This window comes from Delphinapterus leucas, chromosome 13 (assembly GCF_059928025.1).
Source record: "Delphinapterus leucas isolate spDelLeu-1000000601 "Yukka" chromosome 13, BTC_Dleu_Yukka2, whole genome shotgun sequence".
NCBI lineage: Eukaryota > Metazoa > Chordata > Mammalia > Artiodactyla > Monodontidae > Delphinapterus > Delphinapterus leucas.
This window is the reverse complement of record NC_143141.1, coordinates 60,719,706-61,296,421: the sequence shown is the minus strand read 5'-3', so window position 1 is coordinate 61,296,421 and position 576,716 is coordinate 60,719,706. Positions and strand designations below refer to the sequence as shown.

Sequence of the window (576,716 nt, the reverse complement as noted above, 5' to 3'; positions counted from 1 at the left end):
AAGACAAATACCGTATGCTAACACATATATATGGAATCTAAAAAATAAATAAATAAAATGGTACTGATGAACCTAGTTGCAGGGCAGGAATAAGGAGGTAGACATAGAAAATGGACTTGAGGACACGGGGTAGGAGCAGGAAGCTGGGGCGAAGTGAGAGTAGCATCAACATATGTTCACTACCGAATGTAAAATAGTTGGCTGGTGGGAAGCAGCCGCACAGCACAGGGAGATCAGCTCAGTGCTTTGCGATGACCTAGAGGGGTGGGATAGGGAGGATGGCAGGGAGGCTCAAGAGAGAGGGGGTATGGGGACATGTGTATGCATATGGCTGAATCGCTTTGTTGTGCAACAGAAACTAACACAGTATTGTGAAGCAATTATACTCCAATAAAGATGTATTTAAAAAAAAAATGAAATAACATGCGAGAGAAAAAATGTTCATCTTTTATTTTATGTTCATAAATTTTTAGATGCACATTGGTTTCGTTGGAAATTCTTATAAATAGCAGCAGCAGAGATCGTTACTAAAGGTCAGTTATTCCAAACACTAGAAGCTTCTCAGGTTTCTATAATATCTAATTATCTCCAGTTGGGAAAGTAATTGGGAAAAGTATCAACAGCAACAATAGTAAGTTTCTTTATAAATTCAGTTACAACTGAAGTGATTAACAATATCTCATCTATGGGTGACAGGCAAAATAATTATGCCCCTGCCGAAGAGGTTCATGTCAGAAACACCAGGACCTGTGAACATGGCAAGAGGGAATTAAATATAAAGATGAAATGAAGGTTGCTAATCTGATGACCTTCAGATGGGGAAATTATCCTGGATAATCCAGATGGAACCAATGTAATCACATGAGTCCTTAAAATGGAGAACCTTTTGCAGCTGTGGTGAGGGAAGGCGTCTCACAATGGAGGAAAGGTCAGAAAGACGCGATGTTGCTAGCTCGTGGACGAAAGGGGCCAGCACGGAAGAAATGCATGTGGCTTCTAAAAGCTAGAAAAAAGTAAGGAATGGATTTTCCCATGGAGCCTCCAGAGGACCTGTGTCAGACTCTCACCTACAGAACAGTAAGAAAACGAATCTTTGTGTTTTTTTTTAATCCACAAGTTACCACAAAGTTCATGGTAGTGTTTGTTACATCAGCAATATAGAAAACAAATATACCTATGACTCATGACTTTCCATAGTTACCTGCACCAGGTCTCCTGAACATTGGTGTCTGTGCTGTTACAATGTTTACATCTCTAGCTAGGTAGAGGTAAGCTCAGTAGTAAAAGAATGTGGCAGCAAAAACTCCTAATCACTTTATAGGAAAAATTAAAAACATATGAGAAGAAACCTATTAATTTTGAAAGAGGTGAGAACATGGACAAAATTATTCTTGAGACCAAAAAAGAAATGGTAATTATGTGACTTGATAGAGGTGTTAGCTAAGGTATGTTGGTAATTATTTTGCAATGTGTAAGTGTATCAAATCAACATGTTTTACACCTTAAATTTACACAATGTTATTATGTCAGTTTAAATAAACCTGGAAAAAAGGGGACCCTTTTTGGTTTCTATGGTTTGTAGTATTTTGTATCATTTAATTTTTCTTATCAGTCAGGTAAAGGTAAAGAGATTTACAGCGTAGTGCCTGAACATTTAAAAAAAGCATTTTTAGGTCCAAATGATTTGCCTCAGTGTCCCTTTAACTAAATGTGATTTCTTTTTAAAGACTCATAATTCTGATTCTGTGTTTTTCTCAGGAGGCTTTTGTTAATTACTGTTTCCACATTTCATAAAGCATCTCATATTGAATGTAGTTCATCAGAGATGCGCAATATATATTATTTGTCTCTTCTAATTTTTCTTTCTTCCTTTTTTTTTTTTTTAACTCTAGTATTTGGGTATTCCTTAAGTCTGGTCCTTGGCTTTTTATCTGTCATCTGCATATACTGTTTGTGATTTTATCCACTATTGATAAATATTAAATTTATACAGGTAATTTAACCATTATCTTAATATAATACTTCTTACATAATTTTTTAAAAAATCAAAGCAAAACACACGTTTACTCAGTATTTACTATGTGCCAAATACTGATAATAATACTTAAAATGTCTGCTTGTATTTTCCATAATCACCTCAAATCATTATCTTTCCTTCTAAACCAGGTTTTCCTCTTGGTTTCTAATTTCTCTTAAAAACAGACATTTTCCCAAAAATATCTCAGAAGAAATATGGTATAATCTTGAAATCATCTTTTACAGACTTGACTTTAAATCAGTCACTATGTTTTCTTAACTGTTACTTAATAATGACTTATTAATTGCCATGTTGTCTCCTGAGCCCATATTTAGCTTCTTAGCTCTTCCATCACACGTGTACCCTATCCCCAGTATTAAATTCCCTCCATTAGAAATATCTGAAGTGTTTTGTCACTCTCAGGATACAAATGGGTTGTGTTGGAACAGAAAAAGTGAGGCAGCATCTTCCTCATTAATTTTCCCATTGGTTTTTTTCTATAATTCAGTCTTTAAAAAATATTTATCCACAAACACCTTATTTTGACAAAATAGGAATACGTTTTCATTTTCTCATTATAAAACTAACGTGAGTGCAAAATTTCCAAACAATACATAAAGTAGAAAGTGAAAATAACAATAATTCAGCAAAGGGTAACGAGATATCTAAGGCTAAGTCTGACAGAGACAAACACAGGACTAATGATTGGAGAGCTTCAGTAAAGGATCGCATAAAAGTGGGCGTCTCAATGGATGAGGGAGGACCTCAAAGGAAGCTTTCTTATCTCACAATTGTCTTCAGAGTATGTGTCCTCTTTGGGCTGCTGAAAAGAATGTCCCCTGATTATATGCTGTGTCCTCTCTGCTCTTTTTCCTTTACTCAGAAAAAAAACTGCCGTCACAGGACATACATGAAAGTTCTGCGATAGACTTGCACTATGTGACTGAGCCTTTGTGATTACCACAAAGGAAGCAGATTTAAAACATCAGTATCAGGGCTTCCCTGGTGGCGCAGTGGTTGAGAGTCCGCCTGCCGATGCAGGAGACGCGGGTTTGTGCCCCGGTACGGGAGGATCCTGCATGCCGCGGAGCGGCTGGGCCCGTGAGCCATGGCCGCTGAGCCTGCGCGTCCGGAGCCTGTGCTCTGCAACGGGAGAGGCCACAACAGTGAGAGGCCTGCGTACGGCAAAAAAAAAAAAATCAGTATCTCTTACTGTGAAAAAACTTCTTCTATGCAACATGTGAATAATTATATGTTTTCTCAAATAATGTCCTTAATTTCCTACAGAGAATGAACATCAGCAAAGAGGTTTTATCACTCTCAGGAAAGATAAAACAAAAACTTTCATCTGCTAGAAAATTGGATGTTTGCCAGGCACTCTAACATGCAGAATGTAATTGATTTGTAATCCCCCCACCTGCCATTTTAATGCATTGCTTGATAATTCAGTTGTGCTCAACAGTTGGACCCCATTTCTATCGAACACATGACAGATGAACATCATTAGTGTCCTGTTTGAAGTAATCCTTATATGTTTAAAATTATTCTACTCACTGATGTTTATTTCTTAGTGCAACTTGTATACTGTAATGACTAAAAACTTGAAAATTTAAAAACTAAGCTGTCAAAAATCATGATACTCTCCCTCCTCCCCTCTTTTTCTTTGACAAGAAAGAACCTTGTTTCCATTAGGCTTTCTTCTCTAACAGGACATCGGCATAGATATGATACCTCAGATTGTAAAAGCTAATGATTTTAAACAACGTTTTAAGTCTTTAATCCATCCCTCTGCTTTGTGGAGACCAGAGGCCATGGGAGGGACTGAGATGGGCATGTGATGGATGCAGTGCTTTGCGGCTGAGCTCTGGACATAGAATCTAGAGACCTGGATGGTGTCCAAAATTCAATAGTTCTTCTTCTCTTAATTTATAAAAGTCATTTAAAAGTGTTTGGTCTCACTTCCTCCTCTTAAATGACTGATAAAATATCCTATCTGACCCACCTAATAGGAAGTATCACTTGAACCAAAAACACTAGTAGCTAGTAGCTAAGAACAAAAGTGTAGGCTAAGTCCAAGAAAAAGAAGAAAAATCTTTGTAAGTGTCAAAGAACCATACCAATGTAAACAATATTGTGAGGATGCTACAGTACTATTACAGTACATTGGCCAAAGATGATTGAGTTGAGATACCACAGGGAGAGGATATAGCTGCTCAGACCTTCAAAATTGCTACTGTTTTCAAGTCCCCTGCTTTGTCACTGACCGGAATATGAATATATACCTTCTAGTAAAGTGTAATGTTACTTGTTTTCTGAAAGTTATGTAACTATGAAAAGAGAAGTTTATTGTTAGCCTGACTCAGAGACGGGTGAGACAGAAGGATCTTATTCTCTCAGTTATAAATAACACAAAGCCCTTTGTGATCTGTCCCCTTTTCCCTTTCTAGTCACCATCTAATTTCTCATTCCCTTTCCCCTAGTCCAGACATACTGCACTTCACCTTCCTCAAATATTCCAGACATCTTTTGCTTCTGGGTCTCTTATATGGTCTTTTTTTCTGCCTGGAGCGTGCTTTCCACTTTCCCATTTTGCCTGCTAATGGTGACTCAAACTTCACATCCCAGTTTGGTCATTGCTTCCCCTAGGAAGCCATGTACTGGATGCTGAGTTAGACGATGAGTCTGCTATGTGCAACTGAGCACCTTCTGCTTTTACCATCACAGAACATATAACATTTATTATAATTACTGGATTAAAGTTCTCTTACCTCCTTCAATAGAATTTAAGTTCCTTGAAGGCGAGGTTCATGTCTAGGTTAGCACAGGGTTGCCATTGTGTTTCCAGCCAGAGCATAGTTCTTGGCACATGGAAGATATTTGACAAACACTTGTTGAATGCATGATTGAAGGGAGAAGTGAATGACTGACTGCCTCTACATTCTGTTTGTGTGGTCTTCATAGTTCAGTTCTATGTTCCAAGAGACTGCAGAGACCCACTCCTTTGTTAACAAGGCCACCTGCTGCCTATAATTGCCTCTACTTACTGCCATGTGAAGTGGGTCCTAAAGTCATGCTTCAGCTATAACTCAGTTCTGTATGAGAAACTGCGAAAAAAGTAGCTGTAGCTAAACCAATAGACAGTGTCATAAGCTAAGTAGGGTGAAGAAATAGATGGATATGAGGAATAAGTGTATATTTACATATGTCATAAGATAGGAGAAACAGAACGAATTCAGTAGGCTGTTTAGGGGCGAGTAGACTCAACAGATTATCACTCAGTATAAACAGAGGAATATCGTATCTTCAAGTAAGAGGGTTCTTTCTGTTTATCTTTGTTTGTGGTTCAAAGCAAAACAATTTTTCTGTGGGGACCAGAGAAATTACTTGTCCATTCCTTGTGCTAAGTTGTGTCCTCTAGAATCAGAGCCTGATGTGAGAATTCTTATGCAAGTGATTTAGTGAAGGAGTGCACTCAGGTGAAACCTGCAAGGGAGTAAGATAAACAAGATACAAGGAATCTGGGCAAACATGAGGGCTCAGCTGAAGCCTAGAGTCATTCTGACCCCAGGTGAGCTCTGGAGCATAAATAGTAATGCAAAGCCCCATGTGGATAAGGAGCTGACCTTTTGTACTCCAGTATCAGTCAGTCATGAGCTGTAGACTGCACTTTGTGGAGACAGTGTCATTTTCCAGGTGTATCAGGCCAGGTGGCAATTCTTAGGAGACAGGTAAATCTGAGTTGTTGCAGTCAGTACTCAACTGCAGCTGGGACATAAGTGAACCAGCCAGGGAAGGGGAACTGGGCAGGGCACCAAGCATGTGTACACTTTACAACCCCAGAAACAGAAGTGTTTCTGGGTTATGGCAACTAATCCAGAAAATGATCTAAACCTTCTTATATCAATATTATACCTGAATGGGGTCTATTCTTTTGACAATGCCGTTTCTTATGTTTGAAACTAAAATGGAGTCAAACTAATATAATGTTACTTGAAGAAAAAGTGTACTTTTTGCCATCTCTAGATTCCCACTAAAATTGAGTTCTATGAAAGTGACCTCTATAGAATTTGTCTTGAACTCCTCCAAGAAGAGTATGAGGAAGAAAGTTCAATCTATAGCAAGTGAGATTAAGTCTAGACATTTGAAGTGTTTTTATTAAACTCAAGGGCTTTCTCACTCTGATAAGAATTGTTGTGGGGTTACTTTTATTGGAGATTTTCGAAAATAGGAAATATCAACACTTTTAAGATTTCTAGCTTAATTACCTTTTAATTCCATTTTCTATTTATGTCTCTGTGGATGAGAATGTAAAGTAATTAAATCTGAGCCTCCCATCAGGCCTATGTGTATTTAACTGTCTCCTAAAGAAAGCATAATGTAGTAGAATAAGCACTGAATCAGAGACCCAGATTATGGCTCTCTACTAAATTAATTGGCCTTTTAACAGAAACTGAACCTCTCTAAAATCAGGTTTTTTCCAATGTAAGGTGATGGAGATGAACAATACAATCTCTCTGGTTCTTTCAATAGCCTCTGCTTTTATTTATTTGGTAAAAATGAAATATTTATGCGTGCACTGGGGTTGGTTGCTTCTAATATAACACAGACAATTTTTTCAGGTAATGAATGTATTATCAATAATTAATGAATAACTCATCCTTTTCTCACTCATTTGAAATGCCATAATAATTATAAGATGAATATTTATAATTTTTTCAGTTTCTGGTTCTTTTTTTTTTTTAACATCTGTATTGGGGTATAATTGCTTTACAATGGTGTGTTAGTTTCTGCTTTATAACAAAGTGAATCAGTTATACATATACATATGTTCCCATATCTCTTCCCTCTTGCGTGTCCCTCCCTATCCCACCCCTCCAGGTGGTCACAAAGCACTGAGCCGATATCCCTGTGCCATGCGGCTGCTTCCCACTAGCTATCTACCTTACGTTTGTTAGTGTGTATATGTCCATGACTCTCTCTCGCCCTGTCACAGCTCCCCCTTCCCCCTCCCTGTATCCTCAAGTCCGTTCTCCAGTAGGTCTGTGTCTTTATTTCTGTCTTACCCCTAGGTTCTTCATGACATTTTTTTTTCTCTTAAATTCCATATATATGTGTTAGCGTACGGTATTTGTTTTTTTCTTTCTGACTTACTTCACTCTGTGTGACAGACTCTAGGTCTATCCACCTCATTACAAATAGCTCAATTTCGTTTCTTTTTATGGCTGAGTAATATTCCATAGTATATATGTGCCACATCTTCTTTATCCATTCATCTGTAGATGGACACTTAGGTTGCTTCCATGTCCTGGCTATTGTAAATAGAGCTGCAATGAACATTTTGGTACATGACTCTTTTTGAATTTTGGTTTTCTCAGGGTATATGCCCAGTAGTGGGATTGCTGGGTCGTATGGTAGTTCTATTTGTAGTTTTTTAAGGAACCTCCATACTGTTCTCCATAGTGGCTGGACCAATTCACATTCCCACCAGCAGTGCAAGAGGGTTCCCTTTTCTCCACACCCTCGCCAGCATTTATTGTTTCTAGATTTTTTGATGATGGCCATTCTGACTGGTATGAGATGATATCTCATTGTAGTTTTGATTTGCATTTCTCTAATGCTTAATGATGTTGAGCATTCTTTCATGTGTTTGTTGGCAGTCTGTATATCTTCTTTGGAGAAATGTCTGTTTAGGTCTTCTGCCCATTTTTGGATTGGGTTGTTTGTTTTTTTGTTATTGAGCTGCATGAGCTGCTTGTAAATTTTGGAAATTAATCCTTTGTCAGTTGCTTCGTTTGCAAATATTTTCTCCCATTCTGAGGGTTGTCTTTTGGTCTTCTTTATGGTTTCCTTTGCTGTGCAAAAGCTTTGAAGTTTCAGTAGGTCCCATTTGTTTATTTTTGTTTTTATTTCCATTTCTCTAGGAGATGGGTCAAAAAGGATCTTGCTGTGATTTATGTCATAGAGTGCTCTGCCTATGTTTTCCTCTAAGAGTTTGATAGTATCTGGCCTTACATTTAGGTCTTTAATCCATTTTGAGCTTATTTTTGTGTATGGTGTTAGGCAGTGATCTAATCTCATAGATCTATGCTTTTTAAAATGAGTCCAGAATGACACATAAATTGATCACAATAGATGTTTGTTGCTTTGGAATTTCTTTAACCTAATCTAAGGTATTCATATATTTTTTTGGCTGTCATTAGTTTCATTCCTTGGTGTTTGATGCATTAAAAAAATCATAACAGTTTTATTTACTTGGGAACATGTTTCTTCCTTAGGATATGTAATATATTTTGTTGCTTTGCAACAAATATGGAATTGAAGTCATATTCCTAAACACAAATGTTTGCTTCACTTATATTGAATTTGTGCTCTGCCACCCTGCTTTTGTGCCTTGATGATTACATAATGTCTTTTTCTTTCAATATCCAATCACAGGATAATCATTTTGAAGACTTCTAAGTGACAATTAAATTCAATATGCACAGAACCATCAAGGCACAAAACTTGAAATCATTAAACTATGAGTAGGTGTCTGACTGTAAATGTGAAATGCATCATGATTTGGGAAATATTAAAAATTTTTAAAAGGGCACTTTAGAATTGATGAAATATAGTATATTACTGTTGTATGTTAGCGTTTTATCAACTACGTATATGTTCATAATGGATACACACATTAAAAGAGTTTTGAAGAACTCTGGCTTGTATTGCCAGGGGATTATTTTACGAGAAGGTTTAATAAATGGTTTTGTTAAATGGCATATTTCTCTAGTTCATTTAAAGTCTTTTAAAAATAAGAACCCAAATATGGTATAAAATAATGCAGAACTAACAAAGGTCCCAGAATTTATTAAATGCCATTTCTCCAGAGAATTCTGTAGATCTTCTTGAGTTGGAATCACTCTGACACACCATCTCATTATCGCTAGCATCCATCAGCTTCTCTACCCAATGTCTAACAAAATTTTCAGTTCAAAACCTATCCATTGCCTACTCTCCTACTTGTTGTGTTTTTTGTTTCTTCTGTCCCTCATAGATTCTTGAAATCAAATTACAGATAAATATCAAACTACATTGCCAGTCTTAAAATATCACAGTTATATAAGACTTAGAAACTAATGGCCAAACTTCATTTGTGTTAATTGATTGACATATATTTCATTTTACTTGAATGATTTTTTTCATTTTTCACTGGCTTAACTTTTTTAAAATACAAAAATTAAAAGAAAAATTTAAAGAAATATGTATAAATAAGAGGAAATTATTACTTTTCAATATTTGTAAACTGATGAAACAAAAAAATAACTTTTGATTAAAAAAGTGTCCTGCAAAACAACTTTCCTAGTTTGCTTATTGTTAAATATGTTAAATAAAGGTACAAACTGTCAGTAACAGAAATTAGAGAAGATCTAAGTTATTCTCTAACTCAAAATTCACTCAAAATATTTTACATAACAATTAAGCAGGGAAGTTTTTTCCTCAGAATATTTAAATTGGTTCCAAAGGATGTTAGAAACTCTCTTCCATCATATTCTCACCCTGACAATGAAATAAACAACACTGCTTTTCAGCCTGACTGACACCTTCAAGCACTGGGCTCAGAAATTGTAATCAGAAACTATTTAAAAGACTCATTTCACAGCTTACTCTTGGGAAGAAGCACATCTTGTTCCAATACCATTCCTAAAAATGCCTCTGCACTATCACTGAAAACTGTTCAAAGGTCATGGTTGAAGTAAGTACTTACCTTGTTTGGTATGTGGCTCACGCTACCAAGTCATCACCATATTCCTAAATTGTTTCACCAACCTCATTTCCCAGAGACAAGCTCTTGTCTGTACTCCAGAGCAGAGTTTAAACTATCTCTTTGAAAAGTTCTCCCAATATTAAAACAGTAATAAATATAGACTCTCAACTTGAGTTCATGGCTTGACAATCTAATCTTCCAGCTGCACGGTTATTAATCTCATCCCACACATGCCACCAGCTGTTTTGATGCTGTCAATAATAATATGATGATTTTAAACATGGTGTGAAGTAAAAGCATACCCAGAGATAGACAGAAACCTCCAAAGAAGTAAAGTGGAGCTAGATTGATTTTTTTTAAGAAGAAAATCATAACAAACAGAAAAGGCAAAAGCAGAAGCATTAAAAAATGTTTTACTACAATTCTAAGAATCTGTAAACAGAGGCAAATATCACACATATAAAAGTGCATAGACTTGATTGCACAAAATGTTCATGTCTTAAGCTTTTCCCTTTTTTTCAGTTTTATTGAGGTATAACTGACAAATGAAATTGTAGTGAAATGTACACCATGATATGATACACATATACATTGTGAAAAGATTCCAGCCATTGAGTTAACACAACCATCACCTCACGTATTTACTTTTTTTTTTTCTTTTTTGGTGAGAACACTTAAGTTCTTCTCTCTTAGCAAATTTCAATTACACGATATAGTATTATTAACTATAGTCACTATGCTATACATTAGATCCTCAGACCTTATTCATCTTACAACAGAAAGCATCCTATTGCCAGCCTCACCCTATTTCTCCTCTCCCCCCCTCCCCAGTCCCTGGCAACCACCATCCAACTCTCTGTTTCTAAGAATTTGACTATCCTTCCCCACCTATAAGTGATACCAGGCAGTATTTGTCTTTCTCTGCCTGGCTTATTTCACTTAGCATGATACCCTCCAGGCTCATTCATGTTGTCACAAATGGCAGGATTTCCTTTTTTTTTAAGGCCAAATAATATTCAATTAACATTACATCTATCCTTTCATCTACAGCAATATTTAGGTTGGTTCCAGGCCTTGGCTATTGTGAATAATGCAGCTATGAATGTGGGAGTACCAATTTCTCTTTGAGATAGTGATTTCTTTTCCTTTGAGTATATACTCAGAAGTGAGATTGCTGGATCATATGGTAGTTCTATTTTAATTTCTTGTGGAATCTCTATATTATTTTCAATAATGGCTCTACCAGTTTACATTCCTGCCAGCAGTATACAAGGGCTCCCTTTTCTTATATCCTCACCAGCATTAATCTCTCGTCTTTTTTGATAATAGACATCCTAAAGGCATGAGGTAATAACATATTGTGGTTTTCATTTGTATTTCCCTGATAATTAGTGATGTTGAGTACCTTCTATTTTTAAACTTATTAAGATATAATTGACACATAACATTGTGTAAGTTTAAGTTGTACAGTGTATTGATTTGATATGTTTATATTTTGCAGTATGATTATTACTGTAGTGTTAGCTAACACCTCTATTATGTCACATAATTATCATTTCTTTTTTATGGTGGGAACAATTAATATTCTCTTAGCAACTGTACCCTCAAACAACATCTTCCCCATTCCCCCCAACCCCCAGCCCCTGGTAACCATCATTCTACTCTCTGATTTTATGGGTTTGGCTTTTTAGATTACACATATAAGTGGTATCATACACTATTTGTCCTTCTCTGTCTGACTTATCTCACTTAACATAATGCCCTCAGGTTCCATCCATGTTGTCACCAGTGGCAGAATTTCCTTCTTTCTCATGGCTGAGTAATATTCCAGTGTGTGTGTGTGTGTGTGTGTGTGTGTGTGTGTGAGATATGACATCTTTATTCATCTGTTGATGAACATTTAGGTTGTTTCCATATCTTGGCTACTGTGAATAATAATACTGCAATGCAGTAAACATGGGAGTACATATATCTCTTTGATATCCTGTTTACATTTCCTTTGGATAAATGTCCAGGAGAAGAATTTCTAGATCAAATGGTAGTTCTATTTTTAATGTTTTGAGAAACCTCCATACTGTTTTCCATAATGGCTGAACTAATTTGCAATCGCAACAGTGTAAAAATGTTCCCTTTTCTCCACATCCATGCTAACACTTGCTATCTCTTGCCTTCTTGATAATAGCCATTCTAATGAGTGTGAGGTGACACCTCGTTGTGGTTTTGATTTTCATTTCCCTGATGATTAGTGGTGGTGATCACCTTTTCATGTACCTGTTGGTCACTTGTATGTCTTTTTTGGAAAAATGTTTATTTAGGTACTTCACCCACTTTTTAATTGGGCTATTGCTTTTTGCTATTGAGTTGTGAGTTTCCTGTATATTTTGGATACTAGCCCCTTATGACATAAATATTTTGCAGATATTTTCTCCCATTCCATAAGATGCCTGTTCGTTTTATTGATGGTTCCTTTTGCTGTGCAGACGCTTTTTAGTTTGATGTAGTCCCATTTGTTGAGTTTTGGTTTTGTTGCCCTTGCTTTCAGTGTCAAATCCAAATAATCACTGCCAAGACCAATGTCAAGGAGCTTACAGCCTATGTTTTCTTATACAGGTTTATGGTTTTAGGCCTTATGTTCAAGTCTTTAATCCATATTTGTTGAAATTTGTATACAGAGTAAAATAGGGGCCCAGTTTCATTTCTTGCCTGTGGATATCCAGTTTCCAAACAACATTTATTGAAGAGACTATCCTTTTCCCGTTGTATATGCTTGGCTCCTTTGTCAAAAATCAATTGACATATATGTTTTTGTTACTATAACTTTGTAACATATTTTGAAATCATGAAGTATGATGTCTCCAGCTTTGTTCTTCTTTCTCAATATCATTTTGTCTCTTCGGAGTCTTCTGTGATTCCATACAAATTTTAGGATTGATTTTTCTGTGAAAAATGCCATTGGAACTTTCGATATGGATTATGTTAAATCTGTAGACAGCTTTGGGTAGTATGGACTTTTTTTTTTTTTTTTTGCGGTACACGGGCCTCTCACTGTTGTGGCCTCTCCCATTGCGGCGGAACACAGGCTCCGGACGCGCAGGCCCAGCGGCCATGGCTCACGGGCCTAGCCGCTCCACAGCATGTGGGATCTTCCCAGACCGGGCCACAAACCCATGTCCTCTGCATCGGCAGGCGGACTCTCAACCACTGCGCCATCAGGGAAGCCCTAGGACACTTTAATAATAGTTCTTCCAGTTCATGGACACAGAATATTTTCCTATTTATTTGTGTGTTCTTTAATTTCTTTTATCAAAGACATATATTTTATTGTACAGATCTTTCATCTCTGTGGTTAAATTTATTCCTAAGTAGTTTCTTCTTTTTTGATGAAATTATAAATGAGATTTTTTTCTTAATTTCTCTTTCAGATAGTTTATTGTTGTATAGAAACACAGATTTGTATATTAATTTTGTATTCTGCACTTTACTGAATTCATTTATTAGTTCTAACAGGATTTTGGTGGGACCTTTAGGTTTTTTAATATATGATATCATGTCATCTGCAAACAGATAAAAGCTAACTTCTTTTTTTCCAACATGGACACCTTTTATTTCTTTTTCTTGCCTAATTTCTTCCAGTACCGTGTTGAATAAATGAGGTGAGAGCCTGGGCATCTGCATGTTTTTCCTGAACTTGGAGGAAAACTTTCAGCTTTTCATCATTGAGCATGGTGTTAGCTATAGCTTGTCATATACAGCCTTAATTATGTTGATGGAAATTCCTTTTATACCCAATTTGTTGAGAGGTTTCCTTTTAATGAAAAAAAATGTTGACTTTTCTCAAAAGCTTTTTCTGCACCTATTGAAATAATCATATAATTTTTATGTTTCATCTTGTTAATGTGGTGTACTACATTTATTAATTTATGTGTGTTGAACCATCCTTGCATCCCAGAAATAAATCCCACTTGGTCATGGCATATGATCCTTTTAATTTACTGAATATGGTTTGCTAGTATTTTGCTGAGAACTTTTGTATCTATATTCATTATGGATATTGGCCTGTATTTTTTCTTTTCTCGTAGTGTCCTTGTCTGGCTTTAGTATCAGGGTAATCTTGGCTATGTAAAATGAGTTTGCAAGTATTTCCTCATCTTTTATTTTTGGGTATAGTTTAAGAAGGATTTGTATTAATTCTTCTTTAAATCTTTGGTTAATTAATCAGTAAAGCCATCAGATCCTGGACTTTTATTTGTTAGGAGGTTTTTGATCACTGATTCAATCCCCTTACTCAATATTGATATATTCAAATGATCTATTTCTTCATAACTCAGTCTTAGTAGCTAGTATGTTTCTAGAGACATCTATTTCCTCTATGTTTCCAATTTGTTAGCATATAATTGTTCCTTGTAGTCTCTTATAATCTTTCTAATTCTGTGTTATCAGTTGTAATGTATCCTTTTTAATTTCTGATTTTTTTGAGTCTTCTCTTTTTTTCTTAGGCTAATTAAAGAATTTTCAATTTTGTTTATCTTTTTTAAAAACCAGCTCTTTGTTTCATTGTTCTTTTCAATTGTCTTTGTAGTCTCTTTCATTTATTTCCATTCTGATCTATGGTATTTTCTTTCTTCTACTACCTTTGGGCTTAGTTTGCTCTTTTTTTTCAGTTTCTTGAGATGTAAAGTTAGGTTGTTTATTTAAGTTATTTCTTTTTTCCTCACATATGCATTTGTCACTATAAACTTCCCTCTTAGAACTGGTTTTGCTGCATCCCATAAGTTTTGGTATGTTGTGTTTCCATTTTCATTTGTCTCAAGATTTTTTAAATTCCCTTTTTATTTCTTCTTCGACCCACTGGTTATTTAGAAGCATGTCGATTAATCTCCACGTTTGTAATATTTTTTGAGTTCTTTTAATAATTGATATTTGTTTCATACTGTGTGGTTGGAAAAAGATGCTTGATCTGATTTTAATAATCTTAACTTTACTAAGACTTTTGTGTGGCCTAACATATGGTCTATCCTGTAGAGTGTTTCATGTGTGCTTTAGAAGAATGTGTATTCTAATGCTGTTGAATGGATTGTTCTGTGTATGTCTGTTAGGTTCATCTGGTCTAACATGCGGTTTAAGTCCAATGTTTCCTGATTCATTTTCTGTCTGATTAATCTATCCATTGTTGAAAGTGGGTCATTGAATTAGTCTGCTATTATTGTACTATTTTCAATTTCTTCCTTCTGAACTCTTAACATTTGCTTTATATTGTTGAGTGTGTAAATACTTACATGTTACATCCCTTTGATGAACTGACCTTTTTATTATTATATCATGACCTTCTTTGTCTCGTTATTTTTTTAATTTAAATCCTATTTTTTCTGATGTAAATATTATTAACCTTGATTTCTTTTGGTTTCAGTTTGCATGGAATATCTTTTTTCCAGCGTTCACTTTCAGTCTATGTGTATTCTTAAAGCTGAAGTGAGTCTCTTGTAGGCAGCACATAGTTGGATCTGTTTTTTTTTTTAATCCATTCAGCCATGCTATGTTTTTGTTTATTTTATATATAGAATTTAGTCAATTTACACTTAAAGGAATAATTGATAGGTATGAATTTACTCTTGCCATCTTGTTAATTGTATTCTGGATGTTTTGTAATTTCTTTGTTACTTTCTTCCTCTCTTCCTTTCTTACTTTGTGATTTGATGATATTCTGTAGTGGCATGCTTTGATTCTTTTCTCTTTATCTTTTGTGAATCTATGATAGGTTTTTTGCTTTGTGGTTATCATGATGTTTAGATAAAACTTCTTAATTATAATAGTCTATTTTTAGGACATAAATGTGGGTCTTTTTAGATTCATTGACTTCGGTGCTCTTTGAGCTTCCTGGATCTGGATGTCTGTTTCTTCATGCAGTTTAAAGAACTTGTCAGCCATTATTTCTTTTTTTAGGCTCCCTGATCCTTTCTCTCTCTTCTCCTTCTAGGACCTCATTTAGGGTCTGCTGATGGTGTCCCCAAATCCCTCCTGCTCTTTTCACTCTTTTACCTTCTTTTTCCTTTTTGCTCCTCTGATTGGATGAATTCCACTGCCTTATCTTTGAATTTGCCAATCTTTTCCTTTTCTTGATCTAGTCTGCTGTTGACCCATATTGTAGTCTTCAGCTCTATAGATTCCTTTTTGGTGTTTTTTAAAAAATATTTTCTATCTCTTTGTTGAAATTCTCACTTTGTTTATGCATTGCTCTCCTGACATTGGTGAGCCTCTTTATGACTATTATTTTGAACTCTCTATCAGGTAAGTCACTTATTTGTGTTTCATTAAGGTCGGTTGCAATAGATTTATCTTTTTCTTTTCTTTGGAACATATTGAACATATTTATTTATTTTTTTAATTCTATCTAAAAAAAGGGGCAGCTGGTGCATGGCCCTAATAAAGGATTAGCTGTATCAGTACTGTAGTCACCTTCTTTACTGCGGGCCAATGACTCCTGTGACTATCAGCCAACAAAACTCAGTAGATTGATCGGAACTGAAATTTTCTTATTATCATTTCTTAAGAATTTAACAATTAAAATTTTACAAATGGGTAGGATTACAGGAGGCTCTCTATGGGTTTATTGTGGGTAAATATAACAACTGAAAAAGGTGTTAATAGATTCATCCTATATAATTACCCTAACTGACCTAAAAGATATATTAAAATAACCATTTCTTCTTTGGGCCCATTATGTCATTTATAGTATCAAAGCATATAATGATATACATATCAGTACATATATATTCATATAAGTATATATTTTGCTGTTTCTCATTCATGTTTGATGATTTGTAGGGTTTTTCCTTATATTCTCGAACATTGTAAAGTCTGGCTTCCAGTAGTGTATGTAGTATCATAAAAAGAATTTCTCATAAATGTTTAAGCTATTACTTTGCAGATGCGGAAGCATTGTGTGTCAATGAATTTGAATTAAGCTAGTCTAAGACATAGTAAAGTAACACTGTTATTTTCTGATGGTAACCTACCTAGAGGTTTCTATATTCTTCTAGTCTTATTATTCCCTAGGTGTTAGCAATTTGAGTAATTTCAAAATCCACTAGGAAATGTCATAGTCATTTTCCTATTAACAGGATGATTTTTTTTTGTTTATCTTTTCATGTCACACTTGGCATCCAGCTGTTTGGTTGTTCAAAATAGAGTTTAGTTCAAAAATAGTCTGTACTTACAAATAAGAAACACTCTTTTGGTGATTAATGTGCCCATATATTTATATAGTTATTAAAATAGTTTATACTGGGTGTAACCAAACTGATGGTAGGGAGATGTAAACATGACAATTGTATTCCCTATGTTCTCTATTAAAAACTGATTTTAGGCCAAAAGACCCTAATTGTTTTGATAGGGATGGCTTCGCTTCCTTTCATTTTTGACTTGAGAACATTCAGAGTGGAAGAGATTGGCAGGGAAATAAACTGAAGTTCAAGGCTCTGACTGATGTGGGGAAAGAGTGCTTTTCATTTTCTATTGGTATATTGAGGTCAACTGGTTAGGGAATAAATTATATCATCAGGATACAAGAGTACTTCATGGAATCCAAGGAAAGAAAGAACAGTTGAGTTCATGAGGAACCAAAATCAGGATCTAGAAATATGTCAGGAAATAAGAGTGTTCTCTATTTCTAGAGTTCATGGTTTGTTAGCCATGTTCCTTTTTGTACATGTTCCTTTTCTCATTTAGTAATTCTATGTAAGAACTGGTCTCCAGTTCAAATAATCAGCAAAACCTAATTAACATCTCTGAATGCCAATTCAGATTTAATAGAAGGATGATCTGGTAGGGTTGGGTTGGGTTACACTGGCCATTTTGTCAGATCAATTAGGACTGAGAGGAAATGTTCATGTAATACACGTCCAAGGGCTGAGGTGGAGTGTAGTTTTCAGAGAAGTGCCTGTTGGGTATGAATCCAACCAAATAGTGTAAAAATATAAAATATCAATAATAATGTAAATAATTATAAAAAGGAATGTAATATTATTTGTGCATCATTATTATGTTCTAGTTAAAATGTTTAGCTATTCACACTTCTCATGATAAAAAATTTACTGCCCATTTCAGTTGGGCTTTTAATTCCGCCACTTCACCAAAACTTCAAGGTGCCAATGTCCTACCTTCTGTTACATCTGATGGTCAGTTTTCTGTCATCATGTTATCTATCCATAGTGCTTAACACAGTTGATTATTCTATCTTCCTTAATTCTCTTTCTTTATGTGGCTTGCAGAATATCACAAAACTACTGATTTTCCTCCTAACTTGTGGATTGCTGTTTTCTCGCTTTCTATTGCTACTTTTTCTTCTTTCTAACATCTTAATGTTGGAGTGCCCTAAGACACAGTTCATAGTTCACTTTTTCATCTACCCTCACTCCCTTGTTGATTTTTTTCTAGTCTCACAGCTCTACAATATTATATGCTATATATACTGATAACTCCAATTTTTTATGACTAGTTCTGACTGTTATCTCAACCAACAGGCTTATATACCTACTTGGAGTTTTAATGATCTCAAAATCAATAAACCTGACACCAATCTACTGATCTATTCCTTTAAAACTCTTCTGCCTGAAGCCTTCTCCACCTCTAGTTATTCAGGCAAAAGAAAACAAGCCAAACAAATAAACAGAAAAAAATGTGTAATTCTTGAAATTCAGAAAAATATTGTTCAATAATATAGGCTAAATAAAAACCTTTTCAGATCAATAAAAAATAATGAAGTGTTGCAGATTGAAGGGAAATTATACCAGGTGGAAAATGGGAATTTCAGGAAGAAATATGAAGCATTGGGGGTGAAAGTGTATCAGTGAATGTAAAAGACAATTTTTATATTATTTTTAAAATACACATTATTGCTTAACGCAAAAATTCATAATATTGTATTATAAGCTTTCAGGGTACGTAGATGTAACACATAACAACTATTGCACAAAGGACTAGGTGGATAAGTAGGCATATATGGTTGCAAGCTTTCTATATTTTATGTGAAGTGATAAACCATTAATACTGAGTAGACTGAAAAGTTAATGATTGTATTCTGATTTGTTAAGGATGTATGTTCTAATCTCTAGAGTAACCAGTAAAAATAATGCAATCAGATATAGCTAAAAAGTCAATATATAATTAAAATTGAATTATAAAAAATATTCAGTTAATTTATAAAAGGAAAGAAAGAACAGCAGAAGAAAGAAACAGAGAGGATGAACAATGTTAAATCCAACTGAATTAATTTAATGGAAACACTCCAAGTAAAAGGCAGAGATTTCAGATTGAATTAAAAAACAAAATCCAATTATATACTGCCTCAAGAGAATACATATGTATATATACATATATATATATATTCATATATACAGCAAGGAGGTTCAAAGTATGGAAAGAGAAAAAATTACCATGCAAACTCTAAGCATAAAAGGCTACAATGGAAATTTTCATATCATATACAGAGGAACAAAATATAAAAGCAGGCAAAGAAAAAAAGTCATGTTATGTACAGAGTAATAACATTAAAAATGTCTGCAACCTTCTCATCAGAACCTATGCGAGATTAAAAGTAAAAGGATAGGAAAAGATATATAATGAAAACACTAAGCCTAAAAGGTTGAGGTGGCTATATTCAGGTGTTGAAGGAAGAAACAAGACAGTCAATCTAGAATTCTATATCCAGCAACAATGTGAAAAAAAAAAACTATTAGATAAACAGAAGCTGAAATAATTTGTGACCAGCAGACCTACACTCCAAGGAATGTAAAAAGAAGTTTATCAGGAGGAAGAAAAATAATATGATAAAGAAACTTGGATCTATACAATGGAATGAAGAACTCTAGAAATGGTTAATATACATGTGAATACAAAGGACTTATTTTCTCATTCTTTAATGTCATTAATTTCTTTAAAAGACAATCTACTCTTTAAGTGAAAACAGTAACAATCTATTGAAGCATTTATAGCATATATCAAGGAAAATGAATGAAAAAATAGTGCAGAGAACAGGAAGGGCATATTAAAGTATGTTGTCAGTTATTACATTGTATATAAAATAAAATAATAGCATTTGAAATAAGTCTTTTATGAATTAAAGTTACATATTGTAAACCATAAAGTGACCACAAAAAAATAAAACAAAGTATAAGTAAGTAGTCAAGAGTGTGGATAAAATAGACTACTAAAAATACTTGATTTAGGCACTGCTCCTCTGCTCCAGCAATAAAGGATTAATTGCCTTTGCCCATAACCAAGTAGAAGGACAGTCAAAAACTATGAAACACCTGTTTTCACACATTGGTCAATAGGCAGGACTTTTATCACTGAGAGAAGGAAACCAACAGAGAGAATCCTACAATTCCCCTAGCTGGCATCCAAAGAAGCACTTTCTAGGCTGGAGTGCAGCAAGTGGGTAAACAAATAGAACACAGTTGTTATGGTGAACTTCCAGAAATGGATGTTCAGGGAATCTGAGGTGATTCCAGACTAGACTTTTCAGGGCAAAATATGGGGAAGGAGAGAGCTACACAGAGAGAGCTTCAAAGATATGTAAAGTAGGGAAGAGCTCTCGTATTTTGACTGAGTTCTGATCTTCACCAAAGGCTATGAAGTTGGGGAAAGAATGATAAGAAAGAGCTGTCATTAATGATTCCAAGAGCTCATGATGTTTGGGGAATATTTGCATTCCCACCAGCAAGAACAGAGAGAACTTGTAACACATGAGCAATCAGTAAAGTAAGGTATTACCTCACTAGTGGAATTAATGGAAGCTTAGGCTAAAGACTACTCTGGCTCTGAGCTAAGAAGTCTCAAAAGAAAGATTTAAAAGATTCAAACTGATTCTAAATAACTTGACGCCATGTCATAACAAAGTCCTACTGAAAAATGACAGCCTCATAAACAGATCAGATAGAGGAGAATCTAGTTACTGGAACCACCAGTCAGCACTGAATGCCAGACTTGTGAGTGAGGACAAGTTGGACTTTCCAGCCCCAGCCACGTTCCCAAATGAATGCAGCCACATGAGTGACCCTAGAAATCACCACATGGAGTAGAAGAGCCATCAGTTACATTCTGGCAGCCCATAGAATCATGAGAACTAGTCGCTGTTCTTCTAAACCACTGGATTTTGGGGTAGTTTGTTATGCAGAAATAGATAACTGAAATAGAGGGTATGTGCTCTTTTTTGTCGTGGCCAAGGAGGAGGATGAAACATAAAGAGTCTTCCAGAAGATGAAAATGAGGACCATAGAAAACAATGTACTAAGGAGCTATTCCCAGGGAGTAGAACTAGGGCTTATTCAAGGAACAGTCTGTATTTACAGAATAAGTGTCCCAGTAACATTTTCCCACTAGGACTCCCCCTTTTCTATGGAAGTATTTACTGGATTTATCCTGTCCCTTTGGCACAGTTTAGTGTTGCATGTGTAGGGAGCAGATAATTTTTCTTTTTAGTAGATAGGTCTCTGGGTCATGAGGAACTACATCTGACCTTCAAGCCTGATGCTTTGTTTGGATAAGACTTTGGGGAAGGGACTGGGGATTCTTGGAATGATAGTGAGCTTTCTTTCTGCAAATGAGAGAGAGATGAAATATTTGAATAAGGGAGGAGATTAGGGTAGATGTGGAATATCTCTCAGTATATATTCAACTCTTATGCACCCCCCCACGTTTCATGGCAAGAGTATATTACCCTAACCTATTGATATTACCCTAGACCAAAGGACATGATTTATCCAGAGGACCAAATTCAGCAGGGACACTGGTTAAGTACCGAGTCCAGGCCTTAAGAGACATCACATAGTTTGGCTTGCCCCTCTAGGGGCTGCAGATCTCTGCCATGAACAAAGTGTGGCTCAGGTACCTATTGCCACTTCACCCTTGGCTCCAGCATGAACCAAGAGAAAGTCCCCAAATCTGTAGATACAGAGGCTGAGGTAGTGCCATGCTGACACGCCGACAGTGAAAAATAGTTGCTTTTGATTGAGTGTCACTGAGATTTTGTGGTTCTTTGTCATGCAGCATTATTGCAGCAGTATTTGACTAATACAGTCTATTTCTTTGTGCCTCCTCCCTCAGATAGATACAGGAATGCAGCTAAGATTTTTTTCCTATAGAAGCTCATGTAAATTGTATATGGTGAGAATAACAAGAGAAAAAATAGACAAAGACTCAACCTGTATGTGGAACAAACTTAGAAACTAAATTTATACATGGTCCCTGGCCCTTTGCATTCATGATCAAATGTATTACTATATGAAGTGTAGATGTGTCTGTTCTATAATAATCACTTTTGTTTGCAATGAGTTTGGAAAACTTCATGGTAGGAGTGAGTTTAAGAAAGGCCTTGAAGGATAGGAGAGTTCTGAGCAGATTATGGGAAATGCGATGTGCTAGAATAAATTACACATTCTCTGTTAGTATTCTAACACACTGCAATTTGCTGTTATTTCAATGCTTTTTGAGGTTAATCAGGAGCTTCTTGCAAGGTGAGTTTTGTAAACTGATGCAGTGATTCCAGGAATGTAGCTGCTGTGATAATGTCTGATATGTATTTAGGCACTAACTTCACTTTACAGTAATGCTGCCCTATATTAGTTTGATTGCTGTTTGTGAATTTTGAAACCTCTCCTGAGACTTATCATTAGAAAGGAGGAATATATAGAATATAGACACAGTCTAAGAAGATGGCAGAACGATGAAGCTTAAGTCTGAGAGAGTTATTAATTTGAACTCCATGGGCTGACAGCAAACCTCGAAGATAGCAGAAAAAAATATTTGCTGGTATAAATCTTATTAAATTTAGTGGTTTATGATCTTTTACTTTCTAATTCTGTACTTTAGTGCTTTATCTCCAGTGATGGTTTTTTTTTCAACATTTGTTCAGTAAACATTGTATGCCCAGACTTTGAGGAGGCATAATAAATAGGGGAAAGAGAAGAAGTAAGGTCATAGAGTTTCCCCGCACCAGTGTCTGTCCTTAAAAACTGTACAGTCTAGTTTATGAGATCACTCAGGATAAGAAGTATTATTTTCCTCCTTTACAAGCTCTCTGATAGCTCATCTGAGCTTGAATGCAAATAGTTTTGTTTGTTTATTTGTTCTTTTAAAAGAAGGCTTCATTAAGCCCAAGGGACTATTACTTTGTACATGGTTATGTCCCTAGACTGGATGGACCATGATTGATGCCCTCTATTTCATTTCATTATTATTCACTGTGGTACTGGTGTAGCTGTTAAGAGTGAAAGTCTGGAAAAAAAGATCCAAGAATCTTATGCACTCGAATGCATTAGAAATAGTTAATACCCTTTTCCCTTTCCTCTTGTTCAGAGTTGGCACAAGATTTTAATTTTGAAGCTATTTCGAGAGGGGTTTAAAAAAAAGCATAGGACATACACACAAAAGCAGTAAAACTCAAATAAAAAAATAGACTCGACACCAATAATGTATATTCAGTAATAGTTTTGCAGACAGTTTGTAACTAGAAGTGATGTAAATTGGGCTCAGCCCATTTCTTCATTTCTGCAGCCCAGATCTTTCTCCTGACTAATGGGATACGTAGTTATGGTACTCAACACACCTTCATTTCAAGATGGAAATAAAAGAGTTGCAGATTTCTCCCATCCACCATGAAGAACAGAAGAAACACTTATTGTTTGAATTTCCTTGATTTCTTTTTTGCATGTCACACACTGCTTAATTATGTATTGCTTCTGTCTCATAAGTAATCATTTCAAATGACACAGTGGCCCATGTTAAGGAAATGATTCATCTTCCTTATGTATTTGAAACTATGGTTTGCAGTGCTATTTTAGACACTACATTATAATTCTGTTATGCAAAACATCTTTGGAGGCTAAAATTAATGTCAATAAGAAGCTTATGCAACAGGAAAAATGAACACAGGCAAAGAAAAGCAAAAATAACTCCCTCCTTCCTGACTCTTCTGCAGTCAATGAGACTGCACATTTAACATCGTTATATACTCCCAGACACATCAAGGCCTTTTGTGCATCAAAGAAAAGAGAGGGGGTAAAAAAAAACCCTCAAGATGCCAGAGAAATCTCTTGCATCCTGTTTTTCCTTCCCTGCCTCCTTCTACAAATTCTCTTTGTGTAACGTAGGGATTGTATATCTTTAGCAAGATAAAAAAAGAAAATTTTCATGCCAATTTAAAAAATATTAATTTTGACATAGTCTCTGGGTCAGCAAGAAGAAAATGTGAAAGTTTAATCTCAGAAAATTTTAGACCATTGAATAAAGAGTGATGACACATATTTAATGAGTTCATGAGTTAATTATCTTCACAGAGCCCAAGAGAGATAGAAAGTTGATGGAGGTCCAGAAACTGAAAAGGAAGCTGTGCTAATTAGCATAATAATTTATATTTCTTATACAAATAAACTATTTTTCCAAGTAGTAATCTCATATCTAAGTAACAGCTATACATGCAAAGATGATTTCTACCCCGCAGCATACATAAAAAATTGAGTTTCTCTAATTCTGTTATCTTACGCTGTATTTAATAAAGATGACAACAGCACTTAGAGCATAGCTGAACAATATTTTTAGTCCTATGATTTTTAGGTACCAGTTGGGACTTGGGAGATACTGGCAAAGGTTAAGATGAAATATCCTGTAGGAACAGCAGGGAAGAAAATCATACATATTGTATAAATTCTAGGCGTAAAGAAAGAAAGAAAAAACATGGTATGGCCTCAAATACTTTTCTGAACAAGAGGAATCACAATATAATTCTTCACTTTTTTTTTTTTTAAAGAAGATGTTGGGGGTAGGAGTTTATTAATTTATTTTATTTATTTTTGCTGTGTTGGGTCTTCGTTTCTGTGTGAGGGCTTTCTCTAGTTGTGGCCAGCGGGGGCCACTCTTCATCGTGGTGCGTGGGCCTCTCACCATCACGGTCTCTCTTGTTGCGGAGCACAGGCTCCAGACGCGCAGGCTCAGTAGTTGTGGCTCACAGGCCTAGATGCTCTGCGGCATGTGGGATCCTCCCAGACCAGGGCTCGAACCCGTGTCCCCTGCAATAGCAGGCAGATTCTCAACCACTGCGCCACCAGAGAAGCCCTAATTCTTCACTTTTTAAAAACAAAACTCACAGTTTTATAGGTGAGATCATTATAAGGTTTTATATCAAGATGATAAATGCAAAAATATTTAACTATTAAGGAACCCCTATGAAAAAGGAGATTTAGGCAGAAGAAGAAAGAATAAGTAGTAGAAAAGAGGAAGTAAGAAGCTGGATAAATGGAAAAGTGGTAACAGAACCAATAGGAAGCCAATTTTACAGCCCCTAGAATTTTCAAAGTATTGGAGGAGGATATATCCTCTCCTCATGTTTATTCTCTCACAATTTTTCAAACTCAGTCTCTGATAGTAACAGGGTTTTTTTGTTTGTTTGTTATTTGGTCCCCATCAGTGCCTTAACATTATACCTGACACATTTGCATGAGGTTGCCCTACTAACAAGATTTGCTCTGCTAACCACTTTTCCTCTGTGCAGTTCAAAGCACATTACAGACAATGTTTTCCTAATAAAATCAAAATATAAAGGGTTAACAGAAAATACTGAACCCCTATATGAAAAAGAAAATAATGATATCCTAAGAATTATAAAATTCTTGTTTTCAAAAAAAACTTTCATCTTTATTTATCACAAAGACATAATAAAGTATCCAAAGTTGGATAACACTACTATTTCACAGTTGAGTAAAATAAGGCTTAGACAGGTTAATGACTTGACCACTTAAACAGATAATAAAGCCAATTCTGATTCCAAGCTTTGTCTAATTCCATTAAGCATCAATTGCTTTGTAACTAATTATCCCCAGGTGGCTTAAAGCAGCACCAAACGTTTATTATCTCAAACAGTTTCTGGGGGTTTCTAAATTTCCAATTTGTGTGGTCCTGCTTCAGGGTCTCCCAGGAGTTTCCAACCTTGACGTTGGCAGTAACTGCAGTTGTCTGAAAGCTTAACTAGTGCTGCAGAATCTACTTTCTAGACGTCTCACTCACGTGGCTGTCAAGTTGGTGCTGGCTCTTGGCTGGAGGCCTCAGTCACTTGCCATGTGAACCACTACATAGGGCTATGTAATTGTCTTCACAACGTGGCAGTTGGCTGGCTTCCTTCAGAGGAGTGCTCCGAGGACAAAAGCCACATGCTTTTTCTGGCCTAGTCTCAGTCATTTTTGCAAAATCCTATTCATCACATAGATCAGTCCTATGTAATGTAGTGGGGGGAGGGTGGTAAAAAGAGTATAAATAATAGGAGGATGTGATCATTGGCAGCCATCTTGAAGACTGGCTACTGCCCTAGCTATACCAGAAAGCTTACTTTATGAATCTGTTCCATCCTTTTTTACTTCCATTTCTTGGTTTTTTTTAATTATTATTAAACTATATAACTTTGGGTGGTAAGTTAACATACTTGTTTTGCTTCTTTACCATTTGTCTTATATAGACAAACCAGATCATAAGCTCCCTGAAGACAAGAACTGGAACTTCCACCTTTTAACTGTTTATGATTCCTGTTATAATGTTTTGGGTATAATGGGTTCTCCATTGATCCTGAGTAAATGAATAACTAAATGAGTGAGTAAATGGTAAAATGAAGATACCTAAGTCATCAGATGTGTTTGAATCGGGTTTAAAATTATAGAGTTTTAGAAATTTAAGTCAAGAGTGCCAGAATTTATTGCCAGGAGGAAGGTCCCAGAGCAGATCTGAGTTGCCTACCCCAATACAAGCAGTTGCTTTACACTTTCTTTTATATTCACTAGTCTTCCTATTTCAGATAATTTTAGTACTTTCTACATGAAAATCATACTAAAAAAGTGATGACACAATAACATAGTAGAGCTAAAATATCCTAGGAAAAAATAAGCAGAAAATGTTCATTGTCTATGGATTAGAAACTTCTTGAAACAATAAGGGAAACATAATGGCTTAAATAATTCATCCTCATAGAAAAATTAAACTGAATTCAGGTAGTTTAAAATGCTTTAGAAGATTGTACATTATAGTGAGAATTAACTGCTAGAAGGAAGTTGAGACATTTTTTTCCTTCCTTAGAAATAAAATGACCCTTTCCACTACTTCCATATGTTCATGTTTCAAAACAGGGAAACATTTTCTGCAAAGTAGACTCTTCTTACTCCCTAAGAAACCAAGGTTAGTTTTGATGAAGAAAAGGCAAATAGAAGTGCAGAGAAACAGAAAAATAGAAATTTTTAAAATTAAGTAAACCAAAAAATTTTTAAATGATCAGTAATGCCTTTAAGTAGACTATCCACAAAAGTCTTCTTTGTCCCTCTACAAGTGGCACTCTTGCTGTCACTGCTCTAAGCACAAGCTTAAAATTTGGAGATCACCACAACCATCACATACCAATTCTACTTATCACCTACCCAGCTCCATATATCATATTTATTTTGTTTTAAGGTAGCTTTATTGAAATATAACTGACTTATAGTAAATGCACATGTTTAAAGTGTACTTTGATATATGGATATACCTATGAAACTATCACAGGAAAGAAAACATAATGAACATATCCAAACTCCCCAAAATGCCTCTGTGCCACTTGTTAATCTCACCTTCATGTCCCTTCCACCCTTCTCACTGCCTGAACCTCAGACAACCACTGTTTTGCTTTCTGTTACTATAAATTAGTTTTCACTCTTTAGAATTTTACATAGGTGGAAGGAATCATACAGTATATACTATTTGGGGGTGTCTGGTTTCATAATGTAATATGATTGATATAATAGCTATTATATATTGCTAGTATATATTATAATTTGAGATTCACTCATGTTACACGTTTCAAAAATGTATTCACTTTTTTTGCAAAGGAGTACTTCGTTGTATCGATATACCATAATTCGATTATCATTCACCTGTTGCTATTTGGGTTGTTTCCAGTTGCTGGTTATTACAAATCTGCTATGAACATTGAACATATGCTTCCACTTATCTTGGGTAAATACCTAGGAGTGGAATGGCTGAGTCTATTGGCAAGTAGATGTTTAATATTTTAAGAGCTGCTACATTGTTTTTCAAAGCGATTTTGCCATGTTACACTCCCACTAATAGTGTTTCAGAGTTCCATTTCCTCCAAATCCTCACCAACACTTACTAAGGTCAGTCTTTATAAAATTTTGGCCATTCTATTAGGTGAGTAGCAGTGTGTCATTATACTTTTAATTTGCATTTCCCTAGTGATAATGATATTGAACATCTTTCCATGTGCTTATTTGCTTTCCAAATATGTTCCCGAAGAAGTATCACTTCAGATCTTTTGGCCCAATTTTATTTATTTTTATTATTGAATTTTAAGTGTTTTCTTAATTAGAACAAGTTATTTTCAGATACATGATTTGCTAGTATTTTCCCCCAGTATGTGGCTTGTCTTTTCATTCTCTTACTTGTGTCTTGCAAAGAGCAGGAACGTTAAATTTTGATGTCCAATCTATAATTTTGTTCCTTTATGTATCATGCTTTTAAAATTATCCCTAATACAATCTTTCCCTAATACAAGGTCACAAAGAAAGATACTTTTGCTGATTATAGAACTCCAGGTGGACAAGTTTTTTGTACTGTTAGCACTTTAAAGCATGACTTTCACCTTTCACTTCTCTGGATGATTTTAAGATGTGCTCTTTACTCTTGATTTTAGACAATTTGATTATGATGTGTCTTAGTGTAGTTTTCCTCATATTTCTAGGTCTTGAGCTTTTTAGATCTATGGGTTTATAGTTTTTATTATATTCGGAAAGATGGTGGGTATTAAATCTTTAAACTTTTTGCTGTCTCTACTTCATCTATTCCTCTCCTTCAGGGCCTCCAAATATATCTTCATTAGCCTGCTTCAGTTTTAACATTTTAATAATTCTTATCTATATATAACTTTTCTGTGTGGAATGAGAAAAACACTACTTCTATTACATGCATGTGTAGCTGCTTGAAATTTTTCACAGCTCACTGGTGATATGTTCCTTTGCTTCTTTTTAAAATCTTTTTTCTTTCTTTCATTTGGTTTATTTCTATTGCTATGCATTCAAATTCACTAATTTTCTACTGCAATATCTAATTTTCCATTTATCCCATCAAGTATTCTTTAATCTCGCCTATTATAGTTCTCACCTCTAGAAATTTGATTTATGTTTTAAAATATTCCACTTTTCTACTTAACTCTTGAACAAATAGAAGAGTTATAATAACTATTCTAAAGCATTTGTTTGTTAATTCTACCATCTTTTATAGATCTGAGTTGATTGTGTTTTTTCTTTGCATTGTCAGTCATCATTTCCTCCTTCTTTGCATATCTGGCAATTTTTATTTGATGCCAGAGACAGTACATATTACCTTGTGAATGCTGGAAAGTTTTGTATTCATGTAAATATTTTGAACTTTGTTTTGGGACTCAGTTAAGTTGCTTGGAAAGAGTATGATCCATTTGAATCTTGTTTTTTTTTTTTTTTTTTTTTTGTGGTACGCGGGCCTCTCCCGTTGCGGGACGCGCAGGCTCAGCGGCCATGGCTCACGGGCCTAGTCGCTCTGCGGCATGTGGGATCTTCCCGGACTGGGGCACGAACCCGTGTCCCCTGCATCGGCAGGCGGACTCTCAACCACTGCGCCACCAGGGAAGCCCTTGAATCTTGTTTTTAAGTTTTTTAGGTGAGACCAGAGCTGTCTTATTCTAGTTGTGCAACTTTGACATCATTGATATTTTGGGCTAGGTAATTCCTTGTTGTGGGATGCTGTCCTGTGCTTATAAGATATTTAACGGCATCCCTGGACTTTACCTATCTAATGCCAGAGTGCCACCTCTACCTTGACAACTGAAAATTTCTCTGGACATTTCCAAATGTCCCCTGGGGATGAAAATCATCTCTGTTTGAGAAACACTGGTCTAGAGCTAAATACTACCCATTCCTGAAGCAAGACCTTTTGAGGACTCTGCATGAGCTCCATGAGTTATAAGGTTCTCTCTTCTGGTTGATGGGAGCAGGCATTGTTCTCAGCTTTATGGAGTATCAGACACTCGTCTCCCTAATCTTTTCTATGTTCTTTCCTTGACTTGGGAAGTTTCTTCATTTTCATGTGCAGATCAGCCCTCTGCTAAATACTTGAGGGGGGCCTCCAGAGATCTCTAGTGTTCTTTCTTTGTGTAGCTCTCTCTTCTCTGATTTTCTGTCCTGCAAATTCTAGCTACATTTGTCTCCTTTTATTCTCAGTTCTCTTTTCAACTCATAGTGTCTGATGCCTACCTTTTCCTTGTACTTTAACTCACAACCTCTCTCAAAGCAGAAAGCTCATGTCTTTGTCTCACCTTATTTGTTTTCCACCTTCTATCTGGAATCACTGTTCTTAATTATCTAATGTCCAGTGTCTCATTTTATATATTTTGTCATGATTTTTGGTTATTTCAGGCAAGAAAATTAATATGATCCCTATTACTCCATCTTGCCTTGAAATGGTTGTCTCTCATGCATATTCTTTAGCCATGTCTATTTTATCTATTTTTTTCCCATTTCTTCCTCTTGATTCATTCATCTTTTTTACCCTCTGTTCTTCATTATCAACTGGTGTTTACATGACAAACCACTAGATAATATCTGGAGTTTCAGAAATATTTATTTGATAGTTATTATTTTATAGCTTTTGTTAAAGTCATGAGACTGGATAAGATTGCCTACTTAAAAATGAAAGATAGAGAAGATGATATAGAATTTATTCCTGACTGTGTGATGTTTGAATGAATATGTTTTATATAAATTATTTCACATACATTTGCATTCGAGATGACTGGAGTTGTATATGTTTATCTCCTTTTTAAGCCTGAATAAGCTTCGAGTACTGGGATTATGGCTTCTTCCCCATCTGTCCTCCCAGTATAAAGTATGTAGTTAGTGAGGACATTGATGAGGAGTGGTGAATGTAGCATAAAAAATAGAGGGTGGGGGTGGAAAGTTGAAAGATACTGCCCCACCTTGTCCTTATTATTTTATTCTGCATTCAATTTGAATGACTGCAATCCTAGTCAACCAGAATAAATAGATAATTATTTGCTTTATCTTTACCAAAAAGCAAAGTTTAATTCCCAATTAACAAAATAAAGATCTAGATGGACTTTTTAGTTGGTTATATATCTTCAAAACATTAAGGCTTCCACGTGTATTAGTTTACTATATGCAGGACACATGCTTATTTGTATACAGTGCCATGAAACAATTCACTTGAACTTTATGGAATGCGGTCATCTGAATGGTTTATGGTTATTAGAATTATATAGTAAGCTGAAAAGAAATCTACTTGATCTTCTAATGGATCCTTTGTAGTGGCAAAACGAAAGGTGCACATTAACATAGGAAGTCATTTTTACATTTAATTGTTTTTAAAATTCCAGTCTTGCCTAGATAGAGGTTCTAATTTGTTTGGTGAATGCTTTGATAATTCTATGAAGAGACTAAGAAGCATAGAGTCTGCTGGAACCTTGGATTATGAGAACCTGGTGGAGCTCCTCTGCATTAAAATGAGAAGAGATGCCTTTCTGTCAGAAAAGAAAAGGGAGAGGCTAGCAGACAGGAACAGGTGGGACTGGGGTTAAGGAGTTGAGAAATACAAAGAAGGAGTTTTGAGAAGAAGAATATTCAATGAGTGTCTATTAAATCACTTTCTGTTTAGTGTACGATATAACCACCCCTTTTTGTTCTGTGAAACACTTAGTAAAGTCAACATTGCTCCCTAGAGATTTGGGGAAAAAATTTTCTTTCCTTAGAATATGATGAAGTTTAGCGTCTAGGTTAAGGGTTGGGATGAGACAAACCCAAAAGTTCGCCAAAGGGACACAGCTTTTACAGGGCAAGTATAGTTTTACAGAAACACAGAAGACTTAGGTACTCTATATACCACTAGGAATTTGGGGGTAAGTTACTAATTAACCAAAATTTTGTTTGGCTTTTTCATATGGGTACAGAACGTCTCCAATGCTATGTTCTACAGAGCATTACAAATTAACACAGATCACTTTGCTAAGTCTACATTATTATTTCAGCCAGCAAAGTCGATTTAGGCAAAAATTTTTTCATTACTTTATCTCCTAGGACTGTTTTGAAGATTGTATTTGTAAAGTCATTTAAAAATGTTTCTAGAAACAAATTCTTGGGAGATTTATCTGACAATTTCACTTAGGTTTTTTAGATTGTTCTAATTTTTAGTGAAGCTGATGAAACCTAATGTTTCTATAAGTTGACAGAGTTCAAAAAGATAGAGGTTGTTCTCCAAAGAACAGAGAAAAAGTGATAGAAAAGCTAATAGAAAAGTGAGATTGTTTCTTAGAGGTGGACTCCCAGTTGATAAAACTGTAATGGACTGTGAAGTTGTCATAGGCTTTTCAGATGAATGGCAAACATTTCAATGCTTTCAAATAAAGGGGGATGAAAGGCAACTTCCTATAAGAATTTTTAAACAAAAGTAAAATGGCATAATGCATTTAATTCCTCATTGTTGCTGCATTTGGTTTAGGCTTAAGAAATACATGATAATTATCTATGCTGTTTGATGACTCACTGATAAATATGACACTTATAAACAAAGTGGAAAATTATCTCTAGAGTAAAGAATGGCTTAGAGAAACTCTTTCAACATTTGTATTTGTATTATAATCAACACAACAGTGCTATTATGTCAAAAATAGAAATTGTTTTAATTGGATTTCAATTTTATTTTATTTTAAAAACTATTAATAACTAAATAGCATGTGCTCTATCCCAAGTCATTTTATCTGAAAATGTTAGCATTTTTTTCTTTCAACTATATTTGATGGACTCAGATTTTATTTTAGGCCAAAGAATGGACAGGCTAGCTAATGTCTTGATGACCGGGATGTAAATTTTTCAGTAGCAAATATTTTGAGTGTAGAGTGAAATTGACAATAGTCAACTGACAATAGTGGGAGATGGAAGCATCACCTAATTTTGAGTTAAACATGACTCTTAAAATTGAGATATCAACAGGTAGCACTGCATCTAGCTCTTGGAATTATTTCTACTGTATAGTTGCTAATCTCCGTCAGTTGCACCTTACCCCAACTCTGCTGATGAGGCCCAGCAACTTTTATCAGTCCTCTTGAAAAACCAAACCTATTGGCTTAAAGTGACAAAAGACTATTTTTATTGTAAGTAATATCTAATCTGATTAGTTCATCTTTGCAAAGGTATTTGCTATAAGTTATCTCATATTTATTTATTTTTCCTAACTAGAGATGAGGAAGGTAAAGATCATGAAGGCCAAGTGGCTTGCCCTAGATCACAAAACTACTAAGTAGGTAGCCATTTAAGTCAGCCATTTAAGAAGGCACAACTCCAAGTTCTGTGTTCATTTCATCATGTGGAACTGGACATACTGAACAAGACAATGGTGTGGAATATGAGGCACTGGGAAGCCCATAGTTAAAACATTTATGCATTATTTGGGGCCACCTCCAAGTACACATCTCTAACCTCAAGGTGTTGAGAGATGAGTGTAGGAATGGGTGCATACAACATCTGTGCTACAAGATCATTGGAATAAGTGCCGTATCTTATCATAAAATGATATAACAATGATTTAACAGTTCTGAGACAAAAGGAGGGGGGAACGAAACTTCCTACGATTATCTGGGACCATTGTAAGGTGAGCAGATATTTTAATAGGATAGAATGTATGGAAAGGCCATTCTTGGCTTCCAGTCATCACATGAGAGATGATAAGTTCTTGAATGATAATCTGTGGCGATGGTAATGAAAAGAGGGGACGTACCATGTGGAGACACATTGTGGAGCCAGTAGTGACAGAAATAATGCCCCTCTCAGAAATCGTCTTTATTAGTTTTCTATTGCTGTGTGACAAATTACCACAAATTTCACAACTTAAGACAATACCCATTTATTAGTTCACAGTTCTGCAGGTGAGAAGTACAGGTATGGCTTATCTGGGTCCTCTGCTCAGAATCTACAAGGCTAATATCAAGATCGTGGCTAGGGTGTCTTCCCATCTGACTCTTAGAGTGCTTGTGGGAGAATTTCGTTTCTTGAGGTTTCTATTTCCTTGCTCCAGTCAGCCAAAGGCTGCTCTCAGCTCCTAGAGGTTGCCAATATTCCTTGTTGCATGGCCCCAACCATCTCCAAACCCAGCAGTGAAGAACACACAGCTCACTCATATTAAACCTCTCTCATTTTGAATCTTTATTTCAAGAACTGGTCATTCCTTTTATGGACACACCTGGTTAGGATAATCTCCCTATTTTAAGGTCAGGTGATTTGCTACTTTATTACAACCATAAAATCCCTCATGCCGGCACTTAGATTTGTGTTTGATTGATTAACTGAGAGAATGTGTGTATATACCAGGGGCAGCAATCTTGGGTCCATCTTAGAATTCAATCTACCACTAGCCTGCTGAAGAAGGGAGAAGAAAAAATTTAAAATAACTTCAAAGTTTTTAGAAGCTTTACCTTCCAGAGAAGGTAATGGTCCCTTTAATTAAGTTAGCAAGTACAGAACTTGGAGCTGATTGAGATCAAGGTACTGAGCTTAATTTAGGTCACTTTGAATTTGAGGTCCCGGTAAGATAGGCTATTTAGTGGCCAGTTGTAAGGTTCAGTCTGGAATCTAGGAGGTAGGTGATGGATATTTGTGAACCATTAGAATTTTAAGATTTTAACTTTTTTGTGAATGAGTTTACCTAAAGAGAGAAGATTTAATAAGAAGAATTACAAATTGTTTAGAATTTAGAAGAATTGTTTCATTACTAGTTTAAATATATAGAGAAAAGAAGGAAAAAGAAACAGAGAAGATGGTAACATTGAGTTATATGAAGAATATTAGTTTATTCATAGTGTATAAGCTGCCTGAGAGCAAGAAGAACATCTTGAGTTTGTAAAGTGGACAAAATATGAAATTCAGAGATGTTTAGGGGATCAATGGTCCCGTTAAGACTGAAGATCTAGTGACTCATCAATAAGTTCTTAATGCAGTGGTTCATCCACCCAGGTAGGGTTGCCAAATAAAATACAGAACATCTAGTTAAATTTGAGTATCAGATAAGCAATAAATAACTGTTAAAGCATAAATATGTCCCATGAAATACGTGACATATTTATGCTAAAAAATATTTGTTTTTTATCTGAAATTCAAACGTAACTGGGTTTCCCATGTGTTTATTTGCTAAACCTGACAGCCCTACATGAGGGTGCGTTTGGCAATTTTGGTCACTGCAAGAAGGGATGCTATTGGCATCTAGTGGGTAGTGGTCAGGGATGCTGCTAAACAGTGCACAAGACAGCTCCCCCCACCACAGAAGAAAGACAGCCTCAAAATATAAATAGTGATGAGCTTGAGGAATCTGCGTTTAAGGTAACTTTTGCAGAAATGCTCTCCCTGAAGAAAGCTTTCCTCTTCATGCATATCTTCATTATATCCATTTTTACATTTTACCCTAACCAGCGTTCTAGGATGGGTTCCCCTATATATACCCTACAAAATCGTGTTCTCCTTGACAGTGTGCACTTATCAGAGTTGCAATAAAATACTTGTTCAAGGACAGCTTCTCCCATGAGATTAGAAGCCCCATCAATGATGTAATCCTAGTTCTGAATCCAGTGCTATGGCACAAAATAGAAGTGCAATAAATATTTAGTGAATGAGTGAATGAGTAGAGTGGCTTTAAACTTACCTCGGATGATAAGAGTGAGAGAAATACAATGAACCAGGTGCCAAAGTTCCTATGAGATATAGAGCAATGGTTTGAAAGAGGTCAAGCAATGATGATATCGGCGAGGAAGAAGTACAGTAACTAGATTTAATGTTTCAGTGAAGGGGCTCCAACATCCTGGAAGGAAACTTAGTATTAGAAAGTTTATAAAAACAGTCACGAATGTAATTCTAAAAATTTAGTGAGATCTTGTTAGTTAGCTCAAGTTAATGGAAAAGAGTTGTAATGCTTCAGACTAATTATCCATCTTCATAGTACATTACAGAATTTTCAAATGTAATAGAACACAATACCTAGGGACTGTTGTAAAAAAAAAACGATTTTGTTGGGTCAACGGCTGAAGGACCAAGCTCCCTGAAATGTTGCTTCAAATAGCACCTTTCACACTGCAGTTCATCATAACAACTATTTATTCCTTTAATGCTTTTCTTACTCTAAATATAATTTTTTTCCAAAACTCTGAGTTGGTTTTGATGCTTCTATCTGTTGCTGAAAGGATCATTTCTCAGATAGTCATAGGGATGTATTGGCTTTTCTCATTATCAGAAGGCACCGTTAAAAGAGAATTTTTAATCTCTCTGCCCTAAGTATATCTATTTTTCTACTTTTGCATAATGAATAAATCAATCACTTAAATAGCACTCATTAAATAACCAGATGTTTCTGCCTCTCTCTGTAGCATTAGCATGGTATATATATTAATTCAGATAGAGTAATACAGTTAAGAAATATTTATTGAGTACCATAGGCTCTGTCTTGCCAAGGAGCGAAGAGGGATAAAATGAAAAGCAAAAATGTATATAGTCCCTAACTTTATGAAGTTTGCTATCAAGCAGGGGTGCCATTTATTAAACAAATTATTAATAAAGTAGTTATCGTAAAATGTACATATTATGAACACATTTTGAATATGCCTAATAACACGTATGCTAGGAACACCATGATAGTTATCTATGCAGCATAATAAATTACTCCAAAATTTATCAGCTTAAAACACAAGTATTTATTATTTTATAGCAAAATTTGAGAATCGCCCAGCTGGTTGGTACTGGATCAGGTTGTCTCATGAGACTGCAGACAATATGTTGACTAGGGATGTTGTCATGGGTGGTTCTGGGACTGAAGGATCCACTTTAAAGATGGATTACTCACACAGCTGCCGGTAAGAGGCCTCAGTTCCTTACCACACTGGCTTCTCCATAGGGCTGCTTGAATAGTCTCATGATATGGCAGCTGGCTTCCCTTAGAATGAATGATCCAAGAGAGAGAGCAGTAAGGGAAGCCACAATACCTTTTTATGATCTAGTCTCATAAGTTACTCATCGCTCATAATGTCACTTCCACCACATTCTATTTGTGAGAAATGAGTCACTAAGTATAGCCCACATTCAAGAGGGAAGGAGTATAATTAGGCTCCGCCTTTTGAAAAGAGTATTGCATAATTTGTGGATATAGTTTAATATCACTATATTTATCTTTTCTAATCTGGGGCATTAAAAAACCCTTTCCTGATAACATGACATTATGCCAAGAATCGAAGGATGAACAGATTTATGCCATAATAAGTAAAGAGTGAAAGATCAGAACAGCTCCAGACACAGGGAACATACACAAATGTCCTAAAGCAGGAGAGCTCACATAAAAGAAAATAAAAGAAGGCTGGTGTGGCTATGGAGACAATAATGGAAAGGGAGTTATGAATTGACACTGGGAGGGGTAGAAGGAAAAACTAGGCTATACAGAGCCTGTAGCACAGGTTACAAAATTTATACTTCATCCTAAGGCAATGGGAAGCCTTTGAAGGGTTTCAAGAAGAAGAGGGACATCCTAAGGCAACGTTTTACAAACAAAATGCAGTATACTCTGTTCTGTGGAGAGTGGACTAAAGGGGAACGAGAACAGATGTAGGGAAAGAAGTTAAAAGGTTGTTGCTGATGCATTGTGACTTGAACCAGGTGATGACAGTTGTAGAAAGAGGAGAACTTATTTTAAATATATTTGGAAGGTAGGCTAGGTAGGGCTTAGTATCTAATTGGGTGTGGTAGGAAAGCAAGAGGACGTGGCTGAGAAGATTCCTAAGTTTCTGGCTTAGGCAATGGGTGAGTGGTGATCAAACCATTTATTGGGTTGACCAAAAAGTTCGTTTGGGTTTTTCCATAAGATTTATTGGGGAGAGTGTTCAAGGGGCTTCCCTGTAAGGAGAAGACGGACTTGGGGAATTTCTCTGTGACTCTAATCTAGAGTGTAGGAGCTTTGTTAGATGTGAGTCTTGTTAGACTCAGGTTAGATTCTGCCTAGTTATGGAAGGCAGTCCATGGTAGTAGGTGAGATCATTTTAGGAATCACCTAAACCCTGGTCTGAGACTTGATTGTGCAACTTGTCATTTGAGCGACCTTGGATGAACTTCCCAATTTCTCTGAATCTCACTTCCTTTCCTAATGTAGGAAAAATTACCTCATTGGGTCTCTGGTATTCTGTGGTCTGCACTTTCTGCCTTATTCAGGATCTTTTTCTTCTCTTTCTCCACTATTCTGTTACTGTGGATATGTTGATACTCTTAGGAAGGCTGAGAAATGTTTGATTGAACTGCATATGCTAACTCATGTAGGTGATCCATATGGGACATCATCACTGACTAGGAGACCAAGAAGATTATAAACTGACACATGAATATTTAGGGGTCAGCCAGTTGGCAAACAGCCTGAACAAAGGCTGGAGGACAAAAGCCCAATATAAGTGGACAGGAAGCCCAAAAGTCCAATTAAAGGGAGTGCAGGGGTTTCGCTGAAGACTCAAAGGAACTGTGAATCCATGTGTTGGAAATGTGTCTATAACCCAGAAGATATATCAGGTAATAAAGATTAAAAATGTTATCCAGTCGGAAAGTATGATTGTTCACTCTGATTGCGGGGTGACTAAATGAACGCAATGTCATTATCACAGTGGTTTGTGAGCCATGTTCTAGAGGGAGGCCACCGGGTGCAGATACCATCGTGGACACTTAGAACCTGCATGTAATTGGGAAATGACTTCCACCGCCTGTCTCAGTTTTCTTATCTGTAAAATGTGGATAATTATAATACTTTCCCAAAGGGGTCTTCTGAGGATAAAATTAAATGACACATGTCTTAGCCTAGTGCTTGGTTTAGCAAATGATCAATGGGTGCTTTTGTTATCTATTGAGATTATTATTTTCAACAACAACACGCAAATGCCTACACTAATACACTGGCATGTTGTACAGCAAATATTCTCTCACTTTAGCCTCATCTTTGGAACAGAGCACACTTCCTTATTCCATTGACTTTGGCTTGACTGTGTTGTTTGCTTTGATTATAGTCATCCGAATGGCTTGATGTGAACAGAGTTTCAATCAGGGTGGCTCTTTTTCTAGATTTGCCTTGAGAAGAACGTGCCCTAGGTAGTGCTGGTTCGAGGAGCCTATGGAGGCGTGTAAAATGGATTTGAACCCAACCCAAAAACCTAAGCTAAGTCCAGCCAGTTCATAGCCTAGATCATAGCTGCCCAAGCTGTTCCCCACACACTAGTTGAGGGGAAGAATGCTTATATTTTAAGCCACTGAGTTTTTAGTAGTTTCATTATTATAACAATACCTGACTTGCCTTTTGCACAACAGTGATACATCATTAGAAAAGCAAGCATCAGGTATGCACTGCCCATTTACCTGAACAGCCTGAATCAGAGCCACAAGCCAAGGCCAGACCAGATGAGCCAAATTAATTGTTATGTGAGTTTGGGAGTATTTCTTTATTGTTACAATAGACAACTGATACACCTACTCTATGCGAGGCATAGGAAAGAAAACAAGTCAGTTTTGCTGTGGTGTTTGCATGCTAGTGAATATTTATAAATAGTCCTAAATGCAGGCCAAATGCCCTTACTCCTGACCGTAATGTTTTACACAAAACGATACAGTTAACTTTTCCTTATCTTCCACCAAATTGTGAAGCGAAATTGTAACCTCCTAACTCTGAGAAAAATTCAACCCTGAACATTACAAGGGGAAGCTATAGAATCTCTCCCTTGAAAAACCTGAAACATAGCATAGCCAGATCTTTGGTTAGAATATGTGGATATCTGCCTGCCTGAGGGCAGGGGCATGGACCAGAAAACTGAGATGGCTCTGCTTCTATAGTTTTATCATTTTAATGATCTTACGTAGCCAATTTGAATTTCAAGGTAGCTAGGCACTTTCTAAATATTTTATGAAGGTAAAAGCTTTATTCTCCTTTTCATCCTGGTCTGAGTAAATGAGATCAGATCGGTAGCTTAGAAGACTTTGTTCTTAAGAGTTTGAAAATGTAGTGAAAAGCTCGATGAAACAGCTAGTGCTGTGTACACAGTTCTATAGTAACTGTGCACTTTCAGGTTCTAATCAGTTATACCTGAATGATAATTTGGTACACAGACACATTTGTCCTTATTTGGTTCTTTAGTTCCACTTTATTACAACTCTTAAAGAACTTTGAAATATGAAAGCTCAAGCTGGAGATCAGAGTCATGATTTTTATTTTTGCACTGGTAGTTTACAACCTAGGACCTCTTTTCCTAAGGACTATTTTTGGAAGTACTAACGTTTCCCCCACTATCGAGTCTATGCAGCATAGTTTACATATAGAGACAATTTTAATATAGAAGATCGCTTTAGAAATTTTAAAGATGAATTTTAATAGTTAAAGATTGTATAGTCATCATTTCAAGTGAATTGAATGATCGTCTTTAAATTCTCTAAGGTTTTAGGTATTTCGAGGCTATGAAAAACTTAGGTTTCCTACAATACTGGATTAGAAAAGGTTTTGCAACTTAAAGTGTCTCTAATTACCATGAACCAAATGACAAATCCTAAGGTTAATTCATAAATCTAAGTAAAAATAAGTGAGAATGGGAGAAGAATTACAGTGTGTCTCAACTAAAGGAATTCACATTCAAAAATTTTAAAACTGGTGTGCAAGGAATTTCTGTTCCCTAAGCTATAAGAAGCCACAAAGGGTGTTGCTCCTACCTCAACAATGAGAAAAAGCCTAGTAAACTTTTTTCCAAGTCATCACTTGGAAACCTTCATCAGACAACTGAAGCTGCAAAGCAACCTCAAAGTAAATTCTAAAGTGGGCAAGCCCCTGTAAAGAGACATGGACGCTGTAGCACAGACCTGCGGTAGAACACAGGAAAAAGAGGCTCTGTCCCTAATCAGTTAAATTTTAACAAAGCCCCAAAGGCCAATCATGGACTAGATGTCAGTCAAAACTAGCTGGAGACCACAGATACAAGGGGAGCTCACACTCGCTTGTGACCATAAGCCTTTGTCAGGAGCTGAAGGGAAAGACGGAGGAGAGGGCAGGAAGTGAGTGAGAGCCTCTTTCAGTGGTGCAGCTTGTGGCTGCTGGAGGTTGACAGCAAGACATGCCTGCTTTTTCAAATTCTTTTCTCCTAAGGAGCAAAAGCTGCTATGATAGTAGGAATGCATCCTCTTTCCCATGGGCACAAAGCATCCCAGAGACGTTTTCTCCTACTAAAGTTTGGGAGAGGTGAGAAGAAAATGTTTGTACCACCGGAGGGAGGGGCAAGAAACTGCCTTGGGCCTAAGATCCTATAATGACACAATGGAAAGTTCAGATACTACTTGGGGTGGGCTAGAAACTCCCACCCAAGGCCAATCACAGACAAGGCAGCATTTGTCTGCCAAGGGTAAGAGGGGCAGGAAGATGGAGAAAGACTCCCCACTAAGACTTAGGCATATAGGCAACCCTTAGACTTAGGTGGGACTAGAACAACGAAAAACCCACACTCACAACATGAGCCTAGGACAAGGTACAAGCAACAGCAGACTACCTCTGGGGAAAGAAAAAGGGCATGGAGAGGGGTTCTCCTGGGGTGCAGGAATGAAGGGACAGCTGAAAAAGGAGAAAACCCTCCAACAACTGAGTCTCAGCTCTAACCACAGGGCAATGGCAGTCAACTGCTAGAGGAGTTTGAGGTCTGTGGTGCGCTGCTGGTAGCCATAGCAACAACAAAACCAAATGTCCTTCTTGACTAGATTGTCTCAATCCCAGACACTGATGGCCTGACAAAGGAAGACACATGCCCATTTCCAGGTAAAAATACAATTTACCTGAGTCCCTCCTGTTTTACACAAGACATCTGACATTCCAGAAATTACAGGGCACATAAAAAAGGAAGGAAAAAGCAACCCCCTGTCAAGTGAAAAGCAGTCAACAGAACCAGACTCAGAGATGACCCAGGTGTTGGAATTATAAACAGGAACTTTGCAATAATTGTGATTACTTTGCTAAAGTATCTAGTTGTAAAGTACACTAGTAAGTGGAAGATTTAAGCAGAGGGATGGAAACTCTGACAGATAAAAGGAAATGCTAGCCTATCAGACATAAAAATCACAATTTTAGACACAAAAGATTCCTCTGATAGGCTCGTTAGTAGACTTGACACAGCCAAGCAAAGAAGCAGTGGACTTGAAGAAAAGTAAATAGAAACTGAAGCAGAAAGAAGAAAATAATAATAATTTTAACAAGAATGAGCTTGGAGGTAAAATTTTCCCAAGATCCTCCAGACCAGGACTCATCCTGACCACCATCTTGACTTCATTCTTGTAATAACCTGAGCAGAAAACCCCATTCATCTTCCCTTTTCATAGCCCTCTTTACCAAGACGTTTATTATCTTCCTCTCAACCAGGATCTCCCAGTTAATACTCTAGTCAGACCAGTATCCCTCAATGTATAATATCTATTTTACAGCTCTCCCTTCTTTTATCTGGACCTTCAGATATGGCATGAAAACAATACGTAATAAAAAAATAATGTACAGGGGCTTCCCTGGTGGTGCAGTGGTTAAGAATCTGCCTGCCAATGCAGGGTTCGAGCCCTGGTCTGGGAAGATCCCACATGCTGCGGAGCAGCTAAGCCCGTGAGCCACAACTACTGAGCCTGCGCTTTACAGCCCGCAAGCCACAACTACTTAGCCCATGCACCACAACTACTGAAGCCCGTGCGCCTAGAGCCTGTGCTTGGCAACAAGAGAAGCCACCGCAATGAGAAGCCCGCGCACTGCAACGAAGGGTAGCCCCCGCTCGCCGCAACTAGAGAAAGCCCACGCACAGCAACGAAGACCCAATGCAGCCAAAAATAAATAGATAAAAATTTAAAAATAAATTAAAAAATAATAATGTACACTATTAAGAAATATTTTAAAAATAATCTTAATTTTGTTAGGTCTGTTAAATTTTTAAATGACAGGGATCATAGGGTAAAGACCCTTTTTTGGGAAGGGTGTTCAGAGGGGCTTCCTTCTTAAGATCTTGATAACATATCATATAAGAAGAAACCTAAGTATGTCAAATGCTGTGACTTCTTCTAATAGGCATGTGAGTACACACTTACACACCTCTCAGCCTTGTCGTCCCTGGTTGAATGCAGTTAGGCAAGATACCACGTTGCACAGAAGCCTTCATGGCTTTCCAATCTAAATTATACATTTTCTTCAAAGGATACAATTAGTCTTATTGAGGCCACATTCTTTATTTGGGGTGAAAATATTTTTTGCAATCACTTGAGGTTTAAATAAGTATGCTTTTATATATTAACTCAGTCAAAACTAGCATCTTTAAGCAGGCCTCCTCTTTAGCTGACACAAAATCTGACTGGTAAACACAGAAAATGATCATATCAGCAGGAAGCCTTTGAACTATTTAATGAAAATCACAGGTTGGTGTTTTCGGAAGACTGGAAGGAATCTATTCAGTTTTCTCTCTACTTACGCTCTTGTTACTGCTGTTAGCATTGTCATAGAGAGCAATCCTCAATGATTATTTATCACATTTCTGAGCAGTCAGAAGACAAGTAGAAACCTTTAAATATTTTGAAAATGGGTTAAAGCATTAGTGATAGAACCTGAAAGGAATCCCGTGTCTTTTTATGATCTTTGAAAAAGTATCACTTAGCAATAATTTAAGACCAGTTTCTGTTCTTAAAACATGTAAAGGATATATATTTTTTTGTCTCAGATATTGTGTCCATGTTAAATGTCTTGCTTTCACCCCTTTAGCTGTGATGATAATTTAACCAAAATAGTAATTTTCAAAAAGAAACATAAATGGTCTAACTTGATGAGATAAACATTTTAATTTGCACATATTCCTTTCTAGTTATTTTCCCAAGGCTTATATATAAACTTAGTTTTAATTATAGTAAGTGTATGATTTTGCTGTTTTTTATTACTTAATCCATTTTTCATACCTCCATGGCCATTATAATATTCACTCTAGTGACTTCTTTTTTTACTTTTTTTCACCACTATAGATAACCGTAAACATTTTGGAATTTTCACATCTATTGAGTTATTATATGAGAAGATGGTCGGGGGAAAGGAGTTAGCTTGGGGAGAGGGATAAGTAGGTGCTTGGGTCATGTTGATTTTGAATTAGACATCCAGTGGGAAGTCCCAAGTGGGATATTAAATATTTAGGTCTGAAACTCAAGGGAGAAATTTGGGCGGGGGCATGAGAAAGAATGGGATTATTTACTAACCAGACTTAGGAAAGGTAGTGAGGTTGCTGTTCACAGGATGAAGTAGAGTGCCTGAGGCACTGTGGAGTAGTGAGTGGTTAAGAACCCAGACTCTTAACTACCGTCTCCATTCAAAGTCTGGCTTTGCCACTTACTCATCGTGAGCTATTTCCTAATCTATAAAGTTGTGGAAGTTGTAAAGTGAAAGTAGTAACTATTCAATACCTTGTAGGATTGTTGTAAAAATTAACGGAAATAATCCTCTAAAGCCTATATTGTGAAGTCTGACTCATTATAACCCTTTAATATATTTCTCTCATTACTACTCTTGCTACTCCATGTACATGGACAGCTTAACATGGCTGAAGAATAAAACCCAAGTGTGCTGACTCACCTGAACTTTAATTTCATGATCCCTAGCCTTAAATGAGCCCTTGGTGCCCATTATATTTAGCTAGTTCATTCACTGTGTCACTCTCTTAGATCACTATTTTATAAGTTAGAAAATGCATTTCATTTGCTTTTTGCACTGTGAGATAATGGGCCCGGGTGATGGACTCCCTTGGTTATTTGTGGTTCCCTCCCCACCTCTCTAGATGACTGTTTCCCAACAATTGTCTCAAAATCTAAAATCTCCACTCTTCCTGCCCCTTCTTTGCTTCTAGATGCCTGTACCTTGCTATCTCCAAATTCTCTCCTCTTGAACCCGTTTCAATCTGGATTTTGCCTTCCCCACTCCGTTAAAATTGCTCTTGTAGAGCTCACCAATGATTTCCACTTTGTTCAACTCAGTGAGCAACTATTAGACCTTGTTTTACTTTAACCTTCAGCATGGTTTGACATAGTTGTTGATATCTTGATTTCTAGACACAGTCTCTTTCAGTTCTTCCTTGCTTAACTGATATTTCCTTTCCAGTCTCTTTCCATATCTTTTCCTTCATCATCTTGCTGAGTTTTAAATATTGATATGCCCTTGGCTTAGCCCTCACACTTTTTATATTCTCTAGATATACTTGTTACCTTGGTAATTTTATAACGTTCCATGATGTTAATACTATATATACTCTGAAGACTCCCAAATTTATATCTCTATTTACAGCTCTATTATGCATTTGTAATATAAATTCATCAAATCACCATATACAGAATTTTACGTAATAGCTAACTTTTGGCCAGGTTTGCAGAGTGAACCCATTCTCTGATGACATAAGCACTTTTGTTCATGATCAATCATGAAGGTTAATTCTCTACTGCAAAGAAGGTTGGTTTATAATGGCTGAAAAGTTATCACTAAAACATTCATTTCTCCAAACAAGATTCCCAATACATAATTAGAAATATTTATGCCTGGGAATAAAACTGGCAAAAATGGCTATGAATTCCATTCATTTAAAGGTATAGTGCTGTTACTTACGCACTTCCTTCTCCACCACAATAATATTGTGCACCCCCAACACACACACACACACACACACACACACACACACACACACACATACACACATAAGTGCCTGCTGGGTCTATGAAACTGTGGGGAATAGGCAGACTAACAGAACACGTTTGTTTGTTTGCACTAATCCCAATTATGGTGGATGGTGGAGCTGGGATTCTCTTCTGGTTGTGACATAGTTCGGGACGGTAGTGGGGGTCATGATTCAGTCTTCAGGAATCCAACGTAGACTTATATGATCAGCTTATCCTGCGCCATCTCTGTCAGGCATACTATTTCCTCCTGCATCTCACGGTGCCAAAACCATCCCTGTCTACTTCTGTGTTTTTGCCATTTGACTAATTTTCACACTCCTGCCATCCCTTCCCTAGGACATCCTTCTCTTGTCTTTTCATTTTCTTTAAGGTGTGGATTGTGATCAATCTGACCTGTGAAGATTTCCTAGCCTTGGACAGTCAAAGAATTTCTCTCTTTTCTCAGAAAAGTGTTGCACTAAGGTGCCCATAGCTCAGAATGTATTTCAAGTGAACTGAAAAACTTCCCTATATGATAGCGACTAAGACCACATTTTGTCTTGTGAATTCTTCACAGTAAATTTTTGACTAAATGATTGATTTACTAACTGAAGATGGAATGTAATATTTACAAGTTTATCCTGTTTTAGTGTTCTGAAACTACTGATTTTACTGGAAGTTTTGTAACTAGCTTTTCAAAAAGGTATTTCCCTATCTTATTTTGAGTCTGCCGATTTCTTTTTATAACTCATTACTTATTTTCACACTTGGCATTACAACTCTAGATTTAGCAGAGGAAGATTTGATTCTTAAAGTATGTCTATAGTCATCATTTAGTCTAATAATTTATACATATAACTGATATTATTTAAGTGGGCTGATTAACATAAAGCTAATTCAATATTCGCATAGACTATTATGCTATGGCAGAAAACTACTTGGACAGATTGTAATATACTGAAGTCCTAAAAGTGTCATCTCTGCCTAAAGTCAGCATTTTGAAATGACCTACAATTGTGGCTTATGCAAGGATTTTCCAGAGGCATACTCTCAGATTTGCATATAATTTGTGTGTTTTCAGTGACATTGAAATCCAGCCTTAGGCACTATCCTCGTTAAAGTTTTATCACTGCTCTTCCCAAAGTTACTTTTTTATTTCTTTTCTTTTTCAAATCTATTCAAAATAAATGGTCTAAATACACTAAGCAGTGATTCTCAAGGTTACTAGATTACTATCTACACCAGTTGAGACACCATCAATAGCAGTGATTACTATCACATTGATTGAGAAGAGAGCGAGAGGGAGCAGAAGAGAGATTCTGAGACTCTTAAAAGCACGTAAAGTTAGAGTTAACTCTGGTCAGAGCATTCGGGGTCTATAATATCTAATTGCTTCTTCAGTTTCTCTGGTTCAATCTGTGAATATCTGGTAGTTTGACCTAATTAATGGAATATCAGTATGGATAGTTGGATATCAATTATAATCTTCCTATGGTTATATTACGAGTTTTACTGAAGTATAAAATCGTGGGCTCTGGTCCTTGGTTTTATCATTTGTACTCCCCTACACTCTTAATGTAGTGCCTGGATTGCACTTGATCACCATTGCTGAGTGTATGAATGAATAAGAGTCTCATTTGGAGGATGACTGATTTTGTGAATGAAGCAATATGGCATCCCAGAAGAAGTCTGGATTTTGGACTCAGATATCCTAGGTTCAGATACCAACCCTACCACTTAATAGCTATTGCATTAAGCAAATTATTTTGGTTTGAGGTTCATTGCATGTCTCACGCAAACTTTCCTGAGGGAGGAAAAAGTAGTTATATATTGCCATCCATTTCTTCTTTCTTTGCATTCACTTGTCTGCTAACTTCTGTTCTTCTGCAGGATAATGTAATATCTTCTGTAAGATGGGTCTGCTGTTTTCTCATGCCCCTAGGGAAAGATGAAGCTTCCATTGCACACTTATTAAACACTTTCGCCTTGGAAAGGCGTCATTATTCCTACTGCATCCCCATCACTAGATAGCTCAGTGAAAAGAAAAGCAATTGAAGTAAAAAATTTCAAAAAGAGTCTTGCAATGTGATTCAAACAATATTGGTTCTAGGAAGGGGAACAGGAAAACTGTGCCTGGTAAATGATGCCCACCTAATCCTTTTCTGGCTAAAACGAATGGCTTTCAGAACCAAAGTCTATGCTTATTGGAGGAGGAGAAGAAGGAGGAGGAGGAGGAGGAGAAGCAGGTGAAGAAGAAGAAAAAGAGGAAGTTTATTCTAGTGATACTCTTTTTAAATAATTAGTTTGCTAAGCTGTAAAATTTGGAGTCCATTTTTTTTTTTTTAATAATGGTCCAAAGTGTTTGAGGCAATGATTAAAACCGTGGCTGCACTAATGAAAGCAGGGCTGGAGGATTGGAGTGCTGAGAGACCTGTGAAGAGAGGAGAGAAGAGAAAGCCAAAATTGCTATTCTCCTCCTACGTGAGATTTTTTTCTCTTTTTTACTGGTCTTCTTTGCTTATATATGACATTTATTTTACATGACTCTGTTTATCTCAAAGATGGAAACTTTGAGGGTATTTGAGGCCCTAAGACTCCTATTCCCCAGGTGGCCCAAACTCAGGGACTGAACTGAAAAACAACCTGACCTCTTCCTCAAGTCAGTTAACCCCTCTGGACTGTAGATGAAAAATCCAGCTCCGTCAACCGTCCAACTGTAGGGATTAGTGACATGGAGCTGGCAAAGCTTCCTTTTGAACTCTTTGAAATTAACATGTAGTTATAAGGTATTTGAAACTGACAGAAGTGCTATATTTTGCTCTGAGAATTTGAAGTTCTTCCTGAAGCCAGTGATGGGACACATTTCTTACAGCAATCTGTTTGTGATTCAAATTCAGAGGCATGAATTTCTTTCTGATCCCTAATACATCATGTGCAGATGGGGGGGTATAAACAGTATGTGCAGAGGCTCAAGGTGTTTTTTCTTCCCTCCATAAAGTTATATTTGTTTACTATCGATGCTTCGATCATATATTAATATTTAGTAAGATACCATTTCCCTGGAGGAGGGTAAAACATCCTTGTATGATATTTAACTTGGTAATTTCAAATGAAATGTAACTGAGCACACTGATCTAAAACTGTAATTCAAGTCAAAATAAAAATGCTGGCCCCAGGCATTTATCCTTAGGCCTATGTTTTGGAAGAGAGAATGCTTCCAAGGTTTCACGTGCTTCTCTTTCTTCTTAAAGTATTAAACGGGTTAGGCTTCAAAACTCATTTTATTTCCTTTCCTCCTCCCTTCCCTCTGACCCTTACTCATCTTTTACATTTTGTCTCAGCTCACTAACTTCTAGACCAGGCATGAACCAGGGCTGGCAAATCCTAACTTGGTGCAAAGCTCCAAGGGTTGTCAACATGATTGAGACCAGTGACTATTGCAGACATATCTTAAAAATCTATCATATATGTTGTGTAAATGGTGTCTGATGACCTTCACTGAATTTGAGTAACAATAGCATTTGGCTTAGTGAAGAAAATGGTAAATCTCCCCAGGACTGTGACATTTTCGTGAAGCAGCCTGGAAACAGCTACACGTTCATCATGTCAAACTAGTCACCATTTGCCTTCTATCTTCTTTACATTGCTCTTTTTAATTTAAAGCTGATTCCTTTAAGCAGCCTTGTAAAAAGGGAAAAAAGCGTTACCTCATTTAATTCAGTGTTTTATCTGACATTTTCCAGTAGACAGAAATCCTAACATATTTGAGACTTAGGAGATAAGCAGTGAAATTCCTCATGGCTAAGAACAGAAAGTTGTGCCGTATAAATCTCATTTTCAATAAGTAAAAGATTTTATACCAAATGTAACCTCAATATTAAAAATATAAAAGAACATCCATAGTTTTCATCTTTCTGGAAGGTTAATTTTCATTGCTAAATGAAATGGAAATTTCTGGCATCACAGAAATGAATGAGAATAATGAACATCACCCCATATGTTGTTGGATGCCATAAAATAAAGAAGGCATTGTAGGGAAATTTCTACTCCTATTGATTTTAATGATGGTTCTGTTGGTAGCGGTTAAGGAGGTAGCATCCATTGCCATTCATGGTTGCATTTCAGCACCAGATAAAAGGCTTTTGAAATTCTTTGTAGCTCAACGGAAGATAGGTTTTTGAAACGCCATAGATTTTAATGAATATCATCATACAAAATTCAAGCTTTTGTCTCTACATTAAAACTACATATAAGGAATAAAAGCAGTTGTTGCAATAATTTTTTCATGAAACAGTATAGAAAACATGAGTAGATGGTGATAGGCATTGCTTTAGTCTGAGACTGCAGATTTCACATTAATGGAAACTATGCCCAGTGTGGCAACAGTGGGAGCAGTGTAAGTCCAGTACAAGAGAATGGATATGCTTGTCCAGGAAAAATGGAGAAAAACATAGATTGTACTTACAAATATTTTAAGATAACTCTAAACCACTTAAAATGCAGGGGTTTCTTTGAAAACAAATAGTCATCCTATTTGTTAGTGGAGTTCTGGAATCTACCAGAGTCAATGAGGGGGAAAAAAAGCACTAGGATAGCAGCCTTCGTGATTTAGCGAAGAAGGTTACTGATGTTAGAGAAGTTGTGTATTTGAAGGCCCTAGGCAAGTGTCGATACCACTTAATTGTTAAAATTTCGACAAAAGATTGATTTCTATGGTAATTTAAAAATTCATAACTTGTTCTTATTGTCGGCAATTTGAATATGATAAAAAATTTTTCCTTTTATTTGCCCTAAGAATTCCCATAAACTAATTAAAATGTCAAGAATAGTTACTCAAGAATATAACCCCTTATATAAGGCTTTATTTTCCTTAAGATCTTCAGAAATTTGAATTCTTAGTCCTAAATGCTATAAGATAAGCCTCAAACTGACACATTCTATGATCCTGTTAGTGGTACATAATGTAAGAGAAAAAGAAAAACAAAAAACAGGGACATCTTTCTACTTGGTATAGAAACATATTTGTTGCCATCCCATCAAATAGTTGTGGTACGTGCTGGTATGACACCTAGGGAGGCTCCCATTTTAGATGTTTGTTTAAGCTCTTGACATTTTCTGCCAAGGAATTGATATCACCAATTATATTTTGGGGGCAGGCATGTAGAGATATAATTGTTTCTTCCACTTAAATATAAAACATATGCATATTAGAAAATGCACTCCTTTTAAAGCTGTTGTTTACAGAAGGTAACTTTGAAATCTAAGTGTATTAGCTGTAAAGAGTTGGGCTTCTTTACACATCTCTATTGACTTTTACTTGACACCGGAAATGGTGGGTAGTCTTTTGGTGCTTCTCTGTACAGTTTTCCTGCACATAAAATGAAGAGAACAGCTGCCACCCACTCATTCCAAATTGGAATGATTCATAAGAATCACACATGTAAAGATCTTGCACAATGCAGGAAGTGCTAGCTCAGCTGAAGCTATTATGGGAATGAAGGTTAATGCTCATGTGTATCTCCATAATAGCCACCTGCCCTGTTTGCATATGTATTAATTTCTCTGTCACTTGATATCACTTCCTACTCTTGCAAGAAAAACCACACGTTTCCTGAAACATCTTAAGGTAAAGATATTTTGTGAGTAGACTGTTTTATAATAAGAACTAGATACGTATATAAATATTAATCCAGATCTTTAAAAGAAAGACTGCTCAAAGAAAATATTAATGACAGTTTTCCTTACTAAGAATTATGATATCATTGAAGAGTGAGACTTCTACATTTTCTAAGTACATGTTTCTGGGCATTTTGGTTTGTTTGTTTGTTTTATCAGGAGACACTATTGGATGTCCCTTTTTGTAGCACAAAATTTGATTTTATTTTCAATGGTAGCGATTTTGAGGCAGAAGGAAATCACTATATCCTGGGGAATGGTTTGCAAATCCATTATCTCTATTGGTCTTCCTTTGTATAAAAACACATGGAATTGCCTTGGATCAATGGACATTTTTTTCCTATTGGCTTAAAAATCCTTGGCCAATTCTAATGAAGCCTGAGGGGATAGAGACCCAAGGAGAAGCCTGTACTTAATTAAAATATACCCAAAGGAAAGGCATACTTTCCTTGTTCCAGGAGTTTTCTGAAGGATGAGGATCCAACTTTAAAGAAACAGCAAAAAAAATGACATGAAGCAAGACAATGAATTGGCAACTATGACAATCAAAGGGATTGGATTTCTTTTTTGTCCCACGGCACCGCCCATTTTTATTTTTAAAAAGCCATTTATATAAACTGATATATTTTCAGTATAGAAAAATTGGAAAAAACACATTAAAAAGGAAAGATAAAAATTAAGATTCCTCATAATTCCGCTTAAGGATAATCGCTCTTAATATTTTGGTGGTTATATTTCTAGTCTTTGATATTTGTGTCTATATTATGCGCACTCACAGAACTAATACAGTACATGGCTATAGTTTCAATTTTTTATAATTGCTTTTTTATGACTTTACCTCTTGCTAGTTTTGTATTTTAGTATCTTGATAAACATCGTTTTTAATGGATGTATTTTTCTATATCATATGGATGAGATGGCTCCTCAACTTTGAAGAATCCTTATTATCTCAAATCCTTGAGCGCCAGCTTCCGGGCTGAACAAATACGGTTGTGAGCTTGGAGTGCTACCAAATTCTTTCAGCCTGAACCATAATGAATATAGTCTTCTGTTGACATTGATATATTGTGTATTTTTGGAAAAATCACTCAGAGGCCTCTGTTTCAGTTATCTCACCCATAAAACAAGGAATATGTTTCCCATTTGACATCATAGACATATTTTGTGAGTAAAATGAGATGTAAGACATTCTGTAAAAAATGATAAAGGACCAGAAAAATGCAAAATAATTTTGTTTTTGATGCTGAGTTGTGATGAATTTAAATTGATGTGTGTCTCTTTCCCTGAGATATATCTAAGGTTTACTGTATAAACTGAGTATATGGATTATTTTGTTGTAACTGCTTGATCTAGCCAGCACCATGGATAGGTCCATCAGGAGTCTGTAGTATTAAATTCAAACGTAAATAGGAATTAAATCCAAAGGGATTATACATTCAGATTTCTTTTCAACTTTAGGTTAAGCCCATTTAGGGAAAATACCCAAACATATAGACATGAAAATCACAAATTTATAAACATGCAACTTACAGACTAGCAACTGCATGATATAAGGATGATTCTCCCCAGTACAAAATTAATACCTTGCATAAATTAAGATGTTACATCATTACTTTTAAATAATATATAATAGACACAGATATTGTGACAGATATTTTAATTGCCTGCCCATGAGCCATTTATCCTTTTACTTGTCAATTCTGTTTGTAGCAACAAGGTTTTCAGTCCCAAATGATGAATCATGATTTGCCTAAGTCAATAATGTTATTCTGTTCCGCTGTGCTAGATATATACTTTTCTAGCTTCCCTTAGAGGTGAAGTTTGGAAAGAAGAGCTACACCTTTGTTGACATTTTTAAGCCTATATCCAGGCATTTTGTTGTTTTAAAATTTTAATGTTTTCTTTGTTTAATGCTTTGTTCATCTGGTATTTTGCTTTTTATTGTTGAAGAGATTCTTAAGTTATAAGCAATATATATGCCATGGACTACATCTCAAAAGGAATTGTATCTTCTTTATTTTTAAATTCTCAGCACCTAAAATAATGTTTGCCACATGGTAGATACTAATAAATGTATGGTGAATAAAATCATGCAAAATACATTCAGAGACACATAGTTATGTGTATTTGAGGCCTAACAACATGTGGAGAAATTTACTTAAAGTATATTATGAACACTGTGAAGGTAGGGACTTTATTTTATTCACCAGTCTTTTCTGAGCTCTGGGCATAGTATTTGGCTATAGTAGGTCCTCATTAAATATATTTTAATTAATGAATTAAGTAATGAATAAAACATTATATAATTACCACAATAACCCTACAAAGCATATCTGGTGAGTATTAATACATAAATACATACTCACTATTTACAACTGAAGAAACTGATGCTCAAAATGACTAAATTATTCACTCAAGTTCACATTGCTGGTAAATGTTAGAACAGGAGCTGAAAATCCAGATCTTCCCATACTGTTGCTAATACCCTTTGCCCATTGCCATGGTACCATCTTGTTCATTTAAAAGTATGATTGAATACATAAAAATTTGTTTCTTGACCAAAGTGTTTCTATAAAACTAGGTATAGAAATTAAAATATTTTAACTTTAGGACTTTCAGGTACCACTTTCAGGCTTGGCAACTACCAAAACCCATAAAAATCTCTTCTCTTTGTTTTCTCTTTTGGAGTGATGAAATCCCACCCAGAATTCCCCAGTAAGCTTCCCCTCAAGTCTCATTGGCCAGGTTACTATCACATGCCTGTTTCTAAACTAATCTCTGACCATGGGAATGAGATTATTGTTTAGAGTGAAATGATGTTGGAGAATTGATCATAGTGACTAGTATTTAGGGGCAATGCATTATTATAACACCATGAGCTAATATCATATTATATAAGGTTACTTGGGGAAAGGCAAATATGTATGTCTTTCTCTTAAAAAAAAAAAAACCTATTGTGATTTTGGATACGGAGGCAAATTAAACAAACCTAACTATGAAAGTAAAATAAAGAGTCTAACTTCATTTTTTTAATGTTTAACTTCTCATAGCTTTTAGCATTACCTCTCCCTTTTCTGCCTCTGCCCTGTGCCCTGAATCTGGGCAAGCTGTTAAGAAAGCTTGGGTGCTTTTCTCCTTCGGTGCCAGTGGGAAGTTCAAACCATGCACACCCCTGCCCACCAGCAGAAACCCTCATCTCGACCCTACCCCGTTACCGTAATAAAAACCTCCAGCCAGAAACCATTCCTGGCTATCTTAAGCCACTTTTGGACCATCTAGGGAGATATGCCCTTGTCTCCCTAGAAAGTCTTATTATGTAAATAATGTTTTCATATCATATTGGTGTGTGTGGTATCAGTGAAAACACCCAATCTAAAAATTGGATGGGGATCTATCCTGTGTTTACAGGGTGATCACAATAGGAAGAATGATAGCTATCAGAGATTTATGTAATGTAAACACTTAAGGCTTAATTTTTCCTTTGCTGGCAAATAGATCAACCTTATTAATAAACTATTAACCTATTATTTATTCTGTGTGGTTTGAGTTGTACTCTGAAGTCCAAATTACCTGCTTCTCCACCCTACAGCATTCTAAACCTGCTGTGGTGATTAAAACTGCTCCTATAGTAACTTCTGAGTGTTAAGTTTTGGTCTCCGCTTTCAATGCTTTGGCAGATCCCTCCAGGACAGCCTATATTTTAAGACCCTACTGCCTCTTTCTTAGTGAGTTTTTCAAATATTTTTCACTTGATAGAATAGGCCTAAGGTATGTATAGTTTCCTGTTTGATAGACTGGAAATGGTGTGAAAGACACATAAAGAGAAAGAAATGGAGGAGAAAAAGAGAGCAACTCTGCCTTAAAATGAGAAACCCAAATACTTTAGACACTCTGAAAAAGCAAGGGTCATAAGTGATGCTCAAACTAGGTGTACTGTTTAAGCTTCTTGGATACTAATCTTCTAAAGTATCCTTTTAATTATTTTGTTGCTACGTTCAAAAAACTCTGATCGTTTTATTTTCTGCAGCAATGAATCTAACCTCCTCCAACAGGCATTCAAGTTTCCCTTTTTCTGACCACCTTCTAAATTAAACACACTCACTTCTCAATATTTGTCAACTCCTTTACTCTACTGTAATTCTGTTTCTTTAGTCTTTAAATTCTCCAGCAGTTGACTCATTTTATTCTTTCTGCTGGGAAAGCTTCCTCTTTTTACTTCAAACCACCTTAATCTTACGCATTTTTCAAGACGCAGTCAAACCATCCCTTCATTTAAAATTGATTGACTCCCTGTTTTCCTAAAACCTTGTTCTCAGTGTTGGCAGTATAAAATAGTGGTACAGGCATAATGTCTGTCCTCAATAAGCTTAGTGTTTAATGAAAACAGAACCAAATTAACCAGCAAATATATGAGCATTGATTCCTTGCATGATAAATTGCTCTGGAAACATGTCGGAAGGGCACATCAGCGAGTCCTTAAATACCCCAGCCATCACGATCCTTTCAGTCTTCTCACGCCTCCATAACCCTTTCCTTGCACCACACAATTTAGCACTTTAATGAACATTCTTTTGTGTTTTTCAATGTTGTTTCAGAAATTGAAGGTGAAGAAACTTTTATTCCTTAGACTTCTCCTGGGGAAGAAAGCTACATTTCTTTCATGGAACTATTTTGATAAGGAACTTGGGGTAGAGGTTGAAATTTGATGACACACATGTCTGGCTGAATTGCTCTAAATGAGAAAATAAGAATTCATATTGTTCCTGAAAAAATCAGGAGCTGGGGGAGGGGGAGAAAAGAAGAGACAGAGACAAGCGAGGAATCAATTAGAGACAGTGGGAATTCGTACAAGGTGTGTTGTGAACCCTCACTCTCACCCTTGAATCTTCAGCAATGTAGCTAGACTGCCAAACTCTGTGATGAATACAAGTGCTGTGTGTGTATGTGTGTGAGTTAAAGAGAGAGAGGAGATTTGCTTTTTTTCTGACATAGGTCAAAATAGAGCTAACATTTGGTAAATGAAGGAGTCTGATAGGAAATGTATTAATGTTAGTACCCTAACTAGGTTAGAAGCTGTCTTAAGCCGGGGGCTGTGATTCATTTTTCTGTACATCATGTGAAGCAAAGAAGGCATCTAATGTTTTATTTTCATTTTTAACAAGTTCTATAATTTCTGACAAATCAAAATTCATGTTTGGAGCTGCAGCTGGATGTGCGGCAGGTAACAGAGACAGAAGGGGACGACATTTTTGGAAGTGAACGCATATCCATTAAATAAACAGCCAGCTATGAACGTTGCTTCTCACTGAGGGTTTCTAATGAATCAGTAACACAGTTTTTCTGCCTTTCTGATATTCTGAGTGACGTTCAGCTCCAGACGTGCCCAGTGTGATTAAACAACATGAGTAACAGCATGCCTCGGGAGAACAGTGCGCGGTGGTCTGTACCGCGTGGTTGGAGGGATTGGCTCAGTGCCGCCTGTCAAAATGCATAACCTTTCGGACTGGAAAGGTCACAGCCGTTTCCTGTGTGGGTACAGCAGAGCTTCTAAATGAATTCTTGACCAGAATATGTCCTTGGTCAATATACACCAGGGGGAAAAAGAACCCTGTGCTATAATGGGATTTACTTCCAAAGGCTTGGAGGGGAAATGGTTGATCAACTCTGACAAAATTGTAATTCAAAAGAGTAGCTGTTGTGCTACTCCTCATATTAATAATCACTGCTGATAGCTTTGTAATTGTATTCCAAAAGACCTCCAAATCACAATTTTTTTTTTTTTTTTGGCACAGGGTCTTTCCGTGACATTTCTCATTGAAACCTCATGGGTTTCAGCCCCCGCAGGTTGTCCAATTTCTATGATAACAAACATAATTCAAGCTTCAACTATGGTGGAATTATACCAGTCTGATTTCAGACTCTCTCTGAACTGGAGATTCCATGGTTGTCTACAAACTTTGGAATTAGTGTCTCTGGAGACTCCAGCCTGGTATCTGCATTTATAAATACACCAGAGGTGATTTTAATGAGGGTTAGTCTCGGATCCTTGTTCAAAGCAGGTAGCATGGTCCCTACCACCCCAAATTGTTGAATTTCAGAATCTTGAGCAGGACCCTAAAATCTCCATTTTTAACAGGGATTCCTGGAGATTCTATAAACGATCCTTGAAATTAACCAAGTGAAATATGTAAAACATACCAAATTATTCCTATCTGTTTTACATAATAATGATCAAATAGCTTAATATTTTCATTGATGGTACTAGCTTTTTGACACTAGTTGGACAGAACCTCTGAGTCTCACTTTCACACATTTAGACACAGTGAAAACGAAACAGAAAATGACAGAAATTAAACTAACTGTAAAACTTCCTGTTTTACAAGCTCATCAGGGGAATTAGTAGAATATTTGCAAACAATGAGAAGCATAGATTGAGACAAATTAAGAAATTAACTAAGATACTATTTGCTATACTTTAATAAGAAAAAATGAATAAACTATATCACTCTAAATAAAATGGTCATTAAGACCCTTTTTATTCCAGGAAATAACACACCTTTCTCAGGTGACAGATCATTCTAGCTCCACCTCAGTGAGGATTTGGGGAATAGCTGAGAAAACATCTCTGAACCTGTGAAATGTTACACAACACCCTCCAGAGGATCTCATGTTTTAGGGCTCTGATTCTAAAGAAGGTTTAGGAATGCTGCTGACATAGTAGAAAATTCCATCAAATAACATTAGAAAACATGAGGAATATTAATTAGTCATTTAAGAGAAAGAGATACAAATTTTAAGAAATTCTTTATAGAGTCTGGAATTCTATAATTGAAAAAGATTCAATAGTTCCTATGGGAGAAAGATGTCTATTGAGAGGAAGTAGAAATAGACAGTCATTTATTCAAATCTACTTCCTGGTAGCAGCACTTGAGCACATGGGTTTTTTGGGACAGCTGATGTTTATGTCTATCCTATTAGTTGTATGGTGACCGGTCATCTCAGTTCGCCTGGTATTAAGGGGTTTTGTGGGACAGAACTATCAACTAAAACATGTCAAGTCTCAGGCAAACTGTGCAGAGTTGTTCACACACCCAGAGTTGGTTGCCTCCACACCCTCCACCCCACATCCTGGGTGGAGAGCGACTGGCCTCGTCCCAATTTCCTCATCACAGGGATTGGTTCTGGCAGGGACGTAGTCTTCATAGGTTTAATGTGCGAAGTCAAGGACTTTTGCCTGACAGTTTGAATAAGAGAAGCTCTCCTTTTCAGGATGGTCTTGTGTTCATATAAAAATATAAACCAGAACTGCAACAAACACCTTTACAAGGAGGATAGGATTCAACTGAGACATGGAGGAGTGTAGACCTAAACACAGAGGAACCAGAATCTTGGTGATAATGGAGCCCTCTGTGGCCAACATTGTCTAAAACCTCCCCCACCCCAGGACTATTTTATATAGTCCAGTAAATTCTACCACCTTTTCCCCTTATAATTTCATAATGCACATACAAAGTTTAAAGAGTATGGAATAAATTAACACCCAAGTTCTCTCCATGCAGCTTAAGAAATGGAGTATTATTTATGCCTCATTAATTACTGTGTTCTCCTCCCAATTACTTTGCTATCCCACTCTCCAGGAGTGACTACACTCCTGATTATTGTGTTATCATTCCCATGCCTTTCTTTATGGTTATATCACATGTGTATTCATTCATAAGCCATTAATATTTTAGTTTTACCTATTTTGCCCTTAATAAAATAGAATCGTGTGGCGGTATTCTTATGTAACCTGCTTTGGGAGATTCATTTACATTACAGCATGCAGTTGTAGTTTATTTGCCTATTAAATGCCTTTTTTCTTTTATCTTTTTCTTTTAGCTCCTACTTTTCTGTGTACTTATGCTTTAAACGTATCTGAGGTAAACAGCAGTGTCTGGATTTTTGTTTCTTATTTTTAATAGACTTTGTTTTCAAAGCATTTTTGGTTTACAGCATAATTGGGTAAAAAGTACAGAAGGTTTCCAAATACCCCTTGCCCCCATACACATAACTCATTTCCTCACTATTGACATTACACCACAGTGGTACTTTGGTGTTGTATAGTCTATGAGTTTTGAAAAATGTATAATGCCATATATCCACCATTGTAGTATGATACAGAATAGTTTCACTGTCCTAAAAATCCTCTGTGCTTTGCCAATTCATCCCTTCCTCCCCTTGCCCTCAGCCCCTGGTAACCAATAATCTTGTCTCCATGGTTTTGCCTTTTCCAGAATGTCATATAACTGGAATCATACAGAGTTTTCAGATTGGCTTCCTTTCACTTAGTGATATGCATTTAAGTTTCCTACATGTCTTTTCATGGCTTGATAGCTCATTTCGTTGTAGCATTGAATAATATTCCATTGCCTAGATATACCACAGTTTATCCACTGAAGGACATTCATCTACTAAAGGACATCTTAATTGCTTCTGAGTTATGACAGTTATGAGTAAAGCTGCTACAAACATCTGTGTGCAGGTATTTTTGTGGTCATAAGTTTTTAACTCCTGTGGGTAAATACCAAGGAGTACATTTGCTGGGTTGTATGGTAATAGTATGTTCAGTTTTTCAGGAAACCGCCAAAGTATCTTCCAGCATGGCTGTACCATTTTGCATTTCCACCAGAAATGAATGGGAGTTCTTGTTGCTCTGTGTCCTCAGGAGCATTTGGTATTGCCAGTGTTCCAGATTTTGGTCATTCTAATAGGTGTGTGGTAGTATCTCCTTGTTGTTTTAATTTGCATTTCCCTGGTGACATATGATGTGAAATATCTTTACATATGCCTATTTTTCACCTGCTTATCTTCTTTGGTGAGGTGTCCAGGTCTTTTGCCAATTTATTTCTTCCAGTTTTATTGTGATATAATTGACATACAGCACCGTATAAGTTTAAGGTGTACATCATAATAATTTGACTTACATACATCAGTAAATGATTATTATAGTAAGTTTAGTGAACATCCATCATCTCATGTGAATACAAATTAAAGAAATAGAAAAAAAGTTTTTTCCTTGTATGATAACTCTTAGGAATTATTCTCTTAACATAAACTTTCATATATAATATACATCAGTGTTAACTGTATTTACTATGTTCTACTTTATATTCCTAGTACTTACTTACCTTATAAATGGAAGTTTGTACCTTTTGACTGCCTTATCCCAATTCCCCCTCCCACCCCCACCTCTGATAACCACAAATTTGATCTCTTTTTCTATAAGTCTGTTAGTTTGTTTTTGAAGTACAATTAACCTACCACACTATGCTAATTCCTGATACACAACCCAGGGATTCTGTATTTCTATACATTTCAAAATGATCACCACAATAACCTCTTTTTTAATTGCATTGTTCATTTTCTTATTACTGAGTTTTAAGAGTTCTTTGTATATGTTGAATAGCAGTCCTTTATCAGCTGTTCCTTTTGCAAATATTTTCTCCCAGGCTGTGGCTTGTCTTCTCACTCTCTTGACATTGTCTTTCACAGAGCAGAGGTTTTAATTTTAATAAAGTCCAGTTTAGCAATTATTTCCTTCATGGATCATGCCTTTGGTGTTATATCTAAAAACTCATTGCCATATCTAAGGTCATCTAGATTTTCTCCTATTATATTTTCTAGGAGTTTTATAGTTTTACATTTTACATTTAGTCAGTGATCATTTTGAATTATTTTTTGTGAAGGGCGTAAGGTCTGTGTCCTGATTTTTTTTTTTTTGTATGTAGATGTCCATTTGTCCCAGTATAATTTGTTGAAAAGCTATCTATTTTTCAGGGCAATGCCCTTGATCCTTTGTCAAAAAAACAGTTGAGTATATTTATAGGGGTCTCTTTCTGGGCTCTCTATTCTTCCATTGATTTATTTGTCTATTCTTTCTCCAGTATCACACTGTCTTGATTACTATAGCTTTAAACTAAGTGTTGAAGTCAAGTAATGTGAGTTCACCAACTTTGTTCTTCTCCATCAATATTGAATTGCTTATTCTGAGTCTTTATACATCCACATAAACATCAATCAGTTTATAAACATCCAGTATTTCTTTTTACTATTGTAATAGTCCTTGTCGTTTATCTGGAAATTTTAGTCTGTTTATTGCACTTTGATTAATAATATGTTTGTATTTGACTACTATAATATTTTGTAGACACTTTAGTTTACATTTAGTGTTTTAAAAATCCATCTAGGTCCTAAACTTAAGCAATTGGAAAGGATGTGATTTATGGCATATTGTAAAATTTGATATTTAAAATGAAACCAATTAGCACATATCATTCCTTTATATATTTGCAATGGTGTATTACTACCATAGCAATTTGCTACTCACTATAAATGACTTAAAAAGAACAAATTATCTTCTTTGCTATAATAAATTTTACATTGCTCCCTTTAATCATAAGTTTGTATTTTCACTATACTTCAATAGAATTTTATAGTAAAGTAATATAATTTTATGCTTGAAAGTATTTTAGTAATCATCCTATCATTCTTCTCTACAAATAAAACTGTGTATATAATTTAAATTTTTAATTCTTTCCTATGACCACATAGATTTATGTGATAATTATTCTTCTTAATTGAATTCCCATTCCAAATATAATTAACATAAAACATCAAGGCAGAGGGCAGACAGCAGAAACAAGAAAAACTATAATCCTGCAGCCTGTGGAGAGAAAACCACATTCACAGAAAGATAGATAAGATGAAAATGCAGAGGGCTATGTACCAGATGAAGGAACAAGATAAAACCCCAGACAAACAGCTAAATGAAGTGGAGATAGGCAACCTTCCAGAAAAAGAATGTAAAATAATGATAGTGAAGATGATCCAGGACCTTGGCAAAAGATGGAGGCAAAGTTCAAGTAGATGCAAGAAATGTTTAACAAAGACCTAGGAGATTTAAAGAACAAACACCTAGAAGAATTAAAGAACAAACAGAGATGAACAATACAATAATTGAAATGAAAAATACACTAGAAGGAATTGATAGCAGAATAACTGAGGCAGAAGAACACATAAGTGACCTGGAAGACAGAATGGTGGAATTCACTGCCATGGAACAGAATAAAGAAAAAAGAATGAAAAGAAATGAAGACAGCCTAAGAGACCTCTGGGACAACATTAAATGCACCAATATTCACATTATAGGGGTCCCAGAAGTAGAAGAGAAAGGACGTGAGAAAATATTTGAAGTGATTATAGTTGAAAACTTCTCTAACATGGGAATGGAAATAGCCACCCAAGTCCAGGAAGTGCAGAGACTCCCAGGCAGGATAAACCCAAGGAGAAACACGCCAAGACACATAGTGATCAAATTGACAAAAACTAAAGACAAATTATTAAAAGCAACAAGGGAAAAACAGCAAATAACATACAAGGGAACTCCCATAAGGTTAACAGCTGATTTCTCAGCAGAAATTCTACAAGCCAGAAGGGAGTAGCATGATATATTTAAAGTGATGAAAGGGAAGAAACTACAGCCAAAATTATTCTACCCACCAAGGATCTCATTCAGATTCAGCAGAGAAATAAAAAGCTTAAAAGAAAAGCAAAAGCTAAGAGAATTCAGCACCACCAAACCATCTCTACAACAAATGCTAACAGAACTTCTCTAAGTGGGAAACACAAGAGAAGAAAAGGACCTACAAAAACAAACCCAAAACAATTAAGAAAATGGTAATAGGAACAGGCATATTGATAATTACCTTAAACGTGAATGGATTAAATGCTCCAAACAAGAGACACAGGCTCACTGAATGGATACAAAAACAAGACCCATGTATATGCTGTCTACAAGAGACCCACTTCAGACCTAGGGACACATACAGACTGAAAGTGAAGGGATGGAAAAAGATATTCCATGCATATGGAAATCAAAACAAAGCTGTAGTACCAATACTCAAATCGGATAAAATAGACTTTAAAATAAAGACTGTTACAAGAGACAAGGAAGGACACTACATAATGATCAAGGGCTCAATCCAAGAAGAAGATATAACAATTATATATGCACGCAACATAGGAGCACCTCAATACATAAAGCAAATGCTAACAGCTATAAAGGAGGAAATTGACAGTAACACAATAATAATGGCGGACTTTAACACCTCACTTACACCAATGGACAGATCATCCAGACAGAAAATTAGTAAGGAAGGAGAAGCTTTAAATGACAAAATAGACCAGATAGATTTCATTGATATTTATAGGACATTTCATCCGAAAGCAGAAGAATACACTTTCTTCTCAAGTGCACATGGAACATTCTCCAGGATAGATCACATCTTGGGTCACAAATCAAGCCTCGGTGAATTTAAGAAAATGGAAATCGTATCAAGTATCTTTTAAAACCACAAATCTATGAGATTAGAAATCAATTACAGGGGGCAAAAGCGTAAAAACACAAACACATGGAGGTTAAACAATACGTTACTAAGGAAGAGAGATCACTGAAGAAATCAAAGAGGAAATCAAAAAATACCTAGCATAAATGACAGTGAAAACATGACAATCCAAAACTTATGGGATGCAACAAAAGCAGTTCTAAGAGGGAAGTTTATAGCAATACAAGCCTATCTCAAGAAACAAGAAAAATGTCAAATAAACAATCTAACCTTACACCTAAAGGAGCTAGAGAAAGAAGAACAAACAAAACCCAAAGTTAGTGTTAGGAAAGAAATCATAAAGATCAGAGCAGAAATAAATGATATAGAAACAAAGAAAAAAATTGCAAAGATCAATAAAACTAAAAGCTGGTTCTGTGAGAAGATAAACAAAATTGATAAACCATTAGCCAGACTCATCAAGAAAAAGAGGGAGAGGACTCAAATCATAAAATTAGAAATGAAAAAAGGAGAAGCTACAACATACACTGCAGAAATACAAAACATCCTAAGAGACTACTACAAGCAACCCTATGCCATTAAAATGGACACTGGAAGAAATGGACAAATTCTTAGAAGGTATAACCTTCCAAGACTGAACCAGGAAGAAATAGAAAATATGAACAGACCAATCACAAGTAATGAAATTGAAACTGTGATTAGAAATCTTCTAGCAAACAGAAGTCCAGGACCAGATGGCTTCACAGGTGAATTCTATCAAACATTTAGAGAAGAGCTAACACCCATCCTTCTCAAACTCCTCCAAAAAAACTGCAGAGAAAGGAACACTGCCAAACTCATGCTACAAGGCCACCATCACCCTGATACCAAAACCACACAAAGATACTACAAAAAAAGAATATTACAGACCAATATCACTGATGAATATAGATGCAAAAATCCTCAACAAAATACTAGCAAGCAAAATCCAACAACACATTAAGAGGAACATACACCATAATCAAGTGGGATTTATCCCAGGGATGCAGGGATTCTTCAATATACGCAAATCAATCAGCGTGGTACACCATACTAACAAATTGAAGAATAAAAACCATATGATCATCTCAGGTGCAGAAAAAGATTTTGACAAAATTCAACACCGATTTATGATAAAAACTCTCCAGAAAGTAGGCATAGAGGGAACCTACCTCAACATAATAAGGGTCATATATGACAAACCCACAGCAAACATCATTCTCAATTGTGAAATACTGAAAGCATTTCCTCTAAGATCAGGAACAAGACAAGGATGTCCACTCTCGCCACTCTTATTCAACATAGTTTTGGAAGTCCTAGCCATGGCAATCAGAGAAGAAAAAGAAATAAAAGGAATATAAATTGGAAAAGAACAAGTAAAAGTGTCACTGTTTGCAGATGACATGATACTATACATAGAGAATCCTAAAGATGCCACCAGAAAACTACTAGAGCTAATCAATGAATTTGGTAAAGTTGCAGGATACAAAATTAATGCACAGAAATCTCTTGCATTCCTATACACTAACAATGAGAGATCAGAAAGAGAAATTAAGGAAACAATCCTATTCACCATTGAAACAAATAGAATAAAATGCCTAGGAATAAACCTACCTAAGGAGGTAAAATACCTGTACTCAGAAAACTGTAAGACACTGATGAAAGAAATCAAAGATGACACAAACAGATGGAGAGATACACCATGTTCTTGGATTGGAAGAATCAATATTGTGAAAATGACTATACTACCCAAAGCAATCTACAGATTCATGCAATCCCTATCAAACTACCAATGGCATTTTTTTCAGAACTAGAACAAAATATATTAAAATTTGTGTGTAGACACAAAAGACCCCGAAGAGCCCAAGCAATCTTGAGGGAAAAAAAATCGGAGCTGGAGGAATCAGACTCCCTGACTTCAGACTATACTACAAAGCTACAGTAATCCAGACAATATGGTACTGGCACAAAAACAGAAACATAGATCAATGGAACAAGATAGAAAGCCCAGAGATATAACCAAGCACCTATGGTCAACTAATCTATGACAAAGGAGACAAGGATATACAATGGAGAAAAGACAGTCTCTTCAAAAATTGAACAGCTACATGTAAAAGAATGAGATTAGAACACTTCCTCACACCATACACAAAAATAAACTCAAAATGGGTTAAAGACCTAAATGTAAGACTGGACACTATAAAACTCAGAGGAAAACATAGGAAGAACACTCTTTCACATAAATCACAGCAAGATCTTTTCTGACCCACCTCCCAGAGTAATGGAAATAAAAACAAAAATAAACAAATGGGGCCTAGTGAAACTTAAAAGATTTTGCACAGCAAAGGAAACTATAAACAAGATGAAAAGACAACCCTAGAGTGGGAGGAAATATTTGCAAACAAACCAATGGACAAAGGATTAATCTCCAAAATATATAAACAGCTCATGCAGCTCAATATTAAAAAAAAAAAAAAACAACCCAGTCAAAAAATGGTCAGAAGACCTAAATAGACATTTCTCCAAAGAACATATACAGATGGACAAGAAGCACATGAAAAGCTACTCAACATCACTAATCGTTAGAGAAATGCAAATCAAACTGCAATCAGGAATCACCTCAAACTGGTTAGAATGGGCACCATCAGAAAATCCACAAATAACAAATGCTGGAGAGGGTGTGGAGAAAAGGGAACCCTCTTGCACTTTTGGTGGGAATGTAACTTGATACAGCCACTATGGAGAACTGTATGGAGCTTCCTTAAAAAACTAAAAATAGAATTACCATATGACCCAGCAATCCCACTACTGGGCATATACCCAGAGAAAACCATAATTCAAAAAGATGCATGCAGGCTTCCCTGGTGGTGCGGTGGTTGGGGGTCCACCCGCCGATGCAGGGGAAATGGGTTTGTGCTCCGGTCAGGGAGGATCCCACATGCCGCAGGGAGGCTGGGCCCATGAGCCGTGGACGCTGAGCTTGTGCGTCCGGAGCCTGTGCTCCGCCACGGGAGAGGCCACAACCGTGAGAGGCCTGGGTACTCCTTAAAAAAAAAAAAAAGACGCATGCACCCCAATGTTCATTGCAGCACTATTTACAATAGCCAGGTCATGGAAGCAACCTAAATGCCCATCGACAGATGAATGGATAAAGAAGATGTGGTACATATATACAATGGAATATTACTCAACCATAAAAAGGGCCGAAATTGGGTCATTTGTAGAGATGTGGATGGACCTAGAGACTGTCATACAGAGTGAAATATGTCAGAAAGAGAAAAACAAATATCGTATATTAATGCATATATGTGGAATCTAGAAAAATGGTAGACATTAACTGGTTTGCAAGGCAGAAATTGAGACACATGTAGAGAACAAACATATGGACACCAAGGGGGGAAAATGGAGGTGTGGGGGTGGTGGTGGTGAGATGAATTGAGAGTCTGGGGCTTGACATATTTACACTAATATGTATAAAATAGGTAACTAATAAGAACCTGCTGTATAAAAAAATAAAATAAAATAAACACACATAAAAGTAAGTCCTGGGGAAAGAAATGGAGTTTTTCTTGCCCCTGACATTTTATCCACAGCCTGTACAATAGAAACACAGTATAATACCTACACACACAAAAAAAGATTAATGAGCTGGAAAGTACATTTATGGTGGAACAGCCTGTGATGAATAGTGAGAGGTTGAAGGAAAACCTATGTAAGTGTTGCGCGTAAAAAAAAAAAAAAGAAACGTAAATGTTCCTCCCATTCTACTCTCCCTCCCATCTGCCAACAGCAAAACTGGCCAAGCATGAGTTTTTATCTTTCCAGACCTTTGTACTTACAAGACATGCACACAGATTCTTACAAAAGTGGGTTAATATCCTATCTGTAAATATCTTTGTAATGTTACATGAATCCATTCGTGTTGCATAGTAGCTTTGCAATAAAAATTTGATGAATGAATAAAAAATATCAAGTTGAATATATTAACCATTTGATGAACAAATAAATATAAAAAGAAACTTTATGTTGGAATATATTTCTTCTTGAGATGAATATGTAAATGATTTGTGGTACACTTGTAGGTTGCCTTTATGACTGTGCACCTGAGGTAAGGTACCATAGTAAGGGTCAAATTGAGTGAGAGGTAATCATAGAACTTTTACAACATAGGAGAAAAAGAGCAATTGTAAAAGGAGAGGTGAAGAAGAACCAGCATGATTCAACCAAGAGCACACACATGCTTAGACATATAAGTTTATAATAGAGAATGTAATGACATTGAGGCTCTGATTATTCAGCTAGAAAAGGCAATGGAGTACCGATACATGCTACGACATGGATGGACTTTGAAAACATTATCTGAAGTGAAATAAGCCAGTCACTAAATGTATATGAAGTGTACAGGAGAGGCAAATCCAGAGAGAAAGGAAGATTCGTGATTGCCAGGGGCTGGATGAAGAGGTTATGAACAGTGACTGATAATGGGTACAGGTTTTTGGTTTGCTTTTTTGAAGTGATAAAAATGTTCTGAAATTGGATAGTGGTGATGGTTGTACAGCCTTGTGCATACACTAAAAATTCATTTAAAAGGGTGACTCTTACGGTATTTGAACTGTATCTCAATTTTTAAAAAATCTGTGGATAGATAGCATGTTTTTGCATTCCGTTAGGTATGTGCATCACCCACTTTGAACACTACTGTCCTATGAAACCCCATGAATCAAAGGATGGGCACCAGTTTCTTTTATGAAATATCTAGGTATACAAAATTTGATGATAAAATAATGGATATCTGGGTACCACCTACCACCAAGTTTCAGAAATAAAACTTATAGTTAAAATTTTACTTCTGTGTAGCTCTATCTTCTTACCTTCCTATCTCCCTGCATAGAAATAACCATTACCCTATATTTGGTATTGATTAAACATATTTGTCCAAAAATAACAAAATATTGTTTGTTTCCAGTCTTTAGTTTTGGTAGATTCTACATCAACTTAAACCCTTCCCATCCCTTTGTCTTTCTCCTTGATCCAATCCCCCTTGCATTCCTCCTTGCCTTCACCTTACTATATTAAGCTTAGATGGGTTTTTGAAGCTAGAGTAAAATCTAGGATCTGTATGACCAGTACAATTTCTGAGAGACAAAGAGAGCTTATTTTCTTGCCTCCGCCAAGGATCTACACTGTGCAGGGAGATCTCTGCTGCAGGCACTCTGCCACTCTGCTGGGAAGTCAACTCTGAGTTATGTATGCATGAAAACTTTCATTTGCATATCAAGGGGAAAATATCTATAGGAGACAAACACAGGTCTCCACGTTCAATAGCTCCTTTAGATATTTTCATTAAGTGCAAAGGAAGTTGGTTTGTTTGAAAACCAGTGGTTTTCTGGAGTAAATATTTATATACTATGACTATTAACTATTACTGTTAATAAATATTAATATATTACATATAATCTATGCATATATACAATATTATATACTATAATTAATATATATGACTGACAATTAGCAATGACATTGGTAATAAATAATATATACAATTAATATATAACATATATGCATATTTTATGTATAATATTAACAACTATCAATATTAATGACAAGGTAAGGAAATATCCTTAAAAAAAAATACAAGAAATATGGATTCTACATTGTGCAGTGTTTGTATATCCTCTCTCTCTACCACACCAGCCTCTTCTGTTAATCATATGGTTCTGAAGACCAGAGTTGAAGATAAACAAGGAGGTTCAGTAGATGGAAGGTACTTTGAGCCTAAAGACACCTGCTCTATTAGAGAGAGTCAGGGGCAAGTATTCATGGTTGAAACTTGCTGATATCCTTCTGGGAATCTGTGGTTTTTATCTGTGGTTTGCGAGAGGACACGTAAGACCAGAGCAGGTGTCACCTATGGATACCTGCTTACACAGGTACCAACTGGAGATGACATGATATATTCCTTATGGATAGGTAAGGTTTACTTGCTCCTTCCATCTTTTTTTCTACAATCAGCACATCTCTATTTGTGCTGTGCTAACTTTATGTCTAATACATCTCAGCAGTTACTTGATTCTGTGCTTAATTTTGTCTATTATTTTTATTTGTTACGGTTTTTACAACAGAAATGAATATTTTTAAATAATTCAGCAAACAGAAATTTCATACTTCTCTGCTTCTTTGCCTCTTTCTTCCTTCCTCTGAACTATCCTTGACTTCCATCACAATAGTGAAGTACACTAAATATCTCATGCACCACCCTTCTGCATATTGAGACTTGTACAGTGGTATGAAATTCTCTGTATTCATTTGGACACAAACATTTTTTCCACATCCTTCTCTGAAGGAAGAAAGCGGTGGACAAAAGTACTTCCAGACTTCTTGTTACCCAAGAAGAAATTAGCCTCTGTATGTGCGGGGCCCTATACGTCACTTTTTCTGTTACACATAGCTGAAATTTTCCTAACAAAATCAGGAGGTCACAGGGAAATCATATTAACCGCGTTGCCTTATGTCCATTTGTGAGTGAACCTGCATTCAGTAAGCAGCATGTCTGGCAACTAAAAGATGATGAGGAGCAACTGCAATCTTCATTACAGTCTTTCTAGAAACTTCCATGTAGCATAGAGCAAAACTTCTCAACGCCTTTTTTCCTACCCAGCTTCTCAGTCTCACACATAATGTGAAAATGTTTCTAAGGATCTCACCATTTTATCACAGAATTTCCCAATGATTACTCTCTCATAACTCTCATGGACTCTCAGTTTCTCCCTGTATGACTCTATTTCATTCCTTTTACTCTACCTCAGCACTAAATATGAGCTTCTACTAATGAAAATGTCTCACTGCTCCAGTGCTGTTCCTACCATTGCCCCAGTTCTCCTTGCAAGAAAATAATTGGGAACCAGTGGCTAAAAGTATGATTCTTAATACTCCAGGTTATAGGAAGGGGAAAAGTTGAGCAGGCAAAAATGGAGTTAAGAGGGCAGGACATTTAGGGAAATTGTGACAACACACACATGACTAATTTTTATCTCTTCCCAATTGTATTATCTCTCATTAGATACTACTATCACCTCCTTGGATGACTGTGTGATGTTTATATAGCATGATTTGAGGGACTATTGTAGGTTCTATGTGCCCAAATCATCATTATTTTACTCCTCCATCCAACCTGTAATTGCCACTATTAATCATTATTTGCGTAAAAGCAATGTCTCATGATAAAATGAGCACAAGTTAGAGACTTAGAACCTCTCTTTGTCTCTGCAAACTCATCTACAAAATGGACGTGATAATTCATTTTCTGCTTGTCAAATGGGCTGCCCTATGACAGTCTATTAATCTTCTATTCATTTGACAGCTATTTATTGAGTATTCACTGTGTTACAGGCCCTAGGACTATAGCAAAAATGGAGTCACATGGAGCTTAAAAACTAGCTTTGGGAACATAATGAAATTATAGAGGGATACCTCTTGAAGAGTGTCATGGTATTTGCAGAAATGAGAGGGAGGTGGGATCGCAGAAGACATGTAAAATTAATGGAAGATAAGCTGAAGGTTTAGGATGGTTGGGCAAGTGTGTGTGTGTTTGTGTGTGTGTGCGCGCGTGCATGCAGGGGTGGTCATAAAAGATGAGTGTCTGGAGGAACTCTTAACATAAGCTTCACCTGGTCTACTATTCAGTCCATGGCTACTCTTGACCTTCTGTAAATCAATGACCTGGTACAAAATATAGTATCAACTACAATTCCATTTCATATTACTTGTTATCAGAAAGACTTGTAAAACTACTGATGTGTGTGCAATTCCTGTACAACTTTTAACCTTTAAGGGTCACAGCTATCATTAGATAGGACATTTCCTGGGGGAGGAAGAACTTTTGCGTCATAATAGCCTGCCTCCATGCCTTTGCTTCTGCTAGTCTCTGATTCTGTCTCCCTCTCTCCATCTGTCAAGTCTTTGATAAAACCTTTCTTGATTCCTTCAAGAAAAAGCGGGCTCATCCTCTTGAAGCTTCTATAGAATTGTCTGTGCTTCTCTCAGACCCTTACCACAGACACTCGTGTATTATTATTATTATCTGTGTCACCCTAAGGTCCTTGATGAGGACTGCTCTATGTGTAACCTACCATAAACATTTAGCAATCCATAAAATATATACTGCATAGGAATTAGATTTTTCATAATGGTCCCATAATGTGTTGCTTGCCTATTTTGTAAACAGAGCCTTTACATTTGACTCTAAATTTGCTTTAAAAATGCTTTTACTTTAAAACAAAGCTGTTTTTGTCTGAGAATAGGAAAGACAATAGTAGATAAATATAAAGAAGATAGATTGTTTTTTCTCTAAGAAAACTTTCATTTTATATGTTACCTCTGGAAGTTCAAATGCCTCTACTCTTGACTGTTCTATTTGGTCTGTTGCTGAGACACCAAATTATAGATGCCCTGAACTATCATCTCCTCTATGAAAAGGAAGCTAATTCTCTCTAAAGACCTGGGAGGCTAAAATCCTGAGTTTGGTGAATGACAGTAAAAGGCCAGTTTGCCCTTTGCGGCAAGTTGGCAAAGAGACCTAAGAGATAACCACAGAGAAATTTTTGAAATCATCAGAAATTATAATGGCAGGGAGGGTTTCAGGAGGAGAGATGTTCTCAGTGAGTTTATGTTGGACAAATGATGCTGTTCGGCCTAAGCCTATTTTATATAGCATGCGTTTCTGACAGTTATTGCAGGGATACTATTTTGATTTAACTAATACATGGCTTCTAATGTTTTTGCATTTATCACTTGCCTCTCTTAACACTTTTTTTTACTTAGAAGTACCACATTCTGGTAAGTAGACAGAAAATACATGATTACATCCAGAAACACAAAATACGGTCCAGTGAATTACTGCTTATCACACAGATGTTCAGAGCACATGATTTGGGCACATTAAGTCTCAAACAGGAGCAAAAACAACAGGCTGAAGGGGAGTGGAAGATTTGGGGGGAAAAAAAGAAACATTACAAAAATAAAATTACAAAAACAAAGGAGAACTAAGGGTGAAACAGAGCTACGAAGCTAACAGTGGTGCTGGAGGGTTTTTGGTAAAGGTCATTGCAAAGGTCCTTTGTCCCTGAATCTCAAGGATGAAATAAAGCATGTGTACTCAAGTAGCAGAGAAAGTCACATAGAAGGAGAAATCAAGGTGGTCTCAGACTTCTTCCCAATAATCCACAATTCCAGAAGTACAGGGTGGCCCAAGAAGGTCATATTTTCTCAGCTGTCCTTTATCTCTAAAGGAAACAGAAAGACATTAAGTAAAGCAGAACTGTGAGAAGACAATATAAGCTATTCTTAAAGCCAATAAAACTATTACATAACAAAATGGAACATAAAAAAAAACCTGAATCTATATAAAATGCTCAGGAATAGAGAAATTCTGTAGGAAAGGGTAGGGCTGAGTGTTTAATCCATCTAAATGTAGAACCAATTTTTAAGGACTCCAGTATTTTCATGTTAATTTCATATGACTCTAGATTGATATTTAGAAAATAATATGTCTATGGTAAAGAAGCTATCTGAAATTCACCCAAAATTTTAGTTTCATTTCAGTTTTCTTCTTCACCTAAATAAATAGGAACAATCAAATATCTCTTTTAAAAATAACGTTATCATATGAATCTGCTTTCCTGCTTTTTTTCCCCTTGTTTCTCTTATTTTCATCTTTGTCCTTGGCATCTCAGCATGTCTGGGACCATCTACAGCAAATGTGAACAGCACTTCCTTCAGGGCGGTATGGTAATGGTTCATTTTTCTGTTGACTTGGCCTGTGTGATTGATTTTTTAATATTAAGCACATACCAATTTTTTTTACAAGTTTTTTTAAAGGAGAAATTATTCATATGCTATTTTCATGTGGAAAGTATATGAGTAAAATCTAAGGAAAGGATTTTTTACAAAAGCTATTCAGTACAGGTTATGACTGAAGCTTATACTTTTCTTGAGTTTTTAAAACAGATCTTTTGGTAAATCCTCCACCTTGTTGACATCACATGTCTACGCAGTAAATGGTTGTTCTGCAAAAATCCTGTAGGCATCATGGACTCCATCTTGCTTTGTGACAGCCTAAATGCAAAGGAGTATTGAATCACAAATGGAGCCAGAGAGGAGTTCTCCACCTGCCACATTACTGATTTTTAAAATATCAACTTGACTTTCATATGTAAAATAATAGATAAGTGATACATTTCTATTTTCTTCAGTACAGAAAAATGTTTACTGTCTTAGAAATTGGTTTTTTAAAAACTTTTGTGATATTTCAAACTTTTAAGTTTTAATTTCTATAAGGAAACACTACAAGTAAAAACCTAGCCCTTTCCTGGTGTTTGTTGATTTATTTAGCATTTTTAGTTCCCTAGGGGCAGGGCCAGGGGCAGTTTCCTAAAGTGTAGGGAGAGTAAAAACTGGAGGGACACTGTATGACACCATCACCGTATTCCTAAAACACCTGATCACTCGAGGCCCTATATTGATAGCAGTATCTTACACTTATATGATGCCAGACACTGGTAAGATCTTTACAGATAATAACATACCTAATCATTACAGCCATCCCTATAGGTTGATTTACACAGATGAACAAACCCTGAGGCTTAAGTAACCTGCCTAATGTCACGAAGCTAGTAAATGTCAGAGCTGTGACATGAACCCAGGAAATTTGTCTGTAGAATTTGCTCATACCGCTCACCTGATACCCCAAAAGATAATTTACGTAGGTAACTAATAGCCATATCCCTGGTTTCAAAATGGGTGGAATGGCCCTTTGAGTAGCATTTCCGTGAAGAATATTAGGATATTCTCCCTAAGGCTAATATTAGGAACATCCTTTAAAACTGAGATTGTTTCAAAAAGAGAAAGTACTCACTGACTGGTGGCATATACCATCATACTTAGTGTGTTTATTCTTTAAGGAGTATATTTTTGGGAGTACACTTGTGTGTGTGGTGGGAGGATGACTTGCAATTAAATAAGTATGAGGAGAGAGAGAGGCAGATGCTCCTGCTGGCTGCTCCTCTGGGCCATATTGACAGTGTCATTAATACCCTCACGGTCATGAGGATAGATATTCTTATGTCTTTCATAGGAGGCAAGGAGGTGAGCAGATAAGGGGAAGAACATAAATCTAATGTATAAAAATATTAGCAACTAGCGCTATGTCAGTGTGAATCAAGAAATAATAGTCTCTGTAAAGAACAGGCCATGGATATTTGTTTTTATTGCATAGCACTTAGGATTATTATGAGGCATTGCAACGTATGCTTCTATTGCCAACAGCATATGTAAAATCGACAGTTTTACAGCGAGGATTGTGAGAAGCTTTAAAAATATTATTTTCCTTTAGGTAGAAGTTAATTCTGACTTCCATCAACCCGTGAAACAGGGTTTAGGGTTCAATCAAAAGAGTCAGAAGCAATAGTCTGGAATCCCACCTTGGTTGCTGAATCTTTAAGGACATGCAAGTATCAGACTATGTTTTCTTTTAGCCCAAGTCCCTGTCTGACAGTGAGATAAGAACCTAGAGAGAAATTACTCTTTCAGTCTTTTAGGGGACCATTTCTTTCATTACTAAAGCCATGAAGGTTTAACTATAACAATCCTACTGGCTCCCATTGAACAGCACACACACCAAAAGCATTTTACAGCGGGCACTCTGGAGGCAGGAGGAAATGCAAAGTGATACAGTTCAGTTTCTGGCAAAAAAAATAAAACTGTTCTTGAGGCCAACAGAATATGTATGTTATGTGTCTCCTTCGATACGGTCATCAATAATATGTTTCATATATGCGACACCTTCTCAGATAGAAAAGCTTTTTGAAAAAGTTTGAGTTATACGTCTATGTGTGTACTCTAGCTTATTTGAGATAATACAAGAAAATAATCTGTAAGACATCTATGAAAAATTGAAGGATATGGAGAGTAATAAGATATGTTTGTTTGTATGTTAGATAAGGGTTACTTTTGTCATCTAAAAAAATGGAGTCAGATGAAAATTGCAAAAAATATCAGCACTAGACTTTATCAAAGAGGTAATGGAATACAGAGGAAAAAGAGGAAACTATACAGCATTACATTAAATAAGAGTTTATTTGTATTCATTTGAAAAATGGATATTGAGCTCCTACCATTTACTAGGTGTATTTTAGATGCTTGAAATATAGTGGGTTAAAACAGATAAAAGGGCTTGCCTGGTGCCGCAGTGGTTGAGAGTCCGCCTGCCGATGCAGGGGACACGGGTTCGTGCCCCGGTCCGGGAAGATCCCACATGCCGCAGAGCGGCTGGGCCCGTGAGCCATGGCCACTGAGCCTGCGCATCTGGAGCCTGTGCTCTGCAACGGGAGAGGCCACAACAGTGAGAGGCCCGCGTACCGCAAAAAAAAAAAAAAAAAAAAAAAATTAAAAGCAGATAAAAATTAGTCTTTGTGGAGTTTCAATTTTAGCAAGAGGAGACAGTAAATAATAATAACAATAATAAAATAATATAGAACATTAGGAGGTGACAAGTCATATGGCAAAAATAGAGCAAGGCAAGTGCATATGGAAAAATTATGAAATTATGGTCCTAGATGCTGAATCTGGATTATATGAAGCAGTAGAATTTAATATTTTTAACAGAATGATGAGGAGGTTAGCCAGGCAATAATAGTTCAAGGAAAATTATTGATACCTGTAATGGTAAGTTTTATGTATCAACTTGACTGGGCTAAGGGATGCCCAGACAGCTCGTTGAACATTATTTTGGGGTTTGCCTGTGAGGGTGTCTCTGATTGGCATTTGAATCAGCAGACTGAGTAAAGAGGGTCATCTCCACCAATGTGCATGGGTATTATCCAACCCACTGAGGGCTCAAATAGAACAAAAATGGTGAAGAAAGGGCGAATTCACTCTCACCACTTAGCTGAGACATCTATCTTCTCCCGCCCACAGGAACGGGTGCTTCTGGTTCTCAGCTCTTCACACTCGGACTGAATTACATCACTGGCTTTCCTAGTTCTCAGGCTTGAAGACAGTAGATCATGGGACTTCTTGACCTGCATAATTGTGAGTCAATTCTTATAATGAATCTCTTCTTTTATAGCTACAGCTATATCTATCTATGTGTCGATCTATGAAGGAGGAGGCATACAATAATAGAGACGTTTGGTTAGGTACAAGGTATTGACTTCCTAGACACTATTATGTCTAATAGAAGGTATGCCGTTTTCCTGGGTAGGGATGTAATATACAGTCTGTTACAATTCACCATCTCTCTATATATAGTACCTACTTTTGCTCATTTTCATGGTAATAAATCATAATATTAAGAAATATCTCATTTGTGGCTATGAAGTCCAGGGAAAAATACTGGATCAAGGAGCAGAAGTGGTTCCTCTAATCCTTTTTCCAATAAAGATTGTGCTTTCAGAAGAGAAAGTTCTGTGGAAAGGCAATAACTGAATATCAGCATTTCATAATTTGCATTCATGGTTTATGGTATGACTCATGTGGTTTTGATTTGCATTTCCCTGGTGATGGGTGAGGTTGAGTACCTTTTCATGCTCCTGTTAGCCATTTGAATATCTTCTTTGAAAAATGTCTGTTTTCTCATTTTACAATTTGGATTATTTGTCGGGTTTTTTTTTCCTGTTGAATTATATGCATTTCTTATATATTTTGGATTTAATACATTATCAGATATGTGGTTTGCAAATATTTTCTCCTATTCAGTAAGTTTTCATTTTGTTGATGGTTCCCTTTGCTTTGCAGAAGCTTTTTAGTTTGATGTAGTCCTACTTGTTTATTTTTACTTTTGTTGCTTGTGCTTTTGGAGACATATCCATAAAATCGTTACCAAAACAAATGGAAAAAAATTTCCCTATGTTTTATTCTAGGACTTTTACGGTTTCAGGTTTTGCATAAGTATTTAATCCATTTCAAGTTAATTTTTGTGAGTGGGGTAAGACTGGGGTCCAGTTTCATTCTTTTGCATGTGAATATCCAGTTTTCCAAGCACCATTTATTGAAGAAACTAACTTTTCTTGGCTCCCTTTTCAAGTATTAGTTGGTTTATTAGGGTTTATTTTGGAGCTCCTTATTCTGTTCCACTGGTCTATGTGTCTATTTTTATGCCACTACCATACTGTTGTATTTTTTTTTATTGAAGTATGGTTGATTTACGATATTGTGTTAGTTTACAGTGTACAGCAAAGTGATTCAATTATATATTTTTTCAGATTATATTCCATTATAGGTTATTACAAGATATTGAATATAACTCCCTGTGCTATATGGTAAATCCTTATTGCTTACCTATTTTATGTATAAGTATTTTAAATCTGTTATTCCATATACCTAATTTGTCTCTCCTTACCTCCCTCTTCACTTTGGTAACCATAAGTTTGTTTTCTATATCTGTGAGTCTGTTTAGGTTTTGTATATACACTCGTTGTAATATTACTTAGATTCTACATGTAAGTGATATCGTGTTTGTCTTTCTCTGTCTGACTTCACTGAATATAGTATTCTCTAGATCCATCCGTGTTGCTGAAAATAGCAGTATTTCATTCTTTTTTATTTCTAAATAATGTTCCTTTGTGTGTGTGTATGTGTGTGTGTATATATATACACACACACACACCAGATCTTCTTAAGCCAATTATCTGTTAATGAGCACTTGGTTGTTTCCATCTCTGGGCTATTGTAAATAGTGCTGCTATGAACATTGGGGTGCATGTATCTTTTCAAATTAGAGTTTTCATTTTTTCCCAGTTATATATCCAGGAATGGGATTGGAGGATCATATAGTGGCTCTAGTTTTAGTCTTTTAAGGAATCTCCATACTGCTCTCCACAGTGGCTGCACCAATTTACCTTCCCACCAACAGTGTACAGTGTTCCCTTTTCCCACACCCTCTCCAGCATTTAATATTGAAGACTTTTTGATGATGGCCATTCTGACTGGTTTGAAGTGATACCTCATTGTAGTTTTGAGTTGCATTTCTCTAATTAGCAATGTTGAGTATCTTTTCATGTGCCTGTTGGCCATCAGTATGTCTTCTTTGGAAAAATGTCTATTTAGGTCTTCTGCCCATTTTTTGATTGGGTTGTTTGTTTCTTCAATATTGCATTGTATGAGCTATTGGTATATTTTGGATATTATCCACTTGTTGGTCACAACATTTGCAAATATTTTCTCCCATTTTGTAGGTCATCTTTTTGATTTGTTGATGGTTTCCTTTGCTGTACAAAAGCTTTTAAGTTTGATTAGGTCCCATTTTTAAATTTTTGCTCTATTTCTATTGTCTTGGGAGACTGATCTAAGAAAATGTTGTAACAATTTATGTTTTGCTGAGAATGTTTTGCCTGTGTTCTTCTCTAGGAGTTTTATGGTGTCGTATTTAGGCCTTTAAACTATTTTGAGTTAATTTCTGTATATGGTTTGAGGGAATGTTCTAACTTCATTGATTTAAATGTAGCTGTCCAGCTTTTACCAGCACCACTTGTTGGAGAGACTGTCTTTTCTCCATTGTATATTCTTGCTTCCTTTGTTGAAGATTAATTGACTGTACATATGTGGGTTTATTTCTGGGCTCTCTATTCTGTTCCATGTATCCATATATCTGTTTTTTGAGCCAATACCATGCTTTTCTTATTAGCTTTGTTGTATTGTCTGAAATTTATAAGGGTTATGCTTCCGGCTTCGTTCTTTTTCCTCAGGATTGCTTTGGCAATTCTGGGTCTTTTGTGGTTCCATAGAAATTTTAAGATTATTTGATCTAGCTCTGTAAAAAATGTCATGGATATTTTGATAGGGATTGCACTACATCTGTAGATTGCCTCAGATAGTATGGAAATTTTAACAATATTAATTCTTCCAATTCAAGAGCATGAGATATCTTTCCATTTCTTTGAAAAATCTTCAATTTCCTTTATCAATGTTTTATAGTTTTCAGCATACACGTTTTTTACCTCCTTGGTTATGTTTATTCCTAGGTATTTTATTTTTCTGATGTGATTTTTAAAGAGGATTTTTTTTACTTTCTCTTTCTGATATTTCATTATTAGTATAAAGAATTGCAAAAGATTTCTGTATATTAATCTTGTACCCTGCTACCTTGTGAATTAATTTATTAGTTCTAATAGTTTTTGTGTGAAGACTTTGGAGTACTCTATATAGAGTATCATGTCATCTGAAAATAGTGAGTTTTACCTCTTTCCTCCCAATTTGAATACACTTTATTTCTTTTCTTGTCTGATCCCGTGGCTAGTACTTTCAATACTATGTCAGATAGAAGTGGTGAGAGTGTGCATCCTTGTCTTATTCCTGAATTTAGCAGGAAAACATTCAGCTTTTCACCATTGAGTATTAAGTTGGCTGTGGATTTGTCATAAATGGCTCTTATTATGTTGAGATATGTTCCTTCTATACCCCTTTGGTGAGAGTTTTTATCAAGAATTGATGTTGAATTTTGTCAAATTCTTTTTCTGCATCTAGTGAGATGATCATTTGGTTTCTGTCTTTCCTTTTGTTAGTGTGGTGTATCACATTGATTGATTTGCATATGTTGAACCATCCTTGCAACCCTAGATAAGTCCAGCTTGATCATGTTGTATGATCCTTTTTTATGTATTGTTGGATTTGGTTTGCTAATGTTTTGTTGAGGATTTTTACATCTATATTCACCAAATATATTAGCCTATAATTTTCTTTTTTTGTAATTTCTGTCTGGTTTTGGTATAAGGGTGATGGTGTCCTAACAGAATGAATTTGGGAGTGTTCCCTGCTCTTAATTTTTTGAAATAGTTTGGGAATAATAGGTATAAGTTCTTCTTTGTATAGTTGGTAGACTTCCACAAGGAAGCCATCTGGTCTTGGACTTTTTTTTTTTTTTTTTTTTTGCGGTACGCGGGCCTCTCACTGCTGTGGCCTCTCCCGTTGCGGAGCACAGGCTCCGGACGCACAGGCTCAGCAGCCATGGCTCACGGGCCCAGCTGCTCCGCGGCATATGGGATCTTCCCAGACCGGGGCACGAACCCGTGTCCACTGCATCGGCAGGCGGACTCTCAACCACTGCGCCACCAGGGAAGCCCTGGTCTTGGACTTTTGTTTGCAGGGAGTTTTTTAAATTACAGATTCTATTTCACTTCTAGTAACCAGTCTGTTCAAATTATCTGTTCCTTCTTTTTTAAAATTTTTTAAATTGAAGTATAGTGGACTTACAATCTTGTATTAGCTTCAGGTGTACAGCAAAGTGATTCAGATGCACACACATGCGCGTGCGCGCACACACACACAGATTCAGATTCTTTTCCATTATAGGCTATTACAAAATATTAAATATACTTCCCTGTGCTATACAGTAGGTCCTTGTTGTTTATCTATTATATATAAATAGTAATGTGTATATGTTACTCCCAAATGCCTAATTTATATCCCCCCCACCTTTCCCCTTTGGTAACCCTAAATTTGTTTTCTGTGAGTCTGTTTTGTAAATAAGTTCTTCTGTATCATTTTTTTTCATTCCACATATAAGTGATGTCATATGACATTTGTCTTTCTCTGTCTGACTTGTTTAACTTAGTATGATAATCTCTAAGTCCATCCATGTCACTGCAAATGGCATCTTGTTCTTTTTTAGGGCCGAGTAATATTCCATTGTATATAGGTACCACATCTTTATCCATTCATCCATTGGTGGACATTTAGGTTGCTTCCATGTCTTGGATATTGCAAATAGTGCTGCAGTGAAAATTGGGGTGCATGTATCTTCTCAAATTATGGTTTTCTCTGGATATATGCCCAGGAGTGGGACTGCAGGATCATATGGTCACTCTATTTTTAGTTTTTTAAGGAACCTCCATACTGTTCTCCATAGTAGCTGTACCTATTTACATTCCCACCAACAGTGTAGGAGGGTTCCCTTTTCTTCTAGAGAAATGTAAATCAAAACTACGATGAGGTATCTGTTTCTTCTTGACTCAATTTTGGCAGGCCATATGTTTCTAGAAACTTGTCCATTTCTTTTATGTTGTCCAATTTGTTGGCATATAACTGCTCATAGTATTCTTTTATTTTTTAAATATATTTCTGTGGTGTCAATTGTTATTTTTCCTCTTTCATGTCTTGTTTTGTTTATTTGGGTCCTCTCTCTTTTGTTGGTGAGCCTGGCTAGAGGTTTGTCAATTTTATTTATCTTTCATAAAAAAGCTCTTGGTTTTAGAGATAGTTTCTATTTTTGACCTTTGTTTTATATATTTCCTCTGTGATCTTTATTATTTCCTTCCTACTGCTGACTTTGGGTTTGTTCTTCTTTTTCTGATTCTTTTAGGTGCTGGGTTAGGTGGCTTATTTGAGATTTTTCTTCTTTGCTTGAGGAAGGTCTGTATCACTGTGAACTTCACTGTTAGAACTATTGTTGCTGCATCCCATAGATTTTGTAAGGTTGTGTTTTCATTTTTGTTTTTCTCAAGGTATTTTCTGATTTATTTTTTGATTTCATTGTTGACCCATTGTTTTTTAGTAGCATGTTGTTTAGTCTTCATGTAATCATTTTTTCCCCATTTTTCTTTCTGTGGCTGATTTCTAGTTTCATACTGTTGTGGTCAGAAAAGATGCTAGACATCATTTTTATTCTCTTAAATTTGTTGACACTTGTTTTGTGATCTAGTGTGTGGTCTATCCTAGAGAATGTTCCATGCATGCTTGAAAATAATGTGTATGCTATTTTTTTTCCCCATGTAGTATCCTATAGATATCAAGTCCAACTGGTCCATTGTGTCATTTAGGACCTCTGTTGCCTTATTGATTTTCTGTGTGGATGACCTGGCCATCAATGTCAGTGGGGTGCTAAAGTCTCCTAGTATTACCATATTACTGTCAATGTCTCCCTTTATGTCTGTTAGTATTATTTTTATATATTTAGATGCTTCTGTTTTGGGTGTGTATATGTTCATGAGTATAATATTGTCATCTTGTATTGATCCCTTTATCATTATATAGTGCCCTTTTTTGCCTTTCTTTATGGACTTTGTTTTAAAGTCTATTTCATCTGATGTGAGCATTGTTATCCCTGCTTTCTTTTTCATTTCCATTTGAATGAAATATCTTTTTCCATCCCCTAACTTTCAGTCTGTGTGTGTCCTTACCCCTGAAGTGAGTCTTTTGTAGGCAGCATGTTGTAGGTTCTTGTTTTTTAATGCAATCTCCCACTCTATATCTTTTGATTGGAGCATTTTACCAACTGACATTTTAAATAATTATTGATAAGTATGTACTTATTGCCATTTTAATTCTTGTTTTCCAGTTGTTTTTGTAGTTTTCTTTAGTCATTTCTTCTTTTTATTTGTGTGTGTGTGGTTTGATGATTGTCTTTTGTAGTATGCTTGAATTCCTTTCTTTTTGTTTTTTGTGAAACTGTTGTATGTTTTTGATTTGTGGTTACCATGGAGTTCAAGAGTGTTGACCCATAACTGTTTCTACTTGCCTTAAACTGATAGTCATTCAAGTTCAAACACATTCTAAAAGATCTACATTTTTATACCCTTCTCCCCTACATTTTGTGACTTTGATGTCCTATTCTACATCTTCATGTTTATCCTTTTACTGTTAATTGTGGTTATAATTACTTTTACAATTTTTTATTGTTTTTTAATCTATATACTGGCTAATTTAGGTGATATTCAGTCCTTTTATATATTTGTTTTTCCTATTGTGATTTTCCCTTTCCTATAGATTGTTGCTTATTTTCTATTTAGAGAAGACCCTTTAATGTTTCCTTTAAGGTAGGTTTAGTATTGCTGAATTCTATTAGTTTTTGCTTATCTGAGAAATTCTTTCTCTCTCCTTTTATTCTAAGTGATAATCTTGCTGGGTAGAGTATCCTAGATTTTAGGTTTTTCCTTTTCCAGACTTGAATATATCATGCTACTCCCTTCTGGCCTGCAAAGTTTCTGCAGAGGAATCATCTGTTAGCCTTATGTGAGTTCCTTTGTAACTGTTCTTTGTTTTTCTCTTGCTGTCTTCAGGATTCTCTCTTAGAGCTGAGCTTGCTGTGCTGCCAATGGAGATCTGGGCTGCCTCTGTGCCAGTCTTCTCCCAGGAACTATCTGGCCCACATCTCTCACTATGCTACAGTGTGAAGTGGGTGTAGCTGGGGCAGTGTAGCTGGGGGACAAGCCACTGCGTACTTCTGAGCACTCTGACAATGGCTGCTGCCACTCCTCTCAGACCACACCCTAGGTCATTCAAGTTGTTTCTGCATAGCTAGATGAGTCCTCTCCCAGGGCCTGTCTGCCTGAGATTCAGTGCTTAGCTGCTGTGCAGTTTTGTGGTACCTCCCAATGCATGCACTGACAATGGCTGCTGCAGCTCCACCTGCCACCTCATGTGTGCACTGACAATGGCTTCTTCAGCTCCGTTTGGATCGTACCCCAGGCATCCCAGTCTGTTTCTGCATAGCTAAACTGAGTCTTTGCTCAGATCTTGTGCCAGGATGTGGTGTGGGGAGAGCGGGGCGAGAGGGGCTGTGGTGTTTACCCCTTTGGATTGGGAAGTGTGGCAGTGTGGCAGCCACCAGTGCAAGGCTCCCTCCACCGGATTTTTGGCAAGCTAGCACACACACACTCTTTGCAAGTAGAGTTTAGGCTTCTCTAACCCTTCTGTCTCAGTAGACTTCCCAGCAGGCAAGGGGGATTGTCTCCTCTGCACAGGATCCCAGGGCTGGGATCCCAGGCTGTGGTTCAGCCTCCTTGCTCCCCAGGGCAAATATCCACCCATTAAGACGTTCCCTTCATTACAGATCCCTCCCAGTGGTGGAGGTCCTGACCCAATGTCTTTTTCTTTCCATCCTACCTGGTTATGTGGAGAACATTCTTGCAGCTTTGGTTGTATAGGAGTTCTGCCAGTTTCCAATTAGTTTTCTGTGTGAATTATTCTACATGAAGATGTATTTTTGATGTTTTGGGGGAGGTGAGCTCCACATCCTCCTACTCTACCATCTTCATCCTCCTCTAGTACCATACTGTTTTGATTACTATATCTTTGTAATATAGTTTGAAATTAGGAAATGTGACCCTCTTGCTTTGTTTTTCATTCTTGGGATTGCCTCAGCTATTTAGAGTCTTTGTAATTCCACACATACTTTATGATTATTTGTTCTATTTCTGTAAAAATTGTCATAGGACTCTTGATAGTGATTGCAATGAATCTAAAGATGGCTTTGAGTAGTACACACATTTTAACAATAGTTTTCGAAATCATGAACATGGAATATCTGTCCATTTCTTTTTGTCTCCTTCAATGCCTTTTGTCACTGTTTTATAGTTTTCAGTGTAAAGATACTTTATCTTCTTGGTTAAATTCATTCCGAAGTATTTTATTATTTTTAAATTTATTTTATTTATTTATTTTTGGCTGCCTTGGGACTTCATTGCTGCGCGTGGGCTTTCTCTAGTTGTGGCGAGTGGGGCTCTTCACTGCAGTGCGCAGGCTTCTCACTGAGGTGCTTCTATTGTTGTGGACCACAGGCTCTAGGTGCACGGGCTTCAGTAGTTGTGGCACACAGACTCAGTAGTTGTGGCTCACAGGCTCTAGGGCACAGGCTCAGTAGTTGAGGCACACAGGTGCAGTTGCTCCGCAGTATGTGGGATCCTCCTGGACCAGGGTTCAAACCTGTGTCCCCTGCATTGGCAGGTGGATTCTTAACCACTGTACCACCAGGGAAGCCCATTATTTTTTATTCTATTGTGAATGGGATAGTTTTATTGCTTTTTTTAAATTTTAATTTATTTTTTTTATACAGCAGGTTATTATTAGTTATCCATTTTATACATATTAGTGTATATATGTCAATCCCAATCTACCAATTCATCACAGCACAACCCCCTCTGCTGCTTTCGCCTCTTGGTGTCCATACGTTTGTTCTCTACATCTGTGTCTCAATTTCTGCCCTGCAAACCAGTTCATCTGTACCATTTTTCTAGGTTCCATATATATGCGTTAATATACGGTATTTATTTTTCTCTCTCTCTGACATACTTGACTCTGTATGACAGACTCTAGATTCATCCCTGTCTCTACAAATCACCCAATTTCATTCCTTTTTATGGTTGAGTAATATTCCATTGTATATATGTACCACATCTTCTTTATCCATTCTTCTGTCGATGGGCATTTAGGTTGCCTCCATGACCTGGCTATTGTAAATACTGCTGCAATGAACATCCGGGTGCATGTGTCTTTTTGAATTATGGTTTTCTCTGGGTATATGCACAGTAGTGGGATTCCTGGGTCATATGGTAATTCTACTTTTAGTTTTGTAAGGAACCTACATACTGTTCTCCATAGTGGCTGTATCAACTTACATTCCCACCAACAGTGCAAAAGGGTTCCCTTTTCTCCACACTCTGTCCAACACTTGTTGTTTGTAGATTTTCTGATGATGCCCATTCTAACTGGTGTGAAGTGATACCTCAATGTAGTTTTGATTTGCATTTCTCTAATAATTAGTGATGTTGAGCAGCTTTTCATGTGCTTCTTGGCCATCTGTATGTCTTCTTAGGAGAAATGTCTGTTTAAGTCTTCTGCCCATATTTGGATTGGGTTGTCTGTTTATTTAATATTGAGCTGCATGAGCTGTTTATATATTTTGGAGATTAATCCTTTGTCCGTTGAATCATTTGCAAATACGTTCTCCCATTCTGAGGGTTGTCTTTTCGTCATGTTGGTAGTTTCCTTTGCTTTGCAAAAGCTTTTAAGTTTCAGTAGGTCCCATTTGTTTATTTTTGCTTTTATATCCATTACTCTAGGAGGAGTATCAAAAAAGATCTTGCTGTGATTTATGTCAAAGAGTGTTCTTCCTATGTTTTCCTCTAAGAGTTTTATAATGTCTGGTCTTATATTTAGGTCTCTAATCCATTTTGAGTTTATTTTTGTGTATGGTGTTAGGGAGTGTTCTAATTTCATTCTTTTACAATTAGCTGTCCAGTTCTTGAAGAGACTGTCTTTTCTCCATTGTATGTCCTTGCCTCCTTTGTCATAGATTAGTTGACCATAGGTGCATGGGTTTATCTCCGGGCTCTCTATCCTGTTCCATTGATCTATATCTTGGTTTTTGTATCCGTACTATATTGTCTTCATTACTGTAGCTTTGTGGTATAGTCTGAGGTAAGGGAGTCTGATTCCTCCAGCTCCGTTTTTTTCCCTGAAGACTGCTTTCACTATTTGGGGTCTCTTGTGTCTCCATACAAATTTTAAGATTTTTTGTTCTACTTCTGTAAAAAATGCCATTAGTAATTTGATAGGGATTGCACTGAATCTCTTGATTGCTTTGGGTAGGATAGTCATTTTCACAATGTTGATTCTTCCAATCCAAGAACATGGTATATCTCTCCATCTGTTTATATCATCTTTACTTTCTTTCATCAGTGTCTTATAGTTTTTATCTCCCTAGGTAGGTTTATTCCTAGGTATTTTATTCTTTTTGTTGCAGTGGTAAATGGGAGTGTATTCTTAATTTTTCTTTCAGATCTTTCACCGTTAGTGTATAGGAATGCCAGAGATTTCTGTGCACTAATTTTGTATCCTGCAACTTTACCAAATTCATTGATTAGCTCTAGTAGTTTTCTGGTGGCATATGTAGGATTCTCTATGTATAGTATCACATCATCTGCAAACAGTGACAGTTTTACTTCTTCTTTTCCAATTTGTATTCCTTTTATTTCTTTTTCTTCTCTGATTGCCGTGGCTAGGACTTCCAAAACTTTGTTGAATAATAGTGGTGAGAGTGGACATCCTTGTCTTGTTCCTGATCTTAGAGGAAATGCTTTCAGTTTTTCACCATTGAGAATGAGGTTTGCTGTGGGTCTGTCATATATGGCCTTTATTATGTTGAGGTAGGTTCCCTCTATGCCCACTTTCTGGAGACTTTTTATCATAAATGGGTGTTGAATTTTGTCAAAAGCTTTTTCTGCATCTATTGAGATGATCATATGGTTTTTATTCTTCAACTTGTTAATATGTTGTATCACATTGATTAATTTGCATATATTGAAAAATCCTTACCTCCCTGGGATAAATCCCACTTGATCATGGTGTATGATCCTTTTAATGTGTTGTTGGATTGTGTCTGCTAGTATTTTTTTGAGGATGTTTGCATTTATATTCATCAGTGATATTGGTCTGTAATTTTCTTTTTTTGTAGTATCTTTGTCTGGTTTTGGTATCAGGGTGATGGGGACCTCATAGAATGAGTTTAGGAGTGTTCCTTCCTATGCAATTGTTTGGAGGAGTCTGAGAAGGATGGGTGTTAGCTCTTCTCTAAATGTTTGATAGAATACACCTGTGAAGCCAACTGGTCCTGGACTTTTGTTTGTTGGAAGATTTTTAATCACAGTTTCAATTTCACTACTTGTGATTTGTCTGTTCATATTTTCTATTTCTTCCTGGTTGAGTCTTGGAAGGTTATACCTTGCTAAGAATTTGTCCATTTCTTCCAGGTTGCTTGTAGTTGTCTCTTAGGATGCTTTGTATTTCTGCAGTGTCTGTTGTAACTTCTCCTCTTTCATTTCTAATTTTACTGATTTGAGTCCTCTCCCTTTTTTTCTTGATGAGTCTGGCTAATGGTTTATTAATTTTGTTTATCTTCTCAAAGAACCAGCTTTTAGTTTTATTGATCTTTGCTATTGTTTTCTTTGTTTCTATTTCATTTATTTCTGCTCTGATCTTTATGATTTCTTTCCTTCTACTAACTTTGGGTTCTGTTTGTTCTTCTTTCTCTAGCTCCTTTAGGTGTAAGGTTAGATTGTTTATTTGAATTTTTCCTCGTTTCTTGAGGTAGGCTTGTATTGCTATAAACTTCCCTCCTAGAACTGCTTTTGCGGCATCCCATAAGTTTTGGATCATTGTGTTTTCATTGTCATTTGTCTCTAGGTATCTTTTGATTTCTTCTTTGATTTCTTCAGTGATCTCTTGGTTATTTAGTAATGTATAGTTTAGCCTCCATGTGTTTGTGCTTTTTACGTTTTTTCCCAGTAATTGATTTCTAGTCTCATAGCATTGTGGTCAGAAAAGATGCTTGATATGATTTCACTTTTCTTAAACTTACTGAGTCTTGATTTGCGACCCAGGATGTGATCTAACCTGGAGAATGTTCTGTGCGCACTTGAGAAGAAAGTGTAATCTGCTGTTTTTGGATGGAATTTCCTTAAATAACAATGAAATCTATCTGGTCAATTGTGTCATTTAAAGCTTGTGTTTCCTTAGTAATTTTCTGTTTGGATGATCTGTCCATTGGTGTAAGTGAGGTGTTAAAGTCCCCCACTATTATAGTATTACTGCTAATTTCCTCTTTTATAGCTGTTAGCAGTTGCCTTATGTATTGAGGTGCTCCTATGTTGGGAGCATATATGTTTATAATTGTTATATCTTCTTCTTGGATTGAGCCCTTGATCATTAATGTAATGTCCTTCCTTGTCTCTTCTACCGTTCTTTATTTTGAAGTCTATTTTATCTGAAATGAGAATTGCTACTCCAGCTTTCTTTTGATTTCCATTTGCATGGAATATCTTTTACCATCGCCTCACTTTTAGTCTGTATTTGTCCCTAGGTCTGAAGTGGGTCTCTTGTAGACAACATATATATAGGTCTTGTTTTTGTATCCATTCAGTGAGCCTGTGTATTTTTGTTGGAGTATTTAATCCATTCATATTTAAGGTAATTATCGATATGTATGTTCCTGTTACCATGTTCTTAATTGTTTGGGTTTTTTTTTTTTTTTTTTTTGCGGTACACAGGCCTCTCACTGTTGTGGCCTCTCCCATTGTGGAGCACAGGCTCCAGACGTGCAGGCCCAGCGGCAATGGCTCATGGGTCCAGCCACTCCGTGTTATGTGGGATCTTCCCGGACCGGGGCACAAACCTGTGTCCCCTGTATTGGCAGGCGGACTCAACCACTGCGCCACCAGGGAAGCCCTTGGGTTTGTTTTTGTAGGTCCTTTTCTTCTCTTGTGTTTCCCGTTTAGAGAAGTTCCTTTTGCATTTGTTGTAGAGCTGGTTTGGTGGTGCTGAATTCTCTTAGCTCTTGCTTGTCTGTAAAGCCTTTGATTTCTCCATCTAATCTGAATGAGATCCTTGCCAGGTAGAGTAATCTTGGTTGTAGGTTCTTCCCTTTCATCACTTTAAGTATATCATGCCACTCCCTTCTGGCTTGTAGAGTTTCTGCTGAGAAATCAGCTGTTAACCTTATGGGAGTTCCCTTGTATGTTATTTGTCATTTTTCCCTTGCTGCTTTCAATAATTTTTTTGGTCTTTAATTTTTGCCAATTTGATTACCATGTGTCTTGGCATGTTTCTCCTCGGGTTTGTCCTGTATGGGACTCTCTGTGCTTCCTGGACTTGGGTGGGTATTTCCTTTCCCATGTTAGGGAAGTTTTTGACTATAATCTCTTTAAATATTTTCTCAGGTCCTGTCTCTTGTCCTTCTGGGACCACTATAATGTGAATGTTGTTGCGTTTAATGTTTTCCCAGAGGTCTCTTAGGCTGTCTTCATTGCTTTTCATTCTTTTTTCTTTATTCTGTTCCACAGCAGTGAATCCCACCATTCTGTCTTCCAGGTCACTTATCCATTCTTCTGCCTCAGTTTTTCTGCTATTGATTCCTTCTAGTGTAGTTTTCATTTCAGTTATTGTATTGCTTATCTCTGTTTGTTTGTTCTTTAATTCTTCTAGGTCTTTGTTAAACATTTCTTGCATCTTCTCGATCTTTACCTCCATTCTTTTTCCAAGTTTCTGGATCATCTTCACTGTCATTATTCTGAATTCTTTTTCTGGAAGGTCGCCTGTCTCCATTTCATTTAGTTGTTTTTCTGGGGTTTTACCTTGTTCCTTCATGTGGTATATAGCCCTCTGCTTTTTCATCTTGTCTGTCTTTCTGTGAATGTGGGTTTTGTTCCACAGGCTGCAGGATTGTAGTTCTTCTTGCTTCTGCTATGTGCCCTCTGGTGGATGAGGGTATCTAAGAGGCTTGAGCAAATTTACTGATGGGAGGGACTGATGGTGGATAGAGCTGGCTGTTGCTCTGCTGGGCAGAGCTCAGTTGATAGTTTTATTTCTTTTTCAGATATGCTACTGTTAGTGTATAGAAATGCAACTGGTTTCTGTTTTTTATATCCTGCAACTTTACTGAACTCATTAAATCCATTTGCTTTTTGGTGTAGTCTTTAGGACTTTCTGCATGTAAGATTATATATCTTATATGAAAACAGAATTTTATTTTTTTCTTTCCAGTTTAGATGATTTTTATGTTTTTTTTACTAGCCTTATTGCTCTGTCTAGGACTTCCAGTAATATACTGAATAGGAATGGTAAGAGTGGATACCCTTGTCTTGTTGCTGATCTTAGAGTAAAAGCTTTCAAACTTTTACCATTAAGATGCTATCTGGGGGCTTGTCGTATATGGCCTTTATTTTTTAAATTATTTCATTGAGGTACATTATTTTCATACACAGTTTTTGAAAGTTTTATCATGAATGACTGTTGAATGTTGTTAAATTCTTTTTCTTCCCCTATTGAGATGATTATATAACTTATCTTTCATTCTATTGATCTAGTGTATCACATTTATTAATTTGTATATGTTGAACCATTCTTGCATCCCAGAGTTGAATTCCACATGATCATAATGTATGATCCTTAAAAAATGCTGTTGAATTCAATTTGCTAATATTTTATTGAGAATTTTCTCATCTGTATTTATCAGCAATATTGACCTGTAGTTTTCTATTCTTATAGTATCCTTATTTGGCTTTGGTATCAAGATAATACTGGCCTCATAAAATGAGTTTGGGAGTGTTTCCTCCTTTTTCATTGTTTTATTTTTGTCAGACTATGTGTTTTATTTCAACAGACATCCCTGATTTAAAAAAATAAGGTGGAGGGGAGGGGGTTCAACATTTCATCACACCCAACAGTAAGCAAAACTTCCATCCAAGAACTCAGAGCCCCTTTGAGGCCTCACTTGTGTCTTTATTAGCTCCAAGACAGAAAGGAGCTGAATCTTCTAATTTTTGTTAAGAAAAATCTATCAAACATATTCATTCTTTTAGAGGTGAGAGCAAGATCTTTAGGGAAAGATATCCTGGGCTTAGAGCAGCTGGGGTACCAGAGGTGAAGCTGAGGACTGGGCCAGCTGGGCTGCAGGAGATCCTAAAAGCAATATTTGAATCCACATTTGGCTTGAGTCACTAGTGGCTGAGCTTATTCTTGGACCAGGTGCTCTCCAGTTACAGTTCCCAGCTCTTTAGCCTGATGAATCAGATGTGTGACCAGGTGTTTCTACTGCTGCTGGCCTATTGGCTGTTTACCTTTCTTTCTGAAATACTTCATGGTTTGGGGTTTTTTTTGTGGTACTTGTGTTTTTACTTCAGTATGTTTGAAATTTTCTGAAATAATGTTTTTCTTTTTAAAGCTTCCTCCTCCCTACCCTACCCCTGATTGCTGGACATACACTGAGCCTGGGGCAGGAGCAGAAATGGGAGGTGTTGGACATCATCTGGGAGTGAGGGCACAGTGAGGTGGTGTGGAAGGACCATCTCCCTCTGTAGGCTTCCAGCTGATCAGGCTGGAAGGACTGGGCTGTCCTTCCTGGTTTTCAAAGATGGGAGGGACTGTCTACTGCATCCCATCAGGTACCCAACAACCAGGAAGCAGCATCAGGACAAATGAAGGTCAGTTTAGTGTTCAAATCCTGGGTGAGGTGATCAGAGTGTAGCCACTCCTCTTACCCTTCTAATGTAGCCTCTTCATCTCTGTAGTCTGGGGTGGGGTGTTTTAGCCTCACCCCATGGATTCTGGTAATTTCACAATGGTGTCTTGCCTATGGATGTTTGCTAGTTGGCTTCTTGTAAGAGGGAATGAAGTTCAGGAACTACCTTGTCACTATCATGATGACTCCAGTATTAGTACTGTTATTCAGAGACCATAGTTTCTATTTTGTGGTATGAGTAGATATGTTGATATCTTTGAAACTAAAATTTACATCATGAGATAAATTAGATTCAATTGTCAGATTAATGAGGCTCAGTAAAATCTGTAATAATGAATTCAGAATAAATTAATCAGTAAGAACTCTTGATGTATTTTATCTTTAAAATTACAGATGTTTTATTTTGACCACTAAAAAGGCATGGAAATAATATTAAATCCAGTAGTAAATGAGCACAGGCACTGTCCAGTGTGAGGGGAATAACACTGGATGGAGATCAAATGTGATAAATATATGTTGAGGCATCTTGCATTGATCATTGATGACAATATAGCTCGAGCTGAGGATTATGATGAACTGAAGCCTTTGTAATTGAGGTTCCATAAACAAAAAAGATGAGGTTCAATAAACAAACAAAATGAAATAAAGCAAAAATAAAAACACTGACTGCTTACTCCAGGGCTAGTACTACCACTTCATCTGTGCTAGCAACTCTTCTTTATGTATTAGGTGGTGACCTCTTGACATCAGCAAATGTGGTCCTAGGTAGCACTTTATCTAGAGTTGGTCAAGTCCCTCAATTCTGGGAATACGTCCTTTGAGGGAGGAGCTGGTTCAGACAAAGTTATACTTATTTGGTATAAAGCTACAGTAGTTACAGGAAGAAGCACTTGTTCTGGGTTACACCTTGCTTGCTTCATTATTTTGAATGAAATTGTGTGGGGATGTGATGATAGGAGTGGCTTCCATCATTTTGGAACATTGAAAAGAAGACCTGGGAAACTGTAGTGATGCCATACATTTTTTATTTTTTACATCTTTATTGGAGTATAATTGCTTTACAATGGTGTGTTAGTTTCTGCTTTATAACAAAGTGAATCAGTTACACATATACATATGTTCCCATATCTCCTCCCTCTTGCATCTCCCTCCCTCCCACCCTCCCTATCCCACCCATCCAGGTGGTCACAAGCACCGAGCTGACCTCCCTGTGCTATGCTGCTGCTTCCCACTAGCTATCTACCTTACGTTTGGTAGTGTATATATGTCCATGCCACTCTCTCACTTTGTCACAGCTTACCCTTCCCCCTCCCCATATCTTCAAGTCCATTCTGTAGTAGGTCTCTGTCTTTATTCCCGTCTTACACCTAGGTTCTTCATGACATTTTTCCCCTTATATTCCATCTATATGTGTTAGCATACGGTATTTGTCTTTCTCTTTCTGACTTACTTCACTCTGTATGACAGACTCTAGGTCCATCCACCTCACTACAAGTAACTCAATTTCATTTCTTTTTATGGCTGAGTAATACTCCATTGTATATATGTGCCACATCTTCTTTATCCATTCATCTGTCGATGGACACTTAGGTTGGTTCCATGTCCTGGCTATTGTAAATAGAGCTGCAATGAACACTGTGGTACATGTCTCTTTTTGAATTATGGTTTTCTCAGGGTATATGCGCAGTAGTGGGATTGCTGGGTCATATGGTAGTTCTATTTGTAGTTTTTTAAGGAACCTCCATACTGTTCTCCATAGTGGCTGTGCCAATTCACATTCCCACCAGCAGTGCAAGAGTGTTCCCTTTTCTCCACACCCTATCCAGCATTTATTGTTTCTAGATATTTTGATGATGGCCATTCTGACTGGTGTGAGATGATGTATCATTGTAGTTTTGATTTGCATTTCTCTAATGATTAATGATGTTGAGCATTCTTTCATGTGTTTGTTGGCAATCTGTATATCTTCTTTGGAGAAATGTCTGTTTAGGTCTTCTGCCCATTTTTGGATTGGGTTGTTTGTTTTTCTCCTGGGTTGTTTGTTTTTCTCCTATTCAGCTGCATGACCTCCTTATAAATTTTGGAGATTAATCCTTTGTCAGTTGCTTCATTTGCAAATATTTTCTCCCATTCTGAGGGTTGTCTTTTGGTCTTGTTTATGGTTTCCTTTGCTGTGCAAAAGATTTTAAGTTTTATTAGGTCCCATTTGTGTATTTTTGTTTCCATTTCTCTAGGAGGTGGGTCAAAAAGGATACTGCTGTGATTTATGTCATAGAGTGTTCTGCCTATGTTTTCCTCTAAGAGTTTGATAGTTTCTGGCCTTACATTTAGGTCTTTAATCCATTTTGAGCTTATTTTTGTGTATGGTGTTAGGGAGTTTTCTATCCTCATAGTTTTACATGTACCTGTCCAGTTTTCCCAGCACCAATTGCTGAAGAGGCTGTCCTTTCTCCACTGTACATTCCTGCCTCCTTTATGAAAGAAAATGTGACCATATGTGCGTGGGTTGATCTCTGGGCTTTCTATCCTGTTCCATTGATCTTTCTGTTTTTGTGCCAGTACCATACTGTCTTGATTACTGGAGCTTTGTAGTATAGTCTGAAGTCAGGGAGCCTGATTCCTCCAGCTCCATTTTTCATTCTCAAGATTTCGTTGGTTATTCAGGGTCTTTCGTGTTTCCATACAAATTGTGAAATTTTTTGTTCTAGTTCTGTGCAAAATGCCAGTGGTAGTTTGATAGGGATTGCACTGAATCTGTAGATTGCTTTGGGTAGTAGAGTCATTTTCACAATGTTGATTCTTCCAATCCAAGAACATGATATATCTCTCCATCTATTTGTATCATCTTTAATTTCTTTCATCAGTGTCTTATAGTTTTCTGCATACACGTCTTTTGTCTCCTTAGGTAGGTTTATTCCTAGATATTTTATTCTTTTTGTTGCAATGGTAAATGGGAGTGTTTTCTTGATTTCAGTTTCAGATTTTCATCATTAGTGTAGGGGAATGCCAGAGATTTCTGTGCATTAATTTTGTATCCTGCTACTTTACCAAATTCATTGATTAGCTCTAGTAGTTTTCTCGTGGCATCTTTAGGATTCTCTATGTATAGTATCATGTCATCTGCAAACAGTGACAGCTTTACTTCTTTTCCGGTTTGGATTCCTTTTATTTCCTTTTCTTCTCTGTTGCTGTGGTGAAAACTTCCCAAACTGTGTTGAATAAGTGTGCTGAGCGTGGGCGACCTTGTCTTGTTCCTGATCTTAGTGGAAATGCTTTCAGTTTTTCACCATTAAGGACGATGTTGGCTGTGGGTTTGTCATATATGGCCTTTATTATCTTGAGGAAAGTTCCCTCTATGCCTACGTTCTGCAGGGTTTTAATCATAAATAGGTGTTGAATTTTGTCGAAAGCTTTCTCTGCATCTATTGAGATGATCATGTGGTTTTTCTCCTAAAATTTGTTAATAAGGTATATCACGTTGATTGATTTGCATATATTGAAGAATCCTTGCATTCCTGGAATAAACCCTTCTTGATCATGGGGTATGATCCTTTTAATGTGCTGTTGGATTCTGTTTGCTAGTATTTTGTTGAGGACTTTTGCATCTATGTTCATCAGTGATATTGGCCTGTAGTTTTCTTTCTTTGTGACATCCTTGTCTGGTTTTGGTATCAGTGTAATGGTGGCCTCGTAGAATGAGTTGGGAGTGATCCTCCCTCTCCTATATTTTGGAAGAGTTTGAGAAGGATAGGTGTTAGCTCTTCTCTAAATGTTTGATAGAATTTGCCTGTGAAGCCATCTGGTCCTGGGATTTTGTTTTTTGGAAGATTTTTAATCACAGTTTCAGTTTCAGTGCTTGTGATTGGTCTGTTCATATTTTCTATTTCTTCCTGATTCAGTCTTGGCAGGTTGTGCATTTCTAAGAATTTGTCCATTTCTTCCAGGTTGTCCATTTTATTGGCATAGAGTTGCCTGTAGTAATCTCTCATCATCTTTTGTATTTCTGCAGTGTCAGTTGTTACTTCTCCATTTTCATTTCCAATTCTATTCATTTGAGTCTTCTCCCTTTTTTCCTTGATGAGTCTGGCTAATGGTTTATCAATTTTGTTTATCTTCTCAAAGAACCAGCTTTTAGTTTAATTGATCTTTACTATCATTTCCTTCATTTCTTTTTCATTTATTTCTGATCTGATCTTTAGGATTTCTTTCCATCTGCTAACTTTGGGGTTTTTTTGTTCTTCTTTCTCTAATTGCTTTAGGTGCAAGGTTAGGTTGTTTATTCAAGATGTTTTCTGTTTCTTAAGGTAGGATTGTATTGCTATAAACTTCCCTCTTAGAACTGCTTTTGCTGCATCCCATAGGTTTTGGGTCATCGTGTCTCCACTGTCATTTGTTTCTAGGTATGTTTTTATTTCCTCTTTGATTTCTTCAGTGATCACTTCGTTATTAAGTAGTTTATTGTTTAGCCTCCATGTGTTTGTATTTTTAACAGATCTTTTCCTGTAATTGATATGTAGTTTCATAGCGTTGTGGTTGGAAAAGATATTTGATACAATTTCAATTTTCTTAAATTTACCAGGGCTTGATTTGTGACCCAAGATATGATCTATCCTGGAGAATGTTCCATGAGCACTTGAGAAAAATGTGTATTCTGTTGTTTTTGGATGGAATGTCCTATAAATATCATTTAAGTCCATCTTGTTTAATGTATCATTTAAAGCTTGTGTGTGCTTATTTTTTTTCATTTTGGATGATCTGTCCATTGGTGGAAGTGGGGTGTTAATGTCCCCTACTATGAGTGTGTTACTGTCGATTTCCCCTTTTATGGCTGTTAGCATTTGTCTGAAGTATTGAGGTGCTACTATGTTGGGTGCATAAATATTTACAATTTTAATATCTCCTTCTTGGATCGATCCCTTGATCATTATGTAGTGTCCTTCTTTGTCTCTTCTTATAGTCTTTATTTTAAAGTCTATTTTGTCTGTTATGAGAACTGCTACTCCAGCTTTCTTTTGGTTTCCATTTGCGTGGAATATCTTTTTCCATCCCCTTACTTTCAGTCTGTATGTGTCTCTAGGTCTGAAGTGGGTCTCTTGTAGACAGCATATATATGGGTCTTGTTTTTGTATCCATTCGGCCAGTCTGTGTCTTTTTGTGGGAGCATTTAATGCATTTTAAGGTAATTATCAATATGTATGTTCCTATTCCCATTTTTTAAATTGTTTTGGGTTTGTTATTGTAGGTCTTTTCCTTTTCTTGTGTTTCTTACCTAGAGAAGGTCCTTTAGCATTTTTTGTATTGCTGGTTTGGTAGTGCTGAACTCTCTCAGCTTTTGCTTGTCTGTAAAGGTTTTAATTTCTCCTTGAAATCTGAATGAGATCCTTGCTTGGTAGAGTAATCTTGGTTGTAGGTTTCTCTCTTTCATCACTTTACATATATCCTGCCAGTCCCTCTGGCTTGCAGAGTTTCTGCTGAAAGATCAGCTGTTAACCTTATGGGGATTCCCTTGTGTGTTATTTTTCCCTTGCTGCTTCTAATATGTTTTCTTTGTATTTAATATTTGACAGTCTTATTAATATGTGTCTTTGAGTGTTTCTCCTTGGATTTATCCTGTATGGGACTCTCTGTGCTTCCTGCACTTGATTAACTATTTCCTTTCCCATATTAGGGAAAATTTCAACTATAATCTCTTCAAATAATTTCTCAGTCCCTTTCTTTTTCTCTTCTTCTTCTGGAACCCCTATAATTTGAATGTTGGTGCATTTAATGTTGTCCCAGAGGTCTCTGAGACTGTCCTCAGTTCTTTTCATTCTTTTTTATTTATTCTGTTCTGAAGTAGTTATTTCCACTATTTTATCCTCCAGGTCACATCCATTCTTCTGCCTCAGTTATTCTGCTATTGATCCCATCTACAGTATTTTTAATTTCATTTATTGTGTTGTTCATCGTTGCTTGTTCCGTCTTTAGTTCTTCTAGGTCCTCGTTAAATGTTTCTTGCATTTTGTCTATTCTATTTCCAAGATTTTGGAATTCTTTTTCAGGTAGACTGCCTATTTCCTCTTCATTTGTTAGGTCTGGTGGGTTTTTATCTTCCTCCTTCATCTGCTGTGTGTTTTTCTGTCTTCTCATTTTGCTTATCTTACTGTGTTTGGGGTCTCCTTTTTGCAGGCTGCAGGTTCATAGTTCCCATTGTTTTTGGTGTCTGTCCCCCATGGCTAAAGTTGGTTCACTAGGTTGTGTAGGCTTCCTGGTGGAGGGGACTAGTGCCTGTGTTCTGGTGGATGAGTCTGGATCTTGTCTTTCTGGTGGGCAGGTCCACATCTGGTGGTGTGTTTTGGGATGTCTGTGGACTTATAATTTTAGGCCACCTCTCTGCTAATGGTTGGGGTTGTGTTCCTGTCTTGCTAGTTGTTTGGCATAGGGTGTCCAGCACTGTAGCTTGCTGGTCGTTGAGTGAAGCTGGGTGCTGGTGTTGAGATGGAGATCTCTGGGAGATTTTCACCATTTGATATTATGTGGAGGTGGGAGGTCTCTTGTTGACCAGTGTCCCGAAGTTGGCTCTCCCACCTCAGAGGCACAGCACTGACTCCTGGCTGCAGCACCAAGAGCCTTTCATCCACATGGCTTAGAATAAAAGGGAGAAAAGGTAGAAAGAAAGAAAAATAAATAAAGAAAGAAAGGAAGAAAGGAAAGCAAGATAATATAAAATAAAGTTATTAAAATAAAATATAATTATTAAGAAAAAAAATTTTTTAAAGAAAAAAAATGGACGGATAGAACCCTAGGACAAATGGTGAAAGCAAAGCTATATAGACAAAATCTCACACAGAAGCATACACATATACACTCACAAAAAGAGGAAAAGTGGAAAAAATCCTAAATCTTGCTCTCAAAGTCCACCTCCTCAATTTGGGATGATTCGTTGTCTATTCATGTATTCCACAGATGCAGGGTACATCAAGTTGATTGTGGAGCTTTAATCCGCTGCTTCTGGGGCTGCTGGGAGAGATTTCCCTTTCTCTTCTTTGTTCGCACAGCTACCGAGTCTCAGCTTTGGATTTGGCCCTTCCTCTGCGTGTAGGTCACCTGAGGGCGTCTGTTCTTCGCTCAGACAGGATGGGGTTAAAGGAGCAGCTGTTTCGGTGGCTCTGGCTCACTCAGGCCGGGGGGAGGGAGGGGTACGGAGTGCGGTGCGTGCCTGCTGCGTCAGAGGCCAGAGTGACGTTGCAAGAGCCTGAGGTGCGCCGTGCGTTCTCCTGGGGAAGTTGTCCCTGGATCCCGGGACCCTGGCAGTGGCGGGCTGCACAGGCTCCCCACAAGGGGGCTGTGGATAGTGACCTGTGCTTGCACACAGGCTTCTTGGTGCCCGCAGCAGCAGCCTTAGCATCTCATGCCCGTCTCTGGGGTCCGCGCTTTTAGCCGCGGCTCATGCCTGTCTCTGGAGCTCCTTTAAGCAGCACTCTTAATCCCCTCTCCTTGCACACCAGGAAACAAAGAGGGAAGAAAAAGTCTGTTGCCTCTTCAGCAGGTCCAGACTTTTTCCCAGACTCCCTCCCGGCTAGCCGTGGTGCACTAACCCCCTGCAGGCTGTGTTCACGCCGCCAACCCCAGTCCTCTTCCTGTGATCCGAAGGAAGCCAGAGCCTCCGCTCCCAGCCCCGCCCGCCCTGGCGTGTGAGCCGACAAGCCTCTCGGGCTGGTGAGTGCTGGTCGGCACCGATTCTCTGTGCGGGAATCTCCCTGCTTTGCCCTCTGCACCCCTGTTGCTGTGCTCTCCTTCGTGGCTCCGAAGCTTTCCCCCTCCTCCACCCGCAGTCTCCGCCCGTGAAGGGGCTTCCTAGTGTGTGGAAACCTTTCCTCCTTCTCGGCTCCCTCCCACTGGTGCAGGTCCCGTCCCTATCCTTTTGTCTCTGTTTATTCTTTTTTCTTTTGCCCTACCGAGCGAGGTACATGGGGACTTTCTTGCCTTTTGGGGGGTCTGAGGACTTCTGCCAGCGTTTAGTGGGTGTTCTGTAGGAGTTGTTCCACGTGTAGCTGTATTTCTGGTGTATCTGTGGGGAGGAAGGTGCTCTCTGCGTCTTACTCTTCCGCATCTTCCCCCTACAGCCGATGCCAGTGTTAAATCCTTGCTGCTGGCTTAACAACTGACTACAAGAAGTAACCTCTCCTATACCTGTTAAGTAAGAAAAAGAAAAAATGAAGTCTGTAGTCCAGGCTGCTATTGCTTGATTATTGTCTCACTTGAAGACAAAGCCTTTCCTAACTGACACATTAGAAACTGTATAAAATCTCTATGTTAAAAAGAAACACTGCCTATTGGTTATCAATGCTACCATAATCACCAGCACTAGGAGTGAGTATTTAATTCTTTCCATTTGTTTATTTTTTATTATTATTGCTGTGGTGTTGGTCTTTCCTGAATGCTTAACTCTGTTGCTCTGTTGTAGGAACTGGAAGGTCATTAGGTGAGGATGGGGGTGGGAGGATGCTTTGTCTCAATCAACTATTTTGTCCCCAACACCAACCAAGTTAACACTTTGTTTTTACATTAACCTTGTTACTGTTTGATCGTTTTTTCCTCCAACCCAATAAGTGCTATGCTTGCATTAGGGAAAGAAGAACAGAAGCTCTGATAACCTTCGTTAAAAATAATATAATATATTGACTATTGTACTGGACTTTTGGAAACATTTGTCTTTAAACAGTGTTTGAGTAAGTTCCTCAGAAATGAGCAAAACATTTCAGGGAAAAAAAGTTAACTTTAATTTTGGCTAATTAAGGCCACTTGGTAGAATCTAGGAATAATTTGCTAAGTGGTAACTTGGAGGCATCAAAGAAGTAATTTTCCTCATAAATTGCCTGAATTCCTCTTTAAAGAGTATTCAGCCTCTCTAAAGTAAAAGTAATAGCTCTTAATCTTTTACGGGGTCATCTTTCAGATCTCTTTAAAATGTGAGCATCTTCTCAGAAATAATCATATGCATATTTATAAAAATATTGTGTAAAATTTCAGGGAGGTACACAAGTTCACTGCAGTGTTTCACAGACTCTGTATCTTCCCATTTTTCTGGCCTCTATCTTACATAGTAGTCCGAGTGACTACTCAATGATTGTAATACAACCTGAACTTTTGTGACCCCCCTACTTTTGCCATGATCTTTCAGTAATTACAAATGCTGGGGTTATTATTCTTATGAAACAAGAGCACTTGGTAAATGCTCTGTTGGTTGTGCATGATTCAGATAAGCTGCAATAGACTCCCAAAGGCAATACTATCTAATAATACAGTAATCTAATACTCTAGTTAATTAGCTTTTTAGAAGGATACAAAGCAGGAAATATAGGAAGTACAATATCTTCAACTCATTAGGAAGCCTGAGTGGTACCCAAAAATGCAGCAACTTTTGTCTCCTTACCTGTATGGGGCATGTACGGTTGCCACAGTTGAGGAACAAAGAATGTGAGGGTCACTTTGACCTATGGGAGGGCATACCCCTCTACCCACCAATTTTATATACCACTATTGTCGAAGCCTTGCATCCCAACTCACATCTCTCCCAACCCAGTGCAGTACCACATCACAAAGGAGGCATAAACAACATTCTTCATTTGTCTTCACTACTATTTCCAAGGAAAACTTTTCAAGCAGCACTGCATCAGCCTAGCCCCAATGTTAACCTTTTATTTACACTGCTCTTTGTCTTCTAAGAAACTCTAATGTTAGATTGGAACGCGGGTATGAATTAGTACCACAGTGCCAGGCCTAATTTCACAGGAGTTTACAATGTAATGTGGATTATGAGATAACAGTAAATTATAATAAAATATAGAATGCAATCAGTAATAGATGCGTAAATCAAATGCATCAATTTGATTCTGTTAAGGTTGAAGAGACATCATGAAACCTTCACAGAGAAGACAGCATTTAAATGAGGCTCAGAAAAGAGGTTAAGTTTGTCTGATTTTTATACAATGAACACATGTTTTGAGGAGGTATAACTTCCTTTAAAAAAGATGGTCTTTCATTTATTAATATAGAAATAAATCAGTCCCACAAAATCCTCTCAAAATATGTCTAATCTCTGGAGTAAGTATTAAATTTTAAAGTGTCTTCAGTATGTCCCAGGTATGACATTGAAGTAGGTTCAGTTTTGCATGAGAACACGAAAAGGAAAACTACATTCCTCACGGACTTAATGTATATCAGGCACTGTGCTAAATGATTTATAAATGCTATCTTAATTAGCTCCAGCTTCATAACAACCCTGTGAGGTTGATATTCTGCCCATTCAAGATGGAGAACCTAAGACTCAGGGCCATTAGATAATCTGCCCAAGTGCTCACATCTGGTAACCAGTGGATCCAGGGTGTTAACCAAGGTCTAACTGAATTCAATTCAAAGGACTTTTTCTCAAGTATATTATGATGCTCTGACGCCACACCATTAAAGTTGCCTACACAAGTTGCCTACACAAATTAGAGACTGTTCAGAACAGGATAAGCATATGTTGGAGAATAAGGGCAACATGTAAGAAAGAATATTGAAAGAACTAGGGATTATTAGGGGAGAGTTGCCAGATATGAATAATACTCAGACTCGCTCTAGGTTCTGAGCCAACTGAGATGAAACTCAAGGATTTGGATGAAGGATGGAATACATCCAATACCAGCTTTGTCATCCAAAGCACACAGCTTACTGTTCACACCGAATGTGAAAATCTGTCTTGGACCTAATGGTGAAGAGAGGCTTTCCACACTCTTATTTATGAGTTGAACTCCCTTGACCATCCAGTTTCAGGCCAAGCAGTTGAATAACCATTATTTCCTATAGTTAGGAGGACTGGGGAGGTCTTTAGTGGTGAGCTTACCACGTAGACAGAATTGAGAATATCTGCCATTTATAGGCATTCTTGTCATCTGAGAGAGAAACTGCTGAGAGGCCAAGACAGACATGGAATATTAACTCTGACCATTAGAGAGGGATGCATATTAGGCCTTTGCCTGTATTAATCACTTTCTCCAGGTGGAAGAGAGAAAAGGGTGTGGGTGGATGGAGTGAATAGAGAGAGAACCTGACATCGTGTTTCTCATACTCATCACTGCTGAAAAAAGAAATAAAATTACTCTTATGTAACCTCATGGGTGAAGAAATGTTCCTCTTTCTCCATCCCTGCAACACACAGACCCTAGAAAGAAAAGACAGAAATGGGGGCGGAGGCGGGTAAATGGCAGCTGCTTTCAATTATTTAAAAGGTCCTAATATGGTAAAAGAAAAGGCCTCATTCAGAAGACAAATGTTGATCAGTTGGCAAGCCACAGTTCTGCTTATTATAAGAAAGAACCTTGTCATGAATTAGAGCTAGCCATTAGTAGATGAGCTGCTTCAGTGTTGCATTAGCAAAGACTTATGCCAAAATTGCTCATAATTAATGTTCCAGTGACCAGCAAACTCAGGAAAAATTCTTCTAATGAAAACCTTGCATCCTTACTTACTTTTAATTCTTGAGGGTCTTGACTCTTCCTACTTCTTAAATACTTGGATAGCTTTTCATCTTTTTAAAAGTCAGCAGAGCCATTTATCAGAAGCATTAAAGTAGACCCTGGATGACCATTTTTTCTCTCTCAGTTAAGAAAACAGAGCACACAGTTTTCCAACATTGCAACAGGGAGACTAAGCTATTTATTGAGGAAGTTTAGTTGGGGAACAGGGCTGCAAGTGAAGAAGAGTCATGTTACTCTAGGGATTATATAAAATCAGTTGTAATTTATTAAAAAAAGCTCAATTTTTAGTATTAAAACTTTAAATATCAGCAAAGTATTACTTGCAAAATACTTTATCATTTCTATTGTGAATTAAGAAGATATTGTAGCATGATGATTTCCAATTCTTTTTTTTTTTTTTTGGCGGTACGCGGGCCTCTCATTGTTGTGGCCTCTCCCGTTGCGGAGCACAGGCTCCGGACGCGCAGGCTCAGCGGCCATGGCTCACGGGCCCAGCCCTTCCGCGGCATGTGGGATCCTCCTGGACCGGGGCACGAACCCGTGTCCCCTGCATCGGCAGGCGTACTCTCAACCACTGCGCCACCAGGGAAGACCCCCCAATCCTTTTTTTCTTTTGGAGCATTTTCATTTATTTATTTAACAAATAGATATTTTTATTCACTGAGGTAGAATTTACATACAGTAAAATTCACCATTCTTATGTGACGTGTGTAATCATCACTACAACCAAGATATAGAACATTTCTCTCAACCCCCAAAAGTCCCTTTCTGCTTCTTTGTGGTCAAACTTCTCTCCCCACCCCCTCCTCTTGTAATCACTGATCTGATTTTGACTTTTCAAGAATGTTACATAAGTGGGGTTGTACAGTCAGTGACTTTTCTAGTCTCGCTTCTTTCATTTAGCATGATGCTTTTGAGATTCAGCCGTGTTGTTGCATGTACCTGCTCATTCCTTTTTATTGCTGAGTAGTATTCTATTATATGGATATGCCACAATCTGTTCATTCTACAGCTGGTATACATGTAATGGTTTTCCAGTTGAGCAGAAAGAGACTATATTAATCAGGAGACTTTTGGCTTAGAGTAACAGGACGTTCAAATTGACTTAAACAATAGAAAATATATTTTATCATGAAACAGCAAGTCCAGACATAGGGTGGTTCCAGATTTTGATTCAGTGAATCAACAATGTCATAACAGTCTCAGGTTCTTTTTTCTTCTCTGGTTTTTCCATCTTGTGTTCAACTCTATCACTGGGTTGGTTCTTCCCCTGGCTTCCAGATGACTGAAGCAGGTCCACATGACTTATGCATTTGTAACATGCAGGAGAAGAGACCACTTCTTTGCAATAGCACCTCATTCCCCAGAACACACATACAGATTTCTCTTCATGTTTTATTGGCCAATAGGAATCCTGTCAGGGGCCACTTCAGGAAGAAGGAAATCTGAGTGAATAAAGATCCAGACCTTTTTCTGTTTTGTATATTATTTTATCCAGATTAAGTATCTGTTCTCCATATTCTATATATCCTGATTGAAAAAATATTCATGAAGCTTATTGATTAAAAGAAAAATTTGAGGGCCATTTATACATAGTACATGTGAGGAAATAGCTTGTGCTTTTATGAGCTAATCTGATTCCATTACTAAAACTAATTTTCTTTCAAAAATGTTAATTATCTGGTATCATTATCTGAAGCATATGCATCACTGAAAATAAAATCCAAGAGAAAAACCTGAATTGTCAATTTCTCTTTTTATTTCATTTAATCCAGAGTTGTTTATACTTCTTTGAAAAATGTCACATTGGTAAAAAAAATATATATTCAAGATATCGATGACTGAGTTAAATTCTCACTATGAAATAAAATTGTGAATAGTGCTATTAGAATTTTAGTTTATAAATATAATTATTTGCATTTTTTTCCTGAGTAGTTGTATTTTTTATTTCTCAATTTCCTTTAAATCTACTTAAATATATTAAATTGGTATATATTATAATCAGGCTTCATATTTACCAACAATTTTTATCTAAGCAAATAACAACACACACACACATATACCATGCATTACAGGTACATATCACAATTGAAATTCTATTCCCTCAAGTAAAAAGGCTGTACTTTTAAAGATGATATATGTCGAAATGGTATAATAGGGTTTTATTTCTTCAAATCTTTGGTTCCAGTATATGATAAAATATTTTGGGATTATTTTTGTTCTCCTGGGGAAAAGTACGCTGGATTAACTGCACACAGATGGTTTGTGGATGTTTTGTAGTTTTACTTCTATTACCCATTTTTATTATTGGAGCTACATCTAAAAGGTGAAAGTTCAATGGATTTTTACAGTAACTTTAAGAAACCCAGGAAAAATATATAGTACAATTTAAAATTAAAAGTTATTAATATCTGCCTATGTTTCACAGTTCTATGCCTTTTAATATGTTGTTTTCATCTATCTTTCCCTCTACTGTAAGCTCACTGCGGGTAGGGGCTGCCTTGCTGTACACATACTGCCTAGCACAATGCCTTACTGATAGTATCAGCATCACCATAATAGCTACAATTTATGAAACACATTTTTTTTAAAGGAATGATGTGATCCACTGTTGGTTTTCGTTTTTTAATATTTATTTATTTATTTACTTATGGCTGTGTTGGGTCTTCGTTTCTGTGCGAGGGCTTTCTCTAGTTGTGGCAAGCAGGGGCCACTCTTCATCGTGGTGCGCGGGCCTATCACTATCGCGGCCTCTCTTGTTGCGGAGCACAGGCCTCAGATGCGCAGGCTCAGTAATTGTGGCTCACAGGCCCAGTTGATCCGCGGCATGTGGGATCTTCTCAGACCAGGGCTCGAACCCGTGTCCCCTGCATTGGCAGGCAGACTCTCAACCACTGTACCACCAGGGAAGCCCGAAACACATTTTTAATAGCAAGCATTTGTAAAATAAAACCAGGCTTTTTGTGCCAGGGCTTTTCAAAATTGTCACATCCTTACAGTACCATCACTATTATTTTTTTTCAATTTTATTGAGCTATAATTGACATATAACTTTGTGTAAGTTTAAGGTGGCTTCATGACAATCAGGACGCAAGCTGTCAGTCTTATTGCTTCTCCATCCTCAACTTCCATTACATAAGCTAAGAAGTCTGTTGAGTCTCAGGCCATAATGACTGCAGTCCAGCCATCAGGGAGGAGAAAGGATGACAAGGATGACAGAGGCTTGTCTCCTCCTACAGTGGTGATTTCTGGACACTTTCAGATACATCTGTTTGCATTCTATTGATCAGTGCTTTGACACATAGCCAAGCCTAGTGTCAAAAGAGTCTGGAAAATGTATTCTTCATTCCAGGTAGGCCATGTGCCCAGCTAAAAATTAGGTGTTGTATTAGTAAGGAAATCAGGGAACCCAGATAATAGTGAACAAATGAAAGTTTATACCACAGACAGAGGGGAAAGGTACTAAATGCTATCTCCATAGAGGTGTGTAGCCTTTGTTTTGTTGATGTTTCTTTTCTTTGCTATTTTCCTTTTCTTGTTCTTCCTCTTTTCCTTCCCCTCCTCCTCTTCCATGCTCTTCTTGCTTTTCTTTTTTTTTTTTTTTTTTTTTTTTGCGGTACGCGAGCCTCTCACTGTTGTGGCCTCTCCCGTTGCGGAGCACAGGCTCCGGACACGCAGGCTCAGCAGCCATGGCTCACAGGCCCAGTGCTCCGTGGCATGTGGGATCTTCCCGGACCGGGGCACGAACCCGTGTTCCCTGCATCGGCAGGCAGACTCTCAACCACTGCGCCACCAGGGAAGCCCTTGCTTTTCTTTTTAATGGGAACAACAAGGACATATTTAAGGGCTCGTGAGAAGCATCTAGCAAGTAGACAGACATCTAAAACTCTACAGGAGGTTGAGCCCCTGTACTTGATGTAGACTGGCATCACCTTGTGTCCTTAAATTCTAGTTTATATTTGAAATGAATCCTGCGTATGAAGTCTGTTCTTGTGCTACTTCACTGGCAGGTACTCTCTCCCAAGGTGCTCATAGATGAGAACTTTATTTTGCTTATTGTTCCACGCCCAGTTTGATTTGCCCCAATTTTAATAAAGAGAAAACTCTTAAAATTTTATTGCTAGTCTTAAGGTGCTTCACCAGTGTACAATGTTTTCTTCTAATCACTAGGAAAGATACCTGTCAAGCCAGTCAGACTACTACTGAGTGCTATCCTGTTCTGGCTCTGAAAATATGTCTCAGAAAGTATTATGTGATATTATAAATAATAATTGCTATAGGAGGGAAGATCCCTCGCCATTTCCATTTTCATAAAATGATGCCAAAGTTTGGGTCTTTGACTTAAGCATGGAAACTCTACACATAAACTGAAAGTACTGCATGCCTAGGTTGGCACCTAATAGCTGATTTACAGCTGGTATAAACTAGCAGAATATGTTTCACTAATGTCATAATCCAGAATTTCTGCACCAAGCCTAGAGGTTCAGATGTGGAACCCAGAAACCCAAACAGCCTAAAGTACCACCCTCTGGAGGCCAAGGATGCTACTGGCTAATTTGCAAAGAAGTTGAAGGTTCACCTTCATAGCCTCTCCACCTAAAATACTGTAGGGATAGTGATGACATCTCCATTCAGGTAGGGAGAACATTTGCCAAAATGTTAGAAAAGTGGGCTAAGTTTGGGAACAGATGCTCTGGTGCTTTGGGGACTTGAGAAGTTAGGCACTAATAGTTGCATGCCAGGCAAAAATGCTTTGCTTGGTATAAAATAACAGAAAGTTAGGAGTGGGTTGTGCTGGGTCACTTACTCAGCATGAAGAAATGTGCCAGGTTAGTGGAACAGACTCATTAGATGCCCCTGGATTCCTCTTATCATTCAAGCTGTTTAAGACATGCCAATATTACATCCTGGGGAGGGGCATGGGTTTTTTGAAATACAACTCCCAATTTAATAGCTAAATAAGGAAGGTGAGTAATATGTAAAGATTACTGTTAATAAAACAAAGATGTAGCACTTACAGTGGCAATGAAACTGGATAGAAGCGCAATAGAGGACAGAGTCACTCAGCCTTCAATAACTCTCTAGTCTTAGAATTTGGGAGAATTGCTATTATTGCTTCATATCCACAAAAATCAAGTCAGAGTATGTTGAAGTGAGGAAGAAGCGGTTCCTGGACCTCCTAACCCTGAGTCTGTTCCTCCTGGTGATAGGCTTTTTAATTGCATAACCTCATAATCCTAAACCTTGGCTAATGACCTGGGAAACCATAAGTATGCCTTCTTGAAAGTCATTGCCATTGGGTGAAAGCTGACCACTAAAACTTGAAGAGACCTTCACCAGTGTCAGAATGAACATCTGCAACTTTAAGTCCTGGGCAACACAAGATAAAACATATACACTGACTCCTACAAACTCAAGGGTCACATTGGAATTTTATTATTTGGTGACTCTACAGTGGCTAGGAGAGTGGAGAGGGTTAGAACAGATGGAGCTGTAATTAATATCGCCTGTTCATATGTGCTTTTTTGGAAAATTTACTGTCACAAGCGTAAAGGAGTAACAATTATTGAGATGAGATTAGTGAGAAGTTGTTTGGAAATTGGGGATTGTCACCATGTCACTGACCAGAAGTGGATTCTGATAGACTACTGTCTGGCTTAATACACTAAAACTCAGGTTGGCTTGATGATGCATTAAGAAAAATTGATGCAATATATGTTCATGATGCCACAATTTACATATATGGCAATGGAGGGGACTTTTGAGTATTGATGGGTTTTGCTGTAAGGAAACTTATAAAAAGCAGAAGCCACAAGTACTCACTTACCTAATCACATGGCTTCCTTACTCTGTTCAGGCTGCCTTGATCATCAACCTGCAGGCACATCTCCAAGAACAAATGAAGTCACATGATCACCCTCACAGTACAGCAACTCCTCAGTTTTTATTCTTAAACTCCAGTATAACCCTTACCCTGCTGCTTTGCGTGTTTGACAGTAAAACCTAAGAAACAGTAACACTAGCTGAATTTCAGCCTGATAGTATTTGAGGATAACACAGGCCAATGTAGAAGCAATGACTTATGGATGTTCTTCATGACCAAATCAGGAAAATAACATATATTATCAAAAATTATAGATGCTCCACAGAGCAAGAGTAACACGATTTTTTTATTTTTTTTTATTTTTTTGCAATACGCGGGCCTCTCACTGCTGTGGCTTCTCCCGTTGCGGAGCACAGGCTCCGGATGCGCAGGCTCAGCGGCCATGGCTCACGGGCCCAGCCGCTCCGCGGCATGTGGGATCTTCCCGGACCGGGACACGAACCCACATCCCCTGCATCGGCAGGCGGACTCTCAACCACTGCGCCACCAGGGAAGCCCAAGATTTTTATTTCTTGACATTTTTGTATGATAATATTCTTTGTAATATACGAAGGGGTCTAACAAAATTGGATGACTTCTTCAATGGTGTCAGTTTGCCTGGAGTAGATGAAAATCAAAAAGTGGTTGTCCTAAAATAAATTGCACCCCATTTCATGCTGCGGATAAATGTCATAAAAGAAACCTCAGTGATCAGTGATTCCAGAGCAGATGATATCTGAGATGCTGCTGCTTGAGTTTGAGCTTTCTTCTACTCCAAGCCGGGTTCTACTCCAAGCTTAACAATTTTAATGATACCTGGCCTCACCAGTGTTGCATGATAATGATCTTCTTAGTTTTCTTCACCAGGTGATAAGCAAATCTGCAGGACTTTTTATGACAAGTCTTTGATGGGAAATCCAAATTTTCAAGTCAAAACTTTTTCTTAAGTAAAATCTCCACACTTATTTTGGAAATGGGCAAAGGTGCCTTTTAGCTTTGATAGCTTCTAGTTTAAATTGGCAAGACTTTGCCACAGGAAAAAAATCCTGGAGTCTTTATATCCTAGCACATTTAGTAGTGAATGGAAAACCAGCTGGCATAAAAATGTTATCATATTTTCCTGCACATTTTCATTGTATGCTAAATTCAATGTAAAAAGAGGATATACAAAATCAGGATGGCAGGACTTAGCATTTTTTACTGCTTCATAGGCTTTTTATTTTATTTAAAAAAATATTTTGTGGAGGTATAGTTGACATACACACTGAACATATATAAAGTGTAAAATTTGATACAATTCATACATACATGAAACCATCACCAAAATTAAGAAAATGACTTTGCTGTACCATGTATTGTTGTTATTGTAGTCTCAACTTGCATCTTTTCCCATGAGAAATCTACAGTCATGCTTACATCTGTTCTTTTTACATTACATAGCAAGTCCTTTTGTTTTTTAGGGTTTTCTGGGTTGGCTTTAAGGTTTTCTCTTTCTCCACAGGTTTTAAGCAACTTGTGATGTGCCTTGGAATAGTTCTTTTCATATTTCTTATCTTGGAGCTTGTTAAGTTTCCTGGATCTACGGGTTTCCATTTTTTCAACAAATTGAAAAATTGTGACCATTGTTTCCTCAAATATTTGTCTACTGCCCCCTCCCCTTCTCTTCTTCAGGGACTCCATTACATGTATATTAACAACTTAAGCTTTAACATTTTAATGTATACCTTTCTATAGTACATTATTCTGTGAGAAGTCATATGAATACTACCTGTCTGTTCAATTAGCCTTATGCCATCCTACATGCATTCAAAGTAAATTTTGATTTAATATGTTTGCAAAATCAATATCCAAAAGTACAGGCTAAAAACAAAATAAAACAAATATTTTATTTTTCATTAAATCCAATACATTATTCTTACAAAATTATTTTAAACATGTGATTGAAAATCCATCAAATTATAGCATTGGAATATTACACCCTAAATGTGAACCCTGGGATTATAGCCATTTTTGTGCTTTTCCATGCTGTTCAAAAATACTAAACTATTTTTGTGTTCATAAAATGTTATTTAAAAAGTGGTGTTTTGGGGCTTCCCTGGTGGTGCAGTGGTTGAGAGTCCGCCTGCCGATGCAGGGGATGCGGGTTCGTGCCCCGGTCCGGGAAGATCCCACATGCCGCGGAGCGGCTGGGCCCGTGAGCCATGGCCGCTGAGCCTGCGCATCTGGAGCCTGTGCTCCGCAACAGGAGAGGCCACAGCAGTGAGAGGCCCGCGTACCGCAAAAAAAAGTGGTGTTTTTATACTTGAAAATATTACCAACTAATGATATAGAAGTGGACAATATTAGAAGATATAAAAATGTGCATCATTTTGACCTTTTAACCTCTGAAACTGGGGGAGGTATGTGAACATTGTGACATAGTCATGTGAAAATATTTGACATCTTTTGGCAAGATAAAAAAAGTAAGAGCATCAAAACATTTTAGATATGTCGATCATATAGGGATACATTAGGATATAAGAGGTTTTAAATTATGTATTGTTTCCATTGGACCCCTATAACCTGAATATTTAGTACTTTATATTAGAATAAGTAGTAAGCTAAACTGGATGACCTAAGCTCCATTTCCAACCCCCTTCTAACTATTTCAGTCACTCTGAAGCTAAAGTACCAATTTTCCATCCTTCCTTGGCACAATGAAACTTCAAGGCTGGTCAGCCAGTGCCACCTCTTCTCCTCATTCCTTCTTTCTGTCTGAAAGAGGCTCTCAATTCATGATAGTGAAGTGGCTATTAGTAAGCATTGTGAAAAAGAAAGATAGAAGGAGCTTCTTTCTGCAGGTGTTGTTCAGCTGCTATAGGAGCTTAACATTCCTGGTACTTCTTGGTACATCAGTTAAATAGACTCTTGTGAAACTTAGTACAGGTTTTCTTTTACTTGAGGCCAAGTACATTCCTAGCTGATAGAAGTAGTATTGATAATACCTGCTTTTGCATTAGCTTTTAGTATGGGTTGGATTTCATAAAAGCCTTTACATCTGCTTGAGAATAACAGCATGTGCTTGGTGACTTAACTTTGGTTTGGCCTATTGTATGTGGCCACGCATGCACCCTTTATTTTCTCTCTCTTCAGTAGCACACAGAGAAAGCTTATAATGAAGCAGGCATATGCTACACAAAAGTCACTTTTGTCTTCACTCTACACTAAAAAAGCTTTACTAGACACTAGGGAGAATTACTGCTTGTTGAAATAAGCTTCAGTTTTTCATATGCACTATGCGTCCTGTACATGTGATAACTGATAGATGTGACTATTAAGTGATGAAACTGGAGATGATTTCCAGCTCTGGAGAGTCAGTGTCCCCAGATTCCTACGATCTAAGTTCTTAGGTGGCAAGACTTAAGCCTCTCTCACGTTCACAGTCCCAGCTGCTTCTGGCTTTGTGATGGATAACCAAGTAGTTGATAAGCAGTCTGTGCCATCAGTGTGCCTTGTCCCCTAAATCTGATTGTTTCAGCTGCATTTTGTAGAGCCCTGTGTTTATTTCCTGAAAATGTCTTGGGGGCTGGGCTGCCTCCTCAGACCTGTAGAGCTAAGGAGACCTAAGACTTTCTTCAGCGTTGCTACTCTTTTAAAAATCTAATTCGTGTGCTAAATTTCTTGGTTAATATTTTACAGAAAAAAAAGTATTTCATAATCCAAATTTTTTTTTAAAAATTGAAAACATTAAGCACATAGGATAATGTGCCTAGAAAGACACATTAACTTAACTTGCTTTCCTTTCTAGCATCAACTCATCATGCTATTTGCATTGTACTTGCATGCTTTAACATCAAACTTGTCATTTTCTGAATTTCATGGCTTAGGGACCTAAATCCTTCCAATTTTATGTTAAGGCAATAGTCTATACCCTGTCTCTCCCTTAGTCCATTCTCTGTAACGCTTGTAGTCAATGCATGTTAAAGATTCATTTTATTCACCATATATATATATATATATATATATATATATATATATTTCTCCCCTCATATTTTGCATGGTGTCTCCCCACAAAACTTAGAATTCATTATTTACTTATTCTGCTTATTCTTATACCTTTGCTGAGCCTAAATTAGTCTAAGTACTGGGGATACGAGTGGATGTTTTTAGTGAGTTCACCATCCAATGAAGAAAAAAGACAGAAAATCTATTAGATCAGAAATTCTGAGTGGTAGGATCCAGCAATTTACATACATATTTTAAAAGCTTTCCAAGTGATGCTGATACACACAAGGTTTAAAAATCATAGGTAGCCTACATTTACAGCCAGTCAAAATCTGCAAGTAATTTTACAGGGTGCTTCTTATAGACAGGTAGAATTCCTGCCATATTTTATTGCTTTGTTTTTCACTCCATCCTTACCACCATCTTTTAGAATGTGAAAGTCTTAGATAGCCTTTCTACTCAGAGTTCACATTTTAAGATGGGAAAGTTGATGAACAGAGAGCTATAGTGGTATGACCAAGATGGTCACTCCGGTATTATTACACAGTTCCTCTAACTCCAAAGGTAATCCTCTTCTCTCTCCATGCTGGACAAACTATTATTACTACCTTGTATGAAAGAAAAAGAATCTCCTTTGGTAAAACGGTTTCCATTACACACATACACCTTAATAGAAATCATAAATGCTTTCAATCCTAGTAATTTTCTTTCACACTTAGCCCCTTATTTCCCATTTCCTTTCATGGGCAGTGTCTGAAGATGCAGTTATCATACTGTCATAATATTTTCAGTATCACATCCTGGCATCATTAATTTTCCCTATCATACCAGCTACTCAAGGTTATATTTCAAAATACTATTTTCAGTTGGGACTGTCCTCTAGGACAGCTGTCAGAATACTTTTCTGGGTTAGGGGTCAAGAGCAAACTAATAAGGTGCCATTAAGAACAGTCTAGTGATGGATATGTTTATGGCATTGATTGTGGTGATGGTTTCACGGTTGTATACTTATCCCCAAGCTCGTCACGTTGTATACAATAATATATACAGACTTTTGTATGTCAATCATATCTCAATAATACTTTGGTTTCTCTTCAGATCAAGTAGATCTTTCACCTTTTACTGAAAAAATAAAATCATACCTCAATAGAGTGTTCTTTATTTAAAAAGGAATAAAGTACATGACAAGCTCATAGAAGTTATGCCTTATGAGCTAGTGACTTTTAACTTTTGTGCCAAGGCATAAATATCATACAGTATAATTAATAATCACACTATTAGGGCTTCCCTGGTGGCGCAGTGGTTGAGAGTCTGCCTGCCGATGCAGGAGACACGGGTTCGTGCCCCGGTCCGGGAAGATCCCACATGCCGTGGGGCGGCTGGGCCCGTGAGCCATGGCCGCTGAGCCTGCGCGTCCGGAGCCTGTGCTCTGCAACGGGAGAGGCCACAACAGTGAGAGGCCCGCGTACCGCAAAAAAATAAAAAAATAAAAAAAATAAAAAATCACACTATTAAATATAAAACTTGTGAGAAAATATAAAAATTAAAGCTTTAAAAAATTATTCCTATAAATCTTCTAATTGTCCCAGTTGTTGTAACAATACCAACAATCGCAATCTGTGGAGTACTTTTTGATTTACATAGTACATTTATTTAGTCCCTCATTTGATTGTCACAATACCTTTACAAGGGAGCAAATATGTTCAGAGGAAAAAGTGACTCGTGCAAAGGCACATTGCTAATAAATTCTCAAGCAGCGATTCAATTCCAGATTTTTGGTTGGCACACTTAAGGATCTCAGGTACATTATAGGACTCCTGAGGCAATTAGAGTGCATTTTCATAGTGAATGTAATAGTGGTGAGTGTTCTTTAGAGACAAATGCATGACAATGCAAGTGGGTAAAACTTTGTTTCATAAAATATGAAATTCATTTTAAACTACTAAAGTTACATAAAACTACTAAATGATCACGCAGACTAATCACTGTGTGTTGACAGATCTGTTGTTATTACCACAGGAGCGGTGCTGGCATCATATTTGTAATAAGTTCAAATGCATTAATTTTGTGTTCATGTTAATTACTAAAGATATATGGATATTGAATCATATTTCATTGATTCCCACATTTCCCTGCAGATAAGGGTATAATGGCATTAATTCTTTATGGTTTTCTTTTGCCGATGATACACCAATTCACTTAGAAACATCCATGCATTTCTAATATCTAGGCAAACCATAACAACACCATTTTATAGCAGCTACAGTTCCACTTAAATCCAGGATAGCATTCCCAATCTAAAATAGCACAGGAAAACGTAAAATGAGATGGACCTAGCTTGGAGGAAATCTGTCTGCCTATCTATCTATCTATCTGTCATAAAGCACCTGCATACCTAGCTACCTACCTGTTTTTGATATGGAACCTTTTCAAAATGAAATCTTACATGCAACCCAAAATTGTCTCACTGACTCAGTTTCCCTTTCTCTTTCCCAAGATTCATTAGTATCCCTTATCCTTCTCCAGGCTATCTATTCTTCCCAATCCAACACTTCAGGGTAATATTATTTTACAAAATATAATTTGAAAAAAAAAAAGCTGGACCAGATGATCTCTGTTTTCCTTATACTCTAATGATCCATTATTGAATAAAATGAGGGGACCCTCAAATGACTAAATTTAAGATCTTTCTCTCTCTCCATCCCTCCCTCTGAAATCACTCTGGAGGTTTTCCTAGTAGATGCTTTAAGGTAAATTCTAACTGTATTTGTTTATAAATGGGTAACCAATGTAATTCTTTTAATAATTTTATTTATAAATTTGTGGGTTCTTGCATCAATGCCATCCTGTTAAATACATTCAAATATCTGAGTAAATTATACATTGATTTCTACTTTTCTTTCTAAAATATCTTCACTGTTCTTTCACATACACACATCACATAAAATTCAACACAATTTACAATCTTCCATATAAATTTTAACATGAGTTTGTAATTTTCTATTGCACTTTTGATTGTGATTTCATTATGTTTATAAATTTAATGGAGGAAAACTGATATTTTCACTAAATAGGATTATAGCATATTTTAGCATTAATTGTATCTTCTTTTATGTTCTTCACTAATGTTTCATGATTTCATTTATATGGTAGTGTATATTTCTTGTTTAATGTTTTCTTAGTTATATTTTAATATAAGGTTTTCCTTTTTTTTGTAATGGGATGCATTCTTTCATTATTATTTTATTATTATTTTTTATTTTTTTAATTTAGTTATTTATTTTTTACATCTTTATTGGAGTATAATTGCTTTACAATGGCGTTAGTTTCTGCTTTATAACAAAGTGAATCAGTTATACATATACATATGTTTCCATATCTCTTCCCTCTTGCGTGTCCCTCCCTCCCACCCTCCCTATCCCAACCCTCCAGGCGGTCACAAAGCACGGAGCTGATCTCCCTGTGCTATGTGGCTGCTCCCCACTAGCTATCTACCTTATGTTTGGTAGTGTATATATGTCCATGCCTCTCTCTCGCTTTGTCACAGCTTACCCTTCCCCCTCCCCATATCCTCAAGTCCATTCTCTAGTAGGTCTGTGTCTTTATTCCTGTCTTACCCCTAGGTTCTTCATGACATTTTTTTTTCTTAAATTCCATATATATGTGTTAGGATACAGTATTTGTCTTTCTCTTTCTGACTTACTTCACTCTGTATGACAGACTCTAGGTCTATCCACCTCATTACAAATAGATCAATTTCGTTTCTTTTTATGGCTGAGTAATATTCCATTGTATATATGTGACACATCTTCTTTATCCATTCATCCAATGATGGACACTTAGGTTGTTTCCATCTCCGGGCTATTGTAAATAGAGCTGCAATGAACATTTTATTTTTTAATAATTGATAAATGCTGGTATACAGACAAGCTGCTTTTTAAGATGTTAAACTTAAAACTGTAAACTATTACTGGTTTTAAATACACTTCTGATTACTTTCTTGGTAAGCAAACAAGAAGGTGATGGGCTTATCTTTCCTTTCAAATACTTATACCTGCTGGAATATAAAATGGTACTTTGGGCAAAAGAGTTCACAGATTCTCATTAAAGTTAAAACTACACCTAACATTTGACCTAGTAATGTCATTTCTAAGTATGAATATGTGAGAAATAAAAACATATATCCACAAAAAGAATTGTACCTGAATTTTCATAGCAGCTTTATTCACAATAGCTAAAGATTAGAATCAACACAAGTTTTCATCAAGAGGAAAACTGATCAATGAATGTGGTTAATTCTACAATGGAATTTAGCACAAGAATACAAAGGAAGGAAATACAACATTAATTGATTTCACAGAGAAGTCAAGTTAAAAGAAGCCTTTTGTTCTAAGGCTAGCTCTGTATGATGAATATTTAGATTATTTTCATTCTTATCTGATTTTATTAAATGTATTTAAGGGTATGATTTCACCACTAACTTCTGTAGCTGCATCTGCATCCCAGAGATTTTGACATGTACTTTTGTTTATATTCAGGTCTACATATTATGTTAATTCCAGTTATTTCTTCTTTAACCCTTCATTTTAAAACAGAAGGGGAAAAGTGGAAGGCATGTAGCAGTCAGAGGACCATATGAGTTCTGAGACTCTCCTGGGTAGATGTTGTCAGGTTGTCCTACTCCAGGATAGGTCTTGACTAGGCCCAGCTTTGTTCCTGCAGAGTCGTACCCAAGTCCATCACCCTTGCCAGCTCTTGACTCCACCTTAGGGATGTACTTCCTTTTCAGTTACCCTCCTTGGCCATATCTGCAGAGTTAGAATTTGAGAGTGTGCCCTTCTTGGTAGCCAAGGAGATTTTCCAACTTGGTCCTTTCCTTTACATAGGTGGAGACCAGATATATTTTTGCATCTCAAATATTTTAATATTTTAGACCTAGTTGGCATTGTTTTTGCTAGTACACATCTTTTTTCAAAGACGGATCAATTCCTTTGGCAAAAGCCACGGTCACGATCCTTTCTGAGATAGAACTCTCTCTCTATCTAATTTCAGGTAATTTGGATGCAAGTGTCATTTTAACAAGGCATTTAATCTTTTTAGAGCCATTTAGGTCCAGAAGAAAGGTCTACTAGATACCATCTAAATATTTTCAAGTGTTAACAAATGACAAAATGGGATTGAAGCCTCACTCTTTGGTCTTTACCTGGAGCTCATTTCTTATTGGTTGCATGCTGTGTTTGAACTTTTCCCTGCAGCTGCATTTAAATGGCTCACCTTTGATTTGGAGAAAAACTCCAACTATGAAATTTATCTTTAATTTCCTTTTAAATTATTCTTGTAAACCAGCCAGTCTTGTTCTAAGCTCATCATCGTCTTGCATCCCTGTATCAACTGCAACAGCAGGAGCCAGCTCATACTTCACACTCAGCATTCTCTTTCAAAATCTGATCATCCAGTTTCACCAATTTATTAGGTAAATTTCCTGTTCTCAGGATATTTTAGGCAACACTTTTACCGAGTGTTTCACCACTATACGAGTCAATGTTTTCCAGCCTTCTGTGTTTCCTCACATGTGGCTCAACTGTGCAAACGTTTCAAGCCTCTATTCACATCCTGTGTGCTAACACCCTGCTAGCCAAAGTAAGTCACGTGGCCAAGCCCTGAGTCAATATGATGGGAAGTATAGTCTTCCCATGTAGAGGGTGGTCATGGACCAGGAATGTCTTCTGAACTACAATCTTTATCTACCATACTACTACTCAACTAGTATCATAACACATTTTCAAAGTAGCCTCTCTTCAGAAAAGGGAAGTAGAGAGAATGTTTGAAACTCATCCTTTGGATTTTCAAATAGGCATTTATAAATATTGGCAGGGATTTTGCCATTTTATTTGTGCCACATAAATATTTTAAATTATACTGTGATCATGCACTCTTCTTTGAAAGGATATTCACATACATAGGGAGTGGCTGAAGTCTCTTACTGTACCCTATCACAGAAAATATGTAACCACTTCCCACTATGCATAGTGAACACAGACTATAAAGAAAAAGTTTCTGTCTGCAAGAGTTTATTACTTCTCAACCCCCTTGATATTTTCTAGCATCTTCCACAGAAAAAGAAGAAGTACATTCTGTTAACAGAGGGATTGCACATATGAACATAATCCTAATGGTTTAACCATTTTATAGCAAAGGAAATTCTGAGAAACATACTTTACAGAAATACTTTTCCCTTCATAAAGCAGTTAGTTTGGTAATGAAAAGAACTGTCTAAAGATGACTTAAATATTTTTATTTTCTGTTTTGTTTGCTTTTCATGAATCACAATTGTAGGGAGTCAGGTGATTTATGGGCTGGTCCAGAAAAAAGATATGACCATGATAGGCAGTAGCACACCCAGCTTTGTCTGGTAATGCCATGACAGGTTTGCATGTGGGAGAAGTCCCTCACAGAGTAAGTCTGTCCAGAGGCTATGGCTCAGGGGTCTCCTACTCAGAAGGGGAGGGAAATAAGACAACTCCAAGGGGAGAAGGGAAACTGAGACGGGGCTTAGACCTGTAGGTAAAGTTGCTTAGTCTCCTAAGGGGAGTCTTTGGTCAGAGAACTGAAAAGCAGGGACCTTATAACTTCAAGGCCCCATTTTATCAATAGATAACAGCTGTTGGGTGAGGTTTCACAGGGTATTCAAAGCAGGAAGGCTAGACATGGCCAAACATTTGCTTGTTTGGTCTATTTTAAAAATAATTACATGTGCAAAACTTTGAGTCTAGCGCTGGCAGGCTTTTGAGCTGGAAGGTCTCAGTCTGCAGGGAAGAAATAATGTAGGGGCCAATACACAGAGGCCATTTTTGGCTCATTTATGTAACAATGATGCAATAGAAAAAAGAGCAGGTTAGGGTACATGGAAACTTGGCGGCAACTTGAGTTCCGATACAAAGTTTTAATGGACTGTGGTTAAGTATATCATTTAATATCTCTGAACCTGATTTTCCTCTTCTCTAAAACAAAGAGATTAGATTAGATGAGGGGTCCACAAATAACTTGCAGGCCAAATCTGGCCCACCACCTGGTTTTGTAAATATGTTACTGAGACACAGCCGCATTTGTGTGTTCATGTATTACCCATGGCTGCTTTCCTCCTGCAAGGGCATAACTGAGTAGTTGTGAAAGTGACCACATGGCCCACGAGCCTAAAGTATTTACTACTTGGCCTTTTACAGAAAGGTTTGCTGACCCCTGGACTAGCCTATAACATGGGATTCCTTCAGCTTAAACATTTTTTGACTTAAAAAATATTAGAAGTCCAGCTCTTATCATCTTAGAGTTCCTGCTTCTTATTTTTACTTACCTTTTGCACCATCACTCACTACTTCAACTGAAGAGACTATTTGTAAGTTTCATACCAAATGTCACAAACATCATCTCTCCTACAGCTAAAATGATGTTTCCAGTCTCCCTGACTAAATCAGTAGCTATTTCATTTTCATGTCTAACCTGAAATGAAAATGGAAAGAGAAGGCAAAAAGAGTGGTGGGAAATGAAAAATGTAATATCTAATTGAAATAATATGAGTATTTTATGTTAAAAGAAATGTAATTACCTAATTGGATTTCAGCCAGTGGCATGCCTTCCCTCTGTCTCGGTTGAATGACCCAGGTCATTCCATCTCATCAGGGGTTCAAGTCTACATTTTCACATCTCATCTGGCAAAGGCCAAAAATTAGAAGCAACCCATCCATTTTAGGCACTTACATTTTTATTTGACAAATACTGCTATTAATTATTAAGTCAGTATTTCACCCAGCCATCACTCATTATTACTAGAAGCTCAAATTGTCAGAAGTCAAACTGAAACCTCTCAGAAATCATTTTGTCCTCTTCCCTAATAGAAGTCAAGATTATTTTGCTATACGATGAATAAAATTTTATACAGATCTTCATTATATTGCCAACTCAAGAATAGCAAAACACATTATATAACTGTACATCCTATATATTTTAAAAATAATTTAAAGCATAATGAGAATGGTCACCTAAAAAGGATATGTGTTCTTCTCAGAATGTTTTTGTCATGTATATTTAAAATAATTCCTTCATCAAGACTCTTGAGTGTGACTGAAGTCACAATTTATTTAAATTTATTTCTACTATGCATACTATGGTGAAGGACCAGTGGATGTAGTAAAAAGATAACGACCATGGAGTTTCATTGATTTTTAAATAGAAATGGAAAGATGGAAATTGAAATATTTTAAATGTACTTTCTCTTTACATGAAAAATGCAGTATGTCATCTGACCAGGTTTTCTAATTTTAATACGTATTCTGTTTGCTGTCTAAGCAAATTCATAATGAACCACATCTAGATCTAACTAATATATGCTGAATCATTACCATCTTTCAAGCACTGCTACTGGTACTTTTACAATTATTTTCTTATTTAATATGGACTATAGCCCTGTGAACGAGGTTCTTTTTGTTGTGGTTTGACTTTGTCTTGTTTGTTTCCATTATATAGTTGAGGATAATGAAGCTCAGAAAGGGAAAGTGTATGCTAAAAACAGAACAAAAAAATCAGAGCCAGGTTTCAAACCCAACGCTTTGGATGTCTAAATGGAATAAGGACAAAAATATTTTCTCTCCCACCAACCTAAGCTCATGCTGATTCTGCCCTGGTTTGCTGACAACTACATTCATAAGATGGATGAAATCCTGTTTAAAAATGACAATTAAAACAAAATCCTTTATAGTGCTTTTTGAGAACTTTTTTATGACAAATATCAAGCATCAACAAAAAGCAACAATTCTAGAATGGGGGCAGAGAAAGAAAAGATAAAAGCTTATAAGTAGGGCTTCCCTGGTGGTGCAGTGGCTGAGAGTCCGCCTGCCGATGCAGGGGACACGGGTTCATGCCCCGGTCCTGGAGGATTCCACATGCCGCGGAGTGGCTGGGCCCGTGAGCCATGGCCGCTGAGCCTGCGCGTCTGGAGCCTGTGCTCCGCAACGGGAGAGGCCACGGCAGTGAGAGGCCCACGTACCGAAAAAAAAAAAAAAAAAAAAAAAAATAGTGAAGTCAAATTGTTGTGGTGGTGATGTTTAAATCAGACATTTTTCAAATGTGCATTTCCTTTGTTCCTTCGCTGCTGCCAGAGCTATAGCACCGTATTTTTTTCTCAGTCTAATTCCTACTGTATATAGGAACAACCCCAGCATGGTGTCTACTTGGACCCCATTGGATGCATGGCCATGCTGCGTAAGTGACAGAGAGGGAGCAGCATGCGGTACAGATACACCCAGGGATTAGGAGGAGATGATGGGCCTTGTGGCAGCCACCAGGTCAGGTGGTCATGCTTCCGGCACAGCAGATCAGCTGCCCTCACGCTGCAGGTTTGTTGATGCTGTGGAAGTCATCCCGGCCTGTCTCCAAAACAGCATGATTTTTTTTTTTTTTTTTTGCGGTACGCGGGCCTCTCACTGTTGTGGCCTCTCCCGTTGCGGAGCACAGGCTCCGGACGCGCAGGCTCAGCGGCCATGGCTCACGGGCCCAGCCGCTCCGCGGCATGTGGGATCTTCCCAGACCGGGGCACGAACCCGTGTCTTCTGCATCGGCAGCCGGACTCTCAACCACTGCGCCACCAGGGAAGCCCCAAGACAGCATGATTTTGACAAGGTTTTTAGTTCTCGCTGCTGAATAGAGCACATTCAACAACACCTCGTCAGCTTGCAGCAGCGGTTAAAAGAACACTTAGCCCAGCTTCCTTTATGTAAAGCTGTTGGCAGGTAGTAAACAGCTATGTGGCACACCTGTATACGTGCTGAAAATGGCTCGTGTTTTCAGGCACACCTCAAATTCCAGAAATTATAAATTCCATGCACTATAAAGCAAATGCCTGTCAGGTATAGAATGTCTTCGCACAGAATTCCATTAGAGAAGGGGAGTCAGGTTTTCTAATATCTAACTTAGTGTCTGCTGAGTACATGTTACTAAGAAGGGGCTGAAAAGTTTTAACAAGTTAAATAGTATGCTCAATATTTCTGTGGCCAAAAAAATTGTTTTGAAAAAAGGTACCTATATCCTGCTGACACCCACTCCCTTTCCTAAAGAATTATTCTTTCTAAGATGGCATTATTTTCTTCTTTGATTAGAAATCCTCTCTCAACCATTAACTGCTTACTATGTGATTGCTAGGTAACAAGTTTGTGATAAGTGCTCTAAAAGCATTATACCTAAGTCTGTTTTGATACCCCAGCAATTATTTATACACTTGTTACTACTGAGCATCTTCTGAACATTTTCTGTATTAGGGGAATTTAGTACATTAGGGGTCCAGTCTGCTCAAGCTAGAAGACCGAGTTTCTTTTCCTAACTTCCTTCAGTTTATATATGTATTTTATTTATTTATTTATTTATTTATTTATTTATTATAAACAAATTATGTTTTAACCATGCTATGAAATACCAGTCAGCAATGAAAAGAACAACACCATGGATGTAACTAAAAAAATTTTTTGCTAAGTGAAAGAATTCAAAAACCAAAGACAGCTACCATATGATTCTCTTTATATGAACTTCTATAAAAGGCAAATAATGACAGAAAACAGATCAGTGGCTGCCTGGAGACAAGGATAAGGGTTCACTTCAAATGGTCATAAGGGAGCCTTTAAGGGTGGTGGAACAGTTCTGTATTTTTATTGTAATGGAAGATATACAACCTTATACAATTAGAAAATTTATCAAACTGTACTCCTAAAAGAGTGAATTTTGTTGTGTATAAATTATAGCCATTAACTATTAAAAAATAAGTCATAGAATTAGGCATTCTCATATGATATAGATGGAACGGTAAATTGGTACAACATTTTTTGGGGGCAACTATGACAATTAAAGTAAACATTTTCTTTGATATGCAGTTCCACACATATATTTATTCTATAGAAATCTTCACTTGTCCATAAAGATATAAATGGAAGATTGTTCACTGAAACATTGTTTTTAGCATCAAATAATACTCAACAGGGGCTTGTTTAAATCAATTATAGTATATCCATACAATGGAAAATCATGCAGCTCTTATAAAATGTAACATATCTGCATGGAAATTTTCTAACATTTTAAAAATCAGAAGTATTAAGGCACAGAAAAATGTGGATAGCATACTAATGTGTATATAAAAACCCTTACCTTTTATATGCATAAAATGTCTCAAAGGATACTAGGTCAAAGGGAAAATGACACCAAATTATACATAAACACACATGCATATTTACATATGATGAAACTCTAAAATATACCTTTAAATTTTTCTAATAGAAGGTAATTGTTTAAGGCAAAAAAGTATTATATGTGGCAGCATTTGTAGAATACTCAGAAGATATGTAATGAGAGCACATAGGGCAGGAGAGTGTTAAATAGAATTACACTCTTGTAAGTTTCATGTATTGTTTGAATGTAGTTGTTAACGTTAAGTTAAAGATACATATTGTAATCAAATAAAATACAAAGAGGTATATCTCAAAACTCAACAGAGGAAATAAAAACAAATACTAGAAAAAATATTATTTATCAAAAAAAAAGACAGAAAACTGAGGAATAAAGAATATATCAATTTTGGAACAAATATCAAACTTACAATAAATGGAAAAGGAATAAACACTTCAATTAAAAGGTCTTGATTATAAGAGTAAATAAAAAAAGCAAGACCTGTCTATATGATGTCTCAAAGGAATATGATATAAAACAGACTTTGAAATAAAATGATGGGGAAATGTATACCCTGAGGACACTAAGCATAATAAAGAAGAGGTGGGTATATTAACATCAGACAAACTGTGCTGTACTTTATCACCAAAATTATTTCCAAAGATATATCTGTATGCACATAATAACAGAATTTCAAAATATAAAAACAAAACTGACAAATTTAAAGAAAACATAGACAAATCTACAAGGCACTTTAGAAATTTTAATACTACCCTATTGATAACTGATAGGAATCATAAAAGTCAGTAAAGATATAGAATGCTTGATAACACTATTAAGAAATTGGCTTATTTGACTTTGATGGACTACTACACCTAACGATTATAGAATATACATTATTTTCAAGTGCATATGAAACATTCACCAAGGTGGACAAAATTCTGGGTCATAAAAACTCAATAAACATCAAAGTATCAAAATAATACAAAGTATATTATCTGATCAGAGCAATATTAATTTAGAAGTCTGTAGAACAAAGAAATAATTAGCAAGAAAACAAATTGCCAATATCTAGAATTTTAAAAATTGCACATCATTACAGAGCCTTCATATATTAAAGCCTTCATATATTACTTTTTATATAAAAAGTAAACAATTTAATGCCAAAAATTAGAAAAGGTAGATAAAATATTTGAAAGTACAATTTCAGGACTAAGGGTTTCTCTCTAAAGTAATACTTGTGAAAGTTTAATGTGTTCAGAAATCACTAGGGGGCGATCATTATAAAATGCAGATTCTGATTCAAAGTTCTGGGGTAAAAACTGAGGTTGTGCATTTCTAACAGACTCCCAAGTGATGCTGCTGCTAAGAAAAAATATGTGTTGCTTAAGGAATACTCACTATGCTATTAAAATGCTTCAGTATACTGAATGGATTTACAATGATAGAGGACAGGTGTATTTTGATCTGGAATCCAGGGAAGGAGAGCCGAATAAACGAGATGTTGACTTACGTGAGATATTTCATAGGGATTTGTGAATGGCTGCCAGGTTGGAGTGGACACCATGGTGCAGGGAGAATCTACACATACCTGGAGCGGTGCAAAAAAACACCTTTACTTCACAAACATCAGGGCCTATGCCTCTTTTTATTTGTACCTTTTATTTATTGTGCCTATTATTTATTTGTGCCTTTTATAATGGACAGAAATTTTCATATTAAAACGATCAAAAATTGTTAAGTTAATTAAATATCACAGTAAAAAGGGCCCTTGATTTTCAGATAAAAACAAGTTTAAATATTTTTCTTGATATAATGATCTTTCTAGCCTAGATGGCTTAAACAAAGAATTTAATTAGACTGCTTTAAAAGGAAGATCACTAGTGTTCAAAAATAGTTAATCTTCAAAATTAAAAATAAGACACTTTTCTCATTTAACAGTTGGCTGCACAGTCAATACAAGGGTATTTTGCCTCCTATTAACACTGTATGTCTTCAAAGCTCAGCAAAACATTTTAAAGTGTACATGCTAAATTATTTTCTCGTTGATTTATATTTTAATTTCAGTAATACTTTCCATTCTGATTGATCTTAAATAAGCACTGACTTCTAATTTACGATTATATTGCTGAAAACAGATGTTTAGAAAGAAGAAAATAGCAGAAAAACACCAGCAAATTATGTCATAGAAAAAAATAAGCTAGCTACTTGACTTTTGAACTATGCTAATTTCTCGGATAGTAGCTTTGGTTCAGAGCCTGGTCCCAGGTCTGCAGTTGCAGAAAATTACCTTTGTGAAGCAGACCCCAAATTGATCAGGCTCTCATTTTTAAAGGAGATGGGTGTACAAGGCGGTACGTAAATACACAATGATGGCAGATGTTCATTCTACCTGACATATTTCACTCTTTTTATAATTTATAAATTTTTATTAAAAATAGTACATATTCAAGGCATACAATATGATAATCTGATATACATGTAAATACTGAAATGATTACTACAGTCACACTGATTAACATGTCATCTTACCTAGTTACCATTTTTTCCATAATGAGTACATCATCTCTTAGCATACTTACAGTATTCAATATAGTACTATTAACTATAGTCATCAGGCCTATACATTAGAACACTAGACTTATTTATCGTAAGTAACTATAACTTTGTACCCTTTGACCAGCATTTCCCCCATCCTACCAGCTCTTTCTCTCTGCTTCTAAAAGTTCTATTTTTTTTTTTTTAGATTCCACATATCAGTGAAATCATACAATGTCTGTCTTTTCCTGTCTGGCTTATTTCATTAACATAATGTCCTCCAGATTCATTCACTGTTTCAAATGACAGGATTTTCTTCTTTCTCATGGCAGAAACATATTCCATTCTCTCTATATATACAGAATAGAATTTTATATGTATAATATATATTCTATTATATTTTTAAATATTCTGATATATATTAGAATATATATATAACACACACACATATACATAATGTCTTCTCATCTTCTTTATCTGTTCATCCATTGACAGACACTTGGGTTGGTTCTAGACCTTGGCATTGTGAATAACACTGAGTGCAGATATCTCTTTGAGATCCTGATCTCATTTGCTTTGGGGATACACCCAGAAGTGGGATTGCTGGATCATGTGGCAGTTCTATTTTTAATTTTTTTTGTGTGGAACCTCCATACTTTTTTCCATAGTGACTACACCAGTTTACATTCCCACCAACAGTGAACAAGCATTCCCTTTTCCCTACATCCTTGCCAACAATTGTTACTGCTTCTCTTTTGATAATAGTCATCCTAACAGGTGTGATGTAATAGTTCATTGTGGTTTTCATTTGCTTCTCCCTGTGATTAGTGATGTTGAGCATCTTTTCATATATCTTATGGTCATTTGTATGTCTTCTTTTAAGAGATGTCTTCTTTTAAGAGATGTCTATGCAGGTCCTTTGCCCATTTCTTAAATCAGGCTATTTGTTTTCTTGCTATTGAGTTGTTTTGAGTTCCTTTTATGTTTTGGATATTAAAGCCTTATCAGATATACGGTTGGCAAATATTTTCTCTCATTTTGTAGGTTGTCTCTTCACTCTGTTCACTGGTTTCTTTGCTATGCAGAATTTTTTTTAGTTTGATACAATCCCATTTGTCTGTTTTTGCTTTTTTTGCCTATGCTTTGGAGGGTCATATCCAAAAAACTAATTGCCAAGACCAATGTCATGAAGCTTTCCCTCTGTTTTCTTCTAATAGTTTTATGGTTTCAGGTCTTACATTTAAATCTTTAATCCATTTTGAGTTGATTTTTGCATATGTGGTGAGATAAGGGTCCAATTTCATTATTCTGCATGAGGAAAACTAATTCTCTCAACACCATTTATTAAAGAGACTGGCCTTTCCCATTGTGTCTTCTTGACAATTTTGTTAAAAATATATTGACCATAAATGTGTGTATTTACTTCTGGGCTCTCTATTCTTTTCTATTGGTCTATATATCTGTTTGTATGCTGGTATCATGATGTTTTGATTACTACAATTTTGTAGCATATTTAAAATCAGATAGTATGATGCCTCCAACCGTGTTCTTTTTGCTCAAGATTATTTTGGCTATTCAAATCTTTTCTATTCCATGTGAATTTTAGGATTTTTTTTTCTATTTCTGTGAAGTAGCTATTGGGAGTTTGATATGGATTGCGCAGAATCTGTAGATTGCTTTGGGCAGTATGGACATTTTAACAATATTAATTCTTCCAATCCATGAACAAGTGGTATAATTCTACTTATTTCAGTTTCTCACGTTAATGTTTTATGGTTTTCAGTGTATAGATCTTTCACTGATAAGAGTAAGCATTCTTGTCCTGTTCCTGAAATTAGAGAAAAAGCTTTTAGCTTTTCACCATTGAGTATGATGTTAGCTGTGGGCTTGTCATATATGGCCTTTGTTATATGTTGAGGTACATCCCTTCTAAACCCAATTTGTTGAGAATTTTTATCATGATGTTGAATTTGCCAAATGCTTTTTCCGTATCTATTGAGACGACAGATGATCATGATTTTTATCTTTAACTCTTAATCTGGTATACCAGATATACTGATTTGTGTGTGTTGAATCTTCCTTGTATCACAGGGATATTACCCTTTTAATGTGCTGTTGAATTCAGTTTGCTAGTATTTTGTTGTACATTTTTTACATCTATGTTCACCAGGGATATTGCCCTGTAGTTTTCTTTTTTGTAATGTCCTTGTCTGGCTTTGGTATCAGGATAATGCTACCCTCATTAAAATGTATTTGGAAGTGTTTCCTCCTCTTCTCTTTTTTGGAAGAGTTTGAGAAGGACTGATATTAATTCTTCTTTCAATGTTTGGTAGAATTCACCAGTGAAGCCGTCTGGTCTTAGGCTTTTATTTGTTGGGAGTTTTTAAAAATTGTTATATTTTTATTATTTATTTTTTCAAGTTTTATTGAGATATAATTGACATAAAGTACTGTATGAGTTTCACGTGCACCGCATAAAGGTTTGACTTACATATATTGTGAAATGATTGCCACAATAGTTTAGTTAACATCCATCTTACCATACAGTATAATAAAAATAAACAGAAAAAAAAGAAAAACAACTTCTCTACTTGTGATGACAACTCTTAGGATTTACTCTCTGAACAGCTTTCCTATATATCATACAGCAGTGGTACCTATAGCCATCATGTTGTACATCACATCCCTAGGACATATGTATCTTATAACTGGAAGTTTGTACCTCTTGACTACCTTCATCAAATTCTCCCTCTCCCTAACTCTTGCCGCTAGTAACCACAAATCTAATCTCTTTTTCTATGAGTTTGGGGTGTTTTTGGGTTTTTTTGTTTTTTTAGATTCCACATATAAATGAGATCATATGGTATTTGTCTTTCTTTGTATGATTTATTTCACTTAGCATAATGCCTAAAGGCCCATCCATTTTGTCACAAATGGCAAGATTTCCTCATTTTTTATGGCTGAATAATATTCCATTGTGTGTGTTTTTGTGTGTGTGTGTATATGTATATATGGCACAACTTCTTTATCTGTTAATCTATCAATGGACACTCAGGTTGTTACTATATCTTGGCTATTGTAAATAATGGTGCTATGAACATGGGGGTGTAGATAGCTTATTGAGTTAGTGTTTTTATTTTATTTGGATATATTCCCAGAAGTGAAATTGCTTGATCATATGGTAGTTCTATGTTTAACTTTTTGAGGGTCCTCCATTCTGTTTTCCATGGTGGCTGCACCAATTTACAGTCCCACCAACAGTGCCCAAGGGTTCTCTTACATCCACACTAGCATATGTTATCTCTTTTTGATGATGGCCATTCTAACAGACATGAAGTGATATCTCATTGTGGTTTTGATATGCATTTTTCTAATGCTCAAGTAGATGTTGAGCATCTATTTATGTACCTGTTGACTACTGTTGAGGTTTTTGGTTACTGATTCAATCTCTTTACTTGATATTGGTCTGTTGAGATTTTCTAATTCTTCATAATTAAATCTTGGTAGCTTGTGTGGTTCTAGAAACTTACCCATTTCTTCCTGATTATTCAATTTGTTGGCATATAAATGTGCATATTAGTCTCTTATGATCCTTTGTATTTCTGTGGCATCAATTGTGATATCTCCTTCTCATTTCTGATTTCATTTATTTTGAGTCTTCTCTCTTTTTTCTTAGTCAAGCTAAAGGTTTGTCAACTTGATCTTTTCAAAAAGCCAATTCTTAGTTTTAATGATCTTTTCTATTGTTTTTCTAGTCTCTATTTTATTTGTTTCTGCTCTAATATTTATTATTTACTTCCTTCTGCTGACCTTAGGTTTACTGGGACAGGCTGGACCTTGGGTCTACTGAAGCCTGGTGCTACAGGGACTGGTATGGCACGGGCGTGGGCCTGAAGCCTAGAGCCATGAGCCAGTCTGGCAACTGGTGTGGGCTTGGAGCCTGGGACCGAGGCTGCTGGCCTGGAGTCTGAGTCTGTGAGTGCTGGCCTGGTGCCACAGGTTTGGGTCTGGAGCCCGGGTTCATGGGTACCAGTGTGGTACCTGGATTCACAGGTGCCAGCTTGGATCCTGGGGAAAAGAGGACCAGTTTTGTGCTGGGGTGTACCCAGAGCCTGCGTTTGCAGGTGCTGGCCTGTAGGCTGGGGTCACAACTGCCAGTTTGGAGTGTGGGGTCAGTCAGGAGCCTGAGTTCATAGGTGCCTGAGGCCACAGCGGCTGGCCTGGTACTGAGGTTCATAGTGAGGTCAGGTGCTCAGTTCACTCTCCTTCCCCCACTGGGAAGTGTCTCTCTCTGAGGAGCTGGGCTGCCTAGGCTTGGGGGAGGGATGAGGTGGGTAATATAAAACTTCCTGTCTATAGTCATCAATGCATTGTTCTTATTTCTGTGCTCCACCCAGATGTATCATCTTTCACCTGGAAATCTTTACCTCTTGTGAAGGTATTCTCATGTGTGGATGGTCATTCAAATTGATGTTTCTGTGAGGGCACAGGCACTAGAAACTTCTATCTCACTATCTTGCTGATGTCACTCCATTTCTTCCTTCTCATATTTCACTCTCTTATGCAACGCATGACTTTCCTGCAATCATGATTTCTAAGAAGGTGAATTCAAAGCTTGAAGATTGTTTACTGGTTCAAATTAGGGCAGAGAGCACTGGGCTGAGGGTATGTTATTTAGGCCTTGGAAATGGGGATGTCCCTGTGTAGTAGTTAGAGAGCTTGCTTTGTCCTGATCCAGTATCTCTACCTATATATAGACTCTGCTAGATAAATGCTCAGAATACCCTAAGAAAACCTTGCAAAAACAAAATCATACACAAAAATGTTGACTTTCAAAACGTACTAAGTAATAAAACTGGTAAACTTTTTTCCTTATAATTTTGGAATAATTAAATTTGGGGTAATTTCCACTGAACTATACTATGAAAGTATCCTTTAGTTTATGGTTCTTATTTTCCCTCTACTTTCTGGAAGGTAATTGCTGAACTTCCCCTGTCGTGTTTTTTTATGTTTCATTGCAAGGATATTTTGGCACACATGCAAAAATGAATAAAGCATAAAGCCTAAATGTTAAAAAAATAAGCTTTTGTAATGCATTAAGCACACACACACATATAAATATACATTGTGTATATATATGTATATATATATATATATATATGTATATATTTGTGCTACTCACACAAACATGTAAGCTGCCATTACCAATACTGAGACAATTTAAGCGATGAAGACAGGGTGTGATCCTAATCATCCAATGATTGAAGATTTAGGTCTAGGGAAACATCTGTTTACTGGAACTTGTTTAATCAATTAAAATAATGAAAAATATCATGTTTTTTACTAACAGCTTTTGCACTTTTTGCAGTTATGTGAATTAAAATGTTTTCAAATATGTGCAGAAGTTCTCACAATTTTTCACTAAGAGCACCTTTTTTACCCACTGCAATTCTAAACAAAAAAATACACGCAGACTGTGCATTCTAATGGAGATTTTTCTCAAATGGACGTTGATCTATACTATTTAAAAATATAATGGAAATTTGCCCTACTTTTGCATATTATGGCAATTGCATGTTTCATCAATCACCGCATACCAAATTATCTACTCCTCTAAATCCTGAGAATTTCTTTTTTCCCCTCCATTGCGCTAAGATAGGCAATATTAATACAGTGGGGAAAAAATTTTTATAATGAAGAAAGGTTTTGAAAGCCAGCTCTTACAATTTTAATTTTTCTGATTACATGTGACATACACAAAGGAAAATATGTTACACATGTTAAATATAACCAGTCAACACACATTTCTGAGCAATTATTGATGCCAAATAGACATCTCAAACCAAATATATCCAACTAAATTCCTGGTCCTCCCGCACAAACTTGCTCCACTATAGCTCAGTTACTGGTAGCTCCATCCTTCCCACTGGACAGGCCCCAAACTTTGGAGTTATTCTTGATTTTTGTTTCTTTCAAAAACTCCTGTTGTCTCTACTTTCAAAATATGCTCAAAACCCTATCACTTCCCACCACCTCCACTGCTTGTCAAAACCATCATCATTTCTAGATTGTATTCCTGCTCCTATTCCTTGTTCCTTCTACAGTCTAATCTCAACCTAGCAGCCAGCGTTACCTTTTAAATATAAATCAGATCATGCCACCTCTGGGTTCAGAACTGTCCAAGGGCTCCCCATCTTATGAAAGTCAGGTCACCGTCTTCACAATGAAGTACAAGGCCCATCACTGGCTCCCTGCTGCTTCTCTGACCTCTTCAGTTCTAGTCTCTCTGGTTCCTTCCTGGTCAATTGGACAGTCACGACATTGGAAGTATCACTGGTTCTTCCTGCTTCCAGGAAAACCCGTTCTCCATATCTCTGTATGGCTCACCCCCACATCCTTCTAATCTTTGCTCAAATGTAACCTTCACAGAGAAGCCTACACTGACCACTCTATTGAAAAATGCAAACCCAACCCTGGCACTTCTGACCACTATTACTGTTGTATTCATCACTAATAAACTTCTAAAACACTGGTCATTATTTCTCCTCTTACTAGAAAATCCATCAGGGTAGGGATTTGTTTATTTCTTTAGGCCAAGTACCTTGAAGAGTAGCTTATATGCAATGAAATTTTGTTGAATGAATGAATGAATATATGCTATTTACTATATTAAGTGCCCAGGGAGCTAAGAATGAACAGGACACATATGCCTCCTGCTTTGGGGAGCTTCTAGGCTATTACACTAGTAGAAGCATTTTGAGTTTGAAGGGATATTTAAAGTGCGTGTAGTCCAACTTCAACTTTTTATAGATAAAGAAGCAGAGGTTTGGTGATGCACTTCAATGATCATTGAAGGACCAGAGTTCAATTATCTGACTCAGGAAGTCTTATCACTACACACTGTGCTTAAAAATTTTTACTTCTCACAGTTTGTGCTCCAGGTACAATAGGGTCTACAAAAAGTAAATATAAGATGAGAAAAGTTAATGCACAACATTATTAATTGTATTATTAATGCTGTAGGAGTGGTATGAACAAACAATCCTCAAGTAGTACAGAATTGTAAGAAAGCTCTGTCATAAAATTGTTAAGACAAACTTCAAGTTGAATAAAATAATAGTAATAATGAAAGTAGATATAATGTAAGTGATGGTGTGCAGGCAGCATAAGTATAGCTTGGGGAGAGAATGAGAGAGAGTGATAAACTCCCTTGAGTTAACTTAAATCTTTAGGCCTTAGTGAATTGAAATCCTGCTAGAGGGTAGACATAGAAGATGTGATCACAAATGAACTCAAGGCCTCCTAACAGAAATCAGATGAGAAAAGGTTCTTTTAATTTTCAAGAAGATAAAAATAGCAGATGACAGAAATGAAGAAATACACTAAAGAACTAGCTAAACAAATTTTATGAGTAAGGAGTGGCAGAATTGGCAATTACCAAGAGTTAGCATAGGCTCACCTAACAACAAGACTTGCTAGAACGGCTTGATATTTTATCTTAACATTGGTATGGGTGTGCCATGTTTGTTGCGTGTGCATGTTTGTGTGCATTTAAGCAGGGTGTACAAGAAAATGCCTCTTGATACCCTGCGATTATCTATGGGGTTAAATAATTACCACATTTTACTGCTCTGTAGCTGGTTGAATATTTATGTGCCAATTATTCATTAATGAATAGATTTCAACCTAGAATGAAGTCTTTGTTGCATCATGTCCTCGACCTTGTCTTTGTTTTCCCCTAACATTTGTATCAATGATTGAATATAGATAAAAGTAAAGCACAGTTATGACTTTTTTGGGCTATCTAATATACAAGATGACAGAATCAAGTTTCTAAAAATATTGAGCAGAAATAGTAATCATAATTCTAATTACTACATTTTGGAGTAACTACTTTGTGCTGACTGGGCCGCTTTATACACTGCATCTCATTTGGTAATAACTACCTAAAATAGACATTATTATTCTTGATTTTTTAAAAGGCATATAAAAATTAAATGGCATAACCAGTGGCAGAAGAAAAATTTTATCCCAGCTCTGTCTTACTCAACAGCTCATGTTACACCTATGCCACGCTAATGTTTATAAAATTTATGAATAGGAAATTAAGTAGAGACAAATGCAAATTCATACATTTAGATACAAAGAGCCATTTTTCTACACATGGAAAGGGATAACTTGAAGTTTTCTATTCAGCTGCTAATAAAGATAATACAATCATAAATCTTAGACTTCATTGCAAGTATTAGACCAAAGAGATAATAATTTCATTTATTCCTCTCTGGTCAGATTACATCAGGACTACTGTACCTAGTTTGTTATGTGGCCCCAAAGACTTACATTGACAAACTCGGGAGACTCTGGTGGACCCTGAGTAATTAAGACAATAAGACCTTGAGCGCTCTCCTTACTCATCTACATACTGTTCTTCCTAAAATGAGTTGTTATAGGATATGTCCCAAATTTCTGTTTGGAAAATACGTATAACAATACCCTACTTAGTCCTACACATTAATACCTCCAAATCGAGATAGTTAGGGAAATATATAAGATTTGAACTCATGCAAGATTACTGGACGGTTAGGAGCACTGAGTGACTCTTAAGAGCCACGTGAAGTACTTTGGGATAAAGCAAAATAACAATACAAACCAAACATCACAGGACTATCACACAAAGAACATTTAATTCCTCAAAATTTTTAATAGAAAGAAGCATAATTAGGGTTTTCTAACTATATGAAAATATTATGATATATTTATAAGCATATATATTTATGCACACTAGAGATTTGCTTTTTTGCTAAGTTCTACTACGGCTAAGTGTTCCATGAAACATTTTGCGGTCATCAAGCAAGAGTGGGATGATAATATAAAGCACTATAGCAGTTGCAGCATATCATGCAGAGGTAACTTGACCAACTTACATGAAAAATTCCACGGCTCTTCATCACACTGTTAGACTTTCAGGCAGTTCATTTAGCCTTTGATTTGTCGAGTATATGAACTTCAATTTGAGCTTTCAAACCAGTTCCAACTGATTTGACAGAAGCACAGGCGACTTCTGGTTTCAATTTAAAGACTATGATCAAAGAAATGGTGAATAAGATTTTTCAATTTTTCTATTTGTAGCACTGGTTTTCTTGAGTGACTTTAGCTATGATCTAATGCATTAATTGTTCTTTGAGGGAGCATAGGTAAGACTAATTTAATAGAAACACCTATGGCTGGAATACAAAGAAGGTTCTCTGTGTAGTCTCAGGAATTTTCATCAATTAAGAGGGAATGAAGCACTGAAAATTGATGTCCCATGAATGTGCTGATTTTGCTTCCACTGAGTGAATTTAGAAACTCTACCAATTGGAAAAATTATTATTTTTAATCTGTTTCAATTTTGTTACTCAAATATGCTAGCAAAGGTCATAAAGGGGAAAGTTTTCACAAATAAATACTGCAAGGACTATCCAGATTACTTTACTTGAATCACGTTAATGCTTTGTGGTAAGGACCATAAAGTATTTTTCATTTAGTTGCTAATGGACATCTCTCAGATCTACATCAGGTAAAATTGCATCAGGTGATACTTTAGAAGCTACAAGTTAGAAATGTGTTCACTGAAGAGAAACACTTCATTAAAAAAAAAATCATCTTCTCAATATCCCTTCTCCATATACATAACAAAGAAATTAATAATACTATTGTTAATAGAAGGAACAAACTGAGCTATATTCATTAGCTTATCATTCTAAGGTCATTTAGACTTTTGGAATTAGAATATCAAGCCTTTGCACTCTGGGATAAGCAAAAGTTTAGTGTGAGGCTTTCTAGCAGTTTGACTGATGTGCTTATTAAAATCTTTATATTATTCAGTTGACTGGCGGAGGAATTTATTGCTAACTAAAAATATATTAAAGTTTTATCATTGAAGACTTTATGCATCTTCTATCTAGGTACCGTAGAGGTCGTGAAGAACAATTATATTATAAGAAAAAAGAAAACAAAAATAATAAAAATTTCCATAATTTTAAAAGGAAATCTAGCCTGAACCGATCGAGATTTTTCAAACTTATTTATGAACAAAAGTCCAAATTAATCGAAAGCATTGGATCTTTAGCTTAAGTCTCTGCTTAAATTATAGACTTTGCTATATAAGGCCGAGAAAAGTAATATAAATGTGGATGTGGGAATGGGTCAATAGCCCCTGAACACAGTCTTATGGGAAATGGTATTCTAAGTCAGAAAACAAGTTATCATCTAGGAATGTACATTCAGATTCATGCAAAAAGTCAAATTTTAATTTACCTTCTACAAACAGGAGAGTGTCATGACAAGATTTTTCATGGCCAAGGATGCAGTGGAAGGGCAGGAAATCATTTGATGCCTCTTTTTAGTGTCCTGGCAGGACATGATGAGGATCTAAACTAAATAAAGCAAGAGTGTGGGGAAGAGGTGGAAAGGATAATTGGGGTCATGTGAAGAAAAGAGGACCTACAGGTTTTGGTGGTTGAATATAGAAAAAAAGAGTGAAAAAAGTGTCACACTAGAATTCTGGACTGGAGGTAGTGACTTTAATGTAGAGTTTAATGATAAAATGTATGGACAGAAAGTAAGGGCAACTTTGTTCTGACTCTGGTTTATAATCAATTTTGTGTTTTCTTAGAGAGTTATTTAACTTCTCTTATTTTTTTAATTTGTAGGATGGGTTATACAAAACGTATTCTATCAACTCAGATTGATAACAAAAATAAATGAAATATTAGGTGTAAAAATTGGCATAAGAAGATAATTGCCCAATGCTGCATGTTTTACTTTTATTCCTTCTTACTCTCACTACTAATACTTCCAAATAAAACACTCATTGCTTTTTGCATGGACGATTTCAGTAGTTTTCTAGCTTGTCTACTACCCTTCATTTTAACTTCTCAATTCACAATACATCACACTGAGAGATACTCTTCCAAAAGAACAGTTCTGAGTATATCACTTCTATTGGTTGCAAATGATTTACAGAAGTTTAAACATGATAGAGACTGTCACTTTATTATACTTCTACAGACCTCTTTCTTCCTTTAAATACCTTATTCTTAAAAAAAAAGGGTGGGGGGAGGCTTGTCTTTTACTTCCCAGACAAAATGGATGTAATCTGCATGAGATCCTGTAACTTGCTTGCCCCATCTCTCCCCTAAAAGTACATGAATTGCACTCTTATTTCAGAGTCAGTCATGTGTCTTTTTCTCTTCAAAGTGCTAACTCCACGTATGTACTCAATCATCCCTCTCAATTTCCCCAGGTCCTTGATTCAAAAGTTACCTTTAATCTTGCGTCTTCATTCTTTCCTTTTCTAATATGATTCCATCCTGTCTGGATGTTGTTCAAACTGCCTTCATCCTTAAAAACCTTACTGCAGCCTTACCTTGCACTCAAAACATCACCATCTGTTATTCTTTTCCTTCACTGATACATTATTTAAGCTAAGCCTCTAATTATTTTCCACTTCTTTAGCTCCTTCTATTCTTTAACTCATTTCAGTTTAGATTTTTTATTCATTTTGAAATCGACCTCGATAAGATCACCAGTGAACTAAAAATCATTAACCCAATGGCTCATTTCACCGCTCACTAAATAGACCCTCTTGAGCATCTAACACTGCTGATCTCATTCTTTAGACTCTTTACTCCTTTGATTTGCAGGAAACTAATATTTTCTTGTTTTTCTTCTATTTTGGCTTAATTACAGGTGTCAATTTCTTCATCATTCCCTTAAGGGTTGTTATTGTTCATGGAGCGCTCAATTACCGATTCTTCTCTTCTTCTACATATGTTTCCTTACTTTAAATGTATACTCTTCATTTTCACCCAAGTATTCATGTCTAACAAGTATCTTTTTCATGAAAATGCATCTCCACTGACTTTTCATACCACAATCTGCCTGATTCCATGCTATCTATCTCAGGGTCTTACTATAACTCCTCCAGTAGGGGTCCCTTCCTTCTTCGTCTCCCTGCTGAGATATCCTGATACTATACTTTTTTACGTTCTTTTTGTAGTATATTGCTTTCTATTTTGCTTTATCTGTTAGGATCTGGCGTGTATGCTAGCTGACGGCAATGTTCTTCTTGTTTTATCCACATGGCTCCCTCAGTGCTTTTAATAATCTTTTGTATAGTAATTTCTCAATAACCACTTGTTGAATGCATGGAAAATGAATATTATAATTGAAAAAGATCTTATAGATCATTAGGTTCCATTTTTAGTATCGATGACAAATGGTCAGTCTGGGGGGTTTATAACTTTAGCCTTGTCCTGTACTCAGAAGAGCCTCATTTTAGATTCTAAACAGTTAATGGAGTGGCTTTGATAATATACTGAGCTTTTACTACACTAGAGGGGAGGTACAGGAGACAAACCTCACATGCACATTTAGTTTCTGAAATATTTTATTGTTGCACGTAAATGCAACAGCTCCCATAAAAGTTCTCTGATCAGGTGAAGCGAGGTGCCACCAAACCCAAACTGCTCCTTTTCAACTGCAGAAATAATGAACACAGTAGATAATGCATGGCATAAGTCTGGTTAATCCCTTTAGACACAGAGTTTTTACAACACATTTGATCACGCTCATTTATGGTTTTCTGATATATATGTATCAGGGGAAAGTGGACATAACAGTGGCTGACATGTTGCTGGGAAATGCTCTTTAATTTCAACAGCAGGAGAAAGGCAACGCAATATGAATGAAAGAAAAGAAACAGGAGACCCTTTCAGGCTTCCTCAGTAATCCTGTGATAATATCGGTTCCTACAGACAAATATTTAGGAAATACATAGAAAAAAAATGAGATCTGCTTTCCTAATTTACAGGCTATATGAAAAAATAAGAATCATATTATAGAAATTTATTTCAGAATAACAAGGAATAAATGGATATAACTGCATATCAATGACTACTGACACTATAGTTAGTTTTACTTTATTTTTATTTTCCAGCTTTATTTAGGTATAATTGACCAATAAAAAATTGTATATATAATTGTATATATTTAAGATCTACCATTGATAATTTGATATATGTATACACTGTGGAATGATTACCACAATCAAGCAAATTAATATATCCATCACCTCGCATAGTTACCTGTGTGTGTGTGTGTGTGGTGGTAACACTTAAGATCTACTCTCTTAGCAAATTTCAAGTATTTGGTACAGTAGTAGATCACCAGAATTATTAATCTTATAACTGTAAGTTTGTCGCCTTTGACCAATATCTCCCTGTTTCCCCCATTCCCCAGGCCTTGACAACCACTATTCTACTCTCTGCTTTAGTGAGTTCTACTTTTTTAGATTTCACATACAAGTGAGAAGATACGGCATTTGTCTTCCTCTGGGTTATTTCCCTTAGAATAATGCACTCCAAATTCATTCGTGTTGTTGCAAATGGCAGGCTTTCCTTCTTTTTTAAGGCTGAATAATATTCCACTATATATACATACAACATTTTCTTCATCCATTAATCCACTGACAGACACTTAAGTTGTTTCTACATCATGACTATGAATAATGCTGCAATGAACGTGATACGGCATATATTTCTTCAAGATAGTGATTTCATTTCCTTTGGAGATATGCCCAGAAGTGGAAATACTGGTAGTTCCATTTTTAAGTTTTTGAGGAACTTACATACTGTTTTTCATAATAACTATGTCAATTAACATTCCCACTAACAGTGTACAAGGGTTCTCTTTTCTCCACCCACTCACCTACACTTGTTATCTTTTTTGTGTATGTCTCTAATGTTTTTGCATGTCTCTAATGATTAATGATGTTGAGCATTCATTCATGTGTTTGTTGGCAATCTGTATCTCTTCTTTGGAGAAATGTCTATTTAGGTCTTCTGCCCATTTTTGGATTGGGTTATTTGTTTTTTAATATTGTGCTGCATGAGCTGTTTATATACTTTGGCATGAGCTGTTTATATACTTTGGAGATTAATCCTTTGTCCATTGATTCGTTTGCAAATATTTTTTCCCATTCTGAGGGTTGTCTTTTCGTCTTGTTTATGGTTTCCTTTGCTGTGCAAAAGCTTTCAAGTTTCATTAGGTCCCATTTGTTTATTTTTGTTTTTATTTCCATTACTCTAGGAGGTGTATCAAAAAAGATTTTGCTGTGATTTATGTCAAAGAGTGTTCTTCCTATGTTTTCCTCTAAGAGTTTTATAGTGTCCGGTCTTACATTTAGGTCTCTAATCCACTTTGAGTTTATTTTTGTGTAAGGTGTTAGGGAGTGTTCTCATTTCATTCTTTTACATGTAGCTGTCCAGTTGTCCCAGCACCACTTATTGAAGAGACTGTCTTTTCTCCATTGTATATCTTTGCCTCCTTTGTCATAGATTAGTTGACCTAGGCATGGCGGGTATTTGGTTCATGATTTTGATCTGTAAAAGTGCAGCAAGCAGCTGAAGTAGCCATTGCTCTACTGTGGGAGGTCAGCTCTCCCTCCAGGGAGAAGTCTGATCCTTGTCCGGAAAAGCTCATTCGTCTTTGGATTGTCCTACACTCTCCCCGTTACTCCAGAACTTTGATTCATGATATGTAAGCCCCAAAGGGTTATGTAATTTGACATAACTTTGAAAAGTAAAATGTATTCTCTATCCAAAGAGATACATTTCTCGTCAAAGCAATTCTGATGTTGAGCTGCATCTCTTAAGTCTGTTTTAATATTTTAGTTTTATATTTAACCACCCTTTTCCTTTTCATAGCTCAGAGTCAACATCATTATAAGCTCTGATTATAACATATTGGCTAGAAAGAAGGAAAAAGGAGTAATTAATGATTGATTGGAGGAAAATATTTTCCTTTTTAAAATAGTGCAAGGGGTGCCTTTAAATACAATGGAAGTTTATGTATACTTTTATTCTATTTTATATTCTATTTTTATATTGGAGTGTAGTTGATTAGCAATGTTGTGTTAGTTTCCGGTATACAGCAAAGTGATTCAGTTAGTTATACATGTATCTATTCTTTTGCAAATTCTTTTCCCACTTAGGTTATTACAGAATATTGAGCAGAGTTCCCTGTGTTACACAGTAGGTCCTTGTTGGTCATCTGTTTTAAATACAGCAGTGTGGGACTGACATGTACATATCCATTTATGTATAACTCCTGCTATCCATTCCCAATCTTCCCAAACCCATGTTCTTTATGCCCACATTATTTAATTTCATCAACTCCTATATGTCTCTCCCCGTGATACTTCATTTAATCTTCCTTATTTAACCTCTCTGAAATATCCTTTTTTTAATATATAAATTTATTTTTGGCTGCACTGGGTCTTTGTTGCTATGCACGGGCTTTCTCTCGTTGCGGCGCGCAGGCTTCTCATTGCAGTGGCTTCTCTTGTTGTGGAGCACAGGCTCTAGGCACGCAAGCTTCAGTAGTTGTGGCGCATGGGCTTAGTTGCTCCACGGCGTGTGGGATCTTCCCAGACTGGCGCTTGAACTCTCGTCCCCTGCACTGGCAGGAGGATTCTTAACCATTGCGCCACCAGGGAAGCCCTGAAATATCCTTTCTTAAATAAGGGATAAATTGTATAAATTATGGAAGATTCCCCAGGAACAAGTCGTTGAATCAGTTTGTTGGCAAACAGCCATATTATTGATATACTGGGAGTAGAATACTAAAAATATGTTAGCAGAGGTGTGTGTTGTACCTACATATGACTTACAACACAGTCAATCATGTTTAACAATATTTTTATTATTGTATTGCATGACAATCTAATGTCTATATTTATCATGCTGAACCAAAGCATGTTTTTCTCACCTCTTTGTATGCTTTTCAGTGTTTATAAATGACATGCACTAAAATGTGAGTTCCCCAAAGGCAGCTCACATCCACTTCACAGTGTGTCCTTAGGTCTCAGCACAATGTCCACTTTATGATAATTTCACAATAAATGTTGAATGAGTAAAGCTATCCATACATTGAAGTTGACAGTTGTCCATGAAAACATATATTATATAAGCCTCATTTCAGATTGACTTATGTCCAACCGAGATGATCACACAAATCCACATGATTCTGGACTTATTTTTGTGTCCCTTATTTGTGTCTGGCATTGGGTTATACTCAGGTCTACAGAGATGAGACGCCACAGTCCATGCTCTCCAGGAGCTAACAGTCAAGTCAGAGAGGCGGACAAGGCAAGAAACAATGTGAAATGGCTGGACAATAAATTGCCTATGGGAGAATGAAGAAGCTGGAAAATCGGGCTTAGAAATTTGATTTAGAAGCAAAGGGTGTGTCTCACATGATTTTTAAGTAGCAAGTGACACTCATTAAAAACTAAGTGGTCTAGGGCTTCCCTGGTGGCGCAGTGGTTGAGGGTCCGCCTGCCGATGCAGGGGACGCGGGTTCGTGCCCCGGTCCGGGAAGATCCCACGTGCCGCGGAGCGGCTGGGCCCGTGAGCCATGGCCGCTGAGCCTGCGCTCCGCAACGGGAGAGGCCCCAACAGTGAGAGGCCCGCGTACCGCAAAACAAACAAAAAAACTAAGTGGTCTAACATTCCAAAAGCTGTGATTATTTGTACCTGTAACTCTAGCCCAGGGCCAAGAATTCCTGTAGCTGCCTTTCTAGCTTCTAGATTTAGTGGTTCTCAACCTCATCTGCTTATTATGAAAACCACCTGAAAAGCATATAAAGCATTAAAGTGTGGGCTTCAGTATTTATTCTGATTTATTGGTAAAACTGGGGGCTCAAGCATCATTTTTTAAAAAGAAGCACCCCCAGGCAATTCTAATGTTCAATCATGGTTGAAAATCATGATTCTATTTGTCTTCTTCCTCTTCCTTCTACTACTTGGATGAACTAGGCATCAGAAATTCAGACAGGAGGCTATAAATGGATGACTAATACTGGGAGCTATGGTATTACTGTGATGCTGCAAGAAATCATGTGAGCTTGTAGCTCACCCTGTGTACTGACTTGAGAGAAGTTCGTGATGTTCTAGTCCCCTCACCAACTTAGAATCTCTGGGTAAAGACCCTCTAGCAGTGCCAGGTGAGCCAGGTCTACATTGATCTCTGATCTGATTTTGGAGATGGGGGAGGAAGGGAAAAGAGGAGAGAGAAAACATTAAGGCCCCTAGGGATAGGGGAAGTGAAAGTAAAGGTGGGGAATGGGATGGAGAGACACAGAAGTAAAAATAACTTGAAATTACAAATCCTTTCTCATCCTCATTTTGCCATCATACTTACATGGATCCCAGAGGAGTGGAGTGGAACAAAAATGCCTTCTCCCCAAATCTGGAAAAAATGATCTAATGTGCAAAGGATAGGTCTTTCCATGAAAAAGAGATATGCATAGATTATATTATTTACCTTGATTAAAGATTTATGTTGTTCATAAAAGATTTATGTTGTTCATAAAGTCTCAAGAAAACAAGTTACTCAATGTCTGTGATCCTGCAGGCATTATGTCTACTTCCCTGGAACCAGTAGGTAAAGTTAAAGGAGAAAGAAAATTCCATGCCAGCTGAATTCAGTCCTTTTATAAAGGTTTTTCAGAAAGCCCACCAGAAATTTTCTTTTAACATTTCATTGTCCATATCTTGATCATCTGGTCACCACTCTACCTGCAAGGAAGACCAATATGGACTAAGCTGGCCAGCCTAATCTATCACCCAGTTTCTCTCTTCCATTCAACCTCACCCCAACTTTCTTTGTTCCTAAAGTGAAATGAATAAGACCAGTTAAGAGTGTTGGCATTCACATCAGATACGAAAGGCTTTATGGCAGAGCTGGGTAAGCGTGAAGGATCACCTTAGACACAGAACAGAAGAAATAACGTTTTCCTGAAAAAAGTGCTGAAAGAATACTTCAGGCTTACTAGGCACTCTTTCAGAAAAAACCCCAAATACCTGTGATTTTTCTCTTCAAACTATTTTAGGAGCTAGGCAGCAACTATGTAGTGTTGCTATATTAATATGGAAAGACATTTCTGTGGCAGCACTGCTTTTCTTGTTATTAACTACCAGTACTACAGACTAACGGGAGAACACTGATATTAAGATTAATGAAGTGTTACTTCATCCAAGAAGAGCAGGCAGGGGTATTATTTCTGGATGTTCAGTGAATACATTTATTAATGCTAATTAGAAGTATTTAGGCTAATAAGTGTGTCCATGTTGTGTCTAAATAATATATACTCGTCTTAAAACTCATTAAGTTTTCTTAATAGATGTTGGAATCTCCATTAGGAGTAGCAGTTTCCAACCTAATTACTTGAGTTTTTCTTGGCACACAACCACATCCATATAAACACACACACAAAGGCTCATAATTATTCCAGAGAGTAGCTAAGTTTACTTTCCTGGTTCTCTGATTGATTAAGAAGAATAGAATTTTTATTTCACCTTGGTGTTAACTACAGATAAAGGATTTGAAATACTTAAAAACATAATTACTGTACTATGTAATTCATGCAAATTAAATTGTATTAATTCATAATGAATGGTTCTAGGAATTCTTAGGAAACATATTTAAACTTTGCTTATTGGTTCTAATTTGAATATAGCAACATTTTGATGAGTATTCAGATCTTGGTAAAGTACTGTGGAATATCTTTATCGAAAGAGTTTCAGTAATTTTTGTAATATGACCTTCACATTTAAAGCAGTCATGATTTAAAGCAGTCATGATATTGCTGACAAAGATCTGTGCTGTGTTGTAATTTTACTGTCAGTAGAAATTACACATGAGTTGCTTGTACACTCTGGGGCAAGATATTCCCTGCTTGAGGGTCAAAGCTTTGATTATGATCACATTACTGTTAGTTTGCAGACAGATACATTCACTTTTTGGTTTTGAAAAAAAATAGTATTTTGTCACGAGTACAAATCTGCATTCTGTCCATACCTAATTGTCTACTGCTCTTATAGAATTAACTTCTGCAATGAGTCACCAAACAAATGATTAGAACTGTTTTTCTGAAAATGGTTTTGCCACTGATTTTGCTATTGGTAATAGTCCATCACTAATCAACACTTAGAATGTCCATGAAGATTTAGTTATCAATATATGATCTGACTTAGACAAAAAGAAGATCCCCTCTTCTAAGATAAATTGATCTTCAACAACAAGGGTGCCAAGACCATTCACTGGAGGAATAGTCTTTTCAACAAATGGGGCTAGAACAAATGGATATCTAGATGCAAAAGAATGAAGTTCACACCATATATAAATATTAACTTAAAATGGATCAAAGACCTAAATTTAAGAGCTAAAACTATAAACGTGATTTTTTGCAAATCATATACATGGTAATGGATTAATACCCAGAATATATTATAAAGAACTCCTGTAACTCCACAACAACAAAAAAACACAAACCCAATTAAATGATAGGCTAAGGACTTGAAGATTAATAAGGACATGAAAAGATGCTCAATATCACTAGGTAAATGCAAATTTAAACTATAATGAGATACCACTTCACATCTATTAGGATGGCTATTATAAAAAATAGAAAATAACAAATGTTGGTGAGGATATGGGGAAACTGGAACCCTTGTGCACTTCTGGCAGGAATGTAACATATAATAGACACTGTGGAAAAGTTTGGTGATTCCTCAAAAAGTTTAGCAGAGTTATCATATCCACCAATAAATATATCCAGAACAGCTGTTTGTGTCCCTGTTTTCAGTAACAGGTAAGCCAGTGTTTACTGCTGGATCCTTCACAATAGCCAAAAGGTAATGTCTATCAACAGACAAATGGATAAACAAAATATGACGTAGCCACACAATGGAATAATATTTGGCCATAAAAAGGAACGAAGTACTGCTAAATGTTTGTTACAGCTTGCTGAACCTTGACAACATTGTGACAAATGAAAGAAACTAGTCATACGAGTCCACATACTATATGATCCCATTCGTATGAAAGTTCAGAATAGGGAAATCTATAGAGACAGAAAGTGGGTTGTTGATTAAGCCTGGGGGAGGGGGAGGAGAGGTGATGAGAAGCGACAGCTAAAGGGCATGAGCTTTCTTTTTCAGGTGACGAAATGTTCTAAAATTGACAGTGATGATAATTGCACATCTCTGTCAATATGCAAGGAAAAAACATTGAAAAATTGTACACTTTGAATGGGTGAATTGTATGGTATGTGAAATCTATCTCAATAAATCTGACTTTAAAAAAATGAAGCTTGAATAGAACAGGTATGCCACCCCTTATCTCCCGTTTAGATCTCTCTCAGACATCATTTGTGGTTGTGACTTTGGCTATCCAAATGGTGATGTGAAAGCCTTCTTGTATAGATCCAGCTCCTCCAGGTACTTGATATTGGAAGAACCAAAAGTGAAACAATAGAGGGATAAGCTCTCAGTTAAGTATTTAGCCAAAGATAACCTTATTGATTTAGAACTAGAAGTTAAAGATGTGATTTTTTTCTAAAATATAAGTGGCAAGGCAAATTTCTTTTAACCCTTCACGTTAAAAAAAAAAATTTTGCCTTGCCATTTACATTTTAGATAACAACTCTGCAATTGACACAATGGTCTTGAGAGGAGTTTCTAAATACTTTTATCCATCCCATGCCTTATCCATGTAGTTGAAAAGATATTCCTACTCAGCAAGAAGTCTTGGCGCTTACTGGTAGAAGGATGTGATTGAGAGAAATGAAAATTTTACACATTTTCTGACTCTGGGACTGATGGGAAGGAGAATAAACAGGTCAAACATTCATGCTTTGATTTTCCTCTCTCTGGGCCAAATCTGGAAAGGGGAAGGTGAGCCTTAGGTAAATACTGATGATGGGGAGAGTAGAGCATACAACTTACTTCCCGTCTTGAGCCTCAGAAAAAGCTCCCGAACCTGGGGCACAAATTAACATGGCAGTGCAGCATGGTCAGGTGAAGAAAGGTCCTGGTTTAGAGCCGTCCCGACTTCCCTTGTAGTATGGATGCTCTGTGACAAACCTCAGGCCTGGATGGGACTCTATGGCGAAGTGTAGCAAATCCGTAAGAAAGGTTAAGGGCAGAACCACTTGTCGCAGGCCAGTGGAAAGTAAAGAAGGCAGGAGACGAGCCTGCAAGTTATAATAGTCACAAACAAGCTGCAAATGACAGCAGGACAAGGCATGTCACCCGCGCAAGATGGAGGGATACTGACTCTGATTTTTCCTACCCTTACACCTTGGTGTCCCCTAAGTTTCTTCCTTCCCCCATGCCATACCCAGATACCATTCTGGGGAGAGAAGCAGGGGGAAGGAGAGGGCATCTGAAAGAGAGACTGGATGTTTTTTCCAAGAAAAAACACTCAACATTAGATGTAAACACACCGACCAAGTGAATGGAGAAGAGCTGATGTAAACCCACCGACCAAGTGAATGGAGAAGAGCTGGAGCTACGTGGAAACCAGGAAAATAAAGAGAGCAGGTGGCAGAGTACAAGGTACAGGAACCAAAGAATAAATTTTTGAGAGTTTACATGTTGTAGATTTCTCCTTAAGGTGAGCAGTGTTGCTTTGCTATAATAAGTTTAAGAACTTCTTGGCTGAGACTGTAGATGGGCCTATCTGCTCCAAGGTTTCAGAGTACTTCCCTGGTATGCTGGTAGAATCCCCAGGGATAAGTGTTCAAATCTTGGTATGTGGATGTAACGTAGTATTTAGAGGAAGGCCCCTATTTAGAACCTGAGTTCACACTCAAGAATGATTAAGTCCATTTGCTATCTAAGTAAAAATTAGAGCCTGATAAATATCTCCAAAGAGAGTAGTCTGTGATTAGTCAATATATCATACACATGCAAAGATGAAATGGAAAAATTTCAGGAAGACATTAAGATGATGCAAGTTACTATATCCTAGAAAGAAATTGATATCTTGATGTGGACCTGGATCCATCATAGGAAGGAGACATACAGCACTTTCTATAGGTACATATCTATTTTTCAGAATTTTCTACTCTATGGTACAATGGAAAGGTAACGGAGCTCTTCTGGAGAACAATTTTCAATTATAAAAAAATAATCTAGCTGACCATTTTGACCCATCAAAAGGGAGCATAAAATTTTGGGCACAACTATCCCCAGAAAACTGAAAGATCACCTGAAAAGTGTCAACATGTAATTAAGCAGGACATTTACAACTTACTTTCTTCTTCCCAACAGTAAGCTTGGAATGGGTTTTACTTCCTGTTAAATAATAACTGATTCTAATTATTTTCTCTGTTTTATAAAAGAGAAAAGTTATTTGGGTGTGGTACTATCTCTGTGACGGTACAGAAATAACTATTGTCTTAAGTTCTCCAAATGTAAAACTAGGATTATAGTATAGTGCTAACTGTTTTACAATTTCTACTTCAACAAAATACAGTCATTCCCCCAATATAATCTACTATCATATTCATTATACATAGGAATAAATATATACATCTATTCACACACAGATTAAAACCTCATTCTTAATAAGTTATCTTGACTTATACTAATACCAAAGCCTGTCATTCAAATATATACTATACTAATCCATATATATATACCCACATGGATAAATACACACATGGATATATACACATGTGTATATACATATTTTTCAATCATATTGTCATTTCCCATTCTTTAACCTAGATGCTTTAAATGAAAAGTACTACAAAAATTATTACATAGTCTATCAGTATGTCTTCAGTATGGTACTTAAGGGATAAATTGGTCTACTGCATGCCTGCTAGAAGACTAGGCATTTTTACATATAGGGCTACATAATTTTACAACAAAAACACTATATTCATTTTGTGTATGCTTTGCACCTTCTGCCTCAGGCAAAGCCTAAAGCCCATTGGACAATTCTCTCCTTTTAGTTCAGGAGAAAAGCTGTAGCTGTTTAAAAAAAAAGTGAAATTGGGCATAATATTTCTCTCTTAAGATGTTTTTTCTTCCATTTCATTTCCTGCTTTTCCCTTCTCTTTGCCTTCCCTCCATCTCTTTTTGAAACACTACCTACATAATTGGCATATAGTTTCTTGTAGTAATCTCTTATGATCCTTTGTATTTCTGCAGTGTCAGTTGTTACTTTCCTTTTTCATTTCTAATTCTGTTGATTTGAGTCTTCTCCCTTTTTTTCTTGCTGAGTCTGCCTAGTGGTTTATCAATTTTGTTTATCTTCTCAAAGAGCCAGCTTTCAGTTTTATTGATCCTTGCTATTGTTTCCTTCATTTCTTTTTCATTTATTTCTGATTTGATCTTTATGATTTCTTTCCTTCTGCCAAATTTGGGGGTTTTTTTGTTCTTCTTTCTCTAATTGCTTTAGGTGTAAGGGTAGGTTGTTTGAGGTTTTTCTTGTTTCTTGAGGTAGCATTGTATTACTAAACTTGGATGAAATGGACAAATTCTTAGACAAGAACAACCTTCCACAACTGAACCAGGAAGAAATAGAAAATATGAACAGACCAATCACAAGCACTGAAATTGAAACTGTGATTAACAATCTTCCAACAAACAAAATCCCAGGGCCAAATGCCTTCACAGGCAAATTCTATCAAACATTTAGAGAAGAGCTAACACCTATCCTCCTCAAACTCTTCCAAAACATAGCAGAGGGAGGAACACTCCCAAACTCATTCTATGAGGGCACCGTCACCCTGATACCAAAACCAGACAAAGATGTCACAAAAAAAGAAAACTACAGGCCAATATCATTGATGAACATAGATGCAAAAATCCTCAGCAAAATACTAGCAAACAGCATCCAACACCACATTAAAAGGATCATACACCATGATCAAGTGGGGTTTATTCCAGGAATGCAAGGATTCTTCAATATATGCAAATCAATCAATGTGATACACCATATTAACAAACTGAAGGATAAAAACCATATGATCATCTCAATAGATGCAGAAAAAGCTTTTGACAAAATTCAACAACCATTTATGATAAAAACTCTCCAGGAAGTAGGCAAAGAGGGGACTTATCTCAACATAATAAAGGCAATATATACAAACCCACAGCCAACATCATTCTCAATGGTGAAAAACTGAAACTATTTCCTCTAAGGTCAGGAACAAGACAAGGTTGCCCACTCTCACCACTATTATTCAAAATAATTTTGGAAGTTTTAGCCACAGCAATCAGAGAAGAAAAAGAAATAAAAGGAATCCAAATCAGAAAAGGAGAAGCAAAACTGTCACTCTGCAGAGGACATGATAGTATACATAGAGAATCCTAAAGACGCTACCAGAAAACTACTAGAGCTAATTAATGAATTTGGTAAAGCTGCAGGATACAAAATTAATGCACAGAAATCTCTGGCATTCCTACACAATAATGATGAAAAATCTGAAAGAGAAATTAAGGAAACACTCCCATTTACCATTGCAAAAGGAATAAAATACCTAGGAATAAATCTACCTAAGGAGACAAAAGACCTGTATGCAGAAAATTATGACACTGACGAAAGAAATTAAAGATGATACAAACAGATGGAGAGACATACCATGTTCTTGGATTGGAAGAATCAACATTGTGAAAATGAGTCTACTACCCAAAGCAATCTACAGATTCAGTGCAATCCCTATCAAACTACCACTGGCATTTTTCACAGAACTAGAACAAAAAATTTCACAATTTGTATGGAAACACAAAAGACCCCGAATAACCAAAGCAATATTGAGAAAGAAAAATGGAGCTGGAGGAATCAGGTGCCCAGATTTCAGACTATACTACAAAGCTACAGTAATCAAGACAGTATGGTACTGGCACAAAAACAGAAATATAGATCAGTGGAACAGGATAGAAAGCCCAGAGATAAATCCACATACATATGGGCAACTAATCTACAACAAAGGAGCCTAGAATATACAACAGAGAAAACAAAGTCTCTTCAATAAGTGGTGCTGTGAAAACTGTAAGCTTACATGTAAAAGAATGAAGCTAGAACACCACACACAGAAATAAACTCAGAATGGATTAAAGACCTAAATTTAAGACCAGATACTATAAAACTCTTAGAGGAAAACATAGGCAGAACACTCTTTGACATACATTGCAGCAATTTCTTTTGGATCCATCTCCTAGAGAAAGGGAAATTAAAACAAAAATAAACAAATGGGACCTAATGAAACTTCAAAGCTTTTGCACAGCAAAGGACACCATAAACGGAACAAAAAGACAACCCACAGAATGGGAGAAAATATTTGTGAACAAAGTGACTGAAAAGGGGTTAATCTCCAAAATATAAAAACAGCTCATGTAACTCAATATCAAAAAAAAAAAAAGCCCAGTCAAAAAATGGGCAGATCTAAGACATTTCTCCAAAGAAGACATACAGATGGCCAAGAAGCACATGAAAAGATGCTCAACACCACTAATTATTAGAGAAATACAAATCAAATGTACAATTAGGTATCACCTCACATCACTCAGAATGGTCATTGTCAAAAAGTCTACAAACAATAAATGCTGCAGAGGGTATAGAGAAAAGGGAATCCTCCTACACTGTTAGCAGGGATGTAAATTGGTACAACCATTATCGAGAACAGTATTGAAGTTCCTTAAAAAACTAAAAACAGAGCTACCATATGATCCAGCAATCTCACTCCTGGGCATGTATATGGAGAAAACCGTAATTTGAAAAGATACATGCACCCCAATGTTTATTGCAGTACTATTTACAATAGCCAAAACATGGAAGCAACCTAAATGTCCATCAACAGAGGAATGGATAAGAAGATGTGGTACATATATACAATGGAATATTACTCAGCCATTAAACAGAATGAAATAATGCCATTTGCAGCAACATGGATGGACCTAGAGATTATCATACTAAGTGAAGTAAGTCAGTCAGAGAAAGCCAATTATCATATGATACCACTCATGTGTGGAATCTAAAAAAAAAGATACAAATTAAATTATTTACAAAACAGAAACAGACTCACAAACTTTGGAAACAAACTCATGGTTACCAAAGGGGAAGGGTCGAGAGAAGGGATAAATTTGGGATTAACATATTCACACTAGTATATATAATATAGTTAATCAACAAGGACCTACTGTATAGCACAGGGAACTCTACTCAATACTCTGTATCTGAAAAGAATCTGAAAAAGAACGGATATATGTATATGTATAACTAACTGAATCACTTTGCTGTTCACCTGAAACTAACACAGCATTGTAAATCAACTATAATATAAAATTAAATTTTAAAAAACAAAAAAAAATTTTTTTGTAACATAAAGTAAGCACTTTCAAAATGAGTGAAGCGCCCCAGTAATGAGCATCCTTTCTACTCTGCCAAACAGAGCATGTGGTTTTCTTCCTCATGATCTAAGACAGCAAGTCCACTTCCAGGTGTCTTACCTACATTCCATGAAAGTAGAAGGAAATGATCGAGAACAAAGGCATATCTCCTACAGTTAGTTAAGAAATAAAAATTTTCTTCCAGAAAACCCCAGCAATCTCTATTTCCTTTGGCTACAATTATAAGGAATCCTGAGAAATGGCATTTTTTTGGGGCGGGGGGGAGATGGCATGGAAAAGGGGTCACAGTGCCACCCTGAACAAAATCAAGATGGTTAGTAAGGAAGGAGTGAGAGTAAGACATTTGACATAAAATTGGAAATACCTTCTTCAGGCTATCTTTTACTAGCCAACAATCATACTTCCTCTCACCTCCCATGAACATGCTCACCTCTCCCCAAGGTACTCTCATCCAGTTACACCCATTTGCCAAAAGTCCAGGATTTCTGAAGTTCTTTCCATCAGGTTTGGGAGTAGCTCCTATGTGAAGGTCTGGGAGCAAAGAAGTTCCTTGGGAACCAATCTGAGAGTCCTGGATCTGCTGTAGGGAAAAAATATATCTTGTTATCTTCAATGTATCTATGGATACAGTGGCATCATAGAACATATCTACTTTCACAGCTCACTTCCCCCTCGTGTTGGTTTGGGTGTTTCAGAAATATTTCAAAAATTGAGAAGTCACAGCTTTTGCAGGCCAAGTTAGGAGTTTCTTTGGGAAAACAGTAGGGTTCCCATCATACAGTGGTTAGGAAAACAGACTCTTAGACTCTTGAAACCAGAACTTCCATATATCAAATCATGGCTCTGCCTCTTACTAGCTCTGTGATCTCAGTTTACTTCTCTGTAAAATGAGTAACAATCACAACCATCACAAGGGGTTACAGATAATGTATGATAAGCAATCAGAACAATCCGTGAATTATGAGTGCTACATGAACTTTGTTATGATTCTTATTCTAGTTACTTTATAACTACCATCATCATTATTAATAACATGGGTAAATGACCACAAACAATAATTATTTAGACGTGTTCTTTGACATATTTGCCTTTTCACACGTTGGCTTTTTTTTCTGTTCATTCCTTTATCCTTTCACACAATAGTCATGGCCTTACATAACTTTGAAATAGGCTTAGCTGAGTAAGAAACATCTGATGGTGGGTTCACCGCAACTGACTGACCCAGAATGCTTAGAGATGTGTGCTTAAGAAAAACTTGGTACCACAATCTGACCTCCTACTCAGACCTCCATTCACAAATGCTGATCACAGAGTTAAAGAAGCAGTTGTTCTCTTTAACCTTGCAATGATCCAAATTATGAAACTTTCAGTCAATTTAAACAGCAGGCATAAGAGCATCTCCTTTAACAAAGCCGCGTTTCCTCCTGTCTCTGCTTTGAAAATTGAACAGTTCTATTCTTTTTCATCTTTCTCTTCCAGAACTTGGCTCAATATACCCATAAATAAATAGGATTTTACCATGTTTTTTTTTCCCACCATTTGCCCCAACACTACATATAACACACGATGTATGCCACACAACAAAACCTGGTGATCATGTGATTTACTGTTTTAGCACCACATAATAAGGGTTATTAGCTTTCCATCCCACAAATTCAGATATAGCAATTCAGGAGAATAACCTCATCTAGGACTCAAAAATAGATAGTGGAAACAAAGCAAAGGACAAAATCATTTGAAAAGACAGGATAATAAATGGATCATTTACGTATATGTTGATATAACCCAGAACTATAGATTCCTAGAAAATTACTGGACCCCAAGTACAAAAAGAGAGTGCTGGAGGCTATAACCTTACATAGTATCACATGGCAGCATAAATGACCCATCCAGCCATCAAACCAAATTTGTACCTCTATGATTCTTTTTCACACAATCTTAGGATCAAATACTTCCCAAGATCTAGGTTCATCTGGCCTTTATTACTGACCACAATTTTCTTCCCTCCCCCCTTTGTTTACTTCCTTTCCTCCTTCCTTTTTTTCCTTCCTTACCTCTCACCATCCCTCCCTCTCCTTCCTCCCATTTTTTATTTTTATTTCTTTTTCTCTACATTTTGAGGGGGCTCCAAGTATAAGGACTTAAACTAAATTAATTCCTATGAGCTTTTTCTGAATGAGTTTTAAGTTGCCATCTTAGTTATTTTCCTTAGTTTTCTCAATTTCCCTTAGTACCTTAGTCAAACCAGAGTTTATATTAAAAAATTCCCCAGAGTTTATAATACCCAGGTCCAACATATGTTTAAATTTGACTGTGTTCTACTTATTTTTATATTTGTTAGTTTCTTTTATATATTTATTAGGTTATTTTACAAATCCTTCCTGAAAGAATTTAAAAGGAAATCTAAAACTCAGCAAAGAAAACATTGAACAAATATAGGAAAGGGTGGAGGAAGTAAAACAATAAAAGAATGTGTTATAGATCTGGAAAGAAGGATACATTTGTTGCATTAATTTAGACAACAAATTTTTATAGACTATCTACACTGGAGATACAGCAGGAACAAACCAAAATAAATACTTCTTTCATGGAATTTACGTTATGGGAGGGGGAGACCTGATAATATAAGGCAGTGGTAAGTGCAATGAATAAAGCAGGATAATGTAAAAATTGACAAAGGGAGGCACTATTTTAGATAAGAGTACTCAGAGAAGACCCTTCTATTGGAAAGACATTTGAGAAGAGATTTGAATGAAATGAGAGAAGAGCCCATCTTCTGAGGAAACAGCATTCCAAGCAGAAGGAGCAGCATGTGTAAAGGGCCTGAGATGGGACCACATTTCAGTGTTTCCCTGAACAGCCAGTGTGATTGGATTTTAAAATAAAATTAGAGAAATAGGTAAGGTCTAATTCACCTTGTGAAGATGTTCAATTTCATTGAAAGAGCAATGGGAAGCCAAAAAGTTTTAAACTATGGAGAGACAGGATGTTATTTGGGTTTTTCAGAGTTCATTCTGGATTCTGTGTGAATATGAACAGTATTAGATGAGACATAGAGAACGAACGTATGGAAACCAAGAGGGAAAAGGGGGGAATGAACTGGGAGATTGGGATTGACATACATATACTACTATGTATAAAACAGATAACTAATGAGAACCTACTGTATAGCACAGGGAACTCTACTCAATGCTCTGTGGTGACCCTAAATGGGAAGGAAATCCAAAAAAGAGGGGATATATGTATAAGTAAAGCTGATTCACTTTGCTGTACAGTAGAAACTAACACAATATTGTAAAGCAACTATACTCCAATGAAGAAAAGAAATTATAGTTATTGGGTTCTTACAATGTACAGGGAAGTTTTAGCCTCCATTACAGTTATGTAAGTTTCCCCTTTTACAGATATAAAATAGAGACTAATAATAATTTAAATACATAAATAAAGGTCTACAACTGGTAAAAAAAAAAAGGCAGTATTAGACGGATGAATTTGAAATGCATAGCAGTCAACATTAAAAAGGGAAGTCAGACCCAATTTTGCATTTAATATTGACCAAAAGATAAAATAGACCAAAAGCTCAAGAGAAAAATAATGTTTCCTGAGGCTGCCAAAGGACAGGCATATTCCAAGGGTCTATATTACATAAGGAACCACCTCTTTAAACCACAGCCATACCATTACTATCTAAATATCACTGTGAGCCCATTTTATCTAGGCCTTAAGCTGTTAGAAGACACAATATTAAAACACATTTTTATCCCTGCCCGCAAGTTTTTTCACTTTACCAAAGAATTAGAGAGAGATGTGATTTTTTAAGTGAATATTTTGTAGGACAAACAGAAGATTTTAGATCACACACAACATGCACTAAATATGATCAATACACATTGACTAGTCCCTTTCCAAATCTTCCCTAATATACCACCACGGAGAGCTCTCCTTGTATATACTGTTCTCTAAAAAAACTAACATCATTGTCTCCTGTTGCCCCAGCTCCCATATCAGTTACCTGACACTTTACGTTTGTAACAGATTTTATTATGCAGAACAATTGAACTTGTTCTGGTGTCTTCAAATTGAACAGCCACTCATGGGAACATTGTCAACAAAAGACCTTTCAGATATTGAGATGCACTCTTTAGAAGGCAGTCTGGTGATTTAAAGCATGTATTCTTGATTCAGATTTCATGGGTTCAAATGAAAGGTTTACTACTTTTGTGCTTTGTGTATGTAGGCAAGTTACTTTCCCTCTCTCTATCTGAATTTCTTTACCTTTAAAATGAGTATCACAATAGACATAATCTTAGAAGTGTTACAAGATATAATTATAACAATACTTATAAAATACTTGGCACAGTACCTGACATATAATAATGTGATGAATAAATATTAGCTATATTCATTACTATTTTAAAAAATAATTTAGTTTTTTAAAATAACTTATTTGTTTACATGCATAAAATTGAGAAGTTTCCCTTGAAGGGATGTCAGAACGAAAACTCTTCGTATCATAAAAGATTTTATTTTTGATACTTTGTCAAGATTCGGTTGCATATTTACCATAAGGACCAATAGAAGACCCAAAGCTATTCTGATAAGTTGATTTGCTCTTAGGCCTCTCTTCTGCATAAGAAGGCTATTTGAAATAAAGATATGCTACAGAATGCAGGGCTAAAGGTAGTAAGCCGTTCCATTCCATAAACTTTCTTTGGCAAAGGATTCCTAAGAAGTAGACTTGGAGTCATAAAATTAAATTCAAATCCCAGCTCTGTCATCTACTATGCAACCTTAGTCATGTCACTTAATCTTTAAGGGCCCTCAGTTTCATCATTTCTAAGACATGGTTACCAAGAATAAATATCTTCCCAAAAATAGGGGTTCAATAAATATTTTCTAAATTAAATTGAATGTCAGCTTTTAACTAATTTTTACCCATGCAGAGTTTTCCAGAGTCTTGAAAAGCAATATAAGTTTCCTCTTAAAATGATTTTCCCTTACAAGTTGAAAACAGTTTCTAAAATAAGGGCTTTAATCAATTTGATTTAAAAATCCTTGATGGCAAGAAGGTGTCCTAAACCGAAATACTGTAGGTTGGATTCACCTTTAGAAGGAAAAACTTCCAAAGAGCAACAGTTACCCGGAGAGTTTTTGGAATCTCTTTCCTGAGAGGTGTTTTAACCTTGAGATGACTTTGGCATTATCATCTTTGAAGTAGAATTCTTTTTCAAGATAGCTTTCTTATTTTCTGTTCTCTCACACTATATCCCAGTGGAATTACTTCAAACATAAGGCCATCATTAAATGTGTGTGTTAGCTATTGCCACAAAAACATAGCATGACAAACACACAATGCTCAATAAGCATCTATTTCGCTTGTTCATCTGCAGGTAAGCTGACCTAGACTCAGGTGTACTGGAAAGGCTCTGCTCCAAGAGTCCCTCATCCTCCATGAACCAACAGAGAAATCTGTTCTCCTGGTCATGGCAGAAGTACAAGAAAGTGAGCGCAAACCAGCAAGCTCTATTAAAGCCTGGGCTAGAAACTGGAACATTATCATTATCATTTCCACTTTATCCTATTGTTCAGAGTGAGTCACTTGGCCCAACCCAAAAGTCAGGGGTCATGAAAATATGCTCTGCATATTTTAGTAGGAGAAATTACAAAGCCACATAGCCAAGAGAGTACATAAGGGAAGGGTGAAGAATTGCAAAAGTGCAATCATTCTTTCAAAGTATTCAAATAGGTTTCTTAGTATATGAGAAAATTTCTCTACCTTCCACTCAGCATTTTCACCTTCCTCCCCAGGACTTTTCTCTCGGGTGGTGTGGAGTGGAGAGGGCTATTTGGTGAAAAGGTATAACTCTAAAGAAAGCATAACTTTCACTATTACAATTTAACTATTTAATGAAATTTTTGCCCATCTGTCACTATAAAATTTTTCAATATAAAAGTAACAGTAGTTCCACGTGGAAAAACAGGAAGTAAAAAATATATAAGGACACAGAGAAGATTTTGAGCCTCTTCCATTCTTCATTTCTTCCTCTAGACCCAAGTAGGCTATTTCCAGATTTTGCAAACAGACCATATGTTCCCAATTCCTTAATATTAAAAGCTGTCTCATCTTGCTTTATTTAAGATGATATTTATAGTTCCCTCTGTTCTATATGTGAGTAGTTAAGCATTTATCCATGATCATTAGCATTTGTTAAAATATTTCTACTAGATTTCATATAGCAAATTCTATTCGTGAGTTATTGCTCCAAGCTGCCATGTGTCAAAGCTGGGAATTTGCATGGAGGGTGGGGAGGGCAGGAGGGGGGATTCTTCAGTAATACTGTCTCCTATTTAATGTGGCTCTTCATTAAATAATAGTAACATTACTTAGATTTTTCAGAATGTGACCATGAGCATGAGAGGAAGAGAGGATAATTATTTTATACACAAGTAGCACAGAAAGGCTCAGTAGCTAACAGGCGGAATGTTAAGCTAGATTCTTGAACTCAAAGCAACTCTTCTGTAGTCAGCATTGTGTAGCTACTGGGATTAGACTCAGCAAACTATAGTGTTCCTTTGTAAACTGGTTTCCTGACAATAGCAAAAACTAGAAGAAAATAGGAAGCCAGGAGGAAGGAAGAAGGAACTTTCCCCTTCTTGGCAGCTTTATGTTCACTGGGCCAATAGAACAGCCATGCATTTTGGATATGAATTTGCTTTCCCTGCCAATGTTACCATCTGTGAACTTATGGAATGCCTTATTCTATGCATATTCCACAAAATGTTTCTCATTACTGAGAACTTGATTTTACTGCAAAAGAGGTTTCAGCAGTGGTCATGCCCATAGAATCATTGGTCTTATCATATAACCCATCATCCTGAAGGAGCTGGCCTGACAGAAGAGTTAAAAAAAAAAAAATAGCCTAATAGAGACTCAGTTATGGTGCTAGTTGTGAAATAAATGCCATGAAATACTGGAGTACTAGCTTACATGATACAGATTCTAATTAGATCAGCAACCTATACATAGTGTTGTTTCTTCCATTCTATAGTACATAGGTATAGGAATCAAGAAAAAGTGAGAGTGATTCTCATTGCTACTACACCTAATAATCCATTCCGATAATTTTCTTCTGGACTGTTTGGGGTCTTAAATATCAGGAGAGAAAGGGTTTTATCAGGAGACATAATAATACCTCTATTGATTTCAGAGTTGAGACTGTCACCTGGACACTTTGGGCTCTGTATCACTGGACCAATAGGTGAAGAATGAGATACTGGGGATAACTGTTCCTGATTATTGAGGGTAAAAATGGATTTTTGCTATACAATGACTTTGTCTGAAATACTAGGGATTCTTTCAGATGCTTATTATTTCCATATCAAATGGTAAAAGTTAATGGAAAATCGAAGGGAAAAAAGGCCACTGACGATTCCAAATCTTCAGTTAATCACCAGGCAAAGAATTACAACAATGTATGGTGCTGCCTTGACAGAAAATGGAATGTCCAGTGAAATTAGGTATAAGTATCAACTATAACTCCATGGCCATTTACAGTAAAAAGGATTGTAGCAGCTGCACATACCATCTTCTTTGCTTGTTACATACATAGCTAATTTATATACAGTAGCTAACTTATATCTGTATATATTAACTAATTCCCTTTTTACTCCCTCTTTTCTCTTATTATTGTGTATAAGGATTGTTGGGAGTTAATACTTATTAACTTTATTCTTAAAGTTAAATTTTTTCTTTAAAATTTATTCTTTAGCTTCTTATATATCCAAGTAGAACTCTGACGGAATAAGAGGAGTACTATCATTGCCCAGAGAGAGAGACAGAGACGGTTGGAATTTTGTGTCTAACCTTTTTGGGGATGAGGGTGAGTGCATCTTTGTACAAAGGATAGTCGATTCTTGTTAGAGCGTAAAGTTGTTCAAATGAGTAAATGAACTGAATAAGTAAACGGGTGAGCTGTATCTGTATCTAATCTTCTATCCTGTACTTTGTGATGTTGGGCTGGGACCCTGTGATGTACTAGAGCTAATACATACCAGAACACAAGAGCCAATTGTTAAATTTTCAGGAATTTTGACAGCTGGTTGTTAAATAGGTTAAATAGTCATTATTTTAAAATTAAATTACATAAACAAAATTAAATTATACTAAATAAAAGAAAATGAGGGACTTCCCTGGCAGTCCAGTGGTTAAGACATTGCGCTTCCACTGAAGAGGGTATGGGTTTGACCCTGGTCACGAACTAAGATCCCACATGCCACATGGTGTGGACAAAAAAAAAGAAAAAGAAAATGAATACTCCAAACATCTCACTTCATAATTACTTTACTACATTTTACTATTATCTACTTTGAGATTATTTTGATCAATCGTATCAGTATTATATCTGAATAGTATCTTCATACTGTCGCATCATGTTTAATATTTTGCAATCAAATATGGTGGAAGAATTTTTACCATAAATATAGACAAGCTCTACAAATTTGGGCTTTCTCTTTTCTCCCAGAATCTAGTTGTTAATCTAGTTGTTAAACATCTATCAAGATGTCACTGGTTAGGACTTTGTAAATTACATTTTTCATTTGTCAATTAACCATCTTAATAGGCTCTACCAACAGATGGCACCAGCAGGGGGAGATTAAAAGTCAGGAGGAGGAAAGAAGGAATTCCTTCCTGTTTGGTCAATATTTTGTTATCAGCACAGTGCCAATAAAAGCACTTCACCCTGGTTGCAGCAGTTGGCTCTAATCTTCAGCTTCTTTCAACACCCCCAGTACCACACAGGACTCCAAAGAGTGTAGTTTGAACTCTTAGAGGTGGGATGAGAAAATATGCCCAATTCTCATTCAACATTGCACCTTTGATCCAGTCATTCAAGAAGAGACCCAGCTTACTTTTGACAGCTCTTACCTTAACTGAATTCTATTCAACCATAAATTATATATTCATTATTCATTATAATATGATATTTGATATACGATATTAATAGAAGTTACATGCTAAACACACTCAGCCATGAATTTCCCAACTGTTGGTCCTCTCTTTCCCCTTCCTTCTGTTCCTGAGACTACGTCTCAAAACACATAGAATTATCCTATCTGGAGGTAATCACAAACAGTGTTATCTCTTCACCTGTTTATTGCTGTCCTCATATTTCAAATAGAGCTTATGGATACCTCTCCTTCATTTACTTGAAACAATATTTGAAAAAGTAATTATAGAAGTTTATCAACATCAAGGGATTTATGTAAATATTTATAACCATTTTTCCATAAGTGAATATTTTAAATTACTGATAACTGGATCACACACACACACAGTGACATAATCACATCATTTTTATTGTGAGGTACAATACTGAAAGTTGGGCCAGATGGTTTTGTTTTCTTTTTCACTAAAATTTATACCTAGTTAGGAAAGACTTTTATGAGTTCCTACACTATGACCTCATTTATTTGTTGAACAACAATACAAAGGTAACAAAGAACAATCATTTTTTGGTCACGTGAAATGCCACGGTCATGTAACACTGATTTAGAATTTTTCCTACTATAATGTCATTCAGTAACAGCGTGTTTGTGTACACACAGCCAGTAAGTGTAAGTCGATTTTTCTCTTTTTTCATATTGCTAACATTTATTACATTTATTGATTAGCTATTCAGTCAGAAGCACGAACTGAAGTTGCTAAACTTCCATATTTTAAAAATGACTAATGTTAAATGTAATATAAATGAATTTCATGTTTTTAAAAGGACTACTCTTAAATATGATATAAACATATTCTTTACAGATGTAAAGAAATGCCAGCTTTCAGCAATACCCTGGACTTGTAAACACACGATGTAATTCACTCTTGTTTTCCTCATACCCCACTTTGAAATACTTTTTTTCATGTTCTCAAATATTATTAATATAATGGAAGACTCGTTAATATTAGGATAATTAGCATCCGTTCCTCTACCTTCAAAAGGATCTGAAACAAAATCACTCCGTATACACAACACTAATATAACAAGGCACTGAGATTCTAACTCCCAAAGAAAAGAATGGCTTGTTACATGTGGTTCATGTAGATCAGGACAGAGCTGGTTAAACGCCTATCACTGATTTAAGAGGAGACTATAAAATTAAGAAGTTTTAATAATGCCTTCTTAAGTATTATGTTAAGACTCATAAGGAGTGTCTGGGAAATAGAATAAAACTGAGCTAATTAAATAATCTTATGACCTGTTCTATTTGTAGTTAGTCAAGATATCCAGAAATACCCCATGCATATCAAGTTAACTTGGTCATACTTAATGTCCATCAGTAAAATTATTTATTCCTAGGAGGTATTTTTTTCTTAAAGATATAAGGAAAAACGAGTATATTGTGAAGTTATAGGTCTGTGTTTTTTCCTTGATGTTTTTAATATGAAAAACTATCCTAGAATTCAGAAAATAGCTTGATTTACTATTACTGGTATTTTAATCATGGACACTCTTTGCTTATTACATGAATCTTTAAAGGGAAATTATATTTTAAGGTAAATTATATCTTTTAAGGTAAATTATATATTCTATACTATGCAAATTACCATTTGGCAAAATTCACCTCTTTTTTGTTCTGCAAATTTCAACAAACATTTGTGGCTGGATAACACTACATTCAAGATCTTATGCTTCATCAAGCCCCCCAAATTCCCTCATGTCTCTATAAAGACAATCTCTGCACACATCCACAATCCCTCCTTGCCACCCAGCTTCAGTCAATGTTTAATCATCCATCTGTCCCCATAGTTTTTATTATTTCAGAATGTCACGTAAATGGGACAATATATTCTGCAAACATTTGAGTCTGGCTTCTTTAACTTAATGTATTTAAGATTGATTCATACTGTTGCGCGTATCAGTAGTTCATTTCCTTAAACTGATGAACAGTAAATAGTTGACCACGTGGATACACCATAGTTTACTCATTCACCAGTTGAAGGACATTTGGATTCTTCCCAGTTTTTGGTGAGGATGCATCAAGCATCTCTAAATGTCTGTGTATAGAATGTTTTGTGTGAACTTAAGTGTTCATTTCAGTTGGGACAGTACTTCAAAGCAGAACTGCTGGTTGTATGGTGATCGTCATTTGAACTTCGTAAGAAATGATAAAGTAGCTGTGGAATATTATGCAGCCACTGAAATACTGACATATAACTATTGACATGAAGAGATGATCACAGAATGTTTTTAATGGAACATTTTTTGACATACTTGTAGATCTGTATGCAGTTGTAATAGCTATTATAGAGAGGGCCCATGTACCCTTTACCTAATTTTTACCAATGGTAACATCCTACAAAACTGTAATCCTATGTATTATCCAGAATATTGACATTGACATAGTCAAGATGCAGAACAGTTCCATCACCACAAGAATCCCTGCTGTTGCCCTTTTATAGCCACACCCCACTCCTCCTCCCACTCCGAATCCCTGGCAACTACTAATCCATACTTTATCTATATAATTTTGTCATTTCAAGATTACTATATAAATGGAATCACATAGTATGTAATATTTGGGATTCTATTTTTTTTACTCAGCATAATTCTTTTGGATTCATCCAAGATGGTATGCATATTAATAGTAAATTTTTTAGTAAAATATCAAGTTATAAAATGCTATGCATAAATTACTCCCATTTTCTATAAACTATAGATTTCTCTACCCAAAAATATGTGTTATAGAGCAAAATGATAATAGTACATAGGAGTAATGACAGCAAATAGGAATGTCTGTATTCTTTTCATTGTACTTCTCATATTTATGACTATGTGCAAGACTCAGTGAGAAAATATATAACTATAAAAAGGCAGACAAGGGGAGTTTCAAGGGAGATGTTTAGCTCCATGTGGTTACTGGATGTTTAACACAGTGGGTTTCATTTTCAGATAAAAAGAAAATACATTAGTTCTTTTGAAGTAGAAGACATCTCTATGTCATCAAATTCTGAAACGAATATGTCATGTGAATTCTTATATAGGGGAAACTAAGCTATCAATGTACAATGTGTTTAGCAGAGATTTAGCAAAGGATGCAAAATGTTCCTGACATGTTCTTTTTTCAACCCTCTATGAGATCCAAGGAACTAACATTAAACTATAAACTAGTGCTGTCTTAGCTAGATTCTTATATCTATCTTCTCCCAACTATTACTTGTCTTTTGGACATTTTCCTACTCTGACCCTTTATTAATAGGAAAGGACAAAAGAAAGTGAGGTAGTCTAGTCCAAATTTGAAAAACAGGCCAACAGATCTGATCAAAGGGTTTCTATAAAGCAGGCTGCCTGACAGTATCAAACTTTAATGAAACTTATGACTTGTCCTTCTCCTAATTTGACCTGATAATTGAAATGAATTACTTAAAATCTGTTTACCACTATGTTTCTATTTCTTAAATACAATATTAGAAAATACTATTGTGATATCCTATTCTGCTTAGAAATGTTTTTAAGAAAAACAAGAATCCTGGAATTTCTTGCTGGTAGTGATAACATTTTTCTGGGAAATTATAAAAATAATTTTAAGACCGCATATTCTTTTTTAGTAATAATTCGCTACTATCACAATAGTAGACGACATGACTGTGCCAGCTGCATTGTCAACAAGCAAGAAAGCTACCAGATGCCCCTCATGGCATCTGAGTGTTGAGGTCTCAGCTCTTAGTAATTGTCTAAGGAATGAAGCAATGCTAGGGCTGGATTTATAAAGACTAAATATGTAAAGTAGCTGCCATTATAACAGAGAGCTGTCTAGTTATTAAGTTTTCAGATTAGCATTCCTAATAAGGGGTTATAGGGCAATGTTAAGGAAAAAATAAGTTATATTTGAAAATGTCATCAAAGAGAATTAAAAACATTTTCAGTGAATAATTGCTAAGAAGACTGTGAGCTATGCAGGCTCTGTAGCACTGTATAATTAGCTAACTCTATTAGCCACCGAACATCTAAATGCAAAAGAATACATTAGCTACCAAAACAAGAGGGTGGAAAGTTGGTGAATGCCTCACATGCCCAATTATAAAATTGGTTTTTACAAATGCCACACATAGATGTAAAGGTATTGTTCCCCGATATGTGCTTACACTAGGTTATATGTTCTGTTCATTCCTAAACTTTGTGTTTAAGACAGCGTTGCTTAGGTAGAAATCAAGAACTAGGAACTATGCCCAATAGCGAAGAATACTTTCTCAGATTTAAACCATGTCTCTCCCAGCTACAACATAAACCACTACTAACCAAAAATTATAAGGCAAATCTTGTGTTCTAAAAGAAAAATTTTAGTCACATTAGTCACAATAACTTTCATGCACAATATAAACAGATAGTTCAAGCACAACTCTTACTGAGCTGAGTTTGTACCCAACCCACTATAGCATGACGTTTCCACATACCTCCTCCCTTCATTTGCTGAGGAAGCTGTACCTGTCTCATTCCAGTTCTAAGGTTTATTCACAGAGCACCTTTGACTTGCTCATGGTAGATGGTTCAACCTTCATCTTGACTTCCTCTCCCCATTCCAAGATGAGCAAAATAAAATGGAAAAGTTGAACAGTGTCCCCCCTAAAATTCATGTCCATCGGTGCTTTGGAATGTGATTTTATTTGGAAATAGGATTTTTCCAGATGTAGTTAGTTAAATTAAGATGAGGTCATGGTGGATTAGGGTGAGTCCTAAACCTAATGACTGATGTCCTTAAAAGAAGAGGAGAGGACACACAGAAAGACACAAAGGGAAGAAGGCCAGGTGACTATGGAGGCAGAGATTAGAGGGGTGCAGCTACAAGCTACAGAACACCAAAAATTGCTGGCAGTCACAAAAAGCTAGGAGAAGAGTATGGAACAGATTCTCCTTCAGTGCCTCTAGAAGGAACCAACCTTACCCACACCTTCATTTTGGACTTTGGGCCTTCTGAACTGTGAGAGACTAAATGTCGGTTGTTTTCAGCTACCAGTTTATGATAATTTGTCATGCCAGCCCTAGGAAATAATACGGAAGGTGAAAGAATTGATTTGAGAATAAAATTGAGTGGGTCAAATAGTCACAGCTTTCTTTGCTCACTTAATTTCCATATTGTGACACCACCTAGCTTCTACTTCATAAGGCCCTTCTACTGTCATTCCATCTTTTAATTATCCAAAGTCTGTACCTTAGCAGTGGTATGTATAGCTCCTACATTCACACTTTCTCTTTCCCTCACTGTATGAGAACTTCTATTCCTTCAGTGCAGAACATGCATACCCTCTCTAAATTATATTTATATTTTACCTATGACAAAAGAAAAAATAGTATGACTTCTAGGGGATACACATACCACTTTTCTCTATAAAAAAGCTGAATAATACTACAAACGTAGTTTTAAAATCAAGGTTTAAATTAAACCATATAAAGTGAACATTCTGTCATTTGATAAATACTGAAAATATGGTTTGTAATGGCCGCATGATATTTCATCCCGTAGATGCACCACAGTTTAACTATTCAGTTATCATGGTAATATTAGGAAGGTATCGTTTTGCCCAATGTAAATGATGAAGTAATGACCAACTTCACACATTAATCTTCGACCCCATATCTCATGTTTTCCGTAGTATACAATCCTAAAAGTTGCATTTCTGATTCAAAGGGTATGAACAATTTTAACGCACTTGATCTGTGCTGCCAAATTTTATTTGAGAAATGTTGCACCAAGTAGACTCCCCACTGACAGTTATCTATGCCTCCTTATCAGTGAATGCAATTTAATGATATACATTAATATACAAATGATATTTTACTGGTGTTGACAATTCAGTTTTTTCTCTTTTCTTGATCAATATGGCTAGAAGTTTGTCAGTTTTAATAATCTTTAAAAAATTTTTTTTGACTTTGTTGACTTTCTTTTCCATTTTCTCCATCATTGACTTCTACTCTAATTTGTGTTATTTCTTTTATCTACTTACTTGGCTTTACTTACTTGGCTTTAATATGCTCTTCTTTTTTATTTCTTAAGGCAGAAACTTATGTCACATATGCATTTAAACGTATGTATTTTCCTCTAAGCACCGTTTTAACTGCATCCACAAAGTTTGGTATGTCTTACTTTGATTATAGTTCAGATTAAAATATTTTCTAAATCCCCTTGTAATTTATTTTTGACCCAGGGATTATTTAGAAGTATGTTGTCTAATTTCCAGATATTTGAGGATTTTCTAGGCATCTCATTTTTATTTAGTCTAACTTAATTCTGCTAATGGTTGGAGAATATAATCTTCATGATTCTGACCCTTTGAAGTTTCTTGAGGCTTATTTTGTTGTCCAGCATATACTCTATCTTGATAAATGTTTTATGTGCAATGATCTCTATTTGTCACGGTTATGGTAAGAGGGAAACCATTTACCTGTTGTAACTAGCATAGAAACTTCTAGTTCCCATCCTTAGTTTTGTTTAATTAACAATTTACAATGAAACTCAGAAAATCTATGCAGTGATTCTGCTATAAAGTCTTAACAGATTCAGAATATTTTCTGTATCCTAAGTGAACATTTTACATAGTATAAGAAGACTGAACAAAATATGATAGATATTTAAGTTTTTGTTTTTCAAAAAAAATTGTAGTTTGGCTAATACACCTCATAGTAAGACCCTGTATCTTGGAGTCTTTTTCAAGATGCATCTGAATCTTTCTTATGACTGAATAGTATTCCATGCTATTTGCGACTACATGGATGGATCTTGAGGGTATTATTCTAAGTAAAATAAGACCAACAAAGAAAGACAAATACCATCTGATTTCACTCATTTGTGAAATATAAAAACAAACAAACAAAATAAATACACAACCAAACCAAACAAACACTAGATACTGAGAATAGAGTAAGGCTTGCAAGAGGGGAATGGGCAGAGGGGAGGGGGGAAGGGCAAAATGGGTAAAGGGCACATGGTGTCAGATGGAAACTAAATTTTTGGTACTAAGCACGCTGTAGTGCGTACAGAAGTAGAAATATAATGTTGTACACATGAAGCATAATGTTATATAAGCCAATGTTACCTCAATAAAAAGAAATTTTAAAAAATATATACATATGAATTTTTTATTGCAAGTTTCTAATTGGCTTAGTTGCCCAAAATAAAGTAGCTCAGAGTAATTTGGGATTATAAGTATGAGCTAGTTCTTTGAAATCATGTTTGTATCAGGAAAAATTACTTCCACACTAGCTCAATTTTTATTACTGTTACTATTTAGTATTTGGACCTGATAGATTTTTACTGAAATTGATGGATATCAAATTGGCCTTTTTTTCCTTTCACACACTCTGCCAGTATGTAAAATACTTCTGTAGTAGGCTGAGTTTTTTCATAGTCAGTATTTTATTTTATAAGAAGTAATACATATATATTCTATATATTCTCTATCTATATCTTCTATATATTCTGATATATATTGAATATATATATTTGAGAGAGAAAACTAGTTAATGACAATAACGTAAACATAGTGACAATAAATATAAACTGTTCTTAGACTATCAAATTATATAGATGTGGTTGGTGTATAAGGCAACTAATTGCATACTGAATGGCAGACAGACTGGATAGAAGTCTTTACAGCATATTTACCAAATGATGACATACCTGAACAGAAAAAGATTACCTGTATCAATTTTACAGGCTCCATCCTGTCTGATAAAAAGGATTAAGAAATATAGTTCTACCTGGGGATTCCGGTTATGTGAATACTATGTCTATAAGCCACCGAACAAAACTCCGAGGCAGAACAAGTGTTAATTATTCACAGCATATAGATGTTCTTCCTTCATAAAATTTAAGGAAATTGCTCTATTCTATTTTTGCTCAGAAGTTCTTGTAGGGAATACAATTTGTTCTTAATTTCAAATTCATTTCTCCTAATTACCCTCAAAGGAAATCGATGTCACTATTTTATTTTTATAGTTGGTGGGAAAAGAATCGACCAGATTAACTGACTTGAGAGTCCAACAATAGTTCCAGTGAGAACGCTGAATGGGAGAAAAAGGAGCAGTCATCCAGGGTGCCAGCCTTTGAAAAGTGCTAAACGGGAAGCTCAGGGGGGAGCTGAGCAAGAACCATGCAAAGGTTTTCAGTTCAGTCCCTGCATGAGTTCATTTACTTTGCTCCCTTCTATGTCTACAATCTGTACCTTAACTTTGGCTAGTGAGTCCCAAATCCACGTGGGAAAGTCAAAGACGACTGAACAAAGAAATCTAGAAAAGTGACTCAATACATGTTCATTACTTTGCCAGGAGCATGTCTTCATGTAGAAGAGAGGGAAATACAAAGTAATTAAGAAGTTACCTGGACCTTGAGATCAACTACTCTCCCAGCAGCTCAAATCTTAGTTCTTCTATTTATAGGTAGATACTACAAACAGTATTTCATCCTTCTCTCTAAAATAATACCTACTTTAAAGGCTTTGTATGTGACATTAATAATAATTTAAGTAAATCTTCTTACACATTTCATGGAACAAAATAAATATCAATAGTATTTTCTATTATTTTGGCTATTAGGGCTGCCTATCATCGCCACATACATATAAGATGCCTCTCATCTGAAACACTTACTTCCTGCCGTCATTAGCAGTATACCAAACAAGGAAGATGCAAGCGTTTGCATACCACTCTATTTTTCAACACTGCAGCTTCTCCCAGGACTTCAGTGACAACAGGAGTAATACTCAGGGAATGCAATCTAACCCACCCAACACTGCCACCAACCACACAAAAACCTATCTGAGCCTGGCTTTATGCTTTGGATCACCTGGGACGAAGAGTAACCACAATGTATGACTATCAGTTTGCATAGAGTAATTCTGATAATTCATTCACTGGGTGATGTCACCGGTGTTCACCGCATTTCTGTGGCTGTTGTGTCCTAATTCCACAGTGTTTCTAGGTAGTGGGGAATGGCAGCTCTAGCTCAGGCAAATGTGTACTCAGATGCACCTGTAAGATTCAGTCTGTCAATGGTGCTCTCAAAAATATGTATAATTGCCACAGCATAATGTTGGGATTTTCTTATTTGGGGAACATCTATGACAGTTTGGGCTTTTTATTCTTTCCCACATGCTCTCTGATTTCACTGTGAACATTTGTGATGAATGACAAGAATGAGAAAGTGCCCATTTAATGTCCTCCCAACTGCCTTTCATATGCAGAACTGCATTACTAGATAATAAGTGACATCCTTTGACATACTGGTGTTTGTTTTCATTCCATACACAGAATGAGAAACAGATGACATAAAATATTTTTAAAAAACTGAGACATGGGAACAGATGTCAGCAAATAGCCTTCAGTAATGTGAATCCTAAACCAATTTCTCATTCAAATTTTACCTTCTTTATAGACTTCACCATCCAGGAAAATGACCTGCAAATGCCCAAGTCAGCATATTTCTCTCAGGGGCATCTCATTTACATCCTTTTAATTGGCTCTTGGGTACATTTTGGTACTTGTGACAGTTTATTCCTTGTTTTAATTATTTTCTATTAGAGCATTCTGATGTAATGTGCTTTGGGCTGTTTATATGTTGCAAGATGTTCATTTGCAACATAATTGAGCTCATAGTTTTTTATGTCCCCTGAGTGAAGGTTAGACTTTGAAGTTTGGAGAATTATAGCACTTCTACTGATTGCCTCACAAATTGAATATATATACAACAATTGTGTATAATTCAAAGTATGGCAATAAAAAATTGTATAAATATTTCACAGGACATGTGAAGTGAAATCTATTATTTCCTCCTAAACATACTCATACTGGATGTCTACTGTGGTGAATCTCTCTCATTCATAACAGAAGAGAAGACAAGAAAATCACAAAGGAATTAATTGGAAAGATGGGCCCTGGAAAGCTGAGAATAAGTTCTGACTGCACAGTTTCTAGCTTATGGTTCAGGGCAAGTTCTTAATCTCCTAAGCCTAAATTACCTCATATGTATGACAGACATGATAACACAGGATCACTTTGAGAAGCAAAAGAATTTGTGTATACGAAATTCTTTTTAAAAATTTTTTTTATATTTTAAAACATCATTCATGTGTAATCATTTATTGGACATCTTCAAAGATTGTATCCAAATGTGGGATGTCAAAAAGGATCCAAAAATCTTCTGGTAGCCTTTGCCTGATGTTTATGTAAAAGTGCATTTGAAAATGTCCTCTGTAGAAGTACCTTTCAAAACTTTATGCACATGCAGATTACCTCCAGATTCTGGTTCAGCGGGTCGACGATGGGTCCTATGATTCAACACAGTTCAAAATATGAGCCAGGATCTGTGACTGCCTTTGAACCCTTGTCCCTGGTCCATAGCAATGAGATAAGGAGCTTGTACCAGAAGATGAATCAACACGATGATTCCTTAATAAAGAAAGTCTAGTTATGGAAAAATGTCAGCTGTACAAAACAGAGTACTTGGTGATGCAGATAATTTCCATCTGGCCAAAACTCCTTATCTCAGTGAGAACTGGGAAACAATCAGTTCCGTCAGGCACTTTGAGTAGCACTGCTTAGACTGATACTGGGGAAAGCATTTAAAATGTCACTTCATTTTTCGTTTGTTGTAAAATCAATGTCAATCTGAAGGCTCTAAAGCAATGGTGCTTTGGGAAAAAGCGCTATTATATAATGATTAATCAGCAAAATGTTGGCCTCTAAGAGCTCTGAGTCAAAATTCCTGTTCTGCCACTTATTAGCAGTACGATTAGGCAAATTTTTAACTTCTCTAAACCTCATTTTTCTCAGCTGCAAAATGAAAATAATGATACTTATCTTCCTAGATAACTTTCTCATTAATTTACCCTTTCAACAAATATGCATTGCATTCTAAATAATGGGGTTAGTAGAAGTGAATAAGACAAAGTTCCTAGTAGAAGCAGGACTGTGGTCATGATCAAATGAGAAAATAAATATGAAAGAACTTGGCAGTAACCATTCCTTTCCCATCTCCATTTTTCTCTCTCTCTAAACATACACCCAACCTCCCAATTATGGACAAGGTGAATTATGCTTGATCTTTAATACAAATGAAAACAAAATCTGAGATAATGAAACAACATCTAATAGGCAGTATTATATTAAAGGCATATTCTTTGAGGGCAAGCTGAGCAGTCTAAAGTCTAGGTTTAACAGACTTTAAACTATGAAATATTGGGTATGTTACTTAACCCCCCTAATTTAAATTTCCTCCTCTCAACACAAGGATGATAAGTTATATTTCATAGTACTGTTCAGAAATAACTGATATGTAAAGACCTTGGTGCACAGAAAGCACTCAAAAACTTGTAGCTCTTTAATTACTAAGGGCCCAATTCTGTATTAGACTACTTAGAGAAAGTTGGCATGGATTGTTGTAACCTTGATAGTTTGCTCCCCAAAGAAAAGGACTGTACATGATTTCCAATATATTTCTAATGCACATGTTAGATCATGACACTAATATTTATTCAACATTTGTTTAAAGAAAAGGAGAGGATGAGGGGAAGATGGCGGAAGAGTAAGACGTGGAGATCACCTTCCTCCCCACAGATACACCAGAAATACATCTACACGTGGAACAACTCCTACATAACACCTACTGAATGCTGGCAGAAGACCTCAGACCTCCCAAAAGACAAGAAACTCCCCACATACCTGGGTAGGGCAAAAGAAAAAAGAATAAACAGAGACAAAAGGATAGGGACAGGACCTGCTCCAGTGGGAAGGAGCCGTGAAGGAGGAAAGGTTTCCACACACTAGGAAGTCCCTTCGCGGGCGGAGACTGCGGGTGGCGGAGGGGGGAAAGCTTCGGAGCCCAGGAGGAGAGCACCGCAACAGGGGTGCGGAGGGCAAAGCGGAGAGATTCCCGCACAGAGGATCGGTGCCGACCAGCACTCACCAGCCCGAGAGGCTTGCCTGCTCACCCGCCGGGGCGGGCAGGGCTGGGAGCTGAGGCTCAGGCTTCGGTCGGAGCGCAGGGAGAGGACTGGGGTTGGTGGCGTGAACACAGCCTGCAGGGGGTTAGTGCACCACGGCTAGCTGGGAGGGAGTCCGGGGAAAAGTCTGGACCTGCCGAAGAGGCAAGAGACTTTTTCTTCCCTCTTTGTTTCCTGGTGCTCGAGGAGAGGGGATTAAGATCGCTGCTTAAAGGAGCTCCAGAGACGGGCGCGAGCTGCAGCTAAAAGCGCGGACCCCAGAGACGGGCATTAGACGCTAAGACTGCTGCTGCCGCCAACAAGAAGCCTGTGTGCGAGCACAGGTCACTATCCACAGCCCCCTTCCAGGGAGCCTGTGCAGCCCGCCACTGCCAGGGTCCCGGGATCCAGGGACAACTTCCCCGGGAGAACGCACGGCGCGCCTCAGGCTGGTGTAATGTCATGCCGGCCTCTGCCGCCGCAGGCCCGCCCCGCACTCCATGCCCCTCCCTCCCCCCCGGCCTGAGTGAGCCAGAGCCCCCGAGTCAGCTGCTCCTTTAACCCCATCCTGTCTGAGCGAAGACGACCTACACACAGAGGCGGGGCCAAATCCAAAGCTGAGCCCCAGGAGCTGTGAGAACAAAGAGAAAGGGAAATCCCTCCCAGCAGCCTCAGGAGCAGCGGATTAAAGCTCCACAATCAACTTGATGTACCCTGCATCTGTGGAATACATGAAGAGACAACGAATCATCCCAAATTGAGGAGGCGGACTTTGGGAGCAAGATATATTATTTTTGCCCCTTTTCCTCTTTTTGTGACTGTGTATGTGTATGCTTCTGTGTGAGATTTTGTCTGTATAGCTTTGCTTCCACCATTTGTCCTAGGGTTCTATCCGTCTTTTTTTTTTTTCTTTAAAAAAATTTTTTTTCTTAATAATTATTTTTTATTTTAATAACTATTTTATCTTACTTTATTTTATCTTCTTTCTTTCTTCTTTCTTTCCTTCATTCCTCCCTCCCTCCCTCCATCCCTCCCTGCCTTTATTCTTCCTTCCTTCCTTCCGTCCTTCCTTCCTTCCGTCCTTCCTTTCTTCCTTTCTTTCTTCATTTTCTCCCTTTTATTCTGAGCCGTGTGGATGAAAGGCTCTTGGTGCTGCAGCCAGGAGTCAGTGCTGTGCCTCTGAGGTGGGAGAGCCAACTTCAGGACACTGGTCAACAAGAGACCTCCCACCTCCACATAATAACAAATGGCGAAAATCTCCCAGAGATCTCCATCTCAACACCAGCACCCAGCTTCACTCAACAACGAGCAAGCTACAGTGCTGGACACCCTATGCCAAACAACTAGCAAGAAACGAACACAACCCCACCCATTAGCAGAGAGGCGGCCTAAAATCATAATAAGCCCACAGACACCCCAAAACACACCACCAGACGTAGACCTGCCCACCAGAGAGACAAGATACAGCCTTATGCACCAGAACACAGGCAGTAGTCCCCTCCACCAGGAAGCCGATACAACCTACGGAACCAACTTTAGCCACTGAGGACAGACACCAAAAACAATGGGAACTACGAACCTGCAGCCTGCAAAAAGGAGACCCCAAACACAGGGAGATAAGAAAAATGAGAAGACAGAAAAACACACAGCAGATGAAGGAGCAAGATAAAAACCCACCAGACCTAACAAATGCAGAGGAAATAGGCAGTCTACCTGAAAAAGAATTCCAAAATCTTGGAAATAGAATAGACAAAATGCAAGAAACATTTAACAAGGACCTAGAAAAACTAAAGAGGAAACAAGCAATGATGAACAACACAATAAATGAAATTAAAAATACTCTAGATGGGATAAATAGCAACATAATGGAGGCAGAAGAACGGATAAGTGACCTGGACGATAAAATAGTGGAAATAACTACTGCACAGCAGAAAAAAGAAAAAAGAATGAAAAGAACTGAGGACAGTCTCAGAGACCTCCGAGACAACATTAAATGCACCAACATTCGAATTATAGGGGTTCCAGAAGAAGAAGAGTAAAAGAAAGGGACTGAGAAAATATTTGAAGAGATTATAGTTGAAAAACTCCCTAATATGGGAGATGAAATAGTTAATCAAGTCCAGGAAGCACAGAGAGTCCCATACAGGATAAATCCAACGAGAAACACGCCAAGACACATATTAATCAAACTGTCAAAAATTAAATACAAAGAAAACATATTAAAAGCAGCAAGGGAAAAACAACAAATAACACACAATGAAATCCCCATAAGGTTAACAGCTGATCTTTCAGCAGAAACTCTGCAAGCCAGAAGGGACTGGCAGGACATATTTAAAGTGATGAAGGGAAAAAACCTGCAGCCAAGATTACTCTACTCAGCAAGGATCTCATTCAGATTTGGAAAAATTAAAACCTTTACAGACAAGCAAAAGCTGAGAGAGTTTAGCACCACCAAATCAGCTTTACAACAAATGCTAAAGCAACTTCTCTAGGTAGGAAACACAAGAGAAGGAAAAGACCTACAATAACAAACCCAAAACAATAAAAAAAAATGGTAATAGGAACATACATATCGATAATTACCTTAAATGTAAATGGATTAAGTGCTCCCACCAAAATACACAGATTGGCTGAATGGATAAAAAAACAAGACCCATATATATACTGTCTACAAAAGACCCACTTCAGACCTACAGACACATACAGCCTGAAAGTAAGGGGATGGAAAAAGATATTCCATGCAAATGGAAACCAAAAGAAAGCTGGAGTAGCAATTCTCATATCAAACAAAATAGACTTTAAAATAAAGACTATTAGAAGAGACAAAGAAGGACACTACATAATATCAAGGGATTGATCCAAGAAGAAGATATAAAAATTGTAAATATTTATGCACCCAACATAGGAGCATCTCAGTACATAAGGCAAATGCTAACAGCCATAGAAGGGGAAATCGACAGTAACACATTCATAGTAGGGGACTTTAACACCCCGCTTTCACCAATGGACAGATCATCCAAAATGAAAATAAATAAGGAAACACAAACTTTAAATGACACATTAAACAAGATGGACTTAATTGATATTTATAGGACATTCCATCCACAAACAACAGAATACACATTTTTCTCAAGTGCTCATGGAACATTCTCCAGGATAGATCATATCTTGGGTCACAAATCAAGCCTTGGTAAATTTAAGAAAATTGAAATTGTATCAAGTATCTTTACCGACCACAACACTATGAGACTAGGTATCAATTATAGGAAAAGATCTGTAAAAAATGCGAACACATGGAGGCTAAACAATCTACTATTTAATAACGAAGTGATCACTGAAGAAATAAAAGAGGAAATAAAAAAATACCTAGAAACAAATGACAATGGAGACACGATGATCCAAAAACTATGGGATGCAGCGTAACCAGTTCTAAGAGGGAAGTTTATAGCAATACAATGCTACCTTAAGAAACAGGAAACATCTCAAATAAACAACCTAACCTTGCACCTAAAGCAATTAGAGAAAGAAGAACAAAAAAACCCTGAAGTTAGCAGAAGGAAAGAAATCATAAAAATCAGATCAGAAATAAACGAAAAAGAAATGAAGGAAACGATAGCAAAGATCAATAAAACTAAAAGCTGGTTCTGTGAGGAGATAAACAAAATTGATAAACCATTAGCCAGACTCATCAAGAAAAAAAGGGAGAAGACTCAAATCAATAGAATTAGAAATGTAAAAGGAGAAGTAACAACTGACACTGCAGAAATACAAAGGATCGTGAGAGATTACTACAAGCAACTCTATGCCAGTAAAAGGCACAACCTGGAAGAAATGGACAAGTTCTTAGAAATGCACAACCTGCCAAGACTGAATCAGGAAGAAATAGAAAATATGAACAGACCAATCACAAGCACTGAAATTGAAACTGGGATTAAAAATCTTCCAACAAACAAAATCCCAGGACCAGATGGCTTCACAGGCGAATTGTATCAAACATTTAGAGAAGAGCTAACACCTATCCTCCTCAAACTCTTCCAAAATATAGCAGAGGGAGGAACACTCCCAAACTCATTCTACGAGGCCACCATCACCTTGATACCAAAACCAGACACGGATGTCAGAAAGAAAGAAAACTACAGGCCAATATCACTGATGAACATAGATGCAAAAATCCCAACAAAATACTAGCAAACAGAGTCCAACAGCACATTAAAAGGATCATACACCATGATCAAGTGGGGTTTATTCCAGGAATGCAAGGATTCTTCGATATACGCAAATCAAACAACGTGATACACCATATTAACAAATTGAAGGAGAAAAACCATATGATTATCTCAATAGATGCAGAGAAAGCTTTCAACAAAATTCAACACCCATTTATGATAAAAACCCTGCAGAAAGTAGGCATAGAGGGAACTTTCCTCAACATAATAAAGGCCATATATGAGAAACCCACAACCAACATCGTCCTCAATGGTGAAAAACTGAAAGCATTTCCACAAAGATGAGGAACAAGACAAGGTTGCCCAGTCTCACCACTCTTATTCAACATAGCTTTGGAAGTTTTTGCCACAGCAATCAGAGAAGAAAAGGAAATAAAAGGAATCCAAATTGGAAAAGAAGTAAAGCCATCACTGTTTGCAGATGACATGATACTATACAGAAAGAATCCTAAAGATGCTACCAGAAAACTACTAGAGCTAATCAATAAATTTGGTAAAGTAGCAGGATACAAAATTAATGCACAGAAATCTGTGGCATTCCTATACACTAATGATGAAAAATCTGAAAGTGAAATCAAGTAAACACTCACATTTACCATTGCAACAAAAAGAATAAAATATCTAGGAATAAACCTACCTAAGGAGACAAGAGACCTGTATGCAGAAAATTATAAGACACTGATGAAAGAAATTAAAGATGATACAAATAGATGGAGAGATATACCATGTTCTTGGATTGGAAGAATCAACATTGTGAAAATGACTCTACTACCCAAAGCAATCTACAGATTCAATGCAATCCCTATCAAACTACCACTGGCATTTTTCAGAGAACTAGAACAAAAAATTTCACAATTTGTATGGAAACACAAAAGACGCCAAATAACCAAAGCAATCTTGAGAACGAAAAACGAAGCTGGAGGAATCAGGCTCCCTGACTTCAGACTATACTACAAAGCTACAGTAATCAAGATAGTATGGTACTGGCACAAAGACAGAAAGTTAGATCAATGAAACAGGATAGAAAGCCCAGAGATAAACCCACGCACTTATAGTCACCTTATCTTTGATAAAGGAGGCAGGAATGTACAGTGGAGAAAGGACAGCCTCTTCAATAAATGGTGCTGGAAAACTGGACAGGTACATGTAAAAGAATAAAATTAGAACACTCCCTAACACCGTACACAAAAATAAACTCAAAATGGATTAAAGACCTAAATGTAAGGGTAGACACGATCAAATTCTTAGAGGAAAACATAGGCAGAACACTCTATGACATAAATCACAGCAAGATCCTTTTTGACCCACCTCCCAGAGAAATGGAAATAAAAACAAAAATAAACAAATGGGACCTAATGAAACTTCAAAGCTTTTGCACAGCAAAGGAAACCATAAACAAGACCAAAAGACGACCCTCAGAATCGGAGAAAATATTTGCAAATGAAGCAACTAACAAGGATTAATCTCCAAAATTTATAAGCAGTTCATGCAGCTCAATAACAAAAAAACAAACAACCCAATCCAAAAATGGGCAGAAGACCTAAATAGACATTTCTCCAAAGAATATATACAGACTGCCAACAAACACATGAAAGAATGCTCAACATCATTAATCATTAGAGAAATGCAAATCAAAACTACAATGAGATATCATCTCACACCAGTCAGAATGACGATCATCAAAAAATCTAGAAACAATAAATGCTGGAGAGGGTGTGGAGAAAAGGGAACCCTCTTGCACTGCTGGTGGGAATGTGAATTGGTACAGCCACTATGGAGAACAGTATGGAGATTCCTTAAAAAACTACAAATAGAACTACCATATGACCCAGCAATCCCACTACTGGGCATATACCCTGAGAAAACCATAATTCAAAAAGAGTCATGTACCAAAATGTTCATTGCAGCTCTATTTACAATAGCCCGGAGATGGAAACAACCTAAGTGCCCATCATCGGATGAATGGATAAAGAAGATGTGGCACATATATACAATGGAATATTACTCAGCCATAAAAAAGAAACGAAATTGAGTTATTTGTAGTGCGATGGATGGACACAGATTCTGTCATACAGAGTGAAGTAAGTCAGAAAGAAAAAGACAAATACCGTGTGCTAACACATATATGTGGAATTTAAGAAAAAAATGTCATGAAGAAACTAGGGGTAAGACAGGAATAAGGCACAAACCTACTAGAGAATGGACTTGAGGATATGGGGAGGGGGAAGGGTAAGCTGTGACAAAGTGAGAGAGTGGCATGGACATATATACTCTACCATACGTAAAATAGATAGCTAGTGGGAAGCAGCCGCGTAGCACAGGAAGATCAGCTCGGTGCTTTGTGACCACCTAGAGGGGTGGGATAGGGAGGGTGGGAGGGAGGGAGATGCAAGAGGGAAGAGATATGGCAACATATGTATATGTATAACTGATTCACTTTGTTATAAAGCAGAAACTAACACACCATTGTAAAGCAATTATACTCCAATAAAGATGTAAAAAAAAAAAAAGACATGACTCCTACATGTGTACACACCTAATAATGGAGCTTCAAATACCTGAGGCAAAATATGACAGAACTGAAATGAGAAACAGAGAAATCCACAATTACAGTTATAAACAAGACGCCTCTCCCAGTAATTATTACAAGTAGACAGAAAATAAATAAGAACACAGAAGATGCATGGGATGAAGGGACAAGCTGGTGTAGTAAAAAGACCCTGAGCTCCCCTCCTATCACCAACACACCAAAATCACAACTATTTGCAGAACAACCATCAATGGAAAAAGACCAGAATCTACCTGTAGATTCTGTAGTATCTACAGATCTGTAGAAAGATCTTCTGCAATTAAATGCTTAAGGAAGGAACCACAATAAGATGGGCAGGAAGGACAGATTCACAATAGAGTCAAATCCCATACTTCCAGGTGGGTGACTCACAAACTGGAGAATAATTACATTGCAGAGGTTCTCCCAAAGGAGTGAGAGGTATAAGCCGTATGTCAGGCTCCCCAGTCAAGGGGTCCTGCACCAAGAACATGAGCCCCCTAGAGCATATGACTTTGAAGGTCACTGAGGCTTAATTTTGGGAGTCTCAGAGGGCTGGGGGAAATCGAAACTTCACTCTTAAAGGGTGCACGCAAAGCCTCACATGCTCTGGGACCCAGGTCAAAGGCAATAATTTGATAGACGCTTGTGTCAGACCTACCAGCTTGATCTTGGAGAGTCTCCAAGAGAGGAAGAAGGTAACTACAGCTCACCTCAAGGACATAGAGACTGGCAGCAGTTGTTCTGGGGCACTCCTTCTACCATATGGACACTGGTGCTAGCATGCACCACTGTAGAATCCTTCCTCTAGCTCTTTAGCCCCAGGACCCAGCCCTCCTCTAGTCCAACAGACTGTAGGTGCCAGTACCGGGATGCCTCAGGCCAAAGAACTAAATGGGCTGGGACACAGCCCCACCAATCAGCAGACAGGCTGACTTAAGATCCCACATTTAGACACAGCCCTGCCCACAAGAAAGCCCAGGACCCATCTCTAACAACTGGTGGGCAGGTACCAGCCCCAGAATCCCCTGGGCTCTGACCCTGCCCTACAGGGAGCCTGCTGTAGACTCTGGTCCAGCCTCACCCACCAGGGGACAGACAACAAATGCAAGAAAACCACAATCCTACAGCCAGTGGACCTGGCCTGCCCACCAGCAGACCAGGCCCTGCCCTGAGACCAGCTGGACCCTGGCTCTGCCCACTAGGAGGCCAACACAAGAACTGGGACACCCTTTACCCCGTAACCAAGGGTGTCAGGAACTGGCCTCCTCCACCAGCAATTCAACACCAGCTTTAGTACCCCTGAGTCCTGCAACCAGACTCCAGGACCCAGCTCTGCCTGCCAGTAGGCTGGCACTAACCCCAGGACCTAGATTCACCCAGCAGTAGGTGAGCAACAGCTCCAGAGTCTTTGGGTCCCTGACTCTGCTGACCAGTGAGCCAGCTCTAGCCCTGGGGTCCCCTGGCGTTCCACAGTCAGCTGACTAATGATCCAGTCCCACCAACCAGCAGCTGGTAGCCACTGCACAAGGCAGGTTCTGGCAATTAACCAGACTGGGGACCAACCAAGCCTACAAGGCTGCCCACATAGTTACCCTGCCACAACAGAAGGACTCACAAAGCCCTCACAGCAGGGACGACTAGAGCATATAGCATGAATGACAAGAGGGGAGTGCACTGCTGGGATGCACAGCATGTCTACTACAAAAGGCCACTTCTCCTAGGTCAGGAAATGTAACCAACCTCCCAGATACATAAAAATAAAAACAGCATCTTAGGCAAAGTGAGGTGACAGAGAAACATGTTCCAGATGAAGGAACAAGATAAAACCTCAGAAAAAGAACTAAGTGAAGTAGAGATAGGTAATCTACCCAAGAAAGAGTTCAGGGTAGTGATCATAAAGATGATCAAAGAACTCAGGAGAATAATTGATGCACAGAGTGAGAAATCAGAATTTTTTAACAAAGAGTTAGAAAATATAAAAAACAACGAAACAGATGAATAGTACAAAAACTGAAATGAAAAATTCTCTAGGAAGAACCAACTGTAGACTAAAAATGCAAAGGAATGAATCAGCAAGCTGGAAGACAAAGTAGCAGAAATCACTGAATCTGAACAGAAAAAGTAATGAAAAGAAATGAGGACAGTTTAAGAAACCCCTGGGACAACATGAAATGCACTAATATTCGCATTATAGGGGTCCCAGGAGGAGAAAAGAGAGAGAGAGAGGGCCTAAGAACATATGTGAAGATATAAAAGCTGAAAACTTCCCTAACCTGGCAAAGGAAACAGACATCCGAGGCCAGTAAGTGCAGAGAGTCCCATACAGGATTAACCCAAGGAGGAACACACCAAGACATATTGTAACTAAAGTGACAAAAATTAAAGATAAAGAGAGAATAATAAAAGAAGCAAGGGAAAAGGAACAAATAACATACAGTTTACAGTGATACAAGCTTACCTCGGGAAATAAGAAAAATCTCAAATAAACAACCTAACCTTATGCCTAAAGCAACTGGAGAAAGAAGAACAAACAGAACACAAAATTAGTAGAGGGAAAGAAATCAAAAAGATTAAAGCAGAAATAAATAAAAGAGATTAAAAAAAACAATAGAAAAGATCAATGAAACTACAAGCTGGTTCCTTGAAAAGATAAACAAAATTGATAAACCTTTAGCCAGACTCATCAAGAAAAAAAGGGAGAGAGCTCAAATCAATAACATTAGAAATGAAAAAGGAGAAGTTACAACCAACACCACAGAAATACAAAAGAGACTACTGCAAGTAACAATACACCAATAAAATGGACAACCTAGAAGAAATGGACAAATTCTTAGAAAGGTACAATCTCCCAAGACAGAACCAGGAAGAAACAGAAAATATGAACAGACTAATTAACAGTACTGAAATTGAACCAGTAATTTTAAAACTCCCAACAAACAAAAGTCCAGAACCAGATGGCTTCACAGGTGAATTCTACCAAATATTTAGAAGACTTAACACCTATACTTCTGAAACTATTCCAAAAAATTGCAAAGGAAGGAACACTTCCAAACTCATTTTATGAGGTCAGCATCACCCTGGTACCAAAACCAGACAAAGATATCACATAAAAAGAAAATTATAGGCCAATATCACTGATGAACATAGATGCAAAAATCCTCAACAAAATATTAGCAAACTGAATCCAGCTATACATGTAAAGGATCATACACTATAATCAAGTGAGATATATTCCAGGGATACAAGGACCGTTCAATATCCTCAAATCAATCAATATGATACATCACATTAACAAACTGAAGAAAAAACCCATTTGATCATCTCACAGATACAGGAAAATCTTTATTTTACAAACTTCAACATCCATTTACGGCAAAAACTCTTCAGAAAGTGTGCATACTTCAGCATAATAAAGGCCATATATGACAAAACCACAGATAACATTATCATACTCAATGATGAAAATCTGAAAGCATTTCTTGTAAGATCAGGAACAAGACAAGGATACCCATTCTTGCCACTTTTATTCAACATAGTAATGGAAGTCCTAGCCACAGTAATCAGACAAGAAAAAGAAATAAAAGGAATCCAAATTGGAAAGGAAGAAGTAAAACTGTCACTGTTTGCAGATGACATGATACTATACATAGAAAATCTGATAAAACTCTTAGAGGAAAACATAGGCAGGACACTCTTTGACATAAATCACATGAATATCTTTTTGGATCCAACTCCTAGAGTAATGGAAGTAAAAATATAATAAACAAATGGGACCTAATTAAACTTAAAAGCTTTTGCACAGCAAAGGAAAGCATAAACAAAAAGACAACCTACAGAATGGGAGAAAATACTTGCAAACAATGCAACTGACAAGGGATTAATCTCCAAAATATACAAACAGCCCAGACAGCTCAATATCAAAAAAACAAACAACCCAATCCAAAAATGGGCAGAAGATCTAAATAGATATTTCTCTAGAGAAGACATACAGATGGCCAAAAGGCACATGAAAAGATGCTCAATGTCACTAATTATTAGAGAAATGCAAATCAAAACTACAAGGAGGTATCACCTCACACCAGTCAGAATGGCCATCATCAAAATGTTGGTGAGGATGTGGAGAAAAGGCAACCCTTGTATACTGCTGGTGGGAATGTAATTTGGTGCAGTCACTATGGAAAACAGTATGCGGATTGCTCAAAAAACTAAAAATAGAACTACTATATGACCCAGTGATTCTACTCCTGGAAATATATCAGAAGAAAATGAAAACACTAATTAGAAAAGATACAAATACCCCAATATTCATAGCACCATTATCTTCAATTGCCAAGATATTAAAGCAACCTAAGTGTCCATCAACAGATGGACGGATAAAGAAAATGTGGTATATACATACAATGGAATATTACTCAGCCATAAACAATAATGTCATTTTGCAAATTGGGCCAATATGTATGGACTGGGAGGGTATTATGCTAAGTGAAATAAGTCAGAGAAAAGCAAATATTGTACAATATCACAAACATATGGAATCTAAAAAATAAACTAGTGAATATAACAAAAAAGAAACAGATTCATAGATATAGAGAACAAATTAGTAGTTACCAGTAGGGAGAGAGATGGGGGGAGGTGCAAAATAGGGGGAAGGAATTAAGAAGTACAAACTACTATGTATAAAATATATAAACTACAAGGATATATTGTACAGCACAGGAAATATAGCCTATATTTTATAATAACTATAAATGGAATATAACCTTTAATCATTGTGAAACACTATGTTGTACATCAACTATACCTCAATTTTTAAAAAAATTTAAAAAGAATACAGAAGACCTGAACATTATCAATCAATTGGACCTAACTGCTATTTACAGAGCATTTTACCCAACAGCAATAGAATGTCTCTACAGACCCCTTAGCCATTAAAGAAATAATAAGACAACAGTACAAACAATACAGTGCCCAAATATTCCACAACTTAGAACAAATGGAACAATTCCTTGACAGATACAAACTACCCAATGTCTATCATTGACTTAGAAATAGATAACTTGAATAGTCCTATATCTATTAGAGAAATTAAATTCAAAGTTAAAAACTTTCCAAATAAAACACACACACACACACAGAACTCCAGGTCAACATGGTTTTACTGATGAATTCTGTCAAACATTTAATTAAGAATTATTATTTCTATACAACTTATTGCATAAAATACAAAGGTAGAGAATACTGTCTAATTCAATTTATGAAGATGCTAACACATATATATGGAATTTAAGAAAAAAATGTCATGAAGAACCTAGGGGTAAGACAGAAATAAAGACACAGACCTACTGGAGAACGGACTTGAGGATATGGGGAGGGGGAAGGGTGAGCTGTGACAAAGCGAGAGAGAGCGTGGACATATATACACTACCAAACGTAAGGTAGATAGCTAGCGGGAAGCAGCCGCACAGCACAGGGAGATCAGCTCAGTGCTTTGTGACCGCCTGGAGGGGTGGGATAGGGAGGGTGGGAGGGAGGGAGATGCAAGAGGGAAGAGATATGGGAACATATGTATATGTTTAACTGATTCACTTTGTTATAAAGCAGAAACTAACACACCATTGTAAAGCAATTATACCCCAATAAAGATGTTAAAAAAATTATCATTTCTATACAACTTATTGCATAAAATACAAAGGTAGAGAATACTGTCTAATTCAATTTATGAAGATGCATTTACCCTAAAATTAAAACTCAGAAAAATATAAGAAAATTACAAACCAATGTATTTCATGAATATAGACTCAAAAAATCCTCAACAATATATTGGATCCAGCAATATATACAAAGGTAATGCATCGCTATCAAGTGGGATTTATTCCAGGAATGCAAGGGTGGAGTAACATTTAAAATCAATTGATACAATTTATTATACTGAAAGAGTAAAGGAGAAAATACACATGACCATCTCAAAAGAAAAACCAAAACAAAATTTTTTGATGAAATTTAACATCCATTCATGATAAAAGCTCTTTTAAAACTAAAATCAGAAAGGAATTTTTAAAAATCTTTAATGGGTATCTACAAAAATCCCACAGCCAGAACCATATGTAATGGTGAAAGACTACTTTCCTATCAATTTTAGAAATAAGGCAAAGATGCCTCTGTCATGATTTCTAATCAACGTTATACTATTACAACTTCACAGCTAGTACAACAAAGCAAGAAAAGGTAATAGGAGGCATATAGATCAAAATGAAGATATAAAACTGTCTCTGTTTGCAGACAACATGGTTGTCTATATAAATAATCCCAAACAATTTACAATATAACTCCTAGAACTGAAAACTGAGTTTATTAATGAGCACAACTTACATGCTGATCTTGTATTGTAAGTATTATGAGAGAGAGAAAGAGAGAGAAATAGAGAAAGAGGAAGAGAAAAAGAAGGGAGGAGACACGGTCATGCACAGTGCTAGCATGAAGTAAATCCTAATGGCCAAAGAATAAGGTCAACTATATAAACAAATAACTGAATGAGTAAATTAACATGGGAGAAGGGATCATCCTTTCTTACAGAAAAAAGTCTAAATAAATAAATATTGCCCTGAAGTCTTTCTTCCTCCCTAGTAGAAAGTAGCTAAACTCTCCTCTTCAGTTCCTATGCTTAAAGATTCTGTTGGTTGTTGATGACACAATTATATTTGCATAATCTTATAAATTGAAGCTTGACAATGCATTGTAAATATTTTCAGAAGGAAAGTTAAAACTGCCTCCCTTACTTATAAAAATTTTTATTTCTAATATTGTTCACACACCTGCTACTGCAAAATCCCTTGAGAGAAAAAAAAAAAAGTATTCCACATTTTGGATCTAGAAATGTGACAGTGGAGCAAAGCAACTGGCCTTCAAGATAATGTAATCATCTCTCAATTTCTATTTGCTTTTCTGCTCTCATTACTCTCTCTACAATTTCAGCGTCTATCCTAGAGCAGAATGATGGGAGGATCTTTCAACAGATAGCATCCAAGTGTATATGTCCTCTCAAAGCACTTGAATCTGGTCACTTCAACTGGTTTCTGGAAACACAAAATTTTCTCTGTAAGGAACTATTTCTTGTAAGTCCTGCTATGTCAGTATTGCTGTCTGCAAAGTACATTATTAAGGCTTGCTTTGATTCAAGCGGACTTTTAACTTGTAGTAGTAGCAGTACATAAACATCATATATAAACACACAACAAACTGGTCCCCCAATTTTTTTATGTCATATAGTCTGTTCCTGGCTGAAGAATAATGATAAAAAGGGACCCACGATCTTTCTGCTTGTGGTTTGTAATTCCATTCCATTGCATGGTGCTATCATTACTTTCTGAACATACAACTTTAGGATGGGAACAAAACATCATATGCTGGTAATCATTCACAATCTTCACCATTTTTGTTCAATTGTCAATGAAATTGCCTAACACTTTTAAAATTTTCCCTTCTATAAATATTTCTTCAGGCAAATTCACTATGTTGCTAGTCGTTTGAGACCAAGAACTCTCTCAGCAAACCAGTCAAGCAGAAGCAAGATTTAATTCATCATTACCCACAGAGCTGTCAGATTTAAAGATGATTTCTTATTACTTTAATATGCTGAACTGTGCAATGTACACAAAACAAACAGCTAAATTACTAATATCACCAATCTTCAGGTGTACAGCACAATATAATTCAGGAAGAAGTTTTTCAGTAGATTCTAGATGGAACATTGTACCTAGAATTTATACCGTAAGCAGGTCTCAAAAATCCTTCATGTTTATTAAAAGTGGTTGTTGGCTATAGAAATTATTTCAACATGTTTTATTTGAAGTTTAGTCACTGTACATGTAAAACTATAAGGAATTATCTTCTGAAAACATCTTGTAAAGTCTATTGTCTTGAAGTTTGATTGATGAGAACAAAATTGTTTTGAATACCTCATTTTCCTGCAACTATTTTTCTTCACTCTTTAAATGCCTTATCATTCTTGGATCAAAGATAACTAAACATGAACATTTTCACTAAATGTTATTTTGGAGGGCTTTTTTTCACCTTATGAAATTTTGAGCTAGATTATACTGCTTTCATTTATTTTTAAATGATAGGAAAATTCCAAATGAATATTTTCCTGCTGGAAACACTCATGGTATAACTGGAAAAGAAAAATACAAATTAAGTACAGTATATACAGATTATTTTTAATTTTATTAGTTATAAAACTGAAACCAAGTCTCCTAAAACTGAGTTCTCTGCCAAGTTTACGATTAACCTCTCTATCCAAAACTTGACTCCCTTTCATGTTCCATACCTGTCCCTCCTCAAGATAGAGAAGTATCAAAGAAAAAGGGGTATTATAACCAAGCAGGGCCCTATGGGGTCTTCCAGGGACAGACCCCCTCTGCCATGTCTTCCACTTGCCTCTTGTTCGTAGAAAAGCTTTAGTTTCCCAGGCCTTCTGAGTCTCAAATTATTGGCTGAAGAGTTAATGATTAGGAAATATGAAATAGCTGTTGGGCCTGAAAACTGGTAATAATTTAGACTATAAACCAGCCACATAGCAGTCATCAAACTCCCAGCTCCCTGAAAGATAAAGGCCTGACACACATTCCTAAGTTGCTTTTATAGGAAGCACACCCCCACCAGATGAAAACTGCTGACTGCCAGCAAATAGACCCCAGACCAGTTGAAACCAGAAGGTTGATGAGGCTCAAAATTTCACCTTGATGCCAACCAATCCGAGAATTCTACACAAGCTGATCACGCACGCTGCAGGCCCCTCCCTCACACTGCCTTTAAAACCTCTGTCTCCTAACTGGCAACTTGGAGATGGTCTTAGGACATTTGTCCACCATCATCCCAGGTTCCTAGACTCCTGAGCAAAGCAACTTTTCCTTTTCCACCAACACTTGTTTCTTGAGTATTGGCTATCAAGCAGCTGAACTTGGGTTTGGTACCAGCCTTGTACAGTTACAAAACACAATTCTGTAAGATCAGAAATAGGATATAATATAAACTCTAGCATTCTGCTTTGAATTTTATAATATTATCAACGTTTTTGGTTTGAAAGCTATGTATGCTTTGAGATGTTACCTAGCTAGCAATCTTTTACTGATTGATTGTGCAAAACCCCTAGTAATTGTTTTTGTGCACAAAATTAATCACTTTCATTGTTAAACATTTTATTATTGCAATAATAAACATACTCTTACACTTCAACTGACATTAAATTTCAGCATAAAGAGCATATGAGGAAATTTTCAGCTTAAGTTACTTATACTTGAAAGTAGGTGTTCAGATATAAAACGTATCTTAATTTCTTTCAGTTGCTCATTTTACTAATATATAATAATTAAATAATCCAGTAGCACTGTATTATTATTCATATGCTGATTGTAATATGTACAACAGGGGTAAGCAAACAATGGCTCATGGGCCAAATCTGACCCATCTTTGGTTCTGGATTTCCCATCAGCTAAGAATTGCTTTTAAAGTTTTAATTATTTACATTTCAAATGGTTATATAAGCATAACCATAATGCATGAACACAGTATATATGAATATTTCATAAATTTTAGTGTGTGTATATATATATATATATACACACACATATATATTACATTTTCCAAAAAGCTTATCTCTAAGTATTATTGTTGATGCTTTTAAAAATATTCAAAAATATTAATCGCCAATTGTTGGATGCAAATATATAGAAATACAGTTGATTTTTTGTGTATTGAACTAGTATTGTAATACATTGAAAAACTCAATTATTGGTTCTACTAGCTTTTTTGTATATAAGATAGAATTGTCTACACACAATCATTTTGTCCTTGAATAATAACAATTTCCCTTTGTCCCCAGACATGAAACTCTGGAAATTATATCAAGAAAGAAGAAAAGAAAATCTCCCCAATGACTCAGGAATAGGGAACAATATCTTACTTCTCCAATTTTCCTTTATTTCAACTGGCTAGCCCCATTCCTCCAAGAATCAGACCTCATTTAGCTCAATGGTATATCATAAATTAAATTTTGTTGAAAGGGTTAGCAGAGATCAATTGATATAACCCAGGTGAAAGCATTTTTAATGCATAATACAAGTTACCTATTAATATTACGTAGGATTGAGATTTCCCGTGATTATTCTGTTTAGTCAGTGTTTTATTATTTTCACATTTTTCTTAACTTGCAAATTTAGTGTATTTTCTTTATCTAGAAGCTTTATGAATGTCTCCATGACCTTTGAAAGCTTACTTATAAAAATGTACCATGCCATTTCATGATTTTTATTTCGAGAGAGAGAAAAAGAGAAAAATTTTAAATGAGTTAAAAGTTTAAAATCATGTTCCACTTTCATGTGAAGTATGTATTTTCAACAAGAAAAATGGAGCTGTTGAATTGAAAGAGCAAATCTTCAAAAGTTTTAGTTCTTAAAATTGTCTAACCTGGCCTCTTGATCACTAAATGCTAACAACCTAAGGAAACTCCCAAGAGATAGTAAATCACATGGATCTCTTCCCTTGCTCAGACAAGTTTCATACACCTCATGACAGGCTTCAGGTAAGCAATGCACAAGGTCTCTCACCAACCAAGGCTGCCTCTTTAGTTTAATTTCCAGCTCCCAAACAGAAAGGCAAAAAGTCTTTAAAGAAATAAAGATAATGGATGGAAGGAGAAAAAGAATAGGGAGAGAGTAAGGCCAGAGAAATTGAGTTTTATAGTTAATTTGCATGTGGTTGCATCTATACATTTACTAGTTTCTTTTAGAGCTTCATTTTCATAAAGGCGGGCAGCACATCTGCCTATAATGAGCATGGCTTTTTTGGTTTTTGCAAAATAATAATTGGTGTGAGAGAGAGAGGTTTATCACAACTTTTCAGCAAAATACATTCCTTCCGTAAACAACACTGATTTCAGTGTGATAGTACAATATGTGGTGCCTTCAAGGAAACTCAGTTGATATAGTCATTCATTAAAAGATATACAAAGCCCCCTCTTCACATGGCTTTAATAATTTATACCCGTCTTTGGTAACTTAAGTGGATGTTTTTGTTTTCAGCTGTGATGAAGCAGTTATAGTCATAGTTAATGAATGAATGAACAATCCCTATGGAGTTGATGGGCTGGATGCCTTTCCCTTTGCTGATTGAATTAATTTATGGTTCCAGGCCTCCTGTGCCCACTCACCATGACCCCACAAGCACTTTTTAAAGCAATTATGCTTCCATGCAAAGCCACTACTGAAACAAACTTTGATGATAAAAATAATAATTTCCTTCAGTTCAGTATCCTGAGTTGTTTCAATGTTTAGCAAACAACTCTCCAGAGCCACTTTCACTCCCTAATTTGTTTTGTTTCATTCGTATTGGAAAGCACAGGACAGAAGTATTTTGAGAGTTTGTTCTGAAGCTTCTAAGTAAGATCTCCTTTTGATGGGATTGATTTGGAAACCCTTCCATGTCACTAGGGAGGCCTTTACTGCATTCACTTGGAACTGTTTCTAATATGACCTTAAAAATAATTCTCTAAATTTTCCACAGGAGGCAAACAAATATAAATTCTCCAAATATTATTTTTTCCATTTTTGGTAGAGAAAAACTGGCTCTCTATTCAACTCCTCGTTCTTGTTAGTTTTTTTTATATTGTCAACAAAACCATAATTGCTATACAAGTCTATAATTTTAAAAGAAAATTTACAAATCCACTTTGTATAGAAAGCTTCCAAAGTGGGAAAAAAATGTCTCAACTTTGTTAAATAGCCAACAGAATGTATTTAAAATTTGAGAAAACACTTTAGGAAGATTTATTTTTTTCAGAAACTGTTTTATTTGAAAAACTGGAATACATAGCCTTATTAATGTTTAATGCTGGCAGACAAATGCAAAGGGGAAAGCAGCCAAGTTTCAATGTCTACTCCCTTAAAAAGAAATAGAAACTTTATAATCAATCAACAGGAAGCATTTATTGTACAATCTCTTACATGTCCATCGTTAGTCTATGTGTTGTGGGGAATACAATAGAATGAGAAAACAGAAGCTTCGCCTCATGATAAGACAACATCAAATGATTCACAGAGCTAGCTCATTTTTACTCCAGTGTCTATCAACCTCGACTTACTCTGAACCTAAGATTTTATTAAGAGGTACTTCAATGAAACATAGAATTTAAACTGACCCTTGAAGAATGACTAGGGTCTGAATAAATGAGTGGGGACATTAGAAGAGCATTCAAGGAGGGGAGAACAATAGGTTTACTTTTAGGGCCGTTATTTCAGTCTGATTAGAGTTCTGCAAGCTTATCATACAGTAATGGGAAGTTAGGTTGTGTCTGCTATGTTGAACCCAGAAGACATGTAGAAATGCTGTGCTAAGATTCAGAGAGTTACTAAATTTTTTGAACAGGGAAGTGGGGCAATAAAATTGGTATTTACGACTACTGCAAGAAAGAATTATTGTAAACAGAGAACAAATGAAAAAACTGTGTAGCAGTCCAGGCATGAGGGGATATAAGCATAACTAGGGCTTAGGCTTCAAGAACAAAGAAAAAGGGATAGAAATGGATGACATTTTGAAGAAGATCATTGATGACCCACTGGATATGGGAAATTAAATAAAAGAATTACTTCAAAGTGATTTCAAAGAATCCAGCCTAGATAGGAGGAAAGTGTAGTTTTTTTTGGCAGAATCAGGAAAATTTGGATGAAAAGTTCTTTTAACAAAGGTATGTGTACGAGAGAGAAAAGTAGCTGAGGTGGTAGAGGGAGAGGATGGACAATATGATGGGTTTTCATTTGTAACATTGATTTAGGGGTGATGGGAAGACATTCAAAGGACGACTTCTAAGTGACAGTTGGAAAAGATACAAGAGCGAAAAACAATGAAATATTCTAGGAAGTCTGAAGCCAACCAGCTGCCATTCAGTGGGTTTTCCTAAAAGGAACAATATCCTTTTTCTTCACCTACTTGTTGCTTTATCAATTATTCTCACCTCTATGATTTCTTCCATGCCTACAGCAAGGGGTTGGTGACTAGATCATAGATAAGTAAATTCACTTCATAAATTGTAAAGTGCTATATAAATCTATGTGTCACCATTACATCCTATGTTATCTTTATATTATTATTTTTTAAAGCCATTATATCCATGCTTCTTAAGTGTGAGCTACACAAAAGTGACCTTCTTACAAAGAGTACAGTTTTGAAAAGGAGAAGAGAGGTGTAACTCTTTAGTGGAAAGTTGACTAAAACTACCTCTGCCAGGTTATCAAGGTTAACATCAATAGTGATGTCATGGGCTTCCCTGGTGGCACAGTGGTTGAGAGTCCGCCTGCCGATGCAGGGAACACGGGTTCGTGCCCCGGTCCGGGAAGATCCCACATGCTGTGGAGCGGCTAGGCCCGTGAGCCATGGCCGCTGAGCCTGCGCGTCCGGAGCCTGTGCTCCGCAACGGGAGAGGCCGCAACAGTGAGAGGCCCGCGTACCGAAAAAAAAAAAAAAAAAAGAAAAGAAAAAATAGTGATGTCATGTTGACATTATGTAATCTTGATATGATGAAATGAAAACGGCACTTTACCTCTGTTGTCTTCCTCCAAAAAATTCATAACCTCAGTCTAATAAAAAAAAATCAGACAATTTCTAATTGAGGGACATTCTACAAAATACTTGAGCAGTACTCTTCAACAGTGGCAAGGTCATCAAAAATGAGGAAATGAGACATTTTCACAGTAAAAAAAAGAGCCTAAGGGGTCTTGAATGCTGAATGCACTGTGGTATCTTAGGATCTAGGAGCAGAAAAAAAGGCAGGGAGCACGAAGTTGCCAAAAAAAAAAAAAAAAAGGAAATCTGACTCCTGAAGTATGAAGTTTAGTTAAAAACAATGTTTCAACATCAATTCATTAATTGTGACAAACATGGGGTACCAATGTAAGACGTTAATAATAGGGGAAACTGGGAGTGGGGTACATGTGAGTTCTCTATACTATTTTTGTAAGTTTTCTGAAATCTAGAAGTATTCTAAACTAAAAAGTTTAGCTAAAATTTTTTTTTAAAAATAAGGAAACAGCATAAGGCAGCCCAAAGCAGGAGTAGAAGGAAAGAGGGCATTCACTAAGTCATGAAATTTAACACTTTCTTAAAACTTCAGTATAAATTTCCTAACTCAAAAAATCTGTTCAAAGGTAAACTTCTTGAGCAGAACATAAATGCTGGGGATTTAAAGCCAAACAAATTAAATATTTTGGAAATATACTTTGGAAAAATGAAACATAGTTTCTTAAATATTATAAAGTAGTTGTTCTAATATGACATCTGTTCTAGAATTTGGTTGTCTGACTTTCTAGATCTTTATTAAAATAATATTTGAAATGCCATTATGAAATTATTCTCCTACAGTGTTTTTGAAATGGGATAGAAAATACATTTTTCAAACCTAATACTTAAATCCATAATTAAAGTTTTGCTATTTTATACCTTCCTGTTAGATTCAAGTCAATCTACTTTGCTTATTTATTACTCAGAATCATTTTGATTTTTAGTTAACAAAAATGATCTATCGAAGAATAATCTCTAGGAATTTCTCTCAAATAGTTAAATAGTCCCTCTAGAAATTACTCTTTGTCCTCCAATTACTATTTCATTCTTTTATTTTCAACTTAGAATATATAAGACTCATTAATGATAACTAATTTTTGTCTTGAAATTTCCAGTTTGAATTTTAGATACTGAAGTCTCAAGGTCTGGCTAAGAAAATGGAAATAACTGCACAACTTGGATGGGTATATTTTTAGCCTGTTGAAGTCTACAACTAGGGCTGGGTGCCTGCAAATTAGGTGTCTGTGGCTCCAACCCCAAACCACTATAAGTAGGAGGTTTCATGAAGTTTGAAATGAAAATTAAGCCATATGCAAAGTTTTCCTAACAAACAGAACAGAGCTATGACTGTTTGTTGAGTAAGAAGGTTAAGGGTGAGGAGCCATGGCAAATGAGATGTTACTAAGAGTAAAGCCCGCTACCGCAGCTCATCAGCAACACTCTGTTTCCAAAGCCCCAACCCCTAGCTCAGTGTATTCTCTTTCAATAGTGTCTACAAATGTACTGGAAGATGGTATGCCATGACAGACTGAACCAGAGATTTAGCATGCGTGTTGCAAATGAAGCAACTGACAAAGGATTAATCTCCAAAATTTACAAGCAGCTCATGCAGCTCAATAACAGAAAAACAAACAACCCAATCCAAAAATGGGCAGAAGACCTAAACAGAAATTTCTCCAAAGAAGATATACAGACTGCCAACAAACACATGAAAGAATGCTCAACATCATTAATCATTAGAGAATTGCAAATCAAAACTACAATGAGATATCACCTCACACCAGTCAGAATGGCCATCATCAAAAAATCTAGAAACAATAAATGCTGGAGAGGGTGTGGAGAAAAGGGAACACTCCTGCACTGCTGGTGGGAATGTGCATTGGTACAGCCGCTATGGAGAACAGTATGGAGGTTCCTTAAAAAACTACAAATAGAACTACCATATGACCCAGCAATCCCACTACTGGGCATATACCCTGAGAAAACCATAATTTGAAAAGAATCATGTACCAAAATGTTCATTGCAGCTCTATTTACAATAGCCAGGAGATGGAAACAACCTAAGTGCCCATCATCGGATGAATGGATAAAGAAGATGTGGCACATATATACAATGGAATATTACTCAGCCATAAAAAGAAATGAAATTGAGCTATTTGTAATGAGGTGGATGGACCTAGAGTCTGTCATACAGAGTGAAGTAAGTCAGAAAGAGAAAGACAAATACCATATGTTAACACATATATATGGAATTTAAGAAAAAACAAATGTCATGAAGAACCTAGGGGTAAGACAGGAATAAAGACACAGACCTACTAGAGAATGGACTTGAGGATATGGGGAGGGGGAAGGGTAAGGTGTAACAAAGTGAGAGAGTGGCATGGACATATATACACTACCAAACGTAAGGTAGATAGCTAGTGGGAAGCAGCCGCATAGCACAGGGAGATCAGCTCGGTGCTTTGTGATGGTCTGGAGGGGTGAGATAGGGAAGGTGGGAGGGAGGGAGATGCAAGAGGGAAGAGATATGGGAACATATGTATATGTATAACTGATTCACTTTGTTATAAAGCAGAAACTACCACACCATTGTAAAGCAATTATACTCCAATAAAGATGTAAAAAAAAAGATTTGGAGAAGTCTTTTAGTTAGAAAAGTAACTTTGTTTAAAATTGAATTTTCCAAGATTATTGATATCGTGCAACATCTTTTCTGGAGTGCTACCTTTTTCCACTTTGAAGAACACCACTGGAGAAAAATCTGTCCTCCATTGTTAAAATCATGGAAAGGATCCAGCTAATGAAAATTGTTGCCATGATGACAGAATAATCCAATCTTGCCCTCTTTCAAAACATCTCCCATACCTCTGACTTCCAATGGCTACAACATTTCAAATTGGCTAAATGCGAGTTTTAATTTTTAAGCATGAATGGATACCTGAAAAGGATTGGGTATTATGCTCCATGAGAGGGGAAGGGTGTCAAGCACTAAGTCAGTGGGAAAATAATAAATTAAAAAAATCTATGGCATACCAAATAGCTTGAGGTTGAGGTATAAAACAAAAGATGTAAGGAACAGATAAGTAACTAAAGTAAGGATAACACTTGGAGCTCATTTACAGTAGAACCAAATAGTTCTGTACACCTTAGCATGGCTAAGTTCAAACAATGATATTCATAAAGATAACTCTGACTCATTAAATAAATGTATTATAAGAATAACTGGTATTTCTTAACCATGCATAATGCATATTATATCCATTATCTTATTTAGTCCTTATTGTCAACTTACTATTCCCAATTTATAACTTGGATCATCTCGCTTACAAAAAACAAAGAAACTGATGTTTGGAGATGTTAAGTAACTTACCCATGACTACCTTACTGAATAGGGGGAGTTGGTATTTGAACCTAAGTTTGTGTGACCAAAATTTGGTTGCTTAACTGCCTCTCTTATTTTAACATGATCAATATTTAAGGCAGAAAAGTTATATACTTTAGAAATATTACACATGGTGCTTACCCTCAAGGGGCTTATAGTCCATAAAGAGGTTTGAATATATAAAACAGAAAGTAATTTTAGAGAGTAATTAAAATTCAAAGTTAGTGGTGCCACAGGAACTGAAAGAGAGCAATCACTGTATGTTGCAAAAATTGGAAGAAAAATATGGAAAATTTTGGACTTGACCCAGATTTTTTTTTTGCGGTACGCGGGCCTCTCACTGTTGTGGCCTCTCCCATTGCGGAGCACAGGCTCCGGACGCGCAGGCTCAGCGGCCATGGCTCACGGGCCTAGCCGCTCCTCAGCATGTGGGATCTTCCCGGACCGGGGCACGAACCCATGTCCCCTGCAGTGGCAGGCGGATTCTCAACCACTGCGCCACCAGGAAAGCCCTTGACCCAGGTTTTGAGGACATGTATGTATGTATGAATGGAGAGGAAGGAGAGCATATTCATACTGAGGCAAATGTGGAGGTGATGTGGAAGTCAAGAAGCAAGAGCAAAGACTCACAGGTGATGATAAGCATCGTTGGAGGGAAGACCAGGAAGAAGCAGCCCATCTAGTGTGAATAGATGCTACCAGGGAAAAGTGAACCAGGAATTGGAAGAAGTAAAGAGGGCCATATCACAGACCCCATGAAACTAGACCAAGAAGCTTAGCTATCAGTTTATAGATAATGGAAGACGAATGAAATCTTACAGAGAATGTTTTCATGCTCAACTATTTCTGGCCTTCACAAGTCTCTCCAAACTCAAACAGATGTATTATTATTTTTCCTTGTTGTTATTAAGGGGTACTAAATTTCACTTCTCAATGGTTAAAAAATAATCCCTTGTATATAATGACAGAGATACAAATAAAATATACTTTCAGTTGTTCATAGAATCTGTTGACAAGAGGTCTGATGAGCAAAATAGAAATCATCCAGATCCAATGTCTTACTCCCTTTTCTAATGCAATTTTCCAGAAAAGTGGATTTTGGAATCCCATGAAAATTTTAGACCCGCTGATCTCAATTCATAACAGCTGCTCAGTTTCCATGTGTTTCCTTAAATCCAGATCCTGCATTCTGATACAATTCATATGTTCTACTTTAATAGATATATGTTTTATGTAAATGTTGATACCTCTGTTTTATGTAAATGTTGATACCTCAGATATCTGAAGTAATCTGTCAGCCTCTGAGGTCAATAATTATTAGCTAAACTACTCAAAGATAATTTTAAGGGACTTTAATATCAGGTTACCATAATTCTGTTATGGTTTTGTTAAAACAAAATTCAGACTAGGAATATTCCCTCTCTGAGGACCATTTACTCAGGGACAGTTGCCTGAATTAAAAGAAGAATAAAACCTAGTAACATTTACTTTGTATTTTTACAATACAATAATATTTTGTAGCAAACATTGATATAAGTGTAGGGGAAATTTCATTTATATCTCTGACCAAAGAAACAGCATTATACATCTCTTAATCAAGAGCTCTGTATTGTTATCACTATTCTTAAGTCGAAAACTAGTTAAAAGCAAACATTTTATTTAATATTATTATTCCAAAATTTCATAAGATTTATAACTACATAGAGGGATCATTCATTCATTCATTCACTTCATAAAAAAATATTTAGAAGGCACCTATTGTAAGCCTGACACTGTGCTAGACCCTTGGGATACAATTATGAACCAAAAAAAGAAAGACGTTTATCAAACAATCTAACAAATATATGTCACTTCAAAATTGTGCCAATTTAAATTTGACTTTTTTGAAAACAGTAGAAATTTGATAAATTCCTGGCTGGATACTAAAGAAGAAAAATCAAGAAAAAAGATAAAACATAAATTAGCACTAACAAGAATGAAAGACATTAAAAATGTAACATAAAATATAATGAACAACTTGATGCCAATATGTTCAACAATTTAGATGAAATGGAAAAATTCTTGAAAAATAACTAACCAAGCTACCACACAATGAAATACAAGATATGACTAACCTTATATCAATTAAAGGAATTTTATTTGCGGAGGAATTGTCCCACAAACGACATTCTAGTCCCATATGATTTTGCTGGCAAATTCCATCACATCTTAAGAAAGAAATAACATTAAACTTACTCAAAGTCTTTCAGAAAACAGAGGAAAAGGAACACTTTGTAACTTGTTTTATTGAGGTCAGAGCTAACAAAATTAAGATTATAAACCAATATATTTTATGAACATAGACACAAAAATTATTTTAAAACTATTATAAACTTGACTGCAGAAACTTATAAAAAGGGTCATACATCATAAACCAGTGGTGTTTTTTTCCCCAGATATTCAAGGTTTAACAATCAGAAAACACTGTACTTCACCATATTAGCAGATTAAAGGAGAAAACCATGTAATCATCTCAATAGATTCAGAAAAAGCAGCTGACAAAATTTAACACCTATTCATAAGTAATATTCTGTGTAAACTGGTAAATTCAATTTGATAAAGGGCATCTATGAAAAACTATAGCTAATACCACATTTAATGTGAAAAATTAAAACACCCTCCCATAGGGAACAAGGAAAAGATGTTTACTCTTACTCTATTCATAATTGTGCTGGAGGTCCTAGTCACTTAAATAAGATAATAAAAAGAAATTAAAAACAGATTTTTTTAATGAAAAAAAATCTCTACTTGCAGATAACATGAATGTTTATCTAGACAATACTAAGGAATCTACCAAAGTACTGCTAGAATTGTGGCAAAGTGTGTTTACAAAAATAGTCACTGCAAAAGTTCTGGTACCATATCCTCTTACAGAATCTTGTTACCCCCCCCTCAGAGTCTTTGCCCCTTTCCTCGAAATTGGACAATTTGGTGACTGACTTGAAAAATAAAATGCAGAGGAAGTGATGTGTGACTACTGTGTGACTACCAAAATTGAGTCATAGTAAGTAGTGCATCTTCCACCTGGTGCATACTCTCTCTCTCCCTCCCATTCTTCTCCCCTCCCCCTTTCCTCCCTTCTTCTCTTCAGAGTTTTGCCCTTAGGACCTCACCATGATGTGAAGAAGTCAGGCAGCAATATGAATGAAAAGGTCATGTCTAAATCAAAATACTATCAGGCATTTCTACAATACGATATCACCTCATACCAGTCAGAATGGCCATCATCAAAAAATCTACAAACAATAAATGCTAGAGAGGGTATGGAGAAAAGAGAACCCTCGTGTCCATCAACAGAGGAATGGATAAAGCAGATGTGGTACATATATACAATGGAATATTACTCAGTCATAAAAAGAACAAAATAATGCCATTTGCAGCAACATGGATGGACCTAGAGATTGTCATGCTGAGTGAAGTAAGTTAGACACAGAAAGACAAACCTATGACATGGCTTAGAGTCACAGATGTAGAAAACAAACTTATGGTTACCAGGGGATGGGGGGGAGGGATAAACTGGGAGATTGGGATTGACATATACACACTACTATATATAAAATACGTAACTAATATGAACCTGCTGTATAGCACAGGGAACTCTTCTCAATATGCTATAATGGCCTGTATGGGAAAAGAATCCAAAAAAAAAAAAAAAGAGTGGGTGTATGTATAACTGATTCACTTTGCTGTACACCTGAAACTAACACAACTTTGTAAATCAACTATACTCCAATAAAAATTTAAAAAAATACTATCAGGCATTTTTGTAGGAATTGATAGGCGGATTCTAGAATTTATATGGCAATACAAATGACATAGAATAACAAAATCTATCTTGGGAAAAAAAAAGAACCAAGTTGGAGGACTTACAATAAACAGTAACAAGACTTACTATAAAACTATAGAGATCAAGACCAAAAATAGATCCATGTGGTCACTTAATGTCTGACACAAGTGCCAAAGCAATCCAATGGGGGAGGAGAAAGACTTTTCAACAAGTGGTGTTGAACGACTGAAAATCCATATGGAAAAAAGAGGAGCCTCAACCCCTGCCTCACAACATATAAAATATTAATTTGAAGTGGTACAGAGACCTAAACATAAAAGCTAAAACTCAACAGCTTTTAGAAGAATACTTATAAAAGAATATATTCACTACTTAGAGGTAGGTGAATGTTTTTTAGGCATATCACAGAAAACAATAACCAAAAAAGAAAAAAAAATGTGAGTAATTAGACTTCATCAAAATTAAAACTTCTCCTCAAAAGCCAGAAATGAAAGCATATGTCCACAAGAAAGCACTGTATAAGAATGTTCAGAGCTGTTTTATTCATAATATTCCCAAATTGGAAACAGCCCAAAAGTCTTTCATCAGAAAATGGCTAAAGAGACTGCTATATATTCATACAATGATCATTAGTTGGCAATTAAAAGGAACAAACTATTAATACATATAACATGAATAAATCTCAAAATCAATTTGCTAAAGGAAAAAAAGGCTTCTACAAAAGAGTTTATACTATATGAGTCAATTTATATAAAAGTTCTAAAATAGGTAAATTATACCAGAAAGAAATGAGAGCAGTGTTTGCCTTGGGAGTGGTGGGGACAGAGATAGCCTAGGAAAAGGCATGGGGTGGGTACTGTTTGGGGTGATGATAATATATATCATGATAAGAGTTTGAGTTTCATAAATGAATACACTTTTTAAGACTTACTGAATAGTATAACTGTTTTTTATGTTTCATCTTGTGTATTACACTTAAAATATACAAATACATATTTGTTTTAATACACATACACACTCAGACACATGCAAACATCAAACTCTAGTTAATGATGTACATGCTGAAATTATTTAGGGATTGAGTGTCCTGACGTCTGCAACTAATTTCGAATTGCTTTAAAAAAAAACATGGATTGATGAATAAATAGAGGAATGGACAGATATGTGAAAAAGCTACTAGAGCAAAATATTAATTGTAGAATCTTGGTTTTGAGCATGTGTGTTCACTGTATAATTCTTTCCACTTTTATGTAGGTTTAAAATTTTTCATAATAAAATTTGGGGAGAGATTACAATTGTAGAAGGAAAGATATAATGAGGTATGAAGACTTTTATAATGAGACTTGACAGAGTCAGGTAGTGAAGTTTTCCTTCCTTTTTTTTTTTTGAGTAGTCTGCTGAGGGCTATATAGAGAATAGTTTCTAGAAGTGGTTCTGCTTTAACAACATTCAAATATGCTTACATCCTAGGGCCTTTCTACTACTTGTGAAGCATTATCTCTATGAACTTCCAGTCAGTTCTACTCACTTCCCAGGTATCAGTTTAGATACTGTGCTCTTGGAGCAGCCCTCTACACCAGGTTAGGAATCCTGGAGTCCTGTTCGTCTCTCAGCATTCACCATCATTTGCTTTGTGTCCTTGTTCAGTCCCTTCCTTCCTCAATAGCTATTAAGAGGTATAAGAGCCATGAGTATCTATGTCTTGTTCATCACTGTATTCCCAGTTCATACAGCAGGGCTTGGTACATAGCAGGCATTAAACAAATATATATTAAATGGATGAACTGTGTTGTGTTAAATATTAAAATCAAATACTGGAGCAAACAGAAAAGTGGACACTATTTACACCAAAGTTTTCATCTCAGGAAATTCCTGAGCTGCTTAGGATAAGATCATCCAACCTAATTGGTATCCTGGTTCTATAAAATTATCAAAAGACTTTTATGAGAGATTTTTTCCCAACAAAGAAAATTTAGATGCTCAAATGGGTAATATCCAACTTAAAAAAAAAATCCAGGACTGGTCATTGTTCTCAACTCACTTCTTATTCTTTTACTCTTTTCCCAGTTTCTTTTTTTGGCTTCTCTACATTATATCGAGGCACGATCACTTTTGGACACAAAGTTCAACATGATGTTAATATAATTCTTTCTGGGGAAAGAAAAATGGCCCAAAGGGAATAAACAAGTAAATAACAATCACAATGTAGTAGCTTTTAATCTTTTACTATCAGTGAAGAAAAGAAAACAAGCAAAACCAAAAAACCAACAACTCAGCACATAGGCACAGCACATAGGATAGAAAAAGAAACTGTTATTACTTTGCACCCTTTGTACCATAGTCACAGCACGGGATTGAGAAAGACAACTGCAGGATGTCTACCTTGGGAAACTCAAGAAAAGAAATGACTTGCGAAGAGGTGAGACAGTTGTTGCAAAACCAAATAAATTCTTTGCTGCAGTAATCACATAGAAAGATTGATGTTGGAAGCAGCCATATGGCTCACAGGGGAGGAGTAATGAGATCAAGGCACACGCTGCTGAAGCAGGTGATTTACTAATTAGATTTCAGTGATGTGGTTCATACAATGTTTAGATGGAAATTATCTTAAAATATACAAAAGAAACAAAACAGAGAGGCAGGGGAAATAATTTAGAGCCATGGTCATAATGAAATCAGAATGATGGGGCTGAAGTAAGGTTTTTTATAAGACTTTTGTTGGCAAATAAAAGCAATCTGTCATGTGCTATCAAAATCTCAATAGGATTGAGTAGAGCAATCCAAGAGCCAGAAATACAGATGATATGATTATCACTTCATCATATGTTGTTTTCATATATTGATACTTTCATAAAGGTGGATATAATTATTCATATATAATCTCTTTTATTCTCTATCACAATTATAACTGGATCCTAGAAAATAGGGTTGAGACAGTCTAAGTGACTTGCTCAAGGATACAAACCTGCAACCAAGAGAACTGGGGTTCAAAGTTATGGTGTCCACTTACAAAGAAATGTCCTAATCCCCTGCACTGCACTTCATCTAGTTCCATAGCACTGAAAAGTCATATGCAACTTAGAACATGCTTTATAAGGAAATGAAATCAGTGCATTTAAATGTTTTGTAACATATGCTTACTTCTCCACATTACACGGAGCTTTGGGTGATGGTCTTGACCATCAAAAAAGCACTTGTTCTGGGCTAGTTACTTGGGATGAGACCTCGTACTGCACTTTGAACTTAAAAAATATTACACTTAAGGAGTCTCGCCTCCTCTTACCCATTTTTTTGATGTTCCCATGATGAAATGCTATATAACCACTATCGTTATTATCATTTTAAACTGGACCATTGACACTGGCTCTTACGACATTGAGATACAATGGGAATGTTCGAGGTTTGAAGAAGGAAGTGGTAACACTGTCAAATTATTCCTGGATAACCCTTCAAATTTTTAAACGTCAAGGCATTTAGAAAGCATATGGACAAACATTATTTCTAGGGAATTGCTTTAGGATAACGTGGGTGGCTGAAATACATTTATAGCTGATTGAAATAATTCAATCAGTTTCTGTCTCGTGATATAAATAAAACACTACAATCAAGTGTTCTGAATTACACTGATTATTCCATGTGTTATGGTTTGTCAATGGATTGGAAATTTTACTTCTACCAAAGAGTAAACATTTATTATGCAAAGTAAAATTAATAAATATTTTAGCAATAAAATTTTTAAAAGTACTTCCTTGGCTGAAGAATTAATTCATACAACATCAAGGATTAGTGAAAGAAAATCATTCCATTGGCAGTTTGCCTACATGTGTACTTTGATCAAAGGTTTTTGCTGGAAATCATTAATTTTAAGTGAGGTAGCAGCATGCCTAACTTAAAAACAATGGCAAAGTAAAGACTAGCTTTACCTGCTGGCCTGCTAGCTCCTAACAGGGACAAACACTTGTAATAATAATAGTTTATTACTACTAGCTAATAATAGTGCCAACTATGTACTGTGAGCTATCTCACTTTTCATGTGTTATTTCATTTGAAAAATAAAAGAGACATTATAGTGGCATCCAGCATGAGTTCAACGGGAAAAGGTCTCTGAAGGCAGAAAGCTGCATAACAGAGTTCAGTCTTTAAGCCATCTGTCTGAGCAGCTAGGGGTGGAGAAAATGGAGAAAGGACTCCTTGAGAGTGGTCTCAAGTACAGCTGAGGGAAAGATCTCTGGCCCCTGTTGCGTAGGGCAATCATGAAGTTAAGTACTTCTCGTTACAAGGTGAACTTGAGACCCAGAAAATAAGGAACACACTAAAAATCAGGTTGTTTAGAAATAAGTTCTCTACTCAGATCAATATTGAGAAAAAGTTGTTGGTTGATTTGAAAGAAGCTTTGTAAACAAATTTGAATTTTACAAGAACTAATGAACTGATACTACATCAAGGTGGAACAATAGTTAATGAATGAAAGCAACCCAGAAAAAGTTACTTGGGCTTTAAATGTGTGATTGGGTTGATCTTTCTTCTCCTAGGGATAAGGAAAGTTATTTGTACTCTTATTCTAATTTCAAAAGGAATTTACCTTCTCCACAAATCCTATGATCCCAACACTTCAAAAATCACTATCCCTTTTGATTGATTTAAAATAAACACCTCTAGCCTCTGAGCTGCTGAAAAGGTCTTCCTTCTTGTTTGGATCCCATATATGAGTGATATTTACCTAAGTTACCGTATTCATCTAATTTCTTAAAGACTTATAGGCACTGTACTAGATGCTAGGAAAACAAGTTTACTTGTTAAATCAGCTTCTAAATAAGGTTCTTCCAGCTCTTTTCCTATTTTCTGTGATATTAGTTATTGCCCCACATCAGTAAGAGCTATCCTAAATGGAAAAGATAAATAGAACAGACCCTGTGGCAGTAAATCCTTTCACAAAGCTCCAAACATGCAGACATTTAGTAAGCTAGATGCCTTTTTTATGAGACTGCTTCAAATCAAGGTCAAACCAGTTGTCCTTGAGCTAAGGAAAGCAGTTGCCCAAACTGACTGACTCTGAGAAAATATGTTTCCATTAGTGTGTGTATTTCTTGGCAACCATTTATAGAGAAGATACTACGTTCAAGGCATCAGGAAACTGCTGAGATTAGGGGTGAAAACATAGATAGGATATGGACCCCTCTCTCAAGAGGACACAGCCTATGCTTCTAAATGATTGTGATACAAAGTAGAAAGTGGCGAGTGTTTTGAGAGATGAAAATATGCAGGATTAACCTGAGTGTATACACACAAAATTTCAATGTATGTATTTCTATTCGAGTATTCTTCCTCTTTCGTTTGTAACTATGTGAAGTCAGCATTCCTCTGTAAATTACTCTTCTCATTTCAGTAATGGGTTGTAATTCCATCTGACACCTCAAAGGTGATGTAGAGACAGTAGAATATCAATGTATATGCTGAGTAGGCACAGATGGAATATGAAGAGGGGATTTGGCAGGGTCTGAAATGCAAGGAGCTGCTGACGGGAGACAGGGAAAGAGACAGTTTGGTTCAGCAAACTGAGCAGCTCTTAGAGCTGAGGTCTGACTGAGTGGTCTTACACACTATAGTAGCACCGGCCATTCAAAACCTCCAAGTTTTAGAGTTCTCATTAAATCAGGGCAGGATGGTTTTGACTATAAGATATTCAGGTTCCTACTCAGTTCTAGGCTCTCAAATTCCACTAGACAAGTGGACTCCATGCACCATGAGGCTGAGTCACCACTGTGCACCACTGGCACAGGGCTTGGGCTCAGCAGATGCTCAGAAAACATTGATTCAGTGCATGAATAAGTAATTACTTGGGGGTGGAATTCTAATAATGTCCACCACCTTCTCTCCTTTCTTCTCACCTCCTCCTCTAGGGTGTCCTACCATCCTGATTTGCCCACGACTTTCCCAGTTTTAGCCTTCAAGCCCCAATTCCTGTGAAACCTTCAGTCTTAGGCAAACCAGGATGGTTGGTCAAACTTCCTTCTGCCCACTTTACCTATTTATGCTTCAGATATGTCCATGGCATCTGTGGACCTTACTTAAATCCACTGGAGATATTTAGGACTAAAGACAGTTGTTTTAAAGGGTACCTAAAAGTTTGTGAATTTGTTCCTTTTGGCTTGTTTATTTCTCCCTGGAATAAGTGAGACAATGTTAAGACAGACATAGATTTTTAACGTCTTTCTCTATTCATACGTGAGTGGACGATCTGCAAATAAAAAAGCTCTTCTATTTGCCAATAGCCATCAACCGCCTGAGTACATTATTATGTGATAAAAACACAGAACATAAGGCTTCAAGTAATTCTTGGAATATCTCGCTTGGATTCTAAGCCAAACAGGTGTAATACAGAAAGTCCAAATTGACAGTGAACTGAGACAATCTGGTCACTGCCAGACCAAAGATACTAGGACAGCAGAGAAAACCAAGCTGGCAATGGAAGACCAAAGACACAAGAGAAATCCAAATATGCACAGAAATCCAAGGAACCATTCTTTAAAAAAAAAAAAAAAAATTCCCACATGTATCCTGACCTTTAGCTGAACCAGGAATGATTAGAGCAGTGCCATTCCCCAGTGACCACAAAAGAAATGTCATGCCAGTGCCACCCTCCCAGCTCTGAAAGATGCAAGATGGCATTGCCATCAACTCCCAGACTTTACTCAGAGCTACACGCATTCCAGTGGAACATGAAGTGGTACTTTAGATGGAAGACTAGATTTTAAATAAATCCAGATTTCATGCCTTCCTATAGTATCAAGAATGCCCAGTTATTTACTTGAACATGGAATGTGTGGACAGGGAAAGGAAATAACATTGCACTTTTAAGTATGTATTATAAGTGAAAAATGAATGTCAAATAAAACTAGTTAAAATTAAAAAAAAAAAAAATCAGGGATCTTCACTCTATTTCACTCTGCTACAGGCAGAGGAATTTTACCACTTGGTATTGATGTCTACCTGAATTAGAAAGAAGCGTTTCTCCTTATAGCACTAGTGGGATATTTCATTTATCTGTGTTCAACTAGAGAAATTCTGTGATTATTGTAATCCCAGTTTTAAAAGATAAGCATTTTCAGTATAATGTGGTAACTATACATTTAGCAAAGCAAGTCCAATGAAAGAAATATACAACTACAGTATTTTAGTGCTGGTGGGAAAACTACTTGTTGGATTTAATAAGAGACAGGATGTCTCTCTGCATATGTATGTATTTTAAAGGATCTTCTACCCTAATTTTTCACGAGATGCATAACCACCATAATTTGCTTTCCTGTCTTATTGAGGGATTTACTCACTTATTCATTCAAATATATACGTTGGGTGCCAGGCACTTAGACACTGGGGATAGAGCAAGAAACCAAACAGACAAAGTTCCTATTACCATGGAATTTGCATACTGGAGTCAGGAGAAAGACAATAAGCAAATAAGTAAAATAAGTGGCCAGTCAGAAAGTTATAAATACCTTGGAAAAAAATAAAACAGGTGAGTATGGATAGGAAAGCAAATGTGAGTTCTCTAGGGCTGGTTGTGAGCCACACTTGAGAAGAGGTCTTTCATCTTTCAGAAGCTCCCATACTTCTTCTACTCCTTTATGTGTTACATGAGAGTTTAAGTGACTAGGTTTTGTTTTTTACTTAGATATTGAACAAAGCAAGAGATACTACTGGAATGATTTTAATCAAAGAGAAGCAAGGTTAATTATCAAAGTAGTAGATATTATTTCAAAATCCCAGCCAGGTAGTTCCTTATCCAGCCACAGTGTAGCAGAAAAGGCATGGAATTTGGGATCAAGCTAAACTGGTCTTGAATTTTGATTCGGTCACATCAGCTCTATGTGACCTTAGGAGCATTATTTTAATCACCCTGAGCGTTACTTTCTTTTTTTGTGCTATGGATATAATAGTTGATTCCATGTTTAAAGGGGCTATTATTGTGAATATTAAACATGATAATTAATGACAAGCATCTGGCACTCAGTGGATGCTCTTCATGCTACAGTCGTGATACATCGATCTCCCCTTCCATCTTCTGAAATGGACTAACCAAGACTGAGATATGAAAAGGAATCATTATCAAGGTTAATAACTAGCTCAATTAACTGCAACAGAACTGAAGGTCTCAGAAAAATGGGGTGCCTCCACATACTTCTGGATATAGGACAAAATCAGAGGTGACTGTCTAAAACTATGTCTTTGGAGGAGCTTCAAGATGGCGGAAGAGTAAGACGCGGAGATCACCTTCCTCCCCACAAATACATCAAAAATACATCTACACGTGGAACAACTCATACAGAACACCTACTGAACACTGGCAGAAGACCTCGGACATCCCAAAGGCAAGAAACTCCCCATGTACCTGGGTAGCACAAAAGAAAAAAGAAAAAACAGAGACAAAAGAATAGGGATGGGACCCACACCAGTGGGAGGGAGCTGTGAAGGAGGAAAGGTTTCCACACACTAGGAAGCCCCTTCGCGGGCGGAGACTGCGGGTGTCGAAGGAGGGGAAGCTTCGGAGCCGCGGAGGAGAGCGCAGCAACAGGGGTGCGGAGGGCAAAGCGGAGAGATTCTCGCACAGAGGTTCAGTGCCGACCGGCACTCACCAGCCCGAGAGGCTTGTCTGCTCACCCGCCGGGGCAGGAGGGCCTGGGAGCTGAGGCTTGGGCTTTGGTCGGATCGCAGGGAGAGGACTGGGGTTGGCGGCATGAACACAGCCTGTAGGGTCTAGTGCGCCACGGCTAGCCGGGAGGGAGCCCGGGAAAAAGTCTGGACCTGCCGAAGAGGCAAGAGACTTTTTCTTCCCTCTTTGCTTCCTGATGCATGAAGAGAGGGGATTAAGAGCGCTGCTTAAAGGAGCTCCAGAGACAGGCGCGAGCCATGGCTAAAAGCGCGGACCTCAGAGACGGGCATGAGACGCTAAGGCTGCTGCTGCCGCCACCAAGGAGCCTGTGTGCAAGCACTGGTCACTATCCACACCTCCCCTCCCGGGGGCCTGTGCAGCCCGCCACTGCCAGCGTCCCGTGTCCAGGGACAACTTCCCCGGGAGAACACACGGCGTGCTGTGAAACGTCATGCCGGCCTCTGCCACTGCAGGCTCGCCCCACACTCCATACCCCTCCCTCCCCCCGGCCTGAGTGAGCCAGAGCCCCCGAATCAGCGGCTCCTTTAACCAGGTCCTGTCTGAGCAAAGAAGAGACGCCCTCAGGAGACCAACCTGCAGAGGCAGGGCCAAATCCAAAGCTGAACCCCAGGAGCTGTGCAAACAAAGAAGAGAAAGGGAAATTTCTCCATGCAGCCTCCGGAGCACCAGATTAAATCTCCACGGTCAACGTGATGTAACCTGCATCTGTGGAATACCTGAACAGACAACGAATCATCCCAAATTGAGGAAGTGGACTTTGGGAGCAACGATATATTTTTTTTTCCCCTTTTTGTCTTTTTGTGAGTGTGTATGCGTATGCTTCTGTGTGTGATTTTGTCTGTATAACTTTCCTTTTACCATTTGTCCTAGGGTTCTGCTTTTTTTTTTTTTTTAGTATAGTTTTCAGCACTTGTTATCACTGCTGGATTTGTTTTTTGGTTTGGTTGTTTTCTTCTTCTCTTTATAATTACTTAAAAAGCTTTTTTTAATAATTATTTCTTGTTTTAAGAACTTTAAAATTTTAACTTATTTTATTTCATCTTTTTCTTTCTTTCTATCTCTTTTTCTCCCTTTTATTCTGAGCCGTGTGGATGAAAGGCTCTTTGTGCTCCAGCCAGGCGCCAGGGCTGTGGCTCTGAGGTGGGAGAGCCAAGTTCATGACATTGGTCCACCAGAGACCTCCCAGCACCACGTAATATCAAATGGTGAAAATCTCCCAAGATCTCCATCTCAACACCAAGAACCAGCTCCACTCAATGACCAGCAAGCTACAGTGCTGGACACCTTATGCCAAAAAACGAGCAAGTCAGGAACACAACCCCACCCATTAGCAGAGAGGCTGCCTAAAATCATAATAAGGTCACAGACACCCCAAAACACACCACCAGACATGGACCTGCCCACCAGAAAGACAAGATCCAGCCTCATCCACCAGAACACAGGCACTAGTCCCCTCCATCAAGAAGCCATAACAACACACTGAACCAACCTTAGCCACTGGGGGCAGATACCAAAAACAGCGGGAACTACCAACCTGCAACCTCTTGAAAGGAGACCGCAAACACAGTAAGTTAAGCAAAATGAGAAGACAAAGAAACACACAGCAGATGAAGGAACAAGGTAAAAATCCACCAGACCTAACAAATGAAGAGGAAATAGGTAGTCTACCTGAAAAAGAATTCAGAATAATGATAGTAAAGATGATACAAAATCTTGAAAATAGAACGGAGAAAATGCAAGAAACGTTTAACAAGGACCCAGAAGAACAAAAGAGCAAACAAACAAGGATGAACAACACAATAAATGAAATTAAAAATTCTCTAGAAGGAATCAATAGCAGAATAACTGAGGCAGAAGAACAGATAACTGACCTGGAAGATAAAACAGTGGAAATAACTACGGCAGAGCAGAAAAAAGGATGAAAAACTTGAGGACAGTCTCAGAGACCTCTGGGACAACATTAAAGGCACCAACATTCGAATTATAGGGGTCCCAGAAGAAGGGAAAAAGAAAGGGACTGAGAAAATATTTGAAGAGATTATAGTTGAAAACTTCCCTAATACGGGTAATGAAATAGTTAATCAAGTCCAGGAAGCACAGAGAGTCCCATACAGGATAAATCCAAGGAGAAACACGCCAACACACATATTAATCAAAGTATCAAAAATTAAATATAAAGAAAAAATATTAAAAGCAGCAAGGGAAAAACAATAAATAACATACAAGGGAATCCCAATAAGGTTAACAGCTGATCTTTCAGCAGAAACTCTGCATGCCAGAAGGGACTGCCAGGACAAATTTAAAGTGATGAAAGGGAAAAACCTACACCCAAGATGACTCTACCCAGCAAGGATCTCATTCAGATTTGACGGACAAATTAAAATCTTTACAGACAAGCAAAAGCTAAGAGAATTCAGCACAACCAAAACAGCTTTACAACAAATGCTAAAGGAACTTATCTAGGCAGGAAACACAAGAGAAGGAAAAGACCTACAATAACAAACCCAAAACAATAAAGAAAATGGTAATAGGAACATACATATCAATAATTACCTTAAATGTAAATGGACTAAATGCTCCAACCAAAAGACATACACTGGCTGAATAGATCCAAAAACAAGACGTGTATATATGCTGTCTACAAGAGACCCACTTCAGATCTCTGGACACATACAGACTGAAAGTAAGGGGATGGAAAAAGATATTCCATGCAAATGGAAATCAAAAGAAAGATGGAGTAGCAATTCTCATATCAGAGAAAATAGACTTTAAAACAAAGACTATTACAAGAGACAAAGAAGGACACTACGTAATGATCAAGGGATCAATTTAAGAAGAAGATATAACAATTGTAAATATTTATGCACCCAACATAGGAGCATCTCAATACATAAGGCAACTACTAACAGCCATACAAGGGGAAATCAACAGTAACACAATCATAGTAGGGGACTTTAACACCCCACTTTCACCCATGGACAGATCATCCAAAATGAAAATAAATAAGGAAACACAAGCTTTAAATGATACATTAAACAAGATGGACTTAATTGACATTTAAAGGAAATTCCAACCAAAAACAAGAGAATACACTTTCTTCACAAGTGCGCATGGAACATTCTCCACGATAGATCATATCTTGGGTCACAAGTCAAGCCTTGGTAAATTAAAGAAAATTGAAATCGTATCAAGTATGTTTTCTGACCAAAACACTATGAGACTACATATCAATTACAGGAAAAATATTTGTAAAAAATATAAACACATGGAGGCTAAACAATACACTACTTAATAACCAAGAGATCACTGAAGAAATCAAAGAGGAATTAAAAAACTACCTAGAAACCACTGACAATGAAAACACTACGACCCAAAACCTAGGGGATGCAGCAAAAGCAGTTCTAAGAGGAAAGTTTATAGGAATAAAATCCTACCTTAAGAAACAAGACACATCTCAAATAAACAACCTAACCTTACACCTAAAGCAATTAGAGAAAGAAGAACAAAAAAAAACCAAAGTTAGGAGAAGGAAAGAAATCATAAAGAACAAATCAGAAATAAATGAAAAAGAAATGAAGGAAACAATAGCAAAGATCAATAAAACTGAAAGCTGGTTCTTTGAGAAGATAAACAAAATTAATAAACCATTAGCCAGACTCATCAAGAAAAAAAGGGAGAAGACTCAAATCAATAGAATTAGAAATGAAAAAGGGGAAGTAAAAACTGACACTGCAGATATACAAAGGATCATGAGAGATTACTACAAGCAACTCTATGCCAATAAAATGGACAACCTGGAAGAAATGGACAAATTCTTAGAAATGCACAACCTTCCGAGACTGAACCAGGAAGAAACAGAAAATATGAACAGACCAATCACAAGCACTGAAACTGAAACTGTGATTAAAACTCTTCCAACAAACAAAAGCCCAGGACCAGATGGCTTCACAGGCGAATTCTATCAAACATTTAGAGAAGAGCTAACACCTATCCTTCTCAAACTCTTCCAAAATATAGCAGAGGGAGGAACACTCCCAAACTCATTCTACGAGGCCACCATCACCCTGATACCAAAACCAGACAAAGATGTCACAGAGAAAGAAAACTACAGGCCAATATCACTGATGAACATAGATGCAAAAATCCTCAAAAAATACTAGCAAACAGAATCCAACAACACATTAAAAGGATCATACACCATGATCAAGTAGGGTTTACCCCAGGAATGCAAGGATTCTTCAATATATGCAAATCAGTCAATGTGATACACCATTTTAACAAATTGAAGGAGAAAAACCATACGATCATCTCAATAGATTCAGAGAAAGCTTTTGACAAAATTCAACACACATTCATGATAAAAACCCTCCAGAAAGTAGGCATGGAGGGAACTTACCTCAACATAATAAAGGCCATATATGACAACCCCACAGCCAACATCGTCCTCAATGGTGAAAATCTGAAACCATTTCCACTAAGATCAGGAACAAGACAAGGCTTCCCATTCTCACCACTATTATTCAACATAGTTTTGGAAGATTTAACCACAGCAATCAGAGAAGAAAAAGAAATAAAAGGAATCCAAATCAGAGAGAAGTAAAGCTGTCACTGTTTGCAGACGACATGACAGTAAACATAGAGAATCCTAAAGATGGTACCAGAAATCTACTAGAGCTAATCAATGAATCTGGTAATGTTGCAGGATACAAAATTATTGCACAGAAATCTCTTGCATTCCTATATGCTAATAATGAAAAATCTGAAAGTGAAATTAAGAAAACAGTCGCATTTAGCATTACAACAGAAAGAATAAAATACCTAGGAATAAACCTACCTAAAGAGACAAAAGACCTGTGTTCAGAAAATTATAAGATACTGATGAAAGAATTAAAGATGATACAAATACATGGAGAGATATACCATGTTCTTGGATTAGAAGAATCAACATTGTGAAAATGACTCTACTACCCAAAGCAATCTACAGATTCAATGCAATCCCTATCAAACTACCACCGGCATTTTTCACAGAACTAGAACAAAAAATTGCACAACTTGTATGGAAACACAAGAGACCCTGAAAAGCTAAAGCAATCTTGAGAAAGACAAATGGAGCTGGAGGAATCAGGCTCCCAGACTTCAGCCTATACTACAAAGCTACAGTAATCAAGACAGTATGGTACTGGCACAGAAACAGAAATATAGATCAGTGGAACAGGATAGAAAGCCCAGAGATAAACCCATGCACATATGGTCACCTTATCTTTGATAAAGGAGGCAAGAATATACAATGTAGAAAAGACAGCTTCTTCAAAAAGTGGTGCTGGGAAAACGGGACAGCTACATGTAAAACACTGAAATTAGAACACTCCCTAACACCAAACACAAAAATAAACTCAAAATGGATTAAAGACCTAAATGTAAGGCCAGACACTATCAAACTTTTAGAGGAAAACATAGGCAGAACACTCTATGACATAAATCACAGCAGGATCCTTTTTGACCCACCTCCCAGAGAAATGGAAATAAAAACAAAAATAAACAAATGGGACCTAATGAAACTTCAAAGCTTTTGCACAGCAAAGGAAAGCATAAACAAGAAGAAAAGACAACCCTCAGAATGGGAGAAAATTTTTGCAAATGAAGCAACTGACAAAGTATTAATCCCCCAAATTTACAAGCAGCTCATGCAGCTCAATATCAAAAAAACAAACAACCCAATCCAAAAATGGGCAGAAGACCTAAATAGACATTTCTTCAAAGAAGATATACAGATTGCGAACAAACACATGAATGAATGCTCAACATCATTAATCATTAGGGACATGCAAATCAAAACTACAATGAGGTATCATCTCACACTGGTCAGAATGGCCATCATCAAAACATCTACAAACAATAAATGCTGGAGAGGGTGTGGAGAAAAGGGAACCCTCTTGCACTGTTGGTGTGAATGTAAATTGATACAGCCACTATGCAGAACAGTATGGAGGTTCCTTAAAAAACTCAAAATAGAACTAAACTACCATACGACCCAGCAATCCCACTACTGGGCATATACCCTGAGAAAACCATAATTCAAAAAGAGTCATGTACCAAAATGTTCATTGCAGCTCTATTTACAATAGCCAGGACATGGAAGCAACCTAAGTGTCCATCAACAGATGAATGGATAAAGAAGATATGGCACATATATACAATGGAATATTACTCAGCCATAAAAAGATACGAAATTGCGTTATTTGTAGTGATGTGGATGGCTCTAGAGTCTGTCATACAGAGTGAAGTAAGTCAGAAAGAGAAAAACAAATACCACATGCTAACACATATATATGGAATCTGAAAAACAAAAAAGGTCAGGAAGATTCTAAGGGCAAGACGGGAATAAAGATGCAGACCTACTAGCGAATGGACTTGAGGACACGGGGAGGGGGAAGGGTAAGCTGGGGCAAAGTGAGAGCATGGTAATGTATATATGTCCATATATACTACCAAATGTAAAATAGATAGCTAGTGGGAAGCAGTCGCATAGCACAGGGAGATCAGCTCGGTGCTTTGTGACCACGTAGAGGGGTGGGATAGGGAGGGTGGGAGGGAGACGCAAGAGGGAAGAGATATGGGGATATATGTATATGTATAACTGATTCACTTTGTTATAAAGCAGAAACTAACACACCATTGTAAAGCAATTTTACTCCAATAAAAACGTTAAAAATAAATAAATAAATAAATAAAACTATGTCTTCTATGCATACTTGAAGAGCAAACACAAGTAAGTTTTGGTACTATTGGGGCTAATTCCTCCATAACTTACCTCATACTTTGTAGTCTGTGCAGTGCTGAGAAACTCCAAACTGAGAAGTACATGGGTATTCATAACCCAGATCTGCTGTGGGCTCTAAGAGGATGTCTTCCAACCTGAAAGATGTAAAGAAATATTTCCATTAAGTCTTTTTTTGTTTTTCTGGCCACGCTATGTGGCATGCAGGATCTTAGTTCCCCAACCAAGGATTGAACCCGTGCCCCCTGCAGTGGAAGCTAGGAGTCTTAACCACTGGATCGACAGGAAAGTTTCTCCATTAAGTCTTTATTTCTAAAGTAGAAACATGCCAGAAACAGGAAAATTGAGTTTCAGTGACTATAAAAAGGAGAAGTTTGATTATTTTCTTTTAATGAAAAACTAATATGTTTCTCATTTCTTATCTTTTTAGGAAACTTTTAAAATTAGTTAGTTAAACGCACTCAAGTATTCAAACATTGTAGTGACTCCAGGCCAAAGCTGTGATGAAGAGAATCATGGCTTCAGTTAAATTACTGAACTAAGGAGCATGAAGCCAAGTGCTCACAAGGGTCCTGCCTGCCTTCTCCTTGCATGGGGGAAGGGCAGGAAGTGGTAGTGTATTTGCAAAAGAGAAAATGAAAACGCTTTTGGAAATGCAGAAAACATGCAAGCCCTAATTAGAAAAGGACTGCATGTTGACAGGTAGGATGACTGACGCTCCAGGTTTGCCCAGGACTGAAAGATTTCCTGAGATGTAGGACGTTCCGTGCTAAAATCAGATAGTCTCAGGCAAACTGAGGTGACTGGTCACACTATGATGGATTTCAGTGATCATGTTTGGAGGGTGGGGATGTGACAGTGTGGGAGCAGCAGGGCTGGTAGATACTCAAAAAAATACAGGCCTTGGTTTGAGTATCATTGGGTGGGAATTTATTTTTTCATGGTTTTCTTGAGTATAGCGTTTTGGGTTTTTTATTGAGGTATAATTAACATACCATAAAACTCACTATTTAAAGCACACGACTGAGTGGGTTTTAGTAACTCACAGATTATGCAACCATCACCATTAATTCTGGAACTTTTTCATCACCCCCCCAAATAAACTCTGTGCCCATTATCAGTCACCTCCCATTCCCCACTCCCCTCATCCCCTAGCATTTTAAAAGAAGGTGATTAGAATTTTCTCGTTTAGGAGGAAAGGGTGAGTAATAAGACATATACAGAACCCAGAATATATTGGGGCTTAAGTTACCTTTTAGTGTATCTGATACAGCCACAGAGTGAAAAGGGAAAAATCAACCCAAATCCTTTAAGGAGCAATTTCTTTACCCTCAGATTCCCAAAACCTAACTGCTGGTCAGGAAGTAACCTGATGGGAACACTGATGTTATGTAAAGCTTGAGAAAAGTAAACTTGTGGTTATGTAATCAATTTTATTAGCGCTCCTTCAGAAGATCTCAATATTTTCCAAGCAGATGACTAGGTTAGGCACAGCCTGATTTTATGTGGCCTCTTTTATAATTAATTAATTAAGGAGTATACATTTTATTCACCTTTTTCATCAGAAGTGATTGCTCATCATTTAAAAATAATAAATGGGAATATTTTACTCTAAAGAAAAGTTATCAGGAAATTTTTTAATTAGTTGTCTTTTCCCCCACATCAATGTCTGCTATCTATTTATTCATGGCTTGGAGAAGCAGAAGTTTAAATTTGAATCTGCCTTAACCAAATTTTGCTAAATATTACCAAACCCTTGCCACTGGCCATATTTGCTTGCTGTTCCACAGTGATAGATGGAAAGTTCCTAACCATCTGGACTCTGGTAGTCATACAGAAACATAAACAGTAGAAATGTATCAAGGAACATATTGGACAGTTTAACTGCTTATCATCAACTGTTGGCTTAAAATAAAAGACGCTATGGTCCAGACCTTAACTTGGGAGTTTGTTACCTTGATCACAAGATGGTACTGTCAACCACCACTGGCAGAAACTTCAGTTGTTAATTACAGTCAGTAGGAATAAATTTTCACTGAGCCATTCTTGTGCTAGATCCGGCTTGTGACTCATAACACATATGTGAAAGATATCTGACCCGTGTTGGTTGGAAGAGCTAAGGCATTTAGACTATACATGTGTCGAATATGTGATCTCATCCACATTAGAACCAGGTTCTAAAGAAATGCGCTAACTAGGTACAGGCTAAACTGGCAAGAAACAAAAGATGTGCCTTGGTTTGGGAGAGTTTTCACCCAGGGATTCACAAACCTCTCAATGATTTTGGTCTACTGACAGGCTTTAGAAGATCTGTGAACATCCTAAAGTAGTATATAAAACATTGTACTTTTTTTAAAGAAAGGAGCCATAGACTCTCAAAATGGTCCACTACCCAAAACAGATTAAAAAGTGATTACTCTTGAAGAGTATAATTAACATAGTTGATTCTTTTTTCTACTATATGATCTGACTCCATAAATAAGGCTTTATATTTTGCCTGCTCAGAATTATGTCCCAAGTCTGATTCAGTGACAAGTAAATTTCTGTGTTTATATATTTATATATGAGTGTATACTTCCCTCTTATTGTACACACACTGTATCAGCCAGAATTTGGTCAGAGAAGCAGACAACCTGTGAGTGATCTGGAATAAGGGATTTATTATGGGGATTAGATTTTTATGCAATTGTGGAAACAGGGGGAGAAGTCTAAGTAAAGCTATTGCTTTTGTGTCTGGTTCTGAGCCTGAAGTTGCCAAGCTGGCAGATGTGAAGAAAAGCATAACAGAGCTATAATCAACTAGAATCCACATCTCTCTCAAGTTGCCTTCACCCTTGACAATGCAGGTTACTTGCAGGTGAAGCTGGGATCCCTCACCACATAACTGTTCAAAAATTACATAGAAGTTGAAGAAGGAAATTAATCAGGAGATCCGGCACTTTGGACGACATGCAGAAGATGTTGTGGGAGCTGGAGGACCTGGAAGCACCGATGTGGCTCCAAACCAAAGAAGTGAGCCAATGGATCAGCAACAAACATACAACCTATGGCAGCTCCTGGCACCCTACACTGATGTTTAGAATGTAGGACTAACTGCTGTTTCACGTCTACCCTCCAAACACATGAATTTTGTGTGTGTGTGGACAATCCTAATCCAATGAGAATGAAAGTCTAGAAAAGTTCATTCCAACTTGGTTTTGTTGACCCAACCCAACACCAACAGATACACAGTACTTGACTGAATACAAACATGAGGAAAAATGCTTTTACTTGTCAATGCCATAAAATGAAGGTGATAGTCTATTCCTAATCTATTCTGTTCAGTTATTGTAACCCATGAGTTGCTCACATTGGTGGATGTATTTATTTGAACTTTTAAAAACTGTAACCAATGTTCCATGAAGCAAAGACCACTGTGGAACCCTCCAATCACAGCATACAAATATGGAAGAATGAGACAGAAGTAGTATCTAAGATTAATAAGTGATTAATATCTATGATAAACAAAGCTATCCAGGATATCAACAAAGGAGAATATTAAACATACTAGAAAAATGGATAGAGAATGTTACATGGCAATCCACAGAAAGAAAAAGCATAATGGTTAATATCTGAGTTTGAAGGAATACTCAAATACATTGATAATCAGGGAAATGTAAATTTGAACAGTAAGATACAGGACTTCCCTGGTGGCACAGTGCAGGGGACACAGGTTCAAGCCCTGTTCTGGGAAGATCCCACATGACACGGAGCAACTAAGCCCGTGCGCCGCAGCTACTGAGCCTGCGCTCTAGAGCCCGCGAGCCACAACTACTGAGCCCGTGTGCCACAACTACTGAGCCCGCGTGTCTAGAGCCTGTGCTCCGCAACAAGAGAAGCCACTGCAATGAGAAGCACACGCACTGCAACAAAGAGTAGTCCCCACTCGCTGCAACTAGAGAAAGCCCGCAGGCAGCAACAAAGACCCAACACAGCCAAAAATAAAATAAATTAATTAATTATTTTAAAAAAGTAAGATACTACCTTTACCTCAGGGATTAGTGAATACTGGGATGCCATATGTTGGTGAGGACATCAAGCAGGAGCACTCATGCACTACTGGTAGGGGGTAGACAGGGACAGACATACTGCAAAGCTCCCTAGTGCTTACCTGAGTCAAGATGGATGACCCAGCAATGTTATTCCAGGGTTTAATGTCAAAAAAGAAATGCTCAGAAAAATCCATGATCACTAGATTATCAAGGGTATTCACTGTTGTGTTTACTCAGATAGATAGTTGAAGGCAATATATGAGCCCATATCTAGGTAAATAAATAAGAAAAATATAGTGGACATATACTGTAGGATGCTATCCAGCAGTTAGAAGCAAACAAGTAAATGTATTCTCTGTAACATGGATAGGTATTAAAAAGCCAGTGTTAAATGAAAAAAAAAGTAAAAATATAATATTTACACATAAATTATAATCTTATAGGTAAAAACACAGTAAAATGTAATGATAATTTTAAAAAGGACCATAAAAGTCAAAAGTGCAAATCAAACACATCAGAGTCACAGGTTGTAGGGGGAGGAAAATGGGAGTGAGGAATGAAAATAACGGTGAATCAACCAATAAATAAGGGATGGGCTTTGCACAGAAAGGTAATAACAGTGTGCTGTGAAATAACTTAACTCTCTGTCCTTATAGATTGGAAATAAACATACATTCATAGCAAACAAAATTTGGCATAAATGTTTTTTAGAGTATCTAGGCATATAGAGAACTTTATCTGCTACAACTATTTCTCCAAGCTCCGGTAAGTCTTTTACCACACCACACAACTCATGAAATTTTCTGGTTTCATGGTTACTCAGCCTCAAAGACAAACTGAATTTTCAGATAACAGGGAGATTCTGGTTAGATTCCAAAACAGGCATGTTGGAAAATAAAGTGTATATTTTCAATTTTAAAAAGAAAAGAAAAAAAAAAAAGAAAAGACAAGTTAGTTAAATTAGAATTGGTGTAGAAAAATACTAATGGTTTATAATTTTAATTTTAACATCTTGTGGTATGTAATTTTAAAATCATGGCATAAAACTTTAGGTAAGAAACCCCTAGCAAAGAGAAAATAGGGTAGACAGCAAAGGTGAGAAGAATGGGAACACCCTTGACATCATTCCTTGGAAAACTGATAGAGTTCTTCTGTTGAGTAGACCGAATACAATGACATTTTTCATTTCCTACAGGACAACCCCATTCTGAGGTATCTGAGCTCCTTCACAGGGTAGAGTTACCACAGGATCTTGTACCTTATGACACAGCTGGCCCTCTATAGCTCTTTATTGCACTGAAAATATTTTAATGGGAAAGGGGGATAATTGGGTACAATTTTAGATGATACATTTATGACATTTATTGTTTGAATGACATTGTGTTAAGACAGACCTTATTCATATACTAACTTATCAAATGTTAAATGAACATTTACAAAATGTCACATATCCAACTAGACCCCAGATTTTATTAAAAAATTGACATGGTGCCTGTGGTCACTAGAACAATGGCCTCCTCTCCCCACCCCCTCACCCCCACCTCCCATTCCCCTGCCAAAGATGTCCACATCCTACAACATGAACTCTATAAATGTTACCTTACCTGGCAAAGGGACTTTGTGCATGTGATTAAATTAAGGATTTTTAAAGTGGGAGACAGTCCTGGGTTATCCTGGTGGTTCCAATGTAATTGCAGGAACTTACAAAGGGAGAGGGAGGCAGGATATTCGGGGTAAGAGAAAGAGATGTGACAACAAAAGCAGGGTCAGGGTGAGAGAGATTTGAAGATGCTACTGACTGTGAAGATTGAGGAAGAGACCATGAGAAAGGGCTTTAGGCAGCCTATAATAGAACTTGGAAAATGCAAGGTCTCTGAAAGGAATGCCACAGAGCCAGTACCTTGATTTTTAGCCCAGTGGGACCCATTTCTGAATTCTCACCTCCACATCTCTAAGATAGTAAATGTCTTTTTGTTTTAAGCTACTAAATCTGTGGTAATTTGTTAGAGCAGCAACAGGAAATTAATACAGTTCCTCATTTGAGAAATTCTGATGTATTGAGAGATTAGCAAGTAAACATTCAGAATACCCAGTATTAAATCAATTGATAGTCATGCACCAGATACTATAAAACTATTTAAACCTTAGGGGACATTTTTAGAAAGCTCCTCTAAGAAGACACATAGGCTGAAATCTGAAGGAGAGTTAGAATTGGCTGGTTAGAAAAAAAAGCAGGGAAGGAGGGAGGGAAGGGATCAGGAGTAGAGCATTTAAGTCAGCAGCCCAACCGAAATATGACACTTCCACGACAGCAAAAATCTCAGGAAATTTGGGCCCTGAACAATTCTATCTTCCATCATAACTCTTCCTCCACTCTTTGAGGAATGGAGTATTTTTTTTCCCCTGGATGTTAGCAGTGCTCATAAATCTGCCCATTCTGGAAAAGGAACAGTGACAAATAGACAAGCACAATCAAATTATTAAGGAAGAGGCATTCCTTCACTGAAGCTGACAAAGTATCATATATGTTATTATAAAGTCTCAAATAATGGATACCATAAATATGTAAAAGATTTTGCTGAACTGCAATTTTAAATATATTTTTGAAATACATTGTTAATTTTTAGTATGGTTAATCTAAAAACCATGTAATCCACCTTCTGTCATAACACCATCACTTTTGAGTGAATCTATGCAGAGATATGAGTGAACAATTCCCTGCTGCCCTCATGCCATATTGGGAACCAAGGCAGCCCCATCGTGTAGATTCCCAAAGGGAAAAGCTCTGTAAATTAAAACTATATTGTATGGGCTTTCTTCCAAAACAATGGTGAAATTAAGTTAAAGAGCCTATTTTGATAGGATTTAAAAGTAAAATCACATTGTATTTTGTAGCAGTCAAATACATAATTTAAAAAGCTCATTTAAAGGGCTTCTTACTATTCAACACAGTACAGATAGTGTCTTGAGGACGATTAAGGAGCTTTACCACTACATCTCTGGAACTATCACAACATTTCCCACTACTTCAGAATTCAGTGGAGAATTTTTCTCTGGTGACATCCTAATATAGCTTATGTATTTCTTCAGGGTTTAAAGCCCCCCACTACCCCACCAGGGTAATTGGAATCACAGGTAATTGTACCATATGTTAAGTGAATATATTATTCGAAGATCAATGACAAGTGTTATTGAAATCAAAATATCCTGTTTCTAGCATATTCTATAATATACTAAGTGGTACCAGACTATAGTGATCCATAATGATCAAGAGATTTGTAATTATCTTAGTTATCTCAAACATAGGTTTGAAAGTATTAAAATAATATACTGAATAATATCTTTGCATGGTAACATAAGCTCACCCAACAATAAGCTTAATCAGGAAAACTTCACTTCTTTATATTATTTGTGTATTTATTCTACTCTTCCAGCCTAAATAAACATTATTTTCTTTTTAAGAATTCCAGCACTCCCAGCATCATTCTACGAGGCCACCATCACCCGGATACCAAAACCAGACAAAGATATCACAAAAAGAGAAAATTACAGGCCAATAACACAGATGAATATAAACACAAAAATCCACAAAAAAATATTAGCAAACAGAATCCAATAACACATTAAAAGGATCATACACCATGATCCAGTGGGATTTATCCCAGGGATGCAAGGATTCTTCAATATATGCAAATCAATCAATGTGATACACCACGTCAACAAACTGAACGATAAAAACCATATGATCATCTCAATACATGCAGAAAAAGCTTCTGACAAAATTCAACACCCATTTATGATAAAAACTCTCCAGAAAGTAGGCATAGACGGAATCTACCTCAACACAATAAAGGCCATATATGACAAACCCACAGCAAACATTCTCAACAGCAAAAAACTGAAAGCATTTCCTCTAAGGTCAGGAACAAGACAAGGATGTCCTCTCTTACCACTTTTATTCACATAGTTTTGGAAGTTCTAGCCATGGCAATCAGAGAAGAAAAAGAAATAAAAGGAGTCCAAATTGGAAAGGAAGAAAGTAAAACTGTCACTGTTTGCAGATGAGATGATACTATACATAGAAAATCCTAAAGATGCCACCAGAAAACTACTAGAGCTAATCAATGAATTTGATAAAGTTGCAGGATACAAAATTAATACAAAGAACTATCTTTCATTCCTATACACTAACAGCAAAAGATCAGAAAGAGATATTAAAGAAACTATCCCATTTACCATTGCACCAAAAGAATAAAATACCTAGGAATAAACCTACCTCAGGAGACAAAAGACCTTTACTCAGAAAACTATAAGATACTGATGAAAGAAATTAAAGATGACACAAACAGATGGAGAGATATACCATGCTCTTGGATTAGAAGAATCAACATTGTGAAAATGACAATAATACCCAAAGCAATCTACAGATTCAATGCAATCCCTATCACATAACCAAAGGCACTTTTCACAGAATTAGAACAAAAAATTCTACAATCTGTATGGAAACTCAAAAGACTCTGAATAGCCAAAGCAATCTTGAGAAAGAAAAATGGAGCTGGAGGAATCAGGCTCCCAGATTTCAGACTATACTACAAAGCTACAGTAGTCAAGGCAGTATGGTACTGGCACAAAAACAGAACTACAGATCAATGGAACAGGACAGAAAGCCCACAGATAAACCCACGCACAAATGGTCACCTTATCTTTGATAAAGGAGGCAAGAGTATAAAATGGAGAAAAGACAGTCTCTTCAATAAGTGGTGCTGGGCAAACTGGACAGCTACATGTAAAACACTGAAATTAGAACACTCCCTAACACCATACACAAAAATAAACTCAAAATGGATTAAAGACCTAAATGTAAGGCCAGACACTATCAAACTCTTAGAGGAAAACATAGGCAGAACACTCTATGACATAAATCACAGCAAGATCCTTTTTGACCCACCTCCTAGAGAAATGGAAATAAAAATAAATAAACAAATGGGACCTAATGAAACTTAAAAGCTTTTGCACAGCAAAGGAAAACATAAACAAGATGAAAAGACAACCCTCAGAATGGGAGAAAATATTTGCAAATGAAGCAACTGACAAAGGATTAATCTCCAAAATTTGCAAGTAGCTCAATATCAAAAAAACAAACAACCCAATCCAAAAATGGGCAGAAGACCTAAATAGACATTTCTCCAAAGAAGATACAGACTGCCAACAAACACATGAAAGAATGCTCAACATCGCTAATCATTAGAGAAATGCAAATCAAAACTACAATGAGGTATCACCCCACGCAGTCAGAATGGCCATCATCAAAAAATCTACAAACAATAAATGCTGGGGAGGGTGTGGAGAAAAAGGAACCCTCTTACACTGTTGGTGGGAATGTGAATTGGTACAGCCACTATGGATAACAGTATGGAGGTCGCTTAAAAAACTAAAAATAGAACTACCATACAACCCAGCAATCCCACTACTGGGCATATACTCTGAGAAAACCATAATTCAAAAAGAGTCATGTACCAAAATGTTCATTGCAGCTCTATTTACAATAGCCAGGACATGGAAGCAACCTAAGTGCCCATCAACAGAAGAATGGATAAAGAAGATGTGATACCTATATACAATAGAATATTACTCAGCCATAAAAAAAAAAAGAAATTGAGTTATTTGTAGTGAGGTGGATGGACCTACAGTCTGTCATACAGAGTGAAGTAAATCAGAAAGAGAAAAACAAATATCATATAATATCACTTATATGTGGAATCTAGAAAAACGATACAGATGAATTTATTTGCAAAGCAGAAACAGACACACAGACATAGAGAATGGAGATATGGATACTGGGGGAGGATGGAAGAGGGGTGGGATGAATTGGGAGAATGGGATTGACATATATCCACTACTATATTTAGAATAGATAACTAATGAGAATCCACTGTGTAGCACAGGGATCTCTACTCAATGCTCTGTGGTGAACTAAATGGGAAGGAAATCCAAAAAGAGGGGATATACATAGTTGTATAGTTGATTCACTTTGCTGTACAGCAGAAAGTAACAACACTGTAAAACAACTATACTCCAATAAAAATTAATTAAAAAAAAATCCAGTACTTCTGGTATATTTCCCAACTATTTATAAAAGGCACAACCACAATCAGCTTGTAAGAATATCACTTAGTTGTATTACATAGACGGTTTGGTAATTAATCATTCATTAAATAAAATATGGTCTTTTAAAGATTCCCAAAGGCCTAATATGAAGCAAACTTTTTTTAAGTTGAAAAAAAGTAATTTTCCCTTTATTTTAGAGTGTTCCAGGAAAGCTTTTTCAGTTGAAAACTGAACTGTGTAATAACACAATATCAAAAAGAACATTGCCACAGTGGGCTATTGATTTCTATTAAAAGACTTCTTAAGATGTCTTCTCAGAGGACCTTGTCTTCTACAACTGTATAATTTCAGCCCCCAATATGTCCTTTCAGTAGGGACAATAATGACCATTGTGGTTTTATTGATACTCTGGTAATTATTCTTCCCTTGAAGATTTTTTATTCACCTGAGTCTTAAGAGACCTAATGGTTTGGACAGCAGTTTGGAGGACCAGGAGTTCTGTTGCTGTTGCTACCATTTTGGGTTTTTTAAAAAGAGTTTTGCATTGATTAGAATTAGTTGCATTAGTTAGAATTTCCAATCTTTATGTAGAGGAATATCTTTATGATGCTGTACTTGGATTTGTCTTTAATTTTCAAAGTCAACAGATAAAGTCTCTCTCTGCTGGCCTGAAAATTGAGTACCATATATAACATCAGACATAGGGATATCTTTTTTTTTTTGCGGTACGCGGGCCTCTCACTGCTGTGGCCTCTCCCATTGCGGAGCACAGCCTCCGGACACGCAGGCTCAGCAGCCATGGCTCACGGGCCCAGCCGCTCCGCGGCATGCGGGATCTTCCCAGACCGGGGCACGAACCCGCGTCCCCTGCATCGGCAGGCGGACTCTCAACCACTGCGCCATCAGGGAAGCCCTAGAGATATCCTTTGTGTGTGGCTAGCTGGCATCACTTACTAACAATAAAGAGTATAATATTACATTACAGATGAATCTAGTAAAGTCATTTTACTTTACAGGTTAACATATTCATATAAATGAGAAAAATATAAGGAGAAATATTTTATGTAAATCTTGAAAGTAAACTTTTTCAGAACAACTAAACCATTTGGTCGTACCCTCTGCTCCACAATGATGACTCTCGAAGACATCTGATGCTTTATAAATAATAAATATTAAAGTTATCAAATAACATCCAGGACTTTCTGAAACTGAATAAATTTCCTACTGTCACACGCAATCAAAGTTCCTTGAACTCTCATGTTTTCGTGCATTCATTGCATTCCACTGTGTTAATAATTATTTTTATAGCAATTTTATAGCTATGTTGTATTTGGCTTAGAAGTGTCCAGAATTTTACAGGAATAAGAAATATTTCAAAATTAAAAGGTCAGCTTCTATAACTCTAAAAGGTTTTAAATCTTAACATATAGGATCTCTTCTAATGTCAAAATGTTACTTACAACATTCCACATTGACACAGGATATTCCTTCATAGATTCCCTTCATGAATTGACTAACGTAATTGTCACTTAAATGACCACCATTCTTCAGGTAGTTTTCTCATAATTGATTTTCCCTCAATATCAATGTTAACATTAATGTCTTCCTTTTAGAATTTCCCAGTTTGACGCTTAAAAAGTAGGCATGAATTCAATGGAGAGAAAGAAGTGGCAGCATATCTCTACCATGACACTAGTTCTCAAATGCAGTGTTGCAGCATCATGGTTTTGGCATAAACTGTAAGGAATTTTATTAGCAATAACGTACTGAAAAGATGTCGGTCCTTCTGGTTGACACAGTTTCTTCATTTACAGCGGCTTTCTACCCTGTGACTTTTAAAGAAATCTTGAGAATTGCTCAGGACCTCTACCATCATGTGGAATATCAGTATACAGAGTCACCTAGGAATAGGTTTTGGAATCAGCTCAAAAGGTGAAAATCATGGTCAGAATGAGTCTTCACAATCATTTAAGCAAGCATCTTGTGGGAGATACATATTTCTAATTAACTCTGACAAGCCTTGTTTTCTCCTGCACTGGATCACAGAGGTTTTTTCTTCAAATGAACGGTAGATGAGGTGGTTGGCTTGCATTTAGAATCTGTCTGATATTTAAAAAATCTATGTATTTTGAAGAACTAGAGCCACTCTTCAGCCTGACAAGATGTTGATACTTCCAGAGGCAAGACTGAGACTAACAGGAGGAAAGCTAGATTTCCCACCCCACAGTCACCCCCAGGGCACACTCTGTTTAAGCATAACTGCTGGCTGAATCTACTAGGGTATTTAACTTATTACTCTTCCCTTTGTGTTTCTGTCCCTTGAGTTAATTCCACTTAAGTAAATGCCTTGTGATGCAACTGCATTTCTGATTGTCAATATATATCATTTTATGCCCCATATTCAAGACACAAGAGGCAACTCCTCCTTTGCTTTTACCAAGATCTCCTTTGAAAACAACATGTATAAGGCATTTGCCTGAGGACTGAGTGTACCCTTCAGAGATCCTCAGAAGGTGAACACTGTCAAGGCAGATCACTGTATACACCTTGAACTATGGTGGCACCAGGTATTTTAAGTCAGTGAGGATAAGTTCAATTTGCATTTACAAGTAACACATTTCACTTTTCATGGCACAGAGTAAAGCTTTTTGTGAAAATTATGTCTTTTCTCTCTCTATCTCTAATCATCTCTTCAGTTAGAAGAGAAAGGAAAAGTATATAATTAGGTTTAGGAAGCATTCCCCAGATACAGCTGTCACAGAAATGTTACAGCTACTTTGCAATATTTGTAATACTCATTGCTCAAAATTGCAACAAACTTCTTTTTCCTACTTTATTTTTTTTAACATTTTCACTTTCCAAAGTTCTCAAGACCAAGGCCATTGGCCCTGCCTCTACATTATAATGTGAATGCACTATCCATTGCCTTTGCCAGTCAAGGGGTACCTTTCTTTCCAAACAACATCCTGCACTTGATTGTCTGTATTTACTTCCAGAGATAAAGAATATTGTCTAAATTGATGTCCATAATGACTAAAAAGTTAAATGAAGTAAAAACTCTACAAATAACAAATGCTGGAGAGGATGTGGAAAAAGGGAATCCTCCTACACTGTTGGTGGGAACGTAAGCTGACACAGCCACTATGGAAAACAATATGGAGGTTCCTCAGAAATCTAAAAATAGAATTACCATATAATCCAGCAATCCCACTCCTGGGCATATATCTGGACAAAATTCTAATTAAAAAAGATACATGCACCCCTATGTTCATAGCAGCACTATTCACAATAGCCAAGACATGGAAACAACCTAAATGTCCATTAACAGATGAATGGATAAAGAAGATGTGGTACGTATATACAATGGAATACTACTCAGCCAAAAAAAGAACGAAATAATGCCATTTGCAGAGACGTGAATGCAACTAGAGATTATTATACTAAGTGAAGTAAGTCAGAAAGAGAAAGACAAATACCATATGATATTACTTATATGTGGAATCTAAAATACGGCACAAATGAACCTATTGACGAAACAGACTCAAGGACATAGAGAACAGACTTGTGGTTGCCAAGGGGAGAGGGTTGGGGAAGGGATGGAGTGGGAAGTTGGGGTTAGCAGATGTAAGCTATTATATATAGAATGGATAAACAACAAGGTCCTACTGTATAGCACAGAGAAATATATTCAATATCCTATGATAAACCATAAAAAAAGAATGTATATATAATGTATAACTGAATCACTTTGCTGTACAGCAGAAATTAACACAACATTGTAAATCAACTATACTTCAATTAAAAAAAAAGTGAAGTTAAGAATGAATGTCTTTCTTTCTTTATGAGACATAGTAAGAGTATCAGCAAGAATGAAGAACTTAGGTGCCCAGCAGCCCAAAAGGGACTGTGGAAGATGGAATAGATATTAAGAGAATAAGACACAAAGTAAGGTAGAGATAATATAGCCAAGTACTTCTTTCATAAAGTGAAATGATAACTTCTACACAGAAATCCTTTGTCTTCCCTGAACATTGCATTTCAGGAATGCTTCATTAAAAAGTTGTTTTTACCAGAAATTGGCACACTGGGAACTGATTATTATAGTGGAACATATTTGTCTTTGGTAAAAGTAATGCCCTTACAAAAGTAATGGGGTAATTTGAATTGATAGGGAAGTATTTTTCTTTTCAATCAAAATTAACTTTTTTTTAATACAGAGGTTAAAGTCTGTAATTTCCTTATAGACTTCCTGTATTTTGAAACATATGAGCTGAAAATGTAAAGCTGTTGGTAACTAAGGGTAAAGAACAAGTAAATGTAATCAAAGGCTATCTAGGACTGTTTTAATAAATTAGAACTAATATTTTTTACAGAAAATATTGTGCCTTCTGAAAGTGCACACATCATACCTCATATCATGTTGAAAGATCATCGACTCTGTGAGAACAGTACATTTACAGCCACAAAGATTAAATTCTGTCCTTTACAAACTTTAGTTCTGATTTCAATGTTCTCTATACTTATTTCCATATATAACAAAGATGATTACATGTCAGTGATAACTAAGAAAGACAAAAGCTGAGTTTAAGTTTCAGAAATAAGAGCTGTACTTGCTACTGCTTGGAAATATTAAAACGTAAACCTCTATTCTTAGTGTTGTGAAAACCACAATTCATATTACTGCAGATTAACATCTCAAATCTATTTCTGTTTCAGATATATATATATATATATATATATATATATACACATATATGCACACACACACACACACACACACACATATATATATATATATATCAAAAGACTACCGTGGAGCTTAAACTTTTGTCCCTCTACAGTCTTCAGAATTGAAATCATATAGGAGTTAGTGAAAGCATATTTCTGAATCAATTCACCAGCACCATTTCTTTATAGCAGTAATGCTATAAGCATTTACAATGCTGACCGAATTCTCAGAAAATCTCCAAATCAGATTAAGTTGGGACATGCTATCACTGAAGAGTAAACAAAATTCTTAAGCCCTAAAGTTAGAGAATCTTTTCTTTGGAGATCTAATAATTTAGAAACCTTTCAACCTAGAGTTTTGCAGACTGTGGACTTGTTTCCTGCCTGTTTAAAAAAAAGTTTTTGTTCAAAAACATTTGACTTTTCAGTGTCATTTCTGACAACCCATATTTTGTTTTTGTTTCGGGTTTCGGGTCTGTTTTTGTTTCTCCTGTGACTGGTTTCCATATCCCTATACTCTTGACTATTGTCACATATTTCTTTACAACAGAAGAGGTAAAAACACCCAACATCACAGTTACTGGAACCTTTGCTTTATTTCTGAAGTCAGCTAATACATCCTTTATCTCAACTGTGTCAATCTGTCAGCTGGTGCTGACTCCCTCAGGTACATGGATTCCTGAGTAAGCTTGACAATTTCAAGACTCTTAAAAGCAATTATTCTAATGCATTCTATGAAGATCACAGACACTGACAAGGTTGAGTAATGTACAATAACTATGTTACATTTGTTAGTATTGTAAAAAATTCACATCAGTCACGCATATTTCTTTGAGTTATTTCATATAAAACTTTTGACTTTATAGGTCAACTACTGTTTCCCTTTTCAGGAAATTTGCTGTTTGAATTGTCCCATCTATGGTCAAAGGGTTTTGAGCAACATTAAGTTTAATGTAGTCATGTCTCAAACCTCATCATATTGACAATTCTAGGCAAAGTTTTACTACCTTTCTTTGTGCCTCTTCCTCTGAATAAAAATTAGAATATTATTTGGTTGTAAAAATCCCTTTAAAGTTTGGTAATTCATACCACAAGGACATTGACACTAAATATAATAAACAGAACTGCATGTGCTTTTAAGAATTACTCATAATTAATTTTGTTCTTTTCTGTTCAATGTTTCTCATCTTATTCCGCAATTACAAAAACAATATTCTGGATGGGTTTGCTTTTGTTTGTAATAATTTTAAAATAATTTATTAGTATTTGGTGAAAAGAGCAGTTTCTGGTATATTATAAAAAAAAAGGAATCCTCAAGATGGGCTTTAGTAGTATTATTGCAATATTTCAGGAGGAAAAGAAAACCTTATGACCTAAATGCCTGAAATGTGCTTTTAATGTGAAATAAGGTGGATAATTAGTGCAAATAAGGCACACCACTTCTCTTAGGAAAAAGACACCTTCCTTTCAGAGGGTGAGGTATTTTTTTTACACTGTTTATATTCATATACTAGATAAGGACAACATTTTTTATCACAGGTGTGTGTGAATTTGCATAAATTGTGGGATGAAATACCAAAATCATTTTTTGATTAAGCGAAAAGCAGAACATACTGGAATTGATGTTGAGTATATAATTATCATGTTTACCATATTTTTGGTGACATGAAGCAAACAGCTATGTTTAGACCTACATCTGTTTCAAATAACACAAAACAGTGTTGTTGCTCAAAATATTTTTTAGGAGCACACCAAATTCTGAAGAATGTAACTGTTTCTTAGATTTCTCAATGCAGCCATCTATCTCAGGTAGGGTCTGCCATTCTGACTTAAAACAAACAAAAAACTTTAAAATCTAACATATCTTTGTATTTCTCAGGACTGACCTACTTCCACTAGGAAAAAACTCTTTTGTCTTCATGCTTTCCCAAGCATGATAACTAATGACATGAGTAGTTATTGTTATTTTTGTTACTATTATTACTTCATCTTCTAGGAAAAGAAAAATTCATTACACTTCCAATTGCTTTATTTTCATCATTAGGATAATTCCAAACCTCATTGTATGATTCTCTGCTTTAAATGTCAATTAGAAACTTGACTATGGTTGCTACATGAATAAGATTATTGTGAATTCTAATTCTAATCACATTCATGACCAACGTCATTTTAGGGTTAGTTGCCATCTCCATTGTCCTAGGAAAGGTTTTACTAATTAACCATAGATAGACTTGGCATCCTTTTCATTCTCAAGAGGCTTCTTGGAGGCATGCACCTTTGCAATTTTCTTTATCTTTCAAAGTAACTGGAGATTGCGTCAACTTCATTCAAGAAAATACACAAAAGTTAATGGAATTGTAAACTCAGTTTACAAATGAAATGTAACCCATCACTGTAACAAGAAACTTATTTTGAACCTCGTTTTTTTTTTTAAGTTTTCCAAAATTCTTTACAAGATATCAAGCTTTCCTAATTTGTATACTTTTAAGAACCAGAGAAGCCATAAGCCAGCCCTTGGACAAAAAGTTCACCTTTATATAAAAGTAAAAATAATCAGACATACTTCTCTATTCATTGGATAATTTTTTCATATTTGTATATTCTCTTTTCAAATCACATTCCTCCTAATTTCCCAAATATTTTGATGAATTGCAACTCTTCGAATTAATAAAAGCATCTATATGTATCTGTTAGGTCACACCATCTACTCTATCTGTAGTTTAGGGGTTAGGGGTATGGAACAAGATCCCTCCCTTACATTCCCTTTTGAAAAATATTAATTTAATGTTTATAAATTTGATATAACTGTATAAAGAGCTTACAAAATGAGAACCATATCATTATTGCTAAATGTTGGTTAAATTCAAATTAATAGTTATAAAACAGGTGGAAGGGAAAAAGGTTATTAACACTACAATGGACAGCTCTGTACCCACAACACTGCTTTAAATAGAGGGTATTGCCTTCACCTATGAAAAATTCTAAATGTGGTTGGATTCAATTTGCCAATATTTTATTTAGAATTTTTCTCATCTATATTCAGTGTGTTTGATCAGTAATTTTCATTCTTCTTCTGTCTTTGATAGATTTTTGTGCCTAAGTTTTGCTAGCATTATAAAATGTGTTGAGTAGTATTTTTTGCTATTCTTTGGAATATTTTGTGAATGACTGAAGTTGTTTGTTCCTTGAATGATTGGAGAACTTGCATATAAAGCTATCTGTATGCAAAGTTATCTTTGTAGGGTGGTATTGAACTACTGATACAATTCTATCTTTGATTTGGGAATTATTTGGATTTTCTTTTATCTTTTGATGAACTATATTTTTCTAGGGATTTGCCATTTCATCTAAAGCTTTCAAATATGTTGGCATGAAGTCCTTAATACTATGCTTATTATCCTTTTTCTAATTTTTACATCACCTCTAGTTATGTCTACTTTCTTACTTCTAACATTTTATTGACCTCTTTTTTGTAATCAATGTTGCTAAGATAGATAGATAGATAGATGGATAGATAGATGATTGATGACATAGATCTAAATATATATCTATCCTAGATTATCCAGCAAGGTCTCGGGTCTAATCACATGAGCTCTTAAAAGTGAAAGAGAGAGGCAGAAGAGGTGGCAGAGTGATGCAACTTGAGAAGACTCACTGATACCCTAACTGTAGCTCAGTGAGACCATACCACACTTCTGACTTACACAACTGTAAAATAATAAATTTGTGTTGTTCTAAACTAAGTTTGGGCAATTCATAATGGCAGCAATACAAAACCAATATAGCCTATAAATTCCTTTCTAAGTATCACACATTTTTTTAAACATTTTGTCTTTTGCTGCTGTTTACAGAATTTAAAACTTTTATTTCTGATTTCTTGTTTATGTGTACATTACTTAGAAGTTTTTCTAATTCCCAAACACATCAGTTTTACTCTAGTCATCGTTTTGATTGAATTCTTACATTGTGGTCAGAGATTTTTAGTGTGAATGATATAATTTTTCATGTGCATATACGATCATTGAAAAAATATCCTCTCTGTGTTTCAAAATAATATATAATCTTGACTTGTTGAGTACAGTATTCTATAGCCCCTATTAGGTGAAGTTAATTAACCAGGCTGTTTTCTCCATCCTAATTATTTTTGGCAGTTTGATCTATAAATAAAAGGTTTATTAAAGTTTATAATAAAAGGTTTCTTAAAATCCCACTGTATGGTAGATATGTTTATTTCTCTCTGTAGTTGTACCATCATTTTTTAAATTTATATATTTTTAAGTTATTATACTTCTTGGATTCAAATTTAAGGTATTATACTTTCTTGGTAAATTGAAATTAAGTAGCAACACTTTATCTCTAGAATGGTTTTTCACTTACAGTCCACCTTGTTTAAGATTAAACTTCTATGAAACTTTCTCGTGTATATGTTTCATCTGATACAAACTTTCTATTCTTTTTCACTCAATCTCTTTATCCTAATGTTTTAGGTATGCTACTTATGAATACTGATTGTGTGGTATCTGTATTTCTACCAAATTTGACATTTTTGTCTTTACTACATTTAGTCCATTTACATTTAATTTCTGATATGTTTTCACTTTTCTTCGATATTATTTTGTTTTCTCAAGTTTCCCTCTAGCTTCATGAAGTAAGATTTCCCACTAGACACCCCACTCCTAGCTCCACATCCCTTAATTCACACAAATTGAATCTCAAGCGTTTCACAAATGCTCTTCAAATGAAAGCAGGTTATAGCACTGAGATCATCTCTCTGTTCCCTTCTTCATTCAGTTATTTAGCCTCTGATTGTGTGTACACACTTGCCTGCTCTTGATTCATTTAAAAATGTGTTAACCCAACATTTTGTTGTTTTCATTGGGAGAATCAGTCTGGGGTATATATCTTGCCTTACTGCTAAGCAAGAGACATCACTATGAATTTTTTAGCTATGTAAACTTAGAGATTGTCAATGTGGGAAATAAAATACTATCATCATTATAGCCAAGTAACCTTTATACCTGCTCCTTAAAAAATTGGATGACTTTGTCAACCAGTCCACCGTTGTAAATATTACTAGTCTGGTGCAAATGAGGCTGTCTTTGTCTCTGGGAGAATTTCTTCCAACAACCACAGAAGGTCAAAATCTGTAACTTCTCAAAATTGCAAACTTTCTCACTTAACACAGAAAAAATTTCCTGTAATAATGCATGGCATGTTGTAGGAGATCAACAAATGTTTATTAAATAAATTAATGAATGAAAAATTACATTATGCCCTTACTGACATAATAAGATGACTGCTTTCCGTTAAGCCATTTCCCCACATACTTTTCTAATTTCTTTTTAAATCTAGCCTTAGTCTTTGTGTTCTTAATAATACTCAATAAGAAATTGTTTTCCTCCCTAAAAGGTTACTTTGGCCTAAAAATTTAATGTAGTCATATATGTGAGATTTCATTGAATAGAAAAATAAAGAATGAGTTTCAGGTCAGTGGACTAAGACTGTGGTATTTCAAAACTGATAAACAGGGCTTCCCTGGTGGCGCAGTGGTTGAGAGTCCGTCTGCCGATGCAGGGGACACGGGTTCGTGCCCCGGTCCGGGAGGATCCCACATGCCGCGGAGCGGCTGGGCCCGTGAGCCATGGCCGCTGAGCCTGTGCATCCGGAGCCTGTGCTACGCAATGGGAGAGGCCACAACAGTGAGAGGCCCGCGTACCGCAAAATAAAAAACAAAAAAAACTGATAAACACCCTAATTGGTGCAGGATATTTGTTTGCAGTGTCTTAGAACAGAGTAAAAAATTTCACTGATCAACAGCCTACTTCTCAAATGCCAACATTTCGAATATTACAACAGTATTTGTTTGTTTCATCCCTGATAGTTCTTTTTGTCAAATCATTTTCACATTTGTCATTCATCATTACTCCCAAATGTAAAGCACTTTTCCTCTACAGTGATTAGTTTGGTAATTTCAAGACTACAGGAAGAACTAGGGTGACTTTAATTACTTTAATTAGTATGGTCACAGATTAAGTCTTGTGATGTCTTCACCATATATGCTGTACTATTTTACAAGTTCTAAAATAAGCTATTTAGGTTAATGTTGACAGTATTATTCTATACTTAGTATAATCTGCTCTCAAACATTCTCTAGTTATGAGATTTCTGGAGCAATATATTCTTGCTAAAAAAAGCAATGTCCTTGTGTAAGCTTAGTAAAAACATTCCGAGTCTGTATCAGGCAAGATCTTTCCTTGTACACTATTCCCAATTGTCTCATCTTGCTTTGTGCAAAATGTAATAAGGAAAGATATTCCTTAAGTAGAACACTTCGTGATACTGAGGTTTTCGAAACTTTCCTTCAGTACTTGAATTGCGTAAAATCTAAGAAGGCGTATGACTTGCTATATCTGTTCATCGACATATTTCATGTATCATACCGATTTTCCTACTCTAAAATAGGATTAAGAAATTCTTAAGAACACCTCATTTTTCAAAGATAATTATTGACACTGTATATCCTATCAGTTGTAGAATTGCCCTAGTTTAAGCCTCTACTTGTGTGCAAACCTTTCGTTGTGCCTGTTGAGTCATTTACCTTTGTCAACACCACTATACCTGCATGGTTATTAATAGCAATGTGGTGGAATATGTATGTTCATTGAGTTCTTGATTTTCAGGAGTTATCTCATGGAGTACTCCCAAGTGTTATAATTATCCTTTTTTTCCCCCACATCTAAATAACAGAACCAAGATTCAAAACCACTTTTCTTAGACTCCAGAGTCAGAGTTACTAACTACAATACAACCACTTACTGTTTGTTATATAGCATTAATTGAGGGTTTTAATAAAATTTTACACAAATGACCAATTTCATCGATAGTATTATACCGACCATTGAAACCTTTTGTAAGGCCTAAAAAGGAGAGAATTGTTATCCAGACTTCGCAAATTAAAGTATTAGCAATAAAAGAAGGTCAAGATCACATAGGTGGGGGACATGAGGGTCCAGCCCCTAACCTTCTTAGACCTCAGATCTTTGTCTGTGCTGAGGGCGAACTAGAAATCTCTAAACACTGTTCTAGCAATGTAATGTATGCTTCCAGGTTTAGATCACTTCAATGAAAATTAAAATATGCCAACAATTAAAATATGCCATAAATAAGAGTTTATGGGTTTTCAATTGCAACTGCATTGTAGGAAAGTTTGTTTCACTTTTCATTTTTCCTTTGTTTCAGTTATAATGATTCTTTAGATCACACCCATTGCTAAATTTCAACTTTTTGACCATATTGAAATAATTAAACAATTATATTTGGATTACAAAAGACTAGATATAAATTATAGCAAAAGAAGGCACTCCACTATTACAAATATTGCAAATGCCCTTTAAAACAGATACAACTATTCAGTTCTGCTTCTATTTCAGCTTTTGGCTTGAATTTGTGTCTATAAAATTATATAATCCATATTGTTTAATTCTTTAAAACATGAATTTGCCTTTCCAATCAAGACAAAAGAATTTGGGCTTAATACTTATAAAACCTATACTGTACTTCCCAATATTATATGCTAGGCATAACAGATATTCTCCTATGTTATGTTAAGCCATCAAGTTTATGACAGTTTGTTACAGAATCCCCCAGGAAATTGATAGTTTGACAAAGCATATTTCCTTTTCCCCATATTTGTAGTTCTATGTATTTCCCCCCAAATACAAACAAATAAGAAGTAAAACACAAAACTAGTAAGTCTGCCGTAAGTTCAACACAGCATGCTGGATTGGATTCTGGAACTAAGACGGGCATTACTGGAAAACATGAAAAAAATCCAAATGAAATCTGTAGTTTAGTCAACAGTAGCATACCAGTGTTAATTTTTAGTTTTGACAAATGCAGCATAGTTATGTATGATGCTTAACATTTGTGGAAGCTGGGTGAAGAATATATAGAAAATCTCTGTACAATGTTTGCAACTTTTCATTAAATCTGAAATTATTCTAAAACTTAAAAAGAATATTAAAAAAAATAACTTTGGCACACTAAGAACCAAGATAGAAGCTTATCTACTTCAATGTTCATCAGACAAAAATTATTTTCAGTTTTCCTATGAATCAATCATTTTAAGTTTGAGGAAAAAATCCTAAGGTTGTGTAGGATTTAGAAAACACAGGTATATCCAAAACATACAATCAAGAATCACAAGAATACCATACTGACAGATTGAAAATAGCACCAGCTTCTCCACAGTGGCCCAGAAAGTGGCATTGGATATTAACTGCACACCCAGCTAAAGATAACTAGACTATCTTTATTAGGAAACCAACTGACTTATTTTGGTATAGCAACCAATTTACTTAAAATAAAAATAAAGCCTCAGGATTAAAGTTAGGAAAATCATGACATTATTAATAATCTCACATTTATTGAGAATTTCTCATATACCTTAATGTACATAGATGGAGTGCCACATTTAATCCTCCCAATGCTGCTTGTCACCATTTACCCCTTAGAAACTGAGACTCAGGGAGGTTTAGTGTCTACATTATCCACTTAGTGAGTGACAGAGCCAGGATATGAACTTGAAACTTTCTAATCCACTAAAACCTACCTATTTTACTTCATAGAATAAAAGTGGATCAAAGATGATGTAGTTACTTTGTCATATCTACAGGCAGAACTTTTCTCCTCTATGCTTTGGCCATAGCGACTTTAACTTGCTAACATGCAAACTTTGGCTAACTGCAACATTAAAAAGTCCAGTGTACATTCATCTTGGCAAAAGAGACTGACCCAAGTGTGTTAATCTCCTTTTGCTCCTCCAAAACTGTTGTCCGCCTATCTTCACACTATTCTATGTCTCAAGAAGCTGACCTCAGCAGACTTTATCCCCAGGTTTCTGATTGGCTTCAGCCAATGGAATGTATAAACAGAGATTGGAAGACAAAGATTGGATTATATTTCCTCTCTACTCCCTCTCTGTCAGGCTACTATTCTGGTCTGACTAGTCTGAACAGTATCTTTGGTCACTACCCCCTATAGGATAGCCCCTCTTCTACAAGCAGAGCTTTTACCAAATTTTGGTAACAGCTTCTTCCTCTGCAAATAGCTACTTCATTAAATTATTTTCAGTGTCCTTTGTTTATTGTGCTATCTGCTTCATGAGGAAACCATGGCTAAATTAGCCAACATAAGGTTAACGGATGATAACCCTTTGCTTTTACCCAGTGTTAATAAGCTCTCTGCATTTTAAAATTGTACCCATTTTTAACAAGAGGACCTCTTTATATTGCCTATGCAGTTAAACCCCAAATTAAAATAAATTCCTCTTCTTTCAATCTTTTTTCTCATTTAAGCATAATTTCAATAAATTTAATTTCATACCTTTGGGATATCAAGGTGTTTTGTAAATAATGTTCATCTCCAATATTTTCATTTAACTGCAAGAATTATAATCATGTTTGACAACTGATGTGTACTTTACCTTGACATTGATTACTGCCATTTCTGATCTGAGCAAAAAGTTTCCCTAAATATGAATTGAATGAATACTATTTTCAAATTTCTAGGTTCCCCAACACAAAAGAAACATCTTAATAGTCACTTCAGAAAAAAAAAACCAAACTATTGATATCCACTTCAGGTAAGAATTGAATAAAATCCTGCCAGAATAATTCTCTCTCATAAAACAACTATAAAATGTGGACGTAAAACCAGAATCAGCAACCGGAAGAAATTGTGTTTGGGAGGAACATTGTGTAAAGTGGATTCTCATTTTCATGGCTTTTAACCTGAGGCCAATTGCAGTAGGTACAACATGAAAGCAGGCAAGTGTGCTAATGAGAAAACTGCTGTTGGAGAAATCACAGTCACAGAGGAGAATGGAGGAAGCAAAGAAAAATATGAAACAGAGAAGGCCTTCCCAAATTCTGTATACCCACATCTCTGACAGGTCCTGGAACCACTCATGTGAGAAACAGATTAAAAGCAGCTCAGCTAAAGATCGAAAACCTAAACTCACACTGGAACTACTGCCCCCAAAACAGTTCATGTCCAAATAAGTTAACTGACTGCTAAACAAAAGAAATAATACTCACTTGACATAAATAACAGAATCCATATTCTCTACAAATTAATCTTCTCAATGTTCCAATGCCCAGAATATGATACAAAATTACCCAACAGACAAATAATGAGGAAAATAAAACACGTTCTAAAGAGTAATTATCTGAAAAAATGATATGAGACCAACCTGAAGATGAATCAGATATTCGAACTAGGAGACAAGGATTTTAAACTGGCTTTGGTAACTATCCTCATTTAAAAATATATAAATAAATAAATGTATACTTTCGAAGAATGAAAAGACAGAAAATCTCAACAGAAAAAAATGATAACAAGAATTAATGGAACTCTAGAATGAAAAATGAAATACCTGCAATTAAAAATTTCTTAGATGGCCTGAACAATTTAATGTAAATTACAGAGGAAAGAGTAAGTTAGCTTGAATACAGAACAGTAGAAATCATTCAATATGAAAAATACAGAGAAAAAGACAGAAAACTGTGAACAGAACCTCAGGGCCTAGTAGATAATACCAAACAGTCCAACATATGTGTAATGGGTGCCCTAGAAGATGAAGGAAGAGAATGGGGCAAAAAAATACGTATTTCATAAAATTAAACCAATTATTTCCTAAATTTGACGAAAGATAAAATTTTAGATATGGATTCTCATCAAACATCACGACAACAGATAAATAAATAAACCATACTGAGCCACACTGCTGTCAAACTATTGAACATGAAAGATAAAGAACGAAGTTTAAAAGCAGCAAGAAACACCCACACGTGCGCACACAAGTGCACACACCCCCGCATTACATACTGGCAAAAGAGGTTGATTAAAGGTCAAGTACTCATCAGAAACTTGGAGGCCAGCAAAGAGGGTGAAACATCTTCAAAATTCTGAAAAGAATGTTTTAAAATTCAGGGTTAGATGTTGCTGTTTGGCTTTGTAACATCTTTGAAGCCTTAAAAGAATTAAAAAAAAAAATCAATGCTGGATGTTGCCGTTTGACTACTGGAATAGAAACACACCATCTGCATGTCAGCTCTCTATCTCTATGCATAAAAAAGCATGTATACAATACACTGGGACATTTTAGTAAAAGACTGAATCACTGATACATTAGGAAATTTAGTCAATATTCTTCATGCATCCTTTGTTAAATGACAGAGGTCTAACAGCTGTAGGCAAGCTTGCAGAATCTTAGAGTTTTCTCCATTATTTTCTCCTCACTCTTGCTTTCTCCCAGCCTCAGGAAAGCCATTTTGGTCTGAATGAATATAAGAAGTTATATAGCTGCTCCCAGAGTTATTGTCTTTAAAACCTGTATATCTGTATATGTAATAACTTATTTTACCCCCAGGATAAAAGTTTCATGTATCAGTACCAGAGGGAGGAAGTTTGAGAACATAAAATGCTCTTTTCTTGAGCCACTGAAATCACTGCACAGAGGCCATTGTATTCTCCACATACATAAAAAAAATACTGTGTTCAAAAACAGCAAACGAATGATGCAATACTGAAATATTAGAATGTGTTTTAAAGAGCACATTTAACTAGTATTGTCTATCATTAATCCAGTTAACTAATAGTTTAGTGTCTTACATACACTTGCACACACATGCACACACACCCTTATACAAACACATATGTCCTAGAAGTGTCATCAGTTGAGTATCATGCAAATCAAACACATACATATTCTGGAGGAAAAATTATGTTTGACTGTCAGGTGAGTGCTGCCAGTATCTATAAAATAGTTGCATAATGGCCTTTAACTTATGGCAGACATAATGCTAAGTAGCCATTTGAATGCTTAAGCTCATTTTAATTTGTCTGTTTCCAAACACCCACAAGGGCAGGACTGTGAGAAGCAGCCAAGGAGAGCAGAATGCCTGTGTCAAAAGGGGACAGAGTGTTTTCCATGGAGATAAATCCGGAGACAGAATAGATCAGTATAGAACATTCCCTTCTGATGGTCCTTTTTATTTTCTTTCTGCTGATTTGCAAAGGCTCTCTACTTTATGGTTAGAATGATTTCTAAGGTCTCTTCAGCTACAAAGAGAAACAAAAAACAAAGGAGTCTTCTCTTTGTTCCTTGTAGATGTTTTATTGTTAAACAGGATGCAGCCTACATGTAACCATCAGTTTCCAGATTTTCTTGAGAAATTCTTGGGTTGTTGTTAGATATTCTTATTTTCTTAATGTTTCAGAAATGTCATTCTGACGTCATTTAGAATGGCTAAGGAATCTCCTCCTTTGGTGAGGGGATTCTAAAAACGTTGTTTCCTAAAAGAGTCAATTACACCAAACATTAAGAACTAAAGAGAATGTATACTTACATTGGCCAAAGGCTCAGGCAAACATTTCTAGCCCTTGACATCACTGTTTGACTTCTGGGACAGAGCCACACTGCCTGGATTTCATCTCTCTCCACCTCAAACTCACCCTTAGATGTAGCTATACATATTTCATGTCAGTCCTCACCTAACAATAAATAGTACATAAAGCAGCACAGAAATATCCACAAGAGTTGAATATTCAGGAATATCAGACTGGAATGTAGGACCTGGAAAATCAGTAATCACATTTCAAATTGGCAGCACCTAAAAATCAATTCTGGAAACACGCTTTTCTTTTCTTCTTACAGTTTATAGCCCATATACATTTTACATCATTTGCTGTGTTGGCTTTTGTGGTGGGTCCTTGGAACTTTGAATTTATCAAAAGTGTAGCTTATCAAAAATGTGGTATTATTATGTTTTTATATATTACTTATGATGACAACATGTGCTGGTATAGTTTAAAAATAAGAATGGTTAACAAAAGGGCTTTACAGTTTATGAATAAAAGATCTTCACATCTTCTGCTCAATCTTTGTAAAAGCCCCATGATGTATACAAGGCAGATACTATTATCCCCATCTCACTGATGGGAAATCTAAGACTCAAAGAAGTATTTATCAGCTCAAGTTCTCTAACCTAATAGGAAGTGCAATCAGAAATAAAACTCATCTAGTTCTTCTGATTCAAATTCCAGGTCATGTTAGGAAAACTTGGGCTCTAAAGTTGGAGAGGTTTTGCTGGAAACCTAAATCTACTATGTACTATTTGAGAATATATCTACTACTTAGTATTTGAGAGAAAGCTATGTGATTTCTCTCTGAAGCTCAGATTTATCATCTATAAATTAAGGATTAAAATAGTTTTCCTTACAGAATTGCTGGGAGAAGTCAATGAGAATTCAATAAGCAAATGGAACATGAAGTATTTCCTCAATGAGCATGGCTATATCACTGAACCCGCTGTTGTCATCATGTAGTCACCATCATCATGATCACCATCATCAAAATACACTGACCTCACTAATAACCATACTTTTCATTCTTTCATTTCAATACATTCCAAAATCATTTCTGATCACTTATAATATTCCAGAAAAATGTGCTAGAAGCTGAGAACAGAGAGGTAGACAAGATCAAAGGCTGCCCATCAAGAAGCTGACTGCACTGAGGAATAAGAAAGTGAATATATAACCAAATCCAAGCATATAAGGGTTAAAGGAGAGAGAAAGAACAGTTAGTTCATACACAAGCTTGGGGGCAAGAAGCAGTGTAGCTCAGAAAAGAATGTTAAGGTAAATCTTTTCAGAAGCAATATCCTGGCTTAGTAAGCCTTAGAATAAGTAAGAGTACACTATACAAATAAAAAGGAAAAGGAATTTTCACAAAGGAATTAACAGGTCCATAGGTCCAAAAGCAAGGGACAGCCTGATGCCATCCAAGTAGTATTTCAAAGTAACTGAAAAAACTTCAAGGAGAGGAAGGGATCTGATATGACCTGAGAGAGTTTGAACTTTATCTTGAAGATAGTGTGGAGATATTGAAGGAGTTTTTAACAAAAGGATGTCAAGATCATATTCACGCTGAAGAGACATGATCCTGAAAGCAGTGTTGAGAATGGCTTGGAGGAGAGTATCAGCATAAAAAAGACAGCAGGAAGAACTCCGGTCAAAGCATGCAATAAGAATGAAATTGGGGGATTCCCTGGCAGTCCAGTGGTTAGGATTCGGCAATTTCATTGCTGTGGGCCCGGGATTTGATCCGTGGTCAGGGAACTAAGATACCACAAGCCATGTGGCGTGGGCAAAAAAATTAAAAAAGAGAATGAGGGCTTCCCTGGTAGAGCAGTGGTTGAGAGTCCGCCTGCCGATGCAGGGGACACGGGTTCATGCCCCAGTCCGGGAGGATCCCACATGCCGCGGAGCGGCTGGGCCTGTGAGCCGTGGCCGCTGAGCCTGCGCATCCAGAGCCTGTGCTCCGCAACGGGAGAGGCCGCAGCAGTGGGAGGCCCGCGTACCGCCAAAAAAAAAAAAAAAAAGAGAATGAGATTGATTATAGAATACTATTGAAATATATACATTCATATATGCAAGGGTGTTCCAGTAAATGTTTAGCAACTGGATCTCCTGAAAAGAAAAAAATAGCCCCAATTTGTAGCCTTTGTTGATTTCCATTTTATAAATATTCCCACCATGGCCAGTTACAAATTACCAACACGTATTTTAATGCAGAGGTGGGAAAACATGCGCAGTAGCACATACGCAAACACACAAAAACTTCACTTTCTTAATGGTGTCATTTGCAGCACAGAAACTTTTAATTTCAATGAAGTCCCACTAATCTATTCCTTTTTTTGTTGCTTGTGCTTTGGTGTCATATGTAAGAAATCACAGCCTAACACAATGTCATTAAGATTTAAGCTTATGTTTTCTTCTCATAGTTTTATCATTTTAGCTCTTATATTCAGGTCTTTGACCCATTTCAAGTGAATTTTTACATATGGTTGGAGGTAAGGGTCCAAATTCATTCTTTTACATATGGATACCCAATTTTCCTAGCAGCCTTTTTAAAAGAGGGGTTGGGTTTTGGGTTTGGTTACTGTTTTGTAAATATAGGAGAGACCTGGATCATACCTTTATGCTGAGGAGAAAAAAATCCTATGGAGAGCAAGAGGTTAAGAATGCATCATGATTAATAAAAAGTTTCAGAACTGAGAACACAGTGATGGAATGAGCCACAAACAAAAACACCTCTTCCACAGAAATGGAAGAAAGATGGGCTGAGAGGAAAAAGCAAGAAGCAGAAAGGGTGTAATTTTTTAGTAGGTGAGAGTCATAAAGTTAGGCAAATTCCTACTTGATGACCTTTTATTTATTCTAGGAGGCTAGACTGTCTAAACCTAAGCCAACATTTTAAATAGCAAAGTTTTGTAATGACTATTGGGAGGATCATTAGAGAGCTTCCTGGGAATTCATATTGCTCATGAGGCAGATTTCCGACAACATGAAGTTGTAAACTAGGTATGTATAAGGCATCCATAAGCACAGTTTTATTTGTTAGTATCTAAGGACTCAGTAATATAAGCATATATGTAGGACATGGATATTTGTGTTTTAAATTTGCTTAGGGTTTTTTGTAATTTTTTTACTCTAAGTGTCCTTTTGTTTTTCCAGCTTTGTTGAGACATATGATATTAAGTTTAAGGTGTACAGTATTTTTATTTGATACAGATATGTATTTTTTTCACATCTTTATTGGAGTATAATTGCTTTACAATGGTGGGTTAGTTTCTGCTGTATAACAAAGTGTATCAGCTATACATATACCTATATCCTCATATACCCTCCCTCTCGCTTCTCCCTCCCACCCTCCCTATCCCACCCCTCTAGGTGGTCACAAAGCACCGAGCTGATCTCCCTGTGCTATGTGGCTGCTTCCCACTATCTATCTATTTTACATTTGGTAGTATATATAAGTCCATGCCACTCTCTCACTTCATCCCAGTTTACCCTGCCCCTTCCCCATGTCCTCAAGTCCATTCTCTACGTCTGTGTCTTTATTCCTGTCCTGCCCCTAGGTTCTTCATAACCATTTTTTTTTTTAGATTCCATATATATGTGTTAGCATACAGTATTTTTCTCTTTCTGACTTACTTCACTCTGTGTGACAGACTCTACGTCCATCCACCTCACTACAAATAACTCAGTTTCATTTCTTTTTTATTACTCAGCCACGTACATATTACTAAATGATTACCACCATACCTTTAGTTAACACCTCCATCATGTCACAATTACCACTTACTTTTTTGTGGTGAGAATATCTAAGATCTACTCTCTCAGCAACTTTCAAGTAGACAATGCAGTATGATTAAATATAATCACCAGGCTATACATTAGATCCCCAGAACTTATTTATCTTATAACCGGAAGTTTGTACTCTTTGACCAACATCTCCCTGTTTCCTGCACCTCAGCTCCCATTCGACTTACACTCTATTTCAATTAGTTCAGCTCTTTTAGATTCCATATATAAGTGAGATCATACACAGCACTATTCATAATAGCCAAGATATGGAAACAACCTTAAGTGTCCATCAGCAGATGAATGGGTAAAGAAGATGTGGTGTGTGTGTGTGTGTCATACACTATTTGTCTCTCTCTGTATCACTTATGTCCATTAGCATAATGCCCTCAAAGTCCATCCATGTTGTCGCAAATGGTAAGATTTCCTTTTTTCTCATGGCTGAGTAGTATTCCATTGTGTGTGTGTGTGTCTGTGTCTGTGTGCGTGTGTATATATAGTGCTGCAATGAACCTCTGTAAATGAGTGCAGATATCTCTTGGAGATCATGTTTTCATTTCCTTTGGAAATATACCCAGAAGTGGGATTTTCTGGATCATACAGGAATTCTATTTTTAATTTTTTGAGGAACTTGCAACTGCTTTCCATAGTTAATTGGCTGTACCAATTTACACCCCCCCTGCACTGCACAAGGGTTCCCTTTTCTCCACATTCTTGCCAACATTTATTATCTTTTGTCCTTTTTTTTTTTTTTTTTTTTTTTTGCGGTACCCGGGCCTCTCACTGCTGTGGCCTCTCCCATCGCGGAGCACAGGCTCCGGACGCGCAGGCCCAGCGGCCATGGCTCACAGGCCCATTGACATTAATTCTTTAAATATTTTGTAGAATTCACCAATAAAACATCTGGTCCTGTGTTTTCCTTTGTTGGTAGATTTTTAATTACTGATTCAATCTCCTTACTTGTTATTGGTCTGTTCAAAATTTTCTCTTTCTTCCTGATTTAGTCTTGGTAGGCTGTATGTTTCTAGGAATTTGTCCATTTATTCTAGGTTATCCAATTTGTTGGTGTATAATTGTTCACAGTAGTCTCTTACAGTTCTTTGTATCTTTTAGTAACAGTTGCAATCTCTTTCATTTCTCACTTTACTTTGGTCTTCTCTTTTAGTCAGTCAAGTAAAGGTTTGTCGATTTTATTTATGTTTTCAAAAACTCAGCTTTTGTTTTTTACTTTTATCTTTTCTGTTGTTTTTCTGATCTCTATTCCACTTACTTCTGTTCTGATCTTTGATATTTCCTTCCTTCTGCTAACTTTGGGCTTAGATTGCTCTTTTTCAAGTTCCTTGAGGTGTAAAGTTAGGTTGTTTATTTGAGATCTTTCTTATTTCTTAATATAGGCTATCTGTCACTATAAACTTCCCTCTTAGAACTGCTTTTGCAGCATCCCATAGGTTATGGTATGTTGTGTTTCCACTTTCACTTGTTTCAAGATTTGTTTTTCTCATTTGATTTCTTCTTTGACCCATTTGTTGTTCAAAAACTCCCCTCTTTTATGTTTTTGATGTCACAATTTTAAGTCTTTTTGTATTGTGTGTTCATTAACAAATTAGTATAGCTATAGTTTTTTTAATACTCTTATCCTTTAGCCTTTATACTAAAGTGATTAACAATACACCATATTGCAGTGTTAGAGTATTCTGAATTAACTATATACTTGCCTTTATCAGAATATTGTATATTTTTATATGTTTTCATGTTATTAATTAGCATACTTTCATCTCAGCCTGAAGAACTCCTTTCAACATTTCTTGTAAGGCAGGTCTAGTGGTGATGAATTCCCTCAGCTTTTATTGGTCTGGGAAAGTCTTTATCTTTCCTTTATTTCTGAAGGACAGCTTTGCCAGATAAGGTAGTCTTGGTTGGCAGGTTTTTTTCTTTCAGCACTTTGAATATATCATCCTACTCTCTCCTGGCCTGTAAGATTTCTGCTGAGAAATCTACTGATAGCCTTATGGGGGCTTTCTTTTAATACACACTTTTATTCTCCTGCTGCTAGGATTCTCTTTGTTTTTAATTTTTGACAGTTCCATTATAATGTGTCATGGAGAGGATCTCTTTAAACCGATTTTGCTTGGTGACCTATGAGCTCCATGAACTTGAATATCCAAATCACTTGCCAGATTTGGGAAGTTCTCAGCCATTATTTGTATCAATATGCTTTCTCACCCCTTCTCTCCCTCTTCTTTTTCTGAAACTTAATTAGCAAATTCATCCTTTGGATGGTACCCCAAGACCACATAGGCTTTCTTCACTCTTTTCTATTCTTTTTATCTTTGTTCTCCTCTGACCAAGATACTTTCAAAGTTCCTGTCTTTAATCTCACTGAATCTTTCTTTTGCTTGTGGAGTCTGCTGCTGATGCTATCTACTGCATTTTTTTCATTTCATTCATTGTATTCTTCAGCTCCAGAATCTGTCTGTTATTTTTTTATTATTTCTGTCTCTTTGTTAAACTTCTCATGTTGGTCATGTATTGTTTTCCTTACTTCATTTTAATTTTCTTCCTGTGTTTTCTTGTAGCTCATTGAGTTTCCTTAAAACAGCTTTTTTGAATTCTTTATCTGGTAAATCAGAGATCTCCATGTGTTTGGGCTCAGTGGCCAGAATATTATTGTGATCCTTTAGTGTTGTCATGTATCCTTAATTTTTCATGTTTCTTGGAGTTTTGTGTTGATGTCTGCATTTGAAGTAACAGTCAGCTCCTACAGTCTCTACAACTGCCCACTCCAATGCATCCAAACTCAGAATTTTTACTCCAGTGGAGTGCTGGAATATCTCCTCTTGAAACCTGGATTACCATAAAGGCCCTCTCATCTGTGAGAGATTTGCTAAGTTATTGTTCTCCAAGGGCTCCCAGACCTTGGCCAAAAGAGGCTGAAGCCAGTTCATGGGCCATCTTCAGGGTCCACAGCCAAGACTGAGGTCTATCTGCCTATTACCCATTGCACAGATAGGCAAGACTCCTCCAAGGTCCCTTGTGGTATGGTGCTGAGTCCCACAGCCTTCTCAAAGGTGTTCTTCATGGATGGATGCCATTTTTCTGTTATTGAGGATGGGTACAAAAATAAGGGAAGCCTTGTTGGTTATCCATTTTAATTGGCTATACTCCAATGTAAAATAAAATGTTTAAAAAAAGGGATGCCTTATGTTGCTAAGATGTTGGTATCACTTCACTAATAGTCTTGATTAACTAAAATAGTTACAGGGTCCTCCTCAGTATATGCAGAATGACTCAGTATTAATATTATAGCAGTGGCTCTCAAAGTGCAGTCCCTGGAGCAGCATCAACAAGCACTGGAACTTGATAGAAATGGAAACGTTCAGGCCCAACCCCAGGACTACTCAATCAGAAACTTTGGGAGTGGGGCCCAGCACTCTGTTTTCACACACTCTCCACTTGATTCCAGAACATGGATACTTTGATTGAAACAAAGTTGGGTTCTCTGGGCACTAATATTGAAAGGGGAGAAGGAAGTTAAGGATACAGGAAATTGGACAATTAAGATGATAAATCCTGAGTGTCTTGGCTGGAAAGTGAAGAGCAAAAGGATTATAATAGTGGGAGAAACTAAAGGAGAATGGGAGCCAACAGGAGATAAAAACACAGATCTACTGGGAGTAAAGGGGTGAGACACCATTCACCAGCCTCAACTTTTCAAAGTCCAAGCCCACCTTCCTCCTGGTGTCTAAGTCTCAGCATCAAGGCTTTAGTTAGAAAGAATTGTTGAGATTATTTTGTAAGATCAAATTTCTATCAGTGGGACTACCAGCAAAGAGGTCATCCATAATTTCACTCTGCCCATCTTTCACTTTGCTTCTGCCAGATATAAAGTGATATGAACGCCAGATTTCAGACACAGTTGATTTACTTGTTAAGGGTATCGATACTTTCACTTTTATCTAAATTCTAACCATTGCTTACAATTAACCAATAGCTGTTTGCTAAGTAATATTTAATAAGACTATTTACAACAGTCATAATGATAAACAAAACTTCCCATGGTATTAAATCAAATGAGGCACTACTCCTCATCAAATGATGATTAAACAGCAGGTCAAAGGAGACTATATCACTGTTTTGTTTTCTTCAGCTCTACTCAACGAGACATGAATTTCAATGTCATTATTTCATACAATTTGTTTCATCAGAAGATATCCATAAGTGGGACTGAGCAGTCATTTGATTTCTAACCAATTTAAACCAATTTATTGTTTGATCCAGGGGCCCCAACAAGTCAGTCTTCAAGCTGAAGGATAAAGGAAACAATAAGATCTTTGTAGCCTAATTTCACCTGAGAGAAAATAATGTAAAATAAGTTCGTAACAATGTTGACAACTTATAAGAAACTACACTAGAATAGTATACTACTATGGTTAAATGTATTTTTAAGTTATTTTTCACAAACAGGTAACATTAAAGATGCTAGACATAGTTTAGTGGCATAAAATGTAAGTTTTGTTCTATTCAAATGTTTTTCACATTTCAAGGTCCATTGTAATATAAGCCCTAAGTCAGAAATTGGGCCATCTACTGTTTCTGAAAAGACCTAGTCAAAGTAAAAGAAATGTTATCTGCAGTCCAATAAGGAAAAGCAAGCCATTTATCTAAACTCTGTCTGGTTGGTAAAAACAGAATTCAAAATGTCAAAATATATCCACCAGGCAAGACATTTTTAAGTGAGCTAATGACCAAATATTGGGGCTTTGCACTTTATTTATATGAACTACTCCTGGAAGGAATAACATCTCATCAGGGAACGGATAATAGTGATTATGAAAAATTTCAGTTTCGATTACTGACTTGACTGAGTCTGGTATGAGCTGGCACAAAGCCATCCTTAGGAGTGAGCAGTGCAGAAACACCATCCCATATATCATAGACATTTATTTTGGAGAAGAGCACATTTGTCACATTTTAGGAAGTGCAGCCCTAAACTATGATTTATTTTGTTCATCACTTCGGAATCTTAAATCTTTGCTGTATTTTTGCTAATCACACCTGAACTCAGTGAGGTAAAAACTGTTTCTTCTCCCTTTCATCCCTTTCAAACAAGATCTGACTGTTCCTTTCCTATCCTTAAAAACTTTGCCAAGAAAATTATCCAAAACTTTAAAATAAGACAAAAAGATAGACAGCATATCCCTTCAATGTTATACAGAAGCAAAAGCCACCCAGGTATTATGCAGGAGTATGATCTTTGTTCATTTCACCGTTTATGATTGACTAAGTTCCAAGACATAGTGAAATTATAGTTTTATAGAAGAGCAAAATAAATAATTCCTCTCTACTAAAATATATAATCTAAATATTGAAATAAAACACTGAAATATTGTGTCACCCCACTTATTCTATTTTCAATTGCTCAGACAGATGAAGGGCAGACTTGACTAATTGAGTATATCTGTAACCAGGGTGGAGGTGCCAGTCTCTCCTTTCACTGACTCCCCAATCTTGAAAAACGATTCTTGTAGAACCCTCTTCTTTTGGTTTGTGTAGTAGTCAGAATCTTGCCTCCTCCAAAACTGTCCACATCCTAATCCCAAGAACCTGTGAATATGTTACATTAAATGGCAAAGGGGAATTAATGTCACTAATCAACTGACCTTAAAAGAAGAAGATTACCCTGGATTACCTAGATAAACATAATATAATCACAAGGGTCCATGAAAGTAGAAGAGAGAGGCACAAGAGTCAGAGTGCTGTGATGTGAGACGGTCTCAACCCACGTTAACTGGCTTTGAGAATGAGGAAGGGGACCATGAACAGTGGAATGCGGGCAGCCTCTAGCAACTGGAAGAGGCAAGGGGATGGATTCTCTCCTAGAGCCTCCAGAAAGGGACATAGCCCACCTTAATCTCAGCCAGTGAGGCCCATTTTGGACTTCTGAACCACAGAACTATAAGACGATAAATCTGTGTTGTTTTAGGCCACAAGTTTGTGATAATTTGTTATGGCAGTAGTGGAAAACTAATATAGCTTTAAGTAGGTTTGAAGAACTCTCTCTTCATTCTCCTTTCCTATCCCCAGAGTCTGACTATCCATAGATTCTCAAATTCCTAATCTCCTGCTTACATAGTCAGTGGGGGAGAAGGAACTGATGCTTGTAGGATCTTCCCATCTCCAGAAATGTCACAGAGATCTGTCAAGATTCTTCATCTCTCTTATGAATGTGGTACCTGCTGTTTCAGCTTTGAGAATTTAATTGCAATCTCAAGATGACAGGAAAAGATTTATGTAGCTAGACTAAATATGAGAGAAAGAGGAATTTGGTCTGAAAAACTGTTGCTAAAATGGCATTTAGCTATCAACTGCTCATGTTGGGTACTTGATTAAAATATGGATTAATAAACTTTGTTCTAAACCTACCTAATCAATATCTCCGGGGATGAAGGCCCATAGCGTTACATCTTCTGACACACACTAAAACTTGATAAACTCTGTCACGCAGGAATACATATTTTTACTTTACTTCTATTATAGAAGCCTTAACCCCAACAAGAAAAGCAAAGTTTTTGTTTTTAGAGGTCGAATGTATCTGCTGCCTCACTTGAAAGACAGAAAACAAAGACCTGAGACGGAGAAGGGATAACTGATTTGACTAAAGACACATTTTGACTGACAAAGTAGGGGCTGGATAATAGAGCCTGTGCCTTCTACTCCCAAACCCTTAACTTTTTTTTTTTTTTTGAAGTCATCTCTCTTGAAAACAAGAGGAGGGAACAGTGCCTTTTAGAAGCAAACACATTTATTGTAGGTTTGTTTCATCTCCACAGTAGCTCCTTTTTTATTGTTAACTATTGGTGTTTCAATAAATGACGGCAAACCATTCTGTGCCATTATTCCCATACCAGCTGTGAGATTTGTAAGTGCTTGTTCCTCAACATTTCCTCACCAGTCACATGTATTCTCTTCTCTCGTTGGGTCTGATGCTTTGTTCCTGGATTAATGGGGAGCAGGCTGAATTATCCTCCACTTAGGATACTTGGTCATATTCAACTAATCTCAGATTTCTGTTTCTGCATGGCGAGTGTTCTACATGTCAATATTCACCACTGATGTTACTGTTAAAAGAAGTTAAAAGATTAGCTTTGATCCTAGAAGCCTGTCATTAAAACTCCTGCCAATTGGCAAAAACTTGAAAGGTTTGCTTTTTAGCATGGAGCACTAGGAAAGTTTAGTCAATTAGACTTGGCTTGATTTTCTTCCTCAGGATGAGTTTTCTTCTTTGAAAGACTCCCCAGAAGAATACATTAATAAGATGTCAAGAAAAGGAAAATTCAAATCCGAAGCGAAAATGGACAAAGGTATCATTATACATGAAAGGGACATCAGGCCCCTGCCTTAGCTTTGCAGCTCAGCAATCAGACACCAAGCCTGACTTTTCCAAGAAGAGCAATGTCTCTGGCACTTAAACAGACCTAACTGCTAAAGCCATTCAACCCGCTTCCTTCCTCTTTGCCCTTTTCCCTCGCATGCGGTGTGCAAACCAAATGCAGGTTTTATTTCCATTAACTTTAATATTCATTGAGGAGAACACCATCCCAGTATGCCTCCCCACGGTACCGACCCTCAAAAATCAAACACCCATTTCAGTTGCCAGTGGCTCTTGTGACTCTGTATTAATCCTGATCACAATTGAGATTTGCAGGAAACATCTAGCCTTGGTTTAGGGATCTTTATGTTTTCTTTATGTTTTAGGGCAGTTTGGATAAATCTCTTTTTATGATTTTGTGTTGTAGAAACTGGAAACCTTTCTCAGTTGTATAAAATAAACAAAAAATCAGTGAATTAGAAAACTGGATCATTAATTACACATGTTATATGTTTTATGTAAGTTTATATGTAATATTTTATAATCATAAATCACACATGTTATGATAATATTGTGACCGGGTCTGAACATGGTTCTTTTTTTCTTCCAGTTTACTCTGACATGGTTATTTCGGTGAATTCTCAAAATACAGCTAAAGAGTATTCAAAATATAATGCCTTCTCCTCAAAACGCTTCCTGTGCACATTAGTTAAATCACTCTTCTTCATCTAACCTGTTACCAATTCCTCTTGTTCCAACCTTTTAAGATGTCTCAAATTTGCTCCCTTTCTCTTAGGTTTTGTTACATACCCACACACTAGCAAATATACCTGAACTGCAGTAGCCATCTCCTGGTTTACCTCTTTTATTTTGACTCTGTCTTCATCTCCACTTCACTGCCAGATGAATTTAGTTAAGATACTAGATAAAAACAGGTGTCCTTCCTCTGTCAATGCCACACCAGAATGCAAGATCTGACATCACCTGACCCCACTGTAGCTGAACTTTTCTTCTAACTCATTCTACTGGCACTCAGACCTTTCATGCATCCTTCCCTTTGTGTCTTGGTTCAAGCTCTTTACTGAAAATCATGCAGGTTCTTATCTACTGAACAAGCCATCATTAGTCATAAAGTTCATGAGATTCTATGAAACATTTTAAAAACATTTCTTATCTACTTCTATTATGAAATCCAACTCTAGTCATAATAAGTCCACTAATATTGTATTTTCTTATATTTGTTGTCTCATTTATAGTTGTTGGACCCTAATTACTAAGATTTTGGAGATTTCAAGTACAAGAACCTTACTTGGGAACGTCATGCTTTCAGTCACTGGATTTATCGTTCCGTTTTAAACAAATGAAAACACTGGGAAAAAATATTGGAAACAATAATTCTCAGGCATTGGACAAAAAAACAGCACAAAATCATGATCCCTGAGGAAAAAGGAAAAAAATGAGGTGTACCCTAAGACTGTTGCAAGTTACTGCCTAGAGAAAGTTTGTGGGCTACAGGATAGGGAGGGGGAAGGCACACTAAACTGGGCAGTTTCCCTGAGTTGAGGGAACAGAGTAGAGAATTTGGGGAGGCCAAGGCAGCTAGCTAGCATCAATAGAATAAAGTATCAAATAGAAGTAAACTGCATGGAAAAGCTCTCGTGGTCTTCAGAAAGTTCTTTTCAGGTCTTCACCTGAGTACTGATCAGTCCATGTTTATGAAGAAAGTACTAAAGACAAGAGAAACAACTACCACATAAGAAGAGGGAGAACACAGCCTGGGAAAGCAATTGAAAATGCATCATAGATCTCCATGTAAGAGCTAAAACTGTAAAACTTCTAGGGGAAAACTTCAGTAGAAGATCTCAGTGATCTTGGGTTAGGCAGAAATTTCTTAAATAAAACACAGAAACTGCAAACTAGAAGGGGACAAGATCAACAAATTGGACTTCATCAAATTTATGGATCTTTACATTTCAAAAGACACTGTTCCAAAATGAAAAGATACACATGCTGGAAGAATACAGTTGGAAGACATATATTTGATGAAGAGCTTGTACCCAAAATATATAAAGAATTCTTTAACTCAATAACAACCAAACTTAAAAACAAAAAAACAAAACAAACAAACAAAAAACCACAGCAAAAATATTCGAAAAGACACCTCACTAAAGAAGAAACATGAATGGGAAATTAGCACATAGAATGATTCTTACATGATTTGTGATTAAGGAAATACAAATTAAAACCACAGTGAGGTACCACTACACAAGCACTAGAAGGACTAAAAAAGACTGACCATGCCAAGTATAGATGAAAATACGGAGCTACTTCAACTCGCATACATTCCGTGGGAAAGTACAATGATAAAAACAACTGTGAAAAATGGTTTGGCAGTTTCTTAGAATTATAAACATGCACCTAAACATGATCTAGCCATTCCATTCCTAGATATTTAGCAAAGAGAAATAAAAACCTATCTGTTCCCCCTGCCCCCAAATGTCCCTAAATGTTTACAGCAGCCGGATATACAAACATCAACAACTTGAAATAACCCAAACGTTCGTCAACGGGTGATTGGTTAAACAAACTGTGATCCATCCTTACAAGGGAATAGTACTAAGCAATAAAAAAGAAAGAACGGCTGGCACATGCCAAACATGCTAAGCTGAAACCAAAGGCTGCCGACTCGTTTTTCCTCTCTTTACATGTTTTCCTCTTACATATGTTGGTACCTCTGTTGTTCCAGAGATCTCTGAGGTTCTTACCTTCAATTTGTTTTATCCATGTTCTTCACAGTATAAAATTCCTATTGATAAATCCTCAATTTCACTGATTTATTCTCCTACCATTTCATATCTGCTATTGAGCTCATATAGTGATCTTTTTCATATGATGACTATACTTTATAACACTAGAATTTCTTTTTTACTTTCAATTTATTAATATTCACTCTCTGTTGAGTCCTTATTATGTGTTCTTTAAAGTCTAAAACAAAGTTTTAATTCTTTGAACATATTCATAAGAGCTGCTTTGAAATTTTTCTATTGTAAATCCAACATTTGAGCCCACTTAAAGTCAGTATCTAGTGTCTTCTTATTTTCCTGATTATGTTACACTCTCCTGATTCTTTACATGTTTTATATTTTGTCATTGTTCTTGTCGTTATTAAAATGAAACATTTTAGACAATATATTTTAACTGCTCTGGATTTTTAGTTTTCCCCTGAGGGCTTTTGTTGCTGTTGCTTTTTACAAATTTATTTAACATGCCTGGACATAATCTACAGAATCTGTCACCCTCTTGACATGTGGCTGCTGATAACTGTTATCATTTTTTTTTAACTCTTGTTTTTATTTTTTTAGCTTAACTTGCTAAGGGTAGCGGTCAGTCGATGACTGGTATGAGGTTGTGCTCAAAAACTTTGATCTAGTAAGGCTTCCATGCTTGGCTGGTGAAATTATGTGTGGGGTGAGAAATAGGTTCAAAGTTCAGGCAGTTTTCAAGCTTGACTCAGCTTTTACTTTCTGCTGGCTTACTCAGATCTCCCCTACATGTGCACACAAGCTTCCCATCATTCAGGGCAGTGTGACGAACCTGGACCATCTCAGATCTCCACTATGTGTACAACGTCCAAGGAAGTGAGGGATATGTGAAAAACTTGTCTAGCCTCTCTATATCTCTCCCATTTTTAAGATTTGTTAGATTTCTGGCTAGTCTGCCAGATCCAGGCTTATCACAAAGGACTACAATCTAAGGCTAGCAAAAGGGCAGTCTTCTCCATTCATTTTTCCACAGTTTGCTACTTTTGCTGACACTGTCACTAGGTGTGTTTTTTAACCTCAATTCCACATCCAGTCAGCCCCCTCCAGCAGCAGTGCTGCTGGTTTTCACGTCCAGCCCTAACCTGATAGAAACACCATGTTGTTAAGTTGGGAAAGGGAATGGAAGAAGGATGCATTTATCCTTTAGTGCTTGCTTCTCATTGGTCCATGGTAATTCCAGCTGGTGTTACTTTCCCCATGCTTCTTGGGTACACATGTATGCATGCTAGTGTGCTCAATGAGCAAAAAATGAGAAATATGTCTCACAAACCCAAGGAAGGTGTTAATGCACCTGTATTAAGCTGAGCCAAACCTGTGCAAAACTGGTCACCACAGCAATGACTAGAATAAGAGGTAGAACCTGAAAGATTTGAAATGTTGACCAAGAGGATTCTGATACAAAGACATAATGAAAACTTGAATAAAGTAATATAACTTATTCTTGGATAGCAATACTATCATTAAGATGCTGGTGTTTTCCAAATGAATCCATAAATTCAAATAAAATTTCATAAGACCTCACAGCATGTTTTGCTGAATTGACAAGCTGATTTTTTCAAAATTTATAAGAAAAAAATCACCAAAGAAAATCAGAATTCTCCTGAAGAAAAACTGCAAATTGGGGATACTACTGTATAGGAATAAAGAATAACAAAAAGCCATTGAGGAACTGGTGCAAAGATAGATGAATAATAGAACAAAATAAACAGTCCCAAAGCAGACCCATGTGTATAAAAGTTATACTATAATTTACTTGCATCAGAATGGGCATAGATTGCAGATCAAGTGGGAAAACATGGTGTTTTCAATAAATGGTTGCTGGGACAATAGGTTTTCCATACATTACATGCCATAATGTAATGAGATCTTATTTCACAGCATAAACAAATTCCAACTGTATCAGAAACTCAAATATTAAAAAAAAACCCTAAAACTCAGTTATAAGTCATTATAAGAAAATATATGGTTGGCAGTGATATAAGGATTGATTACAGTGGATTAAAAAACAAACAACAACATACACCATAAATGAAGTACATACACACATATATATACATTCACTTACATTAAAATTAAGGAGTTCTGCTCATTAAAAGACTATAAAAAATGTGAAAATTCAAGCAACTAACAGGATGAACCTTAAAAAACATATAAACTACCAAAGGACTAGGATACTGAATTCTTACGTAATTCCCACAATTCAATAAGAAAAGGACAAACAACCCAATAGAAAAATTGTCAAAAGAAATGAATGAAGCAGAAATGATCCATTATATTGATTTAATCCACTAATAGATTTTGATTTAGAGTTTGGAAAATACTACTCTAAGCCAAATGACTCAGATTGGAAGAATTAGTGTCAGTAGAAATATATTGTTTCTTTATTCTGTGTATTGTTCACTTGCAATGCCAGAAAAATATACAGCGTTTCAAAAATAAGTTCATTTTCTTTCCTTTTAAGTTTCAAAAGTCACAAAATTGATTACTGTGTATTTTAAAAAGCAAACGATACAAAATATATAATAAAATATTCGATCCTTGCTTTGTCCTTTCCTGCCTGCACCACCTCCTCAGAAGTAGCTTTATATATCTTGGTGTGTGTGTGTTTGTGTGTTGTATGTGTGCGTGTGTGTGTGTGTGTTTCTTAAATCTTTTTCTATGCATTTACAAACATGTATATGTAGAATGTTAGAAGAATTGCTATTATGATGACTGTGTTACCTTCTTTTTTCACTTAATGACATATCATAGATATCTTTCCACATTAGTAATTTACTATCTAAGGTGTTTTGAGAGTCTTGGTTTTATATCTTACAAGAAAGTGTCAGCACAAGATTTACCCAATTGCATCACGTTTTCAAGAAGAGAGTCTTTATTTGTAGTTACATTTCAAATCTTTAGGCAAATTATCTAGCATCTTTCTCAGGAATAGTTTGATGTGCACGGTCAATTCAGTTCTGCAATACCCTAGAAAGCAAGTTTTCCAAAGCTGGGAAATTCTCAAATGGTACTTTCATACTAAAAGGGCATTTTCTAGAGGTGTATTTAATTTTATTTTTAATAGTTATTCAAATTAAGTTCACATATACATAATTCCTTATAGAGGTGATAAAAAAATACATTGCCTAGAGTTAGGATGTGTGAATCAGGAGCTAAAGCAATGTGTGAAAACACACTACAGAGGATGCTTGATGGGTATCTGCATTACTGACAACTACGCTGAATTATTAACTTGAAATATACACTTAGTCAATTTTGCCTTCAAATGAATAAAGAACCTTTTTCTTTTTTTTTTGCGGTACGCGGGCCTCTCACTGTTGTGGCCTCTCCCGTTGCGGAGCACAGGCTCCGGACGCGCAGGCTCAGCGGCCATGGCTCACGGGCCCAGCCGCTCTGTGGCACGTGGGATCTTCCCGGACCGGGGCACGAACCCGTGTCCCCTGCATCAGCAGGCGGACCCTCAACCACTGCGCCACCAGGGAAGCCCCTAAACTTTTAATTATTATAAAGTGCATGTAAAAGTTCCATCTTAACCGGTACGTGGGCCTCTCACTGTTGTGGCCTCTCCCGTTGCGGAGCACAGGCTCTGGACGCGCAGGCTCAGCGGCCATGGCGCACGGGCCCAGCCGCTCCGCGGCATGTGGGATCTTCCCGGACCAGGGCACGAACCCGTGTCCCCTGCATCAACAGGCGGACTCTCAACCACTGCGCCACCAGGGAAGCCCAGAACCATATTTTTATAAGTAAGTGTGAAAACAAACGGAAGCAAATTGTGCTTATTTCCATAACTTACTTTCTCTTGAGAAGAAAAATAATGAAAGAGCAAACCTTTCCCATCTCACCATGAGTACAGCTCTTGTTGTTGGGCTTTTTAGAGTAAATGCATGGCCCACCTTTTCCTATAGATTTAAATATTTCACTTTTTGCAACTTTCTGAAAAACAGCAATCTAATCTATCTATGCTGATGGTAACTCTGCCTCTTGACATTTTCCGCAACATCAAAATTCAGGTGATACATAATGAAAGGAATTTAGACCTGGATAGGGGTAAAGAATTACAAATGTCTAGCATGAGAGCTGCAACTGCCTCTCCTCTTCCTTTCCCTTGGCAGCTGAGTGCAGATATGGCTTCAATTCCTCCTCAACACAGCATTTCAGGACCCTGTACTAATCCATCAGAAGAGACATGCAAGATAAATTCTACGACTATCCCTGAAGCTCTGCTGTCAAGTGACATTGTAACTTTGGACAACTAACCTTTTTACGTCTCACTTTTTCCAGAAAACAATGTAGCTAATTATATCTCTCTCCCAGGATTATTGGGAATATGACATGAAATAAATGGCAAGGAACAGCCCAATAGTTGATCAACGTTTGCTGAATGAATTCATAGAAACACAGATGAATGGAACTTGAGTTAAAAAAAAAAAAACTTTAACTTAAAACTTGAGAATATAGTAATTTTAGGATTTCTCCCTCACTTTTTACTTTTAATTGTGGTAAAATACACATAACATAAAATTTACCATGTTCACCATTTTTAACTGTACAGCTCAGTAAACTATATTCCCATTGTTGTGCAATAAATTTTTAGGACTTTTTCATCTTGCAAAACTGAAGCTCTATACCCTTTAAACAATAAATCCCCACTAGCCCCTCCTCCCAGCTCCTGGCCACCACCATTCTACTTTCTGTTTCTATGAATTTGACTCCACTACAGACCTCATATAATTAGAATTAGGCAGCTTTTGTCTTTTTGTGACCGGCTTATTTTACTTTACATAATGTCCTCAAGGTTCATCCATGCTGTGTCAACATTGCCTTCCTTTGTATAGCTGAATAATATTCTATTGTATGTATACAGTATATTTTGTTTATTCATTCATCAGTTGATGGACACTGCATTGCTTCCACTTCTTGGCTATTGTGAATAATGCTATGAATATACATGAATAAATATCTCTTTGAGATCCTGTTTTCAGTTTTTTTGGATATATACCCAGAAGTGGAATTACTGAATCATATGGTAATTCATTTTTAACTTTGGAGGAACTGTCATACTGTTTTCTATAGTGGCTCAATTATTTTACATTCCCACCAACAGTGCAAAAGGGTTTCAATTTTTCCACGTCCTCAACATTTGTTTTTGTTTCTTTTTTATAGTAGCTATCCTAGTCCTAACAGGTGTGAGATGATATTTCATTATGATTAGTGATACTGAGCATCTTTTTATATGCATGTGGGCCATTCATATATCCTTTTTACAGAAATGTCTGTTCATGTCCTCTGCCCATTTAAAAAATATTTCAAGTTTTATAAATTTTTTAATGTTAAAATTTCTTTTAAATTTTTAAATGAAAGACTTTTTAGAGCAGTTTTAGGTTCACAGCAAAATTAAGAGTTTTTACCTATACCCCCTGCCCCAATACATGCATAACTTCCCCACTTATCAATATTCCCCACAAGAGTGGTACACTTGTTACAGCTGATGAACCTACACTGACATACCCTTATCACTCGAAGTCCATAATTTACCTTAGGGTACACTCTTGGTGGTGTACATTCTATGAGTTTGGAAAAATGTATACTGACACGTAACCATCAATATGGTATCATAGAGTATTTTCACTACCCTAACATCCTCTGTGCTCTGCCTATTCATCCCTCCACATGCGCCCCAATCCTTGGCAACTACTGATATTTTTACTGTCTCCATAGTTTTGCTTTTCCCAGAATGTCATACAGTTGGAATTGTACAGTATGTAGCTTTGTCAGACTGGCTTCTTTCACTTAGTAATATGCATGTAAGGTTCCTCTACTCTATGTCTTTTCAAGCCATAATAGCTAATTTCTTTTAGCACTGAATAATACCCCATTGTCTGGATGTCCCAGAGTTTATTTTCCATTTACCTACCAAATGACATCTTCACTGCTTCCAAGGTTTGGCAATTGTGAATAAAGATTCTATAAATATCCATGTGCAGGTTTTTGTGAGGATACAGTTTTCAACCTTTAGGTAAATACCAAAAAGCAGGACTGCTAGATCATATGCTAAGAGTATATTTAGGTTTATAGGAAACTGCCAAAGTATCTTCCAAAGTGGCTGCACCATTTTCATTCTCACCAGCAATGAATGGGAGTTCCTGTTGCTCCACATCCTTATCAACATTTGGTGTTGACAGTGTCCTGGATTTTGGCCCTTCTAATAGGACTGTAGTGGTATCTCATTGTTTTAATTTGCATTTCCCTAATGACATACGATGTGGAACATCTTTTCATCTGCTTATTTGCCATCTGTATGTCTTCTTTGGTGAAAAGTCCATCAAGGTCTTTGGCCCATTTTTTAATCAGGTTATTTTCTTAAGGTTGGGTTTAAGAATTCTTTGTATATTTTAGATAACAGCTTATCAGATGTCTTTTATAAATATATTTTCCCAGTCTGTAGTTTCTCTTCTCATTCTCTTAGTATTGCCTTTCATAGAACAGAATTTTTAAATTTTAATGAAGTCCAGCTTATCCATTATTTCTTTCATGGATCATGCTTTTGCTGTTGTGTCTAAAAGGCCATCCCCATACCCAAGGTCATCTAGATCTCCTCCTATGTTATCTTCTAGGAGTTTTACAGGGATGCATTTTACATTTAGCTTTGTAATCTAGGATTTCACTCTGTATCATAAATTTAAAAGGCAAAAACAAAACAAAAGCAAAGGATATTTGTTCCTCAACTTAGCCAGGAAATTAGCTGAGGTTTTTGGAAATTCTAAAGGTAAAAAAATATGCATTTGAATTTTTGTATGACCTTTTTCAAAACTTCAGATATCATAAATAAAGTATAGCTCTTAGGAAGATTTGTCCTCTTTTTTCAAGCCTCTGATTTTTTTCTTATTCCTGTATCTCAGGACTCTACAATGTGACACACTGATATAACTAAAAGCTAACTGCAGCTTTTCATAAAAGGAGAGTAGAGAAATGTAGACATTCTAGAGGTGTTGTCAGTTCAGAAAAACCAGTTAGCCGAGGTTGAGGGGAAAGATGGTGGAAGAGTAAGATGCGGAGATCACCTTCCTCCCCACAGATACATAAGAAATATATCTACACATGGAACAACTCCTACAGAACACCTACTAAACGCTGGCAGAAGACCTCAGACCTCCCAAAAGGCAAGAAACTCCCTACGTACCTGGGTAGGGCAAAGGAATAAACAGAGACAAAAGAATAGGGATGGGACATGCACCAGTGGGAGGGAGCTGTGAAGGAGGAAAGGTTTCCACACACTAGAAGCCCCTTCGCGGGCGGAGACTGCGGGTGGCGGAGGCGGAAGCTTCAGAGCCGCGGAGGAGAGCACAGCAACAGGGGTGCGGAGGGCAAAGTGGGGAGATTCCCGCATGGAGGATTGGTGCCGACCGGCACTCACCAGCCTGAGAGGCTTGTCTGCTCACCTGCCGGGGCGGGCAAGGGCTGGGAGCTGAGGCTCGGGCTTCGGTCGGAGCGCAGGGAGAGGACTGGGGTTGGCGGCGTGAACACAGCCTGAAGGGGTTAGTGCACCACGGCTAGCCGGGAGGGAGTCCGGGGAAAAGTCTGGACCTGCCGAAGAGCCAAGAGACTTTTTCTTCGCTCTTTGTTTCCTGGTGCACGAGGAGAGCGAATTAAGAGCGCTGCTTAAAGGAGCTCCAGAGACGGGCACGAGCCGCGGCTAAAAGCACAGACCCCAGAGACGGGCATGAGACGCTAAGGCTGCTGCTGCAGCCACCAAGAAGCCTGTGTGCAAGCACAGGTCACTATCCACAGCCCCCTTCCGGGGAGCCTGTGCAGCCCGCCACTGCCAGGGTCCCGGGATCCAGGGACAACTTCCCCAGGAGAACGCACGGCGCGCCTCAGGCTGGTGCAACGTCACGCTGGCCTCTGTCACAGGGTCGCCCCGCATCCATACCCCTCCCTCCCCCTGGCCTGAGTGAGCCAGAGCCCCCGAGTCAGCGGCTCCTTTAACCCCGTCCTGTCTGAGCGAAGAACAGACGCCCTCCGGAGACCTACATGCAGAGGCGGGGCCAAATCCAAAGCTGAACCCCGGGAGCAGTGGGAACAAAGAATAGAAAGGGAAATCTCTCCCAGCAGCCTCAGGAGCAGCGGATTAAATCTCCACTATCAACTTGATGTACCCTGCACCTGTGGAATACCTGAACAGACAACGAATCATCCCAAATTGAGGAGGTGGACTTTGGGGGCAAGATTTATTATTTTTTACCCTTTTCCTCTTTTTGTGAGTGTGTATGCATGTGTATGCTTCTCTGTGAGATTTTGTCTGTATAGCTTTGCTTTCACCATTTACCCTGGGGTTCTCTCCATCCATTTCTTTTGTTGTTGTTGTTGTTTTTACTTAAAAAATTTTTTTTTCCTGATAATTATTTTTTATTTTACTAAATTTATTTTATTTTATCTTACTTTATTTTATTTTATCCTCTTTCTTTCTTTCTTTCTACTTTTTCTCCCTTTTATTCTGAGCCGCGTGGTTGAAACGCTCTAGGTGCTGCAGCCAGGAGTCAGTGCTATGCCTCTGAGGTGGGAGAGCCAACTTCAGGACACTGGTCCACAAGAAACCTCCCAGCTCCACGTAATATAAAACGGTGAAAATCTCCCAGAGATCTCTATCTCAACACCAACACCCAGCTTCACTCAATGACCAGTAAGCTACAGTGCTGGACACGCTATGCCAAACAACTAGCAAGACAGGAACACAGCCCCACCCATTAGCAGAGAGGCTGCCTAAAATCATAATAAGGCCACAGACACCCCAAAACACACCACCAGAAGTGGACCTGCCCACCAGAAAGACAAGATCCAGCCTCATCCACCGGAACACAGGCACTAGTCCCCTCCACCAGGAAGCCTACACAACCCACTGAACCAACCTTAGCCACTGGGGACAGACACCAAAAACAATGGGAACTATGAACCTGCAGCCTGCAAAAAGGAGACCTCAAACACAGTAAAATAAGCAAAAGGAGAAGACAGAAAAACACACAGCAGATGAAGGAGCAAGATAAAAACCCACCAGACCTAACAAATGAGGAGGAAATAGGCAGTCTACCTGAAAAAGAATTCAGAATAATGATAGTTAAGATGATCCAAAATCTTGGAAATAGAATAGACAAAATGCAAGAAACATTTAACAAGGACCTAGAAGAACTAAAGAGGAAACAAGCAACGATGAACAACACAATAAATGAAATTACAAATACTCCAGACGGGATCAATAGCAGAATAACTGAGGCAGAAGAATGGATAAGTGACCTGGAAGATAAAATAGTGGAAATAACTACTGCAGAGCAGAATAAAGAAAAAACAATGAAAAGAACTGAGGACAGTCTCAGAGACCCCTGGGACAACATTAAATGCACCAACATTCGAATTATAGGGGTTCCAGAAGAAGAGAAAAAGAAAGGGACTGAGAAAATATTTGAAGAGATTATAGTTGAAAATTTCCCTAATATGGGAAAGGAAGTAGTTAACCAAGTGCAGGAAGCACAGAGAGTCCCATACAGGATAAATCCAAAGAGAAACACGCCAAGACACATATTAATCAAACTGTCAAAAATTAAATACAGAGAAAGCATATTAAGACCAGCAAGGGAAAAACAACAAATTAACACACAAGGGAATCCCCATAAGGTTAACAGCTGATCTTTCAGCAGAAACTCTGCAAACTAGAAAGGACTGGCAGGACATAATTAAAATGATGAAGAAGAAAAACCTACAACCAAGATTACCCTACCCAGCAAGGATCTCATTCAGATTTGATGGAGAAATTAAAACCTTTACAGACAAGCAAAATCTGAGTCAGCACCACCAAACCAGCTTTACAACAAATGCTAAAGGAACTTCTCTAGGCAAGAAACACAAGAGAAGGAAAAGACCTACAATAACAAACCCAAAACAATTAAGAAAATGGGAATAGGAACATACATATCGATAATTACCTTAAATGTAAATGGATTAAATGATCCCACCAAAAGACACAGACTGGATGAATGGATACAAAAACAAGACCCATATATATGCTGTCTACAAGAGACCCGCTTCAGACCTCTGGACACATACAGACTGAAACTGAGGGGATGGAAAAAGATATTCCATGCAAATGGAAATCAAAGGAAAGCTGGTGCAGCAATTCTTATATCAAACAAAATAGACTTTAAAATAAAGACTATCACCAGAGACAAAGACAGACACTACATAATGATCAAGGGATCTATCCAAGAAGAAGATATAACAATTATAAATGTTTATACACCCAACATAGGAGCACCTCAATACACAGGCAAACACTAACAGCCATAAAAGGGGAAATCAACAGTAGCACATTCATATTAGGGGACTTTAACACCCCACTTTCACCAATGGAGAGATCATCCAAAATGAAAATAAATAAGGAAACACAAGCTTTAAATGATACATTACACAAGATGGACTTAATTGATACTTATAGGACATTCCAGCCAAAAACAACAGAATACACATTTTTCTCAAGTGCTCATGGAACATTCTCCAGGATAGATCATATATTGGGTCACAAATCAAGCCTTGGTAAATTTAAGAAAACTGAAATTGTATGAAGTATCTTTTCCCATCACAACACGAGACTAGATGTCAATTACAGGAAAAGATCTGTAAAAAGTACAAACACATGGAGGCTAAACAATACACTACTTAATAACGAAGTGATCACTGAAGAAATCAAAGAGGAAATCAAAAAATACCTAGAAACAAATGACAGTGGAGACACGAGGCAAAACCTATGGGATCCAGCAAAAGCAGTTCTAAGAGGGAAGTTTATAGCAATACAATGCTACCTTAAGAAACAGGAAACATCTCGAATAAACAACCTAACCTTGCACCTAAAGCAATTAGAGAAAGAACAACAAAAAAACCCCCAAAGTTACCAGAAGGAAAGAAATCATAAAGCTCAGATCAGAAATAAACGAAAAAGAAATGAAGGAAACGATAGCAAAGATCAATAAAACTAAAAGCTGGTTCTGTGAGAAGATAAACAAAATTGATAAACCATTAGCCAGACTCATCAAGAAAAAAAGGGTGAAGACTCAAATCAATAGAATTAGAAATGAAAAAGGAGAAGTAACAACTGACACTGCAGAAATACAAAAGATCATGAGAGATTACTACAAGCAACTCTATGCCAATAAAATGGACAACCTGGAAGAAATGGACAAATTCTTAGAAATGCACAACCTGCCAAGACTGAATCAGGAAGAAATAGAAAATATGAACAGACCAATCACAAGCACTGAAATTGAAACTGTGATTAAAACTCTTCCAACAAACAAAAGCCCAGGATTAGAGGGCTTCACAGGTGAATTCTATTAAACATTTAGAAAAGAGCTAACACCTATACTTCTCAAACTCTTCCAAAATATAGCAGAAGGAGGAACACTCCCAAACTCATTCTAGGAGGTCACCATCATCCTGATACCAAAACCAGACAAAGACGTCACAAAAAAAGAAAACTACATGCCAATATCACTGATGAACAAAGATGCAAAAATCCTCAACAAAATACTAGCAAACAGAATCCAACAGCACATTAAAAGGATCATACACCATGATCAAGTGGGGTTTATTCCAGGAATGCAAGGATTCTTCAATATATGCAAATCAATAAACGTGATACACCATATTAACAAATTGAAGGAGAAAAACCATATGATCACCTCAATAGATGCAGAGAAAGCTATTGACAAAATTCAACAGCCATTTATGATAAAATCCCTGCAGAAAGTAGGCATAGAGGGAACTTACCTCAACATAATAAAGGCCATATATGACAAACCCACAGCCAACATCGTCCTCAATGGTGAAAAACTAAAACCATTTCCACTAAGTTCAGGAACAAGACAAGGTTGCCCACTCTCACCACTCTTACTCAACATAGTTTTGAAAGTTTTAGCCACAGCAATCACAGAAGAAAAGACAATAAAAGGAATCCAAATCAGAAAAGAAGACTTAAAGCTGTCACTGTTTGCAGATAACATGATACTATACATAGAGAATCCTAAAGATGCTACCAGAAAACTACTAGAGCTAATCAATGAAATTGGTAAAGTAGCAGGATACAAAATTAATGCACAGAAATCTCTGGCATTCCTATACATTAATGATGAAAAATCTGAAAGTGAAATCAAGAAAACACTCCCATTTACCATTGCAACAAAAAGAATAAAATATCTAGGAATAAACCTACCTAAAGAGACAAAAGTCCTGTGTGCAGAAAATTATAAGACACTGATGAAAGAAATTAAAGATGATACAAATAGATGGAGAGATATACCATGTTCTTGGATCGGAAGAATCAACGTTGTGAAAATGACTCTACTGCCCAAAGCAATCTACAGATTCAATGCAATCTCTATCAAACTACCACCGGCATTTTTCACGGAACTAGAACAAAAAATTTCACAATTTGTATGGAAACACAAAAGACCCCGAATAGCCAAAGCAATCTTGAGAACGAAAAACGGAGCTGGAGGAATCAGGCTCCCTGACTTCAGACGATACTACAAACCTACAGTAATCAAGACTGTATGGTACTGGCACCGAAACAGAAATATAGATCAATAGAACAGGATAGAAAGCCCAGAGATAAACCCACGCACATATGGTCACCTTATCTTTGATAAAGGAGGCAGGAATGTACAGTGGAGAAAGGACAGCCTCTTCAGTAAGTGGTGCTGCAAAAACTGGACAGGTACATGTAAAAGTATGAGATTAGAACACTCCCTAACACCATACCAAAAATAAGCTCAAAAAGGATTGAAGACCTAAATGTAAGGCCAGAAACTATCAAACTCTTAGAGGAAAACATAGGCAGAACACTGTATGACATAAATCACGGCAAGATCCTTTTTGACCCACCTCCTAGAGAAATGGAAATAAAAACAAAAATAAACAAATGGGACCTAATGAAACTTCAAAGCTTTTGCACAGCAAAAGAAACCATAAAGAAGACCAAAAGACAATCCTGAGATTTGGAGAAAATATTTGCAAATGAAGCAACTGACAAAGGATTAATCTCCAAAATTTTCAAGCAGCTCAATAACAAAAAAACAAACAACCCGATCCAAAAATGGGCAGAAGACCTAAATAGACATTTCTCCAAACAAGATATATAGATTGCCAACAAACACATGAAAGAATGCTCAACATCATTAATCATTAAAGACACGCAAATCAAAACTACAATGCGATATCATCTCACACTGGTCAGAATGGCCATCATCAAAAAATCTAGAAACATTAAATGCTGGAGAGGGTGTGGAGAAAAGGGAACCCTCTTGCACTGCTGGTGGGAATGTGGATTGGTACAGCCACTATGGAGAACAGTATGGAGGTCCCTTAAAAAACTACAAATAGTACTACCACATGACCCAGCAATCCCACTACTGGGCATATACCCTAAGAAAACCATAATTCAAAAAGAGTCATGTACCAAAATGTTCATTGCAGCTCTATTTACAATAGCCAGGACATGGAAGCAACCTAAGTGTCCATCATTGGATGAATGGATAAAGAAGATGTGGCACATATATACAATGGAATATTACTCAGCCAGAAAAAGAAACGAAATTGAGTTATTTGTAGTGAGGTGGATGGACCTAGAGTCTGTCATACAGAGTGAAGTAAATCAGAAAGAGAAAGACAAATACCATATGCTAACACATATATATGGACTCTAAGAAAAAAAATGTCACGAAGAACCTAGGATTAAGTCGGGAATAAAGACAGAGACCTACTAAAGAATGGACTTGAGGATATGGGGAGGGGGAAGGGTAAGCTGTAACAAAGTGAGAGAGTGGCATGGACATATATACACTACCAAACGTAAAACAGATAGCTAGTGGGAAGCAGCCACATAGCACAGGGAGATCAGCTGGGTGGTTTGTGACCACCTAGAGGGGTGGGATAGGGAGGGTGGGAGGGAGGGAGATGCAAGAGGGAAGAGATATGGGAACATATGTATATGTATAACTGATTCACTTTGTTATAAAGCAGAAACTAACGCACCATTGTAAAGCAATTGTACTCCAATAAAGATGTAAAAAAAAAAAAAAAAAGAAAGAAAAAGAAAAACCAGTTAGCCTTGGAAGAAGAATGATGTGAAAATATTTAAATCTTAAAACGGAAGAAAAACAAGGTAACCTCTTCAATGATGAAAATGTAAAGGCCAAAGTTCCCCGATGAAGAACACAGTTAAAAGTAAAATATTTGTGTGTTACTATGATGAACTCTGATTTTTTATTGAATGCTGGATTTGATTTCCCTTTGTGCTTTTTCATTATATATTAACATTGTTTTCTAGGCATTATTTATGACCAGGACCTATCTTCATACCACATTTGTGATTAATTGAAGCATCATGGAGGAAGGATACGATAGATCACGACAATTTAACATTATGCTAAGTATCACATTACCATGGCTGAAAGAATCATTCAAAGGGTCATTTCCCCCGATGTGTTCTTATTTGATTTGTAAAATAAGTTTTCCAGTTACAAGAAACATGGGAAGGGACAAAGAACAGGCCAATACTTAGCTTTATCATATTTCACCTGCCAGCCAAACCTAATTATTTTATTCTCATACAAAAATATAAATGAAAAGCCTCTGTTTAGTGTTACCACTGCCAACAGTGTCTGCACCTTAATAGATACCAAGTGCAAGAACTACAAGAAGGACCCAATGTTAGCGCTAGAACTCAAAAAATGCAACATAGAGCTCTGGAAAGATAATGGTCTTCACAACCTGAAATCATACATATAATATGAATCCCTCATACCTAACTTCATCCAAGGTATAAGATGGAATATATAATGAAACAAGCTAATTTTCCACTTAGCCTGGAAACTTGAAAAAACAGAGTACAGATAAATGCAAAGATTTGGGGCATTGTTCTAAATATCCAATCTCCCAGGGCTCCCAACTAGTGTGGTTTGCATGACCCTAAGGTATTAGCACAAGCGGATACAGTACATTGGAATTGGGGAAAAGGACAGAATAACCTTCTCAGAGAAACATTCTCTAGTGACATCCCAAGAGGCAAGAAACCAAGAGAATCAGTAAAGATAAATGGGTGTCCCAAATATGTCATGTGATTTTTAAGGGGGATCATAAATCAGAACAATTAAATAAAGCACAGTCCTAGTTAGCCACCTCGTGGATAGGAGGAGGGGCGTTGATAACTGCCATTTTTAAAAATTATCTGAGTTGATTATGTTAATCTTTTCCATCCCTGACCCTCACAGTAAAGGCTGGTCCCATCCAATTCTTCCTCCTTATTCCAACTCCATACTAAGGACTGGTGAAGACAGCTCTTGCTCGGCCAAGCATCCGCTTCAGTAGAATGTGAGGAGATTTGGGGGCGGGAGTGGGGGGCAGGGAGGAGTGGAGGGGAGACTGGGGGAAGGAAATGAGAGAAAAATTGGGAAGGGTCAGGGTGTTAGAAAAAATCTTTAGAAGCGTGTTTTCAAGAAGTCTTGTACCCTAACCTGACCACTAGCTGGATAAAAGCGAATACAACGTGTTTCCTTTTTCTTTCATATTTTGTTTACTGTTTTATAGTTTTGTAAGTACTTTAACAGGTCGTGGGTGGATAGAATCGGGGCGCAGAAGATTAGCAATATCATTATTCCAAGGCTCAACCCCCTCCAGCTAGAATGATGGAAATGTAGTCCCCATTTGAGTTTCTCCTTCAGCTTTAAATAGATATTTCATAACCAGCTGGCGTTCTTTCACGCTGCAGGTTTACCAATTCCTCACCCCACCCATGCCTCAGGCTGCCTAGACACTGAAGATGGTACCGCTTGGCTGGATACTGAAACTCAGCAGCCAGGAGAAGTCACGTGCCTATCCTTGCAGTCCATGTTTGAAAACATGTCCTTTCTTTTTCCTTACCTGATAGAGGAAACACTTTCCAGGGTTCAAGCGTGGCTGTCAGCCACACCGTGGTTGGTACCTCTTTTCAATTTCTGGCATCCCACCACACTCAAGACAGTGCTCAAACATGCTACTCCCTATCTCTAACATGGAGAGTCCTAGAGCCCAAGGAGGCCACTCCTGGGAGCCTTGTTCTCACCTGGAAGCTGATCTCCCTTTACCTTCTAATCTTTGAGTTCCACTAGCAATCTCAACTTCATTTTTCTGAAATTGTTGTTGCTATTATTATTTGAGATTAGGGTCATCCCTTGGGCAGATCCATAGAACTTCATTTGATCTTCTTAGGAAGTTTGTGGAATAACCAAGCTATGAGTATTAATATCCTTTTATACATTTGAAAACTGAAGCATCAAAAGAGCAAGTGACCGAGAGAAAAAGAACATTGAGTTGTTTACAAACTGAGACAGCAAATGAAAAGATGAGTAAATAAATGAATGACTTGCTCAAGTGACATAACTAGATCTCAGATTTCCTAGCACTTAGCCTAATCACCTCCATTTGATAAACAGAATTAAAATCTCCTCTTCATCAAATGTGAGCTGCATATGATATCTCAAGGGACTGTGCAAGTGAGAAAAAAAGAATTTATATAGCACTATTAAATTAATGACATCTTTTATCATTATATCCCCAATTTCCTTTTATTGTTATATAGCACCTACTGGGCAGGTATTAGCTCCATTTTAGGACAAGAAGCTGAGGCCCAGAGGGGGTAAGTAGTTTACCTCAGTGAACACAGCTAATTGGTGGTAAAGCTGAGATTTGAACACAGATCTGATTCTAGGTCTTTTGCTTTTTCAGTCAATGAAATCAAAGCTCAGGCCTTCTTGACTTACCTCCAAAACAGAGCACTTGTCCGTGGCTAATGCAGATTTGAAATGCTGCAAATGACTTTGAATCCCTTGGAAAATTAGACATACATACTTTTTCCACGATAGTCATATTGCTCCCCCTGTGGTCTTCTGTGCTCCCACCTTACAGGCATTGTTGCTGGATAAGCCAGTTCAAAGAAGTTATCATCAAAATGTAAAATCTAGTAGCTAGCAAGATCTCCCTGGGATATAGATTCAGTCACATTATCGAAGTCTGCTGGAAACGTGACACTGATGACAAGTAAGAACTTTATAGCTCCCATTTCCCTTTGCTGACATTAAAAATGTAAAATCTCTCATGTCCCCAAAAGTTCATCTACTTGGTCTATGTTGCTGAAGCTATATATTTAGTATCTTTCTGGCAGCAGGAAAAGATCCTGGCAAAGAAAGCAGGCCCGTTAGTCTTACACAGGGAGCACTTATTCCAGGACAGGGATGCCACCCCTAAATCTCCCCACCCTCCCCGCGCCACCCCCCAGCATGCATTCACCTGCAAAGTCCAAACACACTGGCTGCAGATGGATCAATAATCACACCACCAGGAATGTAAGAGGATGAGCAAGCCTCCCATGAAACAGAGGGCAATTCGACTGGAATATAGTATTGTGTAGGCTAAAAGTGAGAAAAATCCAAGGTACTGGAAACAAATGACACCACGGAAAGAAATTACCACAACTCACTAAAACACAGCTGAGAATTTAATTGTCAATGAAAACTAAGTCAGTTTATATTCCCAACCGTCATTATAAGCACTAGAGAGGAAACAGCTATAGGAGGTGAGAGGTAGGACCAAAAAAAAACCACATAGCTCCCTGCTGGCCCAGTAAGAGTCTATTTAAACTTGAGTACTCAGTTCCACTTTCATCTCCTGTATGAAGGCTTCTCATTCCTCCAAGAACTATTTGTTTGCTATCATTCTCCCCCAATAAGGATGTGATTATGTATATGTATATTATGTATATCTCTTTGCTGCTTTATCGTCTATACTTAGTAACATGCCAGGCATATAGTAGGAACTCAATAATTATAATTGAATTAATGAAATCATCATCTAGTCTCCTCTTTATGTTCCCATTATATTTAATCCATATCAGAAAAGGCCTTTCCTCATATTTCGGCTCTGGGTTTTGCTCTTTCTCCCTTACTGGACTGCCACCTTTTTGAGAGGTAAGAGGAATCAGGATCTACTCGTTTAGGTAGCCCAATATTTATCACAGCACTTTTATGGGAAACCAATTCTACAGTTGTTTCTTGGATGGAATAGAAATAAATATCCTCTAAAGTAATATGCAATTCTAACATTTCTATTATATTAAGAAAACAAGTTTTTATAAAACATGGTGCTTGAGAAGTGTGTAATCAAGTAGAATACCGATTAAATGATTAGAGACACTACGCAAGGCCGGGCATTGAATTAGGCACTCATTATTTTGTACCCTGACATATTTAAACAAAGTCAGTGGGAAATAAGACTCAGGCAGGTAACTATCTTAAATAAATTGAACACAGTATGTGTTCCTAAGGAGGAAATTTCTGATACGGAGTCTATTTCTTTATACCCCATTCACTGCGCTCCCCAATCTCTGGTTTGATTAAAAGTCCAGGTACACTTTTATTTGAAATTAGCTCTTAAGTCAACAGGAATTTTTTTACTACTGCAAAGGCCACCTGGAAAGCAGTCATCCAAATTAAGAAGCATGAGCTGTAACTCAGCAGCTAAAAGCAGTTAGCTGCATTGCCTCTGAAAAGGGAGCCCAATGATCAGCAAAATTTAAAGGAGTGGAAGGTTTCAAGCCATCAGCAATTTCATATGCTTCTCTATACCCAACTTGCTGGGTTGGTGTGTTCCTAACTGTCCTGAGAAATATACTATTAAGCCAGGTCCCCCAGAGTGATAAATCTTCCCAAAGACCTTGGGGTGTCAGAACACTGGAAGAAAAGTGATGCACGTAATTAAAAAGAGGTTTACTGTGGCCAATAGGCCCAAGGATTGATGTGGTACCTGTTCTTGGAAGAACAGAAGAATCCCCTATAGGGCACTGATGTTGGCAGTCAAACCCAAATTCACAAATGAACCTTGCACTCAGAACCCGTGTACAACTGAGACGCACATGACGTCTGTGGAATGTGTAATTTTGCAAGGACAGGGATAGGAAGGGCTTCATGAGTGTGTGGCCTGCGTTTTGTACAGGGTGCCACCCTTGGTTTAAAGCTCTACTATTGCTATCTTGAAGATCTTAATACATTTTGAACGAGAGACCCCACAAATTATGTTGCTGATCCTAGACAGGGAAAAGGATAAACCATTAATGACTTTTTCGAAGACTGTGTAAGCCCCTTATTGTCTGGTCAGAGGATTAAAGTTCCTGATGGCAAATAATTCAGACACCAGAACACCGTGCTGAACTTAGAAAGGAAATTCATCACAGTTAAGATCTGGATGGGCTGCAGGGGACTTTCACACACTCTGCTCCTAAGAACACTGCTTTATCAGGTTGGCTCCTGCTGCAACCTTGAGACTGTTGCTCTTGGTCACAAAGGTTGGTTAGTTCATCATCTCTCTCAGAAGAGTTCAAGCAAAATTGTAAAACAGTGTATGTTTGGACCCCCACTTTCTCTATGCCCTGCTATCTCACTACTGCTACTAAATCCCCATTCTCCCTCCTTATCCGCTTGCCCCATGTATCCATTGTTCTCATCTTTCTGCATCTAACCACCTAGGTCAAAATGTGCCCTCTGTAAAATGTCTGATAAATTATTTCACACAGAACTGATAAATAAGTGAGCTTATACGGCCAAAGTACACAGAACAATGTCTGACGTAGTCAGCATTTAATATGTATTAGCTGTCATTTTTATTGTCACTAGTGTTATTAAAATGTTAATCCTCTGAGGGATGCACATATTTCTTAAAGTGTAGTGAGTATGAGGTAATTGAAGATGTTAGAACTCAGGCAGGCCTTGGTTTAGCTCATGTATCAGCTAATTCATGTCCAAGCCTCAGTTTCTTTGACTATACAAAAGAGGGTAACACCAACCTTGTGCAATTTTCATGAAGCTTAAATGAAGACTATAAAGAAAGTGAGTAGCATAATATCTGACTCATGGGAGGTGCTCAACTAAGGGGACTTGACATGCAGAATTGCTACTGTCTACAAGAGTATTAGCATTTTTACAGGGGTCAGAATTATAAACTCTGGGAAGATTGTAGCAGAAAGATATGATCCTGGTGGTAGAGAAACCATTGAAACATGTCCCCCCTCCATTCAAACTTAACCTTCTGACTGCGCTCATCATTTAGATCTCAGCTTGGCTGTCACTTCCTCTAGGAAGTCTCTGGTGCTAGGTTTCCATAGAGCCCTGTCCTCCTCCTGTCATACAGTGCCACAGGATCACAGGTGATTGTTCACTTGTCTAAAACCCCTGCCTCATAGTAAGCTCCTTGAAGCTGGGAAATGTATCTTCCTATGTAGTCTATGTGGCTACAGCAATGTTTTCCATCTCATGTGCTCTTCCAGAACCTTATCACTCCCTCAGCAAGAAGTGGAGTCTTAGTGCCCTCCTATCCTTAAACCTGGGTGGACATCTGGGACTGCCTCAACTTACGGAGTAGCATGTAAAATAATTCTACATAACTTCTGAGGTTAGGTCATTAAAGGTGGTATAGCTTCCACCTGACTCACTCTCTTAAAATCATTTCCCTAGAAGCTCACCCACCACGATGGGAAGAAGACCAAGCCACACGGAGAGGCACACAAGGAGGGGAATCTGAGGTCCCAGCCTGCCAACAACCATCGTCGACTTTCCAGTCAAGTGAATGAGCCATCTTGAAAGCAAATACTCCAGCCCTGAATCAAGCCACCTCAGCTGGTGGAATGTGAACAGATGTGCCTTTTCTACTGATTCCAGTCCAAATTGCAGATTCATGAACGATATAAAATGATGTTATTTTAACCCACTGTTTTGTGTGATTTGTTCAATAGCGGTAAGTAATTAGAACAAATTTTGTTCAGTTTCTTGAATAGTTAAATTTTCACTACCTAACCTAACAGAGGCAGGAAATAGATGATAGATGAGAGGAAAGGAGTGGAGGAGAAAGGGAAGAAAGGCAAGAGGCAGAAAGTCAGACAGGAAGAGAGGGAGGGAGAGAGGGAGAAAGGAAGGGAAGAAGGAATATCTTCCATAACCCTTTTTCATTTAATATATTCATTATGTTATACCCAAGATGTGTCAAGAACTATAGATATAGACTTTTTAATCCAATAGCTAAGAGTTTAGTATATAACGCTGTTTAAGTTATAAAGGAAGAAAAGTAACGCTGAAAGCCAGCACTGTTGAGGAAATTGACTCCCAAGTCAAAGACATACAAGGGAAAGAGATACTCCAAGTCAGCATATCAGTGGCTGATGGACCACTTCCTATGTGGAGTTCTTTCTACTGTATCTGTCTCTAACTAGGTACAGTTTTTTGTTTTATCTTGGTCTACACATCATGAGTGTTCAAAATACCACCCGAATAGCAAGAGCGAGGATCTAGGGCAAAAGTAGCAGAGTTTAGGGAAAGAGCAAAGGCAGTGTCAGAGAATTTCATTGCACCTGCAGGTAGCTTCTGGATCCCAGTTGCCCTGTCAACCCCAGATATATCAAACATCAAGTAGCAACAAATATGATCCCCGAAGTGCTCTGCATCCCTACTCCCTCCCCTGCCTTTTGGATGGTATCAGAGATATTAGGTCTGATAAGGAAGTATTAACCGTCAAGTAACCATGAATTTCTGTGAAAGGGTTTGTCATATTTGATAATGGGACCTTTTCCCCAGGAATGTGTTTAGAGTTCCCACCTGCTTCTTTTAAATCCCTTATACGTCATGCTCCTTACAGGCAAAGATAGAGGGTCCACTGTAATTTTTATGTTGTTTTTGTTTTTCTCAAAGTTCTGATTTGTTTTTAGACAATATGTGCTGGTATTTAGCACTCATGCACCTAAACTCTTTAGGTACCTGAGAAATTTAATTAGAAGTGAGTGGATTAAATGTCTCCTAAACTGTGTGCTCTGGGTGTTCCTTGAAGGCCTGGCACATTCTTATTCAGCTTTATAGCTCTGTAATCTTTGCACGTTGTGGATACTTCATAAAAGTTTATTGAATTATTGAAAAAAGGACATCCAGAATGATAGCATCAGCAGTCATCATAGACAGAAAGCATTAATTTTTTAAAAATTTTGGAAATTTTGTCCATATGGAATGAGGAGTTACATATTTCTCTAAAATTTTACGGTTTAATAGAAGACCATGTTTTCCAGAGAGAGCTCAGTTTCTACACTGTCAGGGCTAATGCTACATAGTAGTCAACAAGGTATTGGTGAGTCTAGCACAAATTTAAGTATAGGAACCCATCCCCTGTTTCTTGCCCATCCAAGTCTTATCACTGCAGTAGCAGGAAATCAAAGCACAGGGATTACTGTCATTTGCAGTCCTTTTGTCAGTTTCTAAAACATCTAAGTATTTTAGTCTGTATTTTCCCACTAAAAATTAACATGCAAGAAAAATATTCTGAGGATAATTTTACTTGCTTCTCTGAATTTTAAGAAAACTACGTATAAACATAGACACAAATATAAAAGTTAAATATGAATATATATGTTTTGTATATATATATAAATATGATTATATGTATATAACATATGCATATGATCATTGGGGGGGAAGGGAACAGAATATATAATTTCTCACTGAAACACTGACAAACTTATGCCTCTAGACCTGTCAGTTCTAGACACACTGCTACTTCTCCTTGGAGCTATTCCAACCACTTGGCTAGGTATGTATTTTAAAGGGAGTCTCAGACTTACCCTTGTTTCAAAATGGGGCATAATTTCAGACTGACTTTCACGATAAAAACAATGAATATCAAAACATGCCACTCTGCTCTTACCTACTCAACAAGTGAAAGTTTTTTCTACGTTGAAGCCCATCTCTATAACCTGCTTAGCATGGCTATTTGTATAAACATTTTGGTGGCTCTTTTTTCTTACTAAGAAGTTTCATTTCATAGAGGATCTAATACAGAATATTTAGGAAATATTAAATTAGAAATTACAAAGAGGCTATGCATTTAAATATACACCGTTAAGCCAGCATACAGGATGTGAAGCCAGAGAAAGTCAGTTTGCCACAGAGAGCGATCAAGTAGAAGGAAATTTAAACAATTCCATGGGGTTTTTTGTTTGTTTGATTTCGATCTGGGGAGAGAGCATCAGGAATCAATCAACTGCGGAAAGACTACTTGGAGACCTGACACAAGAGAAATGCTCCTGAAATACTCCTTGAAGATATGCCATCAACAGGCACAATATTCATAGAACATTCTTCAGGAGCCTCATAGAATTGCCCTTAGTGTTGACTATTATCAGTTTAACTGCCCCCATCCCGGCCAAATCTCAGATACCACTTGGATAAAGCATAAATTTAAAGGACAGTTTGTAGACTGTGGTTAAAAGAAATCAGATGCCTGGTTCTTCCTTGAATTTATTAGCATTATCACATGTGTGAGTTAATCATAAAATTCTGGGAAACATTTTATATCCTGAACCTTTCCCAGTACTATAGATCAATGCCACTGGATCCTTTCCAGTAGTGGAACATCACAGTGTGGTGGATCAGGACCAAGGAGCTGTCTCCAAGAGGCTCGCAATAGCCACTGGTTTGCATCTTTCATGGCAGGAATTGCATTAGTAACTCATCAAAATCATCCTCTCCTCAGATCCTTGGGCAATAAAAAGTATTGGTACAAATAAGATAAAGGGTCAAGTTGTGTAATGTTTTAACACAAATGTAGTTTTATTTTATTAAAGATTTATGCTAGTAACTGAGCTAAGAATTTATATACTCAGATAAAATAAGATAAAGGGGAAAATTCAAAATTGTAAGACTTATGTATTCAAGGAATTTTATACAAAATACTGACTCCAAACAATATTCCCAAATTTAACTCTGTAAAAAAATGCTAAATTAACTATTTTGTCAGTAAAACTAATATTACTGAGGTTACACTTTGGAATGATATTACCACTGTTGTCTTAATTAAAGAAACAACATACAGACATACATCCATTACTATATTCATGCGGCCAGTTTCTTGAGCTGTCTACACAGAGTATAACATGATATAGTTTTATGTCTCACCAATCAATCAGTAATGATACGTGGAATCACATCACTTGATGAAAAACTGATCAAATTTAATAATTTCAATTTTTTTAATTTTAAAATTTAGTCTAGTTTAAAACTTTAATTTTAAACTCAATGTAAATCACATTTCTTCCTCTGCATTATTCGTTCAGGCTTGATCTGGAACTCTCGACAGTTTATTGTGAATGATGGTAGGAAATATAAGATACAGGTCAAGTGTACAATTTGATAAGTTTTGACACATGTATATGTGTCAAAAGAAATCACTACCCCAATCAAGGGTGGGACTCAGAGCGTGTGACATTTTATGCATGCCCTTTAAGAGCACAGCCTCTGTTTCCCACAGCCCTCCAGCTGTCCTGAACACAAGCCCCATTTGCCTTCAAAGGCCTGTGTTCTGGGCACTCATCTTCCTGGTGCAGGACTCCCAGGCTAAAGAGCCTGATATGGGGCTCAGACCCCCCTGCGCCTTGGGGAGAATATTTGCAATGGTAATTATCCTCCTTTTGTGAGTCACCTACCCAGGAGTTATGGGTGTTGATTGTACCATGTCTCTGTCCTTCCTACCCACCTTGTTTGGGTTCCTCTTTATAGCTTTAGTTATAGAAAATCTTTTCTGCTAGTCTTTGGGCTGTTCTCCTAGATAGTTGCTTTGTAAACAGTTATTTTAAATAGATAGTAACTTTGGTGTGCCTAGGGGAGGAGGTGAGCTTAAGGTCTTCCTACTTTACCATCTTGGCCACAACTCTTTCAACTGTCATTTTTTGCCACTGGCTTTCTTGACACCATGCCACACTACCTTGATGACTACAGTTCTTAAGTTTCGCAGTCAAGTAGTGTAAGTCCTATAAGGCATCTCTCTCGATCTATTTAGTCTTTAATTTCTCTCATCTAAAATAAGTATTTTATCATTTTTGCTTCTATTATAAACAGCTTTTTATCTCATTTCTGACAATTTTTGCTAGCAAATAAAAATAGAATTGATATTTGTACATTAATCTCGGATCTAGCAACCATGCTAAATCACTTATTAGTTCTAGTAGTTTTGTAGTAGATTCCTTAGGTTCTATTTCTTTGGAGAACTCTGACTAATGTAGCTACCGAAGGCAACATTCAGACATCATACAACAAAATGGGCAGGTAGGCCAAATGACCAGGTCCCTAACTTTATCACTCCATAGCAATGCTTCTCAACTGTGATGATGTTGTCTCCCCAAAGGACATGTGGCAATATCTGAAGACATTTTTGGTTGTCATCACCAGGAGTGCTACTGTCATAGGGTGGGTAGAAGACATGGGTGATACTAAACTTCCTACAGTGGACAGGACAGCTCCCCTACAACAGAGAATTATCCAGCCTGAGGCGTTAATAATGCTGAGATTTAGAAACCCTGACCTAAACTGAAGTCCACCACTTGACAAGCTCTGATCATACACGGAGCATTTAATCATTTATTAATGCTTCTTCCTTAATTATGAATAAACCACCAAGGGCACTAGTCCCATGAGGAAAGTTTTCAACATCAAAGAGGTTTAAATCAACAAATAAAAATTGTACAAGAAGCAAATAAGACTTCAAAAAGTACAATTAATATGCTAAGGGTCATAATGTATGGCACTGCATGTAGTAAGAACAGTATTTTATTTAAAGGACGTCAATCAGAACTATAAAGACATCTTGGGAGCTAAGAGTGGAGAAAAGTCAACCAAAGAAGCCAAATATGAGGAAAATAAAAACCTCCCAGACAGGAAAATAAAAAGACAAAAAATATGTACAACAAAAGAAAAAATACAAGAATATTAGAACATTTCAGAGAGTCACAAAGACTAAACAAGATTGCACACAGAGGATTGGAAATGTAGAGAACTAGGGTAAAGGGTTAAAAGAGGTTACCTTTAAATGGATAAAGCCTTCTCAACAGCAAACATAAACTCTCAAAGTCTACGAAAATGCTTTCAGATTTGAAACATTTGAACAAAACATTCAAGAACAAAACATCATTTGAACAAAACACTCTTTATTCAACTTGGAATTAAATCCAGGCCACCATCAACTGGTGTGAGATTAGGATACTGTTATTTTCAGATCAGTAAAGTTTTCTGTACCCTTTCTCAGTAATCTACTGAAGGATGTGCTTCACCAAAGCAAAGGAGAAAGATTATCATGAGAGATCCATATGCAGAGCCTACCTAGCAAGCAGACAGTTCAGATTGAGGTAGAAAGATGGAGTCTTCCAGAAGGATGTCTCCAGAAAAAAAATTTTTTGAACTAATTTATTACTTACATGACTGTGTAGAAAATAATATTGCTGGAGATATTAGGAAGAATTAGTGATAAGGAAACAGAATAAGAAGGAATCTTATTATACAAAACAATTATTACTTCAGGAAAAACAGAAAATTGTTCAAGAAATAAATATTGTCATAGTGCATCATTTGGCTCAGGACTGAACAGACTGCTATTATTCTTTAAATCAAATTACTGAAAACTGATATAAATAGTATGATATAAAAATATTGGAAAAGTGAAATAAACTAACGTAGTGAAGTGGGATAGAAAAATAGCATCATGTGTTCAATATGAGGAACTAAATAATAATGTCTAAATTTGATAAATCAAGACATAATGGAATATAAAATCTAGAAATGATTAACAGATTAAGAAATAGATTTAATTATCTATTAATTGATTTAGATGTAATTCTGCAATTACCAGGGGCTTAAACAAGTGGGGTTTTGTGTTTTGCTCACATAACAAGAAATTCAGAGGCAGTCAGTCCAGCCCTGGACAGTGGCTCACAAACGTCAGGGCCAATATTTCTGTGATCCTCTAGCCTTTCTCTCAGGTCAATCACAAAATAGTTACTGCGATTTTACCCATCGTGTCTTCATGCAAGGCTGGAGGAAGAGCAAAAAGCAAAAGAATGCTTTTGCTTTTTAAAACTAACTGTTCTGACAACGAGACGGCCATTCTTTTTTTGCAAGAAATGGCCATAATTTTTTAGCTGGATATAGTATCAACTTTAACAAAGCTGAGATTTCATTAGTAAAAAAAAAAAAAAAGTGAAGGAAAATGGATATTGTATAGGCAGCTTGCAGTCTCTGCCACAAGAGGTAAATACCAAGATAAGAATGGTTAAAATATAGTTGAAAGTCATTTGGAACTGGGTCTCAGGAATGGTAAGAGGATAATAGCAGATGCATTTTTGTTGTAATCTTTATAATCTGCCTGTACTTTTAAACTACAAAAAAGTACAAACATGTATTGTTATGAAAAAAATTAAAGAACAGAATGTGCTTACTATAAAAAAGAATGAACTGATGCCAAGTAAAGGATGAATAACGTCACAGCATGGTATATGAAATAAAAGCCCACAAATCTCCAAATGGAAAAAAGGTATGAGAGATTTGAGTGAATATCAACCATGTAGGTCTGAACATAAAAGAACATCAGACATGGCAGTTGACATCATATCCTCATTTCAAATAGCAACTTGATTCCCACAAAACATAATCTAGCCTGTAATATAATATTTCTAGATTGGGTGCCACAGGTTTGTAATTTTGTTAGTACTTAAATTATACATTTGATTTGGTTTGAAGTGGAATGAAAACCATAAACATAAGGAATTTATATGTAGCTTTATCTTTGTGCATCTGTAATATTATCAAAATAATTTAACTCAACATTGGAGTTCCATAAGTTAAATTTTCCTTAAAAAGAAATCTGTATATTATTTCAGTGAGAATTATTGTCCTACAATTATTTACTTTATGGAAGGCAGTTCTTCTCACTTAATTCAACATATTATTTCCACCCATGTTGTTTTATGCTCTAATCACTGTTTCTTATATTTAAAGATGGATAGGATGAGAGAAGCATAGCCAAAGATAGATCTGGGTATATAAACTTTGTTGTCATCTTGCACAAACTTCTACCTGCATTTAGATTTCCCTAGAAACTGGGCCTAACTCTATTCACCTTAAATATCTGTGAAGATATAAACACTAACCTCAGTACCTTGCACGAAACAGAGGCTAAGTAAGTTTTTGCTCACAAAAGATACAATTATTAACATTACATATAGTTACACATGAAAAGTCTAATATGAAATCCATTTATGAAGATGAGAAGTTTATAACCCTTTCGTCAACATGAAAATAGGGTGAACAAGCCTCTTAGATAGCTTCATCCACCAGAGAGCAGACAGAAGGAAGAAGAACTACAATCCTGCAGCCTGTGGAACAAAAACAACATTCACAGAAAGATAGACAAGATGAAAAGGCAGAGGGCTATTTACCAGATGAAGGAACAAGATAAAACCCCAGAAAAACAACTAAATGAAGTGGAGATAGGCAACCTTCCACAAAAAGAATTCAGAATAATGTTACTGAAGATGATCCAGGACCTCAGAAAAAGAATGGAGGCAAAGATCCAGAAGAGGCAAGAAATGTTTAACAAATATCTAGAAGAACTAAAGAACAAACAAACAGAGATGAAGAACACAATAACTGAAATGAAAAATACACTAGAAGGAATCAATAGCAGAATAAGTGAGGCAGAAGAACGGATAAGTGGCCTGGAAGACACAATGGTGGAATTCACTGCTACGGAACAGAACAAAGAAAAAAGAATGAAAAGAAATGAATACATCCTGAGAGACTTCTGGGACAACATTAAATGCAACAACATTCACGTTATAGGGGTCCCAGAAGGAGAGGAGAGAGAGAAAGGACCTGATAAAATATTTGAAGAGATTATAGTCAAAAACGTCCCTAACATGGGAAAGGAAATAGCCACCCAAGTCCAGGAAGCACAGAAAGTCCCATACAGATAAACCCGAGGAGAAACATGCTGAGACACATAGTAATCAAATTGGCAACAATTAAAGACAAAGAAAAATTATTGAAAGCAGCAAGGGAAAAATGACAAGTAACATACAAGGGAACTCCCATAAGGTTAACAGCTGATTTCTCAGCAGAAACTCTACAAGCCAGAAGGGAGTGGCATGATATACTTAAAGTGATGAAAGGAAAGAACCTACAACCAAGATTACTCTACCCGGCAAGGATCTCATTCAGATTTGATGGAGAAATCAAAAGCTTTACAGACAAGCAAAAGCTAAGAGAATTCAGCACCACCACACCAGCTCTACAACAAATGTTAAGGGAACTTCTCTAAGTGGGAAACACAAGAGAAGAAAAGAACCTACAAAAACAAACCCAAAACAATTAAGAAAATGGTCATAGGAACATACATATCGATAATTATCTTAAACATGAATGGATTAAACGCTCCAACCAAAAGACACAGGCTTGCTGAACGGATACAAAAACAAGATCCATATATATGCTGTCTACAAGAGACCCAATTCAGACCTAGGGACACATACTGACTGAAAGTGAGGGGATGGAAAAGATATTCCATGCAAATGGAAATCAAAAGAAAGCTGGAGTAGCAATACTCATATCAGATAAAATAGACTTTAAAATAAAGAATGTTACAAGGGACAAGGAAGGACACTACATAATGATCAAGGGATCAATCCAAGAAGAAGATATAACAATTATAAAAATATATGCACCCAACACAGGGGCACCTCAATACATAAGGCAACTGCTAACACCTCTAAAAGAGGAAATCAACAGTAACACAATAATAGTGGGGGACTTTAACACCGCACTTACACCAATGGACAGATCATCCAAACAGAAAATTAATAAGGAAACACAAGCTTTAAAAGACACAATAGACCAGATAGATTTAATTGATATTTATACAACATTCCATCCAAAAACCACAAATTACACTTTCTTCTCAAGTGCGCACAGAACATTCTCCAGGAAAGATCACATCTTGGGTCACAAATCCCTCAGTAAATTTAAGAAAACTGAAATCATATCAAGCATCTTTTCTGACCACAATGCTATAAGATTAGAAATCAATTACTGAGAAAAAAACGTAAAAAGCACAAACACATGGAGGCTAAACAATACGTTACTAAATAACCAAGAGATCACTGAAGAAATCAAAGAAGAAATCAAAAAATATCTAGAGACAAATGACAATGAAAACATGATGATCCAAAACCTATAGGATGCAGCAAAAGCAGTTCTAAGAATGAAGTTTATAGTTATACAAGCCTACCTCAAGAAACAAGAAACATCTCAAATAAACAATCTAACATTACACCTAAAGGAACTAGAGAAAGAAGAACAAACAAGACCCAAAGTTAGCAGAAGGAAAGAAATCATAAAGATCAGAGCAGAAATAAATGAAATAGAAACAAAGAAAACAAGAGCAAAGATCAATAAAACTAAACGCTGGTTCTTTGAGAAGATAAACAAAATTAATAAACCATTAGGCAGACTCATCAAGAAAAAGAGGGAGAGGACTCAAATCAATAAAATTAGAAATGAAAGAGAAGTTACAACAGACACTGCAGAAATACAAAGCATCCTAAGAGACAACTACAAGCAACCCTTTGCCAATAAAATGGACAACCTGGAAGAAATGGACAAATTGTTAGAAAGGTATAAACTTCCAAGACCGAACCTGGAAGAAATAGAAAATATGAACAGACCAATCACAAGCACTGAAATTGAAACTGTGATTAAAACTCTTCCAACAAACAAAAGTCCAGGACCCGATAGCTTCACAGGTGAATTCTATCAAACATTTAGAGAAGAACTAACACCCATCCTTCTCAAACTGTTCCAAAAAATTGCAGAGGAAGGAACACTCCCAAACTCATTCTATGAGGCCACCATCACCCTGATACCAAAACCACACAAAGATACTACAAAAAAAGAAAATTACAGACCAATATCACTGATAAATATAGATACAAAAATCCTCAACAAAATACTAGCAAACAGAATCCAACAACACATTAAAAGGATCATACACCATGATCAAGTGGGATTTATCCCAGGGATCCAAGGATTCTTCAACATACGAAAATCAATCAATGTGATACACCATATTAACAAGTTGAAGAATAAAAACCATACGATCATCTCAATAGATGCAGAAAAAGCTTTTGACAAAATTCAACACCTATTTATGATAAAGACTCTCCAGAAAGTGGGCACAGAGGGAACCTTCCTCAACATAATAAAGGCCATACATGACAAACCCACAGCAAACATCATTCTCAATGGTGAAAAACTGAAAGCATTTCCTCTAAGATCAGGAACAAGACAAGGATGTCCACTCTCGCCACTATTATTCAACATAGTTTTGGAAGTCCTAGCTATGGCAATCAGAGAAGAAAAAGAAATAAAATGAATATAAATTGGAAAACAAGAAGTAAAACTGCCACTGTTTGCAGATGACATGATACTATATATACACAGAGAATCCTAAAGATGCCACCAGAAAACTACTAGAGCTAACCCATGAATTTGATAAAATTGCAGGATACAAAATTAATGCACAGAATTCTCTTCCATTCCTATACACTAATGATGAAAAATCTGAAAGAGAAATTAAGGAAACACTCCCATTTACCACTGCAACAAAAAGAATAAAATACCTAGGAATAAACCTACCTAGGGAGATAAAAGACCTGTATGCAGAAAACTATAAGACACTGATGAAAGAAATTAAAGATGCTACCAACAGATGGAGAGATATACCGTGTTCTTGGATTGGAAGAATCAATATTGTGAAAATGACTATACTACTCAAAGCAATCTACAGATTCATTGCTACCCCTATCAAATTACCAATGGCATTTTTTACAGAACTAGAACAAAAAATCTTAAAATTTGTATGGAGACACAAAAGACCCCGAATAGCCAAAGCAGTCTTGAGGGGAAAAAACGGAGCTGGAGGAATCAGACTCCCTGACTTCAGACTATACTACAAAGCTACAGTGGCAAGAAAACATGGTACTGGCACAAAAACAGAAATATAGATCAATGAAACAGGATAGAAAGCCCAGAGATAAACCCTCACATGTATGGCCAACTAATCTATGACAAAGTAGACAAGGATATACAATGGAGAAAAGACAGTCTCTTCAATAAGTGGTGCTGGGAAAACTGGACAGCTACATGTAAAAGAATGAAATTAGAACACTCCCTAACATCATACACAAAAATAAACTCAAATTGGATTCGAGACCTAAATGTAAGACTGGACACTATAAAACTCTTAGAGGAAAACATAGGAAGAACACTCTCTGACATAAATCACAGCAAGATCTTTTTTGATCCATCTCCCAGAGTAATGGAAATTAAAAAAATAAACAAATGGGACCTAACGAAACTTAAAACCTTTTGCAAAGCAAAGGAAACCATAAACAAGACGTAAAGACAACCCTCAGAATGGGAGAAAATATTTGCAAATGAATCAATGGACAATGGACTAATCTCCAAAATATATAAACAGCTCATGCAGCTCAATATTAAAAAAACCAAACAACCCAAGCCAAAATTGGGCAGAAGACCTAAATAGACATTTCTCCAAAGAGGACATACAGATGGCCAAGATGCACATGAACAGCTGCTCAACATCACTAATTATTAGAGAAATGCAAATCAAACCTACAATGAGGTATCACCTCACATCAGTTAGAATGGGCATCATCAGAAAATCTACAAACAACAAATGCTGGAGAGGGTGTGGAGAATAGGGGACCCTCTTGCACTGTTGGTGGGAATGTAAATTGATACAGCCACTATGGAGAACAGTATGGAGGTTCCTTAAAAAACTAAAAATAGAATTACCATATGACCCAGCAATCCCACTACTGGGCATATACCCAGAGAAAACCATAATTCAAAAAGACACATGCACCCCAATGCTCATCGCAGCACTATTTACAATAGCCAGGTCATGGAAGCAACCTAAATGCCCATCGACAGACGAATGGATAAAGAAGCTGTGGTACATATATGCAATGGAATATTACTCAGCCATAAAAAGGAATGAAATTGAGTCATTTGTAGAGCTGTGGATGAATCTAGAGACTGCCATACAGAGTGAAGTAAGTCAGATAGAGAAAAACAATATCGTATATTAATGCATATATGTGGAACCCAGAAAAATGATACAGATGAACTGGTTTGCAGGGCAGAAATAGAGACACAGATGTAGAGAACAAACGTATCGACACCAAGGGGGGAAAGTAGCGGGGGCTGGGGGGGGTGGTGGGATGAATTGGGAGATTGGGATTAACATGTATACACTGATGTGTATAAAATTGATGACTAGTAAGAACCTGCTGTATAAAAAAATAGATAAAATAAAATTGAAATAAAAACCATGAAAATAGGGTGTTCTCAAATACATTTACATCTTTTCATCTCAGGGGGAATCAATGTCAATTTGAACTAGCTATTTGTAGTTTTCCTTTCCAATAGTTCTTGGGTATATTAGATTATGACTCTTCTCATTTTGCTCTGTTGTATAAAAATCAATAGCAACGCATTTCCAATATTACATATTAAACTGGAAACATACTAAATATGAGACACCAAAGATGACCAGGAAACCTGCTGTTCTGAAATCGTATTATCTTCCATTTTATGTAGATCCTACAAAAACGCCATGGATGACATACCACAAAGACAAATAAAAGGTGGGAAGCAGCAGGAGAGAAAAGCTAAGATAAAGTCTGAACTATTCTTCCTAGGAAGCAGAACATAGAAGTTTAACGCACATTTCTCTAGCTGATTCTGACCATCACTATCATCACAGAATCATCACTGTCACCTTCAATACTACCATCCAGTATTCTTGCAATGCATTTTTACAATTTAATTTCTATAATTTGTGCAAAGCTTTTCCACATACATGAACTGTCCTTCAGTTTATAGAAAACTGCACAATTAATAGGGTACAGGTCCAGAGTTCAAACCCACTCTTCCACTTCACAGCAACCTAGCATAGCCCCGAAGCAAGAGGGTGGGAAGTCACTGCACCTACAGGCTGATGAGTTCAAACTGCATGCAGCAGGTGACCCCAGACATGGACAAAAGCATAGGAAAATGAGTCCAGCAAAGAATAAAAAGTTACCAGTATCTCCCATCAGATGGATTCCTAGATTATAGGCATTCCTTATGCTTTTAAAAGGAAGAAAAAAACTAAAAATCAAACTTTATTGATTGAGCTTGACATGTTTGGATGAGCAGTGGATGGGCTCAAATCTGTCAGTCACCTTGCTCAGACAGCAACAGAGAAAACCAGAGTCAAGCTAGGAAAAAGGATCCGATGCTCTCTGGAAAGCACAGAAGAAATAAGACCATGTGCCTTAAAGGAATAGAAATCTGAGGTCACGGGGAAGTGTGGAAGTGTTGCAGCCTGCTGTGGGAGCATGTTTGCTTACTGACAAGAGAGTAACAGTAGATTTACTAAGAGAGATTAATAGACAAAAAGTAATAAATCACAGTTTTATAAAACTAAGGACCCACAGAAAGACGATCTGGGTGTTTCAAATGTATTCTTGATGTCAAACCTTGCCAAGTACAGTTTCTTTCTTCTTTGGAATAAACCAATACACAAAATGGTGTTAAACACATTTAAAATATAATTCCATAAATAAAGCTTGCATTTGTATTCAAACCCTGACTCAGCTATTACAAAGTGAAGCCACACCTGTTGGATTCCCGATTAATCATTGGGAAACACCACTCACCATAAGGGAAGCCTGTCACTTCTTTAGACAAAATATGATGGGAAAAACTACATCTTAATGAGACATTGCTAATTGCATTTATAGTATAGCTTATGTGCCAGTTATCAATATATTGCTTCTCAGCTTCGAATGCACACTTCACTATACGCTCTGTGATAAATAAGAGAATTACTGGAAGCCTTTTCCTTTAAAGCAAGCGCAATGACAAGCCACTCAGTAGAGGGCATTCAAAAGACATCACCAGAGGAAGAGACTTTCTGAAATTTCCTGCAAGGGCCAAGGGGTCAGACTTGTGAGTGTGAAAACATCCTGTGGAGCCTGTCCCAGCCACTGGTCTAGCATGGTCCCTCCATGACCTTGCATCCTATGAAAAGCAATAATCTTTCCTCAGTCCTATAGGCACAGAAACACCAACCCGCCCCTCCTTCCCGACACACACTCACGAAAGCCTTGGCTCTGAAGACCTCCTGCATTAGAGACACTGGGACTCCCCCCGATGTGGTCTGCCAGCAAGCACCTGTGTCCTGGAGGGTCACACACCAAGTAGTCCTTCAAGCTCCTATACCCATGCAAGCCTGCATGCTCTAACGGCCTTCTACTTGGGCTGGCACCAGACTTGCATCCACATTATCAGTTGCTGACCACCTGCCCACAGGCCTGCTTTCCTGGCCCATTGTTTGCCCAGGAACTTCAAACCCGCCCAGGCCTGCCCAAACCAATAAGCACCTCTCCTATCAAGTGGGTTGAACTCCACCTCCCCTAACAAGATCTGAACCTCTTCCAAATTTATCCTTCCTTGGTTATTCTCCCCAGGGTAACATATAGAGTTTCTTTACATCACATGTAAATATATAATTCTTCATATTAACTACACACGTTTAACTTATGACTGGTCTCTGTCTCCTGACTGGACCCAGACTGCTGCAGTTTGAAAAACAGAAAAAAAGAAAACAAAACCTAAAATAAGGAAATATGCATTAATTTATTAAGTACTATATTCCAGGTGATGTTAGACAATTTAAATATTTTATATCATTCAATCCTCAGAAGAATTCAACAGGGTTAAATATTTGAAGTTCAGGGAGATTAAATAACTTGTCCAGATTTATATAGCTTAGGAAGAGACAGAAACATTTCAAACCCTTGTCCATCTGAATACAAGTAGTTTTAAGTTATGAACTTAAATATCTATGAAGTTACACATTTATATTTATGAAGTTGTATACCTACCTATCTAAATAATGTCTGCACTGCAGAGAATGAATTGTGTTGAAAGAAGAGAAAGTCTGGGAGTAAAATTAGCACGTCTTGGTGGTTTATTAGTTGGAGTAGTAAGATACTGACATGGTATGGGAAGTGGAATTGATTATAAATACTCCTTACAACTTGGATGACTTTGGACTCTCATTGGAATCACTGCCGGATTTCTCAGCAAAGGCATGACAAAAAAAAAAAAAAAAAAGCAGAATTTAGAGCAAATTAGTCATGAAATGATGGGAATGGCACATGGATTTGCAGTGGGAGAGTCAGAATTAGAGAATATTTCTGGAATGTTTGTTGCAGAAATCTGGATAGGAACTGCTGAGGGTCCAACATAGAGTAGTAGCAATGGAGATCTAGGGAATGCACGGGATAGATTCATCTCAAAGGAAACATCATGAGGACCGGGCATCAGACTGAGAGAAAGGGATGAACAAAAGACAAATCTGAATGTTGGGAATATTTTATAAAATAATCTCTGGGAAATCCTTCACAAAGAACATGAGATTCCTGGAAAGATCATGAAACAATCATTTCCCTGTCGTGGGAAGAATAAATGGTTAACAATAAAGTCTTATTAACTATTCATAAGCCAGATATACCAAGGTAAAAGAAAATTGCTGTTTGATAGCTATGTGTCCAATGTTTTTTCTATGAGCAAGACAGTAAAAGGGCTGGGAAGATGTTCCTCTCCTTAGCACAGGTGCAGACGAGTGGTCTACACAAAGACCTGTCTACAAGGCTCCAGCAAACCTCTGGTAGTATTCCCCCACTGCCTGGAGATGGATGTCAGCTCCAGAACACAGAACTGTTCAGACAAGTGAAGAATTCTGTGTAGTACTTCTGTGTAACTTGGCAGTGCACTTTACTGAGAGCTGAGAGAGAGGACAGCCCTTTGATCTGCCTCTTCTCTTGGTATTCTTCAGTGTTTGTTTGCCGTCATAAACATCAAAGTATTACCTTGCTCAGAGAGAAGGGACAACCTCAAACTTGGTCATTCCTACAACAAGAACCCAGCGCCACAGAAAATAACAGAAGAGAGGAGATAACTTGGCTGACAGACATGCTTAATTTGGGATGTGCTAAGCACACTAGGATTTTAGAGAAAATAATCAGTAAGCAGAGAGAAAAATAGAACTCGGGCTCAAGTGAGAGGCTGAGGGACCATCTATAGAGAAATGACTGTATTATACAGAAGTCTACACATGCAAGGGAATGTGTAGTTGTTTTAGTGTAAGTCCCTCATCCTATAAAGACAACTGAACCACTGAGAAGCAGCTGTTATCTGTTACTTTGATCCTTTTCCAAAGTGTAATGGGGTTCTCCAGAGAAACAGAACAGAACCAATAGGAAATATAAATAATTATACACTTATACACACACACACACACACACACACACACATCTCCATTAGATCATATAATATTATACATATCAGAAAGAGATTTATTCTAAGAAATTGGTTCACTGGCTATGAAGGCTGACAAGTCTCAAGTTGCAGACAGCAAGCTGGAAACCCAAGAAAACTGATGGTGTAGTTCCAGCTCAGGTCCAAAGGCCTGAGACCCAGGAGGGCCAATGGTGTAGCTCTAGTCCTAAGGCCAACGGGCTCAAGACCCAGGAAGAGCCTACTTTTCAATTAGACTACAAAAGTAGGGAAAAAACCTCCAATGTCCAAGCTTAAGGCAGTCAGACAGGAAGAGTTTCCCTTTTACTGTCAGGAGAATCATCAGCCTTCAACTGATTGGATGGGGCCCACCCACACTGAGGTGGGCAATCTGCTTTACTTAGTCTAACAATTTAAATGTTAATTTCACCCCAAAACACCCTCACAGACACCTTCAGAATAATGTTTGACCAACTATCTGGGCACCCTGTGGCCCAGTCAAGTTAACACATAAAATTAACCATGACACAAAATAACAGATAATTAGTAGCAGATCTGAGAACAGAATTTAAGCCTTCAGGTTCAGTTCCAAAATGTACATTTGCTCTGCTCTTCAAAATAAGAGGTGGTAGGTCGTTTGTCCGGCTGGTTTTCGATAAAAATGCTACTTAGTCTTGAATAGATTATACACGTACATGGTAGAAAATTCAAAACGCACTGAACAGCACACAGTGAAAAAGAAGCCTCCATTCACCTTTGAACCCAGCCATCCAGGTCCCTTCTACAGACACAATCACTGTTATTAGTTTCTTGTGTATCCTACTGGAAAGAACCTAAGCATATTAAATAGCATATAAAATATTTCTTTTTGTACAAACAGCAGTATATCTTACATGTCATTCTGCCGTATGTTTTTGTTTTAGACGTTTTTCAAACTCAACAAAATATCCTGGAGATTTTCCCTTAATGATACACATAAAGTTCTTAGCATTCATTGTATGCTGATGGAGCTATTTATTTAACTAATGTCCTGCTACAAAGAATATTATTATATATAATTTTTGACATGACAGCGTATCTATAATACCTATTAAATAAATAGGATACATATTAAATACATAACATAGAAGTGGAATTACTGGATCGAATTATATTTCTTTTTGCGAGACATAATGTCTAATTGCTTTCAATAGTAGTTGTACCAATTTACTTTTCCATAAACAATGGGAAGCATCTGTTTTCCCAAACCTTTGCCAACATAGTTTGTAATCAGGCATTCTTTGCTACTCTAATAGATTCTTAATGTTATCATTTTCATTTTGATTTATATTTATCTTATTCAGAACTTGAATGTTACTTCAAATGTTTTAAAGACATTTTTATTTCCTCTGCTCTGAATTATGTAAACACATCACTTGTCCATTTTTTCTTAAACATTTATAGTAGTTCTCTATGAGTGAAGGAAATTAACTTTTGGATGTGCAAAGAAATAAATGCATTATCAAATTCTAGTATCTCTTTTAACTCAGTATTTCTAGACTTCAAAGTGGTAACACTAGAAGCAGAGTTTGGTAGTTTTTGCTCTGCAGAGAAGGAACCAAAGTGCAGTTCTGAGCACAGGGGGAATCTGGTGGGAGTCAGGAATTAATCCATTGGCCACATTTCCAGGAAACCAATACTGTACAGGGACTGAGCACATTCCTCTCCTGTCACCAGAACTCTCTTATCTAGGAAATTCTGTCAAGAAAATTCCGCTTGCTTGGCTCCTACCCATCACCTGGTTAAAGAACACCCCTTCCTAAGGTGAGGACTTAGGGGATCCACATTATAGTGAAATTGCTAAGGGCACAGGCTCTGTAACCAGGTTGTTTGAGAAACTCAGGGAGACACTACCTAATCCCAGCCATCATGGTTGCTATCTCTGGTGCTAAGTCAAGTTGCTGTCATGCACTTTCTCATAGGTTGAAATGAGAATGGCACTTAACCTTTGTGGCATTCTTCCCCCAAATCCATAAACCCAGCCTAATGAGACAAATCCCAATTGAGAGATGTTCTAAAAAATACCCAGCCACTACCCTTCAAAAGTGTCGAGGTCTTGAGAAACAGGAAAGACTGAGAAACTTGCACAGATCGGCAGGGCCTAAGGAGACATGAAAACTAAATGCAATGTGGAATCAGGACTGCATTCTGGAAAAGAAAAAGGACATGCACCTTAAGGTTCATAGCAGCACTATTTACAATAGCCAAGACATGGAAGCAAACTAAATGCCCATCAACAGGTGAATGGGTAAACAAGATGAGGTATATTTATATGATGGAATATTAGCCATAAAACAGAATGAAATAATGCCATTTGCATAAACATGGATGAACCTAGAGATTATCATACAATGTGAAGTAAGCCAGAAAGAAAAAGACAAGCATCATATTACATCGCATATATGTGGAATCTAAAAAAAAAACCAAAAAACAAAAAACATACAAATGAACTTACTTACAAAACATAAACAGACTCACAGACATAGAAGACAAATCTATGGTTACCAAAGGGGAAGAGGGAGGATAAATTAGGAGTTTGGGATTAACATATACACTCTACAATTTATATAATAGATAACCAACAAGGACCTACTGTATAGCACACAGACTATACTCAGTAATTTCTAATAACCTGTAAGGGAAAAGAATCTGAAAAAGAATACATATATAACTGAATCGCTGAGCGGTACACCTGAAATTAACACATCATTGTAAATCAACTATACTTCAATTAAAAGAAAACAAGAAAAAGGACAGTAGCAGAAAATCTGGTGAAATCAGAATAAAATGTATAGTTTACTTTAAAAAAGGAACAAAATCACTTGTGTATCCTTCTAGACACTTTTAGATTCATACTGCTTTTTAAGGTGCTTTTTCATTAATATATGAATATCTACATCAATAATCTCCTCCATTATTTTAATATTTCAGTAGAATTTCATTTTCTGTACTATATGTATAATATTTTTAACATCTATATTGGAGTATAATTGCTTTACAATGGTGTGTTAGTTTCTGCTTTATAACAAAGTGAATCAGCTATATATATACATATATCCCCATATCTCCTCCCTCTTCTATCTCCCTCCCACCCTCCCTATCCCACCCCTCTAGGTGGTCACAAAGCACTGAGCTGATCTCCCTGTGCTATAAACTGCCTCCCACTAGCTATGTATCTTACATTTGGTAGTGTATATATGTCCATGCCACTCTCTCACTTCATCCCAGCTTACCCTCCCCTCCCCATGTCCTCAAGTCCATTCTCTACGTCTGCATCTTTATTCCTGTCCTGCCCCTAGGTTCTTCACAACGATTTTTGTTCTTTTCAGATTCCATATATATGTGTTAGCATATGGTATTGGTTTTTCTCTTTCTGACTTACTTTACTCTCTATGACAGACTCTAGGTCCATCCACCTCACTACAAATAACTCAATTTCGTTTCTTTTTATGGCTAAGTAATATTCCATTGTATATAAGTGCCACATCTTTATCCATTCATCTGTTGATGGACACTTAGGTTTGCCTCCATGTCCTGGCTATTGTAAATAGAGCTTCAATGAACATCATGTTACATGACTCATTTTGAATTATGGTTTTCTCAGAGTATATGCCCAGTAGTGGGATTGCTGGGTCGTATGACAGTTTTATTTTTAGTTTTTTAAGGAACCTCCATACTATTCTCCATAGTGGCTGTAGCCATTTACATTCCCACCAACAGTGTATGAGGGTTCCCTTTTCTCCACACCTTTTCCACTATTTGTCTGTAGATTTTTTGATGATGGCCATTCTGACTGGAGTGAGGTGATACCTCATTGTAGTTTGATTTGCATTTCTCTAATGATTAGTGATGTTGATAATTCTTTCATGTGTTTGTTGGCAATCTGTGTATCTTCTTTGGAGAAATGTCTATTTAGGTCTTCTGCCCATTTTTGGATTGGGTTGTTTGTTTTTTTGATATTGAGCTGCATGAGCTGCTTGTAAATTTGGGGGATTAATACTTTGTCAGTTGCTTCATTTGCAAATATTTTCACCCATTCTGAGGGTTGTCTTTTCGTCTTGTTTATGGTTTCCTTTGCTGTACAAAAGCTTTTAAGTTTCATTAGGTCCCATTCGTTTTTTGTTTGTTTTTATTTCCATTTCTCTAGGAGGTGGGTCAAAAAGGATTTTGCTGTGATTTATGTCATAGAGTGTTCTGCCTATGTTTTCCTCTAAGAGTTTGATAGTGTCTGGCCTTACATTTAGGTCTTTAATCCATTTTGAGTTTATTTTTGTGTATGGTGTTAGGGAGTGTTCTAATTTCATTCTCTTAAATGTAGCTGTCCAGTTTTCCCAGCACCACTTATTGAAGAGGCTGTCTTTTCTACATTGTATATTCTTGCCTCCTTTATCAAAAATAAGGTAACCATATGGTGCATGGGTTTATCTCTGGGCTTTCTATCCTGTTCCATTGATCTATATTTCTGTTTTTGTGCCAGTACCATACTGTCCTGATTACTGTAGCTTTGTAGTATATTCTGAAGGCTGAGAGCCTGATTCCTCCAGCTCCATTTTTCTTTCTCAAGATTACACTGGCTATTTGGGGTCTTTTGTGTTTCCATAAAATTGTGAAATTTTTTGTTCTAGTTCTGTGAAAAATGCCATTGGTAGTTTGATAGGGATTGCACTGCATCTGTAGGTTGCTTTGGGTAGTATAGTTATTTTCACAATGTTGATTCTTCCAATCCAAGATCATGGTATATCTCTCCATCTGTTTGTATCATCTTTAATTTCTTTCATAAGTGTCTTATAGTTTTGTGCATACAGGTCTTTTGTCTCCTTAGGTAGGTTTATTCCTAGGTATTTGATTCTTTTTATTGCAATTGTAAATGGAAGTGTTTCCTTAATTTCTCTTTCAGATTTTTCATCATTAGTGTATAGGAATGCAAGAGATTTCTGTGCATTAACTTTGTATCCTGCTACTTTACAAAATTCATTGATTAGCTCTAGTATTTTTCTGGTAACATCTTTAGGATTCTCTATGTATAGTACCATGTCACTGGCAAACAGTGACAGCTTTACTTCTTTTCAGAGTTGGATTCCACTTATTTCTTTTTCTTCTCTGATTGTTGTGGCTAAAACTTTCAAAACTATGTTGAATAATAGTGATGAGTGGACAACCTTGTCTTGTTCCTGATCTTAGAGGAAATGGTTTCAGTTTTTCACCACTGAGAATGATGTTGGCTGTGGGTTTGTCAAATATGGCCTTTATTATGTTGAGGTAAGTTCCCTCTATGCCTACTTTCTGGAGAGTCTTTATCATAAATGGGTGTTGAATTTTGTCAAAAGCTTTTTCTGCATCTCTTGAGATGATCATATGGTTTTTCTCCTTCAATTTGTTAATATGGTTTATCACATTGATTTATTTGTGTTTATTGAAAATCCTTGCATTCCTGGGATAAACCCCACTTGATCATGGTGTGTGATCCTTTTAATGTGTTGTTGGATTCTGTTTGCTAGTATTTTGTTGAGGACTTTTGCATCTATGTTCATCAGTGATATTAGCCTGCAGTTTTCTTTTTTTGTGACATCTATGTCTGGTTTCGTTATCAGGGTGATGTTGTGGCCTCATAGAATGAGTTTGGGAGTGTTCCTCCCTCTGCTGTATTTTGGAAGAGTTTAAGAAGGATAGGTGTTAGAGCTTCTCCAAATGTTTGATAGAATTTGCCTGTGAAGTCATCTGGGCTTTTGTTTGTTGGAAGATTTTCATTCACAGTCTTAATTTCAGTGCTTGGGATTGGTCTGTTTATATTTTCTATTTCTTTCTGGTCGAGTCTTGGAAGGTTGTGCTTTTCCAAGTATTTGTCCATTTCTTCCCAGTTGTCCATTTTATTGGCATATAGTTGCTTGTAGTAATCTCTCATGATCCTTTGTATTTCTGCAGTGTCAGTTGTTACTTCTCCTTTTTCATTTCTAATTCTATTGGTTTTAGTCTTCTCCCTTTTTTGCCTGATGAGTCTGGCTAATGGTTTATCAATTTTGTTTATCTTCTCAAAGAATCAGCTTTTAGTTTTATTGATCTTTGCTATCGTTGCCTTCATTTCTTTTTCATTTATTTCTGATCTGATCTTTATGATTTCTTTCCTTCTGCTAACTTTGGGGTTTTTTGTTCTTCTTTCTCTAATTGCTTTAGGTGTAAGTTTAGGTTGTTTATTTGAGATGTTTCTTGTTTCTTGAGGTAGGGTTGTATTGCTATAAACCTCCCTCTTAGTACTGCTTTTGCTACATCCCATAGGTTTTGGGTCATTGTGTTTTCATTGTCATTTGTTTCTAGGTATTTTCTTATTTCCTCTTTGATTTCTTCAGTCATCTATTGGTTATTTAGTAGTGTACTGTTTAGCCCTCATGTGTTTGTATTTTTTACAGATTTTTTCCTGTAATTGATATCTAGTCTCATAGTGTTGTGCTTTCAAAAGATACTTGATACGATTTCAATTTTCTGAAATTTACCAAGGCTTGATTTGTGACCAAAGATACGACCTATCCTGTAAAATGTTCCATGAGCACTTGAGAAGGAAGTGTATTCTGTTGTTTTTGGATGGAATGTCTTATAAATATCAATTAAGTCCATCTTGTTTAATGTATCATTTAAAGCTTGTGTTTCGTTATTTATTTTCATTTTGGATGATCTGTCCCTTGGTGAAAGTGAGGTGTGAAAGTCCTCTACTATGATTGTGTTACTGTCGATTCCCCCCTTTTGGCTGTTAGCATTTGTCTTATGTATTGAGGTGCTACTATGTTGGGTGCATAAATATTTACAATTGTTATATCTTCTTCTTGGATTGATCCCTTGATCATTATTTAGTGTCCTTCTTTGTCTCTTGTAATAGTCTTTAGTTTAAAGTCAATTTTGTCTGATATGAGAATTGCTACTCCAGCTTTCTTTTGAGTTCCATTTGCATGGAATATCTTTTTCCATCCCCTCACTTTCAGTCTGTACATGTCCCTAGGTCTGATGTGGGTCTCTTGTAGACAGCAATATATATGGGTCTTGTTTTTGTATCCATTCAACCAGTCTATGTCTTTTGTTGCCAGCGTTTAATCCATTTACATTTAAGGTAATCATCAATATGTATGCTCCTAGATGTATAATATTATATCAGAATTTATTTAGTCAATCTCTACCACAGGACAAGCTATTTGTATTTTTCAGTAATAAAACAAATAATATAATGAAAATCCTTGTGATGAAATCTTGTTGCAAATCCTTATTTCTTCAGGATAAATTCCTAAATTCCTCTAAGAGGTCTTTTTGAGTCTGAGATTAGGCACATTTCTGAAGCGTTTGCTAGTACTGCCAAATTACCATTTAGATTGGTTTGAGAGTGCACATTTCCCTCAACAACAATCAGTATTTTTATTTTTGCCTTTACCAAAATAGTAGGCTTTAAAAAAAAGCCTTTAATTTTTATTTATGTGATTAATAATGAGATAGTAAACTGCTTTTTGATGATGCCAATGACTTCCCTAAAACTTCATTTTTCTTATTCACCTATTGTTCTCTCTTCTGAATATTTTCCATTTCTTGCTTTCAAAGTTATTGTAACTTTAGTGTCAGTATCTATGAAAGGTTCCCTCAAAGAAATCCCTGCTATGTCTCTAAAAATAACAAGAGGCACATTCCTAAGTTTCCTTAAATAATGATGTCAGATATTGTACAGAAAACTCTGACAAGGAGCTTCTAACTTAGCAAAGAATGTACATCTGCAATCCAACCTCATTTATCACTGAGCCCTTGGAAGCACAGGGCACTTATTTTTAAAGATAAATCAAGACTCTTTTTTGTGAGTGAAAAAAAAACAGGTTTACAGATGGAATTATAAATGTTTGGGGGAAAAGATATATTTAGGCTGAGAGGTCCCTTCTGGTGGGCATATTTGCCCTCTCAAACAGCTCCTCACGTTGAGGTAGGTGTGAGTTGCTTATTAAGTGAATATAACGATACTTAAAGGCACGAATGTTAGCTAAACCTTTTTTTATTTTGGACCCTAGCAGACTGGCTGTGAGCCTCATACCATCTATTTTGCTAAGCCCAGGAATGCTGCAGAACAAACCAAGCTTCTTCCTTCAGCTGTTAACTTGGTATCACTTCCATTCCCATCACTGGTAAAAAGCCCAGTGTTAGGTGGTTAGATATGGATGACCTGGCCCAAATAATGTGCAAACACTTTATCTGAGGCTTAGATCCAGTACTTTCTTTTAATGCTAATCAGTTGTATACCATATCTCCCTTTTCTTATTGTTCTTCTAGAACTTCCTATTAGAAATAACTTGTATCCCCAACTATATGTAAAAAGCAACCTTATATTGATGGAATGCCATTCAGAAACTTTCCTTCTCATTTCCCTGGACTCAAACAAGAGTGAAACACTTTCCGATGAACACAATGAACACAAACTATTTCATACATGTAATAATAAGAGTTGATTCAATAATGGTTTACACTTGCTTTGCAAAGAGCTCTGGTCATATTATTGTGTATAAATAGAACGTTAATGAACTTCATTCCTAAACAAGTGCTGAAGCTACTGCTTAGACTAGAATCCAGGAGGACCTTTGGATTCAACATCCAGTAAGACTCAGACTGAAGCCAAGATTCATTTCAGCAGAGCCAGTAGGAAGTGGTGGCTAGGAAGGAAATTGATCCCCTCGGTAATCTTCATCAACTCTTTCAATGCCATCTCCAATCAGCATGAAATCTAAATTAATAATACAGCTTAAGAGGGTGTTCCCTAAACACGCTTAACCAGATTGTCACTCTGAAGCCCCTCCTATTTAGAAGTTGCAGAGCTTCCTTTGATCACAGCCAAGGGCAATCCAGTGGGTATCCCTCAGGGACTCTCTGAGAAGCCAAGGAACATCTTGACAACTGTTACTTATACGACATGCTTAAACAACATCGGGAATTTGCGTGTTTCCCATAATTCACCAGATCAGGACTTTAACTGCCATGATCACAGCTCTCCAGGAAGCCTTTAAAATTAATGGAGGGGCTTCCCTGGTGGCACAGTGGTTGAGAGTCCACCTGCCGATGCAGGGGATGCGGGTTCGTGCCCCGGTCCGGGAAAATCCCACATGCCACGGAGCGGCTGGGCCCGTGAGCCATGGCCACTGAGCCTGCGTGTCCCGAGCCTGTGCTCCGCAACAGGAGAGGCCACACCAGTAAGAGGCCCGCGTACCGCAAAAAATAAATAAATAAATAAAATTAATGGAGACTTATCAACTGTTCTAAAGGACCAAAAACTCAAGTCTACAATTAGAATGATTGAAAGGCATCATCTGATGCATATGCCCCACCCCCCAATTTAACTAGAGATTTCTCAGAACATTTTCAGAATTTTCTAGGGTTCCTTAGCACAAGACATAAGGTCAGAAGACTTTACTGATGTGACATGGCCCCCAAACTAGCTGAGCGATCCACAGACTATCAATACCTCATCCCAAAAAAAGGAAAGGAAAGGAAAAAAAGAAAAGAAAAAGCTGGGCTTGATCACTTCTAAGTTCGTTTTGACTCTATATTTCTGTGAATCTACAAATCTATAAATCACTTAACTTTAATGTCAGCTTTTGCTTCTGAGAAGAAAAGCAGAAGGATCCAGCCCTTGCTAAATTCAGGGGTTTGAGTTGTAATTATTAATTTAGAGTTGTAATTATTAATTAATTGTCTTCTCCTAGGACAACTGCAAGATTGATTTCGTCATCAAAGAAAACAGAGCTTACACAACCCCAGGACTTACACAATAAAGGAGGTTAACTTTCCTTGAAGAATGAGAAAGTCTATTTCCAAAGGTTCCCCAGTTTCTAGTGGACCTGTGAATTAAAATACTGGGGTTCTTTTGGTTGCTTTATGTGGCATGTTGGGGTAATAACGTGTAGAATGATCCTAATGTGACCAAACAGAAAATTTGGTTCAATATTTCAAGCTATCATGGGTCAAAGTATTTGAACAATAGTGGATTGAAATAGTCCAAAGAAAAATCTCTTTTGTTTTCTCAAGGAAATATTTATAGAAGGACTTTTTTGATGAAGAAAGACACCATGTAAGATTAATCATTTCATCACTAATATTTTACCACTGAGTCCTCAAAGATTCAGTGTCTCCACGGTTATTTTTCTTCATCCAGCTCTCAAAGTTTCCTTTTAATTAAAGTGATCCTATCAAATGGTAAAAATGTACTTATCATTGCAATGCGATTGTTCACTGGAAGAGCTCAGTATTGAGAAAAATGAAAACTGGTAGAGGCCAACTTTGTGAGCTTCTCGATCACTGAGCTGAACCGCGAACACTAAAGCTTGTATATGGTCATAGCTCTTCCTGAGTATTAAGTTAAACCACATGAAATTGTCAAGACACACCCATCTTTGAAATAAAAATTTTTATCTGTTATCATAATTTATATTTTTCTTCGTGGAGAAAATAAAGTCAACTATGAAATTTCTGAACAGCAAATACACACACAGCTAAGCTAGCATATAATCTAGTAGATAAACTTGCAGACTCATAACATATTCCACTACAAACTTATTTTTAAAAACAAACAAAATTTACCTTTTTAGGACCATCAGGACGAAACTAAGGAGCACAAATGGCAAACAGTTGAAGACAAGAAAGTCCCACAAAATTGTGCAACAGCTGTTGATGTGTTCTGGGTGTGCAGTAGCTTTTTTTTTTTTTTCTGCAGTAGCCTTTTATAAAGGTTTTCTCTTCCATAATTTTACACACAATAGGTATAGCCAAAACTGTGTTCATCCTCAAGTATCTTTTTCCCTAATCAATCACATTCATGGTGAAAATTCACATATCTTATTGGACAATTCTTTGCAATTTATTTATATTATCACCAAGCAGGTGGCAAACTAATACGCCTTGCATATATAAGTAAAATACCAACAAAACAATAATGTGACCACGCTATTACCGAAAGCTTTAAAACCAGTTTTAAACCAAATCTCTCAACCACTTAGATGTTAAAGCATGACTTTTCAATGCATTAGGATGCAGTGATTAATTATTTCATTCTATATGGAACCCTTTTACCTCCTAGCTGCCTATTTCTATAAAATGAATTTCCCAGATATACAATTCTGTACATTACAAAATTATTTTCTATTACAAGAGACTTACTTTCTGAGTTAATTCTAAGAATGACCTTAAAAGAACCACAAATATTTTCTATTTGCTTTTTGACTGTAATTTTTTTGGTTTTATTGTTTTACTGTCCCTAGTGAACCATTTCCTTTTTCTCATTGCAATTTCTGTTGAATTCACTTTAAAGTCTGCATGCTTAGAATTTAAATGTCACTAAGAGAATTATAATAGTACCTAACATTTATGAATAGTTTTCTCCACACTAGAACTGTGTTAAGGACAAAAATATATTATTTCAACTAAACAAATGCTGGGTTCATGCTTTATATTTTCTCATATAAGTAATAGCAAAGTTTAATTTAAACTCATTTGACTGGAGAATCAAGTCAAGCTCACATTATAAAAAAATTCTAAGCACAAGTATACCCTACACTTCTCAGTCATTTAAGTTTTTATTAGAATTGTACTAAGTCTGTATATTGCTTTGGAAATAACGCTTTTGTAATATGAACTTTCTCCAAGCAAGCCCACTAAATTTATTTATTTATTCATAAAATGTTTTGTAACTTCCTTCTCACACATTTCTTGTAATGTCTACCTGGGTGTCTTATACTTACTGCTATTGCTAAATGTAATGGATTCACCTATCATATTTTCTAAATATATTATTATTAATAAAACATTACAGTTTTTGAACTCCACACACTGTACTAAGGACCTTGGAATAATTATCTCATTTTGCCTTACAAAAACCTAATGTGGGATGTATTATTATTAGCCTTGCTTAACAACTAAAGAAACTAAAACTTAGAAAATTCAAATAACTTTAGAAAGGTCATAAAACTAAGACTGGCAGATTCAGTCTCTGGATACTCTTAATTTTAGCTTAAATTTTCTTAAATTTCTCAAATTTTCCTAAATTTAGCTTAGCAATGTCAAAAAATAATAATTCAACAAGTAAGTTTGCAAAAGTCAATCATTTGAGGAGCCTTATATCTGTGACAAAATTCTAGGTATATTCTATCTTTGAGGAAGTAGACTTTGCTTTCACATCAGTCATTTTACTTTAGCCACATGGACAAGGCAGATACCCAGTAATACAGACATATCATAAAGCTTATGGTCTGAAGAAGCTGAAACATTTTCAAGTATTATTTATATCATCAAGAACTAGGGTTTTCTTCTAAAACTGTGTCTTCTTTTTTTTTTAACATAAAATTTAATAGGGGAAAGCCATGACACCACTCACAGCTGGTAGCACACAATGGATGCTCAATGAATATTTGTGGACTTATCTCTATATTTAACAAATTTAATTACAAAAAAGCCACTAACCATATAAGGCATTTTTGTGATTTAGTTAAGTTTGTATTGGAGAGAAATATGCTTTTCCAAAATATATTTTAGCTTCCTTTGGTTGTGGGGGAAGAGGGAGATGAAATAAAAGACTGGTGTGGTGAGGAGAGGATATAAGTGAACCAGGGTAAGAGGTCAAGGGAGGAACAGGTATGTTTAAATGTAATGAAGAGGATTCCAGGGCAGGATGATGGGGTCAGGAAAGAAAGGTGGATGGGGAGAAGAGGCAGGAGGGTCTTAAAAAGTTAGAAAAAGAACAAGATAAACTAAAATAGACAAGGAAGAGAAAATGGAACCGTTTTCCCATTTATATCTCTAGGTGCTTACTGCTAGAACAAAGTAAATTATGCATATTTATTTTCTATCCAGCCATTGCACTAAATCTCATATTAATTTTTTAAATAGACTTTTTAAAGAGCAGTTTTAGGTTCACAGCAAAATTGAGTGGAAGGTAGAGAGATTTCTCATACGCCCTCTCCTCCCATATATGCACAGCCTCCCACACTATCAAATTTCCTCCCCAGAGTGATACATTTGTTACTACTGATGAACCTACATTGACACATCATTATCACCAGTATTTCATAATTTATCTTAGGGTTCACTCTTGGTATCATACATTCTAAGTGTTTGGACAAGTGTATCCACCATTATAGTATCATACGGAGTATTTTCACTGCCCTAAAAATCCTCTGTGCTCCGCCTATTTATCCCTCCCTTCCTCCAACCTCTGGCAACCACTGATCCTTTTACTGCCTCCATACTTTTGTCTCTCCAAAATGTCATGCAGTTCGAATTTCACAGTATACTGCCTTCTTGGATTGGCTTCTTTCGCCTAGTAATATGCATTTAAAGTTCCTCCAAGTCTTTTCATAGCTTGGTAGCTCATTTCTGTGAGCGCTGAATAATATTCTATTGCCTTAATGTACCAAAATTTATTTATCCATTCACCTACTGAAGGACTTCTTGGTTGTTCCCAACTTTTGGCAGTTACAAATAAAGCTGTTATAAACATCCACATGCAGGTTTTTGTATGGACATAAGTTTTCAACTCATTTGGGTAAATACCAAGGAACACAACTGCTGTATATATGGTAAAAGTGTGTTCAGTTTTATAAAAATAACCACCAATTTGCATTCCCCCCAGCAATGAATAAGAGTTCCTGCTATGCCACATCCTTGCCAGCACCTGGGGTCGGTTTTCCAGATTTTGGCCACTCTCATAGGTGTGCAGTGAACTTCATTGTTGTTTTAATTTGCAATTCTGTAACGACACAAAGTTCAGCATCTTATCACATGCCTTCTATACATCTTATTTGATGAGGAGTCCTTTCAGGTCCTTTGTGTGACTTCATTTTCAAAGAAAAATTCTGTAGTTCTTCAAACTCTGTGACTTTACTGAAACTTAGAGAACTTGACTGTAAAGAAAGCAATCTTTATTGTCATTGGCTCAATTTCTGTCTGTTTGGACTCTGAATTTCTGCACATTCTGGAATTCAACAGTGTTCCAGATTTTTGTTGTGATCACCAGTTTAGTAAGTACATACGGCTTATCATAGTATAAAAGCATCATCTTGCAAACAACAAGAGACCTAACAATTTTAGTCACCCAGAATCTTATCATTCCAGTATCTTGAGTTTAAGAAAGCATCTCAGCAAACAGTCACTCCCTTGTTACATATGCACAATTTTCAATTAGGCTAACCTCCACATTTTGGCTAAATTTTTTCCAAATAACCCATAAACTGACCGTCATAAATAAATAAATAAATAAACAAACAAACAAACAAACAGGAAGGAAGGAAGAAGAGGAAGAGGAAGGACATTCACATGTGTGATCCCTGTTTCTACTGTATTTTACCAAAAGCGTATTTCACAACAAGACCTTTTCATATGAATACTGCAGCAAAAGCAGAGCCTACCACCCTTTCTACTCTAGCTTGAATAACTCTTGGAATACTTTTAGCCTTCTTTATTTGTTGGTTTTGTTTTGTATTGCTACCACACTACACATTATAGTTAAAAAATAGATTTTTTAAGTACCAATAAAATTCCATGTATAAATTGCCCATGATTACCACATTGAGTCTATATAATTCCCATTTCTTCCTTCTTGGTGTCTTTCAGTAATGCATCACACTCCCGTGCATACTCCTGCAGCGCGGCCCCTTAACCTCCTCAAAGTGGGCAAGGTGGACACGCGACCTTGGGCTTGCCGGTCAAAGTGAAGAAGATTCCCCTGGTTCTGACAGTGTTTCTTAAACACGCTCTCCGGGGGGGTCAAGGAGAGGCCCCGCAGCCTGGGGGCTGCACCTCTGGAAAGGATGGCTCTGTCTTCTCCACTCCAATATGAGGCCCAGGTGCTGGAAGCTTCCAGGGGACACCTTCACAGTTACTGTTCTCCAGAGCACACTGAGGTTGCTCCATTTTCACCTTCAGGTGCCTCCCTTCCTCAGGTGTGTCTTCGTCCTTTTCCAGAGGATAACTGCAAGCAGGTGGCTGCATCTTTAATGTGGAAGAGCAGAGTGCAGAAACTGTTGCAAAGAAGGAGAAGGAGCCATGTGGCTTACAGGGTTTTGGTGCTCCGGTTGGGTGTCAGGCCTGTGCCTCTGAGGTGGGAGAGCCGAGTTCAGAACATTGGTCCACCAGACGCCTCCCGGCTCCATGTAATATCAAACGGCAAAAGATCTCCCAGAGATCTCCATCTCAACACCAAGACCCAGCTTCACTCAACGACCAGCCAACTACAGTGCTAGACACCCTATGCCAAACAACTAGCAAGAGAGGAACACAACCACACCCATTAGCAAACAGGCTGCCTAAATTCATAATAAGGTCACAGACACCCCCAAAACACACCACCAGACGTGGTCCTGCCGACCAGAAAGACAAGATCCAGCTTCATCCACCAGAACACAGGCACTAGTCCCCTCAAACAGGAAGCCTATACAACCCACTGAACCAACCTTGGCCACTGGGGGCACACACCAAAAACCACGGGACTGCGAAACGGAGACCCCAAACACAGTAAGTTAAGCAAAGTAAGAAGACAGAGAAACACAAGGCAGATGAAGGAGCAAGGTAAAAACCCACCAGACCAAATAAATGAAGAGGAAATAGGCAGTCCACCTGAAAAAAAGTTCATAGGAATGATAGTAAAGATGATCCAAAATCTTCGAAATAGAATGGAAAAAATATAAGAAACATTTAACAAGGACCTACTAAAGAGCAAACAAACAATGATGAACTACACAATAAATGAAATTAACAATTCTCTAGAAGGGATCAATAGCAGAATAACTGAGGCAGAAGAACAGATAAGTGACCTGGAAGATAAAATAGTGGAAATAATTACTTCAGACCAGAAAAAAGAATGAAAAGAATTGTGGACAGTCTCAGAGAAATCTGGGAGAACATTAAACACACCAACATTCGAATTATAGGGGTCCCAGAAGAATAAGAGAAAAAAAAGGGACTGAGAAAATATGTGAAGAGATTATAGTTGAAAACCTCACTAATGTGGGAAAGGAAATAGTCAATAAAGTACAAGAAGCACAGAGAGTCCCATACAGGAAAAATCCAAGGAGAAACACACCAAGACACATATTAATCAAACTATCAAAAATTAAATACAAAGAAAAAATATTAAAAGCAGCAAGGGAAAAACAACAAACATATAAGGGAATCCCCATAATGTTAACGGCTGATCATTCAGCAGAAACTCTGTAAGCCACAAGGGAGTGGCAAGACATACTTAAAGTGATGAAGGAGAAAAACCTACAACCAAGATTACTCTACCCAGCAAGTATCTCATTCAGATTCAACAGAGAAAATAAAACCTTTACAGACAAGCAAAAGCTAAGAGATTTCAGCACCACCAAACTAGCTTTACAACAAATGCTAAAGGAATTTCTCAAGGCAGGAAACACAAGAGAAGGAAAAGATAAAAGATCTACAAAAAAACCCTCAAAACAATTAAGAAAATGGTAATAGGAACATACATATCGATAATTCCCTTAATTGTAAATGGATTAAATGCTCCCACCAAAAGACATACACTGGCTGAATAGATACAAAAACAAGACATGTATATATGCTGTCTGCAAGAGACCCACTTCAGACCTAGGGATACATACAGACTGAAAGTGAGGGGATGGAAAAAGATATTCCATGCAAATGGAATTCAAAAGAAAACTGGAGTAGCAATTCTCATATCAGACAAAATAGACTTTAAAATAAAGACTATTACAAGAGACAAAGAAGGACACTACATAATGATCAAGGGATCGATCCAAGAAGAACTTATAACAATTGTAAATATTTATGCACCCAACATACGAGCACCGCAATACATAAGGTAAATGCTAACAGCCATAAAAGGGGAAATCAACTGTAAAAGAATCACAGTAGGGGACGTTAACATCCCACTCTCACCAAGGGACAGATCATCCAAAATGAAAATAAATAAGGAAACACAGGCTTTAAATGATACATTAAACAAGATGGACTTAATTGACATTTATAGGACATTCCATTAAAAACAACAGAATACACTTTCTTCTCAAGTGCTCATGGAACATTTTCCAGGATACATCATATCCTGGGTCCAAAAATGAGCCTTAGTAAATTTAAGAAAATTGAAATCATATCAAGTATCTTTTCCGACCACAATGCTATGAGACTACATATCAATAACAGGAAACAATCTGTAAAAAATACAAACAAATGGAGGTTAAACAATACACTACTTAATAACTAAGAGACCGCTGAAGAAATCAAAGAGGAAATCAAAAAATGCCTAAAAACAAATGAAAATGAAAACAGGATGACCCAAAACCTATGGGATGCAGCAAAAGCAGTTCTAAGAGGGAAGTTTATAGCAATACAACCCTACCTCAAGAAACAAGAAACATCTCAAATAAACAACCTAAACTTACACCTAAAGCAATTAGAGAAAGAAGAACAAAAAAAAAAACAAAAAAAAAACCCAAATTTAGCAGAAGGAAAGAAATTATAAAGATCAGATCAGGAATAAATGAAAAAGAAATGAAGGAAACTATAGCAGAGATAAATAAAACTAAAAGCTGGTTCTTTGAGAAGATAAACAACATTTAGAAAACCATTAGCCAGACTCATCAAGAAAAAAAGAGTGAAGACTCAAATCAACAGAATTAGAAATGAAAAATAAGTAACAACTGACACTGCAGAAATACAAAGGATCATGAGAGATTACTACAAGCAACTCTACGCCAACAAACTGGACAACCTGGAAGAAAAGGAGAAATTCTTAGAAAAGCACAACCTTCTGAGACTGAACCAGGAAGAAATAGAAAATATAAACAGATCACAACACTGAAATTGAGACGGTGAATAAAAGTCTTCCAACGAACAAAAGCCCAGGACCAGATGGCTTCACAGGCAAATTCTATCAAACATTTAGAGAAGAGCTAACGCCTCTCCTCAAACTCTTCCAAAATATAGCAGAGGGAGGAATACTCCCTAACTCATCCTATGAGGCCACAACATCACCCTGATACCTAAACCAGACAAAGATGCCATAAAGAAAGAAAACTACATGCCAATATCACTGATGAACATAGATGCAAAAATCCTCAACAAAAAACTAGCAAACAGAATCCAACAGCACATTAAAAGGTTCATACACCATGATCAAGTGGGGTTTATCCCAGGAATGCAAGGATTCTTCAGTATATGCAAATCAAGCAATGTGATAAACCATATTAACAAACTGAAGGAGAAAAACTATATGATCATTTCAGTAGTTGTAGAAAAAGCTTTTGACAAAATTCAACACCGATTTATGATAAAAACCCTCCAGAAAAGAGGCATAGAGGGAACTTACCTCAACGTAATAAAGACCATACACAACAAACACACTGCCAAAATTGTTCTCAATGGTGAAAAACTGAAACCATCTCCACTAAGATCAGGAATAAGAAAAAGTTGTTCATTGTCACCACTGTCACTCAACATAGTTTTGGAAGTTTTAGCCACAGCAATCAGAGAAGAAAAAGAAATAAAAGAAATCCAAATTGGAAAAGAAGAAGTAAAGCTGGCACTGATTGTAGATGACATGATACTATACATCAAAAATACTGAAGATGCCATCAGAAAACTACTAGAGGTAATCAATGAATATGGCAAAGTAGCAGGATACATAATTAATGCACAGAAATCTATTGCATTCCTATACACTAGTGATGAAAAATATGAAAGAGAAATATAGGAATAACTCCCATTTACCATTGCAACCAAAAGCATCAAACACCTAGGAATAAACCTACCTAAGGAGATAAAAGACCTGTATGCAGAAAACCGTAAGACACTGATGAAAGAAATTAAAGATGATGCAAACAGATGAAGAGATATACCATGTTCTTGGATTGGAAGAATCAACATTGTGAAAGTGACTATACTCCCCAAAGAAATCGAGAGATTCAATGCAATCCCTATCAAACTACCAATGGCATTTTTCACAAAACTGGAACAAAAAATTTCACAATTTGTATGGAAACACAAAAGACCGCAAATAGACAAAGCAGTCTTGAGGGAAAAAAATGGAGCTGGAGGAATCAGGCTCCCCGACTTCAGACTATACTACAAAGCTACAGTAATCAAAACAATATGGTACTGGCACAAAAACAGAGACATAGATCAATGTAAAAAGATACAAAGCCCAGAGATAAACCCACAGACCCATGGTCAACTAATCTATGACAAAGAAGGCAAGGATATACAAGGAGAAAAGACAGTCTCTTCAAAGTGGTGCTGGGAAAACTGGACAGCTACATGTAAAAGAATGAAATTAGAACACTCCCTAACACCATACACAAAAATAAACTCAAAATGGATTAGAGACCTAAGTGTGAGACCGGACACTATAAAACTCTTAGAGAAAAACATAGGAAGAACATTCTTTGACATAAATCACAGCAAGATCTTTTTTGAATACACCTCCTGGAGTAATGGAAATAAAAACAAAAATAAACAAATGGGACCTAATGAAACTTAGAAGCTTTTGCACAGCAAAGGAAACCATAAACAAGACCAAAAGACAATCCTCAGAATGGGAAAAAATATTTGCAAACAATTCAACAGACAAAGGATTAATCTCCAAAGTATATAAACATCTCATGCAGCTCAATATTAAAAAACAAACAACCCAATCCAAAAATGGGCAGAAGACCTAAATAGACATTTCTCCATAGAAGACATACAGATGGCCAAGAAGCACATTAAAAGCTGCTCAACATCACTAATTATTAGAGAAATGCAAATCAAAACTACAGTGAGGTACCACCTCACACCAGTTAGAATGGGTATCATCAGAAAATCTACAAACAACAAATGCTGGAGAGGGTGTGGAGAAAAGGGAACCCTCTTGCACTGTTGGTGGGAATGTAAATTGATACAGCCACTATGGAGAACAGTATGGAGGTTCCTTAAAAAACTAAAAGTAAAATTACCATATGACCCAGGAATCCCACAACTGGGCATATACCCAGAGAAAACCATAATTCGAAAAGACACATGCTCCCCAATGTTCACTGCAGCACTATTTACAATAGCCAGGTCATGGAAGCAACCTAAATGCCCATCAACAGACGAATGGATAAAGAAGATGTGGTACATATATACAATGGAATATTACTCAGCCATAGAAAGGAATGAAATTGGGTCATTTGTTGAGACGTGGCTGGATCTAGAGACTGTCATACAGAGTGAAGTAAGTCAGAAAGAGAAAAACAAATATCATATATTAATGCATATATGTGGAAGCTAGAAAAATGGTACAGATGAACCAGTATGCAGGGCAGAAACTGAGAGACAGACGTAGAGAACAAACGTATGGTCACCAAGGGGGGAAAGCGGCAGGGGGGTGAGGGTAGTGGTGTGATGAACTGGGCTATTGGGATTGACATATATACACTGGTGTGTATAAAACTGATGACTAATAAGAACCTGCTGTATAAAAAAATAAATAAAATAAAATTTAAAAATAAAAAATAAGAAAGCCCAGAGATAAACCCACGCACATATGGTCACCTTATCTTTGATAAAGGAGGCAAGAGTATACAATTGAGAAAACACAGCCTCTTCAGTAAGTGGTGCTGGGAAAACTGGACAGCTACATATTAGAGAATGAAATTAGAACACTCCCTAACACCAAACACAAAAATAAACTTAAAATGGATTAAAGACCTAAATGTAAGGCCAGACACTATCAAACTCTTAGAGGAAAACATAGGCAGAACACTCTATGACATAAATCACAGCAAGATCCTTTTGACCCATCTCCTAGAGAAATGGAAATAAAAACAAAAATAAATAAATGGGACCTAATGAAACTTAAAAGCTTTTGCACAGCAAAACAAGATGAAAAGACAACCCTCAGAATGGGAGAAAATATTTGCAAATGAAGCAGCTGACAAAGGATTAATCTCCAAAATTTACAAGCAACTCATGCAGCTCAATATCAAAAAAGCAAACAACCCAATCCAAAAATGGGCAGAAGACCTGAATAAACATTTCTCCAAAGAAGATATACAGATTGCCAACAAACACATGAAAGAATGCTGAACATCATTAATCATTAGAGAAATGCAAATCAAAACTACAAGGAGATATCACCTCACTCCAGTCAGAATGGCCATCACGAAAAAATCTACAAACGAAAAATGCTGGAGAGGGTGTGGAGAAAAGGAAACCCTCTTGCACTGTTGGTGGGAATGTAAATTGATACAGCCAGTATGGAGAACAGTATGGAGGTTCCTTAAAAATCTAAAAACAGAACTACCATACGACACAGCAATCCCACTACTGGGCATATACCCTGAGAAAACCATAATTCAAAAAGAGTCATGTACCACAATGTTCACTGCAGCTCTACTTACAATAGCCAGGACATGGAAGCAACCTAAGTGTCCATCAACAGATGAATGGATAAAGAAGATGTGGCATATATATATACAATAAAGAAGATGTGGCATATATATATAAAGAAACAAAATTGAGTTATTTGTAGTGAGGTGGATGGACCTAGAGTCTGTCCTACAGAGTGAAGTAAGTCAGAAAAAGAAAAACAAATACCATATGCTAACATATATATATGGAATCTAAAACAAAAAGAAAAAAATGGTCATAAAGAACCTAGGGGCAGGATGGAAATAAAGACACAGACCTACTAGAGAATGGAACTGAGGACATGGAGAGGGGGAAGTGTAAGCTGGGAGAAAGTGAGAGAGTGGCATGGACATATATACACTACCAAATGTAAAATCGATAGGTAGTGGGAAGCAGCCACATAGCACAGGGAGATAAGCTCAGTGCTTTGTGTCCACCTAGAGGGGTGGGATAGCGAGGGTGGGAGGGAGATGCAAGAGGGAGGAGATATTGGGTATATATATATATATATATATATATATATGTATAGCTGATTCACTCTGTTATAAAGCAGAAACTAACACACCATTGTAAAGAATTATACTCCAATAAAGATGTTAAAAAATAATAACAATAATGCATCACACACACAAACCAATGGGCTGCAGAACAATCAATAGGTAAATAATCATCCCACACATTGGTGAGTTGCCCATGCCTTCAGCAGCAATATATATTGCAGGCCTGGAAACTACAAGCTTTTCCTTTCCTTCCATTATATATAATACAAAGGAGCTTATTTTAATCATTCAAAAGAATAATGTTCTTCTCCCTTGGAAGCTTTTTCTGTTTTATAGCATAAGCCAGCCTTTTTTCAGAATAAAATGACTGCTTTTTTAAATGGCACGTCTTAAAAGTTCTTCTCTCAGCAGGTCACTGATGGTGGGAAAATATCCCTCTGTTCATATCAAGGTTTGAAAAAACAAAGTTGTTTGAAATACAGTTTCTCTTAAACCTCTTTTCGCCCAAGAAGGGCATATGGAGAAATAGCTCTTCACACTGTTCCCACTGCTTATATAGCTAATACACCACAGGTTTGTATTAGTTAAGGGCCAGGATATGAGAAATGCCGACAAAAACAATAATGGGATAATGGAAGGTTAAAATTGGAATAAGGACAAGAAACTATTGAGTAGCGGTAACTACAGAAGAGAAGAGGAAATGGGTGGAGTAGAATGGGAGAAAAGGTGATGAGGGTTATGATATGTCTATAGTAAGTTTGGGAGAAAATTCTTAAGTATTACAGTACTTTGCCACAGAGAAATGAGAAGCAAAACATTTTTTTCTACTCGAAGGTTCTGTAGTCTTAAAACCTTGATTTCCTGCTCTTACCAAATGAATCTTTAGTTGAATCTTTGCCTGATTGATTATCTAAGCAGTAAGAGTCCTCTGAATTTTTTTGCCTACAGGTCACTATTTTAAAAAGGAAAAGAATGCCAAGATGTTCTTTAAATTTCTGATTAGACACAAGGAAATAGGAAAGAGATAGAATTGAGAATAGGAAACTCTGCAGGGCAAGAAGCCCTTTCTCTATTATCTGTAAGCTATCATAGAATTTTAAAGAGTTTATCATAGAATTTTAAAGAGTTTATAATATCAATTTGCCCTTAAATTCTCAAAAACAAGAACCAGAATCTCACAGTCTACAGAAAAGCTTTTGACTGACTTATGACATATTTCTTCTGCTCAAGACGAAGAGGAAACTCGGTTAGTTTAAGCATCAAGGTGCTTAACTATGTCATAGGTTTACTTCATTATACCCTCACTCTAAAATGTGTGTATCATTTAAATAAAGAGATCTTTAATATTCTATGTTTCCACCTGGCTGCTTTATAAAGACCTACATTTAGATTGAAAAGAATTTAATTGGAGAGAAATTTAAGGGTAGTGTGAATAAAGTAGTAAGCAATAAAGGAAGCCAAAACCTTAGATTTAAATAGCATATAAAGAAGATATTTAAAAAAAAGAAGATATAGGCAGGTACCATATCTATAGGGGATGAATGAGAAGTCAGAGATCAATAATTTGGATCAAACCAGTGGCAACAAGCCTGCAATCTGTAGTAAGAAGGTATTAAACTAAAATGACTAAAATCAGAATTAGGTTATGGATGTGTATACAAGGTCCAAGTCAGAAATACAGGCTTCAGAAACAGAAGACATCAATGAATCCACCAAGAGACAATCCATTAAGGCCTCAAAGCAAAACTAGTCATGATATTGTCTGCTGACACCAGGAATTTCCTAGGCTTTCTAAGTGGGTTGGATCATTCTGAAGGTTAATTATGAAATCAGTTGCTTTTCCAAGTCCAGACGAGGTCAAGAAATATCAAGCCTTATTCATGACTCTGCTCCATGCTTAATCAGTTTTAAGTTCTACCCTGAATAGATACAGAAAGCTTTTCTGAAGGAAGTTCACAGGTTAGGCTATCCCAGGAAAAGTCTCAGAACCTACATTCCCACTGAAGCAAGGCTCTTTGAGTCAGAACTCAAAACTTTTTGCATATGGTTCCTGGCCCCGGAAATAGTTTCAAGGTCCTAAGTGGTATTCATATACACATCATTTCTTCTTCAGAAACAGGATCCACCAGATGGGTCCAGTCACTCTCTTACTCCAATAGTGTTATAGGCACAAAAGTTGTCATGAAGGTAGCCAGGGTCCTGTGCACCTCCAGCTTCTATTTCACAGTCCAGCCTAAATAGGCGAGCCCCCTACCTCCTTTACTTTACTGTGGTGCTCCATGCCTAGACCAAAGCAGACATGAATTGATTGATGCTCAAGGTAGCTGTATTGTCAGCCTCTTTCCCCAGTCTCTATCCCAAGCTTAGAGTCAGTACCTGAATGATAGAGTTAAAAAAAAGAAGAATAGTGAGTAACTTGAAGCTTTCCCTTTAAGAACAAGTACCTGGCAAGGATGTCCCAGCCCACCACTCTTTCTGATACAGTGCTAAAAGTTCTTGATAATGCAATAGGCAGGAAAGGGAAATAAAAGATACAGATTGAGATACAGATTGAGAAGGAAGATATAAAACTGCCTTCATTCACAGATGGTATGATCATCCATGTAGAATATTTTTTAAAAATCAACAAAAGAACTCCTGAAACTAATAAGTGATGGCAAGGTTGCATGACACAAGGTTAACGTACAAAAGTCAATAGTCTTTCTATACACCAACAATGAACAAGTGGAATTTGAAATTAAAAGCACAATACTATTTACATTAACACCCCCCTCAAAAAATAAAATACTTAGGCGCAAATCTAACAAAATATGAGCAACATCTATATGAGGAAAACCATAAAACTCTGATGAACAACATCAAGAACCAATTAAGAAGACAGTTTATGTTCATGGATAAGAAGACTCAATATTGTCAAGATATTAGTACTTCCCAATCGGATTACAATCAAAATTCCAGCAAGTTATTTGTTGATATCAACAAGTTAATTCTAAAGTTCATATGGAGAGGCAAAAGACCCAGAACAGCCAACAAAATAGTGAAGGAGAAGAATAAAACTGGAGGACTGAAGCTACCCAATTTCAATACTTACTATAAAGCTACAGTAATTATGACAGTGTACCGTTAGGAAAGGAATAGATAAGTAGATCAGAATAGAGTACACAGTAATAGACCCCCATAAATACCATCAACTGATCTTTGACAAAGGGGCAAAGATAATACAATGTAGCAAAGATAGTCTCTTCAACAAATGGTTCGGAAACCTTGACACTCACATGCAAAAAAATAGATCCACACACAGATCTTACACCTTTCACAAAAATTAACTCAAAATGGATCATGGACCTAACTATAAAATGCAAAATTATAAAACTGCTACAAGATAACATAGGAGAAAACCTAGATGATTTGGGTATTGTGATAGCTTTTTAGATACAACACCAAAGGAATGATCCATGAAAGAAATAATGAATAAGCAGGACTTCATTAAAATTTAAAACTTCTTCTCTGTAAAAAAAAAAAAAAAAACAGTAATATCAAGAGAATTAGAAGACAAGTCACAAACTGGCAGAAATATTTCTAAAAGACACATCTGATAAAGGACTGCTATCCAAAATATACAAAGAACTCTTAAATCTCAACATTAAGAAAACAAACAACTTGATTTAAAAATGGGCCAAAGACCTTAACAGACACCTCACCAAAGAAGATATACAGATGGAAAATAAACATATGCAAAAGTTCTGTAAATCATATGTCATTAGGGAATTGTAAATTTAAACAGCAGTGAGATACCACTATACACTTATTAGAATGGCCAAAACCCAGAACACTGACAACATCAAATGCTGGCGAGGACTTAGAGCAACAGGAACTCTAATACACTGTTGGTGGGAATACAAAGTAGTACACTTTGGAAGACAGTAGTAGTTTCTTACAAATCTAAACATACTCTTATCATATGTACCAATAATCACGCTCCTTGCTATTTAACCAAAGGAGATGAAAAGTTATGTCCACACAAACGCCTGCACATTTATGTTTACAGTGGCTTTATTTATAACTGCCAAAAGTTGGAAACAACCAAGACATCTTCAGTAGGTGAATGGATAAGTAAACTATGGTAGTTCAGACAATGGAATATTATTCAGTGCTAAAAGAAATGAGCTACCAAGCAATGAAAGGACACAGAGGAACCTTAAATGCATATTACCAAGTGAAAAGCACCAATCTGAGAAGTCTATATACTATAGGATTCAAACTATATTACATTCTGGGAAAGGCAAAACTATGGAGACAGTAAAAAGATCAGCAGTTGCCAAGGATTGGGGGATGTGTGGAGGTATGGATAGGCAGAGCACAGAGGATACTTAGGGTCGTGTATATACTCTGCATGATACCATAATGTTGGATACACATCATTATACATTTGTCTGAACCCAACGAATGTACAAAACCAAGAGTGAACCCTTAAGTAAACTATGGGCTTTGAGTGATTATACTGTGCCAAGATAGGATTATTCCTGGTTAAAAAATAAAAAAAGTACCATTCGGTATGTTATGTTGAAAATGAGGGAGGCTATGCATATGCATGTGTGGGGAATTTGGGTATAAGTCAATCTCTGTATTTCCCCTCAATTTTACTGCAAACTTAAAATTGCTCTGAAAAATAAAGATTTTAAAATAAACCTGGAAAAAACACAGAACTAAGAAACAGAAGCACAGAATTTCAGAGAAGGCATTCGACTAGCATCCAGGGAAAACTGGAAGAGGCACAGCTTGTATTCACATATACAAGAACAGGTTTGTGTCCAGAGCGTGAGAAGATCAGCTTGGAAGGCAATTTTGACAAGGAAATGAGGAGCTATGCTTTTTTCATTTCTTATAATGGATTAGATCTGCATTACAGTGCCAGTAGTGTTCTACCATTGTTCCTGAGATCAAGGTTGTTGCTTTTAGACATCCTTCTTGATATTAACGGCTAAGTGCTAATAGACGTGTTAAGAAAATGTGGAAGCAACAAACTATGTACTCTTCGCTCTATTTAAATCTATCCATGGGCACTCTAAACATTTGAATCACATGTCATATTGAGGACTGTCTTCCCTAAGTTAAGCACCAGTTCCTTTAACTACTTGATATTATTTAAAATCCCTTCATTTTCTTGATCAACTCCTTTTTAATCATAATTTGACTTCCTTTTTCCCAGCGGTAAATTCTTCAAGGCCTTCTGGCTGTCAAGGGGAATTTGAAGATGGGAATTTGGGAGGGGAAAGGGGGCCAAAGACTCAGAGGCTGACTTGTTCTGCCCTGGTATGGCTCTGTCCTTCAGGCCTTGAAGGATATGTCTATGATATTAGGTTCCACTTCTATTCTTACCCCTCTTCCTCTAAAATGCTTCTAACATTTTGCTATTCTTCCTAGTCTCACAGATACACAAGATCTATAATGACATCAACCACACTATAGGAGATGCCACTGGTTTTCTTGGGCTGGTTTTTAATTTAATTATAGCTTTAATGCAATAATTGCTGCTTGTCTCCTCCCTCCATTCTGATATTGATTTTGTGAAATTTGTGAACAAATTTCTCAGAGGAAATTCATTTTTAATGACATTAAAAATATTTAAGGAAATTCAAACCAATATCTATCAAAATTAAAACTACATATAATCTTTTCCAGAAATTTCACTTCTAGGAAATTATTCTTGTGTGAAGTGATATAATACAAAGATACTCATTGAAGCTTTAGTTTCAATAATGAAAGGAAAATGCAGCAATCTAAATGTTGATCAGTCATTTGCTGACATTAAATAACTTCTCTGCTCCTCAACATGTATATGCATGTGTGTGTATTTGCATATATATACATTACATATATGTGTGTGTATATATATATATATATATATATATATATATATATATATGGATATACAAGCAGAAACCTTGCAGAGCTATGATGACCAAATAAAATACTGAATGCCGAGTGCCAAGTGCCTGGTACAGCATATCTGGGTCACAGCAAATGCTCAATAAATTATATTACTATCATCATTTAAATTCTAGCTCTTTCGCTAGATTTAGAATCACTCATTACATCAGTCTTGCTAAAGAATGTTTCTAGTTATGTAATATAGGTAAGTATGCTGGTGAAAATTATACCAGCTAAAAAAAAAAGCTATCGGCAGTCTAGTTAGGTATTTAATTCACCTGCAAGGCTGCACTATAAGATTGGCAAATAGTGTCTGTCACCTGTTGAGTTTTTATACAATAGTCACAAAGAAAGCCATTAATCAACTCATTGAATCAGACTGACACTTAAATGTTTGATCTTTCAGATTCACATTGAAAATATTGATACAATTTTGCACTACTTTTAGTAGTTAGTAAGTTCATCACACTTGGATGTATAGTCTGGAGGAGTTCCTTTTCCCTACTTATTCTGAGCATTCTTAAAGGAAATTGGAGACTCAAGAGGGAGCAAAGGGACTTACCTGTGATCACTGTTAAGTGTTCATTATTTTTCTCTCCCTGTCTTTGGTGATGGTGGTAGCTATGAACAAACTCTACAGTTTATCTGAGATACATTTAGTGATCCAATTGGTAACATTAAAACTCATTATGTCTAAAAATTGTGCTGGATATTATGGGGTTATAAATATAAAACCAGTAGGGACTCTGTCCTCAAGGAGCTTATAATTCACCACAGAGGATATATTATGAACATAAATATAATACAGAAAGTATGGATGAAATGAGAGTAAGAAAATAATCTACTCAGATTATACAGCAGCAGTATTCACAATAGCCAAAAGGTGGAAACAACCCAAACATTCATCAACAAATGAATGAGTAAACAAAATGTGGTATATACATATACAATAGAATAGTATTCAGCCTTAAAAAGGAATGAATTCTGACACATGCAACAACATGGATGAACAGTGAAGAAATTATGCTAAGTGAAATAAACCAATCACAAAAGGACAAGTACTGTATGATTCACTTTTATGAGGTACCTAGAGCAGTCAAATTCATAGAGACTGAAAGTAGAATGGTGATTTCCAGGGGTCGGGGCAAGGAGGTATGGAGAGTTCATGTCTAATGGGTACAGAGTTCAATATGGGATGATGAAAAGTTTCTGGATATGGATGGTGATGATGATTGTACAACACTGAATGAACTCAATGCCACTGAACTGTAGACATTAAAATGGTTAAAATGCTGAATTTTATGCTATGTATATTTTACAGTAATAAAAAGAAAATAAATAACCGGCAGTTTGATATAAATTTAAATTTTGATATGTTCAATATATTTCCTAGAAAAAGAGGGATAATCTTGACCTAACCCAGGTGCTTCGTATCCAGAGACATCCTGAAAATGCACAGAAGAAGAATAATTGTATCTGTATGCTACAGACCAGAATGCTATTAAATATTAATAGGATAAAAGTGATATGAAAATAAAACTATATGTAATCCTTGCATGCACATAAAGAAGAGTATCAAAAAATGATTACCTGTTGAGACAAAAAATGGCCGGACTTTCTTATATGACAGAAGTTATGTTCCAGGGAGACTATTCTCTACTGACTCCACCAAGCACATTAATTTTGTTTGCTCTTCGATATGTCCTAATAGCAGTAAGTCTTTACTATAATTCTTTTTAACAAGCTTTTATATTTGAAAGCTATGTTCCAACGCAACTAGTCATTTCCTTCAACTATATGTGTGAACGTAATCATTGGTGCCTTTTAAATATAGTTTAAGTAGAACATTTGACTCATTCAGGGAACTGAGTTTCCGGAAGGAAGCACTGTCTTTCCATAACTTAATCACAGGGTATTTATAGCAGTTTGAAAGCTGGTACTGTTTCCAGCGAAGTGAATGAAGTTTGATAAATGGCAGACTATTGGTTTCTCATTCTGGATGCCCTTGCTATTTGTACATGAGACAATGAATCATACTGCTTAAAAAAGCTAACAGTGTATTTATGTATAGGAATAGCATCTAAGATTCTGCTTATATACTGACAGTCTTGTGTTGACGGTAATAAAGCCTACTATTATCTTGCCAGCATATCTAATGCTGGAGAGTCCTTCTGGTTTAAGAAAGAGGCTTTTAAAAATACTAACTGCTCTCAGCGTCTAGTACAACCTGTGAGAGGCTGTTTTTCTGATGCATTTATAACTGCGAGGAATACAATGGTATCCCTTGAAAGTGAATCCAGAATGTTCAACATGTTAGTGAAATTTATCAATGCAACAATTATTTAAGAACTCTATTATGATGTATGGAGCTCTGACAATATGCTCTTCGAGATGGTGCATAACTCCATGACCAGCTAAACATAAGCAAGAATTTGTTTCTTCCTTCAGAAGCTCAAAAAACTATGTTCAAAGGTATTATTAAATAACCATTAGACATATGCAAATTAAAATATATTTTCCAATTTTTTCTGTCACTGTTTCCCTTTCCCACTGTCTCCCCTGGATTATGCAGATTAATTTTCCTTTTGGAATATAGTTAATACCCTAAAATGCACACAGTAGCCCTCCTTATCCATGGCAAACATGTTCCTAAGACTTCCAGCAAGTGCCTGAAACCATGGATGGTACTGCACCCTGTATATACCATGTTTTTTCCTATACTAACAGGCAGGATGGAGGTGGCATGAATGCACTAGACAAAGGGATGATTCACATCCCATGTGAGAAGGAATGGGGCAGTGGGAGATTTCATCATGCTACTCAGAACAACAAACAATTTAAAACCTGTGAATTGTTCATGTCTGGTATTTTCCATTTAATATTTTCAGACTGCAGTTGACTACAGGTAATTGAAACTGGAAAAGGAGAAACTGCAAATAAGGAAAGGATACTCTACTGAGTATGTAAGGCTTTCCGCCTGAAAAGAGAAAAAAACAGGTCGTATGTTCCTACTGCCCTGAGGAAACTTCGGCAATGTTGACAGTAACCAACACTTCCTTGAATTTGTCTCTGAATTTATTAGACACCCCTCCTGATTTATGATCATGGGCAATGAGTGAAGTTAAAATAAATTTAAGTATCCAGAGATGTATTTCCATATATCTCTGATAACTAAACTCAATTACGAAGTGTGCCTAAAAGGAGGGATTCACATAAGATTTTCTTTCTATCAAATGAGATGATGGTCTGTGAAACCATACATACAGTGCACTCATCAGTAAAAGAAACTACTTAATATACTGAGGGTAGGAAAGGCATCCAGAGGTTTGATAAATATTTAGATGCGTCCAATCCAGTCTTAGAAGTAGCCCTATATAGCATTATTCACCAGCAGAACAATATTTCATAGTTTAGGAGGACAATTGTATGCAATCAGTTATTAGTTTCTGCATATTACATTCATATATTGCCTTAGTGACATACTCTACTGCATTCCTCTAAGTGATATCAAGAGGCTATTATACCCAAAGAGCTATCCTTACTGTGTTTATTCAATTATCCATATTTCTTTGTCATTTTCACATTTATCCTTAAAAGCTCCTTGTAACTTTCCTTACTCTTATTCCATCATCAAATGCCTTCAGATATTAGAAAAAACATTTAAAATGATATATTTATGGATCTGAATAAAAATGTATCCCAATTGTGTGAACAAAATTCCATCACTTTTTTTTTTTTAAGAAATAGTCTCCTTGACGGAAGAATATCTGGACGTATTAGGAATGTGAGCTGTCTGGAAGAGACAGACAATGCAGGTAGGTTTGATTTTTCTCAGGGAGTTAGAAAACCTCTCTTCAATGAAGGACGATAAAGCTATAATGATTCTTCACAAGGAAGCCTGATCATGAGCAACTAAATGAGCCACTTTTTACGGCCATTAATGATTTGGGCAGAAATGAAAAAAAAAGACTCACTGGTTACTTGCTCCTGTGAGTCAAACATAAAAACACAACACAGTGAAGCATATTGTTTACCTGAATTTTAGAGGAAACACTGAAGATATTTTCCAAAGTAAATAAATTGATCACTGTTCTAAATCCAATAACTAGTCTTCTTTTGTTTTTGTCTCCTGGTCTACTTTCCTTATATAGTAGCTATGTAGCCCAGATTTTTTTATATATATACAATATATTTTTACAGTACTCACAAGGTATCTGCACAAAAGAGACTGAGTTGATATCTATACATGGAAAGCTAATGGGACCCTGTGAACCTGGATATTGACACCCTCACCCTCTACCATCAATCTAGAACACTGCATAATAAACATTATCATCACAACTGTGCAATACACGAGAATTAATCATGACCAAAAATATGACAGAACCCCCCGTTTAGTGTACTGTTATTTGTAATTGTCCATAACAACAGTTACAACAAACTTTGGCAATAACAGTATGTACAGAAGTTGGAAATGTACTACTGTTTTTAATGAGTAATAGAGTCTTCCATGAAGATGATGAGAATGGTAAACACATCCTTTTCTTCCTAAATTGTGTTTGCTTAGAAAGGCCAAGTCTAATGGAACCATGTAAGCCTTCATTTGTTGAAAACAGGAATGTGAACTCTGGTCTACAAAAACTATGAGACATCAGGAATACACCTAGTGGAATAAACAAATACAGCAGAAACCCATGACAATGAATTTATATAAGTATTCCTTTATCTGAAAACTAGGGCTTTTTTTTTTAAAAGGAGGATATGGGGACAATTTTTCAGATAGAAAAAATAAGGGTATAGTTTACCTGCTATCTTAAAGGATTCTGCTAATTTTCATGTTAAAGCCATTATTTATTAAAAATGATGATAGAATCCAACTAAAGTTCTGAATACTCTTTCAGTCTCTGAGATTGCATGAGTCAGGATTTTTTATGCACCATTGCCTGCTTCAGAAATTCTTAACAGGCCACTCAAGAAAGATAAAAAGCCATAGGTTGTATATACAATACATGACTACGACCATAAAGTAGTTCATCTCTCACAGGCTCACTGAGTTTGCAAGTCATCTGTGAATGAAAAAATTCTTAACTTTTCCAGTCATAAAGCTGTGATTAGCTCAACTGTTCTGCTATAAAAGAACCAAATGATTCCATTAATGGATTTTATGAATAAGCAGCTTAGGGCTTTATATTTTTCCTCATACTCCTCACCTTGTATTCTAAAACTGTACTTATACACAGAAAGCCAAGTGTCATACAGTGATAAGGTGCAAAATAAAATGTATGAGTTTAATTTTTATGTTTAATCAAAGGAAAATATCAAATAATTGATATTTTAAAGTACACTATAATTGTAACTACATACAAAATAAGGAGGAAGAAAGTTCTTAATCAACACATCAAAAGGTTAAGTAATCTAGAAGATTCACTGAATCCTATCTTAAGGCATAAATTTCAATAAGGTTCTCCAATCTGCTCTTTCAGTTGGTAGTTGAGAGCCTAGATAACTTCCACTCCTCTCCCACCCTACCTGTGTTACAAAAGAAAATAGGGGTGCTAAATGAAGTTTTATTATTATATGAATTCTTGCTCCAACTGCTCTACTACCATGACTTTTATTCCTTTTACTTATTAATCTCATAGAAAAATCCCACAGAATAATTTAAGAAACCTCAGTTTTTAAAAAAAATCATCAAAATTCTGAAAATAGACCCATTGGAGTCTCTGTGTCATGAATAGTTAGTTGTTAGGGACTCTTGTATGATTTAAAGGATTTTAATCAATTGATTGGTAATTCACTTTATTTTTTACTCTCATTTCTCCTTAAACAGAGAGGATATTTCAATTCTCTCCCAATATTTAAGAGCCACCTACTTGAAATGAACAGGATGTTTTCTTTTAAGAACACAAAAAGCAGATCCTTGAAAATTCTTAGTTTAAATGGGTGACTTATCTGATCTGATATTACCTGGATTGTATTGATGATGTTTCCTTGTAAGACAGAAAACCTCTAAATATTCTAAACTTAAGGCTCATGAACCTTTCCAACATTGTGGCAAATCTTCTAGGAGGTATTAATTACACACAACCAGAAAGTTTCATCCCTGTCACTATGGCAAGAGGATTTTAATAAGTATAGTTACACCTATCATGCTCAGTATCATTTATATTTCAAACCAAATAATACTATCAAAACAACTCCATTTGTGGAGGAAAGGTTTAATTTAGTCTTACTTATCCAGCAGTATGATAGATTAAAAATTAAATATATATGAAAACAGATAACCAGGAATAAGAGTCAGAAGAAACTACCAATAAGAGATTTAGATGGCCAAAGAGTTCAGATGTTTCAATGATCAGATACAGAATATAAGAAAAAAATAGATATATAAAGATATATAAAGAAATAAAATATGAATAAAATAAACAAGCCACTAAAAAATTTAAAATACCAAAAATATATGAAAAACAGAATTTTAGAACTGAATTTTAGAACTGAAAAGTATAATTCTTGAAATTAAAAAAAAAACCTGAATGAACAGATTATGCAATAGATTAGACAGTTAAAGAGAGATTTACTGAACATTGTGCTAAACCTGTATTATTATCCAGAATACAGCACAGGGAGAAAAGAAAATGGAAGAGATCAAAGAGAAAATAAGAGACATGGAGGATAAAATAAGAAGATATAAAATATGTTTAATCCTAGTCCCATCAGAAAAAAAATAGAATACAGGAGAGAAGATATTCAAAGATATAATAGCTGGCAATTGTCTAGAACTCATAAAAACTGGATTCACAAATAAAGGAAGTACAATGTATAAGAAGACAGGCAAAAAGCAAAAACAAAAACCCTCCATCTAGATATATTGTGGTAAAATTATAAACTACCAAAGAAAACAACAAAATATTAAAAGAAAATAGAAAGTACAGTTGTCTCCAAGTATCCATGGAAGATTGGTTTCAGGACCCCTCCCACCCCAAGGATACTGAAATCTGGACGCTCAAGTCCCTTATATAAAATGATGTTGTATTTACATATATCCTACACAAATCCTCCCCTATATTTTAAATAATCTCTAAATTACCTACAATACTAAATATAAGGTAAATAATCCATAAATAGTTGTAAATACAATGTAAATGCTATGTAAACATTTGCTATCACATGGCAAATTCAATTTTTGCTTTTGGGAACTTTCTGAAATTTTTTAATACTTTCAATTTGGTTGAATCTGCAGATGCAGAACCCATGGATACAAAGGGTCAGCTGTAAAGACAGATCTCCAAAACAGTTGGGAAAAAAAAAAAAAGAATAACAGCAGACTTTTCAAAAGCAACAATGAAGAATGAAATCAGTGATGTTATCTTCAATGGGCTGATGTTATTTACAAAATAAATGCATAAATTAAAGACACAAAAAGGTCAGAAGTAAAAGATGGAAGTATATATAAATAAATTCTAACTAAAACAAAGCTAAGACAGCTATATTAATATAACAGTAGAACTTTGGACCAGTGTGTTATTATACAACGAAAATTTTTATTTGATCAGAGAAATATAATTCTAAACTTGTATGCATTAAATAATAGCCTTGAAATGTAAAGAAAAAATTAATAGAATTTAGAAGTACACTGCAAATAACTTTGCTATTATAGTAGGAGATTCTGTCCTCCTGATACATAAAGTAGACAAAAAATTAAGGCTATAAAATAATTAGATAACCAAATTTTCAAATTTTACTTATAAGGCTAATATATGACTCTGCTCTCAACAGACAGAGAATATACAATCTTCTCAAGAGTATGTGAAATAGATATTTTTAATTGACCATATATTAAGCCAATAAAGAAGTCTCAACAAAATATGAAGACTCAATATCATATGACCATGTTCTTTAACATAATGTCATTTCATTAGGAGTCAATATTAAGAAGATTATTAAAAGTTTTCACACATCAGGACATATAAACACACACAATCTAAATAACACATGGGGAAAAGTAAACCTCAAAAGAAACTTTAAATATTTGGAACTGACTGATAATGAAAGCACAAAACTTTGGGGAGATGCCATGAAAAAGTATTTAGACAGAAAATATTATCCTCAAATAATTATATTAGAAAATAAGAGATTAAAAGTTAGTAAGCAAAAGCATCCAAATTAAAAAATTAGAAAAATAACAAAATAAACCAAGTAAACATTTTAAAAGAAATGTTTTTTCTATTTCTTTAATTTTGCATCCATATGAGAAGATGAATACATATCTACATATCTACAAGGCATTCCATCCAAAAACAACAGAATACACATTCTTTTCAAGTGCACATGGAACATTTTCCAGGATAGATCATATGCTAAGCCACAAAAAAATGTCTCAATACATTTAAGAGGAGAGAAATTATATCAAGATTTTTTTCCAACCACAACTAAAAATCAACTACAGGGAGAAAAATGGGAAAAACACAAACATGTGGAAACTATACAATATGCTACAAACAAACAAACAAACAAACAAACAAAAAGGGTCAATGAAGAAATCAAAGAGGATATCAGAAAATACCTTGAGACAAATGAAAATAAAGACACAACTTCTCAAAATCTATGGGATGAAGCAAAAGAAGTTCTCAGAAGGAAGTTTATAGCAATACAGGCCTACCTCAAGAAACAAGAAAAAGCTCAAATAAGCAACCTAAATGTAAAGAAAAATAAACAAAGCCCAAAGTCAGAAGGAAGTAAATAATAAAGGTCACAGAGGAAATAAATAGAAAAAAAAATAGAAAATATCAATGAAACTAAGAGCTGGTTTTTTGAAAAGATTGATCAACAAAATTGATAAGCTTTAGCCAGGCACATTAAGAAAAAAAAGAGAGAGGACCCAAATAAACAAAATAAGAAATGAAAGAGAATAAATTACAACTGATATTACAGAGATATAAAAAAATCATGAGAGAATACTATGAACAGTTATATGTCAACAAATTGGACAACCTAGAAGAAATGGACAAATTTCTGTAAACATACAATCTTCCAACACTGAATCAGGAAAAATTAGACAATCTGGCCAAATTGATCACTAATTGTAAAATCGAGTTAGTAATCAAACAACACTCCCAGCAAACAAAAGCCCAGGACTGGACAGCTTCACAGGGGAATTATACCAAACATATAAAGAAAAGCTTAATACCTACCCTTCTCAAACTATTCAAGAAAATTGAAGAGGAGGGAACTCCCACATTCATTCTATGAGGCCATTATTAGGATGATACCAAAACCAGACAAAGGCACAACAAGAAAAGAAAATTACAGGCCAATAGCTATGATGAACATAGATGCAAAAATCCTCAAGAAAACATTAGCAAACCAAATTCAACAATACATAAAAAGGATCGCACACCATGATCAAGTAGGATTTATTCCAGGGATGCAAAGATAGTTCAATATTCACAAATCAATGTATGTTATACATTGCATTAACAAATTGAAGCATTAAAATCACAGGATCATCTCAACAGACAGAGAAAAAGCATTTGACAAAATTCAATATCCATTCTAAAATAAGATTTGATATACATCTATACATTGGAATATTGCTCAGCAATAAAAAAAAGATTCTGCAATTTGCAACAATGTGTATAAAGTTAAAGAGTATTATGTTTAGTAAAATAGGTCAAAGAAATACACATACTGTATGTTATCACTTATATGTGTAATCTAAAAAATAAAACAAACAAGTGTATATAACAAAACAGAAACAGATTCACAGATATAGAAAACAAACTAGTGGACACCAGCAGGGAAAGGGAAAGAGGGAGGGGAAAGATTGAGTGTAGGGTTAAGAGGTACAAACAACTATGGATAACATACATAAGCAACAAGGATACATTCTATAGCACAGGGAAATATAGTGGGTTTTTTTGCAATAACTTTAAATGGAGTATATAAAAATGTTGAATCACTGGGTTATACAACTGAAACTAATGATGTAAATCAACTATACTGCAATATTTAAGAATTCAACATCCATTCATGATAAAAACTCTCAAAGTTAACACAGAGGAAACATATCTCAAAATAATAATGGCCATTTATGACAAACCCACAGCTAACATTATACTCAATGGTGAAAAGCTAGAAGCTTTTCCTCTAAAATCAGAAACAAGACAAGGATGCCCACTCTTGCCACTACTATTTAATATAGTATTGGAAGTCCTAGCCACAGCAATCAGACCAAAAAAAAAAAAAAGAAGAAAGAAAAGGCATCCAAATTCAAAGGGAAGAAGTAAAACTCTTCTATTTGCAGATGACATAATACTAGATACAGAAAACCTTAACGTCTCCACCAAAAAACTATTAGAATAAATGAATTCAGTAAATTCAGTAAAATCTGCAGGATACAAGATTAACATAGAGAAGTCCTTTGCTTTTCAATACACTAGTAATGAACTATCAGAAAGAGAAAAGCAAGAAAACAATAACATTTAAAATCACATCGAAAAGAATAAAATACCCAGGAATAAGCTTAACCAAGGAGGTAAAAGACCTATACTCTGAAAATTACAAAAAACTGATGAAAAATATTGAAGATGATACAAATAAATGGAAAGATATCCCATGTTCATGGATTGAAAGAATATTGTCAAAATGTCCATACTATCCAAAGAAATCTAAGATTTAATGCAATTTCTATCAAAGTACCCATGGCATTTTTCACAGAACTACAACAAATAAATCTAAAATTTATATGGAATCATGAAGTCCGCAAATAGCCAAAGAAATCTGGAGACAAAAGAACAAAGCTGAAGGTGTCATGCTCTCAGACTCCTGTCTATACTACAAAGCTACAGTAATCAAAATGGTATGGTACTGGCACAAAAAACAGACACACAGACCAATGGAACAGAATAGAGAGCCCAGAAATAAACCCACTCTCATATAGTCAATTAATATGCAACAGAGACAAGAATATACAGTGGGAAAAAGATAGTCTCTTTAATAGCAGTGCTGGGAAAACTAAACAGCTATATGTAAAAGAATAAAATTAGAACATTTCCTCACACCATATACGAAAATAAACTCAAAATGGATTGAAGACATAAATGTAAGACCTTAAACCATAAAACTCCTAGAAGAAACCATAGGCAGGATACTCTTTGACATAAACAGTAGCAATATTTTTTGGATCTGTTCCTGCAAAGGAAAAACAACCAAAATTAAACAAACAGAACCTAATTAAACTACAAAGCTTTGCACAGCAAAGGAAACCACTGACAAAATAAAGAGACAACCTACTGAATGGGAGAAAATATTTGCAAATGATATGTCTGATAAGATGTTAATATTCAAAATATAAAAACAGCTCATACAACTCAATATCAATAAAACTAACAACCTGGTTAAAAGATGGGCAGAAGACCTGAACGTTTTCTTCAAAAAAGACATACAGATAGACAACAGGCACATGAAAAGATGCTCAACATCACTAATAAATCAGAGAAATACTAATCAAAACCAAAATAAGATATTATCTCATACTTTTCAGAATGGCCAGCATCAAAAAGACTGCAAAATAACAAATGCTGGTGAGGATGTGGAGAAAAGGGAACCCTGGTACATTGATGGTGGGAATGTAAATTGGTGCCGCCACTATGCAAAACAATATGGAGGCTTTTCAAGCAACTAAAAAGAGAACTACCATATGATCCAGCAATTCCACTCCTGGCAATATATCAGAAGAAATTGAAAACATTAATTCGAAAAGGTACATGCACCCCAATGTATATAGCAGCATCGTTTACAATAGCCAAGATATGGAAGCAACCTAAGTGTCCATCAAGAGAGGAATGGATAAAGAAGATGTGGGATATATCAATATATACAATGGAATATTACTCAGCCATTAAACAGAATGAAATTTTCCTATTTGCAGCAACATGGATGGACCTGGAAGTACTATGCTTAGTGAAATAAGTCAGATAGAGAAAGATAAATACTCTATGTTATCAGTTATATGTGGACTCTAAAAATAAAACACAGGAATACAGTATAACAAAACAGAAAGAGGCTTACAGATAGAGAGCAAACTCGTGGTTACCAGGGAGAGGAAAGAGGGGCAAGACATTGGTAGGGGATTAGCGGTAGAAATTACTATGTATAAAGTAAATAAGCTACAAGGATATATTGTATACCACAGGAAATACAGACAATATTTTGCAATAACTTTAAATGGAGTATAATCTATAAAAATATAGAGTAACTATGTTGTACACTTGAAACTAGTATATTAAAAATCAATCATACTTCAGTTAAAAAATGTTTCATGATACGGTATAAAAAAAATTATGATTAACTTAATGCCAATAAATCTGAAGAAACTTTGGATGAAATTTAAGAATCTCTAAAAATAAAATGTATCAAAATCAACCTAATGTATATAAGGAGGCTCAATGGTCTTATAATCATACAAAATAAATTTAATTTGTAATTAAAAATATTTTCACAAGGAACATCTCACATATGGATAATTATAAAGATTAGTTCTACCATGTTTTCTAGATCATAGGAAAGAAAGAATTTTTTTAAAACCTATGATAAGTCTAGTAAAACTAATGAAAACTGAAAAGAGATGCATGGGAAAGGTAAGCTATAGTCCAATCTTGTAAAGAAATATGAATACAAATAGATGCAAATATCCTAAATATATTGGTCAAGGTGAGTAGACTGAAATTAAAAATAATTCATATTTGTGTTGGCATTCCTTTCTAAATCTAAAAAGGGTACCTGCTCATTGGAAATAGTTAAAATTGATTACAGTTGGGAGAGGGACTTGTGTGTTGAGGGCATAAGGCAACCTTAATTTTTCATTTTGCAATCTTCTGTGTAGTCATTTTCTAGCCTTTTATATGTATTACTTTTTTTCTTTTTTTTTAATATAAGAGGTTATCTGGCTTGAGATATCAGGGCCACTTTTCATTTCATTTTGCTTTCTCTTTAGTCTCTCTATGCTAAAATCAATAAATATTTTAAAATATTATTTACAATTTCATTGCATTAAATTGAAAAAAAATTTAGATGAGATGGATGATAAATTTCGAAAATACAAATAAAATTAGCTCAAGAAACAACTAGAATAGGCTGGTAACTACAGAAGAAATTGAAGAATGACATGCAAAAATGGTGCCAGGACAATTTCATCAGTAAACTTTTATCAAACTTCAAGAAACAGGTAATTTCTGTCTTTTACAACCTGTGCCAGATCATAGGAAAAGATTAAAGCTCTCCAAATTACTTACAAAGTTGGTATTAGCTGAATACTAAAGTCTGATAATTGCATAATAATACAATGGAAGAAAACTTCATACTAATTTCATCTCCAAGCATAGATGTATTAGTCATGCCTATTGAAATAATTCAGGCCAAAGATGACAGTGGGTTGGACTAAAGTGACAGTGCAAGAGACAGTAAGAAATGATCGGATTATCATTTCTTTTAGTAGAACAAACAGAATTTGTTGATGGAGTGGATATGAGAGAAAGAGGGAGAGTAAATTTTTTGGTCTAAGCAACAGGAAAAAATTACATTTCATTTACTGAAGCTGAGAAGATCATAGAAGGAGCTAGTTTTCAGGGTGGGTATGTGGGTAGGAAACATGTGTTGAACTTACTAAATTTGGGACACATACTGTACATCCAAGTGCAGCCGCCAAGAAGTCAGTCAGAATAATAAGTCTTGAGTTCAAGAGACTTTCCAACATGTAGATGAATTTGTTCACTGAATGAATGAATTTGGGGGTCAACTCTAAAGGCTATTTACAGCCCAGAGATGTGACACCACTATTGTTATGACTTCATTAAATTAACATTTAAAGGGAGCAAAGGGTGCTGTATGGTGAGCTGCAGCTCAACAACAGACAACAGGAGAAATTGAAATAGAGAAGTTTATTACTCACAGGTCCTGGAGGAAGTACACAGCACACCTCAACGGACCACACTACAGAGTGCACACAGAGAGGATGATAGGACTTAGGGCACATGCCTTTATTACAGTCTGTGGGTGGAGTGTTTTGGGATTCCCAGACTATAGGTCAATTCAAACCAAAAGAGTGGGATTCTGGTAAGCTGCACAGGGGTCTTATCTAAGGGGTACACAAGGGGAAAACCTTGGGATTCAAGAGAAATTGATGTTTGCCACCAGCGCTATTGTGAAACTCACATCAGGAACTTACATTTACTTGTGACTCTGTGGGCTGTTATCTAGGGCAGGCAATTGTATGAAGGGCTAGCGTCAGGTCAAGGCTCCTGCAGGCCACACCTGGCCAAAGAAAATGAGTGCCAAGACAGCAACACCACCGAGTCACTAGGCTAAGCCCTTGATGATGACCAATGAATGAAGTGTAACTGGGCAGAAAGGAAGTTCTGGGTTAGTGAGAAAGAATCAGGAAAAAAGACTGAGAAGAGGCAGTTAGGGTAAAGTTAGGAGGAAAACGGGAGAGAGTAACGGCCTGGAAGTCAAGAGAAAAAAGTGCTTCAAGCAAAAGGGAGTAAACTACCATATCAAAGGTGTCTAGTAAGTCAAATAAGATGAGGGCTGAGAGAGAGCCAGCAATTGGATTGAGGTGTGTGAAAGTCATTGTAGATGTTGATAAAAATCTGTTTCAGGCAAGTTTTGAGGATAAAATCCTGATATAAGTGAGGTCAAGAGAAAAGCGTATGTGAGGAAGTGGAAGCAAAAATGAGGATCGTGCCTAGAGGAGGAGTGAGGGTCAAAGAAAGCTATGGTGGCGGTGGTGGTAGTGGTGATGCTGCTGCTCTTGTTAAAACAGGAGAAAAAACAATGTGTTTTAATGAGAGTGATCCAGAAGACAGGGGGAAGAAAACCAATTTTCATAATAGAAAGAAGACAAAAGCCATATAAATATCTTTCCTCTAACAATAACAGAGATTCCAGCTACACGGTTTTTCTTACTGGCTTTCTATTCCTAATTGCAGTCATAAAAATCTGTAGGAGGTTTGACTATCCTATGGAACTTTCTGTAAATGCCCTAGATGGCTTTGATTGCCTTTGCTGCTCTGGTAGAATGAGTTTCATAATCCTACACTTTCTGGTTGAGCATTGCCCAGAGGACCCCATCCCAATTCTAAAACACCTTTGTCCCTATGGTTGTTTCAGTGTCTCACTGAAATAGTCTGTCTTCCTAGGCTGATTTTCCCAGTGAAATGTCAATATCCAACACACATACACACCCAATCCCTTTAACGACCCAATTTACCCCTTAAAAGTAGCTCACACTGTTACGGCCTTCTTAGGGCACTGTACTTGAACTAAATTATTGCATTGCACCAGCACCAGAAGGAAGTTCAAACTCCCTTTACATAGAATGCAGGTGCCACATACTTCAAAGCTCCATGCACTGCTCAAAGTCTCTTGACATTATTTTTGCCTGAAAAGGGTATTTGAAATCATCATTCTTACTATGATGCACATTACTATTACAGGTATTCTTACCATTACACACTATTATTTTCTTGTTTATATTTTCTAAGAGCTGAAACTAGCAGTACTAACAAACATTCCTGAAATGAAAAACTGTTTTCATGTGTTAGCTACCTCTGCCATTTCAAGAAAATCTTTACTCAAAAATTTGGAAGAGAAGGTGCTGCGAATGTTAGACTTTAACCTACTCGTTTGCACCATGAAAATATTACTCTACATCTTTACAATGAGTTCTTATCTTCTAAATCACTATAATTGTCTTCCATGCCAATATAATCCTGTCAGTTATTCTGAGAAGAAGCACTTTGTTTATCAATATGATTAAAGGCAACGCACTAAAGAAAGTGCACTCAGCTGTTCCTCAAAGGCCGATCTCCAGATTGGGAATCTATTCACCACTGGTCAAGCTTTAACATTAGAAGGTAATGGTCATATGCTTCCTGTGAAGCTACTGCTACAACCAGATTCAGTCTGATTCAGACAAAAGTCAAAGATAGAACACCAAGGAGAATAAGGAGTCTTGGATCAGATGAATGGATTCAAGGGAGAATAAAAAGTCAGGTTTGGGGCGAAGGAGACAGAAACCAGGAATCATATCCAGGAAACAAATCAGCTCCAGGTCAGGCTGCTAAACAAGCCAGGAATGTCAACAGTCAGACTCTCACTGACTCATTTAAAAAAATCATTTGTTCATTCAGCATTTATTGATTCACTCATTCAACAAGGTGTCAGGCACTATGTGCTAAGTCACAAAGTTAAACAAAATAGTCAGAATGTCTGTTCTCAGATAGCTTATAGTCCAGTAGAGGAAATGGAAAAAAAATATTTAAATCATATAAACATAAAACATAATAGCACACTGAAATTAATCCTAGGGAAAAAAATAAAGCCAGATATGGTGATAGAGGGTGAAAAAGGTGCTATTTTGGATAAGAGAATTAGGAAAGGCTTAATTGAAAAGTGTTGCCTTTAGAGACCTGAATTACATGAGATAGTAAGCATGCAAGTACCTGGGGAAAATCTTTCAAGCTGAGGAAACAGCGATAGAAAAGACCTTGAGATAAGGACGTGCTTGACTTGTTCAAGGAATAGAAAAACGGCCAATGAGGAAGTAGGATAGTAAACAAGAAGAGCGACGGGCTGAGAACAGAAACACAACCAGGAGCCAAATCATACAAGGTTTTGCAGACTGTAGCAAAGACTTTGGATTTTATTTTCAATTTGGTGGAGCATGGTAGCGCCATACAGACAGACCACCAACCAATGGCAAAAACTGAAGGACAAACATAGAGGTTTTAAATACATAGTTGCAGATAATAATGTGCTCTCTTTGTCATCACTTCTGAAGTTCTGATCAAGCAGAAAAGGTTAGTATATATGTAGGGGGTACAGGGGTTGGGATCTGAGCCAACCACAAGTTCTGGCATCAGAATTCAGTCTACTGACCTAGCACTCCACTAAAAAGATTAGGAGATATGATCTCAGTAGAAACAGTAAGTGCTGAGAGCAAAAGGCATAGGGGAAAAGAAGATCCAAAAATCAAGTGGAGTTATGTCCTCATAGGTGGGAAGGGTACAGAGACCGAAATCTAAGGGCACCAATGATCCAAGAAAAGCAGGCACACTGTGGGCACCAGGGAGAACTGCTAGTGAATAGCATGGTTATGGTCCCACCTGCTGAGTGGGTTCTATCCTGAGGGGGGCGCTGAAAAAGCCAACCCCTAACCCTATTAGGATCCAAAGTTTCTGTCGAGAGGTCAGAACTGGGCCAAATGGGCAATGTGGCACCCGGAGAAGAATGGCAGCTCTGTGGTTAGAAACGTGTATTAGGGTTCTCCAAGATATAGTACCAATATGAGATATAGATATCTGAGATTTATTATAGGAATTGGCTCATGCAATTATAAAGGCCAAGAAGTTCTGAATCTGCTGCCTGCAAACTGGAGAATGAGCGAAGCCGGTGGTACAATTCAGACTCAGTCCAAAGGACTGAGGATCGGCTGATAACGTAGGTCCTGGCCTGAGTCTGAAGAACGAGTGCCAATGTCTAAGGGCAGATGTATGTCCCAGCTCAAGCAGAGAGCAGATTCACTCTTCCTCCATCTTTTTGTTCTATTCAGGTCCTTAACAGATTGAATAATGCCCCCTCGAATTAGTGACATAATCTTCTTTACTCAGTCTACCCATTTAAGTGATAATCTCCTCTGGAAACAGCCTCACAGACACATCCAGAAATGTTTTTCAAACAATCTGGGCATCCCATAGCCCAGTCAAATTGACACATAAATTAACCATCACAAAGTGAAAGCCTGTAATGGCAAGACAAGTTTCTACAGCAAAAGCCTGAATGGGAGCTGACGAATCATCTCCTGCCTCAGGTGAGAAGTACTGCTGGGAACTGAGTTGAGCCCATAGATGGCAGCCAGCCAGCCTTCCTCGCGGAGTAAAGGAGATAGAAGAATGTTAGGATTCAGGCTGGGCTCATCGGTCCTCTCAATGTTGGCTTGAAGATAACACTGAACATCCAGCCTATCTGGTTGCCTTCTGAGTCCCAGTGTTGACTTTCAGAAATAAATCTAGAATCTAATAGATCTAACACCACTAATTATTTCCATCTCATTATCTAGAAGAACCATTAGGTCAATTTATCTGTCATGGGAAGTTTCTGCTTATCGTCAAAGGAATTTACTGAAAGGAAAAATCTTTCTTTCAAGACAAATGGCTAAAGGTGTTTAACATAAAAGTGATACTTCTTCATGGATTGGATTGGCAAAACAAACATAATTATCCTACCAAATGGGGGGTATTCTGTCACTCAGGATCTATATCCGGCATCCATCAACTCACAGTGCTTAACATTAACTGACAAATGGTTTAAGCTACTGGAAGAATAAAACGGGATCACTCACTTTTAAACACATATATGTGTTTAAAAAAAAACCCAAAAAACACAACAGGACATGATATCTATCCTCTTAAATTTTTAGTGTATAGTACAGTATTGTTAACTATATGCACACTATTTCAGAAAAGATCTCTAGAAGTTTTTCATCTTGCATGACAAACTCTATACTTGAACACCAACTCTCCATGTCTGCTCCTTCCCTCCCCCTGAGCTCCTGGCAACCACCATTCTACTTTCTGCTTCTGCTGGATCAAGTTTGCTGTTGAACTCTTCTAATGAATGTTTTGATTTATTTATTCTATTTTTCAGTTGCAAAATTCGTTTGATTTCCTATTGTTTATCTCTGTGATATTCTCATTTTGTTCATATATTGTATTCCTAAACTTACTGATCATCTTTATGATCGCTAACTTGAATGCTTTGTCAGTTAATCCATATAATTCCTTTCTTTAAGGGTCAGTTTCTGGAGATTTATTTGGTTCCTTTGACTGAGCCACGTTTCCTTATTTCTTTGTATCCCTTGTAGCTTTTTGTTGACATACCTGCATCTGAAAAAATAGCCACCTCTCCTAATCTTTAAAGACTGACTTCATACAGGGAAAACCTTCACCAATTAGCCCAGCTAGACATCCTGGGGGCCTTTCAAATCTTTTCCCAGGCTGCGTCTTCTCTGGGCTTGTGCTTGTAAATTCCAAATTAGAAGGATTTGCTGGGTTTTATTTTCAGTAGCCTGTCATCTCTTGCTCCCTCTGGTATGACTGCGGTACTGCAAGTTTCTGGAGCTGTCACCAGTCACTCAGTTCTCTTCTGTTTCCAGCAGCCCAGACTTCTAGAGGATGACTGATCTCATCAACACTCTGAGTCAAAAGAGACAGAAACCAGTACCTCAAACAGCTCCGCAAAAAGTCACTGGACAAAGGTTCCAACGCTTTCCCTCCCCAGGGAGAAGCCAGGAGTTGGGTGTTTTTCTCTCACTCATTCTGTGCTTAGCTGGGGGGAGTGAGTATAACCAGTGCTCCAAACCATCTTCTTTATTTTCAAGGGCTCCCAACCTGACATCTTTTCCTGTCTGTCAGCACGTTGATTCAGGCAAGACAGAAACCAGTCCCTCAGGCAGCTTCCAAAGAAGTCTCAATGTTGAAAGTATGTCACAGTCTTGTCTTTCCCTCCCCTCAAGGAAGAACCGAGGGCCTGGGAGTCTTCTCCTGATTGGGCTGCACTGAGCCAGTGGGAGGAGCTATGGGGAGTGAGTGCAGCTGGTTTTGTAATCGGGTGCAGGACTCTCAACTGTTTTCAGGATTTCTCACAAAGGAAACTAGACTGTGTACTTTTTTTTGAGTCAGTGTCTCCGTGGGTGGCGGAAGGAGTGTCTGGGCCTTTGTATTCCACCATCTTACGGACATCACTCCCTGGGCTCACTTTTTAACTTTCAAAACAGCTAAGGATCATACTCTCCCCTACAAGCAACTCTCATTACCCAGCTCAGAGCCCAGCACATGGCACATGCATATTAAGTATTTATTTAACTAAAGTAAAAGGTTGTACAAGACATTGGCAGGATTTGAACTTATGGGCTGTGGCATTGTCACCCTTTCATAAATGGCTTTCCTGTGGTTCTCTACTCAAACTTTCAAGAGTGCCTAAGAATTTAATTAGTAACTATGGCAGAGAGAATTCAGGTTCAGGGTAGCAGTGGAGTATATAAGAAAGAGCATTAGAAGACTTGGTGTCGAAGACCTGAGTTTGAATCAAAGTCCTTCAAATCTTCCTAGTTACTTTCAGCCCTAGATGTTCTTCAGGTTCATCTGGGGAGCCTTGGAAACATAGATTCCCAATACTCACCCTATTGAATCAAAGCTTCCAGGAATGAAGCATGGGCAGATACCATTTACACAGATTCACGAGGTTGAAAAATGCAGTTCTCGCTATTTCTTAAAAGGCATGCCCCAAACTTTCAGAACCATAAGAAGCTCAACTATCTGTAAAAGGGGCTATCGGTTCCTCCATCGCTGACCTCACAGGGATACTGTGAGGGTCTAGTCACAGTGGGAACACATGTGAAATCAATGTAAACAGTAAACCATGGTAATAATGTAAGATAACTTTACATATCAGGTTAATTTGAATATCCAACAAGCGTTTAAAGGAAACAAAAACACATCAATCCCTATAGACATATCCTATATAAAGAATCATATTATTCTCTTTCTAAAGTTATAATGTTATACCTCCCTTATTATAGTTGTGTTTCTGTGAAGTGGTTTCTAAATCAGATTTTATTTTAAGCACATTAAGGGAACTAGCTATTTAAAGTAACTCCCTGTTGAACACTTTATGAAGAATACTTCTAAAATGCAAATAGACAATCACTAACTAATTGTTATTTAAAGCCTGGGTTTTGTATATGATGTTATCTGCAAGTGGGACACAGCTGTACTGCTGTCAGCAACATCTGGTACTTTCCCTGGAAACCGTTCATGCCTTTCCTGGGTTAGACTCATGACAGCAATACCACTGGCCTCAGAGGAAGCACGAGAGACCTTAGGCCTTTTCTCTCACCCACTAAATGCTGAGAAACAAACACAGGTGTTACCTCTTAGATTCCAACCATAGCTGGACTTCCCTGTTTCCCACAGTAAAGCCTTAGATCAAGCAGAGGACTTCCCACAAAAACTACTCTTAGTGATATATACCCCATATCCCTGATGCTCGGGGCTGATTTATTACACTCCTAAAGACCACACTTCCTCTCAAATAGCTCAAAAATCTCACGTGAGGATTTTCTTTAAAAATTCCCTCCATTACTTAGCTTCAACTAGGCGGATAATATTTCAGGTGTTAAAAAGAAAAGGCTTCCATACAATTTGGTTTCTGAGAAACTCGGGAAAAATGAGTTTCTTCACAATGAATTTCCTTTCAGAAGAAGAAAGTTATGGCAGTTCAAGCTTCATATTCAGGGCTTCCCTGGTGGCACAGTGGTTAAGAATCTGCCTGCCAATGAAGGGGACACGGGTTTGAGCCCTGGTCCAGGAAGATCCCACGTGCCGTGGAGCAACTAAGCCCGCGAGCCACAACTACTGAAGCCCACGAGCCACAACTACTGAAGCCCGCGCACCTAGAGCCCGTGCTCTGCAACAAGAGAAGTCACCACAATGAGAAGCCCACGCACAGCAACGAAGAGTAGTCCCCACTCACCGTAACTAGAGAAAGCCCGCACGCAGCCAAAAATAAATAAATAAAATAAATAAATTTTTTTTAAAAAGAAAGATTAATATTCAAGTCACTTCCCCTTTGAATCAAATCTGTTTCAGAACTCACTTTTGCTAAGGCCCAGCCTACGATTGTGTTGATTGGCTGCCAGTGTGAATGTTAGCCATTAAAGGGTTTGGAAGGGTAAACGAGAGGTGATTGAGTTCTTCAAGCATGGGATTTCTAGAACTTTTCATTTAACAGATAAGAACTGCCCAAAGAGAATCTTCTGAAAGGTTTGAGTGTTTTTGACTGGGAACTTACAAGGTTAACCAAGGGACTTGGTGAGATCTTTCATCATTCATCCAAATGTATTTTATGATTAATCTGGCAGAACAAACCTCAAAGCACTGGTAAGTAAGGAAAAGAAAGATCTCTCAAACCACAAATTAAGAACTTGAGAGTTATAAGGACTTAGGCAAGGGTAGTAATTCATAATGAAGAATACTGTGATCAAGAGCATGGATTCTGGAGCCAGACTGGGTGCCAAGGGCAATTCAAACACTTACTAGCTGTGTAAGTTTAAACAATTAGCCTTTGTAGACCTCATTTTTCTTATCCATAAACAGAGATGACAGTAGTATCTACCTACAATATAGGGGTTGTTATAAAGGTAGATAAGTTAATATGTGCAAAGTTATTAGGACAGTGCCTGCGATATAGTAAATACTATATAAGGTTCTTAAAGGAAAAATTAAAAACAATGTAGATTAGGTTAAAAAAAATCTGGTACTGTAAGGAAACTTAGAGATGAGAAAGTAAGGTATACAGAGGTTGCAAAAACCACACTATGTGGTCCATCAGTGAGACACACTTAATAGCTCTGACAACCCACCTCCATTGTGCTACCAGCTTATTGATGATTGAGTTAGTCATTGAGATCGTTACTGCCAAACCAGAATGATAATAACACTGAGCTTTGTATTAGAGACGTGAGAAAAAAATGAACAGTAAGAAACACTTATGACTGTTTTGCAAGTGGAAAAACACCAAACACAGAGTTTCAGAGCATATTCTCATTTCCCAGAAGTAAATGACAGCTCTTAATCACACTTTCTGGGGCTGGTGTCTATAGAGAGATGTGGACTATAGCCAGAGGGCCTGTTGAAATAGAGGTTTTTAATAACACAGAAAATGAAGCACTCTGAAAATTGCATTAGGCTTTAGAAATGCGTGTAGACTGATTTATTAAAGAGTCCTCTAAATAAGAAGTGAACACTCAAGCACTTGGTTGCTACTCACATCATGCAGGACCATGGGAAATTTACAGAATCTCTCTAAATGTCATGTTCCTCGCAGTTGAGAGAGAGAAGTCTTGTCGCATCCCTAATGATGATTATGTTGATGGTGAATTAAGGGTAAAGCCCTTCCCAATTTTTAAAAAAATTTTGGATGAAAGACAGGCCACTAATAATGGAACACTTTACAATTGATAATATCAAATTTATCTCCTTTAGCACATGAATTGTCCCATGTGGATATCAATCAGAGTGAAAATATCAGTTCTAGAACCTAATATTAGTGTGTGAGTCATTTAGCAATCTGAGGAGCCCCAGCTTAGCAAAGGACCAGAATGAAGGTTTACCTAGCTCTCCCATGGCACCACATAAAGGGTAGGCTTAGATCCCTTTGTGAAATTCTGTGATATTCTGAGAGTTTATACGTACCAATAAGGAAACCATGGCTCAGGAAAAACATTACAGAATGGGTCAAAATCTGACACTTTTTTGGGTCCATTGGAGATTGACTTAGCTCTTTAGTCATTTCAACAGACCCCAAGGAGAGACAAAAAGAAAACAAATGATTCCTGCAACAGGTGTCAATCGACCCCAAGTGTAGGATACCACATGCCTTGTTAATTGAGGAAATATACCTTTTCCAACATGGATTTAAACAGTATTGCTTGAAATTAAATGTATCCTGTGCTCTAAGTTTTCCAACAGGTCAATCCATTAAAGAACATTCAAGCCCACAGCTCGCACTGGTGGAAATACTGAAGAGCAAAGTCAAGTTGAAGGGCTTATGAGACCAGACAATGAACAGAATTGCTGCCTGCTCAGCGAAGTCCATACCATTTCCCAAGCCTTCAGGACATTGTAAGCGACAGAGAAAGGACAAGGATACAAATGGATACAAAGGAGTGAGGTATCTTTTTGTTTAGGGTGAGAGATGTCAGAGAGATGCCTGGGAAGCGTGATGTAAAATTCAGATCAAGAGAGCGAGGTTAACACTGGACAGAAGGGTCCACTTTCATTGTGAAGGTGCAGTCATTAAGTACCTTTCTATGGCTATTCGAGGAAATATTTCAATTTTGCTAGAACTTTTAACCTTTTCCCTCCCAGTTGGCATTCCTTTCTGAAAGTACCCTAACCCTCTAATGAAGATCCTTCATCAGTTTTGCATGCTAGTTTAGAGGAAACTGACGGTATAACATGGCAAAGAGGAAAGAGAACAATATGCTACCTTCTATTTTCCCAGATTCAGTGGAGACAAAGTGTCAGCATTTTTGAATGAACTTAGATTCATGTTTCTAGGTGATTGTCAGCAGACCTAGGAGGCACATTGTCATAATGGCTTAGGGACTCTATGTTATAGACCAGAATGTTATGGACAGGGCAAATGCTACTGAACTTGAATTATCTTCACAGGTTACAGAAGGTGGTATCCTGCAGGAAGAAAGAGATTGGAGAACTTCTGGTTTACAGTGAGAATCTGCTCTGTTGACTTGAAGAAGGTCACCTCATTTTGGGTCAACAAATAGCCTGGTACTTTTTATTTAGAAAGGATTCATGATAACCCAAGCAAAAGTATGTAAGGACTTTGGGAAAAGGAATCAGAAAGAAGGGGGAGGAATCTGAGACCCAGCAGGAAGAAGTATGAGGAGGAAGCACTCTGGGTAAAGAAGCCTTTTTACTCAAAGTGCAGTCCCTGGACAAGCAGCATCAGCTGAACTACAGGCCCCACCCTAGACCTAGTGATCAGAATCTTCATTGCAACAAGATCTCCGTGGGTTTCATGTGCATATTTCAGTTTGAGAAGCATCAGTGTAGAGGGCAGCCCTGGGAGAGCAAGGAAGACTCAAATGGGGATTAGAATCACTAACGATATCCTGGGTGGGTTAGAGAGTCACCCAGAAGGTAAGATACCACAATGGACAGACAGTCAGTATCACATCTGATTGGCAATGACATCGTGGCCGCAAGGATGAATTTACAGCAGTGGTGGAGGATGAAGCAAGTACTCCCTCCTCTGGGCCCAGCCCTCTACAGGAGTTGGTCACAGCTACTACTACAGTTACCAGAACATCAAGCATGGAGGATGGGGTTAAAGAAAAGGCTGTAGTCCCTTTAAGGAACAGGAGTGCCTTTAAGGAACACAAGGTCATCCAAGGCAGAGGCAGGCTCATCAGTAGCACAGCAATACCTCAGTCTCCTCACAGCAGAACTACTGCAGATCCCACCGGCCATGGAATGAGGTTCCTGTGAGGATGTACGGGCATTCAGGTAGTGGAATTTGAGTTTTCATACTAATGTGTTTTCGTTTGTCCCTATAGTCTGGTGGGGCTTTGGGGATATTTTATGACACAACAAAGTCCCAAGTTTGCTGAAGGTAAACTGCTTTTGCCTGGAACCCAATTCTAAGAGGAGTATTTTTCACAAAGCTTTTAAAGATTAGGAAAATAAACACTTTAATTAAATCTGTAAATTCAAAGCCACAGTATTTTCAGAAAAGGCATTTTACATAAAAAGATATTTATGTCTTAAATAACTCAGATTAACTGGTTTTCATCAAATTTGCACCAGTCCTGTCAGCTCCCTGCAGCCCTCAGTCCCCTCTAACCGAAACCACTGCTGTAGTTCATGAGGTCACCCAACCAGGGCAGGGAACACGTTGCCCTGTTTGGGTAGCCTCTTAGAGAACATTCCTGCCAAGTGCCTGGGAGATGTCTCACAGCACATACATAGTCTGTGCTCACCAGGCACTGCCATTCACCCACCAGGCCTCAGCATGGCATCCAGTATATATGGGGGCATCTGCCATGCCCCACCAGGCATCAAGCTCTCCTCTATGCTCTGCATTGTTCATCAGGGGATTATCACTTTGCCCAGGGTGCCGTGCCCTGGGATGCATGAATCAGAAAACGCACAGGACACTCAAGATAGGATGATGACCTTTCAGTCCTGATGGTGCCCAAACTAGGATGAACCAGAGAGAAAGAGATGCAGACTTAGTCCAACGCAACCCTTGTGGAACTCTAGAGAACACAGCTCTCTCTAGGCAGCTCTCTCTAGTGTTCTCTTTCTACCTTGGATACCTGTACACAAAATTTCTATCCTCACAGACTCTCTTCCCCAAATTATTTATGCAAATATAAACTGGCAGGTGTGTGTGTGTGTGTGTGTGTGTGTGTGTGTACATAGATGGGGCTGGTGTGGTTCTTTGGCCCTAGAAGATAAGTTTTCACTTAGACCCAGCAAGGACCAGTCTGTTATTTTTGTACAAAAATCCAAAATATTGACATCCATCATCTAAAAAACAAAAGAGTGATTTTTCTCTCCCAGAGTATTTAATGGATATCTGGCTCCAAAGGAGACTAAGCGTGTTAGATATCAGATCAGAATATAGGTCTATACTTCTAGTTTGCAGAAAGGTGAAAAAAGACTTTTTTAAGGCATGTTAATACAATTTGTCTTTTTAAGAACACTCTCCGGGCTTCCCTGGTGGCGCAGTGGTTGAGAGTCCACCTGCCGATTCAGGGGACGCGGGTTCGTGCCCCGGTCCGGGAAGATCCCACATGCCGCGGAGCGGCTGGGCCCGTGAGCCATGGCCGCTGAGTCTGCGCGTCCGGAGCCCGTGCTCCACAACGGGAGAGGCCACAACAGTGAGAGGCCCGTGTACCGCAAAAAAAAAAAGAACACTCTCCTACTAATCTTACCAACTAAGAGGAGCTTTCTTTTTTAAATTGTACTTGCCTTGGCACATAAAATGGTATGTGACTTATCACACTTGATTGTCAAAGTGCCCAAGAGAAATACTACAGCATTCTCCTCACATAGCTCACTGCTCTGTTGTCAGCCAACCAAGAAAGAAACTCTTACACAGCTTGATTTAATGTCTGACAACACAGAGCAGTCACCTTCTGTAGTATATGTATGTTAAGCCTGTTAACCTTTAGCCTTTTTTTTAGTTTAAGATCTGTGTTCTTAATGATGGAAAGTAACAAATACCTGCAGGTAGAAGAAAAGGTAAGGCAATGATGTGGTTTGGGAATTAAACAGTAAAAACTCAGGACTTCCTTCAGTAAAGAAGTCAGTGTTTTCTGGCAAGGGTGAATTAAAAGCATCTTTTATGGAGAGTTGGATTTTGGAGGGGTTTTTTTAATATGAAGTGAGCTGCAGGCTAAGACATAATTAAGTGATTTTAGAATTAAGCAGTTTTTAAATTTTTTTTTCCTTCAGGGAACATTCTGGTGCTCTCCTTGATTTAACAAAAAAGGTCCCAAATTCTGCAACAGAGAATGATCCCCTTTGCAGAGAAAACAGATTTGATATGTCACACGTATTACAGAATAGTTGGAGGTGCTGAAAGGTGCAAGAGGAGTGGTGGAGTGGGAAAGGGCAGGGGCAGTGGAGTCCAGGAGAGAAAGGTTGAAAATAAATTCTCCAAGCATTTGAAAGAAAGGGAGCTAATCCTAAGCATGTAGAAGATACAAGGCTTTCAATTTTAAGACTGTAAGCTATGAAGCACTGATGTTATGTGTCTTCATAAGTTTTATGGAGACCCAGTCATGAGAATGATGACTTAGCACATAGTTGGTGCAAAAATTATAACTGTCCAAAGGATGAATGGAGGTGAAAATTCACAAGGTCAGTAGATCCTTCGCCCTCTGAGAGCCACAAGATATAGCTCTTGCAAGGCCAAGTTAATAGCTGCTCTCTTTCCTGTTATTTTTCTATTGAATAGAAGTGAAATTTTTCAGTTTAAAGCCCAGACTGCATTAAACCAATTAATTTATTTGTAGATGTTTATATTATACAAATAATTACAGGGGTTTTAATGGCAAAGGCATTAGATCTCTCAAAATGCAATGTCCTCTCCTTTGTCCTGGCCATCTTTAGATTCAAAGGCACTTTTTAAAATCAGCCACATTAAAATTATCACAATTACCACTGGATACAAAGGAGTCAGGGGATTTCCCTGGTGGTCCAGTGGGTAAGACTCTGCACTCCCAATGCAGGGGGCCGGGGTTCGATCCCTGGTCAGGGAACTAGATCCTGCATGCATGCCGTAACTAAGAGTTCACACGCCACAACTAAGAAGTCCGCATGCCACAACTAAGACCTGGCACAGCCAAAATAAATAAATTAAAAAAAAAAAAGAAGGCAGAGAATCAGTCTGATACAGATATGAAATAAACCTGAAAAAATAAGTAGCACGAGCCACAGTCCCTGCCTATGCAATTTGGTTTTATTTTTTATGGGACTCAGCTGAAAAGGACACTGTTTTTGAGTATTCAAGTATAGTTTTTCCTTACCTCAGTGAGATAAGCTAGCTGACCTGAGGGCAGAAATGAATGCAACCATTTGAAACCCCACTTCACTCAGCTACATAATGCACGGGCTTCTTAGGACTCCAAGCATTTAAAACACTAGAAAAGTTGATTTAAGCATTCTAGAGAAAAACATTTGTTTTTCCTCCTTCTTCCTCATCGCATAGCCAGGAAAAGAAATTCTGCAACCACCATTGTGAATCAATTACCATAAAGAATAGAGTTATCAACAGCCTGTTCACAGATTCAGCAAATAAAAATTTGCAAGCTTGCTGTTTAACCTTGTCGCCAACATGTTTCTCTGACTAAAGTAGACATTTAATAATCAAGGGCGCTTTCACTTCTAGTGGGGTATTGAATTCTGTGGATGCAGATGACAGCTCATCTCGAAAACCTTTGATTCTTACATGGCTTTGCGATTACAGAAACAAAGACTCCCCTAGGCTATTTGGCCTAAGCCAGTAAAATAAGTTTTCAATGTGACTTACTAGGCTGTATGGGACCACAGGAAGTTAGATTAAATATAAGATGATGGCATTAGAGCTGTCCACAGTGGTCCTATTGGCCTGACTGTCCTCCTCTTTGCTACCAATGAAGAACTACTCTGTTCTACCTGATACGTGCATTCTGCATCCTTCCCTTAACTTCAGGAGTTATCTATTCCCATCCTCCCACATATTTTCTTTGCAGGATTGAGATGCCCCATTGCTTCCTCCTGTGGAGGCTGCCTCCTCTGCTCTCCCCCAAATTCCACTGTCATCCATAAAACTATCCTCAGGCATTCTAACCACCATAGCTATTTTTACAAGTAAATGAAATATGTTTATATCTACATTGAACCATGATATAGCTATATTATATATTACACAGCTATAAATGAAAATATGTTTTGATTTTTTATGTCTTGGCTTTTCTGTTTATCTAAATATTTACCTATCTATCCATCCATCTTTATAATCTAAGGGAAAAGCCCCCTCTAAGACTCTCTGCATCTCTGAATCCAGCATTCTACACACAGAGACTACTCAGCAAGTCACGTGTGCCACGTTCAAAGAGTGGCACTCCATAGAGGGGGTAACAGAAAACAATGTCATTCTTTCTCTCAGCTTCCCAGCTCTGTGAAGCTAATTCTTCCTCACTCCTAAGATTAAATTGAGGGCAGATCTCATGACTTTTCTGGCCAGTCTCAGGAAATGAAATTTTCTGAGAACCTTGTCAATCAGAGTGAATCTCACATGAGAACAATGACCTTCCACTAACAAAACTCTAAATGTCACTTCAAGTAAAACTGTATCCCTTCTACAGCTTGTTTCTGCTCCACAGTGTTGCCTGCAGTGAGAAAAGGGGTCTGTTTCTCCACATCCCCACCTACTCTTTGACTCCTGTCCTACCTCACCCCTACCTAGGCTGCATTCTGACTCCTCTGGGATGAAGGGGGTGTGGAGAAGGGAACGGAGGTAATGGGCAGGAAATGGCTTATTCTACTGTTATGATTTGGACATGGTCAGCTACTAACTAGCTACATGAATTGGGCAATTTATTTAACTTTGCTGTGCTTTAATTTCCCCATGCAGTGAGAACTAAGTTAATACAAATAAGGCATTCTGTAGTTCCTGAGACAGAGGTAGACGCTCAATATGTGTCAGGCATTGTTTCTACTCAAACCGAGTGTCTCTCGTGGGGTACTTTTGTATTATTTTAGACAATCCCCATTAGAAATACCGGGGCAGTTTCTTTGATGCAGGCAATGTCTCTCTTCACGTAGGACTCTACCGCAAGCTTGTGTATCTAAGAGTTTACCTCCAAACTCTGCCTAAAGATCTCATGGGTGATGACCCCTTTTTTCCCCTTCCTGTTTTATTGAGATATAATTGATATACAGCACTGTATAAGTCTAAGGTATACAGCATAATGATTTGGCTTATATACATTATGAAATGATTACCACAGTAAGTTTAGTGAACATCCATCATTTCAGATAGATACAAAATAAAAGGAAAAAACACTATTTTCCTGTGATGAGAACTCTTAGGATTTGCTCTCTCTACAATGTTCATATATAACACAGAGCAGTGTTCATTATATTTATCATGTTGTACATTACATCCCTGGTACTTATTTATCTTATAACTGGATGTTTGTACCTTCTCACCACCATCCTATAATTCTAACCACTGCCACCTCCGGTAACCACAAATCTGATCCATTTTCCTATGCGTTCATTTGTTTGATTTTGAAGTATAATCGACCTACAACACCATGTTAGTTCCTGGTTCTCAACATAGCGATTCTATATTTCTATACATTTCAAATGATCACCGTGGTAAGTCTACTTACCATCTGTTACCATAAAAGATACTACATTCTTACTGACTAATAAATTCCCTACACTGTACATTTCATACCTGTGACTCATTTATTTTGTAATGGGGGATGACCCCTTTTATTTTTTTTCCCTCCAAGTTCTTTATTTTTTTTTAACATCTTTATTGGAGTATAATTGCTTTACAATGGTGTGTTAGTTTCTGCTTTATAACAAAGTGAATCACCTATACATATACATATATCCCCGTATCTCCTCCCTCTTGCGTCTCCCTCCCACCCTCCCTATCCCACCCCTCTAGGTGGTCACAAAGCACCGAGCTGATCTCCCTGTGCTATGCGGCGGCTTCCCACTAGCTATCTATTTTACATTTGGTAGTGTATATTTGTCAATGCCACTCTCTCACTTCGTCCCAGCTTACCCTTCCCCCTCCCCATGTCCTCAAGTCAAAACTACAATGAGGTATCACCTCACACCAGTCAGAATGGCCATCATCAAAAAATCTACAAACAATAAATGCTGGAGAGGGTGTGGAGAAAAGGGAACCCTCTTGCACTGTTGGTGGGAATGTAAATTGATACAGCCACTATGGAGAACAGTATGGAGGTTCCTCAAAAAACTACAAATAGAACTACCATACGACCCAGCAATCCCACTACTGGGCATATACCTTGAGAAAACCAGAATTCAAAAAGAGTCATGTACCACAATGTTCATTGCAGCTCTATTTACAATAGCCAGGACATGGAAGCAACCTAAGTGTCCATTGACAGATGAATGGATAAAGAAGATGTGGCACATATATACAATGGAATATTACTCAGCCATAAAAAGAAATGAAATTGAGTTATTTGTAGTGAGGTGGATGGACCTAGAGTCTGTCATACAGAGTGAAGTAAGTCAGAAAGAGAAAAACAAATACCATATGCTAACACATATAAATGGAATCTAAAAAAATGGTTCTGAATAAACTAGGGGCAGGATAGGAATAAAGATGCAGACATAGAGAACGGACCTGAGGACACGGGGAGTAGGAAGGGTAAGCTGGGATGAAGTGAGAGAGTGGCATGGACATATATACACTACCAAATGTAAAATAGATAGCTAGTGGGAAGCAGCCGCATAGCACAGGGAGATCAGCTCAGTGCTTTGTGACCACCTAGAGGGGTGGGATAGGGAGGGTGGGAGGGAGACACAAGAGGGAGGAGATATGGGGATATATGTATATGTATAGCTGATTCACTTTGTTATAAAGCAGAAACTAACACACCATTGTAAAGCAATTATACTCCAATAAAGATGTTAAAAAAAACTATGTTTGAAAAAAATTTAATAATAATACAAAAAAATAAAATCAACAAAACCAAAAAATTCTATTTCCTAGCCAAGGGACCTTGGACATGCAGTAATCTTTCAAATCAAATGAGGTAATATGTGTGAAAGTACTTCAACTGAAAATGTGAGTTATTATTCTATTATGATTTGCCATTACCTGGACCTATGAAACACTGTCTGTAGAGGTATAGAGCCAGCTCAAAGTCTTTCAATGCTAATTAAATATCCACAATCAACTGAAATCTTCTATACACAGAAACAGTCAAATCAAATAAGCTCTCCTCATATATTCTATTTTTCTCCCAGTGTAGGGAAAACCCCAAATATTAGATGAATGAACTAATGAGTATATCACTGATGAGGCTTGAAATACAGCGATAATGACAACTCCACCTGATTTTTCCTATACTCCTTCCAAATATAAATTCCATATATATTTGCATGATCTGTGAAAGAAAAAACCAGAGGCGGGATTACTATTTTCTTTTCACTTCCACTCACGTTTATTTTAAATTTTTCTGACACGTTTCACAAATAATAATAAAATATGCAATTCTGTGCATTATAAATTCCATGTAACCAAAGGATTCTCACAGAATGCTTTCACTGAATTTTGCTGAACTCTTGTATCAGTAGCCAATTCATGGTTGCAGCTGGGACCCAGGATTACTATTATTTTTCACCTCTGGGGGGAATTACTTTAAGATGACTGGAGGGGTAGATCAGTGGTTCTCAACTGGGAGCAATTTATAATGTTAGCTCCAGGAGGCAGGAGGGGTGTACTATGGGCATCTGGGGGGGTGGAAGCCACAGATGCTGCTAAATATCGTATAATGCAGAGGGCAGTTCTTCAACAAAGAATTATCCAGCCCAAACTGTCAACAGTGCCAAAGTTAAGAAACCCCATGTTATACTTAGAAGGACTGTATTTCCTTGCAAGCCTCCCAAAAGGCTTAATGCTTATATGACTGAAATGTCTTCATATCAGTCTCTGTCTATTCACTGCAATTTTGATCCTGAAAGAACACACATGTAAAGAAAAGAAAAAATAAGTCAATGCATTATCAACTGTCACAAAAAATGGAACCTTAATTCTAAGGCCCACAAACCTTAGCAAGGCAGATTGCTGAGTGATTATTGAAAAATTAAGTTAATCCTGCCACCCGGAGTTAACCATTTACTTCATGCATGCGTGAATAAACTATTAAGCCCAAATGTGCTATATATTATACTAGGTCCTATGGGGTATACGTTCCTTACACGCTTAGGATACTAACCTTCCATCCAAAAATGCACAGTTAGTAAGGGAGAGAAAACATTAAACTTTTTTTTTTTTTAAATCTCGGTATCTAGCGCCATCATGGTGCCTGACTCATAGTAATTCCTCTACAAATGCTGATTAAACAAAAGAATTCATCAATTGCAAGTCGTCTCCCTTTTTTTCACTCATTCAGCGAATCTTTATTAAGCACCTTCTCTGTGTCAGGTACCCTTTTAGGTGCTAGGGACACTTTGATGAACAAAACACAGAAGCTTCCTGCTCTCACAGACCTTCATTCTAGTGTGGTGGTTTTCAAACTTACTGACCGTGACCTACGATAAGAAATTCATGGATCTTTGTGACCCAGACACACACATATTTAAATGACTGAAACAAAAGTTTCACAAACCAGTGTTTACTATTTTTACTTAAAAACACATTCAAATATTTTCTATTCTCTTTCATTTTTGTGCATGCTATATTATATTAATTTCACAACATATGATTAAGTCATACCTTTGGTTTGAACATTTATTTGTATATGTGTATGGGGGAAATTTTTAAATGTTAATAAAATTTTAATAAAATTTTTAAATAGCACTGGGCAGACAGTAACTTAAGGTACTATGATAGACAGTGACAGCAGGGGATCACTTCTTAGATATAACTGTCATCAAGGTTTTCTGAGGAGAGAACCAACATCTGAACCATAATAATACCTTAACATCTATGTGGTGTATACGATGCACCATTCTGACTGCTTTACGTGTAATTACCCATGTAAACCCCACGACAACCCTATAAGGGAAGCGCTGTTATTATCCCTATTTACAGTTGTGGGAACTGAGACACAGCAAAGTTATGAATCTTGTGCCCCAAGTCACAGATATGTTAATGGATAAAATTGAGATTTAGAGGCATGTTCGTGGAAGATTTCATGTTCTTAGTTATTATCCAATACTGCCTCTGACTGGAGAGAAACCAGCCACATAAAGCTGTTGGGAAGACTTTTCCTTGGAGCAAGTGCAAAGGCATGAGACAAAAATAAGCATGCCTTACTATGCCAACAGACATGCTTCTTTGAAAGATTCTTACCCTTCCATCCCTAAATAACCTTCCAGTCTTGCTGTGACAAGCATGTGACAGGCCCAGGCAATCGTTCTTCTATGATCAAACTCCAGGTCTCTATTAGGTCTTAGCCTAGATAAACTATTGACTCTCGTAATGGAATACAATCCTCTTTTTCTCCAAGGATTTTCTAAGAACTCACCTTCCCCAGGAACCAGTAACAGCAAAGAGCTAGGAACGGTGTCCATTTGAAAGCTCCTCTGCCAGGCCCCAAAGCCCCATGACAAGGAACTTTATGTGCAGAGATGGCCCTATTTATCTTTAGCCTGGGCCAAGATGACAGGCCTGAGTCTGGTCATAGCATTTTCCTAAAAAAGCCTAAATCATCCCTCTCTAATGCAGGTTACAGAATTAACAGAAGTGGCTTGCTTTGATTGATAAGGCAGTAGCTCCTGCAATCACTGAAAAGTAGTAAGCAAAAGATAAGAGGTAGGAGCAAGGTAGGAAGGGAATGATGGATTTGGGATTGATTCTCTCATGACCATGTCAAAGGAGACTGGAGGATGAATGGCCAGGTTACTCAGCATATTGAAGGCTGCTATTTATTGGTAGTTTCATAGTTCAGGTTGTTCAATAATGAATTCTATGGCTTAGGAACGTCAAGAAAACACACATCAAATTTTCAAGGTATTTTCCTTAGGATATTATTTTCCCCTTCTAGGATATTTTATCAGTTAGGATTCGGTTTTAGGAAAAGGGAAATATCTCTAGCTATTCTAAGAGTAAAGAGATTCAGTACAGAGAACTCAGTGTGCTTATGCTCCAAAGTTGACACCCAGAACACCCCCAGAACTGGCCCAACAGGGAAATAGCTATCTGTGATTGCCAGAGAAGTGCAGAGGTTTTGCGTCATTGCACCAACTGCTGTTTCCAGCATCACACCGCCGAGGACACAACCTGGATGTCCAGATGCTGCTACCAGAACTGCTGACTTCAATGCCATGCCCCTTATGCTACAGCAATGCCAGCAAAATGGATCCCTGCCTACCATTGCCTCTCCCTCCATTTAATTCAGTTCTGATTTCACAATTCCATGTGTGCATCTCATTGGTAGAACCTAAATCACATCCCAAATCTGGGCCACAGTGACATCTGAGAAATGATGGTTTTAGCTCTCCAACTTGTGTACTATGGAAGGGAATACTACAGAGAGTTGGAATAGATGTGGAATGATCCAGGCTATCATATCTTCCACAGGTCTGTTCATCTGCTCTTCAAGAAGAAGAGTGTTTTTTAACTGGTTATCTTTTTATTTTTAACAGCATGATCAGTAGATGTAATAACGCTTTGCTCTACTAACAAATTTATCTAAGAAATAATGTCTGCCCAAATCAGATACAGGTATCTCCCGTGGAATGCATGTATTCCTCAAAACACCTGTGTCAGTACATTTTTGTGGATTCAATACTACATTCTCATCGATTTATAGCCTTTTTTAAGATGACACTTTTTAATTGATATTCAAGTTTTAGTGGCCCTTATTTAAATTTTTGATTACCATCTTCAAGCAATTAGTGATTTGTTAGTAAACAATTTAAAAGACTAGGTGGGGGTGGGTAAAAGGAAAACAGAAAATTGTAAAATAGCATACTACATACATTCTTTTAAATGTTTTCCACTTTTTTAAACCTAAGACACCCTGAAATTCACTCCAGGTCAGTGAGTGTATAGGAATCTTCCATATTCTTTTGTAAAGCTGTCGAATACTCCATGTTGCAAATGGTGTATTTGTCTTAGACAAATTTAGATATTCTTTGTAAACCAATCTGAAAATATTTTCCTTTTAATTGGTGAGGTTTATCCCAGTTAGAATTAATGATATAACTAAAATATTTAGTCTCTACCCCATATTATTTTGTATTGTATTTAATGTACTTCTGCTAATATATTTTTAGGTATTCTATTCCCTTTGTCTTAAGCATTTATTTTTTGTATTTAGAAAATGTGATATTGTTGTTTTAATGGTGATATTTATACTAATACCTTTTGTCATGTTCCTAAGCCTGATTTCCCTTACTTAACCTTCGACTATAGCTTTAATTCTTCCTATTACCTATATGGTAATTAATGAGCTTATTCTACTTTCCCCTTCCTGTCTCATTTGTTGTCACCCTTTTTTTTTAGTTGTGTTATTTCTATTTTATGAGAACATATAACATTCACATACTGCCCCCCTGCCTGCTTTGGTCTTAGATCTACAATTAAACATATTAAATACTCAACACCATGCCTTTGACTGAGCTATCCCCAATCATCTCTTGATTTAATGAAGCTTATCCTCTAGGAGGTTCCACAGGAAGATTTCTAAGTTCAGTATTTCTTGAATTCTTCATGCGTAGAATTGTTTTTCTACAGCCTTGATACTTAAAGAATAACTTCAATGGACATCAAATCCTTAGTTTATGTTTTCTTTCCTTGAGTTTTGTGACAATGCTGTTTCATTGTTGCTTTATGCTGTGTTCCTGTCAAAATTCCAAAACTAGCCTGATTTCCTTTGTTTTGTAAATGACTTGGTCTTTTTGCCTATCTCAAGAATTTTCCTTAAGTCTAAAAGTTTTACTAGGATATGTCTCAGAGGTAACATTTACGGTCAGTTTTCCAGGTACACAGTAGGCCCTTCCAACATGTAAATGTAAGTATATTTTTAAATTTCCACAATTGTTTTCATTGAATTAGTTTTAAATATTACTTCTATCATTTTCTTTGTACTTCCTTGGAGAGCATGATCACTTGTATGTTGGACTCTCTTTGCCTATCTTCTATATCTAATCCTTTCTCATCCATTTACTTTTTAAATTTGGTTTTCCTACTCCTGGCTATTTCCATGCCTCCCCTTCACGTTTTTCAGTCCATCTACCTATTCTCCCTTGAGTAAGCTGTAATTTCATCTTCGTCTCTGAAATTATAAAAAAATTTTTTCTCACCTGTTTCCCCTGAGTTTATTTGATCAACATGTGTCTCACACATCTTCCACTTTTTTCTTTTCTGTTCTTTTTATGCTGTTGTTCTTCTCCATTCTAGGTTTTTGGATTTCTGATTCAAAGTGTTCTTTCATGTGTGAAAATACTTGTTTAATGATATTTAATGAATGCTGAAATGTATTTCAGTTGCCCCCTGCTTCATAGTTGTTTTCTAGTGGTGTGGGAGATGAGAAATGTTTTTACCGTGTGAAAAACTTTGATTTTTCACTTCTAATTTCCCTTTTAAAGTAGCTTTGTGTGGGTGTTATCTGACATTTTCTGTTCAATTTTAAATGTTCTGAATTTTCCTGAATCATAAGTAACAGGTGTTTCTCCATGGGAAGAGACTGAGGTGAAGGTTTTAGGTGGATTAATGGTTCTTAGTTGGTATAGAAAAGCTGAGCTTCTTTAATTAGATGTACCTTTGGGGATGTCTGATATTTCTTGGGACTCAATCATACTCTTTTATGTAAGGCACTTAATTGTTATATCTTGCTTGTTCCCTTAATTCCCTTTACCAATCAGCCTTCAAAGAAAACCTCCTTCGTTCCAAACTGCATCCTGGTACCCCAGAACTGGTGCCTTCTCAAGTTGGTCACTTCTGGTCTCATAAACTTTCAAGCCTCTTCCATTTCATTCCCCAGTAGCTGGCACTCTCCTACACCAGGGTTCACATTGATTCTCAGTATTTACACTGAGAGTGGGATCCTTTGTTCAGAGGGTGATTTCATCTGTGCTTCACTCCTGCTAATACCCTCTCCCCTCTCCTGTTCCTGTACAGTCTCTACTTGACTCTGTCCTGGATTGGGATCCAGAGATGACTCTGATGGTTTTGGATATTTATTTTCCCACTTACAAGTTCAAGTAAGTTTGTAGTATTCTCTGTCTCTTAGTTATGCTATAGGTGTGAATTAGGGGTGTGTTTTTTTCTTCTTTTTGTTATTCTTTTCAGAAGATACAGGAGGAAGTTTAGATTTAGGTAGTTACCATAATCCTATAGGAACATGGAATTCCCATTTGATATTTTTAAAGCTATTTAAATGGCATCATTCTCTAACTATGTAGTCCTAATATGCCGAAAAGTCCATGTATTTTTGTCCATTAATTGGTATTCAGGAAACTTGGTAAACTATTATTGTAATAATTAATATATAGATTTTAGGAAGATTTTTTAATACACACAATCACATCATCTGTGAATAATGACAACTTTGTATCTTCCTTTCCTTTCCAATCCTTTTATCTTTTGTATCTTTTCTTCTTGCTGCCTAAGGCTTTCAATAAACTGCTGAAGAGAACTTTTGATCAATGGCCTCTTTTCTTACACCTAGCAATGAAGAGAAAACTCTCAAAGTGTCACTGTTAAGTAGGATGTCTGTCCTTCATGTTTTTATCTAGGGTATTTTTAGCGTAATAGGATAGTGTGTAATTCTTAGTGAAATATATCCTCTTTTCCCAGAAATAATCATTAAAGCTCACAGCTAAGGATGAAAGATCCCAAGTACCACCAGCTGTTGGGGCTATCCACCTCCTGCAGGGCTCACTGAGCACAACTCTAACTATTGAAAGTGAGCAATATCAAGTCATGTGGTATAAATATAAAACAACTTTATTTTTGCCAATAATTGTAACCAACATGCTGTCTTGAGTTCCCCTTTTCTCTGGGCAATGAATTTCATTACGACATATTAATCTCTTCTTCAAAAACTTTAACATGCGCTAGTTAAAGCAGTTCCATTTTCATTTTTAAGACTCTATTCTGCTCATTAAAATACTTAATCTCACAATTAGAGAAAATTCTTTAAACACACAACAGGTGAGAATGTTCTTTGCACCAACACTATTCCTAGTCTTTGGTTCCTGACCCTTTCATTTGGGTTATCGTTGATACTACTGGAGAAAGAAGGGAGAAGGAAAACAAATATTTTGCTATGTGCTGCCAATGGCAAGATTACTCCTCTTTTCTTGTTTTGAGCACCCCCAAGTGCTTGCATCAAGCAGCATTCTTCTGGCACATAAGCATCCGCTCCTTACTGTAGCAGTCCCCAGCAAACTGGCAACCCCAATCCCACATACCCACCACAGCCCTCAACTCTGGAGCCTAATGGCATAGATAAGTCCATTCCCCCTAACTCTGGGGGCTTAGAACTTGAGGAACCACACCAGCATGCCAACTCTCCGATTCAGCTTTATCAGGACAGATGAGCAAGCTTAGCTGCTTGGCAGAGATCCTGCAGGACACTGGAGGTCATTTTCCCCTCTAGCAGACTTGCCCCGACTCTGTGATTCCTTTCCCTTGCCTTGAGAGACAGCAACCAGTTGGATACCCTTCTCATCTCCCACAGAAAGGAGAATGAAGGCGATACCTTCTCTACACGAAAAATCACTCTCTACAAAAAGCGTAACCAACTCACTTCCAGCCTCTGTCTTACATGAATTCAAAGAGGCGGAGCCAGGTTGAGAGGGCCTACCTCTGATGAAAAGGCACTCCTTAGCCATCCCTGTAGGGAAGTGGACAGCTCAACAGCTGATGGGCACCCTAAACTTAAAATGTGGAGTAGGGAAACTCTTTTGTTCTCGCTGCAGGCTTTAGTTCTCAATTTCTGAAAAACAGATGCTCTTACTTGGCACCTCCTAACTTTACCATCTTAAGGCAGGTTTTTTTTAATCTTTAACTTAATGGACTCTGTCTCTGTCCCAGGCTTACTTTAAACCATGAAAATGATAGATGCCACTGACCTGATTTTTTTTTCATATCCACTTGACCATCTGACCAAAATCTGTAGTACAGAAAAACCATGTATCAAATATCTGTTAATGTTGAAACAAGCGAAACAAAAACCAGAGTTGTCACCATGAGGGCACGTTTATAAATAATGGCACCATGCCTGGTTCTCCATATGTAAGATGAAGCAGCTAAGCTGAAGCAATCACTCAGCTATTTTAGGGCTGGCATACACAATTTGGAGAAAGTGAAAGCTGTTGGACCATCCACTTAAAGCAACCTATAACATTCATATTTATTATGCTGTGACTTCATTCTAATTTATTAATACTTTATTACTGCAACCTAAGAGAGCGACAACAAAATTTATGAGAAGATACATCCCCTGAGGACAGGAACCAATTCTCTTTCTTTCTTCCTCCTTCTTTACATCTTTTCTACCTTCCTTACTCCCTTTATTATTTATCATTTCTTCCTTTCTTCTTTTGTTTCTCTCTACTATCGTCAGTGTATGGCACAGGCCTACCTAGCCCATCGTAAGTCCTCAGTACATGTTTGTCACATTAAACAAAAATGGAATGTTCTATTTTATTAGAAATAAATATGGTACAGTAGGCACCATGGACATTGAACTATCCTCAACCTCCTAATAACTGTCTGGGAGGTTGCACCGAAATCTACAGCAGCCACTTCCTAAAGTTATGCTATCTTTGTGCACTGCTAATCTGGCTTCCTGACTGACAGACTGCTTCATTCTGCCACCACAATCTCTTATCCGTTATATAGGCATATTGGAAGGAAATAAATCTGCCTCACAATACACAATATCATATTTCTCCCTTTCCTACTTTTTCATCTTTCTTCTCTCACAGCCAAAGAATTGGGCCTCTAAAGTCCTCTCAGCCCCTGCAGTCCTCCAATTCTGTTACTTCCCCAGATGCAATTCCACTTCATAATCACATAACCCGTATCACATCTCTGTCTGGGGTTTACTGCAATCCTCTCTCTCCAATTTCCACACACACATCATGCGTTCCTTACTGCTACCACTGTTGAACCTACAGCACTCCATCTATTGAGTTATTTTGTGGGTTTAGGGCATTGTGGATTTTGAAGGAAGTAGTACCCAAGGCACAAATTGGTCAAGAAGCAGAAAGTCTGTTGTAAAAATAAGATCAATCATGTTTTTGAAAATTCTACATGAAGAATGACCCTCTGGTCCTTGAGGATGAACAAGAAACTGAGATCCAATTCTGCAGGAATTAGGAAAGAAAGTGACAACCAAACAACAAATATACTCAATACCAGAGACAAAGCAAAAGGAGAGGAGGGACTGATTGGGACTGAAACCTAGAAACAAAAAAAAATTTGTGAAGAAAATAGGAAATGATTGAAAATAGAAGATTCTTGACCAACTGGGGTGTAGAATAGGACTGAATGAGAAACAACGGAAGATGAACAAGAGAATAGGGAGTGGGAAGGAGGTTCGGGAATTGAGACACAACACCTCAGTCTCCCAGGTGAGTCATAATGCAATGACTTCTATCTAATGTCGCTGAGCTCTGCCATCTCATCCTCTCTGACTCTATAACACCCCCATATCAATTCCCCTCTTCCACCTGGAGACCCTTGGTTGCCATTCTGCCTTGGTCTGACCTTTGTTGTGGCCTTAGAAAACATCTTTGTAATGGCAAACTGGGATAATAGCTGCATTTTGTGGTCATGAAATAGATTCATCTCACTAGTATTTATCAAATATGTGTGCTCTGCTGACTGCATCCTGGACCATTCACAGGACCTAAGAAAATCAAAAGCAAAATAGTAAAAAATAAAAATAAAGTTTTATACACATTAAAGCTCAATCTTTAAAAAATTAAAACTGGTGCTTAGAAAAGCTGAAAAGTGTTTGTACTTTGGTATTGATGTTCTGTGTGCCAAGCCTAATTTTTTTTCATGGAAATTCATGGTATAATTACAAACAACTGTCACTTGTCATTATAACAAAATAGCTTCCATTGATGGTTGGTTGCCATTGTGTTTCCTTAGTTCTAGCATTTTGAAAAAAGAAAGAGTAAAAAAAAAGGAAATGGCTAAAACTCCATAAAAGTAACATTTGCTTTTAAAGTTATAAAATTGTTGAGTCAAGATATTTTTAGTAAAATTAGTTCCATCAGTGTAAACCCAAATTCTGGCACATAAGCAGATGTGTGTGGCTATGCTCCAAATAATTGAAGAAAAAATTATTTCCATACCTGAACAGCCAAGCTACTCATAACTCCCTACTTCTCTTTTCATTTTCATCTTGACCGAGGTTGAGGTTTGCACTTCAACTCTCGTTTATTATCTCATTTTTCTTATGAACTCCAAACAAGAAGTAAATTATTGCAAAAATACCTAATTTGAAATTTGATGAAATTGACTTGAGGATGTAGGTTTCTTTCTTAATATCAATAGGGTTCTTGAACTTTTTTTTAAGATGCCATGAAAAAACAGAAACTATTCACTGAGTTTACAAATCAGAAGCACAATGCATGATTTTTATCTTCAGAGAGCTTTAATATAGTTGGAAATACCAGACAAGCACATGTGATAAACCAGTTATATTGTTAACAATGAATTGTATGATAGAGTATGTGTACATTTTATATGTTCACAGAAATAAAGATAGTTAAGGTTTGTAGTAATGTTGGAAGCATTCATGTAGATATAGAACTTAAACTGAACCTCAAAAGTTGTAGAATTTGTTCTGGATACACAGAGCTAGGTATATCTTGTCTTTTACCAGAAAGGAAAAAAATTAGATTCCCTTGATGAGAGAAAGAAATAATATAGAGACGATTTGTGTCATTACTGAACAAAGCTAGGAGCCACAACAGTTGGGATACATTAGGATACTATTTTCTTCCCTCTATTTGATCTTCAGTGACTTAATCACAAAGGCTCTGTGAAACCACCTGCACAACCTCACTCTCCACTAGTTAAGAGAGAACTGGTGAGAAAGAAAGATTACCTATAAAGTTCTTAAAGAAAATGGTCTAATGCAGGGATACTGTGCCAGTCAAACATTTCAGAAACCTCAAAAGATTACAGAGCTCTAATTCCCAAGAAGTTACCTTCATTTCCTCTGCAAATCTTGCCCTTAAATTTTCTGTACACCATGTTGTATAGTCATTCCAAAGAAATCTGCCTGATTTGGCCCAGTTCTGAAAGAAAGCCCCCATCACTTCAGCTAAGTGGAAAACTGAAGCGATTATGAGGATAATTCAGTTGCGATCGTCAGGTGGTAAGTCACTCCAGGCAAGTCTGGGCAGTGACGGGAAAGAAGTAGGCAGAAGTGTTCACTCTCTCCAAAGGAGATAATCAAGCTGGTAGAACGTAATAAATTGCTTTCAGTAAACATTAGGGCCTTATTATCTTTTAATTTCATGCAGAAGGTATTTTTATTCTGTACTTAATCCTGTTATAAGTGCCTACACCAGAGCTCCCAATCAAATCTTTATTCTCACATGCACAGAAGGAAGAGAAAAAAAAAACACAATCTGTCTTAGTTACTAATCAATATAAGAATGGCCTAACGAAGAACAAAACCCTTGGGAAACCTTTCTAGAAACAGCCTCAACACTTCTAAGAATTTCACATTAAGGCAATTCTTTGTAATTCTTTAGACAAATGTGAACTACCCAAAAGGGTGAAGGTGGGAGAGATAGAGACAGACAAAGTTTAGGATAAAAGATGTTAAGGAAAGAAAAAGAGAGACTTTCTGCCTGATTGAAAACATTCTCTAACCCCTTGCAAAAATACATATTACCTTCCCTTCTATCCTAGAGGAGGTAGGCTGTCCCCCCTACCTGTGCCCTCACCTCATCCTACTCACCTCCTCAGGGCAGCATCCCATCAAATTCCTCCTCTCTCTGCCTTTTACTGGCCCTTTCCAATCAACATACAAATGGTGGCAAACAACTTTAAGCATTCATTTGCTTAATAAACTTGTTTATTGAAATAGGATACACATAGGGAAAAGAGCAAACATCATAAGAGAAGAATTTTCAGAGTAAATGCACCTCTGTAAACTCCATCCATATCAACAAGTAGAATGTTACCAGCACCCTAGAAACCTCTATTGTTCCCCCACCAGGGAATTCCCTCTCCCAAAGATAACCACTATCCTGACCTCTGACACCATTGGTTAATTTTGCCTATTTGACAGTTTTCTCTAAATTGAATTAATCCATATATTCTCTCGTGTCTGGCTTCTTGGACCAATATTATGTTTGTGAAAACTATCCATGTTATGTCATGCATGTAGCTTTGTCCATTAATTCTCATTGCTGTATAGTATCCTACTGTATGAATAATCTACAAATTCATCCACGGGTGATAGAGATTTAATTTGTTTCCAGTGTGGACCTTCTATTAAATATGAATTGTAAAATACGGCTACCATGAACATTCTTAGCTGAACATATGTACCCATTTTGGGGGTGTATAACTGAGAGTAGCATTTCTGTATCATAGAGTGTGCATATATTCAGCTTTAGTAGATACTGTCAGTTTTCCAAAGTAAATGGATCTAGTTACTCTCCCAGCAGCAATATAGGAGAGATCCAGTTGTTCCATATCCTCTCCAAAACTTGGTATTTTCAATTTTGTTGGTAGTGGTGGTTATTCCGGCACAAGTGTAAAGATATCTAATTGTGGTTTTAACTTACATTTACCTGATGAGTAATGACACTGACCAACTTTTCCCAGGTTAACTGGCCATTCAGATAGGAAGGATCTGTCCAAGTGCTTTGTCCATGTTTCTATTTGGGGTGCCTATTTCCTGTTTCTCTTTATGTATTGTGGATATGTTTCTCCTGATCTCTCTCTCTGTCCCTTTCATATATATATACGCATATATATACTTACATAATATAAATATATTTTATGTATAAATTCTTATATAATTTATAATATATAAATACATTAATACATAATATATGCATACATAGTATATATTATACCTATATAAATGATCTATGCTGTAACTTGTCTTTAAATACCCTAAATAGTGTCCTTTGGTAAACAGAAGTGTTCCACTTTCATGGGGTCCAATTTACCACATTTTTCCTTCATGTTTAGTGGTTTTGTGTTCTGTTTAAGACCTTTTTTTACCTACTGTAATGTCAAGAAAATATTGCTCTGTTTTATTCTAGAAACTTTGGTTTAATTTAAGTGGCTTAAATCTCCCTCTGGCTATAATTCCCACTCCTTTCCTTTGCAGTAACTTCACAAAATACTTGTCTATATTTCCCATCTTCTCTTCTTCAGAAATAAGCTGACTTCTGACTGCCCCTGCCCATCCTCACTACTCCAGTGAAGGTATTTTCTCCGTGCTTAATCCATATCTCCCTAACTGCCAAAGGGAAATTTTTCCATTCCTGTCTTAGTCACTTGACTGTAGCATTTGATGCTGTTGACTAAGCCCTTCTTTTTAAAGTTTCTCCTTAAAAATTTCAGGATTCCATTTCATCCATATTTTACAACTACCTCAGTTCATTCCTTCTCAGTCTTCTTCATGGGCTCCTTCTCCTCTAATTATGTTTTAAACATAAAACTACAACATGCATGAAATTCTACTGTGTACCAGCCACCATGCTAAATCCTGGAAATATGGTGGTGAGCAAAAACACATGGTTCCTGATGTCATGGGGCTTAGTATCTGGTGGCAGACACACACATTAATCAAATAATTACCATGATGAATATTTAATTACAAACCGGGATCGTGGCTCTGAAGGAAATAAAGGCTTATAGAAGGGCTCAGGAAACTGTGGCCTGTGGGCTAAATACGGCCCACTGACTGTATTTGTAAATAAAGTTATATTGAAATACAGGCATGTCTCTCCATTTACATATTGTGTATGGTTGCTTTCACACCAGAGCAACAGAGCTGAGTAGTTGTGATAGAGACCACATGGCATGTAAAGCCTCAAATACTTATTATCTGGCCTTTTTCAGAAAAACATTTACCACTCCTGGTCTATAATAAGACACATAACCCCGACTGGGCATATGCTGGCCAGGAAAGGCCTTCTTTCCTAGGGCACTGGCTCTCGGGTCTCAGGAATAGCAGGTATTTACTAGGCAAAGAGAGAAAGGTAAAGCTCTAAACCGCAAAACACCATATGCGAAGGTCCTATATGGAAAGGAACATGGCACATTACAAGGAAATGAGAGAAACATGAGGCTGGAGAGACAGCCAGGGACAAGATCAAGCAGCATCTTGTAATTCACATTAACGATGCTTTCGATTTTTTCTAACGGAATGTCATTAAGTACTTTTTAAGTAGAGCAGGGTAGGGAGGTTTTGGTCATGACTTTTTCTCCATCTCCTGGCTCTGGCTTCTTTGGTGTTGGTTTTGTTCTCACGCTATTCAAGGTAGCCCCCGACAACTCCTAGATCAACATCCTCCAGATTCAAGTCCAGAAGAAAAGAGAGATTCCTCCCACCACCACCAATAGTTCAAATATGTCCTGTTTCTGCCTGTTTTCAGTCACATTCCCATCAATGAGCCAATGACTGAGGCCAGAGGAATGGAATTAGCCAATTGACTTATGCCTACTTACATGGCCACCGCTAGAGCTGATCACAGGATCAGCCTCAAGCATTTGCAATAAACGTTAGATAGATGTAGCAACCCAAAGGAAATACAGGGTACCTTTTCAAGGAGTAAGATGAATAAATGCTGCATGGCAAAACCAAAATATTCTCAACACAAGACACAAATGGGGATAATTTCTCCTCTCCCTGGGTGTGCTTTCTAAGAACATCTCATTCATACCTCTGTTTTCAACTACCACCTTTATAATAATCTATTTGTAAATATCTGTCTGTTTGTAGCCCTAAATGTTTTCCTGGTCTCCAGATCTGTTCATCCTGGTCTCCACTTGGATATGCTACACGTTTAGTTTAATGAGAAAAAACAATTCATTATCTACCCATCAGACCTACTCCTCCTTCTGTGCTGTCTTGCCCAGATCAGAATGTAAAGAATTATTCTACAACCCGTCCTGAATCTTATCAAACTGTCTAATCAGTCACCAAGTGATGACATATCTCCCTCACTCGCTATTTAAAATTCTTCAAATGATTCTTGCCACCTCCAGAATAAAATCCAACCATCCTATGAAGACAGTCAAGATGCTTCCCAATGGCCCTGCTACCCCCTGAAAAAACACTCTACTCCTCAGTCTTTCACTCCTCCGTCCTTTTGCCCATGCTTCTCCCTCTTTCTAAACTGCCTGTTCTTCTTTCTTCCTTCTTCACGTGGCCAACTCTTGCTGGTTATTCAAGAATAAGCTTAATCCTCATTTTCCTTAGGAAACTTACAGAATCACTGTGAGTTATTCAAGAATAAGCTTAATCCTCACTTTCCTTAGGAAACTCACAGAATCACTGTGAGTCTAGTACTCTTCCTCTGTGCCCTCATAATACCCATGGCGCCCCCATGTCTCAAAACCTATGACGCTGCCACAGTTTATTCCTCTGTCTCTCAGAGTCTGCAAGCTCTCTGCAGGATAGGGATGTGTCTTATCTTTCTATGACCCAGTAAGTGTTTCGCACATACTAAACACTCAATAAACGCTGGTCGGAGAATTCTACTCAGGTCAACTGGGGAAAGAAATTACACTTTTTGAAGAGAATTTCATTGATGGAAATAAGAAATTAAACATGGAAACTCTATGGTAGTGATAGGGCAAGTTAATCTAAGTAAACAGTTCCTTAACATTTAAAAAAATCCTTTTTTGACCCTCTCTTCACCCCTCACCTCTTTTCTAGCATACGGTGTACATTCCCAGAGATGCAGAGCACAACTTCATGCTAAAGGAGTGTCTACTCTGATTTCCATAAAATGCCTCATTTAGTGCCCTGTACCCCAAAGGCACCCATTATTTAGTAATTAGTGATCACAATCTTCAGGCAGACACAGGATGCTAAAACTTATGGTAAGCACGCTCTAACATTTACTGTTGTAGTAATATAAGTAAATAACAGAAAGCAATTTATAGAACCACTCCCAGGTTTAAGAAAATTTCAATGGAGGTGGTTCCTGGAATTCCTTTGGTCTCAGGACTTTTAGGAGCTAATTTCCGCTCATAACAAACACTTTTTTCTTATTATTTTTTATTTCTTTCATTTATGTTTCTTCTACAATTTAAATACAATTTCCTTTAGAATATTATCTTTATTCAAGTATCGTATACCTTTATAAATTTAATTTTTCTAGTATGTACTAGGCATACTTTCCCCTGAAGGTACAATGGAGAACAAAATCAACCCAAGCTCTGCTCTTACAGTGCTTATGGTCTAAGGGGAAAACAAAGTCATTACACAAATAATCACACACACACAAACTGGAAAACAGAACACTGTGACATGTTTTGAAAATATTACAGATATCTACAGCAAGCATCTGAGTTAATACAGGATGTAACTGAAGGCTCCCTAAAGAAAAGATGCTGGGACCGGGATCTGAAAATGAAGGCAGTTTGATTAGCTGAAGGGAAATGAGACTGCGAGAAAGCAGGGAACATTTCAAGCAGGAAAATGTCACGTGCAAAGGCTTTGAGACAGGAAGGAGCATGGTATATTCAGAGGACTACATAAAAACAAAATTAATCCTAAATTCCCACTAAGCACAATTTTTCAAAGATGGAAAGCAACAGGATTTAGAAGAGACACTGAATTGGAAATATATAAATATGAACTGAATCTTGGTTCTTCCTCTCAATTTGTTGGATGACTCTTAAAAACCACAGTCTGACTTCGCAGTGAAGATGGCGTCGGGCAGTGGGACAAAAAACTTGGACTTTCGCCGAAAGTGGGCCAAAGATGAATATGAGAAGCTCGCTGAGAAGACGCTCACAGAAGAGAGAGAAAAGAAGGATGGAAAGCCAGTGCAGCCAGTCACGCGAGAGCTTCTCCGGCATCGGGACTCCAAGGTGGACCTGGAATCCAAACTTGGGAAGACAACCGTCATTACCAAGACCACCCCACAGTCTGAGATGGGAGGATACTATTGCAATGTCTGTGACTGTGTGGTGAAAGACTCCATCAGCTTCCTGGATCACATTAATGGAAAGAAACATCAGCGAAACCTGGGCATGTCTATGCGTGTGGAACGTTCCACTTTGGATCAGGTGAAGAAACGTTTTGAAGTCAACAAGAAGAAAATGAAGAGAAGCAGAAGGATTACGATTTTGAGGAAAGGATGAAGGAACTCAGAGGAGGAAAAGGCCGAAGCCTACAAGAAAGAGAAACAGAAGGAGAAGAAAAGGAGGGCTGAGGAGGACTTGACATTTCAGGAGGAGGATGAGATGGCAGCTGTGATGGGCTTCTCTGGCTTTGGTTCCACCAAGAAGAGTTACTGAGGCCTTCTATGCTTGGCTTTTTGCCAGGCCTAACTTTGTGTGTGTGGGCACCATCTTTTGGGAGGTACTGGGGAAAGTCCTTAAGACTGGCAGTGGGGAGGGCTAGAGGGTGGGTGTTTGTGGTTTCCCTCTACCTTGGGAGAGAGCACAAGATGCAAAGGAATGTGGTGTGGCATGTTCCTTCAGCCTCAGTATTTCACTGGAGACAGAGGACCTCTGATCATCTGACTTCCCAATAAAGAAAACACACCTCTTCTGGAAAAAAAAAAAAAAAAAAAAAAAGCACAGTCTTTGCGTACCTGCCTTTCCAAACGTGTAAAGTGGATTAAACTAAGTTTTTCACCGTAGTTCTCAGAGTATATTGCAATTCAAAAATTAATGGGAAACTATCCTGGACCAATGTCAAGTATTATTATTGACTATATTTTGTCCTCATGGATTTTTTTTAACTGAAAGTAACTTGGCAGAACTTTAGCTTTCCTATAACGTTCCTCATACCAGCAAATAAAGATTCATAAATCAATATTAAAGATCTAGGGGATCTTTTACCTGACAGCCAATGTTTTCTTAATTTTATTTTATTATTTTTTTACTTTTTTAACATTTTTATTGGAGTATAATTGCTTAACAATGGTGTGTTAGTTTCTGCTTTATAACAAAGTGAATCAGTTATGCATATACATATATCCCCATATCTCTTCCCTCTAGTGTCTCCCTCCCTCCCACCCTCCCTATCCCACCCTTCTAGCTGGTCACAAAGCACCGGGCTGATCTCCCTGTGCTATGCAACTGCTTCCCACTAGCTACCTATTTTACATTTGGTAGGGTATATATGTCCATATATACACTACCACTCTCTCACATTGTCCCAGCTTACCCTCCCCTCTCCCCGTGTCCTCAAGTCCATTCTCTAGTAGGTCTGCATCTTTATTCCCATCTTGCTCCTAGGTTCTTCATCAGCATTTTTTTTTTTAGATTCCATTTATATGTGTTAGCATATGGTATTTGTTTTTCTCTTTCTGACTTACTTCACTCTGTGTGACAGACTCTAGGTCCATCCACCTCACTACAAATAACTCAATTCCGTTTCTTTTTGTGGCTGAGTAATATTCCATTGTTTATATGTACCACATCTTCTTTATCCATTCATCTGTCAACAGACACTTAGGTTGCTTCCATGTCCTGGCTATTGTAAATAGAGCTGCAATGAACACTGTGGTACATGACTCTTTGTGAATTATGGTTTTCTCAGGGTATATGCCCAGTAGTGAGATTGCTGGGTCGTATGGTAGTTCTGTTTTTAGTTTTTTGGAGTTTTGTTGTTGTTGTTTTTTATTTTTGGCTGTGTTGTGTCTTCATTGCTGCACACGGGCTTTTCTCTGGATGTGGTGAGCAGGGGCTACTCTTCATTGTGGTGCACAGGCTTCTCATTGTGGTGGTTTCTCTTGTTGCACAGCATGGGCTCTACCTGCATGGGCTTCAGTAGTTGCGGCACTTAGGCTCAGTAGTTGTGGCTCGTGGGCTTAGTTGCTCCGCGGCGTGTAGGATCTTCCAAGACCAGGGCTCGAACCCGTGTCTCCTGCATTGGCAGGCGGATTCTTAACCACTGCGCCACCAGGGAAGCCCTCTATTTTTAGTTTTTTAAGGAATCTCCATACTGTTCTCCATAGTAGCTGTATCAATTTACATTCCCACCAACAGTGAAGAGTGTTCCCTTTTCTCCACACCCTCTCCAGCATTTATTGTTTGTAGGTTTTTTGATGATGGCCATTCTGACTGGTGTGAGATGATACGCATTGTAGTTCTGATTTGCATTTCTCTAATGATTAATGATGTTGAGCATTCTTTCATGTGTTTGCTGGCAATCTGTATATCCTCTCTGGAAAAAGGTCTATTTAGGCCTTCTGCCCATTTTTGGATTGGGTTGTTTTTTTGATATTGAGCTGCATGAGCTGCTTGTAAATTTTGGAGATTAATCCTTTGTCAGTTGCTTCATTTGCAAATATTTTCTCCCATTCTGAGGGTTGTCTTTTGGTCTTGTTTATGGTTTCCTTTGCTGTGCAAAAGCTTTGAAGTTTCATTAGGTCCTATTCATTTATTTTTGTTTTTATTTCCATTTCTCTAGGAGGTGGGTCAAAAAGGATCTTGCTGTGATTTATGTCATAGAGTGTTCTGCCTATGCTTTCCTCTAAGAGTTTGATAGTGTCTGGCCTTACATTTCGGTCTTTAATACATTTTGAGTTTATTTTTGTGTATGGTGTTAGGGAGTGCTCTAATTTCATTCTTTTACATGTAGCTGTCCAGTTTTCCCAGCAACACTTATTGAAGAGGCTGTCTTCTCTCCACTGTACATTCCTGCCTCCTTTATCAAAGATAAGGTGACCATATGTGTGTGGGTTTATCTATGGGCTTTCTATCCTGTTCCATTGATCTATATTTCTGTTTTTGTGCCAGTACCACACTGTCTTGATTACTGTAGGTTTGTAGTACAGTCTGAAGTCTGGAAGCCTGATTCCTCCAGCTCCATTTATCTTTCTCAAGATTGCTTTCGCTATTCGGGGTCTTTTGTGTTTCCATACAAATTGTGCAATTTTTTGTTCTAGTTCTGTGAAAAATGCCAGTGGTAGTTTGATAGGGATTGCACTCAATCTGTAGATTGCTTTGGGTAGTAGAGTCATTTTCACAATGTTGATTCTTTCAATCCAAGAACATGGTATATCTCTCCATCTATTTGTATCACCTTTAATTTCTTTCATCAGTGTCTTATAATTTTCTGCACACAGGTCTTTTGTCTCCTTAGGTACGTTTATTCCTAGGTATTTTATTCTTTTTGTTGCAATAGTAAATGGGAGTGTTTTCTTAATTTCACTTTCAGATTTTTCATCATTAGTGTATAGGAATGCAAGAGATTTCTGTGCATTAATTTTATATCCTGCCTAATTTTTTTTAAATGGCCAATTGCTAACCATGTGACATGAGTAATCAACAATAGAATATAAGCATGAGTCCTGAAAAACTTAATCTGTTTCTTAGTGATGGAAATTGTAATTTGCTGAGAAACAAGGCTGAATAGTGGATACGTACTGAATTGTGATTTGCAGGCTCTGCCATTTAAAGAAACAGAAAATCAATTCACTTAGGTGAAATTTAAAGGTAGAAAATCAGGTTTGGGTGGGGGAAAATACAGTGAGTTTACCTCCAGGCAAGTATAACTGGAAACCAATGGAGACCCAAATAGAGTTTTCCAGGATAAAGTTAGAGAAGTAGCATTAGAGCTGCTTGAGAAGGCTGGACTGGAGTTAAAAGGTAGGAGTATAGGTAGAAGTTATAACTTCAGGAGTGAAGGTATTGCCCATTCACTCATTTCAGATGAAGTACCCAAGTAAGTTCTGATTGCTCCTAGTCCGCTTTGAGTTACAATTTGTGCAGGTGGAAAAATAAAATTAATTAAATGCACTTCAAAATTGATTACCTAAGTTAAACTCTTAAAAGAGCCAAAGGAATAAACGTTAAAATGGATAAAATACTTTTGAAGGCATTAGCGTGTTTCCGGTTTGGGTGAGGCTTTGTTTTGTGTAAGTATATGCCGTGCTGGTGGCAGCTGTCACTCTACAGTACACCGGGTGGGGATGTTGTAGCAACGAGTGTAAGTTACGCTGTTACGTCACTGCGATAATGTCTATAGCCTTACAACCCGCACGACATTTCTGGGTAAAGGAAGTGAGAAAAAGTGGTCTCAACGGCAAATACGAGCCACAAGCGCTTAAAAAAGTTTCGGGTTAGGGAAGCCACTACCTTAGACTTGCTTATTCTAGGCTTTTTGAATATATAACAAAATCTGTAGACTCTTTGATACTGCTTCTAATTCTAAGTAGCCTCTTCTGAATGCATATTTTACTTGCTTAAATATAGGCACATTTACAGAATAGTCCACAGACTGGCACAACTAGTTTCAGTGTGTTAATTTCACTAATATTTCCTGAATTCATTTTACGCACGATGGACTGCTCCAGGTGTTGGGAACCAAAGCTAATTTCACGGCAGCCAAGGTTCTTGCCTCCATGCAGAATGTATTCTATGGAATTAGTTTTGTTTGTGAGGAAACTGAGTTTTAATATTCTGTATCTGAGGAACATTTATCTGAAACTTCAGAGTTGTTTAAAAGTACAATTTCTTAAAAAAATTTAAGTACGTATTGATAATGATTATGTAGAACAATCAAGAAATGTTAAAATACTTTGCTCTTTAAGAGCTTTAGGGAAAAAAGATATCTATTACTTTTATTTGGGGAAGGAGAGGAAATCTGTAACCCTCTGAGGATGAGTAAGATTTAATCAAATAACCTTTTCAGTCTTGACAACTACTTCTATTCTAAGAAACTATGTTACAACACATTTTCTCTTCAGTTATAGCTCTTCAACAGAGCTTTCAAGAGCCTGTCACACAGAGTTACACTGACATTTTCTTCTACTTAGGTATCTACTCAAGCTGACTCGAAGAACCCTGGGAGAATTTACACTTGAAAACAAGTTTGATCTACTAATGTAAACAAAACGCTACGGTTATTTATTTTTCTTCATTGTTCTACATTTTCCTCCCTGACCAAGACATTAAGTTAAAATTCATGTACAATCAGTAGTATCTTACTTGGTTCCAAAACTGAAGGAATAACTTAATACTTAACGTATCTTGGTTACCCAACTTATTTATTACAAAATGATTTTGTGATATTGTCTTAGATGAAGATTTCTCAATCATGGCTCTATTTACACCTTGGACCTAAGAATTTTTTGGTGTGTGTGTCTCTCTATATGTGTGTTGGGAAGCGGGGGCAGGGCTGGCTTGTGCATTAGTAGGATGTTTAGCAGCATCCCTGGCCTCTACTCATTAGGTGCCAGTAGCACCCCCCAGTTACGACAGCCAAAAAATTTCCAACATTGCCACTTATCCTCTGGGGAAGGGGGCCAAATTGCCTCTGACTGAGAACCATTATCCTAGATTAGAAGTCTCTACTTTGTTGATAAAGGTATAGTTCACAAAATCCACCAGTGACTGAAAACATAAGATTTTAGGGACATACGGAAAGTTTTGCCCCAATTTTATAGTTTGAGTATTAAAACTTATTTACTATTCTACTCATTGAAATTTATGTTGCATATTAATTATAGATGATTGCAGAAGAAGCCTGAAAAACTATTTAATTATAATTTACAGGAACTAATTTTCTGTATGGTATTAGCCTGTGAAAATGGTACACCAACACAATGTTGAAGGAAGGCGTTTTTTTAGCCTCTGAACAAAGAAAGAAACATCAGAGTGGAGATCTAAATATGAACAGCATGATTGGAGAATTATCGTTAGGTGCATTTGCTAACTAGTTGGTTAAATTTTAATGTGTTTTATTGTGAGTGGGAAGTAATATTATATGAATAGTAATAAAAACAATTTATGTTCCTTCTTGCTTAAGAGCTTTGCTCTTGTTAAATGTGTAAAACGTAATGTGTAACTATAGAAACCTGCCATTTCCATTATTGGAATTTTTCTCATAAAGAGCAAAACTCATTAAACTTTTATTCTCTGTAAAGTTTCTGAAAGCCTAGCAGAGAAACCAAATCTTGCCCTCATAAAATTTGTTTTGCCAGGAAAGAACATATTTAAAGTAGTGGGAAATTGGGGAAAGAGGGTAAGGTAGGCACAGCAGTTTGGAAATCTGAAATATTTGTGTAAATATTTATATAAATGTTTTGATCCAAGGAGTCTCAGTGCACTGTCCCAATGCTGAGGTTGCCAGCTCACACTACAGCCGGTGGTGGCTAAAATCAAATGTTAGGGACTAGAGCAGAGTTGTCACCAAGAAAAATTAGCCAAACCCAGGCTCAGGATCTAAACACAAACTTAACAAAGCTCAGGAGTCTGTTTTAATTGGAAATACAATCCAAACCGAAACAGGAAAATGTGATCCACAGTATACAAGGCATCTCTCTGTAGCATCCTTACCAACACCCTAATGGTTCCCATAAAATTCTAAATTCATTTTTAATACTTACTTCCTCTGTGTATACATTTGACTACAGCCATGTTACCAATACTGAATAATAACGATAATAATGTAATGTCCAGAAGTAGAACGAATTCATGCACTAAACGTATGTGTGTGTATGTCTCCTAATCCATCAGAATAAAAAAGACATTACAAACCAACTGCAAAACTATTTTCAAACTGGCTAAAGCCTATCTTGCTCAAAAGGAGGAAGAAAACATTTTCATGAAATAAACCAAAGAGATTCCAGGCCTGGGGGCTACGCGCAAGCTCTCTATGTATGGAAATATTATTTACTAATCCCCCAGAGTCAAGTGAGACTGCCTTTATTTGACACCAAGACTGTGAGGCATTTGTGTGCACTAAGTAGTAGGACATGGGGGAAAGGCAGAAATTTAAAACTGTCAGTTTGCTTGTAAATTCCCTGACACACTGGACAAAAATAGACAGCATGAACCACTTGCACCACGATACTTGTGGACATGCCCTCATCCTAAAGCCAATTCTCTTCTCTTATTTTATTACATTAAGCATTTTGCCAAGTAATTAAATTCTCCCATTATCTCATTCCTTGTATGCATTAAACAATGTGTCATTTGTTTTGGAATTATGCAATGGACCATGCCCCTTTATTCTCCTCAAAAATGACATCTGCCATAAAAAAGAACAAAATAATGCCATTTGCAGCAACATGGATGGACCTAGAGATTGTCATACTAAGTGAAGTAAGTCAGACAGAGAAAGACAAATATCATAAGATGTCACTTATATGTGGAATCTAAAAAAAAAATCGTACAAATGAACTTATTTACAAAATAGAAATTGAGTCACAGATGTAGAAAACAAACTTATGGTTGCCGGGGCGGTGGGGGGAAGCGGGATGGGGGGCTGGGGGGAGAGATAAATTGGGAGACTGGGATTGACATATACACACTACTATATATAAAATAGATAACTAGTAAGGACCTACTATACAGCACAGGGAACTCTACTCAATACTCTGTAATGGCCTATATGGGAAAATAATCTAAAAAAGAGTGGATATATGTATATGTATAACTGACACATGTTGCTCTACAGCAGAAACTAACACAACATTGTAAGTCTACTACACTCCAATAAAAATTTTTTTTAAAATGACTATATTTGGCTATTTCCCCTTTTGTCCATAAGAAAATGAAAACCCTAAAGCATTTTTTAAGTAATAAAAGGAGATGAACAGCAATTTCATATCATTAAAAGATCCAAAATATTTTCGTTAAAGCAGACATGCTGTTTTGGGTGTTTTCCCAGTTGGACTATTTTATTACTTTGCTACAGCTTGTCTAAGGAGTAAATAGTTTAAAAGTTTTGGTGGTGAAACAGAGATCCCCCCCACTAATTCACTGAGGAAGCCCTTTATTAAGAACACTGGAAGTGCCGTGTTGTACTACACATGTAAGTACCAAGGAGTAAAACAGCTTCTCTGCAACATCAAGCTTTCCCCCTGTCCAGGTTAGTGTGATCTCCAAGCTTCACACTGCAAATCAAAGCCACTCAAGTATGTTGCAGTAGCCCCTGAAAAATGTCTTTTTGCCGCCATCTTAAAAGGGAACAAGAAAGGATTTGTCCTAAATTATTCCATCAGTGGCTCGCAAAGCACAATTTATACTTTCTCTTTAGAGAGATCTCAAATCACTGGATTCTCTGCTTCTTAGCAGTTCTGTTGCAAAGTTTATCAAGGTAGCAAAGTGAAATGAAGAGTTATCTGTGGAAACCAACACTCTGTGCTCTTTCCCTAATATCTCAGATAGAAGAAGGATCATCTCTAAGTGCTTTGTCAGTTAAGGGAACACCAAAGAATGTTCTTATTAAAACTTCATTGAGGTGTTCTCCAAAGTTTCCAGAATGACATTTTCTAAATCTTATTTCAACAGAATTCTTTGTTTTTAATCCACTTTATTGCTTTCAATATAATCTGGAAATATTTTCACCAAATATTTGGATCATGAAGTATTTTGGGGGGGAGGAGAAGAGTGCAAAATGCCCAATAATGTTTTATATGATATCAGCCTAGTATAGACTCTCAGATGGAACTCATCCGACCCCAGAACAAGGAGCCCCAGAATAGAAGTGGAATGGAGAGATAAGACTTTTTTTTCCAAGATCATATTTAAAGCATGACTTCAGGAATATAGATCTCCAGCCCTTCTTCCTGGCCACCCCATTTCCCCCTCTGTGCCAGGCAGGCTGCACACAGGGTCAGTAATGGGATAGGAGGGCCTTTGTATTTACCCTTCAATATTGTTTAGAGCGTGGTAATTAAAGAAAGATTGGTTTACATTCCTGAAGCAATCCTAGGGAGGGGAATTTTCAAACCCTGGAAATACATATTTAAATATTCTGAACTTAATCACACCGGGATTAATGTTGGCAGCAGATAAAATCAGTCCATACCACTTTTCTTGGAGGGAATGAAAACATTGGCATCGCTAGTCAAACTAATATATCTTTGGTCCTGAGTCACTGATTTACTTGAAGTCTGGAATATTTACATTGGGTGTATGAACAATATAAATGAAAAAGGAGTTGCATGTAGGGGCCAACAAACATCAATAATTTAATTACTTTCCTCCACGGCAGATAGAGAGAAATAACTTATGGGGCCACTGCGAACATTAAAGTAAGCTTTTCTCTCTTGGCTAATAAATCTGATGAAAATACCTCACCTTTGCCAGGGCAATATTCCTAGAAAAGCTTTCCTAAGCCCAGGTAAGTTTAGCACTCCTTCAAATTTCGTGGTCTAATCATGTTGCAAAGACTCCTCTATAATTCCATAATTCTCCAGCGAGGGACAGGGAAAAATACTTTTCTTTAGTCTGTAAAGGATGGAGGTTTAACCCAATGCAGGGGTCAGTCATGGAGGGTAATCTCCCAGCTCTTCCACTTAGCTATTTGTACACCACTATACAAAGTTTCTAATACCATCTCTGTCCTTGGGAACAGCTAAATGACTTTCCAAAGACCATAAACACCAGTTGGGGAAATTTGTATTCAGAGGAGTAAAAAAAAAAAAAAAAACTGGAAATGGATTTGAGAGGCATAATAACATCTGCTAGGTTTGGAAAATATGATTTTCCTCAAGTCATTTTATGTAATTCACATCCAAGCTTAGAATAGTGTTCCAATTTATTAGGCTGTGTTGTGGTTCCAGCTATATTTTATTTTTAAACTGTAACCAGTTTTACATATAATTTTACTAATCTGTACAGAACTTTCTATCTCTTTTAATAAAAATTAAATAAATTTACTTTGGCACTTTTCAATGGAAAAAAATTATGAATAAGTTCTAATTGTAAACGAGCAAATAGCTATTAAATAGCACATGGTTAAAATAGGATTGGGGATATCATGTGAGTTTGGAGCTGAATACTGAAGATCAGGTCTTGCGTTTCAAACACAAAAATACCCAAGAACCTTAGACCATCACCAAAACTATATGCCACATACATGTACTGGGGATAAATGGTTAATGAATGGTCTGCTCACATGGTTTCTGCCCTCCCAAACTGACCAGATGATAACGGAATAAATTTTACTTTTCAAGCTGTTCTGGGACCATGGAAAGAGGACATGGTGTGGAAACCACATTGCTGGGTTCCAGTTCCAGCTCTCCCATCTAAGTGACCTTGGACAAGTGGAGGTCTCTCTGAGCCCTTCAGTTTCCTTACCTGTGAAATGTGAGTGGTAATATCTGGGTTGTTGGGAGAATCAAGTATATAAGCTATCATTAAGCTGCAGTCTATCAAAAGCAGTAAGTCAATCATTCACTATTCAAGCAGACACTCAGAGACAAGAAATAAGCATTGATCCAAAATATTAACAGATGTACAAGAACATTTCACAATATAAGAAGCCATACTTAGTAGAAAATCAATTACCGCTCCCTTCCTTCTTTCTCTGCCTTTAGATATTTTTGCCTTATCTCCTGTCTGCATTGATACCAATGTCAGAGCTTTCAAAAATATGAAGAACTCTCAAAACTCAATGGTTAAGGAAACAATCAACCCAATCTTAAATGGGCAAAAACTTAAACAGGCACTCACCTGAAAAGATATAGATGGATGGCAAATAAACACAAGAAAATCTGTTTAACATCACTAACGATTAGAAAAATGCAAGTTAGAATCAAAATGAGATATCACTATATATCTACAAGAATGGCTAATTTTTTATTGAACTATTAAGTTTTGGGAGAATGCAGAGTAACTACACTTATATACTGCTGGTAAGAATGCAAAATAGGAAAGCTATTCTGAAAAAAAGGTTAGGCAGTTTCTTATAATTTTTTATGAAGTTGTATATATACTTAACAAGCAATCCCACTCTTTGATTTACTCTAGGGAAATGAAAACTCACATTCACAGGAAAATCTATACACGTGAATGTGTATAGTAGCTCTATTCATAATCACCAAAACGGAAAACATCCCAAATATCCTTCAGTACACAGTAGATTCATAAACAGTGGTACATCCATAAAGTAGAATACTACTCAGCAATAACAAGAAACAAACTATTGACACACACCACAAAAGCATTACGCTGAGTGAAATAAGCCAGTCCCTACAAGTTATGTGCTCTATAATTCCATTTATAGTGCATTCTCAAAAAGGAAAAAAAAAAGACTACAGTTATTGGAAACACATCAGTGGTTGTCAGGGGTTAGGTGTGGGTAACACTGTGACTCTAAGAGGGTAGCACAAGGGAGTTCTGGGGTGACAAAACTGTTCTGTAGCCTAATTGTGGCGAGTTACGTTAATCTATACACGCGTTAAGATGAACAGAACTGTACACAAGAAAATCCAATTATACGGTAGGAAACTTTTTTTAAATAAAATGTTAAAAGTATATTGTATATCATTCTACTATTCAAGACATTTTAAGATTCTTCATTTTATAAAAAATAAAATTAAGACTTCAAGGCGACCTTTCTTCCTTCATCTTCTATCATCTCTCTCATCTTCCCTCAGCATATAATTATCAGAGGCAGTTAATAAATATTTGTGGGATTTAAGTCTCAGACCTTCGGTTACATAATAATAAAATATATCTAACCTGAAAATTCAAATAGATGTCTTGTCTACACAATTCTAATTATTCAAACACTCGCAAATATCTGGATGGACATTTTTTTTCACTCCCTCTAAATATTCGGCACTTTACCAACTTTGAAGTCTTTGTATATTTCCAATTCCTAAAGGAAAAACAGTTTTTCATGTCAAATAAATGATTGCATTTATGCCTTTTGGTGTCAGCAAATTTGGTCAATATTTTCGGTTCAATTTTCATGAATCATTTATCATTATATTTGAATATTCAGCTCCAGAAAAGTCACACTATTACTAACTTATATGGATAACACTGCATCTCAATTTTTCTCTCCCTTTCTCTCCCTCTCTCCCACCCCCACATACACCCACACATACACCCTAAGCTTGAACTACTGAAATCTCATTTAGGCTAACATTTGGAGGGATGCCTAACCTGGTCCTCCTCTTCTGTGTGAACTGTCACCGGCACCCATAGGTTTCAGTTCTAGCAGATAGCCATCTTTATATCCTGTGAGTGACTTTTCAAGGGTCTTTTAAAAAGTTATAACTAAGATGCTATGTATAGATTGGATCCATGAGTGACTACCAAAGAACGCTGAAGAGAAAAACTGACAACTGAACAGAAGTTGAGTACTCTATAAATTCAATATAACACATACACCATAATCTTGCTAAGATCAGAACTATATTTTAAAATTATGTTGATTGGCTCAGTAATCAATGAACTGGTAAGGGGAAATCTTGAAGTATAACGGGGTCCAGCAGAGACATATAGGGTATGAGAAAGTAGGAAATGTTCCCTACTGAAATCACACTCACCCACACATAACTTTGTTCTTGAGATGTTATTCGAGAGACTGGGCAGATAGCCTGATTCCAAAATACCCATCCCATCAACTTTCCAATACTTAAAATTCTACCAATTCCTTGTCCCTTTTAGTCTAGAGAAAAATAACTACATAAAAGAGGCATGGGTTTTGACTGCAATGCTTAAGTTAGGACATACAAACATTCAGAAGTCTGAAATAATTTATGAACAAATAAATATAAGATTCTATAGGAAAAGATCCATAGCAGTAGGAAATCAGAAAGAAGAGATGAGTGGAAGAATATTAAAAGGCTTTTTGGAGGAACTTAGACTGAGTTCTGATAACTACCATTCAGAGAAGAAAAGGGAGTTCCTCCTAAGTTGGAAAGATAGATTGAATGAAAGATGCTCACAGGTCTGAGAGCAGAATTGTGAAGAGAAGCACATAACCCAGAAGAAGAGCCAGGACATTGTTTTAGACAAATGACTAAATTATCCTTGTTTCCTTTACCCGAAGTACTGGAATACAATGTTAAATACAAAAGTACATTACCAATGTAGCGTAAACAGATGTCTCACATGAGTTTTAAAACTAAGACTAAATGGCTGTTTTCTGAAATACAGTCTGAATACCATTAAATGGACTAGAGGACATAATTTTTCCTCAAGCCCTAGGATCCTGGGAGGATTGATGTGCTATCTAATGTACATATTATTGGACAGAACACACACAGAATAAAAGACGAGAAAAGACAGAACACTTATTAAAAGAAAAAGAATATATGTTGCCTGCCTGCTCTAAACAATAGTAATTTTAAATATATACTTATGATATCTGGAGCAAGGGAAATTTTATAGCAGAACAAACTGGGAAAATTCCCAAGAGACTCAATCTGGTACGTTTTTTGTTTCACGGACAGTATATTTCAGACACTTCAAGGAGAAAAGTCAGGTGTGTACATTAGGTTAGGAAGAGGGAAAACCTGTTTTCCTTCTCATCTTGCCCCTTTCTTGAATAGCATTAGAGAAAAGGGACTGAAAATATTTCTTAAAAAATTTTTAAGTAAAACTCCGTATTGTAATGATGGGCTATACTCAAAACAAATATTGGGTTAAAGCCTGGTATTCCTAATGAACCTATTAAGCTTTAAAGAAAAACACTTTCCTCTAGTCAAACTTTTGTCATCTACCGAACTACTTGGACTTGCCATCAAAGAACTCAGAAGCAAAGTCACATGCCATCTTGCCTTGCCAGAAAGATAATTAAGATATTTGCTAGACAAGGAAAATGAGGAGAATAAACTTCAAGTTTCTACAAGAAGTTCAAAAATCCCTAAGAAATAAGCTTTATTAAACCATTATGTTATAGAACAATTGAATATTAGATGAGTACAAATTAAACACTCATATTTGCAGTTATCTAAAACATTTATACCCCTTGAAAAGTCAGTAAAGAAGATACAAAGAGAAGTAGCACTGTGTAATAGTTATCTACTGCTGTGTAACAAATAACCCCCCAACACTTAGTGACTTAAAACAACATTTATTATCTCACAGGATAATAAATGAGTCAGAAATCCAGGTGCCACTTAAGTAGATTCTTTGTTTCAGCGTCACAGGCTGCAATCAAGGTTTTCTTTGGGGTTTGACTGGGGAAGGTTTCATTTCCAAGCTCACTAACATGGTTGTTGGCAGGAATTACTTCCTCACAGCTGTTGGCCAGAGGCTGCCCTCAGTTCCTTGCTTTGTGAGCCTTTTCATAAAGCAGCTCACACATGGCAGCTTGCTTCATTAATGCAAGTGAGTGAGAAGATCCAGAGAAAGAGTGCAAACAAGATGGAAGTGCCAGGCTTTTATAACCTAATTCCCAGGGCCACATCCCATCACTTTCGCCAGATGCTATGCATCAGAAGTGAGTTACTAGGTCCAGTCCGCTCACAAAGAAAGGGTGGTTCACAAGGGCATGAATAAAAGGAGGAAGAGACCATTGGGAGCTATTTTTGAAACTGTCTACAACACAGAATTTGTAAACAAATTTGGCCAAAACCTGAGGACTAAGAGGCACTAAATGCATAGTCCACATATGAAGAGAACCACCAAAGGTTAGAGATAGAAAGTTTCCCTGGGATCACAAGGAGACCACAGAAATGGTTTTACTATCACAGGCATCTATTCCTACCCACCTCCCCAGCCTCTAAGGAAGGAGGCTGAGGAGGGATGGCAACAGGAGGAAGAGGCTACTCTTCCTACCTCCTATCCTCATCTGCAGACAACTCTACAAGCCAGGTAGGAGGGAAGATGCCAAGGGAATCACCACAGAGATTGGGGATGCCTGCAAGAAAGCGGGACCACCATTCGATTCAGTAGTGGAATTATGGCCAAGAAAGGGGAGTTGCTGATCTACCCCTGTGCCTATGGAAGAGAAGAGGAAGCTGGAGAGAGATGACAGGCAGAGGGTGTGGGGTGCCCCACAGGTGAGCAATCTTCACTTCTACTCTTGGGGTGCTCAAGGTGGGTACGTTTCCCATACATCAAATGGACATGATGGATGGTAGTTGGGCTATTTTGCTAGTACAACCATAAAAAATGCCAGTGCTTGATGAAAACACACCACACACAAATACACACGTGTGTGCACATACACATATACACACAGGTGCAAGAGGCTGTGGGGTGCATATCAGTGGCATCAATTTAAAGCAAAAAAATGGGTAGAAGTGATGAAGTTGGAGTCATAGCTGCCAAGGTAGGAAGCTGTGCAGCGAGAAAGCCCCAAAGCTCCTCCAAGCCCCTGACCCACCTCACACATTTATATGCACACGGGGCAGCCAACATTTGGACACCTGCCACGCAGAGGGTATAAATAACTAATATTTGTTAACCAGAGAAGCAGCAGTAACTCAAAGGAAGGAGACTACCATAGTGATCTCTTGTGTAAAGACACTTTCTCCTTCCTTCCCATGCTAACACTCTGGGGCCTGGTATGTGGAAAAGGGAAGAGGTAGAACTTTGAGTGAAATTTAAACTGGATAAAACCTTTAAAACTTAATATGACTAGGAAATTACACAATCTGACCAAGTTCTGTTGAGAAACAGGAAAGGGAAAGTCAGAAGACCATAGCTGAAAATGATAGGAAACAAATAAAAAGAATAAAAATAAGAATGGTTTCATGTTTGTAATGGCAAAGAATTGATACTATTCAATGAATCATGGATTCCAGTTCTTTAGTTGAACATTTTTTTACCACAAATAATAACCAAGAGCATTATAATTATAATACAATACAAAAGACCCTATAGTCTCTTTTTTTGGATCCTGTTTTCTTTAGGATTACTCTACAATTTTTCTCTTAGTATCTTAACAACTGGAATGAAGAATCAGGTGGATCAGGTGGAGGGAATTTACCCTCCTAAAGGACCACAACCTTTGTGCTTCCTATTTACATAATCCTATGCCTAAAGACAAATTCTTTTATTTCAAAACTATTTAAAACCATGCAAAATAGAATTCGTCATCAACACCTACTTTGTGCCTAGTACTGCGCTAAGTACCATGGGTATATGAAAAGTAAAAGTAAACACAGAAAATAGTGAACAAAGCAAAACAAAAGATAATGTAATTCAATGCTAAGAAGAAGAAAAGAGTTCATTGGGGTCATGCATTTAGGCATGCTTCATAGAGAAAATTAAGACTCGCTAGATAGTTAATATTATCTTTAAGTTTATTAAGAACATATACCTTGACCAATTATTTACAGAGCTAACCTTGGTATATTATATAGTTCTGCTGTTTCTACTTTCCCAGACCCCTAACATCCCTATAAATCATTTAAAATGCAACAAAATGGAGACTTAGCTTGCACAACTGGGTGAGAATTTTATGAAGCCATTTCTACTGAAGTAAATCAGTTGGAACTCTAAGCCATGGCATTTAATTACTTTATTTTACTAGCTAAATCCAACCAAGGAAAACATTTTATTATGCAGTATATTTCACATCTATAAGGCTCCAGGTTTATATACTGAAAGAGATATGTAACTGATAAAATGGGAGCGGTTATAGCTCTAGAACTAAAAGTATCCTTATTACTTAAATGTTATCAAGACAGATTACTATTGACTAATAATTTAGAATACTAAAATGTCCTTGAGTGGATATGTCAGTTCAGTATATCCTGACTTGTTGCAAGTTGTTTATTGCTTTTGACATATAAATCCTCATGAACTGGTTCTTTTCTATTTATTATGGGGAAAGAGTCTTACTAAAATGTCTTTAACCAGGGCTTCCCTGGTGGCGCAGTGGTTGAGAGTCCGCCTGCCGATGCAGGGGACACGGGTTCGTGCCCCGGCCCGGGAAGATCCCACATGCCGCGGAGCGGCTGGGCCCGTGAGCCACGGCTGCTGAGCCTGCGGGTCCGCAGCCTGTGCTCTGCGACGGGAGAGGCCCGCGTACCGCAAAGAAAAAAAAAAAATGTCTTTAATCAAACAATGCATAATATTGTTCTGTGTGTTTTTAAAATTTACACAGATATGAATGAACTATACGTATCCTTTTGCAACTTGCTTTTCACTCCACAACATGATGTTGGGATACACACCAACTTCTGGGGAAGAAGAGAGACAAAGAAGGAAGAGGGATGGTGCTTTAGCTGTATTTGTAATTTGTATTTCTTTGAGATGCGGGTGGGGAAAGAAAGAGGAGGAGGAGAAGGGGCAAGGGAGGAGGGAGAGAACAGAGGAAGACAGAGGGCAGAGATCTGAAGCAAATATGATATGGTTAAATATTTCCTCAAATAGAGAGGGGGATATGTAAATATCCGTTATCTATTTTCATACTGTACTGTAAGTTTGATCATTTCTTACCAATTTTTAAATTTTATTATCTTTTAAACAAAGTCATGTCACATGTCACAGAACAATGTTTTAAGCATGTCCATATTAACAAATAATGTTCTAACTAGAAGTTCTAGACCACTGGTTAAAACGGGTCTCCTAAAGCTTTGTAGTAGTCAAACTCTATTTGTCTGAGAACTTATCAAGTTCGAGATATATAAGCTTGAAGACAATAAAACTCTACCCTTTAAAAGGTGCTTCTGGAGGTGTTTCAACCGGCCATCAGCGATGTCTTTTAACAAACACCCAGGATCTGGGGACAGTACGCCTTTAAAATCACACACACACACACACACACACACACACACACACACAGAGCTGATAAGCATTCATTCTGAATGTCAATACTGTCTAAACTCATAAAGAGGATGAAAGATATTTCTATAACTATCTCGTCATTTGTTATATTCCTGTCCCTCAAAATAGCCAGTATTCCTGCTGCTTCTTCATCATTCAAACTGCATCTAAGTAAGGAAGCCACTCTTACCAAGCCACATGCCTTTTAACAACTGCTCCCTTAAGGACACAAAGAGAAGCTTGAGGAGTATTCAGAAATGCTTAATGAAGTGTACTGCTACTAACAAGTTGCACTAATTAGCTGTGGTCATTTACACACAGCCAGGGCAGTAGAGGCTTGCAGATAGGGTGAGCTCTATGCAAAGCTGAAGCTGAAGAAATTGCAGTTTATCTTCTGGACTATCACCTGCTACCCATCTTCCTCTACACCCAAATACGTGCATGCACACCTAGGGCTATTATTCTGCTCAGATATTCCCTCCATGCACTAAATTCCAGCTGCTTCCCCCCAATTCTATGCCTCCTCCCTCACTGACTTTCATCTTAGGTTACCTGTATGAAATTGCTCTCTGCTTACCACTTCCAGGAAAAGATGTAATAAATGTGTTTTCATGTAAGGGTTATAACTACTTGAAGCTTAATTTTTTATCTCTTGAAGCTTAATTTTTTATCTCTTCCCAGGATCATGAGCTCAAAGCCATGCAATATTAATAACAGATTAATATTAATGTCACTGGTAATTTCATGTACCAGTGATATGCTGATGGGAAAGAAGTATTGGTACCCCAAATTCTCACTAAATAGAGGATACCTGCTCATTCCCAGTAGGTAAATAATCCTGTCTGGTTCTCTAGGGTTGCAAATTATTTTCATAAGACATGACTTAGCAACTCGAATAAAGGTTAACATCTGAAAATTTACAAAACTACTCTTGAAGATTTATGTACATTCGTTGTCTATACATTCTCAATTGCCATTTACTTTTTAATCTAGTGCAGTTTGGAGCTTTTACAATCATTACTCTACTAAAACTATTCTCACCAAAATTACCAACGTCTTCATTGCTAAATAAGTGGAGAATTTTCTGACTTCAGATTAGCTTCTCTTGACGCTTTTGACCATTTCTTCCTTCTTAAAACTCTTCTTTTGTATCTGTGGCTCTCTTCATGTTCCTCCTACTTCTCTGTTCCATCCATCTCAGTATCTTTGTGGAATCTTCTCCTCTACCCTTCCCTTTGAATGTCAGAGTTGTCCACGGTTCTCTCTCTAGCTCTCATTTTACTCTAAAACTTTTCCTAGTAGTATGACCTTACCCATTTTAAACCATATATATACATATATATAGTATATATGCTTGTATGTATGTATATATATACATACATATGTATAAATACGCCAATAATTCTCAAATATATATCTCCAGCCCAGATCTCAATCTCCACGTATTTCCAACACTCTACTTAATGTTTCCACTAGACTATTCCACAGAGACCTCAAACTCAGCACACACAGAATTCATTATTTTTTTCCAACGAAACCAGCCATTTCTTGGGATCCCAACTGCAATGAATGGAATTTCCACTCACCCAACTGTCCAAGCCAAAAACTTAAGTCTCATGACATTTTCCTTTCCATTAACCTCCTAATCTAATCAAGCACCAAGCCCTGTTGATTTTAGCTCCTTAGTATCTTTCCAAGAATCCTCTCATTACCAGCCCCAATGCCACTTCTTTCACATCATTAATCTCTCTTCTGGATAACTTTGTGAGGCAGATGCATATCATAAAGTTTGAAAGCATGGATTCTGGAGCCAGACTGACTGCATTCAAATCCCAGCTCTGCCTCTTACCAACTGTACTACCTTGGGAAACTATTAATCTCTCTATTCTATTACAAAGCAAAGATGAGAAAAAGAAATACGCAACTCACCTCATAATACTGCTGTGAGGATTGAATAAATTAACATATGCAAAGTGCTTTGGGAGAGTGTCTGGCACATGGTGAGCGCTCATTAAGTGAGAGCTCCTATTAACAAGACAACAGCCACCTGACTGGTTTCCCTTCCTCTAGCCTCACTGCTTTTCAATCTGTTCCCCAGTTGGCGTTCAGTGTCAACTTTCTAAAATGAACATCAGAACGTGTCATCTCTGGCTTTAAATATTCAGTGTCTCCATCACTCGTATACCATCCCTAAACTCTTCAAGACTGATATTTCCCCTCTGAGTTCCAACAACACCTCTGTATACCCATATTATAGCACTCAGAAGACAGAATTTTATTTGCCTGCTCATTTATTTATCTGGCCTATAAAACTATAAGCAACTCAAGAGTTTCTTTTAATTATTGAGTCCACTTATCTACATTGCCAGGCACACAATAGGTATTCAATACATAGTCAATGAATGAATGAATGACCTGCTATGAATTCTGATTAAAAGAAAAATAAGAAAAACTTGCATTCTTCTGTGTATATTCAATCAATTGAAACCCAGAAACTGGGAAACAAATATTTTTCTGCATTAAAATTACCCATTTTATTGCATCAGCATTTTCTCTGCTGATATACTACTGCGTGGGTAGTATTTGCAAAAGTTCCATTCTCTCTTACATATTGTCTCAGGAATTCAAAATTAGAGTTATAACTTTTCTAGATTTTTCAATTAAAAATATTGCTTTTCTCTTGTTATTAAATTGATTTGAGATTCCCTGTTCAGTGTGGAGCTAAAGAGGAAGAACTCTTGATGTAGTTTAGAGTTTAAAGATCCCGTCTTTTCCCTCCAACAAAAGTAATACCCAAATAAATTAAAAAGAATATGACTTAGGTTGCTGGCCAAGATGGCAGGGTAGGAAGACCCTGAGCTCACCTCCCACTACGGGCAAACTAAACTACAACTATTTACAGAGCAGCTATCTATGAGAAATATGAGAAATACCTGAAGAATAGCAGAAAAGATTTCCCACACTAAAGATATAAAGAAATAACCCCAACAAGATGGGCAGGAGGGTCACAGACGCAGTACAGTCAAGACCCCTCCAGTAGGTGACCCACAAATGGGAACATACTCACAATGGGAGAGGTTCTCCCCAAGGAGTGAGGTGTCCAAGCCATACATCTAGCTCCCCAGCCTAGCGGAGCTGCCAGAGCCCCCAGAACATCTGGCTTTGAAGTCCTGTGAGGCTTGCAAATGGGAGAGGCAGAGGGATGTAAGAAACAGACTTCGCTCTTAAAGGTCACTTGCAAAATCTCACATGCTCCAAGACCCAGTGCAGAGGCAGTAATTTGAAAAAAGCCTCGGAACTTCCCTGGTGGTGCAGTGGTTAAGAATCCGCCTGCCAATGCCGGGGACACGGGTTAGAGCCCTGGTCTGGGAAGATCCCACATGCCACAGAGCAAGTAAGCCCGTGCCCCACAAGTACTGATCCTGTGCACTAGAGCCTGCGAACCACAACTACTGAGCCCACGCCCCAAAACTACTAAAGCCCACGTGCTCTAGGGCCCACGTGCTGCAACTACTGAATCCCACACGCCTAGAGCCCGTGCTCAACAAGAGAAGCCGCCACAATGAGAAGCCTGAGCACCGCAACAAAGAGTAGCCCCCACTCGACACAACTAGAGAAAGCCCGCGCGCAGCAACGAAGACCCAACTCACCCAAAAAATTTAAAAAAAAAGCCTGGGTCAGACCCACTTAGCCTCCAGGAGAGGCAAGAGGTGACTAGGACTCCCCCTGGGGACACAGACACTGGTGGCAGCCATTTGGGGGAGCTTGTTTTACCACAGGACAATGGTGCTGGCAAACAAAATTTTGGAATCCTCCCTCTAGTCTATTAGCAGAGGGGGGCTTACCCACCCACCAGCCATTTGGCAACAGTCCCAAGACCCCTGCAAGCTAAGGAGCCAGCCACGTATGAATCCAGCCCCACCTACAAGATGAAGATGAACCCAGAAATACGAGTAGGAATTTGCCTGGTAAAGAGCGGGAAGATGGATTCACACATGTGTGAGGAACTAGCAGAAATGTTATAAAGCTAGAGCAGAAAGCGCAAGGTAAAAGAACAGATGAGGCAGGAGACGAAGTCAGCCACAAAAAGAGTTTGAGCATTATGGGAAAGGCAATGAAAAGTCACTGGAAGGTGATCTGCAAAGGAAATCTTCTAATAACTACAGTATGGAGACTAGATCAAAGAGAGAAAAGAGGAGAAGCACAAGATGAAGTTGGAAGGAAACGATTTCAGTACTCCAAATATGAGATGCTAGCATGGAGATGGTGGGATGGAGAGAAGAGAACGTATCTGAGGGACATTTATGAAAGAGGATCCACAGGACTTAGTGAGGTACTGGAGATGGGTGGGTGAGAGAAAGGGAGAAGCCAAGGGTGATACCCAGGAGGCAGCATAAAGAGAGCAATAGGGGAACCACAACACTGAACCTCTGCCATCAGCATATGATGGAAAATTACAAATAAAAATATTAAATGTGCTAATGTTTAGCAGCTAATACCACCAATCAATCAAATGATTTATGAGAACAGATGAATACATCTATAATGAAAATATTAACATTTGAGGTGTAATATTAACATTCTAATGTAGAATATTAAAAGACAGAGGAACATCTGCTCAAATTTTGAATATATGCACACAGAAGTATCTTGACATGCAAAGAAGGTAGCACAGAAAACTAAAGCAGACATCCAGGAATTTAAACACAGAATGGGAGTAAGAGTCAGTACTAAGGAGTCTTATAGAAGCATCTCTTTTTTTTTTTTTTTTTTTTTTTTTTTTTGCGGTACGCGGGCCTCTCACTGTTGTGGCCTCTCCCGTTGCAGAGCACAGGCTCCAGACGCACAGGCTCAGCGGCCATGGCTCACGGGCCCAGCTGCTCCACGGCATGTGGGATCCTCCCGGACCGGGTCACGAACCCATGCCCCCTGCATCGGCAGGCGGACTCTCAACCACTGCGCCACCAGGGAAGCCCTAGAAGCATCTCTTTTAGTTAAGCATGTTTTTAAACTTGGAGGAGTGTGGGTGTTAGAATAAGTGGGCAAGGATCAGGAATCAAGGAACCACTCCTTTAAAATTCTGAAAACAAGGAATTTGTATCAGTGGCAGCATCGAAATGAGTACATTAAAGAAGCTACCTTTTAAAGGAAATGAATTCAGGGCAGGAAGAATGTCCATTTTTGTTCCTCTGATCATCTATTACCTGTGAGAATATGATTTTCTGGAATTTGAAACAGAGGCTATAAATGCCTTCACAGTAACTTTTACTTACTACAATGTCAACTACTTTAAATCATTTTAAATATACTATTGAACTCAATTAAGAGTACATTCATCTTCGAAATAAAAATATCTTAAAGATTCTATAGAGGCAAAATGGAAGTAGAAAAGCAGAGATCTATTATTTTGTGTATGGAATAAAATACGGCCTTACATACCTTTTTGATAGACAGATTTACTATTCCTATGATTCTCATCTACGATGTCTTTATCACCTATATTTTGGAGATCACTGTCTACTAAAAAATTACATTCATTACATATTAATTTATTCCTTTCCCTATCTTTATTCATCAAAAGCCTTCGTGGCTGTCAATCAGAACCACCGATGAGCATGAATAATCACCCCGAATTAATGTAACTCCATACAAAAGCAAAGAACCTGCTTGGCATTTTAGTCAGTTTGTGCAAGTTTACACATCTTCAATTCCCATCAGGCTTTCTAAAATACTGAAAGTAGCTTACAAATCCCCATGACTAACTTTCAGGAACTCAACTGGGACAATGCCGCCATATGGTTGGTATAGCCATAATCCAAGTATGTTACTGTGCACTGGCTTGTAAGTGGTGATAAACCTCCCCAGGAGACAATGGGGAAAAGAGTTTCTCTGCAGTCTCGCAAAATCTTATGACAGTCTGCAAGGACTACAGAGAAAATCTGCATTATAACACACTAGGGTATCACTAGGTGATATGAGTTAAAATTCTTTAATCAGTAATTTGAATAGTCACCACCCAGAAAAAAGTAGCACTTTCTTGAGAAATTAATGCTATTGTTCCATTATTCCAACTACCTAAAAGAAGAAGGACTGGCATTTAAAAAAACTACGTTCATTTGCAAAATATTTTCTTCAATGGTTCTGTCATTATCAAGATGGCAGGGTAGAATGGTTTGAAAATCTTGTTTGAAGTTTGTCTGACAATGGTCTTGATAATTCAGAGAAATAGAAGCAAAGCTAGCTGAAGTATTCAGAAGGCTGCCTGGATCTGTCATTACACAGTTTTCTCTTTCACTCTATAAATTAAGTGGTTCCTCATCCAGGATAAATGTATGGCACCATGATATGGAATGAGGAATCAGAATACTTGTTTCAAGTCCAAGTTCTACTGTCAAATAGCTGTGTCACCTTAAACAAGTCACATAAAGTCCATTGGCCTTAGTTTCCTCATCCATTAAATGTAAGATTAACTTATCTCTAAATTCCTTTTAATTCTAAAGTACTAACTATGCTTATTTTAATAGGAAAATAAAAGTATTCAGTTTTAGCGATCAAGTATATTTAAAAGCAAACCAAATCCTAAATGTCAACTGAGGAACTGAAGTATTATGTTTTCCCATCACTCACTGCTTTCTGACCAAGCCTATGTTTCTAACTCAAGAATTATATTCCATGAAGTCAGGCTCAGTGGGTGTTTTGCTGATAGAAAGAGTAATGACAAATATTTCGGCTGTGAAATTCCGTTAAACAATTTCATTTCCACTTGGAATACACATACTTCACAACTTCAGAACCCATTATAACTTGTACCTACTACATGTTTACTCTGTCAATTATAACCTTTTGAAAATTTAATTTTAAAATTTTACTGTTGATAAAACTACAGTTGAACCTAGATAATAAAGCAATTAAAAAGATTATTCCTGAAAAAAGTACTTGGTACTCTACAATACACGTGACTGTAGCTGTAAAGCCAATGCCCTCTCTGGCCCGTTCATATTATAATCATAGTCTCTCTTATCTCTGTCTCTCTCTCTAAACTGATACCGATCAATTATCTCAGGTGACTAAAGGTGACTGGGCATTGCCTCTTACTCTGATGTCCCAAGCTTAACTATTATGACCTTCCCCAGCAGGCTTGAGTGTCCTCATTGGCTAGCCAAGCTTGGAGATCAGCAGCTACTTTCACAGGAACCAGGTCCTGGATGAGAAAAAGTCTGGATTCCTAGTGAGAGGCTACCTCCTGTTAAAGTCCATACTTTTTATTTAGAATTTCCTCTCACTGTGACCTCAGGTATCTAGATCTTGCCTGAGTTTTAAATGCCTGGATCCAAGACTTACTTTTATACCCCTGTTTCTTAAATTAGTGTGCTAGCCACTCCTGTGTACAAGGGTCAAACCACAAAAAGTATGTATAACCATAGGATAAATAATGATGCAAATTCCTAGAGAATCAAGCCTTGTCTTGATAGCAATAGAAAAATGTCTTTATTTAAACAAACGTGGACATACTATGAACTATAGCATACAGCAAAATATAAATGATTTTTAAATACTAAACTTGAGATTTCAAAGTATTTCATTTTTGTGTCAAGCAAGTTTCTCTGATTGTGTTTATTGATTCACCTCACCTATTAGGGGTATTTCAGGAGAATATTTTTGGGGGCGGGCAATGACTTACTATATTAACAACTCCTTCTCCCATGCTTCTACAATTCTTTGGGGACATTACTCACATTGCATTTCAATTATCTGATTGCATGCCAAGCTCCTTTACTTTGCTGGCTAAACAAAGATAAAGTCAAAATCTCTGACAGCAAATTCCCCTCGTGACAAAATGAATTGCTGTTATTTACAAAATGGGACTCAATCTAGGCTAATGTAAGTGCCATCTTGACTAAATCAGCTCACTTTGACATTATGTAGGATTATGAAATATAATTTACATATATTTCAAAAGACTGCAGTGTCATCTTTTTAATGATCTGGGCCTATCGGGCAATATATTCAAATTTCTTTAAATAATGTGATCTTAGACAGTGTTGACATTATGGAATTTAAAGATTTTTAAAAATAGAAAATCATTTCAGAAAAGCAAGCACAAATGTAAAAGCAAAATTTTTTAGTCATGCACACGCAGTCGATGATGATCAAGTTCACAAAAACTGCTGACGTGTTTTCTAGTTTAAATGACCACACTGGGACGAAATATTGAAATTCTTTAGTGAGAATCAATATAAAGTAAAATATTCGTTTGCACTGTACCATTAGGAGAAAAGAAAAAAAGAAGTTTCCATTTTCAAAGTGAAACTTAAAGAATGTGAAACACAGCATACGAATCACAGCTTGTTTTCATAGTAGAAAAGAAGTAGAAAGCAGATATCCTACCTTTTCAATTGACTCTTCGCGGATAGACATAATCAATCCCTTGGTTATAGAAAAGACTGTCCCATAAAGAGGCTCTGATCTGCTGCTCTGATCTGTCTTTCTATTTAGTGCGTAACTCTGGGAAATGCAATTTGGTATAATAAAAAAGCTTCTGAGAATAGCCAGTACTGGGTACTAAAACATATAACTAAATGGCTTCTCCAAACCACAGGGTTTCAGGTCTGATCTGGATACAGAGAGATGGCCTGTGCTATGTGGGGTCTCAAGTCCAACCAAGAGCTATGATTTAGGCACGTTTCACTTTCAAATTTATTAGCATTTTCTTAAACTTACATATATTCTCAGCCCACAAGAGTGGGTAGCCGGTCAAATGCTCACAAGTTGTTTCCATAATATCTCTCTTATAACAATGATGCTTTGGCAAAAGTGATCAATGGGTGCTTGTTGTTCAAATATTATGGATCACACACTGATTACTATTGAACTATTTACTTTCCTGTATTCGGATTTCTTCAAGGCCCAAACAAACTATATTTAGTTCATGGAGAAATAACTAATAAATGCTCATTTTCAAGGCTACTTTTGGGGATTCCAGGAATCTCATTTGACATTTGTTACTTCAAAAGCGACTTTAATGATGCCAAATTTATTCTGTGCCTGTGTCAGAGTAAAAGCTAACAATTAAATAAGCCAGATTATTCTTACTCGTGGAGCTGCAACAGGTACAGTACCGACTCTAAATGTCACATTCAAGAGAAGTGAATTCAGATTACTGAAGCTCAGAATCCCCAAAAGGTGAAAACTTACATTAGCAGAAATTCTTTCCACACCTATACAGAAAAGGCACAACTGGCGTATCAAGTTCATCACTTTGTCATTATGCGTTGGGAGCATTCAATTCCCCTAGAAAGAACAGAGTGAAAACCTTATCAACTTATTCACCAGCCTCACTGGGACACAGGGAGGTGGAAGTGAAGCAAGAAAGGGAAGGTAATAACATTCTCATGGAACAAAAGTGCTAGACAGAGAGCACGTGGTTCTTTTCACACAGAGGTTCCCAGCTGCTAAAATTTCCAGTTCCCTCTTTCTAGTGGGTTCTATTTAAAACAGAAACCCAGTGTTACTAAAGCAGAAATAAATGGAAGTCAAATTGGCACCTGCAAGAAAGTTTTGAAAGTAAAATGCTAAGAACATGAGCCAGTTAAAATATATATATACGGAAGCATAAAATGCCAACAGCAATTGGCATAAAGTATACCGAGCTTGGAATACCTTTTTATGAAGTTTAAAACTAAAAATGTACTCTTTATAAGTTTCCATAGATATACTAAGTCACTCAATAAGAAGTTCATCAAAGAGTCTACAAGGAATATTCCATAAAAGATAAAGAGTGTGGGTGTTATCTTTTTTTTCAAGCGCCTTCATTATTTGAAGTAAATTTATAATGCTAGAGGTGTCCCATTGTATCCCTTCAGAAAACAGTGATGCTAGGAACAGCTTACATCACTAATGTTATAAAGTAGAGGTGAAGTAGGCTGCTTCACCTCACAATGCATGTTGTGAGTAAACTCATGTTAGTTAAGGCAATGTTAACAAGAATAATTATCAGGATTTCTACAACCTACAAACCTGGCCATTTTGAATAATCATATCTTCCAATCCAGTTGGTTTATTAAAACTTTTTTTTTCCCCTTGTCAGGTCTTTCATCTTTTGGCAAGCGTCGGTTTTTTTCCTCTCATTATGTAGGTGATGGCCACAGTTTTATAAGCAGTGCACAACTGCCTCATTCTTCTGTTCACTAATGCAAAAAGATCTGTGGACCATACGTCCGTGCCTGGGTGCCGAAGGTGCATGCTGGTCCTCAGAGCAAGCCTAGTAAAACTAAGTTTAAGCCATCGAATCCTCCAACAAGACACTCCCCAAGTCATGGTGGGAAGACTCAGTGTAAAACACAAGTTGGTGGTAGATTGGGGTAGAAAAGAAAATAGCTGCAAAAAGAACTTTAAAAGGTAAAAAATATGTATATCAAAATGATAAATTATAGAAATAAGATGTACAAAGTGCATAACACTGTCTTTGATCTAAACGTAGAGTTTCTGCCAGTGAATAAAGTGAAACATTGATCCATCCTAGGTACTCAGCCTTTACACCTTAGCAAGACCCCCTCCTCAATTGAGTATGTATTCATGTGTTGAGAGGTGCCTGAGTTCATGGTGAAGATTTCTTAATATGGAAGTCAAAACAGACATATGCCTCATAAGCAAGCGGATTTATTTTACCTTTGGATTTTTGCCAACTGAGGCCTTTAGAATTAAAATGAATATGATTTCCATAGGACAGCTGCAAATCTGTCTAGCAAGTAGAACAAGAGCAAGAAACGGGGGAGGAGAGGCAATCAAGCATTATTTCTAAGCTGAGACTTGAAAATCCATAACCTGACCAAAAAGAAGGCAAGACCAGCTACATAATTTGTGGGATCCAGTACAAAATAAGAACGCTGAGCCCCTTATTCCAAACTTAAGAACTCACGACAGGAAGAGCAGAGCATTAAAGCTAGTGTGGGGCCCTTCTGAGTGCAGGACTCCATGAGTGCCCTAGGAGAGGGCATCCTGGGTGGAGAAATGGTGTGTGTAAAGGCTCAGAATGCAAAAGGAGTGAATGGCAGGAAAGAAGAAGCCCAGTAGTAGGGAAGAACTCCAGTCTCGTCGAGGATGGCAAGGAGTAGGAAGATTCCAAAGGAGATGATGAAGCACACAAGCAGGTTGGCCGGCCATAACACCAGAGTTGTCAAAAGTAAACCATGAAACAGTGGATCAGAGAAAGACAGTTCGTAACTCACGGCACAGCAGACAAGCAGCAGTATCAGCATGGTAGCACCATCTCCCTTGTCCTCAAATCCCACAGAGTGATGTGAAGTCCTAGATTGCAGCTACACTCGCAGTGGGTTGCCCAGCAGTTGAGGAACTCAGGGCTAAGGGCTCGGCAACTTTTATAGCAAGCAGTAAACAAGCCAGTCCCCCTCCCCCGAGCAGAGCGGTCATATGATAGTCATGGCATTGGGATTGCCTTAATTGCTTACCCAACCAGCTACAGAAATGGCTCAGGATTTGAGCACGTTAGGCCTTGTATTTTCACATATTCGGGGGTCCTTGATGGACTGACTCTCCGAACAAGCAAAAGAAATGCATGTGCCCTTGAAGCAGGATCTCTGTTGTAGGTTGTGTCTGCTAGGAAGATACGCATAAGTCCTAACCTTCGATACCTGTGAATGTGACTTTATTTGAAAACAGGATCTTTGCAGATGTAAGCAAGTTAAGATGAGGTCATACTGAATTAGGGTGAACCATAATCCAATGACCGGTATCCTTGTCTGAAGAGAGGGACAGAAACACACCACATGATGATAAAGGCAGAGGCTGGAGTGATGTATCTACGAACCAACATTACCAATGATTGTCAGCAAATGCCAAAGCTAAGAGAAAAGCAAGAAACAGAATCTCCCTGGATTAGTCTGCTTGGGCTGCCATAACAAAATACCATAGACTGGATGGCTTAAACAACAGAATTTTTTCTCACAGTTCTGGAGGCTGGGAAATCTAAAATCTCTCTCTTCCTCGTCTTATAAGTTCATCAGTTCTACGGGATTGGGGTTCCACCCTGATGACTTCCTTTAACCTTAATTTCCTTCCAAAGACCCTATATATGCATATAGTCACAATGGGGATTAGGGCTTCAATATATGAATTAGGGGGCAGGGTATACAACGCAGTCCATTGCACTCTCTCAGTGCCTCCAAAAGGAACCAACCATGCTGATACCTTGATTTCAGACTTCTAGCGTCCAGAACTGGAAGGCAATAAATTTCTGATGTTTTAAGCCATTGCTGTTTGTGACACTTCGTTACAGCAGCTCTAGGAAATAAATACCATTTCCTCTGGTATGCTCAGAAGATAGTAATTATACCTCTAGTATATTGAGGCAGAGAACCTGATATCAAGCTGTATAACTATGAATTCCTTACAGACCTAACCTGGTTGCTTATTATAATTCTGTTTGCCTATTTACTTTGGGACACCCTGCCTTAAATGGAAGTGTCCTTGACCCTATGGATTGAATGTTTGAAGAGAAATTTGGAGCTGTTGCCAAGATCTCTTCATATCCAAATGACAGGAGGATGAGAACAACTTAGCCACCTTGACCAGTTAGGCATACTCCCCCTAAGGCAAACGAAACTCACCAGATGTAAGTCCCTCTCTGAAATAAAATAATTAACAGGCACCAAGGATCAGAACACTAAACTACAGTTCGAGTACACACTTGAAGCAGCAAGCTTGTCTGTCCTACATTTTCTTTTTGGTAAACCACCATTCCCACTGACAGCCTCAGTTAATAGGATTGGAACCTGACGCCACGTTTCTATCACGTTCTACCAACCCTGACCACACTAGAGGAAGCTAAGGTTCAGACCTCTGGTCTGTGGGCCAAGACTTATTCTCTCTTCTCAGGGTTTCAAACTAAGACATACAAATTGGAAAGCAGTTGGAAATAGCCTCTGGATCTAGATGTTCTCATGAACTTAGAAGCTGGGGCAACCATGCTCAGGCAATGTATACTGATGACCAACAAGACTGCATCTGTAGCAAAGGACAGCCTATGAAAGTAGAGGGGGTAAGGGAGGAAAGTTTTTTGGGTTTTGCTGGCACTTCTGCTCTTGGGTCTGATTTTTCTTGATGTTCAGTTGTATACTGTGATTTTGTTCCTCTTTCTACATAATAAAACACCCTTACACTATTTTAATGAAATTTCTATTTCTTCTAAGTAAATATCTTATTTCCTTGATAGAGAGATATACTTCCCCAGTACATCTCAAGAGTGTCTGGAAAGATTTCATTTTTAAGGAAATGGTTCCTCAGAAGGGGCACTACTATAAATAACTTTCTCATGGGTAGGGAGGAGAGAGCCACTCTGAGCTGGCCGACAGTAGAGGGAACAGAGCACCAGGAGAGCCACTGCCAAAGGAAACAGGCTCCACTTAGCTGCCTAGCCCTATGAGAACTACAGCCAATGAGAGATGCTGTGAGCCATACTGATTACAGCCAAGAACTTATCACTAGGTACATCGTATGATTTGCAACTTTTCTATCTCAGGGTGAGGTGTTGTGGGAGAATGGGGACATCTCCCTTTTCAATTTAAGAGCAGAAGTTAAGAGATTATTGTTCTTTTGTTATCTTTCTCACTGGGGAGGGAGAAATAACATTGGCCTTCTAGGAAAACTGATGCAGTTTAAGGATGAGAAAACTTTGAGTCAGAACTTAAGCCACTGGCCAAGATTAAGTTCCTGTATGCAACGGACTATAGACTGGACTGAATTTATGAGGTCCTTGATTTCTCAAGTGCAAATTAAAAACTAATACATTAATTCACACATGTGATTGCTCCATTACAGACATGCGAGGTGACTGTATTATTGAACAGGGCATCAAGGTCACCATATTGAATAGGGTATTATCAGGACGTAAGTCAGATACGAAGATTAAGGGAATGTTCTAGTATTAGAACTTGCAAGATGGAATAGGCTACAAAGTAGAAACCCAAGACTCAAAAATTCCCGATTATACTGTCTACTGAAGTGAGGACAATTTGAAATAATTTGTACTCTGTCAGGATTTTCACTTTTTTTAGCAGGAATCCATTCATTTTCTTGATACAGGTTCCACAAAGTGATATTGACGTTTTCTTTGAAATCTGAGCCCTGGGCTGGGATCAGTTCAAAAGGCATGAAACCTGTCTGCTATGTTACTCTTTCAGCAGGAAGCAATCCTTACTTTCTGCCATTGCTTCCTAAAAAAAGAATAATAAACCCTGTACTAGAGTCCACGTTAGTTATTCACGTAAGAGATTTGCTGAACACAACATAAAGTCTGTTTTTCAAGGAGTATCTCTTCCAGAGATGTTAGGAAATAAATATACATGAACAGTTTTCCACAATGCCAGCCATGCACTAAATCTAAAAATCAAATGGTCCTAAGAATCTTTCAAGCCTTTGCAGTCTACAAGCTGCAAATCAAACAAATAATTTTTCCCATCAAGTATGTAATCATCAACTACATGCAATTAATAGTATTATTTGAAATTATCTTGCAGTGGCTCCACCTTGTGACAAGGGCACTCATTTTTGAGATGCTTCATCAGGATGGGGGGAAGTAAAGAAATGTTGACTTGTCTCTGTACCGTGGCCTTTTTTTCTCCAAATCAAAGCCATCATCCAAATAACCAAACTAAACAGTCCATTTTAAGAAGAAAAGGAGGCTTTGGGAGTCACCTATAAGCTTCATATTAAGTATTCACTTTATAAACTTAAAGATAAAAATGGAAGTACAAAAAAATGATTCTTTTGGGATAAAAAAGATGAATTACAGGTAATAAAGACAGAATATCTAGTCTTTCACTTTTTTTCCTAATGCATCAAATTAATGCATCTTTTAATTAAGTCTGAGAGATTCTTTTTTTAACTATTTTTCTGAAAACATAAATCCTGCTGAAATGGAATAAGAGTAGGTTAGAAAATCTCAGTTGCTCAGTGGTGGAGAAAAAAAAGGCAACAGAATACAAATGATACTCAACAATCCTTAATTCTTTTTTTTTTTAACATCTTTATTGGCGTATAATTGCTTTACAATGGTGTGTTAGTTTCTGCTTTATAACCAACTGAATGAGCTATACATATACATATATCCCCATTTCTCCTCCCTCTTGTGTCTCCCTCCCTATCCCACCCCTCTAGGTGGTCACAAAGCACAGAGCTGATCTCCCTGTTCCAATGCAGCTGCTTCCCACTAGCTATCTATTTTACATTTGGTAGTGTATATATGTCCATGCCTCTCTATCACTGCATCCCAGCTTACCCTTCGCCCTCCCCATGTCCTCAAGTCCATTCTCTATGTCTGGATCTTTATTCCTGTCCTGCCCCTAGGTTCTTCAGAACCATGTTTTTTAGATTCCATATATATGTGTTAGCATACGGTATTTGTTTTTCTCTTTCTGACTTACTTTACTCTGTATGACAGACTCTAGGTCCATCCACCTCACTGCAAATAACTCAATTTTGTTTCTTTTTATGGCTGAGTAATATTCCATTGTATATATGTGCCACATCTTCTTTATCCTTTCATCTGTCAATGGACACTTAGGTTGCTTCCATGTCCTGGCTATTGTAAATAGAGCTGCAATGAACACTGTGGTACATGACTCTTTCTGAATTATGGTTTTCTCAGGGTATATGCCCAGTAGTGGGATTGCTGGGTCATATGGTAGTTCTATTATTAGGTTTTTAAGGAAGCTCCATACTGTTTTCCATAGTGGCTGTACTGTTTTCCATAGTGGCTGTATCAATTTACATTCCCACCAGCAGTGCAAGAGGGTTCCCTTTTCTCCACACCCTCTCCAGCATTTATTGTTTGTAGATTTTTTGGTGATGCCCATTCTGACTGGTGTGAGGTGATACCTCATTGCAGTTTTGATTTGCATGTCTCTAATGATTAGTGATGTCGAGCATCCTTCCATGTTTGTTGGCAATCTGTATATCTTCTTTGGAGGAATGTCTTTTTAGGTCTTCTGCCCATTTTTGAGCAATCCTTAACTCTTAATGCAGGGTAACATTTGAAGATTAATCCCCAAATAGCTTTGAGAATCACTAGACCTAAACATATTGGAATGACAGCACCCGATCTTAAGTTAAATTTTAATAAGACAGGAAAAAAGGATTGATGTTTACTTCATACAGTGCACACAAAACTCATAACACCCCTGAGGAATTAACTGTCCTTCATATTTTAGTTTAGATTGCAGTGGTCTTGACATGCTTGTATATCAGTCACAAGTAAATGTTATGCTCCCTCAAATGCTCATTCCAGATTCTTCACCTATTTTAAGAAGCTAATGTTTTAAAAAATACAGTCTCATTTTTGTTAAATTAAACCCTCTAAAAAGGAATGGCAAGTCTCTATACATCTGCCACCTTCTGTATTCTCTGTGAGGTCTACAGAATAAAGTTAATTCCATTTCCACAGTGAGTAAACATCAAATGAGATGGTCTGTTGTTCCTTTTTTGGCTCCGGACGCGCAGGCCATGGGATCTTCCCGGACCGGGGCATGAACCCACGTCCCCTGCCTCGGCAGGTGGACTCTCAACCACTGCGTCACCAGGGAAGCCCTGATTTACATTTTTAAATTTGCTTCCAGCTTCTGTGACCAGAGAAGTGGTTCACACCAAGTTTTCTATTCCAGTAGGCCGAGAGCTCAGGGGAATTGGGACTTCTCTGGACTGAGGTGACCTAAGGCTCCCTCACTCTCCCTGTAGTGTTTAAGGATACTTCATTCAATACTTATACATCATGGCTGAGGCTAGCTACAGCGTACTCTCCAGGCATGAGGAGAGGCCTCGGGTCATTCTTCCTGCCACTTTAAGCCATGTCATTTCATGAAGTAAGGTACCAACAGTACAAGGAAACCCACCCATCGGACAGTGTAGCTGGACTACACTGAAGTTTGACTGTAATAGACATCTATAAAATGCAGAAGAAACCCAGTCTGCAAAGAGCAGAGAGATAATCAATCCTGGTTTGCAGCACTCAGTGATTGCACCAAGAATTCGCAAGTCTATTTGTACTGAATGTAAATGTGAAACATTATGGATCGTTGCCTAGCAAAGGGGAAAAGTGCTGTGTCACAGACAATATTTCTGATTGTTGTTTGTTTGGAACATGAAGTGATTGATATTTCCTAATCCCTATTGTTTAAAAGGCACACTTTTATGGGCTGCAGTCCTGTAAATGATCTTTCTTAATGGTCATGAGTTCTCAACAAGCTGAAACAGACGAGGAAAAACAAACCCCCAAGGTGAAATAAGCCCTTAGAGGCCAACCTCAGAAAGGGAAAAGGAAAATAGTAATGATTACATGTCAGGCACTTCTTAGAGCTATGTCATTTCATTCATATAAAACCCTATCAGTGAAGGATACTTTCCCATTATTAGAGGTAGAGAAACTAAGGCCGAGAGATGTTACAGAACTTGATCATTACCATAAAACGAGTCAGCATCAGAGCTGCCTCTGCAGTCGCAGCTAGACCTGAATACAGAGCCTGAGTTCTTTCCATAGCATCAAGCACAGTCAAAGCCAAAAGTAAAGAAACTAGATGTTACATTGAGGGAGTGAAGCAGATGAATCTCTGCAGAACCCACATCCCAAATGAGCCCATGCGCCCCCTCCAAGCGGCCTCGCATTTCCAACACTGCTGATCTTCGCTGCTACCAAGGTTGCAGGACAGAACTGTGAAGGAGGTAATTTATGCAGGGTACCTCCCTCAGCCCCCTTTTTTGGATCTTTCTCCTACCCAATGATACCTTCACGCTTCCTTTGTTTTCATATTTTCTTGGCCCACACAATTACTAGCCACTGCTCTCAAATTCTTCATTCATGTTAGAATGCAAATGACTCACAACAAGCAGACAAATCTAAAAGAGATTTACGAGGATGAGCGATTTAAAGTATTAATCTCTGTATTTTTTCAGAAATCAGTCAGTAGGTAGGGGTAGCCTGCAGAGAACTAGGACCTGTCTCGGGCCCTGAAATCAACCTGCACAGACGGTACCTCTGGCATGCCTAAGGTAGACTCTGGTCCAGTAACTGCCCCATCAAAGCTCATCTGCCTGTCTCCTACTTCTCTCCCCTCGAGCCAGCCCTTCCAAACATCAGTTGTCCTTTTCTATTCTGTAATTTGGCTACTGCCATGCATCCCAACCAAAATTCTCTCCTTCCTCCTCTTCATCCAAACCCTATTCATCCTCACAGCTCTTGTGCAGGACCAGCATCTTTTTAAGTAATAAATTATTACATACATGTTCAGTGTTAAGACTTAAAATTCAGAAACATACGAAGAAAACTTTTAGATCAATGTGATTCTATCACTGAGGTAACCATTTCTAATAAGCTTTACCTGTCCTTAAGCCTTTGCTGATCATTCCAGCTCTCTCAATCAATCTCTCCCTTTCTTCTCCTTTTCTCTCTCTCTCTCTCCTCCCCCTCCCTCCTCTCTTTCCTTCCATCTTTCTCCTTTGAACTCCTTCAGTTTATTGACTATAACAAGCAGTTTCTCATATATTTATTCAATGACTCCTTTAACAAATGCTTATGAAGCCCACCTATTTTGTATCAGACATCATGCTAGACTCCAGGGTGGTAAACAGGACAGATACGGTTTCTACCTGCATGAAATTTACAGTCTATTGCTTATAATTATGACTTACTACTTAACATATCTAACTTACTGATTTAACAATCTGTGCATCTTGTTAGTGAATATTGTCTCCCAAGTGAACTGAAACCCCTTGGGGTCAGAAAGCTCATAATGTCATTATGATCAAACATATAGCCAGCTGTATTTATTACCATGCCCAAAGGATACAAAAAGGCATAAAAGTGCACTTTTCTTCATATCGAAAACAGTTTCAATTACATGGGACAAAAGCCCTACTAATGAATGCACTGTTGATTCATGAACGTTCTGTTACATTCTATTTCATTCCATACTAGATCATATTAATTAAAATACATAACAAAGGAAGATTTTACCTTGAGGCTTACAGTTTATAGGCTAATTAGGCAGAAATGAAGTCAACTCCGTATTAACATGGTTGCTGAGTGGGGTAAAATAAAGAACTATTATCTGATCAGACACAATAAAAAGATGGGAAATTACAGTAAGCTAGGTGGCATGTGTTTAGAATGGGTAACATAATAACTGACGTGAAGAGTATCTGGCACAGAATGGATGCTCTAAAATACTTGCTAGATGAATAGAGGATGAAGGAGCACTGAACTGTGGGCTAGGTGACTGGGTTCTAATTCTGGTCTTGCCTCTTCAGATAAATCCCTTTACCTTCATGGGCCTTAATTTCACATACAGAGAGGGGCTTGGATTATTCACATGCAATTCTTGAATAGTAAGTGCATAGCAACCACGACAAGTAACATATTTGTTGTGACATATTTTGCTAAACTCCTCCTAACAACCAAACACAGATAAATACATATTCTGTATGTGAATAGACAATTCTTAATTGCAATGGTATATACAAATCAACTGTATGTATAGAACACAAATTATGATGAAAAAAGTAGAGTATCTTTGGGGGAAAACAGATATTAATAGCACCACTTTCCACTCTCAAAATTATCCTGATTCATTTAATAAATTATATTGAGATTCTATTATAAAAGACCACATGATGATTTACATATCAGCACACTGGCCAACTAGCCCCACATAAGCTCTGGTAAAAAATAATTAAACTACCAGTGATTTCAGAGCTATCTGTGTAATGCCATCAGAATCTTATTTGTATAATTATGCTAATAATTATGTACATTTTTCCAGTTCTAATAACTTCTTTCCCTATATCCTGTATACACATTTAACTACCTTTTGACAGAATCCATTATATTATGTTTACTGCAATTGGTTTCTTTGGCAATTTTCGGGGATGTAGGTATAAGCTGAAATAAGAAACAATCTCTCAAGCGGTTTAGACTTCCAATTAGCAAAAGGATAAAATGTTGACATTAGGATCATTTCTCAGGAGACGGTGCCCTTCTTTGTTAACCAGCCTAGACCTAGAATTTTTTAATGCATATACTCCACTGTGGCTTTGGAAATATTTAGATACTATTTCCTGTATTTTAAGTTCTATATCTAAAATCTTCATAAATGTTTCTAGACAAATTGTAATAGATATTCATGCCAATGGTAAATGGGATGAAATCCACCACCATCCCCACCAGGCTAAACTGATCTGTTTCTGGTTTTGTTTTTGATGTCATGGTTAGTTCATGAGCAGTCAATGAGTTCATCTGTGCTATCAATCAGATCAAACCAATGATCAGGCAAATTATCTAGAAACAATGGATTATACGACAAAGAAAGTGTAGACTCAACACAGATACTACAGAAATAGGTCAAAAACATCCACAACAAGATACATACTATTAAAAATAACTGTTCGATGAAAACAATTTTTATTTCCCTGTTGGCCTTTCAATAGGAACCGTTTCTATTCATTCTCTGTTGGAATTTCCAGAACTGCCCTTTCATTCCCAACCCATTCTTCATCAGTGGCCACACTTTAGTTTTAGACACCAAATCGCACCTGGTGCTCTTAACCATAGTTTGTCTGTCTGCGTAATGTGCTTGCAGAACTGCTATCCTGGGCCACCCCTGAAAAAGCATCAACTGCTAGGGTATCCCATGGGAAACCACAGCTAAGTTGTTAAATGGCAAAAGATGGCTAGATGGCAAAACAAATGATCCTGTCACTGAATAAGTAAACAATCTATTTGTTTGACCAAAAGAAAAATCAGTCACGCCAATTTGTGGTTGCATGAGAGAAACAATAAATAAATTGAACCTTGTCCTTTGCAGCAGGTTCTGACGATTAGGAAGCTGTCGCAAAGGACTCACTTATCAGACTCCAGGAGAACTCACTTTCAAATACTACCTGGAAGGTTAGAAGCTCATGCTTACAATTAACAGACCAGCCCTTCTAATTTTCAGTTGAAAATTAATACTTAGTTTTCCATAACACATATGACAGGGTCATGCATATAGTAGATGCTCAACTGGATGTTAACTGAGGACCAAAATTAGTCTGGATAGAAACTAAAGAGTGCCTGCTCTCGCCATTTTCCTCCATTTCACAAAATATTAAGTACCTAGTTTGCTTAGCAGAAGCTTGCTAGATTACTCTCTCTCTGTGAAATTACAGCCGAAATAAAATATCCCAGATAAATATTTCTTTTGTATCTGTTATTCTTAAGCCTTTCTACAATATCACATTTAAACAAGACTGTTAGGTCATGCACACCTGTTTGAGTCACAAGGTACTACAGAGTTTCAGATTATACCAGGAAAGGACAAAAACAGTATTAAGTGAAGGTCACAGAATGGGGAATTCTACATAACCACAAATTCTAGTTAACAAAATGTCATCTATATTTATACTTATATACATAAATGCATTTATATATGCAGTTTACACTTGAATTTAACACTAAACATATATTGAACACGGACAATTTTTCTTTGACAATAAAACATGTCAAAATCTTCCAAAATCTTGAGATTATCATTTTGAAGATTAATTTTTTTATGAATTGTGAAAGATGAATAGATTCACAGGAATGAAGAAGGTAACTGATAATGGGAAAGGTGGCTGTCGTTTTTACTATAAGTGGTACTATAGCAACCGTAACGGAGGAGTCTAATGGGTACAGGGTTTCTTGATAGGTTAATGAAAACGTTTCAGAATTAGATTGTGGTGACAGCTGAACAATCTGGTGATGTACTAAAAACCACCCATTGTATACTTCAAATGGATGGATTTTATAGTATGTGAATTAGAGCTCAATAAATAATCAGTCATTCTTCTCCCTAACAATCTGACCTATTTAACATGTTACAAAGGCAATACAATTAATGCAATGTTCTGATCATATAAATTTTTTAAAACTTCCTTCAGGTTAATAGCAAGGAAGCCAGTAACAGGTAGTTTAATCTTATTTATGGAGGTGGGCAAGGGAAATAGGGTTCCCATCAAGTTCAGGGACTAACTTCTTGGAATTGGGTACCTGTAGGAGGCCTCAGCTGAAGAATATATCTAAAGTCACCATCACTTTAAATATTCTAACAAAGTTCACTATGAAACTTCAGCAAAAGTACAGTAAGACTACAGGAAACTACTCAAAAAGTAGGCCTTCAAGAACGAAAAACAGATAAAATATATTACGGTAGCTGCAGAAGTAAACATTTTTTGCTAATTTCAAAATATCTGACAGTCTTTGTAAGGCAAATCCATTTGGAAAGGGGGCTCCATTGGACTTCCTTGAAGATGGTTGACCCCATATATGACTATCTCTAAATTATTTAGGAATGGAGATTAAGCAAATATTACCAATTACTTTATACCAATTTTTCTGCCAATATATTGACAGATATTCCCTCCTCATCTTCCTAACAGTAGGACTTGGACCAATTAAACTGATATTGTCTAGATCTTTATTCATTTAGCTTTGCTTAATTTACTTAGAGTGGAGATATCATTAAAAATTACGAGACACCTATGTTCTCTAAAAATAAAAGCATTTAAACTCTCTATATAGCTTCCCATTTGCTCTATTTATCAGAATACTATGATTCTCCCTATGGACATTTGAATGACACATATGATAATAACCACAATGATGCAGAATGCTCTAGGAAAATAGCTTCTTTATTAATTATGCTTCCCTGGATAATTTAGAATATTTTAATTCTCAAACCTTACAGTAAACATCTTTTTCAAAATCTATTTCTGGGGGCTTCCCTGGTGGCGCAGTGGTTAAGAATCCGCCTGCCAATGCAGGGGAATGGGTATTTGCCCTGGTCCAGGAAGATCCCACATGCCGCTGAGCAGCTAAACCCATGCGCCACAACTACTGAGCCTGCACTCTAGAGCCCACGAGCCACAACTACTGAAGCCTGCGTGCCTAGAGCCCGTGCTCCGCAACAAGAGAAGCCACCACAATGAGAAGCCCGCGCACCGCAACAAAGAGTAGCTGCCGCTCACCCCAACTGGAGAAAGCCCATGTGCAAGGAAGATCCAGGGCAGTCAAAAATAAATAAATAAAAATTTATAAAATAAAAAAAATGTATTTCTGCACTTGCCTTCCTTAAGACAGAGTGACCATAATTGAATTAGTTCTTTCATAATTAGAGATAATCGTTAAGTCTACACTGCATTAGAAATTGAAGTGAATTATAATAAATTCAGAATAATTTTGGAAGATTTTTTTAAATAAAGCCCAACTGCTTTCTTGACTTCTTGTTATTTTTACCTATTTTTAAATGTTATATGCAAAGAAACTTTTTAAAAACTAAATTATAAGGAGTTATAAATCATAGAAGAAGAAATTGGTTATAAAAGAATAAGTATTTTACTTAAGTGTGTTCTAGTTAATAAAAGTTGAATCACAGACCGGAAAAGAACTATTAATAGAAACTTTTTCTTTCCCCTAACTTAATTCAGTGGTTCTCAATCTTGAATGCACAGGAGAATCACCTGGGGATTTTTTTTTTTAAAATGATTGACCCCCCCCACCCATAGGTTGTGTTTCAGATGATCTAGTGAGGTACCTACTTATTGATAATTTTTTAAAGTTCCCCAGGCAATTCTGCTGATCAGCCAGAATTGAAAACTACCATTCCTAAGTCTTACTCCATACAGCTCAAACTTTAGCCACTCCTTTAAGCCTCTCTTAAAGTATAGTTCTGCGTAAAGTAATGTTTTTGTCCTGCAAACTACCTGTATATATAACCACCTGTATATGTAACCTGTGTAGATGACCACCTGTATCTTGCCTGTTACCGCTTCTTGATCTAACTGGTATTCCAGTTACTTACGAACATGGATGCATCACTTACTTGACTACATCGGTGCCCTTGGAGCTGACATGTGTTTGCACATATTAAGTCCCCAATATCTATTTACTGTATGAATGAATGAATGAAAGTAAATGCATATGCTTTCCCACATTCCCTATATTTGCTCTCATGTCCTATCCCACTCCGTCATTGACCTCCTGCCACCTTGTTGCCCCCTCCCCACACAGCTACAGTCAGCTCAGGGTCCCAGTCATTTTATGCAGCTATTAAACTTAAAATACACAGAGAAGGTAAGGTTTGGGGAAGATAAAGAGAACTAACAGACCATAATCAGCAAAATTAGAACTGTAAAGATCTAAAACTTACCCTTGGTTGACTAAGACTGCCAGTTTCCTGGGGTTTTTTCCATGCTTATATGTTTCGTCCTTGAATAAAAAAGGGGTCACTCACCATTGTATTGTCTACCACTTTGCACAGTGTGCACTGTTCTGATCCACGATCCATTTAATGTCTATGTCTTATTCTATGTAATGCTGTGACACCACATGGCAGCTAAACTCTAGGTGTCATGTTGTTACCGTTTTGAAAATGCCACCTTCAATTCTAGACAAGTGAATGTTTCAAACTGCAACTCCTCAGAGTAATGGTAAACTTCCTTTTATGGTGACAGATGATTTCTTACCTGTCTAAATTCAGATATTCTTGATTTGTCATTAGGTAAAATAAATGTATACCTTTTGCCTCTCTTATGGATAATAATTAAGTTGGGTGATTTTTTAAAAACCTGTAAGAATACAGAGGGCCATGTCTTGAAAAATTCAAACGAGCCAATTTAAAGAAAAAACTATCAGATAATTAGAACACTGCAGAAAGAATGAAGAGTCACCTACTGTTGATCTTCTACTCTCTGATCACCGTTTATCACCCATCTCCCTCTTCTCTCCTTTAATATGTTTGTTTTCCCGAAAACTACTCTCAGTACTCTTCTATTCACATTCTATAGATTCTCCCTTAAAGGCATCACCTCCTTTTTTCCCCAGTGATAAACTTCCCAAAATATTTATCTAATCATTAGCTCCTGATAGGTAATTCAACTAACTTTTGGACACCTCTAACTAGATGTCAAACATGACATGACCAGATATAAACCTGTCATTTCATCCCACCCAAATTGCTTTCCCTCTAGCCCCTCTCTCAGTGAACAGCAAGCTGTCTGTCCACATATAGCTTTTCTCTCCTAGATTACATTAACTATTGTATTATCTATTAAGAAAAAGATCTGACCACATCACTTCCTACTTAAAATCCCTCCCAGGCCAACGATATTTTTTTAAACAAGTAAGCAAACAGAATATGGCATACAAATATCTATGCGGTCTGGCTCTTCTCTCTCTCCTTGTCACAGTCATCTCAAGCATTAATTGTCCTCTCAGGAAGTTTCCTCTGACCCCCCGAATCTGGAGGAAGGACGCTGCTTGGGCGCCTAGAAAATGTTGGGCTTAGAGGATCAGAGCGTTCAGAGCATGATCTGGCATGTACTGTACACTTAACAGTTTACTTGACTATCCTGCCTTCTAAAAAGGCAGGATAGTCAAGTAAGGGCAGGGGCTGTATCCTCATTACATTTTAAATTTCCAGAATTTAATATAATAACTGGCAGAGGGTAGGCAACTAAGAAACGTTTGGTAAACAAATTGAATAAATGTTTGGTGAATAAATAAAAATGAAATGACATTTTTCTTATATAAAAAAAATAGGTGTTGGGAGGTGAAAGGAAAATGTAGTAGGAAAAGAAAGACTCCTAAAATGAAAAGAGGAGATGTACTAAGGGCCTAGGAAAAGCCCAACCTTCTCTTCCAGCCTACAAATGGCTTAAACTGCCACAGTGGCAACTAACAGGAAGCCTTTCTATGCGTACTCTATTTTGGCCTTGCTCCTAAATCTCAGATAGTTGATCACAGCACAGAATTCTCTCTAGATTCTGAGCTGGTGGCAGAATGAATTGGGAGGAGCATGAAATCTTATTTACTCTCCTTCAAACACTAAGAATTGTTTCCCTTATGCTAAAGAAGACAAAGCCATTCTGCAGCTCTACTCTTCATAAACACGTGCCTTAGAGACTTGCTGAATGCAGCAAAAATAAAACATCCCTTTTTCACTGCATTTCTCCAGAGAAGAAAGAAAGCAAAATTTCAAAAGAATTTTTAATAGTTGCAGAAAGCTTTGACTTAAAGAAAACAAAGTATCAGAAAGTATGCATGAAATTAAATATCGTTCAAAAGCCTAAGATTAAAAAGTTGTCAGAGGTACCCTTTTCATGGGCATGTAAGTGATCAAGTATGACATATGTGAACTTGGAGCCTAGAGACCTTGATCTCAAGTCTTTGCCTTGGCAAGTCATTCAAACTCTCCTCGCCCCAGTCTCTACATTGTAAAATAGGGCTATCTACCCAGCCTGCCTCACAAAATTAGTTTAAGAATCAAATTCATGCATTCGAACATTTATTTTAACAAATACTTTTTGAATGTCACTGTTCTGGGCATCAGTGATACAGCTATACAGAAAGCAAAGTCCCAGCCCTCTTAGAGTTTACATTCTAGTGAGAAAGACACACAGAAATCAAATAAGTAGATGGATGTATAACTTCAAGGACTAATGAGTGCTCACAAGGAAAGTCAACCGGGGTAAAGGGACAGATGGTCCTATATTCATTGGGGATCGGGGTGAGGCAGGTTCTCTCTGAAGAACTGATTTCTGAGAGGAGATCTGAGTGCAGTACGAGAGTAAACTGTATCATCACCTGCAAGAACGTTCCAGGCAGAAGAACTGCAAGGGAAAGGCCCCAAGGTGGGCACATGCTTAGTAAATACTTTCCAGGAACAGCAAGGAAGCCGGAGCTATTGCAGCCAAATTACTTAAAGGAAGAGAAGGAGGAACTGAGGTTAGAGAGAGGCTGGAGCCAGACGTGGTGTATGTGTGAAAGTATTTTGTAAACTATTACTGATAGCAAAATTCTAAGGCTGAGTCAGCCCAGATGGCATGGGAGACTGGCATCACTCTTCAAGAGTCCATCATTCATGGGACTCTAAGATAGTGTCACTCATTGTACTGGTACGGATTACATCATCAGATGAGCTAGCTTCACGCACACATTGAGCATGCGCACATACACGAGTTTGTCTCTACTCTGTGTTCTATGGCTGAAGTCTTGAATTTCTTATTTTCTGTAGACAGTAACAGTAAAGCAGTGAAAGCAAATAGTACCACAGAGACCTCCAAAGTCTCAGCTTTTGTTGCTTTTAAAGCAACAGCCAGGCCTTTGTTATAACTGAAGCCCAACCTAGGTTTTATCACTAGAGAACATTGAAAACTTAGAGAGGAATCATAAAAAAATGACAGACATCATCAAATGACTGGTATAGGAAACCAAAAGAAACAAATAAATGAGCTAGGACAGTCATGGAGAATATAAAGAAAAAACACAAAGAAAAAGAAGGCACAGCAATTTTTATTTGTTAAATGACAGCTGGGGTTGGACCACTTCAGGAGACAATTGATGATATGACCAGATCCCTAGAGAACACTTGGTTTTATGGGGGTGGTGAGTGTCTCAAGAATATTCAGCTCGCAGGAAGCTTAAAAAGTAACAGGAACTTCAATATAGGAGAATCCACAGCTACAGTTTTAAAATTCCTTCTCCCTGCCCCTCTCCTCTGCTACTTGCACCTGCCCCTCTCATAGACTCATTTCCACCTCCAACCTGCCCCTTCTATATCCCTCTTCTCATCTCTCTACACTCTTCCCTCTGCAGACATTTCTCCCAATGCCTGCTCTCTCTCTCTCCTGTGTTTAATGCCTACATGTTTTTTGACAGACATTCCCCCCATCTGTCTTTCTGTGCTAGTTTCTCAACGTATCAGTAAACAAGCCAATCTTCTTCCTTCTCCCCTAAATCAATTTTCCTTTACGACTCCACAATTTCTCTTCTGAGCACCAAAATTCTTGGTTACTCAGGCTCAAATCCTCAAAGCTATCTTTAATGCCTCCTCTCTCATATCTTCCCAAGTTCAATCAATGATTAAGCCCCATTAACTCCCATTGAATGGCACCTGTTCCCTTTTCCTCTCCCCTTCTACAGCCTAGACAACTGTAGTAGTTTCTTGGCATGCCTCTCCTTCTAGGCTCTCTCCCTTCAAATATATTTAATAAAATGCTACCAGGGGATTTTCCAAAGTAAACCTCTAATCAGGCCACTGCCCTCCTTAAAAATTCTTTGAAGGCTCTCCATAGCTCAAAAAATAAAAGCCACACTCCTATGCTGGGTATTCAAAGTTCTTCATGGTGGGATCCAAGCCTATCCTGCCAGCCTTTTTAATCTCCTGTTCCTTGACCCCTACCACACATTCACTCCAGCTTGAGAAATGGTCCACTGTCCTCTGAACAGATCACAGTACTTCCCCACTGCTCTTCACTTCTGCCATATCCTACACCCAGATTTCCCTCCATAGCCACCTTTTAATATCCTATTTCTATATTAAAGACCAATTCAAAATACCACCTCTGGAAAGGATTCCCCAGAACAGATGTGATTTCTCTGGCCTCTGACCCCCAGTGGTACACTAACCATGCATGCATCTGGTCACTCCTCCAGCAAGTATTTAGTGAGCACCTCGCATACATTTTACTTCACATCAAGGTTATGCTCCTCTCTGGCCCTTCACTTCCCACCTTCCTCACACCCTATTAAATTGTAAGCTCACTGAAGACATTTTTTTTTTTTTTTTTTTTTTTTTTTTTGCTGTACGCGGGCCTCTCACTGCTGTGACCTCTCCCATTGCGGAGCACAGGCTCCGGACGCGCAGGCTCAGTGGCCATGGCTCACGGGCCCAGCCGCTCCGCGGCATGTGGGATCTTCCCAGACCGGGGCACAAACCCGTGTCCCCTGCATTGGCAGGCGGACTCTCAACCACTGCGCCACCAGGGAAGCCCTGAAGACATATTTTTTCAGCTTTATGTCATTTTTAGAACCTACCACAATGGCATCTACAAGACTAAATACATATCATCTGAATAGAGAAATGTTTGATTGTTGTACCCTGAGAGGCATTATCTTGGCTTTCTTAAGAGAGAAATGGAGAGCAGCTGTCTCATACCCCTCCCTCATCCAGCTTAGAATTCTTCCTCAAAATCACGTCCTATACAAGGACTGCGGTCTCCCTTGCCTTTGTTCCCTCCACTGGCAACCACTGGAGGGTAGTTAGGCAAGAGGCAGGGGTCTGTAGTGCTCTTGCATTCTTTCTGCACGTCTTGTCTTAGAACCAAACCAAGGGGACGCAAAACACGCTCCAGTCACCTAGTAAACTTAGAAGTGACAAGGCAAACGCAAAGAAAAACTTTGACTTTGAGCTTATTAGAAGTGGAGGTTATCCACTGCAGGGTCCATGAGGCCCCAGGGATGCCACGGCTGGGGACCCAAGTCCTGGCTCTATTTAACTCCTGACTCCTGACCTCAGACACACAAAATTTGTGAGGACAAAAAGAAAGAGCACAGAGAGACAAAGACAAGGAAAAAATAAAAAGATGTCCAAAAAAAGTTCACTGCGGGGTCAGGAAGTTTTATGATTATTTTGAGAAAACATCCAATTGTTCCATCAATGAGTCTAAAAACTACCTCAGTCAAGTATCCAAGGGTGTTAGAGCTACAAAAATATCAAAAGGGAAACTTGCAAAGGAATTTGGACAAAATTAGAAATCAGAACCTGTATTAGTTTGCAGAGTGATCATACATCATTCTAATACCTTACTAACAGAATTCTGCAAAAAAAATTCAAATTTGAACCATTCCTGGTCTCCAGATTTATAAACATTTGATCTTGAAGAATACACAAATGCCTTTCCTCTACAATTCAACATGTTCCAAATATGCTGCATTGACAGCTCCTGGTATAATGGAAGGTTATTTCTGTTTTTGTGATTATTCCCTGACTCTAGGTAAGAACTAAGAGTTAAGTGGAAAGGCATATCCATTTAGAATTTCATGTGCATTCTGCTGATGTCAGTAGATTGGTATTAATTATACTGGAAAAGAATATTTGATGTATTTGAAAAAAATCAGTCATGTGGAACAGTACACAGCCACAAGTTATAGGTATGAATTCTGAATCTTAATTCAGAAAGCCTGATACTCATATAATCCTAACTGTGTACACTTTCTGATCTTCAGATGAATCATCGGTAATGTTTTACATTTATACCATAAAGCACTAGAACAAGAGACCAGTGTACACTAGCTTGCCTGAGGCCTGCATCATTCTCCAGTGTTTTATGGAAAAATTTGTTTCAATTTTTGAGCTGCAGAGTCAAAATGGTATGACCAAAAGCTATGGGTCATATTTTCTTTATATTAGAGAACATCTGGATTGATCATCTTTTTGTGTACAGTATATATCAGAGTGGCAGGGAATGTTTTTCCCTTGTATAAAACTTCCCCCAATAAACACCCCCAGCAGTATATTTTTTTTAACACCTAACCCAAAGCAACTCACACAGATAATTTCTTACAGGGTCTAACAAGCCATAAAGTTCAGTGTTCCGAGGCTCTTCACAACTGTAGTCCAAAACTACAATTCACATTGCACACTTGCACATGCACACACGAGCACCCCCCCCACACACACACATCATTAAATACTCTTTCAGCCACCTTGCCAATGGATTTCATGGGTAACTTCTAAGAACCAAGAGAGAGAGGTGGACGCAGGATAAATCTGTGGTTGTTAAATGAGGAGGAAAGGAGCTTCAGAGAGAATGTTCTAGAACAGCAATGACTTGGGAACCAAAGAGGTTATCCAAGACAGGGGGAACCAGGTGAAAAACCATGTCCAAAAAAGAAAGATTTTTGCCTGGGTAGGCTAAACAAATCTGAGAGGGTAAAGAGAAGGCTCAGGCCTGAGTTCCCTGAAGCGCCAATATATGAAGCAGGACCACCGCCTGCAGAAGTTTGGGCTTTGCCTGTTGGTAAGGAGGCCACTCTTATGGCCATGAAGTCTATTCATGCACAAGATTTTTATTACCACAGCCTAAATGTCCACTCTGAAGGAAATGGTTAAGAAAACTGTCACACACTCAAAAGCCTATTTTGCAGTTACTAAACACAATGGTAGTAAAACGCTTCTGAGGGAATTCCCTGGTGGTCCCATGGTTAGAACTCGGTGCTTTCACTGCCAAGGGCCCAGGTTCAATCCCTCATCAGGGAACTATGATCCCACAAGCCACATGGTGCATCCAACAACAACAAAAAAAAAAAAAAAAAAAAAAAAGCTTACATAGGGCAAAGCATATGCTTTAATAATAAATAGAAAAAAATCAGGATAGTAAGCTTGACAGAATATAACTCTGCTAAAAACTCTGCATTAAAAAGAGGGCTGACGGCACTATTCACAATAGCCAAGACATGGAAGCAAGCTAAATGTCCATTGACAGATGAATGGATAAAGATGTGGGATAGAGGGATAGAGAGATAGAGAGAATGGAATTTCACTCAGCCATACAAAAGAATGAAATAATGCCATTTGCAGCAACAAATGCATTATTGGATGGGCCAAGAGATTATCATACTAAGTGAAGTAAGTCAGATAGAGAAAGACACATATCATATGAGGTAACTTACATGTGGAACCTAAAAGATAGAAATGAACTTATTTACAAAGCAGAAATAGACTCACAGACATAGAAAACAAACTTATGGTTACCAAAGAGAAAAGGGAGGGGGAGGGAGTGTTAAATTAAGAGTTTGGGATTAACAGATACACACTACTATATATAAAATAGATAAACAACAAGGACCTACTGTATAGCACAGGGAACTATATTCAATATCTTACAATAACCTATAATGGAAAAGAATCTGAAAGAGAATACACATTTTATATATATATATATATATCTGAATCACTTTGCTGTACACCTGAAACTAATACATTGTAAATCAACTACAATAAAAAAAATAAGAGAAGGCTGACAGATTATACCAAAATTGCAATTAAGAGGTTATGAATGGTTATAAAGTTTTTCTTTTTGTGTTTTTGTTTTACTGTTGTTTCATTTTCTGCATCTATGCATTTTCCTAATTTTTGTCTCACTATACATGAATTATTTTAATAATAGAAAAAGTAAAAATAAGCCTTGTTTATTTTATAGGTTATAATACCCAGAGTTGTTTTGTCACACAACGAGCTCAGAAGTGGGAGTCGGAAGACAGAGCTTGAGTGCTGTAGACACTGTAGACGCTGTAGCTGTCTAATGGTGTGGATTTAAGCAAGTCACCTAACCTCTGTAATAAGACCATTGTCTACTGACCTAATGAATGTGTACTCTAGTCTGTTTCCCGAGTGCTTTGCTCATGTTATCTCATTGAACACTCCCATCAATAAAGTAGATAGGCCTTGTTCTGCCATTATATAGATGAGAAAACTGAGACTTAAGGAAATCAAAGAATCGACCAAGATTACCGAGACAGCAAATGGTAGAACTAGGACAGTAACTCAGAACTAACACTGTGTTTCCTGACCCTTTCACCTGTAAAATAAGCTGTACTTCTCAAACTTTTCTACTTCTGAGTTCCCATCAAAGCAGGACTCTGCATTCATTTTGCTCACTGATGTATCTCAAGCACTTAGACCAGTGCTTAGCACATAGTAGGTATTCCGCAAATATTTGTTGAATAAAAGTTCCAGCAGAGGAAATTGAACTCATGGCTTTGAGAGTTCTGGAAATATCTCTCAAAAGTCACCTTCTGCAAGCTGAAATTTCTTTGGAGTCTCATATTTTAACTTAAAATGTGATGTGGACTTTGTATTCTACTTTGTAATATTATATATGTGGATTAATAATTATATCAAAATATGTGGCTTAAGCTGAAAATCATTTTTCAAACTATCCAACTCAAGTAACTTTAATCTCCTTTCCCTCACCAAATAAGTGATACTGGTGCTCCTGGAATATTTGACATATTTATCCTCAGATTTCTTGTGTGCCTGGCACACCTTACACACCACCATGGGAACACACACTCGGGCTATGGAACATGTATCTAAGTGGCCTCAAATGTTCTCACCAGCTCAAGGATGCTTTTGGAACAGAGTACAATCCACCACATAAAACTGAACTAGTGACACATGCAGTGGAACCTCTTTGTTCTGGACATAAGCTTTTATGTCTTTCATCTAAGACTGTATTAGGTTTTTTGACAGCTGAAATAAATTAGCTCATTTTCAGTCTGTAATGAACTAAAAGTCCTAGATCTTTCTTATAGGAACTACTGTAAACCAGATTATGCCTCATCTTATACTGGTGTATTTTTATTTTTTGAACCTGTGTGCAAGATTTTACATTTCCTCCCTAATAAAATCAGTCAGGAGGTTCAGGTCATCATTCCAGTCCGTTGAGAGCTTTACTGAACCCAGCTGTGTCATCTTTCCTAGGAGCCATCTGATGGAAATTTTTCAGAAATGCCTTCCATGTCTTCACTCAAAACATTTATAAAAACAAAGAACGAAATAACGACAGTGCAGGACAGAGCTTCAGGGCCTGCCACCAGACACCTTCATCTAGGTCAAAGATATTCATGACTGAGAGGAAAGGCTTGCCTTAGCAAAAGGACATATCAAAATCCCTGTGTGGCCATGAGATATTTTTATATTTTTTCAAAATAAAGGGAATTAAAGGACTAGACGTGCTGACCTAGAGTGACAAAGAATAATTCACCAACATGCTAGGTACTGTTGATCAATTACTTGTGAATTTGTCCATCTGTACTTTCATCCATTTTTGTCTACAGGATATAGAAAAAAAAAGTTGACTGTATAAGCTTCTAAATCAAGACCTCTGATGAACCATTCTAATAGTTGTTTTTTTTTAATAAGGCTAATTTGGCACTGTTTAGTTTAATTGCTTTTTCTCTGAGAGTTCAAAAACAATAGGAAATTTTTTTCCTGGAAATTAACATCCATTTGACTGGTATAAAGATTCTGGAATTTTCCTTCTATCCATCACTTTTAAGATTACTTTTATCTGTCTGTAGCAGCTGTTAACAGAACCCCACTCATTACCCCTTCAGTCTTCTCTGAAGGTCATCGCATACTTCCTTCATATCTGCCAGAGGGCATTTTTTGCCAAAGAAGCTTGCTAGACCCCAGAGCAGAGTAGAATTTGCCAGAGGGCTAATGCCCTAGGACATCCTAATGAGGGATGAAGTTTAACGGATAAAAACCCTGGATGAATTCCCTCAGACAACTGAGACATGTCCTGCAGTCTCTCAGGACATAAAATGAGATGAGCTTAATTTCCAACAGGAATAATTCACTAATCAATGCACCTTTGCTGGCTTTCCTCCCCACTTCGGCTCACTTTCCCACTCCCATTCTGTGCTTCCTGGGATCACTTCCCAAAAAACGACTTGCATCCATATCCTTATCTCTGGGAGAGAATCAAAACTAAGGCACTATTTCCAATCTCCCCGCATGGCTCCATTTGTGTGATTTTTCTAAAATTACTGAAAACAGTTGCCCAATTATATCCAACGTTGTTCCACTATCTATAGATGCAATGAATTTGTGTGTACAGACTGGAAATCATTGGAAAAAGCCTAGGTATAGGTCCTTTCTTACCACTGCTCCACCTCTCTTGTGCTTCACTGGCCCTTAGTCAGGTTTATTCTAAATTTTACAATATAAAAATCCTTCTTCTTGCTGGAGAAGAGGAAAACAAAATAGAAGTTAAGAAGTATTGTCTTTTTTCCTCTCTCAAGATACCTGGAGGTCATACTGCAAGTCTTCAAAAGAATCTGAGGTTAAAAACATACACATAGGGCTAAGACTAAGAAATACCCGAATATTCCATTGAAAAATTAAATAGCCATTTATAAGATACTTAGTTAACATCTATCCATAAGATAACTAAGAGACCAAGCAGTTTGGCAAGTAGAAATATTGTGTTTTTAACATTCAAGGGTCTAAATTCTATACTAGGGTTCTATTATTCTTTCAACAAACACTCCTTAAGTCCCCAGTACGTGCCAGGCCCTGTGCTAAAAAAATGGAGAACTACATCTGAGAGCAAGATATGCCCCCTGATTCTAAGGAACTTACATTTGAGTGGACAGTTTTGGGGGTAAGTATGGACAGGAGCAATCCGTCTGGCCACTTCACATCATTCCTCTAGAGCCATTCAAGTAGGATCTTGAATTTCTATATGCAACATATTCCACGGGAAGTAAATTATTCTCATACTAAACTGATACTTCATTCATATCCTAAAGCTTCTGAATCCTTTTAATAAACTGGCATATTCTTCCTCCTGCACTTTTTTTTACCCCAATGATAAGAACACAGAATATTCCCCACAGCTCCCAGAATTCTTTGTGATGTTCTACTCCCTCTTAATTCTCTCCCACTGGGATGTTTCATTTGGCTGAAGGAGAATGGCACCTTATTAAAGGCTCACAGGAAGATTACACTGTACGCAGAGGCACTGAGAAGAACATGCTGAGTCTGTATAAAATGATTGTTCCTCATGGGAAGCCTGCCAGATTACCACATTATGCCAAAAGTAAACACCTTGTGGTCAAGAACATCAGCCTTAGGAAAGAGAACACCAAGGGCGCATTCTTTGAAACTGCCGCAAAGCAGATCTATGTGCCTGGCACTAAACCACATTAAACTTTGCTAAGAAACCCAGTTCCCACAACAGAGTTTCATGTGGTAGCTCTGAAAACAGATTTAGGAATATGTCACTTCAGATATTGCTCGTCTTTGCAAGAAGCCTTTTCAGGCTACACACAAAGAAGTTCCCTATAGACATATTACATGTGATTTTGTACTCCGTTTACAATGGCCTTTTTCAGGAAATGCGCTGTTTACATGACTCATTCTTTTCTTTAAACTAGCATAGCAATCGCTTTTAGAAAACTCAGCTATTAAAATATCTGAGTTTAAAAGCAGAAAACCCACTTCCTATTATGTTTCTTTCATTAGAGTAAATCAGATATATCATTGGTGTCGAAGTAGAATTGTTGAACACATTCGTTCTGGAAGAAAAACACTCCAGGAAACACAGTAAAAGGCTTCCAAGCCCTTGCTATGGGGGAAGAAAAAAAAAAAATCTTACTGTCTCATTTCTCCTCCTCCAAGTAAATAAGCCTGTGATATCCACTGTCTGATGATAAACTATGGAGACAGACTTTGCTTTTCTGCTCCTTTACTAGGTTTGTGGCCTTAAGAGAATCACAATCTTTCTGAGGCTCAATTTTTATTTTCCAAAACGACTCATTAAGGATATAAAGGGTTGCTATATTTACAGTGCCTGGCATAGAGCTGGTACCCAGGAGAGAATGTGATGGTAACAGGGTAATAACTGCAACAGCAGCAGCTGTCCCCCAAGAGAACTTGCATCCCAGGCCACTGCTCTGGTGCTCTTACAGGTTGTATTCCCTGGTTCTGGGAGTCCAAGGTTTGGGAGATTTCCTATTAACTTTCCCTCCTAAATGTATCTTGCATGACTGAAGCTTTCGTGCACACACAGTGACTCAGGGTCAAGCACAGTACCAGCTGAATCCAATTTGTGAGGCTGTAATCCCCATGACTCCAAGCATGCCTACATGGAATTTATTATTCAGAGGTTTTTCTCCCCTTTTGATAGAGGGTAAAGGTAAGAGATCCCTGCCCATCCCAAAAAGGCCTCTTTGGGGGGTGAACCTGGCCAGCAAATTTTATGTACATCAACCCTTACTTAAAGTATATTATTTTTAATTATTACTTATTTATTTCTTATTAAAGGGAGAGTTGTTTTGAACATTAGCCCATCTGATATGGGTATTCTCTAACAATATTAAATGCTAAAGAAAAATCTGTCCTGTCCAACATACAAAATGTATGATATACAAGTTAATGTCAAGATATGTGACACGTCTAGACTAAGTACTCAGTGCTTGCCAGATTGTTTTACTTGTCAACTACATTACTGTATAGTAAAATATATTGTCACAAAGCTTTTCTTTGAAAGGGCATTTCTTCTGTCGGTTGCCTGCTTTTGCTGTAAGACTAATTAGCCACAACAATTAGCAGAGGTGCAAGTTCTAAAAGAAATAGGATTAACTGAAATGAAACCATGCTATAGGCAAGTCATTGTAAAAAAAAAAAATGAAACACAAGATATTACACAGGCAAAATGCTGTACTTCCTCAGGCTCACGGCCACCAAATACATCCTTTTTGACACTTCTCATAATGATAAATATTTCATGGGCTGTTTTTTTTTCAGAAAGCTTGTATTTAATGGCATTATATATACAATTTATAAATTGTATATATTTCAAAGAAAAAACTCAGACAAAATAACTCAGAGTCAAAAAAAGTCGCAGTATGTAAAATTGAAAATTTACAAGAATATTAATACGGAACCTGATTTTTGGATCATTTGGGTATTACTATACCACCTTTAAAGCAAATCAGAATTCTTCATCGATAGTTCAAACCTGTAAACTATAAATATATAGCAGAAGCATTTCCACACACTGGTTTCCATAATCTTGTCTATGCAGAAATGCTCCACTAGATACATAAAATACTTGTTGGAAGAAGTAACCGTTTGTCATTTGGTGGCACCTTGGACCTCTGCTGTTCTTTAAAGGGCTTTCATTGTTTAATTATTATATGGTGTGGGCACTCACTGGGACCAACAGTTTCCTTAGATGATGGATTCTTTTTTCTGATCAATGAACACATTGGGTTTTTTAAAGGGAATAAGCAGCAAAGATGAGGTTTCGCTTGCTGCGAGCATCATGATCGCCACCGTGAAAATAAGTTTATTCTTTTTAGTCAAGAATTGGAATGAGTTCATTATGACCTTGGGATAGAATGTCACATCTCATAGATGGGATTAAGCCAGAGACAGACATTAGTGCTCGAGGTAGGGCTATTTTACCATTTTCCACAACTCACCTTGGTATTTTATGCTCACAATAATTGTTTTCCTTTTAGTTAAAGAAATCCATTATTCTGGGCTCTGTGGGGTTTTTATAAAAGCCACATAAAAGTAATAAATTTAGTTTTGCTGTTTGCCCCTGAAGCAGGACAGATGTTTAAGAGGTTACAGTTAACATCAATATGTGCCAATCTTACTTTTCCTGAAGGGAAATAAATTGCTAATGATGTTCTTGCAGCTACAAACGTCTCCTCACCTGAAAAGGCCATTTTAAGAATTACTTGTTATTCAAAGTGAATACAGAATTAATGCAAACAGTCTAAAATGCTTCTTGGGCATATTATTCTAATGATGGGGAAATCTGAGGAAATTTACTGAGAAGCATTCATTCCAGGGATTCCAATGATCAGTTTTACTGAGTCATTAATGCCCTAATTATTCAATATACACAGTCGCTATCCCCCATCCCCATTTCTATTGGGAATAATCTGTCACCAATTTCGTAGCTTCATTATTTTAATATGTCTTAAAAATAGAAACATTTCTAGAAACCACTACATTTCAGAGAGACTTGTGCCCATTTCCACCAGATAGAGTTTTGAAGAAAGAAAAAAAAAAAAAAGAATTTAGGGAACAGGCATAAATTCAAGAACACCAGTGCCTTGCTTTCATTATCTGCATGTTTGAAAAATCTTAATAATATCCTGAAAGACTTAGAGAGTGTTTTGTTTTTTGTTTGGATGGTTGGTTGAGATAGCCTGAGTCCATGAAGTGAAGACTGTCAAATCATGGTCCTGGTCATCAAGAGACAAGGAGTGTGTCATTAACTGCATGGGTGACCCGCACCAACACTTAATCCCTCAGGACCTCAGTGTCTGCCATGACAAAGTGATACGGTTGAACTAAATGATTCCTAATGTCAGTCTTTGAATTTATAGCTGGTAAATATTAGGAGAACTCTTCAGAAATTTCTTAACATGAAACGAATTTTTCTATGAATATTTTTAAAGACAATTAAGGTAAAAAGATAGCCATGTATTTGAATGTATACTGAAGACAAGTTCAGAAAAATACAAAACGATCAGTCCATGGTAAGTAGGAAGTAGTAGTGCCTGTGTCCAGGGAAGGGAGAGGTACTTTGTCTCTTTATATTCTTCTGAAATGTAGGAATGTTTATACCATGAACAGGCAATTTTTGAGATTAAAATAACTTACACTAAATAAAATATACAGGAAAACTGCAGTGCAAATATTAAATTTAATACTTTTTTCAACAACTACTATTTTTGAATTTCAAATATACAATTATTATTCCATGGCTGTAGCGATACCGTACCTTTTTTTTTTTTTTTTTTTTACAAAAGATTTAGGTTTAAGGTTGTCTTAATCCTAATGTTCTCTCCCTTTGTCTGCTTATCCAGTTTCTACTTCCGAGTCCTGCTCACATATCACCTTCTCCTCCTTTGGTTTTTCATAAGCAACTCCACTCCAGCACTTGCATAGTAATATTATCATGTTCATATGTCTCTCTCTCTCCCTAGGCCCAAAGACAGACCATGCCTTACTCTTCTGTACTTCCTCCCAAATTCTTACCATAGTGCCTGGCATGGGGAGGTGGCTCTGTTTATTTTATCCCTGGAACACACTGTGATGGAATTTGACACCTTATAATCTTTGAGAGATTTTTATACCATTGAAAATACAAAAAGAAAGAAAAAGAAAATCCTACTGCATACTGTAAACATATGCACCTATGGAAAGCAAGAATTTGAGCTAAGAGTCAGAGGAAGTATGTTAACCGAATAAGACCTAGTTCTTCAGGGCTGGTTTGCTTGGGCTTACTCTGTAGACTAAAATTCAGTGTCCAAGGAATTCGATCATCTAAATATTTCAAAATTTTTTTCTAATCCAATGTTTTCAACTAATGGGCATGAAATTTAACAAAAGATGGTGAAAAGTTCTGGTGGGTGAAAATAAGAATCAGAATTGTGAATTGTGTTTCTCTGTACACCACTGCTAAGGTTAGCATCAGCAAGCAGCCCATTTCTAAGAGGAAGCTGAGACCCAAGACTGAATCAAAGAGACAACTGACTTGTAATGGACAGTAATTTGTAATTATCCAGAAATTGGAAACATGGAATTCAAGTTCCCTTTTTATCACTCACTCTCTGTGACAGTTTGAACAAGTCACTTCAGTTCTATGAGTTTAATTTCCCTATCTATAAAAAGCTGTTTATCATCTCTGCCTATAGGGTTATTGAAACAATTAGATGCCTTAGTGTATATAAAAACAACCCATAAACTATTTATTGTCTATGACGTAGAACACCATTTTTTATCATAGGGTTTATATGAATATGACAACGCATGGGAACCACAAGACCCACTTTCCATGTTCCTACCCTTTATAACTGGGTAGCTTAAGACAATGCCTTAACCTCTCTCTGCTTCAGTTTCCCACTGGAAAAAAACCCAACAATATTATGTTCTTGTCTAGAGATATTTAAAATAATAAAATTGGAAAAAGATTATGAAATGCTTTGCAAAGCAAAGAGTTTTCAACTATGACAAGCCTACTTGGTCTTGAAAATTGAATGACAGAAAGATAAAGTGACATGCTAGGATGTTCAGCTTATTATTACATATTGGAAAAAACTAAGCTAGAAACTAGTTTCAAGTTCCTTCTACTCCACTAGAGTAAGTAAATCATGTACACAAAATATTAGTCAGAAAAATATATAATACTATGGAAATGGAATCTCTCTTTTCTAACAAAAAGGAAGAAAAAAATACTTACATGCATAAATAGGTTAAAATAATACTTGTCCATAGAGGCCTACTGTTCAATTACATTTTTTTAACATCTATACTGGAGTATAATTGCTTTACAATGGTGTTAGTTTCTGCTGTATAACAAAGTGAATCAGCTATACATGTACATATATCCCCATATCTCCTCCATCTTGCGTCTCCCTCCCACCCTCCTTATGCCATCCCTCTAGCTGGACACAAAGCACCGAGCTGATCTCCCTGTGCTACGCAGCTGCTTCCTACTAGCTATCGATTTTATATTTGGTAGTGTACATATGTCCATGCCACTCTCACTTGATCCCAGCATACCCTTCCCCCTCCCCGTGTCCTCAAGTCCATTCTCTACGTCTGCGTCTTTATTCCTGTCCTGCCCCTAGGTTCTTCAGAACCATTATTTACTTTTTTTAGATTCCATATATATTTGTTAGCATATATTATTTGTTTTCCTCTTTCTGACTTACTTCACTCAGTATGATGGTCTCTAGGTCCATCCACCTCACTACAGATAACTCAATTTTGTTTCTTCTTATAGCTGAGTAATATTCCATTGTATATATGTGCCACATCTTCTTTATCCATTCATCAGTTGATGGATACTTAGGTAGCTTCCATGTCCTGGCTACTGTAAATAGAGCTGCAATCTGAATTATCGTTTTCTCAGGGTATATGCCCAGTAGTGGGATTGCTGGGTCATATGCTAGTTCTATTTTTAGTTTTTTAAGGAACCTCCATACTGCTCTCCACAGTGGCTGTGTCACTTTACATTCCCACCAACAGCGCAAGAAGGTTCCCTTTTCTCCACACCCTCTCCAGCATTTATTGTGTGTAGATATTTTGATCATGGCCATTCTAACTGGTGTGAGGTGATACCTCATTGTAGTTTTGATTTGCATTTCTCTAATGATTAGTGATGTTGAGCATCCTTTCATGTGTTTGTTGGCAATCTGCATATCTCCTTTGAGAAATGTCTATTTAGGTCTTCTGCCCATTTTTGGATTTGGCTGTTTTGTTGATATTGAGCTGCACGATATTGAGCTGATCATGGTGTATGATCCTTTTAATGTGCTGCTGGATTCTGTTTGCTAGTATTTTGTTGAGGATTTCTGCATCTATGTTCAGTGATATTGGCCTCTAGTTTTCTTTCTTTGGGACATCTTTGTCTGGTTTTGGTATCAGGGTGATGGTGGCCTTGTAGAATGAGTTTGGGAGTTTTCTGGAGGGACTTTTTTAAGCTAGAAGTGACTGGGAGATGTCAGATGCTGTCCAGTATGTCATTTAAGAGGCTACTGAGCAAGAAAAGAAAATTAAAATCAACAGAATTGAGGGCAATGATTACAGCAAAGTAAAATCATTTCAAATTTGCACCTAAGTTGAGGCTAGTTAACAGAACTCAAAAATCAAGCTTTATTTTCCAAATCTGACCTTTAGAAATGAATCAAGTGTTCCGAGACAAGTGCTCAAGATCATGATCCTGGTTTAGTGTCCAGCAAAGACTGACTTCTAGCCTGCATCCTACGTTCATGTCTTATGCATTAAATGGTGACTCAGGGATTCACCAATTCATATCAATGGTTTAATTTAACAGTGTCTGACCCATTGGTTAGAACCTGACTGTAGACCTCAAAGCCCTACCTGTTCATTTTCATTTTCCTAACCAGTTTCCAACATCATGCTTTCTCTCCTTCAAATCCATCTCAAATACTCGAAAGCAAGGAGGGGGAACAAACCATGGGACGCCTCTGCCAGGTAACCTAACTCCCAGGTAACAATCCTATCTTCATCTTCTGCACCTGCCTCCCCTGCTCTCAGGGGACAAAAGATTTGAGAAAAGGAAAACCTTTCTGATAAAAATGTTGAGAACCCTTCTCCGAAAAGCCAGTCTAAGAACCATATTTGCACTTCCAAAGGGTATTCTTCTGAAAACATTCTGAAACACTGTATCAGGTCCATAGGTTCCAGAAATGACCCTGGTAAGAAAAATCATCTTTCCTGTTCCTACTCAATTAGCACAAAGTTTAGCACTAATAAGTCTCCTAAGTCTCCAGGCCAGGCTCACTTAGGATAGGCTCCCACTAGGCCAGAGGTGCATCAAGGCAGCTGACTGAGCTCAGTCAAAAATTGGTTAAGTATTAAAGGTTTATCTTAGACGTGGGTGCTATGAACTCTTTTTTGCTGTCTTCACTGTACTCTTGCCCTTATGAGTCTCACAGTAAGGTCTTTATGAGGTAGAAATCAAATTCATGGTTGGTCAAGGGTCAAGATCCCCTGGGTTTTGGCTTTATCAGGAACTTGGAACCAACCCCAAGATTAGTTCTGCTCCAGGGTATGCAGTCTCTTTCCATGCCTTTCTTGGCTTTTGAATCACCAATATTCAATTTGGTGTATACCACTGTGTTGATATTCTTGGACCACAGCCACCCACAACTCTTGTTATAGGAGAAATATTAGCAACAAATCTTCATTAAGTACTGTTGTCTAGTCTAGATTTAAAAGGAAAATATTCTTTTCCATACATTTTCTTTTCAATACCTCTGACATTATACAGGTAGTCATAAACTCTACCTATATGTGGTCCCAAGCCTTTAGGTTTCAGGAGAAATGTTGTAACCTTAACCATGACCCAACACACACACACACACACACACACACCTCACCATCACTACCACTGGGTCAAGTATACAACTTGGGAAATGAAATACCAAATTCTATTACTCACAAGACAGCTAAGAAACAGACTGGAAAGAAACTCATTTAGCAGAATGAACAAAACATCATAAAATATTTGAATAGGATTTTAACACCATAAAATGAACAATTATACTTAATTTTGTTTTGGTTACTTTCATTTGTTCTGTCTTAAAAAGTCTGTGGTGGTTGTAAGAGTCAGGGAAAAAAGCTACAAGTATTATACTGTCCCACATACACCCCCAATCGAATAGAACCAACCTTCTTGCTAGCACTCTTCTCTCTGTCTTTCCCATCATTTCCCCACCCCAAACAGTCATACTCTCAAGAGACTTCTCAGGAAGCCTGTAACAGTCTTAAAAAATAATGGCATGCATCTATGTGAAGGGAATCATGCCTACCCAAAGACAGGGTGTTTTGATGCCCTGAAAAAAGCATGCATTTTGTAGTGAAGGCAGACCTGGGGTTAGCTCCTGGCTCCAGCTATGAAAATTTAGGCTAATTACCTCTCTAGACCTCAGTTACTGTAACAGTTTGATAAATGCTCTGCATATGAATTCATAGTTCTTAATCAAATTGAGCAGTTCCTGGACATTTTAATTATATAATACTTAGTATCATTCAAATGTTATATAAGTGCTTTGGTTAAGTAGGTCTCCTAAGACGGCTAAATGAAACAACAACTCTGCCCCTTTTCTGGTTAATTTTCAATTATTTACCCTTTTGATTTTGGTTAGCAACTCATAGTTATTTGCCTTCTAAAATCACCTGAGGAAACAAGACTTGTTTGTACATAGTTCAAAACATAATCAAGATTCTGATAATCTGCTATGCTGGCAACCCCGAGAGAACATAAGAAAGGTGATGAATAAGGCATCTTTGCCCTGTTTGATCACATTCTCAGCAAAACAGCAAAATTCAGTACTGCTTAGCAGCTTAAAATATTTAACAGTTTATATTTGTAATAGAAACAGGAAACTATTTCCAAAACCTATTTTTTCTTTGTTGAAACGAAGTCTGCAATTCTAACCAGCTACATGTAAATAACATTTAGGCAAGCAACAGTCTAGAAGATATAAAATAATAAGTGATTGAGATCATTGTCGCAGTTGGGGGTGGTACAAGAAAAATACTTTTCAAATGTTATAATGGTCCTCTCCTCGAATCCCCCATTCCATTGATAAACCTCTTATAGACCAGTTGTAAAAATACTAGACAGATACAAGCCTGGTTAAAATAAAAGCCTTCAAGGGATGGGCATTATCTGCTTTTACCACCTGAATAATAACTGCAATAGAATTGCTGACCTAGAAATTAGAGTGAACTTTGATGAGCCTCCAAGCTAGCCACTCACTCCATACAGAAACTTCTCCTGTCACATACCCAAACCACTCCAAGAGGGCACCATATTAACCTCCTTCCAGGCAACCCATCCCATCCTGCTACAGTTCTGAAGCTCAGGTCAAGCTCAGGAAAACGAGTCCCTGAAAATGTTGTAACTAGAGAGCTACTTCACTTAACAGGCAGGGTCTTGAGATGGGCCTGCCTGAAGACATACAGGAAAAAAGCAGACTTCTGGAGCTCTAATGATTCCCAGTTAGGTGCCTATTGGTAAGGCCTAACATCAACAACAATTCTACCATAAAGAGATAGTGGTTCCTCTCAAGATTCTCATTCTCAGCAGACAATGATGCCAAGGGTTAAGGAAGGTGAGAACTTCCATCAGATCTAAGGGTTCTAAAGGGTGGTTTAGCCCAGTGTTTGTGCCTGAACCTCAAAGGAAAAGAGAGATCCCTGCCCCCTTTCTTTTATCCTTAGTCTAGTTGATATCCAATTACACAGTTGGCACCTGAAGTTTGTGAAGCCCAATGCTAAACCAACAGCAAGTGTGACACCTGAAGCAAGGCAGGCCTCCCCTGCACCACCACTTTACCCTTCATGGAGGGAAGACCTATTCAGGTGACTTCTGTTTCACCAACAGAGGACAAACTGGGGAAACCTGTGCAATGGAACTGGCTTTATTGCCTGCTGGCTTAATAATTAAGAAGACTGGATGTTAACTAGACGCATTGTGGTGATCCTTTTGCAGCACACACAAATATCGAATCATTACATTGTATACCTGAAAATAATATAATGTTTCATGTCAATCACGCCTCAAAAAATGGCCTTACCTTAAACTTCTCACATCAATTTTCTAATGGAAATTTACCTCCAACATCTGAACCAGCAAGAAAACGAGGCTTTACCCACCAGTTACAGCACCCATGTCTTATTCACCTTTGTACCATCAATGCCCAGAGCAGTATCTAGCACACAGCAGGTACTTGGAAAACATTAGCTGACCTAACTGAAGGATTAAAATGTGTTCAAGGACTAACCTTCAAAAGCATTTCTTCACGTTGGGCATTATCAGAATCACAGGATTTTTTGTGCAGTTTTTCCACATCTGCAGTAAGGTTTCCGTACCCAGTGATTTGCAGAAGGCAAGTCTGAAGAGATTCCCAACCTAAGGTGTTCAAAAATAGAAGACACACACATGAGGGAAAACAAAACTTACTCTTTGGCATTAGTTCACTTGATGTACATGCAACAGAACTTCACATACTTATATAGTATTTAGGAAATTGTTCAAACAGGATTTAATAGAGGCACAATTTCTTACTGAAGCTCCGCCGGATAATTGTGGAACTGGGCTAAAATTTACCTCTCATTCTGGCTTTTTCTTAAGCCAAGTTGCAACAACATGGCTTTAAAACCCAGGGAGCTCTTTATGCAGGTGACTCAAAAGTAAGATGTAGAAAATATAGGGAATAATAGGTTCTTAGAGACCATTTAGCCTCCTCCCTAAGTGGGTTTATCAGAAACACGTGAGAGAGACACGGAAAGAAATAATCCTCAGAAGCATAGGAGTCAGAAAAATTTCTAAACAAGACAAAAAAGAAGATTGGAGACTTTGTTATCAACCAGTGTATATCCAACATACATATAAGGATATATAGCTACATCACTGATCAGGTGAGGGAAAAGAGTTGTTGGTGAAAACGAAGAGAGGAATTCCTAATGCCAACCTTATTGCTTTGACTTGAAGAAACATTGTGTGAAGGAGCTCTACATAATTCTTTAAGTAGATTTTGTGGTTTCCCACTGTTGGTTTCACATGGATGGTTTCAAAGAGTAAGTTTCACTCAGGTGGATTCCAGCTTGTCTGGGGCAAAAACTCTGCCCCTCAGATCTTACTGACCTAAATACAGTCCATTTGCAAAACCTGGCACACAGTAGCTGCTCAACAATTGTAGAAACGTCTGGCTGAATGAAGTAACATTTCTCTTCTCTAGACATACATTGGGAAGCTTTTTCTCATTACTTCTCAGTTGTTCTCCTAGACTTTTCTTTCTTGTGTGTTTTCACCATAGTAACTTGTTTTCACTTTAGTGTTCTGCACATCTGAAGGCTCTTGTCCTTCAGATCGTGTCATCATGAATCATGATAAAGAATATACACTTCAGAAAGAAGGAATCCAACTCCTTTTTCTTTTTATAACCCATTAGTTTAGATAAGGCTCTTCTCTTAAAAGATAATAAAGTCTGCAGAGAGGAAACTGGCAAAAGCCTCTTTCCTCATTCCAATCTGAGGTTTTCACATTCTTACATGATTCTACCTGCCATGGATGATTGTTCTAATAGTAAGTGCTGAATTCCACCTGGGTCAAACAGAACATGTCCCCTTAGAGTTTGAATTCTAAAAGTAGAGACAGTTTTTGTTTCATGCAAAACCTACAAGATGTAGACATAAATGTTCCACATGACCAAGTTTCCATCCACAAGGATGACCTGGTCTGAAAGAATAAAGCCAACACACAAAGAGGCAGATTATGGAAATGCTAAGAAAGAGAATCCTGAAGGCATTCAAATCATTGGCTGCCATCCATGGTCCAGGTAAAAGCCTGACATTCCTGTGGTTGGTTTATTTCATTCATTCAATAAATATTCAGTAAGCACCTACTATATGCCAAGCGCTTTGCTAGGCATTGGAGATGCAATAGTGATCAAGACAGATAATGGTCTCGGCCCTGGCAGGGCTGGTGAACCATTAAATCCACATGCCCCCCACAATGATCACACATTTTTACTTATACTAGTATGAATGACATCCAAAAGAGTGCTAACTTCAGCTATATTATGAATTAAACTCCTACGGATTTGTCTGTGAAGGTAAACAATTTTTATGCAAAATCTATTTTCCAAACAACTAGGTAACCAACATATTTTGGATCTTGATTTATGCCTGAGTTGCTTAAAATTTCCCTGAAAACTAGAAAATCCTCTTATGACTTAACACTTGAGACATCTCTAGCTTTCCTTACCTCTTAAAAAACATTCTGAATTTTAAGTACAATATGATGGAACACAGTTTTGCTTCAAGCAATATTACTGTATTTCCTTACACCAACTATGCAGGAAACTGATATAGAATTTTACCTCTTCTTCCCCAACCTAGGTTCTTTTAAATACAACATAAAACTCTATGACTTTAGGTAGTGTTAGACCACATCTCCAAGGCCTTCCTAGTTCTATCATTTGAAAATGATAATAATGACATCTATTTTTAACGCACCATAATGTTAGGTAAAAAAGACTAGTTCATCGTCTACAATGTGATCTTTCCAAACTCAGATATGAGCAGGTAATCCGCCAGCTTAGGGTCCAGCAAGAGGAACGCAGATAATGTGAAAAAAAAAAAAAACATCCTTTCGTCAGGACACTGTCCTGGGATGCCCTATGACCTGCCTCTGCCCTTCATGCCCACACTTCACAAAGCATGGCTGGGAAGAGTTCACAGGGGAGGTCCCCATGTTGAGCCCACCCTGGGACATGCAGCCCCTCACAGCCACCAAGCAGGTGTCCTTCCAGCATTTCAATTTTGTGGTCAGGGTCTGCTAGCCCCCTCCCCTGCCCCAACCGAGCTCTGCCCCATCCATACACACAAAATAAATTAACTAATTAATTAAATAGGGCTTCTCACCAGCTGAGATCCATCACACATGGATCCTAAGGGATGAAGGATAACCAAACACTTTCCCATATTCTTTACATTCATTGCATTTCTCTCCTGTGTGATTTCTCTTGGGCATAAAATGGTTAGAATTCCTTCCGGTGGCTTTTCCACATTGATTATATTCATGGGGTTTCTCTCCAGGTTGAGTTGATGTCTGTTGATTAAGGATATTATCAGTGATAACTAAAGGTTTTCTTGCTTTCTTTGCAAGACAGGGATTCTCCCCCACAGAAGGTCTGCACCTTTTCCTGCTAGTAGATGGTTTGGCCCAAATTTAATCTGCTTTACAGTGGTCTCTTTGGTTTTTTTTTTTTTTTTTTTTGCGGTACGCGGGCCTCTCACTGTTGTGGCCTCTCCCGTTGCGGAGCACAGGCTCCGGACGCGCAGGCTCAGCGGCCATGGCTCACGGGCCCAGCCGCTCCACAGCATGTGGGATCTTCCCGGACTGGGGCACGAACCCATGTCCTCTGCATCGGCAGGCGGACTCTCAACCACTGCGCCACCAGGGAAGCCCCTCTTTGGTTTTAAGTTGAGACTTCTGGTCTGCACAGGTGTCTTGGAGAATTCTTCTCCCCTCTGTCCTCAGCTCTTCCTGCTCTGCCTGGGTGAGCAGTTTGAGTTTATGGAGATACCCCACTGAGACCAGGTCCCGAAAGTTCTCCAGCAACATGTCTGTACCGGATTTTCTGAGCAGGGTTCAGCAATGCCCCCTCCTCATGGAGAAGTCCACAGCCACTTCCCCGAAGGTCACCGAGTCCTTTGATCAGGTTTTCAGCAGCCCTGGAGCCATCCCTTCCTCCTCCAAGTTCCCCTCCTACAGACAAGTGGCGTCTTGAGAAGGCACAGTGGTGAAAAGTTGAAAAAGTCTCCTTTGAAATCTGAAAAGAGACAAGGACGGCAGCTCTCACCACTTTACATGATGATGGTACTGGAGGTACCAGCCCCGGCAGAGAAGCAGGAGCAGCTCCTTGGTACCAAGGCAGATAATGAGGAAGAGCGTGGTGGCTCCACAAGGATGAATGCAGCATTCCGGCAACTCGCACTTTGGTCTGGGGGCTTGTAAGAAGTGGAAGGCCCCCAGGGCAGGCCTACGAGCGCCTGAGGCAGCGGAGGCAGCCTAAGTCCTATTACCTTTTGACTTTCCTACTTGACTGAGACTCCTTGAGGACAAGAACTGTGCTTAATTAATCTTGAATTACCATTTGTTGAGCTGCACCCCGCAGGCTTGCAAGCTGTCCAGCTTCCAGACTGAAGAAAGAGCTTGGAGACAGAGACACCAATGGTTTATTGGACGGAGTGACCTTACACGAAGGACCGTGGAGCAACAGCCTGCTGTGTGAAGTAGACAACAGGCAAGACACGGCGGCCGGCTTTCCTACTCGGGGGAGGACGCTACCATTTATAGGGGGGAATTGACGTCAGGTGCGCTCCTCAGTTACCAGGGACTAATTAAGCCCTATAATTAAGAGGATTGGATAGTCATGTGAGTGAAGCAGGGGATTTAGAGAGCAAGAAAACATCCATCTTGAATAGCCTAACCATACACCAATGTCTAATCCAATGTCAGGCACATTGGCACCCCCTAAACAGGAGGAAGAAACCCGGAGAATTCCTGGTGATTCCAAGAAGAAGAAGAATATCTGACTGACTTATGCTCTTCTTTTTTTTCTTTTGCGGTACTCAGGCCTCTCACCTTTGTGGCCTCTCCCGTTGCGGAGCACAGGCGTCACCATCCTCCTCACCCAGGACAGTCTCGCATTTTACAAATGAATAAACTAAGTTCTAGAGCAGCTTTTCTTAGCATTGGTACCAGTAAATTACAATCATTTAGAACATGCAGCATGAGTAATTTATTTTTTAATGGTATTAGATTGATGTCTGACCATTTTTATGTATGTTCATAAACATTTTCATATGATTCAATCTAATACTAGTTTTAAGATGATTTACTTTCAATATATAAATTAGGGTGATTAAGGATTGTATCTATACTAATATTATTCTTTCATTCTTATATTTTGTATGCTTGTGGTTCTCTACCCAGTGGCCCAGGCAGCGGTATCTGTAAAGCACCCCAGGTGATTCGAAGGTGGAGATTTCTTACACTTCCCTATGTTTAAGAGAATCACTGCTTTCTGCTTTCTCACCTGGGAGAGAAATGAAGACAGTCAAACAGCCCTCCAGGAAACATCACTGGTTTAACACAGTGCTTCTCAACCTTGGTACTGATTAGAATTACCTAGGGAGGACTTAAACTCTAGACCCCAACAGAGACCATGTAAATTATATAGATAATAAGGCATTAAGTTTGTCAACGATCTCACTTCTAAAACAAAAAAAAAGCATTATTCACAACAGCCAAGATATGAGACATTTTTTTTTCTTTTTGACACAGTAAGGTGAGGTACTACTGTTTCGACTTTACTCGTAAGTTTAAATCATGATTTCTGTACATCCAGAAAGGTATTTTAACATATCTTTGAACATGCTGTGGACAGATGGATGGAGCATGTTCAAAATAGTTGCAAGGGAGCCCTTATGCAACTACTCAGGAGAAATCATTTTTTTCTCCTATGTACAAGTAGGGGTTCATTATTACAGGGCTATATAACATAGGACCTATCTCCTAAGTATCAGATGACAGTGACCTCTGCAAGGAGGCAGAGGAAATATAACCCTATTATATTGATATGATTGTTTACGTGCATATTGCCCTTTAAAAATTCTGTTTTACCCATAATCCATTTCAGCATCTAGTTAAACTAAACGATCACTCCTGAGTCCTGGATAAACCTCATGTATTTCACTGTTACACAGCAGTTTCAAAATCTGATGTGCTTGTTTGTTTTTTTCTTGTTTGTTTGCTTGCTTAAATTGGGCTTCATTAAGAAAAATGTGCATATGAAATAATTTTTTAAGTTTTCCAGAGGTCAACTTTATCATAATCAATGTTTACACTTCTTGAGAGCCAACCAAGCCTTCATGAACTCTTCACCTGAGAGCTGACTTCTGATACTGACAGGAGTGTAAACCACCATGAAGATAAGGCTCTTATGACAGGCTGTTTTCTTGCTGTAAGACAACACTTTTCTCCATTTTTTTTTTATACTACTAAATTTCTCCTAACGTAATATCAGGGGAAGAAGAAGCGTTGGGGGAGGGAAAAGGCAGTAGATTCTGGCCTAGACAGCATTTTTAGACAGTGGCAATTAATTTTCATAGTTCTCATCCCACACTCTGATTCAGTTAGAATATTGCTCTTAGACTTGTTATTGATCCAACAGGCATTCAATTTTAACTTTGGAATGAAGAAAACAGACATAACTTATTTTTCTGTTAGCCTAAGTGATACTTAGTAATTGTTTGAGTGAGACACATTTATTTTCAAGAGTCTCTGTGATATTAATCATTTGACCAAAAGTTCTTAGGCACTAGGAGGTAATCTGTAACTTTTTTTTGCAGGAAAAGGAATGTGACCAAAGTAGTTCTCCCCACTTCTGAGTAGGGCAAGTACGCATACTCTATTTTCTTTACTCATTTTAAAAGGTAACCTGTTTTATTACCTTTCCTTGGCTTGAGAGTTAGGAATCAATAGACATGTGATTGGGAAAATACAGGGACTGGAACTGAAACGATACAGGGACTGGAACTGAAACGACTGCAATCAGGCAATCCAAAAATAATCAAACTAATGTCTTGGTTCTTTCATTCAAATGCAACCTTTACTCACTGCTTTATGATTAAAATGTTCCTTTGAAACTAAATTAATTTTTCTCCTCTTCACAAGATGATCAATGATTAGGATTTTATTTGTAGTCTGCCCAAATTACCCGTTTACATACCACTGACCACCCTCTGCAACAGTGACACTTTTATTGCTGAAGCTCAATGTCCCGTTAAGAAATGAGTGAAATATTATGTGTATATAAATCGGTAAATAAAAGAAACAAGTGACTTGATGGAATAATCTAAAACAAACAATTTTTTAAAAGATGAAGCAGAAAGATAAAGCATCCCTTTCCGACTCCTGTTTACTGAAACCAACTCCCACCCACCAAACAGTACAGAGTTCATAAAAACCTTTCACATTTGCCTTTTTTTCCCCAAATTTGTCCAAGTTAGTTTCCACTTCACTGTTCTACTACTTCTTACTCTAAGCTTTCCTAGCACCTCAGTTCCCCTGCAACCCCCCACCCCTATACACACTCTTACACATCACCCCCTTTTTGACTCCACACCTCAGGCCTAATTTTCCACCCAGCCTTTCATCAACTATCCAGTTGAGACTCATTGCTGGACTCTTACAGGACATAAGTTCCATCTGTTCTGGGGACCTGAGCGTTGCCACAAATAAGAGTGTTTTCCCCACTCCAGGGGAAACACAGGCTGAATCGTCCCACCCCACCCACTCAACTTAGGGGGTGTTGACAGTTGACTATTTGAGTTTATAAAAGGCATAATTGCAGAAATCAGGATGACACAAGAGAGAAGAAATATGAGCTTAGGAAAGGAACAAATAAACTATTAACACATATATTTAGGGCTGATAAACCCATCATGGCAGGTCTAAGTTTGACTGCAAACAACAAGGACATGAAGATGCAGAGGCTCATGGATGTTTTACTGTTTTGTTTTTTTTAAAACATTGTCTGAATCTGTATTACATTTGGAAAAAGAGAAATTATCTTATTAATATATCTGATTTTTTATTCAATACCTTCCAGATCCTCCCCAAGCAAAATTATCTAAGGACTCTGAAAGATCTACTTCTCTTGGTTCAATTTTATTTACATTATTTTATATCATATTATTTATACTGATTATTGAATAAGCACAAAAGAATACTTATAACATATGCAGAATACATATGAATGCTCAGGCTGCTACCTGCCCCTAGCTTAAAATATAAAGCATGGCCAGTCATTTTGATGCTCCTGTGTGCTTTCATGTGATCTCCTGCCTGGTGTGTGGCTCACAGCCTTGCTCCCAAGAATTTTGTGTTTATTAATCCCATACTTCTCTTTGTAGCTTTATCACATATGTTTGTAGCAAAACAATGTAGTATTTAGTTTGCATTATTTGAACCTTATACAAATGGCATAATTCTTCTGAAAAGTGCCTATTTACTTTAAAATGATGATTCATACAGGTTGACTAATGCAGCTGAAATTCATTAATTATCAGTTCTGCATTTTGTTCTATACCACAGAATACACCATCAGTTCAGGTGGACATTTGAGTTGCTTAAAATTTTTGCAATTACAAACATTACAGATACAAACATTCTTGGTTCACATGTCCAAGAGTTTCTCTTAGGCATGTGCCTAGAAGTGAAAGTTCTGGGTCGTGTGGTTAGCACAAGTCTTTAAATTTACAAGATAATATTGAGTGGTTTTTCAAAGAGGTTTTATCAACATATTCAGTCTGTCAATTACTGAAAAATGTGTGTTAAAATATGTGATAGTGAACTTGACAAATTCTACTTGTAGTTTTGTCGTGTGTGTGTGTGTGCGTGTCTTTATTAAATTCATAGAAGTTCTGAACTCTTACAACTTGCTAGTGACTTCAGACTTCGTTAAGTAGTAGTTTTTTGTCTCTCGTAGTGCATTATTTGAACTTTGTCTCTTAAAGTTTACTTGCTGTGCTATTAAGATAGCTTCTTTATCATTCTGTTTGTTGGTATTAACCTCATGTATCACGTTTTCAACCTTTTACTTCCAACATTTCATGCCCTTATGTGTATCTTGAAAACAGACTGTATTTTTTTATGTAATCTGAAATATTTGCTTTTTAGCTGGAAATTTTAATTAATGTACAATTACTGTCATTTCCTCCTTTCCAATCCTATTCCTTTATTTTTTAATTATTTTAATATGCTATTTATTTCTGTCTTCCCTCTTTTCTCTTGCTCAGTTTTGCCAAATGCTTTTAAGTTTAATTCAATTCTTTGTTGACTATCTTTACTGTCTTTGTTCATTGATTTTTTTTTGCTGTCATCTCCATTATTTCCTTCCTCCTACTTTCTTTAGATTAATGTTGTTATGCTTTTGTTAATATCTTAAGTTGTTTACTTAGTCCACTAATTTTCAACTTCTATTTTTCTCTAATATAAGCATTTAAGGTTAAAGTTTTTCTCAAAACATTACTTTTATTGCCTTCCACAAGTTTTATAAAGTATTATTTTCTTTCATTCCTTAGTATTTATCTCTAATATCCATTATGATTTTCCTTGTTTTATGAGTAATTTAGAAATTTCTTTTGATTTCCAAATATTAAGAAAATTTTTATTTATCCTTCTGTGTTTAAGCTCTGACTTAATTACATTGTGGTCTGAGGTTTTGGCCAGAACAATAACTTTGAAATTTGATGGAAATTTGCTTCATTGCCCAGTACATAATCAATTTTTATAAATGCCCCATTTATAAAAGCTTGAAAAGAATGTATATTCTTTAATGTTGGATACAGAATTCTGTATATGTCCATTAAATCAAGTTTGCACTTGTCTATTCTAATCTTATAAAAAGTTCACTTATTTTTTGTCTATTTTCCTACCAATAATGGGCAACGGTATGAAATTTCTCACTGTGATGGTGCTGGGTTTGAGTTCACATATATTTTCAGGCTGTTTTATCAGTTGTACATTTATTTAGAATTGTTGCATTTTCCTAGTGAAAGCAAACTTTTCTCATTGTGTTCTGACCTTCTGTATACGTTAGGCTTTTTTGCCTTAAAATTCTTTTTTTTTTTTCTGGTATTAATATAGCCACACCAGATTTCTTTCATTAGTAATTGCCTGATAAAACTTTCTCCACCCTTTCACTTTCAACCTTTATGTGTCCTTACGCTTTAGATGTGTTGTTTATAAATAACATTTATCTGAATGATTTATTTCTTTGCAATCTCTGTCATTCAACTGGTGAGTTAATTGCACTTACATTTATTATAATTATTGACCTATTCGAACTTCTTCCTACTGTATTTTCTATTTTTTATTAGTCTCACTTGTCACCATCCTTTTTTCCTGTCGTCTTGCTTTTTAATTGAGTTTTTAGTTTCTTTTTTTCTTTAATGCACTTTTTTCTCAGATACTCTTTCTATCCTTTTAGTGATTACCCTTAAAATTTTAACTTGCTTGTTTAACAAAGTCTAACATTAAACTACAACTGAACAATAAAAGGGCTTTAAAACGCATTAGTATCAATCATCTCCTTTCCCAATTTATATACCATTAGACACTATTGTCATTATTTTATTCAGACAATGTTTGAATTGTTCAACAATTTTTTTCTTCTATTTCTGTGATCATTTTTGCTTTTTCTTGAAAATAGTCTTTAGATTTTGGAGGTTTTATGAGAATAAATTTTCTAACAGTAGGCATCCTCTTTTTTTTAATCTTCAAATGTCTTTTTTAGAATATATATTTTATATCATTTTTCACTGTAAAAATATTTACATCATTTTTAGTTTCTTTCAGCAGAAGTAGTATTTAGGGTAGCTGGTCCTTAATCCCTGCCAGAAATAGAAAAACGAGTCATAGAAATCTTTAAATATTCATAAAACAAGACCTAAAAAAATGAACTGGAAAACATAGACTTCTTTTATATAGTAATAATTGCCATCTTTCATGTAAAAAGATGATCCACCATTAGTAGAATTCATGTTTTGAATTAAGATGATTTGTACAGCTCTAGCCCCATTACATACCCTGTTTCAGAGATGGCTGCTGGCACACATTCCTGAGTTGGCAGAGGAAAATTATACCCATGGCCTTGAAACAGAGCCCAGGTAATTGGCCCCATATGATCACTGAAACCATGGCCTTGGCTTCCTCAGCAGCACATACTGACCAACTGTGCCAACCAACTAAATTGATCACTCTGATGAGTTATTCACACTGAAGGAAAAAGGCTCATTTTTAATTTTAACTTCAACTATAGTAATAATGCATATGTAGAAATATAGCTGATAAATGTAGATAGAGAGGGACTAAATCATAAAAATACCATTTCTATCACCAGTGTAATAACTGACCCAGACAAAGATCATCATTAGTTGCCAAAACCATTGGGTGAAAAGTTTGGGAGTAACAAGATATTCATACAACCTTCCAAATCATTCTACACATTACACATTAAATACAAGATTACTAACCAGGAGGAAATATTTTTAAAGTTCAGGATGTAGTCTACAAGACAAATAGGTTTATGCTCTTCAAAGAAAAAAGACAGTGTCATTAAAAACAAACAAGAAAAAGGCAAGCAGAGTGTTCTGGATTAAGAGACTGAAGTGACATAACAACCAAATGTAATGTAAGAACTCTGATTGGATCTTGCCTTTTTTTTTTTTCACGCGGGCCTCTCACTGTTGTGGCCTCTCCCGTTGCGGAGCACAGGCTCCGGACGCGCAGGCTCAGCGGCCATGGCTCACGGGCCCAGCCACTCCGCGGCATGTGGGATCTTCCTGGACTGGGGCACGAACCCGTGTCCCCTGCATCAGCAGGCAGACTCTCAACCACCGTGCCACCAGGGAAGCCCTTGACTTTTTAAAAGTAGCTTTAAAAGACATTTTCCCAGTTGAACGTGGATAGCACACTATGTAATATATTGAATGTCAATTTGAGGTGTGAGATTGGCATTGTAGTTATGTAGGAGAATGTTCTTATTCTTAGGATTTACAAGCAGAAGTAGTTAAGGGTGAAGTGTAGTGAGGGTTGCAAATTAGAATGAGAGAGAGATATAGAGATAAAAAAGGAATGAAATTGGGTCATTTGTAGAAACGTGGATGGATCTAGAGACTGTCATACAGAGTGAAGTAAGTCAGAAAGAGAAAAACTAATACTGTATATTAACGCATATATGTGGAACCTAGAAAAATGGTACAGATGAACCGGTCTGCAGGGCAGACATAGAGACACAGTAGAGAACAAACGTTTGGACACCAAGGGGGGAAAGTGGTGGTGGCGGGGGGGGTATGATGGTGTGATGAATTGGTAGTTTGGGATTTACATGTATACACTCATATGTATGAAATAGATAACTAATAAGAACCTGCTGTATATAAAATAAAATTCAAAAAAAAATTAATTCAAGTACACTTATTATCTTATAATTAGCTGAGAATTCAAAAGAATAATACAGCAAATTAATGTATTATTGAGGGTCTGTGAAACTATATTCAGGTTTCAAAATGTGGTTTAGTACACTGATGCAATAGACTCCTGATAATTAAATTGTGTTAATATTAAATATCTCTCAGAGTAGTTCAAGTTAGAAGCCAATTGTAGTACCAATGGATTAGGGAAATAATATTTTCCCCAAACCAAAAATCAATTTCTGGCCAGTCTGGATTATTGAATAATTTCATGCTAAAGACATTGTTAGCTAAGAAAGTTGTGTTTTAGCATACACTTTATGCCTTCTTGGAAGAACTTGAGAATTTTAAGGTTGATTACAAGATTAATTTTTACCCAATATATAGGCAATATGTTAGGGACCATAAAAGCTATCAGGGCAAATAAAGATTTTACAAACATACAATATTGTGAAAGATACTGAGCTGCATGAGCTGTCTGTATATTTTGGAGATTAATCCTTTGTCCATTGTTTCATTTGTAAATATTTTCTCCCATTCGGAGGGTTGTCTTTTCATCTTGTTTATGGTTTCCTTTGCTGTGAAAAAGCTTTTAAGTTTAATTAGGTCCCATTTGTTTTTATTTTCATTACTCTAGGACGTGGGTCAAAAAAGATCTTGCTGTGGGCTTCCCTGGTGGCGCAGTGGTTGAGAGTCTGCCTGCCAATGCAGGGGACATGGATTCGTGCCCCGGTCCGGGAAGATCCCACATGCCGCGGAGCAGCTAGGCCCTTGAGCCATGGCCGCTGAGCCCGCACATCCAGGGCCTGTGTTCCGCAATGGGCGAGGCCACAACAGTGAGGGGCCCGCGTACTGCAAAAAAAAAAAAAAAAAAAAAAAAAGATCTTGCTCTGGTTTAGGTCAAAGAGTGTTTCTCCTATGTTTTCCTCTAAGGGTTTTATAGTGTCTGGTCTTACATTTAGGTCTTTAATCCATTTTGAGTTTATCTTTGTGCATGGTGTTAGGGAGTGTTCTAATTTCATTCTTTTACATGTAGCTGTCCAGTTTTCCCAGCACCACTTATTGAAGAGGCTGTCTTTTCTCCATTTTATGTTCTTGCCTCCTTCATCATAAATTAGGTGGCCATATGTGCATGGGTTTATCTCTGGGCTTTCTATCCTGTACAATTGATCTATATTTCTGTTTTTGTGCTAGTACCATACTGTCTTGATTACTGTAGCTTTGTAGTACAGTTTGAAATCCGGGAGCCTAATTCCTCCAGCTCCTTTTTCTTTCTCAAGATTGCTTTGGCAATTTGGGGTCTTTTGTGTTTCCAAATGACTTGTAAAATTTTTTGTTCTAATTCTGTGAAGAATGCTACTGGTAATTTGATAGGGATTGCATTGAATCTGTAGATTGCTTCAGGTAGTATAGTCATTTTCACAATGTTGATTCTTCCAATCCAAGAACATGGTATATTTCTCCATCTGTTTATGTCATCTTTGATTTCTTTCATCAGTGTTTTATAGTTTTCTGAGTACAAGTCTTTTGCCTCCTTAGGTAGGTTTGTTCCTAAGTATTTTATTCTTTTTGTTTGTTGCCATTATCAAAAAATCTAGAAACAATAAATGCTGGAAAGGGTGTGGTGAAAAGGGAACCCTCCAGCACTGTTGGTGGGAACGTAAATTGAAACAACCACTATGGAGAACAGTATGGAGGTCCCTTAAAAAACTAAAAATAGAACTACCATATGACACAGCAATCCCACTACTGGGTAAATACCCTGAGAAAACCATAATTCAAAAAGAGACATGTACCAAAATGTTCATTGCAGCACTATTTACAATAGCTAGGACATGGAAGCAATCTAAATGTCCACTGACAGATGAATGGATAAAGCAGATGTGGCACATATATACAATGGAATATTACTCAGCCATAAAAAGAAGTGAAATTGAGTTATTTGTAGTGAGGTGGATGGACCTAGAGTCTGTCATACAGAGTGAAGTAAGTCAGAAAGAGAAAAACAAATACCATATGCTAACCCATATATATGGAATCTAAAAAAAGTACTGATGAACCTAGTGACAGGGCAGGAATAAAGATGGAGACATAGAGAATGGACTTGAGGATACGGGGGCGAGGGGGAAGCTGGGGCAAAGCGAGAGGAGCATCGACATATATACACTACCAAATGTAAAATAGATGGCTAGTGGGAAGCAGCTGCATAGCACAGGGAGATCAGCTCAGTGCTCTGTGACGACCTAGAGGGGTGGGATAGGGAGGGTGGGAGGGAGGCTCAAGAGGGAGGGGATATGGGAATGTATGTATGCACATGGCCAACTCACTCTGTTGTGCGACAGAGGCTAGTGCAGTATTGTGAAGCGGTTGTACTCCAATAAAGATCTATTAAATAAATTAATTAAACACATAGCCAAACAGTCTGAAAAAAGGCAAAAAAATATTGTGAAAGAATGAGGTGGTTACAAGGGAAATTATGAAATGTAATGCAAATTTAAATGTGTCAATTTCTCATTTTGTAAATTCTTTCCCATTTGCATTAAATATAAACATAAGTCATTCCTTTAACCATCAAAAAAAAAAAAACCAGAAAAAAAAGCTGTAGTGATTAAAACAGCTGATGCTTTAAACAATCTACAAAAAAATGTACCATTTGGGTATACAACTTGAAAATATAAAACCTTAAACAAGTAATCTTGCCTAAACATTGAATTAGTTACATAATAAAGAAAAAACAATTATTTCCCCAAGTGATAATTTATTTGTAACACTTCTTAAATGGTCTGTGGAGACCTTTACTCAAGGCTCAAAAAGAACACTTTATCTATCAAATGCCTAAATTACCTAAGGAACTTTTGATTTTGTTAATATTTATAGGGTTGAAGATTTGTCTTATTAATTAACACTTTTATCATCAAGAACTTCTTCCTTCTGTTTACACAAGTTATCCCTTGTTATGTTTAATACCATTTTTCTTGTTTAAACTGGAGTCAAAGTATGTACTGATATAGTACAGGCATACCAATAAACTCCAAGTTATTTCAGCTTGCTCTAAAAGGACTCATCTTGCATACTGTTTTCTTGCTTCTCTATGTCTTTCTTGCAATGGAATGACTGGTAGAGCTGGAAAGAACCTTTAGATTATATAGTTCAGTGGTTTTCAATATGAGCTCTGAGAAGCCTTCATGATTTTCATAGACATATATCTTCTCTGTCTCCCATCCAGCAACCCAGAAAGCTTCCCATTTATGAAAACTTGAGGTTTACATTTGAGGCTCATGTACTTGGTTATTCCATTTTATGTAGTTCTTAATCTTTTCTATATTTTTTTCCCACTGTGGACGATTAACGCCATAGTTTCTGAAAAAGCCATCAAATTTATAGACTGTAAAATCTGACATATGAATAGTCCCCCCAAATTTACAGTTTTCAAATGACATGCCGACCAAAAAGTAATTACAGTAAAATTTATTTGTAATTTATGTCCCAGATGTTGCAGTTTGGGTAAAAAGAACAAGATTAAAAGGAAAGATCATCAAAAAAGAAAATTATAGCTCTGTTGCTTATAAGAAAGATTTCACAAGAGTAATAACTCATTTTTAAAACATAAAGTTTTCTAATTGTTATTTTATTTTAATTAATTTTGAACAAATAGTACAATCACAAAGTTCAAAAATCAAAAAAGTATGAAAATGTCCACAGTGACAGCCACTCTCCCAGCCTGGCCCTCTGTCTATCCAGCCCCTTCCACAACTTCAAACAGGGTAACTGCCATTATTGCACTTGTGTTTGTGTGTCCTTCCAAAAAATATTAATATACACAAAAACCAAATACCAATATGTATTTATCTATCCCCTTCCATTTTGCACACATGTAAATATCCTATACTTGCTGGTCAGAAACGTGGTTTGTTTGGGGTTTTTGCTTAATATACCTTGAACTATTTATTGAACCTGTCACCTGGTATGTGCTAGACACCCTTACAGGAAGCTATAAGCGAATTACGCAAATATTCTACTTCTAATTTTCATTACAGTATTCTTTTAGAAATTGTCATAAACTAAGTCATCATTGATTGGACCACATTTCTCCATATGAACAACACTGTAATTGGGGGATTGCATCCCTGACCAAGGACCAACATCAAATAAATAACAGCTATGACCAAAATATATAATTAGGTCATATTATTAAGTCAAAGATAGAAAGAGAACTTTAAATTAGTGTTAGTTAATACTTCCCCCAAATCATAAATTATACGCATATAAATACAAATTTCCAAACGATTATATAAGCCTCAGTGCATGTAAACAGCTGTATATATACTTTAACCATAAATTTTACCTATCTAAAAATATGCTCATGACAAACACATTTGATGATATTTTTCTTGTCTTTTTAGCTTTTTTAAGGGTGATGTGTTTTGGGAGGCATGATTTTGATGACCAAATCCTCCTTTTCATAAAGTCACGTTTTTTTTCCCTTGGTAATGTCTTGTAACATGCAGAAGAATTCAAATGGTATCATTTCGCTGATACCATTCTTTTCAAAAATAATCATTGAAGCATATACATATTTGAAGTCTTTTCAATAAGGCCTTTAGTCTACAAGTTTATAGAAACTCCCTCAAACGGATCCTTTTGTTCTTCTTTTCCTTTGTCTTTATCCCCTGAATAATATCAATGAGAGCTTTAATGGGAAAATGGAGTCCCATGAAAGTCTCCTGGGCAGAGGATGTGAAAGGAGTGGGGCCTTTGCCAAGATCACCTGCTTTGCCAAGAGCAGAGGAGGGGAAGTGGCAGGGGAGCTTCGTGACTTGCAGTGTGAAAGAGGCCTTTCTCTCCATTTTTTTAAACTGCCTGAATCACTGTGTAGTATCTCGACCTCGGAGGAAACTCTCAAGTAAATAGACAAATACGGATGAGTCATAAATGAAAGACTTTGGCAAAAGAAAATCAATGAAGTTGTAATTAGCAGGAATTGCTTGTTTTAAATCTGATTCTTGGCCACAAGTTTCTGATAGTATTACTTTTGTCATTTCTGTTTAAAAAAATACAGTCTCTTATCTAAAGACATGGCAACATTAATTGTCACTCAATAATAGCCATTTTTAAGGGAAGTATACTTGATTTGCAATGTTGTATTAGTTTCTGGTGTACAGCAAAGTGATTCAGTCATACATATATATATTCTTTTTCTGTTCTTTTCCATTATGGTTTACTATTGGATATTGAACACAGTTCCCTGTGGTACACAAGGACCTTTATCTATTTTATACATCGTGGTTTGTATCTGCTAATCCCAAACTCCTAATTTATCCCTCCTCCACCCCCTTTCCCCTTTGGTAACCTTAAGTTTGTTTTCTATGTCTGTGAGTATGTTTCTGTTTCATAAATAAGTTCATTTGTGTCATATTTTGTTTTTGTTTTTGTTTTTTTTTTTTTTGCGGTACGCGGGCCTCTCACTGTTGTGGCCTCTCCCGTTGCGGAGCACAGGCTCCGGACGCGCAGGCTCAGTGGCCATGGCTCACGGGCCCAGCCGCTCCGCGGCACGTGGGTTCTTCCCGGACCGGGTCACGAACCCGTGCCCCCTGCATCGGCAGGCGGACTCTCAACCACTGCGCCACCAGGGAAGCCCCATTTGTGTCATATTTTAGATTCCACATATAAGTGATATCATATGGTATTTGTCTTTGTCTGACTTACTTCACTTAGTATGATATTCTCTAGGTCTATCCATGTTGCTGCAAATGGCATTATTTCAAGAATAACCATCTTGATTTAATGATTTTAAATGCAGCATGAGGTGATTGTTAGTGCTGTGTAGATGTTCCCCACAACAAGGGTCTTAAGAAAATGTTCTCATTTGATGTACTCCCATACCCCTTTCCTCTCCTCTTACCCATCAGCTTGCAGACGCTGCTTTACAAAAGTCTCAGTATCTTCACACTTTTTCTGGCCCCCTCCAAGCTCTTTACCTAGGACCACCCTCCCCCTGAATGTTAAGAGGCTCCAAAACAGCCAACCTATTTCCCAATATCCAATCATAACCACCCTTCTCCTGAAAAAGCTCATGATTTGGGAGTGGTGAGTACTGACTGGAGAACTCAGAGCTGTCAAGAATATAGAAGGTGGAGCAAGTGGATGAATCAAAAGGAAGAATGTCAATAGGATTTATACCTGCATTATTCCTACAATTAGATGCTACCAGTGGTTGTAAAACACACCAGTGAATTTGGTTGCAAGTTGAGTTCCTGACACAAAAGTTGAATGGGTGCTGATGGCCATAATAGTGGCGGTAAACTTGAGTTCCTGGCACTTTATCCTCATTGGGACCGTGGCACAAAGGTAGTCTCTTCATTGTGCCAGTTCTGAAGATAAGTATTGAGTGTTGTTCCTAGATACATAGCCTTGCATCTGATTCTCAAACCCTCTCAAAGATTCTCTGTAATACTATTCTATACATCGGTGGTTTTGGTAAACTATCCAAGATGGATTCTATTGTTTGCAACTAAAACCTCTGACTAATGAATTCTACTTCACAGGGTTGTGAAACTCAAATGAGACGTAACAGATCATTAATTAACATTGGCTGATATTATGATAAACTTTTAAACCTGTGTTCAAAACAAAGGATAATATTTAGTTGTACTAAGCACAGTTGACTATTTTAGTTTGATAGCTTCTTTGAACAGCACCTTCTATAGAATTTATGGGCATTTGAGAAGAGTGAACAGTAGCTAGATATATATTACATTATTGATTTTACTGTGAAGATTCTAACGTAAAAGATATTTAAAACCCTTCGCTAAAGCAAATTCCTAATCAAAGTAATTTTCATCCTGGATTTATTAGTACTCAGCAATCCTTGCAGTGTTAACCCAGCTGAGTCTCTGAGACACAAGACTCTGAGGACCTTAAGGGCAGACACCATGTATCCCTCATTATTGTACCAACACTGGGCCTGAAATAGAGTAGATAATAAATGTTCATTCGAATAAACCAAATTATAACCAGAAGGCCAGTAACCTGAACGTGGTACCAATTTCATTCTCTTTGAGTAGAGGCATTCCATGTATGTGTGAAAAAGCTCCCACCAGTCAGTTGGTGTTTCACTTTCCTTGTAGACATTTTAAAATTTCCAAATTAATGAGTAACCTCTCTAATTGTATATAATATAAAAACCCTGACAGGATATCTCTATTATTTTACTGAAAAAGAAATTTCTTTTAAGCCAAACAATACCTAAAGGTATCCCTCTCCCTTAGGGCTAATTAAGAGGTAATTATACATGTGTAAAACATGCAGCAACTAAAGAACAAAATCTTTATGTGTGGACCATTATTGTTAGCATCTACCTGGACATACCATCAAGAAGGCAGAAATGTCCTTGCAATCATTACTTAAAAATCAAGTTTATTTCTCCTGGGTTAATAGGGATGATTCAAGTGACAAGGCTAACAAACTAGAAGGAGAGAGAGGAATTCTGACTCATCTGTGACATGACCATCCCTTAGATAATAATTCTTGTTCCAAGGGACCTCTGTGCAAATTTACAGAAGTGCATTTGGATACAATTCTGACTAGATGCTCCATGCTGATCTCAACCATAAAACCAGCAAGTCATTGAGTTGGGATATATTATGATTCTCTCTTCTCCAACGCCCCCAATTAGTCATAGAAACTGATCCAAAAGTAAAGGGCCATCCTACATAGATCTTGGTTAAGTACCTTATTTTAAAGATTGTTTGATCTGATCATGAAGAGGAAGAAAGCTTAACTTTATCTCAAACTTTTATCTTTAGAATTTTTTTACAAGAGAATTACAGTTCTTAGCATACATCCAGGATATGTAAACACTTGCTATCTTTAACATCTCAAATAACAGGAGGCTTCTGGTGTTTACTTCCATTAGGCATCCAGCAGGATGCAGAATATATCTGACTAAACTCCTCGGAGAATGGAATACTTTATATTTAAAAATAACGATTTGGATTTTTTTTTTCCCTTGGAAGAGATAAAGTCTAAAAGGAGAGGGTTTTTTTGAAATAAATAAAATCATATAAGTGAATACAGATCAGGTCCCAAATGAGACATTACCAACTGCTATAGACAATGAGTCCTCCCAAAATTCACATGTTGAAACCTAATCTTCACTGTGATGGTATCTGGAGGTGGGGCCTTTGGGAGGTGATTAGGTCATGAAGGCAGAGCCCCCATGAATGGGATTAGTGCTCTTATGGAAGAGGCCCCAGAATGTTGCCTCACTCCTTCCTTCTGCCATGTGAGGCCCCAGGGAGAAGATGATCATCTATGAAGCAGAAGGCACGTCCTTATCAGACTTCGAATCTGCCAGCACCTTGAGGTTGAACTTCCAAACTCCAGAACTGGTAGATGTAGTTTTTTGGTTTTTTTTTTTTAACATCTTTATTGGAGTATAATTGCTTTACAATGGTGTGTTAGTTTCTGCTGTATAACAAAGTGAGTCAGCTATATGCATACGTATATCCCCATATCCTCTTCCTCTTGTGTCTCCCTCCTACCATCCCTATCCCACCCCTCTAGGTGGTCCCGAAGCACCGAGCTGACCTCCCTGTGCCATGCAGCTGCTTCCCACTATCTATTTTACATTTGGTAGTATATATATGTCAATGCTACTTTCTCACTTCGTCCCAGCTTACCCTTCCCCCTCCCCGTGTCCTCAAGTCCATTCTCTATGTCTGTGTCTTTATTCCTGGCCTGTCCCTAGGTTCATCAGAACCTTTTTTTTTTTAGATTCCATATATAAGACATAGATTTTTATTGTTTATAAGCTACCCGGTCTATGGTATTCTATTATAGCAGCCCAAACTGACTGAGATACTGGTCTAGTATCTTTTCCTTATAAACTCAAAGTTTTTTGGACAAATAAAGGGATACGTAACTGTAACACAGTTGAGAGATGAACTAAAGGCTTGGGTGAGAACTCCCTCCTTAATATGCTACTAAAAATTGATTGGAGTTGGCAGGCTTCTTTTTAAAACCAGAACCAATCCCAGGGAAGGCTCAAAGCCATTAAACATTCATAGTGCAGTGCAAATTATTGTACTGCCTTTACTCTAAAAATGCTAATATTTTTTCATATTTTGAACTTTTAAAATCAGGGCACATTTATAGTTCGTATGTACTTTTAATAAGTAGTGGTTTTTTTTCTTCAACAACAATGCTTCAACTGCCTCCCCACCAGGTAAAGAGAACTGAGCACCAAACTCTTCCCATTGCTCATAACTGAAGCATAGGTCTGGTGCATTTGACTGGTGAATCCCAGGTGTATCCTAGGTACCAGGAAGGCTGCTGGGGATTTTGGTTCTGACTTCTGGCCTAGTAAGACTAGCCTCACAACCTGAGGACTTTCGCAAATATAGAAAGACTAAAGAGAAGATGATGGGTAAGCACAAATATGACAAATGTCCAATAAATAGTGATAGGGCAGGACTCACTCTACACTCATCGTTCAGAGAGATTATGTGAAGTAACTAAGATCACAACCAGGGTACGGCAGACTTCCCAGGACATTCTCTTCCTGATTGAACATCAAAGCATCCCAAATGAATTCTTCTAAAGTGAACATGCACACACTCGATAGCCAAATGTTAACACTTAGAGGCGAAACTGATTTCAGTTCCAGTAACTGTGCTCTAACCCAAAGGCAGAGAAAACTGTCAGTGTCTGAGGACGTCACCCCAATTACACGTGACACCACTGCAACATCTCAACCTCTCCCGAAGCCTGCGAGACAGGGGTCTAAGGTGTTGGATAAAGGAAGGATTTTGAACTATAGTCCATTGGATGTTTCTGATAGCTTGTGGCATATTTGATAATTGTGGACACTCAGAACCTCAGTATTAGTGTGTATGGGAATTTTATGTGCTCTACTTAAAACGTGAATTGTAAATGGGCAGGAATCCCATGTTCACACCATTCCAACAGGCACGGGCTATATAATTCTTCCTTGGCAGAGAAGAAAAAAATAAAGCCTCTCTCAGCTGTCACTTATTCTACTTTCCATCCCTTTTTCCTTGTGTCCCAGTTTGCAGGTCTGTTTTTGCAGAACCATTTTGAAAACTGACAACAACAACAAAGCATGCCAGTGACTGATATGACGAGAGAGGATTTCCATACTGCTGCAGGCTTTGTTTGTGCCCTGACACATACCGGCACCTGTTGTGCACGAGCATTGAATCATAAGATCTCAGAGGTAGAACAGCCCTCAAAACAATAGAAGTCAGCTACATTCTGTCAGATAAGTAAGGCTGAGAAAATATGAAAGTAGATTTGGAGTCTCTTCTGTTCATCAAATATGGCTACAATTGTTGTCTAAATGACTTAAATGGCAAATGTATTTTTCATCCACAGCAGAGGCCTGGAATATAAAATACAAGTTAATTTTTTAAAAATCTCTAATAAATATCGCTAAAACTAAAAAAGGGTACTTTCAGTCATGTAGTAACTAAGGAGGCACAGGGACTTTAAAGGGCTTTGATGCTGAGATTCTAAATGCAGACATATGGGTATCTAAGTCAAATCCCTCTTAATAACACAGTGAACAGGACTGGTCCATATTATGCAGAATGGCTGTTTTGTTCATCTCTCCTGGCTGTGCATCAATGCAGTACAATTATAATGAAACTAAACTGGAGTCTAGAAATAATTTTTAGATAACTATCCATGACTATCAGTGTCAAATCTCCTGCAAAAGTTACTCCTTGTTGTTCCAGCAGGTGCATCTAAAAGTATAAAAACTGTGGAGTGAACAAGCACTAAAGATGCTAAAAAAGAAAAGCATTCAATTACCTGTGATTTAAGTAACTACAGGTTACTTAGTTTTCTAAAACTATTGGATTTCTTTTCAATCTAACAGATTCTTTTTAAAAACACAAAACTAATAGAATTCAAAATGTTTGATATAAATTTTAAAAAGAAACTGAGTTGCATCCAGGCATCAAATGTGGCCTCATTATTCTGACCCCATGAAAAACAGCTGTAGATTAAACTGGAATATTAAGATTGCCACCAAGAAGTCATTGTTCTTAGACATCACTCTGTGTTTTATCTTGAAAAGTCTATTTCCTTTGTGCCCTCCACTTCTGTCAGTTCTTTAATCTACCCTAGATTTTTTATTTCATTATAGGCACCCCACACTGAAGAATAACAGTGGCAATAATTTATTGAAAAATTTAGGAAGTTCAAAAGTGAAGTAAAACAGTAGATAAGAAGGGAAAGTACTATCGCTATTCTACCTATAGGTAATTTGATTCAACTTCTGTTTTGTTTTTTGTTTTTTTCCCGCAGAAATGGTACTAGGTGCCTGGGCACAGTCCGTAAAATGTCTTTAAAATTTGTGAGTAGAATCACCTGCAAATACATGCAGCCTTTCCACGAGTCCTAAATTTTGAGGTAACACAAGCTCATCTTTTGCTATGACCACCTTCTTTAAATTCACTGGCAAAGGAGTGAATTGTAAATGTCTTGCGGTTAAGGAAGCCTTTTTATTATCATTATTTTTCTTTTGGTTAAAAAAAAAAAAAATCCCACACTTCACAAAGAACTCAGGATGGGGACTTGAGCTGGAGAAAGAACATAGATTATGCCCATTATCACTTGTTTATTAAAATGGAATAACACTGAGAGCTAAGCCAAAGAAGCAAAGAACTCCCAACCACCATTGTTTTTTTTTTTTTTCCTACAGCATTTCTAATGTTCTTACATTTCATTTTCGTGTCCTTATTTTACCTTTTGGTCATAAAAAACATTGGGCTAAACCCCACTGGTAAACCACAGTCTAGGCTTGGTGCCACTGAAAGATTTAATAGAAAGAAAATATCTTACTCATAGTAGAAAAGAAAATTGTCTTTACCCTTATTTATTCTATGGAAATACTATTAGTAAGTTGTAAAGATTTTACAACCAATGAAGAACAAATAACTGCACTAGATGAAGTTCAGAACACAAATAGTGGAAGAATATACAACCAAGGAATTAACAGTAGTTACCTCTGGGTGGAGACAATAGGTATTTTTACTTTTTATTAGTAGAAATTTCTAATTTTTCAACAAAAGGCATATATTGCTTATGTAAAAAGAATAAACAATAAAAGCCACGTTTAATTTGAAAAACACACAGCCAGACCTTAGTCCACAACAGAAGAGAACAGGGGTCCCTATTCTTTTACTCAGTCCTACGGTTTTACAGGATGATCAGGATTTAGGAGAAATTTCACAAATATAATAGATCAGCTGGAAGTAAATACAGTGCAGTGCTTAAAGGCATGGGTTTTGAGGTCAGATAGACTTATTTTGGAACTGTACCTCTGCTTCTTACTCTGTGTTTAATTAGGTTTCCTAAGCTCTCTCAACTTTGGTCTTCTGCATCATACAAAGGAACTAATGATACCTACATACAGTTCAAGGTTGCTGTGAGGATTAAATGAGGAAATATAGAACAAGGACTACAACATAATTCAGGCTTAATAAATAATTTTTTAAAATGTAATAATAATAGCAATAACAACCATAACGTTCTCTAAAATGTATAGTCCATACTGTGTATCAGGCCCTATTCTAAGTGCATTCACAGTTTACCTCATGGAATCATAACAACTTTATACGAAGTAAGTCATGCTATTTTCCCATTTTATACTTGAGGGAACCAAGATGCACAGAGACCCAAAGTCCCACGTTCATACCACCATGTTGCACAGTGTCTCTTAAGAGTATCTTTTTTGGTAGAGGATAATAGTAATTTATATTTATTGAGTTAGTCATAGGAATCATTTTGGATAATGTGTATAGTATTTTAGAAGCTCAGAAGTTTAGAAATCTTATTCTAAACTTTATGTTAATTGAAACATACCTCAAAGACTATCACTGATTAGGGGTAATAAAAAGGGAAGTTAATTGGAAAGTCTGAAGTTGTGATCGATCCCCTGGAGCATATGTTGGCTTTTTATCTGAGAGCATTTGGGAGTGGGGTTTGTCCTAATTAAGGAAACTAAGCATCTCAGGAGCTATTCCACGGTCCCTCCCTGTGGCATGGCAGGAGACCAGCATTATTTTAACCTTAGTCCCTAAAGAAGTTTCTTTTTTCTTTTCAGAGTCCCAGAATGCTTCAACAGACTTGATAGCGGTTCCTCTTACAAGAGACATAGTGAGAAAGATCGATAATATGCCTTCCAGAAAAATCTGTTTTTCTTGAGGATAAATGAGTGTTCTGTTTTCTTTAGAATTTTCACTTTCCCTTTTCTAAGAATAAATAACCCCTCACATAATATTCTAAATCATGATCCTCAAGCTTTCTCTCTCAAATTCTTGTGAAATATTAAAGAAAACAATCCTATCATATACAAAAAACTTAAGTGAGATAGCTTTTACTGTGAATACACAGAACTAGATTATTTTTCTCGGATTGTATGAGGACTACTCTTATCCTTCATATCAAGTGGGTGCATTTATCTGCTGCTTCTCCCTGTGACGCAGAACCGAATTTCAAGTTTTCTGGAAATATATATAATTTACTTACGAGGGCCTCAGGACAAATTGTATCCACATCTGAAAGCAGTATAATATTGATGATCACTTATGGCAAGAGGTTCTTTTATAAATTGCAAAACATTAATGCTTTGTTTTCATTTACTCCTCTCTCTTGGCATCTAGATGGTGATTGAATTCATAAGCTATTCTACCCTCTGGGCAAGCTCCATGCTGATTTATAAGGTGTGGAACTTTTCATCAGTTCTGTGCTTTAGGATGTTATTAATCAAAATCTAGAAGGAGATGGCTTAGACTAAGGCCAGAACTCCTAGACTCTAGTTGTAACTCTGCCACTATCAAGGTTATTAGCCTTGGATGAGTTTACATCTCTGGGCCTCAGGTTTTTCAACTGCAAAATAAAAAACAAACCGATGATTTTCCATGGGCCATTTCCAGTTCTAAAATTCTATGGTTTTTAAGAGATGTTTAGTTTTAAGTCTTTCAGTTCATAAAATGAGACAACTGGAAAGCCATCCTGACTCACCAAAGGCATGTAAACATTAAATTTTAACTATTCCGAACACAATAGTCACACATTATCAGTAATGATTATTTGTTTTTATGCATATTTCCCTAAACGTATTGCCTAGAAAAATATTGATTATCTATATAAGTGCCTGAGGGCAATATGTTATTCAGATGGACACACATCAAACATTCTATTTATGCTGCATAAATTGTAAAAGGAAACCATTTCTTAGCCTCTGCCTTTACCAACCTTTCATTTTTAATTAATCAAGTGGTCATTCATTCAGTAAACATTCCATAAGCATTTCTTGAGCGTTTATGTGTCATGTGATGTATAGCAGACATTTTTCTATTTACATTATCTATTTAATGTGCCCAGAAATTCTGAGGGGTAGAAAACTGAGTATCAGATAAGTTAAGTCTGGTTCAAAGATGAAGAGCTGATAAATGGTAGGGCCAGAATCTGGACCCAAATTTGTTGGACGTGTGCTAAATATTCTTGTTTGCCCTCCAGACCCATTCTCTATTCTTTCCACCCTGCCCCCATCCAGGAGGCTGACCTGTATGATTACATCAGTGTGCCAACAGGGAAGCCGGAAAGACATACTAGGGAAAGAAGGGAGTGAGGACAGATGAGGTCTTTATGTCCTTGCCTCCTTCCCTTCCGGTTCACGTAGGGCTGGCTATGCCCCTTCCCCACACAATTCTTCCTTCCAGGTTATGATCATACTCCTTATCCCACTGGGTCGAGTCGTGGTAACAGATCTAAGGTACTGCACTTCACTTATGATCCCCTATGTTCTGCCCTTGCCTTGGGAAATTGTCCCTTTTTAAACCCTTCTCAGATCATTCTAACTTGAATGTACTATCTCGTTTTTGCTGGGATCCTAACACAGTTACCAAATCTCTTTTTACCATGCCATGCCATTTCACAGGTTAGGATGTAACAACCGCGTGAGTTAATCAAGGATTTGAGACCAGATAGCCTCCAATAGTGGCAAGAAGAGCTAGGATTTGAAAGACACTACTGTTGTTCTGTTTCTGTATTTCTCTTATCAATTCACACTTACAATGAAATCAGCAAAGATACAGGACTCAAGGATGACTGATACTCTGGTTTTGCCTCAACATGTTTTGTGTCAGAACAATGCAAACAAACAAATCTAACCCACAGTAGGACTGAATAACAGACCCACTATGAGCTCCAGCCATTAAAGGAAAATATCCTTGACAAGCTATCCTTTCAACTGCCCACACTTCAAGACAGGGTATAGGGTTAAGTTTGAAAGAGAATTACAATACAGGAGGGATTATGTGGCATCACAAAAGAAGCACACTAACTCAATTTATGTTGCCTGAAGGTTGACATTAACTCTATAATTTTTTTGTCTCAGAATCTCTTCAATCTGAAAAAACGCAGTGGGAAGAATTTCTACTGATTCTACCAAACAGGCAGAATTCAAGGACTATCGGTGTGCTTACATCCTAGCTGAGGAAGATACCTACACACCAACCTCCTTGTTTGAGTCCATTAGGAAATGAGCCAGGAAGTGCTAGAATTTCTTGGCCTGAAGGAAACAAGGGCTGATTAATCTAAATGTTGGTGCAGGAATGGAAAAGACATGCTTAAGCACTGAAAAAGTACATCCCTAGCTTGTGCATCCCTAGCTTGTGAGCTTTTCATCTGGGATTTTAAGTCTCGGTTTCTAGAACTCTGTGGAACCACTGAAATGTTTGAAAAAGCGTTTGACTAGAGAGAGACTCCGTGGCATTAACCAGAGCCTCAAAGAGGCCTAAGAACCAAAGTTAATAGGGGAAAATGGGCCATACGTCTGCTTCACTGGCTAGATCAAGGAATACAGATTAGTAGACAGGATTACTTAGATATTTCTCTGATTCCATCTACTCATCAGGCAACCCTCTAATTTTTGCTTTAATTTCCCACATAGAGGTTTGGAAAGATACATACTTTAACGTCAATTATTGCTTTGGCTAAAAATCTCTCACGGATCTGAAATAAATCCTCTAGGTCCTTTTTCTCAAAGCTTGAATTTCCCTGAGTAAGTTATTAATTGAATTTCCAGACCTACTGGACTGAAGGAGTGAACCCAGGAACAATAACAACAACAAAATGAACCTCTGATGTCTTTGAGACCTGTTCTGACCACCAACCGTGACCCTACAACCACAGAGCCTCTCACCACCACAGGATGAACCTGGAGTTTTAATATGTCAACAATGAATCTCAAAGAAGCTCACATATTCTGGTACATTTTTCCTTATATATTTATTACTGTTTTCTCACCAGGGAACCAGCAACGAGAGATTTAGTGACTATAAACTTTTATTCACCTGAAAAACAGAGGTCCTGAGGAATAACGTTTGTTTAGAACGAACAAGGTACTAACTGCTCCTTTCTATCTAGATCAGTGGACTTCACGTTTTGTGCTATGTGGTAGGATGTAATGATATATTTGGTCAGCTTTGTCCCCAAAGAGGTATTGATGTGATTTTTAAGAAGTTATACTCTTCTATTATTATGTTCATGTAAAAAAATTCTCTCTTCAAAGGAAACATTCTAGAAAGAAATCCATTCCAATGCTGTGATTAATGTCCTTCAGCAAATGCAGGAAAGAGAGTTAAGGCTGTAACTCCAATTCTCTTATGCATTCTGGAAAAGATTTCCTATCTCTAGCTCCTATCCCAAGAAGATGCTCAGGAGAGCTGCCTTTTAGCACCATTAACACCCAAAAAGGGTACTCTTTCCACAGTCCCCTCTATAGGCCCCAAACTCTCTCAAACTCATCACCCACGACTTCCAAGGCATTAGTCACTTATTGATCTTTATCATCCTTGAGCTGCCTCTACCAAACACTTCTATCTCCTCGGTCACTGTTTAACTGCTGAAATTATCCTCTCTCGGCTCTTCATATCCCTCTGCTCCTTCTCTCTCATCTCCATCACTGACAACTCAGTGCCTCAGCCCTCCTCTTAAATGTCGTGTTCTCCAAGGTTCCACCCTGGATAATTTTCTCACGGAGAAATCTCATTCAGCACTTCTATGTGGCAACACGTCAGTATCTTCACACCAGGCCACTCAACTGAATACCTAGATCCAGGGCACCTAAATACCAGCCAGTCACCCCTGTGCAGTTACTTCAGACTTACCTGCCCAAGATGGAATTCATCCTCCTCCTCCCTTTCCCCCTGGTCAAACTTGTTCCTTCTTCCGTAATCCTTCTTTAGCTTCATAGTGACACCACCCACCCAGGCATTCAAGTCAGAGGTGACTAAGTCTCTCTTGAGACCTTTATGCAAGTAATAATATTTGAGCTTCATCCATGAACAAATAGAAATGTACCAGTTTGAAAAGAGTGTGAAAGAATTCCAAGAATGAAACAAGATTTTCAAAATGTCATTGAGTTGGGCGTTTTTCTTTATGTATTCTTTAATATAAAGTTCATTTAAGAAATAAAGGGCAAAGGTGGGGGGAAAGTCACTGAGTCATGAAACAGCATGATGTGCTGTTGAGAGGCTGATAAGAAGCCATAGTTGGCTGGATTATAGAGAATACAGCAGAAGTTGGCAGGAGATGAAATAGAAGTAAATCGGGATCAGATTGTAAAGGATCTTGTGTATCAAGCTAAGGCTCTGTATTTTATTCTATAAGCAATAGGAGGTCTCCTCTGATCCTCAGAGAACTATCTTTTTTAACAACACCTTGTAGCTTTCACGTCGCCTCTGGTGGCTTCCAAATTTTCATCAGATCTGTCCTGAGCCATTCTTGGGAAACTTATAACTCTCAAACAATCATTCAGTATTTGTTACTCAAGGTTCATGGGAGCTACAATGGCATAGTACCTTATAATCTTACAATCTTCTAAATAAGAACACTGTAGTGAACATTTATTGTGTTCGATAACTATCAACCATTTCCCCATCTTTTGGAAACACAGACTCAGCTTTCCTTTGAGGATCATCTCTCTTCCACTGAAGTCTCTGTGCTTCAAGTGGAGGTGACTCTTTGTCCAGCTTCTGCACCCTTCCCCCCCACCAACTGGGCCATTGCATCACTCTAGCCATGGTAACTCTTCAAGGATAACACATGACTCAACTAAAACAAATGATAGTCCAGATATTTTGTTTGAACTATTTTGGGAGATACTATCTTTTCTATTGAATTTGGGCTTGGGAAGATGTTAAGAGTAGAGCCAACTGGAAACCAGCTTACCCCCACCAAGAACCTAAGGATGAAGTCAACATGGAATTTTAAAAAAAGCAAGAGATTTTCATAGCTGCGTGTTGAGTGCTGAGGGAGATACACTGTAGTAAATGCATGACCCCTACCTTCAATAAGCTTGAAATATATCTGAGAAAACAATAATAAGTATAAGAATAATACTCAAGTGAAAGAAAGAAACTGGAAAACTACCATCTCCTATTTATACTACAAGGAGTCAAGAAAGTAAGACCAGAGTGTTTGTCTCTGTTCTACTGAGAGAAAAGCTGCCCAAACTGGAGAAAGGGAGTTTGAAGGAGCATAAATTAGGCATTTAGGCTTTCATTTGTCTCTCAATTTTTTTACTTATCTCTCCCCATCAGCTCACCTTCTTAAATATTAACGGGTAAAAATATTCTTACCCTTCACTCTGCCCTGGCTTTATTGTGAATTGTCTTATAACCATGTTTTTTCTGTAGAAAAGGAGAAATGTTGGCATACTAATTTTAAAACAGATTGACAGGCAACAGAAAGTTAGACAGAGAAATGCTCACATGATCAGAGTGCTATCCAGGGACGGTGATGGAAGAAAGATGCTTAAGAAAACTGAAAAAGCAGGAGACAGGCTGACTGGGTGAGACTGAAGAATACAGATAGACCTGGAGGGAACTGGAGAAGACCAGACTGAAAAACACCAGAACGTAAAATTATCCAGGTATACAGAGAGCACCTAGAGGAGAGATATTATTTATATTTTTTTATAATGCTGAGTGGAATCTAAACAATGGGGAGAAATATAAAGTGGAAGTTCCAAAGAGAATTGTTTTGAACTGAACCTAAGTGTAGACCTGAGACCAAAGCACAGAGCTGAAGATCAGAGGACCGTAACTGTCTCCTTCTGTAAAAGCCCCAGCCCTGTTTCTATCTGGCTCGGGCTGTATCTAGTAATGAGGCCATCTGCTCATAATGCTTGCTCCATGTGTGGCTTATGCCCAAAAATCTACACGCCTTCCAGCAAAGTCATTTTTACACTGTACTTGACAGACAGAGCATGTGTTTGTGTTAAAAACACTGCAGGAAATGGGTACTGGGAGGATTCAGAAAAGCCTTGACCTTGGAAGAAGACAGCCATGAACTCTAAGGAGGTAATATTAAAAAGCCAAGGGCAGTGGAATGTGGAAGAATCTACTAGAAGCAATTCCTCAGACCCATATCACGCCATGGTAGGCAAGAACATCTGTTTGGAGTTGCTTTGGGGGAAGACAAAGCACGATGGCCTCATTCTTTGCTTTTTTAATAACTTTATTTTCTTCAGTATTTAGCTAAAACAAGTACATCAAAAATGACTTTTGAAAATCTTAGTGGGAACACCATTGCCAAATGGATAAAGCCCAAATTACTTAACATGATCCTTTACAACCTGACCCCAACCTACTTTGCCATCAACACTATCTCAGGCCATTTACTACCATACATACACAAACTTTTAACAATCCACAAATGTGGCACACCCTTTAATGACTCCACACCACTGCAAGTGTAGTTTGTGCTGCCCAAATATAATTTTCACTCTTTCCAAAATGAAGCAAGGAAAAGTAAATTTGCCCAAGATCAGACAAACGTTTAGTGTTTGACATGATAATAAGACACTAGAGATGACACACACAAAAAATCATCAAAAGGAATAGTTATCAAGTTTGAATGGAAATGCTCAGGCAGGAGATCATATGCCATGGTTCCTACATAGTATTTCCTATGTCGAGAGAACTGAACTTTGGCATGAGGATATCAGCCTATATGAAGGGATGTTTTAAGAAATACCCCAATGGAATGTGTCCTTCACCATGTTTAGTCTGAGCATCTTACAAAGGACATTATCTGTCACATTAGTCAAGGTTCTACTGACAGGGATCCTTCACAGAAAGTTCTTTCTGGTGTTCAGCATCAGAAACACTTGCTCTTCACCCGGAAAGCTGAATTGATTTTGCCCTACAGAAACTGAGGCCCTCGTGAGTAGCAAAAGTTAGATCTCTGCATTAGCAACTAGAAAAATTAGAAGCAAATTTGGGGCCCATCCTCTGTGAGTATAAGGGACTCTATGGCAGGAATCAACAAACTTTTCATAAAGGGCCAGATAGTAAATACTTCCATCTCTGCAGGCCATACTGACTGTATCATAACTAGTCAACTCTGCCATTGTAGTGTGAAACCAGCCATAGACAATGAACACAGGAGTAGGTGTGACTGTATGCCAATAAAACTTTATTTACAAAAACAGGCATTGGGCTGAGTTTAGCCGCCCGGCTGTAGTCTGTTGACCCTGCTCTATGGCACGTTTTTGTAACAAAGTCTTAATCATGATTCTGTTTAATTCCTTTAACTCACTTTTCTCCTTGTTCTTTCTTACTGTCTTATATTCATGTTATATGGCTATGGTTATGTAACTGTGCTGCCTTTCTGGTATTTTCTGAAACCAAATGAGTAATAAATACTTAAATAAAAATTTTAAAATTAACTGGTTATAGGCTTGCTTTGTGGTTATATTCAAGTAAGAAAGGACATTTGCCAAAGTTAATAGGGCAATGAAACATGTCAGATGGAATGAATTATACTAAGAAATCAAAAAATTAGACAGTAAGATTTTATTTTTAATTTTTTCCTCTGGGTATACCTCTAAGGAAAAAAGGCAGAGAAGGAGGTCAAAAGAGAGGTCATGACTAGGTAAGAAAGTAGGGAAGTTTGGTCTACTGGAGGTTGACAGTAGATCATTTTTCTTCTGAGCCCTTATTTCTCAGGTAGTGATATTTATAGCTGACTTTTACCAGAGTTTTTTTATATTTCACGAAATCCACTTATAATCGTGCTGTGTTCCACATGTTTACTCCCACTGTGTTACTGTTCACACGTCTCTGTCCTAAACCCCTTAAAATTGATTCACTTAATACATATTAAATATTAATAAACACTAATATTATTATACCAGGTACTATTCCAAAAGCATGCATATAACTGTGAAGAAAAGAGACAAGGTCCCTACCCTTATGGCATTTGTTTCCCAACAGAGAGAAACAATGAAGAAATAAACAAATAAATAAATCTGGTGGGAAAAGGGGATATTGAGTGATAACAAAGCCAGAGGAAAGAGAGTGATTGAACTGCTATTTTATATTGGGGTAGATACCTGAATGAAGCATTGGAGCAAGCCAAGCAGGTACCTGAGGGAAGAGAATTCTAAGGGAGGGAACAGAAAGTGCAAAGTTGAAAGGCTCTGAGGTAGAAGGAAACCAGAGTGGCTGGAGTAGAGTGAGGGAGGGGCAGGGTAGTATGCAGTGAAGTCAGAGAGGGAATACAGGATTAGATTTCACAGGGGCTCAAAAGCCCCTGTTAGGAATTTGGGTTTTAGTCTGTGGGTTATGGAAAAACCAATGGAAGTTTTTGACCAGAGGAATAACATGATCTGATTTATATTTCAGAGGGAGTAAAACCAAGCAGGACCTCGTGGGGCTCCTCGGCATGGGAAGCCTCCATGACCTTCCCTGAGACCCAAAGGGCAGATTCAAACAGTTGCTAAACAGGGAAGGGAGGGGACACAGAGACAGAGGAGGAGCAGCCAAGAAACGACAGTGCAGCCTCGGGGCAGGGTCCTGGTTCTGCCTTAAGGGACACACATAACAATATCTTTGAGCTCTTTATAGAGATGTCAGCATTCTTCATTCCAGAGAAGACCACCTGAGGCCAGATTAAAGGAACCAGAGAAGCACATCAAGAGATTACCTGAGACTAGATTAAAGGACCCTGTGCACACCCTGATCTTATCAGCAACCCCACCCTTGAACCACCGCTATAAAAACTTCTCAGTGATTCCTCCCAGGTCGGGACACACAGTGTTTCAGGGCATGAGCCCACTGGGTCCGCCTTTGCCTAGCAAAGCAATAAAGCTATTCTTTTCTACTTCACCCAAGACTCTGTCCCCAAGATTCGATTCGGCACCTGTGCACGGAGGCCGAGCTTTCGGCATCAGGCTTTCGGCATAAGTGCTATGTAGAGAGTGTATAGTAGGGCCAAAGGTGAAAACAGAAAGACTGATTAAGAGGCTTGAAGTTATCCAGGCAAAAGAGAATGGTGCCTGAATCAGTGTGACAGTAGAAGACGTCATTTTTATTTATCTGAAAGAAGTGTTCTGACAGAGTTTGCTGACTCATTGGATGTGGGCATATGCAAAAAAGAAAGGAGTCAAAAATGACTGAGGTTTTTGATCAGGGAAAATGGGGGAATGAATTTTCCACTTATCGAGATACAGAATACTAGGAAGTAACAGGGCTGGGAAGAAAACTCATGTATCTATTTTAAACTTATTAAGTGTGAAGTGGCTAATCAGACATCCAAGTAGGGATGTTTGCTATACGGTCGGTTATCTGAGTCCAGGGTTCAGAGGAAAGGTATGCATTAGAAATATAACTTTGGGCATGGTCAACATATAGATGATATTCAAAGCCATAGGCTGGGGGAGATCATCATGGGGGTGAGTGCAGTTAGAGATACATAGTTAGAGTGTAGTCTGAAAACTAAACTTTGGGGTCCTCCAAATTTAAGAAGCTTGAGATGAATATGAGGAATTTAATAAGGGAGAATAAAAGACAGTAACCAGTGAAGTAGGAGGAAAATGGGGAAGAGTAGACTTCTAGAAATCTAATGTAAAAAATATTCCAAAAAATGAAGGCATAATCACCTGTGTGAGTGAAGCTGATAAGTCAAGGAAGATAAGAACTGAGAGGTGACCTTTGATTTTGGCAATATAAAAGCCCACTGATCTATTTCATTAGAGTGGTGAGGGATAAAAGCTTGTTTGAAGTCGATTCAAGGATGGGAAAAGATAAATTGGAGATAATGGGCATGGAAAATTTTTCTTGAAGTTCTGCTTCTCAAAAGGGAAGCAGAGAAATAGACAGTAGCTAGAAGGGGACAAAATCCATAGAACTCAATATAAAGACAGGTTATATACAGTAAATACAAAGGTAGGTCATGCAGGAAAAACTGTTTGCCATCCTTTGTGCTCAACCTCCCCTTTTTTAGTTCTTTTCTCTCTCTCTTTCTCTCCATGATACAAATCCTACCCTCTTCGAAACCTGCCTGGATATCCACGGTCCTGAACAGCCTCTCTATGCTTTGCTGTATCAAAGCTCTCAGGAATAGAAAGATGAATCCATTCTCCTAAGTGGCATGGGTCTTAATAGGACTACATGTGTCTGCACTGGCAGATGCTTTGTATTTCTTACAGTATCAGTAATCCTCAACTAAAATGATGGACTCAAAATAGATGATATCTAAACTCATCACAGGTCTGCCACCATCTCTACCGTCCCCTTCAACCCCATTGTAAACTGCTATGATACAATGAATGAAATCACTAATTTGGAAACCAGACAAAAGATGAAAAGGCATTTGGGATACCAGATATTCTTTTCTTATACTATTGTAACATGTGTGGGTTTATTCTGAAAAGTGCATCAGTATTAGAAGCAACCAAGGTGTCCTTCAGTGAATGGATGAATAAATGATGGTGCACCCAGACCATGGAATATTGTCAGCACGCAAAATAAAGGCTCTTTTATGCCATGCAAAGACATGGAGAAACTTTAAATTCATATTATTAAGGGAAACAAGTCAATCTGAAAGGCCATATACTATATGATTCCAACAATGTGACATTCTGAAAAAGGCAAAATTATGGAGACAATAAAAAGATGAGTAGTTTCCAGGAGTGAGGTCAAGGGCGAGAGCAACAGGCAGAGCACAGAGGATTTCTGGGACAGTGAAAACACTCTGTATGACATTATTATAATGGATATGTCATTACACATGTGTCCAAACCCACAGAATGTAAAACACCAAAAGTGAACCCTAAGGTAAACTGTGGTCACTGTAGGTTTATCTTTGGTAAAAATGTACCACTCTGGTGAGTGATAATGATAATGGGGGAGGCTATGCATGGGTGCGGGCAGGATATGAGAAATCCCTGTACCCACCTCTCAATTTTGTTCTAAACCTGAAACTGCTGTTAAAAAAATAAAAGTCTTTAAAAAATAAAAGGACATCAATAATGAGTGACCCAAGAGAATTGATGTTGACCTTAACTTTTTCACTTCACGTGTATTTTTCTACTAAATGTTTCCGGCTTTTTTTTATATGTAGCCATTGTGCTAAGCACTGTGGGGAGAACAGAGGAGAAAACAAAGAATGAATGAGACAACTGTATCTAAATTTAAAAGAGATTATTCTACTCTCCTTTATCCATGATTTTAGTTAATTTTAGAACTTTAGATATTCCTAAATCATAACTGTTTGCATCAACTAAGTGTCTTTAACACAGGCCACTTTACTAATCCTCTGAATTTGGAAAAACATAGGGAAATTCTCCACAGCTACTTCTGTATTGGTATAGGCATGGTAACAAAGAATAGGTCTTCAGAGGTAAAGTTGAAATATGTTTTAACTACTGCTATTCTACCTGATTTTGTGGTAATATTTGAACTTGTATAGTGGTGTTTAAACATCAAATCTAATAAATGCTAAATAATTCAGAGGAAAATAAAGTAGACTACGCCTCTGTAATAGCCGTCAATTGACAATAGGCAGGTTCTCCTATGGTCATATTAGCACCTTAAAATGAAGCAAAATACTGAAAGTACACTACACTATACTAACATCAAAACATAGCCACTGTTTATATTTTTAAGTAGCAAGCTTTCTATGATACAAAAAAAAAAAGAAAAAAAATCCCAGCAGAGTTATTTGCAAGTTTTTAACGTGAGCTTTTATTACCTTCTACTGTTGATTATGGTACTATCTCTATTATATTTTTATATTTGAAAATCAAGACACTTTATATGCCTGATTTGAATTAGGTAAATGAAATGCAAGCTCCCCCAAGGCCCTCTTCCCCAGTCAGAACTGGAGTGCTCCAGTGTAGATTAAAATGTGAGAAAACATGGTAAATGAAAAACTCTTGATGAAGGAAGTAAAATTTAATCACAGTTTTATAGCAAAGGCCTACTTCAAATAGGAGTGTATGTCTTAACTATTTTTAAAAATTAATAGGATATACAGAGAAAAACAAAGCATTGAGTAAGCTCTGCTTAACTTTGTGTCTGAACATATTTGCCCTTTCAGAGAAAGACTGGAAATAAAAATGGGAATGCTGGGCTTCCCTGGTGGCGCAGTGGTTGGGAGTCCGCCTGCCGATGCAGGGGACACGGGTTCGTGCCCCGGTCCGGGAATAATCCCACATGCCACGGAGCGACTGGGCCCGTGAGCCATGGCCGCTGAGTCTGCGCGTCCGGAGCCCGTGCTCCGCAGTGGGAGAGGCCACAACAGTGGGAGGCCCGCGTACCACCAAAAAAAAAAAAAAAAATGGGAATGCTAATACAAAGTGTTTCATGAGAGACAAAATGATTTCAAAGTAGACAGTTTAAGAACTCCCTCACTCTCAATCAGCCAGTATTTACTGAGTGATTAGGAACTCAGGCCTCCTAGGAGGCCCCTAAGAGCATAAGGAAGAATCCTACCTTCAAGGACCTTACAGTCTAATCCAGATGACAAGTTTCCTATCCAGTGTGCTACTTACAAATAATAGACATTGTGATGAAATGACATTCATTACATCACTTTTTTGCTCGGCATCTTTCAGCAACTATTTTCTGTCACACCAAATCCAGGTGTATTTTCTGGTCCATTTAAGGTCTTACTGTTCTCCTACATTTACCTCACAACCCTGATTGATTTTAGTGCTACTTTCTTAATTAAGCAAATCTTTTTAGTTCTACATGCACACGCACACGATGCTTGCCCCCTGACCCCCTGACTGTCTTGGGTGGAGGATGCTGAGCAGTGGGGATGGTAAGAGATCTGTAGGTATGAGTGAGGTCTAAGAAACAACCACCCCAATGTAGCTGACAGAAAACACGGACCAGACCCCTAAGCGATGACTAGCAACAGAGAACGGGAAGACTGGAACAGGTAGCCTTAGAAGGGATAAAGCCTGTTAAGGTGTCCACTACAAGCTCATGCTAGGAAAGGAGCCATGAAGGTTACCTATTTTCAATGGGGAACACTGCCTCTCCCACTGCCATCCCTCTAGACAACTAGTTCTCATTTCCCTGCCTTTGCACGTGATGCCCAGAACTCACCACCTCCAGGAAACTCCCCAACTCCACTCTGATGTTCCACTATGTGCCTTGCACTTATATCTATTTCAAGGTGTACGTGTCTGCCTGACGATGAGACTGTAGGCAATCGGAGGGCAATACACTGCCCTACATAAAATTTTCACATTTGCTCCAACATACAGGAACAGATGGTGCTGAAAGAATGCCTGTTGAATGTATGAATTACAGACATTTTAGCCCCCAACACCGATGTTATCATTGTTAAGAATGTGAATTGCATGGATAATAGTTATTTACTTTACTTCTTTTGATGATGAGATATGTATTGCATTTTCTTACAGCATAACATCATTGATGTTTTATAAAGTTGAAGTTCCTCCTTGTTGTGCAGCCCCTTAATGCATATTAGAGTGAAAAGCATTAGTCACTTTCCCTGGCCAGTAGTATTAAATAAAAGGGCTGAACAATTCATATTTCGTGAGTAACTGCTTCTTGGCTATTTGTCCGGTTTCATCATGGTGATGGTAATTTATAATGTGAGAAAGTTCTTTACAAAGCACTTTGAAAGAGAAAAACTCTTTCCTGGTCTTACATATTGTACATGTCCTGATTTTACATGCATTGTAAGATATTAATAGCACATTCAAATATAGCTTTCAAGGAATTTTTCCTTAATGAAATTTTAATTTGTTAATTCCAAATCCACAAGAATTGGGTGATTTTATTGGTAATAAAAGCATGGGTTGAATTGTGACTTTATTTGGAAATCTCATTCTTCATAGTCAGTTATATTGGTCCTCAAATTTCCTAAAATCATCCACTCTACCATGGATATGTAAAATGCTGTATAAACAATCCCTTGTCATTTTCAAAGCCAGTCACTGCGCTGTCCTCCAAGAGAAAAAAAAAAAATGTAAACTTAGGTTAAGATACTTTATGCCATTCAGAAGTAAAAGAATGTTAATTTCAAAATATCCCACAGTGCAGATTTTTTATTAGGTCACGTACATGTTTTTACCTATAAAGCATCCTAAAGTAATAAGCTTTTACTGCACAGTTAAATGTCATTTCAGTTTAAGTTTTTTGGGGGTTTTTGTTGTTATTGGTTTGTTTTTGGTTTTCTACTTTACTTTCAGTAGGTGCATTATTTCCAGTGGCTTTTTCAAAATCCAGTTTTTTGCAACCAGAGCTATAGTCTCTAAGTCCTTTAGAAATCTCCTAATTGTTTACTCTTCAATGCATTTTTTATATAGAAATAGGCAAACTTCAGTTTTTCTCCCATCTTTACCTCACGTAGCTAGAAATTAAGTGATAATGATGATGGCCATTTTGCTTTTGCTTTCTCTTTTCCATTTGAAACCCCAAAATAGATGAGTTTTAATTTTATGTTTTCCCTAATCTGGACAAGTTCAAAATACATCATTTTTTTTCCACTGTTTTTATTATATGGTACTGCCATCTATGGGTCCTACTCATAGAATAATTTTGGTTTGGGGTTTAAAAAAAGTTAGGATTTGGAGCCTAAAAGACCATCTAGCCCTCATCTTTCATTTATGGATAAGAAATTTAAGACCCTAAGTGGCTAAATAACTATAATATAGGAAAATGGCTAGTTGCCAATAAAGGGTGAATTATTACCTATACTTAATATTTTATACCTATACAAGTGATTTTAAATTTATATTGTTTTTGCCTCTTGTACAACTTGAACAAGCAAAAATACTTCTCAATCCTAACATTTGAAGATGGATTGTTTTTATAAGTGAGGTAAATACAAGCTATTTTAAATATATAAACATCTAACCACCTAATCATCCTTATTTTAATTAATTTGTGTATTTGTCTTGAGGATTTTTTTAAAGAACAAGGCAAAACCTCTGTATTTAAGAAAGTTTTAAAATTCACTATGTTAAGGAGATATTTGCATACAAAATTTAGGTGTTATTTAGAGGTCTAAGGAATAAGATTCAATGTAATTTTAAATTTCTTTGTAGTAATCGCCAAAGACAAGGGGATTGAGGGAACAAAAACAAAAGTGGTACTTTTATTTCTGACAGTAACTGCAAAAATATTTTGAAAGTTTAATAACAAGAAAATCCAGTGGGAAATTCACAAATTTTATATTTCTTCCAAAAAAGTTCAAAGCTAATAAAACACACTGGAGTATAATGATTTTTTAATCTTTGTTTTTTTGGTGTTCAGTTTAACATGCCAACATTTTATTAATAATTTTTGCAACAATACACACAAATGAGATGGGTCTCTGGTTTTCTTTTTATTCAGGCTTGGAAAGTTTTGGAGTCAAGGTTATGCTTAAAATGAATTGGGAAACTTTTATCTTTTTCTATGCTTCACACAGTTTAAATTGGAAGTGTACATAATGTTATTCCAAAGCCTGCCCTCATTTTAGGTCATCATGCTGGTTTTTCCTTCACTGGCTTCTCAGGATTTCTGGAAATTGTTACTATACCCTGAAAATGTTTCAGGCTCTATGCAAGATGTTTTTGTTTTGTTTTGTTATACAACTTTACTGAAGTATAACTGATACACAAAATGCTACATTTAATGTATACAATTTGATAAGTTTAGACATATGCATATACCCATGATATCACCATTATAAAATTAATAAACATATCCATCACCTCCAAAATTTTATTTGCATCCCTTTGGGTTTTTTCATTTTGTTTTCATTTTTTTCTTTTTTCTATGGTAAGAACACTTAGCATGAGATCTACCCTCTTAACAAATTTTTAAGTGCACATTCACTTCTTTTTCAGACATCAAAACCATTTTAGTATTTCCCAATTGTATTAACGTGGTGTGATGACTCTGAGATATTAGCATTTCCAAAAATTATATCATTTAATCACTATTTATAGCAAACACTAGAAGTTAAAGTGTATATCTTAGAAACTGAAATTGAGAGTGGATCAGCCCTCACTCTCCCACCCACCTACTGATTCTCCCTGACCTATATTTGAATAACTCTCTGAGTTCACTGTGAAACAAGACAATAATGTGGTAGGTAACTTTGCCTTCTAAGGAGATTCACAGTTATTTTAATGATCTTTTGCAGGATGCAGAGATAATTTATTTCAAGAAATTTCTTTGCTGTATAGGCTAAGCCTAAACACCCAAAAGAGAAATTAACTTGTGCAAAGAATGGATTTTACCCCACTGCCCCAAAAAAGGATTATAATGAATGTCCATTGTAAATAGGAAAATAAATCATTTCTCAATTATCCCTGTGTAAATTGTGCTTGTTCTCATTTAAAATTACTTTATAAACAAGGTAGAAAATAATATAAAACGGTTTCAAATGTAACCATATTCTATGAGCACTAAATAAAGGTTTAATGACAAAAAAATTATAATTAACATTTACAGTGCTAGAGAGTCTGCCTCCTCAGTTCAAGCTCTTAAATTATTACTTTTATTAATTTATTAATTTACTATATACAGAGCTCTGAGCTAGATGCTACAGGAATTACAATGAGTAATACCCACTTGTGGTCCCTCCCAAAACAGTAGTCTCATTGAAGGAATAATTTTAGAAATCACTGGAACACAAAGCAAATCTCTGCACTAGAGAGATGCAAACCAAGTGCTCTTGAACAAAGCTCTTAGAAGGAATCTTCTGGTTGAGATTGAACTTTAAAAGTACATGTAGCGAAGATGGTGGAAGAGTAAGACATGGAGATCACCTTCCTCCCCACAAATACATCAGAAATACATCTACATGTGGAATAACTCCTAAAGAACATCTACTGAACACTGGCAGAAGACCTCAGACCTCCCAAAAGGCAAGAAACTCCCCACGTACCTGGGTAGGGCAAAAGAAAAAAGAAAAACAGAGACAAAAGAATAGGGACAGGACCTGCTCCAGTGGGAGGGAGCTGTGAAGGAGGAAAGGTTTCCAAACACTAGGAAGCCCCTTCCCGGGCGGAGACTGCGGGTGGCGGAGGGGGGAAGCTTCGGAGCCACGGAGGAGAGCGCAGCCACAGGGGTGCAGAGGGCAAAGCTCAGAGATTCCCGCACAGAGGATTGGTGCCGACCAGCCGAGAGGCTTGTCTGCTCCCCCGCCGGGGCGGGCGGGGCTGGGAGCTGAGGCTTGGGCTTCGTTCGGAGCGCAGGGAGAGGACTGGCGAAGTGAACACGGCCTGAAGGGGTTAGTGCACCATGGCTAGCCAGGAGGGAGTCTGGGAAAAAGTCTCTTGCCTCTTCGGCAGGTCCAGACTTTTTCTTCCCTCTTTGTTCCCTGCTGCGCGAGGAGAGGGGATTAAGAGCGCTGCTTAAAGGAGCTCCAGAGACGGGCACGAGCCGCGGCTATCAGCACGGACCCCAGAGACGGGCATGAGACGCTAAGGCTGCTGCTGCCGCCACCAAGAAGCCTGTGTGCGAGCACAGGTCACTATCCCCACCTCCCCTCCCTGGAGCCTGTGCAGCCCGCCACTGCCAGGGTCCCATGTCCAGGGACAACTTCCCCTGGAGAACGCACGGCGCGCCTCAGGCTGGTGCAACGTCACAGTGGCCTCTGCCGCCGCAGGCTCGCCCCGCACTTCGTACCCCTCCCTCCCCGCGGCCTGAGTGAGCCAGAGCCCCCGAATCAGCGGCTCCTTTAACCCCTTCCTGGGCGAGCGGGAACAGACGCCCTCAGGTGACCTACACGCAGAGGCGGAGCCAAATCCAAAGCTGAACCCCGGCAGCTGTGCGAACAAAGAAGAGAAAGGGAAATCTCTCCCAGCAGCCTCAGGAGAAGACGATTAAAGCTCCACAATCAACTTGATGTACCCTGCATCTGTGGAATACAGGAGTAGACAACGATTCATCCCAAATTGAGGAGGTGGACTTTGGGAGCAACGATATATATATTTTTTCCTTTTTCTCTTTTTGTGAGTGTGTATGTCTATGCTTCAGTGTGTGATTTTGTCTGTATAGCTTTGCTTTTACCAGCTGTCCTAGGGTTCTGTCTGTCCTTTTTTTTTGTTGCTTTTTCTTTTTCTTTTAGTATAGTTTTTAGCACTTGTTAGCACTGGTGGATTTGTTTTTTGGCTTGGGTAATCTATTCTTTCTTTCTTTTTATTACTTAAAAAAAATTTTTTAATAATTATTTTTTATTTTTCATTATAATTATTTTACTTTATTTTATTTTATCTTCTTCTTTCTTTCATTCTTTTCTTTTCTCCCTTTTATTCTGAGCCGTGTGGAGGACAGGCTCTTGGTGCTCCAGCCAGCTGTCAGGGCTGTGCTTCTGAGGTGGGAGAGCCAAGTTCAGGACATTGGTCCACCAGAGACCTCCCAGCTCCATGTAATATCAAACGGTAAATATTCTCCCAGAGATCTCAATCTCAACGCCAAGACCCAGGTCCACTCAACAACCAGCAAGCTACAGTGCTGGACACCCTATGCCAAACAACTAGCAAGACAGGGACACAACCCCATCCATTAGCAGAGAGGCTGACTAAAATCATAATAAGGCCACACACACCCCAAAACACACCACCAGACGTGGACCTGCCCACCAGAAAGACAAGATCCAAACTCATCCACCAGAACACAGGCACTAGTCCCCTCCACCAGGAAGTCTATACAGCCCACTGAAGCAAACTTAGCCACTGGGGACACACACCAAAAAAAAAGGAACTACGAACCTGCAGCCTGTGAAAAGGAGAACCCAAACACAGTAAGTTAAGCAAAATGCAAAGACAGAGAAACACACGGCAGATGGAGGAGCAAGGCAAAAACCCACCAGACCTAACAAATGAAGAGGAAATAGGCAGGCTACCTGAAAAAGAATTCAGAATAATGATAGTAAAGATGATCCAAAATCTTGGATATAGAATGGAGAAAATACAAGAAATGTTTAACAAGGACCTAGAAGAACTAAAGAGCAAACAAACAGTGATGAGCAACACAATAAATAAAATGTAAAATTCTCTAGAAGGTATCAATAGCAGAGTAACTGAGGCAGAAGAAGGGATAAGTGACCTGGAAGATAAAATAGTGGAAATACCTACTGCAGGGCAGAATAAAGAGAAAAGGATGAACAGAATTGAGGACAGTCTCAGAGACCTCTGAGACAACATTAAATGCACCAAGACTCGAATTATACGGGTCCCAGAAGAAGAAGAGAAAAAGAAAGGGACTGAGAAAATATTTGAAGAGATTATAGTTGAAAACTTCCCTAATATGGGAAAGGAAATAGTTAATCAAGTCCAGGAAGCACAGAGAGTCCCATACAGGATAAATCCAAGGAGAAACATGCCAAGACACATATTAATCAAACTATCAAAAATTAAATTCAAAGAAAAAATATTAAAAGCAGCAAGGGAAAAACAACAAATAATATACAAGGGAATCCCCATAAGGTTAACAGCTGATCTTTCAGCAGAAACTCTGCAAGCCAGAAGGGAGTGGCAAGACATATTAAAAGTGATGAAGGAGAAAAACCTACAACCAAGATTACTCTACCCAGTAAGGATCTCATTCAGTTTGATGGAGAAATTAAAACCTTTACAGACAAGCAAAAGGTAAGAGAATTCAGCACCACCAAACCAGCTTTACAACAAATGCTAAAGGAACTTCTCTAGGCAGGAAACGAAGAGAAGGAAAAGACCTACAATAACAAACCCAAAACAATTAAGAAAATGGTAATAGGAACATACATATCGATAACTACCTTAACTGTAAATGGATTAAATGGTCCATCCAAAGGTCATAAACTGGCTGAATGGATAAAAAAAACAAGACCCATATATATGCTGTCTACAAGAGACCAGCTTCAGACCTAGGAACACATACAGACTGAAAGTGAGGAGATGGAAAAACATATTCCATGCAAATGGAAATCTAAAGAAAGCTGGAGTAGCAATTCTCATATAAGACAAAACAGACTTTAAAACAAAGACTATTACAAGAGGCAAAGAAGGACAGTACATAATGACCAAGGGATCATTCCAAGAAGAAGATATAACAATTGTAAATATTTATGCACCCAACATAGGAGCACCTCAATACATAAGGCAAATACTAACAGCCATACAAGGGGAAATTGACAGTAACACAATCATAGTAGGGGACTTTAACACTCCACTTGCACCAATGGACAGATCATCCAAAATGAAAAAAAATAAGGAAACACAAGCTTTAAATGATACATTAAACAAGATGTACTTAATTAATATTTATAGGACATTCCATCCAAAAACAACAGAATACACTTTTGTCTCAAGTGCTCTTGGAACATTCTCCAGGATAGATCATATCTTGGGTCACAAATCAAGCCTTGGTAAATTTAAGAAAACTGAAATGCTATAAAGTATCTTTTCCGACCACAACACTATGAGACTAGATATCAATTACAGGAAGAAATCTGTAAAAAATACAAACACACGGATGCTAAACAATACACTACTTAATAACCAAGAGATCATTGAAGAAATCAAAGAGGAAATCAAAAAATACCTAGAAACAAATGACAATGAAAACACAATGACACAAAATCTATGGGATGCAGTAAAAGAAGTTCTAAGAGGGAAGTTTATAGCAGTAAAATCCTACCTTAAGAAACAAGAAACATCTCAAATAAACAACCTAACCTTACACCTAAAGCAATTAGAGAAAGAAGAAAAAAAAAAACCCAAAGTTAGCAGAAGGAAAGAAATCAAAAAGATCAGATCAGAAATAAATGAAAAAGAATTGAAGAAAACGGTAGCAATGATCAATAAAACTAAAAAGTGGTGCTTTGAGAAGATAAACAAAATTGATAAACCGAGAGCCAGATTCATCAAGAAAAAAAAGAAGACTCAAATCAATAGAATTAGAAATGAAAAAGGAGAACAACTGATACTGCAGAAATACAAAGGATCATGAGAGATTACTACAAGCAACTCTATGCCAATAAAATGGACAACCTGGAAGAAATGGACAAATTCTTAGAAATGCACAACCTTCTGAGACTGAAACAGGAAGAAACAGAAAATATGAACAGACCAATCACAAGCACTGAAATTGAAACTGTGATTAAAAACCTTCCAAGAAACAAAAGCCCAGGACCAGATGGCTTCACGGGCGAATTCTATCTAACATTGAGAGAAGAGCTAACACCTATCCTTCTCAAACTCTTCCAAAATATAGCAGAGGGAGGAACACTCCCAACTTATTCTACAAGGCCACCACCACCCTGATACCAAAAGGAGACAAAGATGTCACAAAGAAAGAAAACTACAGGCCAATATCACTGATGAACATAGATGCAAAAATCCTCAAAAAAATACGAGCAAACAGAATCCAACAGCACAGTTAAAGGATCATACACCATGATCAAGTGGGGTTTATCCCAGGATTGCAAGGATTCTTCAATATACGCAAATCAATCAGCGTGATACACCATATTAACAAAATGAAGGAGAAAAACCATATGATCATCTCAATAGATGCAGAGAAAGCTTTCAACAAAATTCAACACCCATTTATGATAAAAACTCTCCAGAAAGTAGGCATAGAGGGAACTTTCCTCAACATAATAAAGGCCATATGTGACACACTCACAGCCAACATCGTCCTCAATGGTGAAAAACTGAAACCATTTCCACTAAGTTCAGGAACAGGACAAGGTTGCCCACTCTCACCACTATTATTCAACACTGTTTTGGAGGTTTTAGCTACATCAATCAGAGAAGAAAAAGAAATAACAGGAATCCAAATCGGAAAAGAAGTAAAGCTGTCACTGTGTGCAGATGACATGATACTATACATAGAGAATCCTAAACATGCTACCAGAAAACTACTAGAGCTAATCAATGAATTTTGTAAAGTAGCAGGATACAAAATTCATGCACAGAAATCTCTTGCATTCCTATACATTAATGATGAAAAATCTGAAAATGAAATTAAGAAAACACTCCCATTTACCATTGCAACAAAAAGAATAAAATACCTAGAAATAAACCTAGCTAAGGAGACAAGACCTGTAGGCAGAAAAATATAAGACACTGATGAAAGAAATTAAAGGGGATACAAACAGATGGAGAGATATACCATGTTCTTGGATTGGAAGAATCCACATTATTAAAATGACTGTAGTACCCAAAGCAATCTACAGATTCAATGCAATCCCGATCAAACTACCACTGGCATTTTTCACAGAACTAGAACAAAAAATTTCACAAATAGACTCCGAATAGCGAAAGCAATCTTGAGAAAGAAAAATGGAACTGAAGCAATCAGGCTCCATGACTTCAGACTATACTACAGAGCTACAGTAACCAAGACACTATGGTACTGGCACAAAAACAGAAATATAGATCACTGGAACAGGATAGAAAGCCCAGAGATAAACCCACCTACATATGGTTACCTTATTTTTGATAAAAGAGGCAAGAATATACAATGGAGAAAGGACAGCCTTTTCAATAAATGGTGCTGGGAAAACTGCACAGCTACACATAAAAGAATGAAATTAGAACACTCCCTAACACCATAAACTCAAAATGGATTAAAGACCTAAATGTAAGGCCAGACACTATAAAACTCTTAGAGGAAAACATAGGCACAACACTCTATGACACAAATCACATCAAGAGCCTTTTTGACCCACCTCCTAGAGAAATGGAAATAAAACCAAAAATAAACAAATGGGACCTAATGAAACTTAAAAGCTTTTGCACAGCAAAGGAAACCATAAACAAGATGAAAAGACAAACCTCAGAATGGGAGAAAATATTTGCAAATGAAGCAACTGACAAAGGATTAATTTCCAAAATTTACAAGCAGCTCATGCAGCTCAATAACAAAAAAAACAAACAACCCAATCCAAAAATGGGCCGAAGACCTATATATACTTTTCTCCAAAGAGGCATACGTATTGCCAACAAACACATGAAAGAATGGTCAACATCATTAATCATTAGAGAAATGCAAATCAAAACTACAATGAGATATCACCTCACACCAGTCAGAATGGCCATCATCAAAAAATCTACAAATAATAAATGCTGGAGAGGGTGTGGAGAAAAGGGAACCCTCTTGCCCTGTTGGTGGGAATGTAAATTGATACACCCACTATGGAGAACAGTATGGAGGTTCCTCAAAAAACTACAAACAGAACTACCATACGACCCAGCAATCCCACTACTGGGCATATACCCTGAGAAAACCAGAATTCAAAAAGAGTCATGTACCACAATGTTCACTGCAGCTCTATTTACAATAGCCAGGACATGGAAGCAACCTAAGTGTCCACAGACAGATGAATGGATAAAGAAGATGTGGCACATATATACAATGGAATATTACTCAGCCATAAAAAGAAACGAAATTGAGTTATTTGTAGTGAGGTGGATGGACCTAGATTCTGTCATACAGAGTGAAGTAAGTCAGAAAGAGAAAAACAAATACCGTATGCTAACACATATATATGGAATCTAAAAAACAAACCAAAAAAATGGTCAAGAAGAACCTAGGGGCAAGACGGGAATAAAGACACAGACCTACTAGAGAATGGACTTGAGGATACGAGGAGGGGGAAGTGTAAGCTGGAATAAAGTGATAGAGTGGCATGGACATATATACACTACCAAACATAAAATAGCTAGCTAGTGGGAAGCAGCCTCATAGCACAGGGAGATCAGCTCGGTGCTTTATAACCACCTAGGGGGTGGGATAGGGAGGGTGGGAGGGGGGGAGATGCCAAGGGAAGAAATATGGGGACATATTTATATGCATAATGGATTCACTTTGTTATAAAGCAGAAACTAACATACCATTGGAAAGCAATATATACTCCAATGAAGATGTTTAAAAAAACAAAAACAAAAAAAGTACATGTAGCACCTGAACAAAAATTGGAGCAAGGAGTGTATACCAGAAAGAAAAAAAAAACCAGCAGATTAAAGATAAGTAAGTGGGAAATACTGGATGTGTTCAAGTAATATCAAGTTGCCTGTTTTGACAGGAGCTTCAGTTAATATTAACTTTCAGAAGATAACCTCAAAAAGTTGCGTTAGAAACATACTGTGAAAATTCTTGTATTTCAGTGTAAATGTGTGACTGATTTAGAGACAGAGGGTAACTAGAAAGTTCTATGAGCTCTGATCTCATAGAACTTATTTGGTGACAAATAAGAAGCTAAAGGGGGTAGAACAAAGAAGGAGCGGAGACAATTATTTTAAAGTGGTTGGGCTAGAATGAAGAATGAAGGTGGGGGGAAAAAATAAGTGGATAGTTATAGGAAACACTGTGATGATGAAATACCCTATGACCTAGCATTCATTGATTGGATGTTGAAGGAGGGAGGAGTCAAATACAACTCATAGGTTTGAATCAGAATGACCTGGAAAATGGTGCTGACATTAGAAATCAGGAGATCAGGAAGGACACATCTAGATGTAAAGATGACGAGTGACAATACTGACATATGACATATGACAATATTGACATATGACATATGACAATATTGAATTCAAAGTGTCAAAAGCCATTCAACCAGAGATCCCAGAAGGCAGGTGGAAGTACAAAGTCAGGGCTGCAGAAAGTCATTTCCACATAGAAAAGCTCATTGAAATCATAAGAGTTTTTGGTGTTGGAATTGCTTAGCAATAAGAGGGCCAATGAAAGGTCAAGTGGGAAATCTTATTTCTAGAACCACAGGAAGAAAGATAACTAACAAAGGCATACAGAGGTCTTCAGATAGGTAAGAAGGGAACCAGGAAAAATACTATAGAACCAAAAAGAGGAAAAAGTTTCAAACAGGTAATTGTCAAATGCTTCAGGAAAGGGGAATACAATAAGGATTTAGAATAAATTGTAGATTATACTACAGGAGATTATCAGTGATCATTGACAGATTTTTATTAGAGAAACCTCCCCAGAATGTTAATTTTTACCAACAGTGTTAGATTGTATTATCTGTCCTCAGTTACTCATTTCCTCCTCATCTTCACCATTCTTTACTGTAGGATGGATGTACTTCCAACCTCACTGACTTTGGACTTGGCCTTGTGATTTGCTTTGGCCAACAGAATGGGAGCAGACTTTATGCCACCTATCAGAGATATAGATTATGCTCTCATGGATAGGCTCTTTCTCTCCTGTGTTCTGCCTTCTGCTGTGAGATTAGCATAAACCAGCTAGGGACTGCTCTTTCAGCCTGGGTCCTGGAATGGGAAGATAGATGGAGCTAATAATCCCAGTTGAGCCCAGCCACGACATCTCAGTCGACTTGCAGCCCTCTTGCAATACAAGTTAGAAATAAATATTTGTTCTTATAAGCCACTGAGCTATTGGGGTTGTGTTACGAAAACAAAAGCTAACTAACACACCACCTTTAGAAAATTCGTAAGCTGTTATAAATTTTAGAATCTTTGGAAGTGTTGCTGTGTGAAGTTCCTTGAGGCATATAAATTAAAAATAATTTACCTTATCCATTGTCATAAACCTGAATCAAAATTTGAAATAAACATCATGCCTACTAGCCCTTGGTCATTCATTTAAGTAATTTGTAGATATCTGTGAATCTTTGCAAAGTACCTCTAATAAAGCATGCTTTCTTTTAAGTTGTCTCCATGGGCTCTTTAATAGCCATACAGCCATACTCTTCTAGTACGTGGATTTACCATGGAAAGTGTTTTTTCCTCCCTATTATTGTTGGCAAAAACTGCATCATTCTGGTCTGTTAAGAACTCAACAATCTGTACTGCCAATTGTGCTATTACAATGTCTCTTAAGATTTCCTCTGCCGTTCCTTTATTCTTGGCACCTCCTTTGTGATTTATGAGATGTTTTATGGCATTGTAATGTGGCTCTTGACATATAGTGTAACACACTAAATTACCCTGATTTAAATAAACAACTTACCATGTGAATATTTTCAGGCATTTTGAAATGTGCTATTTTCTCCCTTGATTTGGCCTCAAAAATCAATGGCATAAAAATTAAAGCACAGTGCCTTAGCTTATAATGTGCACAATTTTTCCTTTGCCACTCCTATTTGTGATATTACTAGAAACTAAAATTGTGTGTTTTTGAAGAAAGATTGTATATCTTTCTTGAGGGTTTCTTTCACTTATCATCAAAATATTTTCAAAATCATATGGATGCATAGTTAGCTATATAAGAATATCAACAGTCCAGTTTTTTAAATTATGTTCTATATCAAATAATAAAGATGCCAAAGATATATAATAATGAACAACTGTTCACTGTTTTCTTTTCAAATATTAGGGCAGTGCTGTCAGGTCAGAAGCATGTGGCTATCAAAATCTGTTACATTTGGAAAAGAATAAGATTGAAGACAATGCCCCCAAATGTGCTATTATCTTGAATGCAGAATTCACATCTATCACCATTGCTGACTCAACTAGGAGGCAGCAGACGGTACAATAGGACAGATGTAAAGTCCAGGAGGATACAAAGAGGCTGGTATAGAAACCTTAGTGAAAAGATGAGAGGGATTTTAAAAAAAAGAAAACTCAACAGCTTCTAAGACAAGGCAAACTGAGGAGGGAAAGCTCTCAATGGGAAAATACATCAGGAGATTCACTTTGAGAAGTATTTTTAATAAAAGGAAATTTGGATTCTTAGAAAACAGTACCTGTCCAAAGGCTCTTTTCCCTGCTTTTATTACTTAAATTTTTTAGTTCTCGTTATTCATTAAATAATAGTACTACCTGCCTAATTATGTTCTCAAGAGTATATTTAATTACAGTTGCTACATTCAGTGATTTGGTCATTAAGTCAATATACTATGACATCATGTTTCTACTGGAGCACACTCAAAAAGCATAATGCACTCAGCCCTTGGATATTTCCTTTTTCCCCTTAGACTGTTCCTTTCAGATTCATATGGGAAATACAGCATTTCAATTCCACTGTAATTTCTTCCTTCATTAATAAAGCACCTGTAAGTTCACCTTCAACTATAAGCTTACTCAGTCTCTCTGAGCCTTCACAGAGACAGCCCTGAATCCCAGATGATTAGGTGGGAGTGGTGTTTTTGAGTATCTACCTCCAAGCTCAGTTCTTGGTTCCACTGTGGAAGCTGAGGAAAATTTGACCTTAGAAGTTCATTTTCTCAAATATTTCCACATATCATTAAAGCCCATGCTTTATTTCTCTTTAGCTTTTTTTTTCCCTCCAGGAAACAAAAAAATAGATAACATGAGATTAAAAATTAAAATCTCCTCCAGGTAACATGAGATCAAAAATTAAAATGTTAATAGAAACTATCAAATGTAACAATGTAATTTATTTTCCAGGATGGTTTCTCCAATAAAATTTTGGAAACCACTAACAATAATAACACCAAAAGTACTCATCTCATGAGATTCTCCAAGGACCTACATTTCAGGAAGTAGTAGGTAAATAGGAGATCAAGCAAAGATGCCAACCCATTTCATGAGGTTAGATAAAATTTTATTCATTAATTTAACACACTATCCTTCGTGAAAATGTGTACTAAAAGACAAAATATACATTTCCAAATAAATGGCTTGATTCTGTGTTTTGTGGTCATTATAGATCTTATCATCAACCCTTTTCTCTCTTTCATTGATCTTATATTTTCTGACACCTTGCCATCCCTGGGAGCCTCACATTCTCTTCCCTATGAACATTTTCTGCCTCAGGACCTTCAGGTCCCTATCATCTCATGCCTCCATCACATCTTCCCTTGTCCTCTCAACCCAGCACATCCTCCATCGCCCACAGTCCTCCATGTGGATGGTTATGCCCTTTGGGTCTCGTCAAAGCTGAAAAGGAAGAAACCAGGTGGTAATGTCGAACTGTTCTCTGTTCTTATCATGTGGAGTACAGGAAAGACAATTTACCCCCACATGGTAATCATTTTTGTACCATCACCAAGAGGTGAAACTACCTTGTCTTCTCTATCCCGGTGACTAGCAATTTGGTAGCCATATGACAGTGTGAACTTAAAGCTCAACAACACTTGGCCAAAGAGCCCACACTCTGCTCCCCAACTATATGCCATGGCACACACTGAGAAACAGACAAATTATTACTAATTCCTTCACATAATGGAGAATTTTTTGTAATTCTCAGAGGCACTTGTCAGTGTTGATAGTTCTGGCATTACTGAAGAGTTCACTCTAGGGCAGTGGTTCTCAAACTTTGATTCACATTAAAATCACCCAGGGACCTTTAAAAATCTTGAATACCCAGATTGAACCCATGCTAATCAAATCAGAACCTCTGGATGTTACAAACAATAAATGCTGGAGAGGGTGTGGAGAAAAGGGAACACTCTTGCACTGTCGGTGGGAATGGAAATTGATACAGCCACTATGGAGAACAGTATGGAGGGTCCTTATAAAACTACAAATAGAACTACCATATGACCCAGCAATCCCACTACCAGGCATATACCCTGAGAAAACCAGAATTCAAAAAGAGTCATGTACCAAAATGTTCATTGCAGCTCTATTTACAATAGCCAGGACATGGAAGCAACTTAAGTGTCCATCAAAAGATGAATGGATAAAGAAGATGTGGCACATATATACAATGGAATATTACTCAGCCATACAAAGAAACGAAATTGAGTTATTTGTAGTGAGATGGATGGACCTAGAGTCTGTCATACAGAGTAAAGTAAGTCAGAAAGAGAAAAACAAATACCATATGCTAACACATATATATGGAATCTAAAAAAAAAAAAGGTCATGAAGAACCTAGGAGCAGGACAGGAATAAAGACACAGACCTACTAGAGAAGGGACTTGAGGACACGGGGAGGGGGAAGGATAAGCTGGGACAAAGTGATAGAGTGGCATGGACATATATACACTACCAAATGTAAAATAGATAGCTAGTGGGAAGCAGCCACATAGCACAGGGAGATCAGCTTGGTGCTTTGTGACCACCTAGAGGGGTGGGATAGGGAGGGTGGGAGGGAGACAGATGCAAGAGGGAAGAGATATGGGGATATATGAATATGCATAACTGATTCACTTTGTTATAAAGCAGAAACTAACACACCATTGTAAAGCAGTTATACTCCAATAAAGATGTTAAAAAAAAAAAAAAAGATATACCAGGCATATGTTAAACAAAAGAAGGTTAAGGTAGCTGTAAAAAAAAAAACAACTACATTTCAATTCATCTTCTTTGAGATGAGTTTTTAAAAGGGCCATTATACTCTACACATGGAATAAACAGTGTCTAAAACATGAAGAAGAAAAAAAAAGAATCTCTGGATGTGAGACGGAGGCATCAGTATTTAAAAAACAAAAACTTGCCGTGTGTATACCCAAGTTTAAGCAACAGTGTTCTAGGGGAGTTCTTCTCAAACTTGAACTACATAAGAATCCCCTGAGGAGGTTTTTTAAAATTCTGATTCCCTGGCCCTATGCTGACTGATTATATCATAATCTGTAGGGATGAGTTCCAAGAAATCAGTATCTTTTGAAACTCTCTGGGTGATTCTATGTGGCCCATTTAAGAAGCAGTGTTTTGTCAAGCAAATGAGAAGACTGGGAGAAAATATTTACCAAAGATATATAGGACAGTTATCCAAAATATACAAAGAACTCTGCCAAATGAAAATTATCACTTGCCATCTGTTTCTACAAGAATGAAGTCACTAGCCACTGCAGTCGCTGACCTTCAATACACCCTGAAACGAGTTCAGGGCAGATCAGGAATGAGGCACTCTGTGCTCTGGGAAAAACTAGCAGAGCAGGCTTTCAGACAGATATTTTCAGGAGAAGATTTTATGAGCCCAAATTCTTGCATCTCCTCATATCTAGAAAAGCACTAAAATCATTATCGGAGACATCTGCCCCTCATGACTAGCAGCAGCTTTCTGCTAAAATGTGTGCTTGGCTGCAGGTATCCACCTTCACTAAAATCACATATATACTGACCTCCCCCACTACCTCTTCGGAGCAGTCCCTCAGAGCTATCTGAGAGGCTGTCTCTCAGGCTATAGTCCTCATTTTGCCCCAAATAAAACTTTACTCTCACGTTGTGCATTTTTTTCACTCAACTCTTGTAACTCAACAATAAGAAACTAAATAATCCAATTAAAAACTGGGCAAAAGATTTGAACAGACACCTATATGACACTGGAAAAGGCAAAACTAAATAAACAGTAAAAAAGATCATTGGTTGCCGGGGATTCAGGGGGAGGGAGGGATGAATAGGTGGAGCACAGAGGATTTTTAGGGCAGTGAAACTATTCTTTATGAAATTACAATGGTGGATATATATCATGATACATTTGTCAAAACGCACAGAATGTAGGACACCAAGAGTGCACCCTAATGTAAACTACGGACTTGGGGTGATAATGACGTGTCAGTGTAGGTTTAGCAATTGTAACAAATGTAACTCTGGCGGGGCACTTTGATAATGGTAAGCTATCTGTGCCTGGGGGAAGGGGTAAATGGGAAATCTCTGTACTTTCTGCTCAATTTTGCTGTTCACCCGAAACCACTTTAAAAGATAGAAAGTCTCCTAAAAACAAAGAAAAAGAAGCAGTATTTTTGACCTTCACTACTCAATGTGTGTACAGCCACTGTAAGCATCACCTGGAGCTTGTTAGTGCGAATTCATGGGTCCCACGTCAGACCTACTGAGTCAGAATCTCTGCAATCTGTGTTTGAACAAGCATTCTGCCCTGCAGGTGATTCTAATGCTCACAAAATTTTGAGAGGTGCTATCCTAATACTTCGCAAACTTTAATGTGCAAGAATGACTAAGTATCTCATTAAAATGAAGATTCTGATTCAGTAAATCTGGAATGAGGCCAGAGATTCGGCATTTTGGGCGAGTTCCAAGGTGATGTCCAGATGCTGCTGGTATAGAGACCACTGCCTGATTAGCAAGGCTAGAACAAAGCAATAGAATGAAGCCTTCTCTTCCTGCTTCACTCTCTCTCCTCCTGCCCGCTGCTCCCAAACACACATACCCTATAATAAGGTCTCAAGTGTAATGTACCATAGGAAGAGGAAAGAAAGCTGTCCACCCTGGGTATAGGCAATAAGGGAGTATCTGTAAGGAATTTAAAAACAATCAGAAACCTAACTAAAATTTGTTCCCTTTTTTAAAAATCACCTTGTGAACAATTCTAAACATTATCAGGGATGAAATATTCCTCCTATCCAGGAGTCTGTGTCTCATCTACTCTACTCCACTTCTCATTGTTATCCCTCCCTTCTGTAATGGCCATAAAAATTTGGAGAAATAGAGTCACACAAAGTCAGAAAGCTTGATTAGGAGTCAAAAGCTCCTAATCCCAGTGAAATTAGATTTCTCCTTGGATCAGAGCAAATCCCTTACTTTTCCCTTCCCCATTTTCTCAATAACACTGCAAAGAAACATTAAGAAAATTGCTAATGCTGTGCATTTGCCTGGGGTAACTCAGGAAATCTCAGTTCTAACCAGAGCTCTGAAAGTAGCAATTATTTAAAATGCATTCAATATGGAGTTAGAGGAGGAGAGGGAGGAAGCTGGGAAGGCAGAAAACAGGGAGGAGAAAACTCCTATAAAGACTGCAGCTGCAGCATAGATACACCACACTTCAAGGATCAAGTAACCAATCCCCTTTCCAAGAAAAGATGGTCCAGCATTTCTCAAAGTGTGGCTCCTCACACTTGTGTCACACAAAGATTCCTGGGCCCTGCCTAGACTTGCTGAATCATCAATGTACATGAGGTAGAGAAATCTGCATTTATTAACAAGCATCTCAGAAGATTCACATGCCCAAAATATGTTTGCAAAACGCTGATTTAGAGGAAACCTGAGTTCCAGGAAGTCTCACGATGCCAAGTCATAGGCTCTTCTCAACCAATTGGAAAATCACAGCTTGAGTCCCTGATGGCTGATTGAGAAAGAAGCTCCAGCTGCCCTGTGTGGGACTCAACACACGAGTGTCCTTCCCAGGACTGAAGAAGGCCTCAGATCATTCAAGGAGAACTTTTACTGAATTGCACCCAGGTGAGACCCAGTCAGCCTGCATGAGAAACAGTCCTAGGAATTTGTTACTCTGTCTCCTGCAGTGAAGTCCGTGAAGAAGCTACTGATTTAGAAAATGTGCCCTCTTCATAAGACTCTCAAGAGACATTGCTTCCTTGTGTTGTAAATAGTGGTCCATCTTCTGAACAATTAGGTGGTGAATTGCTTAGCTAATCAGATTTCCTTCTATACACTGACCAGTAGAAGACTTAGAGTCTAATCTGAGGTTATGCCCTACCAAATGCTTAGGATTTAACAGTGTGCATTTCTGAGTTAGTTTCAGCTCTGGCTACACTTTTTATGATCCTGCTCTTTTTTCCCCCTTGCCTTTTTCACCTACTTCCAATGTTACCTTTCTATCTTTTATGTATCCTTGTAAACCACTTTAAAATACTTTGTAGAAGAAATCAGGTTCTAGGTGAAGAGACGGGTAGATAAATCCTTATCGACCTCATTTTCCTTGGTTATAAAATGAGGGATTCAGACTTGGTGATCACTAACGTATCTTCGAAGTCTAAAGCCTAAAACTGTATTATAAGCTTTGATACAACAATGAACTCTCCTTTTAAATATAACATATTTCTGATGTGTTATTGCAACATTTTTCTAGCCAAGAGCTTAGTCATAAAAGAGAAGAAATATCAATTTCAAAAAGCATTTTACATCTACAAAATGTAATTGCTTTTCACTCCATCTGATTTTAGGATAGTGTTTTAGGATTTTATGAAACCAACAGAAAAAAATAAAACGTACAGCGTCAGTAAAAACAAAACAAAAAACTTCATCTAAAATTTTAATCAAGTTTGTATATTCCTCAATCTCCCACCCATTTTTTTTTCTTGTTTTTCCATCTTTTCCGTCTACAAGTAGACGGAAACGCAAAATTTTGATTTGGAAGCGATTAATTACAAAGTTTTAATTTTCAAACTGTAACATCATCAAACATTGTGAATGTATTCACACGCAATTGTACACTTACAGTGGTTGAAATGGTACATATTCTGTTGCATATATTTGACCACAGTTCTTTAAAGAGCAAGAGTTAACAGTATCAATCATGAGAGATTGCTACCTCTAATCCTGACCCTGTGCATTAACACTTTTGTACTATTCTTTTCTTTTTTACATGTATGAATATTGTGTCTATTCAGAAAACTGTAAAATGGCAGAGTTGATTTATAACTTGCATCTCATTGCAATAATGCCGCTATTTAAAGAAACATAAACAGCAGTTCACAGAATGCATCTGCCACTGAATTATCAGAGAGAGATTGTTCTCTCTAAAGAATGTGTACTTTATTTTTTATCATTAACTGATTTGGATAATGGTTTAGAGTGTTTCCTTGGATATACTTTCACCCCAAAATACTTTTGTGATACTTGCAGTAGAGCATCATCCCTGACTAAATAACATATTAGGTCTATTTTCAGCCCCTCTGTCCAAATGTAACATCTAATCACATTCCTTAAACAAAGGTCGTCTTTGTTTTACCTAAAAAAAAAAAAAAATTAAGTCACATATATGTAGAGATAAAGATGTAGCTAGAGATAGACATAGATCTAGACATAAATCTAGAGGAAACTGTTATTGCCAGATTGAAAATCTGCATTTCGTATGGACGAGAAACACTGGTAAGAAAAGTCAAAAAGAGGAGAGAAAGTAGAAGAGAATTTAACCCAACCTTTATCAAAACCTTTTGTGTTTTGCAAAGTGTTTGAAATGGAAGGTCTCATTGAATTCTGATCCTCCAGCCTCAAAAAAAACACTTGCATTTAAGACAAAGACCGGCACATCTGTGTCCCACCCTCTTCCTACCTACTTTAACATCATCACCCTAGCTCTAACCCCTGTCTCCATGACGTTACTTCAAAATATGACATCTGGATCTTCCCTATAACATAGGTAGAGAGAAACCAGCACAACACAGCCTCATCACCTGTTTCCTGCTACATCCAAAATGGTGAATGCACCCCCTAGGTCCACGCACCATGCCTGTCTGTGAGACAAACTTGTTTCTTCATGTGTGTGTGTTGACAGAAAGTCTACCCGGACCCAGACAACCACCTCACCTAATGGCAGCACTCTGCTGCACCCACAACAAACCCTAGACTAATGGAGTATTTTGGAAAACCACAGAACTAGGAGTAGCAGTCACTGGTCCCCCAGTCGACATCATAATAAACTCAAGGATAATGTGACACTTTGCAGACTTGACCTTGGTCCAGCCCAAATTGGGTGTGTGTAAGTGCATGAAGTGGACAGACATTCTTTCCAGGGGGTCAGCCATACAAGAAACCCTCTACACACATTACCAACACTTCCCTTGGCCTTCTGCCTCTCGTGGTTGGATTCTCATACGTTACCATTGATCAAAAGTCGCCACCCCTCATTCTACCCCTGGGTTCTCTTGCTAGTCCAGATTCAAGATGTAAAGAATGTGGTCACTTTTTCATAAACTCAATCTACAATTTGAATAAATATAACTGGCTGTCAAAATTTACTTTATCAAGTTTCATTGTCAGAGCCTTCATTTCCTACAACTCATGGTTATTAACAAGACTTTAAATTAAAGCAAACACCCTAAACAGGAAAAAGAAAGGGGAATAATAAACAGATTTTAAATATATAGAATAGAATCTGTAAGATCAGTCTCTTTTAAGGCACTTTTGAAGTCTGTTATTAAAATAACCTTTAATCAATAGTTTAATTCACTAGCAGGGTGGCAATGAAAAGTTGTTCTCAATAGGAAAAATGAGACAAGTCACACTGTTACAAATGTTTTTTGTTCCCCTTTTAAAGATTTGTGAAATACAAGGTTGAACATAGTAATTTGACGCCTTTTAAACTGTCACCTAAATATCATGTTCCTTTTAAAATTACAATCTCTCTTGATGAGTCATAAATTCATTACTGTTAAACTCATGTCTCTGATTGCAAGTTAAAGAGCACCATAGAGTTGTTATACATTTTATTATGTCCCATTGAATTGCTTTTGCTATGTTCTTTTAGATTTTTACTTACTGTATAGTAATTTTATAGTTAGAAAAATGAGGCAAAGGCAATTTTTTTCTAACACCTTTATTGGAGTACAATTGCTTTACAATGGTCTGTTCGTTTCTGTTTTATAACAAAGTGAATCAGCTATACATATACATATATCCCCATATCTCCTCCCTCTTGCGTCTCGGTCCCACCCTCCCTATCTCACCCACCCCGCTAGGTGGTCACAAATCACCAAGCTGATCTCTCTGTGCTATGTGGTTGCTTCCCACTAGCTATTTTACATTTGGTAGTATATATATGTCCTTGCCACTCTCTAACTTTGTCCCAGCTTACCTTTCCCCCTCCCCGTGTCCTAAAGTCCATTCTCTACGTCTGCGTCTTTATTCCTGTCCTGCCCCTAGGTTCATCAGAATCTTTTTTTTTTTTTTTTTAGATTCCATATACTTGTGTTAGCATACGGTATTTGTCTTTCTCTTTCTGACTTACTTCACGCTGTATGACAGACTCTAGGTCCATCCACCTCACTACAAATAACTCAATTTCGTTTCTTTTTATGGCTGAGTAATATTCCATTGTATATTTGTGCCACATTTTCTTTATCCATTCATCTGTGTTGGACACTTAGGTTGCATCAATGTCCTGGCTATTGTAAACAGAGCTGCAGTGAACATTGTGGTACATGACTCTTTTTGAATTATGGTTTTCTCAGGGTATATGCCCAGTAGTGGGATTCCTGGGTCATATGGTAGTTCTATTTTTAGTTTTTTAAGGAATCTGCATACTGTTCTCCATAGTGGCTGTATCAATTTACATTCCCACCTGCAGTGCTAGAGGGTTCCTTTTTCTCCACACCCTCTCCAGCATTTATTGTTTGTGGATTTTTTGATGATGGCAATTCTGACTGGTGTGAGGTGATACCTCACTATAGTTTTGATTTGCAATTCTCTAATGATGAGTGATGTAGAGCATCCTTTCATGTGTTTGTCTGCAACCTGCACATCTTCTTTGGAGAAATGTCTATTGAGGTCTTCTGCCCATTTTTGGATTGGGTTGTTTGTTTTTTTGATATTGAGCTGCATGAGCGGCTTGTAAATTTTGGAAATTAATCCTTTGTCAGTTGCTTCATTTGCAAATATTTTCTCCCATTCTGAGGGTTGCCTTTTCGTCTTGTTTATGGTTTCCTTTGCTGTGCATATGCTTTGAGTTTCATTAAGTCCCATTTGTTTATTTTTTTAATTTCCATTTCTCTAGAAGGTGGGTAAAAAAGGATGCTGCTGTGATTTATGTCATAGAGAGTCCTGCCTATGTTTTCCTCTAAGAGTTTGATAGTGTCTGGCCTTACATTTAGGTCTTTAATCCATTTTGAGTTTATTTTTGTGTATGGTGTTAGGGAGTGTTCTAATTTTATTCTTTCACATGTAGCTGTCCAGTTTTCCCAGCTCCACTTATTGAAGAGGCTGTCTTTTCTCCACTGTATATTCTTTATTAAAGATAAGGCGGGGCTTCCCTGGTGGCGCAGTGGTTGAGAGTCTGCCTGCCGATGCAGGGGACACGGGTTCGTGCCCCGGTCCGGGAAGATCCCACATGCCACAGAGCAGCTAGGCCCGTGACCCATGGCCGCTGAGCCTGTGGGTCTGGAGCCTGTGCTCCACAATGGGAGAGGCCAAAACAGTGAGAGGCCCGTGTATCGCAAAAAAAAAAAAAAAAAAAAAAAGATAAGGTGACCATATGTGCATGGGTTTACCTCTGGGCTTTCTACCCTGTTCCATTGATCTATATGTCTGTTTTTATGCCAGGACCATACTGTCTTGATTACTGTAGCTCTGTAGTATAGTCTGAAGTCAGGGAGCCTGATTCCTTCAGCTCCATTTTTCATTCTCAAGATTGCTTTTGCTATTCGGGGTCTTTTGTGTTTCCATACAAATTGTGAAATTTTTTGTTCCAGTTCTGTGAAAAATGCCAGTGGTAGTTTGAGAGGGATTGCATTGAATCTGTAGATTGCTTTGGGTAGTAGAGTCGTTTTCACAATGTTGATTCTTCTAATCCAAGAACATGGTATATCTGTCCATCTGTTTGTATCATCTTTAATTTCTTTCATTAGTGTCTTATAGTTTTCTGCAAACAGGTCTTTTGTCTCCTTAGGTAGGTTTATTCCTAGGTATTTTATTCTTTTGTTGAAATGGTAAATGGGAGTGTTTCCTTATTTTTTCTTTCAGATTTTTCATCAATTAGTGTATAGGAGTGCAAGAGATTTCTGTGCATGAATTTTGTATCCTGCCACTTTACCAAATTCATTGATTAGCTCTAGTAGTTTTCTGGTAGCATCTCAGGATTCTCTATGTATATTATCATGTCATCTGCAAACAGAGACAGCTTTACTTCTTCTTTTCCGATTTGGATTCTTTTTATTTCTTTTTCTTCTCTGATTACTGTGGCTAAAACTTCCAAAACTATGTTGAATAACAGTGGTGAGAGTGGACAACCTTTTCTTGTTCCTGATCTTAGAGGAAATGGTTTCAGTTTTTCACCACTGAGAACAATGTTGGCTGTGGGTTTGTCATATATGGCCTTTATTATGTTAAGGTAAGGTCACTCTATGCCTACTTTCTGGAGAGTTTTTATCAAAAATGGGTGTTGAATTTTGTCAAAAGCTTTTCCTGCATCTATTGAGATGATCATATGGTTTTTCTCCTTCAATTTGTTAATATGGTATATGATATTGATTGATTTGCATATATTGAAGAATCCTTGCATTCCTGGGATAAACCCCACTTGATTATGGCGTATGATCCTTTTGTTGTGTTGCTGGAATCTGTTTGCTAGTATTTCACTGAGAATTTTGGCATCTATGTTCATCAGTGATATGGCCTATAGTTTTCTTTCTTTGGGACATCTTTGTCTGGTTTTGGTATCAGGGTGATGGTGGCCTTGCAGTTTGGGAGTGTTCCTCCCTCTGATATATTTTGGAAGAGTTTGAGAAGGATAGGTGTTAGCTCTTCTCTCAATGTTTGATAGAATTCGCCCGTGAAGGCATCTGGTCCTGGGCTTTTGTTTGTCGGAAAATTTTTAATCACAGTCTCAATTTCAGTGCTTGTGATTGGTCTGTTCATATATTCTATTTCTTCCTGGTTCAGTCTCAAAGGTTGTGCTTTTCTAAGAATTTGTCCATTTCTTCCAGGTTGTCCATTTTATTGGCATAGAGTTGCTTGTAGTAATCTCTCATGATCCTTTGTATTTCTGCAGTGTCAGTTTTTACTTCTTGTTTTTCATTTTTAATTCTATTGATTTGGGTTTTCTCCCTTTTTTTCTTGATGAGTCTGCTTAATGGTTTATCTATTTTGTTTATCTTTTCAAAGAACAAGCTTTTAGTTTTATTGATCTTTGCTATTGTTTCCTTCATTTCTTTTTCTATTATTTCTGATCTGATCTTTATGAGTTCTTTCCTTCTGCTAAATTTGAGGGGGGGGGTTGTTCTTTTTCTGTAATTGCTTTAGGTGTAAGGTTAGGTTGTTTATTTGAGATGTTTCTTGTTTCTTGAGGTAGGATTGTATTGCTATAAACTTCCCTCTTAGATTTGCTTTTACTGCATCCCATAGATTTGGGGTCATCATGTTTTCATTGTCATTTGTTTCTAGGTATTTTTTTATTTCCTCTTTGACTTCCTCAGTAGTCTCTTGGTTATTTAGGAATGTACTGTTTAGCTTCCATGTGTTTATATTTTTGACTGATTTTTCCCTGTAACTGATATCTAGTCTCATGGCATTGTGGTCGAAAAAGATACTTGATACAATTTCAGTTTTCCTAAATTTACCAAGGCTTGATTTGTGACCCAAGATACGATGAATCCTGGTAAATGTGCCATGAGCACTTGTGAACAAAGTGTATTCTGTTGTTTTTGGATGGAATGTCCTATAAATATCAATTAACTCCATCTTGTTTAATGTATCATTTAAAGCTTGTGTTTCCTCATTTATTTTCATTTTGGATGATCTGTCCATTGGTGAAAGTGGGGTGTTAAAAAGTCCCCTGCTCTGATTGTGTTACTGTCGATTTCCCCTTCTATGGCCGTTTGCATTTGCCTTATATATTGAGGTGCTCCTATGTTGGGTGCCTATATATTTACAATTTTTATTATATCTTCTTCTTGGATTGATCCCTTGATCATGATGTAGTGTGCTTCATTGTCTCTTGTAACAGTCTTTATTTTAATGTCTGTTTTGTCTGATATGAGAATTGCTACTACAGCTTTCTCTTGATTTCCATTTGTATGAAGTATCTTTTTCCATCTCCTCACTTTCAGTCTGTATGTGTCCCTAGGTCTGAAGTGAGTCTCTTGTAGACAGCATATATATGGATCTTGTTTTTTTATCCATTCAGGCAGTCTATGTCTTTTGACTGGACCGTTTAATCCATTTACAATTAAGGTAGTAATCGATATGTATGTTCCGATTACCATTTTCTTAATTGTTTTGGGTTTGTTATTGTAGGTCTTTCCTTCTCTTGTATTTCCTGACTAGAGAAGCTCCTTTAGCATTTGTTGTAAAGCTGGTTTAGTGGTGTTGCATTCTCTTAGCTTTTGCTTGTCTGTATACAGGTTTTGATTTCTCTGTTGAATCTGAATGAGATCCTTACTGGGTAATCTTGGTTGTAGGTTTTTCTCCTTCATCACATTTTTTTTATAAATTTATTTATTTATTTTAATTTTGGGTGTGTTGGGTCTTCGTTTCTGTGCGAGGGCTTTCTCTAGTTGCGGCTAGTGGGGGCCACTCTTCATCGCGGTGTGCGGGCCTCTCACTGTCACGGTCTCTCTTGTTGCCGAGCACAGGCTCCAGATGCGCAGGCTCAGTAATTGTGGCTCACGGGCCTAGTTGCTCTGCGGCATCTGGGATCTTCCCACACCAGGGCTCAAACCCGTGTCCCCTGCATTGGCAGGCAGATTCTCAACCACTGCGCCAACAGGGAAGCCCTCCTTCATCACTTTTAATATGTCCTGCCACTCCCTTCTGGCTTGCAGAGTTTCTGATGAAAGATCAGCTGTTTACCTTATGGGGATTCCCTTGTATGTTATTTGTTGTTTTTCCCATGCTGCTTTTAATATTTTTTCTTTGTATTTAATTTCTGATAGTTTGATTAATATGTGTCTTGGCGTCTTTCTCCTTGAATTTCTCCTTGGACTCTCTGTGCTTCCTGGACTTGATTAACTATTTCCTTTCCCATATTAGGGAAGTTTTCAACTATAACCTCTTCAAATATTTTCTTAGTCCCTTTCTTTTTCTCTTCTTTTCCTGGGATCCTTCAAGTATTGGTGCGTTTAATGTTGTCCCAGAAGCCTCTGCGACTGTCCTCAATCCTTTTCATTCTTTTTTCTTTATTCTGCTCTGCAGTAGTTATTTCCACTATTTTATCTTCCAGGTCACTTATCCGTTCTTCTGCCTCAGTTATTCTGCTATTGATTCCTTCTAGAGAATTTTTAATTTCATTTATTGTGTTGTTCATCCTTGTTTGTTTGCTCTTTAGTTCTTCTAGGTCCTTGTTAAATGTTTCTTGTATTTTCTCCATTCTATATCCAAGATTTGGGATCATCTTTACTATCATTACTCTGAATTCTTTTTCAGGTAGACTGCCTATTTCCTCCTCATTTGTTTGGTCTAGTGGGTTTTTACCTTGCTCCTTCATCTGCTATGTTTCTCTGTCTGCTCATTTTGCTTAACTTACTGTGTTTGGGGTCTCCTTTTCGCAGTCTGCCGGTTCATAGTTCCCGTTGGGTCTCCTTTTCACAGGCTGAAGGTTTGTGGTTCCCTTTTTCTTGGTGTCTGCCCCCAGTGGCTAAGGTTGGTTCAGTGGGTTGTGTAGGCTTCCTGGTGGAGGGGACTGATGCCTGTGTGGATGAAGCTGGATCTTTCTTTCTGGTGGGCAGGACCGCACCCAGTGGTGTGTTTTGGGGTGTCTGTGAACTTATTATGATTTTAGGCAGTCTCTCTGCTAATGGGTGGGGTTGTGTTCCTGTCTTGCTAGCTGTTTGGCATAGGGTGTCCAGCACTGTAGCTTGCTGTTTGTTGAGTGGAGCTGGGTCTTAGCATTGTGATGGAGATCTCTGGGAGGGCTTTCACCGTTTGATATTATGTGGAGCCAGGAAGTCTCTGGTGGACCAATGTCCTGACCTCGGCTCTCCCACATCAGAGGCACAGGCCTGACAGCGGCTGGAGCACAAAGACAGCATCAGCCACATGCCTCAGAAGAAAATGGAGAAACGGAGAAAGAAAGAAGGAAAAAATAAAATAATTAAAATTAAAAAGTAATAAAAAAATTTTAAGTAATAAAAAAATAGAAGGAAAAACAAAGGACAGATAGAACCCTAGGACAAATGGTAAAAGCAAAGGTATACAGCCAAAATCACACAAAGAAGCATACACATACATATACACACACACAAAAAGAGAAAAAGGAAATATATATATATATAAAAAGAAAAGGAAGAGAGCAAATAATCAAATCTACCAATGATAATGAACTCTAAATACTAAACTAACATAAACATAAAACCAGAAACAAATTAGATACAAAAAGCAAACCCCAAGTCTACAGTGGCTCCCAAAGTCTACCGCCTAAATTTTGGGATGATAGATTGTCTATTCAGGTATTCCAGAGATGCAGGGTACATCAAGTTGATTGTGGAGATGTAATCCGCCGCTCCTGAGGCTGCTGGGAGAGATTTCCCTTTCTCTTCTTTGTTCGCACAGCTCCTGGGGTTCAGCTTTGGATTTGGCCCCGCCTCTGCGTGTAGGTCACCTGAGGGCCACTGTTCTTTGCTCAGACAGGACCGGGTTAAAGGAGCCGCTGATTACGGGGCTCTGGCTCACTCAGGCCAGGGGGAGGGAAGGGTGCAGAATGCTGGGTGATCCTGCGGTGGCAGAGGCCGGCATGACGTTGCAACAGCCTGAGGTGCACCTTGTGTTCTCCCGGGGAAGTTGTCCCTGGATCACGGGACCCTGGCAGTGGCAGGCTGCACAGGTTCCCTGGTGGGTGTGGATAGTGACCTGAGCTTGCACACAGGCTTCTTGGTGGTGCAGCAGCAGCCTTAGCATCTCATGCCCGTCTCTGGGGTCCGTGCTGATAGCCGCGTCTCACGCCCATCTCTAGAGCTCGTTTAGGTGGTGCTCTGAATCTCCTCTCCTCACACACCCCGAAACAACGGTCTCTTGCCTCTCAGGCACTTCCAGACTTTTTCCTGGACTCCCTCCCAGCTAGCCTTGGCGCACTAGCCCCCTTCAGGCTGTGTTCATGCAGCCAACCTCAGTCCTCTTCCTGGGATCTGACCTCCGAAGCCTGAGCCTCAGCTCCCAGCCCCCACCTGCCTCGGCAGGTGAGCAGACAAGCCTCTGAGGCTGGTGAGTGCTGGTCGGCACTGATCCTCTGTGCGGGAATCTCTCCACTTTGCCCTCCACACCCCTGTTGCTCTCCTCCGTGGCTCTGAAGCTTCCCCCCTTCCCAACCCCATCTCCGCCAGTGAAGGGGTTTCCTAGTGTGTGGCAACATTTCCTCCTTCACGGCTCCCTCCCAGAGGGGCACGTCCCATCCCTGTTCTTTTATCTCTGTTTTTTCTTTTTTCTTTTGCCCTACCCAGGTACATTGGACGTTTCTTGCATTTTGGGAAGTCTGAGGTCTGCCAGCATTCGGTAGGTGTTCTGTAGGAGTTGTTCCACATGTAGATGTATTTCTGATGTATCTGTGGGGAAGGAGGTGATCTCCACATCTTACTCCTCCACCATCTTGAAGGCCCTCTCTGAGGCAATTTTTGAAAAACTAAAATCTTAAGTTTTGTTTCAGAATTTGCAGACTTCATCTTATTCACTTTTCTAAGACTGGTGTCTACTATAGTGCCTGGCATATTGATGGCATCTAATAAATACTGATTAAATTAGAAAAAATTAATTTTTAGACAATCAATTCCACCATAATCTAAGCTAAAGTACTGTGGTTGTGACACTATTCTCTAGTCCTACATATGCAGGACTTAAAACTTCTAAGAAGTATTTTTGCTTGTCATTCTTCTGTCTTGTTTGCTTCTCTGTATTTTTAAGATGACATATTTCTTCAATTTTAAGGTTCCATGGATTATAAAGGAAACATTTTACAAATAGCTCTACAGGAGAAAAAAGGGAAAAAAGAAACTACCAAGGTGAATGTAAACATCAATTTTATGATGCATCCCAATCTTATATACGTTAAAAGATAAAAATTTAATGTCTCAGAACCAAGTAGACAGAGTATAGGTGGTAGAGACTTGGCTTGTTATTATGATCTGTCTTCATTTTATTTTCTGGCACATCAAACGAACTTAGGACAGGATATGTACTTTGGGGAACTGTGGTGGGTTTTTGTACCCTTTGGGGCAAAGTCTATGGGCAGTATTAGTCAGGGGCTTTGTCTTCCCATGGCCTTTTGTTCAGTGCGTATTGTACCATGATTCCCAACAAAGAGGGAACAGCAAGCATCTCATGTCACAAGGGAAAGAGTAATAATTTGGTACCAAGCATAGGTACCAAGAGTACCTCGAAAGAAAGAGCTTTGGAATGTGTACATTAAAATGTATGTAATGGAAGTGTTTTCATCTAAGTAAACAATTATGAGGGAATTATTCAAAGTTTAAATTGTTCAGATTTCTCCTTTCCTATAACTTAGTCTGAATGACTCTATTTTGAAAACTTGAAAGGTTCAAGCAATTATTGGGTTTACAAAGGCAGGTAACAATAGCCTGCAAGAATAGTAAGAAATGAGGAGAAGAAAAGAAGGGAGAATCAAAGGTGAAATATAGGCAAAAGAAGTTCTTGGGAAGTCTAGGACATTCTAATACAAATCACCAATTGTTACTTGTCCAGGAGAAAATAACTGTCCTGAATTTATTTCTGGGATTTTTAAAGCCTTGAAATTAACATCTTAGTGAAGCACACAAAACAAAGTACAAAATTCTATCACTGAATCTCCTAAACAAGATGCTTGATTATGCCCAGATGATTTTTAATTCCACTTTTAATTCTTCCCTGTTGTTTATCATGCTTCTGAGTTGTTTCTCCCTAAGAAGAGTTCTCATGTATCCAGGAAATGCAAGCTAACCTTAATTCTCTTCTAAGCAAATCAAGGAGAAAGATAAGTTGGATTCTGCAAATAAAATAATTTAATGTATTCAAAATTGTCATCTAAATAATATAGGCTGTTATTATTCTTATTTGTGAATGTGAATAAGCAAAAGTTAATTATACAGCAGTTGCAAAGCACAGATACATACTTTTAATTCCTACCATCTCTTTATTTAATACCATTTTTGATATTTCAAAGTAGTCAATTAAAATGATTTTGTTTGTACTACATATAATTCTCAAATGTTTGTCTTCTCTAGAAAGAGAATAACTAGATTTGAATAATGATCAAAGCCTCATTAGGACAATTTGTAATTTTTTATTCCAATTAATGATTACTGCAGTACAAAGGTGCTGGTTTTTATACACAGAGCTCTGATTTAGAAGAATACTCAGTGTACCAATGGAGAAACCACATATTCATGTTAGTATAAACTAGCTGGTGATCATTTAATTCATCCCCCAGGTTTCTATGTAAAACAAATTATAGTTAGTACAGTTCCTAAACTTACCCAGTGGAGATTCTACTTTCTTTCTTTCTTTTTTTATTTTAACATCTTTATTGGAGTATAATTGTTTTACAATGGTGTGTTAGTTTCTGCTGTGTAACAAAGTGAATCAGTTATACATATACATATATCCCCATATCTCCTCATCTTGTGTCTCCCTCCCACCCTTCCTACCTCACCCCTCTAGGTGGTCACAAATCACGGACGTGATCTCCCTGTGTTATGTGGCTGCTTCCCACTAGCTATCTATTTTGCATTTGATAGCGTATATAAGTCCATGCTACTCTCTCACTTCGTCCCAGCTTAGCTTTCCCCTCCCAGTGTCCTCGAATTCATTCTCTACATCTGCGTCTTTATTCCTGTCCTGCTCTGAGGTTCATCAGAAACTTTTCTTTTTTTTAGATTCCATATGTATGTGTTAGCATACGGTTTTTGTTTTTATCTTTCTGACTCACTTCACTCTGTATGACAGACTCTAGGTCCATCCACCTCACTACAAATAACTCAATTTCATTTCTTTTTATGGCTGAGTAATATTCCATTGTATATATGTGCCACATCTTCTTTATCCATTCATCTGTCGATGGACACTTAGGTTGCTTCCATGTCCCTCCTACTGTAAACAGTGCTGCAATGAACATTGTGGTACATGACTCTTTTTGAATTCTGGTTTTCTCAGGGTATATGCCGAGTAGTGGGATTGCTGGGTCGTGTGGTAGTTCTATTTTTAGTTTTTAAGGAACCTCTATTCTGTTCTCTATAGTGGCTGTACCAATTTACATTTCCACCAACAGTGCAAGAGGGTTCCCTTTTATCCACACCCTCTCCAGAATTTACTGTTTGTAGATTTTTTGATGATGGCCATTCTGACTGGTGTGAGGTGATACCTCATTGTAGTTCTGATTTTCATTTCTCTAATGATTAGTGATGTTGAGCTTCCTTTCATGTGTTTGTTGGCAATCTGTATATCTTCTTCGGAGAAATGTCTAGGCAGGTCTTCTGCCCACTTTTGGGTTGGGTTGTTTGTTTTTTTGAAATTGAGCTGCATGAGCTGCTGATAAATTTTGGAGATTAATCCTTTGTTGGTTGCTTCATTTGCAAATATTTTCTCCCATTCTGAGGTTTGTCTTTTCATCTTTTTTTATGTTTTCCTTTGCTGTGCAGAAGATTTCATTAGGTCCCATTTGTTTATTTTTGTTTTTATTTCCATTTCTCTAGGAGGTGGGTCAAAAGGATCTTGCTGTGATTTATGTCATAGAGTGTTCTGCCTATGTTTTCCTCTAAGAGTTTTATAGTGTCTGGCTTACATTTAGTTCTGTAATCCATTTTGAGTTTATTTCTGTGTATGGTGTTAGGAAATGTTCTAATTTCGTTCTTTTACATGTAGCTGTTCTAGTCTCTGAAAATTCTTAAAGTAATTCCTACACATGGCTAATCTACATCCCTTCTGAAACATTAATCCTGTTTCCTCTCTACTGGTAAAATTCTCTGAAAATGTATTTATCTTCTTCAATACACCAAAAATGATTGTGATATAAGTGAGGAAGGTAACATTTTTTTCTCAGTTTCTAAGTCATCTAAGATATGGTGTGTTAATTATATCATCTCTAATCCCTACATGATCCTGTGAGTATTCAGATGTGCATATTTGTATACAATGCTTACATCCTGATATTTTTCATGGACTCTTCACTTGGAAAATCCTTTACTGAGGGCCTGAGTATAGTTGTTGGGTAAACTGGAAAAGAGCTACTAACACTGTACTCGGTTTTTGGCCTTCAAATAACTCAAACAAGAGTTAGAAAGATTTGAAACCAAGATGGCGGAGTAGAAGGACGTGCTCTCACTCCCTCTTGCGAGAAAACCAGAATCACAACTAACTGCTGAACAATCATCGACAGGAAGACACTGGAACTCACCAAAAAAGATGATACCCCACATCCAAAGACAAAGGAGAAGCCATAGGGAGACGGTAGGAGGGGCGCAATCACAATAAAATCAAATCCCATAACTGCTGGGTGGGTTACTCACAAACTGGAGAACACTTATACCACAGAACTCCACCCCCTGGAGTGAAGGTTCTGAGCCCCACGTCCGGATTCTAAACTTGGGGTGCAGCAACAGGAGGAGGAGTTCCTAGAGAATCAGACTTTGAAGCCTAGCAGGATTTGATTGCAGGACTATGACAGGACTGGGGGATACAGAGACTCCACTCTTGGAGGGCACGCACAAGGTAGTGTTCACATCAGGACCAAGGGGAAGGAGCAGGGACCACAGGGGAGACTGAACCAGACCTACCTGCTAGTGTTCGAGGGTCTCCTGCAGAGGCGGTGGGTGGCTGTGGCTCACCATGAGGACAAGGACACTGGAAGCAGAACTTCTGGGAAGTACTCTTTGGCATGAGCACTCCCAGAGTCCACCATTAGCCCCACCAAAGAGCCCAGGTAGACTCCAGTATTGGGTTGCCTCAGGCCAAACAACCAACAGAGAGGAAACCCAGCCCCACCCATCAGCAGTCAAGCAGATTAAAGTTTTACTGAGCTCTGCCCACCAGAGCAACAGTCAGCTCTACCCACCACCAGTCCCTCCCATCAGGAAACTTACGCAAGCCTCTTAGCCTCATCCACCAGAGGAAAGACAGCAGAAGCAAGAAAAACTACAATCCTGCAGCCTGTGGAACAAAAACCACATTCACAGAAAGATAGACAAGATGAAAAGGCAGAGGGCTATGTACCAGATGAAGGAACAAGATAAAACCCCAGAAAAATAACTAAATGAAGTGGAGATAGGCAACGTCTCAGAAAAAGAATTCAGAATAATGGTAGTGAAGATGATCCAGGACCTTGGAAAAAGAATGGAGGCAAAGATCGAGAAGATGCAAGAAATGTTTAACAAAGACCTAGACGAATTAAAGAACAAAAAACCAGAAATGAATAATACAATAACTGAAATGAAAATAAGTTAGAAGGAATCAATAGCAGAATAACTGAGGCAGAAGAACAGATAAGTGACCTGGAAGACAGAATGGTGGAATTCACTGCTTCAGAACAGAATAAAGAAAAAAGAATGAAAAGAAATGAAGACAGCCTGAGAGACCTCTGGGACAACAGTAAACGCAACAACATTCGCTATATAGCGGTCCCAGAAGGAGAAGAGAGAGAGAAAGAACCCGAGAAAATATCTGAAGAGATTATAGTCAAAAACTTCCCCAACATGGGAAAGAAAATAGCAACCCAAGTCCAGGAAGCACAGAGAGTTCCATACAGGATAAACCCAAGGAGAAACACGCTGAGACACATAGTAATCGAATTGGCAAAAATTAAAGACAAAGAAAAATTATTGAAAGAAGCAAGGGAAAAATGACAAATAACATACAGAGGAACTCGCATAAGGTTAAGACCTGATTTCTCAGCAGAAACTCTACAAGCCAGTAGGGAGAGGCATGACACACTTAACATGATGAAAGGGAAGAACCTACAACCAAGATTACTCTACCCCAAGGATCTCATTCAGATTTGATTGAGAAATCAGAAGCTTTACAGACAAGCAAAAGCTAATTTTTTGCTTTTGCTAACACAATGTTAGCAAAAGCTAACATGACGATCCAAAACCTATGGGATGCAGCAAAAACAGTTCTAAGAGGGACGTTTATAACTATACAAGCCTACCTCACTTCAGCACCACCAAATCAGCTTTACAATAAATGCTAAAGGAACTTCTCTAAGTGGAAAACACAGGAGAAGAAAAGGACCTACAAAAAAAAACCCAAAACAATTAAGAAAATGGTCATAGGAACATACATATCGATAATTACCTTAAACGTAAATGGATTAAATGCTGCAACCATAAGCCACAGGCTTGCTGAATGGACACAGAAACAAGACCCATATATATGATGTCTACAAGACACCCACTTCAGATCTAGGGACACATTCAGACTGAAAGTAAAGGGATGAAAAAAGATATTCCATGCAAATGAAAATCAGAAGAAAGCTGGAGTAGCAATACTCATATCAGATAAAACAGACTTTAAAATAAAGAATGTTACAAGAGACAAAGAAGGACACTACATAATGATCAAGGGATCAATCCAAGAAGAATATATAACAATTATAAATATATATGCACCCCACATAGGAGCACCTCAATACATAAGGCAACTGCTAACAGCTATAAAAGAGGAAATCAACAGTACCACAATAATAGTGGGGGACTTTAACACCTCACTTACATCAATGGACAGATCATCCAAACAGAAAATTTAAAAGGAAACACAAGCCTTAAATGACACAATAGACAAGATAGATTTAATTGATATTTACAGGACATTCCATCCAAAAACCACAGATTACACATTCTTCTCAAGTGCGCACAGAACATTCTCCAGGATAGATCACATCTTGGGTCACAAATCAGGCCTCAGCAAACTTACGAAAACTGAAATCATATGAAGCATCTTTTCTGACCACAGTGCTATGAGATTACAAATCAATACAGGGAAAAACACGTAAAAAGCACAAACACATGGAGGCTAAACAATACGTTACTAAATAACTAACAGATTACTGAAGAAATCAAAGAGGAAATCAGAACATACCTAGAGGGCTTCCCTGGTGGCGCAGTGGTTGAGAGTCCGCCTGCCGATGCAGGGGACACGGGTTCGTGCCCTGGTCAGGGAGGATACCACATGCTGCGGAGCGGCTAGGCCTGTAAGTCATGGCCGCTGAGCTTACGCATCCAGAGCCTGTGCTCCGCAATGGGAGAGGCCACAACAGTGAGAGGCCCGCATACCGCAAAAAAAACAAACAAAAAAACATACCTAGTGACAAATGACGATGAAAACACGATGATCCAAAACCTTTGGGATGCACAAAAGCAGTTCTAAGAGGGAAGTTTATAGCTATGCAAGCCTACCTCAAGAAACAAGAAAAATCTCAAATAAACAATCTAACGTTACACCTAAAGGAACTAGAGAAAGAAGAACAAACAAAACCCAAAGTTAGCAAAAGGAAAGAAATCATAAAGATCAGAGCAGAAATAAATGAAATAGAAATAAAGAAAACAATAGCAAAGATCAATAAAACTAAAAGTTGGTTTTTTGAGAAGATAAACAAAATTGATAAACCATTAGCCAGATTCAAAAAGAGGAAGAGGACCCAAATCAATAAAATTCAAAATGAAAAAGAAGAAGTTACAACAGACACCACAGAAATACAAAGCATCCTAAGAGACTACTCCCAGCAACTCTATGCCAATGAAATGGACAACCTGGAAGAAATGGACAAATTCTTAGAAAGGTATAACCCCAAAGACTGAGTGAGGAAGAAATAGAAAATATGAACAGACCAATCACAAGTAATGAAATTGAAACTGTGATTAAAAATTTTCCAGCAAACAAAAGTCCAGGACCAGATGGCTTCACAGGTGTATTCTATCTAACATTTATAGAAGAGCTAACACCCATGTTCTCAAACTCTCCCAAAAAATTGCAGAGGAAGGAACACTCCCAAACTCATTCTATGAGGCCACCATCACCCTGATACCAAAACCAGACAAAGATACTACAAAAAAGGAAAATTACAGGCCAATATCACTGATGACTATAAATGCAAAAATCCTCAAAGAAATACTAGCAAACAGAATGCAACAACACATTAAAAGGATCATACACTATGATCAAGTGGGATTTATCCCAGGGATGCAAGGATTCTTCAATATACCCAACTCAATCAATAATGATACACCATATTAACAAACTGAAGAAGAAAAACCATAGGACCATCTCAATAGATGCAGAAAAAGGTTCTGAAAAAATTCAACACCGATTTATGATAAAAACTCTCCAGAAAGTGGGCATAGAGGAAACCTACCTCAACATAATAAAGGCCATATGTGACAAACCCACAGGAAACATCATTTTCAATGGAGAAAAACTGAAAGCACTTCCTCTAAGATCAGGAACAAGACAAGAATGTCCACTCTCACCAGTATTATTCAACATAGGTTTGGAAATCCTAGCCATGGCAATCAGCGAAGAAAAAGAAATAAAAGGAATACAAATCGGAAAAGAAGAAGTAAAACTGTTACTGCAGATGACGTGATACAATACATAGAGAATCCTAAAGAAGCCACCAGAAAACTACTAGAGCTAATCCATGAATTTGGTAAAGTTTCAGGATACAAAATTAATGCACAGAAATCTCCTGCATTCCTATATACTAATGATGAAAACTCTGAAAGAGAAATTAAGGAAACACTCCCATTTACCACTGCAACAAAAAGAATAAAATATCTAGGAATAAACCTACCTAGAGAGACAAAAGACCTGTATGCAGAAAACTATAAGACACTGATGAAAGAAATTAAAGATGATACCAGCAGATGGAAAGATATACCATGTTCTTGGATTGGAAGAATCAATATTGTGAAAATGATTATACTACACAAAGCAATCTACAGATTCAATGCAAGCCCTATCAAATTACCAATAGCATTTTTTACAGAACTAGAACAAAAAATCTTAAAATTTGTATGGAGACACAAAAGACCGTGAATAGCCAAAGCGGTCTTGAAGGAAAAAAGCAGAGCTGGAGGAATCAGACTCCCTGACTTCAAACTATACTACAGAGCTACAGTAATTGAGACAGTATGGTACTAGCACAAAAATAGAAATATAGATCAATGAAACAGGATAGAAGGCCCAGAGATAAACCCACGCACCTATGGTCAACTAATCTATGACAAAGGAGGCAAGGCTATACAATGGAGAAAAGACAATCTCTCCAATAAGTGCTGCTGGGAAAACTGGACAGCTACTTATAAAAGAATGAAATGAGAACACTCCCTAACACCATACACAAAAATAAACTCAAAATGGATTAAAGACCTAAATGTAAGACTGGACACTATAAAACTCATAGAGGAAAACATAGGAAGAACACTCTTTGACATAAATCACAGCAAGATATTTTTTGATCTGCCTCCTAGAGTAATGGAAATAAAAACGAAAATAAACAAATGGGACCTAATGAAACTTAAAAGCTTTTGCACAGCAAAGGAAACCATAAACAAGATGAAAAGACAACCCTCAGAATGGGAGAAAATATTTGCAAATGAATCAACGGACAAAGGATTAACCTCCAAAATATATAAACAGCTCATGCAGCTCAATAACAAAAAAACAAACAACCCAATCCAAAAATGGGCAGAAGACCTAAATAGACATTTCTCAAAAGAAGGCATACAGATGGCCAAGAAGCACATGAAAAGCTGCTCAACATCACTAATTATTAGAGAAATGCAAATCAAAACTACAGTGAGGTATCACCTCACACTAGTTAGCATGGGCTTCATCAGAAAATCTACAAACAACAAATGCTGGAGAGGGTGTGTAGAAAAGGGAACCCTCTTGCACTGTTGGTGGGTATGTAAACTCCTACAGCCACTATGGAGAACAGTATAGAGGGTCCTTAAAAACTAAAACTAGAATTACCATATAATCCAGCAATCCCACTATGGGGCATATACCCAGGGAAAATCATAATTCAAAAAGACACATGCACCCCAATGTTCATTGCAGTACTATTTACAATAGCCAGGTAATGGAAGCAACCTAAGTGCCCATCAACAGAGGAATCGATAAAGAAGATGTGGTACATATATACAATGGAATATTACTCAGCCATAAAAAGTAACGAAATTGGGTCATTTGTTGAGACGTGGATGGATCTAGAGACTGTCATACAGAGTGATGTCAAAAAGAGAAAACAAATGTCATATATTAACGCATATATGTGGAACCTAGAAAAATGGTACAGGTGAACCAGTTTGCAGGGCAGAAATTGAGACACAGGTGTAGAGAACAAACGTATGGACACCAAGTGGGGAAAGTGGCAGGGGGGTGGGGGTGGGGCTGTGATGAATTCGGTGATTGGGATTGACATGTATACACTGATGTGTATAAAACTGATGACTAATAAGAACCTGCTGTATAAAAAAGTAAATAAAATAAAATTCAAAAAAAAGAAAAGAGATGGGAAGATTTAGCATGAATCATTCTCAGATTTTCTGCTCTACCAGCACTGCTCTCAGAATTTTTTGTAAATTAGATCTATAACTGCAAAAAGTTTGATCATGAAGGGTTTTTTTACCCCCCAAGTAGAGAATATATCACAATTTCTTTGGAATCAGTAAGGCAGACAATTCCCTAAGGTGAAGGGGGGGGCGGGAATCAAAACAACATCCAGAAATAAGCACTGAAGGAAAATCTACCTGGGTTTGAGGCCAGTTTGGGATTAGTAAAGTATGAAGAAGAAAATTAAGTTTTTAATGTCAAATATGACATGAGAAAGAATACCTGTATGTAACAGGAACTTTGTTTTGACTCAATAGATTGCTTCAGAATGCTTTAAAGTTTGGGGATTGATTAAACAGTTACTTAAGTTTTAGCGATTTTAAGAAAGATGGCATAATATTTTTTATTGTAAGTCATTTGTGGTTAACTTTTATTTCCAATTTGCAAGTGAATACCTTGCCACCACCATGACACTAAACATGCACCACAGTAATAACCTCAACAAAGGGAAAGTTAACCACTAAAATATAGAAGCTGCGAGATAACTTATAACTAAGAGATGACCCTTCCGAACTATAATACATCTTAGGATTCTTTTTTATATTTCTGGAAAAAATGTCATTGAGGTTTTTGTTTTGTTTTATTTTGATTTGTTTTATGCTTCCTACAACAGACTCACTTTATTTTTTCTTTTTTTTACTTTTAAAAAAAGGAATCCAAATCGGAAAAGAAGTAAAGCTGTCACTGTTTGCAGATGACGTGATACTGTACATAGAGAATCCTAAAGATGCTACCAGAAAACTACTAGAGATAATCAATGAATTTGGTAAAGTAGCAGGATACAAAATTAATGCACAGAAATCTCTTGCATTCCTATACACTAATGATGAAAAATCTGAAAGTGAAATCAAGAAAACACTCCCATTTACCATTGCAACAAAAATAAAATATTTAGGAATAAACCTACCTAAGGAGACAAAAGACCTGTATGCAGAAAATTATAAGACACTGATGAAAGAAATTAAAGATGATACAAATAGATGGAGAGATATACCATGTTCTTAGACTAGAAGAATCAACATTGTGAAAATGACTCTACTACCCAAAGCAATCTACAGATTCAATGCAATCCCTATCAAACTACCACTGGCATTTTTCACAGAACTAGAACAAAAAATTGCAGAATTTGTATGGAAACACAAAAGACCCTGAATAGCCAAAGCAATCCTGAGAACGAGAAATGGAGTTGGAGGAATCAGGCTCCGTGACTTCAGACTATACTACAAAGCTACAGTAATCAAGAGAGTATAGTACTGGCACAACAACAGAAATATAGATCAATGGAACAGGATAGAAAGCCCAGAGATAAACCCATGCACATATGTTCACCTTATCTTTGATAAAGGAGGCAAGAATATATAGTGGAGAAAAGACAGCTTCTTCAGTAAGTGGTGCTGGGAAAACTGGACAGGCACATGTAAAAGTATGAAATTAGAACAGTCCCTAACACCATACACAAAAATAACCTCAAAATGGATTAAAGACCTAAATGTGGGCTTCCCTGGTGGTGCAGTGGTTGAGCGTCCACCTGCTGATGCAGGGGACATGGGTACGTGCCCCGGTCCGGGAAGATCTCACACGCCGTGGAGCAGCTGGGCCCATGAGCCATGGCTGCTGAGCCTGCGTGGCCAGAGCAGTGAGAGGCCTGTGTACCGCAAAAAAAAAAAAAAAAAAAGACCTAAATGTAAGGCCAGACATTATCAAACTCTTAGAGGAAAACATAGGCAGAACACTCTATTACATAAATCACAGCAAGATCCTTTTTGACCCACCTCCTAGAGAAATGAAAATAAAAACAATAATAGACAAATGGGACCTAATGAAACTTAAGAGCTTTTGCACAGGGCTTCCCTGGTGGCGCAGTGGTTGAGAGTCCGCCTGCCAATGCAGGTGATGGGGATTCGTGCCCCTGTCTGGGAGGATCCCACACATCGCAGAGCGGCTAGGCCTGTGAGCCATGGCCGCTGAGCCTGTGCTTTCGGAGCCTGTGCTCCGCAACGGGAGAGGCCACAACAGTGAGAGGCCTGCGTACTACAAAAAAAAAAAGCTTTTGCACAGCAAATGAAACCATAAACAAGACCAAAAGACAACCCTCAGAATGGGAGAAAATATTTGCAAATGAAGCAACTGACAAAGGATTAATCTCCAAGATTTACAAGCAGCTCATGCAGCTCAATAACAAAAAAACAAACAACCCAATCCAAAAATGGGCAGAAGACCTAAATAGACATTTCTCAAAAGAAGATATACAGAATGCCAACAAACATATTAAAGAATGCTCAACATCATTAATCATTAGAGAAATGCAAATCAAAACTACAATGAGATATCACCTCACACTGGTCAGAATGCCCATCATCAAAAAATCTACAAACAATAAATGCTGGAGAGGGTGTGGAGAAAAGGGAACCCTCTTGCACTGTTGGTGGGAATGTAAATTGATACAGCCACTATGGAGAACAGTATGGAGGGTCCTTATAAAACTACAAATAGAACTACCATACAACCCAGCAATCCCACCACTGGGCATATACCCTGAGAAAACCAGAATTCAAAAAGAGTCATGTACCAAAATGTTCATTGCAGCTCTATTTACAATAGCCAGGACATGGAAGCAACTTAAGTGTCCATCAACAGATGAATGGATAAAGAAGATGTGGCACATATATACAATGGAATATTACTCAGCCATAAAAAGAAACGAAATTGAGATATTTGTGGTGAGGTGGATGGACCTAGTGTCTGTCATACAGCGTGAAGTAAGTCAGAATGAGAAAAACAAATACCATATGCTAACACATATATATGGAATCTAAGAAAAAAAAAAAAGGTCATGAAGAACCTAGGGGTAAGACGGGAATAAAGACACAGACCTACTAGAGAATGGACTTGAGGATATGGGGAGGGGGAAGGGTAAGCTGTGACAAAGTGAGAGAGTGGCATGGACATATATACACTACCAAACATAAAATAGATAGCTAGTGGGAAGCAGCTGCATAGCACAGGGAGATCAGCTCAGTGCTTTGTGACCACCTAGAGGGGTGGGATAGGGAGGGTGGGAGGGAGGGAGACACAAGAGGGAAGAGATATGGGAACATATGTATATGTATAACTGATTCACTTTGTTATAAAGCAGAAACTAACACACCATTGTAAAGCAATTATACTCCGATAAAGATGTTAAAAATATATATATATATTTGTTATAATTGTGGTAAAATACATATAAAATTTACCATTTTAACCATTTTAAGTGTACAGTTCAGTTGTATTCGGTATATTCACATTGTTGTGCAACCATCACCACCATCCATATTTTCAAAACACTTTTCAACTTCGTAAACTGAAACTCTGTATCCATTAAAAAACAACTCCCCATGTAACTGAGCAGGACCCTATTGGGCCTTCCTGGGGCAAACATGTCCCCCATATCCTCTGCTTTAGCTCCTCTCTGAAGTGCCTAGATAATGTCATTGAGGTTTTGATATGAATTGCATTGAATCTGTAGATTGTACCTTCCAATCCATGAACATGATCTGTCTTTCCATTTACTTGTATCTTTTTACATTTCTGTCATCAATGTTTTATAGATTTCATTCTACACGTCTTTCACCTCCTTGGCTCAGTTTATTTCTAAGTACTTTATTCCTTTTGATGCTATTGTAAGTGGGATTTTTCTTTAATTCCTTCTCAGATTGTTCATTATTAGTATATAGAAACACAACTGATTTTTGTGTGTTGATTTTCCATCCATAACTTTACTGAATTCCTACACTAGTTCCAATGCTTTTTTGTGGAGTCTTTAGGATTTTCGACATATAAAGTCTAAAGTTCATATGGAACCACAGAGGACCCCAAATGGTCAAAATAATCATTAGAAAGAAAAACAAAGCTAGGGGCATCACACTTCTTGATTTTAACATATTTTAAAAGCTACAGTAATTAGAACAGTATGGTACTGGCATAAAGATAGACATATAGACCATTGGCACAAATTAGAGAGTCCGGAAATAAACCCACACATATACAGTCAACTGATCTTCAACAAGGGTGCCAGGAATATATAATGGGGAAAGGATAGTCCCTTAAACAAATGGTGTGAAGGAAACTGGATATCTACAGGCAAAAGAATGAAATTGGACCCTTATCTTACACCATATAAAAAAAATATCAACTCAAAATGGATTAAAGACTTAAACATAGACCTGAAACTGTAAAACGCCTAGAATAAAACATAAAGGAAAAGCTTCAGGACATTGGTCTTGGCAAAGATTTCTTGGATATGACACAAAAAACACAAACAAAAGCAAAAATAGACAAATGGGGCTATATCAAACTATAAAGCTTCTATACAGCAAAGGAAACAATCAACATAATAAAAAGGCAACTTACAGAATGGGAGAAAATATTTGCTAACCATATATCTGATAAGGGGTTAATATCCAAAATATAAAAAGAACTCCTATAACTCCATTGCAAAAAGAAAAAAAAGTCCAAATAACCAGATGAAAAAATGAACAAAGGACTTGAATAGACATTCTCCAAAGAAAACATAAAGATGGCTAACAAATATATGAAAAAATGTTCAACATCACTAATCATAAGAGAAATGCAAATCAAAACCATAATGAGACATCATCTCACACCTATTAAAATGGCTATTTAAAAAAAAATAGCAAGTGTTGGCAAGGATGTGAAGAAATCTGAACACTTGTACACTATTGGTAGGCATGCAAAAAGGCTCAGCCATTATGAAACACAGTTTGGAGATTCCTCAAAAATTAAAAATAGAACTACCATATGATCCATCAATACTACTTCAAAAGACTTGAAATCAGGATCCTGAAAAAATATTTGTACTCCCATGTTCAGTGCAACAACATTCACAACAGCCAAGGTGTAGAAATAACCCAAATGTCCATTGATGGATGAATGGATAAAAAAAGAAATGTGGTATACACACACAAGAAAATATTACTTAGCCTTAAAAAAGAAGGAAACTCTGTCATATGCAACAACATGGATAAACCTTGAAGACATTATGCTAAGTGAAATAAGTCAGTCTCAGAAGGACATATACTGCATGATTCCACTTATATGAGGTATCTAAAATAGTCAAAATCACAGAAGCAGAGAGTAGAATTATGGTTGCCAGGGGTTGGGTGAGGGGAAAATTGGGAGTTGCTGTTCAGCAAGCATAAAGTTTCAGTTATACAAGATGAATAAGTTCTAGAGATCTGCTGTACAACATTGTACCTACAGTTAACAATACTGTATTGTACACTTAAAATTTTTTTCAAAGGATAGATTTCATGTTGAGTGTTCTTACCACAATTAATTTAAAAAAGAACTGTAATAAAACCCATTCACAGTAAACCTATATATTATAAGGAGATATGTGTGTCTACATATATGCATATATGTGTGTACATAGTATATACATATATATCTTTCCATATATGTGTGTATACATGTTATGTATAGACCTAGACTTCTGAATGTCTTTTCTTTCATGTCTTTTAGAAATGATCATTGATTAGTATTTTCTGCAAAATCACAACTTTAAAGCACTGACTTTAGACATATGATTGGTAGCCCTTTTCAAACATTTCTGAGACATTATAAAAGAAACAGACATTCAGAACTCTAGCTCTACACGTAACATTGTTCAAATGAAGCCCAAAGCAGAAGTGCTGTGATTAAATATGAGGTTAATTCATTTGTTAGTACCTTGTCAGCCTTTTCCTATTTTAACACATTTTCTATTCGTTTTCATAGTTAACTTTTAAATTTTGATCTCTCTGCCCTTTATCTATATTTTCTTTTTAGATGCCATTTCTGCTAAAATTCTGAAATGATTTATGAGTCACACAGACCTAATTCTGTTAACTCAGCTATACCAAGGAGCAGGAACACACTGCTTCCATAGCAATTAGTTTGCCCAAGTTGAGGCCCTGAGCCCTTCTCAGCTGATATTCTCCTCCCAGGCAGAGGAACACTGAGATGTACTTCTGTAAAAGAAATGTGATGAAGGGATGGGACCTGGACAGAAAGCAGGAGGCTGGAGAAAGGAAGCATTTTGTTGGAAAATGCTTTGATAATTAGGATTGAGTATTATTAATGTTCCACGGAAGCACTTCTTGTATCTTAATGAGATCTCCAGGGTAAGTACAATGAAATCCACCAACCTCTATCTCTAGCCTCTCAAATGTGCAATTGCTTGACATTTTTTCCATGACATCCAGAACTGGAAAATGACCTTGGTTTATTAGCCTGAGGAACTTCAGTTGTTGAAGTCTGAAAACTATAAAATCTACGTCACTTTGGAGAGTTGGAACATAGGCCATGCCTATCACCCTATAAAATTTTATTTCATTGTTAGTAGTCAGTGTGAACCACTTATTCTAAGTTAGAAACCTTTGACTGATTTTATAAAAGCATCTGTACTAAGATTTGGCACCTAAGCGCGTCCATTTTTCCCACCCCAATACTCTAGCATCTTCAAGACGCCAGTGCTTGAACAATACCATCTAGACACCTCTCTAGTTTCCCCACTTATCAGTCAGGATTCAACCAATGAAACAGACCAGCAGGAGATATGTACTGACATGTATTGCAAGGAACTGGCTCACACAATTATGAGTGCTGTATAGGCAAGTCTGAAACCCATGGGGCAGGCTGTCAAGAAAGGCAGGCCAGGGGCTTCCCTGGTGGCGCAGTGGTTGAGAATCTGCCTGCCAATGCAGGGGACACGGGTTCGAGCCCTGGTCTGGGAGGATCCCACATGCCGTGGAGCAACTAGACCCGTAAGCCACAACTACTGAGTCTGTGCGTCTGGAGCCTGTGCTCCGCAACAAGAGAGGCCGCGATAGCGAGAGGCCCGTGCACCGCGATGAAGAGTGGCCCCCGCTTGCCACAACTAGAGAAAGCCCACGCACAGAAACGAAGACCCAACACAGCCATAAATAAATAAATTAATTTTTAAAAAAAAGAAAAGAAAGGCAGGCCAAAACCCTCAGGAAAGATAAATTGTTGTCCACAGGCAGAAGTTCTCCTTATTCAGAGAAGCCTCAGCTCTGTTCTTAGGTCTTTCAACTGATTGAATCAGACCCATACAAATTATTTAGAATAATTTCCCTTATTTAAAGTCAAGTGATTATAGACTTTCATCACATCTATAAAATACCTTCACAGTAATACCTAGATTAGTGTTTGAATAACTGGTAAAGACTCTCACATCCCTCCTTCTCAACTCTTTGTCACACACTCTTAGGCAGTAATGTAGAGGGGTCACCCTTAGCCCTAGAGTCCAATCCCTACTAACAAATGTTGACATAAAGGATGTTTAGGAAGTGTCCAGTATAACACTATCCCAACTGAAACTTACGACAAGGGAAAGAAAACTCTCCAGGTGCTTTGTAATACTTTTCTTAGCTATTACCACAGGACGAAATAGGAGAGGGAAGCAAAGGTGTGGCCTAGCTTTAGTCCAGCAAACTGCTTCGACTTTCCCCAAGGCAAAGATCATCCAGAGTCAGGCTGAAATAGTGCCTGTCCTCTTTCCTCCTTTTTTTTTTTGTCATTTATCACAGCAAAAACATACTCATTTTCTCTCGTACCAGCTGTCCCTGGGGATTTTACTCTGCTTTCTCCATAGCATCCCAGCATTTTTAGCCAAAATTGTTGTATTCTGGGACAAGGAACCCAAAACAAAGATGGTTTTACTATCAGTGAAAATTTGCCATGACAATGGCTTAGTGTTTGAGTTAGCTTTCCAGGATTGAGGAGAGGAGAGGAGAGGCTTTAAAAAAAAATTAATATCAGAGGTTGAAATCGTGAAGTTTATCTTCAAAGACATGGGCTTGGGTCTAATTTGTTTCATTTATTAATTGTATGACCTTTGACAAGTCTCAGCCTTCTTGTGTTTCAGATTTCTTGCCTATAATCAAAGGGAGAAACTGAAAAATCACCAAATTCCTTTAAAGTTCTACTGTTTTTTGATCCTATAGACATAGGGCAGCATAACACGGAGAAGAGCTGGCCAGAAAAAAAGGATAGAAGAGTAACTTAAAGGATAAAGGAGAATGAAGTAGTCAGTCTGGAAGGAATGAAGGAAGAAGAAGGAAAAGCATAAGGAATATAAGAAGAAAAAGATGGTGTACAGAGGTAAAGTATAGGAACATACTGGTACATATAAGAGGGAGTGATAGGAACTGTGGCGAACTGCAGAGTTTATGACCTTCTACAGATGGTCACTACTACTCATCTCTATCCAACTGCTGTCAAAGGAAATGCAGGTCTAGTGTTGCCAGGTTTTAGAATTTTTCAAGAAAAGCTAGAAATCTGGATTCTTACGTGACTTCTCCTAATTTTTAAACATGGGTAGACTAATTCAAATTTTAAAGACCAATATGCAGAACAAACACAATATTCCTTCAGGCAGAACATCACTTTAGGCCGAGACTAGGATAAAGCAGGAAAGGTACTCGCCTCATGCACAATATTTAAGGAAGCACCAAAAACTTCAGTAATCAACATAAGAAATATTTTAATGCAATATTTTAAGCTACAATGCATTGCAAAAAAATACGTTATAAACAGAACATCGAAAGTTTCAATAAAGATAAGATCCGACCCTGCACTTGCACACTTCACATCTCTTGCCTCACCTTAATCCCGACTCTGCATCCTTTACAGCCTCTCGGTAAAAGGCTTACCAGCAGGGAGCATGGTAGTGCCATAAAATACAAACAGGAAATAGGAAGAAAGCAGGCTTGGGAGTGAAGATAATGAATGCAACAGCAGGCATTTGATCTGAGATAGTGTGTGGGCGTCTAGGTGAAAGAGGCTCTAAGCATTTGAGAATGAGAAAGTGATATCAGTAAGTAGAAGGAAAATTAATACTTATTCAATGTCTATTATGTGCCAGATGGTCTACATCTATAATCTCATCTACCAACAATTCTCAACATGACTCTTTAATTTTGAAGTTTCATCTCCATTTTTAAAAAATTTTTAATAGGTATTAAAGTTACTGACCCAAGATCATACACATAGCCAGTGGTGAAACTGACACGGTCTGGATTCCAGTAAACTGTGACTCCAAATTCTATTTTTCCAGTAAACTGTGCAGCCTGGAGCAAGTCACATACATTAGTATGTCATCCATAAGCCTTGAGATTGGAAGAGATTCCCAGAGAGCTTAAGTGATCCTTGTCCATAAAGCCTGTGCCCTTATCCTGATGACTCCCTCAGGGATGGGGATCTTTCTTTCTCTTGCCACTCTCAGGACTGGAGTCTTTCTTTGCATTAGAGCTTTTGCACCCACTAACAAACTTCCCCTGTAGCCACCTGGTCTTCAAGTATTACAGCCTCTGAATTCTGTACTATTCTCACTTGTAAAGATACCTGGCTTCCTTCCCTATTTACTCCCATCATTGCAGCCTTGACAAAACAACAACCAGTTTCCACACTCTTTGGAGCCTGGACCCTGACCACCAATTTCCCTTAGGACGTGCAAGTGTGTTCACAGCAGCCACCCTACTGCACTGACAGAGTTTATATCCAGGTCACAACATTTCCCAAGTGCCGTGTTTCGGTAAACTGTTAATCGGGGCAAATCTAGCCATGTCTTAAAATATGACATCTCCAAACTTCTTGTTCAGTCTTATTAAGTACTGCTTACATGGATGATTGACTAAAGAAATGGATTATTTGTTTCTCAAATAAACTTTTTGTCTTTCTCCTCCATACATTTCTTATAGTCATGTCCTTCCCTTAGACCACCATCCCCCCTTCACTCCACCAACATGAATCCTACTTATATTTCTAAGATTAGCTTACATTTCACTCCCTCCATGAACTGTTCTTTCACCAGCCCAGCCTGAACCAATCACTCTATCTATAAACCATGATAGTGTTGATTCACTGAACATTCATTTGCCATCTACAATCAATAGCACAGTCTTAATCTCCATAACCACATGGTAAGTTCCTTAAGGATAGGGGCCAATGTCCTGTGCTTTATTAATATTCCCACAACTTCAAGCACAATGTAGGGGCTCCAATAAATACTCCTGGTTGGTGTATTTCTACAGCACGGAAACCTCAAGTTATAGGCTTGAATCTGACTGTCCTTAATTTCTCTCACTAGCTTTTTACTTTGAAAACAGGGATAACATTCCATGAAATTTCAAGGGTATTTTTTTTAACATCTTTATTGGAGTATAATTGCTTTACAATGGTGTGCTAGTTTCTGCTTTATAACAAAGTGAATCAGCTATACATATACATATATCCCCATATCTCCTCCTTCTTGCGTCTCCCTCTCACCCTCCCTATCCCACCCCTCTAGGTTAAAGAAGAATGTAATGAGGATTTTTTTTTAATATCTACTGATATATTTTCCCTTTTGGCTTCTTTCCTTGCAATCCTTAACCATTTTCTGTCCCCAGTTAAAAGAGGGAAAATCCACTGAAGAAAGTAGAAGGATTTAACTAAAGGAAGTCCCAACAAGACAAGAGGACAAAGAATAAAGCCCTGTGGTCAAAGGAAAAGGAATCAAGTAGAGAGAGAAAGGAATAAGAGGTTACGCATGAGTGTATTTCTGTCTCCTGCTCTGTTCCCAAGGTACCTTCAGCACTGGGGCCAAACCTAAGGAAAAATGGTAGGAAGAGCCCAAAGAGGACAGAGAAACCAAAAACAGAGGGGTTTGTGTCATCATTCTCATTTGAGACTCTATAAGGAGACCACCTTGAAGAAGGCATTGAATGAGCATATGGCAAATAGAGTCAGGACGCTGTGTTTTGGCCTATGTCAGGTATGTAGAGGATGCAGAGCTCCCAGCAGGTCCCAGAAAGAATGTGAAAAGTAGCTGAATATTCTAGCTGGTCAGCTCACTAGTAAGATTATTGCAGAAAGAAGATGAGGAATTCTGTAGTAGAATGTTCATAAGAGAGACTATCTAAGAAAATGAGCAAATTGGAGTCTCAGCCAAAATTAGGGAAACCACTGCCAACAAGAGCTGAAGATAAGACATAGTCATCAGGGGGATGATAGAGTCACCCAAGAGAAAGGCCATCACTGCATTCTGACCATACGAAAAAAACAAACCAAGAATCATACCTGTCATGGACCAGCATCACAACGGATGAAAGATAGCAGTGACATCAGGTTTTGTTACCCAGAAACCATCAAGATAAACACCTTAATGGAAGAAAAACAAATATGCACGGGCTGTCATTCAACACCCTGTGAGAACAGGATCTTCTCTATTTCCCAAGATGAGAACCGTCTGGGGAAGGCTGAGAAAGGAAGGAGAAAAGACTTGAACTATTTGTCAATCTCCTTACTGAAAAACTAGTTTAAACTGAAGGAAGATGGGATTACTTTTAATAGACAAATTAAGTTTTTCTTTCCCTTTGTAAGCATAAGGGCTTGAGGACAAATGAGATCAGTTATAAAATACAGGAAGATAGATGGTTTTCTTCACACACGTGAGTTATGGTGTGCCAATTTTTTTTTGATGTGCCAATTTTTTGGGGGGTGTGCCAATTTTGATGCATATCTCCCTGCACAATAAATTTACAATGAATATTTTGTACGTAACTTAAGGAAGCAGCTTATCCTACAAAAGTAAGGACACTGCACCACTAGATATGCTTTAATCACTTGTTTTCCTGACTGCTTTAAAGTAGGTTAGGAACAAAATCTTCCCCAAGCAAGAAAAGGAGAGAAATCATTATGACATGAGACTTTAGTAAAATTCTGCCCTATTAGATTTTGCTAAGAAGTAAGTGCTAGACAAGGGGATTTCAGGGATGAGTTATTATATTTGCAATTTAGTGTAATGAAAATTACCAAGGCAGTACCATGAATTTAAATGAGCTGTGTAATTTTTTCTTAAGTTTTAATATGAAATAATTGTTCATTTCACCCAAAAAATAGCTAACGTTGCTGATTCTTTTGCATAAATCAATATGCTCTGAACAGTAAAGCTAATAGCCCAGTAAAGTCTATAAAATATATCTGTGTAGCTGTCTGTTTCCAGGGCTTTATTCCAGGATCTAAATAGCAGTTTCTATTTCTAGTCGACTACTGTCTTTATCAAATTACTTCTTTGACTCAGTGACAGCTTTTTAAGACATCTTCTAAAGGAAAGCTTTAATTTCTCATCTTTGTTCTTTAAGAATGTAATTTTTAAAGTAATAGAATTGACCATGATTATATTTTTGAGGATTTTTAGTAATACTGAAAACAATCATGGATGTGTAAAGCTAGTTGTACAAAACACCACTCGTACTGACTTTGTTATTCATCATAGAATACAAGGGCCTCACTAACTTCTGTAAGACTGTGTTATCATACTTCATAGTTATCTAAAGTGTTGCTTCAATATATACAAAAAAAGTATTTTAGTCCAATAACAAATAATTTTTTTACCCTTATGCTCTTTCCAAAAGAGATCCAAAGAAGCAAATATAAGAAAGTACAATAAAAATTTTAAAAAGCTCCTACCAGGGATGGGGGAATAACAATCATAATTTTAGATTATGTTAAATTTATCTTATTAGATATGATGGTAATGATAATGGATGTTCACCCCTCAGCTTCCACTGTGCTGCAAAATTACAAAATGTGTTTTTAATGAATACAGCACACTGGTTATGTTTATCTGATATCTATTTGAAATTAAAATGGCTTAAAATATTACGTAGAAAGTTTTAACTCTAATAATCCAAAAACACCCTAATCAGGAACTGCTTTATATCTAATTAAAGTACATTGTTGCTTACTTTTCTTCTGACTCTTAAAAATGTTAGAACAAATTGCTCATTATGTATTTTGCTGCCACAATAATTCAATGTCCTATAAAACTTAAACCAGATTTGTTTTACTATCCTGTAAATAAGGAAATTGAACAAGATGATTTCCAGGATTATCTAATTTTTGCCTAATATTTCTATTGCTGGAATTCAGTCATAAGGCATACCATTTATCTTGAAAATTTCTTAGAATATAGAACAATCATGGCAGACACAGAGATTGTATGAGCTCAGGCTAACCTAAGACCTCAACTGTCCCTCTGGCATCATGTTTATTCCCACTCTAAACATGGAGCAGATTGATAATCCCTTCAATTACTGAACAGATTGAGGTTTGTCTGAGAGAGGCTTGATTTAATTCCCAGCCTCAGAGCAGTCTATTAGGGAGAGAGCATCGGTCCAGATCCCAGGACGTGCTGATCCATCTCCAAATCTGTCGGGGAATCCTGACCTACCTACAGGGAACTCACTAAAGCTCAATTCTGAGGGTTATTGTTAGGAAACCATTGACTGGAGCTGTCAGCCCTGGCCAGGCCCAGAAATAACCACTTGCTTGAGTTACCTCACAACAGAAGATCCCGACAAGGAACATGGAACTGACAAGCTACCACCAGCCCAAAGAATGTGGGAGGGGCCGATAGGAGGGAGGAGATGCCAGCCCATAATATGTCCTGCCAACCTGCCAGAAACCATCACGCTGGAATCCATCTTGGCTGAGAAATGTGCACACCCCCAGGAAGAACCTGAGTCAGGCCAAATACGGGCACAAGCAAGACGATTGGCTAGAGACAACCCAGAAACTAACCCGATTACCATAAAACCTGAGACTGCTAGCCACATGGTAGAGCAGTTCTCCTGGGCTCCCTTACCCTGCTGCTCTCTGCTCGAGCACCCTTTTTCAATAAAGTCTTTTGCTTGCTCAGTATATGAGTCTCCTCGGACAATTCATTTCCGAGTGTTAGACAAGAGCACTGGAAGGGGTCCCCCACCTCTAGTAACAGTATGACTAATAATTTTAAAGATTTAAGAAGGGGTGTGTGTGTGTGTGTGTGTGTGTGTGTGTGTGTGTGTACACAAACATATATACACACATATACAACTTAGGGCAAGTTTCCTCTCTGAGCATTCCATTTTTACCTGTAAAGTGAAAGGAATGCACTAATGATCTCCAAAGCCTGTGTCAGTTGAAAAATTCTATGATTCCTGAAGTCAGATACTTTTCTTCCTCCTCCTTTCAAAATGGTAATGGATGAGAAATAAAATTTTTCAATAAAAAGAAAAACTTTTCAATAAAAAGAAAAATGAAAAGTACATTTTCAACTTGGAAGAGAGGTTAAAAACCTAACTGGCAGGTGCTGGTGGGGGACCTCAAATACCTAAGGGGATGGGAGGAATCTCTGCATGACCGGGTAGGACATTGGGGGGGAAGTGGGAGAAGGAAAAGTGGAGGCAGGAAGGAACTGGTGCCCCTGAGGGCAGCTGGGGGAGGGGAGTGGTTCCTACACTTGGAGGGGCCCACCCACAGTGAGGGGATCAGCAGGGAAGGGAAGAGACCTTCAGAGGACTGGAGGGGAATGCAGCCAGCATCTCCCCTCCACTTGGCCCAGGTGAGACTGCTGGGATCCCAGGCCTGAACCTCTGCCCTAAGGGGACCCCTCTGACCACATGTGTCTGGAGCTTAAGCCCCGCACCCCTTCCAAGGCCTTTTCTGGCTACGCGGGTCTGGAACCTAAGCCCCTGCTCCACCAAGGCCTTTTTCAGCTGTGCGGGTCCTGAGCCTAAGTCCCACCGCCCACCAAGGCCTTTTCCGACCGCATGGGTCCTGAGCCTAAGCCCCAGTCACCAAGGCCTTTTCCGGCCATGTGGGTCCTGACACTAAACACTGCCCGCCCTGCCAAGACCTTTTCCAGCCACACAGATCCTGAGCCTAAGCTCCCCAACCACTGCCACCAAGGCCTTTTCTGGCCTGGCAGGTCCTGAGCCTAAGCCCTGCCTCCCCACAAGGGCTTCTCTGGCTGTACAGGTCTTGGGTCTAAGCTCCCCTCAAGGGCTTCTTCTGGCCATGAGGATCCTGGGCCTGAGCCCTGCCACCACCCCCCACCCACTGCCAAGGCCTTTTCTGGCCTTTTTTTCTTTTTTTTTCTATTTATTATTGTTATTCCATTTTTATTTTTTCTAATACATTTTTTATTTTTCTACTTTTATTTTTTATTCTTTGTTACTGTTCTCCTTTTTGTTTCTTGCCTTTTTTTTTTGGCCACGCCATGTGGCTTACAGGGTCTTTGTCCCAGGCCAAGGGTTGGGCCTGAGCTCCTGTGGTGGGAGCACCAAGTCCAAACCACTGGACTGACAGCAAACCTCAAACCCCAGGGAACAGTAATTGGTGTGAGCTCTCCAGAAGGGCCACATCTCAACACCAAGATTCAGCACCAACAAAATGGCTGCAAACTGCAGTGCTGGACACCTCAGGCCAAACAACCAGCAAGACAGGAACACAGACCCACCCATCAAAAAAATTAGATGACAAAAAAATACGTTACAGATGAAGGAGCAAGGTAAAAAACGACAAGACAAAATAACTGCAGAGGAAGAAGGCAACCTACCTGAAAAATAATTCATAGAAATGATAGTAAAGATGATCCAAAATCTCAGAAATAGATGGACAGCACAGATTGAGAAAATACAGGAAATGTTTAACAAGGACCTGGAAGAACTAAAGAACAAAGAAACAGTGATGAACAACACAATAACTGAAATGAAAAATACACTAGAAGTAAACAATAAAAGAATAACTGAGGCAGAAGAACAAATAAGTGAGCTGGAAGACAGAATGGTGGAAATAACTGCCGAGAAGCAGAATAAAGAAAAAAGAATGAAAAGAATTGAGGACACTCTCAGAGACCTCTGGGACAATATTAAATGCACCACAATTTGAATTATATGGGTCCCAGAAGAAGAAAAGAAGGAAAAAGGGTTTGAGAAAATATTTGAAGAGATTATAGTTGAAAACTTCCCTAATATGGAAAAGGACATAGCCACCTAAGTCCAGGAAGCACAGAGAGTCCCATATAGGATAAAACCAAGGAGAAACATGCCAAGACACATATTAATCAAACTAACAAAAATTAAATTCAAACAAAAAATATTAAAAGCAGAGAAAGAAAAGCAACAAATAACATACGAGGGAAACCCCATAAGGTTATCAGCTGATTTCTCAGCAAAAACTCCACAAGCCAGAAGGGAGGCGCAGGGTATATCTAAAGTGATGAAAGGGAAAAACTTAGAACCACGATTACTCTACCAAGCAAGAATCTCATTCAGATTCAATAGAGAAATCAAAACCCTTACAGACAAACAAAAGCTAAGAGAATTCAGCACCACCAAACCAGCTTTACAACAAATGCTAAAGGAACTTCTCTAGTCAGGAAACAAAAGAGAAGGAAAAGACCTACAATAACAAACCCAAAAGAATTAAGAAAATGGTAATAGGAACCTACATATCGATAATTACCCTGAAAGTAAACGGATTAAATGCTCAAACCAAAAGACACAGATTGGCTGAATGGACACAGAAACAAGACCCATATATATGCTATCTAAAAGAGACCCACTTCAGACCTAGGGACACATACAGACTGAAAGTGAAGGGATGGAAAAAGATATTCCATGCAAATGGAAATCAAAAGAAAGCTGGAGTAGCAATACTCAGATCAGACAAAATAGACTATAAATAAAGACTGTTACAAGATAAAAGGAAGGACACTACATAATGATCAAGGAATCAATACAAGAAGATATAACAATTATAAATATTTATGCACCCAACAGAGGACCACCACAATACATAAGGCAGATGCTAATAGCCATAAAAGGGGAAATCGACACTAACACAATAATAGTGGGGGACTTTAACACCCCACATACACCAATGGACAGATCATCCAGACAGAAAATAAATAAGGAAAGACAAGCTTTAAATGACACAAGAGACCAGATAGATTTAACTGATATTTATAGGACATTCCACCTGAAAGCAGCAGATTACACTTTCTTCTCAAGTGCACACGGAACATTCTCCAGGATAGATCACATTCTGCGTCACAAATCAAGCTTTGGAAAATTTAATACTGACACAAGTGGGATGGGATATGGGGATATATGTATACATATAGCTGACTCACTCTGTTATACAGCAGAAACTAACACACCATTGTAAAGCAATTATACTCCAATAAAGATGTTTAAATAAATAAATAAATAAATGCCTGTGAAATTAAAAAAAAAAAGAAAACTGAAATCGTATCAAGCATCTTTTCCGACCAGAACGCTATGAGATTAGAAATCAATTACAGAAAAATACTGTAAAAAAATGCACAAACATATGGAGGCTAAACAATACACTACTAAATAACCAAGAGATCACTGAAGAAATCAAACCGGAAGTCAAAACATACATAGAGACAAATGACAATGAAAACACGATGACCCAATACCTATGGGACGCAGCAAAAGCAGTTCTAAGAGGGAAGTCTATAGTAATTGAATTTCATCTCAAGAAACAAGAAAAATATCAAATAAATGATCTAACGTTACACCTAAAGCAACTAGAGAAAGAAGAACAAACAAACAAAAAAAAAACGCCAAAGTTAGTTAAAGAAATCATAAAGATCAGATGAGAAATAAATGAAATAAAAATGAAGAAAACAATAGCAAAGATCAATAAAACTAAAAGTTGGTTCTTTGAGAAGATAAACAAAATTGATAAAACTTTAGCCTAGCTCATGAAGGCAAAAACAGAGAAGATTCAAATCAATAAAATTAGAAATGAAACAGAAGAAATTACAACTGACACCACAGAAATACAAAGGATCATAAGAGACTACTACAAGCAACTATATGTCAACAAAATGGATAAACTGGAAGAAATGGACAATTCTTAGAAATGTACAACCTTCCAAGACAGAACCAGGAAGAAATAGAAAATATGAACAGACCAATCACAAGCACTGAAATTGAAACTGTGATTAAAAATCTTCCAACAAACAAAAGCCCAGGACCATGTGGCTTAACAGGCGAATTCTATCAAACATTTAGAGAAAAGCTAACACCTATCCTTCTCAAACTCTTCCAAAATACAGCAGAGGGAGGAAGACTCCCAAACTCATTCTACGAGACCACCACCACCCTGATACCAAAAGGAGACAAAGGTGTCACAAAGAAGGAAAATTACAGTCCAATATCACTGATGAACAGAGATACAAAGATCCTCAACAAAGTACTAGAAAACAGAATCCAACAGCACATTAAAAGGATCATACACCATGAGCAAGTGGGGTTTATCCCAAGAAGGAAAGGATTCTTCAATATACACAAATCACTGTGATACACCAAATTAACCAAAATGAAAGATAAAAAAAAAAATGATAATCTCAATAGATGCAGAAAAAGCTTTCAACAAAATTCAACACCCATTTATGATAAAAACTCTCCAGAAAGTAGGCATAGAAGGAACCTATGTCAACATAATAAAGGCCATATATTACAAACCCATAGCCAACATCGTTCTCAATGGTGAAAAACTGAAAACATTTCCTCTAAGATCAGGAACAACACAAGGTTGCCCACTCTCACCACTCTTATTCAACATAGTTTTGGAAGTTTTAGCCACAACAATCACAGAAGAAAAGACAATAAAAGGAATCCAAATCGGAAAAGAAGAAATAAAGCTGTCACTGTTTGCAGATGGCATGATGCTATAAATAGAGAATCCTAAAGATGCTACCAGAAAATTACTAGAGCTAATCAATGAACTCAGTAAAGTAGCAGAATACAAAATTAATGCCCAGAAATCTATTGCATCCCTATACACTAGTGATGAAAAATGTGAAAGTGAAATTAAGGAAACACTCCCATTTACCACTGCAACAAAAAGAGTCAAATACCTAGGAATAAATCTACCTAAGGAGACAAAAGACCTGTATGCAGAAAACTATAAGACACTGATGAAAGAAACTAACAATGATATCAACAGATGTAGAGATATACCATGTTCTTGGAATGGAAGAATCAACATTGTGAAAATGACTATACCACACAAATCAATCCACAGATTCAATGCAATTCCTATCAAACTACCAATGGCATTTTTAACAGAACTACAACAAAAAATTTCACAATTTGTATGGAAACACAAAAGACCTTGAATATCCAGGGCAATCTTGAGAAAGAAAAACAGAGCTGGAGGAATCACGCTCCTGGACTTCAGACTATACTACAAAGCTACAGTAATCAGGACAGTATGGTACCAGCACAAAAACAGAAATATAGATCAATGGAACAGGATAGAAAGCCCAGAGATAAACCCACGCACATATGGTCACCTTATCTTTGATAAAGAAAGCAAGACTATACAATGGAGAAAAGGCAGCCTCTTCAGTAAGTGGTGCTAGGAAAACTGGACAGCTACTTATAAAAGAATGAAATTAGAACACTCCCTAACACCATACACAAAAATAAACTCAAAATGGATTAAAGACCTAAATGTAAGGCCAGAAACTATCAAACTCTTAGAGGAAAACAAGCAGAACACTCTATGACATACATCACAGCAAGATCCTTTTTGACCCACCCCCTAGAGAAATGGAAATAAAAACAAAAATAAACAAATGGGACCTAATGAAACTTAAAGCTTTTGCACAGCAAAGGAAACCATAATCAAGACCAAAAGGCAACCCTCAGAATGGGAGAAAATATTTGCAAACGAAGCAACTGACAAAGGATTAATCTCCAAAATACACAAGCAGCTCATGCAGGTCAATATCAAAAAAACAAACAACCCAATCAAAAATTGGGAAGAAGTCCGAAATAGACATTTCTCAAAGGAGATATACAGATTGCCAACAAACACATGAAAGGATGCTCAACATCACTAATCATTAGAGAAATGCAAATCAAAACTACAGTGAGGTATCACCTCACACAGGTCAGAATGGCCATCATCAAAAAATCTACAAACAATAAATGCTGGAGAGGGTGTGGAGAAAAGGGAACCTTCTTGCACTGTTGGTGGGAATGCAAATTGATACAGCCACTATGGAGAACAGTATGGAGGTTCCTTATAAAAAACTAAAAATAGGGCTTCCCCGGTGCCGCAGTGGTTGAGAGTCCGCCTGCTGATGCAGGGGATATGGGTTCCTGCCTTGGTCCAGGAAGATCCCACGTGCTGTGGAGCAGCTAGGCCCATGAGCCATGGCCGCTGAGCCTGCGCATCCAGAGCCTGTGCTCCACAACGGGAGAGGCCACAGCAGTGAGAGGCCCGCGTAACGCAAAAACAAAAACAAACAAACAAACAAAATACAACTACCATACGACCCAGCAATCCCACTACTGGGCATATACCCTGAGAAAACCTTAATTCAATAACAGTCATGACCACAATGTTCATTGTAGCTCTATTTACAAGAGCCAGGACATGGAAGCAACCTAAGTATCCATCAATAGATGAATGGATAAAGAAGATGTGGCACATATATACAATGGAATATTACTCGGCCATAAAAAGAAACGAAATTGAGTTATTTGTAGTGAGGTGGATGGACCTAGAGACTGTCATACAGAGTGAAATAAGTCAGAAAGAGAAAAACAAATACATGGAATCTATAAAAAAAAAAAAAGGTTCTGATGAACCTAGGGGCAGGACAGGAATAAAGACGCAGACGTAGAGAATGGACTTGAGGACACATGGAGGGGGAAAGGTAAGCTGGGATGAAGTGAGAGCATGGCACAGACTTATATACACTACCAAATGTAAAATAGATAGCTAGTGGGAAGCAGCCACATAACACAGGGAGATCAGCTCAGTGCTTTGTGTCCTCCTAGAGGGGTGGGATAGGGAGCATGGGGGGGAGAAGCAAGAGGGAGGAGATATGGGGATATATGTATATGTATAGCTGATTCACTTTGTTACACAGCAGAAACTAACACACCATTGTAAATCAATTATACTCCAATAAAGATGTAAATAAATAAAATTTTTATGAAATTTTTTAATTAAAAAAAATCATATGGTCATCTGAATAGATTCAGAAGAAGGTTTTGACAAAATTCAACATCTATTTACGATAAAAACTCTCCTCAGAGAGAACACATCTCAACATAATAAAGGCCATGTATGACAAACCCTTAGCTAACATCATGCTTACTGGTGAAAACTTGAAGGCATTTCCTTTAAGATCAAGAACAAGACAAGCATCTCACACCTGCCACTTTTACTCAACATAATATCGGAAGTCCTAGCCAGAGCAATCAGACAAGAAAAAGAAACAAAAGGATTCCAAATTAAAAAGGAAGAAGTAAAAATGTCTCTGTTTGCAGATGACATGACAATATATATAGAAAGTCCTAAAGATACCACCTAAAAACTATTAAAAGTCATCAATGAATTCAATAACGTTGCAGGATAAAAATATTAATATACAGAAATCTGTTGACTTTCTTTACACTAAGTATGAACTATTAGAAAGAGAAATTAAGAAAATAATACAATTTCTAATTGTGTCAAAAAGAGTAAAATACCTAAGAATAAATTTAAACAAGGAGGTAAAGGCTGGTACTCAGAAAGCTATAAGACCTTGCTGAGAGAAACTGAAGAAAACACAAAATATGGAAAGATATACTATGTTCATGGATTGGAAGAATTAATATTGTTAAAATGACCATACTATCCAATTCTACAGATTCAATACAATTCCTATCAAAATACCAATGGCATTTTTCATAGAGCTATACCAGATAATTCTAAAATTTGTATGGGAACACAAAAGACCCCAAATAGGCAAAGCAATCTTGAGGAAGAACAAAACTGGAAGTAGCACTCTCAATGATTTCAAGCTATACTGTAAGCTACTATAACCAAAACAGAGGGTTACTAGACTTATTTTCGTGATCAATTCATAATGTATGCAAATGTTAAATCACTATGTAGTACACCTGAAAGTAACATGATATTGTATGTCAACTGTCCATTTTACCCTTGAACAACTCAGGGGTTAGGGGCACTGACTGTCTATCAAGTCAAAAATTCACGTATAACTTTACAGTCAGCTCTTTGTATAAGCAGTTCCACGTCTATAGGTTCAACCATCCACAGATCATGTGGTACTGTAGTATGTATTTAGTGAAAAAAATCCATGTATAATTGGACTTACGCAGTTTAAACCTGTGTTGTTCAAGGGTCTACTGTTATTTCATTTAAAAATAATTTTTGTAAGCAATGTTTTTGTCCTTGTAAAACTTTAATCTGATAAATGTATAAAATTTCATTTATTAGTTGTACACATAATGTCTAAAATTTTAGAGTTGTGTTGTCCAATATGGTACCCACTAGCTACATGGGCTATTTAAATTTAAATGAATTAAATTAAATTAAATACAATAAGATTCAGTTCCTCAATCTCACTAGCCATATTTAAAGTGCTCAAAAACCACAAGGTGATGATGATCTTACCGAACAGGACAGACATAGAAGTTGTATTAGCTTATTTTTAGATGTATTGTTAGGATGTAGACTAAACAGGTGTATTTATAAGAGACTCAAAAATACAGTGGCTCAGGCTTCCCTGGTGGTGCAGTGGTTGAGAATCTGCCTGCTAATGCAGGGGACACAGGTTCGAGCCCTGGTCTGGGAGGATCCCACATGCCGCGGAGCAACTAGGCCCGTGAGCCACAACTACTGAGTCTGTGCGTCTGGAGCCTGTGCTCCACAACAAGAGAGGCTGCGATAGTGAGAGGCCTGCGCGCCGTGATGAAGAGTGGCCCCCGCTTGCCACAGCTAGAGAAAGGCATCGCACAGAAACGAAGACCCAACACAGCAAAAATAAATTAATTAATTAATAAACTCCTACCCCCAACATCTAAAAAAAAAAAAAAAAAACAGTGGCTCAATCGGCTCAGTCAAGACAGAAGTTCTTTTCTTTCTCCTCTAACAGTCTAGAATTGGTAGGTGGTCCCAGTGCAGAACTGGTAGATAGAAAGGCAAGTTCAGTACCACAAGGTCTCCAAGGACCCAGGTCCTTCTTTCTTGTCTTGCTGTCCCTTGGGGTTCTACCCTATTGTGTATGTCTAGAACTAGCTCTGCAACATCTTATCTTCATGTCAGACTGTCAGAAGAGGAAGAAGAGAAAATGAAGGGCAAGGAATTTCCTTTACAGAGAATATGACCAGAATGCTGCACATATCACTTGCATGCACACTTTTGTGGCAGAGACGTATCTGCAGCTCATGTCTGGCTATCAGGGAGGCTGGGAAAGGTGATCAAGTCGTATGGCTGTGTGCCCAGTTACAACTTTGGCTGGGGGATGTTATTTCTATAAAAGAAGAATGAGAGATGGTTACTGGAGAACAATTAGCATTCTGCCCCAAGGGAATATCATTTAATGGATTTATTTTTTAAAGTGGAGCTTAAGTAACATTTAATCAGGAAGTTTTCTCCACACTTAATAGTCCTTAGAAGGTAAAATTCCTATCAATATCTCTTCCACTGGTTATATAAATTCTACTCTTAATATATTTTGTCCTGGCTGAAGTAGTATAAACCAGTAATTTAAAAATTATAGTTTCATTTAAAAACTAACTAAAAGGAAAATTTTGCTTTATTGGCTATTTTAAAATAAATATTAGTATTCATTTTTAACTCACTTAACTTCTTAATAGGGAAAAAGTTCTTTAAAGGATAGTGCTATCCATAAAATCTGTACAATAATATACACAAGTCAACACTGCATAATTGTTAATTCATAGAATGTCCCAGCCAAAAACAATAAAGTATATAATAAATTTAACAATACTATGGGCATGTTTTATAAATTAAACTTAAGTTACAAAGTAAATGTTTTATTTAATTTGTGGATGAGGAACTAAAAAGGAAATTATTATATCATATTAAAATTCATTTTTCTTTTATAAAAGATGATTTGCTCTTGAGCTTCAAGCCTAACCATATTTAACCTGCAATGAAAGTGGTATTATATAATAAGGGTTTATATACTTGCCTTCCACTTATGTAAAATTGTTTCTTAAAAATCAGGTATATTATTCATTAAACATTTAAATTATATAATTTAGGCAACAGAAATCAGTAAAAGGACAATTAAAATTACAATACCAGAATTATCTTTTAGCAGTTGCATCTAGATTCAAAAATGTGCTTCATAAATGTTAAAAAATAATCTCTACTTATGTGCTTTTGTTTAGATGAAAACATATGAAGAGCTTTACTGTTTAATGGATTTATTTTTAAAAGTGGAACTTAAACAACATTTAAACAGCCAGAGATGTTCTTTTTAAAATAAGAATAAATTTCAACTAGCTAAAAACAACTCAAAAGTCAAAATTGGTCATTTTGCATTAATAATAAAAGTTTTTTTAGACCAATAATTCCTATGTGTTATTAAATTAAAATAGATTAGAAAAAAAAAATAGATTAGAGACCCACTGTACTGGCAAGTCAGTGTTCACATGTTAGTCAACAGTATCTGTAAGACAATTGTGCACATTTTATTATTTGTTAAATCGACCTTAAATAATATATTAAACACACTATTTCCAAACAAAATGAATTCTGTTCTAATTTCTTCCATCTTTAAATCTAAGCAGGCAATTTGTGAAATCACTTGCAATACCAATCAAAATATTTTCCCTTCCTAGTTCCTCTTAACGACATCTAAGGTGAAATAAGTGCAATATGAAGGTAGCAACCTCTCAGCCAGCTTCCCTCACTGTCTATTATTAATTTTCAAGTATTCTCCCCTCTGGCTCATATGGCCCACTCACATGGACATTTGTAATCTGTTAGGATTAACCCCAACAATTTCCATCCCATTCAAGAAATAACATAAGGCAAGGGAGAGTGACATTTTATAATGATTATCTTGAAGCTATAGCTTACTTAAGAAAAAAATACTTCACTTATTTTTACACAATAAGAAACATAAGATTTCATGAAAAGTCCTCATAGTACAGAATAGTTCAAAAAGCTGGATTCCTTGTGGGGCAGGGGAGCAGAAAGAAAGAATAGAAAAGAAACTTCTACAACTGCATAGAAGAACTGACGAGAAATGGAGAGCAATCCTCAGAGGCCGAGAAAGTGACAAGAAGCAGAATCCGATAGAGAACAAAATGCTGATGTCGGTATCTGTCATGGGAACATCTGCTGACTCCTAGAGGCCCAGAGCTTCACGCTTACCAGGCTGTGTGACTAAAGAACAGGGGTAAATGTAGGGACTATACCAAGTGGGAAGTTGTATCAGAGCCTCTCACAAAAAGCAAAATCCCCTAGAGCTGACATCTTAGTGAAAGAATAAACTGGAATTTTTTAAAGATACTGCACAAGAAGGAAATAAAGACATCTGCCTATTTCATTTCCATTACCTCATCCATTAGGGCTGAGGAGGAATGATCACCTGTCCTGAAAATTCTTAACCAGAAGACTAATCTCAATTGGACTGGAGCAAAAATCATATTACTTGCTTCTGCAGCTCCCCACTAGCCTTAGCCAATAATTTAAAGTGGTCATGAATTAGTAGTACACCTTGGCACCAAATGGAGGCAACTCAAGTGTTTTGGAAGAAAACGTCTTAAAACCAAAATCTGAAAGAATTTCCACAGATAAACTCCCAAGGAACATGAATTCACAATAAAAAACAAACAAACACATGATGAATCAAGCTACCATGAGCAAAAAGTTAGTAGAAATAACAACAAGATCAGATCCACTTAGACAGGAGATGTTAGAATATTCAGATAAAAACGCTTAAGTAAACATGGTTACTCTATTCAAAGGTTTAAATGAGCTGACATGGGGCATATATCTAGAAGGGATTTAAATTTTTTTTAAAACTGCTGAAATAAAAAAAGACAACCTAGTTATTTAAAAAATAGACAAGACTTGAACAGGCAGTTCACTAAATAAATAAATAAAAGTGAAAAAGGAAACACAGTGGGGAGTAGCCAGGATGACTCAGGAAAACCCTGAGCTCACCTCCTTCCATGGGGACACCAAAATTACAACTATTTACAGAGCAATTATTTATGAGAAAAACCAAAAGACTAGCAGAAAAGATCTTCTACAGCTAAAGATATAAAGAAGGAACCACAATGAGATGGGTTAGAGGGATGGAGACATGGTATAGTCAAGACCCATACCCCCTGGTGCATGACCCACAAACAGGAGGATATTTACAATTGCAGAGGTCCTCCCCAAAGAGCGAGGGTTTTGAGCTCCACATCAGGCTCCCCAGCCCAGGGGTCCTGAACTGGGAAGATAGGCCCCCACAATGTATGGCTTTGAAGGCTAGCATGGCTTACTTTCAGGAGACCCGGGGGGCTGTGGGATAATAGACTCCACTCTTAAAGGGTGCGTACAAAACTTCACACACTTTGGGATCCAGGGCAGAAGCAATAATTTGAAAGGAGCCTGGGTCAGATGTGCCCTTGCAGAGCCTCCCGGAGAGGCAGGAGGCAATGGAAGCTCATCCCAGGGACACAGACAGTGGTGGCAGCCATTTTGGGGAGCTTGTTCTACTACGAGGGCATTGGTGCTGGCAAGCTCTATTTTGGAATGCCATTTTATGAGCTCTGGAACCCAGCCCTGCCCACCAGGAAAAATCTCAGTAGTAAAGGCAAATATACAGGAAAGGCAGTAAGTCAGCCGGATATAAAGCTAGTAGGAAGGTTAAAAGACAAAAGTATAAAATCATCTATATCTGCAATAAGTAGTTATGGGATACACAAAACAATAATGTAAAATATGACTTCCAAAACAGTAAACATGAAGGGTGGGTAAAAGTGCAGGGCTGTTAAAATACATTTGAACTTAAGAGATCAGCAACTTAAAATAATCATATATACGTATATATGTGTATATATATATATGGCTATGTGTAGTGTGGGGAACATAGTCAATAACTATGTAATATCTTTGTATGGTGACAGATGGTAACTAGACATTGCAGTGATCATTAAACAATGTATAGAAATATCGAATCACTATGTTGTGTAACAGGAACTAACATAGTGTTGTACGTCAATTATACTTCAAAAACAAACAAACAAACAAACTCATAGAAAAAGAGATCAGATTTGTGGCTACCAGAGGTAGGGATGGGGGTAGGGGCAATTGAATGAAGGTGGTCAAAAGGTACACACTCCCAGTTATAGATAAATGATTACTAGGGATGTAATGTACAGCATGATAAATATAATTAACACTGCTGTATGTTACATGTGAAAGGTGAGAGAATAAATTCTAAGAGTTCTCATCACAAGAAATAATTTTTTTTATTTCTTTAATTTTATATCTATATAAGATGATGAACATTCACTAAATTTATTGTGCTAATCATTTCATGATGTATGCAAGTCAAAACTGTACACCTTAAACTTATACCATGCTGTATGTCAACTATATCTCAATAAAACTGGAAAAAAAGACAACACAGTTGGCCAATGAACACATCAAAAAGTGTTCAATCTTACTAGTACTCAGGGAAGTAACAAGTAAAAACATAATAATACCCCATTACATACCAAAACACAGTTGGCAAATTTTCAAGTCTGACAATGTCAAATTTGGCAAGCATGTAGAGCAAGGGGAATCTCATATTCTCACATACAGCTGGTAAGAGAATAAATTAAGATGCACTCTTTGGAAAAGCTTGGCTTTATCTATTAGAATGGAAAATACCCCCTACCTATGATCTAACAGTTCCACCAATGTATAAATACTCAAGAGGAATTCATGTTCATATACTAGGACACTATATGACAATGGTTATAGCAGCATTGTTCATGACACCAAAACAACCAAACAAACATACAAACAAAACACCGGGAAACTATCTAAATGTCCATCCATAGCTGACAAATAGAATCAACTAACTACAACTACATGCAAGAACACAGATGAACCACATGACATAAGCAACAAAACAAAACAAAACATATAGTATATATAACGTCCAAAACAGGCAAAACTAAACTATATTATTAGGGATTCATTTATAAGTGGAAAACTATAAAGAACAGTAAGGATATGGTTACGGTAAAAGTCAGGTTGATGGTTACCTTTGGAGGTGGGAAGATTATGAGGAGGAGAGGCAAACGGTAGGCTTTAGAGTGCTAATAATGTTCTTAACCTCGGTGGAGTTATACAAGAGAATGTATAATTTATAAATTTATAATCATTTCATAAATTTATAATCATTTATTAGACTGTACATATAATTTTATATTGCTAATATATTTATATGGCAATTCAAATCATTAAGTTAACATAGAAATTTAAAAGTTTTGCAGAGGTCATTATTATTATTCCATGTGTTCCTCTAAATTTTACAGCCCCCTTTGAAATTAGTTTGTTGCCAATGTGATTATTTCTGGCTAACAGGCTATTAGCAGAAGTCATATGTGTCCCTTCCAGTCTGAAGCACTTACAGTCATGAGTTCTCCATACTCCCTCTTTCCCTGCTGTGGCACGCCCTGAATCCACATGTTGAAATGGTAAAGCCACAAAATGTAAGCCAACTGGATTCCTGGATCCCAGCATGAAAGGGGGTTGTTCTACAAAACTGCTGGACAGTCAGAGGGATTTGCATGAATGAGAAATAAACTTCATGTTTAAAGCCATTAAGAGTTTAGGATTTAAATGTCTCTGCAGCATACCGTAGCCTAATTGACTAATACAAGTGGGTTAAGAGCAAATTAGATAAAAAATAAACAGAGCTAAAAATATTAAACTATATGCTCCTCTGAATTTTCTTTTTAAAGTGAACTGTGAAATAGAGGTACAGTGGCATGGAAATAAAATGAGAAGGTCTAGAACATGTTTAATTACAGCTCCAGAAGAAAATTCTCCACAGACAATAGAGGAGAGGTATAACTGCTATATACCATATTTCAAAGTTGGTATAAGAATAAATCCTAAGAACTCTCATTACAAGGAAAACACCACTTTTTTCTTTCTCTTTTCTTCTGTATCTGTATGAGATGACGGATGTCAACTAAACTTATTAATCATTTCACAATATATGTAAGTCAAATCGTTACGCTGTACATCTTAAATTTATATAGTGCTGTATGTCAAGTATATCTCAATAAAAATGGAAAAAAATTCAATGTCAAGTTCTCATTCCTCATCCATTATGACTACTCAGTGGTATTTAGTATAGTTGATTCTTGAAATACTTCTTTACTTGACTCCCAAGACACCATAATCTACTCCTCTGATCATTTCTTCTAGATCTATTTTGCAAATTTCTCCTCCTCTCACCAATCTCTTCATGTTGGAGTGATCAGTGGCTTAGATCTTTGACCTTTATTCTTCTTCCTTTACACTCACACACGTGGTGATGTCATCCAATCTTGGGCCTTTAAGTATCTATATTCTGACACCTCAAAGTTACATATCTAAGATTTTCTCCCCCAATCCTGTTCCACCCACAGCCTTGTACATCCTAGTATATAGCTAAAGCCAAATTCTGGACTCATCCTTGACCCCTTTCTTTCCTCTCACAACCCATAGATCAACGATCTGGAAATCTGTTTGGCTCTACCTTCAAAATATTTGGAGAGTAACCACTACCCAACATCTTCGGTGTCCCTACTCTCAAGCGAACCATTTATCTATCATCTGAAATATGACAATGGCCTCTAAACAGATCTTGAGCTACTGCTGGCCCTCTAGAGACCATTCCCACCCCAGCAGCCCCAGAGGTTCTTTTAAAACTTACAGCCAATCATGCCATTCCTTTTCACAAAATCTAAGTGGCTCCCCATCTCACTCAAGAGTAAAAACCAAAATGAATCTAATAGCCTAAAAGACTTCACATGAGCTGATTCCAGTACCTTTTTATCCTTCTTTCCTCCTAGGTCCCATGTTGCTCATCCAGCCATACTGAGGTCCTTGCTGTCCCCCAAACACACCAAGCCCCTTCTTTCCCTTAGGCTATGCACAGACGGTATCTCTAGCTGGAATGCTCCTTCCCCAGAGAACCATATGACTAAATTTGTCACTTCCTTAGTCTTTGCTTAAATGCTACTATCTTAATGAAACCTACCCAGACCACCCAATATAAAACTGCAGAAAAAAACAAGAACAGTAACTTTAAATGACATCTGCACCCTCATGTTCATTGCAGCATTATTTACAATAGCCAAGACATGGAAACAACCTAAGTGTCCATCAACAGATGAAAAGATAAAGAAGTTTATCTTTATAAAGAAGTGGCATATATATACAATGGAATATCATTCAGCCATAGAAAAATAACGAAATCTTGCCTTTAGCAACAGCATGGATGGGCCCTGAGGGCATTATGCTAAGTGAAATATGTCAGAGAAAGACAAATACTGTTATGATATCACTTACATGTGGAATATTTTAAAAACAACAAAGAAATAAACAAAAAAACCTCATAGATACAGAGAACAGATTGGTGGTTGCCAGAGGCTGGGGGTCTGGGGTGGGTGAGATGGGTGAAAGTCATCAAAACGTACAAACTTCTACGTTATAAAATAAATGTCATGAGAATGTAAAGTACAGCATGGTGTCTATAGTTAAATAATCCTGCATTATATATTTAAAAGTTGCTAAAAGAATAGATCTTAAAAGTTCTTATCACATACCAAAAAACCTGTAACTATGTTTGGTGATGGATGTTAACTAATGTGGTGATCAGGTCACAATATACACATATATCAAATCATTCTATTGTATACCTGAAACTAACATAATGTTGTATGTCAATTATATCTCAATTTAAAAAAATAAAGTAAGTTAATTGAATGAGGCATTTTTAGCAAAGCATAGTTAGCACTGCCCCAGAGACACTCACCACTGCGTTGTCGTCATACAGCTCCACCACCACTAAAGGCAGGGACCCCATCAACTCCTCTGGTCTCCATAAGGCACCAAGTCATTTAACAGCAGCAACTGGTTCCAGGTGGGGAAGAGGGTCTTGGAAATGACCTGGAAGGCAGAGCTAAATAAATACATAAAATTGCAAACCCTCATCTATCTCTCCAAATAACTCTTTACCCTGCTCTACCGTTTTCTTTTCACATATTATTTATCCCCTTGTAAAATACTGTGTAATTTACTTATTTATTACATCTACTGTTTCTCATCTCCCCCTCCAGAATGTAACCTTCATAAATGTTTGTTTCAATTAGACCCTGAAATAAAGATAGGAATGCAAGTAGTTCATTTGAAAGACAATACCAGAAAGCACAGTGAGGGGTTGGGAAGTGAGAGAGGAAAGTGAAGAAAGTCAATATAGTATGTGATACTGAGCAGGTTACCACTGGAAAAACACACTCCATCCCACCCAGTTCAGAAAGACTGGGTGAGGTGTGGTTCAGAATCATCCCATATCCCTGAGCACTAACTCTACAGTATTTCTAGACTTTCCACATGGCCAAGCTTGCTTCTGTGACTAGAGAACATCCTCAGGCTGAGAGATGCAAGAAGACATCAGCATGTACAGAAACTGTCCGCAAGTGACCCCCCACAAAGATAAGCCAAAGATATATGGGCAGGGACTAATCACCTCACTACCGTAAAAATCTCTGTCCTTCTGTGTACTTGTTTTAATTGATAGATCCCAAAGCTCTAGAAAAGACCCTGTCACATAGTAGGTACACAAAAAAATCTGTGTTGAATATTGTTGAAGAAATAAAAGGTCAAAAATTAAATCACATGAAATGAGAAAATGCTTATAACTAAACAAAAGAGAAAATTCCCACATATTGTAACTTGTGAGATACAGCTAAAATGGTACTTTGAGATAAATGGGTAGTCAGAAATGATTATATTACTAAATAAGAATGGCTAAAAACTAATACAGTAGTCTAAGCATTCAATTTAAGTCATCAAAAAAGAATGATATAGGGATAAATTAGGAATTTGGGATTAACAGATACACACTACTATATATATAAAACAGATAAATAACAAGAACCTACTGTACAGCACATGAAGCTATATTCAATATCTTGATATATGTGTGTATATATATATATATTTATATATACATATATCTGAATCACTTTACTGTAACCTGAAACATTACAAATCAACTATACTTCAATTTTAAAAAAAGAAAAAGAACAATATAATAAGCTCAAAGAAATTCAAATAAAGACGATAAGGACAAAGATTAATTTAAATAGACAATAAAGGTATAATAAAGAAAACTAAATAAGCCATAAGTTGGTTTTTTAAAAAGAATAGTAAACTGACAATCTTAGCAATATTAATCAAGGGAAAAAAAGAAAGAGAAAGAGAAAGCACGATTAAACTAAAATGTGATTAAAATAAGAACACACTACAGATGCAACAGAGAATGAAAATGTAAAAGAATATTAACACTATACCAATCTGAAAATTCCTCTAACAAAATGAATTTAATCAGTAATTAAGCATCTTCATACCCAGATGGCTTTACAGGCAAGTTTCTACCAAATGTTCAAAGAACAAACCATTCTAATTTTGTGCAAACTTTTCTAAAGACTACAAAGGAGGGAATTGTTTAAAGAGGCTATTCAGTTAGTTATTGCGAAATAATGCTTAGTATTTTGTAACCAAATGTGACTGTGTGATATTAGCACAGGAAGAGAAAAATAGATCAATAGAACTCAGCAGACAGCCCAAGGACATACGCATATGTTCTATACATACGTACAAACATCATATGTGATAGAAATAGAGGAACAGGAAGGACCAGGCAGTAAATTGTTCTGGAACAAATGGTTTTTCATATGGAAAAAAATAAATTTGAAGCATGTAAATAAAAAGAGGAAAACTTGAAAATTTTCTGGAAGAAAACATAGGTGAATTTCTTTATGAACTCCAGACAAGGAAGAATTTTTTTTAATAGGACAAAGCAGCGTGGATCCCAAAGGAAAAGACTGATAAATTCAACTACTTTAAAATTAAGGAGAAGTGATTTGCAACACATATAATCCACAAAGGAGTTAAAGAAGAAAATGTACAAATAATAAGAAAAAGAAAAACCTATTAGAAAAATGGGTAAAAAGCAAGCAGACGCTTCACAGAAGCAGAAATACAAATACAAAATTATAAAAGGCACTCTACTCTCATTAGTAATCAGGAAAATGTAAATCAAACCATGAGATTCCATTTTAAATGTACCAAACTGACCAAAAATTTAAAAAGCAAACAATAAGAAGTGCTGACACAAAGGGAATTTTTAATACACTATCGGTGAGAGTATAAATTAATATGACTACTTTGGAAAACAATTTGTCTAGCAAAAAATTGTCTAGCAAAAAAAAAAATCTAGAAAAATGGAAATCCGCATGTCCCATGACCCATCAATTTCCACTCCAAAGATTATACTCTAGAGAGTTTTGCATGTACATATTCACCAGGTGACATGTATAAACTTATTAGAACATCACTGTTTTTAACAGCAAGGAAAAGAAAAACTAGAAACAATTCAAATTTTTACCAAGAGGAGAGATGAACTACCAAATGCTCAAAGAACAAATGAATGAACTATAACTACATGCATCAATATGAATAAATCTAAAATTAAAAGTGAACAAAGCGGGGCTTCCCTGGTGGCGCAGTGGTTGAGAGTCTGCCTGCCGATGCACGGGACACGGGTTCGTGCCCCAGTCTGGGAAGATCCCACATGCCGCGGAGCGGCTGGGCCCGCGAGCCATGGCCACTGAGCCTGCGCTCCGCAGTGGGAGAGGCCACAACAGTGAGAGGCCCGTGTACCACAAAAAAAAAAAAAAAAAAGTGAACAAAGCAAGTCTCAGGATACATACAATATGTTTCCTTTCATACAAATGTCAAAAACATGCGAATGTAAGCTATACATTATATGAGAACATAGAGGGTAAGGCTGTAAAGAAAAGTAAGGAAATACTAACCACAAAATTCAAGATTGTAATTATTCCTGGAAGCAGAGGAGGAAGAAGGATACAATTGGAAAGAGGCTCACTGGGCACTTCATAGGTACTGGAACATCCATATATACACATTACTGCCTTAACTATTATTAATTATAAAACATTCCTACTTCACAAGTAATTTCAATACACCAATCCACAAAACAGCAGTTATGGCCTTAGCAGTTGTCTAAAATCACTTGCAGAATATGAAAAAGAATGTATATATATGTATAACCGAATCACTTTGCTGTACAGCAGAAATTAACACTGTAAATCAACTATACTTCAATAAAATAAATTTTTAAAAGAAATAAATAATACAAATAAATAAAATCACATGCAATTACCTAACTGAGATAAACGAAGGAAAGAGGATATGGGGAAAAGAAAACCCTGTCCCCCCATAGTTCTCATACATACTGTGAGCTTAGCCTTCTCAATTCACCATTGATAACATCTCCATAGAGTTCTTGGTATTATAATATACAGAAACCTCTACTAGCTGGATCCTTCCCGACTATTATAGTCAAGATAAAAGGACCTAGAGCAGCATCCTACAGAATCATGTCTTAACCAGACATATGCCCTGTAGGGATGCAACGTATTACACAGGCATATAAAAAAAAAAACATTTACAATATTTTACCCTATATTTGAACTACCCTATATTTGAATTACCTAAGACTTAAGTCTTATGTAACAGTATGCCAATTAGATTCAGTCTATTTTTAGAAATTCATATCAGAAGGTATTAAACTAAGAAAATTTGCTATATCAAAATAATGGCTGTAGGATGCAGCTGGGCAGCTCTCATATTATTATAGTAATAAAAGGCATCAGGTTTGTCAGTTTCTTTTAATGTTAAGTTTGACACTTACTTATAGAGCTAAGAATTCATCTACCCTGACACAGCAGTTCCACACCTACATATTTACCTAAGAGAAATGAAAATGTATGTTCGTGAAAAATATATCCATTATGTCCATAAAAAGACTTGCTCAAGTAGCTCTTCACATAACAACCAAAAACTGCAAACAATTCAAATGCCCATCAACAGAAGACAGAATAAACAAATAGGGCTATATTTACATAACTAAATACCACTTAAAATTTTTTAATTAACTACTGATACACATAACAATGTGAATGAATTTTAAAATTGTATATATAACAAAAGAATCCAGATACAGAGTATACACTACATAATTCCATGTATATGAAATTCAAAAGAATTCAAATTCAACCTAAAGTGATTGAAATCTTAGTAATGGTTGCCTATAGGTTTGGGAATTAATTGGAAATAAGCACAAGGAAACTTTCTGGAGTGACAGAAATGTTCAGCATCTTCATTGCAATTGTGGTCATATGGGTCATTTATCAAAACTCATGAAATCATACACTGAAGGTCTGTTCATTCCTCTCTCTCTTTCACTATTTATAACTATACCTATATCTACATCTATATATAGTTAAGCTGTTTAGTTAAGATAAGAACAAAATCTGAAGTCAAATATAAGATATTGGGTAGCTCCACATGTGACTCTGTGTTGTATGAAGTACACCACTCAAAAACTGGAATCTGGCCCTATTACAACACCCTCCCCTACCTCCAACTGAACACACACACACACACACACACACACACACAGTTCAGTAAGTGTTTCCAGATCCAGGCAAGAAATTTAGTGACTGCCTATTGAGAAATGAACAAAGGTATAAATGGCTACAGCTTTCTTAGCAAGAGAAATAAAATTAAGCCCCACCATGTACTTGGAAGCTGATATTTTGATTTGTTGACATAAAATCCTTTGGACAATCATACTCTATCTTCAAACACTGTGTTCCTTTGCTGTTTTAGTATTTCTCATTATGTTGGGGATCAAATTTTAGCAGCATTTAATTTCACTTTTATCAAGGAAAGTATCATGTCAGCTGAACTGATATGAGTAACCTGGTTAACTAGGGGTAGAGGAAGTAGAACCCATATGAGGGCACATAGAAAGTCCTGTGCCCTCAAATGTAACTGTGCTTTCATTACAGAGAGGGGAAAGATTTAAAGAATTAAGCCTATGGGATCAGTTCATTCATTCGTCCAAAAAAGATTTATTAAGTCTAAGTACTATTAAGCCAGGTGCTATTCCAAGCACTTAGGATACATTAGTGAACCAAACAAAGATACCTGCCCTCAGGTAGCTCTTTCTAGCTGAGGAAAACAGATGTTAAATAACAAACATAAAAAATAACTGAACCACATAGAATATAATATAATAAAGTGCTCTATGCCTATGGGGAAAAAAGTAGAATAGGGTGAGGGAGATTGGGGTTGCGAGATTTGGGTAGGAATAAGAATGGTGGTCAGTCCATTGAGAAGGTGATGCAAAATACTTGATCACAGTTTCAGTCTTTAAAAGTAGATCATTCACTGAATAGCCAAAAACAGATGGATATGTTAAGATAGGTGTTTTATCATAAGAATTGTGCTAATAGATACACATCTAGGGGGAATTCCCTGGCGGTCAGGTGCTTAGGACTCTGCACTTCCACTGCAAGGGGCACGGCTTCAATCTCTGGTAAGGGAATTAAGATCCCATATGCTGAGCTCTACCAGTCCCTCCCATCAGGAAACTTACACAAGCCTCTTAGATAGCCTCATCCACCAGAGGGAAGACAGCAGAAGCAAGAAAAACTACAATCCTGCAGCCTGTGGAACAAAAACCACATTCACAGAAAGACAGACAAGATGAAAAGGCAGAGGGCTATGTACCAGATGAAGGAACAAGATAAAACCCCAGAGAAACAAGTAAATGAAGTGGAGATAGGCAGCGTCCCAGAAAATGAATTCAGAATGATGATAGTGAAGATGATCCAGGACCTTGGAAAAAGAATGGAGGCAAAGATCGAGAAGATGCAAGAAATGTTTAACAAAGACCTAGACGAATTAAAGAACAAACAAACAGAGATGAACAGTAAAATAACTGAAATGAAAACTACACTAGAAAGAATCAATAGCAGAATAACTGGGACAGAAGAATGGATAAGTGACCTGGAAGACAGAATGGTGGAATTCACTGCTGTGAAAAAGAATAAAGGAAAAAGAATGAAAAGAAATGAAGACAGCCTGAGAGACCTCTAGGACAACAGTAAACACAACAACATTCGCATTATAGGGGTCCCAGAAGGAGAAGACAGAGAGAAACGACCCGAGAAAATATTTGAAGAGATTATAGTCGAAAACTTCCCTAACATGGGAAGGGAAAGAGCCACCCAAATCCAGGAAGCGCAGCGAGTCCCATACGGGATAAACCCAAGGAGAAACACGCCGAGACACACAGTAATCAAATTGGCAACAATTAAACACAAAGAAAAATTATTGAAAGCAGCAAGGGAAAAACGACAAATAACATACAATGGAACTCCCATAAGGTTAACAGCTGATTTCTCAGCAGGAACTCTACAAGCCAGAAGGGAGTGGCATGCCATATTTAAAGTGATGAAAGGGAAGAACCTACAACCAAGATTACTCTACCTGGCAAGGATCTCATTTAGATTCGATGGAGAAATCAAAAGCTTTACAGACAAGCAAAAGCTAAGAGAATTTAGCACCACCAAACCAGCTCTACAACAAATGCTAAAGGAACTTCTCTAAGTGGTAAAAACAAGAGAAGAAAAGGACCTACAAAAACAAACCCAAAACAATTACGAAAATGGTTGTAGGAACATACATATCGATAATTACCTTAAACGTGAATGGATTAAATGCTCCAACCAAAAGACACAGGCTTGCTGAATGGATACAAAAACAAGACCCATATATATGCTGTCTACAAGACACCCACTTCAGATCTAGGGACACATTCAGACTGAAAGTAAAGGGATGGAAAAAGAAATTCCATGCAAATGAAAATCAGAAGAAAGCTGGAGTAGCAATACTCATATCAGATAAAATAGACTTTAAAATAAAGAATGTTACAGGAGACAAGGAAGGACACTACATAATGATCAAAGGATCAATCTAAGAAGAAGATACAACAATTATAAATATATATGCACCCAACATAGGAGCACCTCAATACATAAGCAACTGCTAACAGCTTTAAAAGAGGAAATCGACAGTAACACAACCATAGTGGGGGACTTTAACACCTCACTTACACCAATGGACAGATCATCCAAAATGAAAATAAATAAGGAAACAGAAGCTTTAAATGACACAATAGACCAGATAGATTTAATTGATATTTATAGGACATTCCATCCAAAAACAGCAGATTAGGGCTTCCCTGGTGGCGCAGTGGTTGAGAGTCCGCCTGCCGATGCAGGGGACACGGGTTCGTGCCCCGGTCCGGGAAGATCCCACATGCCGCGGAGTGGCTAGGCCTGTGAGCCATAGCTGCTGAGCCTGCGCGTCCCGCAATGGGAGAGGCCACAACAGTGAGATGCCCGCGTACAGGAAAAAAAAAAAAAAAAAACAAAAAAACAGCAGATTACACTTTCTTCTCAAGTGCGCACAGAACATTCTCCAGGATAGATCATATCCTGTGTCAAATATCAAGCCTCAGTAAATTTCAGAAAATTGAAATCATATCAAGCATCTTTTCTGACCACAATGCTATGAGATTAGAAATGAATTACAGGGAAAAAAACGTAAAAAGCACAAACACATGGAGGCTAAACAATACGTTACTAAATAACCAAGAGATCACTGAAGATATCAAAGAGGAAATCAAAACATACCTAGAGACAAATGACAATGAAAACACGATGATCCAAAACCTATGGGATGCAGCAAAAGCAGTTCTAAGAGGGAAGTTTATAGCTATACAAGCCTACCTCAAGAAACAAGAAAAATCTCAAATAAACAATCTAACCTTACACCTAAAGGAACTAGAGAAAGAAGAACAAACAAAACCCAAAGTTAGTGGAAGGAAAGAAATCATAAAGATCAGAGCAGAAATAAATGAAATAGAAACAAAGAAAACAACAGCAAAGCAATAAAATGAAAACCTGGTTCTTTGAGAAGATAAACAAAATTGATAAACCATTAGCCAGACTCACCAAGAAAAAGAGGGAGAGGACTCAAGAAAATAAAATTAGAAATGAAAAAGGAGAAGTTACAACACACACCGCAGAAATACAAAGCACCCTAAGAGACTACTACAAGCAACTCTATGCCAACAAAATAGACAACCTGGAAGAAATGGACAAATTCCTAGAAAGGTATAACCTTCCAAGACTGAACCAGGAAGAAATAGAAAATATGAAAAGACCAATCACAAGTAATGAAATTGAAACTCTGATTAAAAATCTTCCAACAAACAAAAGTCCAGGACCAGATAGTTTCACAGGTGAATTCTATCTAACATTTAGAGAAGAGCTAACACCCATCCTTCTCAAACTCCTCTAAAAAATTGCAGAGGAAGGAACACTCCCAAACTCATTCTATGAGGCACCATCTCCCTGATACCAAAACCAGACAAAGATACTACAATAAAAGAAAATTACATACCAATATCACTGATGAATATAGATGCAAAAATCCTCAACAAATACTAGCAAACAGAATCCAACAACACATTAAAAGGATCATACACCGTGATCAAGTGGGATTTATCCCAGGGATGCAAGGATTCTTCAGTATACGTGAATCCATCGATGTGATACACCATATTAACAAACTGAAGAAGAAAAACCATGCGATCATCTCAATAGATGCAGAGAAAGCTTTTGACAAAATTCAACACCCATTTATGATAAAAACTCTAGAGAAAGTGGGCATAGAGGGAACCTACCTCAACATAATAAAGGCCATATATGACAAACTCACAGCAAACATCATTCTCAATGGTGAAAAACTGAAAGCATTTCCTCTAAGATTAGGAATAAGACAAGGATGTCCACTCTCACAACTATTATTCAACATAGTTTTGGAAGTCCTAACCACAGCAATCAGAGAAGAAAAAGAAATAAAAGGAATCCAAATTGGAAAAGAAGAAATAAAACTGTCACTGTTTGCAGATGACATGATATTATACATAGAGAATCCTAAAAATGCCACCAGAAAACTACTACAGCTAATCAATGAATTTGGTAAACGTGCAGGATACAAAATTAATGCACAGAAATCTCTTGCATTCTTATACACTAATGATGAAAAATCTGAAAGAGAAATGAAGGAAACACTCCCATTTACCATTGCAACAAAAAGAATAAAATACCTAAGAATAAACCTACCTAGGGAGACAAAAGACCTGTATGCAGAAAACTATAAGACACTGATGAAAGAAATTAAAGATGATACCAACAGATGGAGAGATATACCATGTTCTTGGATTGGAAGAATCAATATTGTGAAAATGACTATACTACCCAAAGCAATCTACAGATTCAGTGCAACCCCTATCAAATTACCAATGGCATTTTTTATGGAACTAGAACAAAAAATCTTAAAATTTGTATGGAGACACAAAAGACCCTGAACAGCCAAAGCAGTCTTGAGGGGAAAAAACGGAGCTGGAGGAAACAGGCTCCCTGACTTCAGACTATACTACAAAGCTACAGTAATCAAGACAATATGGTACTGGCACAAAAACAGAAACACAGATCAATGGAAAAAGATAGAAAGCCCAGAGATAAACCCATGCACCTATGGTCAACTAATCTACGACAAAGGAAGCAAGGATATATAATGGAGAAAAGACAGTCTCTTCAATAAGTGGTGCTGGGAAAACTGGACAGCTACATATAAAAGAATGAAATTAGAACACTCCCTAACACCATACACAAAAATAAACTCAAAATGGATCTGAGACCTAAATGTAAGACCGGACACTATAAAACTCTTAGAGGAAAACATAGGAAGAACACTCTTTGACATAAATCACAGCAAGGTCTTTTTTGCTCCACCTCCTAAGAGTAATGGAAATAAAAACAAAAATAAACAAATGGGATCTAATGAAACTTCAAAGCTTTTGCACAGCAAAGGAAACCATAAACAAGACGAAAAGACAACCCTCAGAATGTGAGAAAATATTTGCAAATGAATCAACAGACAGAGGATTAATCTCCAAAATATATAAACAGCTCATGCAGCTCAATATTAAAGAAACAAACAACCCAATCTAAAAATGAGCAGAAGACCTAAATAGACATTTCTCCAAAGAAGACATACAGATGGCCAAGAAGCACATGAAAAGCTGCTCAACATCACTAATTATTAGAGAAATGCAAATCAACAGTACAGTGAGGTATCACCTCACACCAGTTAGAATGGGCATCATCAGAAAATCTACAAACAACAAATGCTGGAGAGGGTGTGGAGAAAAGGGAACCCTCTTGCACTGTTGGTGGGAATGTAAATTGATACAGCCACTATGGAGAACGGTATGAAGGTTCCTTAAAAAACTAAAAATAGAATTACCATATAATCCAGCAATCCCAATACTGGGCATATACCCAGAGAAAACCATAATTCAAAAAGACACATGCACCCCAATGTTCACTGCAGTACTATTTACAATAGCCAGGTCATGGAAGCAACCTAAGTGCCCATCAACAGGCGAATGGATAAAGAAGTTGTGGTACCTATGTACAATGGAATATTACTCAGCCATAAAAAGAAACAAAATTGAGTTATTTGTTGAGATGTGGATGGATCTAGAGACTGTCATACAGAGTGAAGTAAGTCAGAAAGAGAAAAACAAATACCGTATATTAACGCACGTATGTGTAACCTGGAAAAATGGTACAGATGAACCGGTTTGCAGGGAAGAAGTTGAGACACAGATGTAGAGAACAAATGTATGGACACCATGGGGGGAAAGCCACGGGGGGGCTGGGGATGGTGGTGTGCTGAATTGGGCGATTGGGATTGACATGCATACACTGATGTGTATAAAACTGATGACTAATAAGAACCTGCTGTATAAAAAAATAAAGTTAAATTAAACATTTTTTTAAAAAAATCCCATATGCCCTGCGGCCAAAAAAAAAAAAAGAAAAATACCTATCTACGTATATTTATTTCCTCTCAATAGAAACATAGTTTTGCTATTAAGCATTTTGATCTAAATGCTCTTTTTAGGGGTTGTATCTTTAATCTGCTATTTTCAACCTGACTTTTTACTAACGGTTACTTGTTACATAATGGACTGACTAGATAAGAAATTTTAGTATCAGTTATTAACATTTGACTCTTAGAAAATGTGCTATGCAGAAGTAGGTGACATAAATATTCAACCTACACACTGAACCTCTACTGTGTGCCATGCTAGATACAGCAGTTTTAAATATACAACCAGTGACCTCAAAGAGCTTGTAGTCTCGTACCTTTAATTGTTGATACTTATTAATATGCCATATTTATTACTGTGCCAGGCACCGATCCAAGGGCTTTATATGTATTAACTCACCCAGCCTTCATGACAAGATTATGAGGCATAACCTTTCTTTATCTAGATGAGGAAACTAAGGCCCAGAGCAGTTCAGTGACTTGCTCAAAGCAACCAAGCTAGTTAACTAAAAAGCCAAGATATGACCCCAGGCAGTGTGACTCTAGAGCTTGCCCTCCAATAAGGTCTAAGAGGATATGAATCATGTACTGTTAGCATCTTAGCATTTTACTCAGCACTGGTCCTGCAGCAGAGGTGGTAAAAGATCGGAAGAACTTCAAGCAACTTCAAGCAGAAGCAAGGAGCATGGTGCTCTGCCACCACCCACCAGGCATGATTCACACAGGCCGGAACCAAGTCCATTCTACTACTCTCCTTTCCACTACAGGCAAATTCTCTGCGCTTTCTGCCATCAATGTTATTTAAGTTATGAAATTACATTTTGCTAAATATTATGACTTTCGCTTTCTTTGCACATTTACACAGTTTTTATTTTTCTTTTTAGAAGTGTTTTCAATTAAAATTCTCCTGGGCATGAGTACTTTATGTAGTCAGTGAACTATCTCATACACAGTTAAGAAATTTCCCCTGGTAATACTGTTTCAATATTTTTAATAAGAACTAATAACGTGGCTGTAAAGTTCAAACAGCTTTAGGGGAAAAGAAATGCACTAGAATTTGTGTTCTAAGATTAACATGTAAACCCTATTGATCTACCTACCAAATAATAAATTAGTACTTTTCTTAAATCGCAGAGCAGAACATGATTAAAGATTATTAAGCCTTGGATAAGTGACTTACAGAAATAATAAATTAAAACCATCTATTAAGTTGACATTATCCTGTTCTTTTTTACAATCTGCTGTTTAAACTCCGTTACTTAGTTGCTGCTCCATAGAAGAAAATCTCATATGAGGATAGATTCCAAGGTGCCACATTTGTCGTGTACATTTGTGTGTTATTCAACACTCGTCATCAGATTGATATGAGATAAAACTGTAAGCAATACTTTTAAAATAAGCTCCATATACTATTTTTTCAAGAGTGCATTACTTATATTTTCATAGTAATATCCAATGTGACTAGTAGTTAGACTTCTGACAATCTGAACCATCCAGGATATATCAAATTCAATAAGGGAGGCTGTCACAAAGTCCAGGCACTTTGCCCCATAGGTGAGATGTGTCCCCCAAGCAACTTTTTTGGGGAAGAAAACAAGGAAGTATTAGAAGCCAGCGTCCTGAGAAGGCAAAAACAACTGAAGAAAAAGGACAATCACATTGGATAGGCACTGACAACCGCAATGTTTTTTAAAAGCCTCACAATACAATAATTAACATTGACGATAATACACCCTAACCATCAACAAGTGGTTAAATTATACTCATTATTCACTGTTTACCAAGAGGTGAGGATGTTACAATCTCTATTTGAATGGTTGGAAATGTTTAAAAACTGGAGGGCTTCAGAGTGTGGTAAGCTCATGTGGATCATTCCCCCCAAGATGAAGCTGTTTAGGATATCAAGGGGACTTGGTGAAGATGCTAATTAAGAATCCAACAACCTGGGTTCTCGTTTCTGCCACTTACTTTGGGCAGATCTAGTAACCTCCCAGAGTCCCTTGCTTGTCATCTGCAAGAGTATACGAGCACCTGTCCTCTCCGCCAAACAAGACATTTGTGAGGATTAAGAGTTTTTTACATGAGAACACTGTCAAAATTGGAAAGAGCTTCCTCGATACTAGACATTATTATTACTGAATAAGTTGTAATGAAACATTTATCCCTAACATTCTTCATTAGATCAATCTACTGACATCTCATTTCTATTTGAAGATCATATGACTAGTTGAGTACTTGAGTAACACTGATCCAGCCAATGGTAACACAGCACAAAGAAGTTGGCTCCAGCGCTGCCCACACATTTATAGAATTTATTAAAAGCAATTTGCTCAGCCCTATATTTGAATTTGGACAACTTAAACCATTGTCCTTTGCTATAATAAATCCAAAATGAATTCATAAATTTTTCATCATTGAATACCAGCAGCTATGAGATAATCCATTTGCTTAACATTTTTAAATGAAAATTCAAAAGTGAAAGGAATTCATTGCCATCCTTCCCCAACCTCAGTTCTCTCCCTCATTCTCCTCCACTTAATTCTATAACCCTTTCTGACAACAAAAGATCTCATGTGGAGCGTGCCCTCACTGTGAGGCATTCCTACTGAGAATCACTGAAAGAAGGTACTGGAAATGCAGAATGGAAACCAGACATAGGGCAGATAGCAGGAAGGAGTGGAGGGTTCTGTGGGGAAGCCGTAGGGCAGTGAGGGAAGCTGGGGGAACTTAAATCCGGACCTCATGTTGGAGCTCTGAAGAGGTCTGTGACGAAGGAGGGGGTGAATATGGGTTTAACAGGCAACATGCTTGTACCACTTTTCTATTGCCGCCATAATAAATTACCACAAATGTAGTGGCTTAAAAACATACATTTATAACCTTACAGTTCTGTAGGTTAACAAGTCTGACACAGATCTCACGGGGCTAAAATCAAGGTGTCAAGCTGCTTTCTGTAAGCTCTAGGATCCTTGCCTTCTCCAGCCTCTACAGGTCACCCACATCCATTGACTCATGGCCTCTTCCTCCATATTTAAAGCCAGAAATGGCAGGTCAAGTACCTCTCACATCGCATCATTCTGACCTCCTCTTTTGCTTCTGCTTCTCTTCCATATTTAAGGACTCTTGTGATTAGACTGGGTCCACCCACATAAGCCAGAATACTCTCTGCATCTCAGCTTCAATCACATCTGAAAAGTCCCTTTTGCCATGTAATATAACATAGTCCCAGGTTCCAAGCTATAGGACTTGGACACCTTTGGGGCTGGGGAGAGACATTATCTGCCTACCATAGTGCTGTAGGTAAGAAGTGATTTGGCAAGAAGTTATCATTGTTTTCTCTCACTCTTGCTCCCCTCAGTCAGCTTTCCACAGCAGTCAAAGAGCTTGCAAACACATTTCCAGTGTGACTCTCCCCTGCTTGCTTCAGTGGCTTCTTGCCTTTCTGAATAAAACCCACACTCGTTATCTCAGACCACAAAGGTCAACATAATTTAGCCCAGTATATTTGAAACTTTTTGCACTGGTACTTATAGTAAGAAATTCATTTTTAAATCGTAACTTAGCACATACACACATGCATCTACATGTATTTAATTCCACAAACAAATACTCACCCTTACTATATACTATGCACCCTGATACTTTCAATTCTGATCTGTTCTTTTTTTTTCATTTATTTCCAATGCTGCTTGCAACCCACTAATGAACTGTGACTTTGGGTTTGGAACATAATGATCTGGCCCTTCCTCCAACTCCTGGCATTGTATCACATTCTCTCAGAAGTAGACACACTGACCTCCTACCTCATGAGAACCTCGGATGGAAATATTTTCCCTGGAACGTCTCAGGGTCTGCTCCCTTACCTCATCTGGGTGTCCACTCAGTTGTCCCTCTCGCCAGGAGGCCTCCCCTGACCACCCCCTGTCTAATAATCCTTCTCCCCACCCCCAGCACCAGTTTCCATCCCTGATTTTGCTTTAGTTTTTCTTCACTATACTTACTATGACTTTGCATATGATGTCTTTGTTTCTTCTCTCCCACTAGACTGAAAGGTCCACTAGGACTGTTTTATATATTGACATAATCCTAGTGCTTGAACTAGGGCCTCCTAAAACAGAGGAAAAACTCCAAAATCAGTTATAGAATGAATAAATAAAATATGAGTGAATCAATAAATAAACTGGTAGATCTAAGATTATATGGGTTATTCGAAGAAATTATTAGTGTTATTACACTATAACTTATATAATTAACTATAAACATTGGTAATTATCCTTTACTGATTAACTATATTATGCCAGTCACCATGCAGAGCACCTTAACTTAGTTATTTCTAGTTGTCACATAGCTCTATGAGGTAGTTATTTTTACAGATGGGGAAAATGAAGCTGGGAGAAGTTAGGTTTCTGGTCCAGGGTTAATACGGTCTGAAACAATAGCCAATTTTTATCATACTTAACATTTCTTGACAGGCATTGTCCTAAGCATTTTACATGGGGGCACTGTTATTATTTTCATTTTACAGACTATTGTTGAGAGTACTAATCTGTAATACCCCAATTTTATAGATTGGGAAATTCAGGCACAGAACCTGACCTGCTCAAAGTCAAACAACTAGTAAGTGGTGGCCCCAGCAATCCAGTGCAAGCCATCTGGGGCCAGAGTCAGTGCTCATAGCCTATACACTCTTGCTGCTCAAAGTAAGGTCCAAGTAGCAGCAGCAGAAGCATCATTTGGGAACTTACTAAGTATGCAGAATTTCATGTCCCTCCCCAAGTCTGCATTCCAGTAAGAACCCCAGGTGATTCACAGACACAATAAGGTTGAAAAACTCTGCTCTAAACATACTGCCTCTCAGGCAGGCAGACAGAGTTGGACAGAAATAATTTTATGACAGTAGGACTAGAATATAAATAATATTTTAACTGGAAGTATTGCTTACAATTTTACACGAATTTAACAGAAGTATAATGATCTGATATAAAACTAAAGGAAACTGCTGAACTTCAGACAAATGACTATTTACCCCCAAAATATTATATTCCTTTAGGGGAAAAAAAAAAGATTATGAAGTACATTAAGAGATTGGACCCCATTGTATTTTCCTTATCCCTAACCTCATGTTTCAGCTTTAGATCATATCAAATGACTCCCTGCCATGGAGGATGAAATGTTAAAAATTGCTCCCTTCTTCCCTCCTTCCTTCTCTTTTCCCTACATCCACATTTATCTTGGTATTTTACTGTTTTTCTGCACTAAAATATGTAACATTTCCATTCTATTGCACAACGATAATCCCCTAGTTATTTAATCTTAAATCAGTATTTCTTTGGATTCAATGATCCTGCGTGTGTCTTTGCCATAGCTTCTCCATTTCTGAGTCTGATATTTTGATTCACCCTTTGAGTGGCTGGGGTTTTTTTGTTTGTTTGGTTTGGTTCGGTTTGGTTTTTGTCAAGAAGTGCTTTTTCAAAGGAATCACAGGTATCGTGGTCCATAAATTCTTTCATCTTTAAGAATGTTTACCTGCTGCCTTTATAAATGAATGAAAACTTGGCCACACATTCAGAACTCTGTAGACGCTGCTCTGTTGTCTCCTACCATCATATTCGGGAAGAAGTCTGAAGCTATTCCAAGCATTGACCTCTTAGAGGTGCACTACTTCTTCTCTCCAAGACTACTTCTTTTTTTTAACTTATGTTTTTTAATCTTTGACAATTTTGACATAATGCGTAACTTAAGTAGACTATATCTAGATCTAGATAGCAATATTTGCGCCCCCCCCCCCGCCAGGTATAGTCTTTTCAACATGGTCATTTGGTTCTTTTTTTATTTTAGAAGAGTCTTTTTGAATTATTGCTCAAAACACTTTTTCTCTTCCATGTGTTAGTTTCTCTCTTTTAGGGGCATAACTCCTGTTAGGAATCCTTTGTCTACCATAGAGGGCACCTCCTCTCTAAGTGTTTTTTTAATTTATTTTCTTTATTTTCATATTCACGGAAACTAACTCAAGCTTCTCCTTCATGCTAGTGATTTGACTTGAACCTTTGTCTATTCTGTCATTGCTGTTTGAAGTTTATTGGTTATATGTAATGGAACTGTGCTGGCACTACAATCACGCCTTCCCTCTAATTCTATTGATTTAACATAACACCTTGGGGCTCTTGTTTTATCAAATTTATATCCTTATTAGGTTTTTCCAGAGCATGAAGCACACGTATAGCATATTCGTCTTTTCCTTGTGTTATGCTTAATTTCAGACTCTCTTCAGCTGTGTTTTACATGTTATGTTCTGGCTAGTTGGTTGGTTTCTTTTGTATTTTATTTATATTGGTATTGTTGTCCTGCCATCTCTTTTGCTCAACCTAAGCGTCCAATAATTCAGTGTAGAAATCTCTTTGATACCCATCCCATTGCATCTAGAACCTGCTTTTCTCTCCCTCTCCAAGCTACAATTTGAGGGCTGGGTGTTTATAATATTTCTTTTTCTACTGGATGAGCAGGAGTTGAGGTGTGGGAGAATGAATCCAAGCTAAATGCAGTCTTTAATGAGGTACCAGCACTGAACTCTTTAGAATGCCTTTGCAAGAGTGGCTGAAGGATGAGTCTATGGAACTTTAGTTACTTTCCATGAACTTACCCACCATCTAATAAAAGAGACTACAAGTCCCCACTTGACCCTGCTTTGGTGGTTTCTGTACCATACTTTGTTATGTCACAGCTTGCTTCCTTAGCTGCACTGGATCAGATTGGAGACCAGGGAATTAGAAACCCATTCATCTTTGAAATATTTTCAGAGAAAACTATCAATAGGGAGGCACAGGGCTAACAAAATAACCCAATCACATCATCTCTCTGAAGAATTATAAAAAGTGGTTCCTTAGTGCAAATCAGAACTACGAGGCACCACCTCACACCAGTCAGAATGGCCATCATTAAAAAGTCTACAAATAACAAATGCTGGAGGGTGTGGAGAAAAGGGAACCCTCCTACACTGTTGGCGGGAATGTAAATTGATGCAGCCACTATGGAAAACAGTATGGAAGTTCCTCCAAAAACTAAAAATACTTTTTTTTTTTTTTTTCGGTACGCGGGCCTCTCACTGCTGTGGCCTCTCCCATTGCGGAGTACAGGCTCCAGATGCACAGGCTCAGCGGCCATGGCCCACGGGCCCAGCCGCTCCGTGGCATGTGGGATCTTCCCGGACCGGGGCACGAACCCGTGTCCCCTGCATCGGCAGGTGGACCCTCAACCACTGCACCACCAGGGAAGCCCTACCTTTACCTTTTGAACATGCAAACATAACTTAACGAAGACTGAAATTAATGTTTATGTTATCCTCCTAAACAATATAGACTCCACTCTTGCTTTGCAGCAAACCTTCATGTTCCATATTACTGTGGAAACGTTGCTTCCACTTGAACTGTCACTCAAATCAATTTTATTTGTATAGTCAGTGCTTATTCAGACTTATCAACACGTGTAGCAATGTCTTAGCAATATCCACGGCTTTTTGCTTCTAAGTCCTTCCTTCCGAGTTCAATTTCTTCTCTCCTGAAGTATTTACATTCTTCTCTATTTCTTAGACCAAGGGTCTTTAAGTCATAAACACCCTGTTCTTGTTCACCTGAAAATGTCCATATTTTATCTTAACTCTTGTATTATAGTTTAACTTGGTATAGAATTCTAAGTTAACAGTTATTTTCCCTCAAAACTTTCCAACGATTATTCCATTTTCCTCTGCAGTCTACGGTTGATAACTGTCAGCATGTAATTAGTTTTTCTCTCTGGCTGCTTTTACAGATGTGTCTATGCTTTAAATGGTTCTGCAGTTTTCACCACAGGATATCTGTATGTAAATATATTTCATATTCTTTAGAACCTGTGTTTCTTCCATATAGATATTAACATATTTCTTCAATTCTATAACAAAATCAGCATTATATCTTAAATTATTGCCTCTGCCCCACCTTTCTGTTGGGCCTTTTCATTATCTCCTCCATGTTTCTTAACCAATACTTACTGCCTGTCTACCTTTTTACCTTTTGGGTCAGCACGCTAGTGACTCCCTCAGATCCCTCTCCACTGGGTTAGTTATCTCCTTTTGGTACTTTATATGTTATTGAAGCCATGTATTATTTATAATTTTAATAACTTTTTTATTTTTAGAAGTTCTACTTGAATTTTTCAAATCTACATGTACTTTTTCTATACCATCAGTTCATATGTATTATGGTTTCTATTCCTTCATTGAGCTCAAAAGCCTTTTAATTACACTTATTGTATAGAATCTTTCAGATTGTTCTATTTTCCCTACTTGGAGTACTAATTCTCCCTATATCTTGCACCAGCTAATTTTCTGTCATGATGCATAATTTTCTCACATAATTTATCATTTTAATTACAAGCTCATTTTCAGTGAGGGTAGAATTTTCTAAGATGTTTTCAGGGCTCTGTTTTATGGAAGTATCCACATATAGTGGTTTAACATTTGCTTCTCTGAGGACTTCAAAAGTATCTGAACCAGTTTTATTAATAATTTCTCAGCTTGTGGTTCTAATACTATAATAGTAAAATAAGTTAAATTCAGGGATTTGATTTCTTGTAACTGACTTTTTTTTTTTTACCTCACTTATAGCTTCAGTCATCCAGAAAACTTCCTTGCTGTTTCCTTTGTTGTCACATCTCTGTTCTGTGGATGGGGTAGCTGTCGAATCCTCCATGCTTTATGTAAGAGCTCCCCTCAAACTCTGTGCAGCCTAAGTCCATATATCCTGTTCTGTTGCTCTGGCTTTGAGTTCCCTCTCTATTTTTGCACTTAGTTATTTCACTTCTAAAGCTCAGCTTTTATTATTATTATGTTGTTGTTGTTGCTTTTATCCAGCAGGTATCTGTGTTTGTAGCATTAAGGGTGCCCACTACATCGGTTTGATCCACTTTGTTGTTAGAAGTTCCATTGGGGTGCCTTGTTATATATAGGAGTCAAGATCCTTATCTAATTCTCTTGTCCTGACCCTTAGTTCTCAAAAACAGTCTTGATTTGAATTATCCCACTCAGTCATTCCCAGCATTTACTCAACCAAAGTAAAGACATGCTTGGAGAAAAGCAAAGCCAAGTAGTGTTCTTTGAATTATTTGAATCTGAAATTCTATGTACTCTTCAGACCCTGAGTTTCTTCATTCCTTTAAGAAACTAATGTCACACAAAGGGAGTGGCTGCTCTTTTTATCCCAAATATATATGCCTTGGTTCCCACAGTAATGCCTTCATTAGGTCTTATTCACAATTATTGGATATTTCCATTTCCTTTCCTCCAGGTTGCCTGCATAATTAAGAGCGCTTCAAGACCTAGAACACAGGTGATGTGCTTTACAGAGGGCCAATTAAATGACTGTTTTCTCTGTTTCATTACAAACACCGTCAGAAATTAAAATGGACATATATACACTACCAAACGTAAAGTAGATAGCTAGTGGGAAGCAGCCGCATAGCACAGGGAGATCAGCTCGGTGCTTTGTGATCACCTAGAGGGGAGGGAGGGAGATGCAAGAGGCAGGAGATATGGGTATATATGTATATGCATAGCTGATTCACTTTGTTATAAAGCAGAAACTAACACACCATTGTAAAGCAATTATACTCCAATAAAGATGTAAAAAAAAAAAAAGAAAGAAAGAAAAATGAGGATCTAACCTCATACGCAAAAGGAAGTTCTGTTGTTTTTAATATTTTTCTAAAGCGTGATGCCCGTTGGTCAGTATTAGGTAATGTTTCATGCACAGTAATATATTTAAAGTATCTGCAGCTCAACACAGCCCCCCTTGGGGGAGAAAAGCCTTTGTTAATATCCAATAAGTGAGAAAGAGCACTAGTACAGATACTATAGGTTATATTTGCATATACACATATAATACCTCATTCTGAAAGTTGTATTCTATCCAAGGACAAATGTAAGTTGGGTGGTGATCTAAGATATATAAGAAAAAGATCGGTATGAAATAAACAAATCACTCCACAAATCCTTGTCTATTGCTCCTCAGGATGGTAGTGAAAGACTGTATTTCAGTAAAATTTTCAGCAGTTTCATCAGTTTTTTAAATATTTATTCATCTTTAGCCCCACAGCTATCAATATTTTAGTGAGGTCATTTTTAACAAAAAATATGAATAATGTGGGTCATCTCCAAATAAACAGTCACTACATATTGCAGTAAGACCAAATATTAGGTTTATATGGGAAAGACCTTTTCTTTAAAAAAAATTCATGTCTTTTTTTGTGTTCTTTAAACATTCTTTACCTCCTGCCTTCACTAATCGGTGTAGAAACTGCAAGTTTCACAGGGACTCTCAAGCTTCCTTATATTGTAAATAACTACTGAATCACACAAGGATTGCCCGCAAACACACATATCCTTCTACCTAACCATTTTTTAGTAAGAGTAAGTGCCTATGCAAAGACTTCTAACATCAGCCCTTGGTCCATGCTTTGTCCTAGCCGAAGTAGAAAAGGAACAGATGTAAAGACATAGTCAGTTACCTCTCTATCCCCACACTCTGCTCAGTTGCCTCCCCACTGCATTTCTATACATCTTTGTGTCTCTCCCTTCTTTTATGAGACTGCAGGTCTGTTAACAGTGACTGGAAGGATTAAAGATAGATTGATTTTTGGCTCCTACACGTACCTCATTTACAAACTTTTAATGTTTACAAAGAAAAAGCAGATTCTTGTAACTAAACACAGCAGAAATTATATTGTTCCAATACAACACTGTTGTTCAATTATTCAGCCCTTACGATCTTTCCAAAAGGGTAGCTCCTCGTATATATTTTCTAGTGGCAAAGAAATTCTCACTGTTGATTTGGCAGGTGAAAAGAATGACTTCTATTATAAGTAATACAGAAAGCTTATACGCTGGATCAACTTACAAGGTAACAGAAACTCCTCTTTTGAGCAACATGCCAGAACTCAACATCCAAATGATTTTTCATCTCCCTCAAAGTAGGCAGCTTACAATGTATCTTCACTGTTCTCACAGGCAATGTTGACTTTGCTCAGAACGTTTCTGGAACTCCTCTTTCAGAATTGTCTTCAGGGCCTGGTACACATTGCTTTGAACAGCCTCTTGGGTAGCAAATCACCATCATGGAAGAGTTATTCTTATTTCATTTTGTCTTTAAGATGTAAACATTATATGGAGGCAACTGAAACAGGTGTTCAAGGTGGGTAATATATTGGGTTTGCTCAAACCCCAGGTAGTGAGACTATCAGGTAATGGGAGTATTTTCCTAGTGTACTTTATAAACTGATCCTGAAGCTAGGATGAATTTCAAAATTGTTGGGAAAACAACAGCCTCATAAAAATAAGAACAAATCCTCTCACAGCAACCCCTTCAATGGGCAACACTCCTCTCCTTTAACAGTTTAAGTACTGCTGTATTTCTTGTGGGGAATTACTTTTTGCTTATGAAACAAACTTTATTTTTATAAAACTTTTTGTTTATGTTCATATATTCACTCTCTTTAAAAATATTTAAAGAGGTTTGCTGACGCTATTTTTATGTTCAAGTTGTACAGAATTTTTTAAGATTTGCTTTCAAAATATGTCTGGACACTATTTAAGGAAGGTAAATGTTTTCTAGGGGAAATGCTAGGATATGATCATTGAAGTTTTATTTACCTCAGAGTACGTTTCCTTGGTTGCATAAAGCATGCAAATATTGGTACAATGTTCCCTTTCCTGAGGCAGAGAGGTGGAGTGAAGTAACAGGAGATGCCGTAGACCTGGAAGGGGTGTCAACTCTAGCCCTGGCTAATCTTTTGGTTAAGTGACTTAGCAAATATCAGATTGTTTTTCCGTCAGTGATGCTTATCAGCCTCTGAGGATTTGGGGGATTAGTGAAGTGACTTTTGAAAGCCCTACAGAATCAACTTGTAGCAGGAGACAGATCCTTAGAGTTCTTTTTTTTTTTTAGTTTAGTTATTTATTTTTGGCTGTGTTGGGTCTTTGTTGCTGCATGTGGGCTTTTCTCCAGTTGTGGTGAGTGGGGGCTACTTTTCGTTGTGGTGAGTGGGCTTCTCATTGCAGTAGCTTCTCTCATTGTGGAGCACGGGCTCTAGGCGCACGGGCTTCAGTAGTTGCAGCGTGTGGGCTCAGTAGTTGTGGCACACAGGCTCAGTAGTTGTGGCTCGCAGGCTCTAGACCGCAGGCTCTGTAGTTGTGGCGCACGGGCTTAGTTGCTCTGCGGCATGTGGGATCTTCCCAGACCAGGGCTTTGAACCCGTGTCCCCTGCATTGGCAGGCGGATTCTTAACCACCGCGCCACCAGGGAAGCCCCCAGATCCTTAGAGTTCTGAATGGGGAAATCCAAAAATACTATCCTGAACTGGTAATTAGAGTTTAGCTCCCTTTTAGCCTCTGACTCATTCACTGCACTTTCAGCCTTTTGGAAAATGCTGAAATGCTGGATGAGCTCAAGGATCGCTGAAGCACAGGACTCAAATGATCACAACTGAAAACCCGGAAACACTGTTTCCGGAATTGTGATTACAATCAGCAATCATAGTAAACATTGCCACAAGAGACACACCAGCTACTACCTGAAGACAGAAAGTATATATATGACATAGTATACAGCTTAATTTATCTACATATGTATTTTTTTAAATCTGGAAACAGATAGATAGATCTTCTATAGATCTATTTTAGATAGATAGATGATAGATAGATGGTAGATAGATAGATAGGGATTTATATATATATACATATATATATATATATATATATATATATATATATATATATATATATATATATATATATATATATATACCATGAGGAAAAGAGGCCATCTGTGATGTGGAATTATATTTTCTTCTTTTTTGCCTTACCTATATTTTCTAATTTTTCTAAAATGAACACATAGGATCATGAATAACTTCAATTCTCATAAAAATAAAATACTCAGTGTAAGTGGGATCATGCTGCAGAAGTGACACCAGAACATACGTCTGTTACCTTTATCTACTTGCCCCATACTGGCCTGCACAAAACTGTCAGGTACGTGCGTCCTGGGCAGCACGGTATGGATTATCTTGTTAGCAAAATTTTCAAATCAGTCTGTCGTCCATACAAAAGTTGATTAAAGGGCTCATCCATTATACTGAATTCAAGGTCACTTATCCCTGTGCAACTGGAAAAACAATGCAAATAAAATAGAGTCTGCGTTGCTCTCATCATTCACATCTGTCCAAGCTAATTAAAAATAGATTTTTTACCCATTGTTTTGTACTCAGAAAAACTATGGTTCTTGCTTGTTCTCTGTGTATCACCAAGAAACAGCATGTATATGAAGGCTGCCAACCTTAAAATATGGTCCATTTAAATCTTAGAAACTGCAACTACATTTAGTTTCTCATTTTTTCCACCTTTATTGTCATTGTTCAATGCCAAAATGTTCTCTGGAGAGTACATAGAATAAAAGACCATCCATTTCCAATAACTTACAGAAGAGTATGAATCTCAATAAACTTTTGCAAAGGGCACAGTGGAAGAGAAATACTTTTGAGTGAATTACGATGAAAAAACTGCAGTATGTGAGAACTTCTGTTTGACAGTGTTTGACTGAAAAGTTATAAGGTATCCATGTTATTTCTCAAGGTATTCATTTTCTTCAAATTAGACACTGGTTCAAATACTCTTTTTAAATGGCACTGCTTGGGGGTATGCTTTTTCGGGGGCGGGGGGCGGGAAACACACTAAAGTGTAGTCTGGCATTATGACTGGCCTAATGGTCTATTAGCTTTACACTCCAGAATTTAATGAAAAGGATTTTTGAAAACTTTCAAATCAACATGGTGAGTGAAGAGGTGGGAGTGTGGGTGGAGAATAAATGATGCATGCTGCTTCTGGTATTATTTTAGCACATTTTCAAAAGAAATTATTTTAGCTCATTCTTAGCTTTCAAGTCATCATTTGGAAAATACATGCTGCCTTTGAATGGAACACTGAATTTCAGAGTAATGTATAACTCCTGCTGTTAGAGCAAAATAAAAAATCTTGGCTTCTGTAAATATCATATATCTATGAAACTGGCATTTTTCACGCCACTAAACCTAAAAGGTCTTGCCCAAGGTCACTGTTGGTAGGCAGAATTTTGGCCCCATGACCTTTGCTCACTGAATATTGACTATGTTATCTGCATTGTTCCATAATTACATGGCAGATGTAATTAAGGTGACTGACCAATCAGTTAAACTAGGCAGATTATCCTGGAGTATTCGGTGAGCCTAAGCTAATTAAATGAGACTTTGAAAGCAGAAGTCTTTCTCTGGCTGGTAGCAGATGAAGAAGTCAAAGATTCAAAGGATGAGAAAGGCCTGATACGCCATTTTTTATTTGAAGATGAAGGGATCCACATGTTAAGTAAATAAGAACTTCAGTCCTATAATAGCATGAAACGGAATTCAGCCAACAACCTGAACGAGTTTGGAAGTGGAATCTCCCCCAGAACTTCCAGATAAGAGCCCAAACTAGCCGGCTTCTTGATTTCAGTCTTGTGAGGCCCTGAGTAGAGGATGCTTCTGGGCCACGTTTTACTTAAACTTCTGAGCCACAGGACTGTGAGATAATAAGTGGGTGTTATTCTAAACTGCCAAGTTCAAAGTAACCTGTTACAGCACCAATACAAAATGAACACGGTCACACAGTGAACAAGGGGTCTTAGACACCGTTACCACACTGTCAACCACCCTCCCCACCAAGTGGCTCGGCACACACCACCATCCCTGTCACTGCCCCCAGGTGCCTCCCTCACCCAGGGGCACATCCCCTCCTATGTGGCCAAGGGCATCAGTGCAGCTGACTGCTCAGGGGGCCCACAGTGTCTCACACACGAGGCACGGCCACACACTCACGACCTCCACGTCACTGCTTTCCACCACCACAGCAGCCCCGGGACCCTGGATGTTGGGCCAGCAGTGTTTTTAAGGGGGTTCCATTGCAGTTGGGAAAGTATTCTGGGCTCTTCTCCTAACCCCAATATTGAGCACTGTAGCTTCTCCAGGATTAGACAACATTTCATCTGTGTAAAACAGCAGAAAGAACATGGGCTCCAGCATCCTGCTGCCGGGGTTCAAATCTGGAGTTCATCTTCTACTAAGCTACATGACTTGGGCAAGGCACTTAACATCTCTTAACCTGTGTTCCCACCGTAAAAGGGAAGTAAAAAGGGTTCTACCTCAAAGATTTGTGGGGAGCATTAAATGAAATATTCATTAGACGTTTAGTGTAGTTCCTGGTAAGCAATAAATGCACGATTACATTTTTTTCTGTTTCTTTCTTTCTACCACTCACCATCAGGAATATTATGGCGCTCTGTCTTTTCCTATCTATTCAATTAGTTCACCCAGTGAAAACTCACACCCCCTTATTACCTTAGAATGTGTTTCACATGTTCTTTGGTTCGGTGATACCCAAACTTGCTTGATTTTAAGAAACACCTAAAGTACTTGTTAAAAGTACAAATTCACAAGCTCCATCTCTGGAGTTTCTGTTTCAGGAAGTCTGGGATAGGAAGTCAGGAAGGCTCTAGAAATCAGCATTTTTATCAAAGGCCTCAGATGATTCCTGTGAACTGTCCTGGTTAGGGTGTAGGATCTATGTAATCATGGGTGTTTCTAGCCACTGATACTGGTTGGGGGAGAGGGAGACCCATGTGCCAGGATATCCCAAAAAGCCAGGACCCTTCTAGTGCCACCCTGGGCACTGTCACAGGATACCAAGACCTCATTAGGAAAAGACGCAAGCATCCCCCAGCTGATGCAAAGTCTGCAACAGCAAATTCATACATAGGCCCTTAAGAAAGTGTTCCTTCTATCCCACTTTCTGTCATTCAAAGTGGCTGGTTAAACAAGGATCTACTGTACACCACAGGGAACTCTGCTCAATATCCTGTAATAACCAAAATAGGAAAAGAATTTGAAAAAAAATAGATACATGTATAACTAAATCACTTTGCTGTACACCTGAAACTAACACAACATTGTTGATCGACTATGCTCCAGTAAAAAATTAAAATAAAATAAAAAAAAACCAAAGTGGCTGATTAAGGTTAACATTATTTTGGGAAGGGATGAAATGAGAGCCATTATGCCAGGCTACGCTAGAGCATAAAGCAATAAAGCACTGGCCTTGCTAACAGTGCCGGGCACAAAGGAAACACTCATCAAACGGCTGTTGGTTTATATAAATCCTGACCCAATGTGTACAGCTTAGTGAGTGACAAGGCAGAGATGCTGCTTTCCCTGCCTGCCATGGGCTTTGTTGGCTGTGTGAGGTTCATAAACATCTCCAAGTCACTCTACATCTTGCAAGGGTGTAGACCCCAAGGGTCATAGATAAAGGTGGATTTATGTGAAGTTAATTAAACTCAAGTCCTGGCAAAGTGTTCACATAGTCATATAGTTTTATAAAATCTGCAAAAAGGAGATATTTTTGTACTGTTTTCTTTACGAGGACTCCCCAAATTCTATAAGCTTCAGGCTCCATAAAATCTGGAGTTACCACCATAGCTCTTTAAAGAGGGGTTTGGAACTGCTAAGAGCACCGGGAAATAGGATGCTTGAGACAGCCATGTCTTCCTTGCAGCCTGGAGCCCCCAACACCAACAGGTTATGCTCCGAGCGAGCCCACAAACTGCAGTCCCCTGCCTCAGGCTCGGCTGACGCCCTCTTCTCCCCGCCCGGCCAGCAGTGCAGAGCTCCCACCCTTGCCTGACCCCAGAAGCTGTTAAGAGCCAAGGAAGACCCTCCACCGGCCCTGCCACTCAAATTCCTTTTTATTGTCCCAGGACTTGGGGTTTCTCACCCCCAGCCCCTCCCACACGTGGCAATTTCATTTCAGCCCTGGCCTGGGGTCCCCCACTCGATGGTCATGCTCTCTAACCGTAAACATCGAGGCGGCAGTTTAAAACATGCTGATGCCTTATGCACAACCAGAGCTCTACAAACACTCTGTGATTTAATTTGAAATATTTGCTTTATATAATTTGTAGATTTTAGCTATTGGACTAAGCTCATTCACAGAAATAGACTGTAATTTACTGCTGTTTCCCCGGGTTTTTTTATTACTGCATAATTAAAACCTACTGTCAGCTAGCACGGGGGGCGGCGACGTTGGTGTTATGCAGTGTGCATTTTAATTGGCTGTACAACCACCATCTCTCCTTCCAGCGGCCCCGCATCTCTGCAATAATGCGTGAGCATAATTCTCAGATCTCTTGAGGTACCCGTGATCCACAGCCTTGCAATAAGCCTACGGTCTGATGTTCCAGTTGTCAGCCTTGCGGATGCTTTCACAGTGAGGGACCTCAAACTAAGGGCACGTGGGCTCGGGGAAGTTGGCATAAGTGTGAGCAGGTTTGGAGGAAGCTCGGCACAGAGCATGGCGTCTTCCCCTCTGGTTGTATCCCCTGCAGCCATCAGGACTGACAGCTCTATTACAAAGATGGAAACATGGGCCAGCAGCTCTCCCCTTGTGCTGTTTCTCACAGGAAAAGACAGAGCACTCAAGTGGGCAATAGAATGAAAGAGGACTGCAGTTTCTTAACAGGAGAACTGCCATCCTAGTCTATAGCGTTTTTTTTAAATTGAAGTATAGTTGATTTACAATATTGTATTAGTTTCAGGTGTATAGAAAAATGATTCAGTTATTTTTTTTCAGATTTTTTCCATTATAGGCTAGTACAAGATATTGAATATAGTTCCCTGCACTATACAGCAAATCCTTGTTGCTTGTATGTATAGTAGTTTGTATCTGTTAATCCCCTACTCCTAATTTATCCTCCCCTTCCCTTTCCCCTTTGGTAACCATAAGTTTGTTTTCTATGTCTGTGAGTCTGTTTCTGTTTTGTCTATAGGTTCATTTGTATTATTTTTTAGATTCCACATATAAGTGATACCATATGGTATTTATCTTCCTCCATCTCACTTACTTCACTAAGTACAATATTCTCTAGGTACATCCATGGTGCTGCAAATGGCAATGTTTCATTCTTGTTTATGGCTCAGTAATATTCCATTGTGTATATTCACCACATCTATATAGGTCCTTCTAGTCAACAAACGTATACCTACTCTGAGCCAGTCACTCTGCTTGTCACTGGGGGAGTAGCAATGAATAATACACAGTCCTTGTTCTCTATAAGCTCACATTCTAGTAGGGGAAGAAAAACATTCATGTAAACAACTACATTGCCCCACCACAGGTTTTGCTAGAGATACGAGGAACTATTTGATATAATGGAAAGAACGCGGTCTTTGGAATCAGAGATTAGGGTTCAAATCCCACTTTTGCAATGCGTTCAGCTCTACTGCCTTTAGAAAAGCTGCTTCTTTAAAGAACAGTGATTTCCTTATAGTAACAGAATGCTACCCTGCAGAGTGCTGGGAGGCTCCACGGCTGCAAGGTGGAGGTGGCTGCTGAAAGCACCCTCCTCCCCTGTGCTCTGTGCAGTTCCAAGCCCCCTTAGAGGAGGTATGCTGGGGGGTCCGGTGGCCAAGGTTAGAAATGACAGATGTCAAGTGCTTGGTACAGTGGCTAGCATGTCATAGGCACTTGATAAATGGTAGTTATCACTGTTGACAACCGTTAGGGAAACACCACCTCTCCTGTCCCTGTGCTATTTCAGTAACAACCAAACTCCAATCTCTCCTCTCCCTGAGCCTCCTTAGAGCATCCCAGGAGAGCTCCTTCTGCAAAGCAAAGCTGATCTGCTAAGGATCTGCTTTAAACGCTTAGTAGCTCCACCCCCCTCAGAGAAATTCTATCATCCTGGCAGAGTGGGGGGCATCAGCGTGTCCCCTGCTTCCTCTCCAGCTCTCTTCCCAGCACCCCTCCCCGCCACCCTCCTTCTGCTTCTTGCAGAGTCACTTCCCTGCCATACGCTGCTTCCTCCTGCCTCCTGATTTTGAACATTCTGTTCCCTTCCAGTCCAACCACATGCGCTTGTTCAAATCCCCTTGAGAAGCCACGCTCCAGCCTTCACGTCCTACACAACTACTAACAGAGTGCAACCCCTCCCCCCCCAAACTGTTCTCTCCACTTTCCTATTTGCCCCTCTCTAATCCATTCTCCAAAATGCAGCCAGCCTGGTTTTAATTAATCGCATCATGGCACTCACTTCCTTAAAACCTTCAGTGGCTCCCCTCCCATCACACTTTTTTTAACATCTTTATTGGAGTATAATTGCTTTACAATGTTGTGCTAGTTTCTGCTGTATAACAAAGTGAGTCAGCTATACATATACATATATCCCCATATCCCCTCCCTCTTGAGCCTCCCTCTCACCCTCCCTATCCCACCCCTCTAGGTGGTCACAAAGCACCAAGCTGATCTCCCTGTGCTATGCGGCTGCTTCCCACTAGCTATCTATTTTACATTTGGTAGTATGTATAAGTCCATGCCACTCTCTCACTTTGTCCCAGCTTACCCTTCCCCCTCCCCGTGTCCTCAAGTCCATTTTCTACATCTGTGTCTTTATTCCTGTCCTGCCCCTAGGTTCTTCAGAACCTTTCTCTTTTTTTTAGATTCCATATATATGTGTTAGCATACGGTATTTGTCTTTCTCTTTCTGACTTACTTCACTGTGTATGACAGACTCTAGGTCCATCCACCTCGCTACAAATAACTCAATTTCGTTTCTTTTTATGGCTGAATAATATTCCATTGTATATATGTGTCACATCTTTACCCATTCATCTGTCAATGGACACTTAGGTTGCTTCCATGTCCTGGTTATTGTAAATAGAGCTGCAATGAACACTGTGGTACATGACTCTTTTTGAATTCTGGTTTTCTCAGGGTATAAGCCCAGTAGTGGGATTGCTGGGTCATATGGTAGTTCTATTTTTAGTTTTTTGAGGAACCTCCATACTGTTCTCCATAGTGGCTGTATCAATTTACATTCCCACCAACAGTGCAAGAGGGTTCCCTTTTCTCCACACCCTCTCCAGCATTCATCGTTTGTAGATCTTTTTGATGATGCCCATTCTGACTGGTGTGAGGTGATACCTCATTGTGGTTTTGACTTGCATTTCTCTAATGATTAGTGATGTTGAGCATCCTTTCATGTGAGTGAAATCCATCTCCCCACCATGGCCTGCAAGGCCCTGCTTGATTGACCCCCTCACATTGTCCCCTTCCTCACTGTGCTCCAGCCACACTGGCCAGTCTGCACTTCCTGCGACCCCAAGCCCTCTTCTGCCTCACGTGAGCGCCAGCCTCTGTGTCAAGACTACTGGACGCCTGTCCTCAGGGGGCCACCTGCTCAGTCTTCCCTGTTCAGCTCCAGGGCCACGCCCCCCAGAAGCCCTTTCCTCCTCCCCAGACAGAATCACGGCCCTGTGATTCTCTCTCATCACATCCTGCTCTTTTCCTTCAGAATATACATTATGATCTGTAATTACTTAATGACCTTCTTCCCCTCTAGATTGTAAATTCCA

At 37.3% G+C, this 576,716-nt stretch overlaps 1 long non-coding RNA gene and 1 pseudogene across 1 annotated transcript; one reads left to right on the top strand and one right to left on the bottom strand.

Annotated features, from left to right (window-relative positions):
- Nucleotides 1-140,536: 140,536 nt before the first annotated feature.
- Nucleotides 140,537-560,244, bottom strand: LOC111174752 (uncharacterized). The gene is made up of 4 exons (XR_002644547.2): nucleotides 545,122-560,244; nucleotides 436,465-436,592; nucleotides 217,803-217,906; nucleotides 140,537-154,348 (listed from the first exon to the last, which is right to left on the bottom strand). It is a non-coding gene; the product is annotated as an uncharacterized LOC111174752 (long non-coding RNA).
- LOC111174753 (zinc finger matrin-type protein 2 pseudogene) lies at nucleotides 372,397-374,169 on the top strand (annotated as a pseudogene).
- Nucleotides 560,245-576,716: the final 16,472 nt, after the last annotated feature.